Raw genomic sequence first — 459,577 nt, forward strand, 5'->3', positions numbered from 1 at the left:
AAACCTGGCAACATCATGTCACAAATGCTGCCCTTATGTACTTGTGTCCTGATGTCCTGACCCAAGGACATACATTGCAATATTTGTGCCATGACACCATAAGCACATTTTATTGTTTTCCCCACTTCCCTTGCCTCCCCACAGGGGTGCTCATGTGGTCAAATACTGGGATGTCATACTGTTGCCTGGGAAAGAAGCCAGAAGGTAAAAATAAATTGTCTTTTCTCAGTATGAACTTGGAGAAAATAAGAATGGTTAAATATGTGATGTGGCAGATGTGAGGAGTGTTGCTGCCGGTGATGGTGATGGGGGAAAAGCTTTGAGGGAGGCACCTGAGGCCTTCTGGATAAATTGGATCAACTTGGCAGATCAGAGGCTCCCCACTGTTCTTAAAATCATTTCATTGTTCACTATGTACAATATGCTACATCCCCTCTGTACCTTTGAAATGGCCATAAGTCTAATAGTTTTCCTTCCCAACTTATGCCCATCACATTTCCCCAAGAGTGCTCTTATTTTTCCTACTAAAATAATTCCCTTTCAAATTTCCATTTCCTCATACATATCCTAATCCAGGCTAGTTAGGATGTTTAATATTTTTTTCTATACAGTATTTTATTTAGGAAATATTTGCTTTCTTTCATAACTGATCATAAGAAATAATTATGCAGTCATAATCAACACAATTTTATATATGGTCCCTAGCAGGCACACTTGGATTTAGTGGAGTACAATAAGAGCACTCTGGATTCACAAAAAACAAAATTGCCAGAAGACAAACAGGTGAGGCTGCTTTGCATCATCCCCTATGGCCTACCACCTCATTCCTAGCATTCTATTCTGGGCACACCTTCAAACAAAGTACTAGATTGCAACCACCTACTATTTTATTGTCTTTGGGGCCCAGAGTTATTATTGGGAATACAAATTAAGCTTTAGGTGATTCTTTGCTTAGGAGCATGCTAACCTCCCATCTATTTTTAAAATTAAAATAATATTTACAAAAATAAAAACAGGTGGTATAGGGAATCTGGCAGGCACTAAGGGAGATGTCTATGGTTACATTCACCATGGATATATTGATGAAGATACAGGAGTTTTCCTATGGGAAATATATAGCAATTAAACCAATATACTGTAATGAAATATTTTAGGGAGTCCATATGTATACACTCACATACATACATTCTCACACATAACCAAAATATTATTGGCACAATTTGGACATTTGGATATCATTTTCAAACTGTAAATAGTTAATGCAATTTGAAGAATTCTTATGACTCTTTTTTTAAATATAAAATTAAAAGCCATGGTATTCAGTATTATTTTACATATCTGTATTAGAGCTCTACAAAGCTTTGATGTGGTATGATTGGATTCAAAGGGGATTCATTTGAAATAGTCCATCACTGCAGATCCAGAAAGCACTACAGTGGTTTTACGTATCAGAATGGAGCAGCTGTGCAGTTCCACTTTGGTTACTTCTCCAGCCTGTCAGTGGTCTTCTGGGCATGTGCAGCATATGTGCAGATGCTACTAGCCTCAAAGCAAAGCAGCCTGTTGAGGTGGATTAATCTTGCTTCTATGCTTTGTGAGACAGGATGCATTGGCCTCCAATGCTACATTGTTAGCAAGGCTCCTCCTGCACAAATGTTATGAACTGATGGATATTTTCTCTCATTATGCTTGTTGCTGCTGAACTTTATATTTACTATCCATTTTGGGCAACCTCCAGATTTAATACCGTAAGAAATTTCACTGTACAAATCTATGAGATGTGCTTATTTTTAATTACTTGGATATTAAAACTACTTTATAATCCAGTCATTTAGGCATTGTTACTTGAAATTCTCCCTCTGTCTGCCCCACCACTCCATTTCAACATTGATTGATTGATTGATTGATTGATTGATTGATTGATTTATTGCTTTGCCTAATGGGAAACTTCAGGAGCATCTTTAAGTAATAAACGTTTTCAAGAAGGTTTCAGTAATAGTGGAAACACACTCAAGTAGCAATCATGAGCCCTTGACAGTTTAAAAGTGATCAGGAGAACAAATAATTGATTCCAATCAACAGCACCTGGTTTGATAATTGCTCAAGTGATTATAATTCAATAATATAAAACCAATTCAGGAATCTTAACTTAGACTGCATTAACCTCCCATTTACTGCGCAAGAGGGAAATTGCATTATTTTTCATGAAAACAATTCTAATTTTTATGCTATTATTTTCTATTAGTATTACAATTCTGTTCTGTGGCTTTTAAATGTATTGTTCCAAGATCTCATAATCTAATAAAATGGATTCTAATCCATGGAAGTTCATAGATGAACAACATGATTGTTTTAAAGCTTCCAAGGTTTCTTGTTTTTTCCTTTCTTCATATGAATTGTAAAAAAGTTGGTATTTTGAAGCCAGCAAATGGTTCATTTTGCAAACCGCACTGCCCATTCTGCCTCACTGCCAGGATACAGAAATGCAGATAAAAATAACAAGGGAAAACCATGTTGGGCCAAGCGCCATAATTCTTATAACATGCAGCTCTGTCCATAGAAGCTACATGTAGCTATACAAGATGGCTAAGGGAGTGGAGACGTCCCAGCTTTGGGCAGTCATAAAAGAAGCAGACTATCTTGACCAATTTCAAAACAGATTTTGGACAGACTATGTGATCAGTCTTGGTCAGCCTGGTAGATGACACTTGTTTGGAAACTGACAGAGGAGATTTGGATTTCTCAGCACACCACTGAACTTGGTTATTCAGGCATTATTATTCCTGAAGGATTTGCTTCTAGAAACTACTAGAAAGGCCTTTTGTTCATTCTATAACAATAGTGGCATCTAATTTGGCTCAATTGCATGATGTTTTATCCATTAAAATCTCATTTAAACTGTCATAAAGGGCCATCAATACTCTCACTAAAGTAGGCTGATATAGTGCAAAGCAACATTATTTATTTGGCTCACAAGAATATTCGAAGGTGATAGATTCATTCCTGTCATAATAAATTACAGTATGTAATTAGGTTTTCCAATGTATACTCTTTGAGGACTATAAAAACACTTGGAGTTATAGACATATATTTTTTTTACCCATAAAGACATGCCCAGGGAGATATTAACAGACCAGAGCTATAGTTTCATCAGCTGCCTCACATGAAACATTTGGATACTTCGATTTATCATCAGCATGATAGCTTGTTTGAGAATGTTAATTAAATATTGAAAACAATGCTAAATTTTCCAATGTTACTAATGAATGTAACTAATATGTCCTTTTTATATATAATTTTTATTAAAGATTTTTTAAAAGAAAATAAAAAACTAATACAGACTAATATAAAGTAAAAAGAAGAAAAGAAAGAGAAAGAAATCAAAGAGAAAGATAAAAGTGCAAGAAAGAAAAAGGTAGAAGAAAAAGAGAAAAGAAAGAAAAAAGATACAAAGAATTTGTTTCCAATTTTCTTTACAGCAGTTACAAGCACAATTATAAGTTTAGCTCTTACTCTATGGTTACATCATACCTCTCTTCTTTTTATAATCCATTCTGTCTAATCATCAGAACCATAAATCATAAGTTCATTTTTTTCTGTTTTACACAAAAAGTCAATAAGTTGTTTCCAGTCAGCAATAAACATAGATATTGTCTAACTAATATGTCCTAACTATAAGATCTCCTTTGACTTAGTAGCTAAAACCTGATAAACCAGAGAGCCTGCAGCCCAGCCAATAGACTCCTACTTGAGGTCTTGCAAGACTCCATATTTACTTTGGGCTCAGAGTAATCAAAAAGCAATCTTGTGATATAACAACTAGGAAAGAGACATTGCTCATCCACTGATAAAGCCTTGGGTTATGAGACAGCTCTGCATTTGACAAAATATAATTATTTATTGCACTCTCTATGAAACTTTGGAATTGGGTCCTACTAAGTACTCAGGTGGGAGTAGAGCCAATGTGGTTGTCATGTCAGTCATCTGAAACAGTACTCTGATGGAGAAATTCTGTATGGTATTTGCCTAAACATGGAGGAGAAGACTCTCCCCTGACTAGTGGGAAGGGGAGTGTGTTCCTTACCTGAGGTGGCTAACTCTCATTTGATTAGGTACTAGGCATGATAAATGACTGGGGAAAGTAGAAGTACTGTTTTCTATTGTAGAGGGAGGCAGAGACAGTAAAGGAATGTAAAAGCTGTTAATAGATAAAAGAGACAGTAAATGAAATGGCAGCCCAGGGGGAAAACTAAACATAAGAAAGAGACTCAAAATAACCTCACTTTGGTACTACATGATATAAGAGAAGACAGAGGAAAACTCTATTCTGTTATTTTACCCTTCAACAATAAAGTAGAGTTTTAATAGTCCTTGCAATGTCTGATTGCTGACCTGGCCTACCTCGGACAGCTGACAACCATGTTTGTCTGTTTGAGTAATTTATATGCAGGCTACTCATCAGACTCAATATATACTAAGGTTCAAATGGAGCCAGGTAAAATGGTAAGAAACTATCTTTAATTTTTCCTGAGAAAAGTATCATATCCCCCCCCAAAAAACAAGAGATCCCATAAATGTCACATATAAAAGAAGGTAGGATCCTCTCATATTCCAGAATACAGCTGCAGGGTAATTGTGCCTAAAATTTACAACATTTCTTAATTTGATGCACACTCAGTGCCTTGAGTGGAAGTCTTACTGGCCCAGTTATGGGAGACATAACTTTTATCAACATGATCAAAGGCTTCTAAAAAATCTGATTGTCACAAGAATCAAGAGAGAAAATAGCCTTTGATTTTGTTTACAAGTATGCCTTTTGGTTTGAAAAGAATGACTGCTACCTTCTATATTAGCACCTTTGCAAGAATTTGCCACTGCCTACATTGATAATGCAATTGTGTGATAGTTTATATCAGAAGCAAATTCTGTTATACTGCTGAGTTATAATTGAAGTATTTAGTATATGTTGTAAGCCAAGCAGAAATACGTTCTATGATAAGCAAAGAACTGGTCTTACAGAAATGTCTGGTACCCTCTTCAAATTTAAAACAGGTATTATATTTATAGTCAATTTGTGCCACAGTACACATCCCTTACTGTTGATTTGAAACAGCTTCTAGAATGGTCTGAGGCCTATCAAAATGCTCTTTGTGCAGTGGTCAAACTTCTGTCCAGGCCTTCTGTTTGAAAGGGCCAGAATTCACAAAGCTATTTACATTAGCCAATGATGCTTCGCTACTAGGAGCAGTTCTGCCTCATTATCACTCTGATACAGAACAACCTTAGTATATATCTCAGTATATCATAGGGAACACATTTATCTACTGTGGAGAAAAATATTTTAGTCATGACCCAAGCCCTTTGTTTGTTTTGTTTGCAGCAAAATCCTTTTTATTTATTTACAGACAATACAGCTTTATGGTGGGTGCATGCTGTGAATCAAAACAAGGCCAGGTTGCAGACATGGATGCTTGATTAGAAACCATATCAGTTTTCTGTAAGACACTGAGTAGGGCATTTCCACGGTAATGCAGATGTTCTGTTTATTTTAATGATAAGGGTAATTTAAGGACCAGAAAGAAAAGAAAGATACAAACTTTTGGAAAGAAGTTATGTGGAGAATTGAATGGAGCTGCTGAAACATATGACTCATCTTCACAGCTGGAACAATTTAGGCTAAAAGCTGAAGAAATAAGGCAGGGGACAGATTGATGATGGTGGACACTGTGCTGAATGGCAGGCATTTAATCCTCAAAGGCAACTGAGGAGAGGAAAGGAGGAGGAGCAAAAAAGGCAAAGAACAAGGAGAATGTCAATTATAAGCAACTCCATTTGACAGAGGAGGGCTATCATAAGAGGGGAGGGGAAAGGAGAGAGGAGAAACTTCAAAAATTCTGTAATTACAAAGCTTTCCCACTGAAAACTAGAGCAGGGAATAGACTGCCTCCCTTCTGAGATATGATGGGGACAGTGATGGTTTCTAATGGCTTTGAAATGCAAGGGGAACAATATTGCATGTGGGTTTGCTGTTGTACCACTACAGGCCAGGAGCTTTGGTTTACATTTTTCAAAATCAAACAACTCTCACAGCCACATCTAATGCAGCAGCCTCTGACCAGGCTATTTATTTATTTATTTATATTTTGCAAATTAGACAAATGTTGCTAAATATATCCATGGACATGGGTTGTGGGCAGTGGGCGTGAAGAATGTTAGCATGTTTTGTTTTCTTTTTGTGGGGGTACCAATTCAAAGTCTGTAGAGGGCTCAGATGCACTGGGGAGTAGAACCTGTGGTGAGGGCAAAGAACATTCATCTATTGGCTAATTTGGAAGCAGTGAGGACATCAATGTCACAGTAAACTGTGGATGCCAGCAACATACACATATGTCCATGATAGCAGTGCTGTGAATACTGTATTAGCATTATTCCAAACAGATACACACTGGGTATTGTAAAGGGTTTGAAACAAATGGATTGATCATCTGGAAAGCTTCAAAAATGATCTTATGGACTCCTCTTTCCTTGCAGACAAATTATTTGTCTGAAAAGTTACTTTTGTATGTTTCGTTTCTTTCTCAACCTTATCTTTTAAATACCTCATTGCAGCATGCTAGCATCTATGTTTCAGTGCGATTTTATGCCTGTCCACTTTCTAAACTGTACTCACAAGACAGAGGAAATAATTATTTCACCTTTCATCTAAGTTACTAATTGCAGAGTACATTGTCTTCCCTTTCTCCTTCTCCCCCCTTTCTCTTGTGACGCACAAGTTCTATAATAAGTGGTTTTAACTTGGAGCTTGTATAGTAAATTGAAACCTGCTACTATATTTACACATTTTCCACATTTAGAGAAATGCTATTTTTATCTAGGATTCTATTTGTGGGAGCTGCCAACGTCATGAATCTCAAGTGTCATGCGCTTTTTATTTTTATTTACTGGACCTTTTCCAAATCTGTTTTCAGTTTTTTTATAAATATAATTCTTTAAAGTACATGATATAATTAATTTGAGCAAACCAAATTTGGCAAGGATTTTATAACTTTATAATTCAGAGGTTACTAAGAAAAGAAATACAACTTCACCACAGCCTTCAGCAAATTTTTTATTTCCAAACTGCCTGTTTTTTTAGCTTTTAATCATGTGTTTGATTCAGAAAACAGTAGGTTTCTCTGCCCTCTTTTTCTTGGGACATTTGTCTCATATAAAGCCACCACAGCTGTCTGTTGCTTTTGATGTTATTTCATCATTCCTGCTGTGTGACAGAAAAGGTTAATCTTCTTGCAATTCAGTCTGTCAATGTTGCATATGAAATGTACAGATACTCCAGTTTTTGTCATTTGCTTGGAAAGGTTTTTAAAATTATGTTTCACTAGCTATATTGAATGTACCTTTGATTTTAATAAACAGCACATTGGAATACACACACACACACACACACACACACACATACATATTCCTGCTGTTCAGCTCACAGTCACGCATAATTTTTGTTAGTGCAACTAGGGTTTCCCTGGTTTGCTCAGGTAACATCATCTTGTCCCTAAAGAACTCCTCCTTAGAAGGTTTTACAATCCTTCATTTTGTGTGCCACTTGGAAAGCTTGATTCATCTGATACCTTCATCATGCATTTAAGTTTTTGGTATGCTCACACGCTGTTGTCATGACTTGTACTGTTGCTTTCTAAAACACCAGCAAGGTCTAACCTATAGAATAAAAAACTGAAAAGAGAAAACATGCTGAGACAGATTTTGACAGGTGAAAATTATTCCATAATGATCTGATGAAATAGCTATGGGGTTTCTAAGTGCTTTTTACAATTAGAAATAAATTCTCTATTACTTTTCAAATAATATTAATAAATATTAAATTATAATATTATTATAAATAATAAATTAAACAAATGTGTTGACCTGTATTTGAAGCATAGAGTTGAAGAGATTGGTCTAGTATAGAGAACGATAAAATCTTTATTGACTAGAAAATAATTTTACAATTAAAAATTTAAAGATAATTACCTTATTTAAAATCTTTCATTCGTGCAGTTTATTTATTTATTATTTCCATTCCTAGATGTTTAATTATCAAAGAGAATTGGAATTTATCCTTCTCTGACTAATGCTAGTAAAGTCTGTAATACAAAGAAATTCTGGAATAGCAATGGCTAGTCTGACATTTAATTCACTTTTGATATATACTAAAGCAGAACTCTTATTTAAATATCACTTCTCTAAAACTCTTAATTATTTGAATTCAGAGAAGTTCTTTGCAGGATTATTAGATTCCATCCTTCATCCTTCTGTTGTTAACAATCTTATGATAGAAGCTACTCCAACAAAACATCTACCTGCTTCTGAACACTTAATTGGATGTTGGCCACATAAAGATACAGCCCAACTCAGGACACAGTATTTTTGTATTATCATCATATGCTTTTTAAATTGCACTGTATTTTTTTTAAAATCTGTAATACAGATAACATCTATAACAATATTCTCAGGAGATATAAAGTGTGTGCGCGTATTATGACAGTTCTCAGAATTCTTATGGAAGTTACAGTGCTAGGCCTGGGCAGTGGCCTTGGTTGTAGCCCAAATTCCAAAGATATATTGGAATAATTTGGGATAATTGATAATGCTTTTGAAGCTGCAGTCCTGAATTGTCATTCTGGAGCTACTGCAAATAGCATTGCAAGGATTAGCAGAGGTCTTGGAATCAATATGGGCCACTAGAAGAATTTGCATGAAATGATTAAGGTGACAGAGTGTGTGTGCATGTATTTTTATTGAATAGAAATATTAATAAATATAGCATCTCAATGATAGTGGCAAAAATCACCTCAATATGAAAAAAAAGTGCTACATAATTTTTTAATGGTGTGATTTGGTCATGAAACTCATTTAGAACATTAGTATTATAATTATTTAGTGTGAGAGGGAAAATATTTACTATTTTATGTACACATAATAAAATAAAAAGTATTGAGATCATCATTCCAACCAGTTGTAGCCATTATTTTATATTATAACCCTCCATAAATGCATTGGCAGAAAAATAGCATATAAATGTAGTGAGTACTATGAGAACAAGATTAGAATTAAGAATATAAATATTAATGTGCCGGTATATCCAGTATCCACATTTGGGGGGAAAGTGACAGAGGAATCATAGAATCAGGAGAGAAGCCATTGATCTCCACAGATCTTCCTTGTACAGTATCAGAAAGCATGATGCCATGCCAGCATATATTGCAAGATCTAGCTTTGGCATCGATCATGATAGGCATGTTCTATCAGCACAGATCTTTCAGAGAGTGTGCCACTGATTAATGTCACTTCTTGGAGGGGTTGGGATTTAGTGCTGGGATTCAGTTTAATGATTTCCCTGAAAATGCTGTTCTGGCCTAATGAATACAAGCTGAAATATCACAGCCCAAGATGGCATGGCCACAAGCCAGTCTTAATTAGCTAAGCATGTAGTATCAAGTATAGCTCATGCATTCCTTTAAAAATCTCACATAATACTGATTTGTTCATGAAATCAAAATGTCCAGTGAGACAAATATATTTCAGCATAATCCTAGTAATATTTTAGACTACCATCAAAGATAAACCTTAAAACCTTCATAATGCATTACCTGACCATCTTTATATAGAAGCTTAGTGCCATTGTTTCCTAGCTACTATTTCAATCATCCATTGTGAGGAAAAAAGTGGAATAAAACTTATTTTGCCCACTTACCATAACCCTAACCATACCTGGACTGGTATACTTCTGCAATCATTTTATGCCTTATCTGACATTTGACAAGTGAGAGTTCAGTCTCTGCATACTTTCTTTATGTTCTATGTTACCTAGGTGGCTCTCCAACAAATATGTAAGAGTCAGTATTACTATAGTCACAAGTCACGAGTCACCAAAAATCACTTTCAATTGCTTCCTGCTTTTATCTTATGGCAGAGATACTTGTTATTGTCTTCTCAGTTCCCTTGAACGTCAAGAAAGGTATTTCTTCAACCTAGAGGATGCCATCAAATTACATTTTATTGAAATGTTTTACCTTTTCCAATTTGTTCAAGAATAATCTCTCTTCTGATACTCAGCAGTGAATGCATAAAATGTCAAGTTAGCTTCTTCATGAAGACAAGGCCACAGATAAGCAGCAGATGAACATAAAAAGCTCACTCATTTTCTTCCTGCACAGAGATGGCCTCACCTTCTCACTACCAGTGTTGATGCTCTTCTTCCCCATCATTGTTCCTTGGCTAAGTAAACTACAAGAGATGCCGCCTACATGTTGAAGCATTCGACAGGGAGCTTGGTTCCTGGTGTAGATTTTAAAAGATTGACCACCATTGCCTTTATAGCCTTTATGACCTTTATAGTTCTGAAGATACTTAAGGCATGAGAGAGAACTGAAAATTGAAAGTAGCACACTTTGAAAAGATTGGTATGTTAGTTCCCCTTTAATTACCATTAATCATTTATTTTTTCTATCCAAGGATATGAAAACAGTGTAGATTAAGCCAATAGTTTGGGTTAGTATTCTAGGCAATTGAACGGACGAGTAAATGAGAATCTATGAGTGGAATTTTTTTGTCCAGTTTCCTCAATTTTACAGCATCTGTAAAATTTATCAGACTTCTGGAGCTACCTCAACATCCCATATTGCAGCAATGATGCAATGACGTGAAAGAGGACAGACTTAGCTAAATTTGAGTGCTGAGTGTTAGACATCATAGGTAAACTGCACTTCAGAGAAACATGCAGGATAAAATACTCATAGGAATTAGGTAAGCATTGGAAATTGGACTTAAAAACACAATTACTGCTGTGGCTTACCAACTTGGCAACTCTATGTAGAAAATCATGGAATGTAACAGTTGGATGAGACTTGGAGATCTTGCCTAACCCCCTGCCTGGTGCAGGAATCTACTACTACAGCATTTCTAACAAATGGCCATCCAGCCTCTGTTTTAACCCTTCCAGGAGAGGAGAGTCCTGTACCTCCTGAGGAAGTCTTTCAATTTTTGAATAGCTCTTACCATGGGGAATTTTTTCCTGATGTCCAACTGAAATCTGATTCCTAGAAATTGAAACTAACATTTCTTATCTTTCCTTCTGGAACAATTCTGTCCTGTAAGCTACCTCAAAGCCCTTCAGATACTTGAAGTCACTGTCATGTTTTCCTGTAGTCTTTTCTTTGCCATGCTAAACATATCCAGTACCTCCAACTGTTCCTCATAATTTTTTTCCTTCTAGGACCCTTATTATTTTGGTTGCTGTTCTTCCTAAAATGTGTTGCTCAGGACTAGATCCAATATTCTAGATGTGGTCTGACAAACACAAAATAGCGAAAAACAGTCTTAATCTTGAGACTATTTCTAGTGATGCAACCAAGCTTTGCATGTGCTTTTTCTGCAGCAGTACTACACTGTTGGCTCATGATTGTGATCCAACAAAACTTTGTTGCCTGGTATGGCCTCCCTCACACACATTTACCGTTGGTTTTCCATACCAGAATGATGGACTTCGCTTTTGTCCTTATTGAAATACATCATGCTACTTTTTCCCATCTTTTTGAAAACTTCTGTACAAGTGTACAGCATCTCCTGTCTTCTGATGCTGTACCCTTCCTCCATAATGTCTGAAACATCATAGAAAAAGACTTTGAGATGACATCCACACACTCTTTTAAGACTGTCAGATGTAATTAGTCTGATCCTGGAGTCTTAAACTTGTACAGTATACAATATAAAAGCATGCAAAAGTGGACAAAACTATAGATTTGAATGGCACACTGATTACAACCAAAATGCCAGTTTTACCATCTAATTATAAGGTTCACACTAGGTACAACTGTTGTGCATAACAACTAGGTCTGAGAGAAATATGAGGTGCTTCACTTCTGAGCAAAGCTTCCCTCTAGATATCCCCTTGAAGCCTGAAAGACACCATCTGGGCAGACAACTACCTGAGGCCCAGAAGGCCTCCAAAGGGCCTCAAAGTAGCCATGCTGAGCCTTGCTCTAGCTGCTTTAAGGAGCTGATTTAGAGTGAAGTTTCACTCATCTCACTAAAACATCTGAACAGCACTAGTATCCACTAATAGGGAAAACTCATTTCAAATGACAGTGGCACTGTTTTTGCTTGAAGGGGTGGTCTGTATTCCTACTGGAGGAGATTCTCGACTTCCTACCACATGGACTTCCATTGGACTATTGTGCTGTCATAGTCAGAAAAAGAAGCCTGAAGGTACAATTTCTGGTGTACTCAAGTTCGCTGAGGATTGCCACTGGGGGAACACAGGAATATGGCATACATTCACAATAATTTATTTATTCTTATAATTTTGGGGAAGAGGGGAAAGAGATGGATCTGAGCAGGCAGAATAAGCACTCAATTCATGACTAGGTGAATTAGTAACTTTTCATCTCATAAAAGTCTACATTTCATTTCTTTACCAGAAGATGTGGGAGTGGGTGAAAGTAGCAAATGTGACTAAGGGCTAATTGCACCCCTCTAAGCATGTCTCAGATGCAAGTTCTTCTGATGTTAAGTAATTTTTATGTAAAACGTTATTTCACAAGTTTGTGGACTATTTAACTCAAGCATTTTCAAAGTTTGTCACAGTGAAGAAGAGAAAAAGCCCAACACAAAACTGCTCGTAGTAAAACAAAATAAAGACAGTCCATATGGCAGCATTTATTCTCATCAAAGAGAAATTTTAAAAACAAAAGAAGAAACAGGAGTATGCAAGATTGTAATTTTCCAGAGTTGTCAATCAAATTGCATTTCATTGGTCCAACCAGGAACACCATTGGAATCTGCCAAATCGAACATTTAAAAAAAAAAAAAAAAAGGAGCTGCTGCAATGATAAATGTGTCTTTGTTGAGAATGTGATACTGGAAGAAATGGGCATAACTTGTCTCCCTATGTCATTTTATCAGCTGATTCCCTTAGTGGCTGCAAATAAAATTTATTATATTAAGTCTGGAATATAGATTCCATGCTGTAGGGATGGATATGACTCTGTGTCTCCTAAAGACCTATCTCAGCTTTTGAAATCCTTCTTACTATGCAGATGGGATCCACATGTGTGCAATGTCATGGTAGGTTACGAATGTATTAGACATGAAAGGCAGTATTTTTGAGGGCTCTACTCTTTAAGGGGAGCTCCACAAATAGAAAGACTTATGCAACATGGAGACAGTTAGTTTATAAATTCACTCTCTCTGATTTATTAGTTTTCTGTTTCTAGGATTTTCTTTTTCATTTTGTTTCATGAGGGAACATTAAAAAATGATGCTGGACAACCGTGCTCTGAAGTGGCATAGCATGTGTAGGGCCTGGTCCAAAATATGCCTTGTTATACAACTGTTACCTGATTAAGAAAGAAATTTTATTATAGCAGACCTCCATCCTTTCTTCTGAATAAGAAACTGTTAATCTGATAGCTAAAATTATTAGCTATGATTTAACTAGCCACTACAATAGATGCTTCTGTGAGCATTAATTCATTACTCTTTTTATTTAAAATAAGTGATAATCATTTTTCTTTAAGCATGTTCTACAGTTCTACTATTTGTAAATTCTCCTTCTGAGGAACAGACCAGATTGTCTGGATCTTTTAGTTGTTGTTCTGGCTTTGGTTTCAGAACTGAATGCACTCCTTCTGCTCCGTCTGTTTGAGTTTTGACAATGTAATAGATAAAGCTGGAGGAATTCCCATGGATAAGAGTGGCCTAACCTTCTGCTTCTTCTCAGTTTAAAGTATAATTCTCCTTACTAACTGTAGGCATTTTGGAGATGGCCTTGGAGCCATTGGATCCAAAGCTTCTTTATTTCCCAGAATTGGCAAAATTATTTTTAATCCCTCCATGGGGAGAAATTAACAAAATCTACTAGACCTTGGGGTGAGATGGAGAAGGCAGTTTGGATATGCAAAACCAAAGTGGAGATTACAGCCACAAGTGAGGGTATCCCGTTTTACAAACATGTGTGAATATGAAAATCATGCATAACTCTGTAGGCTCAAAAATGGAAAATTCAGGGTGTAATTTTTGCTACAGTTAAACAGAAATATCTGGAAATGCCCTTCAGTTAGAAAGGTGACAATAATCTACTTAAACCTATTGCTTAGATAGAAAACATATTACAAAAGTACTGAAGTGAGAATTATATATAATAGATATTAATAATTAATGTAAATACAATCCCTTAAATTAAAAGTGAGAGACCTACAAGCTGCCCACCTCATGCAGCCCCAGGATACAATACACAATCCTAGTTTATGCTCTTTTATGTAAGAAAATCTGAATGGATTAAGCCAGTGAATGTTAGTGAATCAAGACTTCCATGGACTCCTGGAAATCACAGTTAAACAAGATGCTTTCTATGAACTACTAGCAGACTTTTCAACAGGATGGAAGGGAACACATGTCCCTTCTCAAGGGTGCATAGAGAAGTTTCAGGAAGCAGCACCCAACTGCATGTACTTCTTCTGCTGGGTTTTTAATCTGGAATGAATAAGAACACATCTTAACTATCAAATCCTGAAGCCAATTTCTTTCCCTGTGTCCCTGCCAAATGGTGGGAGTTCCAATAGACACAGAGACAATTAATTTGTTTTCTGGGATCATTTTGGAGTTAGAGGGAAACAGTACAGACAGAGGTTGGGTAGGCACATTGTGCTAAACCATGGTTTGTAAATAAGACGTGATAGCATACTTCACATATATCACCAGGTCATAAAATCATGACTTACAAGTCAGAAAGCCTGGATTTATATGGTTTGGTGGAATGTGTGAAATATCTAATTAAAAAGGATCCTAGTTCATCCTCACTAATGCCAACTTTGAAAAGCAGAGTACCGCATGAGTGTATCAAATTTGCAGAATGCAAAGATTGTTGTTCAGTAATGCTCCAACCTCTGAACACTATGAGTTCCAGAATAACAGACCATCTCCTCCCCCTCCCTCCATGAACACAAAATGGAAAGATAATATTTGCTATTATCTCCCTGCCATGCTTAGGGGTCACATCCTATGCATTTCTCTGGCTGTATACCACACACACACACCACTGCAATATATCGCAACTGAAACAAGACAAGATACTTTTCCTCCACTAAAAGCAGAGGTGAACAGGGACAGTATAGCAAGCTGGCATTTTTAAAAATGGGTGCTTTTCCCAATAGCAGTTGGGATTGGCAAATTTGAACAAGCACTCCTGAAAACAAAGGAACCCACCCACTTCTAATCAAAAGATCAGCTCCTTGCTTTGGCAACCACAGATTCTGTGCATGTCCAGATGCCATTGTTCATGAGGCAGACTGGTTGCCCGAGGCAGATGGCACTACCTTGACTTTTTATTGATATTCCATGCACCTGCAAGACAAAGTTTCTTGTCCAGGTAGACTGGCCTCAATCCTGCTGCAATCATAGTTGGAGACGCAGAGCTACAAACTCAGTCCTGAAGTTCTGGGGTAGAAGAGGTTGCTTTGAGATCAGGAGCCAGGAGGTAGGGTGTTTCAAGAGTTCCTGCCAATGGGAAAACAGACTGCTTACAAGTTCTGCAAAACCACAACATGGCAAATAAAACACCACAGTTTCTCTGGTTTCAACTGACTCATTGCAGAATCATGGAAAAAAAAACAAGAAAGAAGCTCATGTCAAGCAATCAGGGAGGTCCAGAGCAATCAGTTTTGAGTTGGCACAGGATCTCAGTGTAGATATGCTCCTTACAAAGAAAGATGGGAGCATGTTACCAATTGAAAATGGAAGGGAGCCTTCTGGGATTACAGAGATATTCAAAACGTACATTTGAAAAGCCTTATATTAATATTTTAAATTTTGTTTTAATTAGTGTTGAGGAGGAGTCAGGTTAAGAGTGCATCAACTGCATACGAACACTACCAGTTACCTTTCAATAGTTACTTTTTTTTTCAAATTTTGCAATTGCTTTCAATATAAAAAAGCTTAGAAAAATCTGGAATTATTAAAAAGTGAGCATAAGATGTGAGCATTTGTGACGTGAATGACAAAAATGTATACAAATTTTGTGAGAACAAAAAATGCATACAGATTTAAAGCACTGCAAACTTAAGACTGGAAAAGTGAGAACTGAAATGGAACTGAGCAAGTATTTTGGCTCTTTAAAAGAATTATTACCACACCACATGTGTTTATCCATGCAACAATATTTATCTCATCCAATATCTTTTTTGTGAATTACCATCCTCTATATGGTAATTCTTACTATTTATACCTTCTAATTCCATAGTTCTCTGCCTGCCTCCTCATACATCTTGCGTGTGCATATAATACATTCTGTACATTTATCAGTAAAATGTAAAAAGGATCATAAGGGGCCTTGTTGTGCTTTGTTTTAATGGTTGTTTTTGGTCCAGGCTGTCTTGTTTCATTTTGTTTATGTTTTTAATTGTTTAGTATTATACTTTGTAAGGTGCCCAGAGTCCGCTGGAATGGGCAGCTATATTGAATCTAATAAATAATACATAAATAAAAATAAGATTCTTAGTCTCTGGCAGTCAAAACATTGAATACGGCTATCACTTTGAAATGGCTAGATTTATTTAAGAAGTTGTGATATCTATTATGGTTCTATATGCTGCAGGTGGTTGTTTTTTTCATGAGACTGTAGATCTTTGCAGTGAATTTATTATAGTGAATTGAAATCACTATATAAAGGCTATTAGAATGATTCCACAGGTTAATAACATAGTAAAACCAGAGAACAGAATGATTTTTTTTCCCAGAAAATCAACTTTCCTCTAAAATCTTCCACTGAATTACTAAAATACAATTAATGTACTGCCAGAAGTCAAAAGAGTTCTGAGAAATGTTCCAATAACTAGGCTGGGACTTTCCTTGCTTTTCTGGTGACAAACAGTAGCAAAACAAATATGCAAACTGAAGAATTTACATAACTTTACAGGTCACAGATCTGAAACTTTTCTAATCAAAGAATTTATATTCCCTTCGCAGATTTATATTTAGTGCAGAGGGCATAATCCCCCATAGTATGGAAAATAGCAACTGTTTATTTTTAGTAGCTGCCTTTTGCGGATATGCAAATATAACTTGGTAAGATTTATCTTATGATATCTCAGATGATAGTCCCTTGAATCTGCACCATCTGTTTTGGCTACAGAGTTTTGGATCTCCTGGTTAATAGATACTTGGAGATTTCAAGGGTCAGCTTGCTTCTCTAGACACTGTTTCTCTTGAACTAGCTGTGACTGTCACGGCCATATGAGAGAATGTGCTTGTGTTAGTAGCAGATCTGGTTTCACTGGGAAACCTCCCAAAACTCTCACCCGGCAGACAGCTGCTCAGGAAGCAAGAGTATATAACACACTCTAATTATATGAATCCTATGATGTGGCTCCTTCTTTCAGAATGCAGCTTAAAGCGTTCTGAATCTGTGATCTCACCCAAGGGGATCAGATTTGCCAATTTGAGTTTGGAGCATCTGATCCACATGTGATTTTGAAAAAAGGCTCCTCTGTTTGCTTCAGGGATATCAGTGCTCCCTAAAACTTCAGTCACCTCCATGTATGGATCACTCAGCATATTGACCAATACCTGAAGCAAAATGTTACACTAAAACTCCTGTATTATCAGGTTATAAAATCAAATTGCAATCATTAAACAATTACCTAATTTCTGGTGACAGACTTTGAAAATGTAGTTTGAATTTCCAATTTACTCTCAAACAACAGTAGTTGACTGCAGCAGTGATATTTATCATGTTATGCTGTCTTCACTGCTTATTCAGTTCAATTCTTGCTTGAATTTGCAGTGCAGACAATATCAAAATGAAGTATTTTACTGCAACTACTTTTGTAAATGCTACTGCGCTTTCTCACTCAACCTCCTACCTCAGTCTTCCACCCCATTTTTGTATGTCCCCAGGTAGCAATAGTAGATGCTGATGACTTGGTTTGGGGGATTTTTTGCCTTTTTATTATCAACTAAGCCATAATATAGGTGTAATTGAAGAGCCAGTTACCTTCGAATATCTCTGCCCACACAAGACCTGACAGGGTTGGTATGTTCTGGATCCCATCTGACGAGTCCCAGGAAGTGTTCCTTCTCTGTCACAGCATCTGGCCTGTGGAACAGCTCTTCTCTGAGATCCAGATGGCTCCAACCCTGCTGGCCTTGGAAAGGCCTTGAAGGCCTGGCTTTTTCTTTAGGCACTAGGCCAGGATGTTACATGAGCTATCAGTATGTTTTAAGACATGTGAAATTAATTTTGACCCTCGTGTTATGTTTTGTGTCATTTTTCTTTCTTTTTTCTATTACGTGAATTCATTCTATTGTTTTAACGTTATGTCAGAATCCTCACAATCAATCATTTGTACTGCTAGCTTGCTTGCTTCGTTTCTGCCATTACAGGGAGAGGGAAGAAGGGGGGGAAGATGGGAATGTTTTTGTTAGGCGCAGATGGGCTTTTCCCTTACTCTCAGGAATGCCCAAGTTCGTACCAACACGAGAACCTGAGGACATCTTTGACATGCGCAAAAGAGATTCAAAGACTGAAGGGAGGGTGAAATGGGAGTGAGGTAAAACTAAATTTTGGCACATGCGGGACTCAGTTCCAGCTATGCTTCTAGAGCTGTTACCTACTTTCCAATAAATGAACTTTTCTGTGAACCTGCATTGGTTTCAATGAGAGTTGCCTTCATTGGGAACTGAGTACCGTGGTTCTTACAATTAGCTGCCCAAAGTTGCTTGCAAGTGGGTGGCCATATATATTCAATTAATTAAGTAAATAAGTAAATAAGTATTAAGCATCTAGTATGCTTATTACAACTACACCGAGCCATTCTCCTGCCCCCAATAGCTCAAAATGCTGGTCTCATGCCTTCCATTGATATTGCCAATTCACCATCATATCTACTTAAGGACAATGCTAGTGTTGATAAAATGTGATTCCCCACCCAGATAAAAACTGATCATCTCTCTTAATTGTTTGGAACCAGTCCCATAAACCTATGCTCAAGTGGCTCTTCTCAGTCTTCTTTGCTATTAACTCTATCTGAACAGAATTTGCACAAGTGGAAGAGAATCTGAATTCCAGCATTATTCTCTGTGGGTGCCTGCCAGCCCACTACTAGATGTTATACTGCGATTTGGCATGTCTCACCTGTTTATAAAAATATATAATATTTAATAACTTTCAGCTGATATTAACATGCCTAATTTCAATCTCCTGTCTTTTACCTATGAAAGTATACATGCATTTCATCTAAGAAAACTGGTAGTTTGGAGTTAACAGCAATTTTTAACAGTACAGAATCAACTTTTTAAAAATTCCACTAGCCCTTGAGTCCATGGTATAATTTCAGCACCTGACATCCTAATTAGAATGTCTGCCTCCTCCCTGGATAGTTGGAGAAAACCTATGGGCAAACCCACCTTTTTCCCCTCTGTTTTATTTATTTTACCACCTTGCCAGGTGAAATTGCATGATTGCATACTATTTTGTGATGGTATGTAACAGAATTGTTGGCAATGAACAACCAACAGTCAGCTTCAAGATTAAGAAGCAAAATTTTTAAATATCCATTAAACCATAGGAAATGTGGGGAAAAGATGTGCCATATGGGGATAAAATATATGGGCATAAAAGGGAACTGCTTTCTAACCTTGGCAGAGATTGCTTAAAGTGGCTTTCATCTAGCACGCAATAAAGATTCTCATCTAGCTATGCTGTGTCAAATATGTGGGTAGCTTCTGCTGAGTTTGAGCTAGGGAGCCTGACAGATATTCTATGAGAAGGCTAATTCAGCCAGGTGGCATTACTTTAATATTGTATTATTATGGGGCTAAGAAAAAATGGGGATATCTATAAGAATTTTTGTACCTCATATCTTTCCATGAATGGAAAATCTGTCTGATGAGGTTTTCAGAATTAGCTATTTTGTTAGCATCCCTTCTTGGTTTTTATAGCAGGTAAAACAGTGAACAATGCTTATTCTTCTCCAACACTGTCCCCTATTGTTAAAACATATGCTCACCCCTACCTGTATCTACTTGCCTTTTATGATCTTTATTAGCAGTTTTGCTTTATGTTCCTTTTCTTTCTAAGGCACAATTAGTTGGGATCAGGACTTTTCACTAGCAGGGCAAAGAGTATGGAAGGCTCCTTTCTCAGGAATCTTGATTGGTTCCTTGCCTTTCAGATATCATCCATATAGTAATTTTGCTAATTTTTCCTCCTGTTCTGGAGCCAGGACAAAATCATGTCAACATAAATTGGGCTGCCCCCACAGAAAGCCCTTAACGCATATCCAGTGAAAACAATAAAGCAACCAAGAAGAAGAAGAAGAAAGATGGCATCTAGAAGTAAGAGGGGCTCCAGGTTTGGCTGTTTTGCACTTTTTAAAATTTTTTATGGCAGTTGAGGGAGGCGTGCAGTTAGCCCCTGGTCAGTGAGGGAGTGCCACAGAGAGCTGTTATGATATCCACAAAGCCCTGGAAGCACCTGGAACCATTGCAACCATGATTTGAGAGTGGTTACTTTACCAGGGCCTCAGTTTAAACTGTAAACACCTGGTTACCAGATCCTTGGAGGCCCTGGCTGCTTTTGAATGCATAAGTACTCTCTCATCTACAATGTGATTGTGGACGAAGTGGCTTACCAGGCATGTATAACAGAGGCCTGGGTGAATCTGGAGGGGGTGGTACCCTCAGAATTGTGCCCACTTGGGTTTCATGTTTTGCATCAGCTGAGAGGCCAGGGAAGGGCAATGAGGTTATTGTCATCTCCACTGCTCCACAGATAAATTGATGTGAGACCCTCTGGTTGAAATTGGACTTTAGGGAGCAGTTGGGATTGTTGTTGGTATATTTCAGAATTCTTTTTTCCCAGTATATTTCAGGTCTTTTTCAGTATATTTCAGATTTTCATATTTCAGTATATTTCAGGATTTCAGTTTGCTGCCTGGAGCAGCTCAGGAATTCATGGCTGGCATTGTAACTATGGACCTATCCCAAGTTACTGAAGGCCCAACACATACTGAAGGTCATGCTATAGATCTGGTTTTATCTTGAGGCAGCTGCAATTAGCGTTGGAGGACATTACCATCAGTCCATTGCAGGGACACGGTTGGCCTGATTTATGGATCCAGAAGGGGTCCAGTGGGAACTTGGGTTCCCTGAGGTTCTGGTGGGCAATTTGGCCAAGGCCTTAGTCACAGCCTGGAAGGGGCAGGTGGTAGGAGCCTTGGAGTTTATTGCTTTGAAGCAGCCTCTCCCTGTGCATGGATCTCTTTGGTGTACCTTGCTTTACTGAGGAGCTTTGGGAGATGAACAGGAAGAATAGATCCCTGAAGTGGCATTGGAGGAAGACAAATAGTGAGTCTGATTGAACATGGGTACATGTCCATGTTTCAGATTACCTTGTAGTGATTAATGCAGCAAAGCACAATATTCCTCCACCCTTACCGCATGTGCCAATAATAATAATAAGTAGCCCTGCTTAAGATGACCTGGTTGTTGCTGGACATATCCAGAGTCACTGTGAAAAATATTTTCACTCTCTGGTGAATAAAGATGATCAGATCCAGAACCACCATCAACATACCAAACACCACCCAAACATCTGAGCCCAATGACAAGCATCTGACCATGACACATTATTAACAAAAGGCTTGCCATTACCTTCTTTCTAGGGCTGCAAGAAGGTGATGGCCCGGTCACCCAGCTGGCTTTGTGCTAAGGCAAGACTGGAACTCATGATCTCCTACTTTCTGGCCTGATGCCTTAAACCACAACAATAAAACGGCTATCTCATATATCCATGCAGACATCCAAATAAAACCATTTGTACTCACTTTGCTGATAAGGAGCTGAGAATAGGGATTCATTTAGATTCTCATAGGAAAGCTTTCATAGGAGGAGTTAATGCACATGGACTGGTATTGATATCAGATGACACACCATCAGAAAACACTCTGGGAAGAAGAAGTCCAGAGAGGAGAAGGTTGGAATGGATCTGATTGCTGGTGCCTGAAAGAGAAAATGTTGAGCTGATGGTTTTAATAAAACCTAATATGGGTTGGTAACCTGAGCTGAATTAGTTTGTGGGCAAGAGGAAAGATTTCTGAGAAAATCTGTTTGGGCACTGCCCAAAATAGCATGCTGAAGAGATGCAATGCCATAGAAAGGACTAGTGCTTGAGGCAGAAAGCCCTCAGTGGAGTTGAATCAGTTGCCAGAACAGATCAAAGGTTTACTGCCAGAGAAAAGCCAGAGCACAAGATCCCAGTCTGACTGATGGAAGTATGCCAGGCAGTATATTTTCATGCCCTTTCTTAAGTCTAGATAGGAATGGTTCTAGTACTTAGCAGCAAAGAGAAGTGCATAATACTATGTACAAACATATCTAAAATTCATATTATAATTTGCAAAATGATTCATGTTTAATGTGGCTTTGTGCTAGAAGTTAGAGTTCAGGGGGGGAAATGCTCATTTGTTACTTTTGCAACCTGCTATGTCAAGCTATCATGCGGGGGGGGAGGGGGGCTGTTCATTAAAAAAAATCAGCATAATTAGTGAGGCTTAGGCTCATAAAGTGAAACTGTTGACTGTTCTGATAAAGCTTGGCTGACGTTGCTTCTTAGTGTGTCAGAACCTGCATCACCCAACTGTTGTTGTTTTCCATTGTATTGCATTCGTTGGGAGTTGGATTGATTTGTTTCTGCCACTTGTACCTTGGGGGTGGTGGTGGCTGTTAATGGTTGTAATGGGAGTTGGGAAGCAGCTTAACAATATATAGGCAATTTAGACGGGCTTGATTGCCGGCAAGCAGCTGGGGCCCAAAGAGCCCGGAAGAAGCTCAGGGAGGAAGGAGAGGGGTCAACAACAGGTTAAGAGGAGTCACGACGCCAGGCAATAAGGGGAGGGGGGATAAATAGAGGGAGGTTTACCCAAGGCGTTAGTTTTAGCAATGTTCTGTTTACAAGCTACATGTACCTCTTAATAAAGAAGTATTTATCTGACCCAAGCCTGGTTGCGTGAGAATGCTTCAGAACTGAGAGTTGGACATCGTGGACTTGACATAGTGTCTTAACTGAATGAAACTGGATTTAAACATTGATAGCTGTATGGCCTTCCTCTTTTAGTCAGATCCCTTGAACCTAAGGACATATGCTATCACATTTTAATTTTACTCTGGCTTTTATCTTAGTTCTTTTATGGTACTATTATGTTTTTAAATGCAGTTATAACGTTGCCAAAATATGAGTTAAATCTTCTTAACAAATACAAATAATGCAAATTCAACAAATACTAGAATACTAAAAATGCTACTGTTCCAAACATAAGGAAACTTCTTCCATAATCTACTTGCAAAATATCTTTAAGCTATTTCAAAACACAATTTTGGGCCAACTGTAAGAGAATTTGTTTTTTAAAGCTTAAAACAGTGCTCTCTCTTTCAAATGGTGCTGGAGAAGGGAAAGTTAACCCTCTCTTTGCACTGTTTTCCCTATCAGACTTGTTTCATGAACTATTATGAAGCTAGCTGATACCCTCTATGTTTTGAAAAGGCACACATAAAATCAAGGAATCTTGGGATACAGTATCTATCTATCCATATATGGTAATGGTATAAAATGATTATGAAGGCAAGAACCACTTAATTCCCTGACATATTCTTAAAATATATGTCAGTCTCAGTTATGAAGCTTTTATAATACTTTGTGTGTAAAATAGCATTAGTAAAGCTACCTGGCAAATTATACATGGAAACATTTGCAGATACCCTCCAACAGTGATGGCTACTAATGTAGCTACCTGAAGTACCTGAAATGAGAGATTATGCCAGGTGGTGCAGGCAGAGTGAGCAACTAATGTAAGCCAGAGTAAGAAATGACATGGACTCCTATGAATTGGATCACTGCAGTCAATATCACAGCTATGTCATTGTAGTACGGCAGGCACAGAAACTGAATGGCTGAGCCAGATGGAGACAAGGGTAGAGTTGTAGGTGAGGTTTGGTAGTAGAGGTAGAGAAAGTGTCATTCAGAGACTTCACTGTGACCTCTTCCAACCTATTGGCCGCTGCATCATTCACCAGATTTGCTGGCATAGCTTGCTTGGAACCTTTAACTCATTCATCTTCTGTTGCTTGCCACATTTATATAGATATTCCATCAATTACTGTAGCCTTCTGACTTGGTAATGACCGGAATGCTGATTTAACTTCATCTTTGATCTTTGATGTTCTTGTAAATAGGGAATATCTTCTAAAGTATCTGCACAACTCTACTGTGCAGAATTTTATTATACTCCTTCCTTCTTTGTTTGATCTCTTTGAATGAGTTACTATTGGTACGTTAACATCCTTTAGCATACCAATTCAAGGTTGGAACTTCTGAGTTCAGTTATTTTTTTAACTTTTCTTGGTTTTACTCATCTGTGCCCATCTTTAATCTTTACAGATGTTATAATCATACTGCTTCTTGTCTGTTGTCTTCTTCTAACATCTCTCAAATGCCTGTTAACATTCCTTCTTGAGATATTTGTCTGTCTTAGCTTTGATATCTCTTCTCTTCTTGGCAATTTCCACCATTTGTTCTGACATCCAGTTTGCATTCTTCTGTTTCTTGGTCTTTGGCTGTCTCTTTTCATATTCATCCTTAACAGCTTTTTGATTTATTCCTCTGTTCCCTATCAATGAGGTTCAGGACTTCAAGGCGATTCCTGTTATGGTTTTTTTAAATGGTGGCTCAGGATTGAAACTGATTGGCTTTATCTTGACTTGGAACTTTCACGTGAGCAGTTCATGATCTATTCCACAGTCAGCCCTGGCCATATGGGAGAGAGGATACAAGTACTATTTTTGTTATAACTTTCCAGTCTATAAAAGCAACACTATTTCTTCTTCGTTTTTCATGTCCTGAGTAGTAAAATGACTTGTTGACAGTGTCTCATACCAAATCATTTAAATTCACTGATGCCCAAGATACCAATGTGTAGTTAATTCATTTTATCTTTCATTGGGTCGAGATTTCCCATATTCATCCTTATTACATTCCAGGTTCCCTCTGTAATTATTTTGCTTTAGATCTTCTTTTCCTGTATGGCAGCATCAGCAACTAATCTTTAATTTAGCCATGTCATAAACAACAATAGTACTCTAAAAAATCCTTATATCCTCCTCAATAGCATGTTGAGTGCCATCTGACATGAGGGGCCCATTATCCAGCACACTAACATCAACCATGTTATAGTGTCTATCTATACAGTTTTCTTGGTAAAATACAGGAGTATTACCATTGCCTTCTCCCACATAGTATGAAATGATGCCTTTGCCATTGCCACTAAAGTGATCATCTGCCTCTTCTTCCTATATAACTCCTGTTTGCTTCAGCTAGGATAAGCTTCACACCTTGGGTGGCCCTGTGTGCACTTCTACCGTTCTTCACTCATCCCTCCTAAAACCCCTATCACCAACACAGTGAGGTAGCACAGGAGGACTTGAAGGGAATGGAAGGATCAAAATGCCAGATTAGGAAGAATAGACACAATTCTAATGATCTGATTCTTCTCTTTGCTTTTTTAAAAAATGGCAAGTCCACCACAGAAGCCACAACCTTTTTTCAAAATTTCCAGTATAAACTAACTCATACATTTGCATGGGACTCCTAGGATAGACAGAAGGGAAGTGTTTCAAGGATTGCAGAGTGATATGCATTACAACTGTGAGGCCTCCAGAGTCCCAGCTGAGGAAGAGAGACGAAAAGGAAAAGAACCACCGAAGTTTTCACAGTATAGTCGCTCAATTTTAAACTTTTTATTTTGTAGCCTAGACTAAGACTGCCCCACTCTCCAGCTACTTGCTGAATAGGGCAGGTAGCTAAGCTCTTCTCTAGCTCCTGGAATTTTCCCAAACTTTAAAGACAATCTTCTAAAATTAAAAACATTATCTTCATAATGTTGAAAGTGGACTAGTCATTTCAATCATTAATTTCTTGAATCAGTTTCAAGAAAGTTTTTGACAAAGTTCCACATGACATTCTTATTTATGGTCTGGATGGCACTACACTCAGAGCATTAATGGTTGTACATCATGCTGGACAGTAGTAACCAATGGGGTCCTGTAGGGATCTGTCTTGGGGCAAGTATTAATGTTTTTATAATGACAAGATTGATGTCAAATTTGTGGATGACACAAAATTGGGAGGTCTGGCCAACACCTAGGATGACAGAATGAGATTGCAATCAAATCTGGAAAGTATACTAGTGTAGATTTTTACAGCTGGCATCAATCAATCAGTCATGAGTTTTCAGACTGAATGGCCATGGTCTAATTTTCTGGTGTCCTGACAATTTGTTGGCAGCTCTGGCATCTTCAGAGGCACAGTGAGTTGCTTCATAGTGTACATCTCAGCAGCTCACAGGCAGCTGAACAGGGACTGACTGGGTTCCTATATTTGTACCTGGCAAGCTGATCTCTGACTGGTCTGTGTACGGGAGTCCAAGAAATCTGGTTCCTGATTAGTTCCTAACTAGGTAGACTTCTGATTGGTCTATTTTATTACATGAGCAAGTTACATGAGTTTATTTTGTTACATGAGCCAAGAACGTATCCCATCACGCAGTTGAGTCATTGATTGGTTTTGAGTATGACACATATAAGTTGCCTGAGGATCAGTGCTCATGCCTCATCATTGGCCATACCTAGGCAATAAGCAAATGGCTGCTTATGTATTGGAAGGTGAAGAAAGGGCTCCAGTAGCATCTTAGGAAAGTTCAGAAGTGGTTTGACTTAAATCACCATAAGTTGCTCCAACATGATAGCACTGAGGAATAAGCAATAAGTTATCATATGTCACCTGCTTTTGAGAATACCTTCCCATTAAGGACATTGGTTGGTGAATGTATCAATGAACAACCACTTCCAGGTCTAAACAGATTTTGGTATTAGTTGCCCAAGAAAAAATCAGTTTGATAATTTGCCTAACTTGCTCAGACATAGAATGAAGCATTTTACTTTCTGAGCCAATAGTGAGCCAAGCATACTGCCTTAAGGCAACATTGGAATGCAGAGACCACCCAAAAATTCCTATGGTAGAACTGGAGCCCTGGCTGTAGGGGTAGCATATATTTGATAGCCCAGCCCCTTTCTTTTCAGTGTGATCTAGTCTTCTTTCCTTGACTGGAACTACTTCCTCAACCAGGAGATCTTTCTATGGGTGAGATTTTCAGTGCACACAATCTCTTCCTTCCTGTGTTTATTTTGCAGACATCCTTCCTTGTCATGCCTGATGAGTCTCAGGATGGCAAAACATGCCTCCAGACTGCCCACTTTCTCCTCCAGCAATGTAATAAGCTTGCATTTGGTGCAGATATAGCTGGAATCCTCCTCAGGCGGGAACACAAGCTTGCAGGTCACCATGGTACTTGCCTCCTTGTCTAATCTATATATATCTCCCACAGATGGAAAGTTGCATAAGCAACTTTGCACAGCTGCTTCTTTCATACATGGAAAAGAGAAAAACTACTAGCTTGAGCTGATGAGATGAAGCCTAACTTCTTTACTGCTTATGGTGATTTTCTGGTCATTTCCCAGAATACCTTAAAAGTATGTATGCAAATTATCCCATGCTAGAGATTATTATCAAATTATCCCATTCTACTGCCATTCTCTGTCCTGTATACACTTTCTAAAGTTGTGGACAAAATACTAAAGTTGTGGACAAAATAGGTTCATACATTGGGAAATGAAAGTAGGTTTCTGAATGTGAGTAGTGGGACTAAAATTTTATTTCTTTATTCATATCTTCATTCAGTTCTGTTGTTAAATGAATTGCCAACCTTTTCTGACAAAATCCTCTTGATTCCAATGGGAAACACATTCCATTTACATGAGCTCTGCAGCAATCTGAGGGCGTGTTTTGCTTCAATGCAAAGTCAATCAAAGCAATCCCTATAAGTTGGTTTGCAGAATAACATGGTCCACTTGCTTCTAAAAGCAATGTGGCCATGTGGTTTCACTGTGTGTTACAGTCTGTGAGATGGCACAAAGGGGATCAGTGAGGCAAACTGCATCACCTCAATAGGGCACATCACATTGTCTTTGCAGCACAAAACATGTAATCAAAGCAAATTAGAGCTGCCTTATACAACCACCTATCATTTTTAATATATTTTTTATTGATCATCCTGGCTACACACAGTATACTGCCTTGATTTCTGGTATGCCTCTTTTTGTCTCTGTATGAAAAAGTAGTTTCTTTTGTCTGTTCAAAACTTCCTTCCATTCAGCTTCACTGGATTGTCTCTGGTCCTAGTGCTTTGACAGAGGGAAAAAACTATTTCTCTATCTACTTTTCCCATGCCATGTATGATTTTACACATCTCAGTCATATCCCGTCTCAGTCAGCTTTTTCTAGATTAAAGAGCCCAAGCTCTTTTACTGTATCTGAGCCTCAGATTACTTTGGTTGTCCACTTCTGTACTTTTTCCCGCTCTATTATACCTTTTTTTCAGTAGTGGTGACCAGAACTATATACAGTCTTTGTACAGTTGTATACAAAGCCATTTGTATGGCTTTGGCCATTTTAACCTCAGTCTCTTTCTTAATGATCTCTAACATGGAATTTGCCTTTTTTCACAGCTGCTACACACTGAGTCAACATCTTTCTTGAGCTATTTGCTATGACCCCAAGAACTTTTTCCTGGTTAATTATAGACACCTCAGATGCCATCACTGTATAGGTGAATTTAAGGGGTTTGGTCCAAGTATGCATCGTTTTAAGTATGCTTGCCACTGCTCTTGGCTCTTCCACCAATGGTGGAGCACCAACCAGGGGGCAGCAGCCTCTGTCTCTGGGATTCCTGTTGGACTCTGGCACAGCTGCTTGGTTTCAGCAAAGCAGCTACTTTGGGGATGTTGGGCAGACCCTGTGCAGCACTGAGCAGAGGGTGGCAACCTGGGTGGTGGGGAGATAGTCAGGCAAGCCAGTTAGCACCAATGCAGACATGAGGAAGAGGGGCAGCATAGCAGTGGTTTTGAAAAGGACAGGTTATTTTTGCCATGGGAACATTGATCTCTTAAATGCCTATATGTACAACTAAGAGAAAGATTTAATATAGATAAAAAGGTAACTGGAATTGAACAACATAAGACGGAATTTGAAAATGTACTATGTATAAATGATGAACACGTGATCACGAAAATGTATAAGCTTTTGTTAAGATTTGAAATGGAAGAGAACAAGTTAAAGACTGCATGATAAAAAGGGCTATGAATTTTGGTTATAATATACAGATGGACAAATGGGAGAGAATGCAGATAAATGGGATGACATTCACATTGAGCTATAATTTAGAAGAGAAGTTTTATAAAATGATGTGCTGTTGGTATATCACACCAGAGAAATTATCAAAGATGTATAAAGGTACTTCAAGTCAATGTTGGAAATATGAAAAATATGCATGGTGGACTTGTGAAAAAGCCAAAAAAAATTGGATACAAATACACACAGTGATACAAAAAATTTTAAAGATCAATATTGAGAAAAAGCCAGAACTCTTTTTATTGAGACCTAAGGATAAACAATTAGAAAAGATGCATGGAAGACTGATTTTATATATGGTAACTGCAGCAAGGTATTATATGCACAGCAGTGGAGAATACTGAAATCCCACAATGGAGGAATGGATTGTGAAGATGTCAGAATTGGCAGAAATGGCAAAACTGGCCTGTTTGGTCAGGGACAAAACAATAAGTACTTTTATAAAAGACTGGAAACCTTTTATGGACTTTTTGCTGGAAATGAAAAAAAAAAGTGAAGGGATGATTTATGGATTTGATGATTAAAGAAGGATTAAATAAAGGGCTGAAGGGATTTTTGTAATACCAAGACGGAGGAGGGATTATGAGTTTGTTTATAACTGTTGAAAAGAAGGTCAGAATTTGCTTATTTTTTCTGATTCTTGTTTCTTCATTTTCTTTCTTTCTTTCTTTCTTTCTTTCTTTCTTTCTTTCTTTCTTTCTTTCTTTCTTTCTTTCTTTCTTTCTTTCTCCTCTTCTCTTCTTTCTTTTCTTCATATTATTTCTTCATATTTGTCTTTTACTTAGGTAAAAATTCTTAAATTATATAAAAAATCAAATTTTCCCGAAGACTATGAGTTTGATATTCCCAAAGCAATCAATCAACCAGTCAATCAATATTGATCCTGATGTGTCAACCATCCCTCGCCTCAAAATTATTCCATCTGACTTGCTGCTAGAGAGTAAGAGGGATGAGAGAGGAAAGGATTAAAGGGCATGGAGTGGTCAGAGTTCCCCACCACCCACCTCACGTTCAGAAGAACTAGCAGCTGGTTTTCTCATCGGTAGGTGATGCTGTGTGGAAGAGAAACAACTGCAAGGAAACCACCAGTCACTACTCTGAAATTCTCCTAATTGTGGCAATGCAGCAACAATGCCCAGCCTCATTGCTGAGACCTGGTAAAGGTAGGCCTCGGGGACAGGCAGTGCTTTTTATACTGACTTTTGTCATATTAAGATGAAGACGAACCTATGGTGTAGTCTCTCTGTTCTGGACAGTCTTCTCTTGTTAGCCCAAATTACTTAAACTGTTTTTATTCAGTCCCTCAGAAAGTCAGTCCAACTCAGTTATCTGTTCTGTATCTTCTATAGTAAAACAAGTACAAAAATTGATCCAGTTTCTCTGCAATTTCCCGAGCATCCTTTTCATCTCTTGGTTTCTAACAGTCCAGTTGCTTCCCTGGCTGGTTTCTGTTCTGAATACAGTGGTACCTCTACTTACGAACTTAATCCGTTCCGTGACTCTGATCGCAAGTCGAGTTGGTCGCAAGTCGAAGTAAATTTTCCCATAAGGTTCAATGTAATTACTGTTAATCCGTTCCAGCGTCCGCGGACCACGCGTCAGGGGCGGAAAAATGGCCACGGACCACGTGGAACGGGCAGAAAAATGGCCGCGGACCATGTGGAATGGGGCAACAAATGGCCGCGGACCACATGGAACGGGGCAAAAAATGGCCACGGACCACGTGGAATGGGTGGGAAATCGCCACGGACCACATGGAACGGGCGGAAAATGGCCACGGACCACGTGGAATGGGTGGAAAATGGCCGCGGACCACATGGAACGGGCGAAAAATGGCCGCGGACCACGTGGTACGGACGGAAAATGGCCGCGGATCCGGTTCGTAAGTTGAGGCGAGTTCATAAGTAGAGGTAAATTTTTGGGGCCAGAGCTGGTCATATCTCGAAAAATTCGTAAGTAGGGGCGTTCATAAGTAGAGGTACCACTGTATGTTTAAAGTAGGTCTTACTCTTTCTCCTGATGTTTTTGTTGTTGTTGTAGTTTTGCCATTTGCTCCTGAAATTCTTTTTCTTTTTGTTTTTTTGCATTATCTCTTTATACTTTTTCTGCCAGAGTTTTTTCTTCCTTTTTCGTTTTCATTAGGACAGTCTTTCTTTTGTATTTTACATACTACTAGGGAGCCTTGGTGATCTCTTTCTATATTGGATTTATCTTTTCTTACATTGTGAGGATTTATTTATTTAATGGTGGCTGTAACTTCCCCTAATCCAGATGGACTTTGAGCAATGCACAGCAACACATGAAACAAAAATTACAGAACAAAAACAACACATTCATATAATAAAATATAACTATGTTAGATGCCCACAATCAAGTCAACCAGAGTTGCACTTGTATCTGACAGAAAATCAAAATTTCTCTCAGCTGAGAGTGAGGTACTATTTTTAATTTTTTAAACTTTTAAAATTTGCAAAAAGAAAGCAAAAAAGGAAAGGAAAAGGAAGAATTTATATGAACATTCATCACTTGTAATCTACATAATTAATTTGTTTGCAATTAAGTCCATTTATCTAATTTTTTTAAAAGAGAAAAATGGAAAAGTAAATTGATAGAATAATATAAAATCATATTTTAAACAATCCTTCACTTGAGACCCCTGATGGTAGAATGCTTTTCCAAATGTAGAAAGAGAATTAAGTTTTTTCAGATCATTGTATAATTGAGAGACAATGGGTATTCAGCCACACTTACAACATTAACTCTTTTTTTTTCTGCAATCAAAGAACAAATATCCATTTCCTTTATCCTCTTGGTATTTTCCACACCATTGGGATAAACATCTATGAAAAACAATGTCTTCCAAAACAAACTCTCAAAATTAATACATCAGTTAACTTTTAGATAAAAGGGAATCACTAAAAAAAAAGCAATATCATATGAACCTCTTGTCATTTTGAGCTCCATGTCTCGTGCAATTGGCTGAATCCCTCAGTTTGTTCCTGGAATTAATTGTAGTTCTAAATGTATGGAGATATATGTCAAAATAAATTTCCTTTGGCATGGATGTACTGGACATACCATTTTCCTTTTCCATACCTCCCATTCAAGAATACACTCTTGAATGTCTAATTTAACAATCACTTATAAATAACAGTTTTAAGCTTATTACTTGTAGAGTGTCTGTTAAATCATGTATAAATAAAGGAGTTCTGAAGCTGTTAGCACATATCTAAATGTTAAAAGATGTTTTTACTGGCGATATTGTCGCTCTGTGTTTTTTAGCAAATGATACTTATGTTGCAGCCTCTCAAATGGCCTCTCTTTAATGGTTCCATTAATGGATTAAAAGTATATACTCCACTCTCCATTTCTGTTCTTCAAGAAAAATATTCCCTTGCTTTTTTTCATATCTGGATTCCCTCTGATTGATAATTTAGCAAGATTACAATGATAAAAGCAGATGATATATGTTACAGTATTGAATACCATCCCTGTCTGATGGAAAGAGAAGGAGAGGCTCTCCAATTTATGCTCATTCCAATATAGTCCATGAATGGATAAAATGTGCCACTCACTTACCTGAGACAGATTATATAATGATATAAACTTAAATCTGGAAAATCAAAACCCTCTTCTTTAACCAACAACTCTCCAAATACATTTCCAAAACAATGAGTTAAATTTCTGAAAATTAATTTTAGGAATACAGTATATAGAGGAATCCCCTATACAGAAAAATATTCATGTTTAAAATATTGATTTACCCTAAATTCTCAATCTGACTATAACTTACTTATCAAATTATTTGCTATTTATTTGGTCACTGAGAGTCAACAACAACTTGATGGCACATAATCATCAACAACAACATCTAGCTGCCAAATCAATAACAAATCAACAATGGAAACTTTTAGACAATTTATCAACTGAAAAATTATGTTCAAAGATATAGTCTATAGTTATGGTTGAAAAAAAACACAGAATTTGAATTAAATGCATAGAGGGCTGAATTACAATTTCTTAGAATCTGGAAAGTTTATATACTATATAGTAATAAAGTGTAACAATGTTGTGCTAATGAAATATTTTGAATGTTGTGAGTCTGTAATGCTGTTGCTGTAAAATAAATAAATAATAAAATCTTTGCTGTTTCTAATTCTCTCAGTATTCTCCAATAACAGGGTATGTGTTAGCACCATTCGAAATTGCTAGAGGAGAAACCAAATGCCTCCCTTTGCTTGCTCTCTCTCTCTCTCTCTCTCTCTCTCTCTCTCTCTCTCTCTCACACACACACACACACACATGCACACTTGTTTCTGCATCACTATTAATATTTATTGCATACTTTGCAGCTTTATTCAAAAAGTAAACTTTCATTTCTTTATCAATTTATGAAGGGCATGGATGAGGCAATAAAGGATAGCAATGAAGTGACAGGGGTCGCAATAAGGAATCAGTGTGATTTGCAAAAAAAAAAAGTGCCTCAAGAAATAAAAGATTTATATACAGCATTTTTTATTACAATATATTTTGTTAGGCAGGAGTTCTACAAGGTTTATAACACAAAAAGTCTTAAGAAGGAAGAAAAGAATTCCAATGCTCCAACTTAAAAAAGAGATCAAAATCTTAACAAATTCATCTAAACCATACAAATTTTTACATATCTCATACTGTACTAATCAGCAATTAAATAGAAATATAAGTTGTATAGGGTTTACTGTTTATTGCTGATGTATCACCTTAATAAAGTGTAATTATGTATTTCTAGCAGAAAGTTTTTAACTGCAGCTATTGTATAAAAACAAATCATGATATTCAGAAGCAGATTAAGTTTGTAACTGTTTCTACCCTGATCATTTTTTAAAATAAAATTGCAAAACACTCACATAACCGATTTTAAACTCAAGCTGTAATAAGTGAAATATTACTGTTTACACTGTGCTACGTTTTGATGATGGCAGACACTTTGAAGATAAGGACATTTGCTTTCATCCAGTCTCTTGAGACTGCAACCATTCTCCTGTATTCTTCAAAGATAATTCATAAAGGTTTGGTCAAATACTGAGCATTATACAGTTTTTTTATTACAGGGATTCATTTCTAGTTGTCTTTGAAAATGAAGAAGAAAAATTAGTTTCAGATGCAATGGTTTTTATGTAGCATCTTGTCAATCCTGTTTTTTGTAAAAACTAGAACAGCTCTGACCAATTTCACTTCATTTATAAAGCCCTTTATCACCTACAAAGCTCCAGGTGAACAGCGTGCCTGCTAAGAAGTATGACTGGAAGAGGCACTCAGGTAGGCATTTTCAGTGGTACCTTTAGAAGAGCCTGTCTCCTCAGGCAAGAGTGGTTCCTGTTGTTATGGCCTTCTGGGAACTGGTTAAGAAGTAGATCCGTCAAAGCTTGGAACCTGAGTAGGGTTGGCTCCAGAATATGAGCTGTTATTGTTAATTACTTTTATCTAATGTGTTCATATTTTATTATTTTTTTATTTTTGTATACCGCTTAAAGACCTATAGAATTAAGCTGTTTATAAATCTCATTAATAAATAATGATACATTCTGAAAAATAGAATGAAAAGCCAGGATTGAAGTAGAGGAATAACTACTTAAATTAAATTATCTTAAATTCCAAGTTCAGAAGAATTGCATCTGAAGGTACTAAAGGAACTTGCTCATGATTTGACCAAACCTTTATGAATTATCTCTGAGAAATCCAGGAGAATGGTTGAAGTGCCAAGAGACTGGATGAAAGCAAATGTCCTTATCTTCAAAGTTCTGGTTCAGAGCTGGATGATCAGGGGACTAGAAAGCAAGTCATATGAAAAGATTAATGGAATTGGGAAGAGAAAACTGAGAGGGGATATGATAGCACTTATCAAACACCTGAAACAATGATACACAGAAAAAGATCAAGATCTGTTCTCTGCTGTTTCAGAATGCAGGACATGAAATGATGAACCTAAGTCAGAGGTAGGCAAACTGACTGAATATTAGAAAAAAATCCTAAGAATAAGCACATTTTGAGAGTGGAACCAATTACCCAGATACATGGTGGGCATTACCTCATTTGGATATTTTTAAACAAAGGTTAGAGAGCTATCTGTCAGGGATTCTTTCAGCTGGATTTCCACACTGAGAAGGTGGTTGGACGTAATAGCCTAAAAGGCCCTTTCCAGCTATATGATTCTATTATCCTAGATGTCTTTGTAGGTATTTTCAATCCAAGAAAATTGATTATTCCTGGGCACCACTAAAATTGTCCAAAGAAAACTTATTTTTACATCATTATAACTAAAGGGCTAAATAGCCTCCAGGTCTGATTTGAACCAATTAATATTATATTCAGGGAGGCCTATAAACCCATCAATTAATGCTGTTAATGTTGGTAGAGGTAACTCAGGTTTATTAATCAGTACCATAAAGATTTACACACAGGGCTGCCTTATGTTCCTTGCCAGCATGTATCAAAGAGCTAACTCATCTACTGCTTACACACACATGCTGATACCTCTAAATACCCATCAAACCATAAAGGAAAGTTTTGGTAAGCATCCTCAGCAAGGGAAAACAAATTCTTACTAAACATAAGAGACTCGAGGCTGATTTTGCATTTTTATAAGAAGCACTTTTGTGGGAGAAGGATAAAGAGAGGTTGCAGAAGGATTTGGAGGAAGAGTTCAGATCAGTGATTTTACTAAAATGGAAATTTACATCCTGCTTTTTCCTGTTTTATCAATAAGTAAATTTAGCTGCAATCCTCTAATCCTGCTCTGCATGAACTTAAATCTGAAATAATGGAATGGTGAATTAACAACAGCAACCATTTTTTAAAAATATTGTACATTTTGAAAAGGAGCACACAAATGATATAAATGAAGGTAGTCTTGTGCTCACTTTATGAGCAACTAACATGCTAAGCAAGTTAGCCATAATTCTAAAACTTCTAGAGAAAAAGAGAGATAGAGAAAAGTAAGAACTAAAGTCTGGCTGCTGTAAATTGGAGAAGTGGGGAAACACGAAGGTTAATACTACTGATTCAGCTAAGGTAACAGGCTGAATGGAACATGTGCAAAAAAACCACACACACCCCCCCACACACACACACACATGTAGTAGACTCACTGGGACATGGGTGACCTATAGCGGTTTTGTTTGTTGCTTAAAGAGTAAAGCAATGGTTTTTAATATCCAAGGACCTTCTGTCTAAAAGCACCTTAAATAACCACCCTGTCTATAATACGTTAGAAAAGTTAGAAATTGTGGATTGCAGGCAGTCTATTGAGATGGGTTTAATGAAATAACCTGCCTCAGCATCTCTGAGCCACTTAAATCCTGTCAGAATTGGGCAGCATTGAAGCAAGAATGAATGAATGAGTAGCTGCAACTACCTGATATTTCACTTTTATGTGCATTAACAACCACACTTTTTAATTGTTTCTCTTTATTTCCTTAAAAATGCTCTGATGATTATTTAGAAGTAACCAACTTTATGCTTATGCTGCTTGTTGTACTATGAGTCCAATAAATTAATTGCATTTTAAATCATTTGTACTTGTCTTGTTACTGTCCCTCCAAGCAGTTTTAATGTGTGAATGAAAACACATAGAATCTAACATGGCCAGATTTTGTTTATTTTATGGTATGGGCTAAGAGGCAAGATAGTTTCTAGAAATGCAGCAGGTTTATATATTTATTAAACTTCTAATTAGAGAAAGAAAAGGATATCAAAATTCTTCAGTGAACCATATCTTAACAGCCAGATTTATAATTTATTAATTTTAGTCTTATATATTTTTCATTACTTCTTTCCTCAGGAATCCAGAAGGAACTCAAACTTATTTATTGTTTTTAAGATATAATGAAAGATTTGTTATCTCCTAAAGTTGGTTTAGAGGTGGGATTATTATTTCCATATGAATTTCCACTAAATGGGATGAGAATGGCATCAAAATCCTGACCAATTAAATTAGTTTAAATATAAGGCAGCAATAATTCTATGTATTTCCGTTTTTTCTTCCGTATCACGTAATGTCATGTTTTCTAAAAAATCATTGTATGACATATTAAGGAGCTGAACCAAAAATATGATTTGCCTTTTGCTTTTCATGTACATTTTTTTCATTTTTGTCTTTTATAATTTAGGAAGTTCATAATACATCCTGGAGACAATATAGATTTTGTTGAAACAATGTATAGTTATTTAAAATGTCTATTCTATGTGTTATATGTTTGGAACTCCATCTTTGTGCTTCAGTATTTTGCCTAGAGAACCTAGCCTCCATTTTATTTTTTTTCTGAGGAGATGTTTACTTAGAAATTGTATTTATTCTTTGCTGTGCCTCTGCATTTCAGTATTTGGAAGTGTTTTTTAATAGTTAATCTACTAGGGTGATATTTACAATTCAAGGAACAGAACAATTATGCCTGTTGTTCTTTGGTGTGCCATGGGACACGTATATGCTGAAAATGCTGCAATACCAGAATATGTTTTAATGTAGACCCCAGAATATTTATTTATTTATTAATAGCATTTTATATTGTCAATTAATGGTACATTTAAATTTCCTATTAGCAATATAATAGTATGAACAACTATGTGTTAGAACAGCCCCATGGCCCCTTGGAGGCTCTTTCCCAGCTACCTGAGCTTGTGTGTTTCCATTTTTTCTGGGACTGTTGCCAAAGCAAAGCACCACTGCTCGGCTGCACTAGTAACCTACCTGGAAGTCTCTTCTATGCAGGTACAGAGACCTGTTCAGAAGAGTGGGAAAGGGTCTCAAGAGACAGAGCTGCCCCAAGCACTTCTAGCAGCGCTTTCAAAGAGGTTCTTCATAAGCCTCTTAAACCACTAGGAAGTAACCTCTAGATGGTTTGCACCACAGAATTTCAGTAATTGATAACATTGATCATGGGTGGAATTGCAATGGGTGGAAGCTCATCAGAGGGAGATCCAACCTGGAAATAAGGAGGAATTTCCTGACAGTGAGAACTATTAAGCAGTGGAACAGCTTGTCTCCTGGAGTTGTGGGTGCTCCATTGCTGGAGGTTTTCAAGAAAAGTTTGGACAGCCATTTGTCTGAGATGGTATGAGGACTCCTGCCTTGGGCAGGGGGTTGGACTAGAAGACCTCCAAGGTCCCTTCCAACCCTATGATTCTACAATTCTATGATAAATATTGATTGCCTTAGAAAAATTCCCCCCAGTCAATTAACCTGGTTTATATTGCCCTTATGGCCACAGGGTTGTATCTTGTTTCTTAGAATAACCATGACTCATTTACCAAATTGCCTGAATAATAAATTCTGGGAATGTGGAGGAAGAGACAGCCAGAGTTTATGTGAGCTTTTGAGTCTTACATCATATTTATCCTCTTTTGGAGCATAATCTCTAAAGCTAATTATTTATGAAAACTTATATCGAGTTGCTTGGAGGAGGACAGCGTAAAAGAAATAGAAAGCCTTGCAAATGAGCTGAAACCCCTACAAATAAACCTAGTTATGGTACTATATCAGCATACCTGAAGATGCTGATACAGAATGTATATGTGTATGGGCCTGAGTAATAAACAAAATAGTAATATCAATAAGCAAAAAGTCCCTTGTCACCGTAGAAGTGCTATATGTTTCCCATGACTAATTTTTTACTTTTTATTATGTATTATTTACATGTATTAGTTTTCTATCACCCCCTCTACCTGATTATAATTTAGTTTAACTACCTTATGGTATCCTAAGAAGGTGCCCTTGTTAGGAAAGATGAAGTGGTGAAGTCCACATTTAAGCTCCCATTTAACCTTATCTGTACAACTGGCAAATTAACTATATAACTGACAAATTAAATCAAGCAAAATCTGAAAACAAAGATTCAAATATAAGACCTTAAAATAATGTAATAATAGCACACATAATATGAATACAAATGGGAACTTGTGTCAGTTCCATCTGATTAAAAATATCAAATAGTGAAAACCTAATGTTTATAACTTGAAAAATAAATGTAATAATCTGCAAAATATTAAGATTCTAAAATATATTAACAATGCTAAGATATTACAATAAGAAAGATGGAGGCTTCTCCAAGAAAGGGGGAGGGGAATTGTCCATTGTGATAACATGTTTATACTCCAGAGTGAGGGGACACCCTGAGAAGGAACTTTATTAGTTATCTTAAAATACTGGGGAGGGGGGGAGTTTGTTTCAGAAAGTAGGGCAGGTATTTTTCAGGCTTGCAAACTACTGTATTTTTTAAAACCAGAGGCTCAGGATCTACCAACTGAAGTCAAGGCAAATAGCATTAAAAAAAAAATGGCTCAGAAAAATGTTTTCCATACCAAAACCAAAACCAGCTCAAAAGCTTTCCAGATCTGGTTACCCCCTGCTCATCCCCATCCTCATACAATTATATACCTAAATCTTGTTCATTTCTGCAGTAAAAAGTAGGCTGTAAGGACTCATTTCGTTGCTATTAGTAAATATATGAAAGTCAGATATCTTTGCAAATCATCACTATTTACCAGTGGTTTCCAGTTCATCACTGCTTCACTGCTTTAAGATACTGAAGCCCCAAACATGCAGATCTTTAAGTGTTGAAACTAGAAGTATAGTGTTAGGAACAAACTGAAAACTCGTTTTTATTCATAATAGACTTTAAATTCAGTTTGCATTTTAACATATTATTAAAGTGTTGTCCAAAAATGAATCTAACTCAAATACATCATCATAAATAATGATTACAATTTCTTACTGCATTCTATGAATGTTAAAAGCAATATCTGGAGATAACATGTTACAGGTCTGATCCTATTCTATCAAGTCCTTACCTTTCTGTCTAAAAATGAAAAGACAAAGAAGATAAACAATACAGTGCTTGGGAAGGTAGGGAGGATCCAAGAAAGGAGGAAGAGTCCATATTTATGCAAGGAAGAGGAAAGAAGAACAGAAGGTAAAAGAAAAGAACAAAGAAGCAATTTTGTAGTAACTTATTCTGAGCATGCTTCATGGACTGCAGAAGAGCATGCTATCATGGCAGCAGACCACAGAGAAGACTCCATCTGGATATTGTTTAATGAAATTTCTTTCATTTAAAAGTTTGAATTCAAGACCATTGATTCATAATCAAGCTTTTAATACCAAATAGAATAATATATTTTTATGCAGGCATAGAAAGACTATTTTATTCCTTTGGACTAATCCAATCAGAATTAGGAATAATTTTGGAACTGAAAAAGCAGAAAAGCTTGTGTTTCTTTTTCAGATTACGAATGGCAACATAAAGATGAAAAAGAAGACTGACCATTACTAGCCACCCAATATTTTGCATATCATGCATTGACTTGGAAGATGGTTTTATGAAATAAAAAGAATACTCTTTCTTTCATTAAGAAGATGGTTAGATATAATCTTTTTGATACTGAGGTAAGTAACTAATACTGAGTTTCCTGAGGTATGATTTAAACCAGTTGAATAAATTGTGATTTAAATCAAACCCTCCCTGTCACAGAATTTTCAGATCAGTCTTCTTCAATCCAGTTTGCAGGCGAAAGCAGCCTTCTGCAACCTGGCATTCCAAATGTTTTGAATGTTTCCATTGTTCTCAGCCACCATCACCAATAGGCAATAGGATCAATCAGAAAAAGAGGAGCCCCTCAGTTATTATTCAGCTAAATAGAAAGCCAAGAGAGAGAATTTTAACAGACAAGAGTAGCTATTCTTCCTGCCCTTGAGTATTCTACCACTATACTAACTACCTAAAGGAAATAAGCTAGAAGAGATGAACTTCATCCAACTCCTGACCCTGGGCTCAGGGAGGGTCAGATCAGCTTCCTCATCCATAATCAAATCAGAGCTCTCCTGGACTTTTGTATTAACTTTAAAGAAGCAAACATTATTCAGCCTTAAAAAATAAAAGACCAACAGTCTCCTGCATTGTTTTTCACCCTTGAGTCTCTCTGCCACATTTTGTAATTTTTTACAGTCATATATTCCCATCTTTAAGCAATGTTTTTCTGTCCCCAGTTGTTGTGTCAAAAGCTCATGCAAATAGCAAGGGAAACTGATTGACTACACAAGGGAGAAAAGAAGGCAGATGAGACACAAAGTACTGTCAATTGCACATCGTAAACAAACTAAAAACAATAAAGGGGAAATGTGGCATTTCTTTCATCTCTTACTGCTATAACAATCTTATGTATTACTACCAGCATGTTGAAAACATAGTGCTTTGTATTGTTTTCAAAGTTGTCAAACTATATTTTGGAATCTGAATGTATTATATTATTATTTTGCAAAATAAAAAGCCATAGTACCTGTTTTGGATTTCATTACCATCAAGTATCATTTAGTTAACATTAGGTATGTGCAGAGTATATTCTTCCTCCAGGCCACACTGATCCAGCCATTCCAGGGGGAGGTCTGGCAGTTTTCTGGAATTAAATCTTCTGGAACAAGAAATATTTTGTGATGTTCTGTACATGGTGTGACCCTGAAGTAGACATAGTCTAGCGGCCTAGTCCTTATGGTCACTGTTGCTGCTTCTGCAGCTTCTCCTCCTCTTTCTCTAATGAGCAGGGGAGGGGCTGCTTTCTGATATTTTCAGTTCTGGACCTTTTCTTCTTGAAGAAATGCCTCCTAAAGACAAACTTGTTTAAGTGATCTTCACACAGGCCTTCAACTCCCACAAAAGTGCCTTTTCTGGTCCATACACTGATGATGTTTTGTTCTCATGAGCTGGTTATTTCCAGCAAACACCGTTTCCGTTATGAGAAATTAGCACATTCCCTGGGGTTGTTAGTCTTTTGATTATCAAGACTGTACCCATGAGGAAGAAGCTGATTTTTCCAGTTTCCAAATCTGTCAGTCCTCTAAGTCTGCATCTTCCTCTTATCAACAGTTCCTGACTTCCAGGTTTTCAAAACACCCCAAACACATTTGTAGGAACATATTAAAACCTAAAAAGCACAGAAAGCACAAAAATAAAATAGAAGAGAGAGTATGCCAGGCCTATGCAAGACCCAGTGAACAAAATCCAAAACTCATGTGACAAGAGACTCCAAGGAATCTTATGAAAGTATCTTTCTTGCTACTTTTAGGAACATTTGTAATTAATTAATTAATGACAGATTAACATTTTGCTGTTTGGGTTTTTGAAATATTACAATAGTATTCGGTATCATTGTTTCCATTTAATATTTTAGGGGATTTTTATGTCATGAAAGATACTATAGAGAGATTATATTATAGTGTAAACTATTGCAAAGGATAATAAAAAAAAAATCATCCATGCATATGCAAAAGTTACACAACCATGAACCTCAAATCAGAAGCCTCACAATCAATTAACCATTTTCCTAGCTAGCTTGCTTCGGTTCTGCCATTATGAGAAAAGGCGGGGGGGGGGGGGCGGGAAGAATAACCGTTAAGTACAGATGGACTGTTATCTGTCTCTCAGGAATGCCAAGGTCGTACCAGCGTGAGGCCAGGAGAGACCCAGGGAAAGGCGCAAGAAGGACTGTGGGCTAGAAAGCGGGGTGGTAGGGAAGAAGTAGTTAAGCAGAGTTTGGTGCGCGCAGGCTTTTTAGTTTCAGCAATCACTTTGCATACTGTGGACTACTTCTCAATAAATGAACTTTTCTTTGAACTTATCTGGGTTTCTAGAGGAGTTACTTTTGTTGGGGATTGAGTATTGCACTCATTTACTAAGAACAGATTAGCCTGCCAGCAGAGACTTTCCACTCATAACTTTCCATCCTTAATTGATTCAAGGCAAAGATTCCCCCACTAACACCATTTCTGTTCCTGATCAAATAAAGGCAAGACTTCCTTTTTCTGACTCTGACTGAATCAATGTAAGGTTTTATGTAACACATTTTTTTTCCAATGCCATTCACAAAAATCGTAGTGTTAAGCCAACAATTAAAAGTACCTGCTGTAGTCTCTTTGAAGTTAATTATTTAATTCAGAAAACACTTCTTACTTCTGAGCATGAGCAATTCCTGGAAAAGAGGGGGTCTTTCTAAGAACTGTGAACACAACAATCAATTGACACAAAGCTGGCAAAACTGACAACCAATCATGCTATTAGTACTGGGAATTCAATTCTCTATAATTTTTATTTTTGTAACAATGTTCAACATTTTCCACAATTCGGAACCTGACGATCATTTGTGAAATAAACTGTTGGCCTTTTTCAGTGCTGAGCTCCCTCCTCCTTCTCCTTCTCCTTCTCCTTCTCCTTCTCCTTCTCCTTCTCCTTCTCCTTCTCCTTCTCCCTCCTCTTCCTCTTCCTCTTCCTCTTCTACACTGCCTTGGGTTTTAGGAGAAGGCAACATCACATAAGCTTCTATAAATAAATGTCTGTGATGGATATCAAAGACAGGTTAGGCGTTTTGTTTTTTGGTTTGGTTTGTTTCTTTTGAGAATAACAGGGGATAGGATATTTGAAGTTCAGTGGAGGAGGTGAACTGGGGAACTCCAGAGACTAAGCATCAAGGTGAATTTAGTGACTATATGAGGAAGTCAGAGCTTCAGACTGTACAACATAAGACTACCTTTTAGGTTAAACAATTCCTAAAGGAGAACTGAAGAGGATACCGGCATTCTGCAAAAGATCAAATAAGGCTATCAATAAATTAAATTATTTGGAGTTTCTATTGTGGAAGCTTCAATGTACTTTATATCCTTTTTTTCTCTTTCAAAAAACTACTGTGTTGAGATTATTTTAATGTCATAAAATGTTTCAGTATCTATCATTCAAGTTACATTAGTTGTTCTGAAGAACATGTTTATGTATCTTACGAGCATGTGAATTTTAAACAGACTGTGTGTTCAAAATGCAGCAAGATACCCAAAATAGCACTTTTAGGTATCTGGATTGGATTCCTAGAAACTTTAAGTTATTATATGCATATGAACATTCTTGAGAGCTGTATAACATCTGGGAGATAAATTTGGTTTTAAATAGTTTTATGGCAGCAGATTACAGTTAGCATTAGAATGAACTAAGGTAATAGGAGTGTTATTCTGTATTGAAACATCTGTACCAATTCTAAAATTAGTAAAATCAGTAATTATAGTAAAAATTAGTAATGCATTGAGAAAATATATATAATACATATGCAAGAGACTGACATAATTTAAATTTTGGAAGAAATTAGAGAATGGACAAAGTCCTTGAAACTGAAAACAAATTGATCAGCAATCTCTGTATATAAATTATAATAATTAAACAGGCAAATCAAGGACACAGTACAGGGGGAAGTTCTTATTAATGTAAGTAAAACCCTCAATCAAATTCAGCTGACGTTGTGCAAAAGAAATTCCTTATTTATTTCTGGATCATGTACTTAATCAATGTTGTTCCTGGATTCAAAGAAACATTTAGAGAATCATTCTCTAAATCATTCTCCTGGATTGCATTTTTATCACCCATCTCCAAACCCATCTGAATGAACATTTCTGTCACTGTCTTGCAGCATTATACAAAAACAAGAGCCATTTCCTTCCTTCCTTCCTTCCTTCCTTCCTTCCTTCCTTCCTTCCTTCCTTCCTAGTGTTGAGGGAGCCACTCTTGTCCTTTCAGTCTTTGTTTACACCAGTGGGAATGAATACTAAAAGGAAGCATGGAAATGCAAGTAAAACATTCAGTATGAAGTACCTATTCTCTCTCTCTCTCTCTCTCTCTCTCTCTCTCGCTCTCTCTCTCACACACACACACAAACACACACACATTTTTGGAACCCACCCTAATCTTCAGACTTTGGGCTGCATACAACAGAGTGAAAATGTAGATTAAAAACAAAAATAAAGATATACATTTAATAGAAATCTCTCAGATGGCCACCAGAAACTTTCAGTCCTGTTATAAACACAGTGGAGTAGTGTTACTTTAACAGCTTTACAAAATACTAGGAGGGAATGGGCAGCTCAACCATGTGAGCTGGAGGGGATATATTCTAAAGTATGGGGGCTGCAACAGACGAGGCCTCCTACCTGGTTTACAAAGAGTGGGGGCTCTAAGCAGTCTTCTCATCATGTTCTGATCAGATAGGCAAATTCAATCTTGGCAAGATAGCCCTTGATCTATTCCATATAAGACTTTGTAGGTCATCAATTAGTTGTCAAACAAAGGGAATCTTGTTTATAAGATCTCTGCAATTTCCTTGCTAGGGAGGCATTCCTGGCATCCTAATTATTCATCTGACTACAAGCAAATCACCTTTTATTCTTCCAAATGTTTTAAAGGAAAAAAGACTGCAATCCTATTCGCACTCACCTGAGAGTAGTTCCTATTGATCATAATGTGTCTGATTTCTAAGTAAACTTATTTATATCATCAGTATTTAAATACTGCTTATATTGGCTGGTTTGCAATTTTTAATCTTTTATACTGTATTTAATCATGTAAACTTCATAGTTGAAGGTATGATGTGTAAATCCCTTAAATAAACAAGGTAATTATAGAAAAAGCAAAATTGTGTTAGCCTTAATAATGGTATGTCTCAGCAGATGGTAGTACCTAACCCAATATTGGTTGATTTCCAAAAAATTACACAGGGTTGGACCTGGGATGAGGACTGCCTACCATTATTTCTAAGTTATTTTCCAGCCCAATTATAAACCATCCTCTTCACTTTTATGGAATCAAACTACTTAACCAAGCAGATGATTTTATAATGTTGGATATGAAAGTTATGAGAACATGTTGGCAGTTGTTTCTTGAAAGCTGCTCTATATCTAAGAGTCAGCATATGTACTGTGCAAAGCAGCAGCTGTCATGGCAAGAAACATTTTTAATTGAATACGCGAGGAAGCAAACAGGTGGAACCTGTGATGTCAAAGAAGTTGTTGTTGCCCAAGGTTCTCTGCCTTCCCCCCCATAAAGAACTTGACATTATTAGAGCAAAAGAATGCCTAATTTATATCATTCACAGAGAATATGTAATATAGAAACAATAATCCAGAACAGAAAAACATAACCCTTGCAGTTATGGAAGTGTTCTTTCAAAGACCATTTGTTGTTGTCAAACTTTAAACAATGTCAAGAGCAAAAAAATAGAATGGCAAGATACTTTGCTTGTTCTAGTAAAAAAGAACTTACTATGGTGTTTTCTTTTGAATAAAATGGATTTTCTAGATCAATTTTGTTTTGCACTGAAACTTCCTTGGTTGCCCTGCAGGATGATCTTTGGCAGGAGAGAGATAAGGAAAATGCTTAAATGCCTGGCTGCAATGAGGGACTGGATAAGGACCAATAAACTGAAGCTCAGTCCAGATAAGACAGAACCTCTATTTGTGGATGCTTTATAGTCTGATAATTTCATTCCATTGGTCTGGAAAGGCTTGCACTCCATCAAAAGGATCACATTCATAGCATGAGAAGTTCTTCTAGACCAGCTTTGTCATTAGAGATATTGATATTGTCTGTGACACAAAGTGCCTTTGGAAGTTCAACTGGTATCTGCAAATTTCATATCAGGGCAGAAATAGCTTTGCTTAAGTAATTCAGTGATTACCTTTATGAGCCCCTTGGTGATGATCAAAAAACTTCACTTAGTGTCAGCCCTACAAGTTAGACCAGATCAGGAAACACACTCCACAGGAAGACCAGAACTATATTGAGATGGGCTATAGTAACAGAATCTTGCAAGTCTGATCATGCTTCTCCTGCCCTCCCTCTTATAGAGCGGTAAGTCAAGAAGGAGTCAGCCTATATCTCTTCTTAATGCTATCTCCCTTCCCAGGACTTAAGGAATGTTTCTGTCCTCTTTGTTTACACAAATGTTTCTGAATATTTGCTTCAGGCCATTTCCCTGGCTTTCTACCATTAGTATGAAAAACAGCTTTATGGTCATATCACTTCAGTATTATATCATATTATTGTTTTCCCATCCCAATCCAAGATGCCAGTTTTAACCTATAGAACCGTTCATATCTTGAGACCAGAATATTTAAATGAATGCCTCTTATATTCCCTACCCAACTCTATCTTCAGAAACCTGGGTGATTCTTACATTGAGGTATAGATGGATGCCTATCCAGGAGCAGACTACCTTGGTGTGCCCAACTCTAATGAGGCACACTTGATACCTAGTTTAATTATTTGGAGATGAAGTTGAAAACCTGAAATGGAAACCTCAGTTAAAGATGAATGTTCTATAGACGAAATGAAAGGATTGCTGAAATGGGCCTATTAATCCATTCAGTGAAAATCTATAAGACTGTTGGCTAATGAAATTCATGGCTTTCATTATCAATACACTAAGATGATTGAAGCACCTCTTTTTGAATAATTAAAGCATTTGAATCATTGAAAAGCTTGTACAGTGGCTGCTACACACATGGAAATGGACAGGAATGGCTTCTGTAGCATCCACACAAGCCTTGCTGAAGACATGGCTGCTTTAACAATTCAAAAAATAAGTGCTTTGTACAAACCTTTCCTTGCACAATGAGAAGCACCTCTTCCAACATGCTTTGCTCAACTCTTTTATACATGAAAGCTCAGAGGGAAACAAACAAGATGAGCTTGAACTGTTCATACAGGAAAGCAGATATATATTTTTTATTTATTATTAAATTTATATGCCACCCATCTCCCCCAGAGAGTGAATCTTAATAGACATAGCTGAAGGGTGATGGCTGGAATATAGACTCCCATGAATGGAATATAGCAAAGGATATCATTTGTTCAAAGGGTGCTGAAAAAAATTGAAAGAGAAGAGGAGTTGCACTGTATTCACCCTTGCTCAGAAATCCAAATGAATAAACTTGGCAATCCTGTAGAGAGCATCTGGGTTAAAACAAGTGGTGGAATGAATAAAAGCAATACTGTTATTGGGTCCAATATTGCCTGCCAAACCAACACAAAGATATGGAAATGCTTTCCAGAAAATTCCAGAAAATTCCTGGCTTGTTTTGTTGAAAACTTTCCTGTTCAGAGTGTGGAACAAGGAAGAAGAGGTTCAATATCCTGTCCTTGATCCTCAGAGAGGCAGGAAAGAAAATAAGAAGGTTAAGAGAGGGCACCCTTAACACCACTCACTGTGAAGCAAGTTAATGGAAGTCTGCATTTCAGAGTAGTAGCAGCTTTTCTGGTTTGGTTTTTGTCTCAAAAAATGTACTTGCAGGCACTCAATTACCAAAATGTCATACAGCATATAAACTCTGCCTGAGTTAACTCAGATCTGTCTTAATCAACCAATATATACACTCTAAGTTAATCTAAATAAAGTAAACCACCCATTTTTTTCTGCTACAGGTAAAAATAGTGGGGAAGCTTTAGTTGCTAAGCTATACTTAAAATAGGATTGCTGGCTCTTGGAATAAAACATTCTGGAATTTGGATGGGTTTTAGGGAAAGCACATTTGGATTAGGAATGGAGTGCATGCAAATCTTTCTCTTCCTTAAAATGTGCAAACCTATTTACAGCTGAGATATGGATCCTTTCTCTCCCCTTTAGTGAATCCCATGTTAAAGGAAGAGGAACAGAGATCTTTAAAAAAATAGTAAGCTTACAGCAGAGTTACAAGACAAACATCAACAAATAAACAAATCAGTTTTATTTCCAATTCAATTGTTTAACAGCAAATATTGGCTTTTAGTACTTTGGTGGTCCTATCTTGGCTCCCTTACTTCTGTGTGGGTTTTGGTCCTTTCTATAAAGAAGCTTGTATTGTGTAATGTTGTTTTTCCTTAATGCTGTTTAATGTAGCAACAAAAACCTGGCAAGTGACCTGAATTTTACATATTAAACTGCAATCACATAGGAGACTTGGGACTAGCAAACAAGAATGTTTTGCATCTTGTTCTTACTGTTAGATTCCCTGCCCATAATCCTAGTGCTCCCCCAACTGACCTTTCAGGCGATTCCCACTGTTTATTCTTCAGCAGTTGTCTAGGTGTATGGCATGCCTACAGTTCCTAAGAGGTTATTCCACATTCATCAGCTGATTAACTCTCATTCTTGACTGCAGTTATGAGGAAAACTAATGTGTGAAGAATCACAGAAACCAAATCGATACTACTGGCATGACTTAAGATAAATATTGTCCACCACATTTATTGCTATGATCTACCAGGGCATGTTAATCTCACTGTGTAAGGTAAATTCCTTTTCCAAGCTGGACCTTGAAATATAGAAACATATACTGTATATAATGTTTGAGATAAGACTTTATATATCTAAATATATACAATGCATATATGGGTATGCATCCCACCATCTTCTAAAGAGGTGGTAACTGCTGAGATATGTCTGTTCATTAGACAGTTATTTATTGCTGAACATTTTCAGTACTGTCCCTCAAGCTTTGGAAGTATCTTCCTAGGGCAATTGATCAATTATGTGCCATAAAGTCATTTTCAACTCCTAGCGACTACATAGATAGATTTTCTCCATTACAATCTATCCCTAACCTGTTCTTTCAAGTGTCCCAATGGTGCACTCATTGCCACTGTAACTGAGTCTATCCATCTTGCTGCTGGTCATCCTCTTCTCCTCTTTCCTTCCACCTTTCCCAGCATTAGAGCCTTTACCAGAGAGCTGGGTCTTCACATAATGTGTCTGAAGTAGGATAATTTGAGCCTGGTCATTTGTGCCTTGAGTGAGAACTCTGGGTTGATTTGTTTGATGATCTATTGGTTTGCTTTCTTGGCTGTTCATGATGTTCTCAGAAATCTTCTCCAACACCAAAGTTCAGAGGTGTCAATACTCTTCCTATTCTGCGTTTTTAAAGTTCAACTTTCACATCAATGCTGCATACAAAACCTCAAAACCTGGCTGTTTTAGACACGGTGTTAACACATTTGATTTATATAGCCTATTCCGTTTGTATAACAAATAATGTAAACATGACCCCTAAGTGACCACCTAAAGCTGGGCAGGGAGCTTATAACAGCAAGGCAACGATGGTGTTATATAAAAAGAGAACAAAAGTAATGTAAAACACTGAATATTTTTATACAGATGATGCAAAAGCAATATACAAATGTCCAAAATTCAAGTTTGATCTACACAACTGTCAAGCGTATGAAAGACTGAGCTCTTTTAATTAAATGGGAAGAATATGTAAGAAACAACATAAATCCAGGGATTACTATTCTTTCATTAAACTGGAAATCTGAGATCATAATTTCATGTTGCTAGAGCTCTGCCAACCACCAACAATATTTAGGCCACCTCCAGAACTGAGGCAGGTTTGATGTACACGGTCCAGTTCACTGTTCCATACAGCTCATACATGTATGTACTGTAGCAGACTGCAGGTGAGCTCAAATGGCAGTCAACTCAGATATATCTGTCATCAGGGTATTTCTATTTTGTTATTTGTAAGCCCTCTGTTACCAGGTTACAGTCTTTGCCTTTTGGGAGGATCTGAATTTATAGGATGCCAGGAGAAGAGTCTCTTGAATTGTATAAAACAAATTTATTTATTATTCAGTTATCCTGACATGCACATGCAAAAAATAGCACATATACATGTAGGTAGGTAGGTAGGTATATGTACATGTTGGTCAAAGACCATAATAAATGTTTACCTATCTACCTCATACATACATAATGTTAGCAGCTCAAAGTTTATGATCCTATGACCCTTGCTCCCACCCAGTTAGAATGTCAGAGTAGTCTGATCCCGCCTCTGTCTTAAAGTCACAGTACTGTAAGCCACCATCTTACACTTGTCAGTTAAGCTTTTCAGTATAACCCTACTGACTTTATATGCAAAATATTTCTTTCTTGCTTTCAAGGCTGCAAGTCATCAATGATAACTTATTTGATTTGCAAGTTTATTCTCCACTGAGAGAAGAATCAAATGATTCACCTATTCTACCTGTTGCTGACCACAAGCCATTCTTAATAACCTTAAGCACACTAAAATTGTGTTCCCCAAATTCAATAGAGGCAGATGGGCATTTTCAAGCAAATGCGTATCTGAGGGAATACAGATTCTAGGTTCTTGGCAAAAGAAAACCTCCTCCAGAAGTGCACAGTCTTCCTGACTTAATAAAACAAAAGTTCCTCTTGGAACTCCTCCTTGTTTAGGTCCTGTGGATACATGCTGGACCGAGGCTTCACAAACTTTGTAACTTCTACTTCCTCTACAACTGCTGATAGTTCAAAGATAGGTGGGAATAAGCCTGAGAATTTCTCTGCGGTTCCAGCCAGATTTCACATATTCATACCTGTGAAGAATACTTTAGCTCCATATTTATTCTCAAGAAAATAATAATTTTAAAAAGTATAATGTTCTATAATGGCTGGCTCTTGATGGAAATGCTTCTTCTTTCAGATTCTTCTGCCTTTTAAAAAAAAAAATCAGTAGTGAAACCTAGTCCTTCAGCAATGTCCTTAGCTTCCCTAAAACTACTGGATTTCTTCCAAGAGAACCTTTATATGTTGCACCCCTCATTCAGTGGTGAATTTGGACATTGGATATGTTTGCTTCAAATATCAGTAGACTGCAGTATTTTACACCACACTTTTATTGGAAGTATGAACTCAAAGGATTGAAACCTCTCAATGAGACCCAAAACCTTACCCTGAGGAAAAGTTAGATTTTTCCTCAATTTTGAAAAGAGAATCTAGCACCCCTTTATAATTTTTCACAATTCTAGAGCTTCATTTAATTGTGGAAACTGAATGGAAATAGAATTTTGCAGTATGTTGGAAAATCCCCATCTTACAGAACTATAAAAATACATTGTACAGATTCTGTACACCCTCAGGTTAAGTTTTGACCTCAGGATTGTGTCAAAAAACATGGAAACCACATAGATTCAGTGAGTGTACTCTGCTGGATGATAACAATGACTGTGATCCAGCCTCTGGATATACCTTGTGGGCACACATACTGTTTAAAATTCCTTGAAACTGCATGCAAGAATACAACTATGAATTGGAAGAAGCTGTCCTTCCAGTGCTGCTTTAAGTCTAGCCTATTGGTGTGGAATCTGCTGGATAAGCTCCTCCTTCACAAAGAGGAGAAGAAGGAGCTATGTTGTGTGCCATGCATTTCCATCTGCGAAGTTTGAGGTGCTCTCCCAGAACCTGTTTCTTGTCATTACCACCCATCTTTCCATTGATGTAAACACATTAGATATTGGAAGCTATGGCCAATCCTGCAGGAGACAAGCCTATCTCCAAAGCTGGAGAATTCTTCCATGAATGTGGACAGTTTCATTTGTTATCAGACAACCATCTCTTCATTCCCTACCTCTGTTTGCTGCAACACTTTGCCTAATGGTAAGAGTGTGAAAAAGAGCCACAAGACATCTGGCCTGTTCTGCTTTCTATAATGTCTCTTTCAAGTTATGAATCCACATACAATTAGTAATTCTGCCATGAGGTTTTCAAGAGAAGGAAACCATATGATGTTGTCACTTCTTCCTGCTTATTACCTTCCCCACGATTGGGAAATTGGAGATAGGACAATAATTGTCCAGTATAGAAGGATCCAAGGCAGGCCTCTTGAAGAAAAGGTAGACCAGTGCCTCTTTCAAAGCCAAGGCTCCTTTCTCATGCCAAGGAACTATGGCTTGGATCCACATCCTATTCCTGCCCAGCTAACTTAGCCAGCCAGGAAATGTAGGGATCAAATCTACAGAGCTAAGACTATGGAGAATCTTGTCTATTTCCTTGAGATCCACATGTTCAAAAGCCTCTCAGACAGATATTGTATGTTACATCTCTCATCTCACTGGATCCTATTCTTCCAGCTTCCATCAAGAGTGAGTAATTTTATCCATGAAATGATCAAACAGATTATCCAAATTTGAGCTTACAAGATCTTCCCGCTTGTTCATTCCACCCACTTTATTTCCCAGAGTTCCTTAGAAAGCCAAGGGGATTGATAATGGGAAAAGGCTGCCCAGGAACAAATGTGTCTAGTGCCCTGCTTGCCTCCATATTCCAGAAAATATTCCTCTAGATCTCTGGGAAATTCCCCAAGCTCTGTGTGGAAACCTTCTGGCTCCGTTAGACACATAGGCTAGCCTCTCTAGTTAATCCCAAATTTATGAGAAAGTTATGATGGAAAGAAATGCCGCCCAGCACCAGATCACATCTTATATGCTCCAAGGTATATGCTAGGTTTAATGCAAGGTATATGTGTGGGACAGCTAAATTGGGTCATACCAGCAATGAACTGGGACAAGAAACATTGTTGTTGTTTAGTCGTTAAGTTGTGTCCGACTCTTCGTGACCCCATGAACCATATTGCGCCAGGCCTTCCTGTCCTTCACTGCCTCCCTGAGTTTGCTCAGTTTCATGCTCATTGCTTCAGTGATGCTATCTAACCATCTCATCCTCTGCCGTCCTCTTCTCCTTTTGCCTTCAATCTTTCCCAGCATCAGGGTCTTCTCCAAAGAGATCTCTCTTCGCATTAGGTGACCAAAATATCTGAGCTTGAGCTTCATTATCGATCCTTCCAATGAGCAATCAGGATTGATTTCCTTTAAGATTGACTGGTTTGACCTCCTAGCAGTCCAGGGGACTCTCAAGAGTCTTCTCCAGCACCACAGTTCAAAGGCATCAATTCTTCGGCGCTCGGCCTTTTTTATGGTCCAGCTCTCACAGCCATACATTACTACTGGAAAAACCATAGCTTTGACTATGCGGATCTTTGTCGGCAAGGTGACGTCTCTGCTTTTTAATATGCTATCTAGGCTTGCCATAGCTTTCCTCCCAAGGAGCAAGCGTCTTTTAATTTCATGGCTGCAGTCTCCGTCTGCGGTGATCTTGGAGCCCAAATAAATGAAGTCTGTTACTGCTTCCATTCCTACCCCTTCTATTTGCCAGGAATTGATGGGTCCAGATGCCATGATCTTAGTTTTTTTAATGTTGAGTTTCAAGCCAGCTTTTGCACTCTCCTCTTTCACCCTCATCAAGAGGCTCTTTAGTTCTTCTTCACTTTCTGCCATTAGGGTGGTATCGTCCGCATATCTGAGGTTGTTGATGATTCTCCCTGCAATCTTAATTCCGGCTTGTGATTCTTCCAGCCTGGCATTTCTCATGATGTACTCTGCATATAGGTTAAATAAACAGGGTGACAGTATACAGCCTTGTCGTACACCTTTCCCTATTTTGAACCAATCGGTTGTTCCATGACCGGTTCTAACTGTTGCTTCTTGGCCTGCATACAGATTTCTCAGGAGACAGGTAAGGTGGTCTGGTACTCCAATCTCTTTAAGAATTTGCCACAGTTTGTTGTGATCCACACAATCAAAGGCTTTTGCATAGTCAATGAAGCAGAGGTAGATGTTTTTCTGGAACTCTTGTGCTTTCTCCATGATCCAGCGAATGTTGGCGATTTGATCTCTAGTTCCTCTGCCTCTTCGAAACCCAGCTTGTACATCAGGTAGTTCTCGGTTCATGTATTGCTGAAGCCTAGCTTGTAGGATTTTGAGCATAACCTTGCTAGCATGTGAAATGAGTGCAATTGTGCAATAGTTTGAGCATTCTTTGGCGTTGCCCTTCTTTGGAATTGGAACATAAACTGACCTTTTCCAATCCCGTGGCCACTGTTGCGTTTTCCAAACTTGCTGGCATATTGAGTGCAGCACTTTAACACCATCATCTTTTAGTATTTTAAATAACTCAGCTGGAATACTGTCATCTCCACTAGCTTTGTTGTTAGCAATGCTTCCTAAGGCCCACTTGACTTCACTCTCTAGGATGTCTGGCTCAAGGTCAGTGATCACACCAGCGTGGACATCAGGGACATTAAGATCTTTCTTGTATAGTTCTTCTGTGTATTCTTGCCACCGCTTCTTAATCTCTTCTGCTTCTGTTAGGTCCCTGCCTTTTTTGTCCTTTATCATACCCATCTTTGCACTAAACGTTCCTTTCATATCTCCAATTTTCTTGTAGAGATCTCTAGTCTTCCCCATTCTGTTGTTTTCCTCAATTTCTTTGCATTGTTCATTTAAGAAGGCCTTCTTATCTCTCCTTGCTATTCTCTGGAAATCTGCATTCAGTTGCTTATATCTTTCCCTTTCACCCTTGCTTTTCGCATTCCTTCTTTCCACAGCTATTTGTAAAGCCTCATCAGACAGCCATTTTGCTTTCTTGCATTTCTTTTTCTTTGGGATGGTTTTAGTTGCTGCCTCCTGTACAATGTTACGTACCTCCGTCCATAGTTCTTCAGGCACTCTGTCTACCAAATCTAATCCTCTAAATCTATTGATCACCTTCACTGTGTACTCACAAGGAATATGATCTAAGTCATACCTGAGTGGTCTAGTGGTTTTCCCTACATTCTTCAATTTAAGCCTAAATTTTGCAGTAAGAAGCTCATGATCTGAGCCACAGTCAGCTCCTGGTCTTGTTTTTGCTGTCTGTATAGAGCTTCTCCATCTTTGGCTGCAAAGTATATAATCAATCTGGTTTCGGTATTGACCATCTGGTGATGTCCATGTGTAGAGTCGTCTCTTGTGTTGTTGGAAAAGAGTGTTTGCTATGACTAGCTTGTTCTCTTGACAGAACTCTATTAGCCTTTGCCCTGCTTCATTTTGTGCTCCAAGGCCAAACTTGCCTGTTATTCCGATTACTCCTTGACTTCCTACTTTAGCATTCCAATCCCCTATGATGAAAAGGACATCTTTTTGGTGCTAGTTCTAGAAGGTGTTGTAGGTCTTCATAGAACCGGTCAACTTCAGCTTCTTCAGCATCAGTGGTTGGAGCATAGACTTGGATGACTGTGATATTGAATGGTTTGCCTTGGATACGCCCTGAGATCATTCTGTCGTTTTTGAGGTTGTACCCCATTACTGCCTTTCCCACACTCTTATTGACTATGAGTGCAACTCCATTTCTTCTAAGGGTTTCTTGCCCACAGTAGTAGATATAATGGTCACCTGAATTAAATTCTCCCATTCCCGTCCATTTCAGTTCGCTGATTCCCAAGATGTCGATGTTCAATCTTGTCATCTCATGTTTGACCACATCCAGCTTGCCTTGGTTCATAGATCTTACATTCCAGGTACCTATACAATATTGTTTTTTACAGCATCGGACCTTCTTTTCGCTTCCAGATACATCCACAGCTGAACGTCCTTTCGGCTTTGGCCCAGTCGCTTCACTCTTTCTGGAGCTACTTGGAATTGCCCTCCGCTCTTCCCCAGTAGCATATTGGACACCTTCCGACCTGAGGGGCTCATCTTCCGGCGTCATATCTTTTAGCCTTTTAACATTGTCCATGGGGTTTTCTTGGCAAGGATACTGGAGTGGGTTGCCATTTCCTTCTCCAGTGGACCACATTTTGTCAGAACTCTCTGTCATGACCTGTCCGTCTTGGGTGGCCCTGCACGGTATAGCTCATGGCTTCACTGAGTTACGCAAGCCCCTTCGCCACGACAAGGCAGTGATCCATGAAGGGGGACAAGAAACATACTATCAGAGAATATGGATTATGAGTTATGGTGTAGTGGTTAAGGTCTGGACTAGAAGCAGGGAGATGCAAGTTGTAGTCCTTCCTTAAGCACAGTACCCAGCAATTCCTTGGCTGACCTCACATAGCCTGTTAATTTTTTTCCCACATAATTGTTTCTTTCATAATAAACACAGAAATGTTAATATTATGATAGAAAATTCCTGAAGGGACACTGAACACTTCACTATTCTGAAATTCTAATTTAAAAAATTAAAAATGTGTATACAGGTATGGAACACATCCTCATAACACCAAGAGAATGAAACAGGAATAGGAAGTACAGTTGAGGCAAGTACATAACAATCTTTCACATCAGGAACTGCTCTGATGTCCATGGGATATTGGGGGGGGGGGCAGTTTTAAAAGAAACAAAATTGGGTAGATTGGACATTACAATTTTTCAATAAAACAATGGGAAAGGCTCATGTCTAGAACCTGCCTGATTTTGCTTTATGTAAAAAAAGCCTAATGGAATGCCATGGGTCATGCTGATGTAGACTTTCTATATAGAAGTACATCCTAGGACGAAAAGTTCTGTCAGCCATCCAGGAAGCCTGGTAGCAAAATACTACCACCAAAGTAACTGTGCATTTGATTTTCAGTAGTTCTATTTTATGCAAATATCTCTGTAAATATTGCATTCCAGACACCTTCTTATATAGGAGGTGTCTCATAATTTTTAAACATCGGACTGGTAAAGAAATTCTTTTGACTACTGGACATTGTAAATGCATTAACACTGTGCTTTAGTGGACAGAAATACTGGTGGGTTTTTTTTTTCTTTTTGTTTTGTTTTATAGGTACAGTAAGATTTATGAGGTTGGACAAACCATTAAGTCCTTTAAGTCATTTTTCTCCTTTTAATAATACAGTATCTGATTCATTGAACTCAAATTTATGCTTTACATTATAGCATATTAGAAATCATGTTTGGCTAAAAACTCAGCAATAAATTTGAATGTAATGAAACTACATAAACTCATGTAACTCAACATGAGAAAAGTTTGGTGAATCAGTATATTTTCCTCTCTCATTGAATTAAAAGAAATCTGCATTTGAGCCATGTTCTAAATTATGCACTAAAAAGGTACAATTTACTAATAATACATATGGGGTTGCATATCCAGAAATGGTTAGCAACCAAAACAAAGCTGTTCTTGATATACCCAAGAGGAATGAAATGGAACTAGTACTAAATGTTGCTGTTGCCAAAAATCACATCGTGAATCTAAATGATATTTTATATCTTTGCAATGAAATGTCAGTGAAATAGATCACCTTTATATTCTGCCCTTCCTCCTCTTTAAGAATTGGCCAGTTTGTTGTGATCCACACAATCGAAGGCTTTTGCATAGTCAATGAAGCAGAAGTAGATGTTTTTCTGGAACTCTCGTGCTTTCTCCATGATCCAGCAAATATTGGCAATTTGATCTCTAGTTCCTCTACCTCTTCGAAACCCAGCTTGTACATCAGGTAGTTCTCAGTTCACATACTGCTGAAGCCTAGCTTGTAGGATTTTGAGCATAACCTTGCTAGCATGTGAAATGAGCGCAATTGTGCAATAGTTTGAGCATTCTCTGGCATTGCCCTTCTTTGGAATTGGAATGTAAACTGACCTTTTCCAATCCCGTGGCCACTGTTGCATTTTCCAAACTTGCTGGCATATTGAGTGCAGCACTTTAACAGCATCATCTTTTAGTATTTTAAATAACTCAGCTGGAATACTGTCATCTCCACTAGCTTTGTTGTTAGTAATGCTTCCTAAGGCCCACTTGACTTCGCTCTCTAGGATGTCCAGCTCAAGGTCAGTGATCACACCAGCATGGACATCAGGGACATTAAGATCTTTCTTGTATAGTTCTTCTGTGTATTCTTGCCACCGCTTCTTAATCTCTTCTGCTTCTGTTAGGTCTCTGCCTTTTTTGTCCTTTATCATGCCCATCTTTGCACTAAACGTTCCTTTCATATCTCCAATTTTCTTGAAGAGATCTCTAGTCTTCCCCATTCTATTGTTTTCCTCGATTTCTTTGCATTGTTCATTTAGGCCTTCTTATCTCTCCTTGCTATTCTCTGGAAATCTGCATTCAGTTGCTTATATCTTTCCCTTTCACCCTTGCTTTTTGCATTCCTTCTTTCCACAGCTATTTGTAAAGCCTCATCAGACAGCCATTTTGCTTTCTTGCATTTCTTTTTCTTTGGGATGGTTTTAGTTGCTGGCTCCTGTACAAAGTTACGGACCTCCGTCCATAGTTCTTCAGGCACTCTGTTTACCAAATCTAATCCTCTAAATCTATTGATCACCTTCACTGTGTACTCACAAGGAATATGATCTAAGTCATACCTGAGTGGTCTAGTGGTTTTCCCTACATTCTTCAGTTTAAGCCTAAATTTTGCAGTAAGAAGCTCAGTCAGCTCCTGGTCTTGTTTTTGCTGTCTGTATAGAGCTTCTCCATCTTTGGCTGCAAAGTATATAATCAATCTGGTTTGGTATTGACCATCTGGTGATGTCCATGTGTAGAGTCATCTCTTGTGTTGTTGGAAAAGAGTGTTTGCTATGACCAGCTTGTTCTCTTGACAGAACTCTATTAGCATTTGCTCTGCTTCATTTTGTACTCTGAGGCCAAACTTGTCTGTTATTCCGATTATTCCTTGACTTCCTACTTTAGCATTCCAATCCCCTATGATGAAAACGACATCTTTTTTTGGTGCTAGTTCTAAAAGGTGTTGTAGGTCTTCATAGAACCGGTCAACTTCAGCTTCTTCGGCATCAGTGGTTGGGGCATAGGCTTGGATTACTGTGATGTTGAATGGTTTGCCTTGGATCCACACTGAGATCACTCTGTCGTTTTTGAGGTTGTACCCCATTACTGCCTTTCCCACTCTCTTATTGACTATGAGTGCTACTCCATTTCTTCTAAGGGTTTCTTGCCCACAGTAGTAGATAAAATGGTCACCTGAATTAAATTCACTCATTCCCATCCATTTTAATTCGCTGATTCCCAAGATGTCGATGTTCAGTCTTGTCATCTCATGTTTGACCATATCCAGCTTGCCTTGGTTCATAGATCTTACATTCCAGGTACCTATACAATATTGTTTTTTACAGCATCGGACCTTCTTTTTGCTTTCAGATACATCCACAGCTGAATGTCCTTTCGGCTTTGGCCCAGCCACTTCATTCTTTCTGGAGCTACTTGGAATTGCCCTCCATTCTTCCCCAGTAGTATATTGGGGCTTCCGACCTGAGGGGCTCATCTTCTGGCATCATATCTTTTTGCCTTTTGACATTGTCCATGGGTTTTTTTTGGCAAGGATACTGGAGTGGGTTGCCATTTCCTTCTCCAGTGGACCACATTTTGTCAGAACTCTCTGTCATGACCTGTCCGTCTTGGGTGGCCCTGCATGGTATAGCTCATGGCTTCACTGAGTTACGCAAGCCCCTTCGCCACAAGTATATCCATGAAAGGATATAGTACAATGGGAGCCCCCAATTGTAGCCAAATTGTTTATCAAACTCATGTGATCTTTACAACTATTTCACTTCATTTTGGGTGGTGCCTTTTGTCCTGATGTTCATATCTCTCACAGAAGTTTCTGCAGCTTCCTCTTTGTCATGTGCTTAATGAGCAGTAACTTTATCTGAAAAAATATAATACAGTGGTGCCTCACACTGGAAAAAATGTACAGAATGTATTCAGGATTTCAATTGACAGTGTTTGATGCAATATGCTCTGTCTATGAAGACTGAAATACAGTATGCATATTTTGCAATGATTAACATTAAAAAATGGCAGTTATAGTAGACTATTTCTTAACCAGTAAAATCATGATCACAGAGAATTTGTGATTTCTGCACATACGATACCAGATATAAATGGGTAATGTTCCACTCTGGAGATACCTTGTCCACATTTCTAACCAGCCAATAAAGTTATTTTTCCAGAATACTCTCTGCTATTTCAATCTAGTTTTCCCCTCTCCAAATTCCTTATTTTGTGTCCTTGATCTGGCTCCATCTTCATGGGCCTACTTGAAGTAGAATGTGCTCCTTTGGTATATTTCTGAAGCAGGCCTTGGGATGCAGTGTGAAAAGGACTATTTGGCCATCAAGTCTTCTTTTACATCATCTATGAATCCAAATTCAAGCATCTGTAACCAAATGTTCACCTGTTTGAACACAGCTGGCACAGGTTGAGCAGAGGCTGATGAATATTGTTATCAACAGCAAAAAGGGTGTATTTTGATATGTTAAAAATAAGGGAAAAATAAATCCTACAAAACTATTGTCTCTTGATCCTCCTTCATTTAATTTGCTTACCCACATTCTAAATCCTTTGCTTGCCCATACCATAACATTTCTTCCACTTTTTTCTTTTCACCATGTTCCAATCTTTTGTTTAAATACAGTGTTTTCCCATTGATCTGGGTTCTTTTTGCTTGCTCCCTCCTTCCATTCCTTTCTCCTGCAAATCATTCATTATTTGTTATTAGCTTCTATTTTTAAAATTGAAAGTAATAGTTTGTTTGTTTGTTTTATTTTGGTCATAGAGCAACATAACAAATAACACACACACTAAAATAGGAGTAAAAATAAAAAATCATATTGATGGAATAAAATAAGGTAAAAATAAAATTATTAACATAAAATTACAAAGTACAATTTTTGCAGTCACCTCATTCCACCAGGTCCAACAGGGTTGGCAGGTCCCCTCTCTCTTAAACAGGGCCATCTTGTGGGGCCATAGAGGTGTGCCTTCTCTGTCACAGTGCCTGCCTTATGGAACAGCCTTCTCTCTGAAATTTAATAGCCCCAATCCTCTTGGCCTTCCAAATGACTGTTGAAACTTGGCTTTTCCCCCAGGCGTCAGGGCCAGGATACTACAGGGACCCAATATATGTATTTTATGGAATTGTTTTGTGGTACCTCAGTTGTTTTCTTGTTTTTTCTGCTGTAATATTTAATCGGTTAGGGGTTTTATATTGGTTTGTGTATATTGTTTACCACCCAGAGTTATGTACTTAATATGGGTGGCAATAGAAACATTCTAAATAAAATAAATAAATAAAGCTTGAACTGGATAGGGTAACACTTCCCCAGATAGAGTCGGTATGCAATCTAGGGGTCCTCCTGGACTTACAGCTCCTGCTTGAGAAGCAGGTGGTAGCCCTAGCCAGGAGGGCCTTTGCACAAATTAGTGCAAATCTTATTGTTCAGCCCATTCCTAGTTCTGGAGGCACTTCTCATGGTCATTCATGCTTTGGTCATCTTGCATTTGGACTATTGTGCTTCATATAGGGCTGCCTTTGCAGAGCATTCAGAAACTTCAGCTGGTCTAGCTGAATGCAGTGGTACATGCAAGTTTGGGTATACTACGACGCATCCATGTACTACCACTACTACATGAACTGCATTGGCTTCCGATAGCTTTGAGGGTGCAATTCAAGGTGCTGGTTGTAACCTTTAAAGCACTGCAAAGCATGAGGCCAGGTTACTTTTGGGACCACCTGTTTCCAGTGCTTTCTGTCTGTCCCACCAGGTCCAAGCATGCTCTGGGCCCCTCCTGTGAAGCAATGACACGTGGCGGGATACAGGCAGCGTGGCTTCTCTGTTGTGATGCCTGCCTTATGGAACAACCTTCTCCGCCCACCCCCCAAGATTTGGAAGGCCCCAATGTTGCTGCCTTCCAGAAGGCCTTGAAGACCTGGCTCCCCACCCCCTACCCCACCCCCCCAGCATTGGAGACAGGATGTTAGTGGAGTCCAGCACATGTGTTTGGAAACTTTTTGGTTTCAGGCTCTTAGAAAGTTTTTTTGGTGCCTCAACTGGGTTTTTAATTGGTACTTGTTTTTATTGTGTTTCTTTATTTTTATTGTGTTTTTACTTATCTTAACCAATATAACTCTAGCCCAGAGTTATATTGGTTAAGATAAGTGGCCATATACATTTATTTAATAATACAGGTAGTCCTTGCTTGCTGACCACTCATTCAGCAACCGTTCAAAGTTACAATGGCGCTGAAAAAAGGAGACTTAAAACTGATCCTTGAAGTTGCAGCTGTCACAGCATCCTCGCAGTCATGTGATCATGATTCAGGAGCTTGGCAAACAGGGAACATTTACAATGTGATCGCCATTTGCGATCTTCATAGCCGGCTTCTGAAAAGCAATGTCAATGGTGAAGCTGGCAAGAAGTCGCAAGTCGTAGTCACATAACGTCACAGTTAATGACCGTGGGTGATTCGCTTAATGACCACATCTGGAACTGATGAACTGATGTTGTAAGTCAGGTGCAGTCACGTGATGTTTCCCTTTATGACTGCTTCACTTAGTGACAGAGTTGCCTGTCCCAATTGTGGTTGGTAAGTGAAGATTACCTGTAATAAAATATACAGCCAGTCCTCACTTAACAACCATTTGTTTAGTGACCATTCAAAGTTACAACAGTGCTAAAAAAAAGTGTCCTATGATCAGTGCTCAAAGTTACAACCGTCCCAGCACCCCCTGTGGTCATGTGATCGTGATCCGGGTGCTTGGCAACCAGCTTGCACTTACAACAGTTGCAGCATCCTGGGGTCATGTGATCATCATTTGTGTCCTTCCCAGGGAGCTTCCAACAAGCAAAGTCAATGGGGGAAGCTGGATTCACTTAATGATCATGTGGCTCAATTAACAAAACAGTGATTCACTTAACAACCGCCACAAAAAAGATTGTAAAATTGGGTCCAATTCACCTAACAACTGCCCTGCTTAACAACCAATTTTCCCCTCTCTATTGTGGTCATCAAGCGAGTATTACCTGTATTCTAAACTTAGAACGTGAGCACGTAAAGAAGAAAAGGATCCAGTCTTTTTTACACATTTCTACATTCATATATATAGTCCTTAATTACAGTATGTTTCCATGTTACTTTGCTGATCTTGCTTTTTGGTTATATGGAAATGTGGCATGGAATAAAATTGAAAGGGTCCTTTATTCCAGTTGGTGGAAGCAGAGATTGTTCTCCATGAGTAACACATCTGTTTATTTATTTGCATGAGACAGAGTGATTGAGTCTTCTATTTAAGGCATTAGGCCACGAATGGATAAATAAATAATAGGTTGCCTATGAGTTAAATACACCCTTAACCTACAAAGCTTAATAAAGTACTGTAGGTTGTCACTTGCTTCCACAAAAAATTAACAGCAAGAATTAAGTGGTGCCCAGAAGATAAGGAACATCATACTATTTAATTCATTTAACAAAAAGGTCAAAAGGAATTGAATTTACTGTCCTTATAAAAATAGGATTAACAATCCTCACTGCTTTATCAGACATGGAACATTTTTGGTCTTAATATTTCTGTCACATAAACATGAATGCTGCCACTTTTCTATTATGGATTATCTTGATTATTTCCTCAAATGAAAGGATGAATTATATTAATGTATAAGACTATTAACCTGCTATTTACCTAATGAATCTTACTTACTTTCTAAGGAATACATCAGTCTAAAATTTACTAGAACAGGGTCCAAATGGAATACTTTCTATGAAAAATATCTCCCTGGAGCCTGAAAACCAGGATAACAATGTCTGGGAAGATGACATTTCAAATCTTTACTTCAAATCAAGGCAAAAGCGCCTATGTGCAAACATATGTAGAGTTTTAAAATGTAACAGTCATAGAATCATAATATTAGAAGAGTCCACTTAAGGCAACCGGTTGAAAACTCTGTTCAGTGTAGGAATCCAAGGTAAAGTACTTAGTAACAGTTATGTTAAATAAGTAAAAACTAAGATGCCTTTTTTTTTAATCTGCACTCATTTGTTACCAATTCTGCAGCGACTGCCTGGACGAGTCCCTGCAGTTTTCATGGCAAGGTGTTTCAGAAGTGGATGCCTTAGTCCAATACATATCGGACCCTTTTCTCATCTTCACAGGCCTCCACCTAGTGGTAAAAGTAGAAGACTACATGGAGCACCAAGCATACAGTACAGTGGAAAATATAAAGCTTTAAATATTCCAGTAGGAGGGTGCCAGGTTTTCTTTTGTACAGAACAATTAATATAGAATTATAATAAATACTGCACTATTTTGTTAATAAGATGACATGGTGAAATTACAACAGATGCTAAACAGAGGGAACTTAAGGGAATAGGATTTCGACTACTAGGTGGTAAATATTCATATTTTAAATTTATAACTTGAAGTTTTTATTTTCAAAGAGATGCTATTTTCAGGGAGAAAACCATTAAGGCCTTTCTGTTGCAATTGCATAGCAGTGCTTGAAAATACAAAGTAAATTCATAACACTTGTAAATCAGTTCAGCTCTTTTTGCTCCATCATTCAATTATACTTAGTAATTTCTAAGCCATATTTGTGAGAAGTGTCTCCCTGAAAAGAGTTGTATCTGAGTTGACAATGGGAAAATAAAAAATTTATCATTAATTTGAAGTGGCTAAGTCACACTTGTAAACTCACGCATACTGTGTGTTTTTTTAACATTGTAGACATGGCAAGCATGGCTGAAATGACCCATAGCGATCTCACAAAACTGTTCTGTGCTTTACTCCTTACAGCCTACCAGTTCCAACCAAATTTTCAAACAGTTTTCTGTTTGTGGGTATCAGAGATTCTCCTTGGTTGGCAGAAGGCAAAATAAAGCAAACACTCAGTTAAGGGTAGTACCCAATATTAGTAGTATAAATATTATATCAAGAACTTCAGCTTTGTGATAGATAACATATACTAGGCATATATTAGAAAACCTTTCAATAAATGAATAATGTTGATATCAGTCACACATGGGCCAACCTCACTATTCACCACTTATTGTAGATCAGGGATAGGATCCTTTCAGATCCTGTGCATGCACATTTGACTTCTTTTGTAGTGGCATGGCTTGTGACAAAATGCTTCTTATCATTCAACCAGTAACAAAAATTAATAATATTACCAAATGTAATAGTGGTCCTGGATGAAAAATCACCTTCAGGGTCCCTCCAGCTGATTTTTAGCAGATGAGGGCTTTAGCTCCTAATGATAGTCTGTATTATTAGGAGCTAAAGCCCTCATCTGCTGAAAAAATAGAGCAAACCTCTGTATAAATTTTAAATTTCTTATAACCAGATTAGGGTTTCTGAACATGTAAAAATATGCTAAAAATTTTAAGTAGAATACAAAGAAAAGTTATACCAAATATTCTTTACTTTTGATTGCAGATGGAAAATCTAGTACTAGGTTCACGCATTATGCAGTCTTTGTGTGGCTTCTTTAGGGCTGAAAACAATATATGAATCCAGCCAATTGTGGCTCAGATTGGTTTCACACATTCCCCTTAGCAACGGTTTGTTTATCCATAGTTTGGGGAAGAACTATCTTGGCTGGGTTTGCACAACCAGCAAAGCCACATGCAGACTCCTTCACCAATGCATTTTGCCAGCAAAGAACACTCTCAGATCATGCTCCCAAAATGGAGTGGTGCAACCTTCAGTTTTTAGCAGCAGGATTTGTGTGTGTGTGTGTGTGTGTGTGTGTGGTAAAAAGGTATAAAATAAGTATGCTATACCTCTATGAGTCTCCTCCTTCTCCAAGCCCTGCAAAATGCAAACAAATGAAAAGCAAATCTTCAGCTTTGCCCCATTTAGATACATGAACTTATCCCAGCCATGCCTCCTACAGTATGGCCAAAAATAATTGTGCGGGGTTTTTTAAATTAAGCATAGCCCTCAACTACAAGAAAGATTGCCCACATTTGCTTTAAACTGATTTACAGTTTAATGGCTGCATTCACAGAATGTTACATCACAGCTTTTTCTCTAAATAAATTAGAAAAATACACAGTATAGACAAACCACCAAGATACCCTAAAAAGCAAAATAAAATGGAACAATCCTTAAACTTAAAAAAGAATGGAAAAATTAACTACAAAAGTAAAAAATAAAAGTGTACCTTATATATTAAACTTATCAGTAGTCACTGATTTACTAATAAATACAGTGGTACCTCGGGTCACGAAGGCTTCTGTTCACGACCAATTCGGGTCACGAACAGCACCATTCGCAAAATTTTGCTTCCATTCGCGAACGCCGGATTGGGTGACGAACAGGATTCGTGGCCATTTTCCCTGCTGTGACACATGGTCGTAGCTTCCTGTAGGGAGGGGGACTCTCCCTCCGAAAAATAACCGCCTCCCCACCCGCCTTCCTGTCCTCCACGCCTCAAGCAAGGTTAGTGTTCTCTGTCTTCATAGTGTACTGTACTGTACTTTGTGTCATATTTTTGTGGTTTTAAAAAAAAATACATATGGTTCAGAACGGATTAACCGTATTTACACTGAACCTTATGGGAAAATTTGATTCGGGTCATGACCAATTCAGGTCGCGACCAGAGTCACAGAACAAATTAAGTTCGTGAGCCAAGGTACCACTGTATCATATAATACTATAGTATTATCAGTACAAAATATTACTGTAAAATATTCTAATGAAGTGGGAGAAAGTAGGCAGCTACTTAGATCTCCATGCCACCAGAAGTCAATGTTATGCCAAAGCTAAACAAATCAGCATCATATGTAAAACCCAGTCATATTCAACAAACTATTATTAAGTAAATTATGGTTAGGGTGCTCATGAATCCAAGCAGGTTGTTGAAAATCTCTCATACAAAATTAAAATTATATTATTTTTATACAAAAATAAATACTCATCTTTTTCCCAATTATATTTTACATTTTTTCCATCTGGCCTTTGCTTTTTTTTCCTTTTATAGACTGCTATTTTAAAAATTCAACCCACTTTGAGACCTAGTGAACAGGATAATATGATATTATGATGATCTGTTTTTTGATAAAATCCCTACTTTCTAAGAGGAAGCAATTTAAACTACTGAGTGAAATTTTTCAAAAAATGCCCAAATTACTTTAGAAATGAAGTTTTTAGAATGCTATAAAGTAAAAAATTTTAGGATGCTATAAAATTATATTTTCAAAAATAGCATAAAAACATTCATTATGAAAAAAAATTAACAGCTTCAGTAATACATGCAAATTTTCAGTTATTCAAGATAAAAGCATACATTAGTTTATTGCTACTATATTTCCCCAGCTCTTCCTCTGATTTATCCTATATAGCAATATGAAACTATCAATGGCTTGCAATTATTATGGATTTAAATAGATTAATTCCTCACAGTCACACAGATGTGGCCAGCTGACCCATTCAGATGGTGTTTCTGATGCTGCCTAGCAACACAGTCCAGCATTCCTTGTTTCTATAGTAAAATGTAAGTCTGCATGGAAAAACTAAAAGCAACAGAAAATTAGATGGTTTTCTAATCTCAGTATTAGTCCACTTTTCTACATATACATAAATATCAGTATTTCCCCATCCCTACTGCATCAGTGATTTTGTAAGCCATATAGATACACTTAACTGAAGCAGAATAAATATTGTAGTATGCACGTGCATATGTGTGAATAAATAAATAGACAGATAAATAAATAAATGGGTTGTCATCTAGCATAATCGTTAAGGTAACCCACTCCTTCTTTGGAAGTTCTACCAATAGGCCGTTATGACATATTTGCATTACATTTGGTTGATGAAGTTGCTCAAATTTATCTGAGTCTTGACTTTCCATGAGCAGGGTTTGATATGGTGACATCTGTAATATGATCTGGAATTCATGTCCAACTCTGGACTGTGGTGAAGCAAATACAATGCTCTCTAATACAAGTTTCACCATCTGTGGCTTAGATTCATACTCATCCTGGATCTTTCAGATAGCTGGAGGACCATGTAGGCAATTAGAAAGTGGTCGATGTCTCTTTCCAGCAGGTGGTCCTACCTGCTGCCCTTAATTAGGCAATAATGCAGCCCATTCTGAAGAGGCCTTATCTAGCTATATTAGACAATCTCATCCTGTCTTCAACTTTCTCTATTCATGGAAGGTTAGTGAAAAGTTGGTGGGATTTCACTTACAGAATACCCTAGATGAAGCAGATTATCTAGATCCCCTTCAGTCAGGGTTCAGGCCTAGGACTGGAACAGAAAGGGTCAGTTTGATGGATGACCATCCTCAGCTTCTGTTTTATCCAGTAGAATCTTCTCTTCTTCTATAACCTCTATTAGATCCAATTTTAAAAATAAGTCCTGAACACATTGTTCCCAAACAGATTTAAAGTCTTTATAGTAAAACAATGTTCCTCCATTATGTTAGGAAGTATAATTTCCTTTAACTGCTCTCTGGTTCCCTCTAATTAACCTTCAAAGCCCAGTCTTATCTTTTGCTTAGTTTCACAGCCAAAACTTTCCCACAATAAGTTTTCTTACAGTTAATTCCAAAATCATGTGTATTTTTATAAAATTTAAAACAGTCCTTAAAACAATTATTCTTTCAAAGCCATCTGGCCCCTTAACTGCCCACAGCCAACATTCTTAACTCCCTTTTGCTGTTTTCCAAAAGTTAAATTTGTTCTTTTTAATCTTTAAACTTACTTACAGTCGTGTGAAAAAGAAAGTACACCCTCTTTGAGTTCTATGGTTTTACATATCAGGACATAATAAAAATCATCTGGTCCTTAGCAGTTTTCAAAAGTAGGTAAATACAACCTCAAATGAACAATAACACATATTACACCATATCATCATTTATTTTACAAAAAGAAAGCCAAAATGGAGAAGTATACCCTTACTGTTTCCATAAGTATGAAGAGGCTAAGTAGCAGCCAGGTGCTGCTAATCAAATGCCCTTGATCAATTGATCATCAGCAAGTGTGACTACCTCTATAAAAGCAGAAGGAGGGTTAGGAGTTTGCTGGTCTTGAGCATTGAAGTGTGTGAGCACAATGCCAAAGAGTAAAGACATCAGCAATGATCTTAGAGAAGCAATTGTTGCTGCCCATCAATCTGGGAAAGGTTATAAGGCCATTTCCAAACAATTTAAAGCCCATTATTCTACAGTGAGGAAGATTATTCACAAGTGGAAAACATTCAAGACAGTTGCCAATCTTCCCAGGAGTGGATGTCCCAGCAAATTTACCCCAAGGTCAGACTGTACAATGCTCAGAGAAATTGCAAAAAATGCAAGAGTTACATCTCAGACTCTACAGCCTCAGTTAGCATGTTAAAAGTTCATGACAATACAATTAGAAAAAGACTGAACAAGTATGGTTTGTTTGGAAGGGTTGCCAGGAGAAAGCCTCTTCTCTCTAAAAAGAATATGGCAGCACGGCTTAGGTTTGCAAAGTTGATCTGAACAAATCACAAGACTTCTGGAACACTGTCCTTTGGACAGATGAGACCAAAGTGGAAATGTTTGGCCATAATGCACAGTGCCATGTTTGGCAAAACCCAAACACAGCATATCAGCACAAACATCTCATACCAACTGTCAAGCACGGTGGTGGAGGGGTGATGATTTGGGCTTGTTTTGCGGCCACACAACCTGGGCACCTTGCAGTCATTGAGTCGACCATGAACTCCTCCATATACCAAAGTATTCTAGAGTCAAATGTGAGGCCATCTGTCCGACAACTAAAGCTTGGCTGACATTGGGTCATACAACAGGACAATGATCCCAAGCGCACCAGTAAATCTACAACAGAATGGCTGAAAAAGAAAAGAATCAGGGTGTTGCAATGGCCCACACAAAGTCCAGACCTCCACCTGATTGAAATACTGTGGCGGGACCTCAAGAGAGCTGTGCGTAAACAAATGCCCGCAAACCTCAATGAACTGCAATGTTGTAAAGAAGAGTGGGCCAAAATTCCTCCACAATGATGTGAGAGACTGATAAAGTCATACAGAAAACGATTACTTCCAGTTATTGCTGCTAAAGGTCAGTTCTACACGCTATTGAATCATAAGGCGTACTTAGTTTTTCACACATGGCTTCTCCATTTTGGCTTTCTTTTTGTAAAATAAGTTGTTGTTCATCTGAGGTTGTATTTACCTACTTTTGAGAACTTACCTACTTTTGCTAAGGGCCAGATGATTTTTATTATGTCCTGATACATAAAACCATAGAACTCAAAGAGGGTGTACTTTCTTTTCCACATGACTGTAAATCTTCTTTCTCCCAGGATAGAAGGAAATTCTCCCAGTGTATAGCAACTTGCTTTTTAGAAGGTTTTTAATTTCCAAGTAAATAACTAATAAGTATTTTCCAATGTTAATTAAAAGAGGAAGTGAAAACAAATCTAGTGTCTCTTTCGAGGCTCCAAACCACAGCCTGGGCTCAATGTTTCCCATGGCCCCCAAAGCACTCAACCCACTGGAGATCACTAAATTGTGATCTCTTCATAGGGAGCCTCTGTAAGGAGTACTTGTGGATGGTCTGGTCATCTGTTTTGTCTGGAGATGGTTCCGAAGAGCCAGACTTTTCTCCGGCTCCTCTTAACATCAGCCCCACAAAAAACAGAGCCATCTTCAATCCACCATTAGTCCCCTAGAAATCCCACTTCACATGCCTTCCTAAAAGGAACCATAATATCTAATATAAGTTCTCCTGAGGTATGAGCTGAATCTTTGGATGTTCTGTTCAGTAACACTGGTTACCGTCAGTCCTGGATGTCTGCTTTGAGGCAGTCCTAGGTGTGCCCTGGTGCCTCTTTCTGAGACCATTAAATTTATTGCTCAGCTACAATGAAAAAGGTAAGGCTACTGAGATAATTTAACTTCACCAGAATTAATGCAAGCTATTATTTACTGGTGTGTCCCAACATTGGTCAAATTATTTATATACATTGACTGCACACTTCAGATACCAGAAGACTGGTGCAGATCTATTACTGTCATGCTGTTCAAAAGAGGTGTTATAACTAGTCCATCAAACTACCCCCAAACCAGCCTGCTGAGTATAGTAAGTTATATACCACATACCTTATGTTAAATTGGTGGACTCAGTGTTGCAAGATGGAAGAACAAGCTGATTTTAGAGAAAGCTATTAAATTCTAGATCATTGCTCAGTTCTCCAGCATTTAGCTAAAAAATATTCTGCCTGCCTTTGGGGAAAACTATACATTGCCTACATAAATTTGAAGGCAGCACTTGATTCAATATCAAGAAACAAGCTGTGGTAGAAATTGTCTGTCTGCTCAAATGACCAGCATATCCTTGCACCAATAATGAAATGTTATGAGAACAATACAATGCAGATCTGTATCCAGAAATGGGTGAAATAAGGTCTGAGACCTATTCTTTTAAATTACTATACAAATGTATTGGTGGAAGGTTTGTAAAAGCCAGACTTCCATACCCTCCTTCATTACCCAATACACCTATTTCATTTCTACTGCATGCAGATGATTGTTTAACATGAAACCACTGGAAGAGGTTGGATCAGGGTGAGGTATCATCAATATGCTGATAATATCAAGCTGTACATCTCTGTCTACCCTTCAAGGCAGGCCAGGTCAGGAAACAGATGCTGCAAGATCTAGTGGAACTCTATTGTTGTTGGTATAATTATAGAATCTTGAATTCCTGCCAGAGTTTCCATCAGCCCCCTCTTATACCATACAGAATCAAGTATCTTTCTTATGATCTCTCCTTTTCCAGAGCTGTCATTTCTGCTAATGGTTCATGCATTCCTTTGCCAATTTTACCTCTAATCTTCTATAATCTCTACTCTGGGCAGGAGTGGAGATGCCATAAAAAATTTGATCCAGTGTCTGAGTCTGCAACGGAATAGATGGAAAGGAACAATTGAAACTTGGCAAGATGGAAGTGCTATTTGTCCAGAAACAATCTGGTTCTCTCTGTGCTCTGATTTTAACTCTAGATGGGGTGGCCCTTCTCCTGAAGGAGCACACTGACAGTTTGGGAGTCCTCCTGGAGCCATAGTTACTCTTGGATTTGAAGATGGAGGCTGTGTCCAGGGGGTCCTTTGTCTAGGTTCTGTTTGTGTCGGTTTCAAGCCTTTCTAGGTTCTTGCAACACTGCCCTCATCACCACTAGACTAGACTACTATGTGCTTTATATGAATCACTGTTTAAAATCTATTTGGAAACTGTAGTTGGTATAAAATGCAGCAACCTACATGCAACTTACACCTGAGGGCAGGTACAGTTCAAAGGGCTGGTTTAAACTACAAAACGTGGCCCCCAAGTGTCTTTAAGACCCTCTAAAAAGGTTGCAAAATTCTTATCAATAGCTATAGCTCTTGGAAACTGTCTGGTTCCTCCCTCATGCTATTGTTAACTACTAATTGCTTTAGGATTTTCTCGCTATTTTATCATTTCTTTTTATAGTTATTGTATGATAGTCTTTGATTGTGTTTGGTCTTGGACAGTAAATACATTTTGATGGTATCTTCAAGACCACCTCTTCCAAGTAGAAGCAGCCCATCCTGTCTGCTCTTATCCTAGATAAGGAAACTAACTGATTGCTGCTTATATTAGATAAGAGAGATGAGCACCTGAAGACAGTATTTCTTCATGGTAACCCCCTGTGAAACTGGGGGCTGTCCCATTTGTGACTGACCCTGACCCTCTTCTGGAAGGCAGCTGAAATGGAGCTCTTCTGGAACAACTTAGAATTATAATTTGCTATCAAGTAGAGTAGGCTTGGCTTAATTATTGTCAAAATTATGACTTTATTATCCTAATGGTATTGTTTTGTTGATTTTATGCTTGAATTATTTTATTATATTTTTGGTTTTATTTGCACTGTAAGCCACCATGAGATAGATCTTTTCAAAATCAAGGTTGGAGAGAGACAGAGAGAAATATAATTATAGATAATGGACTAACAGTATTCTGATGACACATTCGTATATGCACTTCACTCCGGTTGTTGACAAGAAAATATTCTTATGAAGGAGTATGTGAACTGTTTCCTTTCTCAGATATAAATTGGTTTTTAATGCATGCAACTCTGAACCATTGGGAATAGAGTCACATAGAAACATCAGTAAATAAATAAAGCTAAAGTATAAATAATAAGTACTTATCTATCACTTTATTAATTAGCTTTGGAAAACACCAAATCCAGCTGACCAAAGTATGTTTTCCAGAGGAGATTTGCTGTAATCTCAAGAGAGACTTTACATTTTAAAGATCTTCTCCAACCACTAAGTAATACCACACAGTTTGGCTTAATTGGCTTTTTACTCTGTTTACCACCTTAAATTACATTCCAGATTTGCTGGTGTAAAATTGTAGTGTTTATTTCCACTCTGTGTCTTTTCCCATGGCAGGAGATAGATTGGAAACAAGTAGCCTTTGTTTTTCAAAACTGGAGGGTGTGTGTGTCACATACTATTCTTTGCTTAGTCTAACCTGACACCTGTGTTTGTCAGATACTAAAGCATTCAGTCTGCAAACTGCATTAGAGATTGACTTTAAATTGTAAGCCTTATAGTCAAGGCACCTGTTCTTTTTTTCCTGCTTGTTCCATATGCCTGTTTTGTGTATCATGTCAGGAAAATTATTTCAGGAAAACACAAAGGCTTACACACCTTTTTGTGCCATTTTTGATTGGTCCCTATAAAAGTATTACCGAACTATGGATTTCAGATTTGTTTCAAATAAAACAACACAATTTGCTTTATATGAAACCAAATTTCATATATGTTTGAGATTTCTGAGTCATCTGAATTCACATGGAAATTAATTTCAAACTGTCGGCAAATAGCCAGGCAAAAACAGCCAAGCTGAATTTAGAAAAGTATTACTTTGGGAACCTAGATTTGAGAAAACCGGTTGAGTAAAGGGTAGCTGATGAACATTGTCTCCAAACTGTGCCAATTTCTTCCAAACAAAAAGAAACAACCCCCAAAAGTTATTTTTTCAAACCAGACCTGTCATTCTCTGCCCCATCCTTGCTTGACATTCTGGTGCATGGGTACTATATACAGGAATCCTTCAGTTATCTTACAATTTATGAAAATAATTCCTTAGGTTCCTTTCCCCCCAGCCATATTTCAATAGAAGGTAAAGACATTTTATCTCTGGTTAGCTTTCATCAATTGATGGCTGTTTAATTATTATGAGTTAAATAATTATTAATGATGCTTCTACTGAATTTTTCATACTGCTCTTTCATAGTGGATGTGTGTGTTGAAATATTTTGATAATCAATTATTTGGTTATTATTTTTTTAAAAAGTAATATAAATCATTAACTAAATTATGCATTAATCCAATCATTTATTTCCAAAAAAAAGAAAGATTGAATGCAATAAATAACATTACTGAATTACCACCTTATTTCCCCTGAATTGCTGTATTTATCTCTTAAATAATCTAAGCACAAGAGAAAGATAATGCTGGATTCATACGTTAAGTTAAATATTACCTTTAACCATGGTATGCTGAACATACCATAATGGTTGATTTTGCATATCATTTTAAATTATAAACAGTGCTATAAATTACAATGGTTGGGTTCTTGCATGAATAATGAAATTTAAAAGACAAATGCAAAATTCTTCACTTAGGAAAAAGCAACCACATATAAAGGTATAGAATGGGGGGATACTTCACTTGGTAATATGAAAAGGGCTCTTGGAATTGTAACTGATCACAAGCTGGATATCAATAAGCAGTATGATATGGCTGTGAAAAAGTCTAACACAGTCTATTCATTGATATATAGTTCCCAAATCACTGGATGTAATAATTCCACTCTAGGTGAGATCCTTTCTTGACCACTATGATCATTCCAGATGGCCACATTTTAAAGAGGTTTGAGACAAATTGGAAGAAATGTGAAGATGGGCAATGGAGACATTCACAGGTTAGACCAGTGGTTCTTAAAACTGGGAATAATTACCTTCAAGGGGTAATTTGGGCACATCCTGGGGGTAATGGAGCAATTTGTAATTGCTTGTTGGCAAGTCAAGTATCCAGTTTGGGACTGCTGCTGCAGAGATGCTTGTGTAAAACAACAGTCTGGTTTGTCTGTGGTTTTCTTTGGGGGGTAATGACTTTATTCCAGACCTGGAAAAGAGGTTATTGGGTCAAACAGTTTAAGAACTGCTGGATCTAAGTATTTTGAGGAGAGATTTGGGAAAAGAAAAGAGAGAGGGAGTAATATTGTACTCTTTACAAAAACCAGTGGGAGACATCATTAGAGATCCGCAATGGGATACCATCACCCTACTGATACTGCTGTATGCCATATAACTTCAAGAAAGTAATCTTTTGAATGTTGCCTAAATTTAATAATAGGCTGGATATGGGCTAGATATCAAAGAACAAGCCGAAATTAGACCCAGAAAAAAACTAAGGCACTGTCAGTCACCTGGAAACCAATTGTAGCTTCGTTTGGATAGGACTGCATTGTCAGAGCAGATTACTGTACAGCGTGGGAATGCTTTCATCATCAGCTCTCTCTATATACCCACGTAGAGGCTGTAGTAAGAAACATACCTACACACTTACATGTGTAAATTACATTTATGGCAACTCATTTCAATGAACCAGCCTTACTGCTTTCTGAGCATCTATATCAAGGATTCTTTGTGCAACAATTTTCTACAATTCTCTTATTGTCCAGGTACTGCTAAACATAGGCAGGAAGCCCATAACACCTAATTTGTAAGTTATACTATCCAGTTCCATTAAGCACAGTTTTGGGAGTCTATCAGTTTCCATAGAAGTAGTCTCCACCAATAATTATATTTCCTGATTTTAAAGCACAGAGTGTATATTCCCAATTCAGCTCTAACTGCAGCAGCTTTTATCTACATCCAATATAGAGTACTCCTCAAATAATATGACTGTATTTGTTCTAAGAGTAATACATGTTTTAAACCCCATTGAGTGAGCTCCTGCATTGATGAGGAAGCTGTGAACCAGCTTCAGAAAAAACTACCCCTAAGTAAGGAAAAAAATTGATTTGCTCTTATTAACTCACCATCTATATCTGGATTTATTGATAGACTATTATCATGACAATAGGAGCCATATCTGTTTATCAATCTGCACAGCCCAAATTGTGAATATGATAGTAAGATCATGTTATCAACATAAAGCAAGGTATTAAAGTGCATGTTAACTACCTTAGGCATATGTATTTCAAGGTTGTTTATCAGTCCTGGAATGTCATTAATATATAGGCTCAAAAGTATTGGTGCAAGCATATAACCCTACTTTACACCTTTCTAGTGAATTCACCTACCTGTGAATCCTAGTCATGGTTCCATTGACTCCAAACTACTCTTAGGTGGGTGTTTCTGTGGAGGGCTTTGATCAGTACAAGTAATCTGGGTTCATACTGAGGGTAGTTTCGTCCACAAAATTTCTCTATTGACAGTATCAAATCTTGCACTAAGATCTATAAAAGCAGCAAAAAATTGTTTCCCATTGCTAACATATTTAGTAATTAGATCATCAAAACAATTGTCAGTGGTAGATTGATCCTGTCTGAATGTGGATTGCTAAGCTAGAATGCACTTTTCAGCCACCCAGTTCTCAATTCTTTATAGGAGAAAGCTGGCATAATTTGGGCCACAATATCTACAGTGGGGCAAAAAAGTATTTAGTCAGCCACCAATTGTGCAAGTTCTCCCACTTAAAAAGATGAGAGAGGCCTGTAATTTTCATCATAGGTATACCTCAACTATGAGAGACAAAATGAGGAAAAAAATCCAGAAAATCACATTGTCTGATTTTTAAAGAATTTATTTGCAAATCATGGTGAAAAATAAGTATTTGGTCACCTACAAACAAGGTTCTCACAGACCTGTAACTACTTCTTTAAGAGGCTCCTCTGTCTTCCACTCGTTACCTGTAGTAATGGCACCTGTTTGACCTTGTTATCAGTATAAAAGACACCTGTCCACAACCTCAAACAGTCACACTCCAAACTCCACTATGGCCAAGACCAAAGAGCTGTTGAAGGAGACCAGAAACAAAATTGTAGATCTGCACCAGGCTGGGAAGACTGAATCTGCAATAGGCAAGCAGCTTGGTGTGAAGAAATCAACTGTGGGAGCAATAATTGGAAAATGGAAGACATACCAGACCACTGATAATCTCCCTCGATCTGGGGCTCCACGCAAGATCTCACCCCGTGGGGTCAAAATGATCACAAGAATGATGAGCAAAAATCCCAGAACCACACAGGGGGACCTAGTGAATGACCTGCAGAGAGCTGGGACCAAAGTAACAAAGGCTACCATCAGTAACACACTACGCCGCCAGGGACTCAAATCCTGCAGTGCCAGACGTGTCCCCCTGCTTAAGCCAGTACATGTCTGGGCCCGTCTGAAGTTTGCTAGAGAGCATTTGGATGATCCCGAAGAGGATTGGGAGAATGTCATATGGTCAGATGAAACCAAAGTAGAACGTTTTGGTCTAAACTCAACTCGTCGTGTTTGGAGGAGAGAGAATGCTGAGTTGCATCCAAAGAACACCATACCTACTGCGAAGCATGGGGGTGGAAACATCATGCTTTGGGGCTGTTTTTCTGCAAAGGGACCAGGCCAACTGATCCGTGTAAAGGAAAGAATGAATGGGGCCATGTATGGTGAGATTTTGAGTGAACACCTCCTTCCATCAGCAAGGGCATTGAAGATGAAACGTGGCTGGGTCTTTCAGCATGACAATGATCCCAAACACACCGCCCGGGCAATGAAGGAGTGGCTTCGTAAGAAGCATTTCAAGGTCCTGGAGTGGCCTAGCCAGTCTCCAGATCTCAACCCCATGGAAAACCTTTGGAGGGAGTTGAAAGTCCGTGTTGCCCAGCGACAGCCCCAAAACATCACTGCTCTAGAGGAGATCTGCATGGAGGAATGGGCCAAAATACCAGCAACAGTGTGTGAAAACCTTGTGAAGACTTACAGAAAACGTTTGACCTCTGTCATTGCCAACAAAGGATATATAACAAAGTATTGAGATGAACTTTTGATATTGACCAAATACTTATTTTCCACCATGATTTGCAAATAAATTCTTTAAAAATCAGACAATGTGATTTTCTGGATTTTGTTCCCCATTTTGTCTCTCATAGTTGAGGTATACCTATGATGAAAATTACAGGCCTCTCTCATCTTTTTAAGTGGGAGAACTTGCACAACTGGGGGCTGACTAAATACTTTTTTGCCCCACTGTATTAGGCTAATAGAACTATAACTGCTGGATACCTTTTTGTCCACTTTTCTGTATATAAGGACAATTGCCATCTTCCAACTAACTGGGATGCAGCAGGTGTTATTTATACATGTAAATAACCTCACCAAAAGAGGGGTCCACCAGTCAGGATGTCTTTTAAATAGCTCAAGTGATGAAAAGTCCTTGTCAGGGGCTTTCTTACTATTCAAACCTTTTATGAAGTTTTAACCTCTAATTCTGAAACTGGTGGCAATTGGGGTATAACTTCTGCAATTGAATAAAGTTGCTATTTGAAAGTTCTTCCTTAGTGGATTCTGCATGGGCAAACAAATGGTAATACAAGTACTCCTTGACTTATGATGGCAATTGGGACTGGAATTTCCATCACTAAGCAATGCAGTCATAAAGTGCTACCACGTTGCTTAGTAATGGCAATCCCTGCAGTTCTGGCCATCATTAACCAAATCCCACAGTCGTTAGGCAAGGCAACTTCCTGCCAGCTTCCCACAACCTAGTCAATAGGGAAGCCAGCAGGAAGTTGCGAGTCCCAAGCAGCTTGCAAGCAGGCCAGTAGGCAGATAAGTGGCTGCTGCTGGGTGGCAGAGGGTGCACAAGGGAGTGAGGGAGGTGTGGTGAGGGTTGTAGCGGGTGTACAGGGGGGTGGGGGAGGTGCAGTGAGGCTCGGGGAGGGTGTGCGAGGGTGCAAATATGCTGAAATATAGCTAAATTGTGACTTGCTGACAACTGAAGTCCTGACCAAATTAAAGCTGCATAATTTTGTTTTAAACACCATGAGTTTCTAGTATATAGCAACTAAACTTGTATATTTGGGGAGGAATTTCTTTGATTCGTGTCATAACTGCTTTCAGGGGGGGGTTTCCACAAGAAAATCTATCTGTGGGAAAACTTGTAGGCATAGATTTAGTTGTTAGTTGGATTTTCTTAACTTATGGCACAAATGTGTAAGTGCTTTAAAGACTGAAAACAAATCAGCTGTGGATGATAGAACCATGAGCCCACTTGGTAGCCTTCTCTGATTTAAGGCTACTCAGTATCACATCAGTATCTACTTTAGACATTTTATTTTGACCCACCTGTCTGTCATATTATGATCTTAAAACTGAGTAGCCTGAAAATTCCACATCCATAGGTTGATGGTCACTTTCTCTTCTCAGATAAACAAGAATTTCATAAAAAAAGATTAGCCTTGCTTTTGGATGCACAGATGAGGTCCAACACACTACTTGAATAGCCTGAGTGGAAATTAAATGTGTATACATAGATACTATGTTTGCTTCCCAGTATCTAAAGGTTACATTTAAAAATCAGAGATACTAAATAGAGACTGGCAATATTATTTTTCGTATCTCTTGAGGACCAATGCAGATTATTATGAAAAAAAATTCATCTGGCAGTCGTCCATGTCAGGAAAGATCATGAAGGGCATTAAAAGGCAGTTATTTCTGCCAACAACCATTCTAAGTGCATCTGGTAATCAGCATTATAATAGCAGGATGAGTTTGGTGGAACATAAACATTTACCAACACCTGCTGCATCCCAGTTCAGGATTTTGGTAATTGAATTTGACAGCCAATATATAGGGCAATGTATCTTCTTTGTATAATTTTTCACCCTACCATTGCAATTCTTCCTTAACAAGAATACATAGGCCCTCAAAGGCACACCTTTTGTACTTTAGTTTTTGGGTGGAAGTGTGCCAACATCAAAATCCAAGTAATTGTATGTGACCATCTTCCCCTACTAACCAAGTTTCCTGTAAGGTTATTATCTTGATTCCATACAGATATTAAAGGCCAAATATCAGAAATCATGGCTATGAAACATTCAAGGCTTTGGGAGAAGAACCACAATCCTCTTAAGAAAGTGACCTATCTATTTAAACCTTCTGGATAATTTTGAAAGGATCTGCATGGTCATGCAACAGTAATCCTTACAGCTTTTGTACAGAATTATATACAATGGCCAGGCTATCATGGGAGAAAAGGAAAAGAAACTGGGGAGACTGGTAGGTTATAACAATTTTTCTTTTTTTAAAACTTAACACTTCAGGGGTATTTTGCTCTTAACAGTTGAGCTACACAGAATAATATTGCTAAATTGTACAGTGAAAGTGTTCTTACTGTCATCAAAACATGACATTCATAAAAGAGAAATACAGAGTTTCATTTGGTCATATTTTAATGATATTTAATGCAATTTAAGTGTACAGATGCAAACAGGATCTTCAACAGAAAAGAATCAAAAATCCTATTTAGCAAAGAGTTTAAAAGCAGAGAAATAAATCTCCTGCAACAGCTCCATCTAGAATACCCCATTCATTTTTCTTTAAGTAAAATCTGATGGGTATGTTCATTTGGTCCAAAATGTAATTTTAAAGTTGGCAGATAGGACATAAAGTCTATGAGCGTGTGTATTTGCCCCAGATGTGCAACATAAATACAGATGCGATAAAAAGAAGACTCATAACGAGAACTGGAACAGGGCCGCTGAAAATAAAAGAAAACAAGAGGCTTGTTAACCACAGGAATAGGCAAAATCAGGTTTCCGTAATAGTATGTAATTTTTACTTCAGAAGATTTGTTATCTTTTCATCTAATAAAAAACAATATAAAACATTTTAAATTACAAAACAATTAGGGATGTGCAAAATCTTCTGTATGTGAACAATTCCATCCATGAATCAGCTGGTTTCAGGTGGTCAGTGCCCCCCCGCAAAAAAAATGAACAAAAGGAAGTTGCGTTGCTTTGCTTTGGATATGGAGGGAAGAATGGGGAAAAGCCAAGGCTGAAATGCCTGTTTGGCAAGAACTTGGGCATATCATGGTAATGAGAGAAACACTGAAAAATTACAAAAGGGGAAGTTAGCTCCTTGCAAAGCCTTTGTGGCATTCATGTGCACCATAGAGGATTCACCATCATTTGGTATGTGGACACTGGTAGCAGCAGCAGCCAGGAGAGAAAGTGCTGGGAAGACTAGTGGTTGGCTGGTGGGCTATGCCTCACTGTTGTTGCTGAGTTCATCACAGTAAGGGATAGGCACACAGGCTGTGAAGAGTAAGTGGGGGAGGGATATGGCACATATCAACCTTGCCCTAGCCACCCTGAAAATTCACACTATAATTCCTCTGAGTTTTGTTTCAGCCAAAACCTGAAACAATCAAAACATCCTGGATTTCTTTTGTCAAACCACAGCTGATCCAAATTGGTTCAGCAAACTTCCAGAGCCTGATGGTTTGTTTTGGGTTCAACCACTCTAGGGCACAACCCTAGATATGTGTAATTCATATTGTATGGGTAAATTTAGGGACTTGGCTACAATGAGGCTTAAAGCAATTTAAGTAAGATTTGGTCAATTTTCAATTTATTATTGAGGATAAATATATCAATATTTACACAGAACTAAATGCACTTTTCCCATAAGGAATACTGCAGTATTTATTTCATTTGGGTTTGCCTCCTTATTGGAACTTTCTATCCAGTATATAAAGATAGCTTACTATCAGAAGACCTTGTGAACAAGTCTCAAGTTCTAAATTCAAGAGCTTAAGAAATCTCAAGATCTAGTTTTATCTGAGGTGGCAAAAGAAAGATGATTTTAAGGGTAAAGGGAGAATTAATCATAAGTATCAAAAGAAATAAGCAATCACCACATAAAATGTAGGAAAATGTTCACCAAGCTTTAAATAACAATAAACTTCAACTCTAAACTTCCACTCCTATATGCACTTACCTGGGAGTTCTATTGAACTAAGCTTTTCCTTATTGCTCTCCAGATGTGTTTTTATTAGAACTCCTATTATCCCTAGGTAACTATGGTCATTGGCTATAACAGGAGTTGCAGCTCAACTCAATTGGAGCATTTCCGGTTTGGAAAGATGTCTTAAAATGACTGGAACTTACTTCTAAATAAGCACTGTAGATATCTGCAGGAATGTTCTCTTACAGACTAAAGATTATTTGTATAAAAATAAGAAAAGGAGATAGTTCTGCAGGAGAAAGGACAGAAATGTACCAAAAGAAAGGGGAGGTTAAGAGTAGTTACAATTGTGATATTAAGTAGTGACAAAGTATTATTAAGAGAAAAGATTAGAACAGGTTATATTGAAATTTTACAATCTAACTTTAACGCCTCTGCCTTAATGATGTAAAAATGCCAATCAATATTTATGAATTATCCAAATGGCATTATATGCTTTATACAATACCTGAGAATCTTAGGCTCTTGAGAAAATGTAAATTGTAAAATTACATAAAAAGCAATATAAAATCACTACAGGTCTTCCTCCCACACCCAAGTACAACATAATTAACTTCATGCACACTGGAATAAAGGGGTCTTTACATTGTGTTTTATTTTAAAAAAAACCTGAAGTGGTAAAGTAACAAGAATTTTAGCTGCCACAAGTCTGAAGCCATGGAGAAGGCAGTGAGATATTTTTTCCTCTTTATGAAATAGAACAAACCAATGCATGTTTACAGAGGAACCTTACTGTTTAATTTACTCTTAGGTAAAAACCGCAAATTACACCAAAAATGCATAAAAAGCATAAACTATACCAAAACAAGTAGAAATCCTTTTGCTTTATACAATTTTTTAAAAATAGTAATTATTAAAAAGAGTTACAACTGATGCATTCTAGGTTATCTACTCATATGTTTAGTTTTTGATTATTTAATAAGGGAAAAAATTGTCGAAATAAGAAATACAAATTTTCTAGTAATATATTATTCAGAAAGTAAGTTTCCTGCAGTCAGAGTATTACAGAATTGCAGCATACTTGGATGTGAGTAGTACTGTGAAGTAGTTGAATCTAAAGCAAGCAATGGTGCTTCAAATCCAAATACTGTATATCCCTACATATGAGTGCTATAATGTCCATAATTACCAGAATAGTTGCTAAATTCTTGGATGAAGCACTCAAAAGTAAACAAAAACAAATCTCCTAATGAGTATGGCTTTCCCTTTGATTAATTTTCGGTATGTCACTGGGTGTTTTTGTAATTTTTTGTTCTTTTAATGCCAATAAAGGTTTTTTCGTTTGTTATACTTTGTATGTGTGTGCACTCTTCAGTCAGTCTTGACTCCTGGCGCTTGCCTGGATAAGTCCATGCAGTCATCTTGGCAAAATCTGGGGAAGGGGTTTGCCACTGCCTTCTTCCTAAGGCTGAGAGAGACTGGGCCAAAGTCACCCAACTGGCTTTGTGCCTAAGGCAGAATTAGAACTCATGGTCTCCCAGTTTCTAGCCTGGTGCCTTTAACCACCACACCAAACTGGCTGTCAGACACAGAATTTACTGTTCTGTAATGTTACAAACTGCTGGGCATCTTTTAAAACAATTGCGTAAGTAATCTTTAGTAGTATCTTCATATTGATTATGCACTGCACCAAAAGGTTTCTCAAGTGGTTGAAATGATGTTAAAAACTAGGAGACAATATCAGATACAAGTATCCAAATGTAAACCCCAGAAAGCTGTGGAACTATCACAATCCTATATCTTCCCATCTTATCCTGAAAAAATGAGCCAGAAAGATACTATGAACTGTGATACTGAAAGGTCAGGGAAAACCACTAATGTTAATCTCTCCTGCCAATACTTCGATGCATGTTATTCACTAGATTAATTGTTGCTGTTTCTACCACAAGTCAGACAAAGCAGAATGATCTGCACAATTCAGGCCTGTTGAAGCAAACACAACATCCACTACTCCAATACTTTATTTTCAAATGACTGATTTGAAACTCAGTGATCATGACAAAAGTCAAAGGACCTAAAACCATACTACAAAATGTTGTGGTTACAAATCGAATTACTCTTGAAGAAGAAGCAGTTTTACAAGAAAGAAGCACTCCACTAATAAATGACTCCATTATTGTCTTTATATTTTTACTTACACTTTGAGACCAGGGGAATCCTCTGTGTAAAATCTCCACATCCCTCCAGTACCTGCAGAAGTTGAACGACCTGCACTCCTTGTTCCACAACTCGCATTTTTCCTACAAGAGAAACCAGCAATCAAAATGTATCAAGAATAACCAAACATACAATGTTTATATTCACTGCATACTTCACTTTTGTATTGTTCAATATGCCTCAAAACCACAAGAATTTTATAGAAGCACTGTCTTGTGCCAAACCTAGATGGGGAACCTGCACCTTCTATATATTATTGAACTACAATTCTCAGCATAGTTCTTCACTGACCATGCTAGTAATGATTAATGGGAATTATACTTCCACAACATTAAGAGAACCACAGATCTACCATTTCTGTCTTCTAGCCACCTATAATGCTATGATATGTACAAATAAAAAATTAAGTGTTAAAGATGCTTTACGTAGCTTTATAAACAGGAACTGCAGTTTCTAAATCTCTTCAGCTTAATTATTACAGATATAACTACCGGGAAACACCCCATTGATGCAGATAATAAAGCAATGAATCAAGCTTCTTCACTACTCCATGATAACCTTTCTGGCAGCAAAAAATCCGGTTGGTCACTAGATAGCATCAAAGAGTTACTGAGAAGTCTAACTTTTTGCTACCATCTACTGTTCGTTCGGATTTTTGTAGCCTAGTTCTGGTGACCCCATAGTATGGTGTATTTTAAAGCATTCATTTACACAACTGTAATTTAAAGCGAATGAAAAGAAAGCCCTAACTGGTTATGAATCAAGTTTCTATAGCAGCATCGCTATTCATTTAATGATCAACAAGCTCCTTCTCTTCCTACCTCTGTCGTACTGTGGATCCTGTGGCACGCGGGGCTACTGCTTTGCTAGGGGAGCGACTAGAGGCACCCACGCTGGTGGCGCTAGGATTGGGACCCGGCTGAAAATTAAAGAAAGACAATTAAACCTAGATGCTTATGTACACGCGCGTACACAACGTCTCTTTACAACCGACCCTTCTCTCACCCCATTCGCTTACCATAGCAAAGGCGGCACACAGAGCACAAACCCCCTCAATTCACAGGACACGTCTCACCCTTCTTTCTAGCTGAAGAGAGGTCCTGGTTCCCTTCGACACAACAGGTCCCCGTCGGAGTAAGGTGGCTACTTCAGTGCCTGACTGAAATTCTTCTCATGAATCAAGGAAATGACCCGACTAGATCATCCCTTCTTTCCTTCAGCAAAAGCACTTGAGTTGAATTCTTTTAAATCGTTCCTGATAGTCCCTTCCTAACTCTATTATGTGAATGTGAAAGGGAACAGGCACTGCTTTAGGTTCTATTTTCAGAGGAACAAAGCTAAGGCTGAGGTGGCCATTTGAGTGATCCGGATATGTATGTTCTAGCCGTGCCCTGTACTGCGGAAGCTTGGGGTAAGGGGCGTCATCATGGCTGCTCCGGGGCCTAAGACTAATGACGAGGAGCGGCGAAAGGGACCGTCCGTTTTTTTTCTGCACCCGGATCTCGGCATCGGTGGGGCAGAGAGGCTGATAATAGATGCGGCTCTAGCGCTCCGCGCACGAGGCTGTCGTGTGCAAATTTGGACCCCGCGCTACGATTCCTCGCGGTGCTTCTCGGAGACGCGTCAGCTGGACATACGAATAGCGGGCGACTGGTTGCCGCGGAGCATCTTCGGAAGAGGCCTCGCGCTCTGCGCCGTACTGCGCATGATGTGGCTGGCTTTGCACGTGCTGCTGCTTAGCGGAGAGGAGTTCGAAGTCTTTGTTTGTGACCAGGTGTGTCGCGTGCTCGGATAGCCTGTTCTTGAGCTCCCCCCCCCCTTTATTACATTACATTCTGAAAATACCGATTTTATACAAAATCTTTGAATACTCGCAAGTCACAATATATTTAAACGGGCGCACGACTGCTATGCCTTCCCCCGCCCCCCCCCCCCATAACTCTCTGTAATTAAGTTCATTACTTCAGAGAGTGCAAGGAACAGATTTTCCCTTTTCTAATTTGGCTTCGTGCTATCCAGTCAGAATTGAGGCTCTAGGCCAGTCAGGTGTAACTTGGGCATGCTACTCTCTCACCTTGTAAACAATTTTATGTTTACTATTTTAGGATTATTTTTAAAAGGCATATTGAAATCAATTAAGTCACATTTCTGACATTACATTGAAGTGATTCTCACTGGTTCATACTCCACATTAAGGAAAAGTCACCTATTTAAAGAAATGATATGCCTTTGAACTTTTGTTGTTTTTTTTTAGCTTCACCTGTAGTGTGAGACTGCTGTTCATGATCCAAAATTGCTAGCTCAGAATTGGGCCAAAGGAGTGGTCATGAAAGCATTAAATTGGAGCTGTTTAGGTGCCTGAGGGAAATCCACCGTTCAGTTCAGGATCCACTTAAAGCATCCTAAGAAGGTGTCCACCATATGCTTGAACACATCCAATGAAGACCCACTACCTCCGTTGGTAATTGATTCCGCTGTTCCTATTGTTAGGAAGCTTTCACTAGCGTTCCACTGTATTCACTAGCATTCCATTCTATAAGATGTTAATAATTTATTAATTTATATGCCACCCAACTCCCAACAACTCTGATGGCTCACAACAATCAACAAAAAAAATTACAAAATCAATAAAACATAGAAGATAAAAGATAACAAATGAGATGAAGTGAGGGGTCTCACTTTCCCTCGACAAAGGCTGGGGTGAAAAGCCAGGTCCCTACAGCGTTTTTGAACAACAGCAGAGGGAGCCATCCAGATCTTGGGGGGAACCTTGTTCCAGAGGGCAAGCACTGCTACAGAGAAGCCCACTTCTGAGATACCAATAGATGACATTGTTTAATCAAAGGAATCTGGAGCACACCAACCCTGGTGCCAGGCAGATGCTATGGGAGACAGGAGGTCCCTCAAGTAAACAGGCCCTGTGCCATGGAGGGTTTTATAAGTAACAACCAGCATCTTGAATTGCAAAAGGGTTTTATAAGTAACAACCAGTGCAGCTTGCAAAAAATACGTGTTACATGGGCATACCGAGGCATGCCCATTAGTGCTCAGGCCGCTGCATTCTAGACCAGCTGAAGCTGGTCTAGGTGGTCTTCAAGGGCAGCCCCATGTCGAGCACCTTGTAGTAGTCAAGCTGCGAGGTGAGTGAATGTCTGAAGAGCCCCCCAATCTAGGAGATCTATAAATATTATTTATAGGACATTATTCCATGTTCTGCAGCTTCAGATATTAAAGAACATATTATAGCTTGCCTTTGGGACATCTGTTCAAATACTTCATAAGTGATCTATCCATACTCTTTTTATCAAAGTTATAACAGTTCTCTCACTCTTTCCAGTCCCCTGATTATTCTTGTGGCCATTCTTTTGTTTGGCTCCTTGTTAAAGTGTGGTGTTCAAAATCCTTTAAAAATTCTTTATGGTGCCAGTAGGCAAGATGGGAGTCTTACTAATGTAAAAAAGAGTTGTACTATTACTTCTTATGGTTTCGAAGATAGATAGATACTTCCTGGCTGTGCTCCTTTCTAGATTTTCATATAATGGTATGGTTGTAGCTGTAGTTTGCCATATCAGTATCTCAACATGGAATAATAATAATTGTCAATGGAACTGATAAATTTTGGAAGTTCTGTGCTCCTGACAAACAATGTACAGGTAGTCTTCACTTGACAACCATTCATTTAGTGACCGTTCGAAGTTACAGCAGCGCTGAACAAAGGGACTTAGAACCGGTCCTCACACTTACAACCATCGCAGAACCCCCGCAGGCACATGATCGTGATCCAGGCACTTGGCAACCAGCTCGCACGTACAGTGGTTGCAGCATCCCAGAGTCATGTGATCACCATTTGTGACATTCCCAGCCAGCTTCCAGCAAGCAAAATCAATGGGGAACTGCATGATTTGTTTAACGACCATGTAATTCGCTTAATGGCCATAGTGATTTGCTTAATGACCGCTGCAAAAAAGGTCATAAAATTGGGTACAACTCGTTTAACAACCGACCCACTTAACAAATTTTCTGGTCCCTATTGTGGTTATTAAGGGAGGACTACCTGTAGGTCAACAAGTTGATGGCTCCATTTGGCACACATTTGTTTCAGTCAATAAATATAGTGACTTTCCCTTTGTCTTCTTTTCAGGGCAAATCTCTTTCCTGCATAGATTCACCATCTTATCTCCTTAGGATTTTTTTTCTTCCCCGGAAGGCTTAAAGCATTCCATTACAATGTTATTTTAACTTGCTAAAATCCATTGCTACTAAAAGAGTAGCAGTGATACATAACAATATGTAATATGTTTTCAGTAGCTTTTTCCTAACACTTCTATGGGAGGATTCCCTCAAACTATTTAATGTTATTGAAATATTGCCATTCCACAGTCAGCTGCCAGTATAATTGTAATTGTGCTGGTATGTGATGTTTCATGTAACGCTGTATATTACTGTATCATGTCATGTCTGTCTCCATGGCAGAGGTAAAATCACCCATTAAGAGCTAAGGAGTATTTTCTCTAGATTGATATTCAGTATTATGGAACTATCTACCTTTAACCTGTACTAGATTGTCTATTTTAAAAAAAAAACTTGTAGATCTTTCTAGTGGAATATCTCTGGGTATATTTGTGAGGAGGTATGTCTGTAAACCAATCTTTCCCTTTTTGGAAAGTTATTATAATTGGATATCTGGAATGGGACTGTTACTTTCAAAAGCAATTCAAATGCATGCTCGCTCTTTGGGACGTTTTAGTAGGTCCTAAAGAAATAATTGCCCAATCATGGATTTTAATGTAACCAAAAGGGTTCTTTCTGTCCTTCATTTCTTGACATAAAACATATTCTTCCTATTGAGGGAAAAGAAAGGTTTCAAATATTACCACCTACACCAAGCCAGGGGTGGGGGGGGCTATTTAGACAAAATATGAAATGTCTCAAATAAACAAAGGAGACTAGCTGAGATTTACTTCTAATGTAAATGCAAAAGTCAGATTTTCTCTGACCTCAGAAAAGACAAACTACTGAACAAAATTATATTCCTTGGATTGCTAATAATATTATCTGACATTCCTGAGAAAACCAAATAAATTAATGATAACAATTTTGAATTAAATATCCACTGTGGAGATGATCAAGAGGGAAATCTTTTGAAAATTTAAGATAGAGAACTGCAACACATAATAAACAAAATCTTAACCACTGTTTTTTTTTTTTTCAACACATTAACTTTTTTTGTACATCCTCTTTCCACCCATTTTTTTTCTTCTCCCTCTAGGTGTCTGCATGCATTCCAATTCTACGTCTAGCCCGGACTCATAAGAAGGTTTTGTTTTACTGTCACTTTCCTGATCAGCTTTTGACTAAGAGGAAATCATTGCTTAAACGCATCTACAGAGCTCCACTGGATTGGTTAGAAGAGTATACAACTGGCATGGCTGACTGTATTCTTGTCAACAGTTACTTCACAGCAAACATTTTCAAACACACCTTCAAATCCTTGTGTCACATAAATCCAGAGGTCCTTTACCCCTCTTTGAATGTCAATACCTTTGATACCATTATTTCTGCAAATATTGCTAACATAGTTCCCTACAGGAAGAAATTCTTGTTTCTTTCCATCAATAGATATGAAAGGAAGAAAAATCTAATTTTGGCTTTGAAAGCATTACATGATCTTCGTGGTAGACTTGATGCTCAAAACTGGAGTGAAGTTCATCTGGTTTTAGCTGGTGGTTATGATGTGGCAGTTAATGAAAATGTTGAATACTTTGATGAATTGAAAGCACTCACTACAAAACTTCAGATTGATGAACATATCACGTTTCTAAGATCATTTTCTGATGAGCAGAAGATAGCTCTTCTTAGCAATTCTATATGTGTCCTGTATACCCCAAGTAATGAACACTTTGGTATAGTTCCCTTAGAGGCTATGTACATGAAGTGCCCAGTTATTGCCGTAAATTCAGGAGGACCTGTGGAATCAGTTGTAAATAATCAAACAGGTTTTTTGTGTGATCCTCTTCCAACCCAGTTTTCAGAAGCCATGGAGAAATTTATAAAAGATCCTAATTTAAAGAGGACAATGGGAGCTGCTGGGAGAATCAGAGTTTTAGAAAAGTTTTCATCAGAAGCATTCACTGAAAAGCTGTATCACTATGTCCTTAATTTAATACAATGAAATGAAATGCTACGTGATTTATTGGTTGGAAGTGCTTAGTTTTATATACATTCATTGGCATATATTATTGCTGCTGACTTGAAATCTTTATATGTGGTTCTGTCTTGACTATGAATATTATTCTATCTTTAAAATTGGGTCCTGGCATATAATGAAAATATTTGAAATTGTTTTCTGACATTTTGGATATTTGTCTTATACTGTTTGTTTTGAAAAATTAAACTATCAGTCTGAGCAAAGTTATTGCTACTGTTATTATTCCTACTACTACTTCTAGAGGCTACTCTTGAAACTGGTATGAAAAAGATGTTCAATTATGTCATATTCAGTAATCACTTGCTGTTTGTGACATTATCATATACATGTTTGTACAACATTGCAGTTGCAATTAATTTGGCTTTTTTTTCCTTAATATGATTTGGCAATTTAAATGAAATACCTCAAGAACTCAATAGATGTGGTAATGAAAGTTGTCTGATGTTGTCTGGGCTCAAGCTAAGCAGGAATGAGACTGGTTAGTGTTAGGATGGGAAGCTACCACAGAATGGTAGGCAGCCAGATATTTAGACTGGATTTGGCATTTTTATCCACCTATTGAGTCCTTCCCAAGACCTGGGATAGGCAGATGTTATTGTTTGATGGTGTTAAAGGTATCGTCGCAGGATATAAGTTGTTCCAAGTAAAGCTGCCTTTTGCAATTGACTGATGGTGATTTTGTCAATGCCAATGGTCTTCAAGGTCTTATTCTAAAACATTCTATTTTATAGTATAAAAATATATGGTTAACACAATTAAAATCAATAAGAGAAAAAAAGCTGTAAATAGCAAACAATACATTAATAGAATACTGTGAATAAGATGTGAACTGTGTCTGATTAAATTATAAACTCTAGAATCCAAATTTGGGGACAGCATAATTCCATGTGCAGAATTGTAGTCCAAAAATGGTTTCCAAATAAGATTAAATTGTACATCAGACTTAGTTTTTAGATATGAAGTTATTCTAGACATCAAAGCATATTTGCACAGTTTAATTAACCATTTTTCTACAGAGGGTATCAGAGATCCTTTCTTTATTGCACATATAAATAAATGTATGTAAATATAATATAAATATTTATATTTCTATATTATATATTTATATTTCTATATAATATGTATTACGATATATGTATATAGAGTAGAGTAGAGTAGAATAGAGTAGAATAGAATAGAATAGAATAGAATAGAATAGAATAGAATAGAATAGAATAGAATAGAATAGAATAGAATAGAATAGAATAGAATAGAATAGAATAGAATAAACAGCCAGTTTGGCATAATGGTTAAGGTGCTGGGCTAGAAATCAGGAAACTCTGAGTTCTAGGCCTCCATTAGGTATGAAAACTGAGTGGGTGACTTTGGGCCAGGCACTCTCTCTCAGCCCAATCTACCTCATAGAGTTTTTGTGGGGAAAATAGGAGGCAGGAACATTAGGCGTGTTCACTGTCTTGAGTATATAAATAAATAAATAGGAGGGAAGATGATGATGATAATAGGCAGCTTTACTCTGAACAGTTTACATCCTGCAACTATACTTTTAATACCATCAAACAACAACATCTGCCTATCCCAGGTCCTTGGGAAGGACTTGACAGATGGATAAAAATGCCAAATCCAGTCTAAAATCTGGCTGTGCAACCAACAATAAGAATAATAATGCAGCAATGTTGACAGACTCTACTTACCAAGGAGCATAGGTCAGCATGGAATGTTACAAGAACACCAGACAGTTGAAGAAGAAAAAAGGGCACTGGAAGAATATTTGACAGACAGTGAAGAAGATGCACTGAAGCTAGTATACCATGAAGGCTTACTGAATACAAAAGAGACCAAACTGGTCTACAAGAGAGATCAAATGAAGAATAGAAAAGAGACATGGCAAAGCAAATTATTACATGGCCAATACACAAAAAACTAGCAGGCAAAGCAGATAACAACAAAACTTGGCAATGGCTAAGAGCAGGAAAGTTGAAGAAAGAGACAGAGGGGCTAATCTGGCTGTACAAGACCAAGCCTTAAAAACAAATGCATATAAAGCCAGAATTGAGGAGACAGCAACAGATAGCAAATGCCACCTCTGCAAAGAAGCTGAAGAAACAGTGGACCATCTAATTAGCTGTTGCAAGAAGATTGCACAGACTGACTACAAACAACAGCATGACAAAGTAGCAACAATGATGATTGGAATGCCTGCAAGAAATACCATTTGCCTGCAAGCGATAACTGGTGGGACTACAAAACAGACAAAGTAATAGAAAATGAAAAAGCTAAAGTGCTCTGGGACTTTAGAATTCAAACAGACAAGCACCTGCCACATAACACCCCAGCCTTAACAATTGTTGATCAGAAAGACAAAAAAGTCTGGATAATGGACATTACAATTCCTGAAGACAGCAGAACAGAAGAGAAAGAACTGGAGAGAATCACAAAATACAAAGACCTGCAAATAGAAATAGAACAACTATGGCAAAAGAAAACAAAGATAGTACCAATAGTAATAGGTGCCTTGGGTGCAATTCCAAAACAACTGGGGTACCACTTGAACACCCTTGGCATTGACAAAATCATCAGTCAGTTGCAAAAGGCAGCTTTACTTAGAACAGCTTACATACTGCAACAATATCTTTTAACACCATCAAACAACAACATCTGCCTATCCCAGGTCCTTGGGAAGAACACAATAGGTGGATAAAAATACCAAATCCAGTCTAAACATCTGGCTGATTGTGCAACCAACAATAATATATAATCCTTGCAGCTGTTATCATATACAAGGCCAGTTCAGTGTATTTTGAAGGAATATATGGTCTGGTGAGGTTTAATAAAAATATTTCAGGTTGAAATGGGATTATGGCTTTCAAGATTTGCTCCATTCTACAATGATTTCCAATATTGTTGACCTTTGCAATGTTGCCACCACATATGGAAGAGAAATCCAATCTGTTCATTGCATTTCCAGCACTTCACAGAAAAGGACCCTCTCATTTTAGCAATTATGACTGGAGTGATGTACCAGAGACAGAACATCTTATGCCAATTTGCTCTAAGTATATGCTCAAGGTGAATGTATTATACTTTTCCCTTGAAATTCACAGTGTTCCATCTCTATAACTGTATTGAAATTTTGCATCCATTCAATCATATTAATATCATCAGCAAATAATTTCAATTTATGCTTCTGTGCAGCTAGTTTAACTTCTCGGATTCTGTATTCTTGACGTATTTGGATCACCAAGGGTGTTAATAAAATGTTAATAAAAATAAAGAAGGGGAGAAAGATCCTTTAATATTATATCACACCTTCAGTATAAATGGCTGAGACAAGTCTGTCTCTCACTTTTCTTTCTTTACAACATGAATATATCCTTTCTACCGTTAAAAGCTAAAATTTAGTCTTATATATATTGATTCCAAAGTTCCTTAGAGCTTTCTCATCACTTCTCAACATATTCCCGACACACAGGAAAGCTTTAACAATACTTTTCTATGAGCCCTTGTGTCCCTATGGCTCCAGGGTGGTGGAGACACTATCACACTTTTTATTGTACTGGTGGTTATACCAGGGTACAAGAACCAAAACAATTACTTCTGTCATTATAAATAGACCTGGAGAATCTCTCTCTTGCCTGACTAGAAAAACCTTACAGGCTGCAGGAATTTCTTTGAATACAAACATCTCAAACTAGCTGAGGACCTTATGCCTAATATGAAAAATGTGCACTCCAAGATAAAGAGGCCTGGAACTACACCCCAAGATGTCAGTACACACCTGCTCTATTGGGATGTGCCATTTATGGATTCTATGATAGTGTCATTTAAAAAGTAAAACTTTAGGGTTATAATAATTACAAGTTATTTAGAACAGAAAAAAGCCAGTGTTATGACCCTGATGGACATGTACTCTGATGAGGAGAATGGGGAGGATGTAGGGGCAGGGGCATGTAGGGACAATAGTCTTGGTGTGGGCAATTCTAGTGGTGGAGCCAATAACTCCACTCTGGCTAAGACAGTTCCAGTAAGCCCCCAGGATGCCTTGCCTGCACCTCTCAGACTGAAATCCAGCCACTCAGTCCTAAGCAGATGTCTGTAAGAAAGTTTCAACAACCAAGAGCAAAACTGTGAGATGTGCCAAGAGGAGGCGTGCCGAGAAACGAGCCTACTGAGGAACAAACTGCCATAGTGGGTGGAGGCTCAGCCTGACTGATTTATTGGTCTTCTTCCCTGGGAGCAGAAGCTGAGATCAACTTTTCAAGGCTCAGTTCTGTCAATGTTTACCTTGTACTATGCGTGGAACTCTGGATTTCACCTCACTGTGTTTCTTGTCTTTTCCCTTGGATTTGTTGCTGCTTTGTTGGATTCCTGATATCAGCCTGTGCCAAGCCTGTGACTAGGTTTACAGCTGCCATCTTAAGATACTGGTAAAAAGGATTCTTCTAAAAGTTCTGCCTGAGCTGGCATATTTATTAATTTTTATTTATTTATTAAATTTGTCCCCTGCCCATCTCCGCCCAATGGAGGACTCTGGGCGGCTCACAACACGTTAAAACAATAAATAAATATACAGGTAAAACCTGTAACAATACACATTCACAAAAATAAAAGGGAAAAAATCCAGGAGGCCGATGGTTCAAGGCAGCAACACCAGGCCACTAAGGGACTAGCCAACCCCACACTTGATGATCCCCCTCCTCGCCCCAGGTCAGATGGCAGAGCCAGGTCTTCAGATCCCTCCGAAAGGCCAGGAGTGAGGGGGCCAATCTCATCTCCGGGGCAAGATATTCCAAAGGGCGGAGGCTACAGCAGAGAAGGCCTGTCTTCTGGACCCTGCTAGTCAGAGTTCTTCTGCCGAAGGGTCCGGAGCATGCCCTCTCTGTGTGATCGGGTGGGACGGGATGAACTCGTAGGGGAGAGGCAGTCCCTCAGGTAGCCTGGTCCCATGCCATGTAGGGCTTTAAAGGCGATAACCAACACCTTGAACTGGACCCAGAAGCAAACCGGTACCCAATGCAGCTCGCGAAGCAGAGGTGTTATATGGGTCCTTCAGGCTCCAAAAATAGCTCACGCAGCTGCATTCTGGACCAGCTGAAGCTTCTGGATACTCTTCAAGGGTAGCCCCATGTAGAGCGCATTGCAGTAGTCTATCTGGGAGATAACAAGGGTAGCATGGGTACCCTTGGATAACATGGGTAGATAACAACGGTCATGAGTGACCGTTCGAAGGGCATCCCGATCCAGGAAAGGGCGTAACTGGTGCACAACCCAAAGTTGTGCAAAAGCCCTCCTGGCCATGGCTGCCACCTGCTCTTTGAGCAGGAGTCATGAGTCCAGGAGGACCCCCCAGATTATGCACTGGGTCTGCCTGGGGCAGTGCTACCCCATCCAGCACCAACAATGACAAAGTCCCGGATATAGAGGAGCCATTAACCCACAGCCACTCCGTCTTACCAGGGTTCAGCTGAAGCTGCTTGTTCCCCATCCAGACCCTTACAGCCTCCAGGCACTGCGAGAGGGCGGTCATGGCATCACTTACCTCACCTGGGATGGAGATGTATAATTGAGTATCATCAGCATACTGATGATACCTCATCCCATGATGATGGATGATCTCACCCAGTGGTTTCATGTAGATGTTGAAAAGGAGCGGAGAGAGAACCAAACCCTGCAGCACCCCACAAAGGAGGGGCCGAGGATGGGACCTCTCGCTCCCTATCACCACCAATTGGGATCGGCCCTGGAGAAAGGAGGCGAACCAGCACAAGACTGTGCCGCCCACCCCCAATTCCCTGAGTCCCAACAGGATACCGTGGTCGATGGTATCGAAAGCCGCTGAGAGATCAAGGAGAGCAAGGATGGTCACACTTCCACCCTCCCGCTCCCACCAGAGATCATCCATAAGTGCGACCAATGCCGTTTCCGTTCCATAGCCAGGCCTGAAACCTATATATATATATACACACACACACACACACACACACACACACACACTAAAAAATATAACTAAACTGGCAGACATCCAGCTACATAGAATAGCTAGTGCCCTTCTGATTTCCACCTGGGAAACATACAAAAGTACTACATCATCTGTATATAACAGCTGGAAAGTGATGAGCAGAAGACATGAGGGCCTGAATTAATGAATTAATACACAGATTGAAAAGTAGAGGAGCTAGAAGGCCTTACCCCTGAGTGACAAGAGCTCTAGAAAGATATCCCCAGAAGGAGCATGTAACTCTCAGTGAGGAGTTAGAATAAAAAGTCTGTCAGCCATACTAGATAGACCAGACCAGAAAATCAAAGGCTAGAACTACTTTTATTGAGATTGGCTATAATTACAGAAGCCTAAAAGTTTGATTGTATTGTACCTTCCCTCCATTCTTATACACAGTGAATCAAGGAGGTCCTAGGACTCCTGGGGGTCCCCAAGACCCTCTCAAAATTATTTGCCAGCCTATATTGAAAAATAATACAATATTAAAATCCCATCAAACAATCGTGAGAAGTGGTTGTGGCAGTGAATGTGTCAATTTTAATTTTTAATATGGTAAATATCAATGAATATAACCCATACAAACAACACCCCTCTTTTGGGGTACTCCATGATTTTTAAAACTGGGAAGGGGTCCTGAAAGAAAAAAGTTTAAGAAACACTGCAGTAGTGTCTGGATAAAAAGAAGTAGTTTTTTATCCATTGAGGATCCCCTTAATTTTTCCCCTGACCTCTCTCTTGGAATCAAATAAAAAACTTGAAGTCTACAAAGTAAGGTGCATGTATCAAGACTGTCCTGTTGCACATCAAAATGTTGACATACATAATACCCTTAAGAGAAGAGGCTCCTCCAGATATCCAGGTTCTAAACCTTATAGTACTTTGTATACCATAACAAATACCTTGAATTTGGCTTGAGAATGAACTTTTAGCAACACAGCTATGGCATTTTGCACAATCTGAATCTTCTGGCTAACCTCAAAGTTTGACCTGTAAGGTTCACTGCATTCACCACTGAACAGAAACCTCATGAGGCACCGGCTCGGACGAAAGCTAGTTTATTCAGGCGTAATGCGTAGCAGTTACAGACAAAGCCAGGATTGGACTGGCATGGTTTCTTACAATGTTTTATAGGGTTCCCCCCTTACCCCCTGTTCCGCCCGTTGCCCTTGCCCTGGGCTACCCATCTGTCCGTTGCGATCTTCCTTCCCCTCGCCTTGATGGCAGATTCAGCCAGTTTCTGTTGTGTTATAATCTTTTTCCTTTGTCTGCCTTGCCCTTGCATTCCTGGAGCTTTTCTTATGGTGAGTTGGAGAGGCTGTTGTAATCTGGTTTCGAATTGCCCACTGATTGCCTCTGGATTGCTGTGCTCCCGGTGTATTGTAAGCTGGAGTGGCCCGGAGTGCCTGGGGAGCCGGCTGCGCTCCAGTTTGCCGCTTCTAATTGACTCCCTGCTGCGAGTTAACTGCCGGCCCCCTGTCGGTAGTTTACCTGTGGTTGCCTTGTTTCCTTGCCTAATCACCTATTGCCTGAGGCGGTGAAATTGACCAACGGCTCTGTGCTAGCAGTGTGTGCTTCCTAGGCTGAATCTGACATGACCCACTTTATGATTATTTAATATTGAGGTTATCAGTGCATGGATTACTGTGGCTATGCAGGGGTGACCATAGCTGATGAATGAATGAACCATAGATTGGTATTTCTGTGCCTGTTGATAATGATGGCCTGAATCTACACACCTGCTCTTTCAAAGTGTCCAATAAATATGAAAAATAATCTTTGGGTAGATTAATTTCAACTTTAAATCACAGGACATAAACTTCATATTCTTCAAGACTTGAGTCCATTGATTTGGAAGGACCAGAGTTTCCCATGCTTGATTCCAAACTTCTTGTATATAGATATTTTGAACTATATACTATATAACTATATACTGTATAGTTATATAGTATATACTATATAACTTCCTTTAACATTGACAAAACAAGAAAGTAGATTTAAAATCTAAAATTGAACTCTTCGGTATTAATAACATATCAGGTATTTTAGAAGCTGCTAAAGCGTCAGGTCCATATTGAGTTCTCAAAGAAAATAGCCATGTACTCCTGTTGATTATGATGCTATATGAGAACATCTATGTGCAGATTAAATGTGCTGCCACCAATCCCCAAACTAAGGGAATCACATAGGAATGTTTCTTTGTGCCTTTCCTATTTAATGTTTGCATTAATTCCATAATACAGGCTCTCTCAAAATCTGAACACCACCCCAATTGCCATCACTTATTTCTATCCTCCACCAACAATGTCATCATTCTTCCTGAACTCAGGTTGGCCTTTGGCAGAGTCTCCAAGAGCAAGTAACATTCTGCCACAACCAAAAACTAGAAATTAATTACTTTAAAGTGAAGCTGGTCTTACTCACTAAGGCATGTACCAACTGCCACCATAATTGGAAAATCAATGAGAACCAAATTGAGCAGATTAAGGTTTTCAAATAGTGAAGAATCCACTTTCAATTTTTCACCATTTGGAAACAACAATTTTGAGAAATTACAATTCATGACCCAAAGGCCTCCAATGCTATAATTAAATTTGCTAATTGCAACAGTAATAACTTTGTCCCTGCAGCAGTTAAATTATTTAGAGCTAAGCATACAACTCTGCACCTGTAAAGATATAATGGCCCTAGAAGCAATCCATTCAAAATGTATAAGAGCTATGCTTCATGTTCCTCAGTCTGTGCAAAATGTACTTCTTCAGTTGGAACTTTCATAAAGGCTCACATGAGAATTTGTCACTTGAAGTACTGGCTGCAACAAATGTTATGGGTTGAGTCCCTGATCTATCCCCGCTGGTGAGTTTATTTCCTCTTTGAAGAAAAAAGTGTAGCTCCTCAGTCCAATCTTTATTTAATGCTTAGACCAGAGAAAACTACATTAGAGGTTAAACAGAGAGTCGTTGACTTGGACCTGCAGAACAACAGGTGCTGAAGGGGAGATTCAATAACATCCCATATTCAGAGTGCCTCTGTATATGCTGAGACAAAATCATCATCTTGCACATTTTGTGCTGTCTCTTCTACCACAGCACTCTGAGTTAATATTCCCCATCCTTAATCAATGTACAGGTTTTAAGGTACAAAACTAAAAAACGTAAAAACAGTGAGAAACAAAGATATGTTAAAGTATGGCCTTTCCTTCAAAGAATATGGTGTTTTGTTGATTAAATTGTTGTTATTTTGTATTTCCATTGGAATTTTAGTAATATTTAAATTAAATCTATTAATTTATTCATTGGTAAAAAAGTAAATAAATTAACTAATTAAATATTATTTAATCAGTTGACAGCTCTAAAGATATTACAAAGTAAGCAGTTGGCATGTAACAATAATAAGAGATTCTACAGTTATTTTTCCCTCTTCACTGCTGCTCTCTATACCATACTTTCCTGCTGTAATAGCATATGTTATTATTGTATCCTAGACTTGTGTGAGACTAGGCTGAAGCTGCCATAACCTAAGTTAGGCAGGCAGACAAATCACTTCCAACCGAACAGAGAGGACAAAAACCAGGAATCTTGTCTATGAGATCCCTTCGGGGAGGTAGATAAGAAGGAAGTAAGTCCTTAAGGAAACAAAGGAAAAATGTGACCTGAACCAGACAAAAGAAGTTGGGCCTGAGCACATGGAAATCCCATCAACAACTGGCAGATGTGTGAATCAACAAAGCAAGGACTTTTGGGGATAAAAGGGGTCCCAAAGCCCACCCACTCTGAGTCGTCTGAGTTGTCTGAGCTGAGTCAGCTGAGTCACCTTTGGATCCAGACTTGGCAGCTTCTGTCCCTCTCGCTAGTGCCTGGCAACCTAGTTGGGAAGGACGTGGGTAAGTGTGTGTGTGTATGAGAAAGAGCAAATATACCTTGCAACCAGTAAAGTTTTGCTGTTACTTTAAATTCACTGGGTCTCCGTGTATTACAAAGAACCTCTTGTGCCTCAGTGTTCGGTTGGAAGTGATTTGTGTGCATCCCTAATTATTTCCCGGCTGTTGACCAGGGCTGTGTGTGTGTCTGCTCCAGCCGCACCTATCTGGAAACCCAGGTAGAAAGCAAGGGGGGCTGACAAGATCCGTGTGCCTCAACAGGCTGTGCGTGTGTGAATGAGTGGCCATAAGCCGAACCTGGGAGCAGCATGTGTAACACTTGCATTTATAGGAAGCTTTAATAAAAAAATCCCTCTGGCCACATCTTTTTGCAAAACAAAGATACCATTAAGAAGTTCCTGAATATACAACTTTTTGTTTTTTCCAGGAAAAACAAATTTTAAAATAAACCAGAGTAGTCAATTTACTTACATTTTTATTATGATTATTATTTCTCAGATTTTTTTCTGAGACAAAAGTACATTTTAAAAAAAATCAGATGAAAACATAAAATTCTTGACAACTGTGTTTAGAAGACCAGGACAAGACTATGTTATATTGTTACATATATTGTCCCTGAACTGACAAAAGGAAAGATGCTTTGGAAGATGATCTGATTAGTATCAGCAGAAAGTGCTAGAGCAAAACTGCTGGCAAATGTCCAGTAGCCATCACGGAATAATCATCACCCCATCTTTCAACCTTCTCAACTGACATGCAAAACATCCCAATATTCATTGCACATCTGTGCTAGACAGATTATGTATTAGCAATTCAAATCAACTGAAAGCATAGGCAGTTTTTGCAAAAGGTGTCTGTTTGGAGAGAGCTGCCCTGTTGTCTGGTCTGGATAATAAGGCGACTCTTTGTAATCTTGGAGAACAATCAATCTATCTTGAGGAGGTGACTGACCACATCCGCTCTTGGCCTGACAGCACTAGAACAATGGCCCCATAATGCACTTGACTCATCTGGTAATAAAATCTACTTTTGATTAGCAGCCCTGGCTTGTGTCAATCACTGTATGATGCACCATTGTTCTTTCATCCTAAACACAGTTTATTTACATGGAAACAAAGCCCTTTTTGGATATGGCTGGAACTCAAAGATTGCAAAATAGATTGAGCTGTCAGCCGCACACACTAGATGAAGATTAATGAGTTGTGCAGACAATAAATATGAAGCAATGACCATAAATATGCTAATAGGAATTATCCATATACAGTATAATTGGTACAAAAATTAAAACGTAGTGTGAAGAATATGGGTCATTGGGTGACAGACAGATAATCTTGAGTGTGGAAGAGTTGTGCCTCCATTAGATTCTCTACAGGTTTATCTTCTCCAATTAAAATTTTCAAATAACTAATTGTTTAAAAGCAGTTTGAATGATCTATTTCTTAAGCAGAGCTTTGTTGGGGGGAGTCTTTATTAAAGAGTGACTTCAATGGAAACGTTTTTAGGGGTTTTTTTTCAGGTTCATAAAAATTAGGTCACAAGACAACTAATATTTGTGCTGAGCTGGCAGATCTCATCAAGAAATGGGAATCTACATCAACTAGAATTTTTAGAAAAACCAAATACACACAAGTAGGTGCATTAAGGATATCCAAGAGTGATAAACTTATCATTTTACCGTTAAGTAAAATGTATAAAACAAGCAGTGGTAACTTTTTAACCATATAAATACCCTGTATTTTATGGAAAGGGCAGGCTAAAAAAAGCAGCTGAGCTTCACCTCAGATCTGTTTGCAAGTTCATGGCTGAAGAAGGTGAACTAAGAATTTGAAACCTGAAACTTCAACCCAGAAGTTCTAGCTTACAACTCTTCTTCTACATACTCATTTCAAAATTGTTTCAAGTGTTAAAAGTTTAATACTATGCTGAAGGTACAGGAGCAGTTGAACTTATACAACAAGGTAGACTGGGGAGGGGGGAGGCGGGGGACCAGTACTTGCTTCTTTGTTCACATTTATTGACTGCAAAGTGATTATTCCCAAAGAATAAACTAGTCTTTATAATTCCCATTTATAAAAAAGGCAATCAGAACTTGCCAGCCAATTACTGACCCATCAGCCTCCTCAGCATCACCAGCAAGATAGATGCTAAGTACCTTGCTGTTAAGCTCCTGGACTGGATGGACTCAGATAACATCTTGGTCAATGAACAAACTGGATTTAGAACAGACTGCTCCATCTTTGACCATGACTTAATCCTACAACACTACACCTCCAAATCATGGACTTCAATCTTTGCAGCTTCCCATCATGCACCGACACTAGCAGAGAAACATCTCAGTCCTATTATATGCGGAGGTCACAGTGTTACTTTCCCACACTCAGATTGGCCTAAGAAGGGACAATTGAGCATTGGCCAGTGATTGAGTTTCTGAAGCTCTGGAAATTAACTATAATAAGACCGAGGTGATGGTCTTTGCAAAACTGCCTGGAAGACATGTTTGGACTTTAAATAATTATCCTATTGGGCAGGTTAAATCATTTAAATAACTAGGCATAATTTTTCATGCCATGACCTCACACAGAATGCCCACAGAATATGCAGTCCAAAACATCCAGACAGCTACAGCAGTGCTGTAATCCTTTCTCTCCAGTAAAGGGGCCTTATTTATCCCAGCTGCCCTCTGAGTGTACTCAGCTAAAGTTAGAGCACAGCTATTATTTTGTGCCTAATTAGATCCATATAACTCTTTTGCTCCCCTAGAAAGAGTTCAGACCAAATTTCTCAGGAACGTATTTCAAGTCCCCTGCTGTGTCTCAAATGCGGTTCTTTGCCATGAGGATCATCAGTAGGACCAAGGCCAAAATATACTTTGTTCCCTCATATTGGGCCAAAATATACTTTGTTCCTGTAGGTCCAACACCTCAGATTCTCACAGACAATTTTGTGTCATCCTGGCCTGAAGCAATAAGTAAAAAATTGGAGCTCTTTGGATTTTCATTAACCCAACTCTGCACATCTGGGTACAAGCGTACTGAGTTTTATTCTGTACTGGTCTTTAACCACAGTAAAGATACCTGAACTTGACAGCAGAGTCCAATACCTGAAGCAATTAATGAATTTAGAGAATGACAATGCGCTGCCATTCAGTCCCCTTAGTGCCTTTTCAGTTAAAAATATTAACTAGGAAGCTGGCATGCTGCAAAGTAAAGCATTAGTCACTAGCATAAGAGTTGTTTGAACGAATCCATTGAGACCCACAAACATCCCACTTGAAAAGTAGAGGGCATTCTGGGGCCTGGTTTGCCTTCTGGTAAATAGTTCACCTTCTGCACCTTCTGGTAAACAGGTTCCTCTGCAAAGCACTTTACAATGTTTTCATGGTATCCCCCATTAATTTCTAAACTGCCCAAAATGACTCAGGATATTGGGACTTCTGCAAGCAATAGATCATGGCCATAAGTACCCATGTTGTCTCAGACATTTGGTCCAGTCAAAGTGGAGTGCATGCATCTTATGTCTCACTCTTATGTACTCATGGGGTGGGGCAAGACAGAGGAAGATCTGCTTCTGTATCCATCAGAACACCTTGTATTGCAGGACTCAATCACAGGTGAATATTTCTTCAAACCAAATGGCTGGACCCAGTTAAAAAATTATAGATGAGATTAGTGATGCTGTTATGCATATAATAGAGTTTTGTTCTGATAGAACATTGAGCTATTTTAAGTTTTATTCTGTCAGAAGAAAGCAATCCAGCTCCAGCTCCTGGCTGAGTCTGGATGTTATTCCTTCTTCTGGGTGAGAGCCAGAGAGGAAATTACTAGGGAGTACTTGGAAGAGAGCCTCTTAGGTGAGAGCAGCAGGGAGGGCTCTTGTGATTGTTAGGTTGTATGAATGTGTTCTGTGCGAGTATTGTAGTGAGTGGGGAGGTGATGGCCGGGTACTCTGTTGGTACTGAGAGCTTATGTAGCTAAAGAGCCTCAGGATGCCTGGCTTCCCCTCCCAGGGAGGTTTGTGGAAGAAGCCAGAAGTTCTTGGTCTTGGGTCTTGGGGGGCGCAGGTATGGGGATGGGTCTGTCATTAGGGGTGGTGGAGGTGAGCCATAATATAAGGGTGGTGATGGGCATGGAGAGATATGATGGGAGACAGGGAGCAGACCGTTCCAGGGGAACTCGGGACCGATATCTCATACCAGTTCCATGTTCCAGCTTCTTGATCTCAGCCCTGATACCCTGTCAGCAGATCTTCAGTGGCCCTGGCCTCAGGCTATTGCTACTGAACGCCAAATCAGTCTGCAATAAGGCTTCCCTCATTCATGATTTAATCACTGATAAGAGGGCCGACCTGGTATGCATTACCGGAACCTGGCTGGGTCCAGAATGGGGGGTAGCCCTCTCTGAGCTATGTCCAGTGGAGTTTTGAGTGTGACTCCAGGGCAAGGGTGAGGGTGTAGTAATTGCCACCCAGGAATCCCTTACGGCTTTCAGGAGTGCTGCCCCACAGGTCCTCGGATGTGAGACTCTATTCCTTAGGTTGGGCTTTAGGGATCAGTTGGGATTGTTGCTGTTGTACCAGCCTCCCTGCTGCATAGCAACCTCCCTGCCTGAGCTCCTTGACTCCATCTCGGGGTTGGCAGTGGAGTTCCCCAGACTTATCGTTCTGAGGGATTTCAATCTGCCTTCTCTCGGAGTGGGGTCTGAGGTGGCTCGGGAGTTCATGCCTGTCTCAGGTCAACCAGAGCCCGATGAGGGATAGTGGTCACACTCCAGATTTGGTGTTCCTGTCAGTGCAGTGGCTATGTGATCTGAAATTGGGGGAGCTTTCGGTGTCTCCTTTGTCATGGTCAGATCATGCCCTGATTTCCATGGGATTCTCTAGTGCCACTACCTACTGCAGGGGGGCTGGACCCATTACATAGGTCCGCCCCTGGCAGCTGATGGTCCTGGATGGATTTCAGAGGGAGCTGGGGGTTCCTTCTGCTGGTCTGCTGCATGGTCCATCTGAAGCCTTGGTTGCTGCTTGGAATAAGAGGGCAGCTAAGGCCTTGGATTGGATCACACCCATGCGACCTCTCCCCTCCTGTGGATTCCATCACTCCCCATGGTTTATGGACGAGCTGAGGGAGGTGAAACAAGAGAAGAGACATTTAGAGTGTCACTGGCACTCAACCAAGGATGTGCTCAACAGGATACGGGTTGGAGCTGCTATTAAGGCCCACCTGGTAACAGTAAGGGTGGCGAAGTGACAGTACTTCTCTGCCCTTATTGCATTTGCAGATTGCCACCCTGCAGCCCTATTTTGGGTGACATGGGCCCAGAACACCTTTTGCAGGGGCGTGCAGAGGAATTTGCCTAGGGTGGAGTCTTGCTCAGTTATCTGGGAATGGTTTGAACTGTCAGGTTCAGCCCAAAGAACTCCAAGAGACAATGCAAATACAGTTCTGTTGTGTTTATCAGCTACAACCTCCAGACAGAAAATCTCCCCAGACTGTACCCTAGTTCCCAAGCCAGTGAGCCACAACACCGTGAATTCCTTAGGGAGGTGCCAGCCTCATCTTCTTGAACTTCCCACGCTCCTGCTGGGGGCTAAGAACACGCTTATCTCCCTGAGCCTGGCCTTCATAAGTCCATTCCATCACAGAACCTGTTGGACTTGAGGATGTGGACAGGGTCCTTCAAGCTGTGAGCTCAGCCACCTGCTCCCTAGATTCGTGCCCCTCCTGACTTGTGAAAGCAGCCCGGGGGGTGTCATGTGAGTGGGCTCTAGCGGTGGGTAATTCTTCTTTGAGGGAGGGGGTGGTTCTGTTGCCTCTGAAAGAAGCTCTGGTGCACCCCCTCCTCAAGAAGCCATTGCTAGATCCCACCATACTGGACAACTTTCGTCCAGTATCTAACTTTCCTTTTTTGGAAGGTGGTTGCACAACAGCTTCAGAGGGCCTTAGAGGAAGCAGATTATCTAGATCCTTTTCAGTCTGAATTCAGACCTGGGCATGGGACAGAAACAGCATTGGTCACACTTCTGAATGATCTCTGGCATGGGCAGGATGAAGGTTGTACATCCATTCTTGCCCTACTTGACCTCCCGGCAGCTTTTGATACCATCGACCATGGTATCCTTCTGGATCAGCTCAGAGAATTGGGGGTGGGTGGCACTGTGTTGTGCTGGTTCACCTCCTTCCTCCGGGGCCGATTCCAGTCATTGGTGGTTAGGGAGGAGAAATCCTGCCCTCAACATGTGGGGTGCTGCAGGGTTTGGTACTCTCCTCCCTCCTGTTTAATATCTACTGTACATGAGGCCGCTGGGTAAGCTCATCTGTTGCCATGGGGTGAGGTATCATTATGCTGATAAAATGTATAGTTATACATCTCTACCCCTGGCAAAGTGCATGATGGTGTGGATGCCTTATCCTGGTGTTTGGAGACTGTGAGGGTCTGAATGGGGAACAACAGGCTTCAACTGAACCCTGGCAAGACTGAGTGGCTTTGGGTTCAGGGTCCTGCCAGTTCTGGGACTATATGATCTGGATGGGGTGGCACTGCCCCAGATAGACCCAGTGCACAATTTGGGGGTCCTTCTAGACTTGCAACTACTGGTCGAAGAGCAGGTGGTAGTCGTGGCTAGGAGGGCCTTCGCACAACTCTGTGTTGTGTGCCAGTTGCACCCTTTCCTGGATCAGGAGGCTATGCTCACAGTCACTCATGCCCTAGTCACCTCCAGATCAGACTACACTCTACATGGGGCTGCCCTTGAAGAATATCTGGAAGCTTCAACTGGGGCAGAATGTGGCAGTGCGGGCAGTTATGTGTGCTCTTAAAAGAGCACATGTTACACCTCTGCTTCGCGAGTTGCATTGGCTGCCAGTTTGCTTCCAGGTCCAATTCAAGGTGCTGGTTTTGACCTTTAAAGCCGTTTCATGGCATGGGCCAGGTTATCTGAGGGACCGCCTCTCCCCAATCACATCAGTCCATCCCATTAGATCTGGCAGGGAAAATATGCTATGCATTCCATTGGCCAGGGACTTGCATGTGGTGGGTCCCAGGAGGCGGGCCTTCTCTGCTGTGGTGTCAGGTTCAGCCCAAGAACCACAAGGCCGTCCAGTGCAGTACAGTTCCTTTAGTGACTATTACCTATTAGACAGAATCTCACCAGACTAAATTTATCTACAGCTACTAGAGAATGTATTCCGTGAGGCTCTAGGGAGGAGCCAGCCTCATCCTCTTCATTTTCCCACGGTTTTGTTGCAGGCTGAGGAGGTGCTTGCCCTGGAATGTCTCTCCCCCCTCCTGACAACCTTGAAGCTCCATTCCAGAATCTTCCCTGCTCATGCTATCCATCACATGTGGCTCCTTCTTTGTGAAACATTCTCCCTCTTGAAGTTAGGCTTGCCCCTTCCCTGCTGTCATTTAGGAAGTCCCTCAAGACCTGGTTGTGTCATCAGGCCTGGGGGTCTTTGGGAACTGGAAACATTCTTAGATGGCTCCATTCTAATTGATATCCTACTCTCTCCGTGGGGTTTGTATATTTTAAAATCTATTTTTTTAAAAAAAAAATCTGCAATAATATTTTTATTCTAATAATACCTTTTTATCTTTTATTCACTTGCTATTTTATTTTAATTGTTGTATGCCGCCCAGAGTCGCTTTGTGTGAGATGGGCGGCTATACAAATGTGATGTATAAATAAATAAATAAATAAATAAAGTTGTGTAATGGTGTGGGAATGACCTTAGGACATAGGAGGTCTTGCAACATTCTATTACTGTACCTTACAATAAAGGTAGCGTTAGTACTCATGGTTTGCGCTTCTTATCTGGACTACCTCGAAGGGCTGACATCAATCTTGCAAGTCTAAAAGCATTTCTCCCTTCCTTTACTTTTACTTTCCAGAAAACTAGGGAGGATCCCTTCTGAGACTTTCCCACACCTCTTTCCCTCTGTGGGCTGAAATATTTTTTGCATGACAGTTGTGTAGGCTGCAGCTCTTCCTCCTGTCTCCCAAAATTCCCACAGATCATTACAGACTGCAACCAGCTCAGAATGCTCTTTTTAGGACATTTCAAGTAGGCTGTTCTGATCTTGCAACTAAACTTATTTTCTAGTTCATGTACACCCTTAGTTCTGACTTAGGTGAAATCTTCTAGAATGGTGATTTGCATTCTCTTCTGAAGCTAAACCGCCTCTTTTTATTTTGCTCTTGTTTTACCACCTGATTTCAACATCTGCCCATGATCACAATTGAATTTGTGTTTCAATTGGTTTGTGAGAATTTCAGCTGCATGTTCTGATGGATTTTCCTTTTTTGTATCCAGATATTTTTCTTCCTCAGTTGCCACTTAGTTATTTGTTCAATTTATATGGCTGTCCACTTACCAAGCAACTGTGGGCAGCTAATGAGGATTAAAAACCTCAAATACAAATGAAAATGATATAATAATAAAACATAATAAAATATACTGTACCAGGAGCCAGATGCACAACTCTGTAATTATAACAGATTCATATACCATCCTGGCAAGTGCCTGGGGGAAAAACATATCTTCAGGGCCTTCTTAAATTTAGGTCTCCTTCAAATGTCATGCTGCTGTTTAAATTACATTTACTATGAATATATTCATGATTCTGTAACTTTTGGAATTCTTGTATTTACTATCAATACCTTATACCACCCTATTTTGTATTTTGATATGTTAATTTTCAGGAACATACATTAATCCCCAGTGTTATGCAGCAAAATACTTAGAACTGCAGATCTTTCAAACAGCCATAAAGTAATAGTGACAAAGAGTTCAATTATTCCAACATCTGTTGGGAGACAAACTCAACCAAGCATAGTCCTTTCTGGAAATTACTAAGTTGTCTTGCTGACAGTTTTGTCCTTTGAAGGGTAGAAGAAAGCACAAGGGAATCAGTTGACTTTGACTTAATACCACCTGTTATGTTGCCATCCAGCACTTATAAGAAGTACAGATGACCCCAGGAATATAGAACTTGGTGTGTCTCAGACATGATCTTTAGCATGTAGCAAAAAGACATGCCTGGCATGACAAAGGAAGAGATTCTCCCCAAAACCCTCCTTATTCAGATGAGGAAAAGTATTTTGCTTGTTTTAAATTCAAACCTCAGAAAAAGTGAGCAGAACTCCAGGGGTAATTTGGAAGGAAGAGCATTTGGGATCCTCAGGGACCATCTAAAGAAAGGATCCAGGGCATTGAGAAAGAAAGAAATCTGTTTGAGGCACAATTATCCTACTGGAAATAGGAAAATATCTAGTTAGTATTGCACTAAGCTTATGTTTTGTTTTGTTTTTTAATTCTGTGTGTTTTAAATTTGATATTTATGATCTTTGATCATTACATTTAGTCAGCCACCAATTGTGCAAGTTCTCCCACTTAAAAAGATGAGAGAGGCCTGTAATTTTCATCATAGGTATACCTCAACTATGAGAGGCAAAATGAGAAAAAAAAATCCAGAAAATCACATTGTCTGATTTTTAAAGAATTTATTTGCAAATCATGGTGGAAAATAAGTATTTGGTCACCTACAAACAAGTAAGATGTCTGGCTCTCACAGACCTGTAACTACTTCTTTAAGAGGCTCCTCTGTCCTCCACTCGTTACCTGTAGTAATGGCACCTGTTTGACCTTGTTATCAGTACAAAAGACACCTGTCCACAACCTCAAACAGTCACACTCCAAACTCCACTATGGCCAAGAGCAAAGAGCTGTTGAAGGACACAGGAAACAAAATTGTAGACCTGCACCAGGCTGGGAAGACTGAATCTGCAATAGGCAAGCAGCTTGGTGTGAAGAAATCAACTGTGGGAGCAATAATTAGAAAATGGAAGACATACAAGACCACTGATAATCTCCCTTGATCTGGGGCTCCACGCAAGATCTCACCCCGTGGGGTCAAAATGATCACAAGAACGGTGAGCAAAAATCCCAGAACCACACTGGGGGACCTAGTGAATGACCTGCAGAGAGCTGGGACCAAGTAACAAAGGCTACCATCAGTAACACACTATGCCGCCAGGGACTCAAATCCTGCAGTGCCAGATGTGTCCCCCTGCTTAAGCCAGTACATGTCCGGGCCCGTCTGAAGTTTGCAAGAGAGCATTTGGATGATCCAGAAGAGGATTGGGAGAATGTCATATGGTCAGATGAAACCAAAGTAGAACGTTTTGGTCTAAACTCAACTCGTCGTGTTTGGAGGAGAGAAAATGCTGAGTTGCATCCAAAGAACACCATACCTACTGTGAAGCATGGGGGTGGAAACATCATGCTTTGGGGCTGTTTTTCTGCAAAGGGACCAGGCCGACTGATCCGTGTAAAGGAAAGAATGAATGGGGCCATGTATGGTGAGATTTTGAGTGAACACCTCCTTCCATCAGCAAGGGCATTGAAGATGAAACGTGGCTGGGTCTTTCAGCATGACAATGATCCCAAACACACTGCCCGGGCAACGAAGGAGTGGCTTCGTAAGAAGCATTTCAAGGTCCTGGAGTGGCCTAGCCAGTCTCCAGATCTCAACCCCATGGAAAACCTTTGGAGGGAGTTGAAAGTCTGTGTTGCCCAGCGACAGCCCCAAAACATCACTGCTCTAGAGGAGATCTGCATGGAGGAATCGGCCAAAATACCAGCAACAGTGTGTGAAAACGTTGTGAAGACTTACAGAAACATTTGACGTCTGTCATTGCCAACAAAGGATATATAACAAAGTATTGAGATGAACTTTTGATATTGACCAAATACTTATTTTCCACCATGATTTGCAAATAAATTCTTTAAAAATCAGACAATGTGATTTTCTGGATTTTGTTCCCCATTTTGTCTCTCATAGTTGAGGTATACCTATGATGAAAATTACAGGCCTCTCTCATCTTTTTAAGTGGGAGAACTTGCACAATTGGTGGCTGACTAAATACTTTTTTGCCCCACTGTAAAGTCAGTCCTTGTGCACATTTGATGCAAGTTGGTGCCCCTTTCCAACTTGTAATCTATCCTGCATCTTACCTTTAAAGGGGTGGGGGACTTTCTATAAGATGTGATTTTAGCAACATTGTATGCATGACAGTGAAGTGGATACATAGCTGGTTTAAAAATTACTCATCAATTATTTTTCATCAAGCTAGAGTGAAATGTCACATAAGATAACACAAGGTTCAGTCTTGTGCCCAGTATTCCCCAATTTGATGAAGTGGAATGCTTATTTACTGTACTTACTTGATTTATATCCTGCTTTTCATTCAGAACCTCAAAGCATACATGGTGCACTCGCCTATTATTTTTCCCCATAGTAGAGCCTTCTGAAGGAGATTGGGCTGAGAGTGGCTGGTCCAAAGTCACATAGTGAGCTTCTGTAGACATTGTAAAAAGAGAGCTGTGCTAGTCTATGGTAGCCAAAAATCAAAAGAGGTCTGGTAGCATCTTTTCAGACAAACACATCTTATTAAAAAGGATAAGCTTTCATGAGCTACAACTTCTGATTAAGTGAATGTAACTCATGAAAATGTATGCCTTTTAATAAAATGTTGCTAGTCTGTAAAAATGCTACCGGTTCTTCTGACCAATGAGCTTTTGTGGTTGAACACCATAACCACACTGTCTCTATATTTTCAAATGACACAAAATGTTTCAGAAATAGGCTGAAAATAAGAGAATGAAATTTAACAGAGAGAAATTTAAAATTATTCACCGAGAAAAAGAAATCAGATGCACAGGTATAAGATGGAGGACATCTGTCTTAGTAGCAGTACTAGTAAAAAGATCTCAGAAAGCCATTAACTGCAAACTAAATACAAGTCAGCAATATAGCATGGCTGCAAAAAGGGGAAAATGCAATTAGAGGTTGCATTAACAGAGTATAGTTTACAAATCAATGCAATAAATATTTTCATCTCATTTTGCATTGATTAGACGCTACATCAGTTACAATTACCAATTCCACTGGACCAGATTCATAAAAGGACAATAAGTATCATCAGGGAACTAGAAACTGAGACATATGAAGAATGATAGAAGGAACTGGGAATAGTTACGCTTGAGAAGAAAAGACTGATGGTGTATAGCATTCTTGAAATACTTAAAAGGATGTCACACAGAAGAAGGTCAAGACCTGTTCCCCATTGTTCCATGGTGCAGAGCAAGAAATCCTAAATTATTAAACAGTCCAACTGAACATTAGAAAAAAGCTCTTAACAGAGACAGCAATTTGGGAGCGGAGCAAATTAACCAAAGGGTTGTTTGTGCTGAAACCAAGGCTAGACAGTTGGGATATTTTTATTTGGATTCCTGCATTGAACAGGGAATTGGACTCATGGCCTAAATGTCTCCTTTTAATCATTTGACAAAAAAATATGGTCCTCAGAAAACAAATGTTAAATGTGGTTAGGGGGGTAGTGAAAGATATCCAACCTCCATTCTCATCTCTTACTTTGTCCTGATTTATCTGTGATGAATCATACAACATGTATATTTCTTGTTGTTAAAGGAATGTTATTCTTAAGCATGACTTCTCCTGATAGAAAGAATGTTAACATTCCCTTCTAGTTCGTTTTACCATCAGCAAATTCTGTCTCCATCACCAAACTAAACATTCTGCAAGCTTCAATAATACAGCTGATTTGTAAAAAAACAGAGAAGTGCTAGCATTCTGATTTAAAAAAAAAATTACAGTGGTCTGCCCTGCATTGCAGAGATAATTTTAAATACTGTTAAACTAGGCTGAATGTTTGAATTTCTATTTTCTATTTCCAGCTGTAAGTGTGCTGTGAAAATGTATAATGCTTTCATCTATCTGTAGTGTTTGTGTACTGGACAGGTTTCAACATATTGACAGTTGCTTGTATGTTCACACTAATTGTTTTTCTTCACCTGCAGACACATCCAAGGAATTTCCAGACACACCAAGATCAAATCACTGTCAATCCTGCAAAGTAACTTATTGCCAAACTGTTTCTAAATTCTTGGTGGAGAAAATTTAGCCAGAGAACAAATCTGAGTAAGGTAGTTGGTGAAAACAGGGAAAGTTTCTGATTGTTACAAAGTTTCCATGGGTATTTTTTCTACGAATCTCAAAAGTATTACACTGAATACTACTAACTGAGCAGAAATTAATTTCCATTGCATTAATGTACTAGTTTAAGTCATTGTGCTGGGAAAAGACATACAGTCAGGTCCAGAAATATTGGGACATCGACACAATTCTAACATCTTTGGCTCTATACACCACCACAATGGATTTGGAATGAAACAAACACAATGTGCCTTAACTGCAGACTGTCAGCTTTAATTTGAGGGTATGTACATCCAACTCAGGTGAACGGTGTAGGAATTACAACAGTTTGCATATGTGCCTCCCACTTGTTAAGGACCAAAAGTAATGGGACAGAATAATAATCATACATCAAACTTTCCCTTTTTAATACTTGGTTGCAAATCCGTTGCAGTCAATCACAGCCTGAAGTCTGGAACGCATAGACATCACCAGACGCTGGGTTTCATCCCTGGTGATGCCCTGCCAGGCCTCTACTGCAACTGTCTTCAGTTCCTGCTTGTTCTTGGGGCATTTTCCCTTCAGTTTTGTCTTCAGCAAGTGAAATGCATGCTCAATGGGATTCAGGTCAGGTGATTGACTTGGCCATTGCATAACATTCCACTTCTGTCCCTTCAAAAACTCTTTGGTTGCTTTTGCAGTATGCTTTGGGTCATTGTCCATCTGTACTGTGAAGCACCGTCCAATGAGTTCTGCAGCATTTGGCTGAATGTGAGCAGATAATATTGCCCGAAACACTGCAGGATTCATCCTGCTGCTTTTGTCAGCAGTCACATCATCAATAAATACAAGAGAACCAGTTCCATTGGCAGCCATACATGCCCACGCCATGACACTACCACCACGATGCTTCACTGATGAGGTGGTATGCTTAGGATCATGAGCAGTTCCTTTCCTTCTCCATACTCTTCTCTTCCCATCACTCTGGTACAAGTTGATCTTGGTCTCATCTGTCCATAGGATGTTGTTCCAGAACTGTGAAGGCGTTTTTAGATGTCGTTTGGCAAACTCTAATCTGGCCTTCCTGTTTTTGAGGCTCACCAGTGGTTTACATCTTGTGGTGAACCCTCTGTATTCACGCTGGTGAAGTCTTCTTTTGATTGTTGACTTTGACACACATACACCTACTTCCTGGAGAGTGTTCTTGATCTGACCAACTGTTGTGAAGGGTGTTTTCTTCACCAGGGAACGGATTCTTCGGTCATCCACCACACTTGTTTTCCGTTGTCTCCCGGGTCTTTTGGTGTTACTGAGCTCACCGGTGCGTTCCTTCTTTTTGAGAATGTTCCAAACAGTTGTTTTGGCCACGGCTAATGTTCTTGCTATCTCTCTGATGGGTTTGTTTTGTTTCTTCAGCCTAATGATGGCTTGCTTCACTGATAGTGACAGCTCTTTGGATCTCATCTTGAGAGTTGACAGCAACAGATTCCACATGCAAATAGCACACTTGAAATGAACGCTGGGCCTTTTATCTGCACATTGTAATTGGGGTACTGAGGGGATATCACACACCTGGCCATGGAACAGCTGAGAAGCCAATTGTCCCATTACTTTTGGTCCCTTAACAAGTGGGAGGCACATATGCAAACTGTTGTAATTCCTACACCGTTCACCTGAGTTGGATGTACATACCCTCAAATTAAAGCTGACAGTCTGCAGTTAAGGCACATTGTGTTTGTTTCATTCCAAATCCATTGTGGTGGTGTATAGAGCCAAAGATGTTAGAATTGTGTTGATGTCCCAATATTTCTGGACCTGACTGTATATTTGGGCATCACTTATGACCAATGTGGCTTTCACTAGTTCAACAGCAAATGTCATGGTGCTGCTGAAGGTGAGGAAAACACAGGAAAGCAAGAGCAACAAATGTTTCAGGAAAAAAGCAGACTGTGCTGCTTCATGAACATTCAATAGTGCCAGCATCATCTCCTCCAATCATGATCCAATCCAAAGACGACTAGGAGAACCATTATACTAGGTTGTTTACTCCCAATCCCACTTCAATTAATTCCCCAATTAATTTAAAACTCTGTGACACTACAGCCTGGCCCCCTGTCTCTTTAAAAGAAATTGAATATCTAATTCTGGTGTTGCCATCAGGCAAAGCCCCTGGAGAAGACTATGTCAAGTCTACAATGTCCAAATCCCAATCCAGAAGAATTCTCATGAAACCAGGCCTGGTTCAGATAAAAACTCCTTTATTGAATGTTACATGCAGCTCTAAGCAAAGCATTGCTAAAACTAAAGCCCACATAACTTTCCCTCTACTTTTACCCCCTCTCTCCCCCTTCTTCTTTGGCGCCAGATTTCTTTCTCACCAAGTCGTGGCCTTGTGAATTTCTCACCCTGATAACACCTCTCCTTCCTGGCCTTCAAGATGACACCGGTTCTGTCTTTTTTCACTCCCCCTTCCCCTTGTTACAAATGGCAGAATCAAAGCAAGCAAACCCAGCATTTATTATCCCCAGTAAATCAGTCCTCTTTTGGCTATTCCTTTGATTGCTGCAGGTTCTGACATACTGCCCCTCTAAAAAAAACGCCTTGCATCTGCGATGATCAGGTTACCTGAAAGCAACAGAGTAAAATTACACAATCAAAATGGATCTAACCCATTTGCCCCTTCACATTATTTGGGTTTGTCTGGATACTTATCATGAAACTCTAACAGTAAGTCTGGTGCTTTTACATGGTTCTTAGACACCCATTCAGCAAAGGATTTTGGAAAATGCTTCCAATACACTAAATACTGAATGTCCCCCCTATGTCTCCTAGAGTCCAGAATTTCTTTGATTTCAAAGTGTTGCTCCCCTTCAGTCATAATTGGTTCTGGGTTTTGCACTGTTGGCCTCCATATCTCAGACTCTTTATATGGTTTTAACAGATCACTGTGGAACACAGCATTTATTTTACTCAGATTCTTAGGGAGTCTTAAACATATTGACACAGGATTTATTACTTTCTCAATTTCAAAAGGTCCTAAATATTTATATCCAAGTTTTTTACAAGCTTGTGATGATTTTAAATTTTTTGTAGAGAGCCACACCTTATCCCCTACTTTCCAGGGTTCATGTGGTGCCCTCTTTTTATTGGCTTGTTTTTTGTAGCTGTCTTTTTCTTTCACAAGTGCCTTTTCTGTGATTGGCCACAATTGCCTTATTTTTTCTCCCCACTCATCCACAGACTTTACTCGTGTTGTTTCATGTGGCAATTCGGGCATAGGTACAAAGTCCTGACCTGTTACAATTTTAAAAGGTGATAGACCTGTACTATCATTTGCAGCATTGTTATAAGCAACTTCCGCATAGGGTAGCAGATCCACCCAATTGTCCTGCTGATAGTTCACAAAACATCTTAAATACTATTCCAAGCCAGCATGTCTCCTCTCTGTTGCTCTGTCGGTCTGTGGATGGAACAAAGAGCTCATGGCTTGTTTAGATCCCAGCAGTTTTAAAAATGCCCTCCAAAATTTTGAGGTGAACTGGACCCCCTGTCGCTAATCACCCTTTCGGAACAGCCATGAAATTTGTATATGTGTTGAATAAACAGTTCAGCTAGTTCAGGCACTGAAGGAATTGCCTTGCAAGGTATGAAGTGTGTCTGTTTAGAAAATAAGTCTGTTACAGTCCAGATCACTGTTTTCCTCCTGCTCTCTGGCAAATCCATGATAAAATCCATTGCAATCTCTTTCCAAGGTCTAGTGGGATTTGCTACTTCCCTCCCTATCTTTTCGCCATAGCACAGATAGGGCAGGTGTTTACATAATCGCCCACATCTTTTCTCATGGATGGCCCCAAAACTGTCAGAGAAGTAGATGTAGGGTTTTCACAAATCCAAAATGCCCTGCTGATTTGTTATCATGGCTTCTCTCCAGTACTTGCTTATGTGCCTCCTGTGGTACGTAAAGCTGGTCTGCTTTCCACCATGCTCCCTCCCTATAGATAAGCAGTGTTTTATTTTTCTGAAACATTCATCCTTTTCTATTAACCCACTAATATCTTTGAGCAGTCCCTGGTCAGGAGGAAGCTCTGCTGTTTTACTCTGAGATCTAGTCACCACTGCTGCTAGCTCCTGCTCCTGTCCCATGGGAATTACAGCTGACACCACCTTCTCCCTCTGGCTGTTGTGTTGTGGCAATCTTGAGAGGGCATCTGCTAGGAAGTTCTTTCCCCCAGGTAGGTATTTCAAAGTGAACTTAAACTGACTGAAAAACTGTGCCCAACTCACTTGTTTGGGAGACAGTTTTCTGGGTGACATTAAGCCTTCTAGATTCTTACAATCTGTCCATATTTCAAAAGGCTGTTCTGCCCCTTCCAACAAATGTCTCCAATTCATCAATGCCCATTTCACAGCAAAAGCTTCTTTTTTCCACACCAGCCATCTCCTTTCCATTTCATTGAACTTTCTAGATAAGTATGCACATGGCCGTAGCACCCCCTTTTAATCTTTTTGCAATAAAACTGCTCCAATGGCCACATCTGAGGTATCTGCTTGAATCACGAAAGGCATTGTGGGGTCTGGGTGTTTTAGGATGGGCTCAGCCATAAATAATGCTTTGAGACATTCAAAAGCCTCTTGACATTCTTTTGTCCAATCCAAAGTAGCCCCTGGTTTTTGTGCCTTTATCATGTCCTTGCCTTTTGTTTTCAACAAATCAGTTAAAGGCAAGGCTACTTGGGCAAAATTAGGAATGAACTGGCGATAGAAATTTGCAAAGCCCAGAAAACTCTGCAATTGGCACCTTGTTCTTGGTGCCTCCCAGGCCACAACATCCTACACCTTACCCGGTCCATTTCCACCCCCTTATTGGAGATTCTGTATCCCAGATAGTCAATGCATTCTTTATGGAATTCACACTTGGACAATTTAGCGCATAGCTGTGCCTCCAACAGTTTTTTCAACACTTTTCTAACCAAGTCCACATGTTCCTCCAAAGTCTCTGTGTAAATTAAGATGTCATCCAAATATACCAGCACTCCTTTATACAAGAATTCATGTAGCACCTCATTTATCAACTGCATAAACACACCTCAGGCCCCTTTTAATCCAAAAGGGAGGACTTCATACATAAAACATCCCAAAGGGCACCAGAACGCTGTTTTCCATTCATCCCCCTCCTTAGTTTGCACTCGGAAGTACACATCTCTCAGATCCAGCTTGGTAAAAATCTTTCCCTTTGCCGAGTGAGACAACAAGTCCTGCATTAAAGGAAGTGGGTACTTGTTTTCTTTACTTATGGCAGTCAACCCCTGATTGTCAGTACATAAGTGTAAAGCCCCATCCTTCTCTCTAAACAGCACTGGCGCCGCTAGGAGGGATTTGGCGGCTTCAATGAAACCGCGGCTTAAATTCTTATCAATGAACTCTCTCAGCGCTGCCATTTCCTTTTGAGTCATTGAGTACATTTTTGGGATCGGGTACTTCGCTCCTGGCTCGAGTTCAATTGCACAGTCAGTGGGGCGGTGCGGTGGCAGTTGGTCTGACTCAGCCTCGCTGAATACTTTCACCAAGTCTCTATATTGCTCGGGAATTTCCGCAGCCCCTCCCGCTTGGGGTCCTGGCTCCTGGTGCTATCTGTTTATGGCTGCCAGCCCCAGCTCCACTACGTGGCGGGGTTCCGCTTTCTTGGCCTCCCCCATACCATCTGGGAAGGTCAGGGTCTTAGCACGCCAATCCACACTTGGGTTCCACAGCTCTAGCCAGGACATTCCTAAAATGAGGGGGTAAGCCGCCACTGGCGCCACCAGGCACTTTAAAGTTTCCCGGTGTGTTCCGACTCTTAACTCAAAAGCTTCTGTATAATAGCGAACTGCACCGCCTCCCACCGCAGACCTGTCTACTTGCCTGAATATTATGGGCGTTTTTAGCCAGTGCACTTTCAGTTTTAGTCTGGTGACTAGAACAGGGCTGATTAAGCACTGAGAACACCCTGAGTCAATAAAGGCGGTGAGCTTTGCTCGACAAATTATTACCTCAGATGCCATTGGACTCACCCAGATGTCTTCAATCGATTTGCTTGGCTTTTGTTTGTTGGACCTCAGTGGATTTACCTGGATGTCTCCCATCGATTCGCTTGGGGTTTGTTGATCACGCCTCAGCTTTCCCACCTGCTCTCAGGAGCGGTTTAGAGCAGGCGGCTTGCATTTCATGCCAGTTGCTCTTCTTTCTCTTCACTTTCCGATAGGTATTGAATAGGGTACTGCTTCTCTTCCCCTCCTGCTGCAGTGCCTTTCCTCACTGGTTTTGTCAGCTTTGTGGTTTTTTCTGTGGGTTTTGCTTTTGCTGTGCCTTTTAGGGTTGGCTTCTTGGGACAACTGGAGGTGAAGTGCCCCTCCTCGCCACACAGGAAGCACATTCTCCCCACTGCTCTCGCCCCTGTGGATGGTTTTATAACCTGCACCGCTGTCTTCACCGCTTGTTGTCGGGCAGTGCTCAGTACCTTCCGTTGCAGCTCTGACGCTTGCATTTTAACTTTAGCCAGTTGCATCTCCAGCACGGAGACATGGGTGATCCACCCTGCTAAGGTTGCTGGACAACCCTGGGCCACCACCAGCTCCAACAGCTTCTGGTTCAGCCCCTCCTGGAACAGCTGCACGAGGAACCCCTCTGGCCAGTCCGGGAGCTTTGCGGCTAGGTGCTTGAACTCCAAAGAGTACTCGGTGATGGATGGGTTCCTTGCTTCAGCCCCCTGATCTTCTCCGCTGCTTGAGTTCGGGTGCATTGGTCCTCGAACCGGTTGCGTAGCGCGGTGATGAAATGGTTGAAATCCCCCAGCTCCGGTGCCTCCGCTTCATTCAGGCCATTCACCCATTTTGCTGCTACTTCCACTAGAAACCAGGACACGTACAGCACCCTCCAGGCATCACTTGCAAAAAGATGTCCGCAGGTCCCCATGCAAATCCACACCTGGTTCAAGAAGGTAGCCAGCTGTCCCGGGTTGCTGTTGTACTTTTCTTCAGCCCCCATCTCTTCAGCGGGTCCCCCTCCTCCTGGTAGAGTCGCGGGCCATGTGGTCCCTGGGCTGCCGGCATCTGGAGCCCAGTTGGGGGTCCCTCACCTTGCAATTTTGGCGGTCGCCCAGAGGAAGAGGAGGGGGAAGGGTCGGTGGGCCTGCAGGTGCAGGCCCAGGGGCCAGGACGATGGGGGGGTCATCGGACTGGGTCCAGTGGGTTGTAAGCCAAGCGAAGTCACAGGTGCAGGCTTGCCCAGGGTGCCAGACTGCTCAAGAAGTTTTATATGCTTCCTTAAAGCGCGATTTTCACCCTCTAACTCCCGCACCCATTGACCCTCATCCCACGGTGCTGTGAACCTGGTCACTCCTCCCATGGCTCTTGACTACCTGGGATGGTCAGGTATCTCCAGGGTTCCTTCAGAAGCATCCCAAAAACTCAGGTCGCTCTGCGGACCTCATCACTGAGCCAGACACCTGGCTGGGTCTTTCTGCCTGATGAAAAATTGTGCCTCGATGGGCTGAGGAGGGATGTACATCTTCTTGTTTGGTGCCAGATGTCTTTCTCCCCAAGTTGTGGCCTTGTGAATTTCTCACCCTGATAACACCTCTCCTTCCTGGCTTTTGAGATGGCACCGGCTCTGTCTTCTTTCACTCCCCCCCCCCCTTGTTACAAATGGCAGAATCAAAGCAAGCAAACCCAGCATTTATTACCCCCAATAAATCAGTCCTCTTTTGGCTATTCCTTCAATTGCTGAAGGTTCTAAAAGACTATATCCCTAACGATTTATTAAAAGCTAATATTGTCTGGTGGAAGCCTATTTTGGCTAAGTTCTTTAATAACATTAATTCCTCTGGCCAACATCCCCATGGTTGGAATATAAGCAAGTGATCCCAATGTCAGATTCAGCCTAGTACAGCCAGCGCCACTGTTCAGTTTCACCACCGCTAGTCAATTTCACCGCCTCAGGCATAGGCGGTCAGGGAAGGGAAACAAGGCAATGTGCAAGCTAATTGCCGGCAGGTGGCAGCAATTAACACATCGCCGAGAGTAAATTGAAACTGGCAACATTGTAGTGCAGGCGGCTCCCCAGACGCCCCGGGCAATGCTGATTACAATGGTTCAGGAATACAGCGATCCGGAGGCAATCAGCGACCAGTTGGAACCCGACTTAAGGAACCCCATTTCATCCGCATGAGAAAAGCCCCACGAGCACATTGACAACACGGACAAAAGATGACAATCACAAGGACAATGAAACCTGACTGAATCTGCCATTAAGGAGAGGGGAGGGAGATCACGAAAAGCAGAGGGGTGACTCGGGACAAGGAGAGGGGCAGAACCCAGGGTTACTATGGGTCAAGGGGGGACCCCTATAAAACACTGTAAGAAACCGCTACAAGCCAGTCCTGGCTTTCTCTGTAACCATTACGCATTACGCCTGAGTAAACTAACTTTAATCTAAGCCTGTGTCTCATGAGGTTTTTGTTCAGCGTCGAATGCAGCGATCCTTACACCCAATATACAAAAAAGGTGATAGTAACCACCCAGAGAACTATAGACCAATTAGTCTAATTAATATTACAACTAAAATTTAAGCAAAACATCCAGCTAATAAATTAGAAGACTGGATCATCGATATCCTTGCAGAGGAACAGGCAGGGTTCAGAGCAGGTTATTTAACAACTGATCATGGTTTTGTATTGGATCATCTGATACATATGTAAAACATGCCCACAGGAAACTGTATCTTGCCTTTGTAGATTTTTGTGCAGCTTTTGATTCTATGGATAGAAACAAACTATGGATTAAACTGTCAGATTCAGCCGGCACTGCACGGCCAATGCCACTGTTTCAGTTTCACCGCCCCTAGTCAATTTCACCGCCTCAGGGCAGGCAGCAGAAAAGAGGAAGTAGGGCAAACCACAAGTTAATTGCTGGCAGGTGGTGGCAATTGACTCAGGGTAGGAGGGGATACTTTGTAACAAAGCCGGCTTCCCTCGATCACCCCAGGCAACGCAAACTGCAACCGTTTGTAAGCGCAGCAATCAGCAAGGAATTAAGAAGCCCTGGCTTAGCCTGCAGAAGAAAAGCCCAACAAACTCAACAACCCCACAAACAAAGGACAGTAATCAGGGAGACAAAGAAACACGGCTGAATCTGCCATTTGGGCGAGGGGGAGGACACCGCGGGCAAACCAGTAACCCAGGCAATGGGGAAAAGGGCGGGAAAAGGGGTAACTCTGGGTCAAGGAGGGAACCCTATAAAACCTCTGTATGTAACCACGCCAAGCCAACCCTGGCTTTGTTTGTAACCACCTGCATTACACCTGAGTAAATTGCTTTCGTACGAGCCTGCATCTCACAGAGTCTTTATTCAGTGATGAATGCGGCAACTCTTACATAAACTAGATCAGTTAAATTTAGATAGAAGGTAATTAATTTTGATCATGGCTTCATATACAAATACTCAAATTCAGGTTAGGTTCACCCCCGTATGGCATCTGACAGATAATATCAAGACTTTTAAAGGAGTAAAACAAGGATGTGTGCTTGCACCATTATTATTTAATCTATTTATTAATGATATTGTTCCAGCCCTGAGTGGAGAAATTTTTTTCCGGTAAAGGGAGGAAATAGGAACTTGTCCATATTACTTTGTGCAGATGATTTATTGCTTACGTCCCATTCTCAGATAGGCTTGCACAGACAGTTGAGAGCTTTGGACAGCTATTGCTCCTTACATTGTCTAACTGTGAATGCAGAAAAATCAAAGGTGTTTGTATTTGTATTTGTATTTGGAGAGAAAAGGAAAAGACACAAATGGAGAATTGGGGAATATAGGATACAGCAAGTTCTCACTTACAGATATTTGGGCATCCTTTTTAATGCTTCAGGCAGTTGGTGTTCTCACTATCAGGCCCAAAAAATAAAAACTGAGAAAGCTTTGGTAGAAATAATAAAGTTTCGGTGTACAAGTGGTGGTCAATAAATCTCTCCAATCCTATCTCTTTTAAAAACCAAGTTAATTCCTTACTTTTCATATGAAGTAGAGTTCTGGGGAATTTCTACCCCTTATGATATGGAATTCTTTCAAAACAAGCTTCTCAGAACAGTTTTAGGTATACCCAATGGTACTCCTATCCCCTTTCTCTATGCAGATACTGGTACATACCTCATTAAAGCTAGAATAATTGTAAGGGCTTTTAATTATTGGGCTGGACTACTGATCCCTGACTTGTTAAGCAGTGCCTCCTGGAACAAATGAATTTCTCCATTCCTTCTTGCACCAATTGGTTTATATTTTTATCCAAGCATATGCATACCTTTCGTCTTTCCCCAGAATTCTTTCTGAACTCAAATAATGCCAATAATAGTCTATTATTTAAAAACAGGGTGCTGGATGTCTTTGCCCAAAGAAATTTGTTTAAATTATCACAAAATAAAATTGCCCCTTGGTATGCACTCAATAAAACCAAAATCGAATGTGAACATTATCTGAGGTGTGTTACAGTCCCATCCCTCCAAGAGGCACTTACAAGATTCCGGTTCCAGCAAATGGCACCAGCAACTAGAGACGGCAGATTTCACAATATCCCATATAATATGCGATTCTGTCCTTGTTCCAAGGGAAGTATAGAAGATTTTATCCATAATTTATTGTACTGCCCTATTTCTGCTTCAGCACATGGAAACTTTTTGGAGTCCCTTTTGATAAGAAAATCATTTTGGCCTGATTCATTTAAAACTGAATATCTAATGAATTTAGACAAGGAGACACTGCTATGGAAATTAGCAAGCTTTGCACAGGTTGCTGCTAAACAGAGAGAATATTTTATCAAAAGTTCCTAATGTTTTCTAATATTTTATCGGTTGTAATAACACTATTTTAATGTTTTTACTTATTCTTGTATATTTTACTGTATTTATTAATGTATGGCCACTTTTGTGCAGGTTTTACCTTATTTGTTATGACCCATAGTCAAAACAATAAATAAATTGAATAGACAAGGGAGTAAATAAACAAAGGGAGCTTGACCTCTTAGTACAATGTATTTGCCTCCTGGTGATATAATTGCCATAACTGAAATACAGTAATCAAATATACAATTTGTCAAAAAGGGTAAAAGCAATAAAAGAGAGGAGAGGTTGCTGCATCTTAAAGGTATTCACATTTGCTCAGAAATCCATGGTAGGAAAAGCAAATGGGAAAGGAATTCAAACTGGGTTTGAACTGGGTTGAAAAAGGTTCTCAACACATAATTGTAAAAAATTCAAACAAAAGATAGGGGAAGAAGCCACCCTATGTGTCTCCACAAACGTCTTAGTAAAACTATGAAAATCAAAAGGGACTCAAGGAAGAAGGAAATACAGACAAGTCAAATTTCTACAGGTGGCTCATATTTGTAGAGCTCGTATCAGGAAGGCAAAATCTGAGAATGAGCTGAGTGCAACAAAAAGGTATTTTTCCATGATGCTCAAAATAAAAAGACAAGAAATGGCACACTATCAACTGCTCAGTCAAGATGCGCAAAGGGTAAAAGATTTATTTAAAAGACTCAGGTACACTCTAAGAGTGTCTGCTTTCCACCAGGCAATTTTAAAGACAGGGTTGAAGGAGAAGGATTCCAGGAGCACAGTTGACAGAACCCTTAGCAGGTTATACTGACTGATCTTGAAGTCAGGGCTATCCAGGGCTAGATAGATTGCATCTCAGGCAACCTTTATCTCAGGAACATTCCTTTATAAATTATATTTGAACATTCCAGAAAATGTGTGGACTACAGGATGACTGGAGGAAGCCAAATGTTAACCCTACCTCCAGAAAGGAGAAAAAAATATGATTACATGATTACAGTCAGAATAGCAATCAGTTTGACATTTATATCTAACAAGATTCATCAGCAGCTATAAAGCAATTAATGTGTAAGAATTGTGGAAACAATCCAGTGATTACCAGAAATTGTTACAGATTTCTCAAGAAGAAGCCTTGCCAAACTAAGTCTATCTCATTTTTTGATCAGGAAACTTCATTAGTAGATTGTGGGAATGCTGTGGACTTTATGTATCTTGACTTCAGCAAGGTATCTGAGAAAGTATTTCATGATATTCTAGCTAAATGTAGGCTTAGAAATTGTTTTCAAAGAGTGCTCATCAACCATTGATGAAGTGATGCATTGAGTGGGATGTCACAACATTCAGTCCTAAAGTCTACTCTTCATTATTTAATGGCTTCAGGGGGGTGATGGAAGGAAATACCTGCCAAATCTGCAGATGATGGGGAACAATAACTAATACTATAGAAAGTAAAAGGCAAAGTCTCCTTTGATTCAAGCCTCACTTCCTGGCAACAGCATGAACCTGTTTGCCATTGCCATTGCCTCTTCTATTTTTTTTTTCTCAATTTCCTAATACTATATAGCCTACAGCCCTGGGATATCAAGTAGTCTCCCATACAAATACTAATCAGGTCCCTGTCTTCTGACCCAAGACAAAGTCAGCCAGATATTTCCACTGAAGACTGAGAAGACAAAAATAAAATTCAATATGCTCTAGATAGGTTAGCAGAAAGGGCTGAAAATGCCAGAAATAAAACTTAATGACAGACAAATGGAAAGCTCTTCATTAAAGAAACAGAATTCAAATGCACAGATATAGGGTGAAGGATGCCTGACTTAATAATGGCTGATTACCAAATGTTGATCACCGAATATAACTCAGTCATTCAATGTAACCGCTAAACCATCAAATGCAATTTTAATGCAAAAAAATGGTGAAAAAAATGGTGGAAAAAAAAACTTTCCAAATGACAGTAAATTATTATTCCATTATTTCTGCATTGGTCAAATCCCACCTCAAATACCTGGTTCTGTTTGGGGAATGCATTTCAAGAACTGGAGTGGGTTCAGATAATACAACAAAGATCATCAGAAGACTGGAAAATAAGTCTTTTGAGGCAACACTGAAGAATGAGCATGTTTCACTTAGAGAAAAAAAAAGGCTAACTAGCATTTTTCTTTTTCTTTTTTTTATATATTTTTAATTGAAACTTTTAAACAAGAAGATAAAAACTGTCACAAACTAATATGAAGTAGAGAAAAGAAAGAAAAACAAAGAAAACAAAGAAAAAGAAAAAAGTGCAAGAAAAGAAAAAAGTTGAAGAAAAATAGAAAAGAAAGAAAAAAGATATAAAGAAGTGGCTTCCAATATTCTTCACAGCAGTTATAAGTACAAATATATTTTAACCTCCCTCTCTAAAGTTATATCATATTACTCTTCCTTCTATAATCTATCCTATCAAAACCATAAATCACAAGTTCATTTTTACATTTTTATGCAAAAAGTCCATAAGAGGTTTCCAGTCATCAATAAATGTAGATAATGTTTTTCTCTAATCAAAGAAGTCCATTTATCCATTTCAGCAAAATCTGTCAACTTCATCAGCAAACTAGCACTTTTCAAGTATCTGAAGGAATTGCCACATACAGATCAACATGAGTTTTTGATTGTCAGAGTCCAGGACATGAAATAATTTTTTAAAGATACAAGAAATCAGATTCTTCTTGAATGCTAGGAAACGCGCCCAACTGGTAAGGGTAGCTCAGTAGTGGCACCCAGTGCCGAGGGAGGTGCTGAATTCTCTTTCAGGGGATGCCTTCAAGCAGGGGCTAGAGGGACATCTGCTGGAGATGCTTTAAACTGGATTCCTGCAGTGACTAGCCCTCAAAATGTCCTACACCTGTTGTGATCCATTATTCTGTTGTGTGGATGCAATTTTAAAAATGATCACTAAAATGTAACATAAGGCAAAATATGAGCATGTGCTCTATATGCCTGCTAAATTAGCTGTTCTTATGGGTCCCTGCTTTCTTATCTTGTAAACAAACTTTGCTGAAATGTCTTTTCAAATAGATGGCAAATAGAAACAAAGCAGGTATAAATGCTTAGAAAAGTAAACTTGTAACTGGAAGATTTGACTAAATCCCTGAAACTCTCTATCTACAATATATGCCAGGATTTTAGCTACTGTCAAAAACCACATTTAAAAACAAGTTACTGTTTCTGAATAACAACCATAATTTAAAAATGTTAAATAAGATTCAATGCACAGGCTTTAAAAAAATCTGATTCATTCTACTGTCTATTTTGGGAAGGTTGTTTTAGGGTTCCAGCAATTTTTAATAAGGATTAAAAAAAAAAACTTTAAAAAGTTACACTGGATAGAAAATGCACTTGCTTTTCTTTTAATATAGGGAAGTGGTCAACGGCATCTCCAACCTTTTAACAGTATTTGGCTGCTGTTAATGCAACAAGCATTCAAAACATTAAACTGGAGGAGGTCTCTGAGGCATTTTGTACATCTTTAAAAAAGTAAGTACTATCCTCTGCAGAATTTTTCAAAGAGGACCATGGTTAGCCAGACTTTGCTCGCAGCTAGTGTCCATTCCACCAGTAATTCTTCTGGAATGAAAACCCCAAATAAAGTACAGGGTGCATCAGACTGCCTTAGAAAATTGCTTTTAACCTTCAACCTACCATCAGCACTATACTAGTTTTACAATGAATTCTGCAGACTGACAATAAAGTAGAATGAATAAACAACTGTCAATATAACAATTCAGTCCACTTTTTATTGATTTAATTTTTAGAACAGAACTGAAAATCTTTATGCTTCCTTTTCTTAGTGAAAAGCTTGCTTCATGAAAACTGAAGATATCTCAAAACTCATCCAGGATGTCTGATCCAATGCCTGACAATAATTAGTTCAAGTTAATTACAGCAAATCTGCACATTTGAAGTCTCAAATCATTTCATCATCTAATCTGCAGCCTCCTGAGGGTCTTTCGATGAGCTCTGCATCCTAAGGGTAGATATAAAGTAATGAATTTGTCCCTAATAAGATTCATAGGTTTGTTCCCTAAGCAATGTTGATTATGTAGTCTAACACTGATGACTTATTTTGCTGAAAAATGCAGAAAATTAGTTTGTTCTTAAAACATACAACATTTTAACATTTTCTTTTAAAACGTTTTGCTCTCACAAGTAAGGCAACATGGAATAAAATACAGGAAATCTAATAAACTGAAAAGGGCTAATTTCCTGTGTTGCTAAGAAGAAAAGGTTAATTTAAATGGATGAGAGCATACTTGTTGAAGTAATCCACTACAGCTCCAATAAGTAAGGAAGATATTGGCTCAAAATATTCTCTGTTTAGAAAGATTAATACAGTAAACCTGTACTCAGAGTATGCTACCAGAGGATAATAGGTTTTGTTAAACACTGTTAAAATGCAGGCTGTCAGGTTCGGTCAGCACGGGGCTTCAGGGAAGCACGGGGCTTCAGGGAAGCTCGCAGCCAGACCACGCGGAATCCACCGACGGTAGCTAGCGGGGAAAAGAGGAACTGAAAGCGCCGCTAATTAACGGGCCACCTGCGCCCAGCCAAACCGGAAAACCGCAGCGGAAGCTTTTAACTATAAACTGATAACGGCGCGAGCCAGCAATGAACGGGGCCGCAGGCAGCGAAACAAGATCGCAACGCAGCACAGAACCCGCGGGCTTGCACGTAACGGGGAGGAACCAACCCAGCCGGAGGGGGACTGGCAATCAAGGACAATAGACCCTGACCGATCCTGCCATCATGAACAATCAAGGGGGATTATTGGGGGCCCATAATCCGCAGCTGCAACGTGATCGCGGGGCGGGAAAAAGCGCGGGCAGGGGGAATATAACAAGTGATGCAATTGTACCAAGCCAGTCCTGGCTTTGCTTGTGACTACTACGTTACGCATGAGTAAACCTTCTTTGTGAACCACACGTGTCATGAGAGTTTCTCTGTCGAACGGGGCAAACCTTACATAAAGCCAGGACTCACCGTTAGCGCTACCCGGTACCACCGAGGAGCGTTTCCTTTTCCAATACAGGCATGACCAGCGACGAGGAATCCGTGGGTCAGCTGGAGCACGAGGAACCCAGGCTCGAGGAGGGACGGTCGGAGCCACCCGGGAACGACGGGACAGCGGCCAGGACCGGGCGCCCTCCAGCCGAGCGGTGGTCGATGGGCGTGAACCAAGGGCCAGACGGTTCAGGCGTCACGATGACCCGAGGTTCAGGGTCCCGGAACCGCGAGTGGGACGAGAAGTTCGCCCGACTAGAGGAGAGAGTCGAGCGGCGCCTAGACGCCATGGAAGCGATGCTCCAGACCCTGCTACAGAGAGTGGGACCACCTGCGGTGAGCGAGGGGGCGAGCAACAGGGGTGGCGGTCCGGCACCTCAGCCGGCACCGCCCACGATGCCCCGGTCGGTGGACCGACGGGTGGCAGACGCCCTGAGACTTCGAGGTATCACTGGGAAGTTCTCAGGGGACCCTGAACAGCTGCCGCACTTTTTGACGCACGTTAGGGGGTTCATGCAGAGGGGTGGTCACCTATTCGCTAGGGACGAGGATAGAGTATCCTACGTGGCCGAGTTGCTAGATGGTCAAGCAGCTAGCTGGGTGATCGGACTATACGATGCCAACGCGGCGGAACTACGGAGTTTCCCGGACTTCATGCAGGCGCTCCGGGACAGATTCGAGGACACATTGAGCGCCAAGCGGGCGGAGGACGACATCCTGCAGTTCAGACAGCGGGGCAAGTCGGTATCAGAGTACGCCCTGGAGTTCCGGAGATTGGCAGAGAAGCTCACGGACTGGCCGGAGTCCCTGAGGGTGAAGTATTTTAAGAGGGGGCTCAACCCAGAGATCCTGGAGCGGGCACTGGGGCGGGACGACCCGTCCACAGTGAAAGATTGGATCTGGCTGGCCGGAACGGCGGAATCGGCATGGCGGCAGATCCAACAGAGCGCGAGGCGACGGGACCAGACGAGGAACCAGCCGAGGGAGAGAACCCCCGAGGAAAGGCGGAGCAGTTGGCGGCATTCCACCGGGGTGCGAGAGGCGACCAGAGCCCCAAACCTGTGCTTCCGGTGCGGAGGCAGAGGCCACCGAGCGGCGCAGTGCCCGACGGAGCGGGAAGGAGCCCCACCACGGCCTGAAGTCAAGCCCCTGCGTGCGACCGGGAAAAGGGCCGGCGACCGACCGCGGAAGGGGGCAGTGGCGGCGGTGACCGAGAAAGGACGCGGGGGGTGGTCGACCCCGGAGACGGCGTCCTCCGGAGAGGACTCGGAGCCGGCGGGAAACGAGGCGCGCTCGCACTGAACGGCGTCCCAGTGCAAGCAGGGGAGTCGAGGCGCGCGGACCCAATAGGAGATGAGGACTGCCCTCCGTTCCGGGTGAGAATACACAACCGGGGGGTGAGATCCGGAGGGGAGGCACAGCTGCGGGCGCTACTGGATTCAGGCTGCACCCACTGCTTGATGCACCCAGCTGTGGTCTCGGGGCTCGGACTACAGCTGAGGCGCCTCCGGGAGCCCATTGCATTCAGCCAGCTAGACGGCACGCTGGCAGGGGGGGGGGCCAGCTCAGTATTACACCGAGCCGGTCCAGTTGACGATCGGGAGTCACCGGGAAGAACTGAGATTTGTGGTGGTCCCGGTGGCCGACTACGCGGTGGTACTCGGCTTGGCGTGGCTGCGACGACGGAACCCACGGGTCGACTGGACGGCGGAGGCAGTGCGGTTCGGGGTCGACAGGCCGGCGAAGTGCGAGAGCCGAGGGGACCGAGCCGTGGAGACGGGTGCGGCCGCAACCACAGACGGGCAAGTGGAGGGTCCGGGACACCAGGAGACGGGGCGAGAGCAGACAGAGCCTGAGACCCAGCCGGCAGCAGCAGCAGCAGCAGCGCCGGGACCCCGGAGACCCGCAACGATCCCGAGGCATGGGGAGGCAGCGGCGACTGGCGAGACAACCGCAAAGAGAGAGGCCGGGCCTGGGGAACCCACGACGGGCGGCGGAATCCCGAGGCAGTATCGAGACCTGGCGGCAGCGTTCGGGGAGAAGGAGTCCGACCAGCTCCCACCACACCAGCCCAGTGATTGCGCCATCGAGTTAGAGCCAGGGGCGACCCTGCCTAAGCCGAAAATGTACTCCCTGTCAAGGAGAGAAATGGGGGCTCTGCGGGAGTTCATAGACAAGAACCTGGCGCGGGGATTCATCCAACCCGCGAAGTCGCCATTAGCAGCCCCGGTACTATTCCGGGAGAAGAAGGATGGCTCGCTTCGAATGTGCGTGGACTACCGGGGGCTGAACGCAATCAGCACGGAGTACAAATACCCCTCCCCTGATGAAGGACTTGATGTCGCATCTGTCTAAGGGGAGGGTGTTCACAAAACTGGACTTGCGCGAAGCTTACTTCAGAGTCAGGATCCGCGCAAAAGATGAGTGGAAGACGGCGTTTAACACGCCGCTCGGAAGCTACCAGTTTTCCGTGATGCCGTTCGGATTAAAAGGGGCCCCGGGGGTATTTATGCAGCTAATAAATGAGGTGCTGCACGACCTACTCTATCGGGGCGTCCTGGTCTACCTGGACGACATCCTCATCTACACCGAAACCCTGGCAGAGCACGTGAGCCTGGTGCGCACGGTGCTCCAGAGACTGCTGAAGGCACAGCTGTACGCGAAGCTATCGAAATGCGAGTTCCATCGAGAGCAACTAGACTACCTCGGCTACCGAATATCCAGCCGGGGAATTGAGATGGACCCGGCAAAAGTGAAGGATGTCCTGGGCTGGGAAGCGCCGCGAACCCGGAGGCAACTCCAAAGCTTCCTAGGGTTTGCGAACTTCTATAGACAGTTTATCCCGAACTTCGCCCAAATCGCCCTTCCCCTAACCGACCTGCTGAAGACCAAGGGCACTGGGAAACCCCCCAAGCCCAGCATGGCACTTGCGTGGACTGCAGAATGCCAGGGGGCGTTTGAGGAGCTAAAACGGCGGTTCACAGCGGAGCCGATCCTGCGCCATCCTGACCCAGATCGGCGGTTTATAATCCAAGTAGATGCGTCAGACGTGGCAACGGGGACAGTCCTGCTCCAGCCCAGCCCGGAGGGGGCCATCCACCCATGCGCCTATGCCTCCCGCAAATTCACCGAGACGGAGAGAAGGTGGATGGTGTGGGAGAAAGAGGCGTACGCAGTCAAGTGGGCACTGGCCACGTGGAGGCATCTACTGGAGGGGGCAGCTGAACCGTTCGAGGTGTGGACGGACCATAAGAACCTCGAGGCCCTGAAGACCCCGCGTAAGCTATCCCCCAAACAGGCGCGGTGGTCCCAGTACTTCGGGAGGTTCAGGTTCACACTAAAACACATCCCCGGGAAGCGCAACTTCCTAGCAGATGGACTGTCTCGCATGCCCCAGCACGCCAGCCTACGGGAGGAGATCGTGGACTCCATCATCCCTGCCAGCAGACTGGCTGCAAAGGCGGTGACCCGAAGCCAGACCAAGGGGGAGCGACGGGACGCGGCGCCTGAAGTAAGGCAAGGGTTCGCGGAGGCGGCGGAGCGGGACGCTTGGCTCAAGCAGAACCGAGAGGTGCTAACCGGCCAAGAGGGGTTGTGGTGGCACGAAGGAAAGCTGTACGTGCCCGAGGGTTGCCGACGGGAGGTCATGGAAAGAGCCCACGACAGCCGGAGCGCAGGGCATTACGGCTTCGTAAAGACGCTCCACTTAATCCGGCGGCAATTTTGGTGGCCCACGCTCCGTAAGGACGTGGAGGCGTACTCGGGGGGTTGCCCGGTGTGCGCGACGGCGAAAGGGGCCAAAGGCAAACCTAGAGGGCTACTTCAGTCGGTAGCGGAACCCGACGGCCCATGGCAAGAGGTCGCCATGGACTTCATAGTAGAGCTCCCGGAGAGTAAGGGGAAGACCGCCATTTGGGTGGTTACGGACTTATTCTCTAAACAAGCGCACTTTGTAGCGTGCCGGCGAGTCCCCACGGCAGAGGGGTTGGCGAGACTATTCGTGCAACATGTTTACTGGCTCCACGGCGCGCCCCAACGGGTCGTCAGCGATCGGGGCGGCAACTTCATCGCGCAGTTCTGGAGGGAGTTCCTGAAGCGGGTGGGGACGAAACAAGCCCTTTCTTCCGCGGCGCATCCGCAGACGGACGGAGCCACGGAACGCCTGAACGGGGGGCTCGAACAGTACCTGCGCTGCTACGTGGGGCACCAACAGGACGATTGGGCAGAGCTACTACCATTCGCGGAAGTGGCATACAACAACGCCGTCCACAAGAGTACCGGGTTCTCTCCGTTCAAAGTAGCCACCAGGAGAGACTTCGTCCCCATGCCGGAGTTGCCTCAGCCGGAATCCCAGATCAACTCCCTGGACGCCTGGTTCGCCCAAATCGACGCAACCCGGCGAGCGGCGCACGCGGCATTGCAAAGAGCCAAAGCCGACTACAAGAAACACGCGGACCACAAGAGGCTCCCCGAGGAGCAGTGGAAAGTGGGGGACCAGGTGTATCTGTCAACCAAAAACCTAAAAACGCACCAGGCATCGAAAAAACTCAGCCCGAGGTTTGTGGGGCCGTTCCCCATTGCAGAGGTCATCAATCCAGTAACCGTCAGGCTGACGTTCCCGAAAAGCCTCGGAAAGATCCACCCGGTGTTTCATTGCAGCCTGCTAAAGCTGCACCAGCCGGGGAACGCCTGGCACAAGACAGAGGGAGTGCCACGACCCATCATGGTCGGGGGGGAGCAGCATTTCGAGATCAACCAGATACTGGACGCCCGGAGGCACAAGGGGCAGACCCAGCTCCTAGTGCAATGGAAACATTTTCCCAAGTCCCACAGCGAATGGGTGAGTAAAACCCACATAAGGGCACCGGACCTAGTGCGGGACTTTTACAAGAAATACCCCGGGAAGCCGAAATAGAGCCGGGGGGAATTGTCTTCAGGGGGGCGGTATGTCAGGTTCGGTCAGCACGGGGCTTCAGGGAAGCACGGGGCTTCAGGGAAGCTCGCAGCCAGACCACGCGGAATCCACTGACGGTAGCTAGCGGGGAAAAGAGGAACTGAAAGCACCGCTAATTAACGGGCCACCTGCGCCCAGCCAAACCGGAAAACCGCAGCGGAAGCTTTTAACTATAAACTGATAACGGCGCGAGCCAGCAATGAACGGGGCCGCAGGCAGCGAAACAAGATCGCAACGCAGCACAGAACCCGCGGGCTTGCACGTAACGGGGAGGAACCAACCCAGCCGGAGGGGGACTGGCAATCAAGGACAATAGACCCTGACCGATCCTGCCATCATGAACAATCAAGGGGGATTATTGGGGGCCCATAATCCGCAGCTGCAACGTGATCGCGGGGCGGGAAAAAAGCGCGGGAAGGGGGGAATATAACAAGTGATGCAATTGTACCAAGCCAGTCCTGGCTTTGCTTGTGACTACTACGTTACGCATGAGTAAACCTTCTTTGTGAACCACACGTGTCACGAGAGTTTCTCTGTCGAACGGGGCAAACCTTACACAGGCTACATTACCATAATATGACAATATGTTGATGGAACAGTCAAGTAGTGTCTATGCCATTAATGAAGATACAGCACTGGAAGATCAAATACTGTAGAGCAAACAGAGTAGAGTTGTAAGCAACACTGGAGAAGAGCATACTTAACACCACACACCGTGTATTACTTCTGACCATAGTCATGATCAATACAATTTTAAATCAGTGTTTGACCTGACATACACATGCAGATTCCCTCCCACTGACGTAGGTAGGAAACCAGAATTTAAAATAAGCATAATCATAACAGAAAATAGTTTATGATGTACTGAATCAAATCATACCATCACCAGTATTTTAAAAAATGGGTGGCAATCTAAAATCCATATTAAAGCAATACCTTTATTAGGCTAATTGAAGGATTAAAAAACACTATATAATATAAAAATACAATATAAATCTCACACAGAGAAAGTCAGATAATATGATACAGTGAAAATTAGTTTGCATTAATGGGAAACTAATAAAAATTATTAATTTAATTATTTAATTACTTTAATTAATTAGTATTAGTATTAATTATTATTAATTAAATAACTTTTATTAGTTTCCCATCAATGCAAAGAAAAAGAAATAAATGCATTACATTACATTACAACAATTGTCTATTTGTTCCCTATCATATACATACCAGTTAACACTAACTGCATAGGGTTTTTGTTTCGTACTGTCAATGTATCATCTTTTTATTTTTCCTGCTTCTCCCACTCACAGTAATGAGGAGAGTTCAGACTTGCTGTTGCCTTCAATGACTACAGCTTTGCTGGATTTACATTTGGTCCTTGGTTTATCAGACCATTCCTTGGTCTTCTTTCCTTTATTTTTGTCACCGCTTCATGCTACCCGATTCTTCATGGGTCTCACATGATTCATTCTGAGTTGCACTTGTAGAGATACCTCTTCAGTTTTGTGTTTTGACAATTTTATCTTTTCCTGCCTGTTATTTCTATTCTATAGAGTCTACTATTGCCAATTCTTTAGCTGACTTGTTTATTAATACCATCAAGGTTGGTCTGGATTGGTTGCTCCTGGATATAAACATGCATTGAGAGCCAGGGCTCCAGTGACCCTGGATGCCTGCAGCCCTGAGAAGAGAGAAGGTCCTGTTTAGATGAATAGAAAGGTGCCTGGGAAGACACGCCCACCCCCCAACACACTGTGGACATGTACGGAATAACTTTGGATAATTATATTCACCACCTGGGAGAAGCAAAGCATTTTTTTTTTTCAGGATACCATTCAGTTGCATCAGGCCTGGACTTCTCATCAGCTTTTTTCTGTCTTTCATTCTTTATTAGCAACATCTACCACTGAACTGGGGCTTATCCTGTCTCCCAGCTCCTGTCTTTCAGCTAAGCGCTTGGGTGAATATTTTTTATTCTTTTACTGCAGTAGCTCTCCTCCACAATTCTTACTATCTTCTACTCAATCTGCATTTTAATTTATCTATTTCAGAGGAAGAGGTTGGCAAACTTTAGCGGGCTTGCCTTACACTGCTTCTGCTGATCCTTTTCCCACCTCCCTTTGTCTTATTCTTTTCTGACCTATTTTACTGCTTGTTGAACTGTTCCTAAAACCACTAGTAGTCTCTTTCATGTTAGTTTTTCTTTGTTCTTTATTCAAGAAACCGTCTTTGGATCCCTCACTGCACTCAAGTTACTAGCTTACTTTAGAATTCCTTTTTTAACCAAAGCCTTAAGAGAGTTGCCCTCTCAAAATTATTCTTCATTGTTTTCTAATGGCCTTCTAGATCTGTATTAATCAGGATTTCAGGCAGGCCATTCATCTGAGATAGCACTTTCTTGAATTCTGAATGATATTTTGGAGGCCAAATCCCAGCACCTTGCACTGGTTCTTTTGAATCTAAGAGCAGAATTTGAATATGTAATCATCAGATATTGCTGTCTAGGTTGTGCCCACTGGCATCATTAGCTATACTCTTAATTGGTTCAAATCTTTTTTGAGTTCTTATTCTTTTGCAGTATTGCATGGTAAACCTCATTCTTGGACATTTCTTCTTATAGCAGGTATTCTTCAGACATCAGCCCTGAGTTTTATTTTGTTAACCCTTCATACTCTTCCCACAGGTGCCCTGATTCATGAATAGTGTTTTTACTATCATTATTATTCTACTGATGCTCCAGTCTATCAGTCTTATGGTTCTTGATGACAATGCATTAGTTATTTGGATGTCCTCCCATTGCCTTAACCTGATCATGGATAAGATGGAGATCATTATCTTTGGCCTTATTTTCCTTCTCATCCTCTATTGTGTCTCCCTCCTATTTGTCTGTGAGACTCTGGATATTCTCATTTTCCTGATAGATTATTTTTCACCTGGTTATGGATTTTACACCTAATTTTCATTTGATGACTATATGATCTAGGGTTTCTGCAGAGGAGATTGCAGAGAGAGACAGATAGAGATAGATAGATACATAGATAGATAGATATAGATGATGGATAATTTATTAAATATTATTAATCAGCTCAAGACAGAAATAAGACAGGTGTGAGCATAAAAGGAATAGTATAATAGGACATGATTGATGGTTTCAATGGCTCCTTCTCCACTTAGGCATAGTCTAGATTTGAATGGAGTGCCCTCATATCCCCCTCTAAAACTGCTGATGGAAGTGCACTGAGCTGTGCCAAGGTTCAGGCCCTCCTGAGTTTGGAGACAGTAATTTTAACTACCTAGCAGGTGTGGAAGGAGTGCAAGGGCTATGTAAAAATATATCTTTAAGGAGGGACATCAGATCTAATTGCAGATCAGTGTCCTTAAGGAGTTACTTCATTACCTCTACTGCACACTCATGCCCTGCACACTCACTTGAATTAAGGAAAAACCTAAAAGTTCCAATTCTTCATATATTGCCTTGAAGATGAAACAAAGTTGCCAGAAAGGGCTTGGTGGTTAGGCCTGCCAGGGAGAAAAATTGTTTAGTCCAGTATGTAAAGATGTGTATCCAGGCACTGAAGCTGATTTTACTAACACCAGCCTCATGACATAGGATGACATTTGAAATGCAGCATACATATTCAGATTGTATTCCACACCACATTCACAAATAGGATACATATTCCCTAGGCATACTATCTGTGAATGTGGTATGGAATACAATCTAAGTTATCCTGGTCAATAGGATAATTGTTTAATTTCTATATATACATTTTGGGGCATTTAGCAAACATCAGCACCTTGCTTTTATTAATTTCTAGTATTTCTGCATTACAATGTTCAGCCAGGGCCTAAGATGCTGTTTTTAGGGAAGAGCAGAACTACATCATCTTCATATAAGAGAATAGAAATACATTTTTCTGCCAGTTTCAGGGGATGGTGAGAGAGGTCATTAATCGTGGCAACTAAAGGATTGATGTAATAGTTTAAATAGTGACAGTGCCAGAATGCATCCCTGCCGGACTCCTCTGTTACAGAAATCTCCTTGGTATAATGTCCCTGGGAACTATGTCTATCCTTTATAGTTGAATGATCATATAATTAATAAATGAACAGAAGGAGCCTTCTATCTATAGAGGAACATAGAAACTTATACCAAAGATTAGGCCAGGAAATTAAATCAAAGGCTGCAGGAAAATCTGTAAAAGCTTAGTTTGTAGCTTAGTACATGGCTTGAAACTATGTTTTTCTGCCAGAATAAGAGTGTATGTCAAAAATAGAGTGGCCATTTCTGAATCCAGCCTGTCTTCAGCTAATATATTCCCTAGGTCTAACCAATCCTGGAACTTTATGGATAAATGTCTGGCATATATTTTACAAATAATGCTGAGGAGACTGATAGATCGATGGTGAGCCAGAAGATTCCAATGACCTTTTTTGTAGATAGCAACTATTACGGTAAGGCCCCAAACTTTGAGAATCATAGCTTTCTGATCAATATACATAATCTGCATAAACAATGAAGCCAGTACCAGGGCTGACCAATCCAAATTATTACGCAGAACCTCGGCTGTGACAAAGTCTATGCCTGGCACCTTGCCTGGGCTAAGCTATTTAACCAGATCTGTGATTTCAATGCTTGTCATGGGGGCCATCGGGGTAGTTTTATCAAAGATACGATACTGCAAAGCAAAACCACCACTACTGTATATCACCAGAGGTACAGGATTCTAGGGATTCAAATGGTGTTCTCATCTATCTTCTTTGTCCATGGAAGAGGGCCAAAAAGTGAAATAGAAAGATTAATTATGGAAATAGTGCTGACAAAAGAGATTTGATTTCCAGAACTATGGTCTGAGTCATCTAGATTAATGGACTGCTGCGTGAGATGGATTGCACATCACAAGGATTGATAAAAATGTATTTGGCCAAAGCATGATAAATAATAGCTCTAATTCATTTCATGCTGATTAGTCCCTGCTTGAGTATCATATCTAATCCAGGACATTACACATTCAGACCAGCCAAACTAGAACAGGTTCAGAGAAGGGAATGCAGGTGATTATGGAATAGGAGGTAAGTCCTATTAAGAGAAAGTGAAGGAGTTTGTCATGCTTATCCTTGATAAATCATTCAAAAAATCTGTCACACAGAAAAGGTCAAGACCTGATTTCTATTGTTCCAAAGTACAAAATATTCATTAATAGGTTCAGGAGGGCAGATTGCTCACAAATTATAAGGGAAAAATGTGCTAATAGGGCAATTTGACAGTGGAACCAATTACCCTGAGAAATGGTGGGCCACCCTTTACCCTTCAAGCAGAAGTTAGAAAGGGATGCTTTAATGCATATTCCTACAGTGAAGAAGAGGCTGGACTCCATGGACTAAATGGCCTCTTCTGATCCTAAGATTCTATTACTTTTACCCAGCCCTTTGTGTTTTAGGTTTTCAATCATTTTAATTTAGATAATCATAGAATCAAAGCACTGGAAGGGATCATACAGAACCTAGTCCAACATCCTGCTCAGTGCAGGATCCACTACAGCATTTCTAAAAGATGACAATCCAGCCTGTGAAGACTTCCAGGGAAGGAGAACTCACTACTTCATGTGGCAGCCTTGTCCACTGTCTGACAGAAAGTACCTCCTAGTCTCTGACCTGATATCATCCTTGTAGTTTTAACCAGGTTAAAAGGTTCTGGTCCTGCCCTCTGGGGAAATAGAGAATAAATTCACTATTTATTCTGACAACCCTTCGGATATTTTAAGATCACGATCATATCTCCCTTGAGTTGCCTTTTCTGTAGGCAAAATATACTCACATCTTTTAACTATTCCTTCAATGGCTTAATTCTTAGACTCCTCACAATCTTGGTAGCCCTCCTCTGGACTTGCTCCAGTTTGCTACTGTCTTTTTTTTTTTTAACTGTGATGCTCAGAACTAGACACATTCTTTCAAGTGGCATCTGACCATTATAGAGCAGAGCAAAGCAGAATGATCTGGACTCTATGCTCCTATTAATGTACCCCAAGGGAGCATTTGCCATTTTAGCAGCTGCATTACACTGCTGAATAGGTGTAATTTTTGGTTGATCAGGTCATCCAGATCCTTTTCATATCTACTATTGCCAAGCTGATGACAATGGTATTCTTTATTACAAGTAGGCCTCGCAATCCCTGGATATTATCTGAATATTACCCCTAAGGGGTTAGGAAAAAATATTCCAGAACAAAGGTATTGTTTTTCATAAAAAGAGTCAGTTGGGGACTTTATTCATCCTGACCCCGAGGCCTGGAGAAAGACCCAGGTCTTAATCACCTTTCACCAGATAGGCCTCTAATTGGGTTTTGCCATCCATCATGGTTTTGATCAAGGCTCTCATATAATGAAATTATATATAATATAGTGTTAACTATAGTCCTCAGTCACGCCTGTGCCACATGCAGCATTCCTTGTTAATGGTAAGGACAGTACTGCAGTACCGCATTTCTGTCACAATGTAATACTAAGCAACATAACACACATACAAGAATAAAGGACAGGTGTTTTGACGTGGTGCATACCAGAAGTATAATTTACATTTACATCCTATACTGTCTTCTCCCCCCATCCCTGGAAAACTTGCTTCAGATGCTCAGATCAACTTTAATAATTCCACATGCTTATAGTGTAATTTAGTATCACATATTGGTGTGTGGTATTCTAATTATAAAAGGAGGTAGTGTTGAAAAGATCACTTTATCATTGCATGTGCACATATCATCTACAGTCTTACAATTTCTAGAGTAGCCAGAGTGCAGAAATGCAGGCTGCTTTATGCAGAAGCTTTTATCTAATCAACCTATTTTCTTAGTAGATTCAGTGCATTTATAGTCTTATTTTTTTCTACATTCATGTAGCTGTGTAAATCCAATACAGTAAGTATGTGTGTAATTATGATTTGGTTTATTATGGGCATCCCCCCGATCTCTATCTTTTCTGGGCTTGGATAAACCCTGGAGTGAGGTTGAGCAGAGAATCCTTAATCTTGATGTTCAAAGGGATAGTCTTAACATCATATACTTCTGTTATAATGAGCTCACATATTGTATTCACCTTTCACCATTCACAATTTTTTTCCCCCTAAACTTATGTCCTCCCATAGGAGGGCACTTACATTGACATACTTAGATACTCTTCCCACCCCTGAATGGGAGATTCAAAAATATCCCCTATGAAAAGCATTTATGCATATGTTCAGACACTGAAATTGAGACAGTCACACAGGTGCTTCTGAAATGTCCTATTTATCATCTTTGGAGACCGAAGTTAATAAATTTCATAATCACAAATTATCTAGACCAGTCATAACAGGCAATAGTACACTTCTTATTAAATGATCAGGATCACAAATTGTCTAGAAAGATGGCCAAATTCTATACTGCAACAATCAAAATCAGAAGTTGTTGGATCTGAACATAGTCTCGATGTGCTTAGTTTCAGCTGCAAAGGAGCCTGTAATCTGGATATTTTGTATTTTAATTCTATTTTTCTTTTGATCTATGACTGTATATTCTTTAATTTTTTTTTTAATGTGCAACTTTACAGGAGGACAGGCTTAAAAATAGAGTTTAAGTTACTACTCACAGTTGCATACCTGAAAATGATTAAAAAGAAAATAAAAATAACTCTATGGAATTTGAACCTAAAATCACTTCTCTTTAACTCAGGGAAACTTTGCAAACAGATCCAAGAGCAGGTGAAATAATTTCTGGGTAATGCCATGTGAGACAAAAACTATGCGCTGACATGCTGCCAGTCTTACATACTGTTTTTAAACCATCCCAACTGTGCTTAGTATTTTATACTTTTATTTGTAAGCCATCCAGAGTTGTTGGCAATTGGGTGGCCTATAAATTGCATTAATTAATTAATAGCAGATGTTGCTGGACTGGCACGCACATAAACTAGTAAAACAGCAGTATTGTAACTACAAAATATTCCCCATGAAAACAGTTTGGGGGAAAAAAACAGAACATAAAGGGAGAAACAGCACAGGTATATATGTCACCTGGGTAAGCCACATATCTTGGTCTTGATTTTGAAGTCCTTGGCTCACATCTAGCAACAACCCACAGCTTAACCAGTATGATGCTGTAGGGGCTATGGATCCATTGATGTCACATAGGACAAGGCTTTTCAAATTGTCTTGCATGGAACCCTAGGGTTCTACAAGACGTTGATGGGGTTCCATGAGGGCAAAAGAATAAGTTTACTCAAACACAGCCATTCTTCTATCTCTAGAGCCTTACCCCTTGATCAGGAGTTCTGGGAATATTTTTCTTAAGCCTACAGGTTCCATGGGCTGAAAATGTTTGAAAACCTCTGAAGCAGCATATTCCTCCATTTTATTGTTGTTGGTGGTGTTGCTGTGGGCCAATTGTTTTGCTTCTATTGGGTTGAGTCTAGATCAGTGTTTTTCAAAGTTGGCACTTTAAGATGTGTGGACTTCAGCCCCCAGAATTTCCCAACCAACATTTCTCAGCAAGTTTGAAAAACACTTGTCTAGATCTTCTTCCACATGAAAGCAGATATCACAATACTGGAATAAGACTGAGATAAAACATGTAAAGTTCCCTCAAGCCAGAATTCTATCATTTCCTTCCATAATTCATGGAATTGTTACAAATGGATTTGCAGCTTTAAAAATGAACTACTATTAATCCTAGGAGCTCAGTGTATTGTAACAGGACTACTATTATTTGATTAATAACATGATTAAACAGTTTGGTGTAGTGGTTAAGGCATCAGGATAGAAACTGGGAGACTGTGAATTCTAGGCACACCCTTAGGCACAAAGCCAGGCCAGACACTCTCTCTCAGCCCTAGGAAGCAGGCAAGGGCAAACCACTTCTGAAATCTTGCCAAGGAAACTGCAGAGACTTGTCTAGGCAGTTGCCAAGAGTCAACACTGACTCGAAGGCACAAAAACAAAACAAAACAAAACATGATTAAACATCTTTGAGATTTTTGGTAAGTACAACTAAATAAGTTTCTTTAATGGATTTTAATAACTAGTAAGTCCTAGACATATCTTACCTATTTACATTAATTTGAAGAGAAATATATATTTGGGGTGAAACCAGAAAGAGAAGACAGAGGTTTCTGATTTATACAGCTAGTAGCCTAAAGCAACTTTGGCAGAAGGGATCCTCAAAGTATACTGTTTGTATTTGCAGGGAATTTAAACTGTGTTTTAAGACTGGTTGTTCATATACTTCTCCATGTTATGATATACATTTTTAAATAACCTCTCCTGGTGTCAGGTTTTGGCCCTGAAAATTTCTATCAATTCCTATCACAAAATAGAGGATGGGCAACTATGCAATTCAAAGATTTGTAGAAAAGCACTGAATAAGATCCAAATGCATAACAACTCCTTGGTTCAAGCCTATTTCTTAATAAGAACCACCTCCAGTTGAAATTTGAAACCCATTAATTACCTTCTCCTCATTTATATGATAAGTGGTTCATTTTCTTTTATTGTGATTGAAGCCTCTGCCAATGATCAGGAAAAGGGGGAGTTGCATAGGATGTTTGATTGAATTTCATTGCTGTTGGCCATTTCTTAAACAGGTTACAGGCTGACAAACACAGGAAAAGGAGTCGATATCCATCCTCTGCCTCATTGACAAGCCAATCTTTTTTGTAAACATTTCATCAGTACCTGCCATTTGTATACCTGCCACATAGGGACTGGGGGAAAACTTGGCTTTATATAAGTAGAAAAGACTAATAGATGAAACAAAGACAATAATGATGGAATAAATCACCAATAAATGTGCAAACCACCTTTTATTGTTTGACTGCTCAGTTTTTAAAATAATGTTTAATTATAATTAAGAATTTGACATCTTGTTTTTGCTGCTAAGACTGTAGCATTTTATCTGTGAGAAAATAATTGGTAACAAGTAACTCAAGAAAGGCTTAATTTTTACAGGATTTCATATAAAACTGTAAATTTATCCTTTGTACATCTCTCCTCCAATTCCTCACAATGTATAAATAGTTGGGGTTGCTAAACAGGATTATTCAGTTCCAAATAGTAACATTTCTGGTAAAATTATTAATCTGAAATGCCACTACATTCCATATAAAGTATCCTGTTGATAAATTGTTAGACTCCGCAAGCTTTGTCACAAAGCTATGAAATAGAACCTTAGTTGTAGAATAAATAGCCAAAATTCTATTCTAGTTCTCTCATTATCACTTATTATGTTCGCTGGGGGTAGATCATGGTATCTGGATGCTTCACAAAAATGTATGAACAAAAGATGCAAGTTAGAGGGGGACCAAATTTATCAGGGTAGGGAATAAGTGTGCTTGATGCAAGAAGATCTCAAATGATAGTAAAATATGCAGAAACAGATATTTTCTTCATCAAGCAGGGGCTGTACTTGATGGTCTAGTACCCATTCAGCTCTAGAATTGTGCTGCGACACAGCATGAAAGTTGAGCCTGGTGCAGAATAAAATAATCAGGATGTGTTTTAATTAATTTAATTTAATTAATTAAAGAGGGGAAGGACATGTCCTGTTTCTGATTGAAAATCAGCCTATGTAGTTTGGAACCTCTACATGCTGGAAAGGAAAGCGCTCCACATCTAAAACAGTGTAAAAGTTAAATGAGATTTTGAGACATTTGTTTGCATAATGCCATAGTGAGGATGGGAGACATGGAAGTATAGGTCCAGGGACTGACAGGTCAGTCCACTAATCAGAGTGAACTGGTTGCCCCAATTGCAGCTTTTTGCACAGACTATGAGGTGATACTTCTCTGTCACTCAGACTCTCTTTCTGAGTGTCTCTGTAAGTGATTAGGGTCTCTTTTGCAAGTGACCAACTGATTTATTTAAAGCTCTTTTAACACTTGTTTATGCAGCTTTCTGTTCTTCTCTTTTTCTTCCCTTTCACAATATATTCCAATCTTTTAATTTATTTAAAGACAATAATTGTTCAATTAGTAATCTTGACTTCTTCCTCTTTCTAATCCATTTCAATTCATTAAACCCTCCTGCCATTTTTTATTAATTAGCTATTATTGTACTGTCTAAACATGTAAATAATATATTTTATCTTATTCTATTTTGGCTATAGTTTATATATCCCTAAGATAACTTTTGTTGCCCTTCTCTGAACAATTTTCAGTTTGGTGCACTAAACTGGAAATCATGCTGAAGACTGGTTCTGACCAAGGCAGAATAGTTGAGTTACCTGTGATTCAGAAACTACTTCTATTACAACAACTTAAAGCCACAGTACTGACTTACATTTAATTTGTAATTAGCTACTGTTTCAAGATATTTTTCACAAAGTATTATTGTTAAGCTACTTATCATCCATTCCTTACTTATGTCGTTTAATGTCTCTTTCCTAAATGAGGACATTCATCTCTGTTAACTTTTATTCTGTAATTCTGAGATCATTTTTCTCATGTGTGAATGTTATTTTGAATTTCATTTTTGTCTTCTAGTAAGTAGCTATCATATTGAGTTTGACATAATCTGCCACGTTGAATCTGTAAGGTTTACCCCGTTCATCTCAGGGAAACTCTCGTGACACATGTGTTCAGCAAAGAAGTTTACTCAAGTGTAACATAAGTAAGTATAGACAAAGCCAGGATTGGCTTGGCATAGCTTACATGGTATTTTATAGTTCCCCCCGTTCCCGTGCTTTTCCCCGTTGCTTAGTTACAGATTACCCGCAGTAATCCCCCCTCACCCAAATGGCAGATTCAGTCCGGGGCTTTTGTCTTTCTGATTGCCATCTATGGGTTGTGCTGTTGTTGTCTTTGTTGGTTTCCCCAGTTGCGTGCAAATCCGGGAGTTCTCAATCGCTCGTTGATTGCTTTGCTTCAGAGTCTCTGCGCATTCCTTTGTCTACAGCGCTCCAGGGAAGCTGGCGCTGATACAAAGTATCTGCTTGCGGTTTGAGTTAAGCGCCACTATCTGCCAGTAATCAGTTCACAGTTTCACTTCCCCTTTTTCTCTGCTAGTGCCTGGGCGGTGAAATTGACTAGGCAAAGCTGAGTGGTGCCTTCGTCGTGCCGTGCCGTGCCAGCTGAATCTGACAGAATCCACCTTCCACCTTTTCATCCAAGTCATAAAAATGTTGAAGAGTTCAGGACCAAGCACCCTATTCAATACTTTAGTTTGCTAAGGAATCATTGATAAGCCCTCTTTAAGTATATTTTTGATCCAGCTTGGTATCTTATCAATTCAGACCATACATTACTAGATTGTTAATACCTGATCAAATGCTTTTACAAATGAAATCAGGATATATTATATCTGCACCATTCCTACATCCATGGGTGAAATTACCAGATTAAAAGACAGAATAAAACAAGTCTAGCAAGGTTTGTTCTTGAGAAATCCATATAGGGAAAAAGAAAAAGAAGCTCAACAAATCTCTGCCTTTTAAAAATTTCTTCTCAATTTATCATCTGAAATTATATTATTCTCATCAGTAACAGTGATTTCCATCTCTGCTGATTTGTTTACTGATTTAGAAACAGCTACAATGGAAGAATTGATAAATATTTGCACATTTGAACTGTATATTTGAAGATATATGGGTCATGATCCCCCTTTTCAAGCATAACTGCCTTGAGTTGTTTTCATGGTTCTTATGTTCAGTTGCTTTAGGTTTGATAGTAGAATTTTCCTATATATTAATGTCAGACTGATTGGTCTATAATTCCCTTCAACCTTCCTTTTGTCTCCTTTTAGAATTATTTGCCACCTACCAATTATCTGGACTTCACTATTCTCCATGATCTCTCAAAGAGAATACATAAGATTTCAGTCATACCATTGGCAAGTTCTTATGGCAGCTTAGCAAACCTATGACACAGGTGTCAAAGGTGACATGCCATGACATTTTGGGTGACACATCAGCATTTACCAACACCCCACAACAACTATTCTCCCTGTTTGAGTTACTAAAGAAACTAAATTTGTTTTATTCGTATTTCATTTTTGTAATTATTTGACGTTTCTTTATATAATACATAGCACCACACATGATTGGACTGTATTTTTTTAAAATAAATAAATATGTAAAGAATGGTTTATCTTTTGTTTGGGGAGGGGGGTGACATGCCAGCAGAATCAAGTTAGGCATTTTCTGAATTTTTGACATGCCGAGCCCAAAATACTGTCTTATGGTATCAGATGATGCAGTTTACTTGGGCTTGGAAATTTAACACATTCATATAATATTTATTCCCCATGGCTCTATCAGGCAGAAATTTCAATCCTGCTCTACTATTCTGCTTTTCAAAATTGCCTGGAGGAACAAACATTTTTGTTGGAGAAGACTGAACCAAAATAGGATCTGTCTTTTGTTATTTGCTAACATATTAGTATCTTTATTGGTCACCTAATATAACGATTTGTCCTTTTCTTTAATTCTAAAATATATCCAAAGAAGCCTCTTTTGTTGTTCTAAAAAATTTTCACTAGCCCTTGGCTCATTTTCAGCTTTTCCTTTCCCAATGTGATCTCTACAATTCCTAGTTACATGTACAATACATATTCTTCCTTGGTGACTGGTCTCTCTTTCCTCATTCTAGATGTGCCCTTGTTTTCCCTAAGTGTTTTGGGTAGAAATCTGGCTTCTTCTGCTCTCCTCCATTTTTTTCCTCAGTGAAATTATTTGCAACTGTACTTCTATTATTTCCTCTTTCAGCAATTTCCATTCTCCGTGAACATCTTTCCCATTACATTCTTCTACCATGAGCTCTTATTTTTCATTCTTCTGAGTTTATTAATAGCCACTTTTTGAAGCCCCAGATACATTTGATTACATTGACATTTAGTTTCCCCTAAAATTAAGACCATTACATGGTCACTCTCCACCAACATTCTTGCCACTTCCATTCCCGCAACTAACTGTTCCTATTGCTTGGTTCTAAGTAAAAGTTAACTGATTCCCTTGTGCCCTCTTAGATGGTTTATGCTTGGCTGAGATTATTTCCCAACAGATGTTGGGGTAATTAAAATTCTCCATCAGTTCTCCTTGAAATACTGTTTATTCAATGACCAGCAAAAATTAAAATAAAAAACAAAACACCAAGGTAAAATCAAATAGATGAGATAAAATTCTAGCATAACAAAGATAAAATAACACATAAAATGTGACATACACTACTATAATGGTGCATTAATTTTCTGTGCAAGTGTAAATCTAAAATATTACGGTCTATGAAGTAAAATATATAATCATCTAAAAATAAGATAGCTAGTATGTATTAAACCTAAAATGATAAATAAAACAGAAGTAATTATTTCTATAAACAGTTATGTCTCATTTTCATTGCAGCAACACAGAATTTGGCTACTGCATAAGTGATAAAGGGCTTCAAATCTTCTAGAAGATGGTTCACATAGAAATTGTCTGATCTTCCTGGAAATTTTCATATTAGAGGCAGAATATAAGCAGACCTGACATCCCTGTAGAATCTGCAATGTAATAATACATGCAAAATGGTTTCAATCTCCTTGTCAGCACATGGGCAGGTACACATAGTTAATGGGGTTTTGGAGTATCTGCCTTGCAGCAGTACGGATGGTAAGATGTTATGCCTGGCTTTGAAAAATGCTATTCTCAGCTTGGGGAAAGTTAGATTTTGTAGATACCTTGCTGGTTCCCAAGCCCTTATTTATCCAGTTTTACCATGTTGGGGCAGCCTATCAACTTCAGTATGAAACTCCATATCCCTTATTCTTTGAATGAGCAGTTATTTGGCTTGGATATATCCTACAAAAAATAGGAATGGTACAGAAAACCCATATAATTTTGCTCTACAACCTGTTTCCAGGGAGAAGGAAAATTGTTTATTAAAACTAAAGGGATCAGTCCGACTGGGAAGAATTGGATTTATCATCATCTTCCAAGCCCTTACCTGGATTGCAGGCATTCCTGTCTCAAGCCAGGGACTTAACTGGGCGTTTGCTATTCCATTGGGTGCAGCAAGGATTGATCTCAAAAATTTTGTTTGCACTGTTTTCAGCACATCCTTCTCACATAAATTCCTACTTGTGCCCCATAAAGGATTTGGGCCAGTGGTTTGACCTCAAAAAGTTTTAATGCCACAGGGATTCATTGTCCCTGCTTGTATAAAAGAAATGCTTAATAGCGCTTGTAGACCTAAGAGCTAGCTGCACTACATGGTTCTGGTCCATGTTCCAGGTGCCTTTAGAGTGGAAAACCACCTCAAGGGTATTTAAATGCAGTAACCTGCTCTAATTTGTGCCTTCTACTCTACAGGATTGTTGGGTGGCTCTCTTAGTGAGGACCAGAATTTCAGTTCTCCTTCATACCTCTTTGAAAGATCTGTGGTTTGCTTTTGGAAAAGACCCTCCACTTTCCCCCCTTGGTTAGGGAGGCAATTGTACGCATGAATAATAGTACTGCTTTTAATTATTCTTCTACTCACAGTTGTTCTCTACTGCACTGTCAAGTTCATTCACCTGGATTTCTGAGTAGGAGCGGATACTTTTAACATACAGTCCAACTTCTTTATCCTTTTGGTTCTCCTTTATCCTTTATCTTGCTTCTTTTCTTTTTGAACCGTTGTTATATTCCAGTCTGAGGAATCATCCCACTAGGTGTCCGATATACCTATGAAATCATATTTGTCTCCCTGTAGTTCAGGTTCCTGTTCCCACTTTCCCATTCTCTGGCTACTATTGTATAGACCATGAAAGCCATTACCTTCATGAAAAGAATATTTCGGATTTTTCATTGAGTGATTCACTAGTCCCATTACAGTAACACTCCCTTTTCCTTCTTCAATGTATGCAAATTGCTATATAAGGTCCCTTTTCATCTCCAACCCACACAGGACTCCATTTAAAGTGGGTTTCCCAAACTTTGGGGTGTACCTCCCTTGGGGAGGTGTGAAAAACCTTTTAGTTACATTGTTACAATAAATCCACTTTTCCCAAAGTTTATTTGTATTGTTTTCATTATTTATTTGTGTTCATTTTGGTGTTTGCATTTTACATCTGTACATTTTGTACATTAAGATTACACTAAAGGGAGGTGTGATGGCAAAAAAAATTTGGAACCCCTGATGTAAAGGCTTCCCCCTAATCTCACATGCTTTGGCCAAACAGGATGTTTTCAGTCCTTTGAAGGAGTTGCCTATCCTTTGCCAGCAGTTCATCACCCAGCCAACTCAGACCATGGCTCCACAAGCCAAATCTGACCTGCAGGATTACAATCCCACTGATTTTCTGAAGAAAGGAAATGGCCAGGGCATTCGCACATTATATTGAACATTATTATCTACACCCATGTATACAAAGACACTCTGCATTCTGTGTGCATTGCAGCTTTCCCAGGTTTCAAAAGAGAAATCAAAGACCTATGTCAGATTGAGCTGTAGGATCCCAGGATTAATAATAAAGATTTTGATGGTAACAGTTATTTATAGGAGCATTAAACATTTCAAAGACACTGGAATGTATAATACAATATGTTGAATCACACAAATTATCCAAGGCTTCTGACACATTTTCTTTGAGCACTTTAGTATTATTAATCAAGGAGCTTTTGGAAATCAAAAATCTCCATTGCCTTTGCAGATCAAGCTGCTTTTTCTTATCTGATAAAGACTTGTAGTATATTTTGGGCTGATAATTCTCTGGATGCTGTGAGGAAATTTTGCATCCTTATAATGGATGTACATCAATCTTTGTACCTTTTTTTACCTCAGAAACACTTCTTACTGAACCAGATATGGGAGGAGTTCCTCTTATAGAAAGCAGATTTCTTTGCATTCAGATTATCATATACAGTAGTCACCAAGAAGAAAAGCTACCCACGGCTTTTGAGATATCACACATATCAATCACTATACTTTTAAGCTTCAAGGTTTGAGGGGAATTGAATACAATTTAAGCTCTGTGACCATTGCAATCACTTGTGCCTATAAAGTATTACAGAGAAAAATAGTCAGATATTTGGAGCATATTGATTCAAGCATAAGAGTTAACTGGTCAGTTTGAGCTCAATAATTTACATAAAAATTCTCTATAAAGGGGAGAATATCAGAGCAGTCGAAGGTGCTACAGTCACAACCAGAAATAAATGTAAGCTCACTAGTTGGTTCAAAATATTAATGTCATAACCCTTACCCATTCAACATAAGAACAAGATGAGTCACCCTCTGGGTTAAACAAATACCAGGAAAATTAAATTTGGAGTCATTAGAACAGCTATCATGATTGATATAAGTCTCAAGTTTATAGATGAGAAGAAAACAAAGTATTGTAATCAGACACTGTTCTAGCATTGAAATCCCCCATTAAAATTAGATAAGCCGTAGGGAACTGAGATTCCAGTTTAACAATATATTGTTCTTAATTGAGACTTTAGAAACTCAAACTTGCCAGAGTGATTTGATTGCACAGAGGAAGCTACTTAATAGGAGCCAGAAAGGTGGTGGAAGCTAACAAAGCCAGCCCATGTTTTGGTCTCCTTTGTTCTTTTACTATGATAACATCCAAGGTATTAATAGCATAATCAACTAAATCAAATTTTGCAGAGCATCAAGGCTCCTGAAGAAAAAGACGCCAAATGATTTTTTATAATCCCCAAACCTACTGTCCCTTGCCTTGGATGCCCACCCAACAACATAACAAGAACAAGATTTAAGCCAGGTAATATTCAAAGAACTAATTTCACAGTCTATTGAAAGGACAGAGGTGTGATAACGGAGGCCTGTGTAGTTAGCCAATCTATTTTGCTTTCCTATTCAGTTCCTCAGGCATGTTATGAAAATATGCCACATTGCCTTTAGAGGAAACTCTTTTGGGTTCATTCTTCAGCTGTTGATCTGAAGGAGGGGGCATAATTTATCAAATTGCAATTATTAATAGATTGATTGATTGATTGATTGATTGATTGACAGGACTTATATGGCTGCCTATCTCATACAATGACTCCAGGAGACTCACAACAATCCATAAATCATAGTTAAAAACAAAGGTACCCTTCCCCCCAGGCACCTTTCCTGCCATTTGCAGAAGACATAGGATTAACTGAGAATAAAACAAACTTAAATTCCTGGGCAGGGGAAAATTCTATTTCTGTTCTTAAACAATCCTCTGTGATATTATTCTCAGTTCATGAATTTCTGCAGATATTGTTCTTTTCATAATACATGCTGTTTGGAATAATGCCCATTGCTGAACCCATCAGGCCCATCCCACTGTTCTTCCAGTTTGACTCTGCTGAATAAGAATAAATAAGAGTATTCAACACTGTCAATCTCTGAAGTGTTTCTTCCTGAGGCTTGGAAGACAATTTAAGAAAGGCATTTAGAAACATCATCTCTACAAGGACAAGGCTGTTAACTGCCTAAAGAGCCAAGAAAAGAAGGCATTGTTTGGGGCCAAATGGGACTCATTAATTAACAGAAGCCATCTCATCCTTCTTGTGGGAAGACAGAGTCTGCTCCAAGGAGATATGCACAGGTCACTCAAATCAAATAACTTTATTACAGCCATAACGCCAGAAAAGAACGATATAAATCCTAAAAAGTAAGTAAAAAGAAATATACATATATATCAGTTGATGTATATATAAATATAAAATATATAACAAGAAATAAGAATGAAATACAGAATATAAAAGTACATAGATAAAAGTACAATAATAATAGAATAGAATAAAATAACATAAAATACAAGTAAGTAAATGAACCAGAATCTTCGACTGTAAGCAAGACGAATGGCACATATAGAGGCACAAAACTGGGCAACCTGGGAGGATATGCTTGAGTTCTTATCAGATAGGAGGAGCAACAAATAGAAGTTGTGCTCTCTGCCCAGAAACGTCTTCAGGATGGGGTGGATGAGAATCATCCTAGAGTCCTGTAAAGGGAAGAACAGAGGAGCATATGGCTCAAAGCCAGTGCCACATAGTGCACTGGAGTATTGTTATAGCGTCCAAAAACAACTGATGAGAGCAGTGCATCTAGCCTGGCTAAACTAAAAGCCCTACAAAATTCTGATATTGTAACAGATGATAAATCAAACCCTTTTGCAAGAAACTCCCAAATTATAGGACTAGGCACTAGGCTTATATTAGATTGAAGGTCTGTCTCCCAGATCTGTTGCTTGAGAGTGTATCTGGCATGTTCAAAGCTTAAGGAGCAGAGACTCTCTATTGAAAAACCCAATAAATTGATTTTATCAGTAGCTTTCTCAAGCCACATTGATTTAAAGTGGTCCCTAAGTACCAAAGGGACCAGCCATTAGGGAAGAAAATTAATTTTGACCAAAAGTTGACAAGTAAAAACCAAGTTCTAGCCTTCACAGAAACTAAACCCATCTCCAAAAGTAAAACAGTATTCTTAATACATTTTGGGACTGCAAGAATGGCTCTAATAAACTTAGTTTGAACAACTTCAAGAATATTGAATTTGGTAAGAGTGTAGATCTACATACTGTAGAGAAGCTGAGGGAGAGCCTTGATCAAGAACACCTTACAGGCTGCAGGGATATAATGAGCTCCCTTTGAATGAAAAAATCTCAGAATAGCTGTGGAGTTACACTGAGCAACACTAGTCTGGTAGGAAAGTTGTGCATTCCAAGGAATTTATAGGTACACACCTGCTTAATTGAAGTTCCACTGATTTGCCAGAACCAGAAATTTGGTTTTCTGATAATTTATTAATAATCTTACTTGCATTGTTGTATTCTCTTGAGCTGTCCTTTCACTCCAGACTAGGCTATTCCACATATGAAACATCATGTATATGGCTTGAAACATGAAACAAATGCTTTCCTTTCATTTGAGAAAGTATGCAGTTTGTTTTGGGGTGGCATTGAAAAAAACAGGTTATATTAAATCAAATTAAAACAAACTTTCACTAATTAGTATAAACTGGGCTGACTTGATTAGAGGCAGGGGTTAAAGTAGCCTGTAAATCTAACTCTCTGCACTTTCTTTGGTTAGAAGTGCTGACTAAGAGCATCTGGAGCAGATATATTAGAGAAAGCAGGAATATTATCAGAATTTGTGAGCACATTTCTTGACTGTGGTATTAAGGCAAGTTTAACTTTCTAAAGTAGATTGAGTAAATTACCGAATTAGGTGTTTGTTTATTGCCAAGGACTTGAATAGTTTTCTTGAAATTCAACTGTTGACTATTGTAGTCACAGCTCAAAAGCTACTATATCCCAGGCTTAGCATAAAGGAAGCATAGACATAAAGGAAGCATAGACATAGGGCTGTGCAGTGCTTCAAATTTAAAGGCAAAAATGTGCTTTGGAGCACACAGTGCACTTATGTGACACCTGTTGGCAATTCCTTAAAACAGCTGTGTTTCCCCCCAATATTGTATGGCTGTTCTGTATAGCTGCAGTGCGATCCTGGGACAAGATGAGTTTGGTTTAAAGAGTTACATGTAGGTGCAACATGTACACCTCTTGGATACTCAGAAGCACTTTTTTGCCTTCACATCCAAAGTATTGTGCTGCCTTACTGATCACAATAAAAATGCTGAGGTTTATTTAGAGTTGCAGAAGATCCTTGTCACAAAGGGATCCTTGGGAAATTATCAGACACTTGTGAATTTTTCCTTTTTCTTCATAACAGAGATAGTTGCAAGTTTCTACTTTCATTTTCAAGTATGTAAGTAATTCTACAGTATTCAGTTAAGGAGTTAAACAAGCATTTTCCCTCTTCTCTTCCTTCTTCAGTTGTAGAAGAATAGGAATGCTACTTGTACCAGATTTTTAGGTTAACCCTTCCCTATTTTACAGATGTTTAAATTAAGGCTGTGGTTGTCTGTGTGTACAGCTTTGTCTGAAATCTCCCCCCCCCCAATTTTGATTAAGCACAGCTGGCCAATTTCTCAGGCTGGTAGGATATTGTCTAAGAGTTCAACAGTCTCGCTTCCACTTTGGAAGAATCAAACCACCAGGGGGTCCAAGTTGCCTAATCCAACATGGTTTGCCAGCCATCTTCTCCCCTTAGCCTACTCCTGCCAGCCAGCTTAGCCCCTATTAACTTCCTGTTCCCAACTCAGGAGAACTGCTGTCTGAAAGTATAAAAACTTTTCTTTCTTTCCTAGAACAGAGTGCATATCTGGGTGATCACTAGAGAATATGGCAGACAGTGTTCCAGTGATGCATTCTGTCACAAGCCCATAAAATTATCTATAATATGGCATTCCCATTCTACAGGAAAAAAAAATGAAATGTTTATATGAAATATTTCATTTAAAAAAAATAACTGTAGCAAAGTGCAAGTAGAATAAGAATACAGTTGACATCACAGAAAGACTGACTAAGCAAAGGAATAGTAAGAATTTCTATAATCTTCATAATACGTGAAATACTTGCCATTTCCTAAAATAATCTGAGCAATCTTTAATTGCCTCTCACCCTCTTCATCCACTCATATCCATAAATATATATCAGCTATACTTCATCAATTTGTATTGAAATTCAGACAGTTGTTATCTTCAAGCATCCCATTTTTGTGTAGTGAAAATCAGAATGATTTATGATTAAATAGTGGATTGGGCTATCATTCTCATATATAAAATTGAGTTTTGGCCCCAACACCATCTCAATATTCTTCTGGTGCTCTTGTTAGGATTTTTAAGATACTCTCTTATGCTGAAACTGGGAACATAATGACTTCGTTGGGGAGGGGGATCTTTGTAGTTTTCACAGCTTGTTGGCAGGCAAAAGATGAGTAGGTGGAGTTGTTTCATAAGGACAAATCCTTTCTGGAAAAGGATTTCCAGCTGAATTTCTAAAATACATGTTAACTTCTGCTTATTTATTAAGGAAAGAGCTGTATGGGCCTTAGCAAGACTTCCTTTGAAATAAATATATATATAGACTCAGGCTACAGAAGTGTATTAATTGGAAAATGAAGTTGTCCAGCGTGGGGCATTATATAATATCACTGTCAATTTATCTGTAGCTTCTTCAGTAACTATTACACACTCTTCCAACCACTTATCTAATTACATTGTGACCCGTGAACAATAATTTCCTCTAAGAATTGTATAGAAACACAATTGAGAGTCACCCAGAGTCACTTAAGTGAGATGGGTGGCTATACAAACCAAATAAATAAATTTAAAAAAAGAAACAGTAGCAATATTGACATATTTGATATATAATGGAAACATTTGACACATAAATGTACTGAGGTAAGGAAATAAGGAAATTTAAAAAACAGAATATGTGTGTGATCCTGATGTAGTACTGCTTTCTTTTTCTTCAGTATTGATTCTTGTAATAGATTTTAAAATCCCAATATAATTAAAAATTACAGTTACAGCAACATTTACATAACAATTTGCAATGATAAAATTAAGAAGATAGAAAATGCAACCATCGATTCTCTCATAACTAAGCCAAAAATTTTGGTTTCTTATTCAAAAAGATTACAGTGATTATCTCAAACTATGTCCCATGTTTTAAGGGAAGCAATTTTAGTGGTTTCAGTATAGTGAATAAAAAGATGACAGTTTTGTTTTCAGACTTCTGCTAGTTTCTAACTTTTCTTAGGAATATTTTAACTTCTGAAAAACATATCTTTTTCTCCTTCTACACAGCCACATTCTCCTAGACAGGATAGCAATACGGAATGATTTCCTCCCAATCTGCCAAAGTTCCCTGTAAAATATTTTCACATCAAGAAACTTGTTAAGGGCACCATCCTATGTGTGTTTATTTGGAAATGAGTCCACTGGATTCTTATTTTTGAAAAGCATAGACTCAAGCCCCTCATGAACACAGAATAGCCCCAAGAAATTGAAGTAATAGTACTAGTTCAGCAATCCCTAAATTGGCTTGGGCTTTGTCTTCAGTTAGAGGTGACCATGAAATAAATGTGCTAGATCAGGGTTTCTCAACCATGGCAACTTTAAGACGTGTGGACTTCAACTCCCAGAATTCCCCATGTCTTGCCAAAGTTGCCAAAGTTGAGAAACCCTATGCTAGATACTAGCGTGATACCTCTTAGTCCACAAGGAACTACAAAAAGAATTCCTCTTTTATGTTATAGCTGATAGAATGGCTTAATTTTAAAAACGTTTCTTCATAAAAACAGAAAGCATTTGGCATCTCAATACAAAAGATATTTATTCTATTATCTTGCTAAAAAAAAAGTAGCAAACCCAGCACCAAACCGAAGAGCACTACTGCCATCTACTGGACAATCGTAAATACTAGCCTTAACAAGTAGGATGGCTGCATTATTTTATTATACTGTATTCTGCGGAATAGAAGTATTGATTTCCCACACCTGTACGATTTGCATTACTAAGGTTTTTGAGAGTTAAAAACAGCAGTGCAGGAAAGAAAGACAGCAGTGACAGAATGCTTGAGGAAAAGAAAAAGCCATCCATTTTATGGCAGATTCATGTGCATTTTTCCAGCATTAATAATGTTCTCTTCTCCACTACAAATGTACTGACATGCATCTCTCCATGCTCCTGCCCTTTTCAATTTAATATTTTTTTTAATTTATAGTTAAAATAAGTATATTAGTTTACTGTAGATTTTAATTGGATTTTTACTGGTCTTACTAGACTATTTTAAATATATTCATAACTATTCATGGTATGATGATTGTGGAGGCAAAAGGGGCAAGCAAAAGAGTCTCAGTGAATTTAAACAACTTGGGAAAAAGAAAGAAATGATATGGCATCAGTAACAATCAGTAACAATCTTTATGCCAGATTAATCTAAAATTAGTGCTGGGTACAAAGTGAAAATATTATTGCTGAAGAACAAGCCAGATTTAGAGAGGAACGACCAACATTAGATCATTGTTTGGTTCTCCACCATTTGGCAGAAAAATATTCTGTGCCCCCTCGCAGTTCCCTTTTTGTAAACTTTGTTGATTTTAAGTCAGCTTTCAATCTAATACCAAGTGAGAGACAGTGTGATAATCTGAGACATTCCACTATTGATAAAAGGCTGCTTGTGCTTATTCAGGAACACAAACACCTCCCTGAAAATTAGATATACCCCTTGGAGACATTTATCTAAAGCAGTCCCAACTTATAGAGAGGTAAGACACAGTTGCATATTAGCTCCATTACTTTTCAATTTATATCTAAATCCAATTCAAGAGCTTGCTGTTCCAGCCTATCATCCACCCATTTTGGCTGATTCTGCGATCCCAGCAGTACTGCATGCCAATGATGTAGCTAATTATGTCTACTTCACAGGTCAGAATGAGAAAAGTACTTAGAGCTCTAGCTTTATTTTGCACAGAACATAAACTATCAATAAATTATCAGAAAACCAAAGTGCTAGTTTTCGCCTGATGCTGTCATAAAATTCACAAATGGCAAATAAATGGGATTCAAATTGAACAGGCGCGCATCTATAAATACCTCGGAGCACAGTTCCATGCTCCCTTATCCTGGAATGCTCATTTTTTCTACCAGGCAAGTGTTGCTCAGCTTACCTCTTCAGCTATTATAAAATTTTACCATTCAAAAGGAGCCCATTATATTCCTGCAGCTTGCAAAGTCTTTCAAGCCTCAGCTTCTCTATGGCTCTCAAATTTGCTCCTTTGTATTATTGAAACCATTCAAAATAAGTTTATTAGAGCCATATTAATGGTTCCAAAAAATGTCAAAATGCCATCCTACGTGTAGAAACAGGTATAATTTCTTTGGATGCTAGGGCATGGTTTCGTCTTCTTACCTTCTATTTAAAGTTCATTTTACTTCCTATAGGTTTAGCCCCATTAGTATTTAGAAATTGCTTTAAAGCATCATGGCTTAAAAAAGCCCTAGATAAAATTCAGTTGTTGGCTTCTCTATGGAAAGTCTGTGCTCATTAGGTTTTGATAATGCTAGAACCGCCCTTAAACAACAAATTTGGGATATAGATCTCCAAACAAATTTAAATAAGGTGCTATGTCCCAATATTTCTCATTTTCTCCCAAAAGGGTTCGCTGCAGCCTCCTGTTTATCATCCATTACAATTTTGAAATTCTGTAAGGGCTTCACCTTAGTCAGGATGGATGCTTTGCCTTCAGCACTTCTTTTTGGATGTTTTATGGGCACTCCTATGCACCTTTGGTTGTGTCCATGTGGTGATGACTCAGTAGAAACTCTAAGCCATATGCTACTTTATTGCTCCCTATATAAGGACTCTAGACAGACCTTTTTATATCTGATCTTGAAGAAATTTCCAAGTAGGAAATGTGATTTTTATTTAATGTTGCTTTTTTTGGACAAGGATTCAAAAATATCTGCCTGAGTTGCCCAGTTGTATGCTACCATCTGTACAATATGCCACACCATTATCTAGGTTTGGAATTTTTTACAATAGTATTTTATTTTGATCTATTTTAGTATTTTTATTCTTAACTATTTTAGACCCTATTATATTTACTGTTTTTCTGTTATATAGATATGTACATGTGGAGGAATGTATTGTTGATATTGTTAGATGTTTTGACTGTGTCTGGCCTAAGGGTTGTAAAAAGCTTGATTGATTGATTGATTGATTGTCATAATGATTAATTTTTGCACAATATCCTTACTAGTGCTTTCCATCACTTTGGATTATAAAGCCAAAGGCGTTATTTTTAGCGTATAGGGCACTACTAGATGGTGCCTATTGACCTTCAAAGCAATAATCATCATTACAGAAATTTATGATCTGGCCAAATCTTGCAAGTTTTTTACATGAGATCTTTGTAAATAAAATATAATACAATATACATATATATAAATATATACATACATATATTGTTTCCACAACATGTATAATCCATAATTAATACTGGGATTCTGGCCCTATTTATTGATGCTGGGTGTATGAGAAGACAGGGGACTTAAGCACACGTAACTGTACTTAACAGTTGCTAAAATTAATTCAACACAAAAAAGAGGTGGCTATTGTAACTCAACTCCAAATGAGATAGTAGCATTTGTAAACAGACAAGAATAACACAGAATTAAACTCAACACAAAAACCTGAAGCAGTTGACTTTCAAATCCAAGGACTAATAAACAATTCAGTTTAAAGCATGGGGGTAAGATTTCTGTCCAGGAGAAGTTGCATTATAAAATATAGATTTCAATACCAAGTAACAAAAAGAAAAGTATATGTGACAAGTATGAATTATTCAGTTTGAATACAGTTAAATAATTTCTCTTATTTTGATTCATTTATTCTGAACGTTTAATTTTATAATTTAAACATAGTCCTTATAAATAACAGATAAATTCAGAATTGTATCATTGATAAACTCAACATATTCTCTACTAATATTAATTGTTTGAATAGTCCATTTAAAAGGAAAAAGATATAATTTGAAAAAAGAGAAAACACATAAGTTTACAAGAGACTCATATAAAAATGTAGTGAATCTGCTGGAATGCAAATACCTTGATCAAAAATGTGTGGCCTTAGACAGACAGAAAACAAATGGGGTAGGCATATATGTAAAAAAATTACCATGGTCCTTAAAAAAAACAAATTAAAGATGCAAAAGGAAGATTTATAATATTACATTTTCAGACTGAATTTAGAAAGGTAACAGTTGCCTCAGTTTATGTGCCAAATGACAATAAAACATTTTATTATTTTTTTCAATCTCTTCATGAAATTGCATAGGGAGATATCTCAGTACACATGAATGGAGTTTTATTCCCTCTCCTGGAGAAGTCAATTTCATCAAGTCAAGACAAACTTCCCTCATTTTTTTTTTTTTTTAGATTATATGACATTTTCTCTCTTGGACTCTGCAGAGTATGATAGTAAGAATATCATACTATTCTTCAGCTCATAAAACTTATTTTAGGATAGTCATGTGTTGGATTACTAATTCATTGTTGATCAATCTTAATTACATGGAGGTGGTAGTTTCAACATACACAGATCACAACAATCTCATAATTGTAAGACTAAACACAGAAATTAGAGCCTGTTTGGTGTAGTGGTTTAAGGCACCAGGCTGGAAACCAGGAGACCATGAGTTCTAGTCCCACCTTAAGCACAAAGCTTGGGCTAGTCACTCTCTCTCAACCCTAGGAAGCAGGCAATGGCAAACCACTTCTGGAAAAAAAAATTTGCCAAGCAAACTGCAGGGACTTGTCCAGGTAGTCTCCAGGAGTCAAGATTGACTCGAAGGCACAAAAACAACAACAGGCATTCCTTAACAAATTATTACAAGAGGATATTAAATTGAAATGTCACCATGTTTCCCCTTCCCATCCTGCACAATTCTTTGGACTGCACTGTTGTGGCAATGGAGCACTTCCCCCACAACTGTGTCATTCAGATGTTGCAGACTTTCACCTCTGCAAAACTGTAGAAGCCAATTCCCCAGTCATGTCAGCTGTCCCTAGTAGGAGCCCCTCAGTCTCCATACAGTTCACTGACACAGGGTCTTTGCAGGGTAAGGAGGATGAGATGCTTACTGAATGCTAATCCTGTAAGTTTTAGTATAGTTCCAGGCCAAGGAATAAAACTATTTGTTTATTCTGTACTTGCATTTTGTACAATACCAAACCCTTAAGGTCATAAGGAGTCACATGAGACTCTCATGGGTACATAGGCTTTGTGCTCTGTGAGAGAACACTAACACAGTACTGCAAGCAAGATCAGTTAGAACTCAGTTATCAGAAAATTAAAATCAGGACATTTGCCAAAAAGCCCAAGAGCTTTTTGGAGCATAGATGGCCACAAGATTGAGCAGGTCTCCTGTTTCAAATACCTCGGAGTAGTCTTTCATTCTGCTAGTAGTAGAAAAGTCCATGGGGACTATGTTGCTGAAAATGCACAGAGGAGCTCATCTACCATCCTTAATTCCTCAAGACAAGAGGTGACCACTATATTCCTGCAGCACTCAAATTATTTGAACCAAGCCAATAGCACTTCTTTTATGGTGCCCAGCTGGGCCCCTTCTCCAATTTTCCACCATTAGAACTTGTACAACCAAATTTCTAAGATCAGCCCTTGAAGTTGCAAAATGTGTCTCTAATGCCACCCTGAGAGGCTTCATGAAAGTGGAGGCTAGAGCGTGACACATACTCAACTGTTGGCTCAGACTATCCGTTTTTTCCCTTGGCCTTGTCCCAATAACTATGAGGGATGATATTCAGTTCACATAGAAACAGGCAGTAGTAACTAAATTCTCATCCCTGGGCTCCTCTCCAGGTCTTCTACTCAGCATGGGATATGATCAGGCCAAAGCACTCATTAAACAGCATGTAGCAAACATAGTGCGCCAATTGGATCTAGCCAGGTCCCCAACCTTTATTGCCAGTGAATCCAACAGGTACTCTGCCTCCCTGATGACATACTTAACTAAACTCAATGTACCTAAACACCAGAGGGCCTTTACTCTGGTACTATGTCATGCCCTCCCCTCAGCTGTGCTTGAAGGCCGATACAGGAAGATCCCTTACCTGGAGAGACAATGTCCCTGTGACTCAGGACACACAGAAACAACAGAGCATATGCTTCTCCAGTGCCTGTATTATAGAGATATTCATACTAGCCTCATCTTACTATTATTGAATAAAAACCCAGGTCGCACAGGACAATTCTACACCTCCCTGCTGCTTCCAGATACCAACCCTGCTACAACATATAATGTTGCCAGGTTCTGCACAGCAGCGATTACAATTCATCAGATGATGACCTGGGCCATAAACTAGTCTTAATGAGTATCTAGTTCTTCATACTAGAGTGCTCTATAATTTGATATAGTCTGCCACATACTAACCTTTATGCCCTCCTACACCCATCTAATGCTCCTACCCTTTTTAGATTCCTTTTAGTTATATACTATCTGTTTCATATCTTTTAGCTTTTTTTACTCTGATGTATTTTCTATGCTTTTTAATTGACTGTACCCCACCCTTCTTATGCTGGTCTTTGACCATAATAAAAATTTGATTTGATTTGATTTGATTTGTGCTCTGTGGAGACGGCTGTTTTTTCAGAATGCCTACAACCCTGCTAAGGTTGTCCATGCTTATCACATCCTCAAACACGTGGTAGAAGCACTTCACATGCAATTTATGTTAGAACACATATATTATTTTCTGTGTGCATTCAGTCTAGCATATTTAAAACTGCTGCAATCCCTATGGTGATGAATGGCATGTACAAGCAATTAAAATCAGCCTTTTTTTTTAAAATCCCTGAAAATCTAATGTATTGAAATAACAATATTAAAATTATAGCATTTTGAAATTAAAGTTTGCAAATATATTTTAGAGAAGTGATTCTGTACAAATAAGAAATGATATAAATCATTATGTTCTTACATTTCTTGATTTTGTATGTTCCATATTTTGGCTTCTCATTTCCTATATACTTCAGTGATGGTTCCATACAAAAGTGAATTTTGGTAGGCAAAACTGCTTCTCCATTAAACATCTCTTGAAATGATCAGTAAAGGAATAAAGTACCATTCAACTTTGTTTTATGTAAGTGGTTTATCCAATGTAATCATATGAACTCCCAGTTTTCTTTTTCATAATCTGTTAAAAATAGTCCTCTTTCCACAAAGATTATTCTTTTGGTGGAAAAACATTTTGTTCATATTGGCCAGGGTTTACAATGTTGCCAGCAGGTTCATATCTAGCCACCACAAATGTGGAGCCGTCACTTGCAGCTGCCTTTCCAACTCCCATCTTTTTTGTGTTCTTCCAAATCATTGCTGTAAAATGACCTGAAAGTGTATTGGGAAAAAAATGCATTAGCTCAAAAAATTATTTTGGACATAAGTATCAGACCATACAGAAAAAAAAAATCCAAATTAGTAGCTTATCAAAAATTGCTTCAAGTAATCACAGAACATTACATGTGAATGAGAGAGATTTGCTTTTGTAACTTTCTAAAAATAAAGATCTTGTGGACTCAGTTAAACACGTGAGGAATGCTTGGTTAAGTTCCTAGTTGAAGTAAATAGAACAGAATTGCCTCAAATTATAATAAATTAGTCTTTACCAAAAATACAAACTGTTAAACTATTCTTGGCTACATGTAACACATACTTCCCCATGTAAATATTTTTTCCTACAGCAAATGCAAAATAGACTACTGATCATAGAAATTATTGATTTGACTGTAAATATTCTGTTGACAGAGGTTTGAAACAAAGAGTTCTTGATCTCAGTCTCACTTCAGAGGCACTGTTGACAAGCTGAATTGCTTTTCTTTTTAGACACTGAAGGAAACATTTATTCAACTGTATTGTTTGTTTTATTGTATCACTGTGTTTGGGAATGTTATTATTACTGTTAGATTTATTTGGATTCCATTGGGAAAAAAGTAATGTTGAAATACCGAACTGAACTGAAATTCTAGTGCTTGTTCTCTTGCACCTAGCCTCTTATTCATTTTTTCCCCCACAGCCTGCTCCTGCTACTGAATGTAAATTATAACTATAATTAGTAGCAGTCTTTAGTAGTCTTATCATTTATGAATTTGTCTAATTCTCTCCATGTGATGGCCATGGCCACAATCTTATGAAAGCAACTTTAAGGAATTTTTTATGCACTCCATGAAAAAAAAGTTCCCATCTGTCCTGGAACTCCCACCATTTAGTTTCATTCCTTTCTAAAGATTTTAATGTCCATTCCCCAATTTGGAGAGACTCTTTGGAACACATCAACATTCTCTTTTGTTGTTTAATCACCCTAAATAATTTGATGTCATCAGCAAATAGAATTACCTCACTGCTGCCTCATTAATTTCAGCTCATTTATGGACAAATTAAAAATACAGCAGTTCCAATATAGATTCCTGAGGAACTTTACTGTTTATGTCCCTTTACTGTTCTTGCCTTCATTGCATTGATCTGTGTTTTATGTTTTTAACTACTTACCAATCCATAACATCCCAATGTTACTAATTCTGCTCAGCTTTGATGAACTAGTTTTTTTTATCACTGAGATGGTGAAGGGTCTAAGAGTTAACCTGTTTAGACTATCTTTGGAAAAGACCCTGATGCTGGGAAAGATTGAAGGCAAAAGGAGAAGAGGACGGCAGAGGATGAGATGGTTAGATAGCATCACTGAAGCAATGAGCATGAAACTGAGCAAACTCAGGGAGGCAGTGAAGGACAGGAAGGCCTGGCGCAATATGGTTCATGGGGTCACGAAGAGTCGGACACGACTTAACGACTAAACAACAACAACAAAAATTGATCTATTGGACTAGACCCAACTCTAGTCACCTCTGTAGGAATGGTATCAAGGATTACACTGAGATTAATTGAATATAAGCATCTCTAGTGAATGTGCTTGTACATATTACCTAACCACCAGGAGGCAGTATGTGACCTGTTTCATTCTTAGTGGGACTCATCAGGTACTTGTAGCCATTGAAATTAGCATAGCAATTCCTCTGCTAGGAACTGAACTCACAGACCACTCTCCTTTATACAGTGCACCAAGATTTAGGAACTATAACAGCCTTGGGAATCTAGATTACTTGACCTCCAGGGAATCAAGTAATATGTAAAGCCACAGGAATGTATACTGAAATAATCTCTCCCCCCTGCCACTCTGGGGTGTAGAATCATGAAACCTCCAGTATGAGGGCATGACATACTAACAGTTCTATCTCTCTAGTCTGAGAGGTCATATAAAGGAAGATGTATACTACCTATGTGGCGAATGTGCAGACTGCAAACCTCCTTCCAAATTCACTGGGAGCCAACTAGCATCTGAGTTTCAGTATATTTCAAAAGGAAAATATGTCTCTATAGAGATGTCTTTGGCCCTTAGACATAACCAGGTGCACCAATCCCTCCCTCTCCTGAATAGAAAAAAAATATTTTTTTTAACTTAGAGGCAGAATTCTGAGAAACTGGACTGAGGCAAGAAACAAATGCGATTTAACGTCTTCCCACAATTTCAGAATTAACTGACTAGAATTCCAGGAAAAAGGGAAATCCAGGTATATGGAAGTAGTCTTGCTTATTTCTCTGGATATAGGAAACACTTTAGCCAGGAATCTGTGTTAGACCTTTGATTTATTTTGCTGTAGTCTTTTGTACCTATGTCTTTGAACAAACTGGAGAATGGTATATAATATCCACAGTTGCCATGTATTTTGGATTGTCTTCATTAAACTAGCTTTAAACCATTTTTCTGTGATAAAAGCCTGACCCTAGGAATAAATGAATAATTTGTAGTGGTCAACCACCATCTTGTGGTCCAACTGGAACACTACATCTTATTTTAGATTTTTTTTCCTTTTAAACTTGTTTGGAAACAGCTGTTCTACAGAAGCAGTTCTGCATTTTTCTCAATAGGAAATGGTTGCATATTAATATTTGAAATTAAAAAGGTTATTTTTTATTTTAAATAAAATTTGTAGTAAAAAGTAGCCCAATGTTGTTATGGTTGAGGGGGAGGGGCACAGTAGAGAGGTGCATGACATTGTAGCATAGTACTCCAGCGATATGAACCAGCCTCCTGATGTGCTGGGGATCCCAGGGAGGCCAGACAAATTTTATTTGAATCATCTTCTCCAGGATTTAAAATCGGCTATTACCTCTGCAGTAGCTAAATTTTGTGTTGCCACAATGAAAATAAGGCAAAAATGGTTAAAGTAATTGGTTTAAGAAAATCATTTTTATTTTTACTCCTAATATCACATTCAGATCGGTATTTCTTAATTAATCAGTTGCTAGGGGATATTTAGTCTATATCATAGTTTTTAGTTTTTAAACTTATTACTTGGGTAATGTATTAATATGGTAATAGAGGAGTGTATGTAATATTATTACGTGATTTGTCTTTTAGTATATTGTTGTATCAATTTGTTTTACTCTGTTACCATTCTCTTAAATTCGCTAGTCACTGACTGAATAAAGATGTGTTCTGATGTGCTGGGGAATTTTTTTAGAGACAGAGGTTTATCCTTCTGTCATAACACAGGCTGTGGGCAATATAGCATGTAGATCTTCAGAAATTATTGTGCTTTTACATACTGTAGGATTAAAGCTCTATGATGATGTGTCTTATATATTACCTAGAGAACAAAACATAGGGATGTCATATTTCATTTATTTATTTATACTGTTTACATTTTTTATACGAGTTCTCATGAGCTCCATGGTGACCATGGGCTTGTCCCAGGGTATCTCAGGCTCAATATATGTAGGCAGTCATATATCATATCATATATATGTTGTCATGTCAAATCAAATCTTTATTACGGTCATAGACCAGCATAAAGAATTGTGTATGAATTGGGCAGCCACAGAATCAAATCAACTAGATGACACTAGATGAAGCATCAGATGAGACATCCAAAGCACTGGGAGAGAAAAATGAAAAACAAACCTAACTGAGCATGAGCATGAGTCCTAATTCAAGCCTACACTGTTGTGGTAAGGAAGGCAAAGTACTTGTATTTCTTCCTTATTGTATCAGTGGGCTAACAGCAGGTAGCTTTCTTTAAGGTTGCAAGCCCTTTTAGAGAGGGGTAAGCAAATAGATCTCCAACCTGGCTACAACATTTTTACACATGATTTTGCCTACAAAATCACTCAGATTCACCTGTCTTAGTTATGCCAAGATCTGATGTGGAAATTGCTCTAATCCAACAGTTTACAAACTGGTAAGGAACTTCAATGATTCACCATATAGGTAGTACTCCATCTGACAGAAGTGTTGCCCAAATGCTGTCATGGTACATCCTGCTTTAAAATTGATAAATGCTATGTGTGTTTCAAGTAATTATTGGAATTGCAGTTTGAATTTTGTCAAATTGCAAATATTTGGTCAGTGCGTCTACACCCAGATCTAAATACAGCTTGATTTTCTCTAGTTCTTTTATTCCTTTTAGTTAACAGATTGAGATTGAGAAGTAGAATTTCACATTTAATATTCTAATTTCAGCAGACTACCTCTGTTTTGCTTTCTTTCTTGAGTAATGGGATAACTGCCATTTTCTATTTTTTTGGCAAGGTTTTATTTTCCCATATTTTCCCTAATAAAACTTCAAGACTGGAAACCAAAGATACCATGGCAGTCTTATTGTGCCTTCTCATTCTTGAAGCATCTAATGGCTTTTTTGGATTTTGTCCAATCTTGGTGAGATTTCATCTACAAAATAAATTTCTGAATTGAATTTGAGTAGTACTAGCATCCAGAGTTCGTTGAGCTGAGCAGTTTAGAAGTTCTTTGAAATATTTCTCCTACTGTTCTAACTTGTCTTTCTTGTTGCATAGAAGTCTGGCATTTTCATCTATTACATTGCTGTATATTTCCTCTCCAGTTTTTTCATAAGCTGTAACAGTTACCTTTCTATTTTTTTTTTAATTCTGTTGCTTTTGGTTCCAATATACTTCCTTATCTTGTCTAGCTTTTTAACTAAACCAGTGTTACTTTGGAATCAGGCAATACTTAAATTGAATTAAATAAACCACCCAGGTTCATTTACACTATATTTGCACTATAAGTAACATATTTTCACATTAGACCAGTGGCTCTCTAATTGCTCATGTTGGTGTGCTCTTAAGTCCTTCACATTGTTTTCACATTCTTTTTGAAAGGTGTCATCAGTATCTAGGCACTTAACTTGCTAATATTTAATCATTTAATTCAGTTTGATTTTCTATATTTAACTTAAATATATACTTAAATATATACTTATTCAGCATATTTAGTGATATTTATTCCCCCTAAACAACTGTCAGTAACAGAATTCTGAAATTTCTGCATAATCAGGATACGGTCTATTTGATTTCTTGTTCATTTACTGGCTTCAAATTTATGGCTGTCTATGAACTGATAAAGCTGAGTTGATAAAGCTCCTCCAACTCCATGTTGACCAGATTCAGTTGTGGATCCACTGTAATAGAATTAAAAGCTGGTACTGTATTTCAATTACGACAGTGCCTTCATTTGGTATTCAGACATAATGGTCTGTTTGCAACAGAGTTCAGACATTAGGCCAATGATATTGATTGGCCTTCAAAAATGGTTGTTGGGTTTTGTTGATACTTTCTAAGAATGCCATGCAATGGACGGTTTAACTGGCTTTTTATTCCTGCTAGAGGAATTTATATTGCCCCAGATTGAAAAATCACAATATATTCAATTAAAAGTTTTGTTGCTTTCAGAACTTGGTCCAGGTGAATTAGGATTATCTAAGCTTCCTGATCTACTGTCAGCACTTATATTTTAGATTAGTTTAAGTTTACAGCATTGAACTACAAACAAAGAGTATTATAAAGATAAACATTAGGTCCTGTATTTGGAAGAATTTTGGAACAATTGGAATATTTCACATCAAGTTAAGTTAGGAATGGTTAAATTTGTGGTATTGAGGTTAAGGGGTTGGATTGGCACATGGGAGACCAAGCTCCACCCTCAGCCACAAAAACTCACTGGTTAACTTCAAGCCAGTCATTCTTTCTCAGTGTAACCTACTTCATAGTTTGTTGTTCTGGGAAAAAAATGGGAGGAAAAAGTGCTGCTTCTAAACAAAAGATGGGATTTCCCTTCAGCTTCTAAACAAAAGATGGGATTTAAATCTAACAATCAATTCTACATAATTTATATAAATTCTAATAATGAATATATGATCTAAAGATATAATGAATACAATAAAATATTTTATTCATGTTTCTTGGGCACTTCACAAAATGTTAAAATCTCTTGGCTCCTTATACTCCAAGTATAAAATGGGTGAGAGGATGCTTTATATGATAGGGGCTTCTCCCACTATTGACCCATTTAGGGTTAATAGTGTATACTTTTGTTAATATGGTGCTGAAAATCTTAATACAGTTTAAAGAAGGCCTTTGCAGAAATTCATCTGGTGTGCCAATTGCACCCATACTTCGACTAGGAGGCCATTAAGACAGTCACTCATGTTTTAGTCACCTCACATTTAGAGTATTGCAATTACTATACATGGGGCTGCCCTTGAAGACCACTCAGAAGCTGCAGCTGGTCCAGAATGAGCAGTTGTGAACATGACATGGCATGCCCATATAACACCTCTGATCCATGAGTTTGACTGGTTACCAGTAGGCTTTCAGCTGCAATTCAAGGTGCTGGTTATCACCTATAAAGCCCTTTATGGCACAGGTCTGGTTATCCAAGGAACCAACACCTTGTGTAGTTTCTGCCCATCCCATACCCTAACCCTCTTTTAACTTCTTTTAATTGCATTTTATGTATATTTTATATGTTTATGTATGTCAAAGACCACAATAAAGTTTACTTACCTACCTACCAGCATATCCCATATAATTAAACAGTGTCACCTGATGGGACCCAGAAAATCTAGAGCCTGCACTCTAGAATGCACCTGATGGGAACCAGTATGTCATTCTAGAGCCTGCACTCTAGAATGACATACCTCAGAGATTTGTATGGTACTCATCATGACCTATTTAAATGAGCCCTTAAAACTTGGCTCTTCCCCCAAGCTTTAGTCTAGAATCAGTGACAGACCCCTGTGGGATGATTGTATATTTTTTTTCCATTACTCTTTCATATTGGTATTACAGTAGACCCTAGCATTGATAACCTTGGGTTGATGATATATATCTTATATATTCATCAATAAGCTAAGAATTTTAGGTGCCAAAATACACTTAAACAATTGGGTTGAGCTAATCCATGGATGGGCTTATCTGCAAGTATGTACAGTAATACTTTTATAAAGTACCCATGTATCCCATATATATTCACATATAATCCCATCCATGGATAAACCGACTCTGAAATTTTTAACCAAAATACCATGAAAAATTGATAATCTGTGGATTATCCATGGGTAAGCCAATTGTGAAAATTAAAACATACAGAAATGGTCAGCTTGTCTGCCTGTCAGTATCTGCGGGTGGCACATTTTCCATGGTATTTTGGTTAAAAATTTGTGGATTGGCTTATACATGGATGGGCTTATATGCAAGTATACATGGTATTCACTTTCTATATATGACCAGGGTCTCTTGACCAACATAAAGAAAAGATTGATCTGTATTCCACATAATCCAGGTTTAACAATGTGCTTAAAAATTGAGCTGTTTCTTCTGTTTTAATTTTGGGGAGGTGGTGGAGCAGGGGGTAGTTTTTTTCTTTTGTCTTTCAGTTGTATATTAAAGTAATAAAATAGCCCAGGTAGCATCTAGAGTTTGTTTAAAGCAAATTCACTGAAAAGAAAGTCCAGTACATAAATAAACATAAAGCAATTAATAAAACTTCTGAGTAATCAATTTCTTTTCTGAGAAATTAGACTATACCTGTATTTGGAATCAATGACCCTTTATATTATGCCATTAGAGGAATATTTTAAAATGTTATCAGCTCCCATATACTCCTAGGACTCAAACATGCTTTCTGTCAATATTTGAACAGCATGTTCTTGTATCTCTGTCAGTATGAGCTTAATTTTTACAAACTGAGAGGAAACCAAAAGTTTCTCTTTGTGCTGTGTTACAAAAGCAGTGCCAAGTCCACACTTACCAGTCCCAGACGAAAAACCTGGGCTTTGAAAATTATAATTCTTGATTTCACTATACCATCTGTCAGCTACTTCACTTCCTGCAAAACAAATAAAACAGCACAGTATGGATGAACTCTGAAAAATATTCTTCTCTTCTCTTCTCTTCTCTTCTCTTCTCTTCTCTTCTCTTCTCTTCTCTTCTCTTCTCTTCTCTTCTCTTCTCTTCTCTTTTCTCTTCTCTCTTCTCTTTTTTTTTCTCAGCATGACAGTTACATATTATCAAATTCTTTTTATAATTCCAGTTTGGTTAAGATACTGACGACTAGCCATGATAACTGATTAAAAATTTTTTAAATAAGTTAAAGGAAGTTTTAAGCACATAATATTATTGGAAGATTTTTTTTTAAAGGCCAGGGGTAGGTCCTACGAAACAGCTTTTGTTTATGTGTAAACAACCTGTAAATATTAAGATATCTGTTTGAACTTTTCTAAAATCTTTCAATTCATTAACATAAACATGCATATAAGAGCAAGGTAAAGGAGGAATGATGATGTTGAGATCCTATACTATGTGTCTTTAAACACATAGATATAGGAACCCCATAATCATGAGCACTGCATGTGATTGGGAATACTTGGGCAAACTGCCATATAGCTCAGCCAACAACATTGCTGTTAAAAATGGGAAAATCCCTATGTATGTCACCTTGAATTCCATGGATAAAGATGGGAAACAAATATGAGATGGTACATGTACTGTGTCCTGCAATATTCCTCTTACAGTTTCACTTACATTCAACCTTTTCTTCCAGTCATTGGGTCACTGTTGTCTAGCATCTTCTAAATTTTTGTTACGCTGCATTTTAAAATTCTCTGCATTTTATCACGACAACCCTGTGAGGCAGACTAAGTAGAAATATTGTCTAGCCTCAAGTTAGCCCATGAGCTTCATGATCAAATGAGGACTTTATCTGGGGCTCCCCATCCTAGTTTAACAATCTAACCACTTCTATAGTATCATTGGTTCACCAAAACTATCCAGCAACAACAAATTTAGGTAGAGCAGCAACAGATAAATGTAAAGAGACAAGACAACTCTCCAAGAGCAGGTTGCTCCCTTTACTCATGGCCACAGAGAATGTATGAAAGAACCAAGAATATGAATGCTTGATGTATTTGCAATTTTGATAGCAAATAATTTCATCTATTTTACCCAGGCTATTTTAACAAATTCTGTGATTATTCACTGTTTCCCTTTCCCAAATATTCTAATATTTACACTGCATGTGTTACATTTTAAAGCACATATTTGGAGATACATATTTAAATTTTGGGGATATATATTTAAACATGAATTTTAAAAAGTCTGCAGATTGATATATAAATAAGTCAGGTTTATGGATGAACACAAGCAAATCAGAAAGGTTGATTTGCTCAAGAAAGGAGTGGGATGAAATATCAGGACAGGAAAAGGAAGAGAGGGGATGTCAACAGGCCAGGTTTGAGGAAAGTTCAAATTTCTTTCATTCATTCATTCATTCATTCATTCATTCATTCATTCATTCATTTTATACAGCCACCCATCTCAGACCAGTGACATTGAGTTCACATAGGTAGGAAAGGACTAAAATTAATTATAGTCCTTTAATTATAAATATATAATTATAATGTTGAAGCTCCTTTTAGAAAAGAAGCTTGAGAATCTTCTCCACAATGCATATTCCTCTTTTCCAAAGACTTAAAAAAGGGATTTTCTTGCATGACACACTTCAGCATTCCTTCTATATGCTACCTCCATTGGCTACAGTCCAACAAACTTGAATGTGTCCTGATTTTCTCTGCCTTATAGGAGTTCAGCTATCTTGTTCCATGAGAATAAAATGAATGTATATAAATGAATGTATACATAGAGCTGTTTCCTTGATGGAGCATGTGAGAAAATTCACCTAGGAGCTTTCACTGCATCACATTTAGAACTCTAGATAGGGTACAATGTCCATGAAAGATTAACAAGCTGTTGAGTACAGCCTTTAACTAGATTTATTAATTGGAGTTCTGTCCATATGTGCTATCTAAAGATTACACTATATAGCAGGATTTGTTCTTTACAGTAAAAGGGTTAATAGAGCATTTCATATATGGGAACAAACATTTATCTTACCTGACTGATTGTATGAAGCCCATGCTAGATTTTCTCCACATTTTCCACTGCTAGATTCAGGACTGTGTTTGAGGATTCTTGTGCTAGCAAGTGCTTCTGAATACCTTGATCAACAACATGTTCATACTTTACAATTATGAACAATAAGCACATATTTACTAAATATAGAGAGTATATAGCATAAAGGATTTAGCCAGAAGTGCACACAATTTAATTTGAGAAGAACATCTTACACTGATGGAAAAAAGACCATCTATTCCCACTTCTCCTGCCATCCTTTCCTGTTTTATTGGGCAGCCTTTGATACTCCATGGATTGTAAGAGCTTAAGGACAAATGGATTGCTCTTGAATATGACCGTCTGACTAGGCCTACAAAGTCCCAGCCCTAGCATGGTGGTATGAATTCACCTCAGGCCTGCACTGTTCCTGGCAAGTTTATCTTCATAGTCTGTGGAACAACACAATCTTCTCCATGTGAAGAGTCAGAAAGCAGGGAGATAGAAGCATATTTGGTTGTCAGAGAAACATCTACCACAGCCAGTGCTATTTGAGAACAGCCTGATACTGGAAATCAGGATTTACCAGCTTTGCTCTGGTAGAGGCTGAGAGCTTCCGGTATTTAAGGTTCCACCTGAGTGTTGAAGCAGCTTTCTGTGACAGCCCCAACCTGGAATGTCTTGTATTCTACTTTTAACCATGTTCTAATTTGTACTTCTTGCTGTATGTAGTTCTTGCTACAATGTTTGATTTGGACAATGAACACACTCTTCTACTGGTAAGAACATTATTCCCTTTGAAGTAGGTCTCTACAGTGGTACCTCTAGTTACGAACTTAATCCGTTCCGTGACTCTGGTTGCAACTCGAGTTGGTCTCAAGTCGAGGTAAAGTTTCCCATAAGGTTCAATGTAAATACGGTTAATCCGTTCCGCCCTCCGAATTTGGTCGCACCACGAGGCAAATTTCCCCATAAGGTTCAATGTAAATACGGCTAATCCGCCCTCCGAATTTGGTCACACCCCGAGGTAAATTTCCCCCATAAGGTTCAATGTAAATACAGCTAAACAGTACTGAAACATATGCATTTTATTTTTAAACCTCAAAAACCTTCCAAACGCCACAAAAACCTTCCAAACGCCACAAAACATACCACAAGCCTCACCAAACGTCTCCTTGCTACCGCGATCTCGCCCACAGGAAGCCGCGACCGCGTGGCAGCAGGGCAAATGCCTGCGGATCCGGTTCGTATCTTGAGGCGGAGTTCGCATGTCGAGGTAAATTTTGGGGACCGGAGCTGGTCGTATCTTGAAAAATTCATAAGGAGGGGCGTTCGTAACTAGAGGTACCACTGTATTTACTGCAATGCCTTTATTGCTGGATTTGCAACAATTGTAACTGCTATTTAACTGTCTCCAGCCTGAGGAGGCAGAATAGCTGCTAGTTTAAGTTAGCCTCAGCGTTATTTTGATCCTACAACATTATTTGGTCTTCTGGTGGCAGCAATTGCTTGGAGTGGGTTTGCACAAGTATGTTTTTTTACCATCACTAAATTTGGATGATCTAGCAACAATTATTCATGCCTTAGTTATACCATATTCAGCACTGTGCTTTATATACGGCAACCCTTGAATGTTCAGAAACTTTATCAGTGTAAAATGAGGCTGCAGTATTGTGATTCTCTGTTGGTTTGACCATTCCTTGAGCATTGTGTCCAGTTCTGGACACCAAACATTAAGAGTTCAGTTGAATTGTTACAGTTCAGAGAATAGTACTAAGGATAATCTGAAGACTAGAAACTAAATCTTTTTTTTGAATTGACATCAGAACCCAACTATGCCATCTGTGAATAGTGTATAGCAGCACAAACATGAATCAAAAGAATAAGGTAGTCTCTTCAGTCTGCCAGGGCATCTGAAGAAAAACCACCACCCTGAATTACTTGCAGAAGGCAGACAATTGGGCAATAGGAAAGCAGAGATAGCATGTGTAGTCCCTCTCACTTCCCTAAAAAGCAGATTCATTTTTCTACAATGGATGACCTGGGATGGGACAATGAGTCTACCAGGTAACAGTATTCACCCTCACTGCTGAGTTGCCATTCAAATCTATTCCTTTAGTGTTCAATGAGCTGCCTTGTATATTATGTGGTATTATGTATCACCTTCAGCTGGTTGGTGGTTTCCTCCCTACACCAGACAGTAAAGGAGAAATTGCTGGCTTAATGTCATCAGCAGAGTTTCATTTTCAATATCTGGAGTGGTCACACTGGGGTGCATGCCATCCCTCTGTATATAATAATTTTATTATTATATTTTTATTATAATAACACAATGAGAGCCAGTTTGGTTAAAAGCACCAGGCTAGAAACCAGGAGACTGTGAGTTCAAGTCCTGATTTAAGCACAAAGTCTGAGGAAGAAGGCAACCACTTCTGGAAATTTTGCTAGGAAAATTCATGGACTTATTGAGGCAGTTGCCAAGAGTCAAGACTGACTTGAAGGCCTATGCATACACACAAAAAGACATACAAAGAGATTAATTATATGCTACATTTATGACACTTGAAGAAAAATTATTCATATAATGCATAAATAAAATATTCTAAAGTGATCTCACTAATTCAAATTATTCTAGCATATAATTTTCTTATTCCACACAAACGCATTTTTATACAAATTACTATGCCAGATTATAGCATGTCACCAATTTTCTTACAAAAGATGCCATTATTTTTGGAGTCAAATACTTTTTAAACATAAAAAAATTATCAAATGTTGGTTTGACTAAATATATTCTTGGGTCTACATTATCAAAAAGATAGTCTGCAACCTAAGTATAATAATACTACCGTGTTTCTAAACCAAGAAGAACTAATTGTACTTACTGCTGTGCATCTCTATTTAATTTTTTGCAGAGTTTTAGTGAAGGAACACCATGCTTCTTCCTGTAGTCATTGTGGGCTCTTAAGACTTCTTCTGAAAATTGCTTGGAAGCTAATTGAGTATAAAACATTAGAAATGTTACCAAACACCGGGAGGACAAACTGCAAAATCCTACAGTGATTTACAAAATCAGTTTAAAGAACAAAATCAGTTTCATTAATTTACAGAAGACGTATCCTACAATATTTGTGACTTGAATATCTTATATGAACACTGAAGAGAAGAGATACACTTTGGAATTAAAATTTGAAATCAACCTGATCCATCCATCCATTCATTATTCTGTCCAACAATGTACTCTCCTGAATAGTTCATTAATTTAGGCATAAATTAAGCTAATTAGCTAACCCTAAGCTAGTATCTCCTACTTTTCTACGGGAATTCTGCTGGACAATTTGGGGGCAACTGTGCTGTCCTTTACTCAACCCTGATCTTTGCCTTAAAATATGTACAGAAAGTTTTTTTTTTTAATATATTGTTGTGAAACCTATGAAACTATTTGGCTGCAATTTTTCAGGGTTTGTATCCTCTGAAAGGTCTACCACTTCTGTTAGTTTCATCCCCTTTTACTGCAAAATGAAACAGTTGTGGGCATTTTGATGCTCCTCCATTATATCCTATGATGAATCTTCTATCAGATCAAATCTCATTTTAATTCAAATCAAATCTTGTTGAACAAAATCTTGTCATCTTGGAATGTCAAATTCAAAAATCCTGGCTATTTTGCACTTTTCTCTGAATAGCTAGAGGCTGTGAGAAAGTACTATCTTCTGTAAAGCCTTTCTCCTTTGTTTTTCAATTGTTCGTTTTAGAGGTGGATAGGTTAGTCCTATTTTTATATTTAGTTACTTTCATTAAGATATTACTGGATTGATCCACTCATAGAAGATGTACAACCTCCTTTACAGACCACCCGAAGAACTTAGTGAAAAAGGGGCTATTAGCTTAGAGCATCAGATGGCATTAAAAAGTACAAAACACATGAGCAGCTATTTCTACAGCTTCATCCAAATAGACACAAATGCTTCAAAAGGGGAGTATTTCTGTACCTTCCCTATCATAGCCTACAGGGTAAAATATAAAAGCACTCCTGTGAGGAACAGAAAGAATGTTAAAGGAGTATTTTGGTCAAGAAGAACTTGCAGCTAACTATTATAAAACAAAACTGGTTCTGTTCACTAACTGTTGTGCAAACTGCCATCATACATGGAAAATTATCTCTCTCATGAGATTTCAACCAATGCTCAGAAAGCTTCTAATGCTATAATGAGGTTTCCAATCATAATGGTAATAACTTATTTCTGCTACTAACAAACTGTTTAGAGCAATGGTGCTAGCCATCCTGCTATTCAAGACATAGTTCTGCTCCTAGAAGAGTAAGAGCACCCTAAATATTGTCCAGTCTAAGTTTTAAGAACCCTACGGCATGTTCTCTGTTTTGTGCCCAACACACTTCTTTGTTTGGAGCTTGGCTTTCCCTCTGTGGAAACGTGTATGAGAATTTGCTGTCTGAAATACTGGCTAAAACAGTCTTTTGGAGTAGGTCTCTGGTTCAGTTTAATCTATTAACAAGATAAAAAGGCATATCCAAATATCCAGCCTATTGTGGTCTTTCAATTCAATCCTTGATAATACTTGGCCCTGAAATAGTCTTTATTAAGATCAAACAAAAGGTCTTGATTTGCACCTGTAAAGAGAGAGATTCAAGATTTTGAACCATTATAACAGAGGCCTCTTCTATAACCCTTCTCTACATTTAAACTGAGGGATAATTATATTAGGTGGTTATTTTTACAATTAATCACAAATAACCTTTCAAAATTCTGCTCCAAATTTGTGGGCAGAAAAATTAGTTGGACAATTTCTCTGAATTTCTTCAAGGGAAATTCTCCAACAATTTCTGAATGTCAGGACTCTGCCTTAGTAGTAACAATGGCATAATAACTTCTCTTGGGATGTAACTGAAGTAAAGCAGAATTACCATTGATTATTATTAGATAGCTATATACATGTCAAGAAGCCACTTTACAGACAGAACATGGTGAAACTGACTGGCTCTGGGTTGGCAAAGGAGTGAGATGAACTGTATTCTTTCCTCCAAAATTACCCCCAAAATAATTCCATCAGTAACTTTGCTACTGTGAATTAGCCCATTTCTCGATTCACACAGTACAATGAATTATAAACTAACCAGATGGGCTGGTTTTGCAAACAAACTAAGCCACCAAATTAAAGCAAAAATTAAAAAAAAAAACACCCCCTCCAACCCTAACCAAAATGAAATCTAACCAAAGTTTAGCATTCATTGTTTCTTTGTAAATTTAGTCAAGTCTATCTTCACTCCATTGTTGGCATTTTATAGTGATATAATCTCAATAATTGTTCTTCCTATTATTTCAGATTCTTTTCCATTTGTGGATCTTGAGAACAGAATGTGTACAATTATTATGACTACCAAATTATTTATAAATCAAACAGAATTAAATTTCTATGCCTCCTTGGAGTAGGATGTGTTCCTTGCTGCTTGAAAAGGGCAATTGTAAGACAATTACTGAAAGACTCACCTTTGACCCAAGAAATCTGAGTCACAAATACTGCATTTTGGGGAAAGATCAAGATGGCAGTGGATTTACAACTCAAAATATTCTTGAAGGGTACTGATTATCTGAACCCATTTCATTTGGGCTTTTAGCAGCAGTGTCTATGGGGGATAGGGTGGCAAAATGTTCATATTTTGTACACAGAAAAAGGTGGGGCTTGCATCAGGATGCCATATCTGCCATCTTGTCCTCTTTGATTCCCCCCCCCCCCCCAGATGCTGCTGCCTTACAGACAAAATAAGGGATTAAGCCTGCTTTGGCTGCTGAAGGATGGTTATATGAGAGGGTATATGTGACTTTTTTTGTTCTCCTGGATTTTACAATGGCTTTTGATTAGGTATGTGCAAAGTGTTCCATCTCTGGACATGATGTTCCACAAAACTCTGGAATATTTCAATAGTTCTCTAGACTATGTTGATCTGGCCAGGAGGGGTGGGGAGGATGTCTAGCAGTTTTCCAGAAGAAAATGGTCTAAAACAGAAAGCAGTTTGTGTTCTGGACCCAGCTTTTAGTTCCTTCTGCAGTCCCTGAATGTTTTTACTATTAATTTGATGTTCTTAACATTGTTCAGTCATCTAGAAAGAACATTTATATAGCAAACTTATTATTAAAATAAGCTGCTGTTTAATGCTATCTTACACTGAATCTTCCATGTCTAAAATGTATAATATGAATACACAGATCTTCCAGCACTCTGAAATATAACCTAGTCCAAATGTACACATTTAGATCTTTTTTTAAAAAAAATGAATACACCGTACAGTTATAAAAGTATTTCAAACTGAACATTTCTACCAATCCACAAACATTAGAAAGCCTTCTAACATATGGAATCCATCAACTGTTTAAATAAAGCATGAATTATTAGGGCAACAGTCAAGGAATAACTTCCTTTAAGGCTGCATCTGTTCTAGAAACAGAACAATCTGTTGCTAACAATATAAAACTAAGCCACTCCCTGTCTCAGTATCCACTGGAGCCTGAAGGACTTCCAATTACAGTCTGTCAATTTGGCATTTTCAGCACAATAGATTTTTTTCAGAACTCATGAAAGGGAACAGCTGGACTTTCCAACAAACTAAGATGTGAGCTGCCTTTATAAAATGCAAGATTTACAACAAAGAATTATATGAATTTGAGCTATATTATTACATGCAGTGCATCTTATACATTAAAGATTTCCAACTAATAGTCCTCAAGCATACCTAGGTATGCAAATTTCTGGTACAGGCACCAAAATAAAATAATTATTAAATAGCCTAAATCTTGGGAGATCTCTCATTTCTCCATAATTTTGGATTCTCTCATCCCAAACATAATTCTCTCTTTTTACTAGCCTTGGTCATTCCCATTACATTACACGATCCAAAGAAGAGCATACTAGCCATGATTCATGGCCTGGTTCATGTGTCATGCCATTGTGGTAAGATTCCCATAAATATAATGAGTGGACTTACATACCATGCTGTTATAAACAGGCAAAATGCATTACATCTTAATCAGGGTATTCTGATTCAGCTTTCCCTTCCCTTTTTAAAAAAATCAGCATTATGTAGCCACTTTTCCTAAAAGTTCTTGCTGCTTTGATTTTACCATCTAAAAATCTATTTGTTAGAACTAAGAAAAGAATAGCTGTTTTCATTGACTCTTCCACCATTCTCTGAAGGAAATGGTCAACACTGTGCCTGTTTCCCAAGAAATGCTGGGTTAAGTAACATCTCCCATTATTATTATTACTTCATGCCTTTTTGAGAGATCTGCCCTTTCCTAGGAAGAAAAGCACCTTGAACTACTCAACTGTTTCTTTCAGCTGGGATAATTGTTTTCTTTTGCTGCAGGTACCACGACAGCTCTCTTGATGTATCATCCAGTGTTTCTTGGTCTACTTCCAAGCAGGGATATCCACGGGGGGGGGGAGGGGGTGTCACACAGTCAAGAAGGTGGTTGTGACCATACAAACTCCCACCCTTTGTATGCACATGTGGTATCAATGCTTCAGAGACCACTTTTGATACTCCCCCTCCAAGGATGCCACTGCTCCTCAAACTTTCTGTAGCCTTTCAGGGTAGGCCAGGTCAAGAAAAAGGCATGACAGGGATTCCAGGAATGTTCTTTATTGTTGTTTGGTAGAATAACAGAATCTTGAAAGCCACTCAGCACTCTCTCCCCCATCTTATACAAAACAAAATCAAGGGGAAGTTATTTTGAGTTTTTTTTCCCACACCCTCTTTCTCAGGACTGTGTAATCTTTTCTGAATGTGCCCTTCTTAGTGGTTTGCTCATTCCTTCCCCATTCCCAAAGCCAGGTCTACATTCCTTCACATTTTTATATTTCCTGGCTTTTACACCTTGATAATTTGCTCAGAAGAACAAGAGCTAACCTTCTTAGACTGTCTAATTCAGACTGCCACAAGTTGGATTTATAGAATTATTTTGTACCTACTGCTATCACATTGTTCAAGTAAATCATGGGAAGAAAAGTAACATTCGTGTCAGAACCTGCATCACCCAACTGTTGTTGTTTTCCATTGTATTGCATTCGTTGGGAGTTGGATTGATTTGTTTCTGCCACTTGTAACTAAGGGGGGCGGTGGCTGTTAATGGTTGTAAGGGGAGTTGGGAAGCAGCTTAACCATATATGGGCAATTTAGAGGGCCAGGCAGCTGGGGCCCAAAGAACCAGGAAGAAGCTCGGGGAGGAAGGAGAGAGGTCAACAACAGGTGAAGAGGAGTCACGACGCCAGGCAATAAGGGGAGGGGGGATAAATAGTGGGAGGTTTACCCAAGGCGTTAGTTTTAGCAATGTTCTGTTTACAAGCTACATGTACCTCTTAATAAAGAAGTATTTATCTGACCCAAGCCTGGTTGTGTGAGAATGCTTCAGAACTGAGAGTTGGACATCGTGGACTTGACAATTCGTTTAGTAGAGATGGGGAGGACTTTGGACAGCCTGCTTGTAATTTCTAGATCTTAGGAGCATGGAGTAGTAAAATCTTATTTGGGCCTTTGTGATGCTAATAAATGTATTTGTAATCAGATGCCAATAACTGAAATACCAGTTAGCATTTAATATTTATTAACTTATGTGAATCAGCTCCCTAGGATCTGAAGATCTTCATTTCTATGATTTTTTATTTTTCCCCTATATTTAATATATATTATTAAAAGGAATTATACACATTTCTTTATAAACAGGCTTGTATCAACCTTACTTTTGAAAGCTGAACAGGAGATCTGGCTGAGCAGTAATACTTGAAAAAAAAATAGGAATAGTTGATCACAAACTGAATATGAGATAGCAGTATGAACTAGTTGCATTGATCAGACCACACCTCAAGTACTCAGTCCAATTCTAGACACATTTTAAGAATTCAGACATTATGGATGCAGTCATAGATTCAGCCAGGAGCAGGTTCCAAAATTACTGCATGAGCCTGGGAAAAGATGTGGCTATTTGACAGTTAAAAGAGGTGCTTTATACATGCTCCCACACATTCTAAAGTACCCTCCTCTTAGAGATTTGCACAGCCTTACAAATCAGATCTATAAGATGGATTGCTTTCCCGGAATGTATATGGACATGTGACAGAGACTGCTGAGATTCAAATGTAATATCTCATTGTTTGCCAAAATAAAGTGATTCAGGGTACTTTCACTCAGTGGGTGAATAAGGACAGGTAACAGGTGACAGAAAAAAATAAGGAATAGAGGTGTAGCCAGAGAAGTTGTATATTCTCGTTCATTCTTCTGGGCATTGGACATGAAACCGAAAGGTGAACACCATATTTCCTGGATGTTGATGCTGGCACAAGTTGTGTTGCACTTCTCAAGAACTGAGAAGAATGTGTTTGGCAACAGAAAGAGAGGAGTTGCATTCTATCTTAAACTTACCCACATCTGTACAGAAATTCAGGAGATGCTTTTGGAAACATGGAGGTTAAAAGAAATAGAATAAAACCAACATTGTTGTTGGTGTCTGCTGCTGACCATCCATTCAAGGGGAAGATGCAGGTGATGCTTTCCAAAAACAAACAGGTTTTTCAGAAAGCCATGAAATACTTATGATGGGGGACTTTGTTTCCCAACAGATATCAGAGGTAAACTCTGCCAAGCATGGTTGATAAAGGAATTCCTGATCTGTCTTGATGAAATGTTCTCCTTCAGAGGACAGAAGAAAGCACAAGAGTTATCCTTCACTGGTTACTAAGCAAGAATTAGTCAAGGAAGTAGAAGTAACAGGAACATTGTGAGAAAGTGATTGTGGGGTTCTTGATTTTAAGAGAAATAAAGCTAAGTACAATCAAACAAAGTTGAGAGTTATCTTGGATTTGAAAAGTGGATTTTAGTAAACTCAGAGCAATGAGTTCAGGAGAAGCTAATGGGAAAAGGAGTTCTAGATGGACAGGAGTTTTTTAAAAAGTAGATACTAAAAGCACAATCACCAATACAGAAAAAAAAGGAAGATGCCAGTGTAATTACATAAATTATAGCTGAAATTAAAGCTGAAAATTATAAAGGATATAGTAACAGAAAAACCATTTTCCAAATAAGCTGAAGTTAGCAATGTTGCTAACAATAATAATATAGACTTTCTCAGATGTGCTGAAAGTAAAAGGCAGAGAAATTAAACACTTTGCAAGCTTCTTGGTGAAAGCTGCCAAGGAGTGTCAGGTCACAAAGAAAAAGCAAAGTTACTCATCTCCAAGTCTGGCTCAGTCTTCTCTGAGAAAGATGTAAGTTTTTCACCAGGATTCTATCCTGAGCTTGCAAGGAATAACCACTGATCTTGAATGAGTTCTAATCTTCAGGCTGGGAAATTTGGAAGAATTTGCTAATCTGGTCATACCTTTATTATCTTTGTGAATGTTGGGAATGCTGCTAGCATAACAAATCTTGATTTCATAAAGCATTTGACAAATGATCCCATTATATTCTGATTAACAAGCTATTTAAGTATGAGCTGAACAGCATGCTGTTCATGCTATGAGGCAGGTCTACAGGTAACTTGAAAAGTGTACTTAAAGATTGTTCATTAGACATTCCTCATCAAACTGGAGTGAGTTAGATCAGCTAGGGTGGTTTGGCCCTGGGACTGGGACTGTTACTTTTCAACATTTTCATTAATGGACTGGACAAAGAGATGGAAGAAATACTCATGAAATGAACAGATTTTAGAAAATTAGGAAGGATACCTAATATTCTGGAAAAGAGAGACAAAATTTAAAATGATGACAAATTAACTGAAATGGATTAAAAATAATACTTGAAATGTAATAGAAAAGAAAGCTTTTCTTTTGAGAAAAATACATCAAATGCATGGATATACAGTCAGGTCCAGAAATATTGGGACATCAACACAATTCTAACATCTTTGGCTCTATACACCACCACAATAGATTTGGAATGAAACAAACACAATGTGCCTTAACTGCAGACTGTCAGCTTTAATTTGAGGGTATGTACATCCAACTCAGGTGAACGGTGTAGGAATTACAACAGTTTGCATATGTGCCCCCCACTTGTTAAGGGACCAAAAGTAATGGGACAATTGGCTTCTCAGCTGTTCCATGGCCAGGTGTGTGATATTCCCTCAGTACCCCAATTACAATGTGCAGATAAAAGGCCCAGAGTTCATTTCAAGTGTGCTATTTGCATTTGGAATCTGTTGCTGTCAACTCTCAAGATGAGATCCAAAGAGCTGTCACTATCAGTGAAGCAAGCCATCATTAGGCTGAAGAAACAAAACAAACCCATCAGAGAGATAGCAAGAACATTAGGCGTGGCCAAAACAACTGTTTGGAACATTCTCAAAAAGAAGGAACGCACCTGTGAGCTCAGCAACACCCAAAGACCCGGGAAACAACGGAAAACAACTGTGGTGGATGACCGAAGAATCCTTTCCCTGGAGGTAGGTGTATGTGTGTCAAAGTCAACAATCAAAAGAAGATTTCACCAGAGTGAATACAGAGGGTTCACCACAAGATGTAAACCATTGGTGAGCCTCAAAAACAGGAAGGCCAGATTAGAGTTTGCCAAACGACATCTAAAAAAGCCTACACAGTTCTGGAACAACATCCTATGGACAGATGAGACCAAGATCAACTTGTACAACAGTGATGGGAAGAGAAGAGTATGGAGAAGGAAAGGAACTGCTCATGATCCTAAGCATACCACCTCATCAGTGAAGCATGGTGGTGGTAGTGTCATGGCGTGGGCATGTATGGCTGCCAATGGAACTGGTTCTCTTGTATTTATTGATAAGGTGACTGCTGACAAAAGCAGCAGGATGAATTCTGCAGTGTTTCGGGCAATATTATCTGCTCACATTCAGCCAAATGCTGCAGAACTCATTGGATGGCGCTTCACAGTACAGATGGACAATGACCCAAAGCATACTGCAAAAGCAACCAAAGAGTTTTTGAAGGGACAGAAGTGGAATGTTATGCAATGGCCAAGTCAATCACCTGACCTGAATCCCATTGAGCATGCATTTCACTTGCTGAAGACAAAACTGAAGGGAAAATGCCCCAAGAACAAGCAGGAACTGAAGACAGTTGCAGTAGAGGCCTGGCAGAGCATCACCAGGGATGAAACCCAGTGTCTGGTGATGTCTATGCGTTCCAGGCTTCAGGCTGTGATTGACTGCAACGGATTTGCAACCAAGTATTAAAAAGGGAAAGTTTGATTTATGATTATTATTCTGTCCCATTACTTTTGGTCCCTTGACAAGTGGGGGCACATATGCAAACTGTTGTAATTCCTACACCATTCACCTGAGTTGGATGTACATACCCTCAAATTAAAGCTGACAGTCTGCAGTTAACGCACATTGTGTTTGTTTCATTCCAAATCCATTGTGGTGGTGTATAGAGCCAAAGATGCTAGAATTGTGTCAATGTCCCAATATTTCTGGACCTGATTGCAGAATGCAAGACATTTTGAACGGGGTTGTAGTCCTTCTGGATAAATACTTTTTCTATACTTCACCTTGACCCTAATCCTTAGGCTGTCCTTTCATATAAAGGTATGCCCTGCAGAAGTTTCACGAACTTATTAGTACAGTATAGTAAATTCAATAATTAAAAAAGAGCAGCAAACGACTTAAAGCAATAAACCAAATAAAAGCAGCACAGATAGTTAATGAATCATGTTGCTCCAATAAAAGATATCCTACCAAGCTTGGGGTGCTCAGAGAGTGCTGTACAAAACAAGAGACTGTACCTTACAATCTGTATCAGTCATTTTGTATTGTTTTGTCTATAGAAACTGAATATTGAAAAATATTCATTTCATTTTGATAGCCTGAGCTGCATAAATAGACCCTGCTTTAATATTACTAAATATATTTCAGAATGCAAAAATCTATTTCCTAGCATTTCCTGCCATGCAGCCTCTTTTTGTAAAACCGTCTAACTTTCTGCTGCCTTAGGATTTCAATCTAGCTTGGTAACAAGTGGTCATTGCATTATATCCTTTATTCCTTTTTTTCCAGTATAAAGTTATTTTACAGTCTCTTCTATAGATGTTTCCTGTGTCTCAACCACTACTTTCTAATTTCTAAGCATGTTTATGAAAGCAGTGATGTAAATCTAAAATGGCTTGGAAACAAAATTTAGATTGGCTTAGAAACTTTTATCAAGACAACCAATTGATTTCAATAAAAAGTTGAACAGAGTCGGTTATAAGTACAGGGAAATTACTAGAATTAAATATGGATATTTAAAATATGTAGAACAATTTCCAGTCAAATTAACGAAATTTTTAAAATTGATCTTCAAATGCACCACTCCAATCCAGATTGCACAAATCTATTTTAAAAAACTGGATTTGTAAGAAAAGGGACTGTATTATCTGCAAATAAATTTAATAAATAGTTATTGACATCTTTTTGCATCTCTTGGAAGTGGCTAACCCTATTGCTAACGCATTGTCGAAGGCTTTCATGGCCGGCATACGATGGCTGGTGTGGATCTTCCGGGCTGTGTGGCCGTGGTCTTGAAGTTTTGTTTCCTAATGTTTCGCCAGCACCTGTGACTGGCATCTTCAGAGTGCAGGAGCACAGACAGGAGCAGTTCTCTCTGTGCCCAGGGTGATGTGACCCTTTTGTGGGTATTTATAGAGATCTGGGGGGAAGGGGGGGATTGGGGGTGTGTGGGTGGGGTTGGGTTACTGAGTGGCTGCTTGTTTTGGTGTCAGCATCTGTGTGTATCTTCCTTGGGATTAGGCAGGGTTTTTTCTTCCATTGAATTGTTAACGAGGGGCTGCTGGGGGTGATTAGCAAGTTCATTGTGTGAACTGTTCACATGTCCTGGTGGTTGAGCTGAGTTCATTGACCTTTTGCAGGCTGTATTTTTCAGGATTGGTAGCCAGGTTTTGTTGATTTTTAGACTCTCCTCTTTTTTATTGAAGCTATGCTGGTGTTTGTGAATCTCAATGGCTTCCCGGTATAGCCTGGTATAGTGGCTGTTGGTGTTGTCCAGTATCTCTGTGTTTTCAAATAGGATTTTGTGTCCAGTGTGCTTGAGAGCATGTTCAGCTACTGCAGATTTTTCTGGTTGCTGTAGTCTGCAGTGTCTTTCATGTTCTTTTATCCAACCCCTAACCCTAACCCTAACCCTAATTAACCCAACCCCACCCACACACCCCCAATCCCCCCCTTCCCCCCCCCTCAGATCTCTATAAATACCCACAAAAGGGTCACATCACCCTGGGCACAGAGAGAACTGCTCCTGTCTGTGCTCCTGCACTCTGAAGATGCCAGTCACAGGTGCTGGCGAAACGTTAGGAAACAAAACTTCAAGACCATGGCCACACAGCCCGGAAGACCCACACCAGCCATCCTATTGCTAACATTTCTGTTACTAAATTAAACAGAATAGTAGATAGCAGTCATCTCTATTTAGTGCCTCTTAAAAGCAGAAATTCTGAAGGATGGTAATTATTCAGGGGTATTGCTCCACAAGTTTCTGGCTGTGAGACACTGTTTCTTAGGTTGGGTGCCCGTGAACAGTTGGGAGTGCTGCTACTGTACCAGCCTCCCTGCTGCATGGCAGGCTCCCTGCCTGAGCTGCTAAAGGCCATCTTGGGGCTGTCGGTGGAGTTCCCCAGGCTTATGGTTCTGGGGGACTTCAACCTGCCATCCCTGGGACGGTCCTCGGATGCGGCTCGGTAGTTCATGGCTACCATGGCAGCCATGGGCCTGTCTCAAATTGTACGGGACCCAACCCGAGACAGTGGCCACATGCCGGATTCAGTTTTCTTGTCTGAGCAATGGCAAAGTGATCTGAGGGGAGATGTACAGCTTTCCCCGCTGTCATGGTCAGATCATGCCCTGGTGACCCTGAGTTTCTCCTATGCCACCCCCCTCCGCAGGGAGGCAGGACCCATGTGATTGGTCCGCCCCCGGTGCCTGATGGACCCGTCAGGGTTCCAGAGGGAGCTGGGGAGCATTCCCGTGGACCTGCTGTACAATCCAGTGGAGGACCTGGCTGCTGCTTGGAATAGGGAGGCAGCTGGCGCCTTGGACAGGATCGCGCCTATGTGACCTCTCTTGCCACATCGGCCCCTACTCTCCCCATGGTTTACGGAGGAGTTGAGGGTGCTGAAGAGGGTTAAGAGACGTCTAGAGCGCTGCTGGAGGAAGACACGAACCGAATCCGACTGAACATGTTAGAGCCACTATTAAGGCCTACATTGTGGCGATAAGAGCAGCGAAGCGCCAATACTTCTCTGCCCTTATCACGTCTGCAGAGTGCCACCCGGCGGCCCTGTTTGAGATCACTAGATCCCTCCTTGGTAGGAGGGAGCTGGAAATTCATTTGCAGGGCTGCATGGAGGAATTTTCAGAGCACCTGCAGGATAAAATCGTGCGGATTCGTTCCAAGTTGGACTCCGAGTCTGGTGCAGGGTCTGGGGAGATACCAGGGGATCGTTCTTGTCCAGTTATCTGGGAACGGTTTGATCCTGTTGTTCCTGAGGAAGTGGACAGGATCTTCCAGACTCTGAGGGCCACCACTTGTCATCTGGACCCATGTCCCTCCTGGCTGGTGAAAGCAGCTCGGGAGGTGATATGTGGTTGGATCCAGGCGATAGTTAATACATCCTTGCAGGAGGGAGTGTTTCCAGCACCCTTTAAAGAGGCGTTGGTGCACCCCCTCCTCAAGAAGCCCTCCCTGGATCCTACCGTACTGGACAATTTTCATCCAGTCTCCCACCTCCCCTTCTTGGGGAAGGTGGTTGAGAAAGTGGTGGCATCACAGCTCCAAAGGGTCCTGGAGGAAACGGATTATCTGGACCCTTATCAGTCAGGTTTTAGGCCCGGTTATGGAATGGAAACGGCATTGGCCGCACTTATGGATGATCTCTGGCGGGAGCGGGATGGTGGAAGTGCGGCCATCCTTGCTCTCCTTGATCTCTCAGTGGCTTTCGATACCGTCGACCATGGTATCTTATTTGGACGGCTCAGGGATTTGGGGGTGGGCAGCACAGTTTTGTGCTGGTTCACCTCCTTTCTTCGGGGCCGGTCCCAGTCGGTGATGATAAGGAGCGAGAGGTCCCATCCTTGGCCCCTCCTCTGTGGGGTGCCGCAGGGTTCGGTTCTCTCTCCGCTCCTTTACAACATCTACATGAAACCGCTGGGTGAGATCATCCGTCATCATGGGATGAGGTATCATCAGTATGCTGATGATACTTAATTATATATCTCCATCCCTGGTGAGGTAAGTGATGCCATGACTGCCCTCTTGCGGTGTCTGGAGGCTGTGAGGGTCTGGATGGGGAACAACAGGCTCCAGCTGAACCCTGGTAAGACGAAGTGGCTGTGGGTTAATGGCTCCTCTGTATCCGGGACGTTGTCATCTTTGGTGCTGGATGGGGTAGCATTGCCCCAGACAGACCCAGTGCGTAATTTGGGGGTCCTCCTGGACTCATGGCTCTTGCTCGAAGAACAGGTGGCAGCCACGGCCAGGAGGGCTTTTGCACAGCTTCGGGTTGTGCACCAGTTATGCCCCTTCCTGGATCGGGATGCCCTTCGAACGGTCACTCATGCCCTTGTTATCTCCCAGATAGACTACTGCAATGCACTCTACATGGGGCTACCCTTGAAGAGTATCTGGAAGCTTCAGCTGGTCCAGAATGCAGCTGCACAAGCTATTTTTGGGGTCCAAAGGACCCATATAACACCTTTGCTCCGTGAGCTGCATTGGGTACCAGTTTGCTTCCAGGTCCAATTCAAGCTGTTGGTTATCACCTTTAAAGCCCTACATGGCATGGGGCCAGGCTACCTGAGGGACTGCCTCGCCCCACGATTTCAACCCGTCCCACCTGATCTCACAGAGAGGGCATGCTCCGGACCCCCTTGGCAAAAGAACTCCGACTCCAGGGGTCCAGAAGGCGGGCCTTCTCTGTGGTAGCCCCCACCCTTTGGAACATCTTGCCCCCAGAGGTGAGACAGGCCCCCTCACTCCCAGCCTTTCAGAGGGATTTGAAGACCTGGCTCTGCCATCTGGCCTGGGGCGGGGAGGGAGGTTTTTAGAAATGGGGTTGGCTAGCCCCCTAGAGGCTAGTGTGGCTTCCATCAGCCTCTTGGATTTTTTTTCTCTTCTTTCCATCTGTGTAGATGTGTTTGTCTTTTTATAAATTTTAATCATGTATTTATTGTTTTAACTTGATGTAAACCGCCCAGAGTCCCCCATTGTGGGGAGATGGGCGGGGATAAGTCTATGTATAAATAAATAAAAAATAAGTTCTTATTAGTTCTTACTGATGTTTTTGTAGGTTTATAACTGCAAAGTCTATCATTTTCTGATAGTCAACATGCCTCCCTGTTCTTTAGTCTCCTGGACATACCACCTGCATGTGGCAACTGTAATTTGTGAGATGCAACAGAGATACAGATGTCCCTTCCTTGAGCTCTGCAGCACCAGAACGAAGTGTAAATATAGAGGTTAGGGCTGGGTAGGCACTGAGGTAATCCCAGAAAGAGTTCTGCTCCAAGCCCAGTATGTAGCCCAGACCTTTTCTGGCAGCTTCCTATCTCTTGGACATCTAGGAGAGCTTTCACCTTGGCCAGATACAGTATACTACTACTCACATACTACTACTCAGCAGTTGATTTTTTATATACATCACAGACTGTCATGCATGAAACTATATTATCAAGCAGCATAACTAGAGCATGTCATTCTATTAATTCTGGAATATTCAATGAAACTGTAGAAGCAAATAAAAATATTCAATATTTGGATAAATACCTAACCTCTAGCTTCATCCAAAAAGATCTTTATAAAAATGAAAAAAATAAATAATGAGTTTCTGATGTGAATGTGGAGGAAGAGGTATTTGGCAGTTATACCAAGCATTTCTCCATTTAGTCTTCTGATAATATACTCAAAGTTTTATAACCAGGACAGTGTCAGGTTCAGCCCAAGAACCACAACAAGACAGTCCAGGAACAGCTCAGTTACTTTATTAGCTTACACCTACTAGACAGAATCTCGCCAGACTAACTCTAACCCCCAACGACAGCAACTATAACCCTGAATCCCTTAGGGAGGGGCCAGTCTCCTTCTCTTCACTTTCACATACTTCAGCTGGGAGCTGAGGAGACGCTTGGAATGTCTCTCCCCCTCCCTGTAACCCTGAAGCTCCATTCCAGGATCCTCCTCGCTTATGCCTTCCATCACAGACAGAATAGCAGACCTGAAATCATGGACATTCACAAGCTTAAAAACAAAGTGGGAAATAATTAATCTATTGAGATTGGCAGGATTTAATCTGTTTTAATAATGGCAAAATGAATACCCATCCGGGATATGGACAAATTCAGCCTGTTGTAAGACTGAAGTTGTCCTTTGTAATTGTGATGGAATGGAATTATGAAGGTCAGACTGAGGGAGGGAAGCATCCTCTTTCGTCTCCTGAAGGGCGGGGAAGAGATAAGAGGATGAGGCTGGCACCTCCCTGAGGAATTCACTCTGTGTTGTCTGGCTGACCCTGGGAACTGGTTTCAGTCTGGGAAAATTCTTGATAGAGGTTGTAGCTAATAAACATTGCTGAACTGAATCTGCGTGGTCTCCTGGAGTTCCTGGGCTAGGCCTGACAGTAATGTAACATAATGTAAAGAAACAGTATAATACATTTTTAAAGATTTTTCTAGATATGTCATTATGGTGCAAGAAGCATCAAAGACCCCACAGTCAATGGTTTCAACTCACACCCTTTGGATACAGAAGCAGGTGCAGGAACAGGAAGACCCAGAGGTTAGTGGAATATTACTATGTGCAGTCAGGGTAAGACCTTCTTTTAAGGAACATGCTAAGGCTGTGATAATTCACTTCAGATACTATACCATGTATCAAGGTCTACCTACCCCCTTCAAGGCAGAAATTACACATCAGAAACTGTGGTCTAAATTTGAAAGTTATATATCTGGCCTTCTTACTATCTTCTCTGATGTATATGTAGTGATAGGTGGCAATTTTAATATTAAACTAGGCCCTGATAATGACATTCTATACCCATGTACTGCCCACCCAACCTTGAAGAAGGTGTATTTCCCTTCGCATGTGTCTCAAAGAATGAGAAATACCATTCCTCTGGAAAGGTGTGTTGGTCAAAATGCACAATTTAAGTACTTCTGCTATTCTAAACTTATGAAGAAAAGTAGGTTTCTACATACCTGCAGCCATTAAACTATTTGAAGCCAAGTCAATAGCACAAATTCTTTACAAAGCTCAGCTAGGGTCTCTTTTCCAACTACCCCCCCACCCCCCGCTTTGAAATAATCTAGTCCAAATCCTTGTCATTTCTCTGTTAAAGAACTTTTGTTTGAAAGATATTAGGAGAAATAATATTGATAACCTGTTTAAGCAGCTGTTACTGTGTTGTGTACCATAGTTGCTTTTTGGTCCCTTGGTTTCTGAGTTTAACCCTCTACATATCATCCAGAACCTGACTGATGCCTGCCTAACACATATTCAGTATTAAAACCAGGCTAGAATGAAAAGAGCTGAAGAATACCTGTATAATCCTATATATATATATATGTCTACTAATGTCCCAGTGAGATTTTTTCTCAAACAAGCCTTATAATTGGTTCACACACTGAATTGAGGGGTTACATTCTGACACTATGCACATTTCAGTATAAAATGAATGAATACAAGTCATCTGAATGTCTTATGAAGTGAACACTTGGAAATTTTTGCCACAGGAAACACACATTAGGGATTTTTATTTTTGCTATGGCTCTTGAAAATATTCAGTAAAGAAGTACATATGAAAAAACCACATTATTTGACATTACAATTCTCATATAGCCTAAGAAGCATTTCAAGAGTAAAACCAAGCTACTCAATTTCTTGCTCACCCCAAGATACTAAATTTCTTCCTATTCCTATTAGAATCATGGGATTGGAATGGACCTTGGTATTCTACTCCAGCCACCTGCCTGGGGCAGGAATTCTCATACAATCCCAAACAAATGACTATCCAACCTTTGCCTAAAAACCTCCAGTGATAGAAAACCACAACTCTAGGAAGCAGGCTGTTCTACTGATTAATAGCTCTCACGTTCAGGAAATTCCTCCTTACTTCAAGTTTGGAACTTCTGGGAATTTTGACTCCAGTTTGGATCAATTAGGGAAGGCGTTTCTAAAGATTTTTTGTAGAATGTAGCACCCCACTCAATGACAGTTATTTTGGGGTTACTACAAGTTCTGTTTTTTTAAAAAACATACCCATACACATGCTATCCATTTTTCTCTTCTGCAATCGGGGCACTGCCGCTGAAGCTTTTTCAGATGAATTATTCTTCCTCTATGATTACCAACATAATTTTGGAGGTCTGGTAACCATTTCTTTTTTTTCTTTCCAAGAAAATTGATCCAACAAGTCTCACTATTTTATACATACTTTTAAAAAAATTGGAGTCATAATTACTGAATACTGTCATAAATATATTTCTCCAACCCTTTGTAAAGACAAATAGATGACTTGCATTTTACTAAAATAAATTAAAAGGTTAACTGGACACTTTACTATAAGGAAGGAAAGGCAAAAAATTAAGAGAATTTGGGGAGAGAAGCATGAGAAAGTTAATTTCTAACACTTGGGCAGAGTAAAAACAAAGAACAGAAAGAAAAAGGAGATAATCAGTATATGAAAAAGAAGAGAGAAACACTGAAGGCCCTTATGGAAAAGTAAACTATCATTCTGTAAATATGGACTTCTCAGTAAATTATCATTCTGTAAATATGAACTCTTCTCCTTGCCTAAGATACTACACTACCAAGAAAAGAGTTGATAAAACAGAAAATAACATCAATATAATAATTCTAAGTTTATCATTTAGAATGGTGGCAGTGAATTTTTCTCTATTTCCATTCTAATTTCACTACAGAGCCATTTTTTATTGTGAATAAATTCCTGACTTCAAATTTGCTACACAAAAGATGCTGAGATAATCTGTCCATGTTATCCCTACTAAAATGAGTAATTCAAATGGTAATAAGTTCAGAAATACAAATATATAGCCATTAATAAGTGCACTAGCAAAGTTGAGTAACAAGTAGATTGCACCTAGAAGGATTGGGAAGAAAAGGATGGTGACCTGCTACGAAACATATTCTCACAGTAGGAAACCTTGCTGAAAAGCACATTCTAAGCTACAATAAGCACAAAATCAAAGGTTAAATCATGAAAAAGATGTCATGCTACAAGAAGTGTCTAAACCATGATTTATTTAATGGTAGCCACAGGAACCATTTTAAATGCAGCTATTAGTTTTATAGATATATATTTTTTATAGCCATGCATGCATGGAAATAATTTAATACAAATGCTTTTACAGGAGAGGGCTAAGATTGCATGAGTTTTGCTCCTCTTGGGCAGGAGAGAACAGAAATGTTATTTTGGCCAATGACCAGCACATAGCAAAATAAAATAGTAAACTACAATAAAGCATTCATACTACAATCAATGCAGTAAATAATATAACATAGAATTATAAACATTAAATCTATAAATCTGGGTAGGAGCAAATAAAATCTGAACACAGCACTATAACTGTGGAAGGTAAATAGACCCTCTCTCTCCTTTAGTCTGTGATATGGGAGAAAGTTGGGATCCCTAGTTCTGCCAGGAGTGCCATTTTTAGGGGAAAATAGAATATGTACCAATATGTACATTATCTGATTGTCTTCAGCTGTAAATTGGCACTTTAGCTCAACTTGCAGGCTATCCCAAGATTTTGCTGTCTAAGTAAAACCCAAAAGTCTCAGGTACTTTTGCAGCTACAATGCCATATTGAAGCCCTGATAAGGAAAAAAGAGAAAATTTAAAGTCTTGCTTAACACCAGACATATATACATAACAAACTCTTTCAGTCCTACTGCTGCTACAATCAGTCTCAGTTCCCCACCAATAGGTAGGCACAAGAACAACCAGAAGGTTGGATAAGAACAGGTTATGTGCAAGAATGTCATTCACTACTATCTCACACACACACATCCCACACACCAGTAATGGGCATAACATCATTGAGTTTCCTTATAGGGCTGGAATAACATATATGTAATAACAATCCCCTTGATATGTGCACTTTGGCAGTTTTAAACTCAGAAAAATCACTGATTTTTGAAAGTAGTAATGTACTAAGAAAACTCCTCTCTTTGTTGCTATCTTTAATTTTTCTGTAAATACATCAGTACCCAATCAGAACTATGCCAACATCCTAGAATTGTGTCATTTCTTTTAATGGGGTAGAAATTAGAAAATGACCCAGGAACTTCTTGGGACATTATCAATTATTTTTATGACTATTCATTCATTAGCTAAAATACTGAAAAGCAAAAAGAACACTTTCTTACAAAATGTGTAGAATAGCAGATGTTTTGATTTCTTAAAGGGCTAGAGGCTTTATCTAAATAAACAAAACAAAACTAGGGGTATTAAATGATCCAGCTTCTATTGGCTAACAGTGTTCACTTGTGCTGCATAGTCATACCCTGAGTTTCCCTAATAGCTGTGGTAATGCAATTGATCCTCCATATTTAGAAGCAGCATAAATCATAGTTTGAGTTATTAATATGTTTCTATTACTTTAAAAAACAATGTTTCTTCAACTGTTACATCACTCTCCTATATGCTTTCCTTAAATTTCCTTCTTCAATTTTCTGCTCTAGCTGAAGATTTTCTGCTCCTAAAGTGATGTGATCTCTTTGTTCTCCCTCTCTGAAACAGTTTTCTTCAATTATAGAAAGCAAAATCCAGTTTTCCTTCCTAACATTTCAACTGTGCTTGTTATCTGTGCTTTATGTTCTCTTCATAAAACCAAACATTACATTGGTAAATAGGCACAGTGTTTCTTGACAATGGAGGCACAATTTGCCCCACCTTGCACTGCAGTCATGAGATATATTTCTTTCTCTGCTGACTCAGTGGCTGCTATCTCCTCCCCCCACAAACAGTTTAGAAAGGTAGGCATTTTCATTTTTGCTTGTTTATTTATTACTACAATTGAAAATTCAAAGCTTTCAGTGAGCTTTGAAAAAACAACCCAGCAGCCTCTCTGTGAAGCAATATTCCACAGCTGGAGAAAAGAGAAAGGAAGAGAGTCACTTTTTTCAGCTGCAGAACTGTTCCCGGAAAGAGTGGTTTAAGATTGCAACATCAAAACCATCAGCCAAAAACCATCAGCACGAAACCAGTTCTCATTTCTAATGTTAAACAGATCTGTTTTCATAAATTTAGTCATATGTTCTATCCTGTTTTTATTAGTTAAGCAAAAATTACATGAAAATATTGAATGAATTTTCTCCTAAACTCTGCATTTCTGCATGGGCTAAGAATTGCATTTACAGATTTTAAGAAAGTATACATTCTAAAGGATACTCCAAATTTACATTTTACTTAAGGAGGTAGCACACTTAAAATTTACTTAAGGAGGTAAAAGTATGTTTATTTCATTTATTTTTTTCTAGCTTTTAATTTAAGAAAAGGAGTTGTACTTCTGTTCTTTTAAAATGTTTTGAAGGTAAACTGTGGCATTTTGTTTTCGTTAAGCTCAAAATGCAGTATAGAAATTTGTTTAAATAAATAATAAATCCACTCTCTTCAGATATACAGTAACTCCTAGAATACAAAACAATAAGAGGACATATTATCCAAATCAAAAGAATAATGGCATTCAGGGGTTCAACATGTAGTCCTTCAGCTCAGCTAAGGAACCCCCCCCTTAGCATTGCCTAGGCTAGGTAAGTAAAACTTTTTGATTCCTGAGCCACTATCCTCAGCTGAAATGGACTACAACTGAAAAATGTTTCAAATGCATAGGATGTAGTTCAGTGTATGCTACCATCTGTTCTTCCCTGTTAAGAATTTCATAAAGGAATTGGTTGCGGGAATGAGAGATGAAGGAAACTGAAGGGAGATTATCAGGCAACGTGACTTGGATTTCCCTGCTGAATTCATAATAGATCTTTCCTTTCACCAAAAACGGAATTACATATACTGCCAGTTTAGCAATTTATCAGAAAAAAACTGTATCTTCCACCAAACATAGGCCTCAAGGTGGCTTTGGTACTAATAAAGCTCCCTCTTTGGCTTATAAGAATTATAGTCACTGAAGCTTGATAACAGTCTTCTATATGACCAAATAACATTAGATGACGTTGAATGGGCCTTTAAGGATTGACACCTTTATTACTGATAGGGATTTTGAAAGCATCATAATTAAAGTTTAAGAGCTATTCCCAGGCCTGGGGTTAATGTGTTTGTTATGTATGTGTGGGGGCCCTGTTGTTCTTGCACTGTTTATTGTTCTAGCTATTTTGGTCCAGGCTGCCTGTATGTGTGCATTTTAATTATTTTGTTTTGATTTGGGGGGGCAGGATTTTGTTATCTACCCAGAGTCTTCTGGAATGGATGGCCGTATCAAATCTAATTAACTGAAATTAGAATTTGTTATTATTGTATCTGTCATGCTGAAGAAACCAGCAGCAATATATTGCTACTTTAACAAAATTTTAAAGCCTTACCAGAAATTAAGTGGCAATCACACATAGCCCAAAATGGGGTTAGGACTTCTATCTTCAGGGAATGAAATATATTTTGTACTGCAAGTCTAATCCAAGGCAACTTTAGCCACCAAAACAAAGGGTAATGTTCAATTCAGAGCAGCTTCTACCAAAATTACATTGTTTTCAGAATCATAAATCTCAAGAGGTCTGTAAAGTTCCCTCCTACATGATTTTTAGAGGATCCTTAAAGACAGTTTTATTTCACTGGGCCTTGAACCCTAACTAAATTTTATTGGTGTCCCATCTTGGGGGAGGCCTAATTTATTATTCCTATTGAGTTTAATAATTTTGATTTATTTGTATCATTGCTTTTATAGCTTTGACTCAGTTGGATGGGCTATAAAAACTGCAAAATAAATATGTAAACTATAAACTATAAAAACAATGTTAAAGGTTACCATTTGTTGAAGCAACATAATCAGAGAAAAGAATGTTTTGCTTTCTCTTAGCCTAGCCAGAACAGCTGCTAATTCTAAGAACCAACAACATACCAAACAAGCATCTGAACTGACAGATATTCTTACGCTACTCATTATATCTCTTACAGCATTAATCACATCTTTCTACAACAGTATTTAACTCAAAATTAAGTATGTGCCCCTCAGAAAAACTGGGTGGGAGGGTGGTAGGATCCTGAAAATCATCTTTTAAATTACTTACTGTGTTCTTTGCTACAAAGAAACTCCTTCTAGTCTAATGGTGTAGATAAGGTTGAATGAATAATCTTTAAAATGCAAAGTACCTATCAAGATATGGGACAAAACAAACAAAAGTTTATGAACAATGTAAAATATAATTGTTTACCAACCTGATTTTCCCATAGTTATGTTCTTGATTTAAAGAAGCTTCTTCTTCTTTAAATGCTCCCTTTTGTTAGAAACTGGTTGCAATTTCCTGGTAGCGTTCTGAGCTTCTTGACTGCATGAAATAGACTGTGCATAATAAAGTGCAATCATCCATTCACAGTGCTCAAATAGCCTAATGATGCCATATAAGGAATAAAGATTTTTTTTCTTCTTCTAAACTTGAAGCCTCCTTGTAATCAAAGATTCTTTATCCTGCAACACAGCAACACAAGAAAATACTGAATGATTTCACATACCAGCGAAAGCAAGAGGAAACTGGGGAGAAAGTATATTAAAGTAAAATATGCTAGGAACGTTATAGTATTCAGTAATATATATTTTAGCAAGAACAGGATTCTCCAGATGAGTTGAGTCTCTTCGATGCTACAGTCTTGAATAAAGTATTACTGTGTGTGCACTACTGGTCTAAGTTGCCACAAATTGAATTTTTAACAATGTAAAGCTTGTTTAAATGTAATAAAAATATAATTTCAGACTATCTAGAAATATCATCAACAGTGTTTGTCCCTGATGGCTTATTCTCACAAGAAAATTAAAGTATGCGGGCCAATTTTTATTCCACATAAATATATTTCTGATCAGGTTACAAAGCATTGCTTTGATTAATTCTTAAATTTAATAGAGCTCATACAGGCAAAATATCCAGTGGGCTTTGTCTTACTTATATCAGAGATCACTGTTACTACCTTGATGATGTAACCAAGTGAATAGGTTTAGGGCTCATCCTCACATCCTGCCAAACACAGCATCTCACTTACTGTCTCTCTTGCAGTCCAAGCCTAAATAAATGTAGAAGGCTTGCTCAGCCATGAGAGCAGCTCAAATTATATCAACATAATTTCCTGCCAATTCAAGGATAGGAGATATAGACATTAAAACAGCCATGAAGAAATGCCCCTAGTCAAGTACAAAGTAAGAGCCCAAGAACAGTTTTACCTTGTTTAAAACTCAACCTAATTGCAACTCTGTCCGGGTGCTTTTAAGTTGCTAAACAATTTATACATTTTTTTCTCTTTTGCAGAGAGTGTCATATTAGCCAAATATAAGATATCTGGGAGCTTTATATTGTGTGGTAACCACATATTGAGACAGATTGTTAGAGATATTAAATTTCTGAGCACCATCTCTGCAGTTCTAAACTATTGATACAGAATCTTTCTTTGTGACTTGTCCCTCTTTCCAACTTCTATATGTAGGGGTTTTTTTCAAATATTCCTTAAACTTTCTATACAGCCATATTTACTACTTCTGCGTGTCTCCATTTTTTCTCCTGTTTTCCAATACACTTTTCCTATCCATCATTGCTTTGAGTTTATTAAAATCTACATTTTGGTTATTCAAGATATGCATTTAACTATACTCAGCTACACTGTGTACTGCATTAGACATTTTATTTCAATGTTTCTGCTATTTCCATTACCTTGACTAAGTCTCATCCTCATGTTCCATTTACTGCAGCACAAGAAAGCCTTGTTAAACATTTTCCATTTTAAGGGACACATCCTCATATCACCTTCATTTCATCCCCAGCCTGCTGAGGAGGCAGCCTAGAATGATCCAGTATGGAAGTGGAGTTTCCCTTCTACACATGAAACAAAATTTGCCATATGGATGAATTAGGATGCCTCAGTGATATGCCTGGACCTGACATGGTCAGGGCCAGCAATCTGCTCAACTCCTGTTGGCCACCTAAGTCTGCTGCAGGCAAGGTAATTCTACTGCCATTTTTTTTGGCTACAAGAGAGACATTTCTGATCTCCACAGCTTCTCTTCCTGTCTTCTTTTCAAAGGGAATGTTATCCTTCAGGCATCCCAAAATAGGGTTGAATTTCCCTATTCCCTCAGAATTTCTACATCTCTGAAAATCATGCATTCCTAAGAAAGGCATTCTTGTGAAAAAGATGTAAAGATATGGAGTATGTTTTTTTTTTTCATTTGAAAAGGTCTCACAATCTTTTAGAAGACCAATAGTTCTATTGATTTTTTCCCCCTTCCCTGTGATGTGGGTGGGACATCTTCTATAATGGGGGCATCCTGTTTTCTCGTGTTGCACTTGTGTTTTTGGATTGCTTGGATTTGCAACTTTTTAGGTTGGTTAGGGAGTGTGAAAATGTTTTAGATTTTTCTCACATTCACACTCTTTCATACACACAAATTTTCCCTTTGCTCCCTTGAGTGGTTTACAAATACATTTCAGTGGGTGGTTTACAATGTAATTAGTATCCATCTTAGTTTTATATTCTACTGGAATCTCAGAGAAAAAGCAAGAGTTTCAGCTCAGAGGGAAGAAAAATATCATGTAAGAATGAGGGAGGAAGGAAGGAAACTGTAGTCAGATAATGAGAATTTGGGGTAAAGAAATAAAATGGGAAGGACAGAAATGAGGCACAGAAACAAAACCCAACATTATTCTGCTAATTAAATCAACTGCAGTAAAAGGTGTGCTTGTTTTGCCATGTTTACTGTTCTCCCATTCAAGGTTTGGTAAAATGCTTCCTTGGAGGTAAAAGTAAATAATTGCCTTGAATGCCACTAGGCAAACAACAAGACTTGTGAAGTTCTCTCAAAGTAAACAAAAAGGGGAAAAATGAGGGGGGAAAGGAGGCCAGGGCAATCCTTCAAGACAATTAAAACTTCTTTTTTCTATGAAATCTTTCCCTATCTTCCTCCCTCCCTCTTCCAAAGTTGTGGATAAGACGTTTTAAAGGACTTTGGAAGAAGACCTAGTGTGTGTGTGCGTGCATGTATAAATAAAAGAGCCAATGGGGTACAATGGTTAAAGGAGTGGACTAGGAGCATGGAAGCCAGCTGAGTAATTTTGAGTCAGTCACGTTCAGCCCTAGATCAAAAAACTTCTATCTCCTGACCCATACTGGACCAAAATGGTAGATTAAAGTCCATAACTTTCCTTTTTAATATAATTTTTATTGAATTTTTATTACAGTAGTAAAAACTAATACAAACTAAACTTAAAGAGAAAAGAATAGGAAAAAAAGAATAAAAAGTGCAGGAAAAACAAAAAAGAATAAATAAAAAGAAATATATAAAGAAGTGACTTCCAGCCTTTATCACAACACGTATAAACGAATTTAATAACTCTTCACCCATCCACCTCCCATCTATGAGGTTACACATACCTCTTCATCCCTTATCCCATTCCTTACCTATAAGCACATCCATAAAACATCAACTTTTCAATCCTGGTGTTAGCAAAAATCCATAAAGGGTTGCCAGAACTTTGCAAAAAAAGTCTTAATTTAACCTTGATCAAATAAACCAACTTTATATTCCTTCTTTTTACTAAGTCTTAATCTTTAATTCAATCAAAAATTGTTATAGGATTTGATTTCTCTAAAATTCTTCTTTATCCCATCCCACAGATTTCTTCAAGGCTTTAACAAGACTCTTTTGTAGATCCAATAAGAAAACATTTTTCAGGTCATTCTCTTTATCATTTGTATTTCCCTTTTAATTTTTAAAACTTCAGTCAGTTTCTTTTGTATATCCAGCAAAGCATCCTTTTCCAAATCATCCTTTTGGTCTGTCATTTGTAGTTCCACTTTTGGTACTCTCTCTGCCTTGTCTGATAAAATTTGTTCTACATCAGTCATTCCTTCATTAACATATTTTAGACATAGTCTATCCATAGAAGCAGACATCATTACTGACAGTGGTGACATTGTAGTTATTAATTTTTGGCATCGTTCTTCAAAGATCTCCTTTAATATTTTCAATGTTATAATGTTTTGTGTCATTTTGTAAGTCCCAATATTAACTGGCATGAAGAATAGGCTTGTATTTTTTTTCCTTCTGCTTAGAATCTGTAGTCCCCTTTAGTGTCTAGTTTCTAAAATCATCACTTAACTTTGTTATGGCTTACAATAGCCAGGGTAGACAAAATAAGTCTGTTTCCCATGAGAAGCTGTTTATTTTTTACAATTAATTCCAAAGTCTTACAGTAAAAATCAATATTCCAAATTTATCTGGACCCTTAATCCATTTATAACTTTCTTAGATCAAAATCTTATTTAGGTTTTTGCTGTTTATTTCAAATTCTTTAACTTCTTAAGCTTATAATTATTTTTCTTTTGTTCAGAGTTGAAGATAAATTCACTCAATGAAGACTTTTCAAACTTGTCACTCTGAAGACCTCTAATAGCTTTAAGATGCTTAACAGGCAATTTCCAAAAGTGAGGTTTGCAAACCTAGTGTCCTTTAAAAGGCTCTGCCATGGTTGCAAACAAGATGTCTGGTCCCATCGTCCTCGACACTCAAACATGCAGAAAACCACTATCCTGTGGTCTCCTCATGAGAAGCAGCCATCCAGAGCATATGTGGGTGATCTCTAACCCTAACCCTAACCCTGGGAGATCCTATCAGTCTCAAAGAATATTGATAGTCCTAAGGGGAAAAAAAGCCCTGTTTTCCAACTGTTGTTCATAGGATGTTTCAAGCAAGTATGCCTGTGCTTTTCTTTTGAGCTGTGTTTGTGTTTTTGTTTCCTCCATATATAGGAGACTTGATAGTGCTGGCAAAACAAACAAACAAATCCAAATTTAAAAAATGACCCCAAACCCCTCCCTGCCATGTTTTGGACAGTGGTTGGTACTTGTTTTTCCCCCAAATAGGTGACAGTATGTCAGGTTCAGCCCAAAGAACTCCCCGAGACAGTGCAGATACATTTCTGTTGCGTTTATTAGCTTCTACCTCAAGACAGAAATCTCTCCAGACTGAATCTAACTTCCCAAGCCAGCAAGCCAAAACACTGTGAATTCCTTAGGGTGGTGCCAGCCTCATCTTCTTAAACTTCCCACACTCCTGTTGAGGGCTAAGGGAATGCTTATCTCCTCGAGCACGGCCTTCATCCAACCATTCCTTCACACGGTAGATGGGAGGGGAAAGAACATCAGAGAATCTACTCATCACTTACTTGAAGCTGTTCCACATTAAATTTTTTCTGATATAAGCATCTTTTGTATGATTTTGATAATTATTTTTAAGCCTTTGTAATGAATTTCTCTCACACAGACACACAGGTCATCTTTATAACATCTTTTCTTATCTATATATCACATATTTATTTAAAATTCAATCAATATTTTATAGTATACAGTATATACTTTAATAATTCTCAACTCATTTCAAAACTCCAATCAGCTTCTCTCAAAATTTGAAAATCTTTAAGACGCTTCTTATAGTGATCTAACTTTGGAAACTTCTAGAGGATTTTGTTGTGTTAAAACAAAGCAATTTAAACTACATGACAGAGTAACTACGCAGTACACTTTAAAAACATACTTTTCTAGGTATAAGTCTCAACTTATATCTAGAATAATAAGCAAATAAATAAAGTAAACAAATAAATAATGAAGAAAAGAAATAAATAAATAAGTTTATTTCATGCATTTAAACGCTTCCCAACTCAAACAACTGTATGACTAACCCACATACAATAAAATAAACATTAACAAAAGGAATAACACACATCATTAAAAAAATAACTCAGCATATAAAATAGTGTACTGAATGAGATAATTAAAACAACCCAAAGGGGGCCCCATTCAGCTAGACCCAAATGCCCGGGGGGCGGGGGAAGCCAGGTCTTAACTGCTTTTCTAAAGGCAAGCAGGGTTGGGACCTGTCTGGTATCGGGGAGGCAATGACTCCAGCAAATAAGGGCAACTACTGAAATTGAAAACTGGTCAGAATAAGTTCTCACATGTAGATTGTTCAGGACCTTCCATCTGCTAGTGTCCCTAAAATGTTCTTTATTTGCCCATGCTGATACTTATCCTCAGATCCTTAGAAACTGAGTAACTCCAATACATAAAAATAGGGGTAAGACCAACCTGGCTAATTACCCTCCAATTAGGTTGCTCAGTGTAATTGGTAAATTATATACAAAACACTTTTTCCAAAAACTTGAAGAAGTCATCTTCTGACTTTTTGCAGATACTCTGCACCATCTGTCAACAAAATGTGCTTGTACTCTCTTTGCTACCTTTATAGATATGAAGACAGTTTTCAACTCAATTCCCTGGAAGAGATTATGGCAAAAACTGGCAGCTTCTTCTACTGATCTTCTTCACTTAATAATAATGTTGCAGGGAAACTGACCATACCTTCTTTTATGTATTTATTATTTATATTTAAAGGCTGCCCAACTCCATAAGAATCTGAGAGGCTTATGGCATTAAAAACAGTAAACAATAGCAATAAAAACACAGAGCATGAACCTCCAGAAAAAATACATACTTAATCAAATAAAATTCTCAGGAACTCAGCACCCAACCTAACCCAAGGCCTGCAAAAACAGCCAGATTTTCAGTGACTTCTTGAACATCAAGGATGGAAGCTATATGAATCTTAAGAAGGCAGGCACTGCAACAGAGAAAGCACACTGCCATCATTTAATCAAAGGGGCCTGGAGCTCGCCTGCTCTCCGTAGGATAGACAAAAACTATCAGAGATAGGCCATCCCTCAAGTATCTAGGCCTTGTGCCATAAAGAGCTTAATAGGTGGTAACCAGCACTTTGAACTCCACCTAGAAGCCAACTGGCAACCAGTGCAGCTCATGAAGCAGTGGTGTTTTTTACAAGTCCACCAGGTGTGATAAAATGACCCTTCATGTTTTCCACATTTCCAACATAAAGTTGAAGTACTTTTATACATCCTAGGTAATTTTTCTGGTATCATATACCAACAATACATCATTCTGTAAAAGTTCTCTTTTAAGTTATAATGTAATGTAAATTTCAGTCCTTTCAACCACCACTTCTCCCATTGGTCCATCTGTATACTATAGCCTGGTTCACGATTATGACATTGCAGCAAGCCATGGTCACATGTTCGCAATTTCTGATGTTCAATGCCAGCTTCCCACAAGCGAAGTCAATGGGGAAGCTGACAGGAAGTTGGAAGCCGCAGTCATGTGAGGTCCTTGCTTAATGACCCACATGGTCCTTGCTTAATGACAGCAACTAGGACTACCAGAATTTCTGTTGCTAAACAATGTGATGTGACATTGTGCTTTATAACCGCATTACTTAGCGATGGAAATTCCAGCCCCAATTGCCATCGTAACCCAAGGACCACCTGTATTGATTCCAGCAAACATAAGGTTTAGTGAAACACTGGGCTAATTTCCAAACTCTGTGCATTGCCAGTATTCCCACTGTTTGCAAAACCTAAGCCCAGCCAGTTGCTCGGAACCCCCAGGAGTAGTAAATTGTGAACATACCTCTACATTAATATGTTATGGGTTAACCTGCCATCATCAGGTGGGAGGGGGATTAACTTTCAATTTGTGCTGGCCAATGAGATTCCCATCTTAGTTCTCTTTTAAGGGCCTCTGTTCCAGGGTCCTTTCCACTTACTTGCTCTCACCATGGATCTGACCCAACGTCTCAAATGTCAATACTGTCAAGAAAGTTATGGTTAAAGTAATTTATAAAATTGCATATATTAAGATAAGACATTACTGTCAGCCCCTTTAGACCAGATCAGAAAATCAACTCCACAGGAAGATCAGAACTCCACTTTATTGAGATTGGCTATAATGATTAATAATATTATTGATGTCTCTTAACTGTGGTTTTTAACATTTGGATTTTATTATTGTTTTTATTGTAAGCTGCCTAGAGTCACTTTATTGTGAGATAGGTAGCTATATAAATGTGATAAATAATAGAACATTGCAAGTCTAATTGTGCTGTACCTGCCCTCCTTATATTTCAGTGAATCAGGGAGGAGTTTGCCTGAGCCACTTCCAAATATTATCTTGTTTCCCAGAACTTAAAGAATGTTTCACCCTGCTTTACCTAGGTAATGCTTTTTGCATATTTCCCTCTGTCACTTCCCTTACTCTCTGCACATATTAACCTTAATTTTCCTCTTATTTTCCCTTAATTTTCCAGTTGTATGAGGAACAGGACTGGGAATCAGGAATCTGTTATTTTTGCCCAGACCCACTTCTGCCACACTAGAGAAATCTGGACTCTTCCCCTGCCCTGGCCAAGTGATTCAGGCTAGAGTCACTGCTCCTTTAAACCAATTAGTAACATACACTGTCTTGTAGAGAGCAGTTACTGGCCAACTACTGTCCAGCAAATGTTTGTTCTACTGCCTCAGCCCAAGCCTTTGGTTGTAGGCTTTCTTCATCAAAATTTCTCACCACATTCAAGAAGAATTTCCTTCTTTGTCAGCAAAGATTTCTCCATATTTGTCAAGGTCAAGACAATTTTTATATGCTAAATGAGGAGAAGCAGAAAAGTGTAGAGGAAAAACTGCACCCAACACAAAACAAAATAAAGTATACCTGGCTATCCTTTCCTACAAGATGGAAGGGAAAGAAAATGTACAGTGATTCAGAAAAGTATTATACAAACAGAGAAACAGATATATATTTAGCAAAATTAGGCAATTACTACAGTTTACCCAGAATTTGCCTCTTAAAAGAAGTATTTGTCTTTTCATAATTTAAAGTAATTATGTAAAGTAGCAATTACTTCTATACATATTATGTGAACCATCTTCTGGAGCAGCAATCCATTTCCAGAAGTGACATGTGGATACTTCTAGGGTTTACCAGTTAAGAAACAACTGAAAGTCAGTTTGGTGCAATGGTTAAGGTGCTGGCCTAGAGACCAGGAGACTGTGAGTTCTAGGGCTCCCTTGGGAATGAAAACCAACCTTTGTACCAGTCATTCTCTCTTAGCTCAACCTACCTCACAGAGTTGCTGTTGTGTGGAACATAGGAGGCAGGAGTACCAGGTATATTTGCCAACTTGAGTTATATATAAAAAAAGTGGGATTAAAAAAAAAAACATGAAGACAAATCCCATTTTTTTTTCTCTTCAATTATTTGCTCCTGCCCCAGTGCTTCTACCACTCAAAACTTGGGATATAGTGTTTCTGTGTAGAGGGAGGATGGGTAGATATTTTTTGCAATCACCCAGAAACTAACTAAAATATATTTACAGAAGTACTTTTTACATTTGCATTTAAGCTTACAATAACCAAAAACCTGAAACACAGTTTCATATCTCTATGGTGAGATGGGCAGCTATATAAATTAATTTAATAAATAAACATGTGTGTGTGCACGCATCAGAAACAGAGAGAGAGAAGTGACAGTTATTGAGCAGAAGGCAAAACCTCTCTAACAGCCACCCATTATGTTTTTGCTGGCTTCTGTTGTAAAGGTTAATATTCTCCCTAATTGGGTTGCTCTGTTTCTGTTACTCTATCTCTCTTCTTCACTCTTTGGTTTCTTGGATTCTTCTTCTTTGGTCTCCTTCTTTCCTTCCACATCTCAGCACCAACAGTTCTTTCTTTTAAAAAGAGCCAATCCTTCTCTCTCTCCCTCTATTCCAAGCCCCACCCACTTTTCTCATTTTACATTCCATGTCTATGCTTCCCTCATTTCTTTTACCTTCTCTGAACTGCTTGCAAGTGGGAGACGTGAGAGGAAGACAGCCACACACGTGAAAGGGAGAATTAAAACCATGATGCCAGGAATAGTCCCTCTACAGTATCATATTTCTCTAATACAGCTCCTTTGTACACTCTCATTATTATCGCTCCTCCCTTTCTCCAGGGCCACCTGTAAGTAATGCAAAGAGAGAAAAATGAGTCAAATCCCTGAAGAAGACCAGCATTTCCTTTCCTCTTAATCACAAAACTTCTCCATCATATTCAGAGGAGGCATTTATCTATCCTGAGGTGGCATATATTATGACAGGATAGAAGAACTGTTATCCCACCATACTCCTTCCTTTAGCTACATATGCAAAATTGACTTACTTGAGGAAGAGAGAAGAACCTTGGACAAGCTGTCTAGAAATGAATACTTCATGATATTACAGAAGGGGCATCCAATCATTTTCAGGCTGAGGACTCCACTTTGCCTTTGAGTGATGAGCTGAAGCCATAATTAGGCAGGTCCAGAATGAAATAATAGATGTGATTAGGACAAAAATTAAATTTTATTTAATGTTAGTTAATTAAAATATAATTAAAATTGAATCAAGCATATTTAGAATGATTGTTCCCCTATATTCTGTTACATTAAAATCATAATTTAGTAGCAGCCTTTGGGGGAACTCTGTGGGCCGCACCCAAGGCTTTAGGGAAGGGGATCTCAGGTTGTGCCCTCAGTATTATGTCCAATAATATAACTGTCACCTTTAAACAAGGCAGGAATGTGTGCAAAGCATAGTTTTGAATTTTTTTCCAAAACCCTAACAAAAGCTTCATTTTCGGTCATGTGATCAGAAGGGAGGCTGAAAAGGAATTAGCAACACTTTTTATTTTGAACATATTACAAAAAGTCTTTTTTCATTATTCTTATTATCCTTTATTAGCCTTTGCTTATTGATGGCACTGTCTCTATACATCAATACTACCATGTACTCTTTCTTGATGACTACTTCTATCTAATTGCTATATGTGACTTTAATATTCAATGTTCAGGCATACAGTCACATTCCCTTCTGCTAACTTCTATTTTTCCATCATTGGAATTGTTTGCAAACTGTGCTTTTAGTAGCTCCCCCCTTTTTAGGGGAGGGAGCACCTTGTGTCCTTTTCTTATTAGTTTCCTTGCCATAAAATCCTACTTCTGTGAGTTTATTAATATCTTTCTTGATGTCCAAAGTATATGTTTTATATTCACTGTAGTTTCTTGGTTTCAAAAATGCTATTTCAAGCTACTTCCATCTGCCTGCTAAGCATTTCCTATTAAGATAATCAAAGATATCCAATTCCCATATACCATTTTTCACCCTCTGAAAGAAAAAATTGTCAGCAAGACTAAAAGTTCCTGAAAGAACTATGCTTGGCAGAATTTGTAATTAAACTCACCTCTCACTATTACTACTTCATGGCTGTTTGAAAAATCTGAAATTTGCTTGTGGAATACCTTTTCCTTTTTGGGTGGTTGACAATAGACATTGGCAACAGTACTGTTTTTATTTCTCCTTCCACTTACTTTAACCCAAATGCTCTCTACTGCATCAACAGGTTCATTCCTATAGATTTCTGAGCAGATGAGGATATTTTTAACATATAGTGCAATTTCACTTTCCTTTTGGTTGCTTCTATTTCTCATGAACAGGATTATCCTTCAATTGTATTCCAATAATGAACTCCAGTTAACCTATTAATCATGTTCGTTATCCTGTATTAAATATTCAGCCTCAAGTCTTTTATTTTTCATTCTCTGTTATTAATATATAGATTGTGAATTCAACAGTGAATTTTATAAGCCAATTTTTTTCCTGAATTTCAGGTGAATGCCTTAATGGGCCCCACTACAGGTATTTTTCACTTCCTTGTGCAGTGTCCAAGTCCTAATTTGTAGTTTTCAACCACCATAGGATTTTAGCTTAAAGCTTGCCATGTTTGAGAAAAATCCCTTTCCTCCCTCAATACTATTTGTTTATTCCACTGTATATCACCATAATTCAATCAAGACCCATGGCAGTTAATAATAATTGCTGAGAATCTATTTCAATTGCAACAGGATATAAATGCATTAAATAAATAAATAAATAAATAATTGCACAATAAAATGTCCACAGTAATTATATAAATAACATGTCCATAGTAAATTAATTTTTTTCAGTTAATGGGATATAACTCACTTCAGATCAATTCAACTCAACACATTGAACCTAGATAGAGTCATCTCAGTCTACAAGTGCTCAGCTCAGTTTTTAGCAACCCATCTTATGTAATATTTTGTCCAGAAAGTATAGATCATGATCCCCAAAACAAATTAATTCGCATGTGAAAATTTCCATAGCCAGTAATTCACACACAGTATTGTCATTTCAACTTCTCTTCCTTTGACTAAAAGAACAAATGAAAACATCACCTGAACTCCCTAGTTCTTGAGCTACAATTGATATTCTATCTGTCTTGAAGAGTGCCTCTTCCATTTTATGAAATTTCTAAGTTCCTCTAATAAGGAACCATTGTATTCTGGACAGAGCCTTATAAAATTATGTCAGATTTCAGGTTGTTCATAATGAGAGGGTCTGCTGTTTGAATATAACTGCCAGATATAACAATTTAGCATTTATTGGTCAGATCCTTGAATTTGGACCAAAAACATGCTGAAAAACATGAATGTCCCAAAGAGAACATATTACAAGCAACTGTAACTGTCCCAAAACTTTAAACTCCATTTCTCAATGGTTTTCATATTTCCATTTCTGTTATTGTTTTACAAGTAAGCCAGAACAATCCTATTTGTGGAGAATTTTAGATCCTACTTTCTGCTTTTTGTGTCAATATTTTATAAATTGCTTTGTAAACAGTTGTCAAAATCTATACATCTTGAAACTTTTAGAATACTGAAACTATTAAAGATAAAGTCACCTTGTCCTATTTATCATACTAGTTATCCAAGTAATTAATATAAGAAATGCAGAACCAAAGTCAATATCTGAACAATCCTCTGAAAAACATACAGATACCTAGTTAAAAATGCTCATTTAAGTGAATGGTAAATGTCAATTCTGTCTACTTCACTTTCCTAAGTAGTGGCCTTAGAAAACACTAATAATACTAATATTTTAATAATTGTAAAGCTATTTTATCAAGTGATATTTGGCAAGGAATTTTTCATACTAGGTAAGAGAATGTCCGACCCTGTTTAACTCTCTTCTTGTAAGTACTGCTTTCCTGCTTCATGTACAATTCTTTGTTATCCTTAGTGAATGTCTATAAAGTAGGTCAGTATTAAATCCTGTCACAGGTTCCCTTTTTTGAACTACCAATAACCAGATTAATCCAGACTCAATAGACACAAAACACTGGAAACTTGGATAACTATTTTCTATTTTAACTATTTTCTATAAGGTCTTTATACTATATTCTCTAAAGTCCAATTTCACTATATTTTCACATCGTTCTATTCTATATCTCTAATATATTTATTGCTGACTTCTGTATGTCTGTTATCTTAATCACTGTGTATATCTATTGTCACTTTGTAAAGAGCTGTACTCCTTTTTCTATAGACTTTGATCTTTTTTAATTTCTGTTTTCTATTTCTATTCTGTCAAAGTCTTTACTTTTTCTTTGCCTTTTCTGCTTTTTTGTTCCTGGCTGGACTTCTCTTTTCCTCTTACAAATCTTTGCTCCATCTGAGGGAAACAGCTTGAAGAACTTTTACCTTATGCCAGGTCTGAGTGAAGGAAAAAACGCCTCTCTCTCGCCAGTTTTCTCAGCTGCTGCATCCTTTACGGTTCCCTCTTTCTCAGCGGAGCTGTCTAGCCTTTAGTTTTACCCTTTACTTTGTCTCCTGGCCTTTGGCTCTGTTTATTTAGCCTATTCTTCATGAGGTCTGTGCCTGCAGAGCTCCCAAATAGCCATCTTGCTTTCCCTTCTCCCGCCTACTCTTTGATTGGCAGCTGTGTTTTCCTGACGAGGGGGAGGGCTAAGAAGGCAGCGGAAGGAAGGCGCACAGATGCTTATAATCTGCTCAGGCCTTCCGCAATTCTAAAGAATTGGAATTTGTAGTTGCAGGTTGTAGTTAGACAGATGTTATTATGTTTACCTGGCAGGGGAGATAACGATCACAGATTGCAGTGTATTATTCTGCTATTCAGTATTCCAGCCATTCACGCTTTCTCTTGAGCTATTTCGCTCCTTTTCACTTTATACCAACGATTTTCTTCCCACCAAAAGATGACAGCGTTTTTAGTCCTCAGTTTGAGATTTTTCCCTTAAGTATGTATTGCCTTTTCATTTCTTAACGTTTAGTGGGAGGAGAGGAAGTGAAGCCGCGTTAGTTTTGTTCATTTTCCAGGTATCAGTTGATGGGAATGTCACTAAGAAAATATATCTTCAGCTGGTCATATATATAACTGAGTAAGCATATTATTTCTGAAATCTGCAATGCGTCATTAGATGAGTGATTTATAGTTAGACTAGTAATGTGAATGATGGTCTAATTATTTTAATCAAAATCATAGTATGCTTTGTAGAATTGTGTTTCTTTCTTGTTTCATATTGTGTTAGTTGGAAGCCCATGTTTTATGAATAAAGTGTGCCACTTAAGGAAAAAAGCAATATACTTGAAGAGAGAAACCAGAAGCATATCACAAAAAACAGAAACTCTATATAAATTCATTACTTCCATCACAGAAGCTCAGCAGACTTCTCTTCAAATAGTTGGAACAGAAGAAAGAACTGGTAACACAGATTTCTTCACCTGTTGATTTTATACAACTGTTTAAAAGCTGTCTTTTTGCTGCATTTTTATTCCTTGTTATAATATACCTTTAATGGATGGGGTCCATAAGATCCACAGAACTATAAACTAGTCAATCATATTTTTACCTAGCATGTTGTATGAAAACAGCCCATGGGATTAGTTTATGGCTCAGTGGGTCATATGAACACAAAAAAATAAGATTAAATCAGTAAATCTTGATTTAATTAACCATAAGAGAATAGCAGTTTTGCAATATATAATCTAATTATAAGCAGAATTAAGCACAAGAAACTTAGTTGAATTAGAGGTCTTAAACTACACCTATTTTTACATAAGAAGATAGCTTTTAAACATTTCCAATGGAGAACTTCTGGCACTGCCAATGAAAACACTATGCATCTCTTACACTTCTTATAGTAGGAGTGGACAGCCCACCCAAGCTATGTCCTAGCTCCTATTTGTGATTTGCTGCCTCCCCAAAGCTATCCTGGGATGAGTGGGGCTGAAATGTTCAGTTCTGTTGTTTGAAGTGGGGGAGGGGTAAAAGTTTAAAATGGGTGCCATAAATGGGTGCAAAAAGGGCCTGTTCAGTCCAGTGATATAATGACTTCATTGGCCATGTCCTCTGCTGCCTACATATACATATAAAAACTCTAGCCCCCTCCCCCTCCCAGGCCAAGAAAAGTGGCCCACGTTTGCCTTAATAGATTTTCTTTGCTAAGAAAAAAAAAGACACCTGGGGAAGCCCAGAATAGTAAGCAACGAAAGAGAACACTGGCCACTCTTTTTACCACAGTTACAGATCTTTGAACTGCCCCAGGTCTGTGGCATGCCTTTTTTCCCTTGGAATTCATTAGTATTGTTTGATTATCAGACCTCAAGCTGAGAGGAGCCAATGTTTTCTTTGTCCCTAAATGATAAGTGAAACCCAACACAGATTATATACAAGTGGTCCTCAGTTAACAACCACTCATTCAGCAACTGTTCAAACTTACAACAGTGCTGAATGAGGTACTTATGACTGGTCCTTGAACTTCTAGCTGTGTCATGTGATCACAATCCAGGTGCTTGGCAACTGTCCCAGAATTCTGACCGTTGTAGCATCACAAGATCACAATTTGTGACCTGCCCTGGTGGCTTCCCACAAGCAAAGTCAATGGGGAAGCTGGCAGGAAGTTGGAAGTTGCAGTCATGTGACAACCTTGCCTAACGACTGTGGTGATTCGCTTGACAGGAACCGGGGACTACCGGAACTGCCATTGCTAAGCAGTATGGTCACGTGACATCGTGCTTTATGACCACATCACTTAGCAATGGAAATTCCAGCCCCAATTACCATCATTAGGTGAGGACTACCTGTATAACAAATATATTCAATCTTCTGAATATATTTTAACTATGTATGTAGTGGCTATAACTAAGGCCTAATTTTTAGGCTTGCTTTCATCTTTCACAACTCCTATTTGTAATCTTACAAATCTTACCCAGAAGGTAGGTGCTCATGGGTGTTCTAGGGAAACCAAGAGCTTTCCAGCTGCCTGCACAACTACCCTCATGCAGCTGGCAGACAGGCAAAACATTAAAACTGTAGGGAAGAAATGATGATACAGTCTCTGCCATGGCAGCTTATCCTACCACACCCCACATATTGCTATTTATTTTTGCTGTTATTGCCAAATACTGAGGGAGATCATTCTCTTCATGCTTAGAGGTTAGAGGCAGAATCCCTTTTAGACTTTCTTGGCCCTTCTGAATTAAAGTAGCTTGGAATGACAAAAATGACAAGCCCCGAGTCACCCAGTAAGCTCCATGGTCAAGTCGAGTCTCAGCCTTCCCAGTCCACGTCCATGTCCCTAACACAATACTGCATTAATTTCTTGAGGGAAGAGTAGGATGAAAATAAAACAGGTTTAAGCACCATCTTTGTAGGAAATATCAATGATCTTACAGCTCATAATAAATAGATATTATTGCTTTTTATTATTAGATGATGTTTGCTCACAAGTAAATGTTTTTAGCATCAGGGCAGGAGAGAGCATTATCTACAGTGTTCCTTTGAAGAGTTAAATTAATGTCAAATGTAAAACTTTGCAGATGATCACTTTTCATTTTTTTATTGCTCAAAATTGGCTGAGCTCTTCTCTTCTCTTCTCTTCTCTTCTCTTCTCTTCTCTTCTCTTCTCTTCTCTTCTCTTCTCTTCTCTTCTCTTCTCTGGTCTATCATATTAGAAAAATGCATGAGTACATTTTTCCTCTAGAATTTATTATTTTTCTCTCTAGTCCAGAGCATTGAGCCCCTAGACCCATTTTTAAAGCACTCAGAGTACTGTTTCTATATTTGATTGAAGATAATCTTCTTCCTTCCAATTTCTAATTCCAGAATTATCCTCTTCTCTCATTCTAACCAGAGTTTCCCATGTGTAATGTTGCATATTTAAAAAAAAAAACTCCTGGGTGGAAAAGATGCATCTTGATTAAGAAAACAGAAAGTCAGGAAAGGATTGTGTTCTCTACCTGCTTCTCTAGTCATAGGTTCTGTATCCCAGAGTAGTCAAATGTCTATGCATTTAACATATAAGTTGTTCATCATGGAAATAACAATTCATTCTTAGCCTCAGATCTATGGAACAAAAATATATTAATACTTTTCCATTAATTTGTGTTAATGGAAAAACAAAACCTTTAATTGGAGTAGGCCAATATAATGTAATTCACCAAACTTCTTCATTCTTTTCATTCATCTCTCAGAAATAAGCCTTAGTGGGATATTATTTGCATTATTTTTGTTAAATTGTATATAATCCTGTATCTCATGTGATTTTTCCTACTTCAGTTCCAGTATATGTTGTTATTGATTCAAAAAAAATAATTCTAAACTGTTTGACTGAAAAGCTATTAATGCAAAGAATCATTGATCCAAAATACCAATGGACTGGTCCCATAGGCCAAATAACTAAAGGTAATTATTGTTTTATTTGTAAACGAATAGTCCAACATTCTGCAGTCTGCAGGAAAACCAGTTAAACTATCCTCAAGAGGTAGCTATCCATTATCTTCTTAAAAATCTCCCAAGGTGAAAAACCCACAACTTGCTTAGGTAGGCAGTTTCACTGTACAGATCTTACTATTAGGAAGTTCAAGCAACATCTAGATATTTGGACCTTGCACCCATGTGGAACCTTGTCAAAAGCTTTGCTGATATTGAGGCAGATTATATCCACAGCATTCCATTCAGGTCAAACCTTGTCAAAGGATGAGACAAGGTTTGTTTCACTTGACCTGTTTTTGACAGAATGATGTCGGCTCTTAGCAATTGCAGCATTGTCTTCAATATATTTACAGCCTGCTTTATTAGCTGCTGCAACATCTTTCCCGGTATGAATGTTAATTTCACTGGTCAGTAATTACTGAAATCCTCTTTTTTTCCCTTTCTTAAGGGAGAAAGCACATTTGCTCTTCTTCAATACCATTCTACTTGCTAAGAAAACATAGGATTGCAATTATGATAGACATACATTGACATTATTGATTGCTAACACAGAAGAATGATAGAATTGAATCAATAACCAAAAAAGCACCCATGTAGTACATACTTTAACGGTTTGTAGGTCAAGGCCACACTGATTGGCATGAGTGGCAGCAAATCCCTGGGACTGGAATTTTCCATGTTTCCCTAGATTTAGGGAGAACTTTGGCAGGGGAGTCCTATATTCTTTTAAAATGCTATTACCTCTATTTTACGGCATGCATTGCAGTTTAGGAGTGTTTCCTGCCTCAAAATGACATATAGTGGGGCAAAAAAGTATTTAGTCAGCCACCAATTGTGCAAGTTCTCCCACTTAAAAAGATGAGAGAGGCCTGTAATTTTCATCATAGGTATACCTCAACTTTGAGAGACAAAATGGGGAAAAAAATCCAGAAAATCACATTGTCTGATTTTTAAAGAATTTATTTGCAAATCATGGTGGAAAATAAGTATTTGGTCACCTACAAACAAGCAAGATGTCTGGCTCTCACAGACCTGTAACTACTTCTTTAAGAGGCTCCTCTGTCCTCCACTCGTTACCTGTAGTAATGGCACCTGTTTGACCTTGTTATCAGTATAAAAGACACCTGTCACAACCTCAAACAGTCACACTCCAAACTCCACTATGGCTAAGAGCAAAGAGCTGTTGAAGGACACCAGAAACAAAATTTGTTTGGGAAGACTGAATCTGCAATAGGCAAGCAGCTTGGTGTGAAGAAATCAACTGTGGGAGCAATAATTAGAAAATGGAAGACATATAAGACCACTGATAATCTCCCTCGATCTGGGGCTCCATGCAAGATCTCACCCCGTGGGGTCAAAATGATCACAAGAACGGTGAGCAAAAATCCCAGAACCACACTGGGGGACCTAGTGAATGACCTGCAGAGAGCTGGGACCAAAGTAACAAAGGCTACCATCAGTAACACACTATGCCGCCAGGGACTCAAATCCTGCAGTGCCAGACATGTCCCCCTGCTTAAGCCAATACATGTCCGGGCCCGTCTGAAGTTTGCTAGAGAGCATTTGGATGATCCAGAAGAGGATTGGGAGAATGTCATATGGTCAGATGAAACCAAAGTAGAACATTTTGGTTTAAACTCAACTCGTGTTTGGAGGAGAGAGAATGCTGAGTTGCATCCAAAGAACACCATACCTACTGTGAAGCATGGGGGTGGAAACATCATGCTTTGGGGCTGTTTTTCTGCAAAGGGACCAGGACGACTGATCCGTGTAAAGGAAAGAATGAATGGGGCCATGTATGGTGAGATTTTGAGTGAACACCTCCTTCCATCAGCAAGGGCATTGAAGATGAAACGTGGCTGGGTCTTTCAGCATGACAATGATCCCAAACACACTGCCCGGGCAACGAAGGAGTGGCTTCGTAAGAAGCATTTCAAGGTCCTGGAGTGGCCTAGCCAGTCTCCAGATCTCAACCCCATGGAAAACCTTTGGAGGGAGTTGAAAGTCTGTGTTGCCCAGCGACAGCCCCAAAACATCACTGCTCTAGAGGAGATCTGCATGGAGGAATGGGCCAAAATACCAGCAACAGTGTGTGAAAACCTTGTGAAGACTTACAGAAAACATTTGACCTCTGTCATTGCCAACAAAGGATATATAACAAAGTATTGAGATGAACTTTTGATATTGACCAAATACTTATTTTCCACCATGATTTGCAAATAAATTCTTTAAAAATCAGACAATTTGATTTTCTGGATTTTGTTCCCCATTTTGTTTCTCATAGTTGAGGTATACCTATGATGAAAATTACAGGCCTCTCTCATCTTTTTAAGTGGGAGAACTTGCACAATTGGTGGCTGACTAAATACTTTTTTGCCCCACTGTAAATTGTGCCAACAGATAAGGGTCACAATTTCCTACCATTGTGTCCAGGGAACAAGTTGGAGGTTGGATGTCTCAGGCCATATGTGGCCTAGGACCACAGATTACCCACACCTTTCTTATGTGTTTTTGTACATTTTCTTCTTTGCTTATTTATATACTGTGTGATTTATCAACGGCTGTATGAAAATGCATAGTAGGAGTATTTTATATAAAGAATCCCACCCTACTGCTAAATATCAGGCTTCAGGACTTTAGGATTAATTTGTATTACAACTTGATGTCACATTTTTTATATTTTGAATTTTTTTTTTTTATAGAATCTCAAAGATTTGTTTTAAATGGTGATGGTAGCTTGGAGATTTATAAAATCAAAGCCAGTGACTCTGGGAGTTATACTTGCAAAGTGAACTATATGTATAATCATGAACATCTGACTACAGAAATCCATTTTATAGTCTATGGTAAGTAAGTGTTTAGTAATTTTGTTTTTTGTTTTTTTTGTTTTTGTTTGTTTTGTAATTGTGATATTAACTTATAAACTATACAGATAGTCATATGCAAGAAAAACAGTATAAAGTAATAAATGACATTTTACACTATTAGAACCTTGGTCTACCATAACTAAATATGGGGAGATTCATGAACAATGCTTCTTTACACAATAACTAGAATTTTTGCCATCAGAAGTTGTGATGGTCACCAGTTTAAATGGTTTAAAAGGTAAACCAATTCATGGAGGACTGGACTGTCAAAAGCTACTTGACTTGATTACTGTATACTGCTTCTTCAATCACAGGCAGTATACTTTAAATACCAGTTGCTGGGAAGGGTTCATGCCCCCCTGTTCTGCCTTTAAGATTTTAAATGCTTCTTTTAAATAATTACTACCTGCCCATAAACTCTAATAGATTGTCTAGTAGCATCTGGAGAATATTAGCTCAAGTAGTAGGGAAGGTAGCTTTTTAGGGTCAATTAGAGCTACTAGAAAGTAATCTGAGTTTATTGAATGAGGAACTATGTGCAGCTGTATGGCAGGGATCTCATCTCCAGACACCCCTTGTTGATGCTTAGAAAATTAATTGACATGCGCAGTCACTAAATGGCTCAAAAGCTCTTGGTGATTTCTTCTCTTCTTAACTGCTTTCTTTATAAGATTATAGACCTCACATGTCTTGCTGCCACTTGTCTTGCTGGGCCAGTCTAAACAGATACAAATATAGAGATGAAAAGATGCTTAAAAGATGCTTAACTAGCCAGATCTGAATCCCTGAAGGGTAGAATCCTATATATATATATTGGATTCTGCCCTACAGGAATTCAGTCTTTATATGGCTAGCACTCTGTAATTTTAGTTGTTGCTGTATCACTTTACTGTTTATCTGTCTCTGTGTTCATATGTAGAGTTGGACTGTGCTTTGGGTCTGACAACACAATTTCTTAAAAGTTCAATTCACCATCATCTTTGAAGCACATTCCATTCCAATATGCTATTGGTATCTTGTATTTCCATTTTGTGGAGGTGGAAGCATCTCCCGTGTCTCTTCTGGAACTGGGTAGATTTGGCTCCTCCAAATAACTGGGCATAAATTCACCAAATTTAAGCTCTGGGCATTAGTCCATTCAACATCTTAGTGCATAAGTCTACAATACCAACTTTAATAATCTCTTAGTATGAATTATTAAGCCTGGGGATCAGTCTCTCAGATTAAGTAAACTGAGTTCCTCAATCTAACTTGTTTCTGAGAATCAATCCTATAGTTCCTGTAATCATCATCTGTCCCATCTCCTTTGCTATCATTAATTGGAAATGGGTTTCCTTTGTTAAAAAAAAGCTACTTAGTTGATACATACCCTGTGTTATATTTAAGATTAGAGGCATCAAAAACATATTACTTATATTCAATCAAACTGAAGAAAAGGCTTCAGTATTTTGACTTCAGGACAGCACAATTAGTATGCTTAAAGAATGTACTACATTAATAAATTAATTATTAAGGGTCTTAAAAGAATATTAAGTATTTTTTTTATGATCTTAAAATATTAATTCAACAAAATATAGTTTTTCAGTTTTATTGAATAAACCAGAGAATGTTTTAAAAGGGCTGGTTTTATGTTAACACATAAAATGAGGGATATATGATATGGGCTTTTGCTGTAATTGCCCTATCTGGTTAATAATATTTGTTTGTTTATTAGAATTAGAAGGCTGCCCAATTTCACAAGAGAATGGGCAGTGTACAACAAATTTTAAAAAATAGCAAAAACAGTAAAAAGAGAAGAGTTATGCACATCCAGAAAATATGGAACTCTGGGATTGTTTGGGGTTAAATTTAATCCACTAGGTTTAGCTGACTTGGTGAGTTGACCCTGTTTGGGTGTTCCCAAAGATGTTAACCTCATCATTGATGCACTTAAGTGTACTATGGGAACAGGATCAGCATGTTAGTTTTCAGCCTAATTTAGCAGACCTCTTGTGTATTTGGTTATAGACTATTTTGAAGATGGCAGCAGCTCTTTGTAAAGAAGAGAGCAAAACTTACACTCTTTAATAAGTTAGTCTCTTACGCTCTCTGGAATGCTAACAGCCTCTAATAGCTCCACAGCATGAGGAAAAAAAAAGAGAACCAGGAATAGCCCCAGCTCTCTGAAATGTCTCAAAGCATCTAAACAACTCAAGATTAACAGTCTGTTATTGGCAAAGGAACAAGTTAGTAACCCAAATAAAATAGGTGTCTCAAATGCTTGGAAGTCTGGTAGCAGACTAGGGGTATTACAACAAGGATCTCTCTCCCACCCTGACTCACATGATGATCTGTAGTCTCCTCTCCCCTCCCTAAACCAAGAATATTTTTTGGATGATGACTTGTGGTGCAATGACACCGCTCTTCTGGGTTCTGGGTTCTCGAAGGAGCAGACTGCAGAGCTAAATGAAATATTCCAAAAGAGACAAAATGACTCACTATATAAGAATTTTGTTAAAGACTTTGTTACTAAACAATGCCTTTTGACTGCTGGAACTGTAGCAATATTTGAACAGATGGCAAGAAAGTGGACAAGCTGAAAGATACATTTAATAGTTTAGGCAAGTCCTGTAGTGACAATTTGAACCCTCCCCCAAAAGATAAAAATCCTAAACTACAAACTGTTAACAAACAAGCCATGAACACCACGAATAGAAGTCAACATACTCCTGAAGAAAACAGGAGGAATTCTTATATCTATGAATCAAATCAAATAGTATTGTCTGTAACAGGACAACAGGGGGAGGTGGTCATCTAAGGGATCAATTGTACACTCCTTAAGCCAACTCCTACATTGTAGAATATATTCAACTGATCTTAAGAAGAGTGGCTGCCTAGCTGGGAAGGCAAACAAAGGGTTCTGCTAATATTTGAAATTACAACAATTTTATCCATGCTGCAGAAAATTAGTGCTTTTCTGGCAACCTTTGATATCTGCCCCACACATGTATTTAAAGAAGAATATTAAAGAATATTAAGTCATTACTCCAAGTTAAAGGACAAGTATCAACTTTGAATGCTAGCCATAATCACTCACCACAGTCTGGAGTGATAGATACGGAAGCCATTTGGGCTGCCCCACTTCATCTATGACCTTGTTGGAGCAATGCCCAGCTGGTCACTCTAGCAACTGAAGGGAGACTTGCTTGAGTACATTTAAATGTAATCTTAATTTTTTTAACTCGATGCCATAGGAGGAACAAGTACCTTAGCAAAGATTGAAGAGTTCAGACAAGCTATGAACATAATTCAAAAGACTGCTGAATCTTTGTATGATTGCTTGTCACAGAACGATAAAGTAAACAGAACTTATCAGATTAACCCATAGGCTACTACCAATCAATTAGAACATACTATTACACTTAGAGCCTTCCAGTAACAGCAAGGAAGAAAGTGATAATAGCAAGGAAGAAAGCAAATAATCACCAAGTAAGAAGCAGCAAAAAGAGATTCTGATGGAACCAGAATATGATAAGGAAAGGGAAGTCATAGAGCATTCAGAAGAAAGAGATATGGAATTAAGAGGCTACAACGAGGTTCCCACTAATTGCATTATAGCTATATACCAGAGGAAACATACTCCAATTGCTTTGGAGATCACATCTGTGCTACACACAACTCGGGAAACTCAAGAAGATGAAACAAAATTAACCCAGACCTTCAAGAATGTAACATTTGGGCATTTAGCAGCCTGCCCCAGCAGTGCTTATGACTGCAGGTGCTCTGCCACTCCCCCCACCCACCTATCTCCCCCTCCCATCTATGCCCTTTTGGCCACCTGAACAGCGGTACTCGGTGGTCAAAAGGGCGTAGATGTGGCACTCGTTGGTAGGACAACAGGATGCCAGCTTTAGGGAAGGAATAAGAGGAATGGCTTGGGGAATGCTGTGTGGAAGTGAAGACCAATGGTGTGGGACTTGAGGCGGCATTTTTCAGTGACAGCAGCGGTGCTGGGGCTGAAGTCGAGGCCTGGGGGCATTGGCAGCTGGCTGTGACTGCTGAAGGACTTGGGCCTCTATTTCAGCCTTAGCCCCAGAGCTGCTGCTGCTGAGTGCCACTGTGCAGGGCAGTCAAAAGGGCATAGATGGGGGTGGGTGATAGGCGGGTTGGGGGACTTGCAACGCCCCTGCAGTTGTAAGTATAGGCAGGCTGCCAAGCTCCCGAATTTTGATCATGTGGCCGTGGGGGAGCTGCAACAACCATATCTTTGGGCATGGGTCATAAGTCCATCTTTTCAGTGCCATCGTAATTTCAAATGGTCACTGAATGAATGGTCGTTAAGCGAGGACTACCTGTAAATCAAACAGAAAATAAAGACGCATTACAGAAAAGGAAACAAGTCAACGATCCACATATAAACAATTAATTTTGACTTAGTGTTTTGTTGAACCCAGCTATTATGGTTTATAACCCATGATTTACAGAAATTTATACAATGTGTTGTTTGTTTATCAAATTTAGAAGGCTGATAACTCTATAAGCCAGGACCTATGCCATGGATGGCTTTATAGGTGATAATGAGCACCTTGAGTTGCACTGGAAGCCAAATGGCAACCAATGTAGCTCATGGAGCAGTAGTGTCACATGAGCATCCTGAGGCATGACCATTACTGCCCATACTGTTGCATTCTGGGCCAGCTGTATTTTTGAAGTGGTCTTCAAGAGCAGCCCTCTGTGGAGTCCATTGTAATAGTCTACACAAGAGGTGATTAGGATGTGAATAATCATCTGACGGGTCTCCTGATCCCCTTCTTCCCTTCTTCTCCAAATGAGCAGTCTACTTCACCTCTCTCTGGAGATTTGGGAGCAGGCCATAAAAGTCATGTGAAGGTGGTTTCCATAGATTTGAACATATCTTACTAAGTTCTACTAGGGAAATTCTGGACAGTCAGCTGAGCAGAATTTTAAAAAAGAAGAGGCTGCCTATATCACAGCAGCCATTTTTCCATCAAAGAACGAAATGATTTCCCCTTAGAAAACGGGATTTTTAAATCCTTATGGGAGATACTTTCTCAGCAGATCAGAAGTCCATTTTCTCAAATCATGCTTTGGGGGGAACAAATTCTACCCCAGGCTGAATTAGGATGGAATTTACTATTTCTAGAGTCTCAGAGCTGGCTACAAACCAGGTTAGGGATCTATACATAACCTCACTGATGTATAGTTTAGTGTATTGTGTGAATCCAGCCAACTATAATTTGTTGAACTGTGATGGCTTTATATGATCTCTGGTCACCAGACAAAACTCATGACGATGGAGTTTTGTTTCATGTATCAAAAGAAGAGCATGAATACTTTAATAGAACCAATAAGGGGGATTCTAATTCCCCCCGATATATTTAAAAATTACTATTGCATATCAGTGCCAGCTTCATCAGATTATTACATAATATAGATCATATGGACGCACTATGATAAACTCCAATGCATCAGTATTAGCTTTTGCTAACTTACATGCTATATGCTGTTAAGAGAAATAATTTGTTTTAATTTTTAACAGTGTATCATGTGCCAGAAAGGAGTATATATATGTCATCAGAATTCACAAGTGGAACCTGTGAAACCAGCACAATTGCTTTATTTGAAAAGTATCTCTTGGAGAAATTAGAGAGCTTAATCTACAACCTGGGTTGTGAAATCAAGCAGTGGAACACCCAGTGTCATGCTGCTACAGATACATTGGAAAAAATAACACATAAGTTTACCTTTCAGTTCATAGGTAAGGTGAAAGTTTTATTCACTACTTCTGTGTATATATTTGTGTGTGTGTTCTATAGTACCATGAATATGAAAATATTGCAGACATCACTTCTGTAATATAATAATATTACAATAAGGTGATTTTAGTATATATGTCAATTAAAAAGGTGTAAAAAAAATACATCAGCAATACTATAATGGGCAACCATTCTCCAAATCAGCCCACCATAGAATAATGCATTTGTCAGACAAAATAAGAAAAATAGGCATAGACTTCTTTTATGCAGCTATGGAATCACCATACAGGTAGTCCTTGACCTACAACCATTCGGTCAGCAACTGTTCCAAGTTGTAACAGTGCTGAATAAATGGTGGTTATGACTAGTCCTCAGAGTTCCATCTGTCCCAGCACCCCTGCAGTTACGTGATTGCGATTTGGGCTCTTAGAAGCCATTTCGCAGTTACCACCAGTTGCAGTGCCCCACAATCATGTGATTGCCATTTGTAACCTTCCCTGCCAGCTTCCCCAGAAAGGCAATGGGGAAGCCTGCAGGAAAGGTTGCAAGTTGCTGGGGTAAGTCTCCTCCACCTGTGCATCCTCTCCCAGCCTGTCTGCACTCGCACCACACTGGCCACTCATGCATTCCCACGCACCCTCTGACCCTCACCATGCCTCCCTTGGACCCTTGTACACCCCCTCACACCCCTGTACACATTGCCATCATAAGTTGAGGACTACCTGTATCTAAAAATAGGTTGTAGTTCATCTGACATATCACCTTTGTTTATAGTTCAGGAAACATATATAAAGACTGCAAAACAATAAGCATTTGCCACTGCCAAAATTCTCCTTCCCCTTGGTAGCTCCCTCATTTCCCTCTTCCTCCTTGTAACCCTCCCAACACTGCTGTTGCACTAGATTCCCCAATTGGCAGCTGTGTTGGCTAGGAGGAGAACACTGACTGAATCCTGACTGTTATTTTTATATGGAAGAAATAGTTTTTTTAAAAAAATTATTTTCTCTCAGTAGATACAGAACTAAGTCATTAGTAGACCGAAATCATGCATTGTTTTTTTTTTTGTTGAAATCTTGTTAACCAAGAATTTAAATAAAAATGCCCCAGTAACTGACTTTTAAGTGTATCTTTTCATATACCACCATTGCCACCTGATAATGCCTTGGTATTGCAGACTGATTTTATCTGTGGTAACGTCACCATATACTGATACATGAACATTATCACATTTGGGTAGGATCTAAGGAATCGTGTGCAAAAATGCAATTATAACATTCTTACTTTTTCACTTTTCACAGTGTTTCCTTTAGTACTAGGTACAGCAGATTTTTGTCGACGTTCTCAGTGTGAACATTCCACAAGCAGCATCAAAAAGGTGATACAGAATTATTTTAAAAGATTTAAAAACATATTTGAGAATGGTATGCTTCAAGACAGGAGCATGGCCATAGCAAAAAGATAATCATGTAAATTCACAATATCAATATATTTTTCTGAATACCACCAGCTTTTCCATTTGTAACATACTTTAAAACCAACTCACAGTCTTTTCACATAGTTTTGCTATTTACAGATCTCACCAACTTTTAGTGCAATGTGGTTTAGAAAATTGTGAATCGCTTCCTGTTCTGGAACTTTTATTCCAGAAGGGTAATTCATAATTTTCCAGAATGGCTAGACTGACATGTTCCCCCCAGAGAAACCCGGTACATTCAAAGAAGCATACCATACCTGGAAATGAGTTTGCACATTACTAATTTTTCCTTTGTATGGAAACTGCTGTTCATGATGTTAATTAGCACAAAGGAGTATCTTCCATCATATCGCATATATAATCCACCTTGACAGCCAGTTTGCAATTAAATCCATGTTAATATCATCTTTTTAAATTGTAGGCATATGTCAAAATCAAGCAATTCTTTGAAGTCCTAAACACAGAATCTTTTCCTGGTGATCTTTTAAGTTATGTTCCTGGCACTCTGGCTGGTGTTAAAGTAGACCATTGCAAACCAGGGTTTGGGAAAAACACAAGTACCATGAGCAATAATACAATATGTCCAGGATGTTGTGGTGAGTTTCCAGGGTTTGGGTATTAGTTAATTTTTACTAACCAACTCTTCATGAAATGAAACATATTATCATTTTTCCTATATATTTTCTTTTTTAAAACAAAACGAAAACTTGGTAATATTGAAATGAAACCAATTCTTAAGACTACATAAAAAGATCATCATGCTAGAAATCATCCATTTTGCAACAATCACAAAACAGTATAAAACTGAGTATTATTGTTAACCTTTCTTACTCCAGTATTGGTAATCATGTCAGTGCTCTATAAATAGTATTGCTATTTTCCCATTTCTTATCTACGTCTTCAATTTTATTGGTTATTTACTAGTTCTTTCCAAACAGTTATATTTGTTCCTAAATGTGTTCCTACCAGCACACATTATATAAATTATATTATTATAAATAAATAATACATTTCCTATTCAAATCTCAAATTGGTTAATAGATAAAATTGTAGTGCAAAACCATTATTATTTGAGCAAGTCAAATTACTGTTTTCCAGCATAGTTGTATTATGAGGATCACTGTCAGATCTCTACTGTCAGAGAAAATCTGTATGGCTAAGATGTAGCTGAATCTGATTTTACAAGCCATAATACCTAAAATCATATACATGCTAACATCACAGGTTTCCAAAGAATGTTGTTTTTCAAAACTCTGTCCTTTATGCTCTTGCTGGAATCATGGTCGTTTTACATCCAAATAAGGAAAAATATAACTTTTTTTGTTTTTTCTTTATTAACTAAATACAAAAAACAAAGAAAAAGAATAGACACAATTATTAAAGAAGGGTGGGGAAGGAAAAACATAACTTGTTAATGGTAAATTAACAATCAGCCAGTTTGCCTCCCATTTGCAATTAATATCTAGTGGTTCCATTTTGCATCTGGGACCTCAAAATGTACTGTTTGTTTGAACAAAGGCTAAGAACAGAGTAGAAGGTTTGGCAAGAAAGCCTAGCTACGTAGTGTTGATATAAATTACAGGAACAAAAAATTACAAGATGTGCTACAACCTCACAGTATAATATTTGGCCTTTGAAATTACACCCCAATATCACCTGCAAGTCTGAACTTCAAGGGATTTCTCATTATCTCCCATCTCAAGTTTCATCACTTGGCTGCTTTTTTGCAGATGCCTATGCTGCCTACCGGTTTTTTTTTTAAACATATTACTTTAATATATAACAAAGGTTTAAAAAAACAAAAAACAGCAAATAATATTGTATATAGAGAAAATCATTCAACCTCATTTGTAAACACACCATTAACCCTTGACAACATGGAATAATTTTGATTAGTCCCTCCATTAGAGCTTGTTCATCAGCAGAAAGCAAACATATTTTGGTATATAATTTAGAAGTACATCCACATCTTTGATTGATCTTTGTAAGGCTATATTAACAAGCTTACACATATTAAACCAAAATTGGACAATAGTGGGGCAAGCCCATATCATATGAATATATGTCCCCTTACCTATTTTACACTTCCAATATAATGAGATTGATAGTCATCCATTTTTAATTTTTCTCTGGAATTCTCAGTAAGTGAGAAAAAAATACTTTGTTGAATTAGTCTTATCTAAAGATAATAAGAAATATGCTTAATATTATTAGAGATTCTTAGTGTTTACTTGCTAACATGGGGTATTCCAACTCTATGCCAGAGTTCTTACAGATAACTAAGAACAGTCTTAGGTAGTTAATTGCACAACTGTCAACTTTGCACAATATGTTTTGATATAGGAAGCACATCCTTATGAATAAGACATATCATTTATATTAGTAAGACACAATATATCATAATTACAGCTTGTGCTCAGAATGTCTTCTGTTTGCCTAATAAACTAGACCAATGATTCTAATATCAAATACATAGAATCATGAAGTTGAAAAGGACTTCACAGATCAACCCCCTGCTTGATGCAGGAACTACATTTGGCAACTTTTATAAAATCAGATTGTGCAGGGTGAATAATTACAGGTAATATCATCTGTAATCCTGATGTCAGTATCATTATTAATAGTTTTCCATCAACTTTTAATGAAAAAATTGGACAATACCGTGCAGAGTCAGCAGTCTTTATCATTTTCAAAATCACATGTTGTGTAAGCCTCATTGAAAGAGTTTGGAATAACTGTTTAAAAAGACATCATTATAGATTTCCAATAATATTATTGGAACAAATAATAAATAACCCTATCTATCTATCTGTCTGTCTGTTTGCCTATCTACCTATCTACCTACCTACCTATATTTTAGGGGATAACCATCCATATGGGAGCTTTTCTTCTTTTCATGGACTTCATGGTATCTGATTTTTCTTGGAGAGATAAAGGTGCACTTAAACAGGCAATTTGAACATCCATAATCTTAGGAAGAACTACTTCATAAAAACATTGCTTTACTTCTTCCTTGGTAAATTTGATTTAGAATTGTATACAATCAAGAATAAAAAGATTTCAAAATGTTGATTTATTGGGTCAGAATCATTGTATAGTTTACCCTGGGCATCCTTGATAGTAGAGATAATATTTTCTTTGATTGCATAATGGGAAGAACAAAAATATTTTGTGATGGACAGTATCTACGAAGAGGAGGGTAATGATCAAGGCTACCAGGAAAGGGGGGGTGCATTCCAGGGAGGGAAAGGAGACAAAAGACAACACAGTCCGCAGGGGGAACATGGGAAGCATAAGAGATTCAAGATAGCCACCCCCTAGAATCTCCCAGGGTATATCCACTTGTTGCAGTAGTAGATTTAGTCTGACAAGGTTCTGTCTACATGGTGTAAGCAAATAAAGGAATTTGACTCAACTGGACTATTTCACTGTTGTTCTTGGGCTGGGTCTGACATATTCAAAGATTTATAAAATCAGGATATCATATAATCAATCTGCTCATTTTTCTTCAAAACTCTTGTATCAATATGTGTAGGTTTTGTTGGATATAACTTAATTTGATTTGAATTAAACAAATTGTATCCAGTGGCTTTTAAAGTGAGGAGCTAGATGGCATATGAATTAAGTGGATACATACAGTAGCTGACTCAAAAATCATACTCCAAGGGTATTAATCAGACTGTATGGAGATAATAGGTGGGATACCAGAAGATTCATTCCTTGCCCCTATACTTTTCAACACTTTTATCAACTACTTGGCAATATACTTGTTAAAAACCATGAAATAGTATTGACTGCAAAATGAATGTGAATCAGCAGTGTTAAAAATATTTTAGTTCTTGTCTACTCTAAAAAGATTATAATAAAGAACCATAAACATTAGGTTACCTTTGTTGTGAAAAGTGCGAAAAAGAGATAATGAATTTTATGGTGCATCAGTGAAGTATCTTTTCTAAATCCAGGGAAGTCATAGTCTTAGAATATTAAAATATTAAAGTCATAACTTTAATCTGCATGACTCAGAATAAATGGCTATCTCAAATATTCTGTCAAGTTTTGGGCCTCTCACTTTAAAAAGCAGCCAGACAAACTGGAATGGGATCTGAGAAGGGCAGTGAAGATGAGAGCATAAACTAATCCTACAAAGTGTAGGATTGAAGGATAGGAGGATATTTACTTTTGAGAAGAGAACACTGAAGAGGGATATGATGATATTCCTTAATTTCCTGTATGGATGATCACAGGAAGAGGTCAAGACTTGTCTTTATTCTAGAGTTCAGGACACAGAATAATGGAATTAAGTTATAGGAAGGTAGATTTCAAAAGGATGGTAGGAAAAGGAACAGTTCAAAATGGGAACCAATTTCCTTTCACTTTGTTCATTCAAGAGGAGCTATACTGCCACCTGCAAAGCTGCTTTAATCTGGATTCCTGCACAGAGCAAGCATTTGACTTGATGTCCTAAAAGGCCTATTTATGATTAGATTTCAAAATGTACTCTATATCAATTAATCTTGCTCACCTTCTCAGGAACTTAAAACACACATTTAAGGGTTTCTTAGAGTGAGGAAAGCATATTGTATCAGTTATAGGGATGTGCAAAAAGTCCTACCTCAGAGAGGGCGTGTTCTGAAGAATTATTGAATTCTCTTAGAGATGGCCTAAAAGACTTTAAAAATACATAATTCAGAAGAAGAAGCAGAATGATGTGCATTTATTCTGCATGTACATTTAATCACTACAGGGCAGCCAAAATGTAGGAGGAAATTGAAATGATACTTTTCACAACACAGGTAACCTAATGTTTATGGTTCTCTATTACAATCTTTCTAGAGTAGAGAAGAACTAAAATATTTTTAATGAATTGGATTAAAAATGTAAATTTGAATATAGAGATTGCTATAAAAAAACCCATCCCCTATTTACTGTACTTTTGCATGTGCTTTTTCAGTTATTAAAAAAAAAACCCTAAAAATTCTGAAAAGATTTGATCATGGATAATTATGTAATCCATAAGCCAATCACAAGCCACTGTTGCAATCCATAAGCCAACAACAAACCATACATTTACACATTTACTGCTTTAAGGCAAATCATGGTTATTTCACCAATTCCACATGCATTACAATAAATACTTTAAACCAAAGAAATTTAAATTAGCCTGCTTTGTGTTTAAAATTCATTTAAGATTTCGTGTTCACTGGATCACGTTGCTTTTGTTTTCTGATGCTGCTTTTATCTTTATAGGAGATACAAATGGTTTTTCAGAAGATAACTTGGCACTTGTACTTCCTCTTTTCCTACTCTTTCTCCCCTCCCCCCGCTGCTCCCCTTCAGCACCTAAGACTTGATTACAAATCAAAGTCAGAGCAAACTCATAGTAACACTAGCTAATAAAATTAAGTGCATTTAAGTTGATATATAACTTTGTTCTTTTTTTTTAAATGGGATAGTGACATGTCCACCAGGTAGATTCAGTGCAAAATATGGAACAATCTGTACTTTGTGTCCTGCTGGATCCTATAATGGAAAATATGGCCAGGTGGCTTGTGAAAATTGTCCAAAAAAACAAAGCAGTGATGGAAAAGGTGCAGTGACAGAAAGAAAGTGTCACAGTAAGTTATTGTATCTATCTTCACAATGTAAGGATTCAACTTTCTCTTATTGGGTGACTTATGTTCACAAATAGGCCAAAAATAAGTTAATTGGAAGTGTTCAGGCAATTGTGCAGCACATTTGAATTAACTGTTCCTCCTAAGGGATTTCTTAACCAAATACTTAATTCAGCTTTGATTTTCATATAGGCTCCTTTTCTTAAAGCATGATACCAAACCTTTCCTTTTGCCCTGGATTCCTTCCTTGAGGGCTGCTTTCAGATAGGCAGACTTTTGGCAGCTGATGCCTGTATTTACCAAAGAAGCAAGCAAGCCTAAAAAAGAGGCCTCCAAGGGTCCCAGTGGCATCAGCAATAGGATAACATCACTGGAAAGGGCAGAAGCAAATTTATTTTCATTCTTAATGCTTTTTAAAGCAATTTTTAAAAAAAACTAAGATGTGCTTAGCAGATTCTTAATATACAGGTATAAGTGAATCATCAGGATTGAAGTGGGTTCATAAATATCATGAGAGGAAACAGTTTATACTGAATTGCATTTCTGGTGGGAGAAAAATGCTACACCTCAGTTAGTTTGTGCTGAAAACTTTGTTAATCAAATCTTAACTCAAAATCAAAGTTCTGTTGCTCACTTTCATCCAATCAGGAAAAGACTTTCACTTATCAGCAGTAAAGCCATTCTGAGAAGAGAACAAAACATTGCTGAAGTATTGATTAAGGACATGAGAAGAAAATTACTGTGCTTCCAATAGGATACTGTAGTACTGAATCCTTGTGGGAACAGTATTACTGATGTAGAAGAGCAAAGATCAGCAGGAGAAAGGATTGCCTTGCAAAGGAAATGCTGGAACCAAGCCTAAGGAACAGCCAGCAGCTCAAGAAATCCATGATGGCTCTCTGACCAGAGTATTTCTAATATCTAGGTCACCAGACTGTAAACTATGGTCTCTCCTAGAAGATATAAACACACTGCGAAAATAATCTGCATCTGGATATAACATTGGCTTAAATAATTGTAGCTGAACAGAAATGGAATACATTTATCACAAGGATGTAGTCCATGAGAAGTTTTAAGTAAAATCTTTGCAGTAAATTTTTTGTGACATTAACTTTTCCAGGAACTAAACAGACTGAAGGTAATTATCTAATGTTTGGCTTCTCTTGATGCCTAAGCTTAAAATGATGCCTAGCTACAAGCACTACGTTACTGACAGTATTAACGCCTTGCAAAATATAAGTCACAGGCTTCAGCCTAGTTTTTTAATGCTATTTTCATTCAAAAATCCTTTCTCCCACTAGGCTACATTTACAACAGGTCTTTTGTGCAATGAGTTTTGTATATTGCTGAATACATTGTGTCCCATAGATTGGCAGCAACTTTGGAACAGCTTTGGAAGCAGCATCCAACATTTTAAAAGGCCCACATGTGGATTTTGTCTTCATATTTTACCCCTCCACTGTACACAAATGTTCAAATAAAGAAGATTTGCCTTTATATTTGAACAATCTTCTGCTCACATCCAAGAAATGTTAGCTATAAAGGTGTCCTCTCCTATATCTCTCCGCTCCCCAGCTTTTTATCCCTTTTCTTTTTAGATGGAAAAACAGCAGAGCTTGTCAGTTAAATGTGAAAAGGGGAGTACTAAGTAGATACATATCATGAACTCATAAGACTGAATACAGTGATAGCTTTCCACTTGCCCAATACTCTGCTCAAGTCTTGCTTAAATCCGTGGAGGCCATAGAAAATCAGGTATGTAAAGAAAATAAAGCTTCCCTTGAGTCAGAGCGAACTCTTGGTGACCATGTAGGTACGGTGGTACCTCGGGATATGAACTTAATCTGTTCCATGACTCTGGGCGTATCCCGAGTTGGTCGTAACCCGACGCAAATTTCCCCATAGGGTTCAATGTAAATCCGGTTAATCCGTTCCGCCCTCCGAATTTGGTTGCACCCCGAAGCAAATTTTCCCATAAGGTTCAATGTAATTACCGTTAATCTGTTCTGGCGTCCGCGGACCACGCGTCAGGGGTGGGAGAATGGCTGGGCGCCGCATGGCGCGGCGGCAAAAAGGCCGGGCGCGGCGGGAGAACGGCCGGGCATGGTGCTGCGGGAGAATGGCCAGGCGCCGCGGGAGAACGGCCGGGCGCCGCACTGCGCGGCAGGAGAATGGCCAGGCGCTGCGCCGCGCGGTAGGAAAACAGCTGCGGACCACGTGTCGGGCGGAAAAATGGCCGCAGACCACGTGTCAGGGCGTAAAAATGGCCGTACCCCGAGGCAGAGTTCGCACATCGAGGTAAATTTTTGCGGCTGGAGCTGGTCGTAACCCGAAAAGTTCGTTAGTAGAGGTGTTCGTATCCCGAGGTACCACTGTATGGCCAAATAGGGAACAGACTGGCCATCCGGGATACTGTTTTCAATTACTCGTTCTAATTTACAGCCCATTCTTAATGGCAACCCTCAAGGAAGGAATCCAGGGCAAATACCAGGAAAGGTTGAGCATCATGCTTTAAGAAAAGGAGCTTATATGAAAATTAAAGCTGAATACCCTGGGTGTGGTATGGAAATGGCATTCATCATGCTTTTGGATGATCTCTGGCAAGAGTGGGATGGTGGTTGTGCATCCATCCTTGCCTATTTGACCTCAACAGCCTTCGATACTATCAACCATTGTATCCTTCTGGATTGACTCAGAGGATTGGAGGTGAGCAGCATGGTGTTGTGCTGGTTCTCCTCCTTTCTATGGGGTTGGTTCCAGTTGGTGGTGATTGGGAAGGAGAGATCCCACCCTTGGCCCCTACTAAGTGGGGTGCCTCAGGGATTGGTGCTCTCTGTTCTCCTATTTAACATCTACATGAGACCACTGGGTGAACTCATCCATTGTGATGGGGTGTGGTACCATCAGTATGCTGATGTTACTCAATTGTACATCTCTGTCTCTGATGAATTAAGTGATGCTGTGGATATCCTGTCCTGGTGTCTGGAAGCTGTGAGGGTCTGGATGGAAAACAACAGTCTTCAACTGAACCCCGGCACGACTGGGTGGCTTTGGGTTTTGGGCCCCACTGGTTCTAGGACTTGACCACCTCTGGTTCTGAATTGGGTCGCACTGCCCCAATTCAGACCCTGTGCACAATCTGGGGGTGCTCCTGGACTCGCAACTCCTGCTCAATGAGGTGGCAGTCGTGGCTAGGAGGGCCTTTGCACAACTTCATATTGTGTGCCAGTTGCACCTATTCTTGGATCAGGAGGACCTTCTCATGGTCACTCATGCCCTGGTCACCTCCCACTTAGACTACTGCAATGCACTCTACATGGGGCTGCCCTTGAAGAGTATCTGGAAACTTCAGCTGGTGCAAAATGCAGCAGTGCGAGCGGTTGTGTGTGCTTCATTATACCTCTGCTTTGTGAGCTGCATTGGTTACCATTTGTTTCTGGGTCCAATTCAAGGTGCTGGTATTGACCTTTAAAGCCCTTCGTGGCATGGGACCGGGTTCATCTGCCTGTCCTACCAGATCCAGAAGACAGGGCACGTTACAGGTTCCGACGCCTAGGGAGCTACATTTGGTGGGCTCTAGGTGGTGAGCCTTTTCTGCTGTGGCACCTGCGCTGTGGAATCTTCTTCCCCCTAAGGTAAGGTTGGCCTCATCAATGCTGAGCTTCCAGAAGTCCCTCAAGACTTGGTTGTGCCACCAGGCCTGGGGGCCACAGGGGACGGGTGATCTAATGAGGTAGCTCCATTATTTTTAACATCCCTTTGCCTATTATTTTCTGATTTAATTTGTTTTTTATATTTTTAAATAATTTTTAATGTATTTATTGATTGTTTTTTAACCCTGTTGTGCATGCCCAGAGTCGCTTGGAAAAGTGAGATGGGCAGCTAATAAATTGTGTAAATAAATACATAAATAAATTTCCTGGTGTCTCCCATTTAAGAACTGACCAAGTCAGTGCGCTTCATTGTTCCAAGCTCAGCTCGGAACTGCTACTTTACAGGCTAGAAAAGCTCCATGTTTTAAACACTGGAGATTTCTACTGATAGGTTCTGTGAAAAATGTAGTAATATCCTCAGTTCCTTGCTGTGACTATGTGGATAAAATTGATGAAATTCATTATATTTGAATTTGTATATATGCCCCCACAGCTTGACAGAGTACTAGAAGTGTCTAGGACCTGGTCTGGGCATTGCAACCTAAAAAGAGCATTGACAAACTGCAGGGAGTTGCAAAGACCACTATCAGGATTGTGAGAGGACTGGAAATAAGGATCAATTAAAACAAATAAGTATGATGACCATACAAAAGAGAGAGCTGAGGAGAGATATGGTAGCAGTCTTTGTTAAATTTGTAGGCCTCCCCATTCCAGACAACTCTGGTGGCTTTACAAAATTAAAACAACAATTAAATACAAAACAACTCCAGCCATAAAAATATATCTTCAAATATCTAAAATGTCATCATATAGAAGAGACAGTGGATTAAAAACTACAGGGAGGTAGATTAAGGTTAGGCATCCGGAGGAATTTTAAGGCTGGTACAGAAGTACAGTATTTTTAAGATGATAAAATAGCATAGATGCAGTTCCAGTTCTTCCATGAACTGGAACTTCTGTACATCTGCCTCTTTTGTACTTTCTTCCAAACTATCTTGACAGGTTTTTCTTTGTTTTGTTTTGTTGTTGTCTAAATCATTTGCAGATCAGTCTAAAAGTGCTGATGACTTCATAATATTGTCCAAGATCAACACCTTCCACCTTTAATTACTGCTTCAGAGAATTCTGCAAAGTTTAGCAGGATAGCACCTCCTGTTAGTGATCACTGACTAACCTTTTCACATGACCTAAACCTTATCCAGGACTTCAGTAGCAGGCTTGATTTTTGTGTTAGATAAAGTAGGGCTGATAAATAAATGTTTCTTCTTTGTTACTGTTTTTCAGAAATTCTACCAATGTGGACGGCCTTTTTAATATCTTCCACAGCAACCAGTATTTTTCTTGTGACAATTTGGATGTAAGAAACTTAATTTAGTTTGAATGTTGATAAGTGTTTTAAATGTGATTTATCAATTACTATTACCTCTGCATCCCCTTCAGTTTCAACAGCTGAAGAAAGTCTGTTCTGTTGGATTGAATTTGGTAGATTGAATTCAGTAAATGCAATCCGTGAAACTATGTAAAAGCAGATAGTACTATTCTATTTAGTTCCCCCATGCCTAGAATTTCATACCATTTCATCATCCATAATTTTAAAACATTAATGTACAGCCTGAGTGACACAAGGTTGTAAAAGGGCACTTTGCTATTATGAAATTTTGAACAAAGGATGCCTTTGAACAAAAGAGTATCCCTCTCCCAGTTGCAATGGAGCAGCTGCAGTACTTTTTGGCTGGAATTGAGGGGATTAATTGAGGTAGACCATGTCATCTCTGTGGTGCAAAGTGCCTGCTTTATGCACTCCTTAGCTCATATATTCCATTGAGTTTTATCAAATCCAGGGTATCAATGTGAATAAAATATGTACCTCCTCTGCATTCTACCCTGAACATACTGGAAGTATTGTGGGATGCAAACGTGATACATAGTAATTCTAACTCCTCTTCATATAATGAGTGCAAATTAAAGCATGTAATCATCTTGCTGAAAGTGGTCATTTTTTAAAAGAATTTAAAATTTAAAAAATACTGTAAGTATCCAGCTTAATGCTGATCATTTTTAATTATCTTCTACAACCTGGAAACAAGGAATACACTACATCTACGCTTGCATGTTCATGTTTTGCCTGTGAGGTTTTTTCAGACATTTAAATATAATACACAGCTGTATGCCATGATGTATGAATACATATCTTAAAAATAAACACAGAAAAGCCCAGTTCGCCTGAATTTTTTTCCCATCCAGGATGAATTTGACCTTGTGTCTGGCCTAACTTCCCTGATTTTAGTGGGAACTACATCAGCCCCTGGAATATGTGAAGTGGACCTACTTTCCTTGATCAGGCATTTTGCATCACAAAGGTGAAGTGCTCCACCCCAGCTGGCTATCTTATTACAAGAAAAGTGATCTTGTGCACGTGCAAAAGTCCTTCTGTTGACTGAAGTACTTGGCTGCTGCTTAGAATATACTCTTTGTTGAGTATCTTGACTGAACTTAATTGAAGTAAAATAGCCCTTTGAAGCTCTGTACAATCCCAATCAGTACCTTCATTCATAAATTGGCTTTATAACAATATTTGTACCATGCGGTTACCCACAGTTGACTTCAACATTCAATCCAATTTTCTAGGTTTACAGTTTTATAAAACACCCTAAACTAAAATGTGGCTGGCTTGTTGTGGTTCAGTTTGAAGAGAACCCATACAGCTGGTTTGTCTATTTTTTTCTAGTGATTATTTTGACTTATTAAAATAAATGAGCCTTTTTCATCCTATGTTTCGTACATATATAGAAAGGCCATAAACAGAAAAAAATACTAAAGACAATAATATAAAATAGAACTTTGAATAACATCAAAGTGTTCAGCGAGTAAACTAAGATTATTTATTTATTTAATTTGTCACCACCATCTCATTAAACGACTCTGGGCGGTTTACAAAACAATTAAAATCAATTAAAATTACAATAATAAATAGAAAATAAATAGATCCAAAAATAATTGGCAGTCACTCAGGGAGCATCATTTAGATGCTAGCCACCCCCAGGATTGGGTAAGGTTGTTATCATCCCACGCAAGCTGGCAGAGCCAGGTCTTTAATTCTTTCCAGAAGGCTGGTAGGGTAGGGGCCTGCCACACCTCTGGGGGGAGAATGTTCCAAAGGGTGGGGGCAATGACAGAGAAGGCTCTCCTCCTGGGCCCTGCCAGTTGACATTCTCTTGCTGACAGGACCCGCAACATGTTCTCTCTGCTTGACCAGGTGTGATGGGTTGATGTGATGGGGGTAAGACAATCCCTTAGGTAACCTGGACTCATGCCGTGTAGAGCTTTAAAGGTGATAACCAAAACTTTGAATTGGACCTGGAAGCAGACTGGGACCCAACACAGCTCACTAGTTAAAGGTGTTATATGCGCCATTCTTGGGGCACTCAAAATTATCTGTGCAGCTGCATTTTGGACCAACTGTAGCTTCCAGATACTCTTCAAAGGTAGCCCCATGTAGAGCACATTGCAATAGTCTAGCCAAGAGATGACCAGGGTGTGAGTGACTGACTGGAGAGCCTCCTGATCCAGGAAGGGGCATAGCTGGTGTATCACATGGAGGTGGGCAAAAGCTCTCCTGGCCACAACTGCCACCTGCTCCTCAAGCAGTCCGGAAGGACCCCCAGGTTAAGCACCGGGTCTGTCCAGGGCTGAAGCGGGTTAAGCACCGGGTCTGTTCAGCTGAAGCCTGTTGCACCCCATCCAGACTCCCACAGTCTCCAGGCACTGCGAAAGGGTCACGGCATCACTCACCTCACCCGGGATGGAGATGTATAACTGGGTTTCATCTGCATATTGATCCCATGGTGGCAGATGATCTCACTCAGTGGTTTCATGTAGATGTTAAAAAGGATCAGAGAGAGTACCAAACCCTGGGTACCCCACAAAGGAGGGGCCACAAGCTGGACCTCTTGCCCCCAATCAACACTGATTGAGATTGACCTTAGAGGAAGGAAGAGAACCAGCACAAAACTGTGCTACCCACTCCTAACTCCCCAAGTTGACCCAAAAGGATACCGTGGTCAATGGTATCGAAAGCCGCTGAGAGGTCAAGAAGAGCAAGGATGGATGCACTACCCCATTCCACTCCTGCCAGAGATCATCCATGAGTGTGACCAGTGCCGTTTCCATCCCGTATCCAGGCCTGAAACCTGACTGAAAAGGGTCCAGATAATCCATTTCCTCCAGAATCCCCTGGAGCCACAATGCCACCACCTTCCTTAAAAAGAAAATTGTCCTGTATGGTGGGATCCAGTGATAGCTTCTTGAGGAGGGGGTGCACCAGTGCCTCTTTAAAGGCAGCTGGAAACACCCCCTCCCTCAAGAATGAATTCACCATTGCCTGGACCCACCCACATGTCACCTCCCAGGAAGCTTTAACCAGGAGGGGCATGGATCTAATTGACAGGTGGTGGCACTGACCCTGTCCACTTCCTCAGGTTCAACAGAATCAAACTCTTCCCAGATAACAGGGTAAGAACGTACCCTGGGCATCTCTATAGACCATGCCTCACGCTTGGTATCCAACTGGAACTGGATCCAAGTGATTTTATCCTCCAGATGCCTAGAAAACTCCTCTGTGCGGCCCTTTAAATGGGCTACTGAGCCCCCTTTTCCCAAAAGAGATTGGGTGATCTTAAACAGGGCCGCTGGGCGGCATTCTGCGGATGCAATAAGAGCGGAGAGATATGGATGTTTCGCCACTCTTACCGCCACAAGGTAGGCCTTAATAGTGGCTCTAGCTTGTGTTCGGTTGGGTTTGGTCCTTGTTTTCCTCCAGCAGTGCTCTAGATGTCTTTTAATCCTTTTCAAAACCCTCAACTCCATAAACCACAAGGAGTGTCGGGTTTGATGGGTTAAGAGAGGTCGCACAGGCATGATCTTGTCCAAGGCCTCAGCTGGTTTCCTATTCCAGTGGCCGAGGCCTCCACTGGACCATGCAGCGGACTCTTGGGTATAACCCCAGCTCCCTTTGGAACCCAATTGGATCCATCAGTCACCAGGGGCGGATCAATTAAATGGGCCCTACCTCCCTGTGGAGGAGAGTAGCATAGGAGAATCTCAAGGCCACCAGGACATGATCTGACCATGACAAGGGGGACAGATGTAATTCCTCCTTCAGATCACATTGCTACTGCTCTGACAAGAAAACCAAGTCTGCTGTTAGACCACTGTCCCAAGTCAGGTCACAAATAATCTGGGACAGGCCCATGGCTGCCATGGTAACCATGAACTCCTGGGCTGCCTCTGAGGCACGCCCCAGGGATGGCAGATTGAAGTCCCCCAGGACCATCAGTCTGGGGAACTCCACTGCCAGCCCCGCGATGGCCTCCAGTTGCTCAGACAGGGAAGTTGCTACATAGCATGGAGGCTGGTACAGTAACAACTCCTCCAACTGTGCTCATGAGCCCGACGTCAGGAACAGGGTCTCACGACCAGCCACTTGTGGAGCAGCACCCCTGAAGGCCAACAGAGATTCTCTAATGACAACTGCTACCTCTCCTCTACCCTAGGGTCTCAGCTGGTGCCAAACCGTAAACCCAGCCGGGCACATTTCTGAAAGGGGTGCCCCCACTTCAGGGCCCAGCCAGGTCTCAGTGATACATGCCAGGTCGGCCTGCTCCTCAATGATCAACTGACATATAAGGGGGGCCTTGTTGACTGACCTGGCATTAAGAAGCAGCAGCTGAAAGCCAGGGTCTCCATGGGTCTGCTGTCCAGTGCCTGGGTCTGAGTCCAGAGGGCTGGAACATGCCACCAGTACTAAACACCGGAGATGTCTTCTCCGGCCCGCCCTCTGACTCCCATCATAATACCTCCCATAATAAGTATGGGAGAGCTTACACCAGTTGGTGCCTCATTTTCACTGCCACTGCAAAATATATTGCTACTGTAGAAAGTTTGAGTCTCTTCTTCCAGGTTACTGGTGGAGCAAGTCTAAGATACAGGCATTACAAATGACCCTATAGATAGTGCAGTAGAATAGTTCCTGCCCTGTTTCAGAAAACCTTTGGAAAGATTCTGAGGTTGTCCAAGGCAGCACGGGGTGTGCATTTTGGAGAACGGTGCACGTGATTAGAGAACGGCACGAGCACCCACAAGAAGAAAGGCTGGTGCAGCCAGCAGCTGCCTCACATAAGGCAGGCTGGCTGTGCCTTGTCAGTGGCAGAAAGAGAATGATGAAGGTTAGCTGGATGCAGCAGGGCCTGTAGAGCACAGGGCGGTGGGGCAGCTGGGGCTTTGCGCTGTGGCGGCTGGCCATGGTGCAGGGCTTGAAGTGGCACTCAACAGTGGTGCTGGCTGTGCTGGGAGTGAAGTAGAAGTCTGGGGGCGGTGGTGGCTGGCTGAGATTGCTGAGGGGGCTTGGGTTTCTAATTCAGCCCCAGCACTTCCGTTGGTGGAGGCAGGAGGCAGGGCTGGTGGGGTGTGGCACGCTCCATTGCCAGGCAAGGCAGAAGACCTCTGCCCCCTCTCCCGTCCTCTGCCACCATCCCCTCTCCTGCCTCACCCAACGGAGCACACCATGTAAACTAACCCTTTGTCAGAACCTGCATCAATCAAATGTCATTTTAAAAAGTTATAGCAGTCAATGGGTGTTTGTTTGATTTGATTCTGCCATTTGTATCTGGGGGAGGGGGGAATGGTAGTTTATAGTTGTGTTTGAGTTAATGCTATGAGATGGAGAGGCACTCAAACTGAGATGGAAATTTATAGCAAGACCTTAATGCAGACAAAACCAGTGGTAGTCTGAAGGCTGGGAAGAACTGTGTTATCAATGGGAGGAATGCACAAGGCCACCAGTCTATGAGAAAGGAGTTTGGCGCCAATGTAGTAAAGGGGGGGAATAAGGAGAGAGAAATTTACACAGGCTTTAGTTTTAGCAATGCTTTGCTTCAAGCTGTATGTACCAACCAATAAAGGAGCATTTATCTGAACCAGCCTGGTTTCACAATAATTCTTCTAAATTGGGGTTTGGACTTTGCGGACCTGACACCCTTTCTGGGAACTCCAACTTCAGTGTAAACCTCAGATGCAAACGGAATGCTGGAGAAGGTGGAAAGGGGTTAGTTTGCTGCAAACCAACCCTTTTCCACCTTTTCCACCTTCTCCAGCATTCCGTTTGCATCTGAGGCTTGCACTGAAGTTGGAGTTCCCAGAAAGGGTTAGTTTACACGGTGTGCTCCGTTGCCAGGTGAGGCAGGAGAGGTCCGCAAACTAACCCTTTCCCGACTTTTGGTTCTGATTTCCAGCCCGACTTCCAGTTCTGACTCCCAGGTCCATCCTGTTCATATTGGTGAAAGTTTACAACATGAAAGTTTGCAAGTAGGGGACTATCTGTATAGTCCCTCAGTATAGAGAAAGCCAAATTTTGAATGTGGTATAAATCTTTGTGTTAAACTATAGTCTATGAATGGTTGCCAATTTGAATTAAATTCTGTATCAGATTTACTTTTAAGATACACATTTATTCTAAATATTGAAGCATACTCCCACAACTTGGTTAGCTGTTCTTCCAATGTAGGAATCAAATGCCTTTTCCAGTAAAAAACATATAATATCCTTGAAGCAGTTACTATGCACAAAGCTATATACTTTGAGGGAATATATGCTTTAGTAAATTTTGATGAAAATATTGTAGGTTGAAATGGGAATCCAACTCTTCAAATTTGTTTCAATGTGATATGAATCATTATCCAGAACTGTTGAGCTTTACAACACTTAGATGTGAATGATCCAACCTGCTCATTACATTTCTAGAAGTTTTTTAAAAATGAAGAATGAAAAATGAAATGAAAAAAACGAATTATCCAATTTAGCAAACAGAACAATTAAATGTATCAGTTTTCTCTAAGTATAATATTCTTTTGTCATTGAGATTCCCGTTGCTGCATATCTACAGTCAGGTCCAGAAATATTGGGACATCGACACAGTTCTAACATCTTTGGCTCTATACACCACCACAATGGATTTGGAATGAAACAAACACAATGTGCCTTAACTGCAGACTGTCAGCTTTAATTTGAGGGTATGTACATCCAACTCAGGTGAACGGTGTAGGAATTACAACAGTTTGCATATGTGCCCCCCACTTGTTAAGGGACCAAAAGTAATGGGACAATTGGCTTCTCAGCTGTTCCATGGCCAGGTGTGTGATATTCCCTCAGTACCCCAATTACAATGTGCAGATAAAAGGCCCAGAGTTCATTTCAAGTGTGCTATTTGCATTTGGAATCTGTTGCTGTCAATTCTCAAGATGAGATCCAAAGAGCTGTCACTATCAGTGAAGCAAGCCATCAGGAGGCTGAAGAAACAAAACAAACCCATCAGAGAGATAGCAAGAACATTAGGCGTGGCCAAAACAACTGTTTGGAACATTCTCAAAAAGAAGGAACGCACCTGTGAGCTCAGCAACACCAAAAGACCCGGGAGACAACGGAAAACAACTGTGGTGGATGACCGAAGAATCCTTTCCCTGGTGAAGAAAACACCCTTCACAACAGTTGGCCAGATCAAGAACACTCTCCAGGAGATAGGTGTATGTGTGTCAAAGTCAACAATCAAAAGAAGACTTCACCAGAGTGAATACAGAGGGTTCACCACAAGATGTAAACCATTGGTGAGCCTCAAAAACAGGAAGGCCAGATTAGAGTTTTCCAAACGACATCTAAAAAAGCCTTCACAGTTCTGGAACAACATCCTATGGACAGATGAGACCAAGATCAACTTGTACCAGAGTGATGGGAAGAGAAGCGTATGGAGAAGGAAAGGAACTGCTCATGATCCTAAGCATACCACATCAGTGAAGCATGGTGGTGGTAGTGTCATGGCGTGGGCATGTATGACTGCCAATGGAACTGGTTCTCTTGTATTTATTGATGATGTGACTGCTGACAAAAGCAGCAGGATGAATTCTGCAGTGTTTCGGGCAATATTATCTGCTCACATTCAGCCAAATGCTGCAGAACTCATTGGACAGTGCTTCACAGTACAGATGGACAATGACCCAAAGCATACTGCAAAAGCAACCAAAGAGTTTTTGAAGGGACAGAAGTGGAATGTTATGCAATGGCCAAGTCAATCACCTGACCTGAATCCCATTGAGCATGCATTTCACTTGCTGAAGACAAAACTGAAGGGAAAATGCCCCAAGAACAAGCAGGAACTGAAGACAGTTGCAGTAGAGGCCTGGCAGGGCATCACCAGGGATGAAACCCAGCGTCTGGTGATGTCTATGTGTTCCAGGCTTCAGGCTGTGATTGACTGCAATGGATTTGCAACCAAGTATTTCTTTCTCCAAGGCCGAACCCAATCGGTGTTGATAGGGAGCGAGAAGTCCAGCCCCCAGCTCCTACTGTGTGGGGTACCACAGGGGTCAGTGCTTTCACCGCTCCTATTTAATATCTACATGAAGCCGCTGGGTGAGATCATCCGGTGCCATGGAGTGAGGTATCATCAGTATGCTGATGATACCCAACTATACATCTCCATCCCAGGTGCCTTAAGTGATGCTGTGACTACCCTTTCGCGGTGCCTGGAGGCTGTGGGGGCCTGAATGGGGGACAACAGGCTTCAGCTGAACCCTGGTAAGACGGAGTGGCTGTGGATACGGGGAGCCTCAAGATCTAGGACTTTGTCAACTTTGGTTCTTGACGGGGTTGCACTACCCCAGACAGACCCGGTACGTAATTTGGGGGTTCTCCTGGACTCATGGCTCCTGCTCGAAGAGCAGGTGGCAGTCGTGGCCAGGAGGGCCTTTGCACGACTTCATGTGCAGCAGTTACGCCCCTTCCTGGATCAGGGGGACCTCCGCATGGTCACTCATGCCCTGGTCACCTCTGGGTTGGACTACTGTAATGCGCTCTACATGGGGCTACCCTTGAAGAGTATCCAGAGGCTACAGCTGGTGCAGAATGCGGCGGCGCAGACAGTTCTTAATGCCCCTAGGAGGGCACATATAACACCGCTATTGCGCGAGCTGCACTGGTTACCAGTTTGTTTCCGGGTCCAATTCAAGGTGTTGGTCATCACCTTTAAAGCCCTTCATGGCACGGGACCAGGTTATCTGAGGAACCACCTCACCCTGGTCACTTCAGCCCGTCCCACTCGGTCCAGCAGAAGGGGCAGGTTGCAGACCCCACCGGTCAGGGAATTTCGATTGGTGGGGTCTAGGCAGAGAGCCTTTTCTGCTGTAGCGCCCGCCCTATGGAACATCCTGCCTCCTGAGGTCCGGTGTGCCCCCTCCCTCATGGCCTTCAGGAAAGGTATTAAATCCTGGCTTTGCCAGAAGGCCTGGGGTCCAGAGGGGGGCCCGCACCTGTGGAGATGGCTGGTGGGATGATGGGTTGCCCCCCCCCCCCAGCATCTTACAGATTTTTATAGGGCCAAAATTAGAGGAGGATTTTTAGGATATTTTTAATATGTTTTTAAATTATTTATAGTTTTCAGCCATCTTGGAGAGAACTGTATTTCTTCTTTTTTATTGTGAGCCGCCCAGAGTCACCCGTGGGGGAGATGGGCGGCATACAAGCCAAATAAATAAATAAATATTAAAAAGGGAAAGTTTGATTTATGATTATTATTCTGTCCCATTACTTTTGGTCCCTTAACAAGTGGGAGGCACATATGCAAACTGTTGTAATTCCTACACTGTTCACCTGAGTTGGATGTACATACCCTCAAATTAAAGCTGACAGTCTGCAGTTAAAGCACATTGTGTTTGTTTCATTCCAAATCCATTGTGGTGGTGTATAGAGCCAAAGATGTTAGAATTGTGTCGATGTCCCAATATTTCTGGACCTGACTGTATATCATATTTAATTCTGCATCCATTTCATTTTTTTTTAATTTTTGGTTTCTAAATCATACTTTACCAACAGATATTCCAAGTTTATAAGTTTTAAATTCAGTCAAGTCTCCCTCTTGATTCTGCAATTCTTTTAATAGTATGCTACTTATTTGAATATACTGAAACCAGTTAAGTGAACTAGACCATGTAAGAGTTGCAAAAGGTTTTATCTTTGTCTTATTATTAATTAGATCTTGCATTCTAAATGAATTGTTAACTCTCCTCTCAGCAAATATGTGTTTTCCTCTTCATAAAAGTGAACATTAGTAACAAAATTTGAGTGCCATATTATTATTACATGGTCACTTATAAATTGTTTGTTTCTATTTGTATAAGACCAGATATATTTATCAGACTGTCTGGAAGTCTTGCCCCTTCCGTAGAGGTAGTTCACCTCTACAAAGCAGACCAGACTAAGAAATCAATGCCATATAGGTATAAAAGGACTTTTACTGGAAAAACTATAATAACAAAAACTTGTAAATGTGAATGTGCTTCCCTCCCCCCTCACTTCATGTGAATTAGGGAGGGACCTAAGACATTTTCTTAAATTAGTTTTTGGAATGGACTTAAGCTGCACTTGTCTGATCATTACCTTGGTAGTGGCTCTTCTCCCTGTTCTTCAGGGTCATTCCCCATGCCCTCTACAGGTAGCCAGCCTATAAGGAGACACAATCTGTATTAAGCAACTGGCATGATAGTAAAGTTTGGAGCCGCCAGTCTGCATCACTCTTTCAAATCCTGTAAAATCTTGAATTTAATCCTTGATCTTTTTCATTGGACCATACAGACTTCATTATTTATTTATGCCAGTCACTTACCTTTTTGTTTATTAATTTCTTATTGAATCAGTGAACAACTCAGATTGTCAGGCCCCAAACTAGGCTGCAAGATCCTAACACTCTTATACAGAGATGAAGAGCTACCTTTTTCTCTACTATAAGACTTAGAAAGGCAGTGAGTTCTATACACCCATACTACAAGCAAGAACAGGCTGGCACTTAACTTCCAAAAATGTAACGTTATGGTTTTCACCATTCTTTTTTTACTAAAGGAGGCAAACTAGTACTGGCTGCCTTAAAACCTTTCCAAACTGAAATCTTGGCCCAAATATTGTATGGAGCCCAGATGAGCTTGTTTGTTGGGAAGAACACTCTTGAGGTGGTTCAGACCAAATTTCTGGGTCTATACTTGCTGCACTCAGCTGGGTAGCTAATGCCCTCCCCCATTAAGAAACAGTGATAGCTAAAATTAAGATATGGAGGCTGATGTTAAACTATTAGCTAAAGCGCCAGTTTTTCCTCTCAAGTTTACTTCCACTAATAATGACTGTTGATTTTCCATAAAACTGGAATAAAGTCATAGGAAAAAGAAAAAAGAATGACATATGGGTCATCAGAAGGGTTCACACAATCCTTAGAGTATGATCATGCCAAACTACACTTCTGCAAATATTAAATGATACTGGGTTCCATCCTATGTTTCAGTAGATTATATTTATCTTTCAGCCTAATCCCAAACCAAATTATATGTCCTGGCTTTGTATGAATAGTTTAGCAATTTTCGCTTATAATACTTTTTCCACATAATTCTTACAGCATCATAATCAATTGCTGCAAAAAAACAATAGCAGCTCAATACATCAAAGAAGCAGAATCTCAGCTTAAAAGGCGATTACAGGCATTTGCAAACATTGCAAGTGATACAGAAATTCAAGAACAAAGAAGTAAATTAAGTCCAATCAAGCAGCAAAGAAATAAAATTGGCTTTCTAGAAGAAGAATCTATGGGATTACTAAGCAATGATGAAATAACAGAACCATCCACACGTGGTTCAAGCCTATCACCTGATCAAATGGGACCAGGGGAATTTGAAATTAACTTTGAAGATGAGTCATCACCCACTTTGGAAAACAACAATAATCTCATTCCAAATGCTCTGCAACACACCCAACAGAGCTTAATATAATGAAGCATAAGCAATCCTAGCTGCTGTGATTTAAGGTTCTTTGCTGATTTGCATGAATCTAGAATGAAATCAGTGCTAGAAGGAAAACTGAAAAATACTTAGTGCTGGTATGTAGAAAGCAACAGCAATCTGTTGCAGAATCAACCACAGGCAGTGTTTTATTTTAAAAAGGACTTCAAAATGAATTGTTACTTAAAAAGTGTTACAAGTATACTTTAAAAAGATTAAATTAAATTAAAACTTTGAAGGTATATTCCATTATTTTAAATTGGCGAATTGCCCAGATTAGGTAATGAAATTGTTCAGGAACCTTAGTTTAGATCTTCTTTGAGAAGAAATTCCTCTGAAACCAAAATTTGAACTAAATTTTTCTTTAAACCCCATGAAAAAAAAAAAGAATGGCATGCAAATGAAATTATGGTAACTTGTGGATGTCTTGTAGTGTGGATTGAATCTGATGTGAAACTGAAAAATATGTAACTTATTCTAAATATTTGGTTCTACTATCTGTGCTTTGAACACATATAATATTGAAAAGTGTAAGTAAGTGCATGGACTCATCCAATTATGTCAGCATTAGCAAGCTCCAGGTGGTGGGCCAACAGAGCTAAGAATTAAAGAGCCACCTTTCTGGTTACGTAACCTGAGAACCTTGCTTAACTTTGAGTCACTGTTAATAAGCAAAGACAAAGGGTTAGAACAGAATCCATTAAATGCTTTGTAAGAAAAAGATTGCTGTTAGAATATTTTGTCACATTTAAAGATTTCTTATCTTTCAAGTTATCCCAGTTTTTCTAACTTACTGAGTTATATTGTTCTCGCAAACAGAGTTTGTCTCACATATGGAATTTTCAGTTCTGATGGCATCTCCTTATGCACTGAGATTTCTTCCTGCAGCTGCCCAGAAACAAAACTTTGTGGCAGTCAGAGTAACATAACTGTGCAGGAAAGGGGAAAGTACTACAAGTTGAGAAAGACAGCCAGAAGGCACCAAAGATTTCTAGCTTTTTCTTCATTGTTCCAATAGCTTATCTCACATAGTGCATTGAAATAACTGTTATCCTGATGCAGAATGTCACTATTTCTCTTTCTTCCATTTTTAAAAAATTAAGGTGATTTGTGGTTTAACATTGGAAAAGATGCTTATTATTAATATACAGTATAACAACAAAACTATGAATGTTAAAATGTACCATTTTTATGAAATTATACATTTGTAAATGAGACATAAAATATAAAAAATATTTTATTAAAATAAAAGCTTTGATATTACATTGCAAAGATTTATTTTTTATAAGAATCAAAACAAAATAATTGCCACAAACTGTTGCCAACAAAGATGCTAAAATAGTTTTCACTTCGTATTTTAATATTTAACAATTTGGCACAGATGGTGCTATTTATACATACTTCAAAGTGACCTATAATAATACTGATAACAAAATATTAGAAAAGGTCAGGTGCACAAAAAGTATAAGAGCATAATCCAGCAGATTATCATGTAATAATCTCTCTCTAGCACCTGAACAGTTTCTGTTTATGATTTGTACAGAAGACTTTCCTGCTGGATTTTGTCCTCTGATACACACTTTGCATAAAATAGTAACCCACTAGGAGTGTAATAGTGTAATATCCTTACCACAGTATCTAGAATAATATAGAAATACTGCATTATTTAGAGTGACATTCACAAATATCTTAATGCTCTTTATCATATCACTTTTCAAAGAAAGTCAGTGTAAACAATGTTTGTTATTCAAGCTGCACATTTTATACATTTTAACACAAGAAAGAAAACTACTTAAAACATGACTGACAATGGGGCAACAATATTCAGCAAATTCTTCTGTGCACGTGTAATTTTACTTCACATTCTTTGCAGAATAAGGCCCATGGCTATATTCTTCATTATGTATTTACTTCCAGTAATATGATTCTAGGATTCTACATGAAAACTTATTCATTTTTGGTACATTTATTTAGTAGCAGCAGTATTTTCCTTCAAAATACTAATTTTTAAAATGGATATTCTGAATAATATACCTCTAAATCAGGGGTGTGCTATTTCCATTGCACTGAGGGCTGCATGTGACCATCCAGCTGCACTTTTTGCACCCCTGCTCTAAAGTAATATAAAAATAACTTTTTAACCTTATAAAATATGTGTCAGCTGTGAAAATTATACACACAATTACACATACATGCACACACACCAATTTCATCTTCAAGGGAAACTAAAACCATTACTTTGATTCAACCTTGCCTCTCAATAAGCTGTTCGCATATGCAGAATAGATGCATCACGTGCGCTTCTATATGGATTACTTGGGTGCAAAATAGAAATTGGCATTGGCATACACACTATGGCATCCTTGCACAGCACAGAGGAAAGCGCACACTTGCATAATGTGAGGAAAATATACCCTTGAATGTTATTTGGCATCTATGTCTTTAATTTTTCCCTTGTACTTCTAATTCTGCTTAATAACTTTCTTTGGATAAGCTAGGTTTAGAATTATTATTCATGGTTTAAAGGATAATAATGGGGAAAAAAACTGATAAAAATGCAACTGAGCATATGCTTGTTAAAAAATAATGCTTCCAAAAAGTTTGCCTGACTTATACTGACACTTGGGTGCTGAGGTGCAGTTTAAGGCTTGTGACAGAAGAAAATTTCCCAGAACTGAAAAAAGCGTGCTATATATCTGTTATATACCTGATGCATATACACTCATTTAGTATGCCCTGTTACTATTGTCAGTTTAAAAGATCCAACAATATTTATTTAATAATTTATTCCTTTAATTTATATCTTGCCTTGCCACTAAAATAATGCTCAGGGCATCTAATGATCCAAAACAGTTAGAACACTAAAGTTATTATTTTAAAAAATAATTGAACTCATCAGTAAGAAATCACAAGACCCATGATAGCAGCAAGCTATCTGACTAAAAATGATTTTCCATGTACAGAGATCTGAAGCCAGCTTAGCCTCCCTTGCCAGGACATTCAAAACCCTACAGTAGACATTTCCAAACAAGCCTGACTGAACAGGGCTAAAAGAAATGAGTGTGTACACATAAGCACCACAGTGACCGTAGTATGCTGCCTTCAGCACTGAAGAAAACATCTTTGTTATACTGTGCAGCACTGCTTATTTGCTGTATATTAAACACTAAGTTAATGCCAAATAATCTAATTTTGTAATTAAAATGTCATAGCTGGTATTGTGTGGGCCCACAAATAGGTCCGCAGATTATGACATTATTATTACCTCACTAGATCTGAATGTCTTTCGCAAATCAAATACCAAAGTCTATTTGAACATTTTTTGTTTTGACTATGTATTACACATGATGGCTGAGAAAATTAGCACAAGGCTCCAAAAGACCAAATACTCTGCTGATATAACTTGACTGTGGGAAGAGGACATCTTGAATGAAACTTCCACCTGGGCTGCAATAAGCGCTGAGAGAGGCACATGGGATGCTAAAGCAGGACTGTCTGAGTTGATCAGTGATTCTATCTTTTCTGCTTCTTTATTGCACGCTTCAATCTAGGAAAACATAATATTGAATTTAGTGAATAGTGAAGAGGATGCCATTATGGAAAATATGCAACCTTGGTTTTTTCCAGAGGACATCCTTTAATTATTCAGAGTGCTTCTTTCTTGTAACAGGAAGCAAGATCAAAATTCTTTTATAAACTCAGTAGGAAAAGGCTTCCCTTCCCTCTGTCTTTTAGTGGCTCTAGTTGCAAGACTTGTTGACCAGATCAGCAAATAACTCAGGCAAATAACTCATCATCTGTTCACTTTGAGATGTCACTGCCAATTACAGAATGGCCATTTTTTAAACCTTCCCAGCTGCAGCAAAACACACATTTCCTTTTCCCCCTCCCTCTCCCCACTAGAATGCAAAAAAAAAAAAAAAAAAAGTTAAAATCTGTAATGGTATAATTGGGATAGACACAATGGGAGGATTACCTCATTATTTTCAGGCCCATCATCCACCCTCCTGTGTGGCCATCAAGGGGTTAAAGCAGACAGAATGCCCAGAGAAACCCTATTAGTGTAGACCTCTCTAGGAATTTAACCTGGTTTTGATAGGAGGAACCCAAATTATGCCTGATCAGATTAGGTTCCAGCTAAGTGGATTAAGATACTTGTGCAACTTGCTAACTCCTGGTCCAGTTAAGAATGTACAAAGAGAGCCAATATTGCTTGTTTTACACATTTGCCCTTGAATGTATCTTCTTATTTATAATGCACAGCAGGGATTATATTCTGTAGTATTCTATATTTGTATATATATTGGTTGCTTTGAAGAGACTATCATTCCAGAATTCATTCTATAGATTTATTCCTTTTCCCCATTCTCTTGTTGACTCCACAAATTTTTAAAAATGATTTTGAACATTCATAATTAAAATACAAATTCTGAAGTATTATCCCCCCAATTCAGTGAAAAACAGCCCAATGTCTCCTCCTTAATACATTTTTGGAGAGCTATAAAAACTTTGGCTTGCAGGAAATCACTCCATCTCAAATGGCCAGTTCTAAAAAAATGTCTGTCGGCATGTTTTATATTTTTCCTTCTTTCTTTTTTGGATCAGGCCTTTTAAAAAGAAAAAGCAAAGAATATATTTTCCCTCCTTTTGAATTTCTTCCTCTCCTTGGCATATTTATTAGAACTTTACATACTTATTAAAGAAATAATATAATTCAAAGGAAATTTGATTAAATCACTCCTTCAAACCATTTTGGAGAAATTCTAAAAAGATTCATATCTCTGCACAATCTCAAATATTGTTGCTAAGGAAGCTTTTGATAGTGTTTCTTGAAGATTTCTGAAGCAGCATTTGATCTATTATAGGATCACCTTAGGAAGTTTCAATTGACATGTTTTATTCAATCCTTTATTCAAATGTGCAATTATTAATAGTTTATTTTTGCTTTTTTTACATTTACCTTGTGTTACATGTTAAGCATGCCCTGTTTCTCTTTCATTTTAATTTGGTTTTGGAATCTCTCATTGTTCCATTAGAAAATGTGAAAATATTAAAAGAATTACAGAATTTCAGTAACTGAAGATATCCATGAAAACATAGATAAACCAGAAATATCTGTTTTGATTTATTTTCAATACAAGAGTATTATGTATGGTTATTCCATAAACTGGAGTAAATCAGACTTGCTACTATTGGGTCTCAGTAATAATTTTGACATGTTTAGGACTTGGAGAATTTAGGTTGTGTTCTGATTCTTTTATTTATCTCAATGTAACAGTTGCTAGAATGCTTTTTTCAACTGGTAAATTTTAGGCACAAATTTAATTTAAAATTACATTACATCAAACTTAGTTTTTATTCTAGCCATGTATACTATTTGGGGGATAATTCCTAGCATGCTATTCAAACACGAATTACAGCTCCTGTTTTCCAAAATGTTCCACGTCTTTGCAATCTATCAAGGGAATCAACAAAGCCTTCTACTAAAATGAATAAAAGCACCATTATTATGTCCTCTGGTCTGAAAAGAGAGAAGTTCTTCCAAAGAATTGAGAATGCATTCTGAGAGCCAAATATGAATAATAATTAAAAAGAAATTTATTTTCACCAATGACTATCTTTTAAAAAATACTATTTTTTAAAAAATATATAAACTTAACATTTGAGCCAGTGCTTAGATTCCGACAGCTAATCTATTTTTTCCTACTTTGCATGTTTTATCACTGTTTTATTAGAAAATAGAAGTTATTGATAAGGGCTGTGCAAATATTTGATTTGGAGATTCAGTTTGAAATTAATTTCATCTGGAAATCCTAATCAACATGGAGATCCCAAATCAACTACTAAAACTGGAACTGTTTCAGTAAAATTAACTGCAAAAAACTAAAAATATTTTAAACATTACCTGAAGCAGTTTAGGATTCTGATCAACAGGAATGATAAGAATTATAATTTCAGATTCTATGCTGAAGTATCCAAACACATCACACTGTGGTACAGAAACATGGAGACGGATCTTTTGAAGTATTTCAAGCACTGTGATTGGCTTTTGGTTGGTTATCTACAAGAAAATCCAGTTTTTTTCAGATTTATGACATTTTACAAAATTGTGTTTTTCCAGTATCCCTAGTATGGTAGTACAGTACATATATCTCTTAGTTGGTGCAATACTTTCTGTAGATTAGAGATCCTCATAAAATAGCATGAGTATATTTGGGCTTTGGTTGTGTTTTTGGTATACTCAACCAAATGCAAAACATGACTGAATTGTCTCTATTAGCAGAGAATGCTACATCACCCAACTTCATAGCCTACTCCCTTTCTTATTTCTTTTAGTATAAAGCATTACATGAAAAGCCTCAACTGGTCAAAGTCATGATGAAATTCATAGTCCCATCAGGTGACAACTATGATTCATGGATGATTGAAATTTTAAATGCAAGTGGAATAAATTATACACAGCATGAACAAATGGATGAAATCAAGAAAAGAAAAACAGACATGTGTGGTTGTGCAACTAAGATTAAAAGCAGAGATGTAATAGATCTGAATAAAGATAGACTGATCTGTTATTGTGGAGGTGAGTGATTGGGCCAGAGACTCAAGAATGAATTAAAATAATGATTCCTAGATGAGAACCTGTTTAGAAAACATTGGTTTGATTCAAATATGCAGTTTAAGCATAATTTCATTCATTTGTATCCATAGAAGAATGAATATAAATCTAAAAGCATGATTAGAAAAAGATCTGAATGTGATACAGACCATTCTTTGTAATGTTAAGAGGGAATCTCAGGGGAGAAATGGATTAGAGGAAAGAAGTGGGAGTACAGAATAGGTATTGAAAGTACAATTCCTATGTTTAAAAAATAGCAATAGATTAATGTTCCAAATGAATGAATGAAAATTGATGTGAGGAAAGATGATGTGGAAGTTGCTTGAAGCAGAGTGAAAAGAATCATGTTGGAAAGTGCAGCAGAAGAGTGAGAAATATGAAAAAGGATGCTTGGTGAAGTAAAAAAGGCAGTGGATGAGACAAAAAATGCATATAAGAGAATGACTGCAGCATAGAATGTCATCAATGACATTTTATGAACAGTTAAGATTTTAAAAGGTAGAGAAAATGCATGATTCTAATAAAAAAAAATGATTTTGAAAGGGGGTAGAAAGGTCTAAGTGATAAACCTCCAGCAAAGTGAATGGATTTAGAGACCTACATGGGAATTATACCAATACACTGAGAAGTAGAAGCAAAATGATTGCTATAAATATTAGTATAAAAAATGAAAAGGAATTCATCATTGTGAAAATGTTAAAAAATGTTTAAGACTGCAGGTGTTGATAGTTCTAACTAAAAATACATGTTTTGCTTATGGAGTGGCTGCGTGACTTGATTAACCAATATGTGAAGACTGTATATGTGCCTGATTATTGACGAATACTGTTACTGTTCCCTTATATAAAGAAAAAGAGAACAAGAGTGCAAAAGGTATTGTTGCTGATTGTTTTGTTACACATGCCTGGGAATGGCTGCATTCTGACTGAAAATGTATGCAAGGTGACTGAGAGCAAAATCTGGGAAATACAGTGTGGGGGATGTGCAGACCCAGTTTTTGCTTTTCAGCAGGTCATTGAGAAATGTATGGCTGTGTTGAAAAAGTTTACCAAAACTGTTGATTTAGAGAAAGCAAGTAATTAAGTGAATAAACTTTGATTATGGGATGTTTTGCACAAATATGGATTTGAAGGCTGGTTGCAGAATATGAAAATGGGAATATGATGAAAGTAACAGATATGTGAGAAGAAACTGATTGCTTTAAGCTAATAATTCAACACTGAACAGAGATTAAGACAAGGATGTATGAAATCTGCTTGGTTGTTCAATGTATTTATGGAGAAATGTATAGCACTTTGCTGTGGTAATATAAGAGTATGTTGGTGGGGATATGAATGTCTGTGTACTTTTGTATTGATGCTGTATTGTTGGCTAAAATCCTGAACAATTTGCAAGAAATATTAGATATATTGCATGTTCTAATGAGGAGTATGGATTTAATGTAACAAAGACCAGGGTATTATTGTCTATGACAGGGAGACTGACGTGAATGACTGCAAAAGATTAGAGTAAGTAGACTAATTTGTGTACTTATAAGTTAAAGCTTTTATCAAAGATACAAACATGGAAGAAGAAATTTTAAGATCTGCAAGTGCTGGCAGAAAGATAGTATGTTGTAAGGAATGAATATTTGTCAAAAGTGACAGCTGTGTATATGAACATGTTTCTGCCCACTTAATTATACTGAAGTGAAAGTTGGAAATGTCTCAGGAGAAACATAAAAGTTCAGGTGGACAGAGCCAAACTTTCCCATCTCTCATACCTACAAATTGATCTCTACCCCTAGACACTCCCCAACTACTTCTATAAGATTCTGTATGCCCCATAGAAGGCTTTTCTCCCTAGCCCTTATACATGCTCTCCCTACAGCTAATTGATATGCCAACCTTCCATATGAAGATCAAGTATGTATTTGCCCAAACAGAGGTTGAGTCTCTTTCACACAACCTTTTAAAGTGCCCACTGTATGCGCATTGGCATTCAGAGCTAATACACCTGCTCTTGAGTCTGATTAACTCCACTCACAACAAGGAGATTATTAAATGGCCAATATCCAGGTGTTTCAAAGGCAGTAGCAAAATTTTTGTTTATAGCCTTAGCTTATAGAAACTGTTAGGTCCCTTCAATGCAATGTTGACTTTATAAGATTCCTCTCTTTTATGTATGTACTTAGTTACACATGTATTAATGGCATGCTATATTTTTTAAATTCTGTGATTTGGTCACAAATAAACGAGGGCCTTCACCTTAGTCCGATGTAATGCTCTCCCCTTAGCACTTCTGACTGGAAAATACAAAAATATACCATGTTCACTACAAGCATGTCCCTGTGACTCAGGACAGGTTGAAACTATCAAACATGTTCTTCCTTCCAGTGCAGTACTGCCACTTTTATACAGAACCTGAAAGTACTCTAATTACACCACTCCTGACCAGCAAAACAGGATTCACCAACCAACATTGCATGCAATTTCTGAAATATTAATCCTGAAATAACACACAAAGTAGCCTGGTTTTTTATATCATTATTATTATTATTTTGTTATTGTTGTTATATTTTTGTCCTGCCTTTTATATATATACAGCAGGGGGGGGGGAGGTCAACTCAAGGTGGCAAACATACCTAATACTCCTGCCACCTATTTTCCTACAACAACCACCCTGTGAGGTGGGTTGGGCTGAGAGAAAGTGACTGGCCCAAAGTCACCCAGCCAGCTTTCTTGCCTAAAGGAGGCCTAGAACTCACAGTCTTCTGGTTTCTAGGCTAGCACCTTAACTGCAAATCCAGGCAAAGGATAATAAAGAGCAACTGAACCTGTCTGAGTATGGATAGACAGAAATGTCCCAGACTCAGCATTAACTCTTGGTTACCTTTTATCTCTTTGAAGGTGTTTATATCTTGGTGTGTACGTGCCCTGTCAGTTATTATACTACAGGTAGTCCTCACTTAAAGACCATTCATTTAGTGAGTGTTCGAAGTTATGACAGCACTGAGCAAATGGTACTTACGCCCAGTCCTTGAAGTTATGGCCATTGCAGCGCCCCCGTCACGTTATCAAGATTTGGGCACTTGGCAGCCCACCTGCATTTACAACTACAGGGTGTGCTTCAACTCCCCCCACCCGCCTATCTCCCCTTATCGTTAGGCCAGGACTGCACTGTCATTAGGCGAGGACCTCACACTTTTCCTGCCTTGCTACACTCACCTCCACTTCAGCTCCACCACCCTTGTCACCTTGCACTCCACTGCACCTGCCTTTGCTGTAAGTCTTTGGGAAGAAGGCTGCATGTGGCTAGCAGTTGCCTTGTGAAGGGCCAGGCTGGTGCGTCTTGTCAGCAGCGGGAGGAAGATGATGATGAAGGTTAGCTGGGGGTGGCAGAAGCAGCAGAATGCAGGGTGGAGGGCATACAGGGCGGAGTGCAGTGTGGCAGGAGCAGCGGAGTTGAAGCAGAGGTGAGAGTAATAGGGCAGGAGAAGCATGAGGTCCTCACCCGTGATGGCACAGTCCTGGCCTAATGACTGCAACCAGGACCACTGAAACTGCTGTTGCTAAGCGGCACAGTCACGTGATGTTTTACCTAAGGACTGCATTGCTTAAGTGACAGAAATTCCAGTCCCGGGATCGTTAAGCGAGGACGATCTGTACAAATGTCAGAGTCTGCACGCTCAATTCCCAAGACCAGTAAATCCTCTGGAGTCTATTTGTTTCCAGCAAAGATTTCTTTATTGAGAAGCAGCATACAGCATTCCATAGAAATTGCTGAGACTGACCCTCCCTAGTCAGAGCTCTCCTTTTAACCCCCCTCTATTCTACTTTTCCCGCTTGAATTCTTCATGCCTCTTCCTGGGTCTCACAGCTGTTCAACCTTGCTGGCGCCTCTAGCTGAGATAATAGCCTTTAAATGGTAGCTTGCGCAGATCCTGACAACACTCTTCTCAAGTTTGACAGGCCTGCAAGTGGAGTTTATAACCCACAAATCCCTTATGGATTATTTTATTGCTGAATTTATCAATATTTACTTGAATTTTATGTTACCATTTTAAAGTTTATAGTACTCTGAGTACTAATCTAAATCCCTTTTCTTTTTTGTTGTACATGTGTACCCTGAGCAAGTATCTCAACATTCTCTGTTTTCAATATAGTATTTAGTCAAAAATTTTTCTATGTATTTCTCCTAACTATCCTAATACTGTATTGTTAATTCATTTTTGGAGATTTTCCATACTGATTCCCTTTTTGCTAGTTAATGACTGCAATAAAGTTTTTCAGTTTCAATTACAAATAAATATATGAAAAAAAGAATAACTGGGTAAAGAAGAAGCAGAAGAGTGAGAAAATTATGGTTGGATGGAGTTGATGAGATCCTGAAAAACAGATGAAAAGTTTAAAGAACAAAAGGCAATGTATGAAGTGGTACATGGATTTTTTTTAATCCATTCAATCGTGTCCAATTTTCGGAGACTGCCTGGACAAGTCCCTGCAGTTTTCTTGACAAACTTGGTTGTTCATAAGTGTTTTGCCACTGCCTCCTTCCTAGGGCTGAGAGAAAGTGACTGGCCCAAGGTATAACCAAATGTCTAGCCCCACGTAGCTGGGCAAGATGAAGAATTTCACAGACTTCTTTAAGGTATCTTTAAGGCTAGTGTTAGGGGTAAATACAGACTCCTGGAAACTGCAAGAGGAATTTCCAACCGTCATTTATTAGTGAGTTAGTTAAGGTGAAGTCTCTCAGAATGTTTTTGAAGAATTTCTTCCCAGGTTTCTTGCCATCTATTGAGTTGCCATTCATGAAATAAGCTATCAATGGACTCCCCTCCTATTTCTTGTTGTTTATGTCTAATTTTCTTTTCATTACTCTACTTAGTCTCCCCACAATCTCTCACAGGATGGATGGCTTGCGAGGCTAGAAAAGAATGGAGAGGTGTTGGCACAAACTAGACTACTTAGCTTTTCTTTTCTTTTGTCTTATCTCCTCTTTAATTTCCTTGCCCACTAATTCTGAAACCCCCACCCTGGTTAAATAGTACTGGCTAGTTAGGAGGTAAGAAAGATCTCTTTGGTACTGGCAAGGCAGCATGCATGTAAATAGTCACTTGCTAAGTGCAATCTATATTTAGACTGCAGCTACTAGCTACAGTCCAGAAAAATTGACCACAATTTGTGCCACATGGGCTTCCCTTATGTCACTACAAGGAAGATCTTTCACTGTTCAATAAAGGATTGTTTGTTTTCCATTCCTGTTCCCACATACCCAGTTACAAATTCTACTGAATATCTGCAAGTCCAGAATAGACGGCATCCACAATGCTATAACTTTTTAAATAGAAGACACAGTGCTTACTTACCCTGGCAAAAGTATCCAATTTTTCCTTGTCATATAAGACCCTCAACATTCCTGCATACAAAGGACAACAAGCTCCTGCACAATAGAAAGGCACCAAACACCCAAAGACAGATTGAAATTTATAAAATAACTTCTATGAATATGTGATAGTTAGAAATATCAGAAAAATATAAGAACATACTCCATCTTCACTGAACAACTGGTGAACTGATGCTTTTTAAAAAACATACTTAAATAAGCTCTTTTTATTATTATTAGCATCTGTGAACCTCAGCTCATTCTGAGCTTTCATTTTCCTCATATCTCCTCTATAGTCTCCTATATTTCCCCCCCTCATTGAACTTGCTCACAATTGTGCTTTTAATATCTCTTTATTTAGGAACATCTACCAATCTAGACCAACTTTTCCCATTAGCTTCTATGGAATCCTGTTTACCACTGCTTTGAATTTATGAAAATCTGCTTTCTTGAAGTCCCAAATAGAGAAAATATAGACAGTGAAAGGAGTCAGAGAATAAATTCAGTCGGCATATGTAGTGCTAGAGTTACAAACAAATAACCAATTCTTCACTGTGGCCTTTGTAATTCACACTGATGGTAAAGTAACCAGCTATATACCTGGAGAACAGATGGTATCAATAGGCAATCAAAAGAAGGACCTCATCTGAAGAGGAATCATTTGGAGATCGAAGATCAAAGTGATAATATTTAATGAAGACTGAATTCATGGACCAAGCTGCAGGTTTGCATATGTTTGGAGGGAGACTTCCTTCAACATACCACTGAAGCTGCCATGCTCAAATAGAAGGTCTCTAAACTTGAGAAAGATGAAGGCACTTACTCGGCTGGAAGCACAAATATATTGCTGAAACAACTGAGAAATATTGAGCAAAGACCAGTCTGTCCTTGTTTGGACAAAAATAAACATCTATCACTGATAAAAAGCTCAACATCCAGACTGTATAAAATCATGTCCAACTGGCTGGAAGGCTTTAAGAGGAATGGGAGAAAGCTCAGTTCAGGGTTGGTGTTCATACAGGAAGATGAATATTCTTAATATCTCTAATATCATTTTGCTAAAGGGTGAGAGAACAGGAAGAATAGTGAATCATTTGGAAAGAACTGTGGTACACAGCATTGTTTGCAAAGTAAACATGCAGTTAGCCAAATAAACTTGCAGTCACACTAGTGACAGTACAAATGATTCTAAGTGTGAAAGAAAATATATGTAACTGTACTAGTCCAAGAGACCAAGTGTGGTGATTTGTAACAACTAAAATTTATTTTAAATTTGTAACAGGATTTGTGCATGTACAACTTCCTAGAAATTTAAGATTTCTTTAACATCCCTAAAGATTGAAGTCAATCTCAGATCTTTCTGATTGCAAGTTACAGGAGCATTAGTTTGGGTAGCAAAAAGTGCTTTCACTGATAGTGAGCAAGTCTATTCTCAGTTGTTCCCAATTTCTGAATATTTTACTGACAACTTAGCAGTTGAGAATATTAGCAATGCCTGCCATGTGTATCGCCAGAAGATACACCAACACCAAAGACTTTCTTCCAAAGTCTGCAAGCAGAAATACCAAGTTGTTCATATGCTACAGAAACATGGTATTGTCCATGGCAGCTTCAAAAGAGTTTCAAATTCTCAAAATTCTTTTATCACTAATATCAATTCCAAGGTGTTGATGTGCTGCCTGTTGCACTTCCTCTGGCTCCAAAGGTTCTGCTGTCAATGGTTGAGGTAATATGTTTTCCAGTATATTTTAGAGTTGCCTGTTGTGACCATAGCATCTAGGAACAAAGAAGTGAAAGATTGCAGTTCTTCATCTATCAACTGAGGAGTCTTCCCACATAAGATGTGGAATCTGGGTACATGCCATGTTGAAGATATCAACTTGGAAATAACACAAAGGCTTTTGTGCTAAGAGTATTGTTGGTTGATTGTGTGGCTACTATATGTCTTAAGAACTTAAGAATGCAGCCACTGGTACTGCGCTACTTGCAGAATATGAGAAGAATTTTTTGCTGGAAAAGATGCTTTGCTACTACCTGTGTCTCCAAAAGCTCTGATGAATTTAGGAGCTTGAGCTCTTTCAGATGAGCTTTTTAAAATTTATCCTTAAGCCTACAGTATCCGGGTTTGCAAAAGGACAATCTGTATCCTATTCAGGGTGTCATCTATCTGATAACAGGACAGGCTACCTCCTCAAACCACACATCCTTGATCACAACATTGGATTCTAGGGGTAACTAAGAAGATCCAAGCCATACATGACAGCAGAGAAATTGCTGTTATTTTTGAACCCAAGTTAGTTATATGCCTATATCATTTTGGTACATGGCCCTAAACTTCCTGGAATATTTCCACAGCCTGGTGCTTGTCCTTAAAGTGCCGTCTTTTTCCAGATCATCATGTATTGGAACCAGGGATATTGATGGAGCCAGGATTTCTCCTAGCAGCATTTACATCTACTCAGCAGGAGAGCCATGCAGTGATGGTCTCGGAGTTTGGGCTAGCAGTGGCCTACAATACTTCTTCACACATAATGTAAGTATCTTTAATTTTGAAGATCAGTTCCAGAGAGCCTGTTCTGTGAATACTTACAGTGGGGCAAAAAAGTATTTAGTCAGCCACCAATTGTGCAAGTTCTCCCACTTAAAAAGATGAGAGAGGCCTGTAATTTTCATCATAGGTATACCTCAACTATGAGAGACAAAATGAGAAAAAAAAATCCAGAAAATCACATTGTCTGATTTTTAAAGAATTTATTTGCAAATCATGGTGGAAAATAAGTATTTGGTCACCTACAAACAAGCAAGATGTCTAGCTCTCACAGACCTGTAACTACTTCTTTAAGAGGCTCCTCTGTCCTCCACTCGTTACCTGTAGTAATGGCATCTGTTTGACCTTGTTATCAGTATAAAAGACACCTGTCCACAACCTCAAACAGTCACACTCCAAACTCCACTATGGCCAAGACCAAGGAGCTGTTGAAGGACACTAGAAACAAAATTGTAGACCTGCACCAGGCTGGGAAGACTGAATCTGCAATAGGCAAGCAGCTTGGTGTGAAGAAATCAACTGTGGGAGCAATAATTAGAAAATGGAAGACATACAAGACCACTGATAATCTCCCTCGATCTGGGGCTCCATGTAAGATCTCACCCTGTGGGGTCAAAATGATCACAAGAACGGTGAGCAAAAATCCCAGAACCACATGGGGGGACCTAGTGAATGACCTGCAGAGAGCTGGGACCATCAGTAACACACTACGCTGCCAGGGACTCGAATCCTGCAGTGCCAGACGTGTCCCCCTGCTTAAGCCAGTACATGTCCGGGCCCATCTGAAGTTTGCTAGAGAGCATTTGGATGATCCAGAAGAGGATTGGGAGAATGTCATATGGTCAGATGAAACCAAAGAAGAACGTTTTGGTCTAAACTCAACTCACTGTGTTTGGAGGAGAGAGAATGCTGAGTTGCATCCAAAAAACACCATACCTACTGTGAAGCATGGGGGTGGAAACATCATGCTTTGGGGCTGTTTTTCTGCAAAGGGACCAGGACGACTGATCCATGTAAAGGAAAGAATGAATGGGGCCATGTATGGTGAGATTTTGAGTGAACGCCTCCTTCCATCAGCAAGGGCATTGAAGATGAAACGTGGCTGGGTCTTTCAGCATGACAATGATCCCAAACACACCACCCAGGCAACAAAGGAGTGGCTTCGTAAGAAGCATTTCAAGGCCCTGGAGTGGCCTAGCCAGTCTCCAGATCTCAACCCCATAGAAAACCTTTGGAGGGAGTTGAAAGTCCATGTTGCCCAGCGACAGCCCCAAAACATCACTGCTCTAGAGGAGATCTGCATGGAGGAATGGGCCAAAATACCAGCAACAGTGTGTGAAAACCTTGTGAAGACTTACAGAAAACATTTGACCTCTGTCATTGCCAACAAAGGATATATAACAAAGTATTGAGATGAACTTTTGATATTGACCAAATACTTATTTTCCACCATGATTTGCAAATAAATTCTTTAAAAATCAGACAATTTGATTTTCTGGATTTTTCCCCCCATTTTGTCTCTCATAGTTGAGGTATACCTATGATGAAAATTACAGGCCTCTCTCATCTTTTTAAGTGGGAGAACTTGCACAATTGGTGGCTGACTAAATACTTCTTTGCCCCACTGTAACAATGGGAGCAAGAATCAAGTCTGTGCTCTTTTCCCAAGCAGATTAGGCACAGGGAGCGCTTATCTGTAGATGGCAATTTACTACTGCATCTTGTTTACTTCCTAAACCATGCCTTTGGTGAAAGGCAAGGTTGCTCTTAACATTAAAAGCCAAAGCAAATAAAAGTGCAAACTGAAAGAGAGAAATACTAATAAATACTAATGTGAGAAAAGAAGAAATAAATAAAAGAAAATGCTAACTGCAATCCTAACAGCCCCTCAGAGATATGAAGAGTGTCCTCTCTCCTGGGGTTCTGAAAAGTTCTTAAGACCTGGCTTTGGTCTCAGGCCTGGGATTAATGGGTTTGTGGGGCCCCTGGTCTGGCTTGTTATTGTTATAACTGTTTTAGTCTGGGCTGCCTGCGGTGTTTATGGTCTTAACTGTTTTTATTGTTTTTGTATTTCGAAGCTGTCTAGAGTCTCCTGGAGTGGGCAGCTATAATAAATTTAAAATAATAACAACATTTTTCAGAGATACTACTGCTATGATGGTTGAACAGGAATTGCTGGTGGGAGCCCATCTCCCAGACTAGGAAAGAAGTTCCCACCAAGTATGTTAACTCTGTAAGATTCTAACAGAGGTACTGCAGAGACACAAAATCCCATCAGTGTGAATCAAGAGACCATGATGAAGAATCAGTTGATTCTATGTATGCAAAAATCTAAAACTATATCCTTTTCCAACAGAATTCCAAGTAATATTTTGTGAGTATCTTTCAAAAGTTATCAAACATCAATTGAATATTAATGTCAGAATTTTCACCTGGTGGGATAACTGGCTTGTATCCCGTTGCTGAAAGATGGGAACATGTAACAGATACACATTCCCCTTGATAACTGTAGTCAGAAAGGACTCCTACAGCTTGACAAGGTCCACTGTAATCAACAGCCACACGATCAGAAAAGGCAGCACATATGTTGCTATAAGTTTCTCCGTTATGGCCACATACCAAATCTACTGATTTGCAAAAGGACTAAAAAAAAGAGAGAGAGAGAAAGAAACGGAATGAAAAATATCAGCAGAGAAATTTGCAATTATTTCCAAAATAAAAGCAGAATATAATTTCCCAAACTGTATGCAAACAGCGTAATGATTTTTCAGTGCTTAAATTTTGATTGTATTTAGTATCCAGTAAAACAGAGATGAACATATAAGACAGAAGCAATTAAAATTTTTAACTGTAGAATAAATGAGAGGGGGTCACATACATGGTTAATACCTTACCCCTCCCCCTAAAAGTACAAAAATACAGAAGATGAACTAATATAAGATTTGGGTGAATGGAATAAATTCAGACGAGGAGGAGGACTCTGCTTCATCCTCCATTTTTATTTATTTATTTAATTCTATTTTATTTTTACTTTGTTTATATTTAGATTGTTTAAGCAGTGGAGAACTGGATCAAACGTGCTAGCTTCTGGTTTCCTCCATTCTGTTTGCACTTCTCTGTGCTCTTGGACTCCAGCCATTTGAGAACATGGGAAGAAGAAAAGGAAAGTCATTTTGCCATCTTCTCTATTAGGATCTCCTGATACTTTGATGATGTAATAAGCCATGAGGGATAGGGAGAAGCAAATATGTGGTTGGCTAAACTGGTCTAAACACATTGTTTTATAAGATCAATCCTTAAAAACTGTAGCTCATCCAAAAAATCTGACTAGACTATGCCCTGAACAATTCTACATCTTGAATAGCCAAAACTTTAGATTCTAAGTCATGATGAATGTGATTGATTTTGCTCTCAGAGTCTAAACAGTACATCACAGTGAACTACCAAGGATTTTATATGATTTCTAGTTGGGTCATTTCTAAAGACCCTGAACCATACAGAAAAATTCTGCTGAGTAGTACTGAGAGGATATAATAGTGGAGGAGAAAAATGTGGGTTTTTTTGCTTTCATCACCACCACAAAGTGCAATGAATAATTTTACTATCATTTAATCAGATTCAAGATAAATTTTCTTCCATTTATATTCTAATTGCCTCCTGACTTGTGGCCTCAACTCAGATGAACACTAAAGAGCTGACTGGACCTAGCAGCATGAGGAAGTACAGTCAGGAGTGATCATACCAACTGCCTTAATCATCTTATATCCTCAGGGAAGCCAAATTTTCAACAGCAATACCAACCATATTAGTCATACAAACCTAAAGTCTTTCTGGGGACAGATCATTCTAATAGGTCCCCTGCTGAAAAGAATAGATGCTGCAAGTTTAAATCAAAACAGGAAGTAGAATGTGATTATGTTTCAAACTTTTACTTATCTCTTAATCTTCCTCTTCACAATTACAGAGCTCTTTATTGCAGAAGTTTGGACAGAAAGTGAATGGTTCTGCCCTTTCTTTGTTACATGTTAGCATCTGCATCTTCACTGCTTTCTCTTGCTCCATAGTATAAAACACAGAATAATGGATTTAAGTTACAAGAAAGCAGATTTTAGTTGAATGCTGAGAAAAATAACCTAGCAGTAGAAAGAATTCAACAGTGGAAGCTAGATAGCCATCTTCTGGGAAATCCATTTAACTATGGATTCAAGCTTAAATGATCCCTTTCAATGGTGATTCTATGATTCTATGTAGAGTAGAAAATTTCAATAGTATTTTTGAAAAATATATTAGAATATTAACTATTAGTAATAATTTAATGTAAAATAAATTATGAATTAGAGTGATATGGCTGCAGAAAAAGCCAATGTAATTGTAGATGCATCAACAGAAGCATTCTTTCCAAATCATGTCTATGTTGCATGGGTCAAACCTCATGTAGAATATTGTGTCCAGGTCTGGAGATTTCTTAAAAAGAATTCAGACAAGTTTGAACAAGTTCAGAGAGATACAAGAAGGATAGATTGAAGATAAGAAATAATGTCATAAAAAATACTGATAACTAATTGCATTTCCATAAAATGAACAAGTTGAACCTACATTAAAATGATATATAACTAATCAATAGTCCAAAGATTTGATAAAGAAACGCCTGGGACACTTTACAACATATTTTTGATCTAGAATCTGGTCCACTTAATTGTACTGGGAGATCTCAATGCTAGAATAGGTCCCAGTATAATACTCTGTTCTCTTCCTTCCTTTGGTGCTTTCATATTAATCATGTTAATGTTCTAAAGTTCTTAAATTAATCCTGGTGTCTGCTCAGTTCAAATGATAGGTCACCTTGATCTTACTATTGTCAACAGAATCTTGATTGATAAATACACTTCTATTTCAGGTCATAGATCCAGTACAGTTTATTGCATTCTGACCATTGCTAGCGTTCTTTATACCATTGCCAATTGTTCTTTAAGCTTCCAGATGAAAAGTAATCATTTGCTTCTCATTTCTTCTCTCGTTTCTTCTGTTTCTTGCTCTTTTCTTAGCTACCAATAGTCTTCTGTGAGTCTTATACTTCCTTCCAAAGGGCTTTGTCAGGGATGGACCCTTGTTCCATCTCTATTTTACCTTTATCTCAATTACTTGAGTTACGTTTATCTATTTCCTGACTGTCTTTGATCTAAACTGGCTGGACGTTTTATCCATTTATTGCTGATGTGGTTCTTCTGACTTTATCAAAGATAGGGTTAACACATATTTTGAAGTTATTTTAAATTATTGCTTGACCAGTAATTTAAATGTTGTCTTAAACAACAACTTTACAAAGCCTAATATTTTTTTTGCCATAAAAATTATATTCTAAGTTTTTGATGCTTCTACAAAATATTAAGATGATTCAGGGAGTGAAAGGCATGTCAAATCAGTACCTCAAATAATTAAAATCCTCATCTTCACAAAGAGCCTCATTAGGGAGGAAGCAGAGCTTTCTATGAGGGGAAAGTTGACTTATTTTGCTCTTTCCTAACTGTAATGGAGTATACTTAGACAAGAATCAAGAATCAGAGGCTGAAGAGCAAGTTTATCTGTTGGGGGCTGCTTGAAGTTGAACAACCTGGTAGAGTTTTAAATCTTCATGGAGATTTATATATTTATCTAAAGCTTATTACATGAATCTGGATTAACATCAGACTCACAAGAGCCAGCCAAACTAAAGTGTTCAGCTTTTATTATATTTCACATTGAGATTTTATTACATTTTTAATTGCATTTCACCCCCTTCTATACTTCATGCCTTTTTTGCAACTTTGGGATTTATTCTGGTTAAAGATTTAATTTAGGATATACAAGAATTTTACAGGTTCTGTAAACTAACTTTTTCTTTCTCTACTCTCTAAATTTAGCTTTTTACAGCACAAAATTGTTTATAAAATTCAAGGGATATTTTGAGTGGAGACTATATAGTTGGTAGGAGTTTGTGGTTTTTGCATTTATGTGAGAAACCCAAATAAGTATCAAGATGAATTAAAACAGACTGGATCAATTAGCCATAATCTTCTTTTTGCCTGACTTTAAATAATTATGCAACTGGTGATGGTGATTGAGCTTAGAATAATTCTACTTATTTCATCTGAGTTTATTTTATTGTATCCTGGATTTACTTGAATAAAAACTGCACTCTAAAATGAATTATATCTATTTGCTGGAAAATGGAGTTAGATACAAAATCATTAATATATACTGTATTCTATTTTCCAGCAAATGGATATAATTCATTTTAGAGTGCAAATTTTATTTTGCCAGTTCTAATTCTCTGAATTTATTATATTTGTTACCATAAGGGGGAGCTCCTTCATAGCTCTACTATAAAGTAGCACTGGATGATTTTAAATGCTACTTCACAGAGAAATTAAAGGGATTCTATTGAGAATCTATTTGGACTAACTTAATTTTATATGTTTGGACTCATTTTAATTTTACTGATCTTCTGCATATAGATTATCCTAAAATATTATTCATTTTTAATTGGTATTGTAAGAGTGAGCTCCAACACAAAGAACTTAGCATGATGCCGAAACTGAACAAACTAATTATCTTTGTTATTAATAAGATATTATCATAAGTCTTGTAATTTTTAAAGTATTCTTTACATTTGATTGCATACTTTTAAATATTTTATGAAATGTAATTAATATTTTATCTCAACATTAAGATATCCTTTTCTGAATTTGTTTAATGAAAAAGCATTTTTAAGAGTAAAACTGTATCTCATTTGTTAAAAATGAGTAAAAGGTGGCAGAGTAGATTTGACAATAACAGAGGAAGACCAGCAACAGTCAACAAAAAGTGGTTCCCCTGTTACTCTATCACAAATTAGAGATTTATCTACAGCTGAATTGAATAAGTCTCAACAAAAATGTGCATACAGAAAACCAAGAATTATCCTCAGAATATAGAATTCAACTGTCAGAGATAAAGAGTATGAATACTAGGCTACAAGTAGCAGAAACAGAATTGCATAGAAACAACTTCAGAAGATTTTGGGAGAGACGATTTGGAAGAAGTGGGATACATATCTCAATCTAGACAAAGACAAGTAATTACAAATTCAAGAATTCTACAGACTAAACTTATGGTCAGCACATAAAGCAAACTAACTACATTAAATATATACAAAGACAAAGGATGCAATATTGCAAGTAAAAGGCATTCTTTTAAAGCTGGGAGATATAGTAATAAATATCCCACAGATTAGCACTTGGTAGACTAACAATGGCGGCTTTGGAAAAGGTATTCAGATGCTATGCCTACAAAGATCAGAATCATGCAGGCAATGGTTTTCCCTGTGACAGTCTGTGGAAGCAAAAGTTGGATTTTGAACAAGCAGGATATAAAGAATATTGACACTTCTGAACACTAGTGTTGGAAAAGACTCCTGGAAATACCATGGATAGCCAAGAAAACAACAAAACGATCACAGAACAAATCAATCCAGAGTTCTCCTGAGGCACAAATGACCAAGCTCAAATTATCATATTTTGGACACATTATGAGAAGACCTACTCTCTAGAGAAGTCTATAATTCTGGGAAAGATGAAAGGAAATAAAAAAGAGGACAATCAGCAGCAAGGTGGATGGACTCAGTTACAGCAGTAACTGTACCATTGGAAGATTTTAAGGAACAGGTTATCCTGGAGAAAATCTATCTATGTGGTTGCTAAGAAGCAACACCGACTTGATGGCACAAATCAAATCAGTATCAGTAAATACTTTTCATGAAGATGAACATACAAAAACTTTGATCAGTAGGGAGATAATTCATACAGATTGCAAGATTTCTTTAATAAAACAGAGATGAAAACTTCTGAGATTCTCTTCTTGAAATGTTTAGAAACATCTTATTGGTTCCAGTATCTTCAAATAAGTGGTATAATTCACAAGGAATTACAAAACAAGAGGGAACACTCAGAGACCTAACCAAATTCGAAAAGGCTGTAACACAAATTCAGAACACCTGCTGAGGCTCATTTGTAAGTTTTTACTGAAATATGATTCAGAAACTCAACAAATAAAATATTGTATGATTAAATGGATACAGTATTTAAACAGGACAATTAAAATGCAACAATGGAAGTACCAATGGAAGATAAATACCATATTTACTGTTGACTCTGTATAGCAGCTGCTAGGATACTTTATACTTCTATTGAAAATTATACATAATTCCTTATTAAGAGGAATACCAGACTAAGCTATGGGAGTATGCATCAATGTCAAAAATAACTTTTTATTTAAAAAACAAGATATTGAATTTAATTTAACCTGGAAACTATTTATATAATTCTTGCACATGTACTTGAAGGCTTTAAAGTAGTAGATTTTGCTTAATCAACAGACTTGGTTTAGATAAAAATTCTTATTGTTTATTCTGATTAATGATTCTAATCACATTGGCTGCCTTTGCTAATTATTCATTATCAATTTGATTTTAACAGTACTTTTAAAGTGCTAAATTGATATAAGTTCAACTTTATAAATAGTACTAATGTTACCTTGAATTCTTATTTAATTTTATAAAGCTTGTAAATCTATTTTCTATTTCTTTTTTGTTCCTTTCATTTTTTTTCTTTTTCCTGATTGCACTTTAAATTTCTGTCAAAATAACATAAAATAGCAAAGAAAATCCTCATACAGACTGTGCAAATTATTCATAGGGATTTCTAGGATCAGCTCAAGGAGCTCAGTCAAAATTAATATCTATAAAAAGAAACCTTTATTTTGCTGGTTCACACTTTCTTACTGCTTAAATAGAATAAAGAGAAAAATCAGCACTAGACAGATACAGCAATAGAATCATACATACAACAAGAAAGGAGTTTGAGACATTACTGCATACCTGACATGGACCTTTGTATGATATAATTTTTCCTTTTTGGTGCAGAGCACAGAGGTTATTATATTCTATATTATCTGTGTCACAAACAGGATCTCGCAACTGGTCACCACAACTGAACTGTCTCGGCACACATTCATATTGGTTACACCCAAAGTTCTCAAAACTTGTTAAACAAACCTGTGGCTTTGGTAAACATCTGGGGAAAATATTTTCAAATATTTATTCCAGGAAAAAAAAAAGCAAACAGAAATATTATAATGAGGGAAATCATTTCTCTTCTTTAAAAGGTTGTAAAAAAGCATATATAATAAATATTTCTGGTCATAAGCATCAAATACAGAGTGGGTACAAGTGTTTTATAAAAGGGCTATCTTACTTCAAGTTCAGGAGGTTTAATTAGCTCAGGGAAACTGTTTCACATGAATTTCAGAGGAGATAAGAACCCCAGGCATTATGAAATCTGCAATGCTCACTAGGTGTCATAAGGTGTTCCCTAGCTACTTATCAGGGACAGGATATATTATGAAGGAAACTAATCCTTAGTTAGTCCAGGTATACTTTAATAACCCTACCTCAACATTAGTTGGGTGACAGCTGCCCTCCACTCTTCCTGGAATGTTCTGTCAAGGAGAAAGTCTTCTCCAAGAAGCCTCCAGTTTAAGCAATCTAACAAGATTAGATTTACTGGTAGCCAATTCAAGGTAGATTCCAACTCAATGTTAGGAAAAACTTCCTAACAGAAAGAGCAATTCAGCAATGGAACACTCACCCAGAGAGGTCCCTTTCACTGTAAGCATTCAGTCAGAGGCTAGCAGCCATCTCCCAGGAATGCTTTAATTTGGATTCTTGTTCTGAGCAGGGGATTGGACCCACCAGCCCAAATGGGCCCTTCTGTCTCTATGATTCTAATATACCCAGCACTTCCATTCCTGCCTCCCTGTAATCAGAGGCAACAATATGGATTCCAAACTAAAGAAAGCAGTACTGATTTGACACCAGCAGGCCAAAACACTGATTCACTGCCCTTGATAATCCTCAGGGAATGAAGTGGGGGTTCAGGGACTGACAGTTGTTTGGGCTGGTTTATTTATATATTTATTCAGTTTATGAGCTGCCTCAATCATCCAACCAACTCTAGGCAATGTGCAACATATTTTTTTTTAAAGTTGAAAATAGTAATAAACAACACACATGTGATGTTATGTTATATAATATATATAATATAATATATCCTTAGTTCATGGTGCTTTCTTCCTGTGAAGGAAACATCGAGGACTGAGGAATAAAATCAGTGTGAGGAGTAACATCAGTGTGGAATAACAAAGCACCCTATCCCGTGACCTGTTGAAAGAGCCATGATTTAGGGCTTTCCCTGGGCAACAATAAGGTGCAGGCCATGTGGACTTCAGGGGGTTACAATCCCCCAGGGCAGTTGCAGCCACAAAATAATAATAATAATGATAATAATAATAATAATAATAATAATAATAATAATAATATAAAAAATACAAAGGCCTGCAAATAGAAATAGAACTGTGGCAAAAGAAAGCAAAGATAGTACCAATAGTAACAGGCACCTTGAGTGCAATCCCAAAACATCTGGAGTACCACTTGAACACCATTGCCATTGACAAAATCACCATCAGTCAATTGCAAAATGCAGTTTTACTTGGAACAGCTTCCATCCTGTGATGATACCTTTAACACTGTCAAACAACATCTGCCGATCCCAGGTCCTTGGGAAGGACTCGATAGGTGGATAAAAATGCCAAGTCCAGTCTAAACATCTGGCTGACTGTGCAACCAACAATAATTTATATGGTACCGAACTCCCAGAGATGATATAATTTTAACAGTTGGGACCTGAAGCATGCCCAGATCTAATAAAACAATGGTGGTCCTATTCAATTCTCCTATCTTCCAGGGTTCCTATTAAGAAATCCTCCCATTAGTTCTTCCTAAATTTCCCTTCAAAATAATCTAAGCAGCCAAATCTGTGGAAGACTGTCCCTAGGAACAGTCTTCCACAGATTTGGCTGCTTAGATTATTTTTCAGTAGTGTTCCTGCAATCTGAAGGAAATCACCAATATATACATAGGATATACTATATTCTAGGAGTGAGATTAATAAAAATATTAGAAGAAATATATAAGGAAGCTACTTGTCATTTAACAAAAAATTCTAATTAAATTCTTCTACCACAACATCCATTCCATGATAGAGCTTTGATATGGACTCTGCTATGTGTGCTCCAACAAGTTATTCTTTTAAAGAGCAAAACATGAAACAACTTACTCTCAGAAAGTCAGATTTGTTGTTCAATATTCTATTTGAGGATTACATCCTCCACTGACTGTCAAGCATAAGTTGCTTATCAGTAATTGCGGTTTTTCAAGTGGTCATATTATGGTCTCTGTATATCACACATATAGGATCTAGGCCTCCATGGAAGCCTCAGTGGGAACCTTCAATACCGGCACAGAATTTTGGAAGGAAATCCACTCCCAACATCCATGCTCACAGGCAAGACTCCCACTCCCACTCTTTAGAAATAATGCAATTTTCTCAGAACCAGGACTATCTACCATGGTAGGGATCTGCAGAGAAGGTAAACCAGTTGTGTGAATTCATAGATGATTAATTAAGAACCAGTTATAGGTAAATAAACCATTCTGCATCATGTTCTCCCTGCATCACACATACAGGAGACTAGCAGGTTTATCAGGTGAAAGTTGAGTAGGTGCCCAGGTTAAGCCAGGAGTAAGCTAGCTCTGCAAAAGGAGACATCAACTTGAGCCAAAACATCCATTCTTTAGTGTTACATAAACATCTTTACTCTGCATACGTCAAAAAGGAAGATAGCTTGCAACAAGGATGCAGATGTGGAAACTGCTTTATTGGAATGTCCATGGAAATGACCTCACTAGCAATAAATTAGACAATCAGTGGCATAGATTAATAGTGTACCATCACCCACTGAGCAAAATATTGTAATTAATCCAGTAAGTTCTTCAGATGTACTGAAGATCTACAAACAAACTGAAACAAGTAAAATGACTCTTTGCAAGCACCTAAAGACTGAGGAGAATATTCTAATGAATTGGACAGTAATGAGAAGAAAATTAGAAATATTAATAGGATTGTTAATACAACAGCTCTTAGAAGAAATGTAGTATTTGGTTTTAATACAATTTGATTGTAAGAATAGAAGATTTACCCAAAGGGCCTGAAGTTTCCTCAGAGCATACAGAGCTTATAGCCATCACCAAATACAACTTTGAAGGTATAAAACTGAAACTCTGATCAAGTAGTTTTGCAGGTGGATTTGAAAGAATTAGAGACAAAACTCCAGGTAGATAAATGTTGGAAAGCCCTTTCAAGAAATATTTTGTGAGCAGATGAGTTAAAAAGGAATGTTTTTTGATAAAATCATGCATCACTAGATAAAGCCTGTTGAGAGAACAAAGCCTTTTAACATGAAGATTAGCAGAAACTGAAAAGTTAATTGAAATGGAGAATTAGTCAGGTTGGATCCAAGTGTAGACACAGAAGCTGAAAACCACTTGTTAGACCAGTGATGGCGAGCCTTTGGGCTTAGTGTGTCAAAAATTCAGAAAATGCCTAACTTGACTCTGCTGGCATGTCACCCCACCCCCAAAACAAGAGAGAAACAATTCTTTACATATTAATTTATTGAAAGAAATACAGTCCAATCATGTGTGGTATTATATAAAGAAACATCAAATAATTACAAAAATGAAGTATGAGTAAAACAAATTCAGTTTCTTTGGTAACTCAAACAGGGGGAATAGTTGCTGTTGGGTGTTGGTGAATGCTGGTGTGTCACCCAAGATGTTGTGGCGTGTCACCTTTGATACGCATGTCATAGGTTTGCCATCATTGTGTTAGAGTCTGCTATAAAAGGACTGTATGCAGCCTCTAATACTAGTGTAATCTCTCTTAAAATCAATCAGGTTGAAGGTACAAGGCCAATGAACCCAAGGTTCACAGATTACAGTGGTGCAGTTACCCCTCATTCAGAGAGAATGAATTCTGCACAGATAAACCTTAAAGTAGCCCAAGATAAATGAACAGTAGCCTATGACATCATGAGGGAATCATGACATGGTTGACCCCCATGTAGTTATTCTATAATTAAGGGAATGGTGGAAAATTTAAAGAAGAGATTTGATTTTCTCTCGTGGGAAGGCATTTTCCAGGAATGCTGGATTGTGATCAGCTTTGCTGTAGATCTGGATGCAGTGGCTGCTCAGAATGGTAACAAACTTCAACCTCAACAATTGAACACTTTATGAACCATCATACAGTGAAGAACCTATTCATGTGAAGTGCTTAACCGCAGATGAGAACATCAGCTGGCAGAGAAGCATATAGCAATTCTCCTATATGCAGACAATGTAGTACAGGTAGTCCTCATTTAGCAACTATAATTGGGACCGACCAGCAACTCGGTTGTTAAGCAAAACAGTCTCTAAGTGAAACCACAACTGTGCTTATGATCTTATTTCAGCTTTCCTTTGCTTTACAGACCCATGAAGGTCATAAGTGCAAAGATTGGTTGCAAAGTTACTTTTGCAGCACTGTTGTAACTGCAAATGGTCACTGTACAAGGCAGTTGCTAAATGAGGACTACCTGTACTGCTCTTCCAGACTCACATTGGCTGAAAAAGAGCATTGCAAAACCAGGTTGAATACTGTAATGCAGAAGCCCTATTTACGTGGAACATACAGTATCTAGCATGATTTAACCCAAACTCCCATCTTGTATGGAACAGGCTTGAATGGGAGACTGTTCCCTTAGCACCTCCCAGTCCATAGGGGAGCTTTTACCCTTGTCCTTTACTTTTTAAACTGATTATCTTTTATGCACGTTTCATTACTCTTTATTTTAATATGAATATTCTGTTTGTCTTTTGCAGTATTAAGGTGCTGGACATGAGTGGGGAGAATCAGGTTCTAGTCCTCCTTTAGCACAGAAGCCAGCTAAGTGACTTGAGCAAGTCACTCTCTCTGAGCCCAAAAAGAGAATCAGAAAGGGTTACCACATATAATTCATCCTTCTTAGTCTGGATTTATCAAAATTAGACAAGCATTTATTAATAGATATTTATGATATAGATCAAAATAGAATGTGCTATTTCAGTACTTTATGTTTCAGATCAATTTTCCAAAGCAAATGATGAGTAGCATTTTATTTTATTAATTTGATGAAAATTTATTATTTGAAACTATATGCTAAAATTATAACAAACTGATTGATTTCTGATTCATTTGAGTTATAGTGAGGTACCCATCAGGGTTACCTACCTTTTCTGTTGCTTTTTTATTTAATATATAAATAATTGAATATTGAATATAAATTAGGTTGATATGCTGATGATATTTTGGCAATTTTAGATAACTATTCTATTTCATTGTTAAATTTTATACCATGTTATATGGTGCTTCAACTGCAATGGTTAGTATTCAGGATATAAGATTAATTGGGATAAGTCCACTTTATGTCCTTGGGTTGAATGCTGATATATCAATAGAACAAAGTAAAGAGTTGGGTTTTATAATTTCTACAAAATATATTAAGTATTTAGGATTTTATATTCCCCAAAATATTTGTAAATACATAAAAATAAATATGATGCCTTATGTATCAATAGATGGATTAAAATCCCACTAAGTGGGGTAAGGTAAAATTAATGTTATTAAAATTAATATTTTAATAGATTTTTTTTCAGATAGACAAATTATTAAGGAAATTTATATGGGAAATCAGGCCATCAAGGATATCATTGTCTAAACTGAAATTATGAGGATAGTGGTTTTAATTTACCAGATTTTCAAAAATATCACTGGTCTTATATTCTATCAGCCAGTGTTTACGTAGAATGAAAATTTAGTATATTAACAACCTGTGTGGGCCTTTTAGGAAAGTTTTATTTATCTGCACTAAGGTCTTGGCAATTGCTTGGGTCAATATATAGTAAAAAGAGCCTTTCATTTCTGGGGTTGAGAGAAGCTAGACAGGTTTGGGCCTTGTTGGATTATAGATTTGATTCTGATATTGAGGCTCATGAATTTTCAACTCTACAGAAACTTTTTACTTTAAAAATAGGCAGTAAAACATTATTATTATATATTTATCCTGACTTTATATATATATATATATGCATGTATGTCAATTCAAGGTGGCAAACATACTTAATATTCCTGCCTCCTATTTTCCCCACAACAACCCTGTGAGGTGGGTTGAGCTGAGAGAGAGTGACTGGCCCAAAGTCATCCAGCCAGTTTTCATGACTAAGGGAGGCCTAGAACTCAGAGTTTCCTGGTTTCTAGGCATAGCCCTTAACCACTATGCCAGACCAGCTCTCTATATTATACTGTATATTGGAAAGTATGGGTAGAATATGAAAGTTACTTTGTAATGATTATTTTAAGGATTTTTCTCAACTTCAGATGGAGTTCACTTGCCTAATTCACAACAGTATGCATGTCTTGAGAATATAGATCAAATGCTTTAGCTGCTTCAAGGAAATGTGAGGTACTTTCTCTTCTGATGGGGTCTATGTCTGAACTAAACCTACATCATATTTGTATCAAAAATTAAAGAATATTTTTAAAGCTGAAATCACTGACCTGTACGATGTATAGAATAAAGAACTGCAGTATCTAATAAAGAAACATCAACAGTTACAAGTTTTAAAAAACATTAAATCAGTTTCTTTGGACTTAAGACTGAAATTGATTAATCAAAAGATTCTATTTCAAGTTTATTGGATGCTCCAAAAATGTATCTGAAAGGATGTCAGATTTTCTTTGTTGGCAATGTAAAAAAAATTGAGAGAACAATGACTAACATGATTGGTCTTGTGAGTTACTAGCATCTTTTTCTAATGTATATATGCACATACTGTATGTATACATGTACAGTATATATGTATGAAAATCTCTTAATGTTAAAGATATTAATCTTATGCTGAATTCCATTCCAAGAATGTAGAATCTGATTGTTTTTGAGGAGCTTTGGCTATATCAGGTGAGGCGAATGGCAAGAAAATTATTTTGAGAAACTAGAAAATTAGTATTATTCTGGATATTAAGGATTGGATTTGGGAGATGCTTAATTTATCCATTTTTGAAAAGGCAATTTTTTATACCAATCAAAAAATGACATATGTTTCCCTTTGGCGTAGATTTCATGATATTTTACAACAGATATTTTACATCAATTATTTTTTAATCAGAGCTGTTTATACAATGTTTAATATTTGATATAATTGTGATACACTTAGATAATTTTATTTTCCATTTTTTCTCTTTTGTTTTGTTTGTTATTGTTCATCAGATGGTATCTTTTTCTCCTACTTTTTTGTATTTTTGTGTATGCTTTTTAAAACTTGTAATAAAATAGATACAATTTTAAAAAGATCAGCCAGCTGAAGAAGAAACCCCTCATCACATATAGAGAGCCACAGAAATGACCTTGGAGAAACCATGCAGAAATACTTACAGAAACAAAATCATGCATTGACTCCAGGAAACAGAGAAAGCATGAGAAAGAAGCTTAGAATGACTCCACCCTAATCCACTGGGGTATAAGAGGGAGGAAGGAAAATACAGTCAGGCTTTCAAGATTCTGTTATTATAGCCTATATTGCTAAAGTATAGTGTATAGTTCCAATCAAACTTGTGGACCCTATATCCTATAGTCCACAATCAAACTTGTGGACCCTATATCCAGCCCATCTCAAAGGCTGACATTGTATCATGCATTAATGGCTTCATTGTATAAACTAGGCAAGCACTGTGCAAACAAGTGGACCCTACAATCAAATAGGGCAAGTGCTAAGAACAAAGTTCCTAACACTTTCAGTTGACTGTTGCAGCAACTGAAAGGAAGCAAAGGACAACAAATGTCTCATCTGCAAGCAAGTACAACAGAGACTAACTTATTTTCCCAAATCTTTTCCATTATAGGAAATTCCCAAAGCATCTTCCAGGTGGTGGAGTAGCTGTATGTGTGACGGACAGAGATCGCAATGAAGAATCAAACATTAAAATTACCATGTACGTTTCAGTGAATGTTTCAATTTGTTGATTACCTGGATGCTTACTACCTTTGATTCCTAGAATATTTTTCTTTACAATTCTTCTCATTATTACATTGTCATAAATCACAGCTTTTTAAAAAATTAAGCTGTTGAAACTGGAAGACCCATAAATCAATGAGAAGGTTTTCCATTTCATATTCTGGATGAGGATAATTTATGATGTCTTTACAGAAATATGGAGAGTTACAAGGAATAAACAGGATTCTTGAGCACACATAAAAAAACTGGAGTCCTGTAGCATAAGCTCCTTTAAACTTTCCCTAGCTTCTCAACACTCTGTTCAGGGTAAAATATTCTAGTCTTGATTGCTCCCTGATTTTATCTGAAATTTCAGCCGCAATTGACCAGGATACCTAAACTGGCACTGTCAGAACCTGCATCAATCAAATGTCAATTTAAAAAAAGCTATAGCAGTCAATGGGTGTTTGCTTGATTTGATTCTGCCATTTGTACCTCAGGGGGATGTTATAGTTGTGCTTGGGTTATTACTATGAGATGGAGAGCCGCTCACACTGATATGGGAATTTACAGCAAGACCTGAATGCAGACAAAACCGGTGGTAGTCTGAAGGCTGGGAAGAACTGTGTTATCAATGGGAGGAATGCACAAGGCCACCATTCTGTGAGAAAGGAGTTTGGCGCCATTGTAGCGGGGGGGGGGGGGATAAGTAGAGGGAAATTTACACAGGCTTTAGTTTTAGCAATGCTTTCCTTCAAGCTGCATGTACCAACCAATAAAGGAGCATTTATCTGAACCAGGCCTGGTTTCACGAGAATTCTTCTAAATTGGGGTTTGGACTTTGTGGACCTGACAGGCACATAAAATGATCCTCAAGCTGTCAGATATTACAGGGAGGTAGGTGGGAGGTTCAGTCATTGAATACAGCATTAGGGCACTACCTAGATGGCTAATGTTTAACTAATAATGTCTCATCCAATTGGTGTAGTGATAACATGTGTTTTTTCTTCTTGGATTACTGGGTCTTTTGGTTTACTTAAGATGTTTTGGAGGGCTCTAGTTGGTTTGTGGGCTACAGTGAAGCCATGTCACTGTAATAGTCTGTTGGTTGTTTCTGAGATGTTTCTGATGTATGGCAGCTTTATCCTTTTCATAGTTTGTGTTGATTGTGCTGTAATGGGTTGAGTGGTCAGACGCTTTTTGATAAAACTGAAGATGTTACCTAGTCAGGTAATGAAACATCTGCAAGAAAACAACCAAGCTCAGCGAACCCCCAGAACACCACAGTTCAACCCTGAGCTACATATATTATTTTCTATTGGTAACACTGATATGTGTTATGTAAACTACTACAATTCATATTTCTCTGTTAACAGTAAACCAGAATTAAGTAAGATATAACTGATTTTTCATAATCAAGATAACTGGTCAATTAAAATAATCTCCCCAGTCCTGTAGATTTTCTTAAATATTTACCTCTGATTTTTGGGACAGGGATTAGGGTTACAAGGATCCTTAGATATGCAGGACCCAAATTCAAACTGATTATCATGAAGCCCAACACAACGTGCTATACATGCACTTGGATAGGTACGTCCATTCTGCCCACATACTGGGACAAACTGATCAGCGCAGTCACATGGAAGACCTGAAAAAGTTAAACCTCTGTTAGGATGTTGATTGTATCTACATCAGCTATAGAAAGCCATTCAGTATTTATCCTTGAAGGAAGATGAGGTTTTTGCCCCTTAAATAATTATCTAAGGGGAGGATTATCTTACACTGGCTAAAAATATGGTAACAGAGGTAGACGCTGTTGAAAGTGAATGAATATAAATGTGTGTGTACAAATAATGAAAGCAAATGGCTGAAACAGAAACCTTTCTCATTGCTTTAAGAGGGGTGGGGATGAGCATATTAGCCCTGCTTCTCCTTTTTCTCTTTCATATAGAGAGAGTACATAAATTGCAGTGGGAGCCTCCTTTATCTGTGGATGAGGACTTTGGAAATGAATATCCTCAATTAGTGAAGTTAGACATCCAATCATACTTAACTGGGAGTAACAGGTACTAGTTTTAATTGAACCTATTACAGAATAAGTACACATTATATTTCTTATATTTGCAGCCTAGCACAAAAGCCTGCCTTGAACTATTCAATTTTTGCAAATAGAAGGAAAAAACAAGTCAGTATCTCAAGGTTTTCAGTTCCGTTCCTACTTATGGAGAACATACAGATCCATCCCTGAAACAATAGCAGCCTGTGCATACTTAACTGGAAGTAAGAGTTACTGAACTCAAGGGAACTTGCTACAGAGTAAGCACAGATAGGTTTATACTTACTCAGTTCTGTTGTATGCAAATCATCTCTATTTTTCAGTGTGTTTATGTGTGTGAGTGCACAAAAGTGTAGTTTGTGAGGAGAGATAATAATTTAGGTCTACATATGTAAGTGACAGTTATTTAATTTACAGAAAGCATGTCTCATTTAGCAGGAAATTAATTTTAATCAAGTGATATTAATTTTCATTTCTCCCCCTTTTTTGAAGTGAAGCCTCTGGCCAATGTCTATCTATCTATATATAAAGGTACACAAACATATGTGTCACATGTATACATTTATTGGTGGAAAAAAAATCTCCAGGTCTGACTTCAGTGGAAACACTACTTTTAAATGTAAGGAAGCTGGACAGTGTACAGAATTTTTGTTTAACAACTGCTTTTCTGTCTAATCTTTCCATCTTAAATACAGCACTATCTATCTTTTGAATAAATATAGTAATATCAAGTGGTATTAATCTTTTTAAGCAGTTTTTAAAAATACATTATAACAGGTTCCTAACATTCTTATAAATTATTTCTCCCTAGAACTGTGTGTTTTCAGCTTCATTTAACTCTTATGTTGAATTCCATCTGGGATATTGCCCAAACCATTTCCTTTAGTATCAGCAGTCTGAATAAATCCACGTGAAAACAGGCTATAGAAAGTTGTCACAGAAAATATCTAGGCAAAGTACCACCAGAGAAGGAAAACAAAATCCAGTGTTACTATGTTTCGATTATCACTTCTATCATCTTTCAAAGTTTCTTATAATTTAAAAACACTACCTGTAAACAGGTGACGTTCATCATCTGAACTTAATTCATTTAGACACTGACGAGTAGAGCATATCAAATTCCCAGAAAAACAGGAACAGACATTGCAGTCTATATTAAAAGATGTTCCATGACCTTAAAATAAAAGAAATATATTCATACATCTATTGGATTTTAAAATGTAGCTACTTAAATGTATGCATAATTAGTATGAAATACTGCCCTTGCAGACAAAAAAGAAATTCATTAAATGTATATCCTACCTTTCCTCTAGGAGTTCAGAATAGTGGAGTCTCTCCTCCATTTTTTCCACAATAACCCCGAAAGGGTGTGACTGGCCTAACCCAATGAACTCAAATGACTCAGGGTGGACTTATAATTGGGTTTCCAGATTAACTGTTAAACTACAAATAAATCCTCATGCTTTATCTAGATTTAATGAATCATCTGTCTTTTTCATTTTGAATGACAATTCTGAATTACATGCTAATATTCTTTTACTACACTCTTTTTAGACAACTTTATCACCTTTCATTTGCTTAAGTGAAATCAGTCTAGACACTATTTACATACTGTACAAAAATTACAGAATTCTGTAAAAATAAATGAATTTGTATAAAATAATCTCAGCAAAAGTGAATGATACATACAAGAAATACTTGTTTACTCTATATGGAAAATCTGTGAAAAATAGCAATGGAGATCATCGCTAGGGAGGTTTCCAATTAGAATTAGTTTTATAATCTGCAGAAGTCTAAAATCTTGTTATAAAGGCAGTCTCATGTGCTAGTACTTACTTTTTCGTTGCCCTCCAACAATGCATGACTTTTGGAGATCAACACAATGCATTTCCATACAGTTTTCTAACAAACCATTCTGGCCACATGTGCAAATTTTATAGCAACCAACATCTCCTACAGAAGATGGTACTTGGATGAGCGTACCTTGGCGGACAATAAAATCAGAAGCTTCACCCAACTTGCAGCCTATGCAAAGAAGGCAAATGTTACTGAATTATGTATTCTAAGAGGAACAAGTGTGCTGCAAAAAAAAGGCCTCTTAAGGACTAACAAACAGCTTAAACTTTCACTGATTACAGTTCACTCTAAGACGTATGGAGCATTATACTGAAAGATATATCCATAGCAAGTTCAGTTGGCCTGAAAATGTGAAATTGGAGGTGAAAGATAGATACAAGGTACAGATAGTAAACTTACCTGTAGATATGGGGACAGCACCAAATGAGATTAGAGGAGAAATATATACAGGAGGTATAAACTATGACAATACAACTGTAATATAAATAATGGTAATATATAAACAAAAATTTACAGAGAAAGAAGGTACAGTGAAAGTACAGTGAGGAAGTGTCAGAGGAAGAGATACAGGTATTTTCAGGTAATTTCTGCTTCTGATCCATTTCCCATTTTGCTAAAACAGGTAACTCTCTGGGTGGTTTAGTCATTCTAATTAATATAAAATATCAATTTTAAATCCTGAAGATTAATTTTGAGCAGGCACCCACTTTTCTGTACCTCAAGGTTGAGGCTGGCCACAAACTGTCTTTTATCATAATTAATGCATATAATTAAAAGCCTTGAGGTTTCAGATATACTGTGGCATGAATTGGATTTGGCTATAGCTTACTTGGATTCAAATTATTCTGATTCTCATGCAATTATTCTGGGAGATTTTAATGCAAGGGTAGGATGAGATAAATCACTCTCATGTAAACTTTCCACTGGTTATGATGAGCTTGTGACATATTTTCCTTATTTAATGATGGATGACAAATATATCAAAGTAGGTATACTTTGAAATTTATATATCAGAGGAATTTTTGTCTTTTAAATCAATATTTTCCCCATTATTTACTAAATAACCTCTCTTTAACTGGGTTCACTACTATTGATTAGGTCTGTATCCCATCATGTGATGCAGATTTATTTTCTAATTTTGAGGTTCTCTCCTCAGGCTGCAGTGATCCTCAACTGTTCTCATAGAATCAATAGGGTTGGAAGGGACCTTGGAGGTATTGTAGCCCAACCCCCTAAGAGGGCAGGAATCCTCAGATCATCCCCAACAAATTGCAGTCCAATCTTTTCTTGGAAACCTCCAGTGATGGAGCACCCATGACTTCAAGAGGAAGACTGTTTTACTGTTTAATAGCGCTCACTTCAGGAAATTCATTCATTCAAGTTTGGCTCTCCCTCTGTAAAGCTTCCACCCACTGGTTCTGGTCTTACCCTTTGCTGCTATGGAGAATAAATCCTGACCCTCTGCCCTGTGACAACCCTTCATGTCTTGGAAGACTGCTATCTTGTCTCCCCTTAGCTTTCCTCTTTGGATTTAGCCTCCATACCCCTTACCATCCTTGTCATTCTTCTCTGCAATCTTTCTAATTCCTCAGTATCCTTTTTATATTGTGGCAACACAAACTGGGCACAGTATTCCAGATGCAATCTAACCGGGGCAACAAAGAGTGGTACTATAATTTCCCATGATCTCGACACTGTACCTCTGTTGATGCAGCCCAAAACTGTATTGGCTATTTTGACTGTATTGGCTATTTGGGATGCAGCCCAAAACTGTATTGGCTATTTTGACAGCTACAGCACAAACTGCTGGTTCATGCTTAATCTGTGGTCTACCAGAACACCCAGAGCCTTCTTGCAAGTACTAATGCCTATTTTGTACTTGTGCAACTGTATTTTTTTTCCTGCTTAAATGCAGAACTTTATATTTCTCATCATTTGTAGAGTAAGGAAGATGACCTTGATGGAGATATGCAAGCTCCAAGAGAATGTGGGTAACCAGTATTAAATCTACACTGTGTCATAATTTAAGAGAATTTTTTTTTATAAAATGAGGTATCATTGGTATATGACACCAGAGAAATTATAAAAAATGTACAAAAGTATTTCAAACCAGCGTTGGAAAGGAGAAAAGCATGAGGGGACATTTTATTATGCATGGTGGACTTGTGAGAAAGCGAAGAAATTTTGGATACAAATTCCAACAATGATGCAAAGGATTTTAAAGATTAATATTGTAAAGAAACCAGAATTCTTTTTATTGGGACTTACAGACAATGAATAAGAAAAGACTCATGGTAGACTGATTTTGTATATGTTAACTGCAGCAAGGTTATTGTATGCACAACAATGGAAGAATGCTGAAATTCCCACAGTGGTGTAATGGATTGTGAAAATATCAGAATTCACAGAAATGGCAAAACTGATCTGTTTGGTCAGTGAAAAAACAACAAAAACTTTTCTGAAAGACTGGAAACCTTATATGGACTTTTTACTGAAAGAAGAAAGAAATGAAATTATGATTTATGGATTTCAAGATTAAGAAAGACATGGATTAAATGAGGGGCTGAAGGGACTTGTATAACATCAAGAGGGAGGAGGGATAAGAAGAGTGTAATTATCTGTTGAAAAAGTCAGAAGTCATTCATGCATTTCCTTAATTTTAGGTTTTTTTCTCTTTTTTACCTCTCTCTCTCCTTTTTTCCTTTTTTCTTTCAACTTGTCTTTTATTCTATGAAAAAAATCTTAATAAATATAAATTTAAAAAAAGATGCAAGCTCCATTAACAAAGCAACGAGGAGAAAAATGTATCTTAAGTCCAGAAGCGGCAGATAGCATTCATAAGCAGCTCAGACTGACATATCCCTAATTCAAAACAGTATAAAAAAAAGGAGGATATACAACACTTGCAAGATTCTGTTATTCTAGCCAAATTCAATAGAAGTAGTTTAGCCTTCTTACGGAATTGATTTCTTGGTCTGATTTACCTAGTAGGGCTGACATCATTGAACAACATTTTGTTGGATAGGGCCCAATGTTTAAGTCTATCAAAATCCTTTCAACTTTGAGCCTATGTTCTGGGATGTTAGCAATCACCCTCAGCTTTGTGTTATCTACAATTTTTATGAACATCCCTTCCATTCCCTCATCTAAGTTATTTATGAAAATATTGAAGAGTATTTGGTATAGGACTGAACGCTGAGGTACCTCACTGCATCCCTCTTCATGTGGATGTAAACCCATTAAGGAGCATGCATTGGCTACAGCTATTCAGCAGCCACTGCAAATTCTTCTGGTGGTGGACCATCCATCCCACATTGTTCAAGTTTATCAAGAAGGAAGGTATGGTCTACTTCATCAAAAGCTTTACTAAAGTCTAAGTATACCACTTCCACAGCATTCTCTTGGTCCACTAATCTACACACATTGTTAAAGAAAGCAATACAATTTGTCTGCTACAACTTTTTTTAAAGAATCCATCCTGACTTCTGGTAAACCTGTTAGTTCCTAGGTACTTGCAAGCCCACTTCTTATCTTTTCTAGAATTTTCCCAAGTATTAATGTCTGTAGTTGGATTAGATTGGTCTGTAGTTTCCTGACAAGCTGGCTGATAAACAAAAACGCCATCATTGCATCATGCACTGATAGCTTCACTCTAAGAACTAGGCAAGTACAGTGCAAAACCAAGAGGATCCTGCCACCATACAAGAAAGTCCATCAGCCCCAATATCTCTGGAGTAGGCAGAACTAATTATTGGAACTTGAAACACCAACAACAAAAATAGTGAAAACAGGTAACATTAAAAAAAAAAAAATCTGTAAAGGGAGAGGGCCACCTTTTGTTTGTTTGTTTTTCATCACAGGGTGATGAAGAGCAAGGTGGGCCTGTGAGGCTCAGACAATAGAAATTCATAATAAATTTTTCTCTTGAGCCTCAAAGATGACATTTGTAATCTTGGAAAGTAACAGAATAATAATGTTGTTCTTACACTGAAGGCAATGGAAGGGAAGAAGACGGACCCAGGAAACTTGCAGACCTGTCAGTTTAATATCTTTGCTGCAAATGGTCCTCAGGCAGGCTATTAAACATGTATGTGAGCACTTGAACACCAATACAACAATTAACAAGGACCAACATGGATTTGTCACAAATAAATCATGCAAGACTAACCTTATCAACATTTATTTTCAGAGTTACAGTACTAACTTAACACATACGGAGAATGCCATGGGCATAGAATACCTTAATCTCAGCAAAGCATTCAACAAATTCTCATGATATCCTTGTGAATACAATGGTAAAATATGGCCTAAATAATATAAACTTTAGATGGATTCATAATTGGCATCCAAAGAGTACTCATAAATGGTTCCACATCAAGCTTGAATAACAGTAGTATTGTATGACACTGGATTGTAAGGTTTGCCCCATTCGACAGAGAAACTCCCGTGACACGTGTGGTTCACAAAAGAGGTTTACTCATGCGTAACGTAGCGGTTACAAGCAAAGCCAGGACTGGCTTGGTACATTTACATTACTCCTTTATAGTTGTCTCAATCCCCCTGCGGGCCCCGTTGCTAGGTTACATATTACAAATTAGATTGCAGATTGCCCCCTGTAATCCCCCCCTTCTACTGGAATGGCAGGTTCAGCCCAGTTCTCTTGTTTCTTTGATTGTTGTTGCCTATGGCATGGTCGTTGCCTTCGTTGGGGCTTCTGTCGCGCGCACAGCCGGGGCAGCCCCTCGCGCACTGATCTCTTCCTCAATTCCGCGGCTCTCTCCTTTGTCTATAGCGCCCGCGGCCCTCTTAACACAACGCATCCGCTCCAGATTAGTGAAGTGGCACCAGGTGGCCCATTCATTAGCTTGCAGTTTCGCATTTCCTCTTTCTGCGCTAGCGCTCGAGCGGTGAAATTGACTAAAGCGCGGCTGGGCAAGTTCCTAGGTGTGCAGTGCTGGCTGAACCTGACATGGACCTGGTCTATCCCACACCCATCCTTAGTAATGACTTGGTTCTGTCTCTTCTTTCTTCAGCCAACCTCCAGCTCACCTTCCCCTATAAACATTCAGTTATATATTCAGTTCCCTTTTCAGTCTCCACCATATGTTGGGTGTACATAAAAAGTGAGAGGGGATGCAGCACATGGAACTGTGTTTTCCCATAGCTAAAGAAGGGATTTGGAACCACAGTCCTTATAAAGGTGCATGAAATGGAGACATCCATAAATGCTAGATGTTAAATTTCCAGCACAGATAGAACATAATAAACTGGACTGGGCTGGACAAAGGCATGCTTCATGCCAGAGGATTTATTGCAGATCTGCTCAGATATCAGTAGCAGCTGCTTGCCCTGGCTCTGCAGTGTAATGATCCAAGAGCAGGAGTTGTCTTGTGACCCATCCTGCCAATGGAAAATTATGTTCACCCAAGCAACACAGGAGTAGGAATACCATGGGGAGAGATGGTAAGAATGGATAAAGATTGGTGTGTAATATTAAATAATTCTGTTTCATTTGTCATTCTGAAATCTTTTTGACCTTTTATGCTTCCTCTTTAATTAAGTCAAGCACACAGCCTTCTCAGAACAGGAGGGCAATAAGACATATTCCTAGAAGCCCTAATTAGGACACAGATACCTCCCTGTTTGCCCTCTGAGAAAACAACATGATCAACTGTGGATATCTCTCAGCACTTTTTGTTGGTACTAAGAAATATGTGAAAGGGGTAACTGTAATATAATTTGGAATCACTACCTGTGTAATAGTCACTGACCATATCCTATTGACCACTGGAGACCCAGATCCCAATATAAACTGAGAGGTGACTGGTCCAACAGGAAGAATGGGAGAGATAGAGAAAAACAAACAATCTGAATGTTTTTAATCAGATTCTACAATTTTAACCTCCCTGCCTAAAATGAAACAATGAAATGAAAGATAGCAAGAGTTGCTACAGCAGACTTTGTGTGGGCTAACAGAAACTCTTTCATTAACAATGTACTCATAAATAGTATGGTTGCTATACCACGCAAGCATAGTTCACCTCTTTCTTATCATATATGCAGTGCAAATAAGTGAAATAAAATGCCCACTGAAGCTTTAGAAAAGCAACTAACATCTTCAAATTTTCATGCAGATTTCAGAATTGAAGTCAGTTCAAAGGGGAGAATCTTGCACTGGAATCTGGAAAACTGTGGTAGCAAAGCAGAAGGAACTAGCAATGCTGAATGGAATATACAACAATATTTCTGCTAGTTCAACTACTCCAGATAGTCTGTGATGTCAACAAGGTGCAGAAATGAGAATAAGGACCCAAATTTGCCTAAGATTGTTTTTGGATATGGTACCATACTGGGAGGGAGTGGATTTAAGAGAAGAAACCAAGATCTCAAAGAGCATCATACACCCCCTGCTTAACCTCCTTACCAGACAGGGCCAGACTGGGGATTCAGATGGTTCCTCCCCCTGGGTGAGGAGTTATTATTATGGCCTAATCACTAAGGCCTGGTGGCGCAGCGGCTTAATGACGCCGAAAGTTGCCGGCCAGAAATGGCTGACGCTTCGGCGGTTCGAGTCCAGCCTTCGCGTTAAACAGGGTGAGCTCCTGTTTCCTCCCCCCAGTTCCTGTCAACCCAACAGTTCGAAAACTTACGTGAGTAGATAAATGGGGACTCTCACTCCGGTGGGAGGAAAAATGCTGGCGCGGTGCCTTGCAAAAAAAGGAGTGGGGAGTAGTTGCCGGTAAGCGCGAAAAACCGCGTGCGCCCGAAAAGGGCGCTAAGCAACGGAAACCCCGCCTCCTGCGCTCGCCAGCTGGGCTCTGCCCTAGGAAGGAGGCTCTGGCAAACCACTTCCGAAAACAGTTGCCTTGAAAACTGCAAAGGACTTGTCCAAAAGCAGTCACTGCAGGGTCAGCCATGACTGAGCGCAGACAAAAAAAAAAAAAAAAAAAAATTCCAAATGGAAGAACCACCTTGAAGGTACAATTACCCTCCACAAATTCAGTAGAATCACAATGAGATAAACCATTTTTGGAAAAGCCTTTGATACTTATGGATCAAATAGAAATCCAAGCAGTGATGGTGGAAGATACTGTTCCCTTCGAAATTTTCCAGACTTTCTAATACAGTGGTACCTCAGTTCATGAACTTAATTTGTTCCACGATTCTGGTCGCAAGCCAAATTGGTCGCGAACCGAATCAAATTTCCCCATAAGGTTCAATGTAAATAAGGTTAATCCGTTCTGAACCATATGTATTTTTTTTTAACCACAAAAATATGAAACAAAGTACAGTACAGTACAGTATGAAGAGAGAGAACACTAACCTTGCTTGAAGCGACACCAAAAAGCTTCACAGCAAGTGTCTGTCTGCGACCGCGATCTCACCTTGAGGAAGCCACGACCACGTGTCAGAGCAGGGAAGTTGGCCACGGGTTGTGTTCATCACCCAATGCGGAGTTCGCGAACAGAAGCAAAATTTTGCAAACGCTGCTATTCGCGAACCAAATTGTTTGAGAACAGAAGCATTCGTGAACCGAGGTATTGTAAGTCTGCTGGGAATTAGGCCTTTTGAAACAATTCAGCCATGTTCAGACAAAGCTGGGCTGCCAGCTTCTCCTCTATGGAAAAGCATTTGACACTAAAGCAGTCAGAAGAAATCAGTGAAGACTTTTCACAGCAGGAAGCTGAAGCCTCAAAAAAACAATGAAGATATTGTGATAGATTTCAACTATGCAACTGTTTGTTGAAAGACTAATTTTGCCAAAATCAGGATATAAGAAAAATTCTTGATTTGCCCTGGCAATAATTTTCTCTTTCAAAAGGTGGAGGTGTATGCTAGAAGACCTGCTACTTTGGATTTAGTCCTTACCAACAGGAAGGAGTTGATTGATATTAAAGCGGTGGGAGCTCTGGATGCAGGTCACAGTCTTGATTTTAACAAATAATTTATATTAAAAAACAATAAAATGCAAACCATGGTTTTTAAGAAGGCCAATAAACTAAAAGAAATGACAACAAAGGTACCATGGGAAGAAAACCATAAAGACAAAGGTGGGACTTCTTGACAATAGAATTAAGGATACCATAGTCTCAAACAATGCCAATGCAAATGGAAACCAGTGGGCACCTAAAGAAACCAATATGGTGGAAGCGGCAGATCAAGAAAGAGTTGACACTAAAGAAAGAAGCTTATTTGAAATGGAAGGAAGGACTTACAACCAAAGAGGTCTACAAAACTTCAGCCCAAAAGTGCAGAAATGAGATAATGAAGGCAAAAGGCAGAAAAAAGATCCTAGGATAGCAAGAGAGGCAAAATCTAGCAAGAAGGGTTTCTTTAAATATGTCAATAGCAAGAAGACAAGAGAGGTGGTGGATTCATTGCTTACTTCAGCTAGAGATTTTAAAAGATGACCTATTCAACTTCTATTTTGACTCTATCATTACACCCCAAGAAACAGTGATCTGGGTGGCAGAGTTTGGGAACAAACCCAATAGGGGAGCATACATGTCAGTAAGAATGTAGCAAAGCAATTTCTAGCTCATTTGAATGCCTTCAAGTCTCCAGATCCTGATGAAATACACCCTAGAATACTGAAGGAACTGGTTGAAGAGCTGTCAGGACTTCTGCAATTATCTCTGAGAAGTTCTGGAGAACTGGGCAGATATCAGAGAACTGGAGGAGAGCAAATATAGTCCCTCTGCAAGAAAGGAAAAAGAGGATCCCAGTTATTATTAACCAGTGAGCCTAACATTGATTCTCAGACAGATGTTAGAGCAAGTAATAAAGCAGGGCATTTATAAACATCTTGAAGAAAATGCCATTTCTAACAGCCAACATGGCATTGCCAAAAACAGATCATGTGAGATAAATCTCCTTCTTTGACAGGGTGAAAGTGGACAAATTCCTGATGGTAAGATTTGTACAACAGTGGAATAGTCTACCTACAGAAGTTGTGGGATCTCCAACTCTTTTAATGAGGCTATGCCATCTCATTGACAGTTTAATTGGCTTTCCCACGTATTACAGAGGATTGGACCAGATGATCCTTGATACTGGTTTCAACTTTACAATTCCATGATCCTATGCCATTTGGCACTTTTCTTTTTAACTGCATTCTTGAATGGCCCAATTCCTGGCCAGGATGCTGTAAGTCCAACAAGTGAAAAAGAAGATAAAAACTGCTTCTTGAATTCTACTTGCATGTGTAACCATCCTTTCTGGATGGAGTAACTAGAACAACCCATGGAGCTCAGGTTGATGGTTCCTGCCTTTCCCTCTCAAAAAGAAAGCCTATGTTTGAAGGAACTTTATCACTTGTGTGGGCCTGTAGTTCCTAACAGGGATACTTGTAAGACAATGGTAAATGGAAGGAAGAAACTCAAAGACCTTGCGTCTCCATGTCGAAAATTCTGGATGCAGTCACTGATGACAGGTGTTGGAAGGATCAGACACCTGCTTCAGCTGATTTCCATTCCATCCATTAGTCAGGCCTCTCAATTCCCAAAGGATCAGGGGTGGCCCTGCCAGTGACTCCTAACGGTGTCATTTGGGGGCACCAGAAACACCTGGGGGGGGAGGACACCCACTGTAGTGGGTAGTTGTGCCTCGGAAAGCTGAACCTCTGCTGTGGTGTTCTGTGGTATTTTCTTCTACAGCACTGGGATGTTGTTTTATTTTGCAGGCGAGAGGAGAAAAGAAGAACTGTTTCTAAATTTGTCTCCTCATGGCAACCCTTCCTAAATTACATGCTTGGGTTGGGAAAAAATGAAGCTTTGATTGTGGGATTTAATGATTAGATGGTTTGTGTTGATAGAAATAATGTGAATTTGGATTAATGGTAAGAGATTAACCTTTTTTAAATTTGTACTTATATCTGTATTGGAGATAGTCAGAAGTCACTTTCCATTTCATCTTTCTACCTGTTCCCACTATTTTAATTTTTTTTCTTTTTCTTCTAGTTCTATTTTCTTTCTTTTCTATACTTTCTGATTTGTATTTTAACTGTATTTTTTATATATCTTAATAAAAGTTTTAATAAAAAAGGAGGGGAGGGGAGGGGAGGGGAGGGGAGGGGAGGGGAGGGGAAAGGAGAGGAGAGACCAGACCAGACCAGACCTGGACAGGTCAGTTCTTCCTCTCACAGTGAGGAAAGTTGAAAGATCTGTTCCTACTTACTGGAGCAAGTAAAAGGAACAATCTCACTGTAGGATTCCTCCATTATAGGAAAAGACAGCATTCTCTATTTGATACTTACTACCTAGTTTAAGTCACCATAGATTTTAGCCACAAGTCAATCTTGATTGATCTCAAAAAAGTTAAACAGAACTAGAAAACCAGAGCTCAATTTAAGGGAGTCTTCACTTTCACCTAAGTGAGACCATGTGGACTATCAGTGTGGAGTGTTTCCATTAACAACTGTGAAGTTGTGAAGTCTCATTTGCTCCATCTTTGTCAGCCAAGTTTAATAACAGCTAAAATGCAATTCTAACTTTTTATTTATTGCATTATTAGTCAATGTTACTCCATTTTTTATTTTATTGTAAACTATTATGGAATTTTAATGAAGTGAAAAGCAGTATATGCATTTTCTAGTCAATAAATAGTAATAAAACTTAGTGTTCCAATTTTGAAATTCTAAAAGAAACAGCAGTCCCTTTGAAGAAAGGCATGTTCAATAACAAGAAAGGCAAATGTTATTAGGAATCTTATAACATTTGTTTAGGCTTTAAAAAGTATGGCTTACCCTGCACACAAAAATAGGGAAGACAAGGTTCAAGAGGCTGACACCCCTTTCTGTTTACTTCACACAATTGATTTGCAGCACAGGGATTTGGGTTACAGGGATGTGTAACATCTTCTACAATATTATCCAAAGTACTTGGACCTGAAAAAAACAAAAAGTAGGGAACATCAACAGTATTTAAAATCAGACTTGTGAGTTAATTTTTTTAAGCCAATTTGCCATTTATATTCAGTAAGTGAAAATGTACACATTAAGTTATTTTTAAAAACTAAGATTCAATCAATTGTTAAAAAAACACAAAATTTCAGCCTAAACTAGGCCATGTTTTAAAGTGCGTGTCAAGTGGGGGTTCTTTCTTTCTTTCTTTCTTTCTTTCTTTCTTTCTTTCTTTCTTTCTTTCTTTCTTTCTTTCTTTCTTTCCTTTCTTTCATTCATTCATTCATTCATTCATTCATTCATTCATTCATTCATTCATTCATCAATCACAATAATATAGCTGTCCATCTCACAAACATGACTCTGGGCAGCATACAATAAAAAACAAACCATAAAAAAGAAACAAGATTTTAAAAATTCCTAATTTAAAAAGCATCAATATTATTAAAAGACAGACAATGTAGCCATCTCACTGATTCACCATTTCCTTGAGATCCCCAAGCCTGTGGCCACAGTCACGTTTTGAGCAACTTCCAGAAAGTTATCAAGGATGGGGCCCGTCTCACCTTGGAGGGAATGATGTTCCACCGGGCGGATCCCACAGCAAAAAAGGCCCGTTTCCTGGGTCCTGCCAGATGTACTTGGAGCACACATTGTTGGCATCTTCTAACATACTATGCCACTGCATTTTGCACCAACTGAAGCTTCCAAATACTCTTCAAGGGCAGCCCCATGTAGAGCACATTACAGTAGTCCCTCATGAGCAGAACCTCCTGCTCCAGAAACAGGTGCAAGTGGTGCACAACACAAAGCTGTGCAATGGCCCTCCTAACCATGACTGCTGCCTACTCCTCGAGCAGGAGTCATGAGTCTAGGAGGAACCCCGGGTTGCGCATTAGGTCTATTTGGGGTAGTGCAACCCTATCCAGTACCAAAGATGGCAAAGCCCCAGAACCAGAAGGCCCCGATGCCACTCAGTTTTGCCAGGTTTCAGCCAAAACCTGCTGTTCCCCATCCGGGCCCTCATAGCCTCCAGGCACTGGGATAGGACGTCAACAACACTGCTAAATTCACCAGGGGTGGAGATGTATAATTGGGTATCAACAGAATATTGATGATTCCTCACCCCATGGCAATGGATGACCTTATCCAGCAGCTATATGACACCCCTTATCCCCTTGTTTGCTTTCCTTTAGTACTTGGGTTGTCTTCTGTATTAGTCAGGAGCACAACAGAAGCAGTTTAGACTCCTTCTGTTTCATGTCATTTCCAACATTTCTTACTGCATGATTTATCAATTTTGGAAATTATTATTGTTTCTTTAAAGTTTCACATCCATTTTTTCATGCATTTTTTATTTGTTCTGTATCCATAACATATCTAAGTAGGATGGTGTTTACCACATGTGGTGGACATGCAAACAAACTCAAACGTATTGGAGGGGCATCCATTCAGAGAATTTTAGAAATTAAATCACATTTTTTACTAGATATAATCCCACAATGCATTAATAAGAAATACTCAGTCCCAGAATATCAACAAATGACCCATTTTGCCATTTCTATAAGAAACAATAAAATGGGAGCCAGGAAGAGAAGATATATCCAACCTCAGCACTACAAAATTTAGTATATATTATCTGATCTGTTGCAAAATTCAGTGTGACGCCTATACCAAACACCATGTTCCTGAATAAGCTTCTGAACAAAAAAAGAGAAATAATCAGAAGATACCCTCCATGCCTACACCATGGAACTTATTGTGTCTGGGGATCACTCCACTGGTCCACTGGTCACTTTTGTGGATGACTTGTGATGAGACTTAATGTCTCCTAGTCCTGCTTGATTCATCATGGCAAAAACAAGCCTTAGATAGAATTTAATTGCTGGGCTTCTCTATGGAAAGTCTGTGCTTATTAGGATTTGATAACGCTAGAACTGCCCTTAAACAATGTATCTGGGATATAGATCTACAAACAAATTTAAGGTGCTACACCCCAATATTTGTTATTTTCTACCACAAGGGTTTGTTCCAGCTTCTTATTTATCATCTATTACAATTTTGAAATTTTGTAAAGCTTTCACCTTAGCCAGACTGGACGCAATGCACTCAGCAGTCCTTTTTAGATGTTTTAAGGGCATTCCTATGCACCTTCGATTATGTTCATGTGGAGATGGCTCAATAGAAACACTAAGCCATATGCTATTATACTGTTCCCTAGATAAGGACTCTAGACAGATATATATAAAAAAATTCCCCTCTCACCCCTATGGGTGGTACAGTGGGGCAAAAAAGTATTTAGTCAGCCACCAGTTGTGCAAGTTCTCCCACTCAAAAAGATGAGAGAGGCCTGTAATTTTCATCATAGATATACCTCAACTATGAGAGACAAAATGGGGGAAAAAATCCAGAAAATCACATTGTCTGATTTTTAAAGAATTTATTTGCAAATCATGGTGGAAAATAAGTATTTGGTCAATATCAAAAGTTCATCTCAATACTTTGTTATATATCCTTTGTTGGCAATGACAGAGGTCAAACGTTTTCTCTAAGTCTTCACAAGGTTTTCACCCACTGTTGCTGGTATTTTGGCCCATTCCTCCATGCAGATCTCCTCTAGAGCAGTGATGTTTTGGGGCTGTCGCTGGGCAACACAGACTTTCAACTCCCTCCAAAGGTTTTCTATGGGGTTGAGATCTGGAGACTGGCTAGGCCACTCCAGGGCCTTGAAATGCTTCTTACGAAGCCACTCCTTCGTTGCCCGGGCGGTGTGTTTGGGATCATTGTCATGCTGAAAGACCCAGCCATGTTTCATCTTCAATGCCCTTGCTGATGGAAGGAGGTGTTCACTCAAAATCTCACCATACATGGCCCCATTCATTCTTTCCTTTACACGGATCAGTCGTCCTGGTCCCTTTGCAGAAAAACAGCCCCAAAGCATGATGTTTCCACCCCCATGCTTCACAGTAGGTATGGTGTTCTTTAGATGCAACTCAGCATTCTCTCTCCTCCAAACACGACGAGTTGAGTTTAAACCAAAACGTTCTACTTTGGTTTCATCTGACCATATGACATTCTCCCAATCCTCTTCTGGATCATCCAAATGCTCTCTAGCAAACTTCAGATGGGCCCGGACATGTACTGGCTTAAGCAGGGGGACACGTCTGGCACTGCAGGATTCGAGTCCCTGGCGGCGTAGTGTGTTACTGATGGTCCCAGCTCTCTGCAGGTCATTCACTAGGTCCCCCCGTGTGGTTCTGGGATTTTTGCTCACCGTTCTTGTGATCATTTTGACCCCACGGGGTGAGATCTTACGTGGAGCCCCAGATCGAGGGAGATTATCAGTGGTCTTGTATGTCTTCCATTTTCTAATTATTGCTCCCACAGTTGATTTCTTCACACCAAGCTGCTTGCCTATTGCAGATTCAGTCTTCCCAGCCTGGTGCAGGTCTACAATTTTGTTTCTGGTGTCCTTCGACAGCTCTTTGCTCTTGGCCATAGTGGAGTTTGGAGTGTGACTGTTTGAGGTTGTGGACAGGTGTCTTTTGTACTGATAACAAGGTCAAACAGGTGCCATTACTACAGGTAACGAGTGGAGGACAGAGGAGCCTCTTAAAGAAGTAGTTACAGGTCTGTGAGAGCCAGACATGTTGCTTGTTTGTAGGTGACCAAATACTTATTTTCCACCATGATTTGCAAATAAATTCTTTAAAAATCAGACAATGTGTTTTTCTGGATTTTCCCCCCCATTTTGTCTCTCATAGTTGAGGTATACCTATGATGAAAATTACAGGCCTCTCTCATCTTTTTAAGTGGGAGAACTTGCACAATTGGTGGCTGACTAAATACTTTTTAGCCCCACTGTATGTGTCTTCCTCAATCTCGGGTCCTCTACCAGAGGCCTGGGAGTTTGAGGGTTCTGCGCAGTATCTTAGCTGTTCCTAGCACTGCACTCTTCTGTACAGAGACCTCTGTTGTTGTTCCTGGGATCTGTTGGAGCCATTCTCCCAGCTTAGGAGTCATGGCCCCGAGTGCTCCTACCACCACTAGGACCACTTTGGCCTTGACTTTCCACATCCTCTCTATTTCCTCCTTCAGGCCCTGGTACTTCTCCAGCTTCTCATGCTCCTTCTTCCTGTTGTTGCTGTCACTTGGCACTGTTACATCTATCACTATCGCTGTCTTCTGGTCTTTGTCTACTACCATGATGTCTGGTTGATTGGCCAGTACCTGCCTGTCCGTCTGGATCTGGAAGTCCCACAGGATCTTAGTCCTGTTATTCTCCACAACCTTCTGTGGAATCTCCCATCTGGACTTGGGGGGGTCTAGTCCATATACTCTGCAGATGTTCCTGTACACAATGCCAGCTACTTGGTTGTGCCGTTCAGTGTATGCTGTTCCTGCCTGCATCTTACACCCTGCCACTATGTGTTGGACTGTCTCTGAGGCCCCTTTGCACAATCTGCACTTGGGTCCTGTCTAGTGTGGTAGACCCCTGCTTCTATAGATCTGATGCTTCGTGCCTGTTCTTGTGCTGCTATGATCAGTGCCTCAGTGCTGTCTTTTAGTCCAGCCCTTTCGAGCCACTGATAGGATTTCCCAATGTCAGCCACCTCAGCTATCTGTCGATGGTACATCCCATGCAGGGGCTTGTCTTGCCATGGTATTTCCTCCGCTTGAACTTCCTCCCATGTCTGCTGCTGCCTGAGGCATTCTCTCAGCAGCTCATCTTTGGGTGCCATCTTACTGATGTACTCCTGGATACTCTCGGTTTCGTCCAGGACAGTGGCTTTGACACTCATCAGACCCCGCCTGCCCTCTTTGCAGCTGGTGTTAGACTTGGGGTGGAAACCTCTGTACATTGTGAGGAGCTTCCGGGTCTTCACATCGGCAGCCTCCATGTCTTCATTTGGCCAGCTCACTATACCGGCAGGGTATCTGATGACTGGCAGGGCATACATGTTGATGGCATGGATCTTGTTCTTCCCATTGAACTGCGTCTTCAGGACCTGTCTTATCCTTTGGTGGTACTTGGATGTTGGTGTCTTCCTTCCCTCCTCCTCATGGTTCCCGTGTGACTGTTGGACACCAAGGTATTTATGGCTGGTCTCTATGTCTGCTATGTGGCCCACTGGTAGTTCCACTCCATCGGTCTTAACTACCTTCCCTCTCTTTACTATCATCCTGCCACACTTCTCCAGTCCGAGTGACATCCCAATGTCCTCGCTGTAGATCCGTGTCAGGTGGATCAGTGAGTCGATGTGTCGTTCACTCTTAGCATACAGCTTGATGTCATCCATGCAGAGGAGGTGGCTGATGGTGATTCCACTCTTGAACTTGTACCCATATCCAGACCTTGTGATTATCTGGCTGAGGGGGTTTAAGCCTATGCAGAACAGCAGCGGGGACAGTGCATCACCTTGGTATATGCCACACTTGATGTCCACTTGTGCGAGCTGTCTTGAGTTGACTTCCAGTGATGTTGTCCACAGTCCCATTGAGTTCTTGAGGAAGGTCCTTAGTGTCCTGTTGACTTTGTATAGTGCCAGGCATTCACAGATCCATGTGTGTGGCATTGAGTCGTAGGCTTTCCTGTAGTCAATCCAGGCTGTGCTCAGATTGGTCTGCCTAGACCTTGAGTCTCGGGCGACTGCTCTATCTATGAGTAACTGGTGTTTTGAGCCTCTGGTGTTGTTCCCAATGCCCTTCTGAGCTGTGCTCATGTACTGGCCCATATGGTCTTGTAGCTTGGCTGCTATGATGCCTGATAGAACTTTCCATGTTGTGGGGAGGCAGGTTATTGGCCGGTAGTTGGATGGTGCTGTTCCTTTGTGAGGGTCTTTCATGATCAGCAGTGTCCTTCCTTGTGTTAGCCAGTCTGGGTGGGAGTCTGCTGGCAGTTGGTTCATCTGTGCTGCTAGGTGTTCATGCACTGCTGTTAGTTTCTTTAGCCAAAAGGTGTGGATCATGTCCGGGCCAGGTGCTGTGCAGATTTTCATGTTCTTGACCCGCTGTTGGATGTCTGGTACTGTGATGGTGACTGGTTCCTGTTCTGGGATATTGCTGTGGTCTGCTTTCAGGTCCTGCAGCCCCACTGGTGTTATGCGTCTTCTCTTTCTCGCCCATATGTTCTTCCAGTACTGTTCAGTTTCCGCTGCTGGTGCCTCAGCTGTTACTCTGTGGTTGCACTGCAGTTGGGAGTACACTTTGGATGGTTCTTTGGAGAACAGGGCATTTATCTTCTTGGCATCTGCTTCTCTAGTGTATCTCCTTAGCCTGGCAGCCAGTGCTGTGAGCCTTTGTTTAGCAGTCTCTAGGGCTTCAGATGGAGTCAGGCCCATATATTTTTTCAGTAGCCAAGTCGTATCCTTAATCTCCACATGCTTCTGTAGTTCCACCAGCTGACTGACTTCTCTCCGAGTTGCCTTGATCTTAGCCTCCAATCTCATTTTCCAGGGTGGGTATGTACTGCTGTTCTTCTTGATCGTGTAGCCAAGCATTTCCAGGATTACAGCGGCTGTAGCATATACCAATTCATTGGTTTCAGTTATGGTGGTAGTAGAGATTGTCTGGAGGGCTCTGTTGGCATCTTCTAACATACTATCTGATCGTACTTCTCCACTGAGCCTTGGTAATCGGACTCGAGGGTTGACTGTAGCTAGTTTATCCATGATCTTATGCCTCATATCAGCTGCTGTGCTCTGTAATGGAAGGGGTGGCAGTGACATTCCAACTTCAAGTGCTGGCTGCACATCTGCTTGTTCTTCCAGGTCTGCTTGAGTCCGGGTTGTAATATGGAGTTGATCTATCTCACGTTGTGAGAGCAGCTTCCTCTTCACTATATTGAAGTGCTGGGTAACTAGTTGTTTCTCAGTTAGTGTGGATGTAGGCCTTCTGTCTATCCATAGTTCCCTCATACGTTTCATATATCCCCTCTCATTAGGTCTGTTGTTGTAGTAGCATTCCATCAATTCCAAGTTCTCTTGTCTCGTCCATGTATGGTTTGTTCCAGTAGCCCACTTAACATCAGATTGTCCTGGTTCCCCAACATCTGACGTGGACCTTGTTAATCTGGGCAACGTCCAAGCCGGCATGACTCTCTTAGTTCGTGTCACTCTCATATTTGAGGTAGGCAGGTGAAGCATTAGGGGGTCTTTGCCCAAGGACCCCTACTGGTAAGGTAGGTACCAGCTGGGATTTGAACCCTGGTCTCCTGCATCAAAGGTGGTGTTCTAACCACTACGCTATCCAGCCGCATGTGTGTGTGTGTGTGTGTGTGTGTGTGTGTATGTGTATATAGATAGATAGATAGATAGATAGATAGATAGATAGATAGATAGACAGACAGACAGACAGACAGACAGACAGACAGACAGACAGACAGATAGATATAGATATATATATCTCCACCCCCGATACTGAAGAGATTTCCTGGCAGGGAATGTGATTTCTATTTAATGTTACTCCTTTCGGACAAGGACCCGAAAATATCCTCCCAAGTTGCCCAGTTTTGTGCTACCATCTGCACAATATGGTCCACCATTATTTAGATTTAAAACTTCATAACATAGTATTTTATTTTGATATATTTTAGCACTTTTATTTTAATTTTTAGATTAAATAATATTGTTTTGTTTTATATGTATACATAAATGTAAGATGGTTACCATTGTATATTTTGATTGTATCTGGCCTTAGGGCTATAATAAACTGTGTGTGTATAATATAAGAAGTCCCTTAATTAATTAATGGGCTGAGAGAGAGTGACTGGCCCAAAGTCACCCAGCTGGCTTTCTTGCCTAAGGCAGGACTAGAACTCACAGTCTCCTGGTTTCTAGCCTCTTAAGAGCCAGTTTGGTCTAGTGGCTAATGCACCAGGCTAGAAATCAGGAGACTTTGAGTTCTAGTCCTCCCTTAGTGTGATGGAATGGAATTATGAAGGCCAGACTCAGGGAGAAAAACATTTTCTTTCATCTCCTGAGGCATGAGGGAGAGATATGAGGATGAGACTGGCACCTCCCTGAGGAATTCACAATGTTGTGGCTGGCATTACTTGGGAACTGGGGTTTCAGTCTGGGAAGATTCTAGCTAGAGGTTGTAGCTAATAAACATTGCTGGACTGAATTTACATGGTCTCTTGGAGTTCCTTGGGCTAGGCCTAACACTTAGGCATGAAAGCTGGTTGGTTGACCTTGGGCCAGTCACTCTCTCTCAGCCCAATTCACCTCACAGAGTTGTTGTGGGGAAAAGAGGAGGAGGAAGGAGTATTTAAGTATGTTCACCACCTTGAATTATTTATAAAAATAAGAAAGGCAGGATAAAAAAAATCTAAAAAAAAATTGTCCCAACAATTTCGACCCTGAAGATATGGCCCAGAGCAAATTTATTCACACACTTCAAGTGTGTGGTGTGGCCTTCTAAGCCCCTCTCTTTTGAGGAATGACAAAGATACTGTATAGACTCCTAAAATTTTTTTTGTTCTATTGGTATAGGCTTTATACTCCTAGGAAACAACAAATATTGCCTAGCTGGATTTGCTTCCCAAATTACTGCTTCTCTTGAAGTTGAAAACCAGCTAGGCAATGAATGTGCATCTGGAAAAGTCACAAAATTCTATAAGGTACCTCATTGTTATGATACCTAATTCCCAGGAGTCTATAGTGGAGAGTTCCCAACTAGAAGGAAGTCATAATTACTGGGGGGAAAAAGTCTGCTTGGAGAGGCTGATGCTTGAAGAGCTGGAATATGGAGAAAACATGAGTATAACCATGACAGATAAAGAGATTGGGAGATTTTTAACAAAAAGGTTAAAAGAAGTTTTTGGTAGTTTTTTTTAAAAAAGCAAACATATTTCTTTTCTTCTGAATTTTCCTATTTAAGAGTAGAATATGCAGAGGCTTTTTTATCTTTAGTTTCAACAAAGCTGTCTTTAAGAGCTTTTTTAATCATGATGCAAGTACTTCAAAGGGCATTCAGGCCAAGTTCCTTTTGGAAGAGACATCAGCCTACCAATGACTGAGTCAGAGGAAATCTTCTGGCAACAATTAACAGAAACCACATTACATCATGATTATCTAACACCATCCACTGTGGATAATTTAAGAAAAATTTTATGGAACAGTTCGGCATAGCTTTTAAAAGACAATTCAGGTTGCTATGTAACTTTTTCAGGCCAGAACCATAAAGAAATAAATACTTGCCAGAAGATAACAGATGAAGTCTTTAGTGTATACATACTTGGACTTACTGGTTCTTTTTCCTGATTTTTGGAATGGGGATAGAGAGGTTAGTATCTGAAAAAGGTAAAATTTCAAGAGAGAAACCCTTCTCATGAAATTGTCAATGATTGAGCCAACATTATAGACTATTGGGGAGTAGACAGAAATTTAAACCTCCATCTTCCCTATAGGATAAGGAAAGAAACTGTATGTCAACAAAAATGCTTTTCTGAATTTTACTGCCTCTGAGCAATGAGATGCCACCTGGTGGTTAACTGAGTTAACCTATTGCATAGGTTTGATGTGAAGGCAGGGACATGAAGACATTATCAGTAGGATTTTATATACAAGGAAGAGTTGGCATCAGATAAGGAAGCATTATTTGAGATGGAGTGCTAACTGAGGTTGCATGGATGGTTTCTTTAAGTAGGTCACCATGTGAAGAGTCCAGAGAAATGCTATGATGGCAGCTGTGATGGCATGAATGGTCACACAGCACTTATCTGGGAATTTCAAGCCAGATTTAATAAGCCGTTTATTGTTTGCCTTTCCTGAATTAGAATACACTGGGACCACAGTTGAGATCTAGCAGTTTACAGTCTAGAGATCTGACTACTGTAATGTAGTGAATGGTGTGAGTCATACAGATGAAGTAAACCCATATTTTCTGGTACCATCAAAACAAATTACAAGTAGTCCTTATTTAGCAACTGCAATTAGGACCAGCAACTCAGTTAAATGACATGGACACTAAGTGAAAAATCACATGACCGTGATTGTGCTTACGATTTTACTTCAGCTTTCCTTTGCTTTACAGCATCAGAAGAATACAACCCCAAACAGCTGGGTGAGCCCAAATGGCAGGGAAGGTTTCCGGAACTCAATTCACGAGGAAGCCAGGTAAGAGGCTAAATCTTATAGCCCTTTTCCCCTATTCCCCGACCCTTTGGAATGCTTACCCCAGTGCTGGGATAATTAGCAAGAAGGGAATTGATGTTTGTATTTACATTCATTGGAGAAGAAGGGATTACAGCAAAGTAAGCAGGTACACAATGGGGAATACACATCACAAGGAATGTGCTAGTGCATTCACGGCTGTGAGATGCTTAGGAGGCAAACAGAAGCCTTTAGTGTGAAACTGATTAGGGTCTTGTCAGTGTCAGGGAACAGTGCTAGGGATAGGAGTGTTCTAATCAACTAATTACAGAGCTGAGCTTGTTAACTTGGGCTTAGTATTTTTTAGAGGCACACTGCACTGCAGAGAAAAGCAGCTCACAGAGAGATAGCTTGTTTAGGCAATCTCTCCACTCTGCAAGGTGGACAAAAAGGAAAAAAATGGATCAGGCACATGACAATGTGTATTGACTGTAATGGTGAACACATGACTGAGGGGAGACACTGTGAAGGTCCTCAATGCGGGCACTGGTCACAAAGTTACTTTTTCATCACTGTCATAACTGCAAAAGGTCGCTGTCCGAGGCATTCACTAAATGAGGACTACCTGTATTTGTTTTCTTTATATACAGTCTCTCTGCCCAGAAAACTGAAAAGAACCTGAAGAGTGGAGCCTAACTCTCTTCAGCAAACTTTATTCATGCAACTTTTCTGCCTTTCTGAGTAGTAAAAGAGTTTAGCCTGCAGTTGGATATCTCCAAGCACTGAATACAGAAAGAGGTTCTTTGCTGTTATGTCACCCATATATGGAGCACATCCCATGTTGGCTTGTTTGGTATTCAGATGTCATTCCAGTGTTTTTTTTAATTTTCCCAGGCATTTTGATAGCATTTTAAATATTAAATACATGTCCTTGTTGGATTGTATTACTGAATTCTTTTGCTTTGCAGTAAGATAATTTAAAGGATAGGAAATAAAAGAAACAAATAATTGCAACCATATGCTCAGAGTAATGTGTACAGGCTGAAATGCCACAGTGATCCTAATTATGTATGAACCACAATGACATACTAGAAAGACAGAACTGGGAATAGCAAATTTCAAGTTCACCCTTAGCCATGGAAACTCACTGAATAACTTTGTATCAGACTCTCAACCCATCCAACCTCACAGGTTTGTTGTGTGAAAAATTGAAGGAAGGAATGTTTTATAACCACCCAAAGATACTGGAGAGAGATGAGATAATCATCTAACAAATAAATAAATAGGTACTGGGTTTCCAGCTAAGCAGAAGATACTAAAATCCATAACTGCGGTTAAAGCCTTGACAATTACCAGGAAGTGGGCAAACTGCTAGACAGATCCTGCAGAGAGGCTTGTGTCTGACATGAAACAGTATAAATATTAATTTAAAAATAAAGGTTTAATACGTTCTAACCCCATCAACCTATTCATATATCTCTGTGTTGCTTCAATTTCAGTACCTTTTGCTTGATTCAACCATTCACTTAAGTACAATACTATCTTTTTAGGTTCTGCAATAATTTTTCCTTCTGACTTTTAATATATTATTGTCTACTACATGCCAGTATATCCACTCTTCAATCACGGGACCTGAATAGAGCACTTAGGTGTTAAAAAAAAATAAAATCTAACTTTCATAACTTGGAAGCCATACATGTGAAAGGGATCTGAACACCCGTGTCAACTACAAATTAAACATGAGCCAGCAGTGTGATGCGGTGCTAAAAAGGCAAATGCTATTTTTGACTACAACTTGTAGGAGCACAGAGGACTACCTGTAGAGGGAATATATACAGTTGTAGAGGCTGAACTCGGCAAGCACTGCTCAGACCAGACAGAAGCACATGGAGCAGGTGCATTCTAATACCAAGGCAGGGAAAAGTATGCCCAAAAGTATGATTGAAAAGTATGGATGAACAGCTTAAATTTTCAATAGGAGATACTTAGACAATTGAATTGTAATACATTTTCCAGAGAATATACTCAAGCTATATTTGCTGCAAAAATGACGGTACTGTTTATGTTATGGAGTCAGACATGCTAGGCTGTCTTCCACTTTGAAAAAGAGAAAAAGTAATCCTTGAGTTAGACTCTATTCATGAGTTTTTTAGATTCTGTGTCTTGAGTAGCTGGTTTGCTACTCAATTCTCACACTGTTCCACATATAGTATATGCCCAGTGTCAAGATTCCTCTGACTGTACACCAATCCAGAATTGCATTGCCAAACTCAGCAAAGGTAATTCTCTCATTTTACTGTTGACATACTAGATAACCACAGTATAATATATGTGAATTATACAACTGTTAAAAAGATACTGACAACTTGCACTTCCAAGGACCACTATGAGCTTGACCTTACTGCTGTGTACTTGAAGAAAAGGACATACTGATAATCACTGTAACAGAAGGGGAGGAAGACATGAAAGGGATGCCTCTCAGGACATTTGTCTCAGTGTAGTAGATGAACCCTGAACCCAGTCTTGGATCATAATGTCAGTTATGTTCCTAACAGCCAGAAATTCCCTGCAGGAGTCAAGCCTGGACTCGTCACACCTGAAGGTGAGTAAATATTACCACTGCGGTAATGGATGCCATAAGACACAGAGGATCAAATAGGTTGGAATAATGGTGTGCTGAATGCTTGGGAAATCAAAACTTGGGGGGAAAATGTCAGAAGAGGTATGTCCAATAAAATAAAATGTAGAAGAGCCTAGAAGAGCTAAACACAGAAGGAACAGAGAAAAGCTTCAGAAAAATGAATCAATCATACTACCACTATGGCAAAGAAGTATGAACAAATGATGGTAGCTGCACTTAAAAGGAAGTACAATACAGACAAGGGGAAAGACTGCCAATAGAAATACCAGTTCTGGAATGTTCAGAACAGGGCTTTACACAGACTGAGAAACCTATATGTATGACCACTGTGAAGAACCAGCAATATTGGGATCACAATGATGGTTCAGGTAATTAGACACTGGTAATTCGACTGAATAACAATAACATGATTATAAAGGCTTTTGCTCCCATCTGCTTTTTGGTCACACGTAGAAATAAACTGTTTTGAATTCTAACCTTGTTTCACAGGGTTTGTTCTTCAGTACTTACGAAGGTAGGTATCTAAAGGTATGCAAGTCTCCAAGTCATCAGCTGGAGATAAAAGTTCACAAATGCTTTCAGCCATATGTCCCTCAGGAAATTTGCTTAAGTCTCCACATTTTTTGAGAATTTCTACACAATCTGACCTTCAAGAAAACAAAACGTTTGCACATTATATACGTGCACAATATTTGGAACTAAAAAGAAAAAAAAATACACATATAAAAGTAACATGTAGAACTCTGCAAACAAATATCAATTAATGAACATAAATGTTATACATATATCCTTACATATATTAGGTCTCTGTAAATCACTTGAAAGAGGTGTTTTGGAATGTATGGAACCACACATGAAACAATTCTGTTTAAATCCTTCCACAGCAGCCACACAAGCTAATTAAATGTTAATTAAATTTCACATGGTCCTCCCATGTGTTCCAATGTACCTCTTTCTAAGGATTTGCACAGCCCTATATAATATGGTGTGTTATTAGTCATGTTTGCCAAAAACAACCATCAATGAATTTAGTAGCTTAGATTATATATTCTAGAATAAAATTACTATCTAGTATGAATCTTGAGGCCTTTCAGCTTTCCCACACTACCTAGTATAGACCCAAGGACATAATCAGTAAACTACACCTTAACACTTACACTGCATGTGGAACCTCAGTAAAATTATAGAGGGGTCCACTAACTTATATAGCAGAGGGATCCACTAACTTCATTCTGAATACAAAGGTGCATAAGTTCCACAAGTTCTTACTGTATTGACATTTTTCCAATTAAGAACTTTTTGGAAGGGCTCTCAGACGATGTGTCCTTTACAGTTCTTATACTCGTCCAAGAATTATGCTCAGAGAAAATTCACCACTGAGCAGAATAGAAGCTCAGACAATATATTTTATATGCGTTGCACAAACATTATTGTGAACATCTGCAGGCTTAACCCTCTCCGCAATTTCACAGATTTTGAATTTGCATAGCAGAATTCGACTAGCTCAGACCCTGGGAAGTCTCCTATTCAATTACATAGTATGTTAGATTTACACAGTTTATTCAGCTAAAACTATAGTTGATGAAAAATCTGTGAAAAAGTAATTTTGTAGCCATCTTATCTGAAAGCCAAATCAAACCTCAGTTTTGATTCAAATATTACAGTAAACTCCGATTTGCATGAACTTTTGAAACCAATCATTGTTTGAATTTCCAAACGTACCACATACTTGCTTTTGTGCTTTCGTCTATTTGCTCAACACTCTACCATACATTCTTAAGCTTGCTCCAACTCCAAAGTGTAGTAGTCTCTGGAAGTGACATGACAATCTTAACCATGATTTCTCAATTAAGATATCAAGCCAGAGTAACAAACCATAGTTTGCAAACTTGTTTATAATTTTTTTCATTTCCTAACTAATGGTAAAATCATTCTTTATTAATTCAAACATAATATAATGACATAGTTAAGCTTAGTTAACAGTCTGGTATGATTATTAGTCTGGACACTGGTGTGATATCAGTTAAGAATAGTTTCAGTTCAGTTCTAGAAAATAATGTTGAAACTTTTTTTGTTGGAAACAGCAGAAACTTGAATGCACTAATTACAGTGGTACCTTGGGTCATGAACAATTCGTTCCGTGACTCTGGTCACAACCCGAATTGGTCGCGACCCGAATCAAATTTTCCCATAAGGTTCAATGTAAATATGGTTAATCCGTTCTGAACCATATGTATTTTTTTTTTTAACCACAAAAATATGACACAAAGTACACTATGAAGAGAGAGAACGCTAACCTTGCTTGAGGCGTGGAGGACAGGAAGGCGGGTGGGGAGGCGGTTATTGTTTGGAGGGAGAGTCCCCCTCCCTATAGGAAGCCACGACCACATGTGTCAGCAGGGAAAATGGCCGCGGATCTTGTTCGTCACCTGATGCAGAGTTCGCGAACGGAAGCAAAATTTTGCGAATGGTGCTGTTTGTGACCCGAATTGGTCATGAACAGAAGTGTTTGTGACCCGAGGCACCACTGTAGTTCTAGTTCCCAGCTAGATGCTTTATGCTTTCATTTCATTAAATATAATTTTTACAATACTACTGTCATTTAATTTGCCTTTTTCTACATACACACCCAACTGAAAACCTACTAAAGCTAACCCTCTACATGCAATCATCTGAATGCGTAAGGACATAAAACAGAATCAAGAACTACACAATGGCTTTGCTCAGCACTCTTTCAAGATCTCTACACAGTCAGCTGGAAAGTCTGAATGACAGCTGCATTTATATTAGTCTGAACCTGAATGCAGACCTCTGTAAGATATAAGACATGTTAGCATACTTGCCTTCACATCTTTCAGCTGAAGATATGGCTGTATATGGAACCTTATTTGCTATCTAGTTTTAACATTAAGAAGAATGCCTTGAAGGCAGCTATTGAATGCTACAAATCTACTTACTTGCAAATAATACTTCCTCTAGATTTACTGTGACAAGGTTTAATTTGCAGCGAACAAGCAATTGCCTTCCACATTTCAGGCTGGCATTTTTTAATATCAAGTACAGGGATATTTATAAAAGGCATCTTAATGCTTCCTTTTTCCCAAAGTTTCATATCATTCATAGCTCCTTGGTCTGATTGGGCATTGCAGCTCCTGAAGAGTTCAGTAGGCCTTCAAGGAAAAAGTCACACAATTAAACAGAAGGCAACAATAATTTCATGATTGGCTGTATACCTTTAGATAGAATGCTGGGTTCTGTATAATATAAGAAAAAAGGGCTGATAAGTATATTATGAATATTTCATGCCTTTCTGATTTATTGATTACGTGCCATCAAGTTAGTTTTGACTCCTAGCAATCAAATAGATAGATTTTCTCCATGACCATCTATTCCTAACCTATTCTTTCAAGTCTCCCAACGGTGATTTCATGTCTTAACATGACTAAAAAGAATTATTGCAATCCAACACTAAATTAAAGATGTTGAGTCCAATTATTTGATTTCAATAATAGAACTTCACATTAATGAATGTGAAGATGTATAAACAAAATCTAGGTTTTATTTTGAAAACAATTTCAGCAAGAACACATTAAAATAGGAAATGAAAGCAGTATCCAGATATATTAAATTAAATTTTGAAGATACTATTTAAAAAATTCAGGCAAAGAAGCTGAAACACATGGAATTCCATTAGGATTAGAAATTTACATCTAATTAAATGCGAAGAAAGTTGTGATAGAATCAATATTAAAAATAAGATTAAGATTCTCAGACTTGGACTTTATAGAACTATATTAATTTGGTCTTTCAAGGAGGGATCTATCATATTATAGATATTGGCAGAAAAGAAATTAATAGATGAAGATAATCAAGTAGAAATATTGGTAGATATATTTTGGCACAATGAATGAAATTAAAAATTTTAACAATACAAATCAGGAATAAAATTTTAATAACACAACCCAAGAATGAAAAAAATCAGGTATAAGAACTCCATTTTAATACCTTATATTAAAGACAATAAACTACCATTTGAACTATGAAGATGCACATCATATTCAGAAAGCTGATATTGTGTTTATATATTCCAAAAGAGATGCCCCCAGCCAGAACAGCCTATTTCAAATATTTCTACAGATGATGCTCAGGTTACAACATTCCAAGTTATTTGACTGGAGTTCCATGTAAAAGTTGGATTTTCCTTTCTTTTCGCTGCACGCACATGCACACACACACAAATATACTCTGGATCTGTTCTACTCTATTAGAGAAAATTAAGAAGGCATACAGAGGAGTCTATCAGAGAGGGAGAATCCATTCAATTGGTAGATAGCATTCCATCTGTGGACAGACGCATAAATTCAATCAAGGAATTCACAGGGATAAAGGAGAAAATAAAACAAACAAAAAGTCTAAGTTTAAGTAGAAAATAAACAAAAATTTAAGAGTAGAAATAAATGCAGTGAGGATATAATACTTATTCATTTCAACGGATTGGAGCAAAAAAATGACTAAACCGGAATCCAACCCACTGAATCAGATAAAACAGACATACTAACATTAGAAATGTGAGTTGTTGTTGTTTCAACTTATAAACAATTACAATATATATTTTTGAAAGCATTCTTACCTTACAGCCCAGCCTAAAACTTTTGCACAGTACTGTATATTGATCTAATATCCCTGTAATATTTACAGCGTAATAAAACATGTAAGACATTTTCAACCTCCTTGTTGCCACATGTACAAATTGTCTCTGCTACGGGGGTTTTATTATATCTGTCTTGCAGAAGTGCCCCATCTTATCTGATTTCTTCTGTGAAAAGGTATCCTATTAACTTCTAACTGGAACTCCATATCCCTTATTCTGTTGATAATCAATTGCTTGGCTTGATCGTAATCTAAAGATTTTAAGAACAGTGATGAAAGCCCATATAAAGCCAGCTTGCGCTCTATCGCTTGTTTCCAGGGAGAGGAAAAGTTATCAGTCAGAACTAGAAGGGTCAAACCAACTGGGAAGAACTGAATTTTCAACCAAAAAGTTAGCATCATCTTCCAGGCCCTAACCTGAATTTGAGGCATTCCTGTTTCTAGTCTCAACTGGGCATTTGATGTTCCACTAGGTGCAGCTAAGATTGATCGCAGGAATTTAGTTTGTATGGCTTCTTGTGACTCTTTCTTCAAAAAAAATTCCTGTTTGTGCCCCATAGAGAATTTGTGTCAATGTTTCGGCCTCAAAAAGTTTTAAGGCTGCAGTGACTAATTGTCTTCCACCTGTATATATATATAAAAAGTTTAATAGCATTTGAGGACCTAAGGGCTGATTGCACCGCATAATGCAAATGTGCATTCCAGGTGCCTTTTGAGTGAAAAACCACTCCAAGGTATTTAAATGTATTAACCTGTTCTAATTTGTGCCCTTCCACTCTCCAAGAATATTGTATGGCTCTTTTAATAAAGACCAGGATTTTCGATTTGTCAAAATTGAGAACCAAATTATTTCGTCTGCAGTAGTTTAGTGTTGCTGCCATGGCTCTTTTCAATCCAATTGGGGTTTGTGAGATAATAGCGGCATCATCAGCATAAAGAAGTATCGGTACTTTTTGTTGTGCTAGCTTGGGAGGATGGGAATCCAGACTGTGAAGAAGATCAATCAAGGAGTTAATGTAAAGATTAAAAAGGGAGGGGGCAAGAATACATCCCTGGCATACCCCTTTCTGCATGCTTACTAAACCAGATAAGGTCCCTAGGGGATTACACCTCACTCTTAAAGTGGAATTAGAATATAACTTCTGTATAAGATAGAGGAGGCGTCTATCAATATTTGTATTTTTTAATTTTCCCCAAAGAGCACTTCTGGATATTGAATCAAAGGCCTGTTTAAAGTCAAGAAAGGCCACAAAGAGGGAAGATTTCTTTTTATATGTATATTTTTGTACAAGGTGATGGAGCACCAAGATGTGATCAATTGTTGATCTCCCCTCTCTGAATCCAGCCTGTTCATCTCTAATTACGCCCTCTGAGAGTATCCAATCTTGTAATTTATAGTTTAGGTGCTTAGCATATAACTTGCTAACTACACTCAATAAACTAATGAGCCTATAATTACCTGGGTCATTTTTGTTGCCCTTTTTATAGATTGGTACAATGATTGCCATTCCCTAGTCCTTTGTGATATAACCAGTCTGGTCTATAAATGTGAAGAGGGATGCTAGTAGAGGTGCCAACCAGCTGGAATTCCTTTTAATTATTTCAGGCAAGACACAATCCGCACCGGGAGCCTTGTTAACCTTGAGGGATTCAATCAGCCAGGATACCTCTTGTACTGTAACTGGGGGCCAGTGAGGGATTTGGTCCAGATTAATCTGACTCTCGTTCATATCACAAGCAGAGTCCATGTACAGCCCTCTAAAGTATTCCTCCCATGCATGGGTTGGTACTTGATTAAGTGGGGGAGGGAGCAATTTTCCCAATCCTCTAGTGGTATGTCAAAAAAGGGATGTATCTTTTGTCCTGATTGAATTAATTTCTGCCAAGATTCCTTCAATGCCACACTTTTCTTTTCTTTTAAAAGGACCTTATATTGAACCTTTAAGGACCTTAAAGAATGAGTTTGATCCTGAGAGGGGAAATTTTTACTTTTCCTGTACTCCCTATTATATGCCCTCTTTAGCTATACACAATCCCAATCAAACCATTTTTATCACTCTTCTTCTTTGGTGAACCTGCATTTCTATGCTGAACCCTTAGTGAGAACTGTTTTAAGATTGTCAATTAAACTTTCAAACCAATCTAAATATGATCTTTGGGATTTACTATCTAAGAGGTGAGCACGAATTTTGAGAATTTCAGGGGCTAGGATCCATTTACTAACTTCTGTTGCATTCTTCTCAGTCCATTTAATTCTCACCAGGGTATTATTTTCAAGCATTGCTGAGTAGATTGAATTAGCTCTTAAGGATTTTTAATGGGACGTCAAAGTTAGAATTACTGGATAGTGATCACTTTCTAGTCTAGAATCTACCTCCATCTTCCATAGGAATTTCAAGAGATCACATAAAATTATCCAATAATCAACTGTAGATCTTCTTCCTGCCCCCAATAAGTGTATTCTGCTGGATAATCCCCTCCTACAGAACCACTGAGAATACATAGGTCCAGGCGTGTAATCATTTTTCTTGCACATAAGCCTGCCCAGTGTAGCTTTTGAATCTTTGAATTCTCTAGAGTGCAAAGGTTCCCCTAATACATTTGCCTCATAATGTATCTTGAATTGACTGAATAATGTACGATCATTTAATCCCATCCTAGCATTTAAATCCCCGCCTATTATTATTGATGCTGTGGGGCGTTTATCTAAGCAGCTAAAGATAAAATTGTCTATGTGCTCCCAAATAATACTAATTAAATTGTTCTTATTAAAAGGAGGAATATAAATGTTAAAAAGCAAAATTTCCACATTTGGATGAAAGCAAGGTAGCCACTACCCATGGCTTTAAGGGAGGCAATGACACACAATTGAATTGTAGAGCTGTGCTTACTAGAGTCGCAATACCACCCTTACATCTCCCACCAACGTTACTTGGAACAGCTGGAATAGAGTTAACCCAATAACCATCTAACTCCACCTCTGAAGAGGCCCATGTTTCCTGTAAAAAGAGAACATCAAATTGTGACAAATAGTAAAAAAAAGTTGGTCTTTGGATGGAACTGACCATCCAGCAATGTTCCAGGTTAAAAAGGAAAATGCATAATCATTTGAAGCCAGTCACGAAATATGATTCTGGCAAGAGAGAGCTATAAAACTGTTATGCTGAGCTGGGGAAACAGCAGCAGATGTTGCAGCCTCTACTGGAGGGTGGCTTGGCTCATACAAATCTTGTATCAGCTCCTGAGGATCTTGTTCATAATTAACATCATCCAGCTGATTTTGCCTTACTAGGACTTCATTCAGTGGCACTGGGGACAAAGTTGCTATGTCATACTGCGTCTCAGTGACAATGGAGGTGGTGGGGATCTCCCTCCAGGCCCCTGATTTGTTGCTAACACCCCAGTAGAATATTCTGATGTAGGTAATACCTCCTCCTCAGCTACAAATTCCCCTATTGGCCCGAAGGGATCCGGACTGTTTTTTGGCGGGTCATATTCAGATAGTCCCTTGTTCACTGATGGGAGACAGCTAAAATCAGTAGTTGGGGACCCAAGGTCTATAAGTGGCTCAGCTGTGGCAATTGTGACCAACAAGGTCAGGTTTTCCAGCTTGAGTAAAATGTTATCTTATTCTTTTCTTGGTAAAGAGTCGAAAGCATTAATGAGGCCGGCTTCAGTTGGATCGAAAACATCTCCATCAAGTAGGGCAGGCTGACTCCCACACTCTCACTCTCTCAAGGCCGGGGGTGGAAGAGCAGCAGCCTTGGGAGCTGGCATGTCAGTAAGTAAGGGTTTAACCTTTTCATCACAAAAGACTCTGATGGGGAAAATTTGAAACAGAGCTAGATACACCCTCGTCTTAAATAGCATCAAAGGAACCATAGACTGCTTGAAAGACAAGAGGATCCGCTTCCAGTTTGGAGCACCTGGGAGGCATTCAACAGCATGTAAATCAATCTGTCCACGTTGGCAATGAGTAAGCTGACCCAGGGAAGTTACAGTTGCTCTCCTAGTATTCCAGCGACCAACATTATGTCTGTTCATGCAAATAGCGAGAGCAATCTGTTGTGTTTGCAATGAGCTATTTAATTTAGATGGAAGTGCTTTATTTATATACAAAGAATCTTCAGTATGTGTAAATTCTCCACTCTTTGCCTTATCAAGAGTTAGAGAGTTATTCTTTGGGAGCTATGGCTTTTTATCTAGTTGTTTAACTTTTTCGTTGGCTGTTTGTTCTTTATCAACACACTTGTCCTGGGTGTGAGGGTTAACCACATCTGTTTCATAAGCTTTTGTAAGAGTAAAAGATCTAGATTCATACTTTTGCACAAAACCCTCTGTTTCTCCTTTCATCACATTTAGCTCATGTTTTATGGCTGAAAGCTGCTCAAATATCGAGATAACGGTTTGTGCTGTGACCAAGCATTGTTTTGCCATGAACTCCGTTGAGTTTTCCCATGGAAGCCTCTCCAAATTCTGATTTTGTTTTTTATTTTTAGTTTTAGACTTTGTTTCAGATCCCCTACAGCAAATAATTGGGCTAATTTCATGGAACAACGACACACAAGGGGAGCCCTTACAGGAGTCCTGACTCCCTTTTAGCTCTTCTCTGACAGATAGGGAAAGCTCTAATAACTGTTGTTTTTCCAACTCTGTTTGAAGATCCCATTCTAATACTTCAAATTTGTTGGAAGTGGGAGGGAGATTGATTTTACTTACATCCCCCTTTCATGCAAAGTGATCTTCAATTCTTGGCTGTTTAGCAGACTTCAGTGGAGGAAGGGAACCCAGGCTAACACCATGCTGCTTCTTTCTTTTTCCCTTATCTATCAAATTCCACGGAAAGTCCTTTATCTGTGTATTTGTCTTCACTGTCGTCTCATCGAAACAATATTACTTGAGTTAAAAATAAGTCCAATAAAAATAAGTCCAATAAAATATTAAAAAGCTATTAAAATGATTAGACTGGCAGGAGCTACAAAAAACATGTGCTATCCCGTTGATGGCTCAACTCCTCCCCCTCAGAGGAGCAACTATTCTATCTGTCTGTCTATCTATCACCTTCCATCTACTCAAGGAACTCTAATAACTAACTTATTCATTCATTCATTCATTCATTCATTCATTCACTCACTCACTCACTCACTCACTCACTCACTCACTCATTTTAGGAGCTACCCAATTCCAGATGACTCTGAGGAGCTATTATCTGGAGGAAGGTCTATTTGACCCATTTGTTCTTTCTTCTGACAAATGAAGTTGTTAACATGAGAGGACAAGAATTTTTTGGATCTCTGATTCTTGGCACAGTTAGATTCCCAGCAGATGTTAGGATAATTGAAATTCTTCATTACAGATAGTCCTTGGATTATGACAGCAATTGGGACCAGAATTTCTGTTGCTAAGCAATGTGGTGATGAAGTGCAATGACATGTGACTGCATCACTTACTGACAGCAAACCTGGCAGTCCCTGTTGTCATCATTAAGTGAGGATGGTGGGTCATTAAGCGAGGATCTCACATGACCATGACTTGCAACTTCCTACTGGCTTCCAACAAGCAAAGTCAGTGGGGAAGCCAGCAGAAGTTGCAAGTCCCAGTCATGATGAGCCCTTCCTTAGGCAGCTTGCAAGCAGGCCGGTGTAATGGTATGTGGGAAAGACCCGGGGAGACGGGGTGAAGAGTTGCTGCCTAGGGAATGATCAGATAAGAGACAGCATAGCCCGCAGCTGGATAGTGGGCAGGGCCAGCCAGCAGGATGGTGAGTGCTATGGAGTGCGGGGGAGCAGTGGGGTGGGCACTGTGGCATGAGTGCAGGCAGCTGGGTGCTGTGGCTCTGTGTGAGTGCAGCCAGGTGGGCAGCTGCCTGCCTACTCAGGACCTGAACTCACCCTGCCACCCAGGGGTTCCTTAGGAGAAAAAGCAGCAGGAGTGGGTGCAACTTATGGGAGTGACTTACGATCTCTCCTGCTGGCTTCCCCACTGACTTTGCTTATGGGAAGTCAGGAGGGAAGATCACAAATGGCGATCATGTGACCAGTGTCAGATTCATCGGCACTGCATGGCCAACACCGCTATTCAGTTTCACCGCCCCTAGTCAGTTTCAGTGCCTCAGGCTCAGGCAGCAGAAAAGAGGAAGTAGGGCAAACCGCAAGTTAATTGCTGGCAGGTGGCGGCAACTGACTCAGGGCAGGAGCGGATACTTTGTAACAAAGCCAGCTTCCCTCAAACTCGGAAGCACAGCAATTCAGTAGCAATCTGCAAAGCAATCAAGGAGCCCCGGCTTGGCCCACAGAAGAAAAGCCCAACAAATGCAACAATCACACACACAAAGGGCAGCAATCAGGGAGACAAAGAAACTCGGCTGAATCTGCCATTAAGGCAAGGGGAAGAACACCGCTGATGAATTGAGTAACCCAGGGAACCGGGTAAAGGGCGGGAATGAGGGGTAACTCCTGGTCAAGGGGGGAACCCTATAAAACTGCTGTATGTAACCGCGCCAAGACAATCCTGGCTTTGTCTGTAACCGCTATGTGTTACACCTGAGTAAATTGCTTTCGTACCAGCCTGTGTCTCACAGAGTCTTTTATTCAGCGCTAAATGCAGAGATCATTACACATAGGACACTGCAACCATCAAAAGTGTGAATCAGTTGCCAAGAGCTCAAATTGTGTTCACATAACCGTGGGGACACTGTGACAGCCACAACTTTGCAGACTGATTGTAAATCCCCCTCATTCAGCGCTGATGTAACTTTGAATGGTCACTGAGCGAGTGGTTGTAACTTGAGAATTACCTGTATCAATATCACATGCCACTTTGAAGTGATGCAGAAAGACCTCATGTGTATCTCCTGCCTAATCTAGGTCTACAATACACTCCCATAACAGCCCTTTTATTCTTACTCAAATAATTTCAACAGGATTTCCATGCTCTGATTCCTGAATTCCTTCACAAGTATATTTTTTCCTTATGTATAGTAAAACACATCCTTCCTCTTGAGTCTATTCCTTGTGAATAAACTCTAGCCTTCCAGTGTTCTGTGCCAATCATGAGTATCATCCCATCACGCTTTAGCAATACCTATCACATCATATTTGTTTTCCTGAGTTAGGATCTCTAGTTCTGTTTATTTCCCATACTCCATGCTTTGATGCAGAAACATCTAAGGTTTTGAGTATCACCTCGCTGGGGTAGTATCATAAAAACCTGACTCCCCATCCCATCCCCCTATTTTTCATTTTATATTCTGCTTTTTTATTTTTATTCTTTAATACAATCTTTATTATTTTTGGAACAAAACAAACATTAATCTTAAAGAAAAAATTGAAAAAAATTAAAAGTACAAACTAAAAATACAAACTGAAAAAAGAAAAAAAGGAAAAAATCTCTTATATTTTATACTTGTTAATAGTCATTGGTTTACTAATGAATTCACTACTCTAATATAAACGATACAAGATATTATTGTAAAATATCACAAAATCTCTGCCATAGTAACAAATATTGCTGTATCCTTTAATTAGTAGAGAATATTGCCTTTTCCAAAACAGATAAATCACACATTTCTAGCAGCTGTCACTTGACATATGGAATATAACTTTTCAAATTTCTTACTATAATTCTTTTTGCTACCCCGCCCCCCCACCCGGCCCATGCTTGATACAACCACAATTCCTGATAAACAGATTCCAAAGATCCATATCATATGAGTCAGTGAGCCCTCAAATTTTTTACACCTCCAGCATAGGAAGTCTGATGTCTATTCTTTCAAATACATTGTTTGGGGAGTCCAATCACCCTAAATACAATTGTTTTGACGAATCAACCTTAATCTCAAATCTGTAGATAACATTTTACATTTTTAAGGATATGAAGCCACTCATGTGGCTTTATCAGAAATTCTAGTTCTTTAGTCCATGTTTGAAATGTCCTAGAAATGACCACTCTAAAAATATTATTCAGCTTTTGACAGAGATATGTTATAGGCTTTCTTTCTGTCACAGATTCCATCAAGTAAGAAAGCAACTTAGGTGCCTTTGAGGCAGCCAAAGCATCTGGTCCATATTTATCTGTTTGGTCTAGTGGTTAAGGCATCAGGCTAGAAACCAGGAGACTATGCATTCTAGTCCCGACTTAGGCATGAAAGCCAGCTGGGTGACTTTGGGCCAGTCACGCTCTCTCAGCCCAACTCATCTCACAGGGTTGTTGTTGTGGGGGAAATAGGGGGAAGTAGGAGTATTAGGTATGTTTGCTGTCTTGAGTTATTTATAAAAAACAATAAGGCGGGATAAAAAATCTAAAAAAAAATGCTTAAGCTGAAGATACCTCCACTGTTGTAAACTGGGAAGACCAAATTCAATTGAAGTTGAGAAAAATCCTTAAAATAGTCATTACATAGTACTAATTTAAAGTCATGATCCCAGCTTCTGCCCAAGCTTTCCAATATAATAATTTACCACCAATTTTCAAAGTAGAATTTTTTCCCAAGAGTTAGATATTCATGAGTCTCATTATCAAAACTTAATTTACATCCCAATATGGCCCAAAGACTTCTCACTACTCATGCTCCTGGAAATAAAACATGTTTTTTGCTGTATGTTTTCTAAGCACTTGCCATGATTGCAAAGGCAATAGATAATAACTTTCTAGCTTAGCCCATAAGGGATACTTTTCAATTATATTTTCATTCCACTAACGGATGGCTGATAAATTATTGACCCAATGGTATTTTTGCAAGTCAGAAAGATTAAAATCACCTTCATCAAATGGTAATTTCAATTTACCTAAGGAAAACTTTGGTGGTCCTCTATCCCAAATAAATTTCCTAAACAACTTATCAATGAAAAGGAAATAGTTAATACTAGACAACCATTGGGTCATTGTTTCAGAGATATTTCCTTACCTAAACAGAGAAACAGAACGACCAAGGGCAAAAAAGCAGTGGGAGTGGGAGTGACTTGCAACTTGCTGCCAGCTTCCCCACTGACTTTGCTTGTGGGAAGCTAGCAGGAAGCATAAGAAATCTTCCTTCCTTCCTTCCCTCCCTCCCCTCCTCTCTCCCTCCTCTCTCCCTCCCTCCATTTCCACATGTAATATAGGCTTGTGCCATTTGCCCTCCCATCATGACCCTCAGGAGAACCCCGGTGAAGCCTCCTCCTCCTTCTCCTCAGCTCACCCATGGAATTGCGTGCCACTTTGCTGGGGGCAGGTGGAACAAAGGGAGCCGCGGACCATGAGGTAAACTGCACCCCCTCCCCATTCTGGTGTGTCCCCAAGGGCCCCCTTCCTCAAGGGAGGAAGAGGGCTCATCTGTCAACCACTGGCACACCCCCAGCCAGCCCTACCTCACCAACAGGCTTCCAAGTTGCTCCCTCATCTTTCCCTCAACACCCACAGTCATTAAGAGATTTCAAACTTCTGCCTCATTTCCAAATCAGCCAATCACCACTCATGCATCAGGCCTTGCCACCAGCCGACTGGTGCAGGGGAAAGAGGGAGGCGGGAAAGAGGTTGGGGATATGCCCATGATGACCACGTGACCTGGGCTGAGCATGGCAGTGCAGCAGCATAACAGTGCTGAAGCAGCCACAAATTTCCCAACTTTCAATCCCATGGGAGTAATGGGTTCTGGATTTTGGATGCATTCTGTAAGTTAGCCCTTTTGGTTCAAAAATTGTTGCCCTATGACACACCATTTCACCGAGTTGAAGGTTACAGACATGAGAGTTTTAGTGGCATATTGTGATGGAATGGTTTGGTGAAGGCCGCACTTGGGAAGATAAGCATTTCCTTAGCCCCCAGAATGAGCATGGGAAGGTGAAGAGGATGAGACTGGCACCACCCTAAGGAATTCGCAGTGTTTGCTTGCTGCCTTGGGAAGTTTAGTTTCAGTTTGGCGAGATTCTGTCTTGTAGGTGGAAGCTAATAATGGGTATAGAACTATATCTGTACTGTCTCATGGAGTTCTTTGGGCTGAACCTAACACATATAGATTATATATATGTATATATACAGTCAGGTCCAGAAATATTGGGACATCGACACAATTCTAACATCGTTGGCTCTGTACACCACCACAATGGATTTGGAATGAAACAAACACAATGTGCCTTAACTGCAGACTGTCAGCTTTAATTTGAGGGTATGTACATCCAACTCAGGTGAACGGTGTAGGAATTACAACAGTTTGCATATGTGCCTCCCACTTGTTAAGGGACCAAAAGTAATGGGACAATTGGCTTCTCAGCTGTTCCATGGCCAGGTGCGTGATATCCCCTCAGTACCCCAATTACAATGTGCAGATAAAAGGCCCAGAGTTCATTTCAAGTGTGCTATTTGCATTTGGAATCTGTTGCTGTCAACTCTCAAGATGAGATCCAAAGAGCTGTCACTATCAGTGAAGCAAGCCATCAGCAGGCTGAAGAAACAAAACAAACCCATCAGAGAGATAGCAAGAACATTAGGCGTGGCCAAAACAACTGTTTGGAACATTCTCAAAAAGAAGGAACGCACCGGTGAGCTCAGCAACACCAAAAGACCCGGGAGACAACGGAAAACAACTGTGGTGGATGACCGAAGAATCCTTTCCCTGGTGAAGAAAACACCCTTCACAACAGTTGGCCAGATCAAGAACACTCTCCAGGAGGTAGGTGTTATGTGTGTCAAAGTCAACAATCAAAAGAAGACTTCACCAGAGTGAATACAGAGGGTTCACCCTCTGATGAGGGTGTAACCATTGGTGAGCCTCAAAAACAGGAAGGCCAGATTAGAGTTTGCCAAACAACATCTAAAAAAGCCTTCACAGTTCTGGAACAACATCCTATGGACAGATGAGAGCAAGATCAACTTGTACCAGAGTGATGGGAAGAGAAGAGTATGGAGAAGGAAAGGAACTGCTCATGATCCTAAGCATACCACCTCATCAGTGAAGCATGGTGGTGGTAGTGTCATGGTGTGGGCATGTATGGCTGCCAATGGAACTGGTTCTCTTGTATTTATTGATGAGGTGACTGCTGACAAAAGCAGCAGGATGAATCCTGCAGTGTTTCGGGCAATATTATCTGCTCACATTCAGCCAAATGCTGCAGAACTCATTGGACGGCGCTGCACAGTACAGATGGACAATGACCCAAAGCATACTGCAAAAGCAACCAAAGAGTTTTTGAAGGGACAGAAGTGGAATGTTATGCAATGGCCAAGTCAATCACCTGACCTGAATCCCATTGAGCATGCATTTCACTTGCTGATGACAAAACTGAAGGGAAAATGCCCCAAGAACAAGCAGGAACTGAAGACAGTTGCAGTAGAGGCCTGGCAGAGCATCACCAGGGATGAAACCCAGCGTCTGGTGATGTCTATGCGTTCCAGGCTTCAGGCTGTGATTGACTGCAACGGATTTGCAACCAAGTATTAAAAAGGGAAAGTTTGATTTATGATTATTATTCTGTCCCATTACTTTTGGTCCCTTAACAAGTGGGAGGCACATATGCAAACTGTTGTAATTCCTACACCGTTCACCTGAGTTGGATGTACATACCCTCAAATTAAAGCTGACAGTCTGCAGTTAATGCACATTGTGTTTGTTTCATTCCAAATCCATTGTGGTGGTGTATAGAGCCAAAGATGTTAGAATTGTGTCGATGTCCCAATATTTCTGGACCTGACTGTATGTGTGTGTATATATATGTGTGTGTATGTGTGTGTGTGTGTGTGTGTGAGAGAGAGAGAGAGAGAGAGAGAATGGTATATTAAACCCCAAATATTTGATATAACCAGTGGAGAACACAAAACCCATCTCTTTACATAACTGTACTGATAACTTAGAGCCCAGGGGAAGTAAACAAGATCTATCCCAATTTATTTTATAACCAAAATACTTTCCAAAATACTGCACCACCTTTATAAAGTTAGCAAACAAATAGAATACTGGTCCAAAATTGCCAAAATATCATCAGCATACAGAAATAATTTATATTCACACCCTGCCATTGTAATACCCTTAACATCTAAAGATTGCCTTATCATGGTACCTAAAGGTTCAAGAATCAAATTAAATAGCAAGGGAGAAAATGGGCAACCCTGCCATATACCACATTGTAACTGGAAAGAATCTGAAATCTTCAATTTGTTGTAACTCTGGCACAAGGTTGTAGATAATAAATCTCAATCCACTGGGAAAACTCCAGTGGAAAATCATATCTAATCATCACTTGCTTTAAAAATTTAATCCAAACCAAATCAAAAGCTTTTCCTGCATATAAAGATAGTAATACTGCAGAGTCTTTTGATCCTTGGCGATATCCATTATATCAATTAGTGATCACAAATTATCTGTTATCTGACGATTTTTGATAAACCTAGTCTGGGAGGGATGAACTATATCTAGTAAGACCCTCTACAAGCATCTAGCCAGTATGGTAGTTAAAATCTTGATATCCACATTAATGAAATAGGTCTATACCTGGCACAAAATTTAGGATCCTTACTTGGTTTTAAAATCAAACTAATATATGCTTCTTAGAATGATGATGGCAGTTTACCATCCTGAAAAGATTGATTATATACCTCCACAAGTATAGGAGCCAACTGACCTGTAAATGCCTTATATCATTCCACTAAAAAGCCATCTGGGCCAGGAGCTTTTCCATCTTCCTATAATGGAATAGAACCTAATAGCTCCTGGAATTGACAAACATGCTTTCAGCATATCAATATTATTTAACAATAACAGTTGAAAGTGGTGACTCAGCAATTGATCAGTCTCATGATGGTCCCTCTTCTTATCCAAACTATAAACAGACATATAAAAAAGTAAAAACTGATTATTAATAGTAGCAGAATCAGAAACAGTCCAGCTATTCTCAGTAACTATTTCAGAAATTAAGCTCGGCTGATTTTGTTGCTTCAAATGATGTGCCAGCAACTTACCAAATCTTTCACCAGATTCCCAATACTTTAATTTTAATCTACTCAATGAAAATTGAGCACTGGACCCTATCCAACAAGATGCAGTTCAGTGGAGAGAAAAGTGAAGTCCTGCACTTAGGCAGGAAAAAACAGATGTGCAGGTACATGATAGGCAGTACCTGACTCAACAGCAGTGCCTATGGGAGGGATCTAAGTGACCACTTAAGTATGAGTCAGGAGTGCATTGCAGCTGCCAAAAAAGCCAACATAATCCTGGGCTGCATCAACAGAGGGATAGTATCAAGATCAAGGGAAGCGATAGTACCGCTCTACATCACACTGGTGAGGCCACATTTGGAATACTGCATCCAGTTCTGGTCACCACAATACAAAAAGATGCTGAGGCCCTAGAAAGAGTGCAGAGAAGAGCAACAAAGATGATAAAGGGTCTGGAGGCTAAATCCTATGAAGAACAGCTAAAGGAACTAGGTATGTTTAGCTTAATGAAGAGAAGACTGAGGGGAGACTTGATAGCAGTCCTCCAATACTTGAAGGGCTGCCACAGGGAAGAGAGTATTGATTTATTCTCAGTAGCACCTGAGGGTAGGACAAGAAGCAATGGGTGGAAGTTTGTCAGAGGGAGATCCAACCTGAAAATAAGGAGGAATTTCCTGACAGAACTATTAAGCAGTGGAACAGCTTGCCTCCCAGAGTTATGGTTGCTCCATTGCTGGAGGTTTTCAAGAAAAGATTGGACAACCATTTGACCAAGATGGTATGAGGACTCCTACCTTGGGCAGGGAGTTGCACTAGAAGTCCTCAAAGGTCCCTTCCAACCCTAAGATTCTATGAATGCTATCTTCTCAGCATAGAAATCCCCTAAGTATAACTTTATAAGCCATATAAGCCATAAAACACTTTATAAGCCTGCCCTGTGAGTTCTTTTGCATAATCTAAGAGTCTTTCTTTGACCAAAGTTTCTAACTGTTGAGGCCTATGATTTTTTTCTTCTTTCCTTAGAAGCATAGGCCACTATATAATCTTGTACATAAGCCTAAAAGAATTCCATACATTCTGAATAATGGATGAATTACAATTAATATAAAAAAATTGTGAAGTTAGTTGTCCAATAAAACATAAAAATCCCTCCTTTTATAATAAACAAGTATTAAAATACCACCTTCTATAGGCTGGCTTAAGCTTTCTAAATGGAAGGGTTAAAGTAATAGGAGCATGATCTGATATAGTAATAGGATGAATAGAAGAGTCTAGGATATATTCCATTAAATGATGTGAAATAAAAAAATAATCCATAAAAAATAATTATATAACTATAAGAAGTAAATGAGTCATTCCTAATGAGGGGATGGAGTGAACGCCATACATATATCAATTGAAACTTTTGTTTATAAGCCTGGAATACATTTCAATTTTGATTATAAGTATACTTGTTATAATCCTGACCATTTCTACATCCAACAAAAAGATTTCGATCACCCTCTACAATCAGTCAAATATTACATCACATATTCTTGCCATGCATCTATGATATAATTCTAGATCCTTTTTATAGGCCCATTTTAGTGGCTATGTGGAAGATCATTGTTATTTCTAGGAGTTTAGGTGACATAGTTTGACTTCTGCACATATTTATGTTTATGGCTTCATGTAGGAAAAAAAGAAATAATGCAAAATGTAAATTGATTGCATCGATAACAGCTGAAAGGCAAAATAAGGTTTGCCTGAAATTTTAGAAGATATTGTAATTTTGTGTAACTTTTCCACCTTACCTAGCTTGTAAATTCCTCACCATTGGTTCATACATCACTGATGGATACTTAGGAGGCTGGAGGAGGGAACCAGTTTGTAGTGGTTTTCTCACCTCCCTAAGTCCAAAACCAACAGCTTGAGACATGATGCCTTTAAGACAGGGTTTCTCCCACTTTTACTAGAACAGCCATTTGGTATTTTTGTTTAGTTTTATGAGATAAAGATCTTGGGATGTTTTGGAGCAAATTTACCCTGAGTTTCCTAAAAATTAAAGAATAATTAAATTGTTGTCTATGGGTTTCAGCACCCTTGACATAAAGAAAGTGAGGTAAAGAAAGAAAGTGAAGTTGCAGGTATTTCTGCTTGTGGTAGTGATCAGAAGAGATCAGGAAAGTAAAGTGTTGGCAGGACAAATGTTAAGGACAAAAAGCTGAAAGTATTTGAAGCAGAGAGAGAGAGAGAGAGATCTAATTCAGTGTGTGCATTTGGAACTCCTTGCCATTGCAAAAAGAGTGGCAGGTATTGTTAAATGTGTGTACTAAGTATTTTCCTTCCTCTCTTTTCTTCTGAAGCCAAAGAAAGGAAGGGTTACCAATTTTTTTGTAGAGAGCCAGTTTGGTATAGTGGTTAAGGCACCAGGCTAGAGACTGTGAAACTGTGAGTTCTAGTCCTGCCTTGTTGCACAACATATAGTAGCAGTTTGCAAAGCAGCAAACCTCAACTGCTCCACCAACTTAGGATGAGAATAGGGACATGTAACTGTCTTTGAGTACATGGAAACATCCCTCTCCTACAGAATGAAGGGGTCGCCAAAGTCCACCTGGGGAGATAACTAAAATTAGGGCTATTACCCCAGGGGACCAGAGGCTGCATATTAAATTAGATATTTATTGGACAAGCAAAATAATAATAATAATAATAACAACAACAACAGCAGCAGCAGCAGCAGCTTTAGACGACACAAAAGCTGAGTATACCCTTGTGCATGAAGATCCAGCAAAATTTCAGGGACCCACAGCTTACATTGACGGCTCTGAGGAACCCCTGAAGATAATGTTTTCTAATCCATTAAACTTGGATGGGTGGGGAGAGGCTTGCTTCCTACTCTAGTGTAAAAGTGATTATAGTCAATGGGTTGGAGTTTAAAGCCCTTTATCAGAATAATTATTTGAATTTTAAGTGTTTTTTGTAAATGTTACTGTTAGGAAAAGATGATTGCTCTTCTTCAGGAGATCTAGACAGTTTTCAAGAAGCAATTGTTTAGGACTTATTGCTTATTTGTTGCACTGCCCCCAAGAGAGCTTTGTATTTTAGTTTTTTACCAGCAATCTGACCCATCTTGCAACAGGAGTCCAGTATTAGCTCTAGGAGGAGAGAAAGAAAAAAAAAGGGGGGGGGTGGCTTCATGTGTTTTAGCTTTTAAAGTCTACATGGATTATAAAGGAAAGTTTATTGGATTTCATTTGTCCCTCAACATGGCACATGATGAATTTAAAAAAAGGAAAAAATATATATTTAGAACAATGTTTGATAGAACCTCCATGGACTGGTATGGTCTATCTGAATGTTTTGGGTGGTTTGTTGTTGTTTTTTTTACAACTTTTGGCTATGGGAGCAGCCCAAACACTGAATAAACTCCTATGCTAATGCATAGATTTTTTTCTTCCCAGCTTTGCAAGTTTTGATTTCTGGGAAATTATTGGGAAATTAAATGGTATTAAAGTTCTTTGCAACTGAATTGTATAATGTTGTTTTTACCTAAACAGGAAATGCAATGGACTGTTTAACTTTTGCCTCAAGGTTGCTTGCATTCAGCCATACCTGTCAGGGTATGGGGGCATACATTGTTGTGATTGTGCTAATCTTTGATTATTTAATTTTTACAGTAGAAGTATTTAACGGACCTGCAAACACACTTGCATACTTGAGGGTGGGCACTTAATCCTAATGAAATCCAAGGACCAGACACTGATGAAAAATTTTAGGAGTCCTATGGTCAGGCAGAACACAGGTTTTGCCTCACACCATGGTTGACAAGGTACAGCATTTTCCCCTTCCCTGGATGGTGAAGGAGCTACAGCAATTTTGAGGAATGCTAGGGTCCTCCCACACTTGGCACAAACACTTCAGCCCTTGTACAAGCTCATAAATAAAGGGGTGGGATTGGAAGGAACATGCTTTCAGTCAAGAAAAACTTTTAGAATTGGCAGTGGGAGTCCCGGAATACAGATGCACATGGGGTCTGTGGCAAACTGACTAAAAGCAATTGCTGGCAGTTTGCTACAAACCACAACATGTGGAGGGAAACAACCCAGTCACAGATAAAACAGCCACCCAATAAAGCATGGATAAATAACTCCAAAGTAAAATGGAAAGCTTATTTACAACAGAAAAGTGTGCTAAATTTATCACCATTAAGCATTGAACAAATGGTAATTTGGGGGCCAATCACATTCCTGGAAGAAGTTAATAATGAGCCCATTCTTCCAACAGCCCCTCTAGAAAACATTAAATGGTTGGGGGAGGCAGTTGGTAAACTAAGCAACTGCATTAGGGGATTTTTGCCCCCCTCTTTGCAAATGATTTGAATGTCCCCTAAAGCCTCCACTTTGGCTTTAATGTACTCATGCTTATTAGGGGCACTCAAAAGCAATTGGGCTAGATCTGTGTATTTGTAGATTTGTGGTCATAGCTGCACCAAAAGTTGATGGCTGGATTGTCCCCAGGTCTAGTTTGGCTATAAAGGGAATCCAGGTGTTAAGCAGTGTATAATAGACCCAGAGTACAGAGGAGAACTTTAAGTTGTCCTATGTAATGGAGAGGACAGCAGTGTGTCTATTGAGAGAAGGGATTGAATTGCCCAGCTAATTCTAGGAAAAACTATGATTTCCCAGTAAAAGAAATAAATGGGCCAGAAGATAATACCTTGAAGGGTTCGGGTGGATTTACATCTACAGGAAAGAAAGTCTGGTACAGAAAACCAGATGGCAAGCTAGCAAAGGCAGAAGTGCTGGCAATAAACCTGTTATTGTTTCTGTTTTTCATTTCCTAGATAAGCATCTTTTTTGAGCCTGCCATGTATTTCAGGTTGCAGTAGATCATTGGGATCACAACAACATCTAACGTAAGTATGCCTCAATAAATGATCTAATATAAATAAATTATAATTGTTGGATTTGTTCTGCTTTACCAGTACATGGGCATGGTGGATTTCTATTGTATATAGAGTCTTTATTAAGGTATGATTATTAGTAGAACTTTTTAGAAAAGAGTTGAAAAGGAAGTATATTTCTTTATCTTATTTAACCAATGATAAATTTTTTTATGATCGTGATAAGGATTTTTATGACAGAAAGAATAGATGGCAAAAAAGCAGTGTTTTTGGAAACTGAAACTATGGGCTATCTTTAACACTCTTTGTTGGAATGGGACATATGATGATTAAAGCTAATGAATTTTAACATTTATTTTAGAGTCCTTGAATGCTACCACTGATATCCTAGTAGCAGTAAATCGGGGCCCTTGATGTGCTAAGAGCTGCTCAAGGAAGAACATGTGCCATTAAGCAAGAATGCTATTTGTTCATCCTCCATCCACAGTTTAAGAAAGCAGAGCAATGCCATTGTATACCCAGAAGTTGCTGGGAAAACTTAATAAAGTCTTTTTAGCGTGGGGAGTGTGATAGAAAAAGTTTTGGTGTTTCTTTGTATGGTTATTATATATCCACTTTTATTATATACATGCATATATTTTTTTGTACTCAGTTACGTAGTAAGCAAACATATACAGTCAGGTCCAGAAATATTGGGACATCGACACAATTCTAACATCCTTGGCTCTATACACCACCACAATGGATTTGGAATGAAACAAACACAATGTGCCTTAACTGCAGACTGTCAGCTTTAATTTGAGGGTATGTACATCCACCCCTTCATGGATCACTGCCTTGTCGTGGCGAAGGGGCTTGCGTAACTCAGTGAAGCCATGAGCTATACTGTGCAGGGCCACCCAAGACGGACAGGTCACGACAGAGAGTTCTGACAAAATGTGGTCCACTGGAGAAGGAAATGGCAACCCACTCCAGTATCCTTGCCAAGAAAACCCCACGGACAATGTTAAAAGGCTAAAAGATATGATGCCGGAAGATGAGCCCCTCAGGTCGGAAGGTGTCCAATATGCTACTGGGGAAGAGCGGAGGGCATTTCCAAGTAGCTCCAGAAAGAGTGAAGTGGCTGGGCCAAAGCCGAAAGGACGTTCAGCTGTGGATGTATCTGGAAGCGAAAAGAAGGTCCGATGCTGTAAAGAACAATATTGTATAGGTACCTGGAATGTAAGATCTATGAACCAAGGCAAGCTGGATGTGGTCAAACATGAGATGACAAGATTGAACGTCGACATCTTGGGAATCAGCGAACTGAAATGGACGGGAATGGGTGAATTTAATTCGGGTGACCATTATATCTACTACTGTGGGCAAGAAACCCTTAGAAGAAATGGAGTTGCACTCATAGTGAATAAGAGAGTGGGAAAGGCAGTAATGGGGTACAACCTCAAAAACGACAGAATGATCTCAGTGCGTATCCAAGGCAAACCATTCAATATCACAGTCATCCAAGTCTATGCCCCAACCACTGATGCTGAAGAAGCTGAAGTTGACCGCTTCTATGAAGACCTACAACACCTTCTAGAACTAGCACCAAAAAGATGTCCTTTTCATCATAGGGGATTGGAATGCTAAAGTAGGAAGTCAAGGAGTAATCGGAATAACAGGCAAATTTGGCCTTGGAGTACAAAATGAAGCAGGGCAAAGGCTAATAGAGTTCTGTCAAGAGAACAAGCTAGTCATAGCAAACACTCTTTTCCAACAACACAAGAGACAACTCTACACATGGACATCACCAGATGGTCAATACCGAAACCAGATTGATTATATACTTTGCAGCCAAAGATGGAGAAGCTCTATACAGACAGCAAAAACAAGACCAGGAGCTGACTGTGGCTCAGATCATGAGCTTCTTACTGCAAAATTTAGGCTTAAATTGAAGAATGTAGGGAAAACCACTAGACCACTCAGGTATGACTTAGATCATATTCCTTGTGAGTACACAGTGAAGGTGATGAATAGATTTAGAGGATTAGATTTGGTAGACAGAGTGCCTGAAGAACTATGGACGGAGGTCCGTAACATTGTACAGGAGGCAGCAACTAAAACCATCCCAAAGAAAAAGAAATGCAAGAAAGCAAAATGGCTGTCTGATGAGGCTTTACAAATAGCTGTGGAAAGAAGGAATGCGAAAAGCAAGGGTGAAAGGGAAAGATATAAGCAACTGAATGCAGATTTCCAGAGAATAGCCAGGAGAGATAAGAAGGCCTTCTTAAATGAACAATGCAAAGAAATTGAGGAAAACAATAGAATGGGGAAGACTAGAGATCTCTACAAGAAAATTGGAGATATGAAAGGAACGTTTAGTGCAAAGATGGGCATGATAAAGGACAAAAAAGGCAGGGACCTAACAGAAGCAGAAGAGATTAAGAAGAGGTGGCAAGAATACACAGAAGAACTATACAAGAAAGATCTTAATGTCCCTGATGTCCACGCTGGTGTGATCACTGACCTTGAGCCAGACATCCTAGAGAGTGAAGTCAAGTGGGCCTTAGGAAGCATTGCTAACAACAAAGCTAGTGGAGATGACAGTATTCCAGCTGAGTTATTTAAAATACTAAAAGATGATGGTGTTAAAGTGCTGCACTCAATATGCCAGCAAGTTTGGAAAATGCAACAGTGGCCACGGGATTGGAAAAGGTCAGTTTACGTTCCAATTCCAAAGAAGGGCAACGCCAAAGAATGCTCAAACTATCGCACAATTGCACTCATTTCACATGCTAGCAAGGTTATGCTCAAAATCCTACAAGCTAGGCTTCAGCAATACATGAACCGAGAACTACCGGATGTACAAGCTGGGTTTCGAAGAGGCAGAGGAACTAGAGATCAAATCGCCAACATTCGCTGGATCATGGAGAAAGCACGAGAGTTCCAGAAAAATATCTACTTCTGCTTCATTGACTATGCAAAAGCCTTTGATTGTGTGGATCACAACAAACTGTGGCAAATTCTTAAAGAGATGGGAATACCAGACCACCTTACCTGTCTCCTGAGAAATCTGTATGCGGGCCAAGAAGCAACAGTTAGAACCGGTCATGGAACAACCGATTGGTTCAAAATAGGGAAAGGTGTACGACAAGGCTGTATACTGTCACCCTGCTTATTTAACCTATATGCAGAGTACATCATGAGAAATGCCAGGCTGGAAGAATCACAAGCCGGAATTAAGATTGCAGGGAGAATCATCAACAACCTCAGATATGCGGACGATACCACCCTAATGGCAGAAAGTGAAGAACTAAAGAGCCTCTTGATGAGGGTGAAAGAGGAGAGTGCAAAAGCTGGCTTGAAACTCAACATTAAAAAAACTAAAGATCATGGCATCTGGACCCATCAATTCCTGGCAAATAGAAGGGGTAGAAATGGAAGCAGTAACAGACTTCATTTATTTGGGCTCCAAGATCACTGCAGACGGAGACTGCAGCCATGAAATTAAAAGACGCTTGCTCCTTGGGAGGAAAGCTATGGCAAGCCTGGATAGCATATTAAAAAGCAGAGACGTCACCTTGCCGACAAAGATCCGCATAGTCAAAGCTATGGTTTTTCCAGTAGTAATGTATGGCTGTGAGAGCTGGACCATAAAAAAGGCCGAGCGCCGAAGAATTGATGCCTTTGAACTGTGGTGCTGGAGAAGACTCTTGAGACTCTTGAGAGTCCCCTGGACTGCTAGGAGGTCAAACCAGTCAATCTTAAAGGAAATCAACCCTGATTGCTCATTGGAAGGATCGATAATGAAGCTCAAGCTCAGATATTTTGGCCACCTAATGCGAAGATAAAAGGCCCAGAGTTCATTTCAAGTGTGCTATTTGCATTTGGAATCTGTTGCTGTCAACTCTCAAGATGAGATCCAAAGAGCTGTCACTATCAGTGAAGCAAGCCATCAGCAGGCTGAAGAAACAAAACAAACCCATCAGAGAGATAGCAAGAACATTAGGCGTGGCCAAAACAACTGTTTGGAACATTCTCAAAAAGAAGGAACGCACCGGTGAGCTCAGCAACACCAAAAGACCCGGGAGACAACGGAAAACAACTGTGGTGGATGACCGAAGAATTCGTTCCCTGGTGAAGAAAACACCCTTCACAACAGTTGGCCAGATCAAGAACACTCTCCAGGAGGTAGGTGTTATGTGTGTCAAAGTCAACAATCAAAAGAAGACTTCACCAGAGTGAATACAGAGGGTTCACCACAAGATGTAAACCATTGGTGAGCCTCAAAAACAGGAAGGCCAGATTAGAGTTTGCCAAACAACACCTAAAAAGCCTTCACAGTTCTGGAACAACATCCTATGGACAGATGAGAGCAAGATCAACTTGTACCAGAGTGATGGGAAGAGAAGAGTATGGAGAAGGAAAGGAACTGCTCATGATCCTAAGCATACCACCTCATCAGTGAAGCATGGTGGTGGTAGTGTCATGGTGTGGGCATGTATGGCTGCCAATGGAACTGGTTCTCTTGTATTTATTGATGAGGTGACTGCTGACAAAAGCAGCAGGATGAATCCTGCAGTGTTTCGGGCAATATTATCTGCTCACATTCAGCCAAATGCTGCAGAACTCATTGGATGGCGCTTCACAGTACAGATGGACAATGACCCAAAGCATACTGCAAAAGCAACCAAAGAGTTTTTGAAGGGACAGAAGTGGAATGTTATGCAATGGCCAAGTCAATCACCTGACCTGAATCCCATTGAGCATGCATTTCACTTGCTGAAAACAAAACTGAAGGGAAAATGCCCCAAGAACAAGCAGGAACTGAAGACAGTTGCAGTAGAGGCCTGGCAAAGCATCACCAGGGATGAAACCCAGCGTCTGGTGATGTCTATGCATTCCAGGCTTCAGGCTGTGATTGACTGCAATGGATTTGCAACCAAGTATTAAAAAGGGAAAGTTTGATTTATGATTATTATTCTGTCCCATTACTTTTGGTCCCTTAACAAGTGGGAGGCACATATGCAAACTGTTGTAATTCCTACACTGTTCACCTGAGTTGGATGTACATACCCTCAAATTAAAGCTGACAGTCTGCAGTTAACGCACATTGTGTTTGTTTCATTCCAAATCCATTGTGGTGGTGTATAGAGCCAAAGATGTTAGAATTGTGTCGATGTCCCAATATTTCTGGACCTGACTGTACATACAACGTATGCTTTCCATGATGACAAAGTGTACTTTAATGCAGTTAGGGAATATTATGAAATTAGAACGTGACGCTCAAGGTTGGTCTAATGGAGAAGTTAATAAATGAAAAGATATGATTATATAAAATGATATATATAAATTGAGAATGGATCAGAGTAACCTGATTTGAAAAGCAATATCCAGTGTTAAAATTTTAAGTTATAGCCATAATAAAAGGAGCAACTATAGTTGCCTATCCTTATCTTCCACTCCCTGATATAATCACTAATCATTTGTGGATACCTCACTTTAATTCATGCTTAGCCACAGAGGAATACTTTTTTATGACCGCCTGATGTGAACAATGGGGCTTTCACAAATGACTTTGCCCAATCCATACTATTCCATTTGAACCATGTGCTTATAATTTTAGCAGTGCTACATGTACATGGATTCAATGAAATAATGCTCCTAGAATCATTAATATGAGGACAGCCTTCTTTGCCATTGCCCCTGCCCTTTGGAATATTCTCCCCCCAGAAGTGCGGCAGGCCCCCACCCTCCCAGCTTTCCGGAAAGGATTAAAGACCTGGCTCTGCCAGCTTGTGGCAGCTTAAGAATTTCACCCAATCCTGGGGGTGACTGGTGCCTTGATGATATTCTCCAAGCTACCTGCCAATGTAGCATCTATTCTTGGATGATATTTATTTTGTATTTATTCAACACCATTTTATATTGTATTTTTAATTGATTTTAACTTCTTTGTAAACTGACCAGAGTAGCTTTTTTAACAAGATGGGCGGTGACAAATTTGATAAATAAAGGTAGGGGATGTGTCTGTCAATAGACTTAATTTATTGGGAAGATGGAAGTTTATCTCACCCACCTGTTAGAGAATGTTGATGTAATGTATCCCAAATTTGCACTTCCACTGGATATTATATAGCAATCGAATATGAAACAAAAACTTTAGGTTGAGAAGCTAAAGAATGGAACTTTACACTTCTCTTGGGACTGAATATCAGCTCAATAGCTCAATTAATATGGAAAAGTAATTGAGTTCAATCCCAATTGCAAGCCCTATTTAAAAATGATAACGGAATTATATTAAAAATTAGGCATGAACATGCTGAATTAGAGTTACTCAAGAGATTGAGGGTTTAACCACTCATTGGTGCAATTTTTTCAGGATGGAGCCCAATTGTGATCAACATTTTAAATTTAGCATGGCATCCAGTTATTTTTGTAATAGCCATTCTTATTTTGTTAATATTGATATGTGTTCTGTATATTAAAGTTAAACAATTGTATGCAAATGTGCAATTTATTACTTGGAGATTTGAACTGTAAGTGTGAAGGGAAATCAAAATACGTCAAGGGGTGGAGTGTAGTAGCAGTGTGGAAGACCATTGTTATTTTCAGGAGTTTAGGTGACATAGTTTGATTTCGTCTGCGCATATTAAGAAAACTCACTTTGAATCATAATGTTTAGCTGGCTTGTTTTTCACTTTTATTTAGAAGTGGGGGGGGGGAGCAAAACCCTTGGGATTGTTTAGTTAAGCACTAGCTTATCTATATAGTTCCCAGGCTCTGGAATCTTTTGATGAGCAGGTATAACATCTGGTCAAGGTCACTTTCAAAGCCACTGACTCCAAAACAGAGTCATGAGACTGCACTGCCAGATTTTGATAAAAAGCCCTGGTGTTGCCCTGGAATTTGGAGCATGGACACAGGCCTTGGGACTAAGTGCTTGGTTTATTGGGAAGATGGAAGTTCATCTCACCCACCTGTTAGAGAATGTTGATGTACAGTAAGTCTCTCCACTGTCACCTTATTGTAGCTCCTGATAATAGGGGAAGAGTTTTATCATCTCGCTTGGTATGTTATGGTTTTATACTATACTTATGTATTTCTGTTTAATGCTATATGCTAATTCTTATATTCCTGTTTAAATCTGTTTGCTAGAGTTAACAATAAAGTTTAAAATCTCCTTACCTACTGGTGTGTTCATTGACTCTGGATCTAAAAGAACTAAAATAACCAACTGCCTGGACACCTGATCACTGCCTTGACAACTGCAAAACACCCATAAAAATTCAAATATCCTCAATTTAATAATAATAAAATGCCCATGTGAATCAATATATATTTGCGCTGTTACTACAGTAATCTCTATCCTGATTAACAGCATAAATCCAGCTGCATTAGAACTTTATCCACTAATGTAAGAGAAGCCTGATGATCCAATTTGACAAAAAAAATATTTCATTTCTAATGAGATTCTTGCAGAAACATAATCTCAGCTTTATGTCTTATTACTTTAAATATCTTTGTATTTTAATAATATTTTGCATCCCTTTCACATTTCAACTCAGTATCCTCAGTATCCATTCCCACTCAGAATCCTCAGGATTCTCAACCCAAGCATTTAAAAGGATCAATTATAATATACTTACTTATAGAATCTGTAACAAACAAACCTTCTTTAAAAGCACTGAATATTAAACTTACTAACTCCTCTTGAAACTTAGTAATTTCTGTTTTCATTGTTTTCTTCTCATAATAACTTCATGTTGTAATCCAAAGTAGTACAGATAGTTCTTGTTTAGTGACCACAATTGGGACCAGCAACTCAGTCACTAAGTGATGTGGTCACTAAGTGGAACATCACTTAATCACAAGCGTGCTTATGATTTTACTTCAGCTTTCCTTTTTTCCCACTCCCCCGCCCTTTGGAATGCTCACTCCAGCACTGGGATAATTAAGCAAGAAAGGAATTAATGTTTGTATTTACATTCATTGGAGAGGAAGGGATTACAAGAGAATAAGCAGGCACACAATGGGGAATACACATCAAAAGAAATGTACTGATGCCAGCTGTTTGCCTAGCGCAGTCACGGTTGAAGCCCCAAACCACTGAGGAAGGAAACAAAAGATGAAGGTGTGAAATTGATTAGAGTCACAGGCAGAAGCTAAGTAAGATCACAGAGCTGAGCTTGTTAACTTGCGGTTAGCACCTTTTAGGAAAGTGCTGTGGAGAAAAGTAGCTGAGGAAGAGATAGCTTGTTTAGGCAATCTCTCCATTCTGCAAGGGGAAAAAGAAAAAAAACCAGGTCAGGCACAGGACAACTCATATGGACTGACTGTAATGGTGAACACCTCACTGAGAGAGACACTGCAAAAGTCATAAATGCGGGTTGCAAAGTTACTTTTTCATCATCATAACTTTGAACAGTTGCTGCCTGAGTCAGCTGCTAAACGAGATCTACCTGTAATATTTTTATCCAGTAAGGCAATGTCTGTATGAACATTAGCCATCTCAGAAAATAATTTACCATGATTACCCTCCACACAAGTACACACTGTTAAACCATCCCTGGTGAGACTGGCAAAGTGCCTGTCAAATGCTCCCAGATTTTGTAAGATGCATCTGTTTCTTCCCAGGAATCATTTGTGAAGGTATCATAGGCCACTGTCTAAGAATCCAAAGTCTTCTTGGCAACACCATTTGTGCAGCAAGTTGGTGACTTGCCAAGAGTTTAAAAGATGTCATCCCATGCAATATATAGCAACAAATTCTGCAAGTAAGGGAATCACTGTCAAAAGTACACTATATTCCCAGTTCATACAGGTTATCTGTTGAGACATTATGGTTGGTGGCAAGAGTAACAGAACTGCATTCTTCCTGGGTCTCTCCACAAAATGAATAAGGTTGTTTCAGTCTCAAAGCCAGGCCAGAGGCCTGAGATCAGTTTTGAAAATCAGTTTTTTCAAGAATATTTGCAGCTGGACAACTATCATTCTGTTAAGTATATAGGCACTAATGATAACTGTCCATGCATCTGGGTCCAGAACAGATTTTTCCACAGAGCACTACAATTGCCTCTCTTAGGACAAAAAAGGCACCATCGTCTCGTGAATTCAATGTAGTTTGGGCTCATTCAGCCAATTTTAGCCCTAGCCCCCATAATAAACAGAAATCAAGACAGCAGGTAATCAGTATTATAGCTATAAGCAACTTGCCCACTTCCAGCAACAACTTAACATTATCTTACAAAACTGGAATAGATTATCTGTGGACACTGCACCTGAAACCATCATAAATCTGGCATTTGCCCAAATAATTTTACTGGTCACCAGACAATGCAGATACTTGTCAGCAAACTTGTCAGCAAATTGGTCAGCAAACCTGTCATAGCAGGCTATTGGGGCTGCAGACAAAGCAGATACTTCAGGCAGGTGTCTCCTTCTCCAATAAATAAAAAGAGAAGATAAAACAGAAATTTATTTTATTTATGATTTTGATGCATACTGTATATAGACTTCTGAATCTCTGAGAATGAGATGGGAGGCTTAGGAATTGGAGAAAGACAATTATCTCTCAGCAGCATCGAAGAAAATATTTTTTAAGTTAGCCAGATTCAGAATTAAAGAAAAATACTCTTTAAAAGCTTTAGCAACCATACCTTTTCCAACTTACATACATTTCAAATACAATATAGTCTAAAAAATACTGAGTGAACCTTTCTTACCTGTTATTAAAATTAGTGCAGAAAGTAAGATTTCTACAGCCCAACTGACAAGGTTCACGTACATCTGCTAAGCAAGTCAACATGGAAACTTCAACTGGATTATATTCACAAAAACGATCAAATTCTTGCCAGCTTTGTGTATTGCCCCAGCTGCTTGTATAAAGTTTAGTGCATACATCTCTGAAAGAAAAAAGAAATACAAATACATGCAAAAGAGAATAAAAATGAAATCTTCCATAAGTTTAGATGTTCTTTAGCATATAGTTCATAAGATCTTACCCCAAACATAGAGCGGAAAACATATAATGGCTGCAGGAAGCTATGGAGTTTTAATCATGTCCAAAGCATTATTGATATAATTACCCAAAAGAGGTTGCCAATAACCTTTTGAATGCTTATTGAAATTAAGTTTCACTGAGCATATCAAGTCTTACCTGTGAATGCTTAGGGCCATACCTAGAACCATACTATTTTCTTCTTATGACTTGAAGTATTATACTCTGTTTCTTCCTAAATTATATTACTGAATACAGCTGATGATGTTTTAAATATTACTTTATCTCCTTGTCAAAACAAAAACAGACTGTGCTTCACAATTGCCTGACAGGTCATATTATCCAGACAGCAAACTCAGAAGCTAGGTATCAAATTAGAGAAGAGTTGCCTGCTCCTGTCTCATATTCCAGAGATAGTGCATTTTGGGTACAGCAGTGTCATATGGACTACTTTAAGTTGGACTAATACTTAAGTGACCCTTGCTATCCTGCATGGAAACACTATGAGACACAAATCAGAAGAGGGGGGAAAAAGCTGAAATTGGTGAATGTACCACTAGAAAGCTGCAACTAATTCAAAAGGAACAAATCAAATAGAAAGGATGGGGATATTAAACTGTTTGGTTAAGGATAAAAGGAGAAAGAAACAAAAATGATGCAGCCATGGGAGTTTATTATACCTTGGCTGGGCAGAAAGATTGATATGACACCTGTCTTCAGGATATTACTAGTCTTTCAAAGAGGCATGGAATAGTGGTAATGGGAGATTTCAATTATTGTGGCTTCTGTTGGGAATCTAACTCTGCAAAGAGTTAGAGGTCCAACAAATTCTTCTCCTTTCTTGTTAAGAATCTCATCTGTCAGGAGATGGATGAAAGAACTGTATTTCCAGCTTTAGAGACACCTACATCATCATCATCATTATTATTAATTTTTTATTGCTTTTAAAGTATTAACAGAAAAAGAAAAAGGAACAAAACACAAAAATAGTTATGACAGAAATACATACATTGTCAAAGAAAAAACCCCAAATACCAAGTGCTTTAAAAAAAGAGGCAAGAAAAGAAAATTACAACAGAAAAAAGAGGAAAAAGAAACACAATATACTATATCATTATAAGAATAAACCATTACAATTCTATATATACTTATCTAATACAAATATTCAAATTTGTATATATTTATTTCTAATACACTAATATAACTATCATGCTTTTTTTTTAACCTACTGTATTTTATATAAATGAGTCCCATATTTCATTATACTTGTCCATCAAAGTCTATGTCTATAGGCAATCCACTCATTAGTGACTAGTGTAATCAGGTCTTCAATCTATTGAGTAAATGGGGCCATACATTTATCTTTCCAATGCTTCAATATCAGTTTTTTGGCCATAATAAAGGAACAAAGAATCCATTTATATTGTCCAGTTATCAAATTCCATGTACTAGGTATGTAATTCAAGAGAATATTGTCCTCTGGAAATTTTACCTTTTGTCAGAGTCATATTTATATAGTCCACTACTTTCTTCCAAAACAGGACATATAGGACATTGTAAAAATATGTGTTTTAAAGAAGCATTATCCTTATTACATCTCCAACAAAATGTTGTCTTAGACAATTCTTTTCTATACAAACATAGTGAAGTCCAATAAATTCTAAATATTATTTTTTGTTGTATAAGTCGTAGTTGAAGGTCCACTGACACTCTTGCTATAGAAGTTAAGACACCCTTCCGTTGTCTAGGCAATATAGGGGCCTCTAATTCTTTATTCCACTTATTTCTTAGCATCTGCATATCAAATTGATTTATTGATAACAAATATCTATAAAAACTTATAGTAGGTTTTTTAGTTTTAAAAAATTTAACAAGCTGTTCTAGTATCTCAGATGTTTCAGAAGCTGAAAATGCTGAGGGTCCAAACAGTGTTGTTAACAAATATTGTAACTGCAAATATTCCCATTGGGTTACATCTGATAGATGATATTTATCTCTTAACACAGCATATGTTAAAAATTCATTTTCGTCATCTATCAATTGGTCCAAAGTCAATATCCCTGCTTTCATCCAATTTTCCACATCACCATCTTTTCCCCAATTTTTAAAGTTGGGTTTCCCCATAAAGTCAAGCTAACATGGAAAAGGAATTAGACATTACATTCCATAGCTTTCTAACTGACGTAATTGTTTCCAGAGATACTAGAGTTCTAATAGATTTAGACCCTAATACTGTCCATCCAACATGTATATTCCAATGTTGCCCAAATTGGAAAGAACACCAATTGTTAGCTTCCAGTATTTGATACTTGACAATAGATAAGCTTGATGATATAGCTCCAGATTCGGAAAACTGAATCCTCCATTAGTTGGTAATTGCATTTCTGCAAAGATATTCTCGGAATTGAAGAACCCCATAGAAATTTTCTAAACAAATAATTTATTTTCTGAAAATATTTTCCAGATATATAAACTGAAATTCCTATTCTGTATTTTTCATTTACAAGAAGAGAGATGAAACCACAGTGCCATCCCACTTGGGAAGTCGTCAATTTCTTTGCTTTTACTTTTTATTTTTTTTCAGGGTTCTTTTCAATCTCTTTAATAATGTTATTTGCTTGTCTTTATTTTTTTGCACAATCATGTTTTTCTATTTTTCTTTTAAGTATAGATTATATATATATGTAATAGAAAGGTATTTGAATGCTTAATTGTGTCTTTATGGAGTTTTACTTCTGTGAGCTATACTAGAAAGCATGATAAATATTTAAACATAGACAAATTTATTATTAGATATTTGTTAAGTGATACAGGTCATAAATGAATTGGTCCTGGAAGAATATTGATTAGTGGACCAAAATAAAATTAATGGATGAAGTTAGTCTTAAAAGGGTTGCGAGAATCTAAGAAATCTTAGCATATTTAAAACTGTTAAAGGCAAATACTGCTTATCTATCAGAAACTCATCTAGCGGAACAGGATACATTTCTATTAATGTTGGATTGGGTGGGTCAGATTTACTTCGATGAAAGCTAAAGGCGTGGCCATTTTGGTTCAAAAAGGATTTTCAATTTATGTACAACAGGTTATTACTGATGTAAATAGGCATTATTTAATTTTATGTGCTAAAATAGGAGGGACTGTAATAGCTATGGTTAATGTTTATGGACCTAATTTAGATTATCCTATTATGTTTTATGAATATTTTCACCACTTGAATGAGTGCATTTATGACAAAGTGGTAATAGGAGAAGATTTTAATGAAATATTGGAATCTGAGCTTGATAAAAATACACCAGCACGGAAAAAATAATCATTAACAAGGGAAACGATTAAGATTTATATGGAAGAACTGAATTTAATAAACCCTTGGTGTTTGATGTATCCAACTAAAAGAGAATATACATATTATTCAAATGTACACCAGAATTTCTTTAGGCTTGATTATTTTTTAATATCATCGACTTTATATCACCAAACTCAAGAATGTAATATTGATGTTTGTTATGTATCAGACCATAGTGCAATACTTTGAATTGTTCATTTCAGAAACCAAAGTATTGAGAAATTGGTATTTCAATGTCTCCTTATTGAATGATTTTGTACAACAAATGTGGGTAGAGACTTTGCAATACTGTGATTTGAATTTAGAAACATCAAGTGCCCAAATTTTTGAAAGGATAGCACATAAATCATATATCCGAGGTTGAATTATTGCTTATCCATAATATAAGAATAATATTAAAAGTAGCAATGGAGGCGAATATATGTAGCTCAGGGTTGAACTGTGGAGCCCTGGGGGTTCTCTGAGCTTGGTTAACCAAGCTCAGAGAACCCCAAGGACTCCACAAGATTAAAAGTAAAAGGGAAAATAATTTGAAAGAGTAATTGAAGCATTTATGGGCACAAATGGTTAGATGCCCATCTACTACTTTGTTCAGAGAAATACAGGAGACTTCCAGTGGCTGGCCTGGTGGTTTGACTGTCTTCAAGCTTGGAGACAGCCCCTCAGCTGTTTTTTTAGCACCCAGAGGGAATGTGGGATGCTTTAAATCCCTCTGGATGAAGGAGGAAACTTGAAATCAACCTATGTGTTCGCCGGATGGCTGCTCCTCATGAGTAAATCACAAGAACTGAGGTTTTTGCGAGGAACCCATGAGTGGAGCGGGTGGGAGGAGAGGATTACAACTTTGTTCAAAGCTGAGTAGCAGCCTGTTTAATGGACACTAATAGTGACCGACCCCCATTTCTAATGCACATTTTAAATGCAAATTATTCTTTGCTTTAAAAGAGGCTTCTTCTTACACCAGATAAGTATTCCTCTTGTCACTTTTCATTTTGGGGGGGGGGGGGGATTGAAAATTAAGAAAGATTGGTAGAATTAAAATAGTATTTTTTGGATTATTCACAAAAAGCTGATATTAAAGTGGCAGAAGAAAGTTAACAATGGGGAAAAGGGGTGATTTTAGTTTTTTTAAGGTTTTTTTTTATAGTTTATTTTGTCAAGAATCTGCTTTGCAAAATCAGAGTTACTTTAACAGGAATCCACTTCTTCATGAGAAAGATTTTTTGTTTAATGTAAACAATCAGGCAATTGGCTGGGATTATATTTCAAAGAGAAATTATAATCAGTTTGGTTTATTTTTTGCTTAGTTTAGCTTTTCCTTAATAGAGACACCTCCTGGCAATTGCCTGTAATTTCCCTTTTTAACCATTTTTTTTAAAAAGTGGACTTTAGCTCAGTAGAGACACCAGTTGACTACTGTTTGTAATTACATTTTAAAGTCAAGGAATTATCGCATTTTTTAATCTTTCTTTTTCTTTTTGGGAGGTTTTTCCCCCTTCCTTGTTCTCACCTCTCTTTTCAGTGATACATCTATATTTTGGGGGGATTTTCGTAATGGCAACATGCAGAACACGTTTGGAGGCTAGAAGAACCTCTATGGAGCAGCCAATCGAAAAGGAAGATAAAGAAAGAGAAGATAAACCAATTTCTGCTAATCTATTTAAATTGATGATCAATAAATTGAGAGCCAAACTGACTTAGTCACTAGATGTTAAATTGGATGCCAAATTTTCAAATTTTGAAAAAAAGATTGAACAAAGAATGGATAAGATAGTTTTGTAAAACAAGTGATTGTAGATATGAAACAGATGTCAGAAGAAATAAAACAAATGACAGGATGGAAATCTTAGAGAATAAATCAACAATTAGAAATTCAGAATTTGAAAGAGGGATGGATAATTTGGCATGGAACTGAGAGAGAAAGAGTTCTGCCTGCGATTTAGAGCCATTCTGGAATCACCAAAGGAAGATATTAAAAGAAAGTTGACTCAGGCATTCGCGGAATTCTTAGATTGGGAAGAAGAAGAGTTGTTATACGTAAAAGCTTGTTATCCATAAGTCAATTTGATATGCACATTTGAAAGACTGAATGGAATAACTTAATTCGATTTAGGACCACCAACTCCAGGATGACTCTGGAAATAATGAAGTTGAAATCCTCATTTTGTCTAAAGAGCAGAAACTCTGCTTAACATCCTTAACATCTGCATCAAACATTTCAATAGATCTTAGACATAGCTTATTCAACAAAAATAATATTTCAGGCTTACTGGACTTATTCAGGACTTATTCAGACCTAGTGTGTTTGTACAGAAAGGAACAAATAAATCATTGTGTTGTTGGAAATGTAATAATAACAGTTCATTAAAATGTATGTTTTGCAATGTCCTACAATTGTTTTATTATGTCATTGAACACTTTAATTTGACAGGGTTTAATATTTTTGGACATCCATATTCTTTTGAAACACAGGCCTATTACATGGAATTGATTGGTAGATAATGGAAATGGATTCTCCACACATTTCTTATTGCTAAGAGATTTATCCTTAAACATTGGAAAATATAAATTTATGGCCCATCAGTTCTGTGGATTGGTGTTACTTGTAACTTACAAAGAATACTGACAGATGTAATTTATATGTTTATGATTATAAGATAATATGGTTATATTTATTGAAACTTTATATATATGTATGAGAAACCCTAATATATATGTCATTTTTTTCTTTTTTTTCTGTTTAGTTTAAGAAGAAAGAAAAAAATTGTTTTAAAAAAAGGAATCAATTCAGAGCAAAATAGTAAAGGTTTTAGAAGCCAAGTCCTATGAGGAATGGTTAAAAAATCTTAGTATGTTTAGCCTACAGAAAAGACAACTGAGGATAAATATGAGAGCAGTCTTCAAATATCTGAAGGCCTCTCACACAGAAAATCGAGTGGATTTACTCTCTGTTGCTCCAGAGGGCAGGACCAGAACCAATGGGTTAAAACTACAAAGAAGCAGGTTCAGAATAGGCATTAGAATTGCTTCCTGACTGTACAAGCTGTCAGCAAGTAGAACAGGCTGCCGTATGAAGCAGTGAGGTTTCTTTCACTGGAGCTTTTTAAACAGATACTGCATGGTCGTCTCTCAGAGATGTGCTACTGAATCCTATGCCAAGCATGGGATTGGATTAAATGATCTCTAAGATTCCTTCCAACCCTATGACTCTATGAAATCATTCAATACTAAATAAAGTAAATACTGACTGCTCACTGGGTGGAAGCACTAATAATAAAATAAGGCTTAAATATTTTGGACACATAATGAGAATGCAAGAGTCAGTGGAGAACTGATGCATGGAAAAAGAGACCAACAGGAATGATGTCCATTGAGTCATGAAGAGCTGGAACCAACTGAACAAAACCAACAACAATAAATCAATTTCCTGTTATGATATCTTGACCTCTTCTTCTCTTGGAATTTTAAATTGCTCTTTTGAGAATGCTTTTGTATTTCATCTCTACATTGCTGTTATTGCTCTTTGGATTCCTATTTCTTTGACTTTGGTAGGCTTCTTTCATTTATGTCTTCATTTCCTGATTTTACCTGGTGTGTTCTTGAGATATTTTGGCTTTGATTCCAGACTTGTTAAAGATTATAACATACAGATTTTCCCCCAATCCTGCAAATTTCCACAGACTTTCAACTTCAAGTAAAACAGTGTGTTTCTTTGAACATCACGAGTTTATTTTTTGAGAAATGATCTGTATCTTTGTGTGTGTGTGTGCGCGCGCATGCGCACGCACACATATTTGGAGGAACAAATATGTTACCTCAATTTGGAGATTCAGACCACCATCTCTGCTTTGCATTCAGCATTTGGCCTGACTTCATCAGTTTGTCTCTAGTGAAACAAGCGTGAAGGAGAAAATTTCAAAAGAGCTGGTTGTGCTTTGCAATCTCTGCCTTTTATGTAGAATCTTGAACAAATTTTCTTTTGACATGAACAATTTGTCTTATGGAAGTGGTGGTATTTTATCATTTGCTGGGCCCTCGGTTTTGTGAACAAGAAAGCTCTTTTTATTACTACTACTGATAGGAGTTTCAGTAGCATTCTCAAAATTCCAAATTGGTTCACTTCATAAAAAAAAAAGTTGGACACTGTTTAAATATTAACAAATGAATAAAATAAAAATATATTTCTTATCAAAAGCTTGAAGGAACTGAAACAAAGAGGGATATGTACTAACCTACACAAGGAAGTATTTGCTTTTGAACAGCAGTGCAACTTAGCACTATCCAGAACTGTTGAAGGTGGTGGATGCAGTGTCACTCCAGGATGAACAGATCTTGAGCTCTCCAAGAAACATTGCCAAAGAGGATCCTGTGGAAGAGGCATTGTTTTACAGCTTTCAATAAGTCCATCCACAATTTCATGTTCTGTTTTCATTGACATCAGTATCCTTTTACAAGCTGTTTGGCAAACATAATCTTCTGCTCTATCACAGCAGTATAAACCTACATAAGAAAGAAAACAAATATTGTTAGTTGTCACCTCTCTGCATTTACAGACTTCTAGTCTAGAATGTAAGCATGAGCAGTCATATCTTTCTCCTCTATTGTTTACTATCTTCTTAAACTGCATTAAATCCTTGTTATAGGATTAATACTTCATTAATCTGGCAAACTGAATTGTTTGTGCTTCAGTATTTTCAGTACCTTGCTTTCAATATATCTGTTCAAGCAACAAAGCATCAGCTTTACTACTTCTTCTGAACAGAAGGAATCTCTATTGTCTTTACTGACTTTTTTTTCTCTCAAGTACACTCTGAAGCCTACTGAGGAGTCTATTTCATGTCTTCAGTCGGCTATTGCTTGAAACAGACAGAAAATGAGACTGACAAACTTCAAGATTGGGTGCAGGCATTAGAGACTGCAATGCCGGCAAACCATGAAGTTTTGTGTTCCAGAATCACTGCTGTGGATTTCAAGTATAAAGGAAAATTTTTCAGATAATGCCTTCCTGAAATTCACAAGGTTCTTGCTTCTTGAGTTTGCCAGCTAAGTCAGGCTTAACTGAATCTTCAATTCTGAAGACTTCTTTAAAAGATGTCATTGTCTATTAAAGAGAGGGGATGTGGCTTTCCAAAATTTGCATTTCTATTAGCTAGTACCAATTTTTGGATGACTTCCCTTAGTGGAAACTCTCCTTCATATGCCCCTCTAGAAAACTCATACATTACACCTTTACTTTGTTGGACTGTTTCTGGATCAAAATACAACAGATTTCAAACAGTTATTCTTACTGTTACAGCCATTCAAAGATCGTGGAACATACAGTATTTTTAGAAAAAGGCATTTTGAACCTTTTTCTCATACTCAGTTCATGCAATGGGATAATCCATATCTCAGAATTAATTTTAAAAAATGATCACATAGAAAAGGTGGGTGGAAGATGAGATTTATCTTGGATTGATAAATAGATGTATTTTTATTGTTTTCTGCTGTAAAGGACAAATATTATCTGCCTAATATGGCTCAGTAATGGTATTTTCAACTACATCTACTAATACCCCAATTTGGACATGCAACATTTTCAGACTCAGAAATATTAATCTACTACAAGTAATTATTAAAAAAGCTTAGAATTATTCTTTTTTATCATGGTTGTTAAGCAAATCATGTGGTCGTTAAGCGAATTCCAGCAAAAAAGTCCACTGGGCAAGCTGGATCCACTTAATGACTTTGTGATTCTCTTAACCACGATTCGCTTAGCGACTGCAGTGATTCACTTAATGACCATTGTAAAAATGGTAGTAAAATCAGGTCTGGTCATGTGGTGACTTGCTTAATGGCTGCCCTGCTTAACAACCAGTATTCTGGTCCCTATTGTGGTCGTTAAGCAAGGACTGCCTGTAAATTGTCATGTTCTTGGATACGCAGTGAGATTAATGCTTCATTTCAACATGATTCTTCCTTTTGAAAAGGAAGTTATTACATATATTAATTTAACTGTGAGAGTTAATATTCTCAGATGTTCCTATTATTTTGAACTTTATTCTTATTGCATGGAAACTGATATCTGGACAAAGAAAATGAATTCTCTATGCCCTATTTATAAATAAAGTAGTTGTTCTGCTCCTTTCCCAGCGGACAGTTCCAGTTTGCGGGGGGATGAGAGGTTGACCTGATGGTCTCTGATATTTGGAGTGCCACATGAGCTGGTCCTCTCTACCTTGCTTTTAAGCATCCACGTGAAGCCACTGAGTGAAGTTATATGATAGTTTGGAGTGCAGTATCATCAATCTACTGATAATACCCAACCTTATATCACCACCCTACACCAGAGTAGAGATACTGTTGACATCCTATCCCAGTACCTAAGGTTGAGAGAACAGACTCGTGTTGGAGGCAAGTAAAACAGAGTTACAAGGGTCCTCTGATGATGCTAGTATTGTCTCTGGATGGACAAGTTCATGATTTGGTGTTCATTCTAGACCTACAGCTGCTGCTAGAACAGCAAGGAATGGCTATGGCTAGAGGAGCCTTCACCCAGCTGGAGCTAGTATGCCAACTGCAGCCCTACCTGATGCTGGAGGAGATGGCTACAGTAACTCATGCCCTCATTTCCACCTGGCTGGCTTACCGCAACCAGTCCAGAACATGCATACTTATCAACTCCCAGTGATGGGAGCATGTAACACCAATTTTGCAGGTTTCCCTGATACAGTTTAAGGTGCTGGTGTTGACCTATAAAGCACTTCATGGACTTGCTTGCCCAATCTATTAGGTCTTATATGAAACAGCTGCTGGTAGCTCTGCACTCCTAGGAGTTAAGGAGAGTGCTGCTCTTCTGTGGCAGCACCATTGCTCTGGAGTGGCCTCCACTTGACATCAGATTCACTTCCTCCCTGCTGGTTTTCAGGAAATTATTGGAAACCCAATTATTTCAGAGGGCATTATCTTGATTTAAAGCATTACATTATTCCTTTTTTAATTATTTTTTCTTGGTGTTCCTTCGGGGGGGGGGTATGACTGCATTCTCATGCATGTTTTAATTGCTGTCATTCTGATTCCTTGCAAACCACTGAGGGTCTTTTGATTGCAGCAGGGTAGAAATGTAATAAATGAACTTATTCTATAGCACTGGAAGGATAAACATATGGCCCCAACTACTCAACAATCTGTATTCAATTAATAAAAAGCAAAATTAAAACACTGAATATTTCTTTGGATTTATACAGTTTGATCAAATCATGAAATTAACATTATTATAAAATAAATAAATAAGAATTGGAAATTGCTCTTTAAAAATCAGTCTACCTCAGGAATACCTCTATTGATTAACAATGGTTCCTCATGTATTAGGCAGGAGTTTTTCCTAACCTAGCTGAAGATAACTTAAGAGTTGTGCATGCATAGCATGTCCTCTATTAAAAGATCTATGGGTTTTCCCTGTAGAATAATCAGAATATTTGTTTTCCTTAATTTTAGAATACAGAATTGTGCAGGGGTTTTTTTTAATTATCCAATAAATGAATTAACAATGCCTAATCTGCAGAAACCTCTTTGTGTTATTTCTATGCATTAGTTGATCAGATTATTGTACGTCAAATTTACTTTGTCTCATACTTACTATCTGTTGAATTTCTCATTGGATATGACTGTGTATAGTTATTCACACAATTCACTAACAGTGGACTCACAGAGACACAGTAACTTTCAAGAGTTTTTATCTGGGAAGGGCCTGGTGAAGTATCTGTTCGAAAGATTGCTTGACAGTATTCCCAGCAATTTGTTTGATGGCCAGCGTAACTGCAACAAACTGATCCCACTAAGGGGAAAAAAGAGATTTCATAATTAAAAATTATATTTATCTTTGCTGATCAACATAAATATACTATATTGTTCAGAATCTTAGGCACTAACATTGCTCCTACCACTATATAGCAATATTTGGCCAAAAAGTTCCACATTTTGAAACTAAAATATATTGAGATGCAGAAAAAAGAGCACTAAAGTTTAGAGCAAATGCAATCTAATCTGCTTGACAGTCAGCTTGACCAATGTGAAATAGATGTTATATTTTCTTGAAAAATTATTTTAAAAGGTAAAATGAAACCAAGTGGAGAATAAAATGTCAAAATTCAGTCTGTTCGGAAATAAGATACTTACTTTCATTTCTGTTAATACAACTAAAAAGGGTGTTCTAAAAATAAAAACAAAAAGCATAATCAACAGCTACTAGTGAAAAAATTAATGGTAGATATGCTAAATATTTTCCTGATAAACAATATAATTCAAATAAATTGAAATATATTTATTGCCAGAATATTATACAATAACCATGGAAGTCTCCCTCAAAATTTCATTTCCCAAAGCTAAGGAAATATTTTGATACCCTTGAATTAATGAATCAATCATAAGTCAATAATGCAAGAAGAAAACAAGAGTAACAGCTGGACTTGAGTGCATCAGATGAAAATTGGACACAATTTTCAATAACAAAAATAAAAAAGCATTAAGACTTTATTGTTGACTGCAAACAGTAGCCTAAAGTGCCAAACTGAGTATAAGCCTTTCTGAATTTTATTACCTTTCCATTTGTTTCCTTCATACATTTAAAAGTATCTTGGTTCAAATATTAGCAGCCATACTTTTGCATACTAGAATTTATAAGTACTGATGAAGAACTCTGAATAGATAATTAGAATGTGACTAAAATCTTTCCTATTTCTTGAATAGTCATTCTTTTTTTTTCCTTCTGCTCTTTACCAAATGGCTTGAAAACAGTCAGGAGATAAGAAGCAAATTGCAATATTTCATCATCTGCTGAAGTTTAGAAAACATGACTACTATTTAGATACAGTGGTACCTCTAGTTACGAACACCCCTACTTACGAATTTTTCGAGATATGACCAGCTCTGCCCCCAAAAATTTACCTCAACTTGCGAACTCGCCTCGAACCGGATCCATGGCCATTTTCTGCCCGTTCCACGTGGTCCACGGCCATTTTTCCACCCATGCCACGTGGTCCGCGGCCATTTTCCGCCCATTCCACATGGTCCACGGCCATTTTTCCCCCGTTCCACGTGGTCCGCGGCCATTTTCCGCCCGACACGTGGTCCGCAGCCATTTTTCCACCCCTGACACGTGGTCCGTGGCCATTTTTCCACCCGACACGTGGTCCACGGCCGTTTTTCCGCCCCTGACGCGTGGTCCGCAGACACCGGAACGGGTTAACGGTAATTACATTGAACCTTATGGGAAAATTTGCCTCGTGTTGCAACCAATTCGAGTTGCAACCAGAGTCACAGAATGGATTAAATTCGTAACTCGAGGTTCCACTGTATTCTGTCTATTCTGATTACTACCTCTATTTACATTTTAGGCGCTTACACAAAGAAAAAAAATAATATAGGAGACTGCTGTTGCTTATTGTCCTTAGTGTCCCAATTCTCCCTGTTCCTCTTCAGGAACCCTTCATTTCAGTGAATAACATATTTTTCATGACTGGTTTGCAGTAAGTGGCTGAATTTAGCATTAAAAGCATTTAGCTACGGACAGTTCAGTGCCTCTAAGAGACAGCTGACAATCAACACTTACCCATAATCTTTATCAATTATTATTTTCAGCTTCATACACTGTACAACAATCTGAAATTCAGCTCTTCATTTGTCCAGAATATAAATTCTAGTAACATTCAAACAAGTAGGCTTAAGTATATTTAATGAGATTTTAGGCTTCCAACAGCTCCCCTTGCAAAGCTTCAAAAGTAGTTTATCATTTGGAATTAGTTTATGTGTTATTTGAGAAGCACAATTAAATTGCTCCAAATGAACACTTTATGATGCCTTCCCAAGAATCATCTTCCTTATATCCAATAATTAATTTTCCTATATGAAAATTTGGGCCAATTCTGAAAGACTCTCCACATCTTTGCTTGATTTCATTTTTCTAAAGATTTGCTCAAAATTCTTATATCCTTAAATTTGATGTATTTTTTTTCCTGTAACTCCACACACATTATCTCCTCATAAAATCACTGATTCCATCTGAAACATTTTTATTTCATAAAACTATTTTAAATACAGAGAAAAAATGTTGATTTTTCAGGTGGTTTTTTTTCCTGATGTATAAACTAGCAGAAATGTTGTAAATTCAGTGGATTAGAAATAACCATTTTGCAAATTCAATGGCTTAATAACAATAATAGTAATAATCCCTTTTTCTTTAGTTCTAATCATTAGTTACAGTATTGTTTTGTTTTGAATGCCATTAATTTCCACTTTACTAGTTTTACTCAGTTATTTCCTGGCATTAATTAGATGTGCTTTGTTTATACTATGTTCTAAGCTTGTGGGAGGTGTTTTAATTTGATTATCAGAATCTTGTGCTATAAGGGACCTAATGGCTGCTTTCCCATTTATTTCTATACTACTCTATGGATACTACCAAAAATATATACCTGAACTCATATTCATAACTATATTTAAAAGTGCACCAATTTTTGGCATTACAAGAAGAAAACATAAAAGAATTAAACAGCAACCACAGCATGCCACTCATTTCTTAAAGAAAAATAAATTTTAAAAATTCAGTCTCTTTCACATCAAAGACTAAATATTACTGCACCCTGTGTATTTTATTTTGAAATATTTTTCTATTAAAGATTAGGAGCTAACAACATGGAGAGATACTGAAATATAGCTTGGAGACCACCATTTCATCCCCAAATCTAGAAGACTGTTCTGGCAGTTTGCCTTGTACTGATTTTATCATGAAACATAAAAACAGATCTAAGATGCATCCATAGCAATGATACATGGAAGAAGGATATAAACATGTAAATACAGGTATATCATGACAAATGTGAAAAAAATTACCAGATAATTAAGCTTATTGTTTTTATATTTGTAAACATTCCTGAAATAACTCTAATTAAGAGAACAGAAAAATAATGAAATGACACATGATAAAATAAATGCAACAAAACTAAAGCGAATAAGAGTTAGGAAAAGAAATTATCATGAGAAACGACCATTACTTCACTCCTATTTTTGAAAACTCTCTTACCTTTCCTTTCCGTTCTCCAACAAATATTGGTGAATCTCCTACAGCAATGCAGAAATCCAGAAAAGAGAAGGAAACACAGCATAACAGAGGAGTGGTATAATACAGTATTAGAAGAGATAAAGCTCTTAAGTTGATGGTTATAGTTCAGAAGTATTCAAAATTATGACCTCCTCAGTAACTAAAAAAACTGTATTTTCAAATGTGTATTTGCAGCAGGAAATTGAGCTATGTATTAATAGCATTTTCAGTTCAATCTATTGGACTTAAATAGCCAGAATGTCATCATGTACACTTAAGTTGTAAGAGTTTGCAAAAAGACAAAAAATCTTTAGGAAAAAATACATTAAGGGATCAAAAGCAGTATCCTGAGTGGTTAAAAAACAATGATGTAACTCTTATGGAAGAAAATTAGGCTAGGGTATAGAATTAAATGCCTGGAATCCTAAAATAGATTCTTCTTGCTACTTTTTACTGCAGTTTCCTCTAGTATAAGGTAAACCAACATTCCTGGAGAATCAGTAAGCCACTGCACTTTCCATATTTAAAAAAAAAAAATCTTGCAGTTGGGAACAACAGAGTACACATGCTGACATGCCATAGTAAACTAAGATTCAGTATAACAGATAGGAAGGGGATCTTGGAGTGATGATACTAAGTCACAATTTTGGCCAGTTTTGGTTTGTTGAACGAGCCAGAAACAAGCCAATGCCAGTCTTGTAGATCAGCAAAGTAATCATAGTTTGTTCCTAATTTTTTCCTTCTTCTATAGCAGCTATTGCCTTGCACCTCTGTGATAACAGAATTACAAAAAAAATCATGTGTCCCTGTTTACATATCATGATCAGCACAGTTGTAATCAAAAACAATGAGTAAGCCAGCAAATACCATGGTTTCTAAATGTGGTTACTGCCCTAAGCAAATCACTGTTTATTTAGATTCCCTTTCATACATCAACTTTATATTAGGACTCAGTACAATGTGGAAATCCAACTACTTTGAAGTCACATAGCTCCAGCCTTTTGTGTAGCCAGAAAGACTATTCTGCAAACTTTTATTTTTTTGCTTTCAATTAACCTTGTTTCGTTATGCTGTTTAGTATGTAATAAATATTATCATAAATTTCAAACAAAACAAACAATTATTTCAAAAGCTACTTTAATCATAATTCCCAGGAATTGTGTTAATGTGCATCATGGTAAACCACAATTTAGTTGTGAAAATATTTTCACTAAATATATATGCATGAACAGTGGTAGGGTGGATGGTTTTATTTTTCTCAGAGCACACCAAATTAACTGTTGAGTCTGATAACAGTACATCTAAAAACGAGCTGTAGGATGGCATATTCCTCTTAAATACAGAAAAGGTAAATAGAAACAATATATTAAGAAATAGTTGTTTTGAAGAAAATAGGCTGGAGACTATTGACTAATGATTTTATTTTGTTAAATGCAATTCTTCCAAAATCAATATTTGATTTAAAATACTAGGCAACAGAAATCCACATACAGATTAATAGAAAGTGAATTCTTTTAAAAGAAAATTTCTTATTGCAATTATTCACCTAATTAAATATATCTGTACTTATTATATATTATTGTACATTATACTAGAAAATAGTACCTTAAGCTAAAAAAAAAAAAAAACTAGCTAGTTTACCAATACCTTTTCTGAATGTCAGACAATCTGCAATGTAAAATTTAAACTTACCAGATATCAGAATTTGATACAAAGACCTAACAGAGATGCACTGCAGAAGATCTGATGCACAGTGTATTGTCCAAGCACAACAAAGGGGGGGGGGGGACACCAGTAAATGTATTTTAACAGACCAAGCTTTCTGGCTTAGCTTAGCATGTCATGTGAAGGCTACCTCTGAATACCACTCCATTATACCCTTGCTATTAGGTATTATTAGATATTAGGTGATAAGTATTATCAGATGGATGTTTGCTGTGGTTAGTAAACACCCTTCATAAAGTTACTCATGAGATGGTTCCCTTTCCTCTTCATATACCTTGAAAAAATATGTAAAAATAGAAAGCATACACCTTATAAAATGTTTCTCAAACTTTCAGATACTGTGGACCACTAACCAAACATTGGAAAAGGTGAGGAATATCAAATTAAGCACACATATCCCTCCCTACATTTGTGTGTTCAAGAGCATGGGAATTCATGGTGAATAAGATAATGACTATGTTTGCATTTGTGAATGCCTTCCTATCCCTTCCTTTTTTCAATAACTTTTTAAACTAACTTTTGTACCAAAATACGTTATCCAAAATTAAGTATTTGTCACTTGAATTATTGTATATATCCCCTGACATAATAATAACTTTAGCATAAACCTGCTGATCAAGAATCTTTATAGAAATCTCCAAATTCTAAGAGGCTAGGTCTAGCCCCATGAAATCCCATTTTTTGGTGTTTATCATTATATTTCTTATTTACTTTTCTTTTTAAGTTTCTGTGAGATCACAGTTCCATTTAACACAGAACATGTGAATTCAATGAGTAACTTCACCCCAGTAAGACAGGACTGAGGTTCAGTGGGGTCTTGCCAGATGACTGTTGGCACATGAAGAAGCAGAGGCTGAAGCAGTGAACAGTTCTGGCCTATGAACAAGGGGAGGCTGCAATGAACCTTCTAATGGATCTGTGTAGATAACACTTAGGACAAAAATTTTTTCTCAGCCTCTCAAAGTTTCAAACAGACAGTGCTAGCACATTCCTCTCAACGTGTATTCCCCATTGTACTCCTGCTCACTCATTTGTAATCCCTTCCTCTCCAATGAATGTAAATACAAATATTAAACAGTTAGTGTGTCCTCCTTTCCAGTTGTCTGTGTCCTCCTTTCCAATTGTCCTGTTCATATATCTGGTAACTATGCCTGGAGCACTATAGCAGAAAGACAAAGAGTAAATCCAACTTAGAGTTCATATTCAGGCCTACACTGTGGTGATAGGGGTTGTGAAACATTATTTCTCTGCCCTTATTGCATTTGCCAGTAGCCACCCAGGAGCCATATTTAGAGTGACCCACTCCCTGTCAGGGGGCTGGGCCTCAGGACCATCTGCAGGGCCCCAGCAAGTAGTATTCATGCTATTTAGTGGATAAAGTTGCTTGAATTCACTCAGAGTTGGACTCCAACTGGGCAGGTCCAAATGAATTGCCCAGGGCATAATCTTGTGAAGTTACCCAGACTGAGTTCAATTCTGTGATTCCCAAGGAAGTAGACAAGGTCATCCAATCTGTAAGTTTGGCCACCTGTTTGTTAGATCCTGTCCTCTCATAAGTTGTTAAGGCAGCTCAGGAGATAACTAAGAGTACAGTCCCTCCAGCCTTGAAGGTAACGGTGGAATGCTCCTCCTGAAGAGGCAATCGCTGGATCTCTCCATCTTGGACAACTATTGGATAGTTCCCAATCTTCCCTTTGTTGGGAAGGTTGTGAAGAAAGTGGTCAGATGGCACTTACAGAGGCTCTTGGAGGAAACAGATTATCTGGACCTGTTTCAGTTGGGCTTCACACTGGGGTATAGTATGGTGACAGCATTGGTTATCCTTGTCAGTAACCTTTGGCAGAGGCAGGATAGGGGTGGTGCAACCATCCTTGTGCTCCTTCATCTCTCAGTGGCTTTCAATACCATTGACCATGATATCCTTCTGGACCAAATGTAGGGGTTGGGAGTGGGAGGCACTATGTTTCAATGGTTCACCTCCTTCCTCAGTGGTTGGTTCCAGTTGGTGTCAGTTGCGGGGGAGAGATCATTTCCTCAGCCCCTTCTTTTTGGGGTACCACAGGATTCTACTCTTTCACTCCTCCTTTTCAACATCTACTTGAAATTGGTACATGAGGTCATCCATCAGTTAGGGGTTTGGTATTATTAATATGCTGTTGATACACCATCTCTACTCCAAGCTGCTCAAGTGAAGCTGTCAAGGTATTGACCCAGTATCTGGAGGCCGCTCAGGTCTGGATGGGGAGGAACAGTCTTTGGCTCAATTCTGACAAGACTGAGTGGCTGTGGTTATTTTGTACCCTTGAGTTGGGAATGTTTCCACCTTTGGTCTTGGATGGGGTTGCACTTCCCCGTTTGAGACTTGTGCACAACTTGGGTATCCTTCTGGACTTGCAGCTACTGCTTGAAGAGCAGGTTGCAGCTAAGGCCAGGACGGCCTTTGCACAGATACATCTTGTGTGCCAGTTGCACCCATTTTTTGACCAGGAGGCCCTGCAGATGGTAACTCATGCCATGATCACCTCATGACTGGACTAATGCAATGCGCTCTATATGGGGCTTCCCTTGAAAACTCTCTGGAAATTACAGCTGGTTCAAAATGCAATGGCATGAGCAGTAATGGACACTTCTCATTGTGCCCATGTGTCACAACTGCTAAGCGAGTTGCATTCGCGACCAGTTGGCTTCAGGTGCAATTCATGGTGCTGGCTGTTATCTTTAAAGCCCTTCATGGCATAGGGCCTGGTTATGTGAGGGACTACCTCTCTCCCATTGTTTCTGCCCGCTACGGTACATTCAGGGAAAGCAGGTGCCCTCCAGGACCCTTCTATTAAATGTTGCCTTCTTGTGAGATCTAGGAAATGTGCCTTGTTGCAGCCCCCACCTCTGGAACAGAGGTATGGGTAGGGCCCACCCTCCTGGGGATCCAAAAAGTCCTTAAAACCTGGCTTTGGTCCCAGGCCTGGGTTTAATGGATTTCAGGGGATTCCTACTGTGCTATGTTTTAGTGGCTGATTTTAGTCCAGGCTGTTTTGTTTTGTTGTTTATGTTTTTAATTGTTTTAAATTTGTATTAGATTTTGTAAGCCATCCAGAGTCTGTTGGAATGGGTGACTACAATAAATTAAATGAAATAAATATATAAAACTGCACTACCATTAAAATAGAATTTTTATAAAATGATGTATTGTTGGTATATGACTCCAGAAAAATTGTCCAGAATGTACAAAGGTACTTCAAATTTATGGTGGAAATTTGGACAACATGAAGGGTCATTTTATCATGCCTGGTGGATTTGTAAAAAAGCCAGAAATTTCTGGGTTCAAATACATATAATGATACAAAGAATTTTAAAGATCAACGCTCAACTGAAACCAGGACTTTTCTTGCTGGGATTAATGGACGGTCAATTAGAAAAGAGCCATGGAAGATTATTTTTATATATGATTACTGCTGCGAGACCATTATATGTGGAAAAATGGAAAGATTCTGAAATACCCACAGCAGGAATGGTTGGTAAAGATGACAGAATCAGCAGAGATGGCAAAATTAACTTGCTTGATTAGAGAAAGATCAACATTTATCAATGATTGGAAATCCCTTATGGACTTTTAGCTAAAAAAAGAGAAAAATGAACTTTTGATTTATGAGTTTGAAAATTAGAAAGGATAGTTTATGGAAAGAAGGAAATTATGATATAACTTTGGAGAGAGAGGGTAAAATATAAATGCATTTATAAATGCTGTCAAAAATACTGGAAGTCACTTCTTTATAATTTTTTTCTTTTTCTTTTCTATTTCTATTTCTATTTCTTTTTCTATTTTCTTTCTTACTTATTCACTATTCTTTATTTTCTTTGTTTCTTTTCTAATATTTGTATTCTTTTTATCTTGTTAAAAAATTCTTCAATAAAAAGTATATATATATAAAAAAACCCTGCACTACCATGATATATACTTCAGTAACACTGCTATGAGTTACAGTGGGGCAAAAAAGTATTTAGTCAGCCACCAATTGTGCAAGTTCTCCCACTTCAAAAGATGAGAGAGGCCTGTAATTTTCATCATAGGCATACCTCAACTATGAGAGACAAAATGAGAAAAAAAATTCAGAAAATCACATTGTCTGATTTTTAAAGAATTTATTTGCAAATCATGGTGGAAAATAAGTATTTGGTCACCTACAAACAAGCAAGATGTCTGGCTCTCACAGACCTGTAACTACTTCTTTAAGAGGCTCCTCTGTCCTCCACTAGTTACCTGTAGTAATGGCACCTGTTTGACCTTGTTATCAGTATAAAAGACACCTGTCCACAACCTCAAACAATCACACTCCAAACTCCACTATGGCCAAGACCAAAGAGCTGTTGAAGGACACAAAAAACAAAATTGTAGACCTGCACCAGGCTGGGAAGACTGAATCTGCAATAGGCAAGCAGCTTGGTGTGAAGAAATCAACTGTGGGAGCAATAATTAGAAAATGGAAGACATACAAGACCACTGATAATCTCCCTTGATCTGGGGCTCCATGCAAGATCTCACCCCGTGGGGTCAAAATGATCACAAGAACGGTGAGCAAAAATCCCAGAACCACACAGGGGGACCTAGTGAATGACCTGCAGAGAGCTGGGACCAAAGTAACAAAGGCTACCATCAGTAGCACACTATGCTGCCAGGGACTCAAATCCTGCAGTGCCAGATGTGTCCCCCTGCTTAAGCCAGTACATGTCTGGGCCCGTCTGAAGTTTGCTAGAGAGCATTTGGATGATCTAGAAAAGGACTGGGAGAATGTCATATGGTCAGATGAAACCAAAGTAGAATGTTTTGGTCTAAACTCAACTTGTCGTGTTTGGAGAAGAGAGAATGCTGAGTTGCATCCAAAGAACACCATACCTACTGTGAAGCATGGGGGTGGAAACATCATGCTTTGGGGCTGTTTTTCTGCAAAGGGACCAGGACGACTGATCCGTGTAAAGGAAAGAATGAATGGGGCCATGTATCGTGAGATTTTGAGTGAATGCCTCCTTCCATCAGCAAGGGCATTGAAGATGAAACGTGGCTGGGTCTTTCAGCATGACAATGATCCCAAACACACTGCCCGGGCAACGAAGGAGTGGCTTCGTAAGAAGCATTTCAAGGTCCTGGAGTGGCCTAGCCAGTCTCCAGATCTCAACCCCATGGAAAACCTTTGGAGGGAGTTGAAAGTCCGTGTTGCCCAGCGACAGCCCCAAAACATCACTGCTCTAGAGGAGATCTGCATGGAGGAATGGGCCAAAATACCAGCAACAGTGTGTGAAAACCTTGTGAAGACTTACAGAAAACGTTTGACCTCTGTCATTGCCAACAAAGGATATATAACAAAGTATTGAGATGAACTTTTGATATTGACCAAATACTTATTTTCCACCATGATTTGCAAATAAATGCTTTAAAAATCAGACAATGTGATTTTCTGGATTCTTTTCCCCATTTTGTCTCTCATAGTTGAGGTATACCTATCATGAAAATTACAGGCCTCTCTCATCTTTTTAAGTGGGAGAACTTGCACAATTGGTGGCTGACTAAATACTTTTTTGCCCCACTGTATAATACAGGTAGTCCTCGTTTAGTGACCATTCAGTTATGACAGTGATCAAAAATTAACTTGGTGATCAATCCTCCCATTTACAACCTTTGCAGGTCTGTAAAGCAAAGGAAAGCTGAAGTAAGATCATAAGCACATTCAGTTTCGCTAAGCAACTGCTTCGTTTAACAACTAAGTTGCCAGTCTCAATTGTGGTCACTAAACAAGGACTACCTGTGTTGCCATAGCCATCAGGGATTCATACAAACACAGATCTGTATAGTATATGCCAAAAATATGAAAAATTTCCACCCTCTGCGCAATTGAGGGGCACCACCTTAGTGTTTTATCAATGAAGGCAATTCTTGACCAAAATAATTGCAAAAGTCTGTCAAGATTTTCTTTCTCATGGGAAAGGATTCATCCTGTTATCTTTACAACAATAACAAATAATATTTTGACTACAGAGATCATGTGAAAAACACCTGTTATTGTGTGTTGTGTATTGTGCTATTTACTGCCACCTATTGACGTGTGTATGCTAGGTACCCAGTGGGGGTGGCACAGAGCTATAATACAAGGAGAGGAAAATCTTCAGCCTCTCTGAGTAGTTGTTAGTTATTTTAGTGTTAGCCACTATGTAGGTTTTATGGGCTACGTAGTTGTAACAAAGTACCAAATAGTGTACCTCTTCTCTAAGAGTTTGTAGCTAGAGATTTTGTAAGCTTGTGTTGCTAATAAGTCTTGGATGCTACAATATAATGAGAAGATGTGTTTTTCGTTATATTTTGTATGATATTTGCATTTTATGGAATTTTGTATTTTTATCAATAAACGCCAGTTAGTATATATTTTCTGACTGGATTTCTTTGGGAAACAAGAAATGGACATTGCATTGTGTTTGTTTTCATGGATAATATTTTCCTGGAGTTTTTGCTGCGCTCTGCACAAACAGGAGTGTTTGTGATTATCACTCTGCACGACAAAGTCTATTTTACTGCAAAAGTTAAATTAGAACTTATCAGAAGGTTTGGCAGTATTTCTTGGTTTAAAAGCAAATTTCCCAGGTCGCAAGCCTAGGAAAAGACTCTTTTGGTTTAATCCAAAGCTCTGCACAACAATGGATAAGACTGTGGTTAAGAAGGAATCTAGTCCAGTCCTGGCTTCCCTTGTAATGTCTGACTGGACTAATGTCTGGTTTGTAGTTAAGCAACCATTAATCCATCTGAAAAACAATTCACAACCATAACAGCAGCAGTATTTTCCCTACCCCTGGGTACTTTTTTTACCATACCCAACAGAAAGGCAAGGGATTCTTTTCAAACATAATTTTTCTTACTTCACCCCATCCAGTTTTGATTCTGATCAAGCTATCATGCATCTGGGGTTGGTTGGTTGGTTGGTTGGTTGGTTGGCAACCGGAAAGGAAAAGCATCTCCACCTAGTCTCAGCCCTCCAATTAAAATAATAGTGGAGAACTATCAGCATTTCTTTTTCTGTATGGTTCATATCAGATACATTTATTCATGTTGAAGGTGGGCAACGCTGAAAAAAATTGGTGACTGTGTAAGAAACTCAAACCACACATTTTAATGTGCCTTAGTAAAAAAAGATTTTTATTTAGAAAGGAATTGCTAGCAAGAGGGAAGAACACAAAAAAGTTACCCATTAGCTAAAGTCTTTAAAAGCATGTGTAAAAAATACTGGCATTTATTATAATAGTCTAGGATTTATGGCTTCCAACTAAACTTAAAGCATCTCTCTCTTCAACTTTCCTTCCTTCTTATCAACTTTCAGCCTAGTTCTCACCACTCCTGGTAAGTTTCCTTTTGCTTCCATCTGCCCTTCAGCTGAAGCATTTATCATGCACCCCTGTCAGGTTCAGCCCAAGAAACTCCACGAGATGGTTCTGGAATTGCTCTGTTCTTTATTAGCTTGCACCTGCTAGACAGAATCTCGCCAGACTAACTCTAACTCCCAAAGTCTGCAACTAAACACTATGAATTCCTTAGGGTGGTGCCAGTCTCATCCTCTTTGCTTTCACACACTCAGTCTATGGGCTGAGGAGATGCTTCTCCCCATGACCTTGAACCTCCTCATCCAAGTCCTCCATCACAACCCCTCACTGAAAAAGGTCCAAATGATCTATTTCCTCTAAAGTGCTTCTCTAAAAAGGGAAGATTGGAGCTGAATCCAAGGAGGGCTTCTGGAGGGAACACACTACAATCTCTTTCAAATCTACAAGAACCATCCCTCTCCTAAAATGAGAAACTGACTACTTCCAAGATCCAGCTGACCACACTACCACCAGCTCTCTACAAGAGCCAGGAGTGTATGGATCCAGCCCACATTTGACAGGGACATACTAGGGATATATCAATCGATTTGCCAATACAAGAATATCTCTGCCATTTTCAACAATTGTTTTATAAATAGAAGCTAACAATATGTATTATTATTACTAATTGTTAACATTTGCTTTCTTATAACTATAATAAGATCAAATTAGGGAAATAAAATAGGATTAAAACCATAACATTCACCATCTTAAAATGAAACAATTCTAGTATCTTAAAACCACAAGAGGAACAACAATAGCAAACACAGTGAATTAAAGGTCTGGGTGAACAAATACATTTTCAGCTGACACTAAATATTTACAAGACTGAGCCAGCTGCAAATGAACAGAGATGGAATTCTATGATTGGAACAAGAATGCCCTCTGTCAGGTTGCTCCATAAATTAATTTCTGCTAAATGCAGACTTATCAAGAAGGCATCCCCCCAGGTAATTATCACTGTATGTTCCTCTTCCATTTAATTTCATTATTTCTCATTCCATGGTCATTTGTAGCTTTAATTCAAGAAAATAGTTTATGCATCTAATGAAATAGGGTCTAGTCCACAAACACATTATAATGAAAGTCTATGTTATTTTTACTGCAATAGACTAACAATGCTCTTTAGAATCTGACTGGAACATAGTCTTCCCTTTAGTGGTGGAAGAAAGAAACAGACCTGGAAAAATTCACATAGAGAGCTCTTTTTTAGGCTGGGCAAAGTAGCAGAGGGGCAAGGTTAGCATGGTTGGTAACAGCAAGGAATGGGGCCAACAAGCAGCCCATTCACAGTTTGGGAAAGTCTCTTTAATCACAATATGCCTTATTACAAAACATCAAATAGAAAAGAACAGCTTACACACATCAGATCACACACATGTATTTATGGCTACAATTTATAGATTACAAGAACATATGACTTATTAACCAAAGTTTGTGTTGGTGTATAGGTAATATGAAACTATGACTAATACTGAAAAGAAAGCAAAACATTACAGAGAAAGAGGAAGGAGCAGGGAAAAATACAGGTATACTCTGTTGGCGCTTATTTGCAAATCAGTTTGCCGAAAAACAACATAACATAGTGTTAAACTTGGTTTGATTTTCTTCTACAAACCTGTATAGTGTGGAAACTATAGCCAGATTTTATAATCAATCTATATCAAACAAGGTTAGTTATGAGAAAAATAACTAATATCTGCCAAATGCTTACCTCATATTCTTTCCTGCAAATTTTCAAAATATCATTTTTTGAAGATGCCTGAAATAAATTTATTTCATTATCAGCATATTCTCCAGACTATTCAAAAACAGAATTTAGAAAGTATATAGATAAGAGTTGTATATTTCTACTACAGCAATAGATTTGAATCACTCAGATTATTCTAAATTTTGGTATTTAATCAATCCTCCCAATTCTGGCAGGATGGAGACAAGAGTGGAAAGATGCAATGAATTTAGGAACTTCAATGTTAACAAAAAAAGGGGGAGGGGCTTGAGAGGGTGCCTAGTCAAAACAAAATAAATGCTGGAGTGCAATGTCTAAGACCCCCTCCCATATGCTGCTGGAACCTATCTCCTATCACTCTAGCCATGCAGGCATGATAGTAAATGCAGCCCAAGAAAATACAGAGGGACACAGGTTCCTTGCCTTTGATCTTACATTTTAAGCTATAAACTAAAGTACAAGAGAGAGTGAGAGTCTGAGAGCCACTCAGTGCAGTGGTTAAGGTGCTGGCCTAGAAACCAGGAGACTGGCCTCCCTTAAGCATGAAAGCAGGCTGAGTGACTTTGGGCCAGTCATTCACTCTCAGTTCAACCCACTTCACAGGTTTGTTGTTGTTGTTGTGGGGAAAAAAGTAGGCAGGAGTATTAGGTATGTTACCCACCTTGAGTTACATATAAAAAAGGCAGGATGATGATGATCAAACATCTACCTATCCCAGGTCCTTGGGAAAGACTCGATAGGTGGATAAAATGCCAAATCCAAAAATGTGATCAATCATAATAATAATAATAATTATTATTATTATTATAATAAAAAGTCAGGAAATAAACAAGATGAGCTTAAACTCTTGATTCAGGAAGATTAATATGAATTCATACGGATAATAGGCACTTGATAGAATCATCATATTATTAAAATACAGCAATAGATAATTTGTTCCAAAATAATACAGGTAGTCCTTGGTTAACAACCACTTGTTCAGCGACCATTTGAAGTTATGACGGAGCTGAACGAGTGGAAGTTCCTCAAAGTTCTGACCATCCCAGCACCCACATGGGGAAGCCAGCAGGGAAGGTTGCAAGTTGCTCGGGTAAGTCTCCCCCACCCATGCACTCTCCTCCAGTCCTTCTGCGCTCGCGCTGCACCTCCCCGGCCACCCATATACCCTCCCACTCCATACATGTATCCTTGCACACACTCCCCAGCCACTTGCACACCCTCACACACTTTCTCCACCTGGTAGCAGCCACCCCAAGCCCCACCACATTTGTACCATGCCTCCCCAGCCACTCATGCACCCCCTTGCTCCCTCTCCTATCCAGCAGCAGCCACTTACCTGCCTGTTGGCCTACTTGCAAGTTGCCTGAGACTTGCAACTTCCTGCCAGCTTCCCAACTCACTTTGGTTGTTGGAAGCCAGGAGGAAGTTGCGACAAGGTGCTTGCTTAACAACCCATGATCCTCGCTTAACAACAGCAACAGGGACTGTAGAAATTGCCATCACTAACCAATGCAGTCACTTGATGTCGTTTTTTACAACTGCATCACTTAGCAATGGAAATTCCAGTCCCAATTGCCATTGTAACTCGAGGACCACCTGTAGCAGCAACAGAGAGAGGAATTATCACCCGGTCAAATAAAAAAATACACATAGATATATGCATGTATTATCTTAGCCTTTTAGACTTCACTTTTCTGTCACTGCACTTATATAGTCTGCTTTTACCATTTTTTGGTTTTATAATGTTTATTTTGTCATGTTTTATAGTTCAAATTATACTGTATTGGATTGCCCTTATTAGTTGGTTACAAATTTTGTTATATATTGTTTCTGATATATATTGTTTCTATTCTCTGACAGTAATAAAATTGCCTATCTACACATATAAATTCAAACAACTGAACAAAAATACTTGTGGGGATCAGCTAAATAAAAATAAATGGAAAGAGAAAAAAATGTGTCTGCTACATAGTATAAATCACTGAATGAAGGACGGTGTAGCCCTTAGCTCTACCCCATGATTTTCATACATGACAGAAATACTCCAAAACTGACACACTAAAATCAAAACAGATTCTTTGGAGCCCAGTAATATTTAGCAATCCTCATCCACAATATTATTTTCTTTGCACTTGATCTCCATGGCGATCAATAAGGACCTTGGGGACCTTGTATGTTGACAGCGTGTAGTTTGGTTTGAATTGAAAACCCCTTTCTGTCTTTCTTGTTCATTGGTAATGGGGATAAAATAGTTTTTTAAAAACAAAATTCTAGCGATCTAAAATATAGAGCAATCACTTTATATTCCACAAGAATGACAGCATGAGAGGTTTAATTTGCCATAAACATTTTCTCATTAACTTAGATTGGCCAAGGATATTGTAAGAGCTTTAGCCTACCATAAAAATGTTCTTATATCTTTGGCCAAACTGAAATTATCTTATGAGGATGGCAGTTTTAACCTACCAGAGTTTCAGCTGTTAAGATATTGTGTTTTTCTAGATTGACATTTATAATTAGTCAATCAGCATGGATGGATGGGAGGGAGGGAGGGAGGAAGGATTGGAATACAGATAGTCCCCGGGTTAAGAACGCCCAGTTTACAGATGACCTATAGTTAAGAACAGAGCCTACTGTAGCAAAACTCAAGTTACATACACAGTGATTTGAGTTAAATACACAATGGTTTGGGTTCATTACACCATACTACTTATACAGTATTATACAATAATACTGTTCTGGCTTACAATATAAATTTGATTTAAGGACAGACCTTGGAAATGGAATGTGTTGTTAATCTGGGAATAACCTATATTCTGTTTTGGAAAATCAATGACTTCACATACTATTTTCAGTCTGTTTAGAAAGCAATGCATATTAGACTTTTGTTGTTGGCAGTGTAAGAAATCTGAAAATACTTTTAACTCAGATGATTGGTCTTTTTTCTGTCACAGTTTGTTTTGGTTTCAAATTATGTTTGAAATACGTTCATGTAATTTTATGTATGTGAATGGAATTTGGGGAAGAAATATTTAAGGATCTCAATGTGATGTTGAATTCTACTCCTAAAATATGGAACATATCATCTTATGAAGAGCTTTGACTTTCTCAAGCTTGGGGCACAGGTAAGAGGATAATGTTATGTAACTGGAAATAAAGCTCAGGACATTTATTTTGTGCTCTGAGCACTGATAAGATAATTAAGTTGCTATATCATCCAGATTTAATGATAAGTTCAACAATTTGAGCAGCAAACAATTATATTTCAGCTGTTGAGAAAGGATAAAATTTGCTGGTTCAAAGAAAAGAAGCTCTACAACAGAAACTGACAAAAGAAGCAACACTACCTAATGAAGACAGACACACAAAAAGAACAAACCCAGTGGATGAAAGGAACAACCAGAAGCAAAAATATAAAATACAACCTGTACTTTTGGAACTCCAAAACAACTCTGAAGCATTTTCAGATGAAATCACTTCTAAAAGTTCAAAGGAAGAAAAAGGGGCACTGAATGGGAGATACAATGATGGATCTTATATCCCATAAGAAATACACAAAAAAATCACGATACTTGGTGACTCACTGCTATATCAAACAAAACAAATGTATGGTAACCAGCTTCACCGGCTCATGAAATGTCATAAGAGTAAAGGATGTGACAGAACTTCCAAGACTTATCCAGTCCAATGACAATTATCTCTTTCTTAAAGTCCCACCTCCACAAAATGTGAGAGGGGTATGCACTAGAAGCCAGGACTTATCTGTGATTGCCCTCACATTATGGAATATGCTGCCCCCAGATCTGAGCTCAGCAGCTTTGCTCTTGGCATTCAGAAAGGTGATGAAATCCTTCCTATTTAAATAACATTCAACACCAGGCTGGCAAGCGCTGGATGATATTTTTTGTGATTTTTCTTATGTTTTAATGATTCTTCCATGAGTGAAATATTGTTATTGTGTCTACCATTCAAATTTCTTTGGATGAGCAATACAAGGTTTTGGGGTGGGGTAAAATAAAATATACATCCTGGGAACAAATCATACTGCAAAATTAGCAACACCCATATCACCACAGCATTTGAATATCTTGGAAGAAAGCTAAACAGCTTGAAATTTGCAACCATTCTTCCAGTCCACTGAAAAGGACTTGAAGAAAAAAGATGAATACTGCAAATCAATAACTGGTCACACAAAATGATGACAAAGAGAAGTTTTGGGTTTTGAGACCACAGATTCAATTAGCCAGCTGATGCATTTCTGCTATGAGAAGCGATTGCATCCCACAAGGATTGGCAAAAATATGTTTGGCCAAAGCATGATAATCTTGATTAGGAGGGCTTTAAACTGAATCCTGTGAAAGCTAGAAACGAAGAACCTAAAGACAGGACCTCAGTTAAAGGCTTGTACACTGTAGAAAATGAAATGTAAGAAATAACACTGGGTCACAAACTTCCTTCATTATCTATACACTAATGCTCAGAGAACGGGAAATAAGATGAGTCTGAACACTTAATATGGAAAAACAAATGTGTTTTCAGAGGTATAACAGAGATCTAATGACTCCCATGATTGGAATACAGCAATTGAATATTAATAGAAAAGGATAAGGAGTTACGCTGTGTGTTAAAAATATCTATGCCTACTCAGAAATCCAAATAAATTAACTTGGCAAAGTTGTAGTAAATATCTGAGTTAAAATAAGTGGAGGACCAAACTAAAGAATACTGTGGTTGGTATTTATTATCACCCATCCAACCAAGACAAGCGTGGATGCCTTACAAAAGGAAGATACAGATCAGAGAATGAAGTGACAAGAAATTATAATCACCCTGAAATCTGTTAGGAGACAAACTCTGCCAAGCATGGCCCTTCCAGGAAATTCCTGAATTGTGTCAGTGACAAAAAATCAAATAAAGGAACCTGTGAGGAAGACTTAGTGGAGAAATGTGAAGTAGCAGTTATATTGGAGGATAGTGACCATGTAATACTAGAGCTTTTATCTTAATGAAAATAAGATCGGTCATAGTGAAACATGTATTCTAGACTGGTTCCATACATCCTGCAGGATGTGAACCAGTTTTAATGGCCAACAATAGCATGTTCTGGATGGATGAAATTTCAGAATTCACTACTGGGAAAATTTACTAATGCAACTTTTGATCAAGACTTTGGTGACAAACTGGAATGTTCAATTATCCCAGTCTACAGATTGACTGGGGCTTAAGCAACCTCTGAATATGCAGGTCAGCTTGGATTACTGAGGCTCTATAGGCAACAAAACAGGTGGACAAACATATAAAACAACAGTAGCAAAAATCAGAACATGCACAACTTAGAATACCTTTGAGAATCTTTTCTCCACTTCCACTGTATCTGCTGAAAAGCACCTGTTCTGGGTTACCACCTGTGCAATCCATAGGGTCATGGAAAGTCTTAGTACCTTCGCCACTGCAAATTGGGAGGGCTTCATAGAATTTACTGCAGCTAGATTCATTCATATCCTTCCTTCAATGCCACCTCTGGTGATGGCTCCAGGAGGTCATCACAGCACTGGTTTGTCCTGTGTTACTGGATCATTTTTTACTTGTCCTCCTTGAGAACGTGACTAGGATGCCTGAATGAGTTTGTGCCTAACTTATCCTTTACATCCAGCTCCCTCTTGACTGGTACTGATCAGCAGGGATTCACTGAAACAGGTATTACGTCTAATCATTAACACATCCCTCATTTGGGGGGGGGGGAGTGCTATTTGCTTTGAAAAAAGGAGTAGAACATCCCCTTGGGAAAAAAAAATCTTTAAATTCCTCCTTTTTACTAACTTTTGGCTAGTTTTTGAGTATTTAGAAAAAAATGCATTGCACTGGTTTATCCAAAATACATTATGCCAAACTAACCTGTCAGCTCTACAAGATAGACCAGTATAAGAAACCAATGCCGTATAAGTCAGGACTGCTTTTTTAACCGCTATAGTAATAGAGTCTTCCAAGTCTTCCTGTGTTTCCCCCCTCCCTCACTTTATCTTCATGTGCCTTAAGGAGGGGCTTATCTAAGGCGTTTTCTCAAGTTATTTTCTTGGCCCAGGCTCAAGCCCAATTTATCTGACTGTAGCCTTGATAGTGGCTCTTTCTCCTGTCTTTCTATGCTCTCTACACAACCTGATCTTCTTTTCTGATAGAGTGACCTGTCTAGCAAACTAAGGAATATGGTAGTCATAGCATACCTTGACTTCATCCCAGTAGGAGGTAAGCCACTGAGCCAGAAGTAAAGATTGGCGCCAAGTTCTCCAGCGGGCACTTGGGGTTTTCCCAACAATCCAGTAGGCAGTCCCACTAATCAGTGCTCTGACTGGCCACTGGTAACAGAAGGCAACCAGGGCTCTCATTAATGGCTTCCAAGTGACCTCTCCTTGTTTGGAGATTCTGGAGGGTTCCTTGGTTAACAAAGGAGTGGAAATAAGGATGCCTGGGGCCCTTGTGACAGAAAACAAAGAATGAATATGATCAAGAACTGATATGAATTTATATTTGAGTCTATAATGTAATGGTAAGGTGGGGGGAGTCAAAATTTCTGCACCCTTATTGCATCAATGTAGTAACATCTAGAAGCCTTGCTTAAAACAGTCACTATAGGGCAGGGTGGGCAAACGGATCTCTAGAGATTGCTGTTATTTTTTTGCAAGACATCCTAGTTATCTTTCAGAAAACTGTTAATATGTAATCATTCCAACAAGACTATGGAGATCGATATTTGTGCTTGCATGACACTTGATCAGCAAAGGACTATTTTAATTTTGTACTGACTTTGTTTTATGAGGTGTTGTTGGGGGGGGGTTTCCCTATTTTTATGCCTTGGTTCTCTAAACCTCCTAGAGTTTTGTAATTTTGGCATATATAAATAATGGAAATAATAAAATAAATGAGATTTAATTTGGTTTCCTTTGCTGTTTAGCATTCATAGAAAGCTGCTCCTGCAATCATCAGGTGTTTGTGGAGCTAGGTGTTACCTTTATGTGTACAACACCTAGGTCCACCTCTCCTTTCTTTTCTTGCCAAATGTGCCAAGATCTCTGGCTGGTTCCTGTCTGGAGCAGACTATAGACTGAATAAGTTGTAACTGGTTAAAACTGAATCCAGGATAGTTGTGTCAGCCCTTCAAAATAGGCCAAGTAAGGAAATAGACACTACAGGAACTCTTGGAACTTTATTTTATTGCTTGGAACTTTATTTTATTGCTATGGAGTATATGTACTAACAAAATCTTGAAAGCCTGACATTGTTCTATAAAAGACTAGAAAAGATGGACCAGTAGGCAAGAAACAATGGCTGGGACTTCAGGAACAAAGAGTGCTTGTTTTACCTTGAGAAAGATCCTCATGTAAGGTTGCAAAAAAGTTGCAAAAAATAGGGATTTTGCATGGGCACGGTATACTTTAACAGCAGCAAGATCCAGATTCTTTATTGAAGACTGTTATAACCATGAATGAATAGAGTGCAGAAAGTCAAATACAGGCAGTCCTCATTTACTGACCACAATTGGGACCAGCAACTTGGTCACTAAGCAAAGCAGTCACTAAGTGGGAAATCACATGACCACGACTGTGCTTTCTGATTCAAACTGACAAAACTAATCAGTTTCACACCTTTGGCTTTTGTTTGCCTCCTAACCACTCCCCCATCCTTTGGAATGCTCACCCTGGTGCTGGATAATTAACAAGGGAATTAATCTATTATTGAAGGCTTTCACGGCTGGAATACGATGGCTGATGTGGGTCTTCCGGGCTGTGTGGCCATGTTCTGGAAGTTTTGGTTCCTAATGTTAGGAACCAAAACTTCCAGAACACGGCTACACAGCCCGGAAGACCCACATCAGCCAAGGGAATTAATGTTCATATTTACACTCACTGGAAAGAAAGGGATTAGAAGAGAGTAAGTAGGCACACAATGGGGAATACACATCGAAAGCAATGCACTGGTGTCAGCAGGTGCAAGTGTGCTCAGCAAACAGCCTGTGTTTTCCCCATTGTGTGCCTGCTTACTGTACTCACCCTAATCCTTTTACACTCCACATCCCATCCTTCACTGCTTCCTCCTCCTTGCCTTCCAGCACCTATACTGAGCTAGAGATGCTGCCCCACAATATGCATGACTGGAAGCCCCCGCTTCTCCCCTTGCCAATCTCCTCCCATCCAAATGTTCCTGCCCAGGTCTGTAAACCAAGAGAGAGGAAACATCTGTGCACCTCTCTCCCCCTGCCCCCATCAATGCCCAAGTCACTCCGATGCTTCCCTGCCCTCCTCCCTCTTCCACGTGCCAACCACAGCCCCCCTCCTCCCCTCAACCCTCTGGAAAAGAAGGGGCTCATCAAGCAATTTCTGCAGGCTATCTTTCCTCTGCCCTTCCCCCACTCGCAGAGCAGAGAGATTGGAGATGAGGGGATTAGAAGAGAGTACAGTAAGTAGGCACACAGTGGGGAACACACCAGCTGTTTGCCGAGCATGCTTGAGGCTGCTTGCACCAGTGTATTGCTTTTGATGTGCATTCCCCATTGTGTGCCTGTTTATTCTTCTCTAATCACTTCTTCTCTAATCTCTCCACTCTGCAATGGGGGGAAAAAGGAAAAACAACAGGTCAGATACATGATGTTTACTGACTGTAATGGTAATCACATGACTGAGGAAAGCTGCAAATGTCATAAATGGTTGTAAAGTTATTTTTTCAGTTCCGTCATAACTTCGAATGGTCACTGAATGAGTGGTCAGTGACTACCTGTACATAAATGGTTTTGAATCAGATCTATCCCCAAAAGCAGACTAAAAACCAACAAGGCTTCTTGTTTAATCATATAAAAATTTAAGTAGGCAGTGTTTTTGTTGCTTTAAGCACCTGGGGTACATTAGGTTCAACTTTATGAAAAAGAATCCCCCATGCTGTCAGGCAAAGTTAGATGATCAGGAAGAAAACACTTTTGCTAGAGTTATAATATCCAGCACATTAAGGAGAGCTTAATATTGACTTTGCAGGATTTTCTTCTCTCACTGGAAAGAGACCTTGATCTGTTTGGAAATTCTGCCCTTACTGCTGAGATAGAAGCACAGGACTGAAGTAGAAAATAAGACACAGGTGTGTATTGTCTAGAACTGCTGTTATGACAATTATGTGGCCAGTCAGTTGATGAATCTCTCCAACTATGGATATTAAGACGTGTTTTATTTGCCTTGAAAGAAACAAAAGTGGATTTCTCCAGTGATTAAAAAAAAGACCACTTGGTGGAATTAAGAAATACTCCAATAAACTAACTCAAGTTAGGGTAGGGCAAGATTTTTGCAGGTTTACACTATTATACTGACACGAAGTGTTGTTTCAATATGCTAAAACAAATCAATCCTCTGTAAGTGCTATTAGGAGCCAGTCAGCAATATAAAGCATGAAAGACCAACCTGTACATGATCCACTAAAACCCAGTTTCTGCATTTTAAAAAGAATCTAAATAAAATGTAATGCATTTTTAGAAGGTCAGAGAAGACAGTACAGGAAAAATTTATGAAAAAAGTCTGAGGAAAAAGGATCTATTTAGCTTAGAAAAGTTAAGATTGAGGAGGAATATGGTTGAACTTTAAAGGACTACTCCACAGACAAAACTTCTTAGTTACTTTAGAGGTCTAATGGGTTTATGGTTTTGGAAGGTAATTTTTGCTGAAGATTAGAAGAAACTTTTGATGGTAATTTTCAAAGCAAGCAATTTCTAGAGTGGTGGCAGGCACTCTCTCACTAGAGGTCATCAATAAAAGACAAGATCAATCTGTGGGGATGATTACTGAAGGCATGAATAAGATAAAAGAGCCATCTATGGAATTCCTGCACCAAATTGGACTGGAGAAGTATACAAGCTCTCCTTCCGATTAATGGATTTTTTTTTTATCGAAAGTATTTAAGCCTAAAGAAACTGATTCATAAAACAAATATCAACATCTATATAAACATGAGTAGGGAAGATGACTCTGATTCAAGAAACCAAACAATTTTTTTTAACTGAAATAGCATTTGTTACTATGGGAACTGTTAGCAGAACTACAGAAAGTTCACTGACTTGGTTAAAAGGTACTACCCCAGCTATGCTGGAATAATAAACTCATCTCTGTGGAGCAGCCCCAACTTCCCCAAAGCATTTGGAAGCACTACCTCAATGTCAAAGTTAGCACGTCATGCTAAGCACTGGTTGGTTTGATTTTGGCTTAGAGTACTATAAACTCAACCATTATGGTTTGTTTTGAGACTTGATGTATTAAGAGAGTCTAGTTAACTATGATTTATTTAACAAATTATGATTAAGCAAACCATGGGTCAATGCACAATATGAAGCCGAGCAGGAAATATTATTAAGGGCTAGAGGAAATCAGAAGCTCTCTAAGACTGTACAAGGCAGAATTGTTTCTGAATAAAGCATAATAAACAGCACAGGCATCAGAATAATACTTATGAGATGCTATTTGCACAACCTGCTAAGCCACAGGTAAATTATAGTTAAGAACCCGGGTATGCCATCTTATCCCCAGTGTAGAAATCACTAATCAAAGCTGGAGGCTTGTTTGAGCTTTAATTTGTCATCTGAACCTGGAGCAACTGTCATTTTTGATTTGCAGAAGCAGAATCTGAAGTTTTTGTAGGTTTCAGTTCAAGTTTCCACAAAAATCACTGACACAGTTCGGATTACATGTTAAACCACAGGCAACTCTCTAGTTCTGGTTAACAAGCCATGTATTATAAGGTAAAAGCTGCACACACCTTCCTCTTAACCCCTTTTTGTAGCTTACTGCTTTGCAAGAATGCACCCGCTAAAAAAAGTCATATCATGAGGTAATGCAAAGCACTTACATAACTCTCCTTGCTCAATACAGTTTATAGCAGAAACTGTGGAGAAAAGAGTTGGAAGAATAGAAGTGTTTCAGAAGGCAAGTCTGTGATGCCAATCTTTGCTAATATAAATTTTTCTTATATTAGCACCATATACACATTCCCCCAAAAGAGAGGATCCAACCAACTCTTACCTGTTTACATGCTTGTCGACATTCTACAGCAACAGCTAATTCACAGCACCCTAAGCCAACCCAGCCATCAGATTTTTTCAAAACACCTTTAAAGAAAAATTATAAAATACATTATAAAACTAAGCTTGTGTATGTTTTAAAATTATATCCTGTAATTACCATACAACACAAAAGGCAACACTGCTCTACAAAACTTTTCACTACATGTCTAATATACTGCTGCCAAAATAAACCACACTAAATTCAGGAGGCATGCTGTGTAGTTTATAGGCTTAGAAATGCCTACTTTCTCAGTCCCTCTGGAAAGGCCCTTATTCTTGCTCACCTTAGCACCCTCCCTCTAACTATGGAAGGTAGATCCCTTTCCAGGAAAATCTGTGCCCCACCATCCCAGGCAACTTGAAACTGCCAAGCATAGCTTCATCTCCTCACTGAACAGAGACATTTGCAATACTCTTTATTTTCCCATTGTTCACTAGGTTGTACAAAACAATTCTGATTCTCCCTACTGTTGTGTCACCCTAACCCTATCATAACCTGTAATATTGCCAGGTTCTATGCAGCAGCATGCATTTTATAGGATAGAGATAAATATGTTTCACATAGTTCATGTCTGACTACGATACTGTAATTTCTTACTTCCAATTATTCAGTTTGACATCTTATGTCACTACACTTAATTTTTTAGCACAGTACATTAACTTATAATACTTTATTTAATGTTGAAATTTAATGAAATATTTTAATTTTTAGTTAACCCCATTACTTTTATAGATTGGGTTTTATAACAGCTTATAGTTTTTATGTCACTGTCTTTTAACACAGAATTGGTGAGGTATCAAAAGAATGGAAAAGAATAAACATCCCTATCTTTAAAAAAGAGAAGGAGGAAGAAGCTGGAAAATATAGACCTGTTAGCTTGATGTCTGAGCTAAATATAACTGGCTGAGTGACCACACCCAGAGAATACTCATAAATGGCTCCAGATCAGATTGGAGACCACTATCCAATGGAGTAACACAAGAGCTCTGTTCTGGACCTTGATTTGTTCATCATATTTTTTAATGACCTGAATGAAGGCACTGAGGGAATGATTATCAAATCTGAAATTGCCACAAAACTAGGAGTGCCTAGCACTTTAGAAGAGAAAAAGAAGATTCAAAAAGATCTATACAAGCCTGAAAATGGGCAAAAATGATCAGGATTAAAAAGAGAAAAATGAAAACTCCTGCACCTGGAGAGAAAATTGGCAATTAGTTTGTGAACAAAAGTTCATTCCCTATGGCTTCTCACTTGAATATCTAAGCTAACTGGGATATGATGATGCCATGAGTATGGTTAATACCAGAAAATGGCCCAAGCATCACACTTCCATTGCTCATTGGTAGAAGGTATTAATGGCGCCCCATCCAATTATTTACAAAAACTTATATTCACAGGCACAGATAGCCTTTCCCCTTTGTCATATTAGAGGGCAGATATAAGACGACTCTATACCCAGAAACACTCTGCCAAGATGGAAAGGTTGAAATTATTATGAGCAGAAGGAATAACCTTCAGGAACAGAAGGAAGAGCCACTACCGAAACAATGGTCAAATAAAAGAAATTTGAGACCGGGACAGAATTGTAATCCAAGCAAATGTCTCAGACAAGACCCTCCCTTGCTCTCACAAAGGTAAGGGAGGGAGGGGGAAAGCACATTCATGCTTGCAAGATTCTGTTACCGTAACCTTATAATAAAAGTAGTACTGTATTAGCATTCATGACTTTGGTTTTGTAGTATGGTCTATCTTAGAGGGCTGATAGAAATAGAATCAATGGCTTACATTTTTTAAGCTGCCCCTTCTATGAGCAAGCCAGACACTGAAGGATAACTCCACTTATTAAAAGGGTGGTCCACAAAATTTTATCTTCTTCAGTTACTACTGAAGGATACAGCCCTTAATATTTTGGCACAAGTTGTAAGATTTTGCTATGAAGCCTTACAAAAGGGTAAGTGCCTTATGGAGATAAACTATCAGGAAGCTTAGCAAGGCAAAATTCTATGTTTTCTCCCACTTTAATACCATATGCCATAAAGTTGTTTACTTCCACCACTTATTTTTCTTACTTATTTTTACTTATTACTCAACCAAGGATTGTAAAGTAGCAAGTAAAGTAGATTAGTTTTATAAATAGTAGGCTTAATAAGTTTAGTTAATAAGATCAGCTCAACAGGTTTTATAGGTTAGGTTTATAGGTTATCTATACTTTTTATGCTTTCTTAAATTTACCTAAAAGGTATATGCAATGGATATTTGCAGTATTTTTCTTTTTCTTTGCACAGGACACTGACCATAATAAAGTTTATTCTGTTGTGTTTGTTGTTGACAGAGAGTTGACAAAAATACTTCGTTTTGAGACAATAGAAGGAGGAGTTAGGTGGGAAATGTGAAAGGAAGGAGATTGTCTGACTGGAGACCAAGGAGAAAGAACACCTGAAAGAAGGAGAGACTGCTGGAAGTTATAAGCAAGATGGAGACTGAAAACAGCCACATGATTTCAATAAGCAAATTCGTAGGAGAAGCAGACAGCTAAGCAATGTTGGAGTGGGAGGAAACCAGGGTAAGAGCAAAGCTGGAGGTGAGGAAGTGCCATAAAGCATAACAAAATACTAGGTTTGGACAACAAACCAGATTGAAAGGGGTAAAGCTGATTTAGAGTGCACACAGGTGTTTATGTATCATCTGTCAACAACTCCTTGAAGCAGCATCTCTTCTTGCTCTCCACAGCTGCTAAATTAGACATTTGGTTTAAGAAAGTGCCAATAGGTATTGCAAATCACTTTTTCCCCTTCAAATCTGGACTGCTACACAGCCGAACGAAATACCTATTTCATGGAATAGAAAGTGACAATGTTCAAGGAAACACACACATAGGCAAAATACACAGAAGGAAAAGAGAGGCTACTAGGTACCAATCCAGATATCTGCAGTCACACTGGTGATTACTGGCACCACACAGGAGACCCAGATCCTATAGTCTATACAAAAAATATACTTAGTATTTACTGCACAACTGAGATGCTAACGTTAAAAAAAAAGTAATCTAATACAAATCTTCTCATAAGTAAGCCTTGAGGAGTTCAATACACCATGTAAGCTTTAGTAATACTCTTACCTGGCAAAGAAGAATTTATACAGCCCCAAACCTCTCTCTGTAAAAAACAATTTTATCATTACTAAGTGATATAACAAAAATTTTAAAAATATTTAAACAAGATAAATATTCGTATTTGAAACACTAGCATATTTAAAAGTGTATGTATTAGTAGAGAGCCAATTAGGTCTAGTGGTTAAGGCATCAGGCTAGAAACTGGAAGACCGTGAGTTCCTAAGGTGAGTTCCACCTTAGGTATGAAGCCAGCTGGGTGATCTTGAGCCAGTCCCTCTCTTTCACCCTACGAAGCACGTAAATGGCAAACCACTTCTGAAATCTTGTCAAGAAAACTGCAGGGACTTGTCCAGGTAGTCGCCAGAAGTCAACACTGTCTTGAAGGCACACGTCTGCTCTGCATTCTTGCCCTGGCACGTGTGCTTGAGTTAAGAAAAACCCAGAAGTTCCAGTTTTTTATGTATCGCCTTGGCCCAGGAGGAAAGAAATTTATCAGAAAAGACCAGGGGAATTAGACTTGCAGGGAGAAAAGCAGTAGAGTCCAGTACATGAAAATGAGTTCCAGGCACATTTGACACAACATTCTCCGAATTCCTCATTACTGGGACCTAAATAATCACAGAAAGACAGATTCATAGAATCACAGAATTGGAAATGACCTCAAATGTCTAGGGGAGTGCTATCCTATTAACAGTTAACAATGGAATATCTCCAAATCAGAAGAACCCTAAAACCCATAGCCATTCAATCTTCCTAAGATTGAATCAAAGCCTGTTCTTCTTTTATTCAGACCCTCAGAAATGCTGGAAAAGAACTCAATAAATCCCTTGAACAGCCAAGAGCAGAGATTATCATCGTACAGATGATACTTAACCTTGTGTTGATGAAAGACCGCCCAGAAGTTTCGTGTAGATATTAAATAATAGTGGGGAGAGAATTGAGTCCTGGGGCACCTCACAGAACAAAGGCCTAGAACTACCCCTTTTCCCCTCTATGAACACTGACCAGAACTGGCCCTGAAGAAAAAAGAAAGCTATACCCCTCACTCCCATCCCTCTAAGCCAGTCTAGAAGGATACAATGATCCATGGTATCAAAGGCTGCTGAAAGATCAAGCAGGACTACGACAGATACATCACCTCTGTCACATGCCCAACAGAAGTTATCCACAAGCTTGATTAGTGTCATCTCGGTGTTATAACTTATATTCCCTCTGAGGTGTACATGTGTGCACATGCACACTACTCTTCATATCTGCACACATAGTAAAAAGTTGAGTGCACACAAAATTAAGTTAACCAAAATAATAATAATAATAATCATCATCATCATCATCATCATCATCATCATCATCATCATCATCATTATTATTATTATTTTAGGCACCATAAAACTGAGCTTACAACTCATAAGAAGTCCTGCACAAGGTCAGCAGGATGAGCAGGGTGAACAGGAGCTACGGTTGCTTGGCTACGCTCAGCGCAGCTGAGTGGGAACTCCAGGGGGAAGTTGCCTTTTGCCTGAGGCAGCAGACAGGCAGTCCTTTCCCAGCCTTGCAGTTGCAGCTGACCTTCTCTGGATCAGGCCCAGCTAGACGCGCTGAGTGTGACCTCAGAGCCTCCTGTACATGAAGGAGTGCCTCCTTCCTCCCCAGATTAACTGATAACTGTTGAGTTTCAGGCCACATAAGGTCCATGATCATTGTTAACTTTATAAAAATTTCAATTTTTAAATTAATAATAATTAAAGTTTAAGTAAGTTCAGAATGCATCCTGAGAAGAAGAAAAAAATGAAAGAGGAGGGAGTATCTAAATGTTTTTTGTATAATGCTTTCCTTTCTTTTTAAATTTTTCTTTCATTACAATAACAAATTCCAAAACAAAAAACAATTCTAAATTATTACAAGATATTGATTGCAATTATTACTTATCAGTGACTAGCGAGTTTATATTATAATCTGTAAGTATGTAGAGCCAGTTTGATATCGTGGTTATAGCATCAGACTAGAAACCAGGAGACTGTGAGTTCTAGTCCCACCTTAGGCATAAAGGCAGCTGAGTAAACTTGGGGCTGTCACTTTTCTCAGCCCTCAGAAAAAGGAACTGCCAGGACTCAAAAATGACTTGAAGGTACAACTTTTATGCATGTATGTGACATACTATGATACTTAGATTTTGATGTATCACTATTCCCCTTTTTTGCAATCTACTCATATACTTGTATCATGGCGCACAAATTGGTCCTTGGTTTGGGAAAAGCTGCACAAAACAATTTTTTCCCACACACAGAGTGTCAGAAATTAGAGGGAAATTTGGTTATAACCATCCTGAAACCCAACTGAAGAGGCTGTAGATCAGCAGTTCCCAAACTCTCTTAGTTCATGGCACTCTTAATGTCCCTGTAATTTTTTCACAGCTCCCCTAGGCTAAAAGAAACAATTAACAGTTGTGTTTCCCTCAAAAATTTAAAATGTCCCCACAGAGCACTTGTGAGTTCACCAGGGGACCACAGCATACAGTTTAGGAACTACAGGTCTTGATAATTTGGATGGTTTAGTGGAAGGTTGGGTAGGTCAGAGGCTACCTACTCCTCTCCAGATGGAAGATGGGCAGGCTGCACTGGGTTTTTGTCCTAGCTTGTAAGGTAGAGTGCATTTCTTTTCTCTGCTGACTACCCACGTGACAGCAGGAGGTCGAGGGGGGGTATGTGTATAGGATGGGGGTAAGTAGACTGGTTAGCTGGACTTAGGGTGCTGAGTGCTGAGCAGAAACATTAGGAGATTCAGATCTGCTGGCTATTTGGAGGAGTGAGTTATTGGATTACATAAACAAGACCTTTTAACCTGGAGGAGGGAAGCCATGTGTTGAGGGGCTATGATATCCTGGTGGGGGAAAGAGAAGGCAATAACATCAGGGGGATGACAGGCATGAGGACATATGGCAAGAGACAGGAGGCCAATCACTCTTCAAGAATATGGTCTTGGTGTTTGTTGCCAATGCTGCATTCCAATCCCCTGTACCCAACCACAATGTCAGGTCTTCAGAACTTCAATGCCCCCGTTTCCAGCAGTTGCTAGCTGATGCAAGGTCAGTCTGTAATAAAGTTTGCCTCATCCTCAGATCACATCTCATATGCTCCAAAGTAAAGACCAGGTTTAGCATAATATGAACAGAGGCTATAATTATTTGTAACAATTTCATGGTGGCCATGGAGGTTATGAACTAACAAGCTTCAGCAGAACTCAGAAGCTGCACCAAACTCTTCTCTCAGGCCCAGAGACTCCAATACCAGCCTTGAGATGTAGTCTAGAAGCTTACAGAGGTCCACTGCCAACCAGCCACATGGTTATTACATGATTTGCCTCTTTGGCCCATTTCCACACACAGGTACTCACAATGAGTCACTTCCAGGACAGTTCTCCTGGTTAATGTGAGAGTTTCACATACTATTATAGCTACCCTTCCTCCCCAGTGCCAAGACTGCTACAGGACATAAAAGGGCAGATTTCAAAAAGGGTTACATCATATCACTTCCCAACCAGGCTTCAGTAACGCACACCAGCTCTGCACATTCATCTGTTACTATGTTATAGACAGAAATGGTCTTATTTCACACAGACCTGCTGCTTACAAGCAGCAACCTGAAACCCCAAGGCAACCAACAGTTCAGCCATCTGGGCCAAGGGCTGAGACAACTGCAAGCTCTACCTAGCATTAAAACACTGCCAGCATGATACTAACAATCACTCTTCTTATTCTTATCTTCTATGTCAACACTACCTCAACTCACAATATGATGAAATCAAGTATACGATTTTATCACATACTTATCTAGAACAATTATACCTACCATTGATTCTGGACAATATTCAGGAGCGCGTTGCAATAAGTGCTTCAAATGAGAATCGCTCTTAGATGCCAAAATCTGTTGAAAGAATTTTTTTATAACAACTTTATTACATTTTAAGCAAGAAACATAAAAATTAACAAAAACTAATATTTAAGATAAGAAAAAGAGAAAAAGTAAAGAAAGAACCAAGCCAAAAGTGCAGGAAAAAAAGAAAGAAAAGAGAAATATAAAGAAGTGACTTCCAATTTTTTTTTTTTACAAGAGTTATAGATATAAATTTAAATTAACCTCTTACTCTATGGGTACAACATAACTTTCATTTTTTCTATCATCTATTATTTGTTTCTAATCATCAAACCCATATATTATAATTTCATTTTTTTCTGTTTCACGCAAAAAGTCCAAAAGTGGTTTCTGATCACCATTAAACTTGTTGAAGAATTGTTAAAGAAAATATTGCACAGTAAAAATCTCAATTTTAATGGAATTTGTTTCTAAACAAATGTATTTGTAAACATATTGTTATAGCATTTTAGCTACGGGTAGTCCTCAACTTACAAGTGGGACCAGAATTTCCATCGCTAAGCAATGCAGTTGTAAAGCACAACTGTGTCACTTAGCAATGGCAATCCCTGCAGTCCCGGTTGCTATCATTAACTGAATCCTACAGTCGTTAGGCAGGTAACTTCCTGCCAATTTTCCACAACTGAGGTCAGTGGGGAAGCCGGCAGGAAGTTGCAAGCCCCAGGCCGGCAGGCAGGTAAGTGGCTGCTGCTGGGTGGGGGAGGGAGTGAGGGGTTATGTGGGGGTTCAGAGGAGGGTCGGAGAGGGTGCACAACGGTACAAGGGTATGTGCAAGAAGTCCCGTGTGGGTTGGGGAGGGTGTGCGGGGGTGCACAAGAGACACCACACTGGCTGGGGAGGGTGCATGGTGGTGCGTGGCAGTGAATGAGAAGTGCCACACATGTAGGGGAGTGCACAAGAGGCACTGTGCAGGTTGGAGAGGGTGCGCGAGGGTGCAGCATGGGTTAGAGAGGATGTATGACAGTGCGTGGCAGTGTGCAAGAGGCACCGTGTGAGTCAGGAGGGTGTGCAGTGGTGCATGAGAGATGCCACATGGGTCGGGGGGCACAGCGCAGGTTGGGCGGTGTCAGGTTCAGCCCAAAGAACTCCACGAGACAGTGCAAATACAGTTCTGTTGCGTTTATTAGCTTCCACCTCAAGACAGAAATCTCTCCAGACTGAACCTAAATTCCCAAGCCTGCAAGCCACAACACCGTGAATTCCTTAGGGTGGTGCCAGTCTCATCTTCTTAAACTTCCCACGCTCCTGTTGAGGGCTAAGGAAATGCTTATCTCCCTGAGCATGGCCTTCATAACACCATTCCATCACAGGTGGCCAGCACAATGTGAGCACAGAGGGGCTGGGGAGGGTGCATGTGTGGGTGAGATTTACCCCAGTAACTTGCAACCTTCTCTGCCACTTTCCACATTGACTTTCTGGGGAAGCTGGCAGGGAAGGTTGCAAATGGCGATCACATGATTGTGGGGTGCTTGGCAACCAGTCGTAACTGTGAATGGGTTGTTAAGTGCCCAGATCATGATCACATGACCATGGTGATGCTAGGACGTCTGTAACTCCAAGGAGCAGTCGTAACCACCATTTGTTCAGCACCATCATAACTCTGAACGGTCGCTGAACGTATGATCATAAGTTGAGGCCTACCTCTATAAAATATATGTTGCACTGATATTCCAATATCAAAACAGGTTTTTTCCCCATGGAAGCAAAACAGCACACTATTTAAAGAATAGCTTTTGCTAACTACACACCAAGGTTTTTCCTAGAGAAGTTCATGGAGTGCCATTTGTTTCAGAGACAATTATTTATATTAGTAAAATAACTTCACATAATTACTAGGATCTAAAACTCTACTTTTGTTAATTCACAAAGCTGATTTGCACCATTTGGATTTTTCATTATAAATTGTAGAGGCCTATCAAAAACGTGCTGACTATGCAACACAGGAACCTGATATCTGACATGGGCACTCCCTTCTTTTGAAACTCATATGCTATTGCCCCACCCCTAAGAGTCATAGGATCATAGAGTTAAAAGGGATATTAGAAGTTATCTAGTCCAATCCCCTGTTCTGTGCAGGATCCACTACAGCATCTCTGAGAGATGACCATCCAGCCTCTGTTTAAACACCTGTACTTGAAGCACCATGTGGCACCTTTTTCCAATGTCTCGCACCCTGTACTATCAGGAAATTCCTCTTGTTCTCTAGCCTGCTTTTAGCTTCCAGAAGCTACCTCACTCAGTGAGGACAGAAATAAACACAAAAGAAGAAAGGGAAAACAAAAACAAAGTCACTCCCCTTTAACCTCCCTTGGCAAACTCCTGTTGGTTTTCCTGTTCACTCACTCAGGAAGCTTCCTGTTCTCTTCTGCCTTTTTCAGCTCCATTGCCAAATTGTTTGGTTTCCTTGTGTGGGAGATCAAGGCTATCAGGAAGGAGAGGGTGCATTCCAGGAGGGGAAAAGAGACAAGAGGCAGCACAGTCCGCAGGAGGAGCGTGAGGAGACTAACAGATTCAGGATAGCCACTCCCTAGAATCTCACAGGGCATATCCACTAATTGCCGTAGTATAGATTTAGTTTGGCAAGGTTCTGTCTACAAGGCAGAATAAAGGAACTGTATTAGACTGGACTGTTTCATTGCTGTTCTTGGGCTGGGCCTAACACCTTGCTAGCTCACTCATTAAACTAGAGTTTCTAATATTCTTTAGAAGCCTACAATTTATGCCAACAAATTATCATAGAAGAGATTTTGGAGGCTTCTAGTCCAATCCCCTGCCCAGGGCAGGAATCCTCAGGTCATCCCAGACAAATGGCTATCCAATATTTTCTTGAAAACCTCTGGAGATAGAGCATGCACAACTGCAGGAGGAAGGCTGCACAGCTCTCACAGTCAGGAAATTACTCTCTATTTCAAGTTTGGATCCCCTGCTCAACTCTCTTCTTTCCACTGGTTCTTGTCCTACCCTCAGTCAGTATGAAGAATAAATCTGTGACAGTCCTTCAAGTATTAGTATCAAGTATTATTATTCAAGTTCCCCCATTGGGGGGAGATGGGCGGCTGAATGAATGAATGAATGAATGAATGAATGAATGAATGAATGAATGGACTGCTGTCATGTCTCCCTTTAGCCTTCTCTTCTATAGGCTAAACACACTTGCTTCTTTTAACTGTTCTTCTGTCAGGCCTAGCCCAAAGAACTTCTGGAGACCATGCAGGTTCAATCAGCAAGGTTTATTAGCCAGCGCCTGTTTACAGAAATCTTCTCAGACTGACCACTAGTTCCCAGGCACAGCTATTCACTATCTTCTGGAATGTTTAGGGATGCGCCAGCTTCCTCCACTTATCTCCAGAGCGTTGCTCTGGAGACGAGAGCACCATTTTCACCCCCCTTCCTCCATTCCAGTCCATCACATCTTCATAGGATTTAGTCTCCAAGCTCTTCACCAACTTTCCTGTTCTTCTCTGCACTCTTTACAGTTCCTTAGCACCCTTCTTGTATTATGGCAACGAAAACTGTACACAATATTCTAGGTTAAGTCTGACCAACGTAGAATGGAATGATCACTTTCTGTGATCACAACATTATACCTTTGTTGATACAGTCCAAGATTGTATTGGCTCTTTTGACAGCTGCAGCATGCTGCTGGCTTATGCTTAATGTATGATCTATCAGGTCAACCAGATCCTTCTCATGAGTACTACTGCTGAGCCAGGTATTGCCTACCTTGGACCTGTATGTCTGATTTTTACTATCTAAGTGCAGAACCTTATATTTCTTACTACTGAACTACATTTTTTTTAAATGCTCAATATTCAAGTTTATCAAGATCCCTTTGAGCCTTGAGTGTAATGGAAGGCTTGAGCGAGGAAGATACTGGAATGGAGGATCAAGGTTATCAGGAGGGAGGGAAAACATTCCAGAGCAAGCGCCTCCTCAGTCCGCAGCAAAAGTGTGGGAATAGAAAGAGGAGGAGACAAGCCCCTCCCTAGGGTTTCATGGGGTTATATCCAATAGTTGCTTTAGCATACGTTTAGTCTGGTGAGATTCTGTTTATAAGGTGCAAGCTAATAAAGGAACTGTACTATACTGGATTGCCTCGTTGTTGTTCTTGGGCTGAACCTGACATTGAGCCTGTCTTTTGAGATGTTAGCAATCCCCCACAGATTTCTGTTGTCTGCAAATTTGCTGACCATTTCCTCTATCCCCTTGTCTAAGTCGTCTGGCCGCCAATCTCTGCCACAATGCCATCCCACTCCTTCAGGGTTATCTAGTCTGCCATAGATCCTCACCTGGATCTGTTAGTCTCTGGGCCCTGGCCAATGCAGTCTTTCCAGACAAGGAAAATTCATGAGATAGCCTGCTTGCAATCCAGACAGCTCCTCCATGTGAGGAGACTGCAGGAACTGAGGTTTTTGCAGTCAACTTGTGAGTTGAGCGGCTGGGAATCAAGGGATTTAAATCAAGCTCACGGCCGTAATGCAGCCTACATGGACACAAGGTTCACGAAAGCCTCACTTTTTTAATCACTTTTGGATGTAATAGATTTAAAGCTAAAGAGAGATTTCTGAGTGGCAGAATAAGAGAATTCCACTTGGTGAGTTAACATTCTTTCTGGATTAAAAAGAAAAAAAAGTTTCAAAAATTTAAAAACTTTTGGCAAAATGCTCAACAAGGAGTAGATGTAAAAAAGTTTAAAACAGATAAAGGGGATAGTAATTTTGAAAGATTACTTTTTGGTAGAAGTGCTTTTAAACAAATTGGAATTAAAATAGACAAATGGACCAGGCCTGTCAGGCCCAGCCCAAGAACAACAATAGTACAGTACAGATCCTTTATTAGCTTACACCTTATAGACAGAATCTTGCCAAACTAAATCTATACTACAGCACTTAATGGATATACCCTGTGAGATTCTAGGGAGTGGCTATCCTGAACTTCTCTTCCCACACTCCTGTTGTGGACTCAACTGCTTCTTGCCGCCTCCTCTCTCCTGGAATGCACTCCCTCCTTCCCAATAGCCTTGATCTCCCACATCACTTTCCTCCTTGTAGATACATTCCATCACAAGGCCTTTGTGGGAATGTTTTTTGTTTACTATTAAAGAGTGCAGACAATTGGTGGATTTTACAAAACAAAAGATAAAGGTAATATAAGCTAGACTGTGATGCTGATGGAACTATGGAGTGCTATATGAAACGAAAGTATTAAGGGTACAGGAAGACAAAACAGAAAAAAAGGGAAGTTTGCCTTCTACTCTTTCCCTTGCAATTGAGACACTTCCATTTTTGGATTACAATATTACAATGGCAACCACCAGAAAAGTGGCAAAAACAGCAGGGGGAGGAGAGGATAGCTAGACCAATCAACAGAGAGAGGAACTAAACCAGATTTGCTTCAGAAAATGTTTGAGGAATTGGGCAATAAGTTAGTGAATCAATTGATACCAAATTGACTAAATCACTTGATACCAATTTGACAGCTTTTGAAAAAAGAATGGATGAAATGCTTGTAAAGATGGAAGAGGAGATGAAAGAAGAAGTTAAGAAGATGGAAAGTTCTGTAAAGCAAGTGACTGGAGATATAAAACAAATTACTAACAAAGCAGAAATTCTGGAGAATAAGATAGAAGTTATAGACAAAGAACTCCAAAAGAGACTTAGATAATTTGGCACTACTGGAACTGAAAGAGAAGAAATTTTGTTTGAGACTTAGAGCAAATCCAGAAGTTTCTGGTGAAGATATCAGAGAAAAGGTCATAAAAGCTCTAGCACATTTTTGGAATGGGATGAGGAGGATACAGAGGCAAAAACTGAAGTATACAGAATAAATACAAGATCTGTAAGAATAAGAAATGTTCCAAGGGATGTCTTGGTGCACTTTGTCAGGAAGAACACAAGAGATCAAGCTTTACACAGCATTTTAATACAAGACTGAAGATTGGTAAGACAGATGTAATTGTTCTTAAAGAAATTCCTATTAGAATTCTGTGTAAGAGAAAACAGCTTTTTTTTTGACTGATACATTAAAACCGAAAAAGATTCCATTTCAATGGGACAAACTGGAAGTTGTGATTTTTACTTTTAAACAGCAGAGATTTTGACTGAATTCTGTCCAGAAGGCAAGGGAATTTCTAGAAAACTTTAAAGAAGAATTGGAGGAGATTCAAATAGAGGTCTCAGAGGAGACTACACAAAAACCTCGACAGGTGCAACAGGAAACTGAAAGGGACGATGCTGAGCTAGATGCTATAGGTATTGACTTCTCTAAATTTTTGGCTTGACTATGCTTAAGGTGGAATGCAAATAAAGCAAATGCTCCTCAAAAGAAAAAAAAGTTCATTACTTGAAAAAATTAAAACAAGATATAATTTGTCTATAGTAAACACATATTAGAAAAAAGGACATTAAATACTTGATCTATAAAAATCTATAAAAATTTGGGTGAAGAATTTATTTCAGCAGGAACTAAACAAAAGAAATGGAGTTGTTTTATATATAAACCCCCAACTGAAACCAGAACTTGTACTGACTGATGAGCATGGTAGATTTGTTGGGGTGAAAGTTAATTTGCACTGGGAACGTATACCTCAAATGTGTAAGGTTTACCCCGTTCAGCTCCAAAGAAACTCTCATGACACGCAGGTTCAGCAAAGAAGTTTACTAGAGTGTAACGTAGGTAGGTACAGACAAAGCCAGGGTTGGCTTGGCATAGCTTACATGGTATTTTATAGTTTTCCCGTTCCCACGCTTTACCCCATTGCTTAGTTCCCAACTGCCCACAGTAATCCCCCCTTGCCCAAATGGCAGATTCAGTCCAGTTCTTTTGTCTTCTTGATTGCCGTCTATTGGTTGTGCGGTTGTTGCCTTTGTTGGGTTTTCCTGTTGCACGTAAAGCTAGGAGTTCTCAATTGTGCATTGATTGCTGTGCTTCCGAGCCGCTGCACTTCCCTTTGTCTGCGGCGCTTGAGGGAAGCCGGCGATGATACAATGTATCCGCTCTTGGCTGGAGTTAACTACCGCCAGCTGTCAGCAATCAGTTCGCGGTTTGGCTAACTTCCCCTTTTTTGCTGCTAGCACCTGGGGCGGTGAAATTGACTAGGCAAAGCTGAGCAGTGGCGTTCGCCTTGCCGTGCCGTGCCGGCTGAATCTGACAAAATGAGGATAAAGTATTGTTCTATAAAGGACTTATGGAGACACTGATGGGTTTTTTTTTTAATGAAAATTGGTGTTTGATGGGAGATTGGAACGGAGTGATCTCCCCACAATTGGAGAGAACTTCTGAGAAAAATATTAAAATTACTCAAGGCAAATTACCAAAATTTTATTTGATTTAATAATTTAGGGCTGGTTGATACATGGAGACAGGAAAATGGCAATCCAAGAGGATATATCTACTTTTGTGAAAGACATAGATTCTTTTCAAGTATAGACATGATTTGGACTTCAAAGAACTTGGCTACTAAGGTTTCTAAAGTAGAGGTATTACCAAAGATTTTTTCGGATCATAATCCTGTGAGTTTGGGTTTATAAAAGAAAACTCCATTCTTTTAGATGGAGACTAAACAAAATGTTGCTACAGAAAGAAGTAATAGTGGAGAACTGTAAAAAGACATTAAAAGAAGTTTTTGAAAATAATTTAGGTAAAGGCATTTACCTACCTGATTTAACTTAGGTAAAGGCATTTACTTACCTGATTTAAGAATGGCTTGGGATGCAAGTAAAGCTTTTATTAGAGGTTATTTTATACAATATAATAGTGAACTTAAAAAGAGTCAAGAGAAAACACAAGCTATTTTGGATGAAATAAGGAGAAAAGAAGAAGAATTAAAGACATTTCCAGAGGAGGTAAGTATTTCTCAACAAATTAATCTTTTACAATGACTTTTATCTACATTAACAGTAAGAGAAATGGAAATAAAAATGAACTATGTAAAGCAAAAAACTTTGCAAACAAACCAGGAAAGTGGTTGGCATATAAATTATGAAAAGAAAAGAAAAAAAAGAGAATATGATATTGAACCTACAAGAGGGAGATATTGTATTAATGCATAACGTGGCTAAGCAAAAAGGATTTCATTAAGGTAGTCCTCGTGTAATGACCATTCATTTAATGGCAGTTCAGAGTTATGATGGCCTTGGAAAAAGTGCTTTATGACCTGTACTTGCACTTACGACTGTCACAAACCATCGCACCACCCTCCATGGTCATGTGATCATAATGTGCGACCTTTTTATGATGGTCATTAAGCGAATCACCACTGTCATTAAGCGAATCACATAGTCGTTAAGCAAACCACATGGTTGTTAAGTGAATTCCGGCAAAAAATCCATTGGGGAAGCTGGATTTGCTTAACGACCATGTGATTCGCTTAACGATCATGTGATTCACTTAACGGCCATGTGATTCGCTTAATGACCATCATAAAAAAGGTTGCAAAATCAGTTCCAGTCACATGACAATTCACTTAACAAGCAAATTGCTTAGCAACCTAAATTCTGGTCCCTATTGTGGTTGGATAGTGAGGACTACCTGTAAGATTATTCCAACTTGTATAAAGAACGAGACATCTCTCTGGAGAAAACAGATGAATACCTAAAGAAATAAAATTTACTGAGGATTACAGAGGAACAGAAACAGATTATGAATGGACCTATAACAATAAGGGAAGTTTGTGAAGCTATAAAAAAAGATTAGTGCCTGGACTAGGTGGATATACAGGGTCTTATTATAAATGTTTTGAGGATGAACTTTTACAAACTTTACAAAATATGAAGAACTCTATTTTACAGGGAGGAAAGATGCCAGAGAGTTGGAAAGAGGCCAACATAGCACTAATTCCTAAAGAGGGACAAGATTTGACTTTAACAAAAAACTAAGCCAATATAATTATTGAATAATGACTACAAGTTGTTATAACGATTTTGGCTGATAGATTGAAAATAATTTTGCAAGAATTTATTCATGAGGATCAATGTGGATTTTTACCTAAAAGACAATATTAGAAATGTATTGGACATCTTGGAACATCTGGAGTAACATAACGAAAAACAAGCCACACTGATTTTCTTAGATGCAGAAAAGGCCTTTGACAATTTGAACTGGGCTTTCTTGTTCAAAATTCTGGAAGATATGAATGTTGGAGAGAACTTTATAAAATGGGTAAGATCAATTTGTACATTATTTCACAGAAAGCACAAATAATTGTTAATGGAGATCTATCAAAGCTTTATGAGATACAAAAAGGAACAAGACAGGGAGGCCCACTATCTCCTCTCTTGTTTATTTTGGTTCTTGAAATACTAAATAGATATACAAGACAAGATGACAGGATTGTGGGAGTAAAGATTTAAAAAGAAACATGTAAGTTAAGGGCTTATACCTGTTTTGACAACTGATGCACCATTTAAACAGTGGCAAAGGATATATCCCCCTTCATGGATCACTGCCTTGTCGTGGCGAAGGGGCTTGCGTAACTCAGTGAAGCCATGAGCTATACCGTGCAGGGCCACCCAAGACAGACAGGTCATGACAGAGAGTTCTGACAAAATGTGGTCCACTGGAGAAGGAAATGGCAACCCACTCCAGTACCCTTGCCAAGAAAACCCCATGGACAATGTTAAAAGGCTAAAAGATATGATATCGGAAGATGAGCCCCTTAGGTCGGAAGGTGTCCAATATGCTACTGGGGAAGAGCGGGGGGCAATTCCAAGTAGCTCCAGAAAGAGTGAAGTGGCTGGGCCAAAGCCGAAAGGACGTTCAGCTGTGGATGCATCTGGAAGCGAAAATAAGGTCCGATGCTGTAAAGAACAATATTGCATAGGTACCTGGAATGTAAGATCTATGAACCAAGGCAAGCTGGATGTGGTCAAACATGAGATGATAAGATTGAACATCGACATCTTGGGAATCAGCGAACTGAAATGGACGGGAATGGGTGAATTTAATTCGGGTGACCATTATATCTACTACCGTGGGCAAGAAACCCTTAGAAGAAATGGAGTTGCACTCATAGTGAATAAGAGAGTGGGAAAGGCAGTAATCGGGTACAACCTCAAAAACGACAGAATGATCTCAGTGCGTATCCAAGGCAAACCATTCAATATCACAGTCATCCAAGTCTATGCCCCAACCACTGATGCTGAAGAAGCTGAAGTTGACCGCTGCTATGAAGACCTACAACACCTTCTAGAACTAGCACCAAAAAAAGATGTCCTTTTCATCATAGGGGATTGGAATGCTAAAGTAGGAAGTCAAGGAGTAATCGGAATAACAGGCAAGTTTGGCCTTGGAATACAAAATGAAGCAGGGCAAAGGCTAATAGAGTTCTGTCAAGAAAACAAGCTAGTCATAGCAAACACTCTTTTCCAACAACACAAGAGACGACTCTACACATGGACATCACCAGATGGTCAATACCGAAACCAGATTGATTATATACTTTGCAGCCAAAGATGGAGAAGCTCTATACAGACAGCAAAAACAAGACCAGGAGCCGACTGTGGCTCAGATCATGAGCTTCTTACTGCAAACTTTAGGCTTAAATTGAAGAATGTAGGGAAAACCACTAGACCACTCAGGTATGACTTAGATCATATTCCTTGTGAGTACACAGTGAAGGTGATGAATAGATTTAGAGGATTAGATTTGGTAGACAGAGTGCCTGAAGAACTATGGACAGAGGTCCGTAACATTGTACAGGAGGCAGCAACTAAAACCATCCCAAGGAAAAAGAAATGCAAGAAAGCAAAATGGCTATCTGATGAGGCTTTACAAATAGCTGTGGAAAGAAGGAATGCGAAAAGCAAGGGTGAAAGGGAAAGATATAAGCAACTGAATGCAGATTTCCAGAGAATAGCAAGGAGAGATAAGAAGGCCTTCTTAAATGAACAATGCAAAGAAATCGAGGAAAACGATAGAATGGGGAAGACTAGAGATCTCTACAAGAAAATTGGAGATATGAAAGGAACGTTTAGTGCAAAGATGGGCATGATAAAGGACAAAAAAGGCAGGGACCTAACAGACGCAGAAGAGATTAAGAAGAGGTGGCAAGAATACACAGAAGAACTATATAAGAAAGATCTTAATGTCCCTGATGTCCACGCTGGTGTGATCACTGACCTTGAGCCAGACATCCTAGAGAGTGAAGTCAAGTGGGCCTTAGGAAGCATTGCTAACAACAAAGCTAGTGGAGATGACAGTATTCCAGCTGAGTTATTTAAAATACTAAAAGATGATGGTGTTAAAGTGCTGCACTCAATATGCCAGCAAGTTTGGAAAACGCAACAGTGGCCACGGGATTGGAAAAGGTCAGTTTACGTTCCAATTCCAAAGAAGGGCAATGCCAAAGAATGCTCAAACTATCGCACAATTGCACTCATTTCACATACTAGCAAGGTTATGCTCAAAATCCTACAAGCTAGGCTTCAGCAATACATGAACCGAGAACTACCGGATGTACAAGCTGGGTTTCGAAGAAACAGAGGAACTAGAGATCAAATCGCCAACATTCGCTGGATCATGGAGAAAGCACGAGAGTTCCAGAAAAATATCTACTTCTGCTTCATTGACTATGCAAAAGCCTTTGATTGTGTGGATCACAACAAACTGTGGCAAATTCTTAAAGAGATGAGAGTACCAGACCACCTTACCTGTCTCCTGAGAAATCTGTATGCGGGCCAAGAAGCAACAGTTAGAACTGGTCATGGAACAACCGATTGGTTCAAAATAGGGAAAGGTGTACGACAAGGCTGTATACTGTCACCCTGCTCACTTAACCTATATGCAGAGTACATCATGAGAAATGCCAGGCTGGAAGAATCACAAGCCGGAGTTAAGATTGCAGGGAGAATCATCAACAACCTCAGATATGCAGACGATACCACCCTAATGGCAGAAAGTGAAGAAGAACTAAAGAGCCTCTTGATGAGGGTGAAAGAAGAGAGTGCGAAAGCTGGCTTGAAACTCAACATTAAAAAAACTAAGATCATGGCATCTGGACCCATCAATTCCTGGCAAATAGAAGGGGTAGAAATGGAAGCAGTAACAGACTTCATTTATTTGGGCTCCAAGATCACCGCAGATGGAGACTGCAGCCATGAAATTAAAAGACGCTTGCTCCTTGGGAGGAAAGCTATGGCAAGCCTAGATAGCATATTAAAAAGCAGAGACGTCACCTTGCCGACAAAGATCCGCATAGTCAAAGCTATGGTTTTTCCAGTAGTAATGTATGGCTGTGAGAGCTGGACCATAAAGAAGGCTGAGCGCCAAAGAATTGATGCCTTTGAACTGTGGTGCTGGAGAAGACTCTTACGAGTCCCCTGGACTGCTAGGAGGTCAAACCAGTCAATCTTAAAGGAAATCAACCCTGATTGCTCATTGGAAGGATCGATAATGAAAGCTCAAGCTCAGATACTTTGGTCACCTAATGCGAAGAGAGATCTCTTTGGAGAAGACCCTGATGCTAGGAAAGATTGAAGGCAAAAGGAGAAGAGGACGGCAGAGGATGAGATGGTTAGATAGCATCACTGGAGCAATGAGCATGAAACTGAGCAAACTCAGGGAGGCAGTGAAGGACAGGAAGGCCTGGCGCAATATGGTTCATGGGGTCACGAAGAGTCGGACACAACGACTAAACAACAACAACAAAAAGGATATATCTAAATTTGTGTGGGAGGAGAAAAAAAAACAAGTTAAATATGAGGTGTTACAAGATGCAAAGGAAAGAGGAGGATTGAGTTTACCTGATTTGAAATTGTATTTTGAAGCTTGCCATTTGGTTTGGATGAAAGAGTGGGTGCTGCTGAGAAAATAGAAGGCTTTTGGAGTTAGGACATGACCGGAGATTTGGGTGACATGGGTATTTGTGACACGATAAAGCCAAGGTTAATGTGGATTTTAAAAATTAGTTGTGCCACATGGAAAATATGGAATAAATACAAATCCAGGTTGTGCCCAAAAACACCTTTGTGGCTCTCAGCACAAGAAGCATTTTATGGACAAGAAATAATTGCCAAACACAAATGGCTAACTTATTGTGCAATCTTAGAATTTTGTCAAGGGGAATACAAAATAAAACCAAGAGAAGAACTGGTGGTGGAGGGATATAGTTGCCAATGGTATTCTTACAGTTATTAGAAATATTTAAAGTAGACAAAAGAGTTTGTGGTTTTGAACATTGTAAGATTGAGTTTGAAACACAATTGTGTACCAGTGATGATCATGTAATTGCTAAAATGTATAAACTTTTATTGCTGAACATGTCATTGCTAAACTTGTATTGCAATTTGATACAGAAGAACAAGTGAAAGAATGCATGATAAAGTGGGCTAAAATGTTGGTTATAATATACAGATGGAACAATGGGGAAATACGTGGTTGAAAGGACTGAAATTTACATTGTGTTATAATCTTAAAGAGAATTTTTATAAATTGTTGATATATGATACCAGAGAAATTGTCTAGAATGAGTAAAGGCACTTCAAATTTATGTTGGAAATGTGAACAAGAAGTAACATCTTATCATGCTTGGTGGATGTGTAAAAAAGCTAGAAAATTTTGGATTCAAATATATACACTGATTCAGAGGATTTTAAAGATACTTTATTCCCTATACTCAGTACAGACATTTGAGCCCTTTAGTACTGCCCTTATTAGGTTTGCCTGTTGCATCTCCTGGTGTCTTCCTGAGAATCTCTTTGTTCTCACCATTCCTTCCTTGAAGATTTCCTGCCTTCAAGCTTACAATTTTGAGTGTGGCTCTGGGTATTAGTCTCCCTCCCCCTCCAAATATAGATTAAAGCTCACCAGATGACCTGAGCAAGATGTCTTCTGAATACAGTCATCTTTGTCTTTCTGAGTAACAGCCCATCTCTCACTCAAAGCCCTTCCTGTAGATAATGTAGACCATGTCCAGGAATCCAAAGTTTTCTTGATAGCACCACCCCTTGAGCCAATGGTTCATCTCCATAATTGTTTACTCTTTCAATGCTGACTCCATTCCTCTCAGCAGCAAATCACCCATCACTACCACACACCTCTTCCAGCTGTTGGATTTCTCTCTTTCAAGGAAGCCTGAGCTTCTCTCTTTTCTGTCCCTGGAACACTGGGCAAAAACCCTTCTTCAATTTTCTGTGAGTCACCTGCCAGGCAAAGACCTGAAGTTGATTGGAAGCTCCACAACAGTTGCTTGTGTTGGTCCTCTGAGTTACACACTGACACTCTCCTACTCCACAGTTCCTGTTTTCTTTGTAATAGCCTCTTATCAATATAAGTTTGCAGTGGTATCTACATTACAATATTAAATTACTTTGTCAATAGCAAATCACATATATCTTGCTCATCAAAGCTCGTCTAATTATCACCCTGCTCCAACAATGGCTAGTCAAAGGTCAATGGAAATATGGGAGGAATCTGTTCCTGAACAACTGGAAATCAGAAGACTTTGTTACTGAAGATAATGCATAGGCTATCATGATTAATAGCCACTCCTCCATCTTCTTTCATCTTCAGAGTTTCTAATCCCCTTGTAAACAGGCTTTTGTAAGTGGCTGGCCATCTCTAATCTTCTGGTATTATATTCCGTAAGTTAATTTTATTCATTCATTCATTCATTCATTCATTCATTCATTCATTCATTCATTTGACTTATATGCCCCTTCAATCATGACAGATTCTCAGGGACTACAAGGGTGTGTGAAGAATCTCTCAACCTTATCTTGGATCTTCCAAAACTGAGTCCAAGTTCTAGTATTTGGAAATAGGGAGAAAAGCTTTTTATTATCTAGGTTTTCCATACCATGTATAATTTCATGTCTATCATCTATCACTCCCATGTTTACCATACATACTTAACTTTTTTCTAAAGTAAAAAGCTCCAACTTTTGCAATACTTCCTCACAACAGAGTTGCTTCATCTTTGGGGTTATTTTTGTTGCCTTTTTCTGCACATTTCCCTCTTCTGCAATATCATTTCTGAATGCAGCATTCATTCTAAATGTAGTTATACCATAGAATCATATAAAGGTATTACAATACCTAATGAACCCTAGCCTGGGTGATTGTACTTTTGAAACCCAGAAAAAAACCAGATGACCCAAAGAATTTTCGTCCAATTTCCCTCCTTTGCTATCCTTTTAAACTCTACGAGAGAGTTCTATTAAATAGAATGTTTCCTGTTATTGATCCAACCCTCATTCCCCAACAAGCTGGTTTCTGGCCAGGGAAGTCCTGCACAGGCTGGATACTTTACTTGTTCAGCACAAAGAGGATGGATTTCAATTGGGTCTAATTACAGGAGTTGCTTTCGTGGATTTATCTGCAGCCTAAGACACAGTTAATCACAGGAAGCTTCTCTTGAAATTATATAATATCACACATGATCTTGCTCTGACTAAATGTACTGAGGCAATACTTGAAAATCAACAATTTTTTGTTGACTTTCAGGGGAAAAAAGAGCCAGTGGAGAGCCCAGCAACATGGTCTTCCACACGGGAGCATTCCTCATCCCGTTATTTAATATATATACCAATGATCAGCCTGTTGGTCCTGATACATTGTCTTTCATCTATGCTGATGGCTTGGCACTTACTGCTCAGGGAGCCAACTTCGAGGAGGTGGAAGTTAGGCTTACTCTGGCCCTTAAGAATATGTCAGAATACTATAACAAGAATGGACTAAAACCTAATCCATCAAAAACTAATGTCTCTGCATTCCATCTTAAAAACAGGCAGGCCAGACGTAGGCTTGATATTATCCGGGATGGAGTGAGCCTGGTACATTGTGAGACACCATGTTACCTTGGCATTACATTGGATTGAACATTAACCTTTAAAAGACATTGTTGTAATTTAAAGCAAAAGATCTCCACCCGTAATAATTTCCTCAGAAAGTTGGCTGGAACTACCTGGGGTGCCCATCCTATTACTCTATGAATGGCTGCCCTTGCACTGCGTTACTCGGCAGCAGAGTATACTTGCCCCGTTTGGGGCTGGTCTGCGCATTCTGTACATGTGGATAGGGCACTTAGTGATACATATCGTATTGTTACTGGATGTTTGCGCCCCACTCCACCTGATAAACTGAATATCTTAGCCCCACCAGGTGTGAAGGAGCGTGGCACAAGACGTGGAATATGGAAAGGTGTTACATGATCCGGCACACCCATTATTTGGCCAAGTACCTCCCACAAAAAGATTGAAATCAAGGAGGAGCTTTTTAGATTGTGCTGAGGAGATTGCTACCAGACCTCAAACAGAATGATTAAAAAGATGGAAATCTTTACAATTGGACAGAACTGCTTTACAAGCAAAACATCTTTACAATTGGACAGAACTGCTTGAGGAGTTGCCTGGAGGTTCAGAGGAGAAGTGGACGGTTTGCAGATGTTTAAATAGACTGCGCACTGGTCTGGGTAGAACTAAAGATCAAATGGAAAAATGGGGGTTTCTTCCTGAGGACAAGGATATTTATTGTGAATGTGGCACTATTTAAACAATTATCCATCTTTTGCAGTGCCCCTTGGGACCGACATGCACTCAGAATGACTTGCTGGTCGGAAATACCTTTGCCATCAATGTGGCCCGGCATTGGGCAAGAATTATATAAATCTATATTTTTACTAAAGTTTTTAATTTTTTAAAATTTAGATTAATAATTATCTCCCTTCCAGTTCCTGCATTTCTGACATGAGACGAGACGAGACTCTAGCATGAGATTGGCCTTTTTCAGGATGTGTCCCGCTAATGCCTAAACCCAGTCTGCTATGGGCTGAGAAGAATATAGGCCTATCTTTGAGGTCAAACAGTTTCTGAAGAAGAAAGTGTAAAGAAAAAAAAAGTTTTAAAGTTTTAAAAAATTAAACTTTAAAGAAAAAAAAGAAGGAAGTTTAAAGAAGGAGGTCCTTAAGAAGGAATGAAGTTGCCAATAATAACTAGTATGAAACTAGAAAGCCAGCAGCCTAGAGAGTGCTTTCTACATGTCATATGTATGTTTATTTCCTTCTTTGGCATATGTTTGGATCTGTGCTTCATGCAATAAACTGTGGATTCTCAGGGAAGAAGTCTTTTACCTTGAAACCAAGAAAGCTGAACTGAAGATGTTTGGAGAGGTACAGAATTATGTAAACCACACAGTCCAAGATATCATAACTTTACCCCACCCCCAAGATGGCAAATCGCTTGCTGTCAAGGAAAATAGGAAACTGGAAAAAGAGGCTATGCTTTTTGAGGACAAGAGAGATGTTCCTATAGGAGAAATTCAATCCTTGGGTGAGGGACCCACATTCTCTCATACCAAGGATATTCCTTTGAAGGGGCAGAGGACTTTTGCTTGTGAGCAATTCAATCACAGATAGATGGGTTGATGACAGGCATCTAACTAGCATACCAAGTGCAAAGGCTGTAAGTATCACGCCTTTGCCTGTTTGGAGCAAAGATTGCAGTTGTCATGTACCATCTATTTAAATTGTTAGTGGTGGAGAGGAAGCAGTAGATGTAGTCCACTGCTTTGGAAAACGTGGTTGGCCAATCCTGGAAGCTAAATATGGATTGCTAAGTAGCAGACTGATTATCAGAACTGCCAGGGTAGTATTCTCAAAAATGATACTTGTTCCAAACCTAAGGTCAGTTAGACAAGGATCACAATGAGTAGATTTGACAATAGTGCTGGGCAAGGAGGTTTAGTTATGTTAAGCACCGCACCTAATAGAGTCAAGCTGCTGTCATACATAACATCAAATGGTAGCAGAGCAGTTTTTTAAATTGATCCTTGAGTAAAGGTGACAGATGTTACAGAGTATCCAGTTCAGAAGGCTGTAGATTTTTTTTTTAATTCTCTTTGGGATAGGACCAACAACAATTGGCAACCAAAAAGGCTGTGAAAAAGATTCACACCAACATTTTTAAAAGAATATAGTGAACAGATACTTCAAAACTAATGACAGAAGTCTCTAAGCCCAAGATAGGGGAATTAGAGTACTTAGTTGTGAATGAGAACATAGACATAGTGCTTATAACATAAAATGTTATAAAAAGGACAGAAAAAATGCACTGGGATAAGTCTTGTTCTTTGTATCAAAAAGGGTATAAAATCTCACATACTAGAAAAACTGGAAAGCTAGATTATTCATCAAAAATGTGATGGGTGGCAATATCCAATCACAAATGTGCATTCGTTCTAGGGAAAATGTATTGATCATCTGATCAATGTTAAAATTCTGAAATTGGGGAGGGATGCAAAGGAGAGCTTACTGTAATAATGTTAGGGACTACAGTAACCCTCATATAGCTTGTGTTTATTAATGCTCAGACTATATAAACACAAAAAAATCAAAGGTGTAAATATCTATATCACTGTGGCTAAAACAGTTGGAACAGAGGAACTAAGCAACCCTAGATTTAATCCTAAATGGTGACAGTGATCTGGTGCAAGGTATAGGTGTAATGGAACCAACAAGTAAGACAGAACAATTTCCAAGATTTATTATATCTAAAGACAAGTATCATTTGTTAATGATACATTTACAGATAAATGATACAAGCTTTGAAAATCTTGGAAAGAAGCTCAAGCCTGTGGGCTTAGGCAGTGTTCTCATTCATCCTTTCAGTCCATGGAAGGGAAGCAGAGCAAAAACCATCTTTGTTATTTATTTATTTTAACCAAGCAGGAGGCATTGGGACACTCAAAATCACATAAATTGAAATGCCAGAGCTAGAAACTAAAACATGGTGTGCTTTGTTCCAGCTTAGAAACATAGTATGCTTGTTCTAAGCTTAAAGAGTCATTCTAAGCTTGGAACCTTTGAACTTGGAACTTTTAAGGGATGGTTTGTGCATTCCTAGTATACCTGTTTCCTGAAGTAGCAGCTCAAGTACAGATATCTCCCCAACATTCAGCCATGAAGACAAACACAATTTATTCATTTAAATTTTCTACAATTATTTTATCCATTGTTCATATTAATGTAATTCTATTGGTCTAACTTCCAACCTTAACAATTTCCAGCTTCTTACTAGCAATATGTTTCTGAAGATTTTTACATCTTACATCAAGTAATAGACTTAAATTTTTATGTGCTTAAAATCTTCAGTTGCAGCTCAAAATACCAAAAATCTGGTAAAAATGAGAAATGGATGGCATTCTGGAAACAAGCAAGAGGGAAGGTGACAGAACTTTTTAATTCTGTTTTGTATAACATATAAACTCCCTAGCTCTATACCCCTCTCACAGAATGAAAGAACTGACTATGATTCCTTGTACATATTAAACTTAAAATACCCTCATAATTAAAATATGTTCATGAAAATATCTAGGCGATGCTAAAGGATTCAGGCTTAAAATTTCACCATTAATGTTCAAGGTCATAAACACATGGCAACATATAACATTAGAATGCCAGATGAAATGTTAAGTTTGGTATAAATTCGGAACCAACTTACCAGTTCACAAACATCATGACACATTAAGTTATTCTTCGCAAGGTAACAGCATGATGCACCTGTAGGAAAACATACTTTTCAACCTCAGTAAAATATTTACGTTTTGTAATGTTTAATGGAACATTTTTTTTCCTGTTTATACCACTTATTGTTTTTCTGAAGTTCTGCTTTAAAGCTGGATGCTGAAATTACAGTCATTGTCAAGCCTCTTATAGGAGGGCACAATCAAGGCAGCAAAAATTATACCAACCTCAGTAAGATGTTTTAATGCAAGGATTAGTGGTAAAATACAAAGTACTGGATGCTGCAATAGACCTCCAGCTCTCACTTATTATTGAATCTGTTCAGGCAGAATTTCTTTGAACATTGTGATTTTTTTCTTCCCAAGCTTTTTGTTGTCAGGAGTGAGTTTCCTTTTATGAGGTAAACTACTAATGAACTTCTCTCCTATCTATTGGTTGTTTATGTCTATCATTCCAGTATTTTTCCAGCCTCCCTACAATCACTTGCAATAGTCACACAAGTAAGATAAGAAATCATACAGTGAAGCTAGAAAAAAACAAAAATGAAGGCAGTATCAGCAACAGACTAAGGAAACGCCATGGACTGCAGTAATCCTGTAAGAGGAGGAATAACTTCAGAAGGTTAACAGAGGCTGTAGGCAGTTGCACAGGAGTCAGGATTGACTTAGGCAGAACCCCACCCCCATGATGAAAATTGCCCTTGATATTTTGATAATTTAAAATATTAAGCCTATTTTAGGGTATACACTAAATTATTATTTTTTATTAAATTTATATGCTGCCCGACTCCCAGCAACTCTATTGTTTTTATGTAACGCCTGCCTTAAAATGGTAAAAATACATGCCACCAATTTTCAGCAGTAGTGGTTAAGGGGAGTGCTACAGGGCTTATAGTCCTTCCACTGATAAAAAAGTGTAAGGGGAGGGTTTAAATATAACTGAATTATGTCTGCTAGCCACCAAGTAGCTAATTGGCCACCAGCTATTGCTTTGTGGCCAATTATTCTTCATGCATCAATATTGCCCTTTCCTCTCCACAAATTGTGCTAGCCTAGTCTAAAGATTCACATTAAGACATAATGCACTCAGAACTGACTTGTAAACTAAGATAAGTATATCAAGGCCAGTTAGCTAAACTTTCAACAGTGGCAGGCAAGATCCCTGTAGAAGTTCATTTATTTAAATTAGTTTTATCAGGAAATGTAGTCACCTGTGGAATTTTGTTCCTCTGGCCCATTCAGCCCAAAGTTGCTAAAACCTGCAATCTAAAAATCCAGTTGATTGGCTTTTCAGGGCTCCACTGACACATGAAACTAAAAAAGCCAGCTGATTTCTACTTTTTCTGCTCCAGACCTTATGCGTTATAATAAATGGTCCATTCCAGTTAAGTGGGATTATGACTATCTACCAAGAGATTCAGAGAAATTCAAAAAGATTTAGAGAAGGTCAGAGGATGAGCATGGTACTAGAAATTATGTCCTACGAAGAGATTATTGATGTGCCTGGGAATATTTAGCTCTGAAAATAAAAGACTGAGGGATTATATAATAACTCTTTTCAAATATTTGAAAGAGCATTACACAAAAGTCTTTGCAGAACATAAAATACTGGATTTAAGTTATAGAAAATCAGATTGTGACTGAATGTTTTTAAAAACATTCCTAACAGCAATTAAGAGCAGTTTTACAGAGGAACCAATTAGCCAGAGGAGTGGGAAGCTCCAAGAGATTCGATTTAATGGTTTAAATGGTCCTTTGGAATTTCTCACTGAATTATGTGCAGTTTGTGAGAGTTCCCTTTGCCCAGTCTGTCAACTTTCTTATATGAACATTCAGGGCCACAAAATGTAAGGTGTAAATTATAATCCACTGACATAACCCTTATCTCCATACTGGTTGCTGCCATATTATGGTTTTGAACAGCATACGTACAGAACATGGACAACAAAATTCCCTGCCCTGATTTTTCAAAAGAAATTGGAGCAGAAATTTTAAAAGGTAGAAGTCCAGAAATGTGGATAATTATTACATTATCTCAGCACCAGATTCAATTTTGTCCATCACAGGATGAAAACACAGTGTTTAGAATTCCCCAAAGCAACAGTTTTGACAATTCTAAAATGCAAGTCTCCTATTGGACCACTTCCAGTTCCAGAACTACAGTCCTATTCCCAGGAACAGTAATTCTACTCTCTGGAGCTGTCCCTTTATTCTAATCTGTCCAGTGGTCATTATTCTATTCTATGATCAGGACTGTAACTCCCCTTATATAGTCTAATGCCTTTTTTTTTTACTCCCAGAAGAGTAAACAGAATACATTCTAAACATATTTAAAAATATATTTTAATTATTAAGACAGAACAAGAAATTTAAAGTATTTGTACACCATTATCCATGTGTAAATCTTACATCAAAATTAAGTTTTAAAATAATAAGAGAAAGCATCATAAACTATTTCTATTCCATCCCATTCCTGCTGAGGATCCACTCCTTGGTTTATTTTTTGTCTATTTGCAGCTTGTTTTGATTTCACAGCAGTACAGTTATGTTAATAGGACTTCTGATTTCCCATTCCTTGCCTTAGGCCTTCAGATAGTTTCAATCCTTGTCTTTTATTGTAACAGAATCCTAGTTCCACCGTGGATATATTCCATAAATGTATAAAGAGAGCACTTTAAGGGGGGAAAACCAAAGTGACAATGTTCAAATTCCTAGTAACTGTATGCCAAACTCCGTTTTAATGAATCTCTGAGATAACAAAAGTAATTCGACCCGCATCCTTAATTTGTTTTCTTCAAACATAAAATTCAAATTACTGTTTTTAAAGCATATTTAAAAGGCATTATGAGCAAATTCCTTCGAACTTCAGCCGACCCCCTCCCCCCCATATACCCGGTTAATTAGTTGGTTGGCTGAGGTGGTTCTGAACGTATAGTTGCCCAGGCTAGCATTTAATTCCTGCGTTCCCGGCGCGATTACTCACCCGTCATGCCTGGGAGGAACAAGAGTAACATGGGGATGATTAACAGGGCTACCCGACTTCGCCCATTCTCCCGCTGCGGACGAACACCTCGAGTCGCCATAGCGCGTTCGCTGCCGCCCGCCTCATCCGCCAGCCACCCCGGCGCTTTTCCATTGGCTGACAGACCCCTTCAGACCCACCCAATTGTTCAGTTTGAGGAAAGATAGATGGAAGTCTACGAGGGAGGTACATCTTCAGAATCCGGCGAAAGAACGTTCTCTACAGTCTCGCGAAATCTTTAACGGTGGAATGTTGGCAGGCTCTTTTTTCCGACCATTTTTATATCAAAGACTTTCATTCATTGATCTAGTAGAATATAACTCTTGTCAGTCTGTTTTACCCTGAAAAGAAATTATAACTCTCATCCGTATAATTCTCCAAAGAATTAGATAGCTGAAGAAAAGTAAAGGAGTGTATGAAGTAAAGGAGTGACCCAGATTAGAGACAGACAAATCGTGGTTCCATTTAATAAAATTAAAAGGATTTGAGAGAGATGTTAATACTATGCAGCATATACACATTTTGACATTTGACTCATTGTAGAGGCCACTTAAGCGATGGAACCCAACACCCTGAATAGTGCAACAGTCTAAAGTACCCCTGAAAAATGCCAGGTTTCTGAACACATCCAGTGAAGGGGGAGCCTCCCATCGCCCTATATAATTTCATTTTTACTTCTTAAAGTGAAGAATTTTGCATGTCTTTTTGTAAAATTTAATTCTAGTACTTTCACCTCATTTCTCCAAATCAACAAAACATTTTTAATTTCTATCTTTTGGTTTTAGCTATCCCATGGAATGTAATATCATATACAAATTTGATAAGACCATCTTATCCACCTCTTTATTCATACAATTTATTAAATATTAAAAAGCAGAAGGCCCAGGACTGATCCTTCTGGCACCTGATGTGATACTTCTGTCCAGTTCGATGGAGAATCATTGATGAGCATAATTTTCAGGACAACTGCGTATCCATTTAATTGACATGCCATCCACCCCATACTTCACTAGTTTGCTAATCAGCAAGTTATGCAGTACTTTGTCAAAAGCACTGCTGAAGTCAAGACATATTATTATAGAATACAATATTATATGTTTTTTTTTGTAAGCCAATCACTATAGGTTTAACATATATGTTGTATCATTAGTTTCAACCCTAACCCTAACCCTTTAGTATTGTAATTTGTTAGCGTCTTTAAGGGCTGGGGGCGGGTCTTCCTTTCTTCTTTTTTTTTCTCTTTAAAAATTTCTTGGATTGTTTAGTTTAATTTTGTTATTGTTGTGTATTCTGGTACACAAAATTATATTTTGTAATCTTCTAAAGTAAAGAATAAAGTTTGGGGGGGGAAGATATAGAATCATGGCATGTGAGGGTTGGAAGGAAACTTGGGGATCACCTAGTCCAGCCTCCTGTCTAGTGCAGGAATCTCCTACTACAGTACAGCATTCTACATTTTGTCTACAGTACAATAGTTCCCAAAGGTTATTATGAAAGTTACCTAATCAGAACATTAAATAAAATTGCTCTAGCACATCCATATTGATTTTTGAAGTTAGGGACATTTGCTCTCCTCTAGTAATCTGCACTTCAGCAGTTCTCCAGGATTTGTCAAAGAGAATACATAAGGTTTTGGCCACTCCATTAGCTAGTTCTTTTAGAACACTAAGATACAACTGACTTGGTGCTAGTATTCTCTGATCATGTTTTCTCAGGCTGGAATTCTGTTTCTTCAACCTGCCCTTCATCAGTTCCTGGTGGAGGATATACGTTTTTGTGGGAGAAAACTGACCTAAAGTAGGCTTTTTATGGCTCTGCCTTTTCTTTGTTCCCTGTTAGCAATTTGCTTTCTTCACTGAGCAATTGGTATACTGATTGCTGTTGTTTTTTCTCTTTTAGTTTGAGCAAATTTAAAGAAGGCTTTTCTCAGCCTTTGCTAACTTTGGTGTATTCTAAGCTTTTACATTTCTGACACAAGCTGTTTAATTCCAAGCTTTCATATCTTCTTCTTTAGACTGTCCTACTCCCTCATTTTCAGCATCTTTTCTCGTTAGTCATGGGAAAGATTCTACTTACTATTCCTCAGTGTTTATTAAAATTCACTTTTTAACATCAGCATTTACCTCCCAACAGATGTTAGGGTAATTAAAATCTTCCATCATTCCAACTTCATGAGTCTTGGAAAAATTCATTGTTGCCTTTTGGAAGGCATTATCCTTTTGGAAGGTATTATCCAGATCTTCTCCTTGGCTAAGTGGGCTATGGTAGACAGCAACAGCAATATTGCTTGTTTCTCCATTTACTTTAAGCTTTAATCTGGTATTCATTTTCTATGTCAACTGATATTCTGTTTCTGTTTATGGATTCCAACATGGCCTATGCTAATTTTTTGCAAAGTGTCTGTTCATGCTTTGCTTTGCAAAGTATATATGTATGCATTTGCATGAGGAAGCAGCCAGAGCAACCATTTTCCGTACTGTAGTCAAGCCTGGAAAAAGACAGAGCTGTCTAAATGATTCAAAACAGCAGGTCTGGCAGAAAAGGCATGTTGCAGGTCCTGTCTGTCAGGAAATTACATTTGGTGGGTCCCAGGAGGCGGGCTTTCTCTGCCATGGATTCCACCTTATGGAATCTTCTCCCCCTGGAAGTGAGGTTAGCTCCATCCCTCTTAATATTCTGCAAGTCCCTCAAGACCTGGCTGTTTGATTAGGCTTGGGGGTCCCAGGGGACCAGGGAAATTTTGTGATGACTCCCTTACTGTGGTTAACATCATCCTCTCTTGTTCTGTGTGCTTTTTTATAGCTTTTACAGTTTTAATAATGACTCTTTTATATGTATTTATTAGTTTTCTTTTTAATTTAATGGTGTATACTGCCCAGAGTCACTTTCTTGTGAGATCGGCAACTATACAAATATGATAAATAAATAAATAAAAATATGCGATTTATATGTGCTTGGTTCCTATATCCTTTATTGTTCTGGTAGTTCTTCTGAACCTGCTCCTGCTTTTTCAAATCCCTTTTAGAGTGAGGCACCTAAAACTATACACAGTATTGCAAGTGTCTAGTTATCAATTAACCAGTGGGGAGGACAATGGAATTATTATCCCCTGGGCAATGTTCGATTACCACAGCTCAAGAATGCACTGGCATGTTTAGCCACTGTATTTCAATATTTTAATTTCTGTTTATAAGTAGGTACACATACAAGATTATCTCTCTCTCTCTAAATGTGTTCAGAGTTTGAATGGATCTTTTATAGCTATTAGTTTCTTAGCCTACGTTCAGCTGAATTCAACTTTCTGGAATTACATGCACAGAGGTGTAAAGATCGTAAAAGATCATTCCTATGGCTACATCAGAGGCATCAATTTCCATAAAGAAGATAAAAGGTTCTGGATGTTCCAATATTGGGTAATTCATAAATTGATACCTGAGTCATTCAAAGAGATGTTGGGCCTGCTTACTCTATTGGAACATGAACTTAATTTTCAGTAAATGAAGTAAAACTGAGTTGGTCTGGATAAATAAGTTATTGTGGATGTAAAACATTATGCCAGATATTCATGATACTCCAGGTCACTTGTTAGATGGACTCAGATGCTCAATATAAATCCATGAGAAAGAGATGCTGTTTGCAACATACATACAGATATCCCAATCCCTCTATTTTGGGGACAGAAAAATTGACATAAACTAGGTGGTACATTTGGGACAGAGGGTAGGCTATAGGGCTATATCAACGCTGGAGAGCAAGGTACAGGCTGTCTAGGAATTGTCCTGTCCCTACAAAGAAAAGACACGAGCAGTCATTCTTGGGGCTATCTGGTTACTGTCAAAGGTCTGTGCCCAAGTACAGCCAAATTTCAGCACTTCTGTTAGAGTTAACCCTGAAGAACAAATGTAAAGTGGTAATATGGTCTGAGGAGTGTCAGGCTGAGTTTGAGCAATTGAAAGCAACCCACAGTAATTGTCTTGTGTTACAAGCTTCAGATTTTGATAAATTCACATTGATAACTGATGCCTCAAAAAGCAGGGCTGGGGAATCACTATCTGTGGGGGCAATTAGTTTAAACTCGGAACTGACTATGCGGCACTGAAGTGACTACAAGAAGTTGAACACAGGAATAAATTTTGGTACTGGAGTCTAGCCCTGCAAAGTATTACTTTAAGATCAAATATGTTGAAGGGAAGATGAACAGTGGTGGATGCATTGTCCAAAAGTCCCGTTGAGGAAGACAATGGACCACAGGGAACTGTGGGGGACATGGAATCGGTAATTGAGGAATATGGTCTATCTCACATGCACTGTATATATGTTATCCTGTTACCATGTTCTGTGGATAATGTGTTAAGTGTCATAGCTTCACATATATCCCACAGGTACTCCTAAGAGACAAAGAGTAGCCTCAAGCCAATCCCTCATGCTAGACATTCATAATACTCTAGGCCATATGTGTCAAATTCAAGGCCCGCGGGCCACATCTGGCCCAGCGTGTAATTATATCCGGCCCACGAGATCATTTTATATATTATTGTTATTAATGGCCTGGCGATATGAAGTGCTGGTAACACAATAAACTACAGAACCCATAATGCAGCGCTTCAGCTGCCTTGCCGAACACTTCCCGCGTTAATCAAGTCTAACTTATGATGCTGCAAGTTATTGCGAAGCTAGCCCTCACGATGCCGAAGAGAAAAGTTGATTCTGAAAACAGAGCCTTTAAAAACCAATGGGAGGCTGAGTATATGTTTACTGACATTGCCGGTAAACCCGTGTGTCTCATTTGTGGAGCTAATGTGGCTGTAATTAAAGAATTTAATCTAAGACGGCACTATGAGATAAAACATCAGGATAACCTGAAAGACCTGAATGCAGAGCAGAAGATACAGAAAGCAGAAGAGTTAAAGAAGAATCTGACACTTCAGCAGACGTTTTTTACCCGTGCAAAATCACAAAGTGAAGCTGCTGTGAAAGCAAGTTTTATCGTGGCAGAGGAGATCGCCAAATCAGCCAGGCCATTTACCGAGGGAGAATTTCTGAAGAGCTGCATGATCAAGGTGTTTGACGTCTTATGTCCAGACAAAAAGCAGATGCTGGCAAATGTAAGCCTGAGTAGAAATACAATTGCTGATCGAGTTTGTGAGATGGCCACTGATTTAAGAACACAGTTGAGTGAAAGAAGCAAAGACTTTATTGCATACTCTTGCTGTGGATGAAAGTACTGACATGACTGATACTGCACAGCTGGCCATCTTCATCCGTGGAGTGGACTCCAATTTGCGCATTACAGAGGAAATAATGGACATTAAATCGATGCACGGGACGACGACTGGAAAAGACATTTTTGAAAATGTATGTCAAAGTATAACCGACATGAAACTGCCCTGGGACAAACTTATTGCACTTACAACTGATGGAGCACCATCTATGTGTGGTGGAAAAAGTGGACTAGTGGGAAGGATGTGAGTAAAGATGCAGGAGTAGAACTGTACTGGTGAGTTAACGGCATATCACTGCATCATACATCAGGAAGCACTATGTGGCAAAGTCCTGAAGATGGACAATGTAATGAGCACTGTAACACAAACCGTAAACTTTATCCGAGCTAAAGGTTTAAATCACTGGCAATTTCAGTCCTTTATGCGGGAGAGATTCAGAGTTTGCTGACATTCCTTATCATACAGAGGTGCGTTGGCTAAGTCGGGGAAAAGTTCTCAACAGAGTTTTTGAGCTCAGCAACGAAATCTGTCAGTTCATGGACAGTAAAGGAAAAGACTCCACTAATTTTAGGGATGAAAAGTGGAAATGCGAGTTGGCATTTCTGGTTGACATAACAGCTCATCTCAACGCCTTAAACCTCCAGCTCCAGGGACGTGACCGCATGATCACTGACATGTATGACGCAGTGAAGGCATTTCAAGTGAAGCTGCTTTTATGGGAGACACAAATGCACCAGTGCAACTTGCCCCACTTTCCCTGTTGCCAAGTAATGTTGAACCAAGTCGGCACAACGGTGTTCCCAAATACGTACTTTGCTGATAAACTGAACGCACTGCGCACTGAGTTCGCACGGCGCTTTGGTGACTTTGAAGAACAAAAAAAGAATTTTGAGTTGCTTCGCAACCCATTTGCCGTCAATGTGGAAACCGCACCTGTGCAGATTCAGATGGAGCTGATTGAGCTGCAGTGTAATGGTACACTGAAGGCAAAGTACGACACTGCATGGCCCGCACAGTTTATTCACTCCATTCCCGCAGAAATGCCCCAGCTCCATCTACATGTGGCTCGAACCTTGTGCATGTTTGGTAGCACATATCTGTGTGAGAAGCTCTTCTCAGTGATTAAGACTAACAAAACAGCACACAGGAGTCGTCTCACTGATGAGCACCTGCAGTCCATCCTGAGAATCTCCACAACACAGAACCTCACACCAAATATAAACGAACTTGTTGCCAAAAAAAGATGCCAGGCGTCCAGCTCTGATAAAATGACATAAGAGCAAAGACAACTGAATGATTTGATTTGTTATTGCTGAAAAGCACAAATTTTATTTATATTTCCAGGTTTTGTTATGCAGCATGTTCATATTTTGAATTTGTATAATTTTAACAGGATATATTTTTATGGAGAGCAAAATCTTTTGGGATATTTAAAATTTAAGTTTATTTTTTATATAAAATGACATAAGAGTAAAGAAATTTGAATGTTTGTTCTTTTAACGTTTATTTCTAACTTGTATAATTTAGACAGGATATATTTTGGAGAGCAAAATATCATAAGTTATTTAAGGTTTGAGTTGATTTATTCCGGAATAATATTCCTGTCTGTTTTTATTCATATTTCTGTTAAAAAAAAGTTAAGTTTTTAAAGTTTTAAAGTTTTAAAAGTTTAGTTTTAGTGTGTTCAATAAATGTTTATCCTGTTCGGCCCGCGACCTAAAGTGTGTTTTGGATTTTGGCCCCCTGTGCAATTGAGTTTGACACCCCTGCTCTAGGCTGTTTGCCAGACAGGCTCAGCCTCAAAATATATCCACAAGAAAGAGTTGTTCTTTGCTACATACACATAAAAAGTTACCAGTTAAACTCCACATAGCTGGCAAACTCAAGAAGCAAAAACCACATTTCAGAAAGGCATCTTTAATCCTAGTCAGGGGTAAAATATAATTTTGAAAACTGTAACAGTTACCAGGCAAACATATGGCAAGCCAGTCAAGGCAGTCTCTTTGAAATTTTTCCTTTCCATGGCTCCCACTTCTTAGCTGTGTTGTCTCTTCTTGTACCCACTGAGCTCTTCCGTCCTCACATGCTGAAGCTTCCCACAGTCTCTCACAATACCCCAGCAGCATCTTCTATTCTGGGGATAGAAAATGTGAGTCCTCTGGAAAGACAAAAGCAGACCAGGATGAGAACATCTGAGGAACAAACTATGAACCAAGGCTGGTGAGCACGGGATTAGTATCGATCTATATAACTTCTAAATAAAGTTTGGATTTGGCAGGAATTGGGATAGTCCAGGAAAGTGAGACAAAAGGAACATCTCCTTTTAAAGGAATTCTAGTTCTGAAGTAATATGTAATGTCTAGCCAGAAGTCTGTATTAGGATTAATTTATTTTTCTGTGCTATGTAAACCTAATATTCTTATTTCTCTCTACAGAATTAGAAAACAGAACATGTAACCTCAGCCTTGCATCCCATCCTTCAGGCTGGGCAGAAAGATACTAATTTTAATACATTATCTTCTGGTAGTCTAATCTTAAACTGCAACATCTCCCATCTAACAAGGAGAAAGCTTAATCTGTAAGCAGACCATCGCCATTTTCTTGGCCTTCCCAGAACACTGAATTTCTTTTGTAATTTGAGGGGCTTTTATTTGTTATGCTTTCTTCTTCTTCTTCTTTTTTTAATCTCTTATGAAATTGGTCTGCCGTCCAAGGAGGAGAGGAAAGGTTGAAATCATACATATTTGTGCTACATGGCCAAGAGCATTTTCAAACATTTTTGAAACTGTTTCCCATGTTTTACCTTTTAAATATCAGAAATGTAGGACAAATTCTGAGAGCCCTATCTTCATATCTACATGGATCAGAAAAGGATGCTCATTTGGAAGATAGATGGGGTTAGAGTAGGAAGAACCAGATGGATTCTGGAAGAGAAAATTTAAGATCCTCCCAATCTTCCACTTATGAGCTTAGCTGGTTTTGCTACATAAGGTTTAGGGTCAAAAAACCCAAGAAACATTGTTGCAAATGCCAGGATTGCATTGCATCAATTTTTTATGGCTGTGGCTGGAGAGAGAAGATTTCTCCCCAAATTTAGCACAAGTCAAATGCATACTCCTCTAATTTGTCATAGCCATTATTCCCATAACAGTTGGGGCACTGCTGTTTCACACTTTTTATTCTCTTGGGGAATGGATTAATAAGTTAAGGTATTATCAAATATATGTCAACAAAATCAACAAATCAGGAAGTATATCACCAGAGCACTGCATAAGAAAAATGGTATAACAAATTATCAGAATGGTCACACTAAGTCTGAAATGCTTATTCTCTAGTTTTCCACTTTGATGCATATTAAATTATTATAACCATTAAGTTCAGTTTGCTATATTATGCAGTACAGTATATTGTACTGTGTGTTGTAGTATGGCAACAACATTTTATTAAATTGGAAATGAAAGCTAAGGAACCTGAATCAATCAGAATGGAGCTGGATCTCAGGAGAAATTCCTGATTCCTGAGTAAGACTTTGTTCTCAAAATACTTGGCTTTCATTGCCATTCTATTTGTCTCATTTGCTACTTACTAATGATACTGTACTATTCTTGCTTGGGGACTGTGGAATATCTTCACAATATCAGGAATCATTGTTCTAGATAAAGGCCTGCAGCAAAATGTATAAAGTGATATAGTCAGTAACAAAATCCCAAATTCTTAGCAAATGCTGAAAAGGCATATGATTTTTGCCCAATAGATAGCTTTCTTACTCCTTGTAAAACAGCACTGACGTGACATGAGTATGATATGACAGGTTGTAATAGGCAGTGACAGAAGGTTCCAGTAATGAAGAGAGAGTTTGCTTATTAACAAGAGTATGACATGCTTGGAAATTTATAATTATTTTTTTAGTAATGAACTATGATGTCTGCCTGTCCTATTGAATCACATTGGGTGTTGTTGGAAGATCAAAACACTCCAATTAATAAATAGTTGATGTAGGATGAAATTTTGCAGGATGCAGAATGCAATTTTAACTTTTACATACCACAGGATGTAATTTTAACTTATGAGCGCTTTTCTCATATGTAACGGAGTTGATCTGCAAGAACTTTCTCAGTTCTAACATCATGAATGGTGTTTCAGTCTGTGAATCAATTCAAAATTATCGGTATTAATGATACAGAGAAAAACAAATTTTAAAATGTATGATAAATTGGAAGCAAAATTTTAAAGAAATAGTCCCAATACAACAATGGAAAGAATTGTGGAATAAATCTATAAAATTTACCCCAAGCTACAATTTAATAGAAAACTGGTATAAAATGTTTTACAGATGTCATACAACTGTCAATACCAAAACTGACAACTCATACACTAATAAATGTTGGGAATGCCACAAGACAGAAGGAACATTCGACCACATGTGGTAGACATGCAACCCCCCCCCGCCAAAGTATTGGAAAGACATATACTGTACAGCACCCTTCAGAGGATCTTAAAAATCAAATTTGAAATGAAACCACAATTCTTTTTACTAGGTATAATTTCAGAACATATTAATAAAAAATATCACAATTTATTAAGATACATGCTCACAGCTGTGAGGACAACCTTTGAACAACATTGGAAAAAAGTACCAACAATATCCGATTGGGTACTTAAACTTGAAGAATACACAGCAATGGCAAAATTAACAGCATATACAGTATACATAATAAGTTTAACTAAATTTAAGCAAGGATGTCTTCCATATATACTTGATATCACGCAGCTAAGCCAGTATAAACATTTAGAGTAGGGTTTCTAAAGTTCATATTAAAAAATACTGTAAATCGGCTGGAGCACAATGAAGGGGTAAGTCAGCTACTGAATACTTATCTATACTATTTTTAGTAGTAGTAGTTTCTTTCTTTTTCTTCTTTTGTAGCATTTATAAATAATAATATAGTGGAGATTTTGGCACTAAGCTCAAAGATTTATACTTCTTTATGTCATAAAAACAATTGTACTTTTTTGTAATAGTTCATATTTTATTAATGTTATACTGAGTATTAATTGCATAAATTCAGCAATTTTCCTTGCCACTTACTATATCTTTATTTTAAATAAATAAATTAGAAAATATCAGTGTTAGTTACAAGAAAATCCATGATTTTTTTTTCACAAATGCTGTGATTTGCAGTCCTACCCATGCCAATTTATGTTGATGCCTTGTAAATCTTTAAATAATATAGAATGTGTCCAAAGTCCCCCATAATGTCAGAGATATTCGTTCTAGAGAAATTCCTCCAATGAAAATTACTGTATAGTGTCTTAGAGCAGAGCAGGCAATCTTTTTCATGTTGAGGGTCAGATTCCAACTTGTTTAACATGCCACGAGCCAACCTCCATAAAATTGAACAAAGCCATGATGAAATGTACTGGGGGAAAAAAGATTCCTTGTCCTTTTCCTGTTTCCATTCTAGTGGATTAATGATATCAATAAAATAGCAATCATAATTAAATTGGATCACAGAATTGTACAGTTAGAAGGGACCACAACAATCCTTTGCAATGTAGAAGGAAACCAATTAAACTATCCTTAAGAAGTGGTTGTCCACCCTTTTCTTAAAAACCTCTACAGAACTCAAACTTCCATAAGTAGATTGTTCCATCATTCTGAACCTACTGTCAAGATTTTTTTCCTTACATTTCAATGAAATGTAGGTAACTGCAACTTACACCCATTATTTCTGGTCCTAGTTTTGTGGCCATAGAAAACAGTTCTTGATCACGTTCTGTAGAGCTGTCATCTATCTCCTCATTCAATATTTAATAATACTAGCCCCAAGACCGATTCCTGTGAAACCCCACCCTCCAGCTCAATGCACAGCCATTAATACTGACTCTCTAAGTGCCACTTGCCAGGCAGCTGTAGCACTCATGTTATTGTATGCCATCCAAACCACATGCTGTGGATATATGGTAGATTATATCCACAGGATTGCCCTTGAACACTAGAGTAGTTACAAATATGTAACTTCTAATAACAAGGTAAAATAAAAACAAAAATATCCCCACAAAAGCAATTATTGTCAATAAATATGCTAATTATCTGATTGAAAAACCATTCCTACATTTTGGTTTGCCTTTACTAGAACCAAACTTTGTTCTCTTCCCCCTGCCTTATTAACAGGTTGTTTCACAATACAGTATATCATACGGTAGCCACGCTTGCCCTATGGAATGAAATTGCTGATTTATTTAAATATGTGGGATTTTCAGCACTTTCTACCATGAGAAGTTATTAAGATTCAGTAAATTTCTCATCCAATTTCCCAGGTTTCTTGACTTGAATTTTTGCACTAGCAGATGTCACATTAAGATAACTTAACAGTCACTAAATCGTTTAGCCCAGTTATTCGGATTTATAAACAGATGACTTATTTAATTTGCTTTAGATGTACCTACATTAACTTTTATTGCTGTCCTGTACAGTATTGCTGTTATGACTGTGTTTTATTCCTGTTTATTCCTTACAGCTTTCAGATGTTTTTAGTTTTATTGCTTCATTTCTAATCCCATCATTTTTGTATAGCTTTAACATTTTTATATTCTGATTTGTTGAAAAAAAAAAGGCATTTGGCCTCCTTTGTATTTTAACGGCTCTTTGACTACATAATAAAGTTGTTATTGTTATAAGTCGCTTACGTCTTTAAGGCAATAACGAGGAAATGGAGAAGGAAGTTATAAAGCGGAACACTACAAACTTTCTTTAATGCTCTTTTTTCTTTTCTGGAGCACGGATGCGTCGTGGCCCGTTACGCGTACTTCGCACCGCGATTAAGTACGCATCGCTATTTTATTATAGGTTTTCTTGTCCGATTTCGAACTTGATGTTCGTTCTGCACTTTCTTTCGCTACAGCAAGAAAAGAAGGCGGGAGGAATGTGGGCGGAACCTCAAGGCGGAATCGCCCAATCAGAAAAAGACCTTGCGTGCCTGATAGACTACTTTGTATTAGTGTCTGAGAAAGAGAAAGGGTTATTCTTATGTCTGTCGCGCGGGAGGGAGGTTCGGAAAAAGTGGGAGGGTTTTGGCTGCGGCGCTCGAGGGTTGTGTTTGTTTCTGTGAGCTGCTTGTGAGGGGGAGGAGAAGGTTGAGGTAGTGGGATTTGGACGGGACAATGGCGGCGCTAGCGGTCTCCCTTCGGAGGTGGTTACAGGCCTTCCTTGCAAGTTTTTGCTGTTCGGTTACTTTGACGACGACAGCTGCAGCTGGATTGCTTCTTTTCCTTCTCCCTGAAGCAGCAACGGGTGAGTTGCATATAATACAGCGGGCCAGGCTGGGAGGAACTAGGCCCGTCCGGTCTGTTCCCCTTTAAGGAACATGGCGCTTCTGCAGCCTCCCAGGACGAAGAACGCTGGGGAATAGAGTGTTACGAGACGATTGAAAGGGACTGCGGGTTTAATGGACAAGGAACCGCTACAGCGGCGGTCTGGACAATGGCTGCTCAAAGCAATTAGCGCGGCTTTCTTTAAGCATAATTGTAGCGGATGGTGTAATATAGTCGGAGGACTTCTTCGCTCAATCAGAAAGGTTTATTCCACTCTGCCCGAAGTAGGCAAGCAAACAAAAGGCCATCCCATCGACAGGAGCTCGCTCTTTCCCTGTTTCCTTTGAAAATGAGTTCCATAAAAATGAAAAGTAGAGTATTTCCATTTTCTAGAACATGAGCGTAATATTCCATATCAGTGTTTTGTGTTTGTGCAGTTCAGCATGGAACATTGCCGTTAATCTTCATAGAAACTACGTATTAATCTGGAATGAATCCTGTGCAGGCAAGGGGAGCCCCGAATTATTCCCTGTATCTTCCCCTTCTCTCAGTCCTATAGGGCAGATGGTATTTGTTGGTTAACGTAGACGTACTTCCTATCTGAGGACTGAAGGTGGAAACTATAGAGTCTAAGAAGGATTTTGATCTCTTTATCGATCCACTGTCAAAGTTGTTAGATCTCTGGCACTAAACGTTGTGTTCACTTCTCCTTGCAATGTTTGATACATTTCTTCAAGGTACTACAAAAATTAGTGTTGCCTGTAATCTACCGGCATTTGGATAATTTATATTAGTCCCCAAAAAGTTTTGATACTTGGCAATTTAATAATTGGGAAATCTATCAATTCTTCATACATTGTTGCTAATGCAGAAAGCTTGCAAGATAGCATTTAGTATCTTTTACTTTATTAGGCAGTGGGAGGTTTATTTTTAAAAGTTTTTACATGAAATGAATGAGCCTCAAGTAAAAGTGTTTGGTGTATTAATGTTGAGATAGTATACTTAAATTGTACTAATTTAGTATAATTAATATACTTATTATATTAGTAATGTTGAGAACTGCATTCTAATTATATGGTATCTTCTTAAAGAAGAGTAAGTGTCATGTAGAACTCAGTCCTTTTACACATCGTACGTAACTATATTTGAAGATGGATGAGAACTTGCCTAAATCTTGATCTTGCTCACATGCTCTTCAACTTTTCTCATTTTTATGTTACCTACACAAACCTAATATAAAATCACTGTTCCTATATATCTATGTAATGCACCTCCAAATCAGTTGTAGTGATCTGTGGTATGAAAATCTGTAGTCTGTGGTATAAGAATTGTAACTTTTACAATAAGCGTTTTAAATCCACTTGGATGCCAGCTTCTTAGGAAAAATTATATTGTAAAAATTGTGATTCATCTGCTCAAAGTATCACATATAAAAAGCTAAATTTGAAACATGGAATTTCTTCAAATCTGCATAATTTTAATAATTGTCACAAATATCTGCCAGATGTCATAGTTCATAACTATCTCTTGAACTTCTGTTGCAATGGTAACAAAATTTTAGGCTTCAAGAATGGATATCATAATATTGTCAAGGAAATATATTTTAATTCTCCATGAAGTTATCTCACATGTTTAGCTAGGAACTGCAGCATGAAAACTACAATTTGTGACAGGTTTAAGCAAAGGTACACTGTGGTACCTGTGGTATTAAAAATCTACATTCTTGTTTTAAGTAGCAGTGGTTCTGGGACCTAGATCACTAATATAAAAATAGTATTCATTCGTAAATTTGGCTGCTTCTGATAAAAACATTCCTGAAGTCTGTGAGGGTGATCTGGCTGTGATATCTGTCACCCCATTGATTGCCAAGGTTGATATGGCTAGGTGGGTGTTGCTTTCCTCTCTCACTGCTCCATGTACATGCCTCCCAAAGCTGTTTGCTCATTGAAAGAGAACGACCATCCCAGACTGAAGCACTGTAATGTACCATTCTTAGCTCAAGGGTATACAATTGCTGTGCTCCCCTGGTAAACAAAATCCTTGAATATTTTGAATTGAAAAATTTTCCCAAAATAATTTCAGTGCAAACATTCTGAGAAGATGTTCAAAATAGCACTTTCAAAATCTGTTCAGGTGACATTGTTAAGTATCTAATATAATTTTAAACAGTATACATTTATAAAAATCAGTACAATACATAATTATTTCTGATTAAATCTTTTAACATCATTTTTGCTCTATCATATTCAGGTTAATGGCACACATATTTCTCTTGCATGTGTGCTGGGGTAATTGCCTGATAAACACTAATTAAACTTGGATGTTAAGTTTGCCTAATACAAATTTTGAGACTGTAATAAGCATGGTATAGAAAAAATTTCCATGGAAAGCAATCTAGTTTACAGCATTGTTTACTTCATCATAAGCATATCTGATTGCTTCATTGAATTGCTGTAATCCATAAAAATATAGATCCACGCTATGAATGTTCATAAAACCTATGAAATTTATTGACAAGACATAAAAATCCACTAATCATGGTCACATACTCTCAAATTCCACTGTAAAAATAATAGATCTGGCTACTTATGCTTTTTAACATAGACACTTTGAATATATTCTCCTAAAATACATCTGCAAATGCTTCAAGTCAGTTGTAGAGTACATTCATGATTATATGGTTTAAGAAAATGATAATAGTTCCTAGAGTTGCAAGAATCTGGGTCTGAATCACAGGTGTCATATACATTCTCTTGCAAACCAAACTCTGAAATCAAACAATTTATATATATATAGCCACCCATCTCAGAGATTCATGATTCTCAGCGGTGTACAATAAAAAGCAATCATAAAAAACTAACAAAATTCAGCAATTAAATCACCAATTAAAATTACCAATAATGGAATAGCAGAGACAGTTATTGTTAGGGGCAATGCAACCATCTCACTAATTCACCACCTCCTTGAGATCCCCAAGCCTGTTGGCACAACCATGTTTTAAGAGACTTCCTGCAGGATATCAGGGATGGGGCCAATCTCACCTTGTGGGGGGGAATGATATTCCACAGGGTGGGTGCTATGGCAGAAAAGGTGTCTCCTGGGTCCTACCAGATGTAACTCCTTAGCGGATGGGACCCACAGAATACCTCTTCTGCTGGACCTAATGGAATGGGCAGATGTAATTGGGTAGAGGCAGTCCCTCAAATAACCCAGTCCTATGCCATGAAGAACTTTAAAGGTCAAAACCAGCACCTTGAATTGCACCTGGAAGCAAATTGGCAACCAATGCAGCTTGTGGATCAGAGTGTGTGTCATTCTAGAGGCACACATAACTGCCTGTGCTGCCACGTTTTGTACCAGCTGAAGCTTCCAAATACTCTTTAAGGGGAGCCCTATGTACAGCACATTGCAGTAGTCTATCCGGGAGGTAACCAGGGCATAAGTGACTGTGACCAGAGCCTCTCAGTCCAGGAACAGGTGCAACTGGTACACAATACCAAGCTGTGCAAAGGCCCTCCTAGCCATGACTGCTACCTACTTAATCATGGTAGGTTTGTTTTCCATAATTATTTTGTTATTGCTGTTATCAGTATTACCTTGATTACAGCTCCCTATTTCCTTTTATATGGGATTTTAACTATTTTATACACTAGTAGAGAAAGTTTAGAAGCATAATCAATTGATAGGCACTTTATAACTCTGTAAGAGGATTACTGGCTGACAGGTTTCTAGATGGTCAGGAGGTTAGATCTGCTTTTTTCTACTCATAAGTAATTACCAGCCTGATACCTTGGAATATTTGCAGGAATAAGAGTTAGTAAAAGGAGGAATTTAAAGTGAGCTCTAGGTGATCTTGATATGTAAATCAGGCAGCTGCAACCATTCATATTTGGAACACAGACTGCTGGATGCTAAGGAAGTGATAGGGACACCATAACACCTGCTTTCCCATACCAGCCTGCTACCTTGGAATAGCTATAATCAGTAAGAGCTGGCTATCTTATTTAGATTGCCGGGCCAGAGATACATAAATCAGGCGGCATGGTGCTACTGGGACTCCAGCTCCAAAAATATAGTACCAAAAGACATTATCCCCTTTTGGGTTGGCATAGGAAGTTCTGCTGTTGCATTTCAAAGTGAGAAGTTGAAACAGTAAAACAGAGTAGGGAGCAGTTCAGCTTGTCTCCTAGAAAGAGTTAAAATATCGATTTGATTTTATACCACTTATCCCTTCTTCCCACAGGATTATTAAAATGATCTGCCCTTGGAGACTTAGGGAATTCAGTTAAATGTTCTGGGGGGATTTTCTTGTAGCTAGAGCTGGTGATCCTTCAAATGATAATTGATGTTGGTGATACTGTGAAATGATAAGATGTGATGAGTATCAACATAAATGCTCCTGAATATACTCTCCAATTTGTGGAGGATAAGTTGGTCCCTGCTTTGGGGGTGAGTGCCAGATAATGAAGCAGATCAGACAATGGCTAGAGTACTTGTGCTGAAAGAATTATTGTCAGGCTGAACAGGCATGTGTTAAAGCACATAACTGTACCTGCTATGTGGAAGTGAGGGCAACAAAGCAAGCTTCTTTTGCAGCCTCCATTACACTTTTAAGTAGCCAACCACCAGAACTTTTTAAAATTCTACCAGGATTACCATCATCTACTCTGAAAAACATCTACTCTTTTACAACCTTCAGAGGTTGTGATGAAATTGTAGGGGGCTCTGAGGATAAAATACTGTAACTCATATTCATAAGAATCTAAACATAGCATTGGCATCAACCCAAATGAAGTGTTCTGTGTATTGCCCTGTCCAGTTTTGTAGGATAATTTTCAGTTTATATGGCCTGAGTATGTGGACAGATTTGTAGCAGTTTGTCTTGCCATCCTTGTCCAGCATTGCTAAACCAGGCTACCTGAGAGAGAGTGACTGGACAACTCTAAGAACCAGTAAATGTATTGTTACAGGATGATCACTGTTGAAAAAAATCTTCTCTATCCAGAGGATTATTATAACTTACCATCTAATGGCAAATACTCTCTTTTTGAGCAGATTGATTAAGAGGGTTATGCAGAACTCACAGATACAGGAAGAGAAGTTGTTGGAGAACTCAGGAATGTTCTGTTCCTGTTCTGGACCATGCCATTCCTGAGGTAGTTCAGTGGTTTGAATCCTCTGAAACACATGCTTTAGAGGAAGGTCAGCATGCTCTAGAGTGGAAATGGAATATTCCAGACTTCACAATGTTCTTTTCCAAAATCAGTAAGTGTTGCATATTCCTGATAGTAGTGTCGAACGACCTACTATTGAGTCTATTCCAGTCTGGATTCAAACTGGTAATCAAAAGTCAGCCATGGATGCTTTGATAAATGACCTTTCCAAGAGAGGGGCAGAGGGAAAATGACACTTTTACTTAACTAGTCTTTGGTGTTTAATACCATTCATTGTGGTATTTTTCTGGATTGGAGCTGCAGACTGGAGGAAGTAGTTTTGCTCTTAAGTGGCTGAAAATAATCATTAGGGGAATATGGGGTGAAGTGTCACCAATATACTGTTGATACTCAGCTCTATTTCTATGTAACAGCTATATCAGTGATTATGTGTTGTATTCTGTACTTGCATACAGCAATATGTTAATATCTTACTGACCATCAACATCTTGGAAGATATTATTTATGTATGTGTTTGGTTTTATTCTATTCTATTTTTATTGTATTTTATATTGTTTTATTGTATTTTAATATTTATTGCTGTTTTATTGTGAACTGCCCAGAGTCACTTTTTGTGAGATGGGCGGTATCTAAATTTGAAATATAAATAAATAAATATCTAAATATCTAAATCAGGAAAGACAGTGTATGTCCAGAAGCTGTTTTTCAGTGTAGCAATAGATAGATGAACTTTTGAACTTCATCAAAAAAGGCCCTTTCTCCATTTTTCTTCATTTTTTTCAACTAGGGGGCTCTACACAAAACAGGAATTGTCAGGGAGAAATGATCTCAGCATATACAGTACTGTGCAAAAGTTTTAGGCAGGTGTGAAAAAATGCTGTAAAGTAAGAATGCTTTCAAAAATATATATTCTAATTGTTTATGTTTATCAATTTACAAAATGCAAAGTGAGTGAACAGAAGAAAAACCCAAATCAAATCAATATTTGGTGTGACTACCCTTTGGCTTCAAACCAGCATCAACTCTTACATTTGCACACTTTGTACACTTGCACAAAGTCAGGGATCTTGTAGGATTAGGTGTATGATTAACCAATTTCCTATGTAGGTTGATACACAGTCATTAACTGAAACAGAAACAGCTGTGTAGGAGGCTTAAAACTGGGTGAGAAACAGCCACACTCTGCTACTAAGGTGAGGTTGTGGAAGACAGTTTTATGTCATAGGTCATATACCATGGCAAGACTGAGCACAGCAACAAGACACAAGGTAGTTATACCTCATCAGCAAGGTCTCTCCTAGGCAAAAATTTCAAATCAGACTGGGATTTCAAGATGTGCTGTTCAAGCTCTTTTGAAGAAGCACAAAGAAATGGGCAACGTTGAGGACTGTAGACACAGTGGTCGGCCAAGGAAACTTCATGCAGCAGATGAAAAACACATCCTGCTTACTTCCCTTCAACATCAGATGATGTCCAGCAGTGCCATCAGCACAGAACTGGCGGAAACCAGTGGAACCCAGGTACACCCATCTGCTGTCTGGAGAAGTCTGGCCAGAAGTGGTCTTCATGGAAGAATTGCGGCCAAAAAGCCATACCTCCGACGTGGAAACAAGGCTAAGTGACTCAACTATGCACAAGAGCATAGGAACTGGGGTGCAGAAAAATGTCAGCAGGTGCTGTGGACTGATGAGTCAAAATTTGAAATATTTGGCTGTAGCAGGAGGCAGTTTGTTTGCTGAAGGGCTGGAGAGTGGTACAGTAATGAGTGTCTGCAGGCAACAGTGAAGCATGGTGGAGGTTCCTTGCAAATTTGGGGCTGCATTTCTGTAAAGAGTTGGAGATTTGGTCGGGATCAATGGTGTCCTCAATGCTGAGAAATACAGGCAAATACTTATCCATCATGCCATACCATCAGGGAGGCTTGTGATTGGCCCCAAATTTATTCTGCAGCAGGATGACCCCAAACATACAGCCAATGTCATTAAGAACTATCTTCAGCGTAAAGAACAAGGAGTCCTGGAAGTGATGGTTTGGCCCCCACAGAGCCCTGATCTCAACATCATCGAGTCTGTCTGGGATTACATGAAGGATTTGAGGCAGCCTACATCCACAGGAGATCTGAGGTTAGTTGTCCAAGATGTTTGGAACAACCTACCTGCCGAGTTCCTTCAAAAACTGTGTGCAAGAATACCTAGAAGAATTGATGCTGTTTTGAAGGCAAAGGGTGGTCACACCAAATATTGATTTGATTTGGGTTTTTCTTCTGTTCGCTCACTTTGCATTTTGTAAATTGAAATTAGAATATATATATTTGAAAACATTCTTACTTTATAGCATTTTTTCACACCTGCCTAAAACTTTTGCATAGTACTGTATGCTGAGCAGTTTTTTTGGTTTCCTTCAAATTGATAGAATCATAAAGTATAAGGATTGTAAGGGACTTTGGAGATCAAATAGTCCAACTTCCTTTCCAGTTCAGGTATGCCTCATGACTCACACATTTCTGAGAATTCTTTATGCAGGTGATAGTGCCTAGTAGTTGTGTGGATTAACTGAGTTAAACACATGGGGCAAAAGTAATTAAAGACATTTTGCTGGTAATTGAGTAGAAGGGTGGTCAGGTATCCAGGAATAAAGCATTTTCCTTGTCAATATGTTACAACAAGATGAGCTGGCAAAAGTAGCATTATCAGGTTATTGGGAACCTGGAGACAGCTAACTTCCCAGGGAAATAGAACACTCATATCAGTTTAAACATTTTAATCTGTGAATACATTAGTTCCATGTTGAAGTTTTGCCTCTGTAATGAACTCAGTAAGTAAAGAACATTATATACATGGGCTTTGTAATCAATATTTGCATTGCATGTCACCTTATTCTTGCTTACAGTAAGCAATTGAAAAACACTACTGGGGAAACTTTGAAAATAGAATAAAAATACTATAGACAGTGAAAAATACTTGCTGACAGCTTATTTAATAAACAAAGCAAAAGAAAAAAAGGAATAATAGTTTCAACAATATAATAAGGAACAGTTTTTTCCCAAGCAATACAAGAGTGGATAAGGTGCTCCATCCTTCCCATCTAGTTTGGACCTGAAAATCCAAGGAAAACTGGGGCTGTATGGATAGTATGTTGTCAGCCGTAGATTCTGATTTCTTTGTTTTGTGGAACTTGAGCCACCTGCGTTAATTTAACTTAGACCTTAAACCAAAGGTATAAGCATGTTACTCTTTAGAATTTCTGCTGACTGACCCAAAGAGAACAATTTTCTGTATGGAGAAATAAAAATAAGCAATACTGTAACAATAAGTGACTACAACTTTACGTTACCTAATCTCCCATAGGGGTGGAATGAATAAGAATTAGACTACTTGATCATATCTTGTGCATTAAGCTTCAGAGCAGCTGGTATGGGAGATGAATTGCTTTTCCTGCTCTGTTCATACCTTCTTACTATAACTGAAGAGGTGCAGTTGGTCCACTCAATTCTGTAACTGCATTTGCAAGCTGTAGTGGACTAGATAAGTGACAGTTAGTGAAAAATCACATTGGTATAGCAGAATTTTATCTTCTCTGTCACTTTTGTAAAAGGGCAAAAATGACAAATTATGTCACCAAATCAAGTCTAAATTCAGACTGAAAAACATCAAGGTAATTGGAGCCGGTAACAATTCCTTAGCACAAGGTAAACTACCAAAAGTTTTTTTTTTTAATTTGATGGACAACTTAGAGCGTGTTGATGCATGGAGACATAAAAAAAAGTATATTTAAGAGAATATACTTATTTTTCTGAAAGACATAGATCTTTTTCAAGAATAGGTATGATTTGGATTTTGAAGAAGTTGGCTACCAAGGTTCATAAAGTAGAGATATTGCCAAAGACCTTTTCAGATCATAATCCAGTGAGTTTGGTTTTTAAAGCAAAACCCAGTTCTTTCAGATGGAAGTTAAATGAAATGCTGTTATAGAAAGAAACTATGTGGAGAAAAAAGAATAGTGGAGTAAAAAGGAATTAAAGAGTTTTTTTAAAAAATAATCTTAAAAAAGGTGCAGATGTAAGAATGGGTTGGGATGCAAGCAAAGCTTTCATGAGAGGTTACTTTATACAACATAATAGTGAACTCAAAAAGAAGAGGCAAGACAAAACACAAGCTATTTTGGATGAGATAAAAAGAAAGGAAGATGAAAGAATGTATGATAAAGTGGGTTAAAAGTTTTGGTTATAATAAACAGATAGAACAATGGGAAAATACATGGCTGAAAGGATTGAAATTTATACTGTGTTATAATCTTAAAGAGAATTTTTATAAATTGATGTACCATTAGTATATGTTACCAGAGAAATTGTCTAGGATGTATAAAGGCACTTCAAATTTATGTTGGAAATGGGAACAACAAGAAGGGACATTTTATCATGTTTGGTGGATATGTAAAAAAGTTAGAAAATTCTGGATTCAAATACATGCACTGATTCAGAGGGTTTTAAAGATTAATATACAATTGAGACCAGTTGGAAAAAAGTCATGGAACTTTGTTTTTGTACATAATAACTGCAGCAAGATTATTGTATGCACAAAGATGGAAAGATTCAGCATTACCCACAATGGAGGAATGGTTGGTGAATATGATGGAACTTGCTGAGTTGGCTAAATTGACATCTTTGATCAGAGAAAAGACGATATCTTTGTTTATTGCTGACTGGAAACCCCTTATAGACGTTTTGCATGAAACAGAAAAAAATGGTTTATGGTTTTGATCAGTGGTCCCCAACCTTTTTGGCCCCAGGGACCGGTTTCGTGGAAGACAATTTTTCCACAGACCGGGGGTGGGGGATGGTTTCGGGAGGATTCAAGCACATTACACAATAGGGTTTTGATATGAGTCTGTGTGACAGAATGGTATGGCGAAGGCCACGCTTGGCGAGATAAGCATTTCTTTAGTGAGTGTGGGAAGGTGAAGAGGATGAGGCTGGCACCACCCTAAGGAATTTGCTTGCTGGCTTGGGAAGTTTAGATTCAGTCTGGCGGGATTCTGTCTTGTAGGTGGAAGCTAATAAATGCAATAGAACTGTAACTGTATTGTCCCATGGAGTTCTTTGGGCTGAACCTGACAGTCTGCAAGCAATTGATTTATTATGGTCTCTGTGCAGTCAAACCTCTCTGCTAATGATAATCTGTATTTGCAGCCGCTCCCCAGCACTAGCATCACCGCCTCAGCTCCACCTCAGATCATCAGGAATTAGATTCTCATAAGGAGCGTGCAACCTAGATCACTCGCATGCGCAGTTCACAGTAGGATTCACGCTCCTATGAGAATCTCATGCCACTGCTGATCTGACAGGAGGCGGTGCTCAGGCAGTAATGCGAGTGATGGGGAGCAGCTGTAAATACAGATGAAGCTTCGCTTGCTCACCCGCCGCTCACCTGCTGTGCGGCCCGGTTCCTGACAGGCCACGGACCGGTACCGGTTGGGGACCCCTAGTTTTGATGATTTGACAGGATAGATTATAGAAAGAAGAGAATTATGTTGTAACCATAGAGTAAGAGGTAAATTTATAATTGTTTTTATAGTTGTTCATCCATCATTGTTGATGTAGACCTCAACATCATTAGTCATGTTAAAAGTAAATGTGTCTCCAAAGATGACTGGTCAGGCCAATTCAGGCATAGAATGTCCTGGCACATGTTGGGCAAACATGTAGACACTACAGTTGTTGCACTGATGGCTCTAGACTTGCACAGCTCATGCTTATTTTGTGCTTCCTGCAGTGTGCCTTACTTTGTAAGCTTGACAGCCCTTATGGATGAGGCCATGCCAGGTAGAGCGATTTTATGCCAGTGTTTCTCAGGTGGTCATGTCTATGTCAAGTGACTTCAGGGAGGCCTTTAATATATCTTTGTAATGTTTCTTCTGCCCTGCATGCAAGCATTTCCCAGCAGGGAGTTCCCCAGAAAAGGAGCTGCTTGGGTATGCGCTCATCCAGCATATGGATGACGTGAGCTACCCACTGGGTCTGTCCTCTCATCAGCAGTGCATAGATTGATGGTAAACTTGCTCTATCTTCAGTGTCTGGTACTGTAGCTAGCCAACTGATGCTTAATGTTCTGTAAAGACAAATCATGTGGAAATGGTTGAATTGTCTTGCATGCCTTTGATACACTGTCCGTATTTCATAGGCATACAGAAGGATAGAGAGTACCATGGCTCTGTAGACCTTCAATTTTGTTGCTGGACTAATTCCTTGATGTTCCCACACAGTGGAGTGCAATCTACTGAAAACAGAAGCTGCCTTTGCTATTCTGCAGTTAACTTCTGTATCAATGATCACTACTCAGAAGAGGGTGCTGCCAAGGTACTTGAACTAGTTCACTGCCTGTAGTGTCTGCCTTTTGATTGTGGTTTTGGGTTCTGTGTTTAGTGCATGAGGAACAGACTTGTGCATTACTTCAGTCTTTTAAATATTGATGGTGAGTCCAAAGTTGTCATAAGCCGTAGACAATTAGTCCATACTGACTTATATCTCTGGCTCTGAACCAGCTTTCAGGGTGCATCATCGGTAAAGAGGAAGTCTTTCAGAACAGTTTCCTTCACTTTGGTAATAGCTTGAAGCCTCCTTGGGTTGAAGAGCTTCCCATCCACTCTGTACTTGAAGCTGATTCCAGCATCACTGTCCTGAAAGGCATCATTCGGCATGGCAATAAACATCATGCTGAATGGTATAGGTGCAGGCACACAGCCCTGTTTAATACCATTGGTGACTGGGAATGCCTTAGAGGATACTCCACTGTCGAGCATTCTGGCCATCATGCCAGAGTGGAACTGGCATACCATCTGAATGAATTTGGCGGGGCAGTGAACTTTGACATGATTCTCCACAGGCCTTGTTGGCTGACAGTATCAAAGGCTTTCATGAGGTCAACAAAGGTTGTATAGAGTTCACGATTCTGCTCTTCACCCTTCTTCTGAAGTTGGTGCGTGGCAAAAATCATGTCAATAGTCCCATGATCTCTGTGGAAACCACACTGCGACTCTGGCAGCAAGCCCAGCTCCAGATGAGTGACCAGATGATTTAACAGAACTCTTGTGCAAAGGTTTTTCCTGCAATGGAGAGCAGCGAGATTCCTTGGTGGTTGTCACATACTCTGCCCCTCCTCTTATAGAGGTGTACGATGGATGAATCTTTAAATTCCTGAGGAATGGATCCTTGTTTCCAAAAAGACTGAAATAACTCAGTGAGTTTCTTTATAAATACAGGACCACTGACTTTGTATATCTCTGCAGGTATGGCATCTGCCCCTGGGGCTTTGCCATTGGATAGCTGACTGACAGTTTCTGTGACTTCAGCTACTACTGGTGGGTCTTCCATGGCACTCTTGATGTTAACCTGGGGAATCCGGTCTGTCGCCTTATTGTTAATAGGTGATGGTCGGTTGAGGATGACTTCAAAGTGTTCATCCTATCTCTGCAGGATCTGAGCTTTCTCTGTAATGAGAGTTATCTCATCTATACTCAGGAGGGGAGAACTCCTGAGAGACTGAGGTCCGTAGAGAGTGTTAAGGGCTTTATAGGACTGTTTCAAGTTGTTTCTGTCAGTATACTCTTTTCGTCTGCCCTGGCACTCAGCCATGTATCTTGCATTTTACGCAGTTTATTCTAGACTATTCTACAAGCACTGGAAAGGTGTTTTTTTTGGCAGCTGATGATAAGTTGTTTTGATGGACACAAATGAAGGTGATGCTTTTCAACAAATAAAGCCTGCATCTCCTCATCATTCTCATCAAACCAGTCATGCTGCTTGTGAATAGAGGGCCCTAACATCTTCAGCACAGATGAATGGACAACATCCCTGAAGTATTCCTAGTTGTCCTTAGCACTGCGAGCAAGATGTAGGTCAGCAAGCTTAGTTTCTAAGTCTACAGCCAGTGCTGAAGCCATGCTGGGGTTCTTCAGCCTGGCCATATTAATTCTTTTCATGGTCTTGCTTCCTTGCAGTTGCCTCTTGGGTCTGATGTGGAGCTTCATTTTGGAGACAATGAGCCTGTGGTCTGTCCAGCAGTCAGCATCATGCATGGCCTTGGTCACTCTGATATCCTGCTTGTCTTTTCTCCTGACAATGATATAGTCTATAAGATGCCAGTGCTTAGGGCGAGAATGCATCCAGGAGGTCTTGTTACAAGTAGGCAAGTGGGAAGTTGTATTGGTGATGAGGAGGTTGTGTGCTGCACAGATCTTTATTTATTTATATATCAAATTTGTCACTGCCCATCCCATTAGAAAACCATGGATACTCAGAAAGGGAGTCTTCAGTAAGACTCAGGTGGGGTCTTCAGTAAGAGTAGGCCATTACTGTTACAGTTGCCCACCCCATGTCTCCTAATGACTCCCTGCCAGCTGCAGAATTGCACCTTACTCTTGCATTAAAGTCGCTGAGCAAGATCAGCTTGTCAGTTGTGCTCGCTGCTGATAGTAGGGCATCTAGTTCTTCATAGAACCTGTCCAGGTTGATCATTGTGGGGCCATAGGCATTGATCAGGGTGGCTTAACTTCCATTCTGCAGTGCAATTGTATAATACAATTATAATTATAGAATTATAATTGTATAATTGTACTTACAAATGCTGTAAAGATAGGAAGCTACTTCTTTGTATCTTTTTCCTTTCTTTTCTATTTTTATTTGACTTTGTTTTCCTTTTTTTGCACTTTTAGCTTTCTCTTTGATTTTTTTCTTTTTCTTTTCTTTTTCTTACTTTATATTAATTTGAATTAGTTTTTATCTTCCTTTTAAAAAAAACTTCAATAAAAATTATATATTGAAAAAAGGAAGAGGAATTAAAGAAGTTTTCAGAGAAGATAAATATTTCTCAACAAATTAAGCTGCTACAGTGACAATGTTAATGCTAAGAGAAATGGAAATAAATTATGCAAAAAAAAAATTTTGAGTTTGCAAATAAACCAAGGAAGTGGTTGGCATACAAATTACAAAAAGAAAAGAAAATGATATTGAAATTACAAGAGAGAGATACTCTAATAACAGATAATGTGGTTATGCAAAAAGTGTTTCATCAATATTATTCCAGTTTATATTAAGGACAAGACATTTCCCTGGAGAAAATAGATGAGTATTTAAAGAAACAAAATTTATCAAAGATTAAAGTGAAACAGAAACAGATTATGAATGGACCCATAACATAAGGGAAGTTTGCAAAGCTATATATGTGTATGTGTGTGTGTGTATAAATAAAAAGAACTAAAGCAGGAAAGGTGCTTGGACCAGATGGGTTCCCAGCTTCTTACTATAAGTGCTTTGAGGATGAACTTTTACAACCTTTACAAAATAAGAATTCTATTTTACACAGGGGAAGGATGCCAGAGAACTGGAAAGAGGCTGCTATAGCATTAATGCCTAAGGAGGGACAAGATTTGACTTCGTTATTGAATAATGACTATAAGTTGTTTGCAATGATTTTGGCTGAGAGGTTGAAAATAATTTTGCAAGAATTATTCATGAGGATCAATGTGGGTTATGGCTTAAAAGACAGTTAAAGGATAATATAAGAAATGTGTTGGACATACTTGGAGCAACATAATGAAAAACAAGCTGCATTGATTTTCTTAGATGCAGAGAAGGCATTTGACAAGAAAGCACAAATAATTGTCAATGGAGATCTAACAAAACCTTGTGAGATAAAAAAAGGGACAAGACAGGGATGCCCATTGTCTCTTCTCCTGTTTATTTTAATTCTTGAAATATTGAATAGAGATATAAGACAAGATGAGAGAATTATGAGGGTAAAGATTAAAAATTAAGGGCATTTGCTGATGACTTGGTGTTGATTCTGGAAGATCCACTAAAGGGAATAGAAACATTAATGGGAAAATTAAAAGTACACTAGGAGGTTTTAAGATTAATAATCAAAAGATGAAGTTGTTAACAAAAATATGAAAATAGAGGATCGAACAGAATTGATGAAGAAAAAGGGTTTTAAGATTGAGAAAAAAGTAAAATATCTGGGTATCACCATGACAAATGTGAATTTTATGTTATTTCAAAACAATTTTGTTAAGACATGGAATGAAGTTAAAAGATTTGTTAAGATGGGATAAATTATAATTGTCATTATTGGGGAGAATTTCTGTGATAAAAATGAATGTTTTGCCTAGAATGATATTTTTGTTTCAAACAATACCTATTTTGACAACCGATGTACCATTTAAGCAATGACAGAAAGATATCTAGATTTGTATGGCAAGGGGAAAAGCCAAGGGTTAAATATAAAATTGTCCAAGATGCAAAGGAATGAGGAAGATTGGGATCTCCTTATGGACTTTTTGCTGAAAAAAGAAAAAAATGAGCTTGTGATATATGGGTTTGATGATTAGAAAGGGTAGACTACGGAAAGAGATTATTTTGTAACCTTGGAGAGGATAAAACATAAATGTACTTGTTACTGCTGTTAAGAAGACCAGAAGCTTCTTTATAACTTTTTCTTTTCTTCTTTTCTCTTCTCTATTTCTTTCTTTGTACTTCTATCACCTACTTATTACTTTTCTTACTTTTTATTCTTTTTAAAAGAATAAAATTTGTATTGTTTTTATTCTTTTTGAATATTCTTTAATAAAAATTATATCCCCCCAAATCTATAGAATCCAGTTCACCATTCTTTGAATGATAATAAAAAAAGTAAACTAAAAAACTAAAAAAAAGTATATGTATGTGTGGAATGCTATTTTTTTCTATTAACTGTCAGCTGACCAGAACTCTGTTAGAGGGAATTTTCATGTGAAAACTTGTCCCTGAAAAAACGTTTTGTCCCTGAGTTAAAGGCTGTCAGTAAAATACAGAGCTATTCACGAAGCAAATTTGAGTGTAGTGGCTTTCTGGGACACTTTAATGTCATAATTCTAACTGTTTAAAATATCACTAATATTAAGCATTTTTCTTTTAAACAGCCTTGCAGTGTTTTTGTCTTCGCTGTACAAAAGAGAACTTCACATGTACAACAGATGGGCTCTGCATTACTTCAGTAACACGGAATAGAAACAAAATCATACGCAATAGTATGTGTATTGCAGAAATTGATCTGTTTCCCAGAGACAGGCCGTTTGTTTGTGCTGTTTCAACAAGTAAAGGAGTAATTACTGTGCCTCATTGCTGTGATAAAGACTTCTGCAATAAAATAGATCTTCCAATTCCAACACCAGGTAATAGCTTTTATTTTGCCAGCAGAAAATGGATAGCTGAGAGGATTCCCTGTGGTCAAACATATCTATAAAGCACAATTTTATTGTGTTTCATTTCACACAGTACCAAATCCTGAGTATAATATTTAACTAATGAGTTGTTTGTTTTCTATTTTGTGTTCCTTTTTTGCATTCTTAGGTCCTGTACCAGGGAAGTTTTCTTCCACTCTAGGACCAGTGGAATTGGCTGCTGTCATTGCTGGGCCCGTTTGTTTTCTTTGCATTTCACTCATGTTGATTCTTTATATCTGCCATAATCGTACAGTCATACACCATCGAGTTCCAAATGAAGAAGATCCTTCAATGGACCGACCATTTATATCTGAGGGAACTACTTTGAAAGATTTAATTTATGATATGACCACTTCAGGATCAGGATCAGGTAATAGATTAGTTTTCCCCATATTCTAGTAAATTATTTTTGAAACATTATGTTGTTAATGGTGCTACAGACACATAGTAACTTGCTATATATTATGAGGGGAAAGTCTTTTTAATTTATTGAAGTTGTGACATTTTAGCTGTAAGCTTTTTTTGTTGTTGCTGTTTAAACTGTAGTTTCACTTGTTTGAACAAAATGAAATTTTCTTACTGTTATGAGACCTCTGCATCTTATAAATAGCATTGTCATATGGAAAAGGAAATCCCTATTTTGATTAATTTTCATATCAGAAATAAAGATTACCTGAAGCTTAACGTTTATGGTATTTCCAAATTCAATGCCCTGTTGTAGATAAAACTTTAACCTAAGTATACCTTATCCTTAAGATTTATAATATGCAGGGGGTCTTTGCTTAACTGGTGGGGCAGGTTATGTGGGTGGCTGCAGCGGCGCAAGCCATTTTGGGCCTGGGGGTGGCTGCTGCCAGTGGGAGAGACATGCAACCTTCCCTGCCAGCTTCCCCATTGACTTTATTTGTGGGAAACCTGCAGGGAAGTTCACAAATGGCGATCACGTGTCCACGGGGCACTGCAGCTGTCGTGTGAGCTGGTTGTCAAGCGCCCAAATCACAATCATGTGACCACAGGGGTTGTGTGACGGCCGGAATTTCAAGGACCGGTTGTAACTACTACTCATTCAGTACTGTTGCACCTTCAAACAGTCGCTGAACGAGTGGACACTAAGTGAGGACTACCTGTACTGTTAACATGTATAGGAACTTATTAATTTATTAGATTCACATTCCAGTTTTCCATCGAATCCCTGGCAGCATACGTAGAGCTCCTTCCTCCTATTTTCCCCCACAAACAACCCCAACTGGGGCAAGAGGGAACAATTAGCCCATCATCACCCATCAAGATTCTATGGCTAAGGGTAGATTAGAACTTGGGTCTTCATGCTGATAGCGCAACACTTTAACTACTATACTGTGCTGACTGTCATGTACTTTGGGTACTCCAAGGTGACCTTGGAGAAATGAGGCAGAGATCATGGTTGCAAAAACATGTTATAATACCAAAAGACAGCAAAAATGTGAGAAAGGAGCTAAGGCTGACTCCTCACTAATTTACTACAGGTAGTCCTCGGCTTACCTCCATTTGTTCAGCGACTGTTCAAAGTTACAACAGCACTGAAAAAATAGACTTACGACTGGACCTTGAAGTTCCAGCCATTGCAGCGTTCCCATAATCACATGATTGCAATCCGGGTGCCTGGCTCGCAATTACAGTGTCACAGCTGTGGTCACATGATTGCCATTTATGACCTTCCCTGCCAGCTTCCCACAAGCAAAGTCAACAGGGAAGCTGGCAGGGAAGGTCACAAGTCACTCCAGTAACTCACTCCCACTGCTTTTTCCCCCAAGGAGCCTGCTATGGAGTATGAGGGATCTTGTACTCTGTAGCACCCACCACCCACCCGCACTCCATCACATATGTCTGCCTGCAGCATCAACCTCGCCTGCTCATGGTCTCCATCGGCCTGCCCACAGCCTCCACCAGCCAGCCTGCATCCGTAGCACCCCCCTGTGGCCTCTGCTGGCCCACCCGCAGCTCGTGCTCTACAGTGCCTGCATGCAGCACCCCACCACCACCGCACTCCTTGCCTGGGACTCCCACCTCTTCCTAGTTAATGACCCGCATGGTCCTGGGGTTACAACAGCAACCAGGACTGCCAGGATTGCCATCACTAAGTGATACAGTCACATGACATCATATTTTACAACCACATGGCTTAGTGATGGCAAACCTGGTCCCAATTGGCATTGTAACCTGGGGACTACCTGTAGAGTATAAGAGGGAAGGAGTGAAAAACTCAATCAGATGTTCAAGGTTCTGTTACTATAGCCAATATCAATAAAGTATAGTTCCAGTCAGACTTGTGAAGTCTGTTTCCTTGCCTGGTCTATCTCAAAGGGCAAGCGGGTATGTACAAACCAGATATGGTTAGACCCCAATTGGAAAACTATTTCAGCTTTAAACAGATTTTGAGTCCCACTGAATTGATTTAGATTCCACATTTAATTGTTAGTGGAAATATGATAGACTCCTTAGAGATAAAGCCTCCCTGGATACAGGGAGTAGGAAGTTACAGTGAATAAAAAATTGTTAACACACTTTTGTGTGTTCATAGCAAGTGCACAGGGATAGGACTGGATGATTAATGCAGACAGAGAATTGCCCAGAAGTATTAACTATTGTTACTGGAAATAAATCAATTTCATAAACTAAGATTTGAAATTGACTTATTTTAACAAAGCAGAATTGGTCTCAGACTAAACATTATGACAGATCTAACACAGCGGTAAAAGCCTAGATTCGATTAGATTGGAGTCTCCTTTATTTATGATCAAAGACCAAGCATGGCTGACTAGAATTAGTAATAGCTAGAGGCTTCAACAGTCTTTTGATAGGAGGAAAATCTCGTAGATCAAACAAGGCCTGGATTAATTAATTGGCTCTTTATCACTTGTTTTTAAGGTTTGCCATTACTTGTTCAAAGAACAATTGCAAGAACAATTGTACTACAAGAAAGCATTGGAAAAGGTCGATTTGGAGAAGTCTGGCGAGGAAAGTGGAGAGGAGAAGAAGTTGCAGTAAAAATATTCTCTTCAAGAGAAGAACGCTCATGGTTTCGTGAAGCTGAAATCTATCAAACAGTTATGCTACGTCATGAAAATATTCTTGGGTTTATAGCTGCAGACAACAAAGGTTGTGACATTTAGAAAAACATTTCTAGACTCTTTTTCTTATCATATAACTTGTTATTACATACCTCTAATGAGAAATATTAATGACATAATGCCTAACCCTGCTCTATTTTAAGAAAAAAAACTGTTTGAAAGAAACTCTAATTTTTTTTTAAATATCGTTTTATTATTAGGAAACAAAATTGTAATGGATTTATGTTCATGTTTGAAACTCTGATTAAATGCTTATATTAAGTATCTCTTATTCTGCCAAATTGGGTGTTCTCCTTATGTGTCAAATTCAATACCCAGAATTCCTCAGCAAGCATGGCTATTGCAGAGAATTTTAAGAGTTAAAACCCATACTCATCTGAAGCTTGCCAAGACTGGGAAACATTGAACCCTTACCTGGACTAAATTTCATTAATTTACTTCCAAGGTCAACTAAATAACAGTACTTGCCAACCTAAGTACTTGAATGAAGGACCACCAGGAGATATTAGGAGCATAAACTAGACTAGGAAGTAAGAAAACATCCTGGAAGGCAGTAGCAAGCTACTTCCAGGTTGTTGCTAATGGAGGTGTCCATTAAGTTACCAGGAGTCAACCTCAATTTCAAGAAAACTTTACCCTTCAAGTGAGGGTAATTTTATAGATTGATATCCAAACAGAATTAAAATCAATTGCTTGCAATGAGAAATTGTGGTTGTACAATGGCTTATAGTTGCAGTGACTTAACAAATATCTTTATCTGGATTTTAGACGTTTTCTTCATCTTGGTTTTTTTTAAATCATGGTATTTTAAATCTTGGTTTTTTTTAAATCATGGTATTCATGACATCATTCTTTGTAGTGCTGTGAACATGGGTTATTTAAATCTCCATGACTTCATTAGGATTTAAACAGCTGATGTGTGCAAGTTTGCAGTCACTATTTTTGATACAAGTAGAAATGCTTTTCTTTAAGCATTTACAGTAATGCTTCTTCATGGGAATACAGTAATATTCTTCATGGGATAAAAATGTGTGCATTTTCCGATGTGTTTGTTGTTCTTTTAATTTTAATTGTCCCTTTTTTGTTTTGATTTGCAGATAATGGTACATGGACACAACTCTGGCTAGTGTCAGATTATCATGAACATGGCTCTCTTTTTGATTATCTGAACAGGTATACTGTTGCTGTAGAGGGAATGATAAAACTAGCATTGTCAACTGCCAGTGGACTTGCACATCTTCACATGGAGATTGTTGGCACACAAGGTAACTTATCTTGAGTTTATAGTCTTAATCATATAGCCCAATGCTTGTTTCAATTGTTAACATATATCTTCTCTCAGTAATATAATTTTAAAATTATTTTAATCATCTCCACTGCAGTTTAATTTGATATAACATTTAATCTACTTGATTTATGTTTAGATTTTTTTAAAAAATTGATGCCATATCATTTCTTTCTTTTTCCCATACTGTTCAATCCACTCAGAATCTTTTGCTTGCATCTTTTGCTTCTACATTCATCTTGCTTGAAAAAGTTATGATTAAATTTTTAAAAAGTCTAACAAGTCTAGTAAAAATCTAATAAATCTACTATAGCCTAGTATACTTATTTTAACTAAAAATTAGCCCATTATATCCATGCAGCTTGCAGGGTTTTCCAAGCTAAGGTTCTTTATGGCTTCTTTATGGCTCCCAGATTTGCTGTTTTGCAAAGCTTAACATTCTTTTAACTATTCAAAATAAATTTATTTGAGACATACTGATGGTTCCAAAAAGTATTCAAAATGCCATCTTACATGTAGAGACAGGCATAGTCTTGTTGGACACTAGAGCGTAGTTCTTATTAACTTTTGGCTAAAGTTAATCCTACTTCCTATAGGTTTGAACCCATTAGTACATAGAAATCATTTTAAATCGTCATGGCTTAAAAAAGCCCTGGATAAAATTCATTTACTGGGCTTCTCTGTGGAAAGTTTGTGCTCACTAGGTTTTGATAATGCTAGAACTACCCTCAAACAATAAATTTGGGATATAGATCTCAACGAATTTAAGCAAGGTGTCACACTCCAGTATTTACCATATTCTTCCAAAAGGGGTGGTGCCAGCCTCTTATTTATCATCCATTACGATTCTGAAATTTCGTAATGCCTTCACTTTAGCCAGGGTGGATGCATTGCCCTTAGTAGTCCTTTTTGGACATTTTAAGGGTACTTCTTTGTATCTTTGGCTATGTCCATATTGTGATGGCTCAGTAGAAACTCTAAGCCACATGCTACTATGTTGCTCCCTATATAAGAACTCTAGACAGACCTTCATTCATCCGATCTTGAAGAAATTTCTGGGTAGGTAGTGTGATTTCTATTTAATGTTACTTCTTTCAGACAAAGACTCAAAAATATCTTCCCAAGTCTCCCAATTTTGTGCTACCATCTATACAATATTGTTGTTTAGTCGTTAAGTCGTGTCCGACTCTTCGTGACCCCATGAACCATATTGCGCCAGGCCTTCCTGTCCTTCACTGCCTCCCTGAGTTTGCTCAGTTTCATGCTCATTGCTTCAGTGATGCTATCTAACCATCTCATCCTCTGCCGTCCTCTTCTCCTTTTGCCTTCAATCTTTCCCAGCATCAGGGTCTTCTCCAAAGAGATCTCTCTTCGCATTAGGTGACCAAAATATCTGAGCTTGAGCTTCATTATCGATCCTTCCAATGAGCAATCAGGGTTGATTTCCTTTAAGATTGACTGGTTTGACCTCCTAGCAGTCCAGGGGACTCTCAAGAGTCTTCTCCAGCACCACAGTTCAAAGGCATCAATTCTTCGGCGCTTGGCCTTTTTTATGGTCCAGCTCTCACAGCCATACATTACTACTGGAAAAACCATAGCTTTGACTATGCGGATCTTTGTCGACAAGGTGACGTCTCTGCTTTTTAATATGCTATCTAGGCTTGCCATAGCTTTCCTCCCAAGGAGCAAGCGTCTTTTAATTTCATGGCTGCAGTCTCCATCTGCGGTGATCTTGGAGCCCAAATAAATGAAGTCTGTTACTGCTTCCATTTCTACCCCTTCTATTTGCCAGGAATTGATGGGTCCAGATGCCATGATCTTAGTTTTTTTAATGTTGAGTTTCAAGCCAGCTTTTGCACTCTCCTCTTTCACCCTCATCAAGAGGCTCTTTAGTTCTTCTTCACTTTCTGCCATTAGGGTGGTATCGTCCGCATATCTGAGGTTGTTGATGATTCTCCCTGCAATCTTAATTCTGGCTTGTGATTCTTCCAGCCTGGCATTTCTCATGATGTACTCTGCATATAGGTTAAATAAGCAGGGTGACAGTATACAGCCTTGTCGTACACCTTTCCCTATTTTGAACCAATCGGTTGTTCCATGACCGGTTCTAACTGTTGCTTCTTGGCCCGCATACAGATTTCTCAGGAGACAGGTAAGGTGGTCTGGTATTCCCATCTCTTTAAGAATTTGCCACAGTTTGTTGTGATCCACACAATCAAAGGCTTTTGCATAGTCAATGAAGCAGAAGTAGATATTTTTCTGGAACTCTCGTGCTTTCTCCATGATCCAGCGAATGTTGGCGATTTGATCTCTAGTTCCTCTGCCTCTTCGAAACCCAGCTTGTACATCCGGTAGTTCTCGGTTCATGTATTGCTGAAGCCTAGCTTGTAGGATTTTAAGCATAACCTTGCTAGCATGTGAAATGAGTGCAATTGTGCGATAGTTTGAGCATTCTTTGGCGTTGCCCTTCTTTGGAATTGGAACGTAAACTGACCTTTTCCAATCCCGTGGCCACTGTTGCGTTTTCCAAACTTGCTGGCATATTGAGTGCAGCACTTTAACACCATCATCTTTTAGTATTTTAAATAACTCAGCTGGAATACTGTCATCTCCACTAGCTTTGTTGTTAGCAATGCTTCCTAAGGCCCACTTGACTTCACTCTCTAGGATGTCTGGCTCAAGGTCAGTGATCACACCAGCGTGGACATCAGGGACATTAAGATCTTTCTTGTATAGTTCTTCTGTGTATTCTTGCCACCTCTTCTTAATCTCTTCTGCTTCTGTTAGGTCCCTGCCTTTTTTGTCCTTTATCATGCCCATCTTTGCACTAAACGTTCCTTTCATATCTCCAATTTTCTTGTAGAGATCTCTAGTCTTCCCCATTCTATTGTTTTCCTCGATTTCTTTGCATTGTTCATTTAAGAAGGCCTTCTTATCTCTCCTGGCTATTCTCTGGAAATCTGCATTCAGTTGCTTATATCTTTCCCTTTCACCCTTGCTTTTCGCATTCCTTCTTTCCACAGCTATTTGTAAAGCCTCATCAGACAGCCATTTTGCTTTCTTGCATTTCTTTTTCTTTGGGATGGTTTTAGTTGCTGCCTCCTGTACAATGTTACGGACCGCCGTCCATAGTTCTTCAGGCACTCTGTCTACCAAATCTAATCCTCTAAATCTATTGATCACCTTCACTGTGTACTCACAAGGAATATGATCTAAGTCATACCTGAGTGGTCTAGTGGTTTTCCCTACATTCTTCAATTTAAGCCTAAATTTTGCAGTAAGAAGCTCATGATCTGAGCCACAGTCAGCTCCTGGTCTTGTTTTTGCTGTCTGTATAGAGCTTCTCCATCTTTGGCTGCAAAGTATATAATCAATCTGGTTTCGGTATTGACCATCTGGTGATGTCCATGTGTAGAGTCGTCTCTTGTGTTGTTGGAAAAGAGTGTTTGCTATGACTAGCTTGTTCTCTTGACAGAACTCTATTAGCCTTTGCCCTGCTTCATTTTGTACTCCAAGGCCAAACTTGCCTGTTATTCCGATTACTCCTTGACTTCCTACTTTAGCATTCCAATCCCCTATGATGAAAAGGACATCTTTTTTTGGTGCTAGTTCTAGAAGGTGTTGTAGGTCTTCATAGAAGCGGTCAACTTCAGCTTCTTCAGCATCAGTGGTTGGGGCATAGACTTGGATGACTGTGATATTGAATGGTTTGCCTTGGATACGCCCTGAGATCATTCTGTCGTTTTTGAGGTTGTACCCCATTACTGCCTTTCCCACTCTCTTATTCACTATGAGTGCAACTCCATTTCTTCTAAGGGTTTCTTGCCCACGGTAGTAGATATAATGGTCACCCGAATTAAATTCACCCATTCCCGTCCATTTCAGTTCGCTGATTCCCAAGATGTCGACGTTCAATCTTGTCATCTCATGTTTGACCACATCCAGCTTGCCTTGGTTCATAGATCTTACATTCCAGGTACCTATACAATATTGTTCTTTACAGCATCGGACCTTCTTTTCGCTTCCAGATACATCCACAGCTGAACGTCCTTTCGGCTTTGGCCCAGCCGCTTCACTCTTTCTGGAGCTACTTGGAAATGCCCTCCGCTCTTCCCCAGTAGCATATTGGACACCTTCCGACCTGAGGGGCTCATCTTCCGGCATCATATCTTTTAGCCTTTTAACATTGTCCATGGGGTTTTCTTGGCAAGGATACTGGAGTGGGTTGCCATTTCCTTCTCCAGTGGACCACATTTTGTCAGAACTCTCTGTCATGACCTGTCCGTCTTGGGTGGCCCTGCACGGTATAGCTCATGGCTTCACTGAGTTACGCAAGCCCCTTCGCCACGACAAGGCAGTGATCCATGAAGGGGCTATACAATATACCGCACCATTAATTAAGTTTGGAACTTCTTATAATACTATTTTTATTCTGTTCTATTTTATTATATCTGTTCTTAGTTATTTTTTAGATCCTATATTACTCATTGTTTTTCTGTTACATATATGTAACAGAATATGTACAGTTGTGTGAAAAAAAAAAAAAAAGTACACCCTCTTTGAGTTCTATGGTTTTACGTATCAGGACATAATAAAAATCATCTGGTCCTTAGCAGTTCTCAAAAGTAGGTAAATATGACCTCAGATGAACAACAACGCATGACATATTATTACATCATGTCATCATTTATTTTACAAAAAGAAAGCCAAAATGGAGAAGCCCAGGAGAAGGGAGAGGAAAAAAATCAGAAAGCTATAAGAGGTTAACATTCAACACATTCAGAAGTAAGTAACAGTGTATAATAAAAAAGTCTTAACAGCTTGAATACAAGTAGACATAATAGCAAAGCATTAGAAAGAAGGAAAAAATGCACCTCTTTAAAAAAGAGCTTAAAGAAGTCAGGTATTTTTCAGTTTCCACATGATAATAAATTATTTTCAAGTATCATTTGATAATTTCAGAACAGGGATGGCTGGAAATACTCTGTCCAAGTGGGAGCTGTAATCAGATGGATATTAGCAGTTTCTGGCATCTTTGCCTTGTTAACTGCGGTGCCAGAGCTGTGAGAGTTAGTTCTTGCCCAGTCAGAAGAAAACAGCCCGATATCAGATTTTTCTGTGATCAAAACAAGAGGCAAGTTGAACTTGGGCTCCCTGCCCCATATAGAGGGCTGTCCAACCCATAGCATAGCTTCCGAAGGAGAAAGACGCTTCACACTGCTGGGTGGGGAAGGAAAACCCCTCGGCAGTGGGGAGGAACAATGCTGAAATCCTGAAGATTTGAGCTTTGTTCCTGCCTACCACTGAGTGGGGAGGTGAAACCCCTCAGCGGTGTGAAGGAACGGAGCTCAAATCCCAAACATCTGAGCTCCATTCCTCCAGCCCCAGGAAGGATTTCCCCTCCGTCCACGGAGAGGAGGGCAAACCCTTCGGCAGGCTGTAGGTACATTTGAGAGCCAAAGGGCTGCCTGCTGGGAGGATTCCAGCTGTACACGGAGCTGAAACAGTCTGGCAGGCAGCCCTTTTGCTCTCAAAGAGCTGCCCACCGGGAGGATTTCAGCTCTGCACTGAGCTGAAATCCTTCAGCAGACACTCCATCCACTTAACGATGTGGGAGATTGCTTAGCAACCTCAATCAGGATTGCCTGGATTGCAGTCATTGAGCAAAGCAGTCATGTAGGCGTCTCACTTAACAACCACTTTGCTCAGCAACCAAGATTCCAGTCCCAGTTGTGGTCATTAGGTAAGGACTTTGTGTATTTGTGGATCTTATGTTGTAAAATACTGGCTTATTTGGATTAGAAATAAGTTGCTCATGTCAGGTGAGATATATCTGTATTTTATCCCTTCAAAGATTTTAGCCTTTTTGTTAGGACCACTGGGTAACTTTGAGTATTGTGAACTAATTCTCTAGTTACTTCTTTTTTGTAGTGCTTAGATATGCGGCATACCTCTTCCTCTGTTTTCAGATAATAGCATTCTGATTAAATTGTAATTCTTTTAAAGCAGATACAGTACTTTACTTCCTATACTTTTTGCCATTATACTTTCCTTCAGTGTAATCTTAATGTACATACCTCCCCTAACAATCCAAACATCAAAATGAACACAAATGAATAATGAAAACAATACAATGAAACTTTGGGAAAGGTGGAATTATTGTAACAATGTAACTAAAAGGTTCTTCACACCTCCCCTGGACTCTGTCTGCACTTCCCAAAGGAGGCACACCTAACAGTTTGGGAAACCCTGCTTTAAAACATGTTCATGTTTATTTAGTAAATCTTGATAGACACTAATATTCTTTTCTAAATTCAGGTTGATTAAAAGGATTCTTTAATCAGTGTCATTGGTATAAGTTTACTTTCTGTTTTAAAGCTGAAATTAGAAAAAGTTTAATGATCCCCTCAGGAGCCAAAAAAATTGATTACAATAATCATTGTGAATATATATTGACACAGGATTGAAATGCATTATATTTTGGAGTTTGCACAAATTAAGTCCCATTAATATGGTATTGAAAAATAAGCATTTCTTGTTATTACCCTCCAATGAAGAAGATACAATGGTCAAAACATCTAGATACTAATTAAATACACTATTTATTTGTTGTGGTAATTTAGTATTTGTATACCTTTGGTTTATATAATCTTAAATAGGTTATCAGATCCTGAGTATGAATTTCCCTCTAAAATCATTTCAGAATTGTTCCAAAATTAAGCAGATGTTTAGATACTATTTATTAAAATCATTTAACATCAAACAAATTGTCAGAGTTCTGCAGTCATCCTGAATTTAAATATGTAATAAAATAAGTTGTGTATATTGATTATGTGCCATCAAGTCATTGTCAACTTTTACCGAGCATATAGATAGATTTTCTCCATTATGATCTGTCCCTAACATGGTCTTTCGGGTCTTCCAACTGTGCACTCATTGCCAGCATAACTGAGTTTCTCTATCTTGCTGCTGGTCATCCTCTCCTTCCACCTTTCCCAGCATTAGAGTCTTCTCCAGAGAATTAGGTCTTTGCATAGTGTGTCTGAAGTGGGATAATTTGAGCCTGATCTTTTGTGCCTTGAGTAAGAACTCAGGGTTTGTTTGTTTGATGATATTAATAGTGCTTCTGTGTGTTTTAATTGCAGGTAAACCAGCTATAGCTCATAGAGACTTGAAATCAAAAAATATATTAGTAAAGAAAAATGGAACTTGTTGCATTGCAGATTTAGGTCTGGCAGTGAGACACGATTCAGCTACAGATACAATAGATATTGCACCAAATCACAGAGTGGGAACAAAAAGGTAAACCCATGATCTTTTAATAGAATATTTTACATAATTCAAACCTGAAGACTAGCTAATGGGTAGATGTTGAGAGCAGTTATTCCTACAGCAATGGGAGAAAGTCTGTTGAATCCATTAGAATCCAGCAGTAATGTGACCTATAGTGTGATCAGAGTTTCTTCTAAGTCCTATTAATAGTTAAAAAGATTCAGGTTATAGATTTCACAAACTTTCTCTCAGTACTACATCATGAAAACCAATATAATATGTGCCTCATATTGAACTTGGATCTGGAATCTCAACTTAAGCATGAACTCATTTGAAAGTTACTGCCTGTCATCCTAACTTGTCTAAAACAGGGAATTAAAAAGATAAACACATTGCTGTATGCTCCCAAATGAGAGGAAATAATGTACCTTGCCTCATTCTTTCTTCCTTCCTTTACTCTCCACCAGTAAGTGACCTAGAACTGCTGAGTAGTGCCTTCTCTTTCAGTATGAAGGCATAAGTGATTGAAAGTTGATCCTCTTCTCCACAGAGTAATAAATAAAATGGAGAAGAATGATGTACACTAATCCTTGGAGTAGCATTCTTCAATCATTGTTGATTCTACTAACATGTAATCCTTTAATCTTGAAAATTTTTGGAAATATAAATGACACACAAAGTTTCCATTTAAATCTGTATTAGCCTTGTTTTTACCAATGACAGATAAACTTCTATCTGGAATGTACTGTATTACTTTAGGTTCCAGATGAAATCTTATAATATGTTTATCGTAAAATATAATTCTAGTCTAGTTTTCTATGACAAATCAGTTTTCTGTATGGAGGAGCATTTTGTGAGAAAAAGACCCTCACTGGCAGCCTGATATAGTGAAACCCAATTATTTGCTCATTTAATCTGTTAGTTGTCCATCTCTCTCAATGCCTTGTTTTGTCAGAAATCGTACAGCATACTCTAGGCAGTCACAGAAAAAATTAGAATATAATATTGTACATAAAGTAGCCCTGCTAGGTGGCAGCAGATAGCCAAACCTGACTGATTTTAAAAAACTAAGCAGAGTCAGATCTGGTTAATACCTGGAAATATCAGAGCTGTAGGTTAGAGTTGAAAAAAACAACTCCAAAAAAAGCAAATTGTTTAGTATTCTTCCCAAGAAAACATTGTGGACATGACTATGAAGTGACCAGAAGTTAAGCTTGACTCAGAAGACTACTTAGTTCACTTGACTCTCCCCAAGGATCAACAATATCTGCAACAAACCATAGTGATGCCAAACTGACAATACACATGTAATAATTTCATCATACAAACACCACCTGTACACATATGCATCTTGTGCCCTGCTCCTCTCCCATATTTGTCCAGGGAGACGATACTCATTCCCTCCTATAGTTCCAAAATACGAGATTCAGTCTTCACATTGTCTTTTCATTATTTGTCTTTTTTCATCACCTTGCTGGATTCAGCTGAGTCTAGAGTGTATCTTAAGAATTCAGTCATTCATTTTTCTTCCTTGTTTCATTCAGACTTTAAATTTTCCATATCCCCTCCTGATACAGGGCCAAGAGAACTTCAGAGTTCAGTTCCGTCCATCCCCTAATATTACTCAAGGGCCAAGAGAATATCTAAGATACTGAAAAGGGAATGACACAACACAACTCTATGGCAGCCTCAAGAGTCCTCCCCTCCAGCTATGTAGAGCCCGGTTGCAATGAAGAAGTAATGTATGTGCTGTCAATTCAAACAGTGCAATAGTAGGCACTGTTCAAAATGATGTGCAGGCATTTAAGAGGTGTTCCAACTGTCTCCCTTCATGAATGGATGCGAATTATTTGCAGTGATTAACTGCAAATAATTAATTAAATAGCTATTAGGTCTTGAGTTGAACAACAGGAAAGAGGCAGCCCTGAATGTTTTAGCCCTCTGTTAAGACAAAGCAGATTATTCAATCCTTTCATAGCCAAACTACTTTCCTCCCCAAATAAGAAAAGAATGTAAATGTGTCTGGTCCCAGGTCTCAAACAGCAGTGCAAGAAGTATAGCCCTGAGTCAGAAATTAGCATTGCTGTTTTGCTTGGGGTTTCTGGCCTTTTTGGGAACAGCCACATACTATTGAGTAAACTAATACTCTCAAGGCAGTCTTCAAGGGATGCTGCATAAGATTTTGATTTTATAAATCAAAGTTTTCAAAAGCTGTGGTGCAGACTTAATAATTAGGATTTTGAAATCAATGTTATATTAGTGTATTACTCTGCTCAACTGCAATAATGAATAATTTAGTTTTTCAATGCTGTTTAAAGTTGTTGTTTTTAAAAAATGACAAACTTTGTGGGTTTCATTGGAGTAGCCAATAATAATGTATATACTTCAGACAGTTGTTACTTTGTAGAGTTGAATTGGCCAGGTGTGACAACTGCTTATGATACCTTTAAATAATAAAATGTGAATAATGTTAAAGCAGCATTGCTTTATAAATAATATATATTGGTCTTTATATTCATAGGTACATGGCTCCTGAGGTACTTGATGATTCAATAAACATGAAGCATTTTGAATCTTTCAAAAGAGCAGATATTTATGCAATGGGACTAGTATTCTGGGAAATAGCTCGCCGATGTTCAGTTGGTGGTAGGTTCAAATAGAAAAAAACAAAAAATTAACTTTAATCAGTGTCAGAAACGAACCTTAAGTTGTATATTGGTTTATATATTATCAGGAATCCATGAGGATTATCAGTTACCATATTATGACCTTGTCCCTTCTGATCCTTCAGTTGAGGAAATGAGGAGAATTGTTTGTGAACAGAAGCTACGACCCAATATTCCAAATAGATGGCAAAGCTGTGAGGTAAGTTCTTTTCTTCAGATAAGTTTTAAAATCTTTAAAAAATAAAGCAATTTTTAAAAAATAAAATCAATATTTTGATTTTAGAATTTGAATTAAAAGAATTATGAATGTCAGGACTGTTCTGTTTGAGATTATGGACTCATACTTTGTATTTCCATTTATGGATAAATGTGGTAAAATGTTTTGGTTGTGATACCAAATAATGGCTCACAAACTACTATTTCCTGTTTTGTTTTTTGGCTTTACAGGCATTACGAGTAATGGCCAAGATTATGCGAGAATGCTGGTATGCCAATGGTGCAGCTAGACTAACAGCTTTACGCATAAAGAAAACTCTGTCACAACTCAGTCAGCAAGAAGGAATAAAAATGTGATTTTGGAAATAGTATTCAAGAAAACATTTGAAAGTCCATATGTGCACCTTCTTGTGCATTAAGAATTGTTCTACCTCACGGAGGGAACAGAAGAATATTGCTGCCTTTTATACAGGATAGGATAATCAGTTATTAGTCCAGGATTTCTATAGATGCAGTAAATGGTTGTACAGGTTCTTAATTATTTTTCGAAGGCCACACTGATATCTGTTACATTGAAAACACAAAGAACAAGCTGGAAAGTGGAACTTGCGCATGCCATGCACAGCACTGAAGGACAATAAGAAAGATATGTTCATGATGGTACACACTGTATATTCCTGTCAAATTATTTTGTTTCATTATTAAGACACTATTATTGAACGCCTTTCATTGGAACTTACATATGTGACCTCATTTTATCTGGAACATACATACACAATTTATGCAATACTTTGTATTATGTTTCTGTCTTTTGCATCAGAACATTACTTGCCTTTAAAACCATTGTACTGTACTAGTTAGTGCCACTTTTGAATTTTCTTAATGCAATTCATTAGGATATACAAAGTCCTTGATCCTTGTATAATGACAGTAAATCTGCATTCCTCAATCTTCTACATACTTTGGTATTACCAAATTCCTGCATTTCCCATGCAGCATTGCCAGGGTTCTGCTGGTTGGGAATCCTAACTTACAGGATGGCACCAAGCTGCATTAAATAATATGATGATTGGCTATATGATGATTTCATACTCATGCATGAATTTATTTTTATCAAATGCTCTTATTCACTAGACAATAGGAACTGAAGTATACCAATTAATTCTGTGCTATTCCCATGCTTTATATATCACAATGAACAGTGGTGTCAAATATGGAATTCTTAAAAAGAGCTTTACTTGTAAAGGATTTTGATGTTGTTTTTACATTTGATATGAACACTAACCCGTTAAAATAAATCTTACTACTTAAATATCATATGTCAGAAAAAATATTTTTACATTGTTCTTTCTGTGCAATGAAAAGTCCTTTGCTAAAATTTGCTAAATGCTTTACTGAGGACAATCCATGCAGAAAAACAATGTATTTAGAAAGTCTTACTGGATTCAGTCTGTGCAAAATGGAAATTTTTCTAGCATCTAGATTTGCTGTGTGGATTTGGTCAACACACATAGTTTTTAATGTTGGCTTTCATTGTACTGATACCAAACTTTGGAGAAATGGAGGCAAGTATAGACATTTTCTTGCTACCATCTTTGCTACCAAGAGGTTCAGTATTGCTCCTTTTGCATGTCCCATAGCTCTTCGTGCAAGCCCGTCCCACTTATATATTAATGTAGTAATTGGAAATTTGTAATACGTTTGCTTTTGTTTCTTTCAGCATACCTGGGGCATATAAACTATAACATTTAGATACCAATAGATATAATTTCATGAACTGACAATATACTTATAATATAGAATATAAAAAAACTATGCAGAGTCATTTGATATATTTTAAGTGTGCCTTTGTAAATTTTAAGTTTTGCACACTACATTACTAATCATAACTAATATTGTAAAACAGTTAATTTATAAATCAAAAGTTACTATAGTTTTAAAACCAGTATGAATAAAGATTAAAACATGATATCAACTTAAGTTTGCCTTTATGCAATTTGCATATGAAATAAAAGTTAAGACCTTTACAGTAATTTTAAAGGGATGAAGTAAACTATATAGCAGTGATGAGCTTTTTTTAAACCATTTTTTTAAAGATTTATTTCATTATGAAAAACAGTGGAGTACACTGCGAAGTAACCCAAAACAGCTGTACACTTAAAGGCATTCGTGTGAGCTTGACCAGTAGGGATTTGAGTTTTTGTGGAAGCTTTTTATAGAAAGCTTTCCTTTTTTTTTCTTCTACCCTTTTGGTAACACTCGAATAGGACTAGATAATTTATTCTCTTCCCATTTTGTCTTTTTTGATTCCCTAAGGCAGTCTCTGTAAAGCACCCTTCTAATTGTTCCCCTTTCTTCAAGCAGAGGATAGAAAAGGTGTCAGTAGCAGGAGAGGAGGAAATGAAGATGCTTTTCTTCACTCTTCTTTCATCCTTCCAATGCATAACAGAGTACCTCAGGGTTGTAAGCAGTGGCATTAGGGGACTGCCATTTTCTCAAGGCTTACTGTGCCATTCCTTCATGAGAACTAGTTTTACTCAGATATACTCTGGGCCCAGAGCAAGAGGAGGGAAAAAGGATGGAAATTATCTGGCAGCTGCTGCGGCTGCTGCGGCTGCTGCTGCGGCTGTTTTTCCTGTTCCTCAATTTTAAGGTAAAATTGCCAAGGAGAGAACATGTGCTCTATCCATTGGAAAAGAAATATATAATGGTGGCTTGAACAGAAGACAGAGAAGCCTTTTCCATCCCCATCCTGGTCAAAGCTAAAATGCAGATGGTGACAGTGAGAGTTTGTTCCTTTTTGGCAATATTTTAAGAGTCCTAGAAACTGGTCCCCAACTTCAGCTTAGATAAACATTCACAACTTTTCTAATACAATTCTCTAAATAACTAGCTTGATCGGCTTCTTTTGAAATATGATAATCTTTTGTTCTTAAGAGTCCAAGGGACCAAAATAGTTCAGCATTCAAACATTTTTATATGGTGAAGATAATACTGAAACAATTTTCTCATCATACTGATGTGGAGGATAATATGCAGGTTTGGCCATCTTTTCAGACACTGGTAACCAGACAATGACAGTTAAAAATGGTGGAAAACGTACAAAATTGTCAACTCTCAAGGGATTTTAACAGTCCCATAAAGCCCAATAAGGCTTTACAACATATTGTGTGTTTATAATTTTATTTATACACACAAAGTTATAAAATTAAGACATTCTGTAAAAGACTGACAAGGTTGTAGTTTTGTTGTTTTTAGTAGTATTTCAAATTTCGAATTATAGTTATACTGTACTGATCATATCAGATCTGTAAAATGCTTATAAGGAACAATAGCCCATAACTAAAAAATCTCAAGTTTAGGTTAAGACTGAATTGAATTAACTTCAATTCCTTATAATAACCTGGAGGAATAATAAAATGCTTAGAAGTTAAGGATTTTACTAAATATTTAAATTGCTGCCCATCTTTTATTAATCTTTCACAAACCTATATTAAATGGCTGTTCTAAAAAAATAATGAATTGCCAGCTAAGCATCATGAATTCACTTTTTAGTTAGCTTGTTTGTACTGTACTATTAAAATGGTTTCAGTAATATCTTAATTATTTACATTTTTTAAAAATTGCTTTAATCTTAAATTACCTCATGAAAAAACAAAGGTACATTTACCTCTGTGTATATAATATTTAATGTTTCTCAGAACATTATGAAGGTTGGGTATTCTATGTTTCTCTGTGTCTTAAAGTATGGTATTGTTCTGATCAATCTGCAACATTGCTGGTATTAATTAGCTCTGATCCAAAGCGTTCTCTGTTACTTGGAGTTCTTGTTAAGACAGGCTCTTTTGTTGGCTTCCCTATTGGAAGGCTGCCTAATATATTCTGTGTAGAAGGATCCATACAATGGCCTAATGCAAATTTTTATGGGGCTGTATGCATAGACAGAAGTATCTGCATAATTAAATAGGCAATGGATTAGCTGGTTGTCAGATTTTTGTCCAAATTGCATATTTTTATTTCTGTTCGATAGTTTTGGTAAATATATTTGCTCTTTTATGTTTCCAGAACTATATGGTAAAGACATCCTTATAGTTTAGTTGATGCATTTTGAGAATATGTACAAATGTCATTTTTAAGCCTTATAGAATTATTCATTTCTCTATATATTCCTGATTATGTATTTGTAGAGTATACAATGGAGAAATGTAAATTGTTGGTTATTGTTAAGTGCTAACACTAAGTTGAAAATAAAGCAGTGACATTTTTCTTTTTCCTTCCTTCATTTTAGACACTCAGCTTTGTTTGAGAAAACTATAGTTTAAATACTGATATGGGCTGAATATGTATATTGTCCCATTATGATATGTTCTGGTTCTGAAAAATGAGGACACAATAATGAATTAATAAGTTCCTTGAGGAATTTTGCAGTTATCGAAACTTCTTGAAGCAATTTTGTTCAGAGTACTTCAAATGGTATTATATGCTCTTTTTTGAAAAATGTAGCTTGCAATGGACACAATGTACCAGAGGCACCAGCTGTGAGAATTGGAATTTTTGCTACAAAATAGAAATACAGCTGAATTATAGATGCCATCCCAATTTCATCTGTTACATTTTACATTAAATTGTCTGCCAAAGTATAACTAAATGATTCAACAAGTCATTCAGGTTTAAACTTAACAGAAGTTAAGTAGAGAGAAAATATTTTGTGCATAATCCTATTCATTCCCAGTCAGTCACTGAATCGCAACACATTTGCAGCATTTTTTTTGCATCTTATTCAAGAGCTTTATTTTTATGACTTCTAAGGCGCTCAAGTATATGGATTTTCAGTATAACCAATGCTGAAATATTTTGAAATATTTAGATTAGGCACCAATCAGTTCTGATAACAATTTCTCATATTTAAGTGAGGTTAATGATTATATTTCATGCAGAATTTTTCTTAGCTTTTGCAACAAGCTTCCTTTTTGGGAAAAGCAACTGAAATCTTGCAGTTGGAAGCATGGAAGGATTATATCCATTTAAAAGGCTCACAGTGTAAGTCTCCACCCATTTCTTATCCATTATTTGTCCTTTTGCTAGAGTTTTCCATCCAGAACTTGCACCCACCTTTCTTTCCCATCTTTTTGTATAAACTCGAAGCCATCTCTCTCTTTCCACCTCCCTTCCCAGAAATTAGTATGTAATCCTATGCATACACAGTTGGAGATTTGTTATCACAGGGACTTCCTGTAGATTCATATGTGACATGGTGCAGCTACAACTTTATTTGGGGGGGGGGTATTAAAAAAAACATCAAAGCTATTGACATCAGTTAGTTTCATTTTCCCCAGTCCCATTCTTCAAGCAGAATATACAAGTAGCTAATTCCATAGCAATCCTTCCTCAGTCTGACCTTCTGATAACACTGCCACTTGACTTTTTAAAATGCCATGAAGAACTTTTTTTTTCTGTGTTACTAAATATAGTCTAAGTTTTCTTTAACTGCACATACAGTCAGGTCCAGAAATATTGGGACATCGACACAATTCTAACATCTTTGGCTCTATACACCACCACAATGGATTTGGAATGAAACAAACACAATGTGCTTTAACTGCAGACTGTCAGCTTTAATTTGAGGGTATGTACATCCAACTCAGGTGAACGGTGTAGGAATTACAACAGTTTGCATATGTGCCTTCCACTTGTTAAGGGACCAAAAGTAATGGGACAGAATAATAATCATAAATCAAACTTTCCCTTTTTAATACTTGGTTGCAAATCCATTGCAGTCAATCACAGCCTGAAGTCTGGAACGCATAGACATCACCAGACGCTGGGTTTCATCCCTGGTGATGCTCTGCCAGGCCTCTACTGTAACTGTCTTCAGTTCCTGCTTGTTCTTGGGGCATTTTCCCTTCAGTTTTGTCTTCAGCAAGTGAAATGCATGCTCAATGGGATTCAGGTCAGGTGATTGACTTGGCCATTGCATAACATTCCACTTCTGTCCCTTCAAAAACTCTTTGGTTGCTTTTGCAGTATGCTTTGGGTCATTGTCCATCTGTACTGTGAAGCGCTGTCCAATGAGTTCTGCAGCATTTGGCTGAATGTGAGCAGATAATATTGCCCAAAACACTGCAGAATTCGTCCTGCTGCTTTTGTCAGCAGTCACATCATCAATAAATACAAGAGAACCAGTTCCATTGGCAGCCATACATGCCCACGCCATGACACTACCACCACCATGCTTCACTGATGAGGTGGTATGCTTAGGATCATGAGCAGTTCCTTTCCTTCTCCATACTCTTCCCATCACTGTTGTACAAGTTGATCTTGGTCTCATCTGTCCATAGGATGTTGTTCCAAAACTGTGAAGGCTTTTTTAGATGTCGTTTGGCAAACTCTAATCTGGCCTTCCTTTTTTTGAGGCTCACCAATGGTTTACATCTTGTGGTGAACCCTCTGTATTCACTCTGGTGAAGTCTTCTTTTGATTGTTGACTTTGACACACATACACCTACCTCCTGGAGAGTGTTCTTGATCTGGCCAACTGTTGTGAAGGGTGTTTTCTTCACCAGGGAAAGGATTCTTTGGTCATCCACCACAGTTGTTTTCCGTTGTCTCCTGGGTCTTTTGGTGTTGCTGAGCTCACCGATGCGTTCCTTCTTTTTGGAATGTTCCAAACAGTAGTTTTGGCCACGCCTAATGTTCTTGCTATCTCTCTGATGGGTTTGTTTTGTTTCTTCAGCCTAATGATGGCTTGCTTCACTGATAGTGACAGCTCTTTGGATCTCATCTTGAGAGTTGACAGCAACAGATTCCAAATGCACATAGCACACTTGAAATGAACGCTGGGCCTTTTATCTGCACATTGTAATTGGGGTACTGAGGGAATATCACACACCTGGCCATGGAACAGCTGAGAAGCCAATTGTCCCATTACTTTTGGTCCCTTAACAAGTGGGAGGCACATATGCAAACTGTTGTAATTCCTACACCATTCACCTGAGTTGGATGTACATACCCTCAAATTAAACCTGACAGTCTGCAGTTAAGGCACATTGTGTTTGCTTCATTCCAAATCCATTGTGGTGGTGTATAGAGCCAAAGATGTTAGAATTGTGTCAATTTCCCAATATTTCTGGACCTGACTGTATGTTCACAAGCTATAATGTTGCTTTAACAGGTATGTGCACATGGCTATTTCTGTTTATATCCTAGAAAGCACTGGCTGGTAGAATGTCTTGTCTGTGTAACCTCTCAGGGTTCATCTGCATTGAAAAGACAAAATTCCCGGTGCGTCCTCCTCTTTGGATTTTCACTGAATCTTCCTGAAGTCACCAAACAGCAATCTCCTCTGATTTGCCCTCAAATTAACAGGTCTTCAATAGTATACCGCTACACAGTCCAGTTTGGGTCCAACAGCCAATACTGCACTTCACTGAAATCAACATCAAATCTTAACAGTGTAACACTGTCTAAATGCACTTTAATTTGTGCCAGCTCTTACACCTCCTTCTGTCTTCTTCCAGTTCTCCCAGATGGAGCAGAGGCAGGTTGGATCAGACCAGCACAACAAAGTGGTGGTGGCTATGGCATCCTAGTGGTGAGAAACCTTGATGGAATGGTGGACTCAGGTGGATAGCAGCAGGAGGATTGGGAGCAGGTTGGTGGTCTTGCAGGAGAGTCAACTCATGTCCTACAGCTGCCACTTGACCAGCCACATGTAGCAGTGACCATTTTGATGGTCTCTATTGCCTTCTTTCCAAGACTTGGGATTTGGACAGGCTGGGCTGTGCCTGGCAGCAGGGATGCTGGGGCAGTCCTGGAATAATTTACTCTTGGAATCTGGTTGCATGGAGGAGAAGATCTGGGAGATTTACCAGTTGAGACTATTTTGGAAGTGGAAGTGTGGTAAGGAAGGCTGCCTGACCCTCATGTGAGAGACGGGGATAGGGGTGTTGAGTTTCGGGTTCCCCTGTGATCCACATGAGAGCTGGTGGAGAGGGGAAGAGGGTTAGAGTGCATGTACTGGTGGTAGGGAAGAACTGCCCCAGCCATAGTTGCTGGATGCAAAGCAGAAGCACCCAGCCTGGGTTGGGTATACCCTCCCACAAAGAATGGAAGTGTTGGGGTGTTTGGTAGGATTATGATAGGCCTTTTAGACTTGGGGTGGGAGGGCAGGGCATGGGATGGGGTGGGTTGTCAGGCAGGAGGGCAGAGGACGCACTGAGGTGGTGATGGGTAAGGGAAGATATGGTGGGAGGCAGGGGGCAAGCCACTCTTGGGGAAGGTAGCCTGGTGTTTAACAGCAGTGTCGCATTCTAGACCCCTGTGCTCTACCTCAAAGCCTGGTCTGCAGAGCCTTGGAGGCCCTGGGCTCCAACTGCTGCTGCTTAATGCCAGGTCAGCCTGGAACAAAGCATCTCACCCATGATCTGATCATAGATGAGAGGGCTGACCTGAAGTGCATTACTGAAACCTAGTTGGGTCTGGAGGGGGGTGTTCCTCTCTTGTAAATGTGTCCTTCCTAATTTCAAGTGTGGCATCAGTCATGAGACTGGGGCAGGAGTGAGATTGTAGCTGTTGTTATCTGGGAGTCTCTTAGTGGCCCTTAGGGGCACCACCCCAGACATAAATGGATGTTAGACCCTTTGTGAAATTGGACCATAGAAATCAATTGGGCTTTCTGCTCATCTCCTTCCCTCCTTGCAGCATATCACTGGCTCTTCCTGAGCTTCTGAATTCTGTGGCTGAGTTGGTGGTGGAGTTCCCCAGACTGATGATGCTGGGGACTTCAACCTGCCTTCTTTCAGCCCAGAATCAGAGATAGCTCAGGAATTCAGCTTACTGATGGCCTGACTTACAGTGGAGGTCACACATTAGATCAGGTTTTTCTTTTGAGGTGGTGGCAAAGTGATCTGGGATTGGGGGATGTTAACATTAGTACCTTGCCATAGAGAGATCACTTGCTCTTGGCCTCGGAGTTCTCTGTTGCCAGCCTGAACTACAGGGAGGCTGGGCTTATTCAATCACCCCTCCCCAGGTGACTGATGGACCCAGTAGGGTTTCAGAGGGAGGTTAGGGTTATTCCTGAGGCTCTAGCATGTGGTTCAGCCAAGACCTTGGCCATAGGTTGGAATGAACATGTGACAAGGGCTCTGGATTGAATTGTGCCTGTGTGGACTCTGCAGTCATGGATCCTGTAGAATGTCTTGGTTCACAGAGGAGCTCTGTGAGATGAAGCAATACAAGAGATGCCTAGAGAGCCATTAGAGGAAGACTGAGGATGAAAGGATGAAGCTGACTGGGCACAGATAAGAGCCTTTATTAGGCTCTTGCGGTGATAAAAATTGCAAAATGTGCTTTCTTGTCTGCTCTTATTGAATCCACAGATAACCAGCCAATGGCTGTTTCAGGTGACCAGAGACCAAGAGAGCCCTTGTAAGATCACTGTGAGAACC

General features: G+C 38.8%; 6 protein-coding genes and 1 long non-coding RNA gene across 13 annotated transcripts; 3 read left to right on the top strand and 4 right to left on the bottom strand.

Annotated features, from left to right (window-relative positions):
* Positions 1 to 80,999: 80,999 nt before the first annotated feature.
* SEC61B (SEC61 translocon subunit beta) lies at positions 81,000 to 85,908 on the bottom strand. The gene is made up of 4 exons (XM_007441359.4): positions 85,772 to 85,908; positions 85,575 to 85,672; positions 84,735 to 84,836; positions 81,000 to 81,325 (listed from the first exon to the last, which is right to left on the bottom strand). Exons 1-4 carry the CDS (start codon positions 85,772 to 85,774, stop codon positions 81,238 to 81,240), a joined length of 291 nt encoding a protein of 96 aa, XP_007441421.1. The 5' UTR covers positions 85,775 to 85,908; the 3' UTR covers positions 81,000 to 81,237.
* A 137-nt stretch (positions 85,909 to 86,045) lies between these two features.
* ALG2 (ALG2 alpha-1,3/1,6-mannosyltransferase) lies at positions 86,046 to 91,164 on the top strand. Its single transcript, XM_007441360.4, has 2 exons — positions 86,046 to 86,527; positions 90,023 to 91,164. Exons 1-2 carry the CDS (start codon positions 86,180 to 86,182, stop codon positions 90,923 to 90,925), a joined length of 1,251 nt encoding a protein of 416 aa, XP_007441422.1. The 5' UTR covers positions 86,046 to 86,179; the 3' UTR covers positions 90,926 to 91,164.
* A 62,023-nt stretch (positions 91,165 to 153,187) lies between these two features.
* On the bottom strand, positions 153,188 to 213,210 carry GLIPR2 (GLI pathogenesis related 2). 3 transcript variants are annotated; one of them, XM_088150150.1, is made up of 9 exons: positions 212,996 to 213,210; positions 209,617 to 209,734; positions 209,246 to 209,416; positions 207,053 to 207,231; positions 199,754 to 200,003; positions 177,210 to 177,318; positions 174,328 to 174,431; positions 172,187 to 172,264; positions 153,188 to 164,415 (listed from the first exon to the last, which is right to left on the bottom strand). In XM_088150150.1, the coding sequence occupies exons 5-9, from the start codon at positions 199,764 to 199,766 to the stop codon at positions 164,255 to 164,257; spliced, it is 465 nt and encodes a 154-aa protein (XP_088006276.1). In that variant the 5' UTR covers positions 199,767 to 200,003; positions 207,053 to 207,231; positions 209,246 to 209,416; positions 209,617 to 209,734; positions 212,996 to 213,210; the 3' UTR covers positions 153,188 to 164,254. The 3 variants fall into 3 exon arrangements, with proteins under 3 accessions (XP_088006276.1, XP_088006277.1, XP_088006275.1); XM_088150151.1 differs by lacking the exon at positions 207,053 to 207,231; XM_088150149.1 differs by having other exon boundaries at positions 207,053 to 209,416.
* Positions 213,211 to 214,067: 857 nt separating this feature from the next.
* On the top strand, positions 214,068 to 250,455 carry LOC112541974 (zona pellucida-binding protein 1-like). The gene is made up of 8 exons (XM_025173542.2): positions 214,068 to 216,998; positions 219,731 to 219,874; positions 225,435 to 225,653; positions 226,950 to 227,026; positions 227,547 to 227,721; positions 232,579 to 232,740; positions 237,675 to 237,747; positions 248,875 to 250,455. The coding sequence occupies exons 1-8, from the start codon at positions 216,938 to 216,940 to the stop codon at positions 249,242 to 249,244; spliced, it is 1,281 nt and encodes a 426-aa protein (XP_025029310.2). The 5' UTR covers positions 214,068 to 216,937; the 3' UTR covers positions 249,245 to 250,455.
* Positions 250,456 to 250,511: 56 nt separating this feature from the next.
* Positions 250,512 to 406,699, bottom strand: RECK (reversion inducing cysteine rich protein with kazal motifs). Of its 4 annotated transcripts, XM_088150153.1 has the most exons (22): positions 406,575 to 406,699; positions 403,570 to 403,628; positions 384,053 to 384,127; positions 380,211 to 380,247; positions 377,051 to 377,136; positions 365,991 to 366,038; positions 352,234 to 352,267; positions 351,695 to 351,892; positions 348,309 to 348,576; positions 340,456 to 340,635; positions 311,268 to 311,480; positions 308,821 to 308,957; positions 295,420 to 295,560; positions 284,655 to 284,843; positions 283,870 to 283,992; positions 282,239 to 282,410; positions 280,204 to 280,281; positions 272,675 to 272,870; positions 266,214 to 266,424; positions 261,217 to 261,290; positions 255,159 to 255,314; positions 250,512 to 252,800 (listed from the first exon to the last, which is right to left on the bottom strand). In XM_088150153.1, the coding sequence occupies exons 1-22, from the start codon at positions 406,672 to 406,674 to the stop codon at positions 252,585 to 252,587; spliced, it is 2,991 nt and encodes a 996-aa protein (XP_088006279.1). In that variant the 5' UTR covers positions 406,675 to 406,699; the 3' UTR covers positions 250,512 to 252,584. The 4 variants fall into 4 exon arrangements, with proteins under 4 accessions (XP_088006279.1, XP_088006280.1, XP_088006281.1 ...); XM_088150154.1 differs by lacking the exon at positions 280,204 to 280,281; XM_088150155.1 differs by lacking the exons at positions 377,051 to 377,136; positions 380,211 to 380,247.
* Positions 406,700 to 413,630: 6,931 nt separating this feature from the next.
* LOC112542885 (uncharacterized) lies at positions 413,631 to 418,717 on the bottom strand. Of its 2 annotated transcripts, XR_003086438.2 has the most exons (4): positions 418,526 to 418,717; positions 415,881 to 415,979; positions 415,422 to 415,499; positions 413,631 to 413,993 (listed from the first exon to the last, which is right to left on the bottom strand). It is a non-coding gene; the product is annotated as an uncharacterized LOC112542885 (long non-coding RNA). The 2 variants fall into 2 exon arrangements; XR_015797856.1 differs by lacking the exon at positions 415,422 to 415,499.
* Positions 418,718 to 418,922: 205 nt separating this feature from the next.
* Positions 418,923 to 454,394, top strand: TGFBR1 (transforming growth factor beta receptor 1). Its single transcript, XM_088150157.1, has 9 exons — positions 418,923 to 419,129; positions 435,277 to 435,528; positions 435,707 to 435,949; positions 438,487 to 438,717; positions 439,787 to 439,954; positions 447,120 to 447,276; positions 449,768 to 449,892; positions 449,981 to 450,111; positions 450,360 to 454,394. The coding sequence occupies exons 1-9, from the start codon at positions 419,000 to 419,002 to the stop codon at positions 450,483 to 450,485; spliced, it is 1,563 nt and encodes a 520-aa protein (XP_088006283.1). The 5' UTR covers positions 418,923 to 418,999; the 3' UTR covers positions 450,486 to 454,394.
* The last annotated feature ends 5,183 nt before the right edge of the window (positions 454,395 to 459,577 follow it).

This window comes from Python bivittatus, unplaced genomic scaffold (assembly GCF_059951505.1).
Source record: "Python bivittatus isolate LINGU-HERP-01145 unplaced genomic scaffold, Pbiv_v1 ctg000610_np1212, whole genome shotgun sequence".
Classification (NCBI taxonomy): Eukaryota; Metazoa; Chordata; class Lepidosauria; order Squamata; family Pythonidae; genus Python; species Python bivittatus.

Excerpts from the sequence above, each read along its gene's own strand:
- TGFBR1 (XM_088150157.1), top strand. The coding sequence starts at position 419,000 with ATGGCGGCGCTAGCGGTCTCCCTTCGGAGGTGGTTACAGGCCTTCCTT. Across the intron at positions 449,893-449,980 it reads TCGCCGATGTTCAGTTGGTG|GAATCCATGAGGATTATCAG; the intron begins GTAGGTTCAAAT and ends ATATATTATCAG. Across the intron at positions 450,112-450,359 it reads ATAGATGGCAAAGCTGTGAG|GCATTACGAGTAATGGCCAA; the intron begins GTAAGTTCTTTT and ends TTGGCTTTACAG.
- ALG2 (XM_007441360.4), top strand. The coding sequence starts at position 86,180 with ATGGCTGCTCCGGGGCCTAAGACTAATGACGAGGAGCGGCGAAAGGGA. Across the intron at positions 86,528-90,022 it reads AAGTCTTTGTTTGTGACCAG|GTGTCTGCATGCATTCCAAT; the intron begins GTGTGTCGCGTG and ends TTCTCCCTCTAG.
- GLIPR2 (XM_088150151.1), bottom strand. Across the intron at positions 174,432-177,209 it reads TTAAATAGAGATGCACAGCA|GTATTCAGAAGCACTTGCTA; the intron begins GTAAGTACAATT and ends TTGTTGATCAAG. Across the intron at positions 164,416-172,186 it reads AGGTTTTTCGTCTGGGACTG|GTCATTTTACAGCAATGATT; the intron begins GTAAGTGTGGAC and ends ATACACTTTCAG.
- SEC61B (XM_007441359.4), bottom strand. Across the intron at positions 84,837-85,574 it reads GGATCCACAGTACGACAGAG|GAAAAATGCGAGTTGTGGAA; the intron begins GTAGGAAGAGAA and ends TTTCTCTTGTAG. Across the intron at positions 81,326-84,734 it reads GATTCCCCTGGTCTCAAAGT|CGGCCCTGTTCCAGTTCTCG; the intron begins GTAAGTAAAAAT and ends TTTTATTTTCAG.
- RECK (XM_088150153.1), bottom strand. The coding sequence starts at position 406,674 with ATGGCGACTCGAGGTGTTCGTCCGCAGCGGGAGAATGGGCGAAGTCGG. Across the intron at positions 380,248-384,052 it reads AATATTGTCCAGAATCAATG|AGAGAGGTTTGGGGCTGTAT; the intron begins GTAGGTATAATT and ends TGTTTTTTACAG. Across the intron at positions 352,268-365,990 it reads TTTGCAGGAAAGAATATGAG|AACACCCTTTTTAGTTGTAT; the intron begins GTAAGCATTTGG and ends TTTTATTTTTAG.
- LOC112541974 (XM_025173542.2), top strand. The coding sequence starts at position 216,938 with ATGCAAAGAATCATTGATCCAAAATACCAATGGACTGGTCCCATAGGC. Across the intron at positions 227,722-232,578 it reads AATATGTCCAGGATGTTGTG|TGACATGTCCACCAGGTAGA; the intron begins GTGAGTTTCCAG and ends TAAATGGGATAG. Across the intron at positions 237,748-248,874 it reads TTTCTTGTGACAATTTGGAT|CATCATAATCAATTGCTGCA; the intron begins GTAAGAAACTTA and ends TAATTCTTACAG.